Genomic DNA, 490612 nt, shown 5'->3' with positions numbered 1-490612 from the left:
AGCGCCTTATGGGGTGAAGATGTCGGCGATCGTATTACTCCATCCAGGTCTGACAGCTTTAAGAGAGAAGAGCTCGCCGGGGAAATATGGGACAGGCTATGAGGAAAGCACTTGGGGACACTTGGCCTCCGATAAGTTCTACTTGCTCTAAGTAGAGAAATCCACACCTGATCAGAGATGTGCGCCCCGGGCATCCAGGACACACCCTCTTATGCCCATACAGTAGCTTTAAGAGAAAAGACACCCTCTTATCCATACAGGTCTGAAGGTCCGGTAGCTTTAAGAGAAAAGACACCTCTTATCCATACAGGTCCGAAGGTCCGGTAGCTTTAAGAGAAAAGACACCTCTTATCTATACAGGTCCGAAGGTCCGGTAGCTTTAAGAGAAAAGACACCTGTTATCCATACAGGTCCGAAGGTCCAGTAGCTTTAAGAGAAAAGACACCCTCTTATGCCCATACAGTAGCTTTAAGAGAAAAGACACCCTCTTATGCCCATACAGTAGCTTTAAGAGAAAAGACACCCTCTTATGCCCATACAGTAGCTTTAAGAGAAAAGACACTCTCTTATTCATACAGGTCTGAAGGTCCGGTAGCTTTAAGAGAAAAGACACCTCTTATCCATACAGGTCCAAAGGTCCGGTAGCTTTAAGAGAAAAGACACCCTCTTATGCCCATACAGTAGCTTTAAGAGAAAAGACACCCTCTTATGCCCATACAGTAGCTTTAAGAGAAAAGACACCCTCTTATCCATACAGGTCCGAAGGTCCGGTAGCTTTAAGAGAAAAGACACCCTCTTATGCCCATACAGTAGCTTTAAGAGAAAAGACACCCTCTTCTCCATACAGTAGCTTTAAAGAGAAAAGACACCCACCATACAGTGCTTTAAGGGAGATTTGCCGCATAAGTCATGGGACAGGCGGCTAAGTAAAGCTCTAAATTCACACCTGATCAGAGAGGCTGGTCAGACCCAAACCACCCTGTGATCATGGCTGGGCGAGGGGAACCCCTTGATAGGTGCCTACTCCTATCACACAGCAACCCACGTGCTCTCATTCCCCAGGTGGGTGGGCCACCTGATGGCCCTGGTGTGTCTTCCTACCAGTCAAATTAATTCCCCCCCCCTATGGAAACATGAAGGTTCATCACAGGTTCACACACGGAGGTTCCCAGGCTAAGGGGTCTAATTGGAGCTGTAACCACAGGGGCCGCTTGCGGCCTACTACACACAGCTCCTTAACCCACCGAGCGGGAGCACGGATCGAACCCGTAACCTCATGGTTCCTAGTCGGAGAGGCTAACCACTGAGCCACTACAGTAACTCGGAAGCCCTAGTGGTCTTAAAACCCTCTAGGCAACTCGGCTTAGTCCCAGTGAGCATAAGCGTTCACGAGAGTCTGCGCGCCACCTTGTGGAGCTTGTTGGAATGACATGGTGTCCGCACAAAGAAGCTTTTATGTGGCTGGCGGGTTTTTTTTTTTTTGGCCTTTTGCCTTTTTCTAGGGCCGCTTCCCGCGGCATATGGAGGTTCCAGGCTAGAGGTTGAATCGGAGCTGTAGCCGCCGGCCTACACCAGAGCCACAGCAACGCGGGGATCCGAGCCGCATGTGCGACCTACACCACAGCTCATGACAACGCCGGATCTTTAACCTAAGGAGCGAGGCCAGGGATCGAACCCAAAACCTCATGGTTCCCAGTCGGATTCGTTAACCACTGCGCCACGACGGGAACTCCTGGCAGCTCTTGATTCTTGGTGACGTGAACCCACTCGTTGCAGTCATTTATGGAAGACCACACGTGGGTTCACAACCCTGAGCGGTGCCCTGTAGGAGAAAAGGAAAAAGGAAAGGAGGGGGAGGAGGAGGGAGGGAGGAGGGGATGGGCTGCTACAAATGAAAAGAAAGAAAGATTTAAAAAAAATTGTCCTGCTTTATATAAAACTTGTAGGAAAATTTGCCTTAGCAGAAAGCCATGCTGATGGCATTTACTGAACAATTAAAAGTCATAATTCAGGAAGAGGATTTCAAGCCAAGGAATGTGACTTATTTTGACAAGAATTTCCTTATACAGTTTTCGTTAGCTATGTGGTGTGTGTTTTTTAAAGTGTTTAATGTTATTTCAAATCCTCCCTGCTCCCCCATTTTCAGTTTTCTATCAAACCTCGATCTCGCCAGTTATGCTTGGTGTCAACATTTCCAGGTTCTGAAACGTCTGTTTCCGGGACAGGGGAGCTTCTGTTGCTCTGAGCTCCATCTCCAGGACTGATCCCCTGACAAGGCCGCCAGTCCATCTGGTCACTGACGCGGACAGGGTAGCAGGAGACAAGTCCCTTGCTCTTACGGAACTTCATCTCCTCCCCTGAAAACAACACGAAGGGCCAAGAATGCCCCAAGGTCCTTCTCGGTCTGATGTTTAGGTTCTGCTGCCCTTTGAACAGGTGGCGGATGGCACTAGCTGCTGGATCAAATGAGTACTTTGGCGTTCTCACCTGTAAAATCTGCGTGCTAATACTGTCTTGAGCTCCACAGAGAGAGGCCGGGAGATTCCAATGAGCAAGATGATAATTATAATGCACTTTTATAAATCGAAACGATAAGGTGCTTTACAAACACGTGAGAGCAAATTACACCTCCCAGACTCACCACCTAAGTGCCTTGAAGCAGCAGCTCTTAACTTTTAGGCAATTTGATGTTTTGAGAATTTAATGAAACCCCCCCAAATGGACAGGCAAGCAAAATTTTAACAAGGGTTTGCATTTTCTTAGCGAATAAGTGACTGTATTTTCATTCCTAATATCCCCTAATTCTTGTTTGTGCCCATCTCTCCATCTATTAAATAAGAGGGGTCCTTGCTTCAAAGACAGATTAGTACAGCCTGGGGCGAACATCCCCCTGTCCAGCTCTCTATTTCAAATTACACTCTTCTGGGTCAATAAGAAGCACTGAGACTTTGTTGGTAGAGAAAAGGATTTCCAGGATCCAACAGCCTCCCTTTACAGAGTAGGAGCAAAGCTGGGTGGTCTGAATTTAGACTTTCATGTGGCTTCCAGTGCAGGGGTGTCCCGCACCCCAGGTCCTGCAAGGGGCAGCCCCCTTCCCCTTGCAGTGAAGGAGTTATGCAGGGGGATTTAGAGATGGGAGGAAAAAACGGAAAGAAGCCAAAGAAGACAGGGCTTTGGGATTTTTGTGGGGGAACAGGTCTCCCAAAGGTTGTCCTGGACCTACACATGGCCAGAGCACGGTGGAAATAGCGTCCAGCCCAGCCAGGAAGGTGGGGCTTCTTCTCCACCGCCTGGGCGGGGCCCAGAGGAAGTCCAGAAGTCTCTGCAGGTGCCACTGTAAGGACTTGGGGTCAGTGAAGGGACCACTGACCACGGGTCATGGCACATTTTTATCCTGAAGGTGTCAGAGATGAATTTCTCGCTGAGACCATACATGAGGTCAGCAGGGTCCCGAGGTCCGCACAAGAAAAGGGAGGCCAGGAATCTAGAGTCAGCAAGAAACTCGTCTGAGATTTAGGGGAGCCGAGGGCACCTGGAAGGCGGCCTAGGTCAGCCTTTTCCAGCCCTTTGAAGCAAGAGGTTCAGCTCTCAATGAGAGGGCGAGAATTGGGACACTTCCTCTCTCGTCCACTAGATGGCGCTGCCGCAGAGTCTGCTCCACCACCTTCGGGAAGAAGGTTCTCATTCAGGCAGGGCCTTAGGGGGCAGGAAGGGTTTGAAGGGTTTTCCAAACGTTTCATCTACGTGACCCCCTGGGGTTTACTCTGTGGTGTCCCTGGTGTCTCAAAATCTAAATCTTAAGAACTTTTTTCCAGTTCATTCATCCTACCAGGATGGGGGTTTTCCTGTCTGCCCCTGCGATGAGGGCACAGTAACTGGCCACCAGCTGATGCCAGGGGGCCTCCTGACTTCAGTGGGCAGAATGCAGCCTAACTGGCCACGAGCTGATGCCAGAGGCTCTCCTGACTTCAGTGGGCAGGATGCAGCTGCTATTTTTTACGGTGCGACCCATATCTCCATCTGTTGTGTCTGAGGAAGAAGAAGGATAGGTGGGAGGATTATTTGAAAGAGAACAGGAATTTTAATTCCAGTCTTACTCCTAGAAAAAAAAAAAAAGGGGGCAGTCTTTTAAAGTGCAAGAAACACCCTTTTCTTTTCTTCTTTCCCCCAGAAGTTCCACACAAGAGAGAGCAACCACACTTCTAACTACCACCCTCACCACAGGTGTAACAAAGATGGATCTTTAAACTATTGAGCCCAGCCAGGGATCCACCCATCCTCATGGATACTAGTTGGGTTATGTTGGAAATTACGATAACTCTGGCTCAGGTCGTCAGTGTCAGAAAGTGAGATATGCGGGCAAGGAGAAATCTCGACAAGGCTCTTTACTTCTGCAGAAGGGCGCGGGCACCCCAAAAAGTGTCCGCGAGGAACAAAGGACCCGCCCCTATTTAATCCCTAAGGCAGGTGATTTACCTGTCCCCTTCCCATTGGTCGGGTCAGGGCGCACACTCTTCCCGGTTGGCTAATTTGAAACACATTGTTACTGGGAGAAGAGGGAAAGGGGAGGGGTGGGGGTGGGGGTCGCAGGAAGGCGAAACCCAGCAAAATGGAGCCACCAAGATTTCCTTTGATAGGAAAGACATTTTGTTACTTTCCATACTTACTTACAGCTGAGCCGCAGTAGGAACTCCTGTTTTATCCTGTGTAAAATCCTAAACTCTTGGACCGGTCCTCCCTGGTGATCCTGCAGGGAGAGCCGAGCCGGAGAGTATCTTGGAGGGCTTGGAAGAGGAGAGATGCTTTTCCCTAGACTTGGAGAAGGTTCAAGTATCGGGGACCCTCGTCCTGACCCATAGATGCCTCCCCAGTGTCCTTGGCTGAGGAGCCCCTACATGGAAGCTTTAGAAAGACTCGACCAAAGAGCTCCGCCCCCTCGTGAAGCACCTACAGAGGGCATTTAGGGCCGGGTCTGGGGTCCATTGCTGGGGTTCTCCTCAAACACGCAAGGACTCTGCTGCAGTCCTGCCCCCAGACCACCGTTTCTTTCTGCAGAGATAAGCCCTGCAGTTGGGGCTGGAGCCCTGGGGCTAAATTTGGTTGCCCCTAGAAACAGATGCTGAGACAAAGATTCAAGGGCAGGTAGTTTGGGGGGACCTGCAGGAAAACCACAGGGAAGTGATAAAGAGGCAGGAAAGCAGCCAATTAAAGCCAGTCCCACTGTGGGTGCTGAGATGAAGCCCGGGGGTGGGGCTGGGGGGGGCAGTCAGGGAAAAGACCTGGAGGGCTTCCCCCACTCTCAGAATTTGCCTTCTAGAAAGGTGAGGAAGCTGCGTATTTACACACAATTGGAGCTGGCACTCAGCTCCGTGGAAGTCAGCCCTGGCACTGGCAGAGGAAGGCCTGGGCTACAGGTGGACCTGAGGGCTACTGGTGGACAGTTAGCCGCATCTTTAACCTCCTAACCTTCTCCGCCAGCAGGGAGGCTTGGTGGGAAAGGCTCCACCTCCCTTGGGTCCAAGAGGAGGACCAGTGTGTTTCCATGTATAGCTGAAAAGGGCCGTGGGACCCCAGCTCTCCTCTGAGCCGGAACTGGGGAAACGTGCTGAACCTCCGTCATCATGAAACTGACAGCACGAATGGCCTGAATCGCGGGACTTGAACCCACGGTTTTAAATTAAAATCATTTACCCTGTGTCTGGACTCACTGAGGTTCAGGGTCTTCCTGTCTCCACGCAGAAGGAATCCAGCCAGAGACAAAGTGATAGGCAAGAAATAGGTTTATTAAGATGGGTGCTTGTGAGAGATGCACTCGGGCAGGCACGGAGGCTCCGCCCCCGGATCCAGGGGGCTACAGTTTTAACATCCAAGGGGAGTCAGGGTGGGAAAAAATCGCCTCTTCCCTTCTGGGAGTAGCAGCTCCTCCTTAGTATCCAGTATTCAAATCAGCAGAAGGGTGGTTCTTAAACTCCCACCCCAGGTCTGAACCTGAATGCACGCCTCACCCCATCCACCACATTGCTGGGTGCTGGTCTCTGACCCCGCCTCCTCTCCAGCCCCTGGGGAGTCGCTCAAGGATCCCAACACTCTGGTTTTCTTTTAACTCGTTTCAGAGGAAAGGAATATGGAAATCAATGTCAGGCGCCGGCAGGGGGGCGCAGCAGCATCGCTCTGAGGGGCCTCCAGGAGGCAGGGCATCCACAAGCCCCGACCTCTTCACACATCCAACCACCAGCTCCCCGCCTCCACACCGCGCCGCCGTCCTTGGCAACCATGGCAACCACTCCGCACACCCGGCCAGACTATGCCACGGGCAACCCGGGGTCGGCTTACAATTCGCTGTCCTTTCAGACCCCACTATTCACTGTCCTTTCAACAGGTATGAGGGACCTGGGGTCCCTGCCACTGAGGAACGTAACTCGAATTTCCACCAGGGGGCGCTGGGTATGCAGGAGCGAGGAGCGCCCACCTGCATGCCTCCCTCCCTGAAAAGAAGTGCCCTGAAAAGAGCTGGGTGACCAGCCTGCTCTCTTCTCCCTGTGCTTTTTTTAAAATTTATTTCCTGTCCAGGTGGCCATCCCACTCTCTGCTTACCTCGCTCTTCCTCGTCTCTTTTTTTCTTCCTCTGTCGCCTTTCTGTCTCTCTCATTGCAATTTCAGATACTCGGTTTGTCTCCCTATCTGTGCTCATTTCTTTCCCTTTTCTTCTTTCTTTGTATATGTCCCCTTCTGTGACTCTCCTTCCATCTCCCTCTCTCTCTCTCTCACACACACACACCCTCATGATCCCTTCTTAAGACTACAGGCCGCTCTTCGGGGCTGGCAGCCAGCGCTGCCAATGATGAAAGCAGGGGCTGTGCACAGGGACAGGGGCGGGTGAGCAGCCTCACTGCTGGGTACCATCCACCTGCAGCCCGGATGGAGTCGTGAGAAGACAGACACAGGGGCTGGCCCCGTGCAGCTGGTTCTCTGTACCCCTGATGACCCGTGTAACCGGGGCTGAACCATAGAATCTCTCGCTTTCCTTGTTTCAGTGGGTCTCACCGAGTCCGAGTAAATGCTGGAGTTCTGTAGGATTCTCAGAAGCCCTAAGTATGTATGGTGGGCAGTTTGGGAATGGCTGCCAGTGACTGATGCCTCTCAGTACCCAGGCTATACTCTTAGGATGGATCTGGATGGTATGGACCCAGCCTAAATCCTCCGGATATACGGACCAGAGAGAGCCTGCCTCTTCTTCTCCAGGTCATATTTCCTGCCACTGAAATTGCCAGGGACTTATCTCCTGAGAATTTCTTGCTTTTCTCATCTCATTTTGGTCCTCATGGCCTAATGCTTTCCACCCGAGACCTAGGATCTCTTCCCTCTTACAGCCTGCTGCTACTCACCACTCTACAGAGGCTTTGGCCTGCCTCAGGGAGAGGTCTTTGTATGCTGCAGTGATTTTTTGATTTTTGATTTTTTTCCTAACTCAACTGAAAAGTATGAGCTCCAGAAGGTCTCCACACCACACTACCTTTTCACCTTCAGCCTTGAACTATTGCCCCAGACTTTTAGATCATCCTGGATCAGGTTTCCTTAATCAGCAGAAATTTTGTTTCTGAATCAGTAAAGACTAGGTTCAATGGCACATATCAAGAAACAGGGAGTTCATATCGTGGCTCAGTGGTTAACGAATCCGACTAGGAACCATGAGGTTGTGGGTTCGATCCCCGGCCTCAAAGAGTGGGTTAATGATCCGGCGTGGCCGTGAACTGTGGTGTAGGTCGCAGACGCAGTGCAGCTCGGATCCCGAGTTGCCGTGGCTCTGGTGTAGGCCAGTGGCTTCAGCTCTGATTAGGCCCCTAGCCTGGGAACCTCCATATGCCATGGGAGTGGCTCTAGAAAAAAAGACAAAAAAAAAAAAAAAAAAGAAAGAAAAGAAAGAGACACAAATAACTGTGGATTAAATGAAGGGGTTATATTTCCCACTTCATTTCTCTCTCAAGTATAGAAACCTTTCACTAGGCAATTCCCAGTTCGTATGATAGCTTCATCAGGAGCCTGAAGTACCATTGTTTTTTGTTGCACTGTTCTCAAAGTTGCTGCAGCTCCAGCCATCACACCCACGTTCCAGGCAGCAGGGAAAGGAAAGAGGTAAGGGCCAAAGGGTACCTCTCCAAGCTGAGTGGGCCTCTGAAAAAAACATGCTCTGTCTGCAAGGGAGGCTGGGAAATGTGGTTTCCTAGCTGGGCATCTTGCTGCCTTCAGCGATACTGAGGTTCCCATATTGAAGAAGAACAGGCGATCACTAGGGAGCTGGCAGTCTCTGATATATCCTCTTACTCCCTACAGGAGCAGAAAGATAGATTCCCACAGACCCAACTCCCAATTGGCTTTTCCATAATAGCCATTAACGGTATTGACTAAACTGTCTGTATCACTGCACTTTTATGGCTCTGCTGAAGAATGTCCCCAGGCCACAGTGGCTGAGTGGAAGAGAGTGGCGGTGCTGTCTCCTGGGCAAATGGACAGTCTCTTCCCAGACCTGGCATCTTGCACCTGACATGACCGGATAAGGCAATGCTTATGGGACAGTTTTTTTTTTTTTTTTTTAAGTAGGAGTAGATGTATTTTAGAACAATTTTAGATTTACAGGAAAATGAAGCAGAGAGTACAGAGTTCTCACAATACAGCCCCCGAACACACAATTTCCCCTACTATTAACACCTAACATTAATATATTTGTTATAATCAATCAATAGACGACATGATTAACTATAGTCCATGATTTCTTCATATTTCCTTAATTGTTTCTTACCCAGTGTCTTTAAATTGTTCCAGGATCCCATCCAGGATAAGATATTACATTTACCCCTCATGTCTCCTTGGCACATCTTTTTTTTTTTTTTTTTTTTTTTTTTTTGGTCTTTTGTTTTTTTAGGGCCGCACCCACGGCATATGGAGGTTCCCAGGCTAGGAGTTGAATGGGAGCTACAGCTGCCAGCCTCCACCACAGCCACAGCAACACGGGATCCGAGCCGTGTCTGCAACCTACACCACAGCTCATGGCAATGCCGGATCCTTAACCCACTGAGTGAGGCCAGGGATCAAACCTGCCACCTCATGGTTCCTAGTCGAGTTCGTTTTTGCTGTACCACGATGGGAACTCCTCCTTAGCACATCCTGCCTGTGGCATTTTCTCAGAGCATCCTTGAAGTTTCTGATGATGCTGACAGCGTTGGGGAGGACACTGGGCTGGTATTTTGCAGACGCTCCTTTAGTGGAATTAGTCTGGTTTTCCTTTTTCCTTCTTTTTTCCCCTCTTTTTTCTTCTTCTTTTCTTTCTATGGCCATACCTGTGGCATATGAAGTTCCCAAGCTAGGAGCTGCAGTGGAGGCCCACGCCACAGCCACAGCCATACCAGATCTGAGCTGCATCTGTGCCCTACACCACAGCTTGTGGCAACGCTGGATCCTTATCCTTAACCCACTGAGCAAGGCCAGGGATCAAACCCATATCCTCAGAGAGACAATGTTGGGTCCTTAACCCTCTGAGCCACAATAGGAACTCCCGAAGTTTTCCTAATTATTTGATGTGGTATTCTATGTGGTTATGCTTTTTTTTTTTTTTTTCCTTTCCTTTTCAGGCCTGCACTGGTGGGATATAGAAGTTCCCAGGCTAGGGGTGGGAGCTGCAGCAATGCCGGATTCGTAATCCATTGAGCAAGGCCAGGGATCGAACTCACATCCTCATGGACACTAGTGGAGTTTGTTACCCCTCAGCCATGATGGGACCTCCCACAGAGACTTTTATTTATTTATTTACTTATTTCTGTCTTTTTGTCTTTTCTAGGGCCGCTTCCTGCAGCATATGAAGGTTCCCAGGCTAGGGGTCCAATCGGAGCTGTAGCCTCTGGCATACGCCACAGCCGCAGCAACGCCAGATCCGAGCTGCGTCTGCAACCCACACCACAGCTCAGGGCAACACCAGATCCTTAACTCACTGAGCGAGGCCGGCGATCGAACCCACAACCTCATGGTTCCTAGTTGGATTCATTAACCACTGCGCCATGACGGGAATTCCTTTTTTATTTATTTACTTATTTTGTCTCCACAAAGGCTTTTAAAGAGCCATTGTCATCCAGCAACATGATCTGTGGCTGTTCGTGCTGCCCTTAGTCACGCTGGCTAAAGCCGTGTTTGTCAGTTTCCTCCGCTGTAAAATTACTCTCCCCCCACCTTCCAAACTATGTTGTTCGGAAGGAAGTCCCAGGTAAGGAGTGGGAGCTATGCCCCTCCCTCTTTCGCCTGAGGGGGTCTCCGTCACTTACTGGGAATTCGTCTGTATATGAGGGGTGCCCCTTCCCACGGAGAAATGTCAAAACCACAAGAGTCTGTGGTCATGTCTTCTTCTCTCCCTGCTAGACCTAAAATAAGCCTGTTGCATTTTTTTTTTGAACATTTCGGGATGCACATTTTGGCTTTACCGTGATTAAATATGAAATGACATCTTTTTTTAAAAAATTGCTTTATTTTCCTCTTTGTGAGTCATCCAGTTAAATAAACTGAACCGTCAAGACGTCCTCCCCTTCAAAGGTGACATGTGACAAGCATAGCTTTCATCCCCCAGCTGTCACGCACATCTTGATGAGAAGAGGCTCTTCTGCCACCCACTTCTGTCACCCAGCACACAGCTCACACTCTTACCAGTGCTGGAAGCTGGGACAGGGAGCTGTCAGAGGGTTCCCCAGCCGAGTCATAAAAGCACAGGACTGGCAGTAAATTAAAGGCCATCTCTTCTGCTTGCAGCTCTCTGGGAACAGAACTTACTCCCTCCTGAGGCCAGATCCCAGCTTTCAGTGGACAGCTCGATTAGAAAGCAGACTCTTGGAGTTCCCATTGTGGCTTAGTGATAACGAATCTGACTAGTATCCATGAGGATCCAGGTTCGATCCCTGGCCTTGCTCAGTGGGTTAAGGATCCAGTGTTGCCGTGAGCTGTGGTGTAGGTTGCAGACGAGGCTCGGATCCCACGTTGCTGTGGCTCCGGCATAGGCCAGGGGCTACAGCTCCGACTGATTAGACCTCTAGCCTGGGAACATCCATATGCTGTGGGAGTGGCCCCAGAAAAAAGGCAAAAAGACAAAAAAAAAAAAAAAAAAAAAAAAAGAGAGAGAGAGAGAGAGGGGGGAAGATTTTCCTTTAAATGCGTGTGCCCTCCCGGAAAGCCGCGGGAATATCAGTTCCTGAAGAGCAGGGTTTCTATCTGCTTGGCTCACTGCTGTCTCCTAAGCCGGGTTCCAGACAGATAGTAGGCGCTCCACAAATATGTGTTGAGTGAACGAGTGGCAAATAAATATTTCAAAAATACCTGGAATATGGGAAGTGGGGGGATAATCTAGGTATCACACAGCACAGGGGATTCTGGGGCCATCAGCATCTCTCAAGATGCAGCAATTTAATTTCAACAGGCAAAGCTGCCACCAGGTTGAATGCATGCTGTTAACTGGTTTTAAAGCCTTTGTAAGTTTGTGTTGACTTGTATATTTATTTGTTTATTTTTGGCTGCACCCACAGCATATGGAAGTTCCCTGGGCCAGGGATTGAATCTGAGCTGCAGCTGCAGCAATGCTGGATCCTTAATCCACCGGGCCACAGAAGGAACTCCTGTAAATCTATTTTTATCTTATAGTTATAATGGACCTACGTATTTACGTATTTGAGAAACATTATAATAAAAAAAATAAATTAGGTCAATTTTCATGTCACTTATATGTGGAACCTTTAAAAAATGATACACATGAATTTATTTACAAAACAGAAATAGATTCACAGACTTCAAAAACAAACTTATGGTTACCAAAGGGGACAGGTGGCTGGGGTGCAGGGGGGAAGATGGATTGGGGGTTTGGGACTGGCATATGCACACGATTGTATATGAAATGAATGGCCAAAGGGCACCTGCTGTATAGCACAGGGAACTAAGGCTCCTCAGTACTCTGTGGTAACCTATGTGGGAAAAGAAGCTGAAAAAGAATGGCTATGTGTATGTGTATGCCTGAGTCACTCTGCTGTACAGCAGAAATTACTGCCCTCTTGTAAATCAATTATATTTCAATATAGCTTTACGAGATGAAAAAAAAATTAGGTCAACCCTGAGAGTCTATGAGAATTTTTTTTTTCCACCTGTTATTTCATTTAAGGAACACGAGGTGAACATTTTGACCATGCAAAGTAGTCTCTGCTTATTCATGGTCTCGCTCTCCAAAGTTTCAATCGACCACAGTCAACCAAGGTCTGAAATACTCACTGGAAAATTCTGGAAATATGTGGTTAAGTTTTAAATCGCTCTTTCCTCTCAGTAGCGGGATGAAATGTTGCGCCATCCTGCTCTGCCTTGCCTTTGCCCAGTGGATCCACGCTGGACAGTTGTCACAGAGTAGCCACATGTGTCATTAGAGTGACTGTCCCAGTGTCCCAGTGCTTGTGTTTAGCTGATCCTTAATTGACTTAACGATGGCCCCAAAGCACAAGAGTGACGCTAGCAGTTCGGATGTCCCAAAGACAAGCTGTAAAGTGGCTCCTTTTAAGTGAAAGGGTGGAAGTTACTGTCTTTTTTTTTTTTTTTTTTTTTTTTTTTGTCTTTTCTTTAGGGCCAGGGGCCAATCAGAGCTGTAGCCACTGGCCTACACCACATTCACAGCAATGAAGGATCCGAGCCACGTCTGTGACCTACACCACAGCTCCAAGCAACGCCAGATCCTTAACCCACTGAGCGAAGCCAGGGATCCAACCCGCATCCTCATGGATGCTAGTGCGGTTTGCTAACCACTGAGCCATGATATGGGAACTCCGAAAGTTCTCGTCTTAATGTGGGAAGAAAAAAAAAAATCCTATGCTGAGGTTAAGATCTTCGGTAAGAAGGAATCTTCTCTCTGTGAAACAGTGAAGAAGGAAAAAGAAGGTTTTGCTAGTTTTGCTCTCACACCTCAGACTGCGAAAGATAACAGCCACGGTGCCTGGTACATGCTCATTTAAGACAGAAAAGGCATTAACTTGGTACAATAAGGTATGTTGAGATGAGAGAGAGACCGCATTCACATAGCTTTATTACAGTATATTGTTATAACTGCTTGATTTCATTGTTCATTATTGTTGATCTCTTACTAGACTTAATTTATACACTAAACTTTATCATAAGTATGTACATATATATATATATATATAAACAGTATATATAGGATTCAGCACTATCACGGCTTGAGGCATCCACTAAGGGTCTTTAAACACACCCCCTGCTGTTAAGAGGGGACCACACTTCTGTGGCAAATAAGAAGTGGTTTCCCAGCCAGGAAAGTTAACCATTTCACCAGGTGAAGAAATTATTTCGGTCCATAATAAAGTTGCTGCCAAGGGAATACAGGTTGCTTCTCTCCGTTACAACCAACAGTGCTAAAGCTTCACGGAGGGCCCTGACCTGTGCGGTAGATTTTAACAGGCGGTTGATCTTGTTTTCAGAGCTCCAGAGGCCTGGACAGCCGGAAGAAGTTGCTTGGCTCACTGTCAGAAAGAGTTTTCTGCCCTAGAATGAGGTGTCTCTAGAGTTTATCAAGCAGATACTGAGTGATTACCTGGACAGGCGGGCGGGCGGGCATCCAATGGGAGAGTGGATTAGATGAGGTTTTGAGCCTGGAGTCACAAGAACTCCTGACCACGTACTAAGGAGGATGCTGACTGGCTCGCCTGCCAGTCTCCCGTGTCCGGAACCAGCCGCAGCCTCAAGGATGCCTGTCTGGCTTTCTCTCGTCCTCGTCTTGGCTCTTTGGGTTTGGACAGTGTTGGGGGCCCCACATCAATAGGCAGCAGAGGAAGTTACGCTGGGAGCCACACTTGGGAGATGGATCCATCAGCTGAAGCCTCTTTGGGGGAAGAAGACTGGCATCTGATAATATGCCAAGAATCCTATTTATGTCAGTAGGCATAGACTCCACCTTATGGATGCCCTGGCTCCAGGGGTGGGGAGGCCCAATTTATTGTGACTCTTTTCTTCTTTTAAATATAAGCTTTCAAGTTTTAAAAGGTAGGGACCATGACATTTTCATCATTCATCACGGTGCCTTGCCCTCGCTCACTGTATTTTTAGCTCCTTCTTTTGCTCCCTCCCCCTCCTCCTCCCCTCCTCTCCACCCGCCCTTCCTTCCTTCTAAGAAGTCTTAAGAAGCAAACCACAGGATAGGTGTTCACATGTATTTGTTGCACGGAACTGAAATACACATCTGGAGTTGGGGACCCACCACTGGTCTCCATCTGTCGGTCTCAGAAACTTGTCTAAGTGAGAAAGTGGAGTCGCTGAGAGACTCAGGGCTTTGTGCTTTGGCCGAGAGGGAGGGCTGGCTACTTAGGAGCCGGTGGATTGGCAGCCCAGTTGTTCATCTGGAGCTCAAATCAAAATAAGAGGCTGACACACCGGCAGTGAGTGGGGATGGAGGCTGGAGTCTGGCCACCTGGCAGGGCCCAGACTTCCTGGACCACCTGGTTCCCTGTGCAGGCGCCGGGCTCCTCCCTGGCCCATCCCTGGGTGACTCTCGGACTTTCTCAGAGCAGCACTTGAAAGAGAAGTGGAAGGAGGAAAAATCACAGCCAAAGCAGGGACCATGGATCCCGGGCCCCCCCCGGGGGAGGTCACCTGCTCTGTCTGGGGCTTGACTTCTGCCCTTTGTGAAATGGGGACACTTGTGGGAATAGTGGGAAAAAGGTAAAAAACAAAAACAAAAACAAAAACAAAAAACGTGGTTTCAGAAACCCAAAGACAAGGGCTTCCTGTGGCTTAAGCTGATGGCTTCTGGCCCCAACTGTGCGTTCTCTGTCCTGTTTCTCCTCCTCCTCCAGCCGCCAGCCGGCATTCAATATAAAGAACACATTTGAAAAATAACACATTCAAAGATGTCAGCTTTGATGGCTTGGACATGGAGCAGGAATACCATCTGTGATTTTTTTTTTTTCCATGTAAGTGAGGGGGAAACCATGAAAGAGAAAGAAATGTCCACCAGACAGTGGGGAGCGCCAGTGTGAGGGGACCATAGGGACGGAGGGAGATGCACAAAGGTTATCAGAAGTCACAGCCGATGCTCGGAGCCGATGCTCGGATCAGGCAGAGATGCGGGTCCCTAAAACATCCAAATTCCCCCAAATCACTGAGACCCAAGGCTCCCCAGGGCCCTGCTTCTCTTTTCCCTCCCCTTCTTTGGTGACAGTTAATTCCTCCTTTCTGCCTTGGCCGCTGGCCTGCCACCCCCATGCGTTCAGGTCCACCAGGACGCTGCGGGACACAGAGGATGTGGGCCTGGGGTGCTGGCCTCCTGCTCCGGCCTTTGGGAGGAGGCTCCTGCTGGTACGAAGGACAGCCCAGGCCTCCTGGACGCTGGAACCAGGGACCAGAGCCAGGATGTGGCGCACACATACTGGTACCTGGAGTCTGGGAGCCTCCCACCGCCCCAAACCAGCACCCTCGTCCCCAGCACGTAAACCAGCAAACCAAACATCCTGCCTGCTGCTTCAAGGCTCTTTCCACTTCTCTTGGGAATGTTCTAGGACACTTCCTGTTGTCCTTCCACTAGGGGTGCAACCTTGGGAGCACGAATGAGCCCCAAAGGCAGTGAGCAAGTCAGAGGGTGGAGGCTCTAGTTCCATCAGAGGGGATGTGAGTTTGGACGTTGGGAGAAAACAGAGCAAATCTTCTGGCTTCCCTGGTCTGAGGCCACTTTGGTCCACTCCTCAGGGGATGACAGTTTCCACGGTGGCCTCACTAGGATTGGGGCTCAAAGCCTAAAGTAATGGTAAAATGGAATATATTTGCCTTTTTTGGGGTTTCTACCTTAAGACTCTATGGAAGGAGCAGGCAGCAGTCAGGGCAGGAGCCCCCACAAAATCACTGCCTTGGGATGGTGTCTCAAGGCCTCTCACTTTCTCCTTTTTTTTTTTTTTTTTTTTTTTGCTTTTTAGGGCTGCACCTGCAGCTTATGAAAGTTCCCAGGCTAGGAGCTGAATCAGAGCCACAGTGCTGGATCAGAGTTGCATCTGTGATCTACACTGCAACTTATAGCAAGGCCAGATCCTTAACTCACTGATACAGGCCAGGGATGGAATCCGCATCCTCACGGACACCACCTTGGGTTCTTAGGCCCCTGAGCCACAACGGGAACTCCTCGAGGCCTCTCTTGATTCCACGTGGGAACCTGAAGACTCTTGGCTCTTTTCACTTAATTGTTACCCTGAGACTCTGATATTTAAGTTTGAGGAACTCCTTGTTAACCAAACAGCAGCATTTCCCATCCATGTGCTCATGGGCCCTGACTGTCACGGAACCTTCCAAATGGCAACTGACAGGCACATCCATGGGTCAGGTGACACCAAACAAGCCAGATCTTCTGGGTATTCTGGGAGGGAAGAGGCTTGGGGCTGTCAGTGACGAGGGGGCTTCTGCTCACTGTTTTCCACACCCATTTCCAGGGCAGAAGGCCTGCCATCTTTTTGGATTTCACTTTTCCATGATCAGAAGGGGCAGATGCTTCCACCACAGGCTCCCTGGTAGGAGAGATGGACACAGACGTGGCAGCAGGAAGGGGTTGATCAAGGCGCTCGGCTGGGTCTCCCACAACCCTCATCTCCCTCACAGCTTTCTGCATCCACCTGACCCCCCTAATCTGGGGTCATTATGGGGGTTAGCACACAGGTGCCAGATGTCAAATTTGGTCCTGCTTTTGGGGGAGGCAAGGACAAGGGCAGCCTGGCCGTGTCCCAGCCTCCCGAGGCGAAAGCTCTTTGCCTTTAATAAACCGGAACCCCTCTGCCGCATCCCAGGAACTGCCTCCGTCCCTGGCTCTGCAAGAATCAAAAAGCGAACGAGGCTGAGCTGGGAACTGCTCACGTGTATTTATTTCACAAGTGGGGAGATATCACCAGGAAGATGCCACCAAATGAGACACGGTGAACCCCAAACTGGGCAGGTCCGGGGTGGGGGGGTTGGCTCTGGGCAGGGCTTGGCTGGACAGCACGAGAGAGGTGGGAAGCCGCAGAAGGGAGCGCCTCCCACGTGGGGCACCACACAGGGCAAGGCCCAGCCACGTCCTCCTGGCCGACGACCACGGCCAAGCCCACCCCCTCCCCCAAGCTTCTTGGGAGCCCGGTCCAGGTCGCGAGGCAATACAGTGGCCAGCCCAAGGCCACGCCTCTACACCTGCTCTACCATGCACTCAGATGCACACGCCCAGACACACACGCCATGCACACACAGGCAGCCGCACCCGCGCCCCGCCAGGCACACAACCTCATACCCATGCACGCGCACCCATATATTAATTCTGATTTCGAAGGGCACCCTAACCAGAGGGCAACTGGAACCAATTATTACTCTTCAGAGACACTCGACTGCCTTCTCCCCTGTCAGCTGGTGCAGCACGGGGTGACTCGAGATGAGTGTCCCCCAGGGCCGTGCTGACATCAGCCTTTAAACTCCAGGTGGAAGCCGCTTGCTACCCCGCCACTGCAGCAGCCACTGTGAGTCCGGGCTGCCGGGTCCCTAGGCCGGCAGAGCTGCGTGGCCTGGCTCCATCCTGGGAGGCCCCTCACAGCTGAGAAGGCCCTGCGCACTCGCTACCTCTCTCCTGACGACACGGCAGAAGAGCTGGGCCAGGCACACGGGACCCCAGCACCCAGGTGAAGTGTCCGCTCTTTCCAGCTCATCTTGGGGGCGGGAATCCAGCAACGTCCAAGGTCACCTGCTGGCAAGGTTTGGGGGCAGCGATCTTGGGCTGGGAACGGGCATCCAGGCAGAAGCAACCTCGGGGGAAACTAAGTCTCGGGGCCTCGCCGCCTCCTTGGAGGAGGGGGAGCTAGGATGTGGCCGAGCGCCCCCTCAACTTAGTTGAGGGCTGGGCGGGGGGATTCAGAAGCTGCTGCTGCTGCAAAAGATGAGAAAGAGGAGGGGCCCTGCCAGTTCCAGTCCTGATGGTAGGTGGGAAGGCGACCTGGAGGAGATGTGACGTGTCGTACCTTGTACCAGGTCCACATCCGGGCTGCAGAAGACGCGGCTGCTCCTGGGCTTCCAGAGAAGGGTCGGGGCTTGGCCAGGGCGCACAAGCCTCCTGGGAGCTGGATGCCTGATGGGGACGCAGAGGCTCCCTCTGGGGCCCCCCACTTGCCCTGGAGAAGCCCCAGAAGGCCCCTCGAGCAGCTGCTGGCTCCTTGCTGTCTCTCCCAGCTTGGCTGGTCCAGAGGACACAGACCCTGTCCCAGGGCCAGGTTCCAGGGCCCAGCTCCTCCCACTACTTGATGGAGTTCTTAATCGTCCACCTCTGTCCCGTGCAGCTGCGCAGGATGAGGTCGATGCCAGCCAGGCCGCGGTTCTCCACCTCCAGGCAGCGCCCTGTGCCCTTGTTCATGATGGCGCCATTCTGGGATCACGAGGGGTGAGGGGGGGGACAGAGATGGAGAGACAGAGATGAGAGAGATGGGGAGACAGACAGAGACAGAGAGAGATGGACAGGGAGGGAGACAGACAGAGAGAGTCAGAGACAGGAACAGAGACAGAGAGACAGACAGAGAAACAGAGAGAGTCAGAGACAGGAACAGAGACAGAGAGACAGACAGAGATGGACAGAGAGATGGAGACATAGAGAGAAAGAGATGGGCAGAGAGGGAGAGAGATGGAGAGACAGAGACAGAAAGGGAGAGGGAGACAGAGATGCAGAGACAGAGACAGAGATGGACAGAGAGAGATGGAGAGAGACAGAGAGATTCAGAGGCAGGAACAGTGATGGAGAGACAAAGAGAGGGAGATGGAGAGAGACAGAGAGAGACAGGCAGAGAGGCAGACAGAGACAGAGAGAGAAACAGAGATGGACAGAGAGACAGAGAGAGACAGAGGGAGGGAGAATGAGAGAGAAACAGAGAGACAGACACAGAGGGCGAGATAGAGAGAGAGAGAGACAGACAGACAGACAGACAGACAGACAGACAGGAGAGGAGAGAGACAGAGACGAGGAGGAGAGAAAGGTTTAACCATCACAGTGCTGGCCCATGGCCTCTCTAGGAGACCAATCCACCAAAATTCTTTGCTCAGAGGGAGGGTTCACTGGACCTTCTCTGGAAACCCTAAAGTCAGAGAATAAGCTTCACCAAGTCTGAGTGGCTGAACGGGTGACAGGCATCGGTGGGGGACAGTGTCAGGATGGGGACTTGCCTGGGATATTCTCAATCTGACTTTCGCAATCCCATAGGCACTCTGAAGATGCCAGAGAAATCACCCCGCACTCCCTCTCCAGAGCATCGGAGCCCAGCCCTCTAGCCCTGCCACAGGGACCCCAAAGGCTGTCTCCCGCCATGCCCCCCTCCCCCAACACGATTTGGGTCCCCCTGCATGGCCCTGAGCTGGGAGACCTCGGGTTGCCCTTCACCGAGTCCCCTCCCTGGGGGAGCCCACAGCATCCCCACCTGCTCCGGGCCTGTCCGTGGAGCACTCACCTGGATGAAGTTCCAGCGCTTGTACAGGCTGCTCTTGACCTTGTCGCAGTCCAGAAGCTGGGGCAGCCGACTCTTGGAGTTGTCCACCAGGCAGCGGGTGTCCGGGAGGAGCGTGGTGGTCCCCAGGGCCCCCAGATGCAGGAAGCCCTCCTTGGTGTAGCGGGCCAGCTGGAGAGAGAGCAGAGCGGCCGGGGCGAGGGAGGGAGAGGTGAGACCACGAGAGGAAACAGGACTCAGGTCTGCAGGTGTCACCCACGACTGTCCGCGCTGCAGTCCTGGCCACCTTCTCAGGCCTCTCCCCCCACACCCCTGCACACACACACATACACCCAAGTCACAGGGGTGCCCCACCCAGGAAGCCTTCCAGCTTGTTAAACCTGGATTCAGATTCCCCTGAGCCACGCCCTGACTTCCTTCTAAGCATGTCCTCTGTCAGCACGTCAGGAGTCTGGCCCTCTGCTCGACAATGTGGGAAGGAGGGATAAGTGAAAGAGCAGGACCTGATTTCTAGAGCTTGGCTCTGCTTCCAGCTGGCTGGGCCACACTGAACAAACATCCATCCTCCTAGGTATTAAAATAAACTAAAAAATCAAAAGAGATATCACATTTAAAAAGAGATTATTTGGAGTTCCCGTTGCAGCTCAGTGGAAAAGAGCCTAATATCCATGAGGATGCAGGTTTGATCCCTGGCCTCGCTCAGTGGGTTAAGGATCCAGCAGGGCTGTGAGCTGTGGTGTAGGTCACAGATGTGTTGCTGCATTGCGTGGCTGTGGGGTAGGGTGGCAGCTGCAGTTCTGATGTGATCCCTAGCCAGGGAACTTCCATATGCCGCAGGTGCAGCCCTAAAAAATAAAATAAAATAAAATAAAATAGATTATTTGTATTTTGTCAAGGTGAGCCTAAGGTGGGCTGGAAGAAGGATACATTACAACAACCTTTTGAAAAGAAATTTCAAAATATAAATGTTGTGCTTTTAAAATTCTTTTCTCATTTGACCGCCAAAATCTACTTTTAAAGATATATCCCAAGAAAATCATTAGAACTGTGATTTCTTGATTTCTTTATTTTTATTTTATTTTTTTGTCTTTTTGCCATTTCTTGGGCTGCTCCAGCGGCATATGGAGGTTCTCAGGCTGGGGGTCTAATCGGAGCTGTAGTTGCCAGCCTATGCCAGAGCCACAGCAATGAGGGATCCAAGCCGCGTCTTCAACCTACTCCACGGCTCACGGCAATGCCGGATTGTTAACCCACTGAGCGAGGCCAGGGATCAAACCCGCAACCTCATGGTTCCTAGTCAGATTCGTTAACCACTGCACCACGATGGGAACTCCTCTTTATTTTATTTTATTTTTTTGCCTTTTTTAGGGCCGCTCCGGCAGTATATGTAGGTTCCCAGGCTAGGGGTTGAATCGGAGCCATAGCCGCTGGCCTACGCCAGAGCCACAGCAACTCGGGCTCCGAGCCGAATCTGCAACCTGCATCACAGCTCACGGCAATGCCAGATCCTTAATCCACTGAGCAAGGGCAGGGATCGAACCCACAACCTCATGGTTCCTAGTCGGATTCGTTAACCACTGCGCCACGACGGGAACTCCCGGAACTCCTGATTTCTTGATAAAAAAGTTTACGAAGGGGAGCAGGGAGGAGGGGAAATTGGAGGAAGGCAATCACTTCCAGTTATAAGACAGATAAGGAGCAAGATGCAATGCACATCCTGCTAAATATAATTAACCCTGCTGTATGTTATTTACAAACATGAGAGAATAAATCCTGTGTTCTCATCACAAGACAAAAATGTTCTTTTTCTAGCTCTTTAACTTTTTATCCATATGAGATGATGGATCTTCACTAAGCTTCCTGTGATCATCATTTCATGATATACCTTAAGTCAGAGCTGTATGTCAATTACATCTCAATAAAACTGTAAGAAAAAAAGTTTATGTACAGGGTATTTGTGGCAATATTATTTCTAAGGATGAAAAGGCAGAAACATCTTAAAGGTGCAACCCAGTCCTGGTACTTGCTCTCTGCTCCATGTTACGGTAACAAAGGCTAGGAGCTCGTGGGAGTTTTCCAGAATGGCCATATCCTCCCCTCTTCCTTCCACACCCCTGGGCGAAATGACTTTGCAGGAGTTTCCATCAGGAAGTGGTGTCTGCTTCCTCATCCCTTGAATTTTGAATCCCCTTGTAACTTGCTCTGGCTAAGAGAATGTAGCAGAAAGAAGAATGTGCCTGTTCCTGATACATGCCTTGCCTATTTCCACCCACTTGGACCCCAACTGCCACCCTGGCAGCAAGCCCAGGATGGCCTGCTAGAGGATAATGGGCATGTGGTTCTACCAGCCAGCTGGTTAACCACCAGACAGGTGGGTGAGGCCATCGTAGATCAGGCAGCCCTCAGCCAACTTGCTAGCTGACGGAAGATGCATGAATAAATCCAATCAAAATCATCTGAGCCTGGTCCAGATCACATCACATCACATAACATCCAAGTGACCTACAGACTTAAAAGCAATAATAAATAAATGCATATTCTTTGATGCCAGTAAGGTCTGAGCTAGTTGTTATGCAGCAATAGCTGGCTGATACACAGTTGATGTTGCCTGCCAGCCCTTCTCACAACTGGTTGTCAGTTCATACTAGCTTGGTGGCTTGGTCTCTCCTGCCTGCCCATGTTGTTTAAAACCTTGGGAAAACCAGCCTACACCACAGCCACAGCAATGTAGGATCCGAGCTGTGTCTATGGACCTACACCACAGCTCACGGCAACACTGGATCCTTAACCCACTGAGTGAGGTTAGGGATCGAACTGGCATCCTCACAGAGACTATGTCAGGTTCTGAACCCACTAAGCCACAACAGGAACTCCTTAAATAATGTAATTTTAATAATTACCTGTGAGAGAGGTGCATTCCTCCTTCCCATTTTAAAGAAGAGGAAACAAGTATGAAGATATCTGGTCACCTGGCCAGGTCCTGGCTTCTATTCTTGGGGTCCCCAGAGAGCCAGTGGTTGGCAGCCCTGGCCCTGCAGCTGAGCAGTGGAAGGACCACCTCTCACATGATGCTGGCCTCCTGAGAGCCTGGGCATTTTGGGCCAGGAATGGAGCAGAAAGGTAGCTCTGCTCAGGGACTCACGTGTCTCTTCTCTGGGGAGAAGATTTTCCCCAGGGGCTCTCTCTCTCCTGGGGAGAGCTACTCAGAAACCCTCTGCTCTGATCCCAAAAGGGAGCCTGCCTGGTCCCCGCAGAAACAAGTGACAAGGAGTTTATGAAACGCCCTTGAGAGAGATGCGGTTAACATGTGCTTTAAACCCAAATTAGTTTCAAATCAGAGTAATTGTTGGAGGCAAAATGGTAAGAAAATCAGAAGCCCTCCCCACCCCTCCTTCAACAATGTCTCTCTGAATATATTTAAATTCACCAAATGCAAAGTGATGAATGACAGCAAGCTGCCTTTATGTTCAGGGGAAAGATATACACAGCTGCTTATTGAAATTATGAATCAATCTATTATCCAGCAGGCAAATGCGAAGCGCTAAGAACATTAATTAACCAAGCCTATCTGTGACCCAGATGTTTAAAGAGCGAAGCTAAGTGCCACTGGGAGTTAGAAGCTCTCCTTTCGGAGGTCTTTCAGGGCGTGAAAACCACGAGACCCAGAATTTCAGGACCTGCGAAGGCCACACACCAGCCCCCAACCAGGTGGGCAGGGCAAGCGAGGAGGGTCTCATGGGATTTCCGTGCTGGGAGAAGGTGGTTCTTCACACCAGAAACCCCGACAGGGAGGTCAGCTTGGTCTGGTCGAGGGGTCAAGGTCAGGGGAAGGGTGCTGTAGTCTGAACGGATGAGGGGGCTAAAGTTAGGGTGACAGATCTCACACCCACTTCTCCCTGTCAGGACAGGAGGCTGGAGGGTGCTGGGACCTGATGTCCACCAGGTCCCCCATTTTGCCCCGGTTCTGGATCGGGAGCCCCCCCCGCCCCCATACCCGAGTGCTCTCTGTCTGTAAGGACCTCTGCTCCCCATCCTCGGCACATCCAACTGGCTTTCCCACCTCCAGAGCTCTGCATCAGCTGTTTCCGTGCCTGGAAATGTCAGTCACCAGCCTTCTTCTAGAACGTTTTGGTTTCGACTCTCCTAGACCTCAATGCAATGCTCTCCAGCCGTCAATGTCTTCCCTCAGGCGCCCAGCCCCCAGTCATCACCTCTTAGGTCTTCGGAACAACATGGATCCAGATTCTCTGGTGCCATTCAAGGCATGGAGGGGTCCCATTTCCTCTGGACCATTCTGCGTATCCATTCACCAGGTAATGGGTGTGTGGGTTGTTTCCACTTTAGGGCTATGGTAAATTATGCTGCTATGAATATTCATGCAAGTTCTCTGAAGGATACAGCTGACTCGCAAATAATAGGTCTGCACTACCCAGGTCCACTTCCATGTGGATTTTTTCAACACATATGTGCTACACAATTCTGTGTTGGTTGAATCTACAGGTTCAGAAGTACTGCTAAGAAGGGCCAACTTCTCATATATTTCCTCCTAATGCATCAGCTAAGGCTCTTCTGGGACTGGAAGGGCTGAGGTAGTTTTTCTGTCCAGCTCTTCCCAGTTTCCATCTGTTCCTGCCAATCCTGCAGGTTCAAATCCTAACACTCCCTGCTTCAGCAGTCAATGGCGCCCACGGTCCACAGATTTACAATAAACTTTCTGCCATGAGCTTCTACTACTGGCCACTCACCTTTTTGGTCTCAACTCTTGGTTTCTGGCTTAGTCTGACAAATGACTTGAGATCTTTCAGAAAGAGCCACAAGCCTTCCCTGTATAAAACAGCTCCATCCTGAACGTAAACTGGTACAACCACTATGGCAAACAGTATGGAGGTTCCCCAGAAAACTAAATACAGAACTACCAGGTGATCCAGCAATCCCACTCCCGGATACATAGCCAGACAAAACTATAATTCAAAAGACCCATGCACCCCTATGTTCACTGCAGCATTATTCACATTAGCCAAGACATGGAAACAACCTAAATGTCCATTACAGATGAATGGATTCAGAAGATGTGGTATACATACACAATGGAATACTCCTCAGTCATAAAAGGACAAAATAATGGCATTTCCGGCGACAGGGATGCAACTAGAGATGCTCATACTACATGAAGTCAGTCAGAAAGAGAAAGACAGAAACCACATGATAACACTTATATGTGGACTCTAAAATATGGCACGAAGGATCCTACCTACAGAACAGAAATGGTCTCACATAGAGAACAGACTTGTGGTTGCCAAGGGGGAGGGGGTAGGAGGGGATGGACTGGGAGTTTGGGGTCTGTAGGTGCAAACCATTACATTTAGAATGGATAAGCAATGAGGTCCTGCTGTAGAGCACAGGGAACTGTATCCAGTCTCTTGGGACAGATCATGATGGAAGATAATATAAGAAGAGTGTGTGTGTGTGCGGTGTGTGTGTGTGTGCGCGTGTGTGTGCGCATGTGCGCGCATCTCACAGGGTCACTTTGCTGTACAGCAGAAATTGGCACAACACTGTAAATCAATAATTAAACTACACTTTAATTAAAAATGTATAACAAAACAAAACAATCAAAAAAATATAGCCCCATCCCACCCCTACCTCTTCTTCCCTGGTTCCACATGTGAGCTATTTCAACTCACACACTTGTGTATTCTATTAACGTCTTTCCTTGTTACAGATTTTGGGTGTTGTTTCTGTTTTAGTACTGCAGATCCTACCCATTTTTCTACGGCATAAGAACCAAGAAAAGTATCTCCCACAAAGCAAATGTTCTATAAAAGTCTTTTGCATTGAATGGGATTATTCTAGATTTGGCTGTGGAGCCCAAGAGGAGAAATAAATGTCATTATCCACAACCCACACGCATTAGGAAAAGAAACCTCTGAGCTCATGTACAATCAATTCTCATTGAGGAGAAAAAAGAATTTTCTATTGGAAATGATCTAAGAAGCATATAAAACCATTAACCCACATTTAACAGCCTTGAGGGAAAACTAAAATATGCAGGTTACAGCCATATACACAAAAACTAGCCAAATAATGGTGGAATGACTCTGGAACATGGCAAAATCTATCAGATTGTCAATAAAAACATGGCTTGCAATTGCTTTCCTATTAAGAGTCTTACTCATCACTTTAAAATCAAGCTGGCTTAGTCAGGGTAGAAAAACCACTGCTCAATGAAAAAAATGAAGTTTACCCAGCGTCTATCCAGGAGACAGAGGGATGGGTTCCATCGATTTAAAACTGCTTGGGGTGAATTTGTTTGTTGTGTGGTTGAAGCCACAAGAGTGGTTTCTGCTGATTACATGTACATGTGCATATTTCTAAAAACAAATAGACTTTCTCCATCACTGCCCAGAGTGTGCCAGACCTCAAAATGAATACAGAAAAGTCAGCCACTGTATCTCAAAGTGGATCCATGATGGCAGCGTGGGAGTGGGGGTGGAAAAAAGAGGCAGGAGAGATCTTTGGTGGCGGTGGTGGTGGGCGGGAGCAGGAATGGAAATTTCTGTATTTTTATTTATTTATTTTACTTTATTTTATTTTAGGCCATGCCCATAGCATGCGGAAGTTCCTTAGCTGGGGATTAAACCTGAGCCACAGCAGTGACACCAGATCCTTAACCCACCATGCCAAGAGGGAACTCCAAAACCTGTATTTTGATTGAGAAGGAAGTTCCACCGCTGTGAACCTCTGCCAGAACTCATCAGACTGTCCACTTTAAACAGCTGCAGTTTATCGTGCCGACCTCAATACTCCAATAAAACTGATTTAAAGATGTATCCAGGAGCTCAGAAGGCGTGCTCTAGAACGAGGTATGTTTCCTGCAGAGACAACCAGCTCCTGGGAGCAGGAACAGTCCCCAGGCCTCACCTCCACAATCTGCTTCCCTCCACTTGTGTGATTCATCATGCTGGATTAAAGCCCTATCTTTCCAGAAAATGCACTTGCTGCTTAGCACGAATGGGCAGACACGTTTGTGCCACAAAACCTTGGCTTGATTTTCCTGCAGACGAGGCCAGGAGTGGATAGATCAGGGCAGGGCCCCGGAGGTGGGGGGATGGCAGGGTCGGGACCACCCAGCTTTGTGGAGAGAGCTGGGGGCCTCTGGGAGAGGCCCTGAGGGTGGGGAGCCTCAGGATGAGGGTGGGAGGAGCCAAGTGGGAGAGGGGATGGTGAACAGGAAGCCCGGTCCAACTTCCCAGGGAATTCCTTGCCTGGAATGGGCCAGATTCCTGGAAGCGTTGGGTCTTGAACAGGACTCTTGCTACTCAGCATCCCCAAAGCTGGCCCTGTGTTCCACAGATGCTCCCTAGAGCTTAGCACTCAGGGCCTCTCATCTTGGACTCTGCCCCTCCTTCCTGCCTATGCAGAGGGGAGGAAGAAGGGCTTGGCTTGTTTTCTGCTCCTGGCACGTCCCCTAATGAATCCAGGCAAACCACTGACTTTAGAACCCAGTCGAGATCCGCCTGGACCGCCCTGGAATTCAGAGCCTTAGCAGAGGGATGACAAGGCTGGTTATGATGTTCAGGTGTGAGAGCAGGTGAGAAGATGCTCTGATACGGAACCTGCCCTGGAGCTTCAGGACCAGGCTGCCATCATCCCTGAACACCCATTAGACTCCAGGCCTGGTTCTGGGGATGTTCATTTATTCACTGACTAGGTGTTCTTTAACCTGTGACCCTATAAAAGTGAGACCACTTCCCCCTTTTTCCTTTCCACTGAAGAGACTAGACTTTTCCCTCTCCATTCTAGAAGACAAAACTCCCACCGGCACACTAGTTCCTTGAGCTGCCCATCTCTCTGCCCTTCCAGCAGAGCCCATCAGGGTATCCTGCTGCTTGTCCGTCTGAAGTCACTTTGGGCTCACCCAGGGCCACCACACCGCTTAGCCAAAGCATTCGGCCCTTCCCCCGCCCTAGGGGCTAATATGCCATTTGTGTGCCCTTCATTCAACATTCAGTGTTTGGAGATCGCCTACTACGTGCCAAGGCTTCTTTATCCACAGAGAATACTTCCCTGGAATTCCCTGGAAGAACACCCTTCCCTGGACTTTGGAGCTTCAACACTGGAAGCTACACCAGGTGTACCAGAGATTCTAGGTGTTGGTGGGATAAACCTGGGCTGGCGAGTCAGCTAATTTCCATGTCTCTGTTGAGGTGAATTTATGAATTCCTTTTAAGAAAAAAAAAAAAAGCCGGAGTTCTCATCGTGGCGCAGTGGTTAACGAATCCGACTAGGAACCATGAGGTTGTGGGTTCGGACTCTGCCCTCGCTCAATGGTTAAGGATCTGGTGTTGCCGTGAGCTGTGGTGTAAGTTGCAGACGTAGCTCGGATCCAGCGTTGCTGTGGCTCTGGCGTAGACCAGAGGCTACAGCTCCGATTCACCCCTAGCCTGGGAACCTCCACATGCCGCGGGAGCGGCCCAAGAAATAGCAAAAAGACAAAAAAAAAAAAAAAAAAAAAAAAAAAGCCGACAGTTCTGTTCCAATATCCCATAACGTGACCCAAGGGAAACTACTCATTCAGTAGTTTTACTCAAATTCAGACAAAAGAACATCTGCTTTCTGAGCTTTAATCCTCACTGCCCTCTAGGTTTTCCATGAGTGTTTCAGAAACTTTTTGTTTAGTCTTCCACTCCCCTTATTCTGCCTTTTTTTTAAAATCTTTTTTTTTAGGGTCACACCTGTGGCATATGGAGGTTCCCAGGCTAGGGGTTGAATAGGAGCTACAGCTGCCGGCCTACACCATAGCCCCAGCCACGTGGGATCTGAGCCAAGTCTGCGACCTACACCATAGCTCACGGCAACACCAGATCCTCAACCCACTGAGAGAGGCCAGGGATCGAACCTGCAACCTCATGGTTCCAGGTCGGATTCATTTCGCCTGCACCACAATGGGAATTCTTTCTTCTGCCTTTTAAATATGTTCTCAAGTTCTGGACCCTCACTGCCACCTCACCTGTCTTCTCGCCTTCCTTTGAAGTCAAGCTTCTGGAAAGTTCTATCCATCATGTCTCCACTTCCTTGCTTCCCTTCCTCCCCTGCACTCAATCCAGTCTGGCTTCCTCTCAGCCATGGTTGTTCTGTCACTGCATCAAACATGCAGGGTGGTTTGGCTACTGGCCCTCTGGGCAGCAGCAGCGTTTGGCTCTAGCATTCCTTGGGGGTGTGATGCCTGCCTTTCTGGTGTCCACTGCTCTGGCTCCATCACCCACTAAACAGGAGGCTGCACTAGGGTCTGTCTTAGGACCCCTGCTCTGTTCTTCTCAGGACACAGCGGGAGCCCTATCGGCCTCTGCAGCTCTGCCCTCAGAACCAAGCTGGAACGTTCGGCTGCCTGGTGATAGCACTCCTGCAATTCCCAAAGCCCACCTCCTCCAAGCTCACACAACCCCAAACAGGACTCGGCACCCTGGGAGCCCAAGCTCGGCACACAGCACCACTCTCTACTGGTCCAAGGGACCTGACCGTCACCTTCACCTCTCTATCCCTTCCCTCGCCCTGCATCCATCCACTCCAGCCAACTTGACCTCCTGAACAGTTAAAAAAATTTTTTTTTAAAGTCTAAATAATTTTGGCTTTACCAAAAAAACTTGCATAAATAGTACAGAGAGGTCCTGTGTGCTGGACACCCAGCTTATCCTAAAGGTGACATCTTCCATAATTGTGATTAGCAAAGCCAGGGAATTAGCATCGCTACAATCCTGTTAACTAGTCCACGCAGCCCAGGGCAATGGCGCCAGTCTTCCAACCACGTCGGTTTCCTCTTCGGGATCCAATCCTGGCTCCACATGGCATTTCGTGGTCATGCCTCTTGGTCTCCTTTGATTTGGAGCAGCTTCTCCATCGCTCCTTGTTTGTTTGTTGCTGTTTTGGTGAAAACACTGGTTTTCTTCTTTCTTTTTTGGAGGCTTAGGGGGACCTCATATATACAAAATTTGATTTGTATACAAAATCTAACAGAGAGTTCCGGCTATGGCGCAGTGGGTTAAGAATCTTACTGCAGTGGATTTGGTTGCTGTTGAGGATTAGGTCCGATGCCCAGCCTGGTGCAGTGGGTTAAAGGCGCCAGCACTGCCATAGCTGTGGCATAGTTCACAGCTGCAGCTCAGATTCGATTCCTGGCCTGGGAACTTCCATACGCCACAGGCGCGGCCATAAACTTACAAAAATATCTGATTAATAATAATTACTGGTTCACTAACATGATCATCTTTAGTCTTTTCTCGTCATTTATTTTTGTAATGACTTTGACATTTCTGAAAAGTACCGGGCAGCTATTTTGTAGAGTGTCTCTCAATTTGAGTTTGTTGGATGTCATCTCATGACTGAGATTAAGGTTATACATCTTGGAGCAAGAAAACCAGAGGTGATGTTGTGCATCAGATCTGGGGCTTTAAGGGTCCAATTACCGGTGACATTAACCTTGGTTCAGGTGGGGTCTTCCGGGCTTCTCAACTGTAACATTACTATTCTCCTTTTACAAAGGGAGATGCTTTGCAACTATGCAAATGTCTTCCTTTTTTTTCTAAAAGTTTTTAACGTAACACACTTTTATTTATACGCAATAAAATATATACTACAGTGATGGTATTATGCACATGACACAATAGAGGTTCTACCTCGTGTTGACAGAACAGCAGTAACTATTTATTGAGCATCCAGTACTGGTTGATTTGTGTCCAGGTAAGGAATAACAATCATTTTTTTATTAAGTTATTACTGTCATGATTGCCATGGTGATTTTTCTTTCCACATTCCTCTAACGTTTATTAAGTGGACTCTACTGAAAGGAAGAGCTGTCTCTGTCTCATCATTTATTTATATCAATACAGACTTGCGGATTTTTAAAATTTATTATATGGATGGCTATCCAATAGTATCATTATTTATTTTGTTGCTCAAATAATTTCAGCTTTGGCCATTAAGAATTCCTTCTGGGTGGCTCTGGTGCTCTTTGGACAAACTACCTTTTATTTTTTTTTAAAAAAAAAGAATTTCCTTTTATTCTGACATCATAATGTTTTCCTGCTGGAATCACCCCAAATCTGGACACTAGATGCCTTCATTGTTACCGGGGTTTAATTGCTTCTAGACCCTCTCAGAGCTGAGAAATATATGTATGCATACTAACGCGTGCACTCACTGACTTTTTTCCTTTTTTCTTTTTTGGTGCCCCATGGCATATGGAGTTCCCGGGCCAGGGATCAGATCTGAGCTGCAGCTGTGACCTACGCTATAGCTGCAGCAAGTGCCGGATCCTTAATCCACTGTGCCAGGCTGGGGATTGAACCTGCATGCCAGTGCTCCAGAGACACTGTTGATCCTGCTGCACCACTGTGGGAACTCCCACACTGATGTTTATTTCTGGATTTTCACAAATTTATTTCTACATCTCTCTCTCTCTCTCTGTAAGTATCTATGCTCTGGATATGTATGTATGTGCATATATAACAAAATGAATTCACCTTCATCCTGTACATCCCAAGCTGGCGTTCCAGGATTCAGTCTAACCACCCCTTTCCTTGTTGGTACCCTCTCTCCATCAGTGAGAAACCTGGTTCTCATGAGCCCTATTTTATGTCCTTACTTTGTTTAATCCTACCCCCCCCCCCCCCCACACAGTAGTTTCAGAACTGTTAGCTTGGACCCCTGCAGCAAATAAGCTTACTTACTGGAGTACAGTATCTGCAATAGCTCTTTTTCCTTTGACCTCAGTATCAAGTCAAAATTGTCTAAACACTTCCATAGTCACTTAGATTAGAGCTGTTCTTCCCCATTCTTCTGTGCAGATATTGTCACTCCTGTATATTATCATTAGGTTCACTTTTTTTTGCCATTGGCATTCTATTTTGGGTTCTCATGCCCACATCCAAGTTGATTTTTTTTTTTTTAGGGCCGCACCTGTGGCATATGGAGGTTCCCAGGCTAGGGGTCCAGTTGGAGCTGTAGCTGCCAGCCTACGCCACAGCCACAGCAACGCAGGATCTGAGCCGCATCGGTGACCTACACCACAGCAACACTGGATCTTTAACCCACTGAGTGAGGTCAGGAATCGAACCTGCATCGTCATGGATGCCAGTCAGATTCGTTTCTGCTGAGCCATGAAGGGAACTCTGCCAAGCTGAATTTATTTTCTTTTTTTGGCCAATGGAAGTATCCCAGTAGTTCTAAGAGTCAAAATTGTGGATAAAGGGACACAGAGAGAAGTTAGTCTCTCTTCATCCCTTCCATCCTGCTCCCATCCCCACACCTTTTCCATCCCATTTTCACCCACTCCCTTACAGATAACCTATCTCATGAATTTCCAGCAGATCCTTTTTTTGCATTCCTTTTGCACAGATGGGCAGATACAGGGTTTTCTTTTCTTATTAGCATGTCTTAGATGGAGGTTAGCATACTAAGCATATTCTTTTCTACTTTGCCTTTTGCCCTCACCAATGTTTTAAAACTACCCTGCATCACTTCATAGAGACTGCCCTTGTCATTTGTCACAGCTGCATACTACTCCACCATGTGGACCTGCCACAGGGTGTTCAATGAGTCTCTCACGACTAGGTATCAAGGTCGTTTCTCACATTTTGCAACTGCAAACAATGCTATGATATATACATGGGTTTTCATGTTGCTGGAGCTGTCTCTTCAGAGTAGATTTCTGGAAGTAGGATGGCTGGGACAAAAAGTCAGTGGAAAAGTAAGCGTGAGCTTTGTTGGGTAGCACTTGAAAGGCGGCATTGCTTTGCATTTCTCCCAGCAACCTATGAGATGGGCTATTTCTCCAGAACCTTGACTACAGAATATGTTGTCGCATTGAAAATGTTCTTGAGAATATGATGGGTGAGAGATGGAACCCCAGCCTTATTTTACTTTGAATTTCCCCCATTATGCATGAATTTAGTAGAAAGGGGCTTTCTGCCCTGATTCCTCACAGACGTTTCTCTTATAGATTTTTTTTGTTTGTTTGTTTTCGTTTTTGTTTTTAGGGCGGCACTCATGGCATATGGAGGTTCCCAGGCTAAAGGTCGAATCGGAGCTACAGCTGCCGGCCTACACCACAGCCACAGCAACACAAGATCCAAGCCGTGTCTGCAACCTACATCACAGCTCATGGCAACACCAGATCCTTAACCCACTGAGCGAGGCCAGGGAATCGAACCCGCATCCTCATGGTTCCTAGTGGGATTTGTTTCTGCTTCACCACTACAGGAACTCCTTATAGAGAGACTTTTGTAATACTATTGAAATTTGTGGAAGAGGGGAGCCATGGGGTGTGATGTGGAACCCCCGTGGGGCACAAGAGAACACGGAAGGGTAATACCTCTTAGCATCGCTGGGGAAGAATTAGTTTGGTGCAGGATATGTGCAGTGTCATCTCTAGTCTCGCTAAGATGCAGGGACCGAAGACCTTCAGCAGCCATGCATGGCCCTGGCTAGCCCCTGGCTCACCTTGGCAGTGGATCAGTATCAGGAGTCTCACCCTGATGGAGCCCCCAAGACAAAGTACCCGGAGTGCTACGGTGGTCCTTTCTGCGTCCATATGTTCACCAAGTTGGCATCTCCTTGCCTGTTCCTGGCCCACTATTTACGTGGGGGCTGCTGAGACGGAGCGGATGAGAAGGTACATCCCATACCTTCCTGCAGGTCCTCTTGGGATCTTCCTTCCGCATCTGACTGATTGACATTTATGTCTCCATGGAGGGGCCACAGACTCAGGCCCTGCCGGAAGTTCACAGACGTGAACAGTCTTTTGGGAGCAGAATCAAGTCATCAAGATGGTTGCTAGGAGTCCCTGGAAAGCAGGGCCCGTCACCTGTGACACTCAGCCACTGAAGCTGCAGAGGAAGCCACGAGGAGCCCCCATGCCCTCCCAGCGAGGGGGCTGGTAGGGCACCACCACATCACAGGGCAACCTGACAAGAGCCTCCACCCCTGCCATTCCAGAGCCAAGCTCACCGCATCCACAGCGCCCTCGGCAGTCCCGTGTGGGTAGACTTCTAGCAAGGTGCTCATCTTGGCACTCTATACGACCCCTAGCTCCTGAGCCAGGCAGCTGGTACAATGAGCACAGTCTAGAACATTCTGCCACCGCATTGGTCTTCCGTTGGCCTTGTCCAGTGGAAACCCAGACTCCAGAGACCCTGCTGTCCTGTGCCAATGGCCTCAACTCCTCGAGCCTTAAACTCCTTAGAATCCACCCTTCATTCTGATGGGCGAGGCTCAGAGACCTCCGCCTTTTCCAACGAGCAACATCTTTGAAAATAATCGTTTAACAGACACGCTGCTTCAAAGAGAAGACAAAGCTCTCTGAACTAAAGGGTCAGCAGACGAGGCTTTTCGAACATTTTGCACTTGCTTTGCTGCACTGCACGGGGCTCAGATCACAAATACCTTTGTACCAGGTGATTTCACCCTCCCCCTTGTTGTCCTTTTAGAAGCGGCGATGCTGTTTCTTTTCTTTAAAAAATGTATTGAAGTAGAGTTGATTTACAATGCTAATTTCTGCTGTACAGCTAAGTGACTCAGATACACATATATATATGATATACATTCTTTTTCATATGTTTTTCCATCATGGTTTATCACAGGATATTGAATATAGTTCCCTGCACTCTCCAGTAGGACATTTTTTTTTTTTTTTGTCTTTTTAGGGCCACATCTGCGGCATATGGAGGTTCCCAGGCTAGGGGTTGAGTCAGAGCTACAACTGCTGGCCTACACCACAGCCACAGCAATGTCAGATACGAGCCGCGTCTGTGACCAACACCACAGCTCCCGGCAACGCCAGATCCTTAACCCACTGAGCGAGGCCAGGGATCGAACCTGTGTCCTCATGGATGCTAGTCAGATTTGTATCTGCTGAGCCACAAGGCTCCTACAGCAAGACGTTTTGTTTATCCCTCCTACATATAATAGTTTGCCTGTGCTAATCCCAACCTCCCAGTCAAACAAAACAAACAAAATGTTGTTTCTCTATTAATTCCGTGGTATGAAAACAACACGAGAAATCAACATATTTCTTTAGGGAGAAAAAAAAAAGGCTGAAAGTGAGCCTCAGAAATAATAAAGGTTATTTTAGGATGGTAGGATTATAGACGATTTAAATTTGTTTTTCTCAAATTCTCTGTAATGCCGTTGCATCTTCAGTAAACGAAAAAGATTAAGCAGCGACTTGCTTTGAATTTAATAGCTCTGGGGAAGGTAGGATGGTTCAGTTGATAATGTGGCCACCATCCTCTTGTTTGTCTGAGTTCCTTATTCCAAGAAACATTAACACAAAACATGCCAATCACTTTTTGTGTCTGGAGAAAAATCAACTAAACTTGCAAGGATACGCCCAACAATTTTTTTTTTTTTTTTTTTTTTATGGCTGCACCTGAGGCAGACGGAAATTCCGAGGCTAGGGGTTGAATTGGAGCTGCAGCTGCAGTCCTATGCCACAGCCACGGCAACACCAGATCCGAGAGGAAATTTGCAACCTACATGATAGCTTGCAACAAGTCCAGATCCTTAACCCATGGGGCGAGGCCAGGGATTGAACCCGCGTTCTCACAGAGACAACATCAGGTCCTTCAACCTGCTGAGCCGCAACGGGAACTCTGAAATGTAAAACTTTTCACCAAAAACCTCCACTGGAAAACAGTATAGGATTGTAACTGATTTCTCTGGAAAGAACAGCTCATCAACCCATGCTGGGAAGAAAGAAAAAGTACAGGAATTCCTCCCTAACCTGGAGTCCCCCACGGCATTTAGTGGCGTATGCCATGGAGGGACACCGAGCATTCCTGTTGCCTGTCTGTGGTCTGTGAGATCTACTTTTCAGGGATAAGCAGAGAGAAGGAACCAGACAAGGGGAGCAAAGCAATGGCAGAGAAAGACGCTCCGGAAGGTCTCAGGGAGGAAAAAGCAATAACCCTTCTAAGAGGGTTATTGTGCAAAGAGGGTGGATGAGAGGGACTCCTGCATGGGCTGTATGGACACACGGCCCGGGAGGCAGGACCGAACAGCCCCGAAATCATAAAACCAGAAATGTTCTGAATATTTTGAGGGAAGATGAGGCAGGGGAACAACAACAACAAAAAAAGAGAACCTGCAATGAGCCATAACGGATTTATACGTGTCTCAGTGGAATGCAGAGGGAGCGTTTTTTGAAATATTGCATAAGAGGTGGGCACTAGAAATGTCGCAGCACACAACCTCCGTGGTGTCCCACTTCAGATGGTAAAGAGCCCGGGCACTGCCTATGTGTTCCGTTCTCGCTCTTTCGTGTGTATCGTTTCCCCCCACATACAAAGTACCCGTCCTTGCTTCTCCAACCCTGTTTTCCCACCAGCTCTAATAAGGCTCCCCTGCTTGGACCTGGTGGTGGTTTCCAGGAATCAAAGAATTACCAGGGTTGCTTCTAACGGAATGAGGATGGCAGTGCCCAGAATCGCTGGCCTGTTTTCGAGGGCAGAGACCTCATTCTTGGGTGCCAGCGCCAACGTGGAGCCCCAGCACTCCCGAGACTTAACGCGGGAGCCAAGAGGCTGCTGGAGGTCATTAACTTCTGCGTTTGCCACGTGCCTCCCACACGCTGAGCCCTGTCACTCCGGGGGGCACCGGCACCTTACTGGTAACATGCATCATCGTGACAAGGTGTTTGAATGATGCATCGCTTAAACGATGAAGCCATCAAAGAATAAGCCCAAGATCAGATTACATTTAATTATGGGATGAAAGGATTCTCATCTGTCACCCTGGTGATGAATTAACTGAGTGGAGGAATGGGGGCATCTCAGAAAAGAGAGGAGAGGAAGACTAAACGTACTGACAGAAGGACAAATCTGTGATACCCTCCCTGGAACCCGGTGAGCCAGAAAGTTCCTTGGCACAGAGCCTGATGCCTCTCAGTTCCTTTCCAAGGCACACACCTTGTCTTAAGAAGGTCCCATTACAGCCAGCAGCTCTTTCAAGGAGTGTTCCTTGAAGTCCCCAGGGCCACTACCCCCAGAACCCTTGCTGGTCCTGCATGCCCTGTTCATGGCATGGCTGCTGGGAGCTGAGATTCTCAGCTTGGGAGGAGCCCGCATCTGAATCGGCAGGGCTGTGTAGGTGGTTCTCATGAACACTCCTGGTTAAGCTGGTCCTCAGCTTGGATGTGCACAAAAGCACTTGGGGGCAGAGGGAGGGATGGACCAGAATGGGGTTCAGGGGACTGTTGGGGGGTGGCAGGACCATTCTTGGTTGTGATGGGGTTACTTGACCGTATGTGTTTGTCAAAAGTTGCAAAGCTACATTAAAAAGAGTGAAATTAACCTTACAAGTGAAAATCAAATTATATAAAAACTAAAATAGAATTATAAATTAAAAAAAAATTAGGTTGGGATACTAGACGTAACCTAAGCCTGCCTTGGGCAAACAGGAACGCATGATCAGTACCTTTAAATCTAACACATTGTCCTGCCCATAACTGATGCTCAAGACATTGTGCGGACTGAGAAAACAATGTCTTTGGAGATGCCTACTAGTATGCAGGCCCCACCCTAGTAGGTCTGGGGTTAGACTCAAGGAATCAGCATTTGTGGCAAGTTCCTGGTGGCTTGAAGTCCCCTGGGCTGCACCTGAGGATGCTGGGTGGGCAGGCTGACCCTCCATCCTGGGCTCTCAGGACCCTGTCTCTATTGATCACTCTGGACCACATGCCTCAGCCACTGTGCTGATGTCCCCTGAACCTGCTGTATGTCCCCCCCAGACCTCTGCTCTGACATTATACTTGCCTAGCACTGCCTCTTCGCTTGCTCCAAGCCTTCCTTCTATGCCTTGCTGGGAGGTAGAGGACATTCGGGGGCTCAAGGATGCACCCCCTCCTCCATGAACGCTCCAGATGGTACAGCTCAGCATGCAAGACCAGGAGTCATGGGATGGTTACAAAAGTGGCCAGGTATGACCTGAATCCCAATGTTCAAAGGCAGCTGGTGGTGGCAGTGTCCCTACTGACCTGATAGAATTAAAAATTTCCCAAACCAGAAATGCATTTACCCTCAGCATTCTGTTCCTTGCCTCAACCCAGCCACAGTCCGGGTCCAAGCACTGTCCCATGAAGCTGTTCCTTTGGGACCCCAGGCAGCAGCTCGGCTCCAGGGACTTAAGCGCAGCCTCAGAGCCACGCAGAGGGAATGAAAGAAGGCTGCCCCCAGGCTCAGCACAAGCCATCCTGTTCTCTCTTCTTGACCTTAGTTCTCAGGGAAAATCAGAACAGGGAAGGTGGACAGCATTGACCAGGCGGGCTGGGAGAGAGAGCAGGAAGGGGCTGGAGGAGGAGGACAATCCCTTATCTCTGTAGGGAGACCTTGGTGGCTCCAGAGAAGGGACCCACTTGGACTGGGGCCAGGACGGCAAAAATCTAAGAGAGGGCTGGGGGAGCTCTGGGCCTCCTGAGACAGGGCCCCCGCCCCCCCCGGCTCTGAATGGGTTCAAGCTAACACCAAAGGTTGCTACCACGTCTTCAACATTCATTTTAATTAATTAATTAATCAATTAATTTTGCTTTTTAGGGCTGCAGGTGTAACATATGGAAGTTCCCAGGCTAGGGATCTAATCAGAGCTGCAGCTGCAGGCCTACGCCACAGCCACAGCCACACCAGATCCAAACTGTGTCTGTGATCTGGACACAGCTCATGGCAACGTTGCATCCTTAACCCACTGAGCAAGGCCAGCGATGGAACCTGCATCCTCGTGGATATTAGTTGGGTGCATTGCCACTGAGCCACAACGGGAACGCCAACATCCATTTTTAGATAAAACATTGACTCAGAAAAGAAATGGATGGTTGTCTAATGTAAATTAGTAACCCAACTAGAGCAAGGCTGAACACTAGCTGGTGCCTGAGTGGTTCCGAGCTATTTCCATCTTGTTGACAAACACATGTTGCAAGACAGGAAATTACCCTCCTCAGTGCCTATTTTATCTCTGTTTAATTGCTGTTTGATAATAAATTACAACCCAGAGTCCATTAATTAAGCTAACAATGTCTGTGGAACACCAAGTCCTTCTTGTGGGAGTTGCCTTGTTACAGGTTTTTTTTTTTTTTTTTTTTTTTTTTTTTCCCATAGCACTCTACGAAGTGGCTTAAAAAGATGCCAAGGCACATGACTGATAGGGAAACACCCTGAACCTCGAGGGAGTGGGTTTGGGAAGGAGGGGAGGCAGCACTGACGAGTGTGGGGAGGGCGGCCTGGCAGCTGGACGGCAGTACCAAGGGCACGCTCTAATTCAGAACATGCGGTGGAACAGGAAACAAGATCAGATTTGCTTTCAAAAAAATCAGCTCATGGAAAACAAACACGGTCCACACTTAGAGGTCGTCACCCCAGAGCTGGCGGGGAGCAAGGAACAGCATGATTTGGTTTGCCATTCCTTCACCAACTCTACGGCTGGAGCATTCGTTCTGGAGAAGCTCTGCATGCGGGTGGAACGGGTGAAAGGTGAATTCTAGATTTCTGCAGACAGAGGCCCCAGTACTGGGCTGTGAAAGCAGCCAAGCTCCCAGCAGGAGAGGTGAACTTGGTGCTTGGTGAACCTCCTGTCTGGGCAGGGAATGGGCAGGTGGCCGTTTGCAGGGCTCGGACTCTCCTTATAGTTCAACCGTGTTGTCTGGGAGGTGGGCTACCTGGGCATTCCAGCTGGATCCGTTTAGCAGGTGACCCGCTGGGACCTGGAGGGAGGGGACTGGGACTTAAGGCTCTGGACAGAGGTTGAGGAAGGTCAAGTCCTCAGGGGTCCGCCCCAGACTGCTTGGATCTGTCAGACGGGGCTCTGAGCATCCAGGGCCCACAGGGAGGGCAGGGGGCTCTGGGAGGAAGTGGCCACAGAGCTACAGAAGGCAGACACGGCCGCCTCAATGTGCTAGTCCTCAGGGTTCAGCCAAGACAGTCCTGAGTCGCTTAGAAAACTCCCCTCTGAAATACCCAAGTAAAAAGCCACTGCATAGAGCCCTATGAGGAAGCCCTGAGATCCCTGGGGGATGGTTATGTATTTATTAGACATCATTATTCCCTTCCTCATTCATCGATGTTGGCTTCACAGGCTGGGTGTTGATTATGCAAATATCTACGTGTGACACTGTGGGTTGGTTACATCGTAGTGGATAAATACTCTGCGCAAATGTGACCTTTTCAGAAGATGGGACACGGAGGCTGGGAGTTCAGGGTTCTAAAAACTGCTTCTGGCATTTCCCCAAATGATGGTCAGGTTTGGCACAGTGGCCCGGAAGTGGACATCCCCAGGGCTCAGTGTCCAGACTCCTGCTGCCCTCCTGGCCCGGGACCACTGTGTCCCCATCTCCTCTCCCGGCTAATGGGGGTGGATCACCAGCTTGTCTTCTGGCCTCTTGCAAAACGTAGCCTCTTAAATGGCTGACCTGACTGTCCCCTGCAGGCCTCCACTTCCCCAGCCACCAAGACTTTAGGGGTACCTTACCCCTCCAAGACTGGAGGGAAGAACTTGGGAGTCAGTAGAAGCCAAAGGCCAGGATGTCTGCATGGAGTCCACCCCTCTCTGAACTCTTTCAGAACTGGCTGTGCTTCATCCGAATATATCATTACCCCTCCCCCACTGGCAGGTGAACCTTCAAAGGCTCCCCAGTGCCCTCAGGGTCAAGTGCCAAATGCTCCAGGCCAGCATCATCGTATCACCCAGGAACTTGATAGAAATGCAGTGTCTCAGCCCACCCTCCCACCAGCCCCGACTCAGAAACTCTGGGGATGGAGCGCAGTAGCCAGTGCTTCCATAAGCCTTCTAGATGGTGCTGCGGCACGCCGAAGACTGAGAACGAGTGCCTTGGAGCATGGCCTCCTCAGGCCCTTGGAGGTGGGCCTCTCCACCTCGCTTCCGCCTCATCTCTCAGCATGTCCTCCCCTCTTGCCCAACCTGGGCCACGTTCTGCCACTCAGCACTGCAGGCTAGCTTGTTCCTTCCTCGTTTTCTTCCTTCCTTCCTTCCTCCCTCCCTCTCTTTCTTCCCTCCCTCCCTCCCTTCCTTCCTTTTGCTTTTTAGGGCTGCATCTGCAGCATCTGGAGGTTCCCAGGCCAGGGGTCTAGTCGGAGCTCCAGCTGCCGGCCTACACCACAGCCACAGCAATGTTGGATCCTTAACCCACTGAGCGAGGCCAGAAATTGAACCTGAATCGTCATGGATACTAGTTGGGTTCCCTCCCACTGAGCTACGATGGGAGCTCCCTCTTTGCACATTTTCCATGATGCCGGTTTCCTGGCCTTTTCCCTTAAGTGCAGACCACTTGAGAGCAGGGAGCATAGCTTCTCCACTGCCATTCACAATCGCGACTGGGGTCTGCAGTCGGGGTCCAAGACCCATCTGTCCAGTGAGCAAGAATGGATGAAGACACCCACTGGATTCTTTAGCCCGAGTTGCCTTCAATGCTAAAGCTCTGTTCCTCGATGGAAAGAAGCAGGTCTAGGCTTCCTGGTCACTCTTCTGCTCCCCACAGGCGCTTCCAGCCAATTGTCGGTGATGGTAGGGCTCAGGAAATTATCTGGACCTAAATGGACTGGATTTGAATTTAAAATGCCTGGGTCTGGCTGGAGAGCCTGGTCCTAGTCTGCTTTGCTCACAGGCGCTCTCTCCTCTGTGCCTCCCAGAGTGACCGCAAGGAGCAAAGGGCTCAGGATTCAACTTGCCTGGCATTGCCTGTCTGCTTTCACGGGACCTGTCACACAGGGGAGCAGAGGGTTTGGACCATGAGAACTCCCTGCGCGGATAGTAGAGGAAATACAGCTCCTCTATTTCCAGATGCCGGCTTCACGGGAAAGCAAAAGCACTCTGAGCAGAGAAAACCCATGAGCCTTTATGAACACATGCTCGAGCCTGTGTGTGTGACTGGTGAACGTGAGCATGCACGTTCATAGAAACGAGAGAGACGAAGGGCGCTTACAGGGCCTTCTGTCCACTGTCTTGCTTTTACAGATGAACAATCTGAGATCCAGAGAGAGAATCTGAGTCTGGCTTAGAAACAACCATTTCGTGCTCCTCTGGAATTGAATAGAAATGTTTTCCCAGTTTGTAACTTGGCCTTTTTGTTGTTTTAAATTTTTATGCCTATCAAGTCTAATGACATTTTTGCACATGCGTTCTCCCAATTCGAGAGGATTTCCGCCAGGCTTTCACTACATGCCCATGTGTGCACGCAGGCGCATACACGGTGGGCTAGCAAAGCTGTCCGAGGAAACTCACTTACTGGGCTCTATTTCTACTCTGTTGGCCGACCGTTTTGTCCTTTTGGTTATCTCGGGGCTCTCCTGGGAGACCAGAGAACACGTGTGTTCTCTGAAACAGTACTGCAAGCACATTTTTCCTTCCCAACCAGTGCTTGGCACTTGTGCCAGCCCTTAGAGACCAAGGTCATCTTACCACCAAACTGACGACAGCCCTTGAGAATGGACACGTCAACCAGGTTCTCATGAGGGGACCTGCTAACTCTTTCTTTGACGTTGGAAAGCAGGCTGATCTAGTTGTAATGAAACATATGCACACATGGCATCTATTTGCCTACCAGCACATGGCAACCGAAATTGACGCAGTTTCCTTCCAGGAGGAAATGGAATCGATCCTCTTAATAGCTGTGTTGATGCAACCACTTGTGACTCTCCCCCCTAGTTCCTAGACAGAAACCACCAGAGAGCCCCTCACCGGCTCAGAACAGGTACCAACTACCAAAGCAGAGGACGACAGAAGTTCCCAGAAGTTCCACACATCTCCTGTGGGCCTGGTGAACTTACACCCCCTCCTGGCCAGAGCCAGGCTTCCTACCTGGGGTCCCCAGCCGTGGCACGGGTACAGTATTGCTGTGTGGTTCTCCAGCGGCCCCTGGTCCAAGCAGACGTCTTTTGCCTTGTTGTTGCGAAGCTGCAGGAACAGGCAAAACATGACCCATCAGAGCTTACGTGGTGGCGCTTCTGCTCCCCAACCACCTTTCTGCCATGGCTTGGTTCTGACTTCTTGATGCCAAGGCCATGAGATCCCCGCCCCCCAAGTAAGGACCAAGGCTTGATTGAGTCTGTGCGGTGATCACTTCGGCAAGAAAGACAAAGTCCCCCAGTGGATGGTGTGGACACTGGACATCTGCCTGTGACCACCGCAGGGAATTTTGCACATAGAAACACTGATTATACATTGGTTATCCAAAGTGGACCTCGGCATCAACGCTGGTTTTCATAACTCTGAGAACCAGAGGGCAGCTTCTTTTCATGGCACAGAGGCATGAAAAACTAATCACAGAAGCAAAACAAGAGTTGGCATCTACCAACCCCAAACTCCCCATCCATCCCACTCCCCCCGCCCCTGGCAACCACAAAGAGCTCTGTTCTCCCTGTGAGTCTGCTTCTGTTTCGTAGATAAGTTCTGAAGGTGTTATTCTTTTTTTTTTTTTTTGAATTTTAAAAATCAGAGTATAGTTGATTTACAGAGTTGTATCAATTTCTGTTGTTCAGCAAAGTGACCCAGTCATAATTATATGTGTGCGTGTGTGTGTATACATACGTTCTTTCTCTTATTTTATTTTCCATCATGTTCTATCACAAGAGATTGGATATGGTTCTCTGTGCAATACTGCAGGACCTCATTGCGTATCCACTCTGAATGGAATAGTTTGCATCTACTCACCTCAAACTCCCCGTCTATCCCACTCCCTCCCCCCCTCTTCCTCAGCAACCACAAGTTTGTGAGTCTGTTTCTGTTCCGTAGATAGTTCATCTGCACCATATTTTAGAGTCCACATACGAATGATATCATATGGTATTTGCCTTTCTCTGTCTGACTTACTTCGCTTAATATGAGAATCTCCAGTTGTATCTGGATAAGCAATGACGTCCTACTGTACAGCACAAGGAACTATATCCAATCTCTTGGGATAGAACGTAATGGAAGATAGTTTGAGAAAAAGAATGTATATATATATATCCGTGTAAATGGATCACTATGCTGTACAGCAGGAATTGACACAACATTGCAAATCAATGATGCTTTAATAAAAATAAAAAAAATTTAAAAAGCAAAGCAAAACCAAAAACCTTACCATCATGAAAAGCTCAAGCAACAATTTATTCATACATTCACTGAATGTCTATGCGAGTGTTTGGAATGCATCTGTGGAGGAGCTGAAGAAAGTTCCAGAGAAATATCCCGATTCCAGGCATGTCTCTTTGGAGGCGTGTAAGAAGTTACCTCATTTCTATCTCCGGGTCCGTGTGATTCTATATTAGTGTTCATCCCACCCACCACCGGCAATCTCAACCAGTGGGAAAATGGCAATGCTGCTGGCGGTCTACCCGTGTATTTGAGTTCCCTCCAGATTCTATTCTCCATGGAAACCAAACTAGCCAAGGACAAATCAAGAAGAGAGGCAAGGAGGAGTTCCCGTCATGGCTCAGTGGTTAACAAACCCGACTAGTATCCATGAGTGTGCAGGTTCGACCCCTGGCCTTGCTCAGTGGGTTAAGGATCTGGCATTGCCGTGCGCTGTGGTGTAGGTCACAGATGAGGCTCGGATCTTGTGTTGCTGTGGCTGTGGTGTAGACCAGCGGCTGCAGCTCTGATTCAACCCCTACCTAGCCTGGGAACTTCCATATGCCTTGGGTACGGCCCTAAAAAGACCAAAAAAAAGAAGAAGAAGAAGAATAGAGGTAAGGAGCAATCTGTGTACCCAAGTTGTGTCTAGACAACCGAGCAGACTTCTAAAAACTTTTTTTTTTTTAAAGATTTAAAACAAAACACCGTCTCATTGAGATATTTTGGAAAAATACAGAAGAAAGTAACCATTGTTTACAATCCTCTCATACAGTCAATTTGGACATTCAATTTGGTTCAGTTTTGGCTATAATGAGCAACTTTTTGCAAAGAGCTTTTTCATATTTCAGATTTCCTTAAGAATGGAGTCCTACAACCGGGGCAGTATCAAAGGATTTGGAGACCTGAATGTTCTTACACAGGCTGCCCAACTGCTTCCGGTAAGCTCTGGACGCATGTATGCTCCTATTCACAAGGTAAGTAAATACTTAACCAGTCCTGAAGGTTCCCAGGCGAGGGGTCCAATCGGAGCTGCAGCTGCCGGCCTACACCACAGCCATAGCAACACCAGATCCAAGCCGCATCTGCGACCTACACCACAGCTCACGGCAACGTTGGATCCTTTAGTTCTTTTACGGATGCTTTAAGGAAATGCTTGCTGCCAATGCTTTCAATGGTGCAAAGATTAATTCATCACCCACTGAGCGAGGTCAGGGATGGAACCTGTGTCCTGATGGATGCTAGTCGGGTTTATTAACCACTGAGCCACCTCAGGAATGCCCTGAATTTCATCATTTAAAACTACTGTGTTGACCAAAGCATACAGACTTTCAGATATAAGATGAGTAAGTTCTGGGGATCTATGTATAGCATGACGATTATAGCTAATAATATTGTATTACGTACTTAAACATGGCTAAAGGCTCTTAAATGTTCTCCCCACAAAAAAGAAATGGTAATTATGTGACATGTTAGCCAAGGCTTCCATAGCACCCATTTTGCAATACATAAGTGCATCAAATCAACACGTTGTACGGCTTACATTTATACAATGCTATGTGTCAATTACATTTCAATAAAGCTATATATACACAGAGAGAGGAAAAAAACCACCAGCTTGGAAAAAAATCAATAGGAGGGGTTTTTTTTCTTTGTAGGCTACGAGTGCCAAGTCATAGGAAAACAGCTTCTGATATCTGACTATCATCCCTTTTCTCTTGGAAACCAATTCATTGTATTAAATGTCTGTGTTTGAAGTTCCTAGGATGGATTCCCTTTTTCTTCTTGTTTTTTTTTTCCCCCCCTTAGAGGAGCATTGTTTTAAACCTAAGGTTCCAAAAGTCTGTAGAGAGGGATGTAGAGAGACATAATGAATCAGACCTACTACTGCACAAGGTCACAGGAAGCTATCCTTAAAGAACCGCAAAGCTAGCTTAGGAGACCAGCATCATGACTTTAGTTCTTTTACGGATGCTTTAAGGAAATGCGTGCTGTCAATGCTTTCAATGGTGCAAAGATTAATTCATCAGAAAAATCCAGACAATCTCTGAGTCGAAAAGCAATTCAGAAGTATTGGATTTTTAAAAGGGATGAAATTTCAGAAGTGCTTTTACCAATTTATTTTGTTTATATCTTTTAACATATACATACAAGCAATATGGTAAAAATGTCTCCTGAAGTCTAACAAAGCTTTTAAAGTAAGTATAGGAGTTCCCATCGTGGCGCAGTGGTTAACGAATCCGACTAGGAACCATGAGGTTGCGGGTTCGGTCCCTGGCCTTGCTCAGTGGGTTAACGATCCGGCGTTGCCGTGAGCTGTGGTGTAGGTTGCAGACGCAGCTCGGATCCCGCGTTGCTGTGGCTCTGGCGTAGGCTGGCGGCTACAGCTCTGATTCGACCCCTAGCCTGGGAACCTCCATATGCCGCGGGAGCGGCCCAAAGAAACAGCAAAAAGACAAAAAAAAAAAAAAAAAAAAAAGTATAAATAAAAAATAGAAGTGATAAAATTAATAAAGAAATGATTGTCTTGAACGCTGACAAAAGATTTCTTGTTTTCATAAATTTATACTGAATAGTAAATAGGAATGTTTCACGTTGAGCAACTGTTTCCCTTTTTGAGAATTATCTGTTTATTTCCCTATGGGAATCTCAAGCGGCTTTATCATAGATTTGTAAGTGCTCTTTACATATTAAGAATATTAATATTTTAAGGCACATGTGTTCCATATACTGATTTTGGAATGCGAGGCTTTGAGGTTTTGTTTCTCATGTTTATGCAAGCAAAGTTATCATGCGGTAATTTAATAAATATTTATTGAGGACCTGGTATGTGCCTGGTTCTGTGCTAATCATAATGAAGCTTTTAAATTAAGAGTAAAAAACAAAATGAAACAGTCCCTGCCCTGAAGCATGGCCTGGAGATCGAGAGAGACAGTCACAGGAAGAGCTAGGACAATGACTCAATTAAGCCAGGGCAGCAAAGAGATGGTCCCAGCCAATCTGAGGGCTTCAGAGACAAAGGGGAGGTGAGTCCTGTGCTAAAGATTAAAGAGGACTAAGGAAGTGGAAGAGATGCTGGCAACAGTCTCTTTTTCACCCAGGCGGCAGCTACAGGGATTTTGGCTTTATACTGCTAATGCCGCACGTGTTGGGTTTATGCATATTGTATGTGTGCTGTATTTCATATAAATAATGCTTAAAGAAAAAAAAAAGATGAGTAAAAGTGAACTAGGGAGCGGTGGCTTTTCAGGATGGCCTCACACAGAATTCTGAGCAAGAGCTGGTGGCTAATGTCTCTGGACACACTGAAGTGCTTTTGCATTGGAAAGACAAGGTCTTACACATGTAAGAGGTCCCAAGTATTGTCACATCTTTCTTTTTTTTCCTTTTTATTGACGTAGAGTTAATTTCCAACATTGGGTTAGTTTCTGGTGTGCGGCAAAGTGATTCAGCTATACATACATATATTCTTTTTCGTATTATTTTCCTTTGTAGTTTATTACAGGATATAGATATCCCTGTGCTAGGGAGTAGGACCTTGTTATTTATTTTATATATAGGAGTCAGTATCTGCTAATCTCAAACTCCTAATGTACTCTCCCTGCATATCTTTCTTTAGAAATTAAGACATTCAGGCTAAGAGAGAATAGAAATGTGTGAATCTAAGAAACGTGACTTATTATCTAAGTGGGCCTGGGCCCCAGCACTGGTTGTAGGGTGAGACAGAAAGGCAAGGCTGACCCGGGGGCTCAGAGGTGTCTGCTTCCTTCTGCCTCTGTGCTGGGGAATGGTGGCATAAAGAACCAGCAGTGGTGAGCGTTAGGATGCTACTGCCTGAATAATGGTCAGTTCCGTCTTGAACTGAACTGGACCAAAAAGTTATTCTTCAAGAAGGTGTAAAATGCCAATAAAATATTGTAATGTTTGGCTCTAGAATGCCACGCCATGTTAACAAAGACCGAAAGGAAACACCAAGTGACGAGGAGGTCCGTAAAAGCATTTGTTTTATGTGCCCCTTCATTTTGGAGAATCAGAGATTATTATTATTTTTAAATGATAGGCTAGCAAAATGTCATTAAGAACAAGACATATACAGTTCACAGGGCTAGACAGCTTTTTTTTTTTTCTTTTGCTTTTTTTGCTTTTCAGGGCTGCACCTGCAGCATATGGAGGTTCCCAGGCTAGGGGTCTAATTGGAGCTGTAGCCGCCGGCCTACACCACAGCCACAGCAATGCCAGATCCGAGGCGCATCCGCAACCTACACCACAGCTCATGGCAACGCCAGATCCTTAACCCACTGAGCGAGGCCAGGGATCGAACCTGAAACCTCATGGTTCCTAGTCGGATTTGTTTCCACTGCACCACGATGGGAACTCCTAGAAAGCTTTCAAAACACCCCCAAAGAAGCTAGCTTAAAAACCAGAAAAGAGCAAGGAACACTAAAACCAGAAACATTCACTGGCCTGGGGAAATATTCTCAAACAGAATTGTCCCCGAAAAACAAAGGATAGAAAGTATGCCTATAGCATGATAGCCATCCTGCCTTCTTTCTCCCACTGCTCTGGGCTCTGGGCATAGTGAAAAGAACCCATAGAAGTGAGTGTTAAAAATAGAAGTATCTAGGAGTTCCTACTGTGGCTCAGTGGATTAAAATCCTGACATAGTCTCTGAGAGGATGTGGGTTGGAACCCTGGCCTCGCTCAATGGGTTAAGGATCCAGTATTGCTGTGGCTGTGGCATAGGCCTGCAGCTGCAGCTCAGATTCTACCCCTAGCCCAGGAACTTCCATGGGCTGCAGGTGCACCCTAAAAAAAAAAAAATAGAGTTGTCTAATTAATGCTAGACTTTGTTACAAACTAAGTTTGATTCAGTTTGATTTTCATTTAATCCTGTAGTCCATCAGAAATATATTTCAGTATATGGTGAGCTCAACGAGTGGAGAAAGAATAAAAGAAGCCAAAGACCTAAAATGTTAACATTGGTCATAGCTGGGAAATGGGATTTGCAGTAGCTTTTGTTTTCATCTTTATATTTTCTGTGTAATGTATATATGGAATTTCTTACTGGAAAACATAGCAAAATTTGCAAAAACAAAAGGCTTCCTACCTCCCCAAACCAGATTATGATCTCTATGTTACCTCCAAGGCCATGCCATCTTTCATCTCCCGAGATGTCATTTACTCTGTGCTCATGTGAATGGCAGTCCCTGGAGTTGTGCAGTGCACAGCCTGTGGAACTGTGCCCTGGCCTTCTTCTAGCAATTTCCCACTTTAATCCTGTCTCTTTTCATAACTATTTTTCTTTTAACTATAAAATTATCACATAAACATTAGTGATAATTGGGAAAATACGACAAAATACCCACATAAAAATTGCCTGTCCCACTATGTAGAACATGTCACCAGGCTGTTTTCTTACTTGCTTCCAATCTGAAACAGTAGCTAATCTAATTTTTTAATCCAGATTTTTTCCTCATAAGCATTATATTATGATGTTTTTCTCACATCATTAAACTTTTGTATATACCTTTCGAAATGGCTGCAAAATATTTCAAACCATTAACACAGTATATTTAACTAAACTTGAAGTTAAATTCAGATTTTTAAAGGAAGAAAAACAAATCCCTGAGATGAACAATTTCACTCTCAAATCATTGTCCTCATTTCAGCTTATTTACTTAGGATAAGAATGGAGAGGAAAGTGTGACTATCATTAAGCCTTTTAATACATGTGGTTCAAATTGCTTTTTAAAAAGCTTGTTTCGGAGTTCCCGTCGTGGCGCAGTGGTTAACGAATCCGACTAGGAACCATGAGGTTGCGGGTTCGGTCCCTGCCCTTGCTCAGTGGGTTAACGATCCGGCATTGCCGTGAGCTGTGGTGTAGGTTGCAGACGCGGCTCGGATCCCGCGTTGCTGTGGCTCTGGCGTAGGCCGGTGGCTGCAGCTCCGATTAGACCCCTAGCCTGGGAACCTCCATATGCCGCAGGGGCGGCCCAAGAAATAGCAAAAAGACAAAAAAAAAAAAAAAAAAAAAAAAAAAAAAGCTTGTTTCAATTTGCACTCTCACCAGAGGATCCGTGGTTTTTCATATTACCAAGACTTTGCTGGAAAAGTAATAACATACATTCCAAAAATGAATCTTTGTTCAGTTGGTATAAAGGGAAAAAAGCTACCTCAATGTATCTTACATTGTGTTTTAATTTCTTCGATTATGGAATCAATAAATTTCACCTATTTTTCCTTGGGGATGTTTTATTTTCTTATTTAAGTCAAAATTTTTATTTAAGTCAATTTGCAGAGTTCACGACACATTAATGGCATTATCCATTCATCTGGAGTACTTCTGACATACACATTTCCAGCTTGGCAGATTATTTCTCCATTCAGTTGATATACGGATTATTTTAATATTTATGAGCTCATATCAGATATCGTTTCCCTTTGCATTTTCTTCCATGGCTTTCATTCTTAGAAAGCCCTTCCCCTTTCAGAGTTCAGATGCATATCTATTTCTGTGTGGTTCAATGACGGTTTCTTTGTTTTAATGCTATAGTCCGTCTGAAATATACTTTGGGATACGGTATGCTGTAAGAACGAAATGGTTTTTCTTTTCCAGAGAGCTGGGCAATTTACTCAACTGTCTTACGAATAATCCATTCTCTGCCCACAGGTTTTCGATGCCTCCTTTATATTTGATCTTTGAAAAACAAAAACAAACACAAAGAAACCTGCTTTTCTTTTGAAGACAAGGCAGTCTGGACCTGTTAGTAGCCAGGAGGATGTGCCAGGTGCTGTTCTCAGAACTCTAAGTACGGCAGCTCATTTCCTCTTCCCATGCGCCCCATGCAGAGGGTACTTTCACACGCCCATTTTACAGACGAGGGGGCAGCAGCAGAAAGGAGCCAGGAAGACTGGAACCCAGCAGGCTGGCTCCAGAATCTTGATGCCTCCCCTCACCACGACACGCACTGCCCCTGCTGGAAGCAAGCTCCCCACCCAGATTGCAGCGCGGAAGGGACGCCTCGCCTGCACCTTAATGATGTCACCGGGGGCTGATTTATTTCCTACAAAAGGCGTCTGGCCTAAGATAGAAAAATCCACAACTTGTAGAAAAAGGAAATGCTCTAAGTCCAAGAGAATTTTTTTAGCTTCAGTTTGATGGTCCCAGAGGGTTCCAGGCAGCCCTGGGAAAAAATCCAAATGCCAGAGCTAGTAGAGCATCTTGGGTGGGTCCAGACCACCCGGCTCCCTGCGCCCTGGCCTGATTCTGTGCCACTGATAAGTCTAAACACACACGCCGCGAGGAAAGAACAGGGCAGATGCCCAAGTGCTTATTCACAGCCATGCTCTCAGCAGCGGCCCTTAACGGTATTTTAAAAAAGGGAAACGACAGCAATGTCTGTGATTTCAAGCAAAACACAGTGTTCACAAAAGGTACCACCTTATCCCTCCATTAATAATGCTGCAGAAAAAGGCTTAATGACCCAGGAAAATATTCTCCATTCAATATCAGTAACATTTCACGTTATTAGGCATGGTGGACAGCCTGGTTTTAGTTTGTGTTCCCATTGTGACTCAGAGGGTGAGGGACCCAAAGTTGTCTCTCTGAGGATGCTGGCTCAATCCCTGGCCTTGCTCAGTCAGTTAAGGATCCTGTGTTGCCACAGCTGTGGGGTAGGTCACAGGTGTGGCTCAGATGTGGCGTTGCTGTGGCTGGGGCACAGGCCTCAGCTGCAGCTCCAATTCGATCCCTGGCCCCGGAACTTCCATATGCCGCAGGTGTGACTGTAAAAAGAAAAAAATATGTGTACACAGAATCTATGTCTGTATGAATACACAGAGACGTGTATATGAAAATAACATATGTGTATATAAAAAATATATATATTTTTAGCAAAAGGAAATATGCACGCAGTAAAGAAAACCATGCATCAAAATGCATACATTATCTTTGGAATTAGAATGCGTATGTCTAATCCTGGCTTCGTGAATTATGTGAGACCTTAGATGAGGTATATAAGGTCTCGAATTTCAGTGCTCTTATCAATAAAATGGAAACAACACCTCTTAAAGGGAGGGTGAAATGAATTCAAATGTGAAAGGCACTTAGGGTGCCAGAACATCGAAAATCTTCATTGCTATTATTGCTATTTTCTAAAATGCAGATTTATGGAGCTCCCACGTGGCACAACAGGATTGGAGGCATCTTGGGAGTGCTGGGACGTGGGTTCGATCCCTGGCCAGGCACAGTGGGTTAAGGATCCTGTGTTGCCACAGTTTCAGCTTAGGTTGAGACTGTGGCTCAATCTGATCCCTGGTCCGGGAGCTCCATATGCTTCGGGGCAGCCAAAAATGAAAAAAAAAAAAAATGCAGATTGATGGCACTTGTGCTAAAAGTCAGTCTGTTTTAATATTCAGAAAGGTGACATAATCTCATCATAGGAATTCTGAGAAGGCCATCTGTATCCTTTTATTTGGCACGAAATGACCCTGGTCCATGGCACCGGGCGGGGGACAGACAGTTCTAGTCTCCGCCTCTCTTTGTACCCAACTTCCTGCTCAGTGTCCCACCTACAGGTCCCAGGGGACCTCAAAATCAAAATGTCCTAAACAGAGCTCACGGTCCAGTTCTCATGTCCTGTACCCTCACTGTAATATTTATTACATGCATCACCCCCCATAATTGTCAAGACCTGACTCATCACTGAAGAAATGAATCAATGAATGAGCGAATGACTCTGTTCCTTGCTTTCCCCAGCAAAGCCACCCCCAGCCCACTGCACAGGCACCCAAGCCGAGAGCATGTGGGGTCTTAATTAATTACCTCCCCGTAGGCAATGGTGTTATTGTATCTTCTCATTTCTGGGTAGACGTGGTCCAGGTACCACTGGAAATTCTTACACTTTAAACTTTTCCTTAAGGCTCTTCTCTCGGAGACATCGCCAATGTCAATTCCTGGATTCTGAAAGTAAGCACAGGGCATCCGTGAAGGGGAGGCTCTGGTCAGACAGGAGGACAGGCAGTGTCACCTTCAGAGGGAAATCTGAAGCCCTCTTTGATCATCTAGCCTTGAGCTGGACACCCCCAAAGGCAGCTTCCTCACCATCTGCAAAGGGATCCCGCTGACAATGACAACCTGCGGTCCCATCTCCTCCATGTCTCCCATTCCTCCAGTGACTCTCAGACCCAATTATCAGAGGAATTATTTGATTAAGATGAGACAATAAATGCCTATAACCACCTCCAGTCTTTCTTTTCTGTACACGTGTAATTCCCACCCCACCCCCCCCTTTGCGGGCTCTTTGTGAAGTTCATTATATGCAGATGTGAAAATAATTTTCCATTGCAAAGCTTGTAATGATGTTCTAATGAATAATTCACTCTGCTTTTACAGAAATGAACCTGTAATGGGCTGCTGTGTGCTGACAGGGGAAAATAAAGTAGCTGAAATATGACTCCACCGACTCAGCCACAAGATGGCTATGACCCAGTGGAGACAGGAGGCGCTCCGCCACGGCGGGCAGCCAAGCGGCGACTTGGAGCAGGACGAACGAGCAGACTCTCAATGATTTCCCTAAGATTTCCTCTTCGGCAGCCAAACAGTGATTTTGAAAAGAAACGTTCCTTTAAATGTCAAACTTATTAAAATTCAACGGCAAAACCTGGGCGGTGATATTTAACTCTTTGCTTTAATATACTTAGCATGATTAATGAGGCCGGTCATCGGGGACAATGGTAGGGAGCTCTGGCATTGGGACGCAGAGGTTGTTTGGAAAGGGAGAGATCACAGGGCCCTCAGTGCCGATGACCCTGCGTCACGCCCCCGTCCTAGATCACAATTCTCATCGGCAGATAAGAAAAACAACGCCTGGTCCACGGACGTCAGTCACAGGGCTGTGGGCGGAGTTGAATGAAGACGCCGCCCAGCCCTGAGCTGAATGCAGGACCTTAAGCAAGTCACTTTAACTTGCCCGGGCTTTGGCTTACCCATCTGTAAAATGGACATCACAATAGGTTCATACCAAGCTAGCATTTATAGAGCACTGGATATTTGTTATGCTCTGTTTTAAGCCTCATTCTCATCGTCCCGGGAGCCCTGTGAGATCAAGGTTAACAGTCTCTGTGTTAAAGATGAGGAAACTGGGGCAGGTAGGAACTTTGAGGTTGTTATGAGGGCTAATGGAGATGTTGCAAATCAGAAACTTAGCAAGTGGCTGAGACGGTGTAGGAGCTCAGCAAAGCTTGCCCATCTACAATAATGTGGAAAATTACTTACGGTTTAACAGCTATAACGTGCTGTGTGGCCACCGGGGGGTTGCCAGGGCTTTAGAACATTATTTCAATAATTCTAACAGGGAGGATATGAAATTCTTCACTTTCATCCTCTTTATCCACAAACCTGCACCTATTCAACTGCATTTCTGATGTCCTGGGCTCCAGCCTCCTGAAAGGCTGAGGCTGCTGTTTCTCAGTGGGAACAACTCAGTGCCTTGACACCTACATATGCTCTGGCTGCACAGATTAAACCCAACTGTGGCTGAGGGTCCCGGTGGCCTCCCGTGCTTTGGAGGGCAGAAAAGGGCTCACCAGCTTTCCCACATCCTGTGCCAGGACTGCTCTGCGTACATCACAGGCACTGAGCTTTGTACTTTAGTACTTAGATTAAGTACTTCAGATTTAGTTCTCACAATGACCTGGGAAGGAGGACCTGCTATAGAGATGATAAGGAGGCTTGTCCAAGATGTCATAACTGTAAGGGACAAAGATTCCAATGGAGCCAGGGCACAACCACTGGGCAGTCCTCCTGGGGGGCTGTAGTAACTCGGGAATTTCCCTAGATTATACTCTGGACAGAATATGGAGGAGAACTGAAGAGCCATATAAACAAGGATTCAGCATATTCTAGGGACATACATCATGAGGCAGCTGTATCTCCACGGAGGGGACACTGTGAGAGCAGATGACGGGATCTGGTGCCAAAAACTTGGGGCAAGGATCTTTCGGACACAGTGTACATACAGGAGCAGGGTGTCAAGATTAATATAATGAGACTGGAATTGACACACTAAGACTCTTTTAATCTTTATACATGGATTTAGAGACTTCCACTGTGCCAGTCCTCATGTAAAGCAGGGGTTCTAAGATCTGGAGATCTATGAGTCACCCTAAAGTGCATTTACGATTTTTCAAGGGTGAGCATCCTTCTGGGGAGGAACCATTAGCTTAGTAAAGGGAACAGTGACCTGTCAAACATAGGGTCACTGTTCTAGGGTGATAGGGAAGGGCTGTTGCACCTTACCTCCAGGGGCAAATTCCACGCTATGTACACGTGAGACTTGTAATCGTCCATCCAGACCTCAGCAACCCGGAGGGCATTCCTCTTGGTGTAGAAGCCAATGTTGCTGTTGTATGGCTTCTTCTTCCGCTCAATGTGGGCCACCCGTGAGCAAGGCAGGACCTCCATGCTGCCCCCGCAGAGCCATACCTGGGGGTGCAAGAGTCTCATCAGCCTGACAGAGAAATGCCCAGAGGCTACCACTCCTTTCCCCAGGCTCAAAAGCAAGGGGCAGGAGACAGCCTGAGTGAGAAATGTATTTCAAAATAGAAAGCCCTGAGATTTCAGAGTTGGTTTGTTACTGCAGCAGAGCCTAACCTAACCTAACTAAAACAGGAAGAAAAAAGGTTTGGGGGATTTTTTTTTTTTTTATAGAGACAGCAGCTCAGGATATTAAAATTCAGCTCTTCCTAAGAGAGGTCCATAAATCTGAGTTGCTCCTGGTGACATGTAAGTTTTCTTAAGTTTGCAATAGTGTACAACTGGTACCTATGAAGGTTTTCTTTCCCACCTGGCTGAAGTTGTGCCCTTCAGGGCTCTAATGGAAAATTCAAACTAAAAAAAGATCATCTTTATTATTCATATCCATACAAAGTGTGCAATGGTCGAATTCTGTATTGTTAATATTTTATGTTTTGGCATCCTAAGAGCATAGACGCCTGGCCTTCTGGAAGCATCTGCTCCAACACCATCATGGACGAGTGGCATTTGTTGCTGGGATATTTAAGAGGAAGGTTGAAATGTCCTTTGCCTGTTTAAGGGATGCAAAAGCCCACGGAAGTGACACTTGCCATCCTCTGCGGGAGTACTTTAGGGTTCCAGGCTTTAGGTGAGCATCCTTCTGGGGAGGAACCATTAGCTTAGTAAAGGGAACAGTGACCTGTCAAACATAGGGTCACTGTTCTAGGGTGATAGGGAAGGGCTGTTGCACCTTACCTCCAGGGGCAAATTCCACGCTATGTACACGTGAGACTTGTAATCGTCCATCCAGACCTCAGCAACCCGGAGGGGAGCAGGACCATCCAACAACTCTTGGTCCCAGAGGAGAGCAGGACCATCCAACAACTCTTGGTCCCAGGCAGGACAAATAAAGCATTTCTATTGTCAGGAAGGACTAATTTGTGAAAATGAAGTTCCTGGTGAGGAGCAGAGGATAGGGACACAGAGAGGTCTCAGGGACCTGTGTGACTGTCCTGTATACTCTCCACAAATGAGTATATTCACCTTGTTCCTGAGAGTACATGAGAGCTGGTAAGCTGACTCGGGTTACACAGTGTGTCCTCATCCTACCCCTTGCCACTTGTAACTACTGTACTTCAGTTTCCCAAACTCCCTCCATGAGGATACTGGGACCCTCTTGAGTGTTTGCACACCTCCTCTGGGCCTTTACTGATTCATACATGTGTGCGTGTGTGTGTGCGCATGTGTGTGCGTGATTTCTATTTCCCAACTCTGACCACACCACAAGAAAATGATACAGATGGAAAATTCTCCCCATAACTGAGAATTCTCATCTTGCTTGCTTCTTTAAGGATGAGAGATAGATAGACAATGGGTGGTCCAGCCTCACTGGATTTGTGACCTGACAGCAACTAGGAACCCTCATGAGTTGGGACAGACCCAGCTGCTGGCAGTGGAAGGAAGCCAAGTCAGGGAAGCAAAATATGGCAATAAGCCTGCAAGGGGAATAGGAGCAAAAGAGACCTTACAGGTAAAAGAAGGAGGTTGAATTTCAGGAATGGGCAAGATATAAAGACACAGAGTTCCACAGGTATGTGGCCCTGGACTGTTTCCAGATTCTGAGAATGAATGGGGAGACATCTCATGTTCACAGATTACAAAACTGAATATTATGTTAGCAATACTTCCCACATTGATTTAATTTTTTTTTTCTTTTAGGGCAGCACCTGCAGCATATGCAAGTTCCCAGGCCAGGGGCTGAATTGGAGCTGCAGCTGCCCACCTATGCCACAGCCACGGCAACTTCAGATCTGAGCCACATGTGTGACCTACACCATAGCTCATGGCAACCCTGGATCCTTAACCCACTGAGTGAGGCCAGGGATCGAACCCTCATCCTCAGGGACACTAGCCGGGTTCTCAACCTGCTGAGCCATGATGGGAACTCCTGATTTTAATATTTAACACAATCCTTATCAAAACCTCAAATGGCTTCTCTGCAGAAATGAACAAACTAAAATGCAAATGGATACACAAGGGACCCCAAATAACCTTGAAAAGAACAAATTTGGAGGTCTTCCACTTCTGACCTCAAAATGTACCACAAAATCACCATAGTCAAGACCATGTGGTACCAGCATAAGGACAGCCATACAGATCAATAGGTAGAATTGAGAGTCCAGAAAAACACCCTCACTTTCATGATTAATGTCAAGACAATTCGGGGGGGTGGGTGGAGAAGAGTCTTTATAACAAATGGTGCTGGGACAACATGCAAAACAATGACTTTGGACCAGTACTTCACAGTAAGTACAAAAACTACCTCGAAATGGATCAAAGGAATTCCTGCTGTGAATGTGACACAATGGGTTGAGAATCTGACTGCAGCAGCTGGGGTTGCAGCAGAGGCACGAGTTCAATACCTGGCCAGCACAGTGGGCTAAAGCATCTGGTGTTGCCACAGCTGTGCCATAGGTCGCAGCTACGGCTTGGATTCAATCCCTGGCCTGGGAACTTCCGTATGTTGCGGGTGGCCATATATATACAAAATGTATCAAAGACCTAAACGTAAGGGCCCAAACTACAGAACTCTTAGAAGAAAACATAAAGGTACATTTTCACGACCTAGGATGAGACAAAGGTTCATCCACTGATGAATGGGTAAATAAAAATATGGTAGATCCATACAATGGAAAATTAATTGGCAGTAAAAATACAATAGAGACCCATGCTATAACATGGCTGAAAACACTGTGTAAGTACAGGAGGCCAGTGAAAAAGGACAATATATAGTGTGATTCCATTTATATGAAAGGTCCAGTGAAAGAAAGACAGAGGCAGGAAGTAAATGGAGGGCTGCCGAGGGCTGCAGGTAAGGTAAGAAGAATAGAGTGACTGCTAGTAGGTATGGGGTTTCCTTTTAGGGTGATAAAAATCTTGTAATACTGATTGGGGTGACTACTGCACAACTCTTTGCATATACCAAAACCCACTGAATTGTACACTTAAAATGGGTGAGTGATAACAGTACATGAGTATCTCAACAAAGCTGACAAAAACAGACAGAGATGGAGAAAAGAAGGTTCGAGGGATGGAAACTGGTCTGGGGAGGCTCAGGAGGACTGTGAAAGCGAAGCAGAGCTCCCTGTGGACCAGTTACCAAGCAAGGATCTCACATGCAGGCGTACCGGGGTGGGGTGGGGTGGGGTGGGGTGGGGGAGGGGGGCTCAGCAAAAGCCAGAAACCCAGTCCCAGGAATGGAGTTGCTGGGTGGGGCCAGAACCTGCAGCCTGACTGACCCGGTGTCAAGTCCTCTGTAAGCAGTCCAGACCAAGATCAAGGTTGCTTCAAAGCCAGGCTCACCAGAGGGCTCAAGTGGCCTTGGCTGTGAGCAGGTGGGTGAGAGGGCAGAGGATTCCTTGCCTCCTAAGTAAGAGGGGGTGGTGGGCGGCGTACCAGGCTGGAGGCAAGGCGGCACCACACCACTGTCCTGTGGGGCAAGGACACTGGCTTCCTTGGCCATGTGACAGCAACTCAGCTCTTTCTGTACCATCTGGGCAGGGGTGAGAGGCTCTCTGACTGCTTGGTATCTAGTGGGTACACCCCGCTGCCGGGCCCAGCAAACCCAGGGTGAGGTACCAGGGTTGGTGCTGGCCCAGATGCTGGTAACACTGTCACAGACCCTCTTCACCCGGGTCCCGTTCCCGTCACTGTCCTGTGTCATCGTCCTGTGCCAAAGTCTACACTTCAGCCTGTCACTTCCAGTGACTCAGACCGGATGTGGGGGTCATAGGGTGAGCAATGAGCACAACTTGTGTGAGACAGAAAATGCCATCCCCGGACACTCAGGCTGCAAACCGCCCTGGAAATATCAGGCAGAAAAGGCAATGCAAGCAGGAAAAAAAGAACAAGAAAAATGTACACAAACACCAGTGGGGGAGTTCCCATTAACATCCATGAGGTTGCGGGTTTGATCCCTGGCCTTGCTCAGTGGGTTAAGGATCCGGCATTGCCGTGAGCTGTGGAGTAGGTCACAGATTCGGCTCAGATCTGGTGTTGTTGTGGCTGTGGTGTAGGCTGGCAGCTGCAGCTCTGATTCGACCTCTAGCCTGGGAAACTCCATATGCCACAGGTGCAGTCATACAAAGAGAAAACAACAACAACAACAAAAAATAACAATAACAAAAAATGCCCAAACACCAGCGGGCTTGGAAGGAACTGAGCCCAGTCTCTTGGGTGCTGAGGGACAGTCCCAGTCCTAAAGCAGGTTCTAGGAGCTTCTCGCTGCCCTGTCCTTTCCTGTCCTCCACTTCTACAGCCCCCACCGCCTGCTCCAGACCCTGGGACCAGCCACGTAGCTCCAACCAATCACCAAACACCAACTTCCTCATTAAATCCTCACAGATGAGGAAACGGAGGGTCTGAGAAGTTAAGCTGTAAAGAAACCACAGTCGGTGCTGGGGGAGCCAGAACCACCATCCTAGCCACCTGTCATATCGAGTGGCCAGTCCTTACGGGGCGTGCACTGCAGCTCGGACCCCTCCCACCCAGAGAGGGCTGACCTGCCACGGCGGGCCCTCCAGCCCTCCTCAGCACAGCTTGCCCCTCCCTCAGGGTTCCTGGCCAGCACCTCTGACCTCACAGCTGCCGGGGTGAGCAAGGGGAGCACATGGCCAGCGGAAGCTCATACATATGCATGAATGTGTCCAGGAAGGGGGCACAAAATAAAGAAAAAAAAATGGAAATAGTCCAGAAGACACAACATGGCAGGCAGAGAAAGGAAAGCAGGTTGACCAAAGGCCTTGTGTATTTATTTGGCCACCCCGAGGCGTATGGAAGTTCCCGAGCCATGGATAGAACCTGCGCTACAGCAGTGATATAACGCTGGATCCTTAACCCACTGGGCTGCCAGGGAGCTCCACCAAAGGCCTTTCTTATTGGACTCAATGCCAGGAAGACCTGAGTCTCTCCAGCTTCTCCCACCAACCACCCTCATGTGCTTGTAGGAACGCTGTTTCTTGGCAGTCGGAGCAGAGATGGGAATCCATCCCAACGTGGTCCCTGCCAACTGGCCCAGCCCGCCCGGGACCACCTGGGAGGTGTCCCCCAGCACCAGCTGAGAAGAGGGAGAGGAGGAACCGGCCATCCCATCCTCTAGTGAGAAAAGGCCATGGACTCCCCTTCTCTCAGAATTTGGGCACCCCATTCTCCTCTCAAACCCCGGTTTTCTCCCCTATAATTAAGGGGGGAGGCTGTCTCTATGGATTCACCTATTCTGGACGCTTCTTACAAGTGGAATTATACCGTATGTGGCCCTTTGCAGCTGACTTCTTTCACTTAGCATCCCGTTTTCAAGTTGTATCCAGGCATCAGTACTCTGTTCCTTTTTATATGGATGTACAGATGGCCTATGTTTTGTTTCTACCGTCATCCATTGATGGACATTTGGGTTGTTTCCACTGGGGCTGTTAAGAATAACTCTGCTAGGAACATTCATGTACAGGTGTTTACATGGAGAGACATTATCACTTCCTTTGGGTACGTAACCTAGGGGTGGAATTGCTGGGTCCTCTGGTACCTCCAAGTTTAACTTCTCCGAAGTGGCTGCCCCACTTTACATTCCCATCAGCAGCGTGACGAGGGTCTGAAACGTCCCCCATCCTCGCTCGCTCGCCCTTGCTGTTGTCCATCCTTCTGATTAGAGCCATCCTAGTGGGTGTGAAGTAGCAACGCGCTGTGGTTTTGATTTGCGTTTCCCTGACGGCTAATGATGTGGGGTGTCTTTTCATGTGCTTCCTGGCCATTTGTCTCTCTTTGGAGAAATGTCTATTCAGATCCTTTGCCCAATTTTTAATTGGGTTGTTTGTCTTTTTATGATGCGCTGAGGCCTTCGGGTGAACATGAGGTCGGCTTCCAGTAACGTCTCTCCCTCTCTCTCTCTCTCCGCCCTCACTCCTCCTCCTCCTCGTTTTGGTCTCCAGTGGGCAAGGCCTTTCCAATCACTCCTCACGGGCAGTCCCTCCCCGGGGCTCTGTGCAGAGCTGGCGTGCAGAGGCTGTGAGGTTGCAGAGGAATGACCTGAGCAGCAGAAGCCAATATTCTTGTTCTACTTCCTCCAAAGACCAGCTGCGTGATATAAAGCAAGGCACTCTCTCCTGCCCCATTCCCTGCAGGTGCTCCAGGCTGTCTATTCCTGTGTCTCAGCCTAAGGCAGCCCTGAAGCTCCCCGGCCACCTGGAACACATGCAGTGTCTGCTCTGATGTCTTCCAGAATGCTGCTACTCCTGAGGGGCGCTTGGCTTTTCTCCACTTGGGAATGAGGAATCCAGGGACTCCAGTGGGAGAATTCCAGAGGACTTGACAGGTCGGCCAGCCAGAAAGGGGTGTGGGAAACAAAACTTCTCTAGGAAGGCCCCCGATCAGTTTTTAGCAAGCTCTCTTCCCAACTCAGAGGGACAAATACCTAAAGTCACATGAGATTTTGCTGGCATCTCTCAGGAGAGAAGAAAACATCCTTTTCTTTAGATTTTGTCATGGAGATTTGGAAGAAAAGAGAAAAAAGTTCTTGCCTAAAAAACGTGGGGAGAGGAGAGTCAAAGAGTCTAGCAGTAAGTGAACTGAGGCGGTTCTGTGGCCACTGCCTCCTGACACCACGGACCAGCAGGATCCTGCAGCCGTCGCAACCCATCCCTGCAGAGAACAAGATGCCCCCGACCTTCACCTTCAGGATTTGCTCTCACATGGGCTCCTCTCAAGGCCTGATCTAATATCTGACCCCATGGAACCTGGAAGCCCAGCCCTGGGCGCCTCTCCCATCCTCTGTCTGGGAAGGGAAGCCCTAACGCTCCGGGGCTGCTCTATCCCACGTCTCCTCCCCACAGGTAGGGATTCTTCCTGGTATCAGCCTGAAGTCACTCTGGTGACCATTTAAACCCACTTGCTGTTAAAAGCAACACTGGAGGGACACTCCGTGCAGAAATTACGTCAATAGTGCCATTTGGTAATCCAAGTGCAGGGAGATTTTAGCCTCTTGTCTGCTGGCAAAATCTGTTTAAAACAACCCAGATTTCTGGTGAAGGGAACAGTTAATTTGCTACGTCTGGCCTCCCAGAATCTTTTTCAGGATACCTGGAACCTACTTCCGAGAGCGGAGGTCCAGCCCCTGCTCCTCGCATTCCCCTCTGCCATCTGCAGATGGTGAGCTGGCTCTTCCCAGTTTATTTTATTTTGGGGGGCTGCGTGGAAGTTTCCGGGCCAGGGACCGAACCTGTACCGCAGCAGCAACCTCCAGCAGCTGTGACAACGACAGATCTCTCACCCACGCCTTCCCAAGGGAACTCCTGGCTCTTCCCAGCTGAAATGCACCTTCTATCCCCCTAAATTGGATGGACACATAACAGCCTTCCTCCTAAAAATCCTTTTTTTTTTGGTCTTTTTAGGGCCACATCCGCGGCATATGGAAGTTTCCAGGCTAGGGGGTCAAACTGGAGCCACAGCTGCTGGCCACAGCCACAGCCACAGCCATGCCAGATCCAAGCTCCCAGCAATGCCGGATCCTTAACCCACTGAGCGAGGCCAGGGAGTGAACCTGTGTCCTCGTGGATGCTTGTCAGATTCATTTCCACTGAGCCACGACAGGAACTCCAGTCTTTTTACAAAAATTCATTTTCAATCCTCTCCTTTATTTATTACTGGTTCTCAGAAGTAGGATTTACCAGTATAGACCTCAAGACATATCTCAATTTAAATACCACAGTGGCAAGAACCCCTAAATACCTAGATTCTGTGGCCAGTCGATGCAAGTTACTTAATAAAAGGTGAGGAATTAAAACAGAAGCTTGGCACATGATGTGTGATTCAGTGGAGGAAAGCAGCTTGAGTTATTGAGCATGAAAAGGGTTTTTTTTTTTTTCTTTTGATTTTTGTTGCTGTTGTTTACGCAGCAACATTATTCTTAAAAGAATAATATTGCGGGGGGGGCGGAGACACAGATACTATCAGGTTTATGCTTAACAATTTAAAGCTGACCCCAGCCTAATAAGCATATCATGGTCAAAGAGGGCTGGACTTCCATGTTAGAAGAAGAGCCTGCAGCCGGCTCCATCAGGCCCTGTGGGGTCACCTTGACCGTGTCTTCCCCCTCTTTTGCACCCCTCTTTCCCTCAGACGACTGCCCCACCGTGGCTTTCTCTGGCTTCTCCTTCTGTCCAGCCATCTCTGCCCTGTTTATAGGCTCCTCCCTCTGGACTACTCCTCCTTGCAAGAGCAAGCGTTCGCCAAATGGATTTCAAGCATTTGACTCATCTTTGCATTCCCAGCACCCAGACTGATGTCTTTAATTTCTAACTCCCTTAGTCATTCACTTCAATGCAAGCCTGGTTCCTAAGACCGGAGCTCAGAGCTGAAGGCTGCTAAAAATACAAAGAAAATCGAGACATGGCTCCTACTCCTTGTCCTTGTTCTTTCCTCAGAGCTCAACTCTGGAACTGCAGGAAGACCTGAGGATCGCGCTAGAGCCTTGATGTGGAAGCAGCCCGCACGGGGGGCAGGCGATTAACAGGCATCCATGCTCTACTACGGTTTTGTCTGCATTTGCCTTGGGATTAAAAAGGAGCTGGCAGGTGCCATTAGGATGAACTATGCTTGGCCACAGGAGGAAAGTGAATGAGATTCAATTCTCTTTTTTATAACGTAATTTTTCACTTTTTATTGAAGTATAGTTGATTTACAATGTTGGCTTCATTTCTAGTATACAGCAGAGTGTACACCCGAATATATATTCTTTTTTCATATTCTTTTCCCTTATGGTTTATTACTGGATACTGCATATAGTTCCCTGTGCCGTACAGTAGGACCTTATCCTTTATCTCCTTTTTTCTTTTTCGGCTGCACCCAAGGCTTATGGATGTTCCTGGGGCCAGGGGTCGAATCTGAGCCACAGCCCAGACCTATGACAGCTGGGGCAATGCTGAATCCTTAACCCACTGCACGAGGCCAGGGATCGAACCTGCATCCTCACGGACACTATGTCAGGTTCTTAACTTACTGAGACATCAGGGAACTCCATCAACTAATTTTTTAAATGCTGGACTAGTAATTGGGTGAGGAGCCACAGATGCTGGGGAAATGTGGAGATTCTGAGGCTGAGAGACAGGAAAGGGACACAATGGGGCGTCAGGGCCCAGGGATGCGGGGGCAAAGTGGATGACCTGGTCGTTACGGATGGTTGATGGGGAGTGGGCAGGGGTGGCCCTGGAGGCTGGGAGGCTGCCGCCAAAGCAGACTATGAAGCCCAGAAATTCCAGGCCGTCATGGCATTCAGTGCCCTTGGAGATGCTGGATGATTGAAAGCCAAGGAACGACAAATGCAGATCCTGGTTCACTTGGGTCTGGGCGCCAAAGGAAACTGAGGGCCATCTGACCACCCGCCTGTGTCAATCTGGGCCTGCGGCTGGTGGCTTGGAGCCTGATGAGTTACAGCATCCGTGGATTTCAGAGTCTCCTCAATTTTTTATACGACAACCTTAGAGCTCTCATCAGGATAGAATCCTCACAACTAGAGAGGACACTCAACTGCTGAGAAAAATGACAAATCGCAGTCCCTTTTGTTGAATCCCAGCTTCTCCTCGGATGCCCGGGGAGATCACAGAATCCGGTGATGCTCTGCTTGGGTCCATATCTAGCTGCCAATAAACCAAATCCAAACACGGCATCACCTACGGGAGCGATGGGGCCAAGCACTGCGGGTGTTCTTGTTGACTCCGTGGCAAAGGCAGCAGCGAGGGCACCACAGCCTTCTGGGCACGCACCTGTCTGGCCTCCCCAGCAGAGGTGGGGCCTTAAGCTCCTTCTCATGGTTCATGTGAGCCTGGGGACACTGGGCGTGGGTCCTCCAAGGCGGATGTGTTTGAAAAGCCAGGGTTGCCTTCTCCGCCCTCTTCCACTGCACAGGGATCTTGCAAATCAGCCTTTATTTTTATTTTTATTTATTTTTTGGTCTTTTTGCTATTTCTTGGGCCGCTCCCGCGGCATATGGAGGTTCCCAGGCTAGGGGTCGAATCGGAGCTGGAGCCACCGGCCTACGCCAGAGCCACAGCAACGCGGGATCCGAGCCACGTCTGCAACCTACACCACAGCTCACAGCAACGCCGGATCGTTAACCCACTGAGCAAGGGCAGGGACCGAACCTGCAACCTCATGGTTCCTAGTCGGATTCGTTAACCACTGCGCCATGACGGGAACTCCGCAAATCAGCCTTTAAAGGTGGAGGAGCCACAAGAAGAAAGAGCCGTGGTCCCCAAATGAGCCCAAGGAAGGCTACCTGCCAACCATGAACATCCGCCGTGGGTTTTTACTAAAATCTCAGTGAAGCCACTGAGCTTTGAAGGTCCGGCAGTTCCAGGGACCAGAAGAACCCGCCGCAGGCATTCCCCATTCCCTGTTTGGACTTGCAAGTGTGTAGAATTTTAAAATGTCTACAGAAATCTCAGGCTTTGAATGGATTAGGTGACTCGGAGCAAGTGGCCTCCTGGAGGTTTCCTTCCAATCCGGTAATTTTATTTCTGTTTCTCTCCTGGAAAAACCAGTCCATTCCTCAGCGTCCGTGGAGGCCGGCGACTGCACCTGCACAGGGACGATGTCACCGTCCCCGATGCGCTCCATCCCATTCTCTCCTCTGCCCTGCGTGAGGCCAGTTTCATGTTTTGGAAATTGCTGGAATGGTAGCCAGCAGCAGAGCTGATACAGGGAAATGGTCTTTTAAATTCCTCAATAGTTCTCTCCGGCACGGCTTTGTTCTTGCTCTCCTAACGCTGTGTCCAGCATCGCTTCTAGGCCTGGGGTCTCTTTGAACAATCCTAAAATGTCATCTCCTGCCTGCTGACTCGTGCTGCAGGGAGCAGCGAGCAGCCTGGCTCCCACAGAGCCGAGCAGGCCAAATGCCACGCGCTCGCTTACCCGTTCAGAGAAAGCCGGGTCAAAATGCGTCCTGTCTGAAACATGTCTCCCCGCGCTCTGGCTCCCAGAAAACACAGGAATGGCATGGTATTACCTTGAAGGTACCCCTTTTGTAAAAATGCTGGGGGTTGGGGGTTGGGGGTGGGTTTTGATAGTTCTGAGAACGCCACTGAATAGCACGGATCTTGAAACCTTAAAGCACCAGCAGCTCGGGATGGGCTTCAAAGGCCGCCTCAGGCCTTTGTCCTGGAGAATGTGACACACGGTCCTGTTCTGCGTCTGACATCCTTCACGGAGGCCAGGAGCTCCTGCACTTTCTTGCCACCCCTGGGTCCTAGACGGAGTGTTGGGGGTGCCGAGGGCAGGAAGCAATCCAGACTGGTATGGGCTAAATTGCATCCCTTCCTCCACCCTCTCACCCACCCCCTGGCAAATTTATATGTTGGAGTCCTCGCTCCCAACACCTCAGAACGTGACTATATTTAGAGAGAGGAAAACTGACATTAACTGAGGTTCGTAGGATGGGCCCTCATCCCACAGGCCTGGGGTCTTTATAAGAAGAGATCAGGGGAGTTCCTGCTGTGGCTCAGCGGTTAATGAACCCGACAGGGCTCCGTGAGGCCATGGGTTTGATCCCTGGCCTCGCTCCGTGGGTTAAGGATCTGGCATTGACGTGAGCTGGGGTGCGGGTTGCAGACGTGGCTTGGATCGGGTGTTGCGGTGGCTGCGGTGTAGACCGGCAGCTGCAGCTTTGCTTTGATCCCTAGCCTGGAACGTCCATACGACGCAGGTGTGGCCCTTAAATAAGAGACAGAGAGAGAGATCAGGATACGGACGAGCACACACACAGAGGGAACCACCTCCGAGGACAGAGAGAAGCCAGCCATCTCCAAGCTGAGGAGAGAGGTGTCAGAAGACGCCAGTTCTGCGGATACTCTGATCTCGAATCTCTAGCCTCCAGAACTGAGAGAAAGTACGTGTCTGTTCTTTAAGCTGCCCAGGCTGTGGTGCTTCGATAGAGCAGCCTCAGTGGATGAATATAGTATCCTTCCCACACATGCCCTGGACTTTGTCACAGGCCACTGCCCCGGGGGAACCTGGATGGAACAGGGCCCAACACAAGATAAAGAACCCAGGAGAGGTTCTGTAAAGGAAGACGTTCCTTCAAAAAATGAATCCTGGATGGGAGTTTCCACTGTGGCTCAGAATCTGACTAGTACCCATGAGGATGTGGGTTCGATCCCTGGCCTCACTCAGTGGGTTAAAGATCCGGCATCGCCAGGAGCTGCAGTGTAGGTCGCAGACACAGCTCGGATCTGGTGTTGCTGTGGCTGTGGTGTAGGCTGGCCGCTGTAGCTCCGATTGGACCCCTAGCCTGGTAACTTCCATATGCTGGGGGTGTGGCCATAAAAAGAAAAAAGAAAAAAAAAAAAAACAAAACCTTGAGGAAGGGAGTTGCCTGTGACATGGTAACAGCTTCTGTTATCAGCTCAGAGGCCCGTGCTGGGGAACCCCTCAAAATCTCAGAGGAGATTCGGCTACAATGGTTCCGTGGAGGAAAAGTAGTTTCTGGCCCACAGACAGGAAGGGGCTTCTGCAGAGTGGGATGTTAAGTTCCATGCGAAGAGTGGGGTTACCTGGGAGGGACACTGCCCTCAACAGACAGCCCCGGACTCCTGGTGACATGTCAGCCCACCGGGACAGCTGATGCTGGGGGCCTGGGAGCAGATCTTCCCACTCAGCTGCACTGCAACCTCCAGGAGAAAGGCCCTGTGTGGCTTTGGCAGCCTGGTCCTAGTGTCACTTTATAACCATCCCTGCCCCTCCCAGACACAGAGGGGTCCTAGTTCACAGACAGGGAATGCCATCATCATGAGGCCCAATGGCACCCGAGACCTACTGTGTGCCAGCCCCTCTGCAAAGTCCTCGCTCCTCATTCTTTTATTTCATTCTCAGGACAGGCCCACGAGGAGGTCTGTCCCCATCTTACAGATGAGGAAACGGAGGCCCGGGTACGAAGGAGCACGCCTCAGGCACACACGCATTAAGCGAAAAGCCCAAACGCAAAGCTGGGTCTGTTTCACTCCCCCACTCCTTCCCCACCACGCAGGCCTGCAAAAGTGTGAGCAGACCTCAGGTCTCTAAGACGGAGCCGCTCAGCAGCACCACTACCCAACTCCGAGCACCAGGATGCTGGGATACAGATGGTCTAAGCCAGAGGTTTCCCAATAACAGACCTCTGACTAGGGCTGACTGCACCCTGTCACTTGGGGAACTTGTGAAAAACACACATGCACTGCTTCCCGGTCCCCGAGGTTCTGACTTGGGGGGGGGCGGGTCTTGGGAAGGGCCTGGGCACCTGCATTTTACCAGCTTGGGGCAGCTACTTGTCTGGAACTAGGGAGAGATCCTGAAACATCTGTGCCAGGGACTCCTGGGCAGTCTGGGGAAACCTATGAATTCCCTCCTCAGAATCAAAATGCATCAAATAACATAACACTTAGAATTATAATGGAAATCAATTACGCTGAAATACAGTTGTCACGGTTTTAAAAAATCATGATATAGTGATACATGTGCTTCTTTAAGACATTAAATTACAAGATCAAGTGTGGCTTTAATAACTACTGTAAATTTAAAAGCAGAGAAAACCGTAATTCGAAAAGATATATGCACCCAATGTTCATAGCAGCACTATCTACAATAGCCAAGACCATTGATAGAGATGGATAAAGAAGCTGTAGTGCACACATACAAAGAAATATTACTTAGCCATAAAAAAGAATGAAATAATGCCATCTGCAGGAATAAAGATGGACCTAGAGGTTATCGTATTAAGTGAAGTCAGTCAGACAAAGACAAACCGAATATATCAGTTCTATGTGGAATCTAATAAAAAAATGATACAAAAGAACTTATTCACAAAACAGAAACCGATTCAAAGATTTTGAAACCAAACTTTTGGTTACCAAAGGGGAAATGATGACGGTAGGGATAAATTGGGGGTTAGGACTGGCATAGATATGCTACCGAACACAAAGTCTGTAAGTAACAATCTATATAGGACCTGCTGTATACATGTTTAACAGATTCACTTTGCTGGACGCCTGAAACTAACACACGGTAAGTCAACTATATCCCAATAAACTTTTTTTTTTTTTTTTTGTTGTTGTTGTTGTTGTTGTTGCCGTTGTTGCTATTTCTTGGGCCGCTCCCGCGGCATATGGAGATTCCCAGGCTAGGGGTTGAATCGGAGCTGTAGCCACCGGCCTACGCCAGAGCCACAGCAACGCGGGATCCGAGCCGCGTCTGCAACCTACACCACAGCTCACGGCAACGCCAGATCATTAACCCACTGAGCAAGGGCAGGGACCGAACCCGCAACCTCATGGTTCCTAGTCGGACTCGTCAACCACTGCACCACGACGGGAACTCCCCAATAAACTTTTTAAAAAAGTAGATAGAACACCTGAGTATTTCACGATATCTGCAAGAACGAGGATGTGCTATATGGACGTTGGTGATTACTGCTGGACATAAAGCACGGTATGGCTAATGGCACAAAGACCCACGGCCTCCATTAGTAAATGAAATAATTGCTAACATCAGTTAGAGATGAGTGGACATAAAACATGCATTTTACACCCCTGACCAAGTTTACAGAGCCCTCTATTTTATCAGACTCCACGGAGATGCTCAGACCCTATGCTAAACACCCTTGTGGGATTTCAGGACTTTTTTTTTATCCTCCGCAAATAGGTTTTTACAAGAGGTAACATCAAGCGGAAGCGGTACGCGATTTTCTTTAGCAATGCCAAGTCTGCATGGATAGTTTGATCTTTTCTTCCAGGCAAAAGGAGCTCTATTAAATGACTGATTTAAAAATTAATGATCGCTAGTGGAAGAGCAACCACAAGAAATCACGTGCATGCAAATCTCACAAGGGAAAATGTTTCATGATTTTTCTTTCTCTTGGCATTCTGGTGCTCTCAGATGAAAGTTGTCTTCTTTTCCCCTCCACTCTTGCTTTGTTTTGTACTTATCCTAATTTTCTAAATAACATGGTTCCCAGACTGTGAGAAATGATTGTCCTGATTCAGAGCAAAGGGTGCCAGCGATCTATTCATGAAAAGAGCCGCGTTCTTCCCGTAATCAACTAACCCTTTCCTCTGCCTTACTGATGAGATGACCCAGAGGTCCCACTGGGTAACGCCATACAGAAAGCTCCGTGTAGCAACTAGGAACAATGCTTGATGGGTACCAGAAAGTTCGGTGTGCTTAGCTTTGCAATAGATGCTGGGATAATAGGATTTTTGTGCATGCTCGCAATGCATTTAATAGCTCAGAGCATTCCTTGCTTGCCACTTGCGGTTGTGTGCCGGGGTGTAGGTGGGTTTCAGCTTTTCCCAGACTGCTCACAAATTATTCATCTGTACGGCAGAGCTCACCAGGAGTGCAGCCTCGCCTGCTGGAGTGAGCGAACTGTCCCCATGGGCCACCTAGTACAATCAGTCTGCCTCCGAGCCTCTGGAGGTGGGACCGAGACACTAGCATGAAGAGGATGGAGGACAGCTGTGTCTCTGGGAGGACAAAGTGGACCCTGTCTCCCAGACATGCGCCCTGGAGATGAGAGTGTGGTTCACCTGGATGCACCTGCCTCCTTGAAAGGGTCTCATAAAATTGCCCAGTAGCCCTTGAAATCTCAGGTCTTTTTTCTGTTTTCTCCTTTTAAGCTATGGTTCTTCCCTCACACAGCATCATGAGCCTCAGCACCCTGCATCCCAGACTTAGGGGCCTCACTGTACACAGAGGGGAGGTACCCAAACCAGAGTATCCAAGACTCCGCTTCCTTATTGCCATCTTACTCCAGCCCAAGCCGATGCCCCCAGACTCACCTCCACCGTCCTGGTTCCACCCACTCTCGGGTCCATTTTAAACTCAGCCACTGCCCATGCTGTGTCCTCACCAGGACCTTCCTCTCCTGTCCTCTCGGCCCAGCCAAATTCCACCCACCCTTCAAGGCCCAGCATCCCCCCACCCCCGTCCCGGAAGCATTTTCCTAACCCTCCTAGGGAGGACAGCCCCTTTCCCGATCCATCATAACACTCCGTATTTCTGCCACTCTTTCCCAGATGGAGCAGATGGTCTGAAATGCTAGCCGGGCACCGGCACATTGTACGTGGCTCCAATTCGTGAGCTGCATACAGAGCCAGCACCGAGAAATGGCCCACCCTGCCTGTCTACACCAACGCCCACCCTCTGCGGCAAGCCCCTGGTCCCGCAGTTCCACCCTGGCCCATTCGGAATGATCCACTCTGACCCCAGGCTCCTTTTCTTTTCCTGCATTTCCCTTGTTCATTTACTCCCACGAAACTTGGTCAGAGGGGAGGGGGGTGCTCTGGCCATGTGATGCCTATAATGATAAAATACTAATAACCAAGTAATGAGAGCTAACACTTAACTGTGTTTTAAGCACTTTGCATTTACTAACTCATTACTGACTCAATCACATGATAACATTATGAGGTGCGTGCTATTACGTTCCTCATTTTAGAAACAAAGAAATTAAGGCAGAGAGAGATTTAAGCAAATTGCTCCAAGACACCCAGCGTCCTGTGTTTGTCTGTGTGGCATCTATCCGTCACAGGGCCAAACCCACAGCCAGACTGTTTACACCTCTGATGCTATCCAGTGCTCCCGTCGGATCCCTCTCCTTACCCAACTCCCACCCACCAAGCCGAGACCTCCCCTATGCCCCAGAAATGCCGCAGTTATTCAAACCAGCCTGTTCTCATCTGTTTACCTGGCCCTGCCTTCAATAAAGGCTCTGGCCAGACTTTCCTCTCACTTCTTCTGTCTTCCTGACCTGCATGGCACACCTGTCATTTCTAGGAGAAGTGTTAACAGCAATCTCTTCTTTCAGTGGCACGGATCTCTCTGTCATCACACTATCACCTTTATAAATTAAGACCTGGGCACAGATCACCCAGCAAAGGAGCAGCTGAGCGGGGGTCTGGACCCTGGCAGTCTGCATATATCGCCCCTCTGGCTTGAGGCACTTCCTTTCTGCCTCAGCGATGGGTCCTTCTCCATCACTCTGAATTCTCTCTCCACCCTTCTGCTCCTCCCCCCTCCTTTGTACTCTCTTGGCAAAACCAGCACCCTGGGCTGGACCAAGAAGAGCCTGCATTTTCTGGACCAACACCCAAACTACTGGCAGTTTGAGAAAAATCACAGAAGCACACAGAATTGCCCTGAAACCTCAAGGGCTTGCCAGGAAAGCCCGCTGGGTCTCCCTGGAGATCCCTCTGTCTGGATGGGCCATAAACCGTAGAAACTTAGTCCTAAACGCCCCATTAATTTGCTCATCCCACCTCAGGGCCTCGCCCATTGCGCAGATCAGAAAACTGGGAGCTCCCTTCTGCTTTACTGTCAAAGCCAGCTTGTCCCCAGGCTCTGGTCATCTCGCCTCCAAAACAGCTACTGGAAGCATCTACTTCTTTCTCTCTGAGCTGCCACTTCCCCAGCTAGCACTCTCCCAGGGGGACTGTGGTGCGGTCCTGATTGGTCTTCCTGCATTGGTGGTGACCTGCTTCCACCCACGTTCTTGCCAGACTGAGCTCATAAAGTACCCAACGCGCCTGGGCTCTCCCCACCTTCCACCTTCAGGGGCTCCACGCTGGCCCTCGGGAGATGGTTTAAAACTCACCCCCAATGCCTGGAAGACCAGGTCTCACTGACGTGCTCCCATCTCCTGCTCTCCTGCTCGGATGCTGCAGCCACAGGGGAAGGCTCTCAGCTCGCCCCAGAGCCGTCCTTGTGGCCCTGGGCCCTGCCACCTGCAGTTTATCTAATTGATAAGGCTTCTCACCACCCTCCCCCTCATCCTCAGGTCCCATCTCAATGTCTCCTTCTCTAGAAGGTTCCCCAGCCCTCCCTCCGAGCTGCAAGCCCCCCAGATACCTCCTTTACGTCTCTAGCCACAGCATCTCTGTCCTGCCTGCTGCTTTCTAGTTTATGTCCCCATCGTGTTGCCAGGTCACCCAGGGCTGGCGCCCTGCCTCTGATTCCTCGGCAGAATCCCAGCACAGAGGGATGACTCCGAGGTCGCAGGTGTTTGCTGAATTCTAGAATATCAATCGGCGGAGCCAGGATGCTCAGGCAGTCTGGTCTCTGAACAGAAAAGTGGTTCCTGGCCTCAATCCTATGCCCCATGCGGCCTGACGGGCGATGCTGGAACACACTTTAATACTGTGACCATCACAGTCTAACCTAATCATTACCTGTCTGGCGCGCACGGCTTTGGACCAGGCGCTTGGCAGGTTATCTCGTGTACGTCTCACGATTATTCTATCAAGTTACTTTTATCCTTTTCGTTTGACAAATGAAAAGCCAAAGCTGTATGTTAAATACCTTTTGCTGCCTGGTGAAGGAGAGGCATGATGGGGACTGAGCCTCTGGGTTTCCTTTTTGAAAAAAAATGATGGTCTGTTTTTTAATTATAGGTGACGTATAATGTTCTGTCAATTTCTTTTTAAAAATTTCTTTTAAATTTTTCTTTCTTTCTTTCTTTCTTTTTTTTTTTTTTAGGGCTGTACCCACGGTATATGGAAGTTCCCAGGCTAGGGGTCGAATCAGAGCTGTAGCTGCCGGCCTACACCGCAGCCTCAGCAACGTGGGATCCGAGTCACGCCTGCGACCGACACCACAGCTCACGGCAACGCCGGATCCTTAATCCACAGAGCAAGGCCAGGGATTGAACCCACATCTTCATGGATACTAATCAAGTTCATTAAGTGCTGAGCCACAATGGGAACTCCAAAGCTTTTTATGATACTTATTTACAAAGTTCTCCTTTGGGTTTCTGTGTCATCAATCACCTTCCACCTAACAGTCCCCAGAATGCAGGAAAAATAATCCTTGTTTTCCCAAGAATCATCTGTTGTCCTCCTATCTCCCAGATTTCTCAAACCCCTTCTCGAGTACATTTTATTTCTGGCTCGTACAACTTTAAGTGCCATGCTGTACAGACCACAGTGTAAGGAACATGCCCTCCGATCTGTCTTCCAGCTCCTTGGCCCTTAAAGGCGGGGCAAACACGTGGTGCTTGGTCCTTGTGAGGTCTCACAGGGCCTGGGGTCACCTGCCCCTCCAGCCCTGCTGCCTCGAGGGGGGCTTCTGGGAACAGAGGCCTGTCCTGATCAGCCCTTCTTACAGAAAACGACCTCAACTGGGCACCCAAAAGAGCCAGGCTGCAGACCCCAGGAGCTCCAACCTCAGGGCAGAGAGCAGGCCTGCACCTCCCCCAAACACAGCCCCCCCTCCCCACCCCATGGACAGCAGCTGAGCTGCCACACGGCAGGAAGGAGACCCTGAGGGCAACAGCTTTTAAGGGAGAAAACAGAATTTAAGGCAACCATGCTGCTGGTGTATAAACAGGAGTGAAGACAACAGTCTGACTACCAGGGCCTCACCCTGAGTGACCTGGGCCCAGGACAGTCCTCCCGAGAAGGCGTGAAGAGGGCGAGTGCCTCCCGCCAGGATCAAGGTCCCCTGCGAACAATCCCCACGGCCAAGAACGTGGAAGGAGTATCCATGTTGAGAGAACAGCCAACGGGGGTACCAGCCCGGGTCTGAGGGGAAGCCTTGGGGGAGATGCAGGGGACGCAGGGCCAGTGCCCCGACCGGTCCCAAGAGCCGTCTTCACCAAACCCTCCTCCTCCAGCACCCAGAGCATCCCCCGGGGAACCTGTCCTCTCTCCAGGCCTCTGGGGTCGGTGGGGTCCAGGACCCCAAGAGTGGCCTGGCAGCCTCGGACCCAGGCGGGGAAGGGGAGGGTCCTCCTGAGAGATGTCTCCGCTGGGCTGCAGGTCCCCCTCCAAGCAGGGGGACCAGGATCCCTGCTTTGCCTCTGCCTGGCCCAGTGCTGCCACCCTCACCGTTCCTGATATGGCTGAACCCTTGTTTTCAATGAGGAGTAAAACCAGGCTTTTTTTTTTTTTTTTTCCTTTGTCCATACCTTCAAATGCCAACTATGCCCTGGATTTGCCAGCAGCTGGCCTGCCTCTCACAGGATCCCCTTCTCCTCTGGTCCTTCCAGGCGAGTGAGTAATGAGAAACCAGAAAGGGGACTTCGGGAACAAATGCGACCAAATAAAGGCTACAAGAAAGCTCTCAGGGCCTTCGGAAGGCAATGAGGCATGTGATGTGAAGATTAGCATAGAGAACAGCAATCCCCCTAAATAAATAAAGAACGAGGAGGTGCATTCCCACGGCTGTGTTCGTTTCCTCGGCCACTTACCCCTCTTAAACTCCCTCCTGCATAGATGAACTCTGCTCCCGATTCAGATGCCTCCCGGGAAAGCCCTCCCTGGACCCCTCAGCTGACGGCAGGGCTCTGCTGGCCCCTAGGATGCTGTTAGCCTCAGTCTGCCCTGCTGTGAGGTGCTGGGCAAGGTGGGCTGTGACTTAAGGACCCCGTCCACTAATTTCATGATGCAAACTCCCCACACTGCCCCCCAATGCCTCCCCAGTCTGGAGCAAGGCTGAGCCTAACATGAGGCGAGCATGGCAGCGTCTGCACGTAACATTTAAGGGGGGGCCCTGAACACTCAGGAATCCAGACAATTGCATTTGGAGTGGATAAGCAAGGAGATTCTGCTGTATCGCACAGGGAACCGTGTCTAATCACTTGTGATGGATCATGATGGAGGATAACATGAGAAAAAGAATATATATATATATATATATATATGTATGTATGAATCACTTGTATGAATCACATATGTGTGTATGTGTGGCTCACTTTGCTGTACAGCAGAAATTGATAGAACATTGTAAATCAACTATAATAAAATTAAAAAAAAAAGAATATATATATTTTTGCCTTTTTAGGACTGTACCTGTGGCATATGGAGGGTCCCTGGCTAGGGGTTGAATTGGAGCTACAGCTCCGGCCTACGCCACAGCCACAGCAATGTGGGATCCAAGCAGCATCTGCGATCTACACCACAGCTCAGGGCAACGCCGGAGCCTTAACCCACCGAGCAAGGCCAGGGACCGAACCTGCATCCTCATGGACACTAGTTGGGTTTGTAACCCGCTGAGCCCACCACAGGAACTCTAGAGGCAATATTTTAAAAGTTGCAATATTTAAAATAATGCAACAAAATCCATGACAAGCAAAATGTCAAAATGTTCAATCAAGACAGATGCCCACTCTATAGGCGTACAGCTCTCCTCACAGCCTCCCCCAGTCCTGGGCTCCAGAGACTGAGACCCCCTATGAGCCAGGGTACCCTCTGCATCCTGCAACGTCTCCTTCTCACTCACCACGCTCTGATCATATCCTCCATACCCAAAAAGGTGCCGGGTCCTCTCCTCACCCCCTGTCCCCAATGCACAGCGACCCACAGATCCATTACATGGGTTAAGGGTGCTGGTGCTTCCAAGCATGGCCACAGCTGTCACATTTTTCACCAAAAGCCTGGACCAGAGCCCCTCTAGGAACACTCCCACCCCCTTGGAGCACCCAACATTGTCTCTGCTCTCTGAGAGCTGGGGCTGGGTCTTGTTCCATATTCAAACCTAAAGAGAACCTCATACACATCAAAGGGACAAAGCAACGCATGGGCGACTCTGATCTGAGTGCCTCCCAGTGCCCACAGCATCCCAAAGGGGGTCCCGTGGGATGTGACGGGAGCTCCCCACCCCGGAAGCAGCCTGATCCATGGTGGGCAAGCTTGGCGGGACAGAGGCTCTTCCTTTTCTAGAACCATGGCAGTCCCCCTTGTAAGGGCATCTCTTTTTCTTCTCTCCTCAGGCTAAACACCTCTGGATCCCTTAAAGGATCCCCACGTGATGTGGCTCTGGGGCCTCACAGAGAGGGTGTTGGGGGTTACTTCAGGTCCTCAGAGTCTTCGACGAGTCGCCGGCGAATTCTTATCTTCCTCAAAGTCTGCCATCAGCTTCAAGCGCCTCCTCTTGCCCATTGGAGCTGAAGCCACCTGCTGATCTTACCTGGATTCTTACCACCTTAACAGCTGGAGCAGACCCTCCTTTCTGCCCTTGTCCCAACAGAATCCCCATGTAGCGATGGGGGTCCTTTTAGACCATCAGCTGAACTTGTCCATCCGCTGCTCAAAAGGCTGCCTTGGCCCCATGTCACTCAGAGTTCACGCTGAAATCCCAAGGACGCTGATGGGCTGCCCTCTTCTGCCCTGTCATCTCCTCTCTCCCAGCCCCTGCTCAGGGCCCTCCAGCCACACTGACCCCCTGCTGTTCTTCAAGTGTGTGAAGCCTGCTCTTACCACAGGGCCTTTGCACTCACTGTCCCTTCTGCCTCTTCTCCAAGAAACCCCACAACCCGTGTGCCTTTACTTCATGTGGGTCTAATACTTCGATGCCTCCCTGTCTGTACTATTCACAGCAGTCTCTCCCCCAACACCCAACCTCTGTCCCTCTTGCTCCATGTTATATATCTCGTCTGCTCCATCAGGGCAGGGACTCTGTTTTGTTCACTGCTACTTGGCAGTGCCAGAACGGTGCCTGGCACACAGTAAGTGCCCAATGAGGTGAAGCACCTGCATGTGAATTTACACGCTTATCTTCAACACACAGGATTCTTGGATTTGAATCCAAGAGTGTAGCCTATGTCAGATTGGCCATGTATCCTTTTTAAAATTTTTTTGGTATGGTCGCACTTGTGGCGTATGGATGTTCCCGGGCCAGGGGCTGAATCAGAGTTGCAGCTGCGGGTCTACGCCCCAGCCACGGCAACACCAGATCTGAGCTGCCCTGAGACCTATGCCACAGTTTTTGCAGCAATGCTGGATATTTAACCCACTGAGTGAGGCCAGGGATCGAATCCACATCCTCGTGGACACTCTGTTGGGTTCTTAACCCACTGAGCCACAACGGGAACTCTTAGCTATGTACCTTTACCTCCAAAATGGCACCTGTCTTGAGTTCTCAGTCCCAAGCTCCATGATTTCAGGATTGCGCTGGAAGAGCCAAACGTTTTTGTCCTTGTCTTTTCAACTCTTGCTGAGTTGAGTCCCAGGCCTGCCTTTTCAGTGTTGCCCTGGTATTTTTACAAAGAGGACTTCTTGTGTGCTGGTGAGGGCCAATCATCCCAGCTGCTTCTCTGGGTACGTTTCCACTTGCTGGCTCCTTTTTACATTCCGTACAAAGGCAGATGAAACTGCCCACTAAGGATGTTCCAATCCTAACAAACCCCAACAGCATTCCGGTCCTGAGTGGCCCCCACGCCACAGCTCCTCTGGTGGAAGGTCACAGAAGTCAGTCCACGAGAGGGATGAAAATGCAGAGTTGGTCCGACAGGGAGAGAGCCGGGGGTGGGAGGACCAGGCTTCACGGCAGGGAAGGGTGGAGCAACTGTCAGAGCCTTGGGGGCGCACCCAGCCCTCGTCCCCCCAGGATGTCTTGGGCTTACCCCTCGTGCCTCCGTCATGGGAGCTCTGCCAAGGGAAGGGTTTGGCTTTGCCCCCGGCTCTCTGGAACCCAGGCAGTTGCTGGCTGGTGCTGACTGTCCGATGTGTATCCAGCGGACCCATGAGAACTGGAGTCCGCACACAGACAGCATCCACAAACATGGCTGTGGGAATGAACGAGCCCACAAGGCGGGTTTAGAGGGATCGGCTCAACTGTCTACACCGGCTCTGACTCCGGAGACTTTGGATGGAGCATAGGGACTGTGAAACCACCCCTGTCCCCAGATTATTCATGCAATGTCTTGAGTTTGTTCGGGCTTCTGGGAGGGGGTCTGTTGGGACCATCAAGCAGCCACTGACTCCAAAACAACGAGCGGGCACATGATTAGAACAGGATGTGAATGCAGCCCCCCGGGCAGTGCATGCAGCTCCTGCCTGAAGCCCTGTGTCTGCCTTCTACCCGGGTCTGCCTTCCTCTCTGGGCCCCCTCCCTCTGCCAGAGCCCTACCCTGTACCTCACCCCTCGTCACTGCCATCCTTACAGGTGCCATGTGCTTCCCCTGGCATCTCTGCCAGGACTTCACCTTCTACTGAAACGCCCCTCCCTCCTTCATGCTCAGCTGTTCCTCTGCTGCTTCTGAGACCCCTCAGGCCTGTCCTGAACACCCCTGCTTCTCTCCCCTGACGGCCTGTCCACCAACAGTCTGCAAAAATTCTCCGATGGAAATTGTGAGTCAGCTTTAAAAACATTTACAACACTTCTGAGCAATCTTATATCAGTTGACTCCAATAATAAAAGTGAGGGGGGCTTGGAGTTCCCTTTGTGGCTCAGTGGGTTAAGAACCTGACTGGTATCTGTGAGGATACAGGTTTGATCTCTGGCCCCACTCAGTGGGTTAAGGATCCAGCGTTGCTGTGAGCTTCAGCATAGGTCACAGATGCCGTTCGGATCTAGTGTTGCTGTGGCTGTGGTATAGGCTGGCAGCTGCAGCTCTGATTCGACTCCTAGCCTGAGAACTTCCATATGCTGCAGATGCGTCCTTAAAAAAAATGGGGGGGGGGATTTGATGATTTGATGTTCTTTTCCTTTTTTCCCCATTTTATTTTTCTAGTGATTCACTTTTTACTGCATTTTATAAAAGTATCGGTTCGTGATAGATTGGATATAAGAGCCGGGTTTTTTTTTTTTTTTGTTTTTTTTTACTACATGTCAGTGCTCCTCAATCCTTTTTCCACTCTTGCCCCCCAGCGGAGCATTCCTCGATCTCCTCCGCACCCCCTGCCCCCAGCCCTCTGCTCTGCTCCCACCATGAAATTTTAACACCACAGATATTCTGTGCATCTGTTTGTGTGCTGTAGGTATGCTTGTGATTTACACATAAAAAGAATAATACTCTTTGGCATTTCCCTTCAAGAGCCAATTTTCACCCGGTTGGGGACGAGATCACTCCTGATCAGGATGCAGGGCACAGACAGTTTGAGCAGCACCGGTAGGCTGCATGGCGAGGCCGGCGCTGCCCCCAGGAAGGATTTGGAAATCTGTACCGGTGCTCTGTCAGCGGGTAGTTGGGCCGGAGCACTGAAATATACATATTCTTTAAACTCTCTCTCTTGCATTTGCCTTGTAAACGTTGGTTAAGGTATTATGCTGATTTTTTAACCTATGGACGTTGGTGGGTTCCTTTATGTATTATCCACCTGCTGGGTCTTGTGATTCTTTGACAGATGAAGAGGTGGAGGCTGCGGTCATGCCCACTGGTCGCCCCCAGTGTTCTTGCTCCACTGGTCCATTGCCCTGTGACCACCTGCTGTTTCTCATCCGGATATCTCAGGACAGCCACGGGGAGCCCTACAGGCCATCTGGAGAGGCTATTTGTGAGTGTGGGGAACCAGGACAGCAGCTGCTCCACAAAAAAACCCCCCGCTAAGCTAGGAAATGCTCTTCTCTGATACACCTGCACACACTCAGCATCACTGTACAGAGCATCATCACGGCCCATGTCCACTGCTTAAGTCAAAGGCTACCGACCCCATCACTTTTACTAACACGCACTCTTTTACTTTTTGTAGGACGCTTGTGACCACCCACAGAACCAGCATGCCAAGGAATATAGTTTGGGAAAAAACCCTGAGCTTTTATTAATTTGTGTTCTTGGGAGTTCCAGCGTTGTCACTGCTGTGACTTGGGACACTGCTGTGGTGTGGGTTTGATCCTTGGCCCAGGAACTTCTGCATGACATGACAGTGATCAAAAAAACCCCCCCAAACCAAAAAAAACAAAATTCATGCTCCTTTACCCCAAGCCCATAGGTCACTGGAAGTCCATCAATAAAAACAGAACCTCTTCCTCATCTGGGCTGATGCCAGAAAGGCCAGAGGTTCCAGCACCCATGTATTCTGACCCCGTCCCCCAGCCCTGAATCCTGCCCATCACTGTCCCCGGCACATCCTGACTCCTGAAACTCCCATGGTCCTGGCTGTGGGCATTCTTTCTTTCCAAGGCTCAGCACAAGACATGGCAGGTCCTGGAGATTCAAATTCATTTCCTAATTTCTCTTTGACCAAAGGTGGATTCGTTCTACCTTGAAAATGCCTATAGTTTCTCACTCTCTCAACCTCTTAAGCGACAAGCCAAAAAACAGGTGTATCACAGCCAAATTTAATGCTCAGGCGACCTGAGCTGCCCAGATCAGGTATTTCTTCCAAAGAATCTTTAGCTTATGTCCTTAAATCACGGGCATCCAGCCTCTCCCAGAGGAATTATTTAGAGAACAAAGAACTAAATCTGAGTTCAAAACAAAGGTCTGTTGAACTGCTGGATGCAGGCTCAGCGCACATAACAGATGCTCTATCAGTCTGCTCAGGCTGCCACAACAAAGCACCACGACGCGCTGTGAAACAACAGACATTTCTTGTCTCATCACAGTTCTGGAGGCCGGAGATCCAAGGTCAAGGTGTCAGCAGGTTGGGTTTCCTCTGTGGCCTCTCTTCTCAGCTTCTAGACTCCCATTTTCTCCGTGTGAGAACCTGGTCTGCCCTCTGCGTGTGTTTGTGTCCTAATCTCTTCTTATAAGGGCACCAGCTGCACCCTAATGACCTCATTTTAACTGAATCACTTCTTTGAAGATACCATCTCCAAATACAATCACATTCTGAGGTTCTAGGGGATTAGGGCTTCGACATATGTGAGAGAGGGTGTTGCGAGCAGATGGGCCAATGAGAAGAGTCCCGGCATCGAGACCCCGACTCGCCTCCATGGTAATCCCTCCAAGAGCAGTGCAGAGCTCATAAGAGGCATCCCAAACATTACCTACAAGCCCAATGCCAACTCCCCGTTGCTACACCGTCTCAGGACTCAGCTGGGAGAATCCACGTTTGCGGAGGAGTGTCTGAAGAGTCTGCAATTACTCCAGGCCTTCTACCTCTTCCAGACTCAAACCAGACCCAAAGGGCAGTCTCCCAGCCTATGCACAGCAGTGATAAAACCCATGCCAGACAGAGTCAGGTCAGCTCCTGAGAGAAGCCACATCCAGAAAGTGTCAGATCCTGAAACGACCTGGAGAGAAGCTTCAAATTGTAGCAGGGCAAGGCAGGAGTCAGGGCAAGTGGATGCATTCGAGAAGAAAGCCAGCAGAAGCGAAGAGAGACAGGACCACAAAGGGCTGGCAGACAAAGGCCACTTGTCCTGCGGACGAAAGGACTTCTTCTGAAGACCCCGGGTTCCTGCCACTCTCAATCAATCTTAACAGCTTCTGTAGCCAGTGTACTGATGTTCCTACCTCTTGGGTAAGGATGCTCTCATTCTCTCTTTCAGAATATACAGTAAGACCATCAATTTGTGCATAGAAAACCCCAGAAAAAGGAAGCTTAGAACAGCTGATGGATACAATGGGAATCATCTCATCATATTAGCCTGCACATCAGGCTTTCTACCTGATTCAGAATCATTCACGAGGATTCTGTGCTGAGTTCTCTTCCCTGGTCTGATAGCCACCACTCGGAAGTACCAAGTGTCAGAAATTCCTGCCGCAAAGGAGCTTGGTAGACCAGCCTGGGGTCTACTGGTTCGTCATCTCCAAGGACATGAAAAACAAACAGACCCCCAGGCATCTATCCAGGGAGGACACTTTGTTTTTTTGGTAGACAGATGGAAGTGTTAGGCCCCAGAGACTACGCTCAAAGAACAGATATTTTATGGGAACTTGATTAAAGAAAGAGGACAAGAGCACGTTCCTAGAGACACATCATGTAATTAATCTGGAAGTGAGGCCAAGGAGACCTTTTAAGACACAAAGATGGTTGTATTTCTACCCTAGGATTCTGTGATCTTATCATGGTTTCCAAAAACAGAAGATAGGAAAGTAAATATTTTTCTCCATTATTCATGCATCTATTGACCTGTCCACTCATCCATTGATCTATCCATCCATTCATCCTTCTGTTGATCCATCCATCCATCCATCCGTCGATCTGTCCATCCATCCATTGGTCCATCCATCCATTCATCCATCCATCCACCTATCCATCCATCTATCATCAATTCATCCAGCCATGCATCCAGCCATTCACCCATCCTACAAATATTTCTTAAAGGTTAACGACATGCCAGGCACTATACCAGGTTGCTCAGAGGATACAGTGGTGAATAAAATAGACATATACCACCTTCTTAGGGATCTTGGAATCTAATACATAAGGGGGTTGATGAAGCAACCAAGTATTACAAGTATTTCAAGCACAATGAGAAGAAGACGATGTTCAGGGTGCCATGGGAGTACAGATGTAAGGCAAGGGAGAAAAAAGGAAAGCCAGGCATTAAAAAAGAAGTGTGTTCCCACTGAAGTTGTTCACATTGCAATAATACTCAGCTCAAACCCTCTTTACCTAAGGATCCAATTAAAATGTGGGATTGCTGTATCTCTCATATCTGCATTTGAATATACAACCTAAGTCTATAATTAACTGGGTTTTAAAAAAATGCAACCCAGTAAAATCTCAAACCCAATCCTGTCTCTTGAGCTGTATACTAAATGTCCAATTAGCAATCAGACAAAGGCCATTGTCCCAAAGGCAGTAATTTGGTCTTCAGTGTGATCTGAAATTTGCAAGCCTATGGGAACCGAGAGTCAGAATAAACCTGTTATTTATCCAAAGGGGAAAAAAGGCTTGCTGGTGCCAGAAAAGAATGACAACCACAATAGCTGAAGAGGTCAGCAGAAACTTGACATTGAGAAGGCTTTGTGCTTTGGACAATTATTCCTTTTCTGTCAAAAAGATTTGGTGCCTTTTCCTATCAATTCTCTCCACCTTATTTCAAAATTACTCCCTGGGTTTGAAGAATGATCTCAAAAATCTTTCAGAAATGGTGAAAAATGAGCATTGTATAAGAAGGAAGCAGAAAGGTACACATTTCTCCGCATAGGACACCAAAAGCAAAGGGAAGGCTATGTCATTTCACGCCGCCAACTCATTTCATGGATAAAGGAGAAGGGAAGAAAGCTTGACTTCACTCCTTCCTGTGGAATTTCATTCATACGGTGAATGGGAGCATGACAAGGACCTCCCCTCCGGTTCCATGCAGGAGTCCCTGGGCGGAAGTGCTAGGGAGCTGGTACTTCCTTGGCTGCATATGAAGGAACATTGACGGGAAGCGTGGGGGTGTGGGGGGCCCACCTTTTACTTTCAGGAGCCTGGCTGAGGAGAGAAGGACCGAAAACCACAGCTAAAAAGGGGAGGAGATCAGCCAGTTTATAGGATGAAAAATGGTGCCTGCAAAAAAGGGAAGGACTCTTGGATCTAGTCGACTTCAAGCTTACCTCAAGCTTGCTTCAAGCACAATGGTAAACCTAGCACCTCAGGCTCCATGAACAGGTCCAGATTCTAGCAAGGGCCCCATTCGAATCTGGCTGGGGCAGAAGTTGGAGACGACCTGCCAGGCACACGTGTACAGTGTCCATCAACAGATGAATGGATAAAGAAGATGCAGTGTGTATATATGACTCTTTCATTAAAAAATGGCAAAACTGATGGACTTGAAGGGCACTATGCTAAGTGAAATAAATCAGAGAAAGACACTGTATGATGGCACTTATACGTGGAATCTAAAATATAAAACAAACTGGTGAATATAACAAAAAGCAGATTCACAGATATAGAGGAGAAACCAGTAGTTACCAGTGTGTTTGTAGGGGGGCAAAATAGGGGTTGGGGAGCGAGAGGCACCAGCTACTGGGTGTAAGATAGGCTACAAGGATGCAATGTACCACATGGGGAATACAGCTAATATTTTGCAGTAACTGTAAATGGAGCATAACCTTTAAAAATTGTATTAAAAAACAACTGACACTGATAGTACCCATAGGTACTATCTCAAGGCTGCCTGTCCCATCTACCTGTGAGGTCAGCTGGACAGACACTCCATCTGACGGAGGCACAGTCCTGCCCATCTCAGCATCACTGAGAACGCTCTCCTGCCACTTTATGCTGCACCTGCCTTTGTCACAGGTGGGAGAGAGGACGGCTAAGCCTCCAGGACCTGGAATCATCAGTAGAAACCGTGTCGTTTCCCTCCTGTCAAGCCAAGTGGAGGCCATACCTCCGCTCATGGGTTCATTCATTCCGAGTCCTTTGGACAGAAAAGAAGTTGATGCAGAGCAGGAAGCGCTTTGCTTCTCAAGAGCAGACAGGAAAGGGAACCAGGGTGCTTTAACCTATTTCACAGGCTGGAAAAACCACACCTGAAGCCGGCCACCAAGGTGACTTGGGGCTGGCCAGTGTCCAGAGGTCAGGGAGAATCACGAAGTGACAGATCCAGGGACAAGGTGGGGGCAAGCTGGCGGTTTGGAAGCCAGTCTGGATACGGCCCCAGCTGAACAATTACATCTAAAATTAAATATGACAAACAGTCTGTTCAGTTACACAAAGCTCTGGCAAGGAGATGAGCCTCCGTGTGCTCTCCGCTGACACTCGTGCCTCCTCAGCCCTGCCCTCTCCTACCCAGCACCTTCCCTTCCAGAAGCTACCAGGCACACTGGTGTCGGACGTGGCTGGCCAGGCACACTGGTCTGGCGTCTTCGAGGGCACTGATCATCCTTCCTGCTGGGAAGGACCCAGGAATGATCTCCGGAAGAAAGATTCGGGTTGGCCCAACTCTACATGTTCACACATCAAACCAGAAAAAATGGGAAGGACGGTTTGTTTGTTTGCTTCGAAATACTACCTCTGGGGGTGAGGAGGTTAAAGGGGTTTATCATAAAATTCTGGACTATTAGGACTAAAATAAAACTGGTGACTCCCAACGCATGCCCACAAAGGTTCAGACTTGTTCTGCCTCTTACGCCGAGCGAGCTAGACCCCAAATATACCGGAGTTCTTGACATTCAGTGTTATTTTTTATACTTGATTTTTTCTGAAATTATGTGTCCTGGAGCCAAACACGATAAAGGGGGTTTACTAAAAATATCCAGACATAACCATTCAACCAGTGGAGGAGAATGAAGGCAGTGATCTGGAACGCCTCTCCAAGCTCTGTGCCCTTATTGGTCCTCTCAGAAGGCAGCCACTGCGAGCAGAAAGATGGATGCGATTGGGCTGACGCACCTGCAGAATGACATTGCTTCCCGGGGCTGGTTAATGCTGACCCCTCGGCATTTTTGCATTTGATTTCCTTAATGTGATGGCTCTGTTTCCTCGCTGTCTAGCAAAAGGTCAACTCCCATTTGTCCTCTAATAAATGGGCTGTTTAATGCTGGGGGGAAAAAAACAACAATAGAAAACGCTCATCACTATGGACCAATAACTCCAAAGTCAATTGAATACTTTTTGGTTTCTTCTTTGAACTTAAAAATTTTTATCATATATAAATGTACCCTCATTAGCCCTCCCTGGCAGCATCTAGCTCTTTATGGAATAAACTGCCTCTCGAAAAAGAGCATGCTTTTTTTGAACACGCTGTATTTTTGGCTGCAGCCTTGAACTGCTGGGAATGCAATTGCTTTTTAATTGGAACCAACAAGCAGGGCTGGCTTGGATTCAGAGCTGAGCCTTCTCACGTCAGAACTGTCGGCTGGAGCCTGGAACTCAGGGAGAGAGTGGGCACGTCATCCACCTTCGGGTTATGCCTCTCAGGGGAAGCTCTGTGTCTACCTGGAGATGCTGCTGGCTCAGGAAACAGAATTTCCATCCTCCGACCAGAAAAAAGAGGCAGTATTTGTCATTCACAGGGATCGGTAAGTAGGAACTCAGAGGCTCATGCAGAAGTCATCACGTTGCCCGGATGATGTCTCATGAACCAGAAGCTCGGATGAAGGGAAACAAAAGAATCACCAAGGAAATTTCTAGTGCTTTCTATCAAGATGGCACGCCAACACATTGTCTCCTGTCTGAAGGGAAAGGATTGTGGGAGCAGGGTTCTCTTGCCTTCTGTGACGGAGGGGAATAATCAGCATTCTGGAAAGGAACCCATGGCTTCGGATTCTCATTCTACCAAGCAGTTACTTAATATTTACAGCTTATTAATACAGCAGCGCATCTCCTTGACACAGTATGCTGAAGAGCTGATGCCTAATCAGAACAGCAGCACAATGGACTGCTGAACGCAGTCTCTTCTCCACGCATTCCTTTGATTTCACCAATTTTAACCAAGCACATGAAGGGCATGAGCTGATGGCCAGTGGCCCATACTGAAATGCAGGCAGAGTAATCACACGCCATAGAAAGTGATGAATCCTAAGCATCTAAAGGGCTATTTCCATATGCACAGCACTCTGGATGGGGTGTGTGTTGCACTAGAGGTAGCCACTGTGGGATGAAAATCAACATCGGGAAAAATCCAAACAATGCAGTAAAGTTCCCCTTTCTCCCACTCCCAGCAACTCAGGGTGTGACCTCAGATTCCTTTTCTCTCTTTACCTTAACTCTGCAAAGAGTAAAGTCTTCTATTCTGGGAAAATGTTCCACTTGAACACACAGACATTGTTAACATCAGTTGAGCAAGCTTTCCAAGAACAAAGAAACCGACTCTAGGCTGAACGATGACCAACTGCTTCATCCACTGACACTCTGGAGGTATGAGATGAGGCCAACTGCATCCACACTGTGGCTGGGTGGTGGTTGTGTGCCCAGGCTCACTTGTGTTCCTCACTGGGGACCGTTCCCTCCAGCTAAGGTGACCCCTCCAGACTACTCACTCCCTTTGGGGAGTGAAAGAGGAACTTGTAATAACGATGTGGGGACAAGAGAATTTTCTTGGAGAAAACAGAACCATGGGCACCCGACAGTATGCAAGCTGGAAGCAACCTGGGTCCCTGAGTGCCCACTTGTAAGGAAACTGCCCTGGAGAGCTACCCAACTCTCGCTGGACTTTTCAAGAGTCCAGTGTTAAGCAACTAAAAGTTGAGGGTATAGTTGTTATTGCAGCAGAGTTTGCTTTATCCTGACTGATACAGTTCTTTAGGAAATAACACTGTGTCGCCAGGTGTGCTGACCATCAACAAGGAAGGTAGGAGGTCTGGTTCACAGTTGGTCTTCTCTGCTGAGGAAGTACCAAGGGAAGAGTGAAAATCAAGAGACCGGAAGTTCTTTTCATCCTCTTTTCAACTGGGGGTGGGGGGCTTACCCCCTCTTTTTCTTTGGGAACTCCTATCATTCATAGATTCCATCTCTACATTTTATCACTGTGTCAGTCATTGTTTCTCAAATTCCTTTGGAAATATTTCTGAGGTGTATCTCTCTGTCGTCTTCAGTGTTAATGTTGCATTGTAGTGCAAGCCCCCCAAAATCAGCACATGATTTCTTACAGTTTTAATTCCCCCTTGTTATTATGTGCCACTCTGTTTATGACTAATAAAGTCCCCCTCTGTCTCCCTGAGAATCTGTACTGTTTCTCAACTTTTCCATGGATTTCAAGTAAGAAATAATTTAGATGCAGCACCTTTAAGCTCTTATGACTTCATTCTTTTGTGCCACAAAATATTTTCATAGGTTTTAGATATTTTTTTTTTCTGTTTGTTCACCTACTTTGTGGAGTCCAATGAGTCAATGATAAAACTTTTATTTCTCAGGCAGTCTGAGAAGTATTTTTAATGGGCTTCACGCTATATCACTCTCTTGGGTGATACCAACATGTATTTTTAAAAAACATCCAGTTGTGTAAAAATGGGCCATTTATTTATGACCACCAAATGGTTTTTTGCTTGGCCTCTCCCCCATGGGGTCCTTTTTCAAATTCATCATATATTTCAGTAATACCACCTGTGGCTTCTTGAGTATATTAGTCTATCTCACCCTGCTGTAGAGACCTGCAATCCAAGACTGTGAGCAAGATAAAGCAAAATGGGATTCCTGCATGTGTGTGTGTGTCCATGTGTGAGCATGTGTGGGAGCGGGAATGAGGGTTAACAATAATGGCTGAAGCTGACAAAGGTAAGCTCAGCAAAACCAAGGATCACCTAAGAAATAGTCACCAATCCCACAACCATTTCCACACTGGAGGAGCAGAGGAAGATCGAGATATGGATCAGGCAACCGAGAGATGAGACACTACAATCAGGCCACCAGGATACCCCAAGTAAGAGCCTTTACATCCTCTATGCAAATAGAGATGTACCATTTCTGCTGTGAGATAAATCGATCGGCTGCTACCCAAGATCAATAGAAACAGAACATCCCTACAGCGGAAGCAGATAGGAAAAAGGATGATTTCAGAAGAGAATAATGCTGCCAAGAGCTGAGAGTCTCCTTTGCTGTCTTTAGGGTAAGTGCTGGTTACCTGAACACACCGGCCACCAATGGTGACAGAGTTGGAATGGGGTGAGCAACATCTGAGAGAGTGTGCACCCCTCGTTGTAGTCCATAAATATTTAAATTGGTAAGCCTGCCAATGGGATTTATATTAATTCACCTCCCTTGATCTTGGAAAGTTTCCCCGAGGCTAAAAGAACTTCTCTTTCCTCTGAGCCTGCCTTTCACTCTTCCCGGAATACCATTACCCTTGGGTGTCTTTTAAGGTAGAGCCAGATGGGATTCTGGACACCCCCGCCCCGGTCCTGGAATCCTCTTCGGTCATCCTAGATTATCCTGACACATCTGTATCACTGTGCTTATCACGCTTTATTATAATTACCAGTTTCTTCATTTTCTTCTTTGGGAACAGGACCTATAACTGCCTCATGCTTATGTCCCCAAACCTAGGGCTCTGCTTGAAACATGGTGGCTGTTCTAACGCTCTGTAATTACTGAAAAAAGAAAGGACTGAAAGAATGACTAAGCAGAACGCTGGCACAAATGCAAGTCTTCCTTAAGATTAAATACAGTGTTGAAGGATGGGTCAAGTCCGAAGGTGGAGAAGGGGAACGGCTTTCTAGGCGTCCTTGACTCAGATCTTCTCAATGGGCTTCAAGGTTAATTCTGAAGGGAATTCCCCCAAATGTGTCTTTGTGGGAAAACAGGTGGATGTATTCACACAGCATCCATAGGGTGCTGCGATGGTAGGCTTGACGCATAACTTGGAGAATAAGGACCAGGATGTGTTCCTTGCCCCGCCCCAGCCCCGAGCCCTTCCCGGTCATACATGAAGCCTCAACTTCCCTTCTGAGCATCACAAGAGGAGAAGGTTCTGGATAGTAGGAGCTGAGATCAGAACCAGAAAGGAACCACGTATGTTTATCCTACAGAAGAGGGGACTGAGGGGAGAGGTGAGGGATGGCACCCCAATAAGTTCTCTTATCTGAAGGAATTTTAACAGAAGAGGAATTGACCTTGCACCACAGAGCTCCCGTGGGTAGAACCATGCCCCCGTATGAGAGCCACGGGAAGTGGCTGTACTCAAGCTACCATAAAATAAATTAGAGAGCAACACTGCACCGTGGTTCATTCTGCCTCTGAGTCAGACCTAATCCTTCTCCATTTGCGAGCCCTGCAACTCAGCTTCCTGTGGCAACGGTGCTGATAATAGCTCACTGGGCAGTTCTAAGCAGAAAATAAACGCATGAGCATGTAGCGCAGTACCTGCCCTCTGGTCAGCATTCTGAAACTCGAGCCATTAGAAACACTCTTCCGGCAGGCGGAAGACTCCTGAGGTAGGAGGAGGATCAGGTGATGTGCCCCTTGTCCCGAAGGAGTTCAAGCACAGGCTGGCTGACAATGGACATGTGCATTTTTAGGTCCCTCCCAACAGACCCCTATAGTAAATCTGAGCCTGAAGATGAGCTGATGGAGGGGGGCAGCTTCCCTGGAAAGTGGCTACAGGCACTCTGGATCCCTCAAACAGCTGGAGAGAGAGAGGAAAAGGCGGAAGAAAAGAGCCCTAACTAATCTGTGTGCAAGAACTATCTTGGAGAGAGCAACACATAGAAGCAATTATCATAATTCTGTTCCTAGTCTGAAATGCTCCAATTACTCTATGTTACAGCAACTTTTTCAAAGTTGAAATTTCAAAGATGCAGCCTTAGCGGTCTTCCCAGGTCTTCACTGGCAAGCAGAGGAAAGTCCATCTGTTTTGGAGTGCGCGCTGGGGGTTGGGAGCTACCCCCCAGCAATGGGTCAGGGTCAGGTCAATGGGTCCCTACCTCTGGTCAGGGAAAAAACAGCTAAAATTTGGGGTCAGAGAAGGGAGTAATATAGGCCCCCCAAATGGCAAGAAATAGAGTTATCTCCCTTTATAGATAATAGGGCTTGGGGAGTTCCCTGGTGGTGCAGCAGGTTAAGGATCTGGCATTGTCATTGCTGTGGCTCAGCAATGACATGAGTTTGATCCCTGGCCCAGGAACTTCCACAAGCCATGGGTATGGGAAGAAAGAAAGAAAGAAAGAAAGAAAGAAAGAAAGAAAGAAAGAAAGGAAGGAAGGAAGGAAGGAAGGAAGGAAGGAAGGAAAAGAAGGAAGGGAGGGAGGGAAAAAGAAAGAGAAAAAGAAAGAAAAAATATAGCCTCGGTGGGAAATTCTCTACCTTTAAAAAAAATTTTTTTTTAAAATCAGGGATGCTCACAAATTCCCTCCCTAGAAGATCTTGAACTTAGGAGAAGAAAGAAGTCAGTTGAAGAGGCCCAGAGGGAAGGTAGTAGGCATCCTGATTTACTTAGCACGTGTGAAAGGACAGGCCAAGGCCAGCCTTGCAGGGAAAGAATCCATTTGCAGCTGCCCAGTCAAGCCTGCTTCACCCCAGCTCTGCAGCCACTGGGGAGCAAAAAGGCACCCGGAGAAGGTCAAGTGGAAGAGCTCCCTGAACTCTGCAGCCGATTCATTCCATGCTTCTGCGTCCTCGGCCCCTCCCTCCCTCTCATCTGACCTCTCCATTTTCAATTTTCTTCTGATTCCCTCCTCGCTGTCCTGCCTTCCTCTCCTCCTTTCTCAAGCTCTCTGTCTCCATCCTGTCCCAGAGTTTCTCTGCTCTCCACTGACCCATGATGCCAAATTATCCCCCAAGGTGTAAACCCCTCGAATCGAATCGGCTCTGTCCCACCGAGGTCAAGGGCAGGGTCCCTGGACTTGGAGTGTTCATTGTTAATCTGCCCGTGCCTCGCGCCCAGCTGTAAAGTGGGAAATAAATAAAAGCATTTATTGTGTGTGGCATTGCTTGTGGGCATTAAACCACTTGGCCCGGTGCCCAGCACATGGTCAGCGGTTCTTGTCAGCTATTGTGATGATGAGCGGTCCCAGCACCCAAGCCTTCCCGCTGTGCCTTCTGCTGCCCCATTTCCATTTCCAAATGCCTGTCCTATAGCCTCCCAGAAAAAACTGGCCGCCCCTTGGTCTAAATCAGTGTTTCTTGGAGTTCCTTTGCGGCAAAGTGGCTTAGGGATCCAGCATCGTCACTGCAGTGGCTCAGGTCACTGCCATGGCACAGGTTCGATCCCTGGCCAGGGAACTTCTGCATGCCCTGGGTGCAGAAAAAAATCAGTGTTTCTCAACCATGATTTTTATGATCTCCTTTGCCCCCAAAGAAGGCTTTTGAGACTTCTTTCTTCCTGATTGCATTCCTCTCCCATGGAATTTTAATACCATAGAGATACTGTTTATGGAGATACTGTGGCCCTTTGAAGGGTTACGAACCATTGTAATAGGTACGATTTGCCCCTTCAAGAGCCAGTGTTACCACCCGCTCCAGTGGCCCCATGGCAGCGTTGAGAAGGCGTGGTCTGAATCAGTGGTTCTCCACGAAGGCCAACTTTATTCTCTTCCCCTCTGCCCAGGGACACGCGGCAACCTCTGACGGTACTTTAGCTTGGTGAGGAGTGGGCACTACTGGTGCTGGGAGTGGGCGTGGAGGCCGGGGAAGCTGTTAAACATCCTAGAACACACAGGACACCGTACCCCCCAAACAATGTCAACAGCCCAGCCTAAAATGTCAACAGTGTCCGGGTAAGAACTCTTGAGACCTCTACAGCCCTCGCCTCCAGAAGAAGAAATAGTCTAGGTTCAAGATGCAGCCGGGCTCTGGCTGGCTTTCCATGCTGCCCACAGATGGGACTGGCTCTCCCGTCTTTCTCAAGACGGCCCAGAGTGATGCAGTGACAGGGTGAGACTCGAACTCGAAGCTCCTAGAGGAACTAGCTGGGACCACACTTGCCCTGCTCCCAGGCCCTGGGGAGCCCCCAGTCACCCCTGCCAAGCCCTCATCCCCCAGAGACTTGCAGTGTCTAACCTGGCAGCCTTGATCTTTCAAATAAAAGAGAGCACAGCCCCTACAAGCACGTCAGGGATTTCCCAACGCAACGGGACCAGCCCGCCTCATCAGCCCCATCTCTCACACACGTGTGTGGCGGGCCACGTGGTTGTCCCTTCAATGACTCCTCGTTAGCGTTGGGATCAAGTTCTCAAAGTGCATGGTGGCCACCAGGGCCCTTCCTGCCTTTCCGACCTCTTCATTTTTTTTTGCATGTAGAAGTTCCCTGGGCAGGAATCAAACTTGTGCTACAGGAATGACAATGTTGGATCCTCAATGGCTTGGCTACCAGGGAACTCCCAGACCTCTTCACCTTGACCAATCTGCTCGGCCATCCAGGGCAGAGCTCAACCAACACTCGGAGGTACTATGAGACCTGCTCTCTGCCATCTTCTTCCCCCTTTTAAGTCATGCTTTAGTACCATTCCGGAGAGAGGTCCTCCCTGACCACAGATGTCCCCAGCCCACCGCCCGAGCCCCCATTCTTTCCCAGGACACTTAGTGCTCTTCCTCCAGATCACGCATCCCAAGGCTTCACTGCCTTGTGTGTGTTTTGTTATCTACCATCTGATCCTCAACCAGACTCTCAGCCCTAAATGTCGGAGATCACTGAATCCCCCAGGCCTGGCAGAGGGCCAGCACACGCTAGATACTTCATAAGTATTTGTTGACTGATTACATGAACTCTAGACATTTCCATCGATTCTTGGCGCCACCAATTCCTAAAGACGTTAAAATACTTCGAGAAAGTTGGTGGCGGCACCTCACACCTAGAGATGCCTCTTCTAGGACTTTCCATCTTAAACCTACTAAATGAAAAAAAAAAAAAGTATCGAAAGGCTCCAAACAACTCAAAAGTCACCCTGGCAACAATGAACTACCAGCAAGCGCAGATAAGAAGAAGGGTGAGCTGCTGTGTCCCCACAGGGGTGAGGTCAGCACCCACATGACGTGAGTGTCACCTGTAGCCCTTTTGGCTGCTGTGTGCTAAGGACACACCTGGCTGCTTCGGAGGGAGTCAGCTGGTATTACCAGAGACCGGTCTCTTCTGGAAGGTGGGTGGTACGTGCCTTCTCTGAACTAGAAAACTGCATCTCCCATCAGAGTAGGAAACGAGGCTGTGGGGCAGTTACTGCAGAGTGGAGGGGTCGCAGGAAAAGATGTGGACTCTGAGGGCACAGAGAGAGGCTGGGACAGAGACCCACAGGCCCCACCTTGTCCTGCGAAGGCGACCCAGAAATGAGACCAATGCTCACTACCTCCACCAGCAGACCTCTGGCGATCTCCTGGTTCCCCAATGCTTTGCTTCTACCTGACAGCAGCACTAAATCACCTCTGGCCTGTGTTGCGGTCAGCTGCACACCTGTCACACGTCTCACCGCGGCACGTTCCAGGCAGACACCCTTTCCTCTCGGCCCGCACAGGGCCTGAGGCAATGTTTCGCTCCTGTCCTTGCATGCACAGCTCTGGAAATGGCCGCTGGACTGAATTCAATTCCTTCTCGGGTGGAAGACCAGACCGAGGTTGCAAGGACCAGATGTGGCAGCAGTGACGCCCCATCAAAGAGATGGCAGAGTTAACAGGGAAACAGAGCAGGGAGAGACTGCAGACGAGGTCCCAGGCCCTCTGCCCTTGGATGGCTGATGGCTAATCCACCTGAGCTGGGAGGGTGGGTAGAACAGTCTCCCACGTGTAGATTACATGGTCCCAAAATCTCTGCAGCCATGTCGCCCACATACTCTTTTGTAAGGTTATTCTGCCCAGCCAGAAGTGGGGTCCACGTCCCCTCCTCTTGAACCCAGGGCTTCCTTTGAATTGTGACTGCAGTAGACATGACACTGGGTGACTGGTGGCAAAGTCAAAAAACACAACTTCCAACTGGCTCTTTAGAGATGCTTAGTCTTGGAACCCAGCCACTGTGTTTCAAAGGTACTCAAACCAACCCACCTGGGAGAGTCCCTGGAGAGCCAAGTGGAGGTGTCCTACCTGGGAGCCCTGCTCGGGACACAGTTAACAGCCAGCATCAGCTGCCAGACATGTGCCTGAATGTTCCAGATGACTTCAACTCCCATCTTTCAAGTGTTTCCAGCTAACACCCCAGACCTTGCAGACCAGAGATAAACCAGTCCCACTGTATCTGTTTCTTCGAACTGCCCTGATGAAAACCTCAAAGTGGGGGGCTGAAAATAGAAATGGATCCTCTCATCATTCTGAAAGCTGCAAGTCCACCAAAGTGTTGGCAGGACCAGGCTCTCTCTGAATCCCTCCTTGCCTCTTGCTAGCTTCCGATGGTGGCCATCGATGCTTTGTGTTCCTTGGCTTTTGGCATCATATCTCCAATCTCTGTCTCTTGTCCCAAGGTGTTCTTACTGTGTGTCTGGGTAGTCCCCTGTTCTTATTAGAACCTTGGTCCTACTGGCCCTAAGGACCTTATTTTAACTTGATTAAATCTTCAGAGACCTTACTTCCAAATAAGGTCATGTTCACACGTACCCAAAATTAAGATGTCAGCAGCTCTGTTTGGGGAGGCATAATTCACCCCTAACACAATGCGCCCTGTCTGAATTCCTCACTCATAAAAGAGATAAAGAAATGATTGCTATTATTTTTAAGCCACTCACGTTGGGGGTTATTTTCTATGCATCTAGAACTGGAGCATCAGCAGCTTCTTCAAGCCCACCCAACTCCTCCATCCTCTGGATCTCAGGAAGTTGTGACTCCTACTTTCCTGCCAGGGTGCTGATCTCTTCCTATCTTAACAGCTTGCCTTGAGTTCGTCATAGCTGCCACTTCTTTAAGGAGCCTGAGTATCTCCAGAGCACGCCCCCTCACAGAGTTAGCCCCAAACCTGCCTCAGTGCTCCCGATTTTCTCCAGCCCCCAGCACGCCTCTGTGCTATTTCTTCCTCGAAAACTCCCCCCCAAAGAGCCCCAAATTTTGCCACCAAAAAACTGGCTGATTTTCCGGGTGAGCAAAAAAAGCACTTGGTGTGAGCATCAAGAGAGGGAAAAACATTGTTAAAAAGAAAATGATACCCTTTCACTGAAATCTGCACATTCTTCTGGCCTCTTTTGCATCAAGAGAATGGACCTTTGTAATGTCCTACATGGTTGTTCTCGTAGGAGGAATGAAATTTGAATGTATCTCAAAAAGGTTAAAAACGACTCTAAATGCAAGTTTTGAAAAATAGGTGAGGTTTTCATTCTTCCCATTTCTGTCACATAGAGGACACGCACAGTTGTATTTTTAAGCTCGAGTACTTTAAAATTTATGGAGTTGTCAAATGCACAATAAATTTTCCCTTTTAGATTTTCAGAGGGGCAGGGAATTAATTACAACATAGTCTAATGGGGTGCCTTTTCATGCTCTGAAAAGCAGAGAGTGGCTACGCATGGCTGTCACTGGAAGATATGCCCGTACATGGCATTTTGCACATGGCTTCAAAGGTGACGGTCACAATGGGCAAATTCGTCCAGCATACTTACACTTAGACTTCTTTCCCCAAAACTAACTGGCTGAAGAAAGAGCTTCCAGGAGTTCCCGCTGTGGTTCAGTGGTAACAAACCCAACTAGTATCCATGAGGATGCAGGTTCGATCTCCGGCCTCACTCAGTGGGCTAAAGATCTGGTGTTGCTCTGAGCCGTGGTGTAGGTTGCAGACGTGGCTTGGATCCTGTGTTGCCCTGACTGTGGTGTAGGCTGACAGCTGCAGCTCCAATTCGGCCCTAGCCTGGGAAATTTCCTATGTCACAGGTGTGGTCCTTAAAAAAAAAAAAGGAGCTTCCATAAAAATAATGGCCACTAGCATAAGCCAAGATCTTCCTTGCTGAATTAGGCTGGTATAGAATACTTAGGAAATGACCTTTAAGGATAAATGGTTCAAATTAGGGAGAGCCCCCAGCACAATCCTTCTGAGGGCCTTTATGTGCAGCCAGCTCAGCCAGGCATTGTGCTACAGAATGCATGGAGAGCCAGCCCCAGGCATCAGAACCCACCTGTCCCAGGACTCCTCCAGGAGTCTCTCCGCATTGCCTGCCTGGTCCATCATTTCTCCTTCTGGTCTTCCTGGCTCTCTAATTCTCTGGCTACATGAACCCTAATTCTTCCTCGTGCCCCCTGCTTTCTCATTTTAGTGTTTATTCAAGCCCATTCCCCTGGCCCTGGAAGCATCAGATTTCCAGGCTCAAACAGCCTGGGTCCCATAGGACCCCAGGGAGCTGACTAAAGGACATCTCCCTCCTTGACATCTTACCAAGGGAAGAGGGAAGAAAACACTGACACCTTCCGGGCAAGCTCTCTTCAATGGGCCAAAAGCTGGAACGCCAAAGATGGATAACCTGAGCTTGCCCAATGGGCTATTTGCAGGAAAGCAAATATCCAAGGGGCCATCAGACATTCAATTATTTTCCCGTTGAAGCCCTGGAAATTTTGCAGTGGCAATTTTCGTAGAGGCTGAGCATATCACAGTGCTCACAGCCCATGTCTGCAGACATCCACTGACCTGCCGGGTCCAGAGCTGGATGGAGTGGCTCAGGACTCTGGCATCTGTTCTTTGTGACGTGGCATTCATAAGGCTACATGGTACAGGGACTAAAACAATGATGCCCTCAATAGAGCAGGGATGGGTTGATTCCCACCCCCTTCCTACAGAAATAGTGGAAACGACGACAAACACACCAGGCTAGGATGTCACCTGCTAGTCCACCGCCCCAGCAATCCAGAGCTATAAATCATCTCCACCACTACAGTCCCACCTGGAGAGGATGGTGTAAATTCAGGTTCACATTTACAGGGGATCGAATTATTGCTTTATTCCCAGGGAGATGAATGAGAGTGACAGACTTTTCAGAGTTGTAAAAATAGACGGATGCTTCCTATAAAATAACTCACAGACGCCTACAATAATTTACAATAGATCTGGCTGTCTGGGAGCTGGCAAGTGAAATTCCAGGCAGAATACCACCCTGTCTTCCAGAGGCAAAGTAAATGGTTTGGCTATTATGAGAATACATTTCAGCCCCGCACATACATCTCCCCTTAATAGAAATACATTAGACGCCATTTATAAAAATATCAACATCGCGGTTCTATTTCTTCAACTATAACTTAGACATAAATATAACACAATTTATGGATGAGGAAATCCAATTTCACGCTGTTTCAAACACATTTTTGTTTATTGCATAACTACAGTTCTCTCTTTAGGAGATAGTGTATTACATGATGTAGACGGATGGGCATGGTATCTATCTGTGTGTCTACATAGGAATTATGAGCATTGTAGCTATTACAAATGAAACTGCTTTATGATATGTATTATACACAAACAACAGCCCAGGCGCCTACTCTATGATGGCATCATTACTAATCTATAGTGTTGTCATTGCCATCCAGAGGGTGGGGGTGCTGGATGAACAAATATTCTAAGCAATAGGAAAGTAGAAATCTCAGAGAGCTGTGTAGTCAGATAAACTGGGGTTGACGTCTGCCTCTTCCATGTATCAGCGGTAAGATCTTGGACAAATGACTTGGCTTCTAATCATTCCAGTATCATCTGTAAAATGGGATTGATCATGCCTAATTCACAGGATCCTTATGGGGATTGAACAGTCTAATGTTTGTAAAGTGCCATGGGCACAGCGTCTGGCACAATGGCAATGCCAACCAACAGTAGATATAATTTTTAAGGGCTTCTCTCTCCCATTTAAAGTCATGGCACTTGTGGGAAATGCCCAAATTTCTTCTTAACCACCAAATACAGACTAATTGCATATAGACTACCTGTGGTGCAAGAAAATGCTGCAAGGGTGAAGGTTATAGAGAAGGTCGAGCCTATGAGTTCATCTCATCACTGCCCCTCTTCTCTTCTCCCCAGTGTCCATTCTGTCTACTGATGATGGGGCAGGTATTTCTTGACATTCTCTGCCCACTTTCAGAATTTGGGGAGCCCTGTCTTTACTCCCATGTGAGCTATTTCTCTTCTCTGGCTTAGCTTTGGTATGTAAGGATTTAATTAACATTTGACAATCAATATGATGCTTTTTAGGGGGTGGGGGGGACGGGAAGGGGTGAGTGTTTTTCTTATGCCTGGAAGTTCTTGAATTTTTTTCCACTGCTCTCATCATCATCACCATCATCATCATCATCATCATCATCATCACCATCATCACCATCATCATCATCATCATCATCACCATCACCATCATCATCACCATCATTATCACCATCATCATCATCATCACCATCAATACCATCATCATCACCATCATCATCATCACCATCAATACCATCATCATCACCATCATCACCATCAACACCATCATCATCATCATCATCATCACCATCACCATCATCATCACCATCACCATCATCATCACCATCAATACCATCATCATCATCATCATCATCATCACCATCAATCATCATCACCATCAATGCCATCATCATCGTCATCATCTCATCACCATCATCATCATCATCACCATCACCACCATCACACCATCATCATCATCACCATCATCATCATCATCACCATCACCACCACCATCAACACCATCATCATCATCATCACCATCATCATCATCATCAACACCATCACCACCACCATCAACACCATCATCATCATCATCACCATCATCACCATCATCACCACCATCCTCCTCCTTCTCCTCTGCCTCATCATCATCACAGAGCACCCAGTGAATCAGAGGCATGAGCTCAGCCCCAATGAAGGTGGACTGGGACAGATTTACACACAAAATGAATCCATGTGAAGCAGAGGTCCAGACCTGCAGCTTCTCTGACACTCTGGGTTGCTAGACATCACAGACCCCAAAGCCTGAGAGGGTAGGAATCAGCTGAAAAACAGAGGTGTGGTACACACAGCTATGACTATGCAGTGCTGCCAACATTTTACACAGATGGTTTATATAGATCCCAAATCTTGGAAGCAACCAAGGTATCCTTTAGGAGACGAATGGGTAAGGAAACTGTGGTACATCCAGACAATGGAATATTATGCTACACTAAAAAGAAATAGGCCATAAAGTCACAGAGAGATATGGGGGAATTTTAAATGCGAATTACTATGTGAACCACGTCAATCTGAAAAGGCTACATACTATACAATTTCAATGAGACATTTTGAAAAAGGCTAAACTACGGAGACAGTAAAAAGATTAGTGGTTGTCTGGGATTAGGATGGGGGATGAATAAGTGGAGCACAGTAGAATTTGAGGGCAGTGAAAATAGTCTGTATGACACTACAGTGATGGGAATGTGTCACTACCCAAGCCTGTAAAATGTACAAGACCAAGAGTGAACCATAATGAAATTATGCACTTTGGGTGATTATGATGTGTCAGTGTAAGTTCATCTATTTAAAAAATGTAGCACTCTGGTCAAGGATGTTGTGAGGGGAAAGGCTATGCATATGTAGGGAAATCTGTCTATTGGTTTGTCAATTTTGCACTGAATCTAAAACTGCTCTTAAAAAATTAAATCTTAGGAGTTCCTGTCATGGCTTAGTTACCCCAACTAGCATCCATGAGGATGCAATTTGATCCATGGCCTCGCTCAGTGGCTTAAGGATCTGGCACTGCCATGAGCTGTGGTATAGGTTGCAGATGCGGCTCAGATCCTACGTTGCTGTGACTGTGGCATAGGCTAGTGGACCCTAGCCTGGGAACCTCCATATGTCGTGGGTGCAGCCCTAAAAATCAAAAAAAAAAAATTGTATTTTCACCCAGTGGAGTATTTCTCAACCATACAAAGCGGTGAGTAACTTACATATATACAACAGCATGACGGAATCTCAAAAACATTAATTAGTTGAAAGAATATAGTATATAAGGTATGATTCCATTTCTAGGAAGTTTTAGAAGAGATACAACCAATCTATGGTGTGGAAAATAAGAAAATGATTGCCTGGAGAGGCTGGTGTGGGGGAACAGAGGGAACCAATAGGAAAGTGGCAACAGGGGACTTTTTCAGGCAAAAGAAATGTTCAACATCATGTTTAGAGAGGTGATTCTCGGGATGGATGTAACTGTGAAACCCATGGGACAGAAGACTGAACATCTGTGCATTTCACTGGATTAAGTAAGTCCTTAATAAAAACATATGGTAGTTTGCCTGTGGCACAGCAGGTTAAGGATCCAGCCTTGTCACTGCAGCTGCTTGGGTCACTGCTGTGATGCAGGTTCGATCCCTGACCTGGGAACTTCTGCCTGCTGTGAGCACGGCCTAAATAAATAAATAAATAAATAAAATATATAGAATGAGCAAAAAAATGACTATGACTGCAATGGATTTAGAAACATCATATACATTTTTAAATAAAGCTTTGAGTCCCTAATATTATCGGGAGAAAAAAAAAAAAAAAGCCCACTGCTCACCTTTGGAGGTTGCTATGGTGCCAACTCATTATTCTAAAACCATTTAAATAAAAGGAAAGAATCAAGCATTTATCCTGTCTTTCCTATTTGAATTGTATTTCAGAGTATCCAAATAGTTGATGAAGGTAAGTTTTTTTTTGTGTGTGTGGGGGGGGGGGGCGGGTAGAAGAATTATGGCAAATACATGCAAGATGAATCTAAAATTTAAAAATTTGCTATTTCATAAGCCCTAATGAAATAATGGATCCAGGCAATGATCCTGAGTGGCTGCTAAAACTATTAGGTGAAAGGCTGATGGAGAATTTTATAACGGATGGATCAGGCTGAAAATACACAGACCCACTGTTGAATCTGAACATCACTAAAATCTGAGACAGCCAGATGGTATGTATCTCCTGATGAGATGGGGTAGGAAGTTTATAGCATCACCTAAAGTGTTCTTGCGGGAAAGAAGGAAGGGACAGAGGAAGGAAACTGAGTCTAATCAACCCTCTAGATCTAATTACGGCTTAGAGAAAACAGAGATTAGAGGAACGTGGTAAAGACATTAAGAGGATTCAATCTGCCAAGTCCAGATTGTGCAAAATTTTTCAGGACAAATGATTTGGCATCTTCAGTAAATGAATGACATGAGAACAATGAAGGTGAAGGGCAATGTAATAGATTAAAAGATACTTAGGCACATGGCTGGGGAGGATAAATTAGGAGTATGGGATTAGCAGATACATACCACTATATAAAATAAACAATAAGAACCTTCTGTCTGTCTGTCTGTCTGTCTGTCTGTCTATCTATGTATCTATCTATCTAATCTGGATCACTTTGCTGTACACCTGAAGCTAATATTACAAATCAACTCTATTTCAATTAAAATTTTTTTAATTAATAAGAGGTATATCAACCAAATGCAATGTGTAGGCCTTGTTTGAAACCAGACTTCAACAAGTCAGTTTTAAACATATAGAGAATTGTTGTGGTTTTTGTTGTTGAGAAAATCCTCACAGAATTTTGAGATACATTCTTGAGAAACATGAACAGGGTAATGAATTTTACTAAGTGTAAACTTATTTTGAGCTTATGCTTAAAAAAGTCTTTGTGTTTTAGCAAAGTTTTTATATGCAGAATGATATGATGCCTGGGGATTTGCTTTTTAAAAGCGGAGAGGCAGTAGCTGAAAAACACAGCAAAATGTTGATATTTGTTGAAGCTGAATGATTTGCACATTTGGGTTCCTTAGACTGTTCTATTTCTTTGTATGTTTCATATTTTCCATAAGAAAACGTTGAATTAGAATAAAAGAAATTAACATAAAATATAGTGACAATTCTTTATTCTCCAATTTGTTTTGAGACAAATGTTTTATGTATGTATATATGCAAGAAACAAATATAAATACCAAATATAAATATTAATAGCAAGAAACAAAATCATCTAACCCCCTCACGACTCGGGGTGGAATTCTCAGCCTGTACAAAATGACCATTAAAGAAATTTTAGAAACTCTATGAAGCCATTTTATTCTAGAATTTTGAGATATATTCACATCACGTTGCTGCTATCCTTTGAAAGATCTCTTGAGGAAGGTTTGGTTGAGGGTGTGTGTTTGTGTGTGTGTGTGTGTGTGTGCACGCGCACATACATGTGTTTTTCCAGCTTTCTATACATATGAGTCTATTTTTCTTATTTAAAAGAATAGCAACACATTTCAATAAAGATAGCAAAATAACCCTGTTATCTAATGCCAGAAGCTGTTTAAAGGAGCTTCTTTCTGCTCTTTCCGTATCCTACAAAGCACCTCTGCACCATGGGGGGTATGTCCCATAGCTGTGAATGCTGGAAGAGCCAGATGTCACTGCAGATTTTAAATCTTTACAAGTAGGTGGCTCATGAGCTGTGGCTCCAGTGGTGGCCTCCCCATCTCCTTTTGGGAGGTACCATAGGAGCAGACAGGCAAATGCAGTAGGACTGGATGAGCAGCTGGAAACTCATGTACTTGCATGAAATTGGAGTATGGAGCAGAGATGCCAAAGCTCTAAACATCTTAAAAAAAAACTAAGATCTTTTACCCAAAACATTTCAGAAAAAAAGACGAAGAGTTCTCAATTTAAAAAAATTTACAATTTTCCTAGCTCCTTAATTCTTCAGGGGTAGAATATATGGCGACTAAGCCATGGACTCAAACCATAAAAGTCAGCATGTTCTAGCTCCACAGAGTCAGCCCAAACTAGAAGCACCACTGTCCAGTGGTCCCGAGAGTGGGACAGTGAACACCCTACACTTGCTCTGGAACCCTGTCCCCATTCCTACTCTTGGCTGCAATCCCACCCTATTCCTAAATTCCCTTGACAACTCGCTGCCAGGTCAGAGAAGACTGTTGCTACTCAAACCCAACATTTCTAAAACGGAACTTCTCGAATTCCCACCTACAGACCTCGTTCTCTGCCAGTGTTCTCTAAGTGAATCCACCTAGCTGCTCAGAGCTAGGAGGCATCCTTCATTCATTCCTCACGTTCAATCATCCACCAGTTGCTGTTAATCACACCTCCTGAATGGTGCCCAGATCCATCACTTCCTCTCCATGCCTGCTGTTTCGAAGGCTGACTTTGGGTACTTAACTCACACTCTTCTCTCAACTGCCATCATCTCACTCTCTCTTGGTTTTTCCTCTTACTCCAGGTCACTTCTTCTCAATCTCCTTTCCAGTTGCTCCCTTCATGCGTTATATGTTGCTTTTTTCTGGACTTCTGTCTTATCCCCTCTTCTCCTTTCTCCAGACAACCTGTTCTCTCTCTCTTGAAACTCTGAATATGATCTACAGACCAAAGATGCCCAAGTCTATCTCAGGTTTTGTCCTCTCTACTGAGCTTTTTTTTTTTTTGCTTTTTAGGGCCACACATGTGGCATATTGAAGTTCCCAGGCTAGGGGTTGAACTGGAGCTGCAGCTGCTGGCCTACTCCACAGCCACGGCAATGCAGGATCCAAGCCGCATCTGCAACCTGCACCACAGCTCATGGCAACACTGGATCCTTAACCCACTGAGCAAGGCCAGGGGCTGCTTGGATACTAGTTGGGTTTGTTACCACTGAGCCACAGTGGGAACTCCTCCTCTCTCCTCAGCTTAATTGCCACACAACCAACTGCCTACTGGATGAATTGGATGGTGTCAGAACTTCAGACTCCCCACATCTCCAACAGAGAGTATCATCTTCTGCCTTCTCCCAGACCTCCCCCAGTGGTGCTCCTCATCTCAGAGAACAGCATCGTCATCTCCCAGGTTTTAAGCTAGTACCTTGGGAGTCTACCTTGACCCCCACTCTCCTTAATCCCCTCTATGCACTCAATCCTCAGATCCTGTCTCTTCTGCTTTCTGAATATGTCCATTTCTCTCCTACTCCCCAACCACAGTCCAGACTCTCTCACTGCTCCTTCTAGGAGTCCATTCAGCTTTATCATCCATTTGCCACATGGCAGTCATCACAATGATCCTTTTATCAAAAGAAAAGTCTGATAACCTCATTCCCCTTAAACACCTTCAAAGGATCTGGTTTTCCTCTTCATTTATCTGCTCCAGCCATCTAACCCTCAAAGTTCCCAGAATCCATTTCCCTCTCTGTCGAGAGACATGTTCCTACAACCTTTTCTTAGCCTCTCTGCTTCAATTTTCTATGCTGAAAACTCCATCTTGTCCTGCTTTACCTTCACCCTATATTCCTGCCTGAAAAACAGCTGTGGTGCTGGTAAATAACTTAAGATTAAGAACAAAGACCAAAAGGCATAAGTTACTCATGTGGTCAGCTGAATGAGGACATAATGCGTTGGTCTAGGCATGCTGGACCTGTGCAGACAGGCATGTCGTTTGCACAGCATGATATGTCCTGTTAAGATAAGAGGAAGATGAGTCTCATGGCCCCAAGAGGTTTATGGGGGTTGTTAGCAGGATGTGCATCAGCAAGGAGAAAGGGGTGCAAACCTAGGCACAGTTGAGTTGCCACAGATAGGCATGCCGTCTGCGGAAGCACAATGGCGGTTCTCTAGATGCTATGCATAGATAGCTGATGCCAGGCTTCCCAATGCTATTGACTGTTAAACGTCTAAAGGTCAGAGTAAAGGCGTAACCAGCTACCAGCTACATGACTTTAAAAAAAATAAAAAAACTATATTCTGCACCTATAGCTCCCTCCTCACTTGATGTCATCCTAAGGAGCACAATAAAAGCAGTGCGGTTTCTTGAGGCGGTGACCTTGAGTTCCCCAGCTCCCACCTTTGATTAAGATAAATGTCTGTGTCTTGTTTTGTTAACCTTTTCTTAAGTTTCACAGCGTCCGTTCTTCAGTTCTCACTTGCTGAGCTGGTCTCGGAATCTCTCAGAATTCTAAACCTCTATACATGCTCTTCTCTCTGTCTGAAATATCCCTTTTCTTCTTTAAACCATTTTATTGAGGCTTGATTGACATTAAAAAGCTGTACATACTTTACATGACTTGATGAGTTTGGAGATAAGTATTCCCCTGTGAAACCATCACCACAATCTTGCTCTAAACATATACATCACCCCCAAACATTTTTCTCCTGCACTCCTTACTTATTTTTATTGTTGTTATTAGTATTTTGTGATAAGAACATAAATCATATGATTATCTCAGCAGATGCAGAGAGAAACACTTGACAAAATTCAACATCGGTTCACGATAAAAACTCTTTAATAACTTAGGTATAACAGGAACATATCTCAACATAATAAAGCCACCTATGAAAAGCCCACAGCTAATATAATACTCTCTGGTGAAAGGTTGAAAGCTTTTCCTCTAAGATTAGGAATAAGACAAGGGTGCCACTCTCACCATTTCTATTCAACATAGTACTAGAAGTTCTTGATAGAGTAATCAGGCAAGAAAAATAAATGAAATGTACCAGAATTGGAAAGGAAGAAGTAAGCCTGTCCCTTTGTGAAGATGACACAGTTTTATATATAGAAAATCCTAAAGACTTCACAAAGAACTGTTGTTTCCCATTAACAAATTTAGTAAAGTCTCAAAACACAAAATTAATATACAAACATCAGTAGCATTTCTATACAATAACAATGTATTATCTGAAAAAGAAATAAAAAAAAACAATCCTATTTCCAATAGCATCAAAAACAATAACATACTTAGGAATAAACTTAACCAAGGAGTTGAAAGATCTCTCCTCTGAAAACTGTAAGACAATGATGAAAGAAATCAAAAAAACAAATAATTGGAAAGGTCTCCCATGGTCAACTGATGTGATGAATTAATGTTAAAATGTCCAAACTACCAAAAGTTATCTACAGATTCAATGCAATCTCCACCAAGATTCCAGTGTCATTTTTTACGTAAGTTAAAAGAAAATTCTATAACTGATATAGAACCATAGAAGCCCCAAATCGCCAAAGCAATCCTAAGAAAGAACAAAGTAGGAGGCATCACACTTCTTGATTATAAGATATATTACAAAGTTATAGTAATCAAAACAGTATGGCACTAGAATAAAAACAAATAAATAGATCTATAGAACAGAATCAAGAGCCTGGAGCCAAGCATATACAGTCAGCTAATACTTGACAAGAGCACCAAGAATACTCAATGGAGAAAAGACAGTCTTTTCAATAAGTGGTGCTGGGAAAATTGGATATTCACATGTGAAAGAATGAAAGTAGAGCTCTATCTTACACCACTCACAAAAATTAACTAAAAATAGATTGAAGACTAAATGTAAGACCTGAAACCATGGAACTCCTAGAAGAAAACACAGGTAAAAAGCTCCTCAATATGGGTCTTAGCAATTATTTTGTTTGAATGTGATACCTAAAGCACAAGTAACAAAATAAAAAATAAGCAAGGAGATTATATCTGCACAGCAAAAGAAACAATCAACAATGTGAAATGACAACTTATGGAATGGGAAAATTAGCTGCAAACCATATAGATGATAAAGAGTTAATATCCAAAATAATTTTTTTTAAAACTCATGCAACTCAATAACAAAACAACAATAACAACAAACCAACAACAAACATTAAAATCAAATAAGCCAATTAAAAATGGGTAAAAGATCTAAATAGACATTTTTCCAAAGAAGATTTATGAAAAACCAACAGGTACCTAAAAAAATGCTTGACATCACTAGCATTATGGAAATGCACAGCCACAATGAGATATCACCTCATGCTCCTGGAATGGCCATACTCAACATGAGATAACAAATACTGGTGAATATGTGGAGAAACAGGAACCCCTGTGCACTGTTGGTGGCAGCCCTGGAAACTGGTTCGGCCACTATGGAAAACAATATTGAGAATCCGCAAAAAATTAAGAATAGAACTAGCATATGATCCAGAAATTTTACTTCTGGGAATACAGGTGTTGGAAACAAAAATACTAACTTGAAAAGATATCTACACCCCCATGTTCACAGCAGTATTATTTACAATAGCCTAGACATGGAAACAACCTAAGTGTCCACCAATGAATGAAAGGATAAAGAAGTTGTGAGACACATATACAATGGAATATTATACAGCCATAAAAGGAAACCCTCCCATTTGCAACAACATGGATGGACCCTGAGGGCATTATACTAAGTGAAATACGTCAGAGAATGACAATTACTGTATGCTCTCACTTATATGTAGAATCTAAACCAAAAACTAAGAACAACAACAACAATTAAAAAAACCCCTAACTTTTAGAAAATTAGATCAGATTTGTGGTTACCAGAGTCAGGTAACTGGGGGAGAGAAATGAAGAGAGTGGTAAAAAGGCACAAACTTCCAATTACAAGATAAACATATATTAAGGATGTAATGCACACCTTGATGACTATAATTAACACTGCTGTGTATATCTATCTATATTTGTATATATAGAGTATATACAAATTTATACATATTCATATATTCTATATATTCTATATATGAATGTACTATATATATGGTATATATCATAGTTGTTAAGAAAGTAAATCCTAAGAGTTCTCACCACCAGGAAATTTTTTTCTTTTTTGCTTTCTCTTTTTATTATGTCTATCAGAGATGATGGATGCCACCTAAACCTACTGCAGTAATCATTTCACAATATATGTAAGTCAAACCACCATGCTGTACATCTTAAACTTACACAGCGTCCATTGTATCTCAACCAATCAATATTTTTTGAAAAGAACACTTAACATAAGATGAACCCTTTCTGCAGAATTTTAAGTATATAATACAGTATTAACTACAGTCATGATGCTGCACAATAGATCTCTAGAACCTAATCATCTGCCATGACTGAAATTGCTTGGAACATTCCTACTCCTCCACTCCACTCCCACTCCTTCTTAGCCTATCTAAATTCAACTCATCTTTTTTTTCTTTTTTTTGGTCGTGCCCAGGGCACATGGGAATTCTCGGGCCAGGGATCGAACCTGCGCCATAGTAGTAACTACAGCCACAGCAGTGACCATGCTGTACCCTTAACCCACTGAACCACCAGGGACTCATTTTTAGCTCATTTTTACTGTCTTCAACATCATTTCCTTAGGGAGGCTCTTCCAACCTCCCGAGACTGGGTTCTACCTCGGTTACATCATCCCCTCATCCTGCCTTTTCATACTCTTCACATTGGTAATTATTTGTTACATGAATGCATTTTCTGCCTGACTCTAAACTTTATGGAGATGGAGACCAGGCTGTCTCCTGTGGTCTGCCCAGTGAGAGACTGCCAGAATAGAGAAGGCTCTCGGCATGTGTCCCTGTTATATCCAAAAGCATTCAACTGAACTGCTGGCTACCTGAAATACATGCATCCAGATTAAAGACCAGTCTGTGACACCCCAAGGCCAAGCTCCAGACAAGACTGGAACTTTGCTCTGAATTACACCACAGGTATTACTCTAACCTGTACTATGAAGACATACCCATAGCCAGAGATGACCAATGCCAGCAGGGGGGAGAAGCAAAGACTCATGCAATCTAAGGATTGGGAAAATGACACAGAACTGATGGTCTTGTCCCCTCCAGGAATGAGCATCATCCAAATCATAACAGCCAACAGATGTAGAAGATCTGAGCCCAAGAGTTCCCAATGGAAGACGAAGGCACAAGAGGCTTCTGGACATTGGGGATTTTGATGTCAGGGGTCTCAGAGAGGGTGAGGGTGGGATCTATCCTGCTTAAGATGATGCTGGATAATGAGTTCCAAACACATGGACAGAGGAATGGCTGGGTGGGGACCACAGCATCAGTCAACAGCACTTTTCAGAGCTGCCTCATGTTTCTGCTTGAGCTGAAATATCCATCTTCACTCTCAGACATAAATACTTGTGATTCTTTTTTTTTTTTTTTCTTTTTGACTGCCTCATGGCACATGGAGGTCCCAGGCGAGGGATCAGATCTGAGCCACGGTTGCAGAAACCTATGCCACAACTGTGGCAATGATGGATCCTTTAATCCACTGTGCCAGGCTAGGGATGGAACCTCTGGTGCCACAGAGACACCGCCAATCCCTCTGTGCCACAGCAGGAACTGCATTGCTTGTGATTCTTGAACTTTCAGAGTCAGACACCAGAGATTATGTATATACCATCAGCACCCCTCCCCAACCCCCAGCCCTTTATCAGGCCTTCAGACTCATACTGAATTATACCACCAGCTTGTCAGAGGTAAGAGAGAACTAAAAAAACCAACCAACCAACCAACCAGCCAGCCAGAAACAAACAAACAAACAAAACAAGATATGGGGCAAAGAGAAAGTAGGAGCTTCCCCATTCATTTAGGGTCTGGGGCTTTGGCCACACCAACAGCCCATAATTTCTAAACAGTCCCTCTGAAGGAGGCAATTCTTCAGATCTGCTCCTGAAATTATCCCTGTTGGCTCAGGAACTGTGTGGGCCTTGCCTGTAGGCCACCCTACAGGTCTTCTCAAGTGCACTGGGCTGGCAAGATGGCAGATATGCCAACCTGGGGCCCACCTGAGTCATAAGAATGACATCAGGAAAATGGTGGCACCCAGGATCATCTCGAACTATGCCACCATCAATCGTGGGATGCAGCTCAAACTGGTTTTTAAGAGCATTATTCTTACGTGGTGTAAAGCAAAATACGCACACCCTTTGTACATCATTCCTCTTGACGTGAGCCTAAATCCTTTACCTGGGACTGGTGTGGAGCCTTCTGCAAAAGCTGCACCAAGAGGAGGGTCCTGGGGGCTGGGCTGGGCCGGGTAGGAAGATTATCACACCTGTGCACCCCCGCCGCCTTTGTTGACGTACCTCCACCACGAGTCATTGGTCTCAAAAATATTTTCAACAACAATGTACACACATGGGAATTCTGCCTTTTATTCAGTCTTTGAGATCCCTGATGAACTGAGACCTTTGCTAACGGCTTGAGGAGCTGATAGTGTTTTTCTACTGCCTTCCTTTCAGAATGGCTGCCACACAGGATCCAGTGGTTGTGTGTGTGTCATTCTTTTATACGGGGGTTCAGAATAAGGCTGCCTTTTTCTTCCCAAAGATGACTGATAAAACAAAGAAACCTGAAGCCATCTGATTTTATACCACTTCCAAGAAATCTATCTGGTCTTTTCTCCCCAGAGAATTTTTTTTTCCCTCTTACCATTTACATGGGTTACTATAATGTATGCCTTGTTAACAGCTTCTGATTAATTTTACTCAGGACAAGATGAAACTTCTCAATTTCTAATCTCATTTATTTCCTCATCCTGGAAAGCCTTTTTTCCCCTCCACTGTATTGATTGTTTTGGTCGCAGGCAAGCTTGCCTTTCATCTGAGCAACAGCCCTGAAGTCAACCCTCTGGCTTTGTCCCCTGAACCACAGTAAGACTTTCTAGTCTTCCTATTCTTGTGACACATCTTTCCTTGCTGAAGATGAGATTAAAAAGGAACCAAAAATGTCAAAGAGTAGAAGGATCACAGATGGACCTAGTTCTTGGTGAAAGAAATCACAAAGATAAATGTTCTCATATTAAAATTCCCCCCCCCTTAACAAAGCACAGGATTCTGTCATTTCTTATAGCTTATTACAGGTTAATTTGTATAAATGTATGTGTGTATACTTTATTCAGTTATACATATGTATTTAGGTGTGTATATATCACATAAAGCTCTGATGGTTTTCAAGTAGTAGAGATGCTTTCTTAATACTGTATATTTCAAGGAGGGCCTTGAAGGATGTGGACTCTCACCTGAGCTCCTTTCTGAGAAAAGGTACCTATTTGCTAGGAAGCCGGTTAAGGTCGGGCATAGCCCAGGTGGTAACAGAAGCACCTAGAAGACTTGTTAAAACACAGGCTGCTGGATGCCACTCCAGAGATCCTGGGTCAGTAGATGCGGGATGAGCCCCGAGAACCTGCATTTGTCACAGGTGCCAGGCGAGGTGGATGCTGCTGGCCAGAGACCACACTTGGAGAACCACAGACTACTGTGTAGATGGCGGCTAACGTGGACCCTGAACCTAGGCCTTGGGCTTTACATGGCACCAACAGCATTCAATTCCTGCTTTGAAAATCAGCTAGAAAACAAGGCCTCTCTGGAAAGTCAGCTCAGCCCCAAGGATGGGAGGTAAGAGGCATGAACATTTCCAAACCTCCAGTGTGGGTGCTGAATGTGCCGGGATAAGAGGCAGGTGACTTCACACGATGGGGGATCCATGCCCCACCCACGCCAGGATTTCACAAAAACACATGGACAGCAGCCAGGTGCCAAGCAGCCCCAGAGAAGACAAGCCAGGGAGCAGGCTCTGGCCCCATCACTCCAGCCTGTTGCAAGGAATGGAGTGGAACTCACCGGCCCTCAGCTGACAGCACAGGGGCTGGGCTGCACTGTGGCGCTGAAATCAACAAGCCCCTCCCCTCCACAGGGATGGCGCAGCCACGCAGGACCATCGCCACCGTCACCACGGGGCCTGGCAGAGCCTCACACCAAGGCCTTTGCCAGGTCCAGGTCACTGCAAAGTGAGTGCCTGGAACATTCTTACTCCTACACTCCACTCCCACACCTTTTTTTTTTTTCTTTCTCTTTTCTTTATGGCCTCACCTGCTGCTTATGGAAATTCTCAGGCCAGGGGTCAAATCAGAGTCACAGCTGGGGCCTATGCCACAGCCATGGTGATGCCAGATCTCAGCTGCATCTGCAACCTATGCCTGCGACTTGTGGCAACGCTGGATCCTTAACCTACTGGGCCAGGGCAGGAATCGAACCAGCATCCTTACAGAGACTATGTCAGGTTCTCAACCTGCTGAGCCACAATGGAAACTCCCCACTCCCACATCTTCTTAGCCTATCTAAATTCAACTCATTCCCCCCCCCTTTTTTTTTGGCCATGCCTACAGATAGGGAGGGTGGGAGACCAACATCTTAGCAAGCCTTGGCAGGGGGTCCCGCTGCTACCACCTCCTCACTCCCCAGAACACAGCTGCTGTGGCCATCACATCTGAGGGGCCCTCGTATTCCCCTAAACCCTCCACCTGTGCCCACCAACGCCGCCTCCTATGGTTCCATCCATCACGCCTCTGCTGGTGGGGTCTTAGCCTCTGCTGGCTTCCTTTTCACAGCAAACAGACATTCAAGTCTCTCTTACTAAAAATATTAACTTATCAAAATAACTTGTGTTTTAATGGTGTTACAAATATTGGGTAGAAACAGACATAGGATAATTTTATAACTTTTGATAAAATTGATATAAAATTTAAACATTTTTAAAAAGAGCAACCATCTCCATGCAGGGCTTCCTTCAGCTCCTTCCTTTCACAGCTCAAGTACCTGGGCTAGTTTCGCCTTGCCTTTAACCCTCGGACTTGTCTTCATGATGTCACCACTTCTACAGGTGTTAGGGTCCCTGTCGGCCTTCAGTCAGTCATTCATCTAACAGATACATACTGAGCCCTGGGTTAAGCCTGGTTTTCCAGGCCTGGGATGCAAAGGTGAGTGCTGTAAAGATCTGTGTCCTTTGAAGCTTGCAATGGAGCGAGAGGAAGGTAGAGAAATGCAAGACACCTAGGAGATAAGTCAGTCCCCCCCCCTGTGTGCTAGAAGCAGATGAGGGCCAAGGAAAAGAGCAGCAGGAGGAAGGATGAGGAGGTGGGAGAGGAGCAGACTACTGAAGTTACAGGCCAAGTTCAACATGGTGGGTCCAAATCTTTTCCTTCCCTCCAAGTCCAAATGGAGAACAGACTTGTGGTTGCGGAGGGGGAAGGAGTGGGATGGACTGGGAGCTTGGGGTGAAAAGATGCAAACTATTGCCTTTGGAGTGGATAAGCAACGGGATCCTGCTGTGTAGCACTGGGAGCCATGTCTGGTCACTTATGATGGAGCATGATAATATGAGAAAAAAGAATGATTATACATGTATGTATGACTGAATCACCTTACTGTGCCATATAAAATTGACAGAACCCTTAGAAAAAATAAAAATCATTATAAATGTAGAAAAAATTTGTAACCTTAGCTGGGCTAATTTCCTTTGGCTAATTATCACAATTTTAGTGGATTAAAACAACACAAACTAAAAATAATATAAGATAGGGTATATATATATATATACATATATATATATACACATATATAAAATACTAGGTCACTTTGCTGTACAGCAGAAACTGGCACAATATTGTAAATCAACTATATTTTAATAAAAATGCCACAAATTAAAAAAAATGCAAATGGATGAATGCCGAGTATCTGATAACAGGCATGGGCTCTTTCATTGCTGGGCTTTCAAAGGAATCCCGGGCAAATGCCATTTAGGAAAGAACCTAGCCTGGAATTGAAAGCACGAGGAGAGTCTGCCGCCTCCAAAAAGGAGTGGTTTTAGGACCCAGGGAAGGTCCCCGCCATCCCCTTTGCTCCTGCAGCCTGGATGTTCATGGATGGTCATGAGGACAGGAGGACGCCTTTCAATCCATGAAAGGGGCTCGAGGGTAGCTGAGGGGCCGGCTTAAGGGTCCTGAGCTGTTAGGGATAACGAGGGAAGTCGGACACAGAGAGTAAGCAGGCTTTGGCTGGGGTAGGGGTTCTGTACTGGGTACCTGCTTAGCAGAACAAAAGCGCGATTCCAGCAGAGGAAGGGGGAAGAGATTCAATAAACATAAACCTTACTGCTGTGACCTGAGTTGTTTTTTCCAACAGGCCCACTTCCCAGGGGCTCGGGGAGGCAAGAGTTCAGGACAAGGGGCAGCAGGGACACAGAGACCCCTGCCAGGCATCCCCCAGCCCCTCCTTGTGACTCGGAGGAAGACCTACCAGTTAAGTGGTTACCAGGCCCTTTTTAAAGGAGTCCTCCCCAACACCCTCACGGGGGCTCATTCATTCTGCCTCTACAATGAGGAGGTTGGAAGGCATCCAACATTTTTTTTTTTTTTTTTTACAGTAGAATTCATTTCTCGAACACGATCTTGAGCAGAACCCAGTACATACAATATCCAGAAAGTGGAGCCAGTTTGGACACAGGAGGCCGGCAAGAGGCCCATTCTGTCTTCTTCCCTTTCCCCCTGCCCCTCCTCCTCCCTAGAAGCATTTCGGAGGAAAGGGCGAGGCCCACAGAACCCGGGCCTGCTCTCCTATGATGTACGTGAACAGTCAAAACTCTAGGATGGAAATTCTAATTTAAGGAGACGATTTAATTTTAAGAAAGATTTAAGGAGCGTGTGAAACTGAACGGGAGTGAGAACCAAATTCTCCAGCTCGCATTCGGATTAGGTTGCCCTGGCGTGGACAAGGTGTTCAAACATTCAAGGGTCGGGGGTGTGGGGGGGGAGCTCAGGTTTCCCCTGAGGAGGGGTGACAGCCCTGTTGGAACATCTTTAGGGACAGAGGTGGGGTGTCACATTCATCAGCTCAAGAAGCTTTAAATTCACCTTAAAAACGACCAGGCAGTGGTGCGCGCAAACATAAACAGACCAAGAGGAAAGGTCGCCATGTCACAAACCTTGATTCCGAGTTCGATATTTTCTCCTCCATACACATCCATCCCAGGGTCCAGAAGACCAATTTCGCCAAAGAACTTCCTGTTGACCACAAACGAGCAGCCAATCATGGCTGGGGTCCTGCGGGAGAGAAAAGGAAGCCGCTGTCATGGGATACAGACACAAGGAAATATTACTGAGCCACGAGACAAGGAGGGACCTTGAGGGAGTAAGTCAGAGAAAGGCAAATACTGCACATCTCATGTATCTGTGGAATCTACAAAAGCCAAACCTATAGAAACAGAGAGTAAGAAAACCATGACTCGCAAAGACACATGGACTCCAATGTTCACTGCAGCACCATTTGCAATACCCAAGACATGGAAACAACCCAAATGTCCTTCGACAGAGGAGTGGATCAACAAGAGGTGGTACATCTACACAATGGAATATTACTCAGCCATTAAAAGGAACGAAATACCAGCATTTTTAGCAACATGGATGGACCTAGAAATTATCATGCTAAGTGAAGTCAGTCAGACAATGAGACACCAGTATCCAACGCTATCACTGACTTGTGGAATCTGAAAAAAGGACACAACGAACTTCTTTGCAGAACAGACACTGACTCACAGACTTTGAAAAACTTATGGTTTCCAAAGAAGACAGTATGGGAGGTGGGGGAATGTGCTGGGGGTGTGGGATGGAAATCCTATAAAACTGGATTGTGATGATCATTGTACAACTATAAATGTAATAAATTCTCATGGCACTTCTGTGACAGTGGGATGACAGGATGAGCATCCCAGACAGTCTCAAAGAAGCTCAAAGGTGAGAACAAGACGCATCTGCTCCCTACGCCAGGGAGAAGAGCTCGACAAGCTGGAAGTGAGAGAGGGGAAGCCTGGAGAGGGGAGGAAGGGGGTCAACAGGAAGGGGTCAACTCCATGTCCTGAGGGGAGGACGCCGATCAGGGTGCTGGTTCTTCCAGAAGGGAGGAGACTCAGAGGAGACCCCAGGTGCCCAAAGGGGTCAATAATAAATGGCAAAGAAGGGGTGCCGAGTGGGAGAGATGACCAGATCTACGGGGTGGATGGTGGCCATAAAGTCTGGAAACAAAGACGATTATTTTATCATTTACGTATTTATTTGCTTGATGATTTCTTCTAGGGTGGGGAAAAGGCGCATGTTGACCTAATGAACATCAGAGATAAAACCCATCTGAGGCAACACGTCATGGATGCATATGCGGGAACGGATGGAAATGCAGCCTTAATACACTGTGTTCACTGTGATTGCCCATGAAGCATGGAACCACGCATCTCTAATGAGGGAAACACCTGATACCCTTTAACATATGACATGTGATGTAGTATAACATCAACAAAGCCTCTATTATATCTTTTGCCTGCTTCCAGACTTTATAGGTATCCTTGCATAATAAATTCATTCAGCAGGTATTTTCTCAGCACCTACCACCTCTAAGGCATTTTACGAGTGCGGTAAGGGGTAGAGAAACACATGATAGTTTCTGCATGCAAGCGACTAAGAGTTATTATTATTATCACTATTATAATGGCAGCCGTTTATCGAGTAATTACTATGTCTCCCGCAAAAGTGCAAAGCACATTTTGTGCACTGTCTCATTTAAAAACCTCCGCAGTCCCATGAAGGAGGGAGGACCATCTCCATTTAGCAGCTGAGGCCCACGGAAAGCTAGCGGCTTGGCTTGAATCACAGAACAGAGGTCAGGACCCATTCAACTTCAAAGCCTTTCACTCCAGCCGTTCCGCTTCACAGAACTCTCCAGAAATGGCTTTGTGGAGGAGCTGGCAAAGCCCCAGACTACCACAGGCTAGAAAGGCTGTGAAGATGCTTTCCTGGGCAGGAGAGACATTTCATACAGGAGGCCCCATGAAACTGCACGGGGGCTGCCAGGAAGCTATTAGGTGGGAATCTCTTGAGCTGAACTCTAGACCGTAATATTAGATCCTCATCTGCTCCTTCCGACCTTGAACTTGCCTTTGCCATTAATGTCCAGATTTCTAACTCTACCGGCTAGCTCTTGGAACCTATGTGGTGCAGCAGCAATGGGGCTCACTGGAAAGAGAAGAGTTCAGGGTCGAATGGACCTAGTTTGAAAGCAGGTGCTGCCACTCATTACAAACTGTATCTGTGTTAGGTTAATGGAACCTCTGGATCCCAGTTAAGTCTCTGCAGAATGTCGCTGTGAAAAAGATATGCCATGTGCCCAGTGCAGACAGCAGGACTCAATAAATAATGTTCCTTTGCTCGCCATCAGGTTTTTCTAGAAATCTCATGCCCATCACGCCTATGGACACAGGACACCGCCCTACCGGGGCAGCGGTACCAGCTCTACCAGGACAGCCACCCAATTATTTCCTGCAGCCCTTGGCCCCTCTGAGAGAAACAGCTGGCCCCTAGCCTGGAAAAGCACTATGCCAGCCCAACCCCTGCCTCAGTCAACCAAACCAGGAATAGGCAGAGATCCCAGATTCCAAAAGGGGTCAGTCGAATGTTGTTTTTCTTGAAACTTGGAATCCAGACAGGGCTGGAAGCTGGAACTAGATTGGTCTCTTCCATCTGCAGGGCTCAGGTGGTCTCTGTGCGTGCGGATGGGCCAGCTGAGGAAGGCAAATGCACAGTGGAGGTGTGAGACCACGAGGTGGGGGCTGCCCGCTGTCTTGGGCTGCTGTCTGCTGACAGGCTTGGCTTCACTCTCTGCCCCTGGGTCACGGGAGAGCCCCCTGTGTCTTTGTGATCTGTCCTTCTTGACTCAAACCCTCCGGGTTCAAGAGGGTACTCTTTGCAACCAAATGGTGTCAGTGACACATCCTGCCCCTGCCCCCATTTATGATCTGGAGGAGAGCAGGTATCTTATCACATAGCTGGAAGAGGCAAACTGCAGGGAAGATTCACCCTGGGAGAGTTAAAAGCCAGGGTCACTCGAGTGATGGAGAAATGCCAGTGACATGAGTGCTTTGAGATGAGAGGTGTGGTCCCAGAACGGGACCAGTCTGCAGAGAAGGAGGGCAGGGAGGCTGGTGTCACCTCACAGAGCAAGTGCTGAGCACGTCAAGAAATTCTGAGACTTTAGAACAATCTCTCCAATCCCTAAGGTCAAGGTCTGAAAATGCCCAACATGAACACGCATGTGTGATTAAGATCTTGCTCCTAGATGCTCTATTTTCTAACCCCTCAGGGCAATCAAGGAAGTCAGAATCACAGGACACAGCCCATGGGTGAAAAGAATGTTTCTCTGGGATTGGCTCAGGATCCACCTACACCAGCATCACTGGGCTGGCTCCTCATACAATGCAGATTCCTGGGTGTCACCCGGACCCTGGAACCAGACTTACAGAGATGAGACTTGGAAATCAGTGTTTGTACCAGCAGAACCACCCTGCGGAGCCATCTCCCTCTTGGACTGACAGGTCTCTAAGAGCAGAGAAGCTATCCGTCTAATCTCCCCTTATATTCCCAGGACAGAGTGCCTTGAAGACACAGAGCTGGCTGTGGTTGAATGAATGAATGAATGTAACTGATCTGGGTGACCACTCCTGGTGGGGAAGGGCTCCCTGATGCCTCAGGGACAAACTGGCTGACCTGAACCAGAAGTCATGGACAGTACGGGGGTGCGTGGTAGCGAGGGGAGAGAGGAAAGAGGGAAGGAGAGGGAGAGACATAGGAGGAAGGGGAAGATGAAGGGAAGGAGGAAGAGGAGGAGAGGGAAAGAAGGATTCAAAGCAAGACCTTTCACTGTCAAGGACACACCTCATCAAGGTTGCATCTTCCTTCCAGACAGTGCTCGGACTGCCCTTTGGAAAACATTTTTCCCGGTCAAGCAGTCTGATATTTTCACATAACTGGCCTTATCTAGATGATATGTTTTGGCTGCAGTGGGAGCAGAGACAGAGTCCCGGTCTGAGTCACCCTGGGTCCTGGGCCTGCTGCTCACAGTTCTGTTCAGCATCTTCAACTGGGTCCCATATCAGAAGCCCTAGGATTCCCCACGACACAGCAGAGAGGTCCCCTGGTACCACCTCATTAAAACTCCATCAGAGCAGCTGTCCAGGCTGGCACAAGGCCCCGCAGAGCCAAGCTGGCCTCTATCTGCGTCCTGGCAGGCTGTCAGAGCCCAAAGACGAAGGGTAGGAGGCTGGTCCTCATGCGACGAAGATGTGGAATGAGTGTGTGACCATCACTGCTGTTGGTGGCATGTGGAAAGGTCCTCTAAAGGCCATGGTCAAAAACCTGCCACATGGAGTTCCCATGGTGGCTCGGCAGTAACGAATCTGACTAGTACCTATGAAGGTTCAGGTTTGATCCCTGGCCTCGTTCATGGGTTAAGGATCCGGCGTTGCTGTGAGCTATGGTGTAGGTCGCAGATGTGGCTCAGACCCCGAACTGCTGTGGCTGTGGTGTAGGTCAGCAGCTGTAGCTCTGATTCCAACCCTAGTCTGGGAACCTCCATATGCTGCAGGTGGGCCCTAAAAAGCACACATGCACACACGCGCACGCATACACACACACACACACACACACACACACACACACACACCCTGCCGCAGTGTCAAAAGGGTGCCTGGGTGCCAATCCCTGTCTCGGTGCTCTAGGGAGGCCACATGTGACAGGGACGATGCAGAGGAGAGGCTGGAAGCAGCCTGGTAGACCAGCCCCCTGGGAAATGGCCTCCCTGCTAACCCCTAGTCCTGCAAAAAGCAGAGCTGCAAGGCTGCCCGGCCTTGCTGAGGGCAAGGCAAGGCTCAAGCAGGTGGCTGAGGTACCCCTGGTCCCCGTGGAGATTAAACAATTCAAAGGCATAGCCTCACCCACTGCCGGGCCAGCCAGTGTTGCTGGTGAGCTCAGTGGGGTGACGGCTCTCAATTCTGGACGGATGGACAGCAGTCCTCTCTGCTCGGGAGAAGCAGATCCCAACAGAAAGCCCCTGCCCGGCCCTATCTGGGACCCTCAGCCCTGGTGGGGTCCCATTTCCCTTCTGTCAGCAGCACGGAGCCACAGTCTATGGCCCTTCAGAGCTGATGAGATTCTGGAACGTGAGCCAACAGGCTCCTCCTTCAAACTCCACTGCGATTAGCACTGTCATCGCAAACATTTCAATTCGAAATCATTCAAAAACGATAATCATATTAAGGGATCTGCCAACGTCTAATAGCTCCATTACGGAGGAGAAGAACGGAAATTAAAAATAATCGCTCTTATTGTTGCAGTGACGCGGAATATGTGCAACACACATGGTCCCAGCTGAGAGAGAGAGAGAGAGAGAGAGAGAGGAAAGGGAGAGACAGCCCAGGACAGAGTGGCAGGCCCAGGACTCCCCAGCCGGATATGCAGAGCTCTGTCACTGTCATTGCTTCCTCTCCTCAGAGGCGACAAAGGACCCTCCGTGTTCTAGACGAATCCACCCCCAGTACCCTGCCCTGGCTCCCTGCTGTCTCCTGAATTAAGCACCAGTTCTTCCTTAGCATCCCTACCCCCAAACACCTGTCCTGCATCTTGCCCCAGAGAGTCCATGGCCTGGCCACCCTGGGCAACTCACTGCTCCGGAAATGTCCCAGTTTACGCCTACTCGTCCTTCTCTAGAAACACACGCCGCAAGGCCACCTCCATCCATTCAAATTCTACTCTCCCTTCAAAGAGAGTAGGATTTATCTTTTTATTTTTGGTGGTGAGGAGGGGGAGGAATTATGTTACAAAAAACCAATACATATCTCTTCTGGAAAAAATATAGCTCGACAGAAGTAAGAAAACAAACAAACAAAAAAACTCTTCTATGTTCTAGGACCATAAGCACTCAATGCTCTTGCCCAACCCCTATCTTTCCGGCTCACCTCTCCTGTTCACCAAATTCACCCATCCTTCCCCCCCACAAGGACCTCCAGTCCACTGGCTCTGCCGCCTTGATGGGGGACCCCCCCGCCATGTGTTCTCCCTGCTCCCCAAGCTCCAAGCCATGCTTGGCTGTTGTAAGAGCCCTGGCTTTCCCCCTCTCACTTTGCTTTGTTGGCCAAACTCTGCTGCTGATAAGCACAAATTTGGGGGCTGATTTCTCTTTATATTCAGGGCTGAGAGTGTCCTGTGGGCCCCGAGTGCTGCCCTATAGTCTGCTCCAGGCCCAAGGTATGTTTCCCTCTCACTATCCTAGACAACTCTGCCCCAGCATCTCCATCTCCTTCCTCTGCTAACCTCCAACACCTCCTCCTCCCTCTCGGTCTTGCTTCCTACATCCCTAAGGAAGCAGCAAACAAAAGAGAATGTCCCCACCCCTGCACATCCACTCACTCAGTGGCATCTGTCACCTGCCGCCTTCCTTTTGCTATAATTCACCTGTCCATGCTCTTAGCTGAGGCCAGCCCTCCACCCGTCCTCTCTTGCTACTCAAGGACCTCGCTCCTGCAATCCCCCCTCTGCTAAATACACCTGTGTTAAATATCTTTTCTTATTTTCTATATTCTTGAGGACTTGGCACCTGGGGCTTTGTTGACTGGGGAGAGACTGCCCCTTGCAAGGCTGGCTAATTCTTAAGGACAGCAACCCCCACCAGGCATGTCTTTCCTATGCAAACTAACCAGCTGGAGCCCACACTCCCTCCCACCTCCTCTATCTGGTCTTTATACTCCAGGAGGCAACTTCTCTCTGTCCTGATCTTCCTGGGGCCAGGAACCAGACAACAGGTGACAGCCCCCTATACCGCCAAACATTCCAACAGCCAATCCTAAACCTGATGAGTTGCTTATGTTGCCTCGCCCATTTCTTCCAAAAGAAAACACAGGAAAGACTGGGGTCCATGCTTTCCCCTCACTCCTGCTTCCTAACTGCTCCAGGTGCTTCCCCTATGGCCCTGCACGGCAAGCCTCCTCCTCTTGGGAACTGAGGAACGAACTACCCTTTTTAATGACAATGATCTCCTGATCTGCTGTCCTCACCACATCTAGATTTAAAAGTCCTGGGGGCATTTCAGAGCAACACTGCACATTACCTGTCTCCCTCCGGGGCTGGATCATTCTTAGCAGTTCGCATCACTGACAATTTCCCCTCTTGACCCACTTTCCTTACAGCTGCCTCATCGCATTTTCTGTGCCCCTTACAGCAAAGCCCCTTGAAAGAGCTGCTTACACCTGGTGCCTCCAATTCCTCTCTCCCGTCCTCCCCTGAGCCACTCAACTGGGCTCTCACCCTCATCTCTTCACTGCAAGTGCATCTGCAAAGGTCAAAGATGACACATCTGAAGTCCTAGAGCCGAATCTCAGTCTTCACCATGCGTGCCCTCCTCGCTGCATCTGATGCAGTGGTTCGGCCCCTTTCCTTGGCAGCAGACTCTCCACTGAGGGACCAGGCACCACACATGCCTGGCTGTCTTCAGGGACACCCCTTTCAATCTCCCTTGGTGACCCTTCCTTTTCTCTCTGATGTTTGTGGTGGAAGGACTCTAAGACAGAGCCCTCGAGTCTCTCTCTCTCTTTTTTCCCTCCATCTACACTCACTCCTTGCTGATCGGGTTTGCTTCCTTGGCTTTCAATAGCATTGCAATTCCAATAGCTTCCCAATTTACACTTCACTCTGGTTTTTTTTTTTTTTTTTCCCATCTTAGGGCCCCACCTGCAGCATACGGAAGTAGTTCCCAGGCTAGGGGTTGAATCAGAGCTATAGCTGCTGGCCTGCACCACAGCCACAGCAACTCAGGATCTGAGCTGCATCTGCAACCTACGCCACAGCTCACAGCAACGCCGAATCCTTGACCCACTGAGCAAGGCCAGGGATTGAACCCGAATCCTCGTGGATCCTAGTCGGGTTCGTTCACCACTGAGTCATGACAGGAACTCCCTACGCTCCACTCTGAATCCTTCCTCTGAACACCAGACTGGTACATCCATTCCCTGCTCAAGGTCTCATTATGTCTAAGAGACCCATCTCACCTTCTCTCCTGACCCAGATCATGTCAACTCCATTCTTCCAAAGGCTGCAATAAAACACCTTGGTGCTGGCCTTGGTGATGGTCAGGAGTGCTGGTGGCTCTACCTAACACCAGACTGGTACATCCATTCCCTGCTCAAGGTCTCATTATGTCTAAGAGACCCATCTCACCTTCTCTCCTGACCCAGATCATGTCAACTCCATTCTTCCAAAGGCTGCAATAAAACACCTTGGTGCTGGCCTTGGTGATGGTCAGGAGTGCTGGTGGCTCTACCTTCAGACTACATCTGGGATCTGATGCTACCAGGTAATCTGAGCCACCATCATCACAACCAATTTTCGCCCACACACCATATTTTCAATCTGGGAGAAATGGTACAAGCACCAGGAGGGATGGGGACACATGGCACAAGGCACAGGGAAAAGAACAGGAATCTAAACGTCCTACGAGGCGGTCACCCAACCACCTGGGACTCAGTCTCTTCATCAGTAAAGTGGGCATGAGACTCTGCCGAGAGGACCTGGCAGGACCACGGTGAGAATCTGATGCGATGATGAAAAGAGACATTCTCCATGTGTGACAACGTACTCAACACATGCGAAGCATTGTCAAGGACTTTACAGAGGGAGGGAGGACGGAGGGGGAGGCAGAAGCAGGTGAGGGAGAATCCTGGCCAATGGAGTCGATCCAAGAAATACAGTGGGTCTGGAATGAGATGGGCAGAGAAGGCGGCCAGAGTTTTAGAAGGAAAGGGAAATAAGAAAGCCTGGTGCACTGGGGTCTAAAGGTATGAAGTCAGAGATGGCGGGTGTGTGTGAAAACACTCCGGGGAGAGGGTGGGGCAGTCACGGTGGCCCCAAGAGAACTGCCTGTCCAGCCTGCAACGGCAGGGCGAGGGATGCCTGCTCTGCAGATGACCCAACCCATCCCGAGGTCACCTCCTCTCAGCCCTGGGGTTAGGGTCTGTGCCTCTGCCTGTGGAGTCCAGGAGAACGCGTGTGACAGCCCACCTCTGGGCTGCTCCTGGCACCTGTTTGACCTGACGCCTCAGCATCATGGCAGGATGGGGTCTGAGGAGGGGTCAAGTGTGCCCGCTTGTTTCTGCACTTGTTCATCTGGTCAACAAGGATGATGAGGCAATGGAGGATGCCTTTGTTAGACTAAGTGCCGGGCACTTGAGAAGATAAAAACACACTAGGATACGGTCTCAGTGGGGCAGCAAAATGAACACTAATTTTTGTTGTTTCTTGGTAAAAATGGCTTCGGGTAGAAGCTGTGGAATTATATCTATGTATCTATGTCTATATAGATATCAACATCTGCATCCAGATGGGTGAGTGAGGCTGTTGGAGTGGGAAGAAGAGACTCCAAGGGTGAAGGGTCAAGAAGGAGCTAGAGGAGTTCCCTTCGTGGTGCAGCGGAAACGAATCTGACTAGGAGCCACGAGGTTGCGGGTTCGATCCCTGGCCTTGCTCAGTGGATTAAGGGTCTGGTGTTGCCGTGAGCTGTGGTGTAGGTCGCAGACGCAACTCAGATCCTGTGTTGCTGTGGCTCTGGCGTAGGCCGGCGGCTACAGCTCTGATTAGACCCCTAGCCTAGGAACCTCCATATGCCGTGAGTGCAGCCCTAGAAAAAGACAAAAGGACAAAAAAAAATAAAAATGAATAAATAAATAAAGAAAAGAAAAGAAAAGAAAAAAGCAAAGAAAGAGCTAGAAAACGGAGACTCTGGCCTGTGGCCTAGATGATGAACTGACTTCAGAACAAAGCCCCCATCAGGAAGGGTCTTCCACCTCTTTTCAGAGACTGCTCCTACCAGGGCTGTGCCTGTCACAGCCTGGCTGGTGTCTTGGTCATCACGAAGGGTTACAGGGGCTGGGGTGTCTGTCCCTTGCTTTGCCCTGCCCACTTCTTACCTCCTGGAGCTCTTAGAGATCCTGGCCACCTGGGGCTAGCTGGGCTGAACCTGAACCTGAATCTGAACCGCCCGGCTGATAGTTCAGGAGCCGGGGGTCCTGGGTTTGCCCTGTTTTCTCTTTTCGTGATTCCAGGGGGCCTGTCTCATTGGGATTCACTGCCTTTCTTTGACTTCAAACTCAAACCCCTGACATTTTTCCCTGGTCCTAGCTCTGTCTCAGCTAGTATCCATCTTCTAATGCCAAAGCCCCATCTGTAGGAAGAACAGAGACAGCTCAACACTGGAGTTGTCTCTGCATAAGTTTCTGCAAATCCCGTTCTCAGGCCACAACCAACAATGGGTATCTTGTGGGTAATCAACACCTTCCTTGGCAATAAGCAGCTTGGTTAATCAAAACACACTTATTTTGGGAATTCCCATAGTGACTCAGTGGGTTAAGAACCTGACATGAGTGTCCGTGAGGATGTGGGTTTGATCCCTGGCCTCGCTTAGTGGGTTAAGGATCTGGTGTTGCTGCAAGCTGTGGCGTACGTCACAGATGTGGCTCAGATCCGGTGTGGCTGTGGCTGTGGTGCAGGCTGGCAGCAACAGCTCCAATTTGACCCCTAGCCCAGGAACTTCCATAGGCTGTGAGTGCAGCCGCCAAAAAAAATAAAAATAAAAAAGCCCTTATTTCAGTGCATTTTATTATAACATCACCCACTGTGAGTTCTTCGACATCATCTCCTAGTAACCACGAGTTCCTGCCGGGGATGCTGCCTGGTGTGTTAAAGTGATCAAAAGACAGTGAGGGGGGACGGAAGAGGAGACCCTGGCCGTGACTCAGGGAGCACGTGTGCCCAATGCTGCAGCAGGACAGCTCACAACTATTTCTCATCCTCAAAGCAGCTCTAATTAGTAGTTATTCACAGCCCCATTTCCCAGCTGAGGAAACTGAGGCCAGAGGTTAAGTGAACTGGCCAAGGGCTGGCTCATGCACGAATGGACAGAGCTAGGAGCAACCTGGTGTCCGTCCGAGGTGTCCCCAAAGTCTCCCGGACGTGATCACTGAAAACCAGCAGCAGCTAAGAGCTCTCGCAGTGGGTGAAATGAGTGGTCCCGCTTTGAAGATTTCTGGGGACTTGCAGCTGCTGAACACTAAAAATACAATTGGGGGGAAGGAGTTGGCTGGCTCGCTAGAATTCTGGCGCAGTACAGTAATTTAATGCTCAGAGTTCCATTTGCCTCTGCTATACAGATAAATACCAAAAGGGTAAGTACTGATGCCTTTAAAAAAAAAAAAATCAAATGCTGTATCCAGCACATACATATTTCACCAGAAAATGGGACCCAAAGGCTGGTGCTTTGCCTGCTAAATGGAGGTAACACTTTCTCTTTTGTGGCTGAAAAGAGAATTCACGCTGAAACAACAACTTCCTCCAGATTGGGAAGTGAACTGTCTGGGTATTAAGAGCCTTTCCTTGTGGAGGATAAAGGCAACGCTCATCTCCCTGCAGTGTGATTTTTCACAGATGCAGAAAATGCCAGTGGGGATTGAAGTTGCCGGTCCCGACGCCTTTCCCTGGCTCACTGATTTGCTTGGGTCTGATTTATTAAAACAAAGACCCTCTCAAACCTCTGCAGTAAGCTGTTTCCTGTACGTACTTTTCTCAGCAGAACACTCTTGCTCTTTGCTAATCATATGTTTGTTAGATTTTGAGGAAATGATTTGCCAAGAATTCTTTGAAGGCGGTTTTTGTAAAGGCATCAGGTCTCTGAAGAAGTGGTAACACATTAAGCTGTTATCAGCCTAAGCTGTTATTTATATTTATAATGTATAACTATATATAACACATAGATAGATAGATAGATAGATAGATAAATAGATAGATAGACAGACAGGTAGATGCACATATGTTATCGTGTGAGATGAAGCACAGATCGGGTGAATATCTGGGGAAACGAAAACAGAAGAAAGGTTCAGAAAGACGTTCAACAAACTACACCACCTGTTTTTGTCCAGCCAGAGAGCTAAGGATGTTTTTTACAGACAAACACCTATGATCCATTTGAAGATGGGCACACTGGCTTTGAATCTCGGCGAGGCAAACAGCTGCCCCTCCCCAGCAAAAATTCAATTTTCCTCATCAACACCCCTGGACAATTAAACTCGTTACTATTGTAGTTTAGATTTCCCCAGTTAAATATTTATGGAAGTTGGTTTTTGCTCTTGTTCACAAGTACCTACATAACAGCTTCGGTTTAGCTTCTCTTGGATCGTAAAGCCTACAAATATTTACTGTCTGGCCCTTGACAAGAAATTCTGTTGGACTCTGTTCTGGAACACGAGCCTTGGGGGGGGGGGGTGTGCAGATGCCAGGAGGGCAACTGGTACCTACCTGGTGACTGGCAGGAAGGTGACTTTGAGAAAACTAGATAAGGGACTCGGGGAGAGAAAGACGTGGAAGACGGATGAGACTCCTTTTCATCTGCTGAAGGGGAACACAGTCTGGATCCAGCTCCCAGGGCTGATGCAGGAACAAACTTGATAAATGCTTTGGGTGGTACACTTGAAAATGGCAGCAGGCGAGCGACGCATGGCTTGTTCTATAAAGACAACGAAGGGGAGCCGAATATGCCTCTCTGGCCCAGGATTATCCTGAGTGGGTTATTTTTAAGAAATAGCAGACTTTGGAGAAGCTCTGCAAACCCAGAAGTTACCCTTTGGAAAGAGAAACTTCCACGTAGAAAGGACCTGGGCGGGGGGGGGGTCTCCCGCTCTGTACCTGGAAGAGAAGGAAGACCCTACATTTCGAGAGACATTCACCAATGGAGAAGCTTAGTCTCGTCGGCTTCAATCTACCTTCCCCTTGTTTCCTGTGCTTTTCTTGGTCACTTCCCAATAACAAGCCTCCCCTTCCCCAATATTTTCTTTTATCTTTACCTGAAGGTGGTATTTAAGGTGATGGCTGGGGCCATTTCTGGGAGATGCTCAGTTGTCCTGGGTATCTCCCACATACACGGGAGGCAAACAGATTATTGAGCATTTTTTGGTTTCTCTCCCATTAATCTTTTTTATTGCAGGGGTGGAACGAGGGGGAGGGTGGTCTCTGTCAAGAAGCTATAAGCTTAGAGGGAAAATCATTTTTCTTCCTGTACAAAAGGAAGAGTATTGAGGTGTGTGCATAGTGGAGAATTTTTCTGAGACGGTTTTGGAACATCCTATATAAACGCAGGCACTATGGGATGAAATAAAAAGCAAAAGAGAACAAGAGGACAGAGGAAATGAGCAGGATAAGATGACACCACGGATGAGCTTAGTGCACACACATGTTCCTTCACAAAGGCGGACCGGAGCTCCCACTGTGGCACAACAGGATTGGCGGCATCTCTGGAGCCCTGGGACGCAGGTTCACTTCCCGGCCCGGCACAGTGGGTCAGGAATCCAGGGGCAGGCTGCAACTGCGGCTCAGATCTATTAGTCCCTAGCTTGGGAACTCCATATGCCGGGGGTGGCCCAAAAAGGAAAAAAAATAAATAAATAAAGCGAACCATGAGTTCAGCTCTGTGTTGCGGCAAATAGAATCACTGGCGTGACCTGTGGTGCCTAAAAGACTTTTTTTAAAACCGAAGTACAGCTACTTGGCCACAAAGCCCAAGAGAAATTTCTCTACTGAGTGACTTGATGAACAATTTCCTCACAACACCACTTTGGTAATACAACAAGCTCTGCAAATCTGCTTCTTAAAACACCCCACAGCAGTGGTTGGCAGCATTTATTTAAAGTATCAGTTGAGAGCAATTGTTTCCAGGGCCAAAAGTAGGTCAAAGTAACAACTGTCTTTTCTGATGACCTTGCTTATTTAAGGGTTAAATGAGTAGTAAAAATAGTTACCAAAAGTAGTCTAATAAAATAACAACTGTGTGTGTGTGTGTGTGTGTGTGTGTGTGTGTGTCTTAGCTATGCTCATGTGGTTCCCAAGCTGGGGACTGAACCTGCACCACAGCCGTGACCTGAGCCACAACAGTGACAGCTCTGGATCCTTAACCACTAGGCTTCCAAGAAACTCCAATAATAACATATTTTGAATTATATGAGTAAGGTTTTCTATTCTGGATCTGCCATTTTACCCAGAGGCAGTTGTAGTTTTGGGATGGGACTGAGATGAAAAGAAGCAGAGAGATGTTAATTTTTGGTGGTGACTATAAAACTGACTCTTAAAGCTAAATTCTGAAACAGTCTCAAAGCCAGGATTTCGAGAGCATGAGCTATACCCCGGAGAATGTGCTTTTTAAATTCGGAACGTCCCTTGAAAATGGCCATTAGGCAAAGCCAGAGGATGGAGGATGTGACAGGGCCATGGGCCTCGATGCTGGCTCAGCTTAGGGTCCCCTGAGGAGCTTTAAAAAATGACCTGTGCTCAGGCTCCCTTCCAGCCACTCTGATTCAATTGTCTGACATCCATATTTGAGTCAAAAGTGCAAGGAGGGTTGAGAACCACGACAGATGGGAAGTTCTCAATCTTCAAAGCTGGCTAATTTTTCCTGGATTGGGGTCGAAGGCTGAAGAGAGAGTGGAAAGAAGAACAGGTTTGTGGGAAAGCCTCTTCTGGTCTACTGGTCAGGCTGGAAGTCAGGGTGGGGAGAGAAACTCTGCAAATAGACTTGAGGCTGGAAAGGCAGCAGAGACGATGCATTGCTTGCCGCCTAGCACCGTGAGGGTGGGCGTGGGGTGGGAGAAGGTCTTGCAGGGTGCCTGGAGTGGGGCCCAAGTGATGGAGTTTAGGCAGAGAGATCTACTGAGTATTCCCAGCCGGTAGCCTGCTCCTGGCATGGCAGGACATCCTGATGTTCCAGCATCCTCCAGGGAAGGGCTGGCAAAGGCTGAGCAGGCTGGATCTCAAGAGGAGTCAGGAGACAGAAGGGCATGACAGGTGGATATTGTGCCCAGAGTTCAGAACCAGGAGCGAGGACATCAGCAGTGAATACAGAGGGGGAAGACTCTGAAGATGATGCATCAGATAAGTCAGCAGGCACCAGGGAGGCTCCAGAAGGCAGCCTGCAGCCCAGCACCTCTACCATGGCCAGCTCTCTGTGCTCCTGAGTGCTATTTAAGAGGAGGTGGGAGAAGGAACCCTTTTGAGGAGGAAGACTGGCCCTTACAAAGAACAGCCTGTTAAATCCTGATTTCACTGAGCAATTGACTTCAAAGAGATGGAGATTTAAATTTGAAGAAATTCAGTTACCTTGAAGTGACAAGATTAGTTTTCTTCTCCATCATCAGTGAAAATGGGGCTAGAGACCAGCTTGAATTCAAATATGAAAAAAATAAGTCAATAATTTTTACATCTGACTTGCAACTGCAATTTAAAACCTACCGCAGAGTGCTTAGAAGAAGTGTTTAGAGTATTTAGGGAAAGAAATGGACTCTAAGACACCAAAAGAAAACTAAGAGGGAAAAAGAACAAAGGAATCTGTCAGAAAAACAGCTTTTCTGGAAAGTAATTTGGCAACATGTCACATGAGTCTCAAAAATGGACTTGTGTTGGACCTAGAAATTCCATTCCGAAGAATAACAATAATGTCTGCCTCTGAGACTATCAGCTTATGCGATCTGGACAACTCTCTAGCTGAAAACAATGAAAGAAATTGGATTCGAAATGCTTAATATTAGAAAAACCATTAAAGATTAACAAACGAAAATTAATTTGATGAGTTGAGATCTTGCTGAGATTGGAACAAAGAGTGAGAAGCCCAGCCCTGGGTTAGCTTCTGCTTGGAGGTGTGTACCAGTCTGGAAAGGGGGCTGAGAGGTTGAGTTCCCTTCTGAAGTCCCATTTCTGGACCAGAGTTTAGGTTCAGGACCAAAGTGAATACAAAGGAATAACCCCAAAAGACCAGGGAGTTAAAAGTTAGACTTCAGTGCTCCCCCTGGTGGACAATCTGATAAGCCACCCTCGGTTCCGGTCTACAACCCTGAAAGGCTGTCTCTGAGAGGAACATTTTCCTGGAAATCAACCTGCCCTCCCATAGGCCGCCAGTCCATCTCCTCTCATCTGGGTGGTCCAGAGAACCTTAAATCTTGAAATTCATCTAAAGGGATCATGACTGCTAGCACTCCTATGCTGCTGCAGAAAGAATCAAAAATTCTCACTGAGGGCAGCTAATGTCAGCCTAGGTTTCTGAGTAATTCAAAACATAAGTTTTTGGAGTTCCCTTCATGGCTCAGTGGTTAAGGAACATGACTAGGATACAAGAGGATGTGGGTTCGATCCATGGCCTTGCTCAGTGGGTTAAGGGTTCCGGTGTTGCTGTGAGCTCTGGTGTAGGTCTCAGACACAGCTTGGATCCTGTGTTGCTGTGGCTATGGCATAGGTTGGCAGCTATGGCTCTGATTCAACCCCTAGCCTGGGAAGGAGCTTTCTTATGCTGTGGGTGTGGCCCTAAAAAGCGAAAAAAAAAAAGTTTTAAAATATAACTTCTTACACATAATCAAAGACAATCAGAAGCATCAGGAGTCAAGATGTATGTCAAAGGTCAGATCATGGAACTAACAGACAAGGGAAATGCTGGCACAGGACCTATGGATATTGCTACTTTTAGACCCTGCAAAATATCTATATTTATTTTTTTTACTATGTTTGAGGAGATAAAAAGCAAGCTTTAAAATTTCAGCAGAGAACTAGAAGCTCTAATGAGTTGATAGAGCAGAGTTTGGAGAAGGAAACAAATCTAGAATGAAAAAGTTGAATAACTAAAAATAAGAACTCACTACATAAACATAGTAAGACACCACTGAAGAGAGTATTACTGAAGTAGAAGATAAGTCAGAAGAAGGTTTACAGAATGAAGCACAGAGATAAAAAGATGAAAATACATAAAAGAGAATAAGTGATACAGAGAATACATCGATGAGGTCTGACACAGGTTTTTGAAATCCTAAAGGAGAAGAAACAGGGCAGAGGCAATATGTGAACTGGAACTGAGGGAAGACATCAACCCCAGATTTAAGAGGCCCAACAAATCTCAAGGAGAATAAATAAAATGAAACCCACACCTAGAAATACCATAATGAAAAAAAAAAGACAAAAGTTTATATGCAGTCAGAGGTGGAGAGAAAAAGAAATAATCAAAGATTCTTAAAAGTTTTTATATAAGAATTTTAGTCTAAACATTACCATGGAGAAAAACTAGAAACCTTCTGAATTCCCATCAATAGGGATATAGTTAAACATCTTTAGGCATATTCCCATGATAAAATGTACGGAGCTGTTAAAATATCATTTTCTTTCTTTCTTTTTTTTTTTTTTTTTGTCTTTTTGCCATTTCTTGGGCCGCTCCCATGGCATATGGAGGTTCCCAGACTAGGGGTCGAATCGGAGCTGTAGCCACTTGCCTGTGCCAGAGCCACAGCAACGCGGGATCCGAGCCACGTCTGCAACCTACACCACAGCTCACGGCAACGCCGGATCCTTAACCCACTGAGCAAGGGCAGGGACCAAACCCTCAACCTCATGGTTCCTAGTCGGATTCGTTAACCACTGCGCCACGACGGGAACTCCCTAAAATATCATTTTCAAAAGTAATGATACAGGAAATGTTTGTATGATAATGCTAATAGAAAACAGTTAAAATACTGTGGCACCTACGTCGGCTCCTTTTATCTAAATGTATATAGTATAATGGAAGAGATTATGCTAAACAGCTGCCCATCATCACTTCCAGGTTGTGAGGTTGTGCATTTATATATACACATTTTCTGCATGTTTGTAAGATATTTAAAGCATTTCCCCCCACGTTTATACCATGAATCTCTTGACCTATTTATTTATATATTTATTTACTCCTTTTACGGCCACACCTGTGGCAAATGGAAATTTCTGGGCTAGGGGTCGAATCAGAGCTGCATCTGAGGCTTACGTCAACAGTCATGGCAACATCAGATCCGAGCCGCATCAGTGACCTATGCTGCAGCTTGTGGCAACACCAGATCCTTAACCCACTGAGTGAGGTCAGGGATCGAAGCCGGCACCCTCAGAGAGACAACATCAGGTCCTTAACCTGCCGAGCCACAATGGGAACTCCCTATTGACGTTCCTAATCAGAAACGGTTTCATTTTAACATACAACACTATCACTGAGGTTTCTCAATCTCAATTTGGGGCAGGACCCATTTGAGCTAGCACTTATTTTGCGCATTTGAATCATTCTATTCTTAAGTGTAAGTGCACTGAAAGGCAGGCAGGAGATGGCTTGATGTTCAAACATGGTGTTACTTGAGCGGGGCTGGCATGTAGCTGAGAAAGTCACAAGTTTTTTACCTGACACCCCCGGGGACAGTTTACCAAGATTTCCCTCTAAACCTTTCCTTTTGCTCTCCGAGGAGACCCATGTGTGTTCTAGGAGACAAGCTGTAATCCTCCCACCCCCAGTTCTTCCAGGAGTTTGTCACGTCCCCATTCTCTCCTGGGCCTGGCATATACCAAGCGAGGATAACAAGAAGGGCTTTTCTTTCTTTCTTTTTCTTTTCTTTCTTTTTTTTTTTAGAGCCGAACCCACAGCATATAGAGTTTCCCAGGCTAGGGGTCCAATCAGAGCTACAGCCTACACCACAGCCACAGCAACACAGGATCCAAGCCACATCTGTGACCTACACCATAGCTCACAGCAATGCCAGATCCTTAACCCACTGAGCAAGGCCAGGGATCCAACCCGCAACCTCATGGTTCCCAGTCAGATTCATTTCTGCTGTGCCAAGACGGGAACTCCACAAGGACTTTTCTAATTCAAGGAGAGAAAAAAAGCACGGGGGTTCCCACTCTGGCTCAGTGGGTTATGAACCAGACTAGGATCCATGAGGATGAGGGTTCGATCCCTGGCTCTCCTCAGTGGGTTAAGGATCCCGCATTGCTGTGGCTGTGGTGTAAGTGGGCAGCTACAGCTCTGATTGGACCTCTAGCCTGGGAACTTCCATATGCTGAAGGTTTGGCCATAAAAAGGGAAGAAGGAGAAGGAAAAAGAGAGGAAGAAGAGGAGGCACTGTTTTCAAATAATAAGACATGTAACATATTATAAAATTATACTAAATAGCTTGTAATAACCTATAATGGAAAAGAATCTGAAAAAAAATATATATGGTATTTATATATATAACTAACACATTTTGCCACACACCTGAAACACAACACTGTAAATCCACTATACTTCAGTCACATAAATAGATAAGTAAATAAATAAACACAGACCTTTCAAAAAAAAAAAGATTTACATAACCATCTTTTCTCATGGTCTTACAGGTGTTTGACTTAGAACCTCATTAAAGACAACTTCCTTCGATCACCTCCTCAACCCACATGGGTCTAAGAGCCCCTGGGATTCTGCTCAGGAATCCAATCGACAAAGAAGCAGGTGCCCAGCAGGCCTGACACGCCTGGCCAGGCAGGCGTGGAGTGTGTGCAGCTTACGGGGATAACACGGACCGTCCCTGCCCTCCCCGAGAAAATGGCACAAGGAGGGCTTCTGCACAGAAGGATCACCACAGGTTGGCAAGGGGCTCCTCTGGATCCAGAACAGCCCGAAGCCCAGAAGAGAGCGGTGTCTCACGCACCGTCACTCACTTCCTGGCTCAGCGAAATAAGCTGCAGTCCGCGATTTCCTTCCAAGGCTGATTAGTTGATAATTAGAGGGAGATGTAACACATGTAATTAAGCAATACTCTACAGGCACGGGACTTGGGCTGCCTTCTTTTCCTAATGAAATCATTCCTTTCTCAAGGTCTCTGCTCTGAGGAAGAAGACAGAAGACACCGATTCTAAGCGCAAAGAGACCACTGGCTCTGCCTCAAAACACTGTCCCTGAAATGTTTTGTCCCAGCCACTTCCAAGTGCATGAATAACAGCCTCTCAAAGGTCACTCCCATGCTCACTTTCAAGGTCTCCCCAGCACCTGCCTGATGGACCCCCAATTCCCGGGCAATGTTCAGAGGCTAAATAGCTGAGATGTGGTCCCTTCCCCCTTTCCAAATTTCTCATCTACAGGCTCCTCTGAGAACCCTCACTCAATGCCAAGGGCATCTGGGCTTCCTCCTTTGTGTTTGGCCCATTCTCTGCTCCTTTGGATTCAAGTCCTTATGGTTTATGGGGTTAACTGCAGCCCCGCTGCCTCCGTGAATCCTCTGACGAGCTCAGCACCGTGGCTCTCCCCTGCTGGAGTCCCTGTTGTCCGTAGCAGTCCTTTGGCAAGTGCATTCTTTTGTTTTCCATTTTTCCTGTGTCTCCCCACCCCCATCTCCAGGTCCCAGGACTGGGGAAAATGGCCATCTGGTCCCTTCCTGACCAGGCATAGTGCCCACAGCCTTTGGTGATGGAAGGGCTGGTACCTGAGTCCATAGTAACGCACACTTCAGCCTTTAATGGATATGATGATTGCACTGTATCCCCGTCCTCCACACATCAAACTGGGTCCAAAAGAGCAGACTAATTCTGTCACTGGGAGCTTTGAGAGGAGGCCAGAGGGAATGAGATACCAAGAACAGCTTTGACTCATGGGAAGCAGCTGGGGAGGAGGTGGGAGCTTGGCAGAGCTAGAACCTGTGAGATCAGGCACGAGGCTGGCCTTTTGTACAGGCCTGGGTTGTGCCTGGCAGCCCTGCTTGGTTCCGAGTTTCCAAGACAAGGCTCCAAATGTTTTCCAGTGGGAGGCCAGAAAATCCAAGTTCAGGGCTGGAGTCAAGTGCAGACCCAGAGGGAGGAGCAGCAGAGTAAAAATCAGAGCCGAAGTGGATTCCCAATGGCTGATCTGGCAGCTATGATTTCAACTGGCTTTTATGGGTCAGGGTTGGGGTGCCTCTTTTCACCTGTCAACTGTGAGTGGCCTCTGCTGCCCAGCTTGAAGGGCAGTGGGTTTCAAGCCACTGAATTTGCTCCTTTGTCACCAGTAACATCAGAGGTCAGGTTTACTGAGCGCTTGGTAAGTCCTAGGCACTGTGCTAAGCATTCACATACATGATCCCACCTAAACCTCCCAACAATCTATGGGGTAGAGGCTATTAATAGCCCCAATTTATTTTGTGTGTGTGTGTCTTTTGTCTTTTGAGGGCTGCACCTGTAGCCTATGGAGGTTCCCAGGCTAGGGGTCGAATCAGAGCTACAGCTGCCAGCCTGCACCACAGCCACAGCAACCCCAGATCTGAGCCGCGTCTGCGACCTACACCACAGCTCCTGGCAACGCCAGATCCTTAACTCACTGAGTGAGGCCAGAGATTGAACCTGCAACCTCATGATTCCTAGTCAGATTCGTTTCCACTGCACCATGACGGGAACTCCCTATAGCCCCAATTTAAAGATGAGGAAATTGTGGGAGTTCCTGTCGTGGCGCAGTGGTTAACGAATACGACTAGGAACCATGAGGTTGCGGGTTCGGTCCCTGCCCTTGCTCAGTGGGTTAAGGATCCGGCGTTGCCGTGAGCTGTGGTGTAGGTTGCAGATGCGGTTCGGATCCCGCATTGCTGTGGCTCTGGCGTAGGCCAGTGGCTACAGCTCCGATTCGACCCCTAGCCTGGGAACCTCCATATGCCGTGGGAGCAGCCCAAAGAAATAGTAAAAAGACAATAAATAAATAAATAAAATAAAAATAAAGATGAGGAAATAGAAGCACAAAGGAAGTAAATAAATCATTTTTCCCAGTCGCAAACCACTGGGAAGTGGTATAGCCAGGACCTGAACCCCAGCTCTCTTGGGCAAGACACTTTGACTCTTCTCCTCGCCTGACCTTTGAGGGGGTCCTTCCTGGCCCCTGCCTCAGAGAGACCCACCTTACTGGGAGTGGTCCACAATGCGGGGATGGGGCCAGTCATTCCTTTCGGCATGTGTTCCTTTAGGCAGATTCTTCCTGCCCCACCTCAGCATTAGCATCTCCCTGATCTCTCAGAATCCAGCCTCTCCTCCCCAGAGAACATGTGTCTTGGCAGCTCCTCTAGCCTGTATCTCTGCTGCTGCAGTTGAGCCCCCTGCCTCCTGTTCTTTTTCTGAAACACTAGCCCTGCTGAGACTTGCAGCCTGTGCTCTGAATCCTGTGTGGTTAGGGGGCTGGAGAGACACAGGTGTTTAGGGGAGTCCAGGGCACTGTGTTCCTCCAGCCTCAGGTCTAATGACATCTGCATGGGGGGGCGTCCCCAAGATCACTCCAGGGTTTGAGCATTCACTAGGAAGATTCACAGGGCACAACATATGGTCATACCCACGGCTATGGTTTCTTACAGCCAAAAGATACGAAGAAGAATCAGCAAAGGAAAAAGGGCACGGAACAAAGTCTGGGAGAAACCAGGCACAAGCTTACGAGAGTCACTCCAGTGGAGTCACAGAGCAATGAGCTGTGACAATGTGAAATGGTGACCACCCGGAAGGCTCATCAGATTCAGTACCTGGGGGCTTACGGGCAAGGTGATCAAAATTCCAGTCTCCCAGAGGGAAAGCAGGCGCTTAGCATAAACCATATTGTCTGTTCACATAATTTAGGTGCAGTAAGTTACTCTTGTCGGATATCCAAGATGGCAGACAAGGGCCAACCTGGAGAGCAGACCTTTTTAAGAATAAAGGGTCAGGCTTGCTATGTTAACTCTTTTCTGCACACAATCCAACACAGACAGTACAACACCCCAGCAGGAACCTTCTTTTCCTTTCCATTTGTGCCAGATTCCACAGGTCCAAAGCTTGCCTATTTCATCAGAGCCTCATGATAGTCTTGTACAGGGTGGGACGTAGTCCCTCCTTGATGAGCAAGTCAAAGGCTTAGAAGATGCTTGTTTCTAAGGCACTGAGGAAACGACTGGGAAGGTAAGACCCGAAAGCCAGCCAGTCTCCTCCCTTCTGATAGAAAAAGGAAGAGACATGGAGCATGGTACAGGGTCAAATCTAGACAACGCTGGCCACAAAGAAAAGGTTGTGCTGTGTTGTCATCTGGGGGCAGAATGAGACAGGAACGTGTCTCTGCCACTCAAGGAAACAAAAAGATGAACAGAACTCCCAGTGTCCATGAACTTTTAACACTTCCATGCTGCTCTCAGTTAAATCAATTTGCAGAATGTTAGCGCCAGAAATGTCCTTAAGAAATCATTGTGTACAGCTTCTTTCTTCATTTGTAAAATAGGGAAGACAATTAGCTTCAGCCCCTGCTGCATATGGCTAATAACCGATTGTTTAGAAAATTCGAGAGAATGGGTAATGAAAGCCATTATGTAAGATGGCTTTTATTGTGCTTTCTTTACCTTTCGAAAATTGCCTTCATTATCAATGAAAACAGTGATGGTCCTTCCTCCCTCTGTTTGGGTTTCTCTCCTGCTGCAAGCTGACACTGGGATCAAGTTCTCAGTCTGGGACGGAATTTAAGAAAATGGCCAAGATAAAAATAAAACACTTAGCTCTTCTATAGTTTAAAGGCAAGCAAATCTACCCGAATGTGGGTAAGAGGACCTATGAAAGAGTTTTTGAGAAGAGGCTAATGGCCTGTGTACGTCTTGTCTGTTGGTGCCGTGACTGATTCTTTCTGGGTCTCAGTTTTCTCACCCTAGAGTCAAGAGACCAAGAACAGCTATCATTGATGGGTTGCTTTTTCTACAGCGAGTCCAAGGTCATGAGCTTCACCATAGATTTGTGACCCTGATTCTCATGGCAATGCTTTCAGATGAGTAACAGTACCTGCTCCTGAGGGCTGGGAACACTGAAGTTCAGAGACGTTGGGTGCCTTGTTCTAACACAGCAAAGAAAGTGCCAAGCCTGATTTCCCTGACTCTCGGCACGGTGATGTAGGCTGTCTGCAGTCAGAAAATCTACTCTAAACAAAGTCCCAAGGGAACACAAGGAAACCTGTCTGTCTCCTCTTGAGCTCTGGGCATGACAAAAAAAAGGTTCTCTAAAAATTCATAATGATTTCCCCCTAAGGGGAGGATTGGAGATTTTAATTTACATTAGCCGCATAGTCAGGAAACAAACAGCCTAGAAATTTAAATGAAACACAGTGACAATTAGGGGTGACTTGCAGAAACAAATGCAAAACCTCACTGAAGAGGCTCATATTCAACCCAGAGCCAGACAAGCAGAGTACCAACCCAGAAGGTGAACTCATCATCTAAAATTATACCTAAGGAGACAATTCACCATGAGTGAGAGTCAGCAAATACAATAGGATTAGACCCTCTAAGAAGGTGAGATAATAGAACTTTCTTGGAGCTCAGGGCACACCATCCCAGAATACGACACAACATAATATTGATTATTTTGAATTAAAGTTACTCAAGAAACAGGCAGTGCAAGGGGGTGCTCTGACTCTCCTTTCTGTCTCCCCAAAAGCAGGAAATAATCTCTCAAGTGAAAGGTGCATTTCCCTGAAGCTGGAGGGAGAAGGCCACTGTTATAGCCAAAGATAGGGGATTCAGGCTGAGAAATGTATATAAACAAACCTTGTTACTTCTTTAAATTACTTCCCTAAGCCCAAACTCTGCTTAGTTTCTTCACTAATTGGGTACTTCCTTATCTTATAATTGCTCATAAATTTATTTTTTCTCTATTTAAGAAAAGGTATAAAATCTGCTTGCTTTGGCTACTTCTGAGGTCCCATTTCTATGAGACCTACAAGCACAATGAATTAAAATTTGTTTCTTTTTCTCAATTAAAATTATTTTCTCTGAATTAAAATTTATTTCTGTTTGTGTCAATTTTTTTTATTAGTCCAGACACAGAAGTCAAGGCCAGTGCCAGAGGAAATATCCACCCCCCCCCGCCCCCACAACAGCTATCAGATAGAGCCCATAAAATAGCAAGGTTCAAAATGATTACAGACATAAAGATAAAAAGGTCAAAAAAAAAAATTAGAAGACCTTATGAAGAATAAACAAGCAGAAGTGAAAAATAACCAAAGAAAACTTCTAGAAATGAAAAAAAAAAAAAGGTGTTTGGACTTTAAAACACAGCAGACAAACAGTAACTTTGTAAATAATAAATCTGTAACAGTCAAGTCAAATAGTAAATTATACATAGTTTAAGAGAGAAACAGAGTGCACAAAGGGATAGATTGATGAAATTAACCTTAGTGCATATAGAGATGGAAAATATGTGAAAGAGATTAAGAGATACGAAAATTGGCTCCTGTCATGCAAACATTAGCCAGCAAGCTACTGGAGTCTGGGCAATTTCTCCCTGTTGCCAACAGCATGGAAATTACTAAATAGTCTATATTCAAATAAAGCTTTATAATTTATAAATATAGCTTTAGAGGTTAATTCCTATAATTCACTTGATCTTAAAAAAAAATCCATGTGATGGAGGTACAGGTATTAAAGCACTCATCTCACAGATGAAGAAACGGAAGCTCAGAAAGACTTGAGGGACTTATACAAAATCACACCGCTCATCAATGATGAAGCTGAAAATCAAAGAGGATCTTCAGAATCCAAGAGCCTTCCCTTTCAATCACATCACTTCTTGATGAATATTTCTCAATGAAAGGGCCCTGAGTCTGTCATGGTTGCTATAACCAAAGACCACAGGCTGGGTAGCTTACAAAAAACAGAAATTTTTTTCCTCACAGTTCTAGAGATTGAAGTTGGAAATCAGGGTACCAGTATGGTTGGGTGAGGGCTTCCCCTGGGGTGCAAACGTCTCAGCATCTTCACATAGTAGAAGGTAGGCGAGAGCTCTCAAGCCTTTTTTAGAAGGTCATTAATCTCATTCCTGAGGGCCTTGCCTTCATTACTTAATCACCTCCCCAAGGCCCTACCTCCTAATACCATCACATTGGGCATTAGGATTACAACACAGGCATTTGGGGGCAGAGGGGCACATAATCAGACCATAGCAGATGCCCACTGGGATGATAATAGAGGCAACTTTGCCAAGTTAACTGAGACGCCACAGTGTGAAGTCAACAATCACAGCTTCAGGCTGGAACCACAAGGCAACTTTCCTTCCTTGGCTTTGACAGCGCCCTCTACCTGCTGAGGCAGAACTAGCATGCAGTGGCAGAGGATGAGGGACAGAGAAAGGCTGACTTCCAAAAAGGTGAACTGCTAGCTGCAGCCAGTTCTCAGAATGAACTTCTACCACTCTGGGCTTCATCATTTTGGGTGGAAGGAAGAAAATGCTTCATTTCCTTCCCTATTTTAGGGGAAAATAAACTGGACAGGAACAATGTTAGGGTCAATTTCACAGGCAGGGCACAAGATGAGAAACATACTCTCAACCGTGGGTTGAAACTTGAAGTCGACCACGGGTTACTGCAACTCTCTGACCAAAGGACAAGGAAAAATGAAATTCTTTGGGAGTGTGGGCTCTCCTTTTAAAAGGTCAAGCATTTTCCCCTCTAGAGACACACTGTTCCTTAGAAACCCTCGCACACACCAAACAGGTTTGATTTCTATATTCTGATGTCCCAAATTTCTAAGTTATTGGGATTCAACACACCTGCCAGGTGGGATCTTAAATCTGATGAGGCTCTGGATTCATTAACCTTGGCGGAAGGAGTCTGGGGAAATTTGCTTGCAAAATATCTGCTGCATATTTTAATTCTCAGAAGGGCAAGGAACGTAGAATGCAGATCTATGGATCCTGTGCCAGCTATATCCTTGTCAATTTCAATAACCTTCTCAAGATTATCATTATCTTTTATTAAAGAAGAGCAGCTCCTCCCAGAGTTTAGAGGGCAATCCACAGCAAAGGCAAGGAATGTCCTCTGGATTCCAAGCAAGCTTTGTTCCTCACCTCTCTCAGGCCCTGTATTGCTTTCTGTCTTATAGGACCAACATTCACCTCCATGATCCAATTCTCCTGCGCTAAAGATGTGCCCATGGTTCTAGGCATCAAGAGCACTTAACACCGTATTTTTCATTGAGTAAGCGCTCTATAAATATTTGCTGGGTATCAAATCAATGGATAGGCCTGATTAGAACCCTCTTTCTTTGGCAGCTCTTCTGCTTCAAGAAGTCTTCTCTGAAAAGGGCCACCCTGTGTACTCCTAAGAGAACAGCAGGAATTCAGAAAAAAATGGCACCTGAGTCACTAAGTGGTTACAGTCACAATGTGGTCTTGTTTGCTCTTGTTTCAGATTTGCAGCTTGATCACACTGGGTCCCCAAGAAGAATTCATTGGAAAAATGTTTCCACTTCTATCTCCTTCCATCATCCCGGAATGAAAAGAGTAGGATAGTAGCCACATTACCCATGTGGATGGGGGCCGTGAGTGGGGATGGGAGACTGAAGAATGAATTCCCTCCCTGGACCTCCTGGTAGCAGGACCACAGCAGTTCCTTCAGCTCAACTCTGGGTGGTGGCTTAAAGACTCAAGGGCTGGCAAGGGCAGAGTATGGATTCAATGCGGTTGCCTTAAGAAAGCAAATGGCCCACTGGTGAATGCTGCCTTCGTGGGCAGTTCAAACCTCCAGTTCTGGTCTGTGAATCGTAACACAGTCATGCTCTTATGACTGAACAGAACACGTCTACTTCTAGGAACCTGGCCCAGAAATAAACCTGTGTAATGCAATAGACATTTCAGGCTAATCACTACTGCATTTGTTGGAATAAAAAAAATAGAAATAACCTAACGTCCCTCAAGAGATCCTGATTAAAAAGCCTCCAAGGACAGAAGGACTTCCATCTGTTGTATGTACTGCTGAAAGCCCAGCACCTGGGCTGGGCTCACACACAGAAGGTGCTTAATAACTATTTATTTACCAGATGAACAGTAGGGCATTCAACTGTCAAAGGGATTGAGGAAGAGCTCAATTCTAGCTATGGATACGTGTCCTTGTATATTAAGTAAAAAAAAAAAAAAAAGAGCAAGTCACGGAATAGGCATGACGCATTAGGAGTTTGGTACCTTGTAGGTACCATCATATAATATTTGTTGGAAGACATTTGTTGAATTTATGTAGAAGATGTCATGTGGGTTTATGAGCCCATGTACCCACACACATTGGCAAAGGCATGAAGCAAAGGGCCTATATACCAACAGCCCAAAGGAAGGGAGCGAGATAAGGGATCTCGGCTTATGTAATTCTCCATGGGCTGAGTTTTTTACAACAAGCATTTTTCTATTTTTGTAATTTAAACATTAAAAAAAAATCTTCAGCCTCCAAGAAAAATCTCCCCTTGCCCAGCGCAGTAACTTGCAAAAAGGGCAGTCGATAAAGCGCTGCTGGCCCCGGGCTGCTCCTTCCACCCCTCTGATAAGATGTAAGGCGAGGGATGGAGGAGAAATCATTCCGAGGGCTCAGCTCCTGAACTCACAAAAGGAACTGCAGAAACCCTTTATAAAACGAGGGTTAATTTGACAATGGAGAAGCTGTTCCCGTCACTGCATTACCCAAAAAAGGAGGTTGATAAGGGCGATTGATCATTTTATTTCATCACTTCAAGGGACCAGGAAGATCTTTCACAAGCACTGAACTGCTCTCAAGTTTAAAGGCCTTTAAATCAGTTTTATGAGGTTAATTGATGATCTCTTCGGTGCACTTTTGCTCTGCAATCTGCCACGTCCTATCGGATTGACTGGAAGGCTCAACGTGGAGCTCTCATCTCTTCTCCCTGCTGGAAACCGGAAGCCGGGGCGGGGGTGCAGTTACCCTCCACGTGCCACCAGCCTAAGCGCTGAGAAATAAAAGAGGCCGTTTCATCCTTCATGGAGGAGGAAGGATGAAGCATGACGCTTGAAATAGCATCGGTCAGCTCTGATTTCCAGGGTTTCAAGCAGACTCATAAAAATGTGATTGGGGAAGCTCCCGTCGTGGTGCAGCAGAAAGGAATCCGACTAGGAACCATGAGGTTGTGGGTTTGATCCCTGGTCTCGCTCAGTGGGTTAAGGATCCAGCGTTGCCATGAGCTGTGGCGTAGGTCACAGACTTGGCTCAGATCCAGCGTGGCTGTGGCTGTGGTGTAGGCCGGCGGCTACAGCTCTGATTAGACCCCTAGCCTGGGAACCTCCGTATGCTGCTGGTGCAGCCCTAAAAAGCAAAAATAAATAAATAAACACATAAAATAAATAAGTAAATAAAAATGTGATTGGGGCACAAGGCACATTGAGGCTTTTCTCTTTCTTTTGAAAGAGGCTTAACCACGCTAAGTGTTCTAAGTACAAAATTTAATGGCTGAGCTCCGATCTTCTACTAGTCACTATGTATGTTAGTTTCTGAGGGCTGCCTTGACAAATAATCCAAACTGAGTAGCTTACAATAGAAATTTATTGTCTCAGAAGTCTGCAGGCCCACAGTCTAAAATCAAAACACAGGCAGGCTGCACTCCCTCTGAAGGCTCCAGAGAAGAATCTGTCCTTGACTTCCAGCCTCGGGTGGCCCTAAGAATTCCTTGGCCGGGGGACCACAGAGCTCCCAGTCCAGCCCTTTCCTTTGTGCCTGTGTCTCCTCCTCTTGTGTCTCTTATAAGGACACTTGCTGGGGGACTTAGTGCCAACCTGGATAAGGAAGGAGGGTTTTATCTAGAGATCTTCAACCACCCCCCATCTGCAAAGTTCCTCCCCTCAAACCTTTCCACACAGCTCACAATCTAGGCACTGAGGATACAAAGATACATAAGCCCCAATTCTCCCCCACTGAAGAGTTGATAGCCTATTATGCAGAATCACATATCATCAAATAACTACCATACAGTGTGCTGTGAACTACAAAAAGACAGATGGAAACAACAGTCCTGAAACTGGGAGCCTGATTTAGGAGAAAGCTGTAAAGAGGAAGAAGCAGGCATGTGGGCTGAGCCTTAAAGAAGGACTAAGCCATCGCCAGGCAGTCAGAAAGGGATGAGAATGGACATCCTAGGCAGCAACAAGATCACGGGCGGCTGGAGGCTGGGATGGAAATTTGAACATGATGGTGTGTTCAGAGCACGCAGAGTCACCCAAGGGGACAAGGGTATAGGACCCTTTTATGTGTGTCTTGGGAGAGGTATCAGGAGAAGGGGTTGACCATGGGGGAGGTGGGGGGTCAGGAGGCAATGGCTCTGATCCTTCCAAGCCCACGTCTTGCCAAGCATTTGCCATCACTCACCCTTTCAAGGGCAAACTTTTAGTCACTTGGAACTCTTCTATACCCGTGTGCACCCCTTTATACAAGGGGCTCTTCAAAGCTAAAGGTCTGTCTTCTTTGCTCCCATGTGAGCAATGAACATGGCTGTGCCCAAGGCCTGGGCATCTGTGCCAGGCTGCTCCAGCTGTGCCTGGAGAAAGGGTGAAGCCCAAAGGTAGAAGCTCCTACAAGCAGAGTATTGGGTGTAATCAGGTATAAAATGATGGAAGACAGTATGAGAAAGATAATGTACATCTATATGACCGGGTCACGATGCTGTACAGCAGAAACTGGCACAACACTGTAAATCAACTATAATTAAAAAAAAGAAAAAGAAACCTAGGGGCTCAAGTCTACTAACGATGGCCAGCTCGCTGAGCTATCTCAGGGATAAAAAGAGTTCAGTGAAGAGCAGAAACTAACATGGATAAACAATCTCTCCTGCTCTGCACAGCCATTGTTGCTGGGTCTTTAATCTTTGATAGCTAAATACCCAAATAGACCGATTGTTAGTCAGTTGAGTCATAAAATGAGTTGTTAGGCTGAATTCATTGATTTTTATGACTAAACACGCTCCGATAATGGCCTGGTTGGGGTGTTATATAGACACAGCTTCAGCGTTACTGTACACAGAGTCCAAAATTCCAACTGTTGGAAATTAAATGCATTTATTCCTACAAATTAAATTGCCTTGGGGAAATTGGCCTCAGGTGCAGAAATACTTAATGTTTATCAACTCATATTCCAATTGCTAAGTAACCCCTGGTCGGGTCTTGACACTTGGACCAGAAATGATATCTGTCTTCTTAATAAGCAGATAAAAGGAAATCACGACCACACAACCACAGATTTCATATCTATCACTTTTCCTAACACAGATGCCTGATTCAAACTCTGGAGACAAAACAGCACAGTCATCACTAGGCCATACGTTGGAAGGAAGCATCGCAAAGTGCGATGACTTGTTTGTACAATCATCTGTTGATACCAGAACTCAACTGTCCCCCAAAAGAATTTTTATGTGTTTTGACTTCACACAGGTAAAAAGGCCTAGGAATTACAGGAAATGCGCTAAACTATAGTGTGAAAAGATACATGCACTCCTATGTTCTTACAGCATTATTTACAACAACCAAGAAAGACATGGAAACCACCGAACTGTCCATCAACAGGAATGGATAAAGAATATGTGGTACATATATGCAATGGAATACTACTCAGCCATAACAAAGAAAGAAATAATGCCATTTGCAGCAACACGGATGGACCTAAAGTTTATCATACGAAGCGAGGTAGGTGAGAATGCGAAGCACCATGTGATAATCACTTATATGTGGAATCTAAAATATGACACGAATGAACCTATCTCTGAAATATAAACACAGACAAAAATCTCACAGACATAGAGGACAGATTTATGGTTGCCAAGGGAGAGGGAGTTTGGCAAGGGGAAGATCGGGAGTTTGGGATTAGCAGACACAAACCAGTATACACAGGATGGATAAACAAGAAGATCCTACTGCAGAGCACAGGGAACTATAGTCAATACCCTGTGATAAACCATAATGGAAAAGAATATGAAAAAGAATATATATGCCTAATTTTGACAAAAGGAAATGTACTAGATTCTACTCAACCACTCTTCTTTTTCCTACAGATCTGATCCGGTGTCCTCATCTGCCAGGGAGCATGAACCAGGTAACACTTCAGAACAAAGAGACAGGACAGTAAGAATAGCATAAGCTGGACTCAGAGGGCAGTTAGCATCTGACTGGCATTCCCATATGTCACTTTCTTATCATGTGGTAAGATCAATGAAAATATAGGAGAAAATAAAAATTCATAATCATTCTAAAGTTTGGATTCTACTGCCAGAATCTGGCCAAAATAGCTTCTAGGTCAGTGGGGCTGAATGGAGAAACACAGTTCTGGCCTCTCTCTTGAAACACAGCATTCTTGCCTTCTTAAAGGATGATAAGAAAGCTATATGATACTTCTTCAACATCTTCCCACTGGCTCAAATGCTCAGGGGTAGAGAGAGAAAGAGAGAGAGGAAAAAAAAAAGTGGGCAGCTTGGTGGCTCAGGTCACTTCTGTGGTATGGGTTCGATCCCTGGCATGGGAACTCCCACATGCCATGGGTGCAGCCAAAACAACAACAACACACAGGCAGTTTAGCTCTTACTATTCTAGGGGACAAGATACAGGGTTGGGCCATTCTCCCTTAGGTGACTACAACTCCTAGAATAACAACAGCCTGGAAAGAAGGCCCAAGGGAACATGATGTGTCATGTCCAGAAATGCAGTTCTCCCAAGTAAGCAGAGAAGGGAGAAGGTAGCACTGAGACAGAGAGACTCAATATGCAAAATACATGCAAAGACACCCCACCCCCCAAAAAAAACATGCAAAAGCAAATGTACAAAGCCTTAGAGACCCCTGGGACAAGATGAAGAGAAGATGCCACTTCAGCCCTGCAGAGGCTCATGAATGAAGCTTCCAGACACACACTTGGGGCCCACATGCATCCTTCAGCCCCTGGCTATAAGGATGGAGAACGGGCACTGATGTCAACTCAAGCCTAAGATGCCCAGCATGTCTCCTGAGGATGAGAGGCAGTGGGGGAACACTACAGTGGCAAGGGAATGCCTTCCTGAAGTCTGCAAGAGAGAGGGTCGCTCTGCAATTATCAGCTACAGGAACTGGAAACTGAAATAGACAAGTCAGTCGCCATCCACTGCATTTGTCTCCTGATCTTCCCTAATCTATCTGCTAAGACATTATACTTAGTTTTTACTGTATGGCCTCTGGCAGGGAAGATGGACGCACATTTGTTCCCCGACAGGTGAATACATTCACGAGCTAGTCACTCATACGGCTGACTCCCGTTGGTCCCTGCCTCAACTCCTTAGTTTTGCTTCCATGGGAGGACTTTTAACTTACAGGCTGAAGATAAGTGCCCTGAGGCAATTCAAATTTGTATTAAGAAATCTATGTCTAAATGTTTGGTCTGAGTGGTGGGCAAAAGAGAAACTCAAGCATCAACCACTCTGATCCTGGCCATGGGGCTGTGGGTGGAAGTGAGGTGCATATTCAGTCCAGACCCTCCCTGGAGATGAAGAGCTTGGCCAAAAGGAGGAGACACAGAGGCCCTATGCAGGCAATGGGGCTTTTACTGGCATAAGCACAGAACCTGTAAACTGGTGGAGGAAGAGGCTACTCTTTTTCTTTTCTTTTTTCTTTTTAAATGATTTTTATTTTTGCCAAAAGCTACTTCTTGTCCATGTACTTTTTGTTCCTTTTTTCCTCCCCACATGGGAGCAGCAAGTGTGGGAGGGTTCTGGATGGGAGTGGACCCGGGGAAAAGGCAACAAGCAGGTTCCTCTGGGTTGCTCTGCATGAGAGAGGCCCCAAGGCTGATCAGAGAGGAGACCAATTAGCAAAACAGGAATGAAATCTCCGTGAAAAGGGCTGGAAGCCCCCTGGTGCATCTGTACCTCTGCCCAGAGCCCAGCTGAGGGGAATGTGGTATTGACAATCAGTCCAGATATAGCTCTTTAGATCCAAACCATCTCAGGAGATGTGGTCTGATCTGTGCGACTGAGCCCGGACAGTGATGACTGATGACGTGATTCCTGTAGTTAGACACTTGCGAGTTTCAGAGCGTGCTAATCAAGACACTCCCTCCAGGTGACCTGTCCAGCCTCCCTCAGCGCCAAGCCCACCTTCTCAACCCTGCATTCTGATACCGGGGCAGAAGTCCCCAAATGACATTTTCCAGATCCCTTTGCCTGATTATATTCTGATTAGATTGTTGATTAGTTTCTGATTAGATTAGGTTATACAGATTCTACCTGCCATAAAATTAGATGTCTGCCAATGGGAGGCACTGGCAGGAGGCTGAGAATAGGACTCCTTCCCTGTTTTCCGCTTGGATCTACATCTCTCAAAAGCCAAGGAAGGAGTTCCCTTCATTACCCACAGGTTAATGAACCCGACTAGGATCCATGAGGATGCAGGTTTGATCCCTGGCCTCGTTCAGTGGGTTAAGGAACCAGTGTTGCCGTGAGCTGTGGTATAGGTCACAGACACAGCTTGGATCCCATGTGGCTGTGGCTGCGGCTGTGGCTCTGCCTGACAGCTATAGCTCCGATTTGACTCCTAGCCTGGAAGTTTCCATATGCTGAGGGTGCAGCCCTAAAAAGCCAAAAAGAAAAAAAAAAAAAAAAAAAAAAAGAAGGAAGACGAGAGTTCTAAACTCCAGGGAACTGCAGAGTTCCTGGTACCACCTGCATTGGACCCCAGGTGAACTGAGCACTGCTCTTAATTCCCCCTCTGTTTGAAATATCTGGCTTGGCTACCATGTTCCTGACTAGACCCTGACTGATCCCACTACCTTTAGGAAACATCCTAGAATTCTGTGAAGCTCAAATGTGTTAATGCATGGAAATTACTTAGACGAGTACCTGGCATCTGGTAAATCTGAAAAGCCCCAGGGTCAAGTCATACACAAGTGGCTATTGTTACTACTATGCCTACATCTGCTATTGCTATTCAATGATCTTTTATCTTTACACTATCCAATAGTAGCCACTAGTCCCCTGGAGCAACTGAAATTTTAATATAAAGTCATGAGACCAAAACAAAACGAAGAACTCAGTAACTCAGCGGCACTGGTTCTAAGCACTCATGTGGCTACCATATTGGGCAGTGCAGATAGGGACTCTGCCAGCATCACAGAAAGCTCTGTTTGGGCAGTGCTTATCTAGATCACTGCACGCCTAGGAATCAACTGGAGAGCTTGTTAAAAATAAATTTCCTGTGCTCCTCCAAAAGATGCTGATGTGTAGGGTTTGTGTAATCAGGGTTGATAACAGGGCCCCCTTAATAGAGCCCATGTGGATTTTCTCCAACTACACGTTAAGAGTAACTCAGGGAGTTCCCGCTGTGGTGCAATGGGTTAACGCAGCACCTCAGGTCGCTGCAGAGGCCAGGGGTGGATCCCTGGGCTTGGTGCAGTGGGTTAAGGATCCAGAATTGCTGCAGCTCTGGCACAGGTCACAGCTGTGGCTCAGTTCTGATCCCTGGTCTGGGAACTTCCATATGCTATGAGTGCGACCATAAAAAAAAAAAAAAAAAAAAAAAAAAAAGAAATGAAGTCGGGAATGGGGGATGGGGTATTTATCTCTTAATATTCTTTCTAAAATGTCTTTCAGAGAAGTGTGTGTGTGTGTGTGTGTGTGTGTGTGTGTGTGTGTTGTACAGACAAACACACTGTTCTCTCATGATTAACCAGAATAACAGAAATCAAAATTTCAGAGATGACTCCAACTTATAACAAAACCTCCGTCAACCCAGATGATCAGAAGCATAAGAACTGGGCTAAAAGGACAGCAGGGATCTTGTGGCCACTTTCTCAGCAGAAGCCTGTCATTACATGACAGCTGACCAGGTCAGGAGAAAGGATGAGCGGCCAAACTTTGTCCAAGTCACCAACCAATTATTGGTTCCAGCTCACCTTTCTAATCACAAAGCTCATCGTTTAGCAAAGGCTTCTATTTCGATGATCACAATTAATCTTTATTTTTAAACAAAAAGCATGTTTACATTCTATTGGTATTTATATTTCAGAAGCTTTCTGTAGAAAAAGCCCGGGAGTCTAACTTAAACAACACTTGGGTAACAGTGAATTCTTGATTGCGTAATTAGCTTTGCAAATGCTAAAGTCAACATGACTAAAATTCACGGATTATTAATTACCTAGCTGCGCTGTAACACATGCCCTCAACCTTCCTGCATACAAAGGAGACGTGCACGGCATACGGAATCTCATACTGAGTCAACAGACCGCTCAATCCCTTATGCAAAGAACCAAGTCATAAATGTTCCGGGAGCTCGGAGTTGGGAGACAGTGTCTCTCGTAATGCGCTTGTACACATCTCCCCAGCTCCCAACGAGAGCTGGGGAGTCCATCCCACAGTCTTTGCCCGGACTGCTGGGTGGGCCGTTTCAATCACTGAAACTTCATATTTCCATTTTACATGTAATTGTATGTTTTACTTTACATGCAATCTTTTGTACACATTTAATCTTCTGTCATATGGTTTAAGGCTCATATATCTGTGCTTTTGCTGTAAGTCTCTCACGTTTTTTTCTGCAAACAGGTTCATCCATCTAACCTCCCATCCAGCCAAACTATTCGTTCAGGGTGTGAGTGAAAGCCACCAATTGGTACCTAAATTCACTAGGATTTCTTTCTTTCTTTTTTTTTTTTTTTTGGTCTTTTTGCCTTTTCTTGGGCCGCTCCCGCGGCATATGGAGGTTCCCAGGCTAGGGGTCCAATCGGAGCTGTAGCTGCCAGCCTATGCCAGAGCCACAGCAACACGGGATCCGAGCTGCGTCTGCAACCTACACCACAGCTCACGGCAACGCCGGATCATTAACCCACTGAGCAAGGGCAGGGACCGAACCCGCAACCTCATGGTTCCTAGTCAGATTCGTTAACCACTGCGCCACGACGGGAACTCCCATAAATTCACTAGGATTTCTAATCTCCCCCCTGAACATATCAGAGCTACAAAGGGAGGCAGACTCTATTCATCGAGCATCGTTGTTCATCTTCTCCCTGCTCTGGCCATGCTTCCTGGCTACCACCTCTCTCACTGACAATTATGATTATGATTATGATTTTGTCTTTTTAAGGCTGCACTCACCGCATATGGAGGTTCCCATGCTAGGGATCCAACCGGAGCTGTAGCCACCGGCCGATGCCACAGCCACAGCAACGCGGGATCCAAGCTGTGTCTGTGACCTACACCACAGCTCACGGCAAGACCAGATCCTTAACCCACTGAGTGAGGCCAGGGATCGAACTGGCTTCCTCATGGATACTAGTCAGATTCGTTTCCACTGAGCCATGATGGGAATACCCTCACTGACCGCTCTCTTGATCACATGACTTGCTTGGGCTGATGGCACAGGAATGGAGGCGAGAGTGCTGTATTCCACCAAGGTCTTCAAGTGCCCTTGTGTGGTCTGGCTCTGATTGCTCCTGACCCCTCCTCAAGAACAGCATGTACGACACAGGTCGGACCCTTCAGCTGGATCCCTGAAGGAGAAGAGAGATGCCTGAACGGAGTCCCCAGTCAACCCACAGACAGGAGAAGAGTTATGGGGTGGCCTGTAGAAGACATGCAACATGAGCAAGAGTGACTTTTTGTTGGTGAGGCCATCAAGATTTGGGGTGACTGGTTATGTTGCTCATGACATGTAAACAAGCAACAGTGACCTTTTGTTGGTGAGGCCACCACCAAGATCTGGGGTCACAGCACGAGCACTCTTCCTGACTTGTTTGTTGCGGATGCACAAGGACAAGACCAGCCACTGGCCACCTCTGATGAGACAGCCCCAGCTGGGATCAGCTCACAGGACCTCATGCCTGCTATAAGGTCAAAGACACACACACGTGTGTTACTCCTGCCTCAAACCTTCTGGCCAGGAAAACAGAAGTATGTGAAACAGAAAGAATTCCCAGACAATGAGGTGATAAGCAAAACTGCAACAATGAAATCCAAGGTCGCTCCATAATCCCGTATCCCAGATGCCAAGAAGTTTCAGCCCTTGGTCTTGTTATGAGTCATTTTCGGGCTCTCTGCCTAGTGTATGTCTCCCCAGCAGAGACCCTTGGGTTTGGCACACCAGCCTTGATTCCTTGCTCCCCGCCCCCCCAAAATGGAAGGGAATTTTGGTAAAAACAACAACAACAACAACAAAACACAACCTTGGTTCAACAGTCACACTTCAAAAGTGGGGAAAAGATGAATAACAGAAGGGGGAATGGAGACAGGGAGTGGGGGGGTGGCGTATGTGCACATGTATGCACATATTTAAGGAGAAAATAAAGGTCTCTTCTGATGAAATGCCAAGTTCTTTGTCTCGCTTTTTTACTATAGACATTTTAAGATTTTGCTGTATTTGAAGATGTGCTACAGATGGCAAATATTTATTAACAAACCAGCTATACAATGAGCACAGCCAGAAAAGACAGTTAAAAGTTGACACAAGCCTTGAAGTCAAGAGTAAAGGGAGGCTTCAATGTCAGCCCGTGGAGAACAGGATAATAATCGGACCAGAATTGAAGGAAAAATGGATCGCCACATCGCTGTGGCTTTGAAATCTCCAGCCTAAGAGCTCTTTCAATTACATTCCAGGAAATCTAATGACATTCACGAAGGACTGATCTCACATAATCAGGGGTAAAACAGTAGTTCTCCACACTTACACGGTGGCATTCGATGATGACTTGGTTCTAATTTTTCTCTTCTCTGGATTTGTATTGCTTAATGACCTGGATAATGGCTTTCCTGTGCGATTTTTTTTTTTTAATAGATATACATCACACTGAACTATCTCTAGGCTTTCCTTTTCTTTTAATATCTTTCTGAAGGGATGTTTTCACGTATACTGAATTAATTTCATTCATTCCAAGTTTATTGAAGATCTCCATCAATAATCACAATTATGACAACGACAATGGCTGGCATGCCTTTCATGAGCAATACACTCTGCTAGATACAGGCTGGGCGTGCACGCACGCGCACACACACACACGCCAGGGTCAGATTCTAGCTTTTAAAATTCTAAGGAAAGGATCTCACAGAACTCAGAGACAGATGGAAGTGATAGGGATATGAAATTTAATAACTAATAAAGCAAAGAAAATGATCACTGCCATAAAAGGGAGGTGCAGATGGAGGGGCCGTGACGAGATGGTATCAAGTTTGGAGATGAAGGTGGGCTTCACGGAGGTGGTGGCACTGGCAGGGCTGAGCTTGCTTCTGGGCATTGGTAGAGGAGGAGGGAGTTTTAAGCAGATGTAACCTTGTCTGTAAACCCACTGAAGCAGGGTAGCAGCATCTGGAGACGTCGAGATTGTAGTGTGACTCCAGTTTCCAAAAGAATATATTTTGCATTAGAAAGTGAGAAGCTCTGCCCGGTCCTCCTGCTAGGTTCAACCAGTTTGAGACGAATTGGCTGCAGGTTCCGGAAAAGAAGTCAGTGTGTGGCAGAGAGCGCGGGAGAGAGGGAGGGAGAAGGAAACGAAATGACCTAGGTCTCGTTTCTATTCCTGGCACCAGGTGAGAACAGCAACCACATCAACTCTTTTCTGAGCAATAAAGCCTCAAGTCCTACTAAAAGAAGAATCCAAACAAAAAAGGAGAAGACGGAACATTTCAGACTAAAAGAATTTGTGGCTGGCACTAAAAACACTTAAAAGGGGCGGTTTAGTGGTTGGATGTGGTCACAGAAACACATGCAACCGTCAATCCTATTCTCCAAAGGGATGATGGCGAAATGTCAAAATTGATAAATTGACAATATCGTAGGCCTAAAACTTCAGATTTCATTAATAGAAGGAATGGAGCAGAGAAGAGAAGGGACGGGGAAAATTTAAATGAGTTACACGACTAGCCTTTAGAAAAAAGCTGACGACTAGGGATTTCTCCTTGACTTCGAATCATTTAAAAATGGAGACTGCAAGTGTTTTTGAAAAGAGGAATAAAAGTAATAGGACTAAAAGGCAAACACTTGTTTTCCAAATCCCTGGAGAAGATAAACACAAAGAAAACATAGGGCAAAGAAAAAGATAGAAAGTGAAGGCCAAGGGAGTGTGCAAAGAGAAAGGGTAAACCGGAACAGAGTGACAGGGATGGGTTGGTTCTTTCTTCCCTTTTTTTTTTTTTTTGGTCTTTTTACCATTTCTTGGGCCTCTCCCGAGGCATATGGAGGTTCCCAGGCTAGGGGTCAAATCGGAGCCATAGCCGCTGGCCTACACCAGAACCACAGCAACACAGGATCCAAGCCGCGTCTGCAACCTACACCACAGCTCACGGCAACGCCGGATCCTTAACCCACTGAGAAAGGGCAGGGATCGAACCTGCAACCTCATGGTTCCTAGTCGGATTCGGTAACCACTGCACCATGACGAGAACTCCTGGGTTGGTTTTTTTTTTTTTAACTGATGATCATACCCTGAATTCAGAATCCTATCCTAAAAAGTATAGACTCTAACACTGAATTGGAAAACAAAAACTAGACATTCCTGTCGTGGCTCAGTGCTTAATGAACCTGACTAGTATCCAGGAGAATGGCCTTGCTCAGGGGGGTTAAGGATCCGGCGTTGCTGTGAGCTGTGGTGTAGGTTGCAGATGCGGTTCGGATCTGGTGTTGCTGGGGCTGTGACGCAGGCTGGCAGCTGTAGCTCCAATTCAACCCTTAGCCTGGGAACCTCCATATACTGTGGGTGCGGCCCTTGAAAGACAAAATAAAATAAAAACAAAATCCATCCTCATCCTACCTGCAAGCAACATGCTTAAGACAGACTGACACAGAAAGGTTAAAAAGACGGGCCAAGGTGTATCCGGCAGAAAACAAACCACAAGCAAGCAAGGGTGGCAGCATTCATCTCAGAAGGATCAAAGTCAGAGCCTGCTGGACCCACATAAATCAGAGGGCTGTGCTGATAAGGCTCTCTCACCATTCTTCCTAAGGTTAGGACAGAGGAGTTATAATCTCGGGCACACAGCGACTTTCCTTTTTTGAACATCATTCGCCAAGGGCAAGTACCAAATGTTTTAGGAAATCCATCTGGCCCGCTGGGGCCGTTGGCTAAGCCAGTTGGAGATTGAAGTCTCATGTGGGACTCCGGATAAGAGTTCCGCCAGAGCGCCATGTCTGGAGGGACAGCTAGATCAGCGGTCCTCAGGTGTGGGTGGCCTCAGAGTTCCTGGGAGTATTTGTTGGGCCCTCCTCCAGAGGTCCCTAGTCACCAGCACTGGGGTCAGGGGAGCTGAGAATGTGCATTTCTATTAAGTCCCCAGGGGATGCTGATGCTGCCCAACCAAGGAGCAGATATTGAGAACCATTGACTTACATGATTTCTTCCCCTCCTGATTCAAACATCCCCAATGAATCCAGAAATGACCTCCGGTATCAGTCTCCCAAGGCGACAGAAATAAAAACAAAAATAAACGAACGGGACCTAATCGAACTTCCAAGCTTTGGCACAGCAAAGGAAACAAATCATTAAAAAAACGAAAAGACAACCTACAGAACGGAAGAAAATAGATGCAAACGATGCAACTGACAAGGGCTCAATCTCCAAAACACACAAACGACTCATACAACTCAACAGGGAAAAAAAGCAAACAACCTAATAAAAAAATGGGTAGAAGAGCTAAGTAGACATTTCTCCAAAGAAGATATACAGATGGCCAACAGACACATGAAAAAATGCTCAACATCACTAATTATGAAAGAAATGCACATCAAAACTACAATGAGGTAGCACTTCACACTGGTCAGAATGGGTATCATTATTAAGTCTACGAATAACAAATACTTGAGAGGGTATGAAGAAAAGGGAACCCTCCTACGCTGTTGGGGGGAATGTAAATTGGTACAACGGATATGGAGAATAGTATGAACACTCCTCAGACACAGAGAACAGACGTGTGATTGCCAAGGGGGAGGAGGGTTGGGATGGACGGGGAGTTTGGGGTTAGTAGATGCAAACTATTACATCTAGAATGGATAAGCAATGAGGTCGGTCCTGCTGCAGAGCACAGGGAACTATAACCAATCACTTGTGATAGAACATGATGGAAAATAATATGAGAAAAAGAATGTGTATATACATATATATATATATATATATATATATATATATATATATGTAAGATTGGCCACTCTGCTGTAGAGCATAAATGGACAGACCATTGTAAATCAATTTTGAGACAATTTTTTAAAAAGGGGAAGAAAATGACCAGGTAAAACAAGATTCCACCAGGTAGGTGGCCTGGGCTAGTGGGTGTGCTCAGTCCATACCAGCAGAGGTTCCAAGAATCACCTGCATCACTGCAGAAAGAACATGCAGTTCAAAGTCAATGTTGTGCCAGGAACACATCAACCCTGTGAGCTTCTGGCATGTTCTCCCTTTGCCTCTAAAAGAAGATAAAGGGGATCCTGAGGCCCCAGGTAGGGCATGAAGAACACTGGGCTGAATGTCAGGGGCCCAAGTTTTATCCTTGACGTCATCATCAACTAGCTCAATAACCTTGGGCAAATCATTTCACGGCACTGTATTTGGGTTTGTTTGCAAAATGAGACATTTGGACAAGAAGTTTTCCAGAGGCCCCTGTGGTCTAATGTTCTGTGACTCCTTCTTAGAACACAACTTTAGGGGCAAAAATCTCCAGGATTGTGGGTGTACTCGCTCAACAGTTACACTTTTAATACAGACCATCTGTTACCGTTTGGGATGTGTCATAAACATGACTGTGCCATCCTCTAGTAACCTGAGTCCTTTCCTTGCAGTAGGACTGAAGTTAGTCAATCCGCCTCCAAATGTATCAGGAAGAAACCATTTCCTGGCAAGCTGGTGGGATGACACATGGTGGGTTCGGAGCCTGGACATGAGACATCCAAAAGGAAGAGCGTAGGGGAACCTACGGGGCAGCAGGCTCAGAGCTGGTCCACTGAGATCTGAACGAAATGCCATCCTTACCCACTGAAGGCAGAAAGGCTGTCATGTTGGTTCCAGGGTTTTAAGGACTTTCCATGGAGAGGATGTAGGCAGCAGCAATTAATAGAAAGATGGGGTCCAGGCAGGCCCTGCAAGTCTGTGGCCCAAATCCCAGGGAAAGGTGAGCAGAGACTGAAAGAGGTTCCTTGAGCAGATGAGCAAGAATACGGGCAGAAGGCAGTCTCTATATTGGGCAGACCTGGCTGCTCTGGCCACCTGGGAACAGGTGTTCTAAGCCTGGCCTTTGATGCGCCAGCATGCAAACGCAGAAATAAATGCATGCCCACCCTAGCACCTGCCTTCAGAAAGGCAGCTGGCATCTGTCTGGGCATCCATAGTCACATCTCTATTGTGACATTCTGGACTCTCTCTCTCTCTCTCTCTCTCACACACACACACACACACACACACACACACACAGAATCATCAGGCTCTCCATGGCCCCACCACACACACACACACACACACACACACACACACACACACAGAATCATCAGGTTTTCCATGGCCCCACCACACACACACACACACACACAGAATCATCAGGCTCTCCATGGCCCTCAGGAATCTCTCACAGGCAGCTTTCACTCTCCCCCAGCCGCACCGTCTTGGAGAGGATGCCCAAAGATCACCCGGCCCCTTAGCAGATTTTCCTGCAGGTTCTGTGGTGAAACAGGGGAGTGAGGGACACCATCCACCACTCAGCCAAGCCTAAGTCAGGCCATCCCCTGGTTGTTCCTGTTCATTCTTTCCTAGTTTCTCTTTCGGACAGTCCTTTAGCTGGGTCCCTGTGTCCTGCGCCTGCCCCATCTTCTCCCCCCCATGCTGGCTCCAGCTCCTAACTCCACCCCCTGTCCAATAATCGTTCCAGGAATCACACTGAGCCAGAGTGAAAGAGTCAACCCACTGGCCTCAAGATCTAGGTCGAGGCAAGGTGGTCCCTCCATCGACCTGTCTTTCCCATCATCCACTTCGAGTACGTGTTTGCAGCTTCCGCACACACCATCCCGCTTCCTACTTTCTTGTCTACGTTAGTCCCTCTGCTCAGATGTCCCATCCCACCTCCTTGAACACGCAATTCTAGGAAGAGGTCTGCAGAGGTCACATAGGATGGGAAGCCCCCAATCCAGGTCCTCGTGGGACTGTGCATAAATTCGCCATAGTCTAACCCCAATGTATTATAATTACCCATCTAAAAGGATGTCTCCTCCTTGGACCTTGAACTTGGTGGGCCAGGACTACATCATCGACTTCTTGGAGCCTGGTATGAAGCCCAGCACATATAAGCACTGGATACATGTTCACTGAATGAACGAAGACTGCTCCTTTCTGGTTCGGTAACAGCCCCAGTTCATTTCTGCCTCTCCATCATCCCCACCTCTCCTGCATCCTGGTAATTACACACGGCTCCTTAGAATAACATCTGTACCCGTTTCTACTTTTTTTTTTTGGTCTTTTTAGGGCTGCACCCACAGCATATGGAGGTTCTCAGGCTAGGGGTCAAATCACAGCCACAGCAACAGCAACATGGGATCTGAGCCACATCTGCGACCTACACCACACAGCAATGCTGGATTCTTAATCCACTGAGCAAGGCCAGGGATTGAACCTTCGTCCTCATGGATGCTAGCTAGATTCGCTTCCACTGAGCCACGATGGGAACTCCTGAACCCCCTTCTAGATCACACTTCTTTATCTGTCATCCCCCTGAGCCAACTCAACTGGTCCCTCCTGGCTCTTTTCCCTCTGAAGGCACCCCTACTTGATGCCACCACTTTCAACTTGAAAAACACAAATACTCCTGAATGTTCTCAATATTCTTGAAGAAACCCTGTGATTTCTTGCAGGGAAGAAACACTGCCTTTTTCCTCTCAATATCTTCCAGGACATCTGGCCAAGCACGTGGTGACAAAAGGAATGAAGGTGAGAATAAATGAATGAACTGGCCAACATTCACGGATTAAACTACGGACCTAATCCAAGCAAGGGATGGGGAAAATACAGGCATGGAACCCAGAGAGCCCCACTTTCCTTCCAGACAAAAGTTTGAATCTTGCCTGGCGGTGGCTTTTGGAAGATGCATTGTTCAGAACACCCATCTTTTCTCCTCCCGCCCAGGGGAGAGAGTCTATCCAAATCATGTTTAGGGAAGCTATGTTTTGGAGCTTTCCAGCTCTTCGGAAGCTTCCTGGTGACTCACCGAGTGAGAAGACATTCTGAAAATAACAGTCTCAAGCCATAATGATTTGAGCTGTACCTGCTGGACTGTGGCTCTCGGGTGATTAAATCTCACGGTTTATCCAGGATGTGCGGAAACTCCGCTATCAAGCAGAGCAGGTTAGAATGACTTGACGTGATGGCCAGTCACCCAACCGGAGTTTCTTGGGGAAAGCAATTTCTGGGTGAGACTTTGAATCCCAAAGGAAAGGGCCAGGAAACATGCTGCTATGAAGATCAAGCAACTGTCTTCCTCAGAAATCAAGGGACACAAATGAACAGAATCAGTAGAAAATAAGAAAGAAGACACATGGGTTGGTCATTAGGGATCAGCTTCCTTGCATATCATTTCTATTTTTATAAACTAGAGCAGATCATGCATGCCCCTGCAGAAAACCCACTAAAGGCTTCTCCTTGAGCTAAGAATAAAACGCTCCCTGCTTGCCCTGACCCAGAAGGCCCGTCCGATCTGGCCTGGCCGCCTTCTCTGCTTCCTCCACCGTCTCTGCCCCTCCGCCCTGCCGCCCTCCGGTTCCCACAAGGGGCCATGCGCTCTCTCCCCCCGGGGACCTTCACAAGCTGCTTCCTGGGAGATGACATGTCCTGGTTCCTTTCCTCATGGCTGCTCCTGCCTGTCCTTCTCTGCAGTAGCCCCGATGTCACACTCCCATCACCCCATTCAGTTTCCTACAGCACATTTATCACAAGCGCACAGGAATGAAAAGGCCACTATCTCTCCTCACCCCATGGGGAAAGCGGAGGAGAAAAAGAAGAGATAAGTCAATTTATTTATTTATTTGTTTTGGTCTCTTGTTTTCCTTTTAGGGCTGCACCCACGGCACATGGAAGTTCCCAGGCTAGGGGTCCAATATGCCACAGCCACAGTCATGCCAGATCCGAGCCTCATCTGCAACCCACACCACAGCTCATGGTAACACCGGATCCTGAACCCACTAAGCAAGGCCAGGGATTGAACCCGCCTCCTCATGGATACTAAAGGTTTGTGACCACTGAGCCGCAATGGGAACTCCCTGGATGCGCCAATTGAAAGAGGGCCTGCATCCCTAAATGAGGAGAGAGGGAGGACCATTAAGGCCTTGTCGGAACCTTAGGGAATGTTCCTAAGAGACTCAACCTCAAAAGGCCCTATGGCCAGTCCTGATGGAAGTCCTTTCTAGAACACAAACAGCCCACAGGGAAAATGAAAGACACAGAGAGACCGGGGTGATGTAGCCTGTTTGACAACAGACCAGCTTCTGTGGGAGATGAGTGATGACATATACTCAGGCCTTCCCTCACTGAGGGGGGGCATTCTGTGAGCAGGGGGGGTCTCTGGGGAGGGGAGACATGCACTCCTGGGGGATGTCAACTCCAAGTGCTCACTGGCTCCTAAGACATGGCTCCCGTTTACGTCCTTTGCAAATGAACCATGAGGTGGTCAGGATCCAGTGGGATGAGTCTCACTGTCCGACTGAAACGGAGCAAGGCAAGGAACTGAAACCTGGCGACTGCAAATCGAGGACTTTGGGTTTTGATCTGCGGAGAAAGAGACACGGCGGGAGGCAGAGCCAGGCTGAGCAAGGGAAGCACAGTATGGGAGCGGGTCCCAGACAGCTCAACCAGGCATCGGGGAGCAAGGGCGGACAGGTGGGAGGCTGAAGGGCTGAGCGGGTGAGTGGGTTTGCCAACAGAGAGGGGCGGGAGGAGCATCTGATGAGAGTGCACGTGGAGAAGAGGGCACAGATGGTGGCGATGAACCAGGGCAGAGCCCACAGGACCCAGCACCCCATCTCAAGAAAAGTGTCTCCAAAAGCAAGACCCCTCAGTCCCCAAAAGAAAGGGACATTGCTCATCAGTTCGAAAGGCTCTTCCCTTTCCCCTGGTTTGACCAGGATGCCCTCTCTGATTGCTCCCCAGCTGGGTTAGGGACCCTTTATTCCCGCAGGCTCCTAGGATGCCTTTTAGGAGCAATAAGACCAATCACATCATTACTTCTTGTATTTGACTCAACAGTTTTTCCCGACCAGATTTTAAGCTCCTTAGGGCAAGGGTACCATCACTCATCACTGTACCCACAGTCCTGGGATCTAGACAGCCTTTTTTTTTTTTTTTTTTTTTTTAATGGCTTCACTTGCAGCATATGCACGTTTCCAGGTCAGGGACTGAATCTGAGCCACAGCTGCGACCTATACCATGGCTGCAGCAATGCTAGATCCTTTCACCCACTGCACCGGGCTGAGGATTGAACCCGAGCTACTGCAGCCAGATTCTTAACCCTGTGCACCACAGCAGAAACTCCCATAGAGCTTTTATACATTTATTTTCATCAAAGTATAGTTGATTGGAAAATGTTGTGTTAGTTTCAGGTGTACAGCAAAGTTGATTATACATATATACACACACATATATATACACATATTTTTTCCAATTCTTTCCCACCATAGTTTATCAGAAAGCTTTTAGGTCCTTGTCAATTTCTTTTACCAGAATTTCCCTACATGGTTTTTCTCTTTGGGGAAAAATGCTAATACCTTCGGGGAAAGAAGACTAACCAAAGGAGATGGCCCAGGAGTTGCTCTTGCTCAAAGCTGGGTGATGGGAGGTGGGCTGCTCTATTCTCTCCACTTTTGTAAATGCTTGTAATTTTCCATCATAAAGAACTAAGAGTACAGACACTGAAATCACCAGGGGAAGAATAACAGATTTAGAACCCAGGGCTCCCCACCTCCCATGGAACACGGCTCAATCCCCATGAAGACGACTGGCTCAGGCTTTGGTTACAACAGACATCCTGGAAGAACCACACAAACAACCGACTCGACCCGGGAACCCAGAGGAGGCTGTTTGTGAAACCTAATGGCCATTTTAATGTGTTTTCATTGTAGAGAAATGCTATTTAATGTGGTGTTTCAGTTTCCATTTGCCGTTTGGGGAGATCGCAGGGCTGCGAGAGAGGAGGCCAGGTTGCAGCTAAAGCGCTCTTGACTCGTTTGACAGCAATGAAATATTTCCCTTGACAGGTGGCCTCTTTCTCCCCACATGCCCCCCGCACCACTCCTCACACCAACACATACAACACACACACACGGAGTCGAGTCCCTGCCTGGCTGTCAGAAGGGAGAGGACACTGCCCAGGACGGCACCTGAGCTCAGCTCAGCACCAGGATCACCGGGCCGCTTCGCAGGTGGCAGAGCCAAGAGCCTGGAACACATCCCCAGTCTCAAACACCGCTCACCGCTATCTACGAGGGGGCCCCAGAACAAGGAAACAGAGGGCGCTGAACTCAAAGCTGCCCTCCGAGTGCTTGTGCAAATGACCGAGCAGATGCTTTGTCACAGGGCAGCTCCCTGACAGGCAGGTGGCGAGCCTGCTGGCCTTGCGTGAGGTCCATACTGCCAGGCTGACCTAGGTGTTGGGAGTTAGGGGCTGTCCACATGGTGACAAGAAGGGAGTGAGAAAAACTACCCCCGAGCCACTTGTCACTGCCACATCTCATAACACAGTTGGGCAAGGAAGGGTGACCCCAGTGACACCCAGAGATAGATCCTAAATTAGTGGTACATTGACAGTCAGTGTGAGGGAACAAACTCTACTGCAGATAAAAGAAAGGATTCCTTAAATATTTTTTGGCCATGCCCACAGCATGCACAGGCCAGGGATCAAACCTGCGCCACAGCAGTGACACCACATCTTTAACCTGATGAACCACCAGGGAGCTCCAGGAATTATTTAAATTTAAAAAGTATCAATTATACCTCAATAAAAATACATTAAAAAAAAAAGAGAGAGAGCCTGACTGGTATCCATGGGGACACAGGTTCAATCCCTGGCCTCGCTCAGTGGGTTAAGGATCCAGCATTGCTGTGAGCTGTGGTCGAGGTTGTAGGTGTGGCTTGGATCCCGTGTTGCTGTGCTTGTGGTGTAGGCTGGCGGCTATGGCTCCGATTTGATCTCTAGCCTGGGAGCCTCCATATGCCATGGGTGCAGCCCCAAAAAGACAAAAAAAAGAAAGGAAAGAAATAATTCTTTTCCATCCAGGCAGCTGGGACATGGGTCCTAGTACAGTGTCAGGTGTCAGAGACTGCCAGAAATCTAGAAGAAGGATGCTGGGATGTCTGGCAAGAGAAGGGAACCCTGGCTACTCCAAGTAACAGCGGCAGAGAAGTCTGTTGTGGGTAGCAGGCACATATGGTGGTGCAGGTTGCGCACTGCCCAAATTAAGGGGGCACCCTCATAGATTTCTTTGTTAATTATGATGGTTTTCCAGCAGATGGCAGTAGAGTGTCTTGTGCCATTTCCTAATTTGTACAAAGTGCTGTCTGGGCTAGGAAGGGCGTCAGTGACATGTGTTCAATGGCTGGATGAGGGCTCGGTGGGGTTGGAGAAGGCTGACAGGAGTCCAATGCGAAAGGGATAAAGTCCCACGCAAACGGACTAGGTCCCAACAGGAGGTCAGATCATATTATCACCCCGTTGAACGCTCTTCAAGGCTTCCCACTGCTTTGGGAATAAAATCCAAACACTCACCAAGGTCACCAAGAGCCTGCCTGCAGGATCTGCTGCTCAAACCCTCTCGTCCCACGTCTTCATGGCCTTTAGCCTCAGGAGGCTCACTCCAGGCCCTCAGGCTTCCCACGTGACCCCTGCAGACTCCAAGCCTACTCCTGCTTCCCCTCATCTGCCCGCAGGTGCTCTTTCCCAGACCCCTGCTCAGCTGGCCCATCGCCCCCTGCAGGTCTCAGGGCAGACGGGCATGCCTGGACCATTCTTTCTAAAGCCACATCCCCCCCAACTTAGGGAGAGGATGCCATAAATGGGTGAACACAACAAGGAGAGACTTTTCACGACAGCCTTCCTAGATCTTGGAAGCAACAGGTGCGTTTTAGCAGAGGGAAGCAAAGACGAGGTGAAGAGGACTACAGGCAGCCTGGGGGGACAGCACGGTAAGTGGATGCTGTCAGAGCCCAGGCCACAGCCCTGAACACCCCCCACCCCCGCCCACCCACACGCATACACCCAAGTCTTCATCTTTCAGGCCTCTCTGCCTGGGGGTGTTCTCTGGATGGACATGAGCTTGGCCCAGGAGCCTGCGCTCTGGCAGGCTCCATGCGCCAGGGGTTCAGTGACCCAAGGGATGGAGGGCACAGTGTTGGTGAACAAAACCCCAAATATTAGACACAGCTATAGACAGAAAGTAGACAAGTGGTTGTCTGAGGCTGGGAGGGATGGAGTTGCTGGGGAGGGCAGCTAAGAAGTATGGGATTTCTTTCTGGAATGGTGAGATACACACACAGCTCTGTGAATACACCAAAAACCAGTGGGTTGGATGCTTTAAGTGGGAGAAGAGTACGGCACATGAAGTACTTCTCAATAAAGCTCTTAAAAAAAAAATCCCAGAGTTTCCGTTGTGGCACAGTGGAAACGAATCCGACTAGGAACCATGAGGTTGTGGGTTCGATCCCTGGCCTCGCTCAGTGGGTTAAGGATCCAGTGTTGCCATGGGCTGTGATTTAGGTTGAAGACGCGGCTTGGATCTGGCATTGCTGTGGCTGTAGTTGTAGGCCAGCGGCTACAGCTCTGATTAGACCCCTAGCCTGGGAACCTCCATATGCAGCGGGTACAGCCCTAGAAGATACAAAAAAAAAAAAAAAAAAAAAAAAAAAAAAATCCCAACACAGCAGCTCTATTCATAATTGCCAAGACATAGAGCCAAGCTAAATGTCCATAGGCAAAGGAATGGATAAAAAAGATGTGGTACAGATATTCAATGGAATACTTACTACTCAGCTATAAAAAAGAAGGAAACAATCCATGTTCAACAATATGGATGGACCTAGAATGAAGTAAGTCAGACAGAAAGACAAATACCATCTGATATCACTTATATGTGGAATCTAACTTTAAAAACAATACAAAACAGGAGTTCCCATCATGGCTCAGAGGTTAATGAACCCGACTGGGATCCATAAGGATGTGGGATTGATTCCTGGCCTTGCTCAGTGGGTTAAGGATCCAGTGTTGCTATGTGCTGTGGTGTAGGCTGGCAGCTGTAGCTCGGATTTGACCTCTAGCCTGGGAACTTCCCTGTGCCATGGGTGCGGCTCTAAAAAAGCAAATAATAATAAAAATGATACAAATGAACTAATTTACAAAACAGAAACAGAGTCACAAGATTTCAAAACCAAACTTATATTTACCAAAGGGGGGACGTCAGGGAAGGGACAGATTAGAAGTCTGAGGTTAACATATACACACTATTATACAGACAATAGAAAACCAGCAAGGACCTACTGCACAGCATAGGGAATATTCTATAATATTCAATATTCTGTAATAACTTATATGGGAAAAGAATCTGAAAATGAATGGATCTATGTATATGTATAACTAATCACTCTGCTGTATACCTGAAACTAACACAACATTGTAAATAAATTATACTCCAATAAAATGTTTTTAAAAAAAGATCCCAAGTCCTCTTCCCTTCCTGGAAAATGCTGAGTTCCAGGTTCTCCAGGTTCCCACAGCACCGAGCCCCGCTGCCCCCAGCAGTGGCTCGCTCCCTAAAGCCCCTCTGTTGATTTGCTTCTCTCTCTCACAGTGCTTTCTAGAATCTTTCCCCCGGTAAATTGCTTGCCTGAGATCCCAGCCTCAGCATCTTTGGGGGCACCCCCCCCTCCCCACGAAGACAGAGGCTCTGGTTTGAATCCCTGCTCTGCCACAAACTTATTAGCTTTGGGCGAGTTTGAGACTCAGAGAAGCCAAGTGTTTCCTTCGCTACAAAATGGAGATAATTACACCCACTTCATAAACATTCTTGTGAAGATTAAATAAGACAGCAAATATAAACACCCAGAACAGCTAAGAGCACAAAAACTAAGAGAGATAGGAGTTAGCAGAGTGGCTGGAAGATAACTAAACACACACACACACACACGTGCGCGCGCGCACACGCTCTCAACACACACACGATGGGTGTTGGTGATCTTTTTCCGGGAACCTCCGATGCTCCAGAATGGTCTGAGGCCTGTCACAGGCAACTGACCATGGTTCTCCACAGGGCAGTGAAGCAGGAACATCCTACAGATTCCTAACCTGCAAAGCCAGGGTTACAGTCCTGAGCTGGGCAAGGCTGGGGACCCAGAGAGCCCGGCTCATCAGGACCGTGTGGGCAGGGGACTAGGAACCATCACCCAAACAAGGACAGCAGCTCCTGCAAAACACTAGGGCTCAGCTGACGCGCCAGAGAAGGGCTGTGTGTGTTCACCTCTCTGGTTTTTCACGGTTGCTCCTGCTTTGAAGGATCCAGAAAAGCGGGCAAAGCTATCACCGTTTTGCATCTCTGTCTTAAAACAGACGGTGGGGAGCTGCGTGGTGTCACAGAGGCGAGTCCAGGACTAGCAGTTTTCGCCTGATGAATTGCTGTAACGTTTCCAAGTCGCTGAAGCCGAGACCCAGAACGAGCAGGCTTACCAGAATTGCAAAAGAGACGTAAGACGCCTTTTTAAAATATGCCCACGGATGTCACATCCCTGTGGTCTTCATTTAGATTTCATTTCTTTCTTTCCTTGCCCAGAAACAAGGTTCCCAGCTCTACAGATCACCCCAGGGGAAGAAGCAAAGGTGAAGCTTCCTCATCATGAGGGGAGGGGGTGCTTCGGAGCCTTGCAAACCCAACGCCCCACGCCCCGCAGCTCAGCCCCATCTCACCAGGATGAGGAAAGCTAGGTGCACTGAGAACGGGGTGGCTTCATTTCTTTGGGGTGGACTAGTGCAGCTTAAAATAGTTAATATTTTGTTTTATCTTCATTGACTTGTCTAATAATGCAGAAAATATCCTTCTCGGGCATTGAACAAAGGAGATTATCCTGTCACACGAGCTTAGCAAAGCCTGTGAGCTGAATGCTGATCCCAGGTGTGTGGAACTTGAAATCCCCCTTCTTAAAACAATTAGGCTTATCCGGGAGGGATTCGCTTCCTTTCTTCCCCTCACCCCCCCGTTCCAAACGCTCCCCAGCCACGGAGACCAGCCTCGCAGCGCCTTTCCTCCTCTGGGGAAATGTGCAGTGTTCTAGATGACTCTTTTATCTGGCAGGTAATAAGTAGGTAATCAGAAGATGCAAATTGCTACTGCGTTAAAGGGACACGGCTGGACGATTAAGCAACACGCTGGCTCGGGGACCCAGTTGGGTCCACAGACACAAGCTGGTTTATTTTCTCCATGTGTCAAGGCAGCTCACCAAAAAATTGTGACTTGAGGGTCAAAAGGGACTATGGGTGAGTGTTTACTTCCAGCAGAACCATCTCAAAATTATTCCGGACCTGTGACAAGGTTTTCTCCAGAAACGCTTTGGTGGCATACAAAAATACCAAGTGCTTTTTCATCATTCGAGCTGAATTTCATTTTCATTGTATTAAAAAAAAAAAGAAGTTACCAAACAAGTTCAGGATCAAAACCGTGTGTCCAGGAACCGGAGGGTAGGAGAGCTAACCTCACACCCTCTGGTGCATCAAACGTGCCTTTTTGAAGCCTTCCTTCTGTAACCCAGCTGTGTGGTCTCCCGCTTGGTTCTGATTTTTGCTTTTACTTTAGCCAAGAGGTAGAAAGAAAAAAAGGAAATGAGAGCAGTGGAGCCTGTGGCTTCTGCATTTCAGGTATATCTACCAGGCTTACTAAGGAGCTAAATGTTGGCAGAAGCAATCACTTCTTTTTCTCTCGGTCCTCACATTTTTTTCCCTAATTTCTCTGAGAAAGAGGCACCTACCAAGTGCCTTCAAGAGGCTGATACTCTGGAGGAAAATGCCATCAAATGATCACACAATTGATGGCAGAATTGCTGGAGTTAGACACTCAGAAGGAGAGGCTCGTGCTAAGAGCATACAATGGAAGAATCTGGTCTCAGCGGGAGTGCCTGTGGGTCCTCCAGAGAAGCTGACTTCCAAGTGATGGGAAGGAATTCACTGTCGGACGAGGGAAGAGAGGACATCCCAGCAGAGGGACTAGCATGTGCAAAGGCCCTGGGGCTGTGTGGCAGGAAGAGGAGGAGGGCTGGTCGGATGAGAAAAAACCAAGTGAGGATTCCAGCTGGGGCTGGGGAGGCAGATACAACCAGAGCATCCAGACTCAGTGGGCCAAGGAAAGGATTAGACTTCTAATCCTCAGATCTGAGGGAAGCCACTGCATTGGTGGGTGAGCACTCAAGCACGTGGGGTGGGATCCAATTTGCATTTTGACAAAAATCTAGGGATTGCCAGAGAAAGAAGAAAGTGTCAGGAGGGGATGGAGATAAACCAGTCTGAAGGTTACAGCAAAGGTGCAAGTAAAAGATGCAGGAGTTGCCGTTGTGGCTCAGCAGGTTAAGAACCGGACATAGTATCCAATGGGGGTTTGATTCCTAGCCTTGCTCAGCGGGTTAAGGATCCAGCATTTGCTGCAAGCTGAAGCACTGGTTACAGATGTGGCTCGGATCTGGTGTTGCTGCAGCTGTGGTGTAGATCAGCAGCGGCAGTGGCAGCTCTGATTGGACCCCTCACCTGGGAACTTCCAAAAGCCGCAGGTGAGACCCTAAAAAAGGAAGAAAGAGAGAAGAAAAGAAAAAAAGATGCAGGAGCTGGGTCTATGGTGGCTGCAGCACAGTGGCAGGGAAGCAAAAAGACTATCCAGATATGCAGGATGTAGCCCTGAGAACTGAATGGGACATGGAGGGCGAGGGACAGGAGGTGGCCAGAATGATGGTTCTGGCTGGGGAACTGGCTGGGCGGCAGGACAACTCACTCTCCCTTTTGGCTCAAGGTGCCCTGCCTTTTCCTGGGCTTCCTCCTTGATCATGGGCTCATCCTTCTCTACATACGCCCCCCCCCCCAACTCTCTGTGCATGTTTCTTTCCTACTTTTCTCTCTATATAACTACCCAGCTTCTCTAAGTGACCTTCTCAGCCTTGTGGCTTCAAATAATGACAGTGAGCTCCCAAATCTCTCGGGCTAGCCCCGATTTCTGCAGACGCCTATATCCAGCCTTCTATGCAGCATGTCCATGTAAACGTCCAATAAGTATCTCAGATTCAACACAGGCAACATAAAACTCCTGAGTCACCCCCCAGTGTAGTCACCCTCCCCGAAAGTCTCTGCCATCTCAGCAAATGACACCACCATCCTCCATTCTGTGGCTCAAACTAAGGGTCTAGGGATCCTCCTCCAAGCGTCTCTTGTTCTCACCCCGCCCCCCACATCTAATGCATCCCCTGATTCTGGTGACTGCTATTAAGATACAGGAAAAAAAGAAGATCTAGGAAAGAAAGGCCATTTCATTCAATGGTGGTTAACTTGAACACGAGGCTTGGAGATGAAAAAATAACGCCACCCTTGTCTTCCTGCCTTCGGAGCCTCCTAAGAATATACTCCTGCAGAAAGAGTTGCTATGGAGATCGAAAAAGTATTCCAAAGTCCTGCAGGTCATCCTTACAGGTAGAGCTGGCACAGGGCAGATTTCAAAGAAAACACCAACAGATGCTCTGAGAATCAAATGTCACTGTGTCCTCCAAGATAGCTTAATTCAGGGGTTTTGCATTTTCACCGAACCACAGCATCTCGGGGTTAGGAGGGACCTTAAATGTCATCTATTTCAACCCTATTCATCTCTTTGATGCAGTGATCTGGCTTCTGCTGCAACATCCATCTCTGGGGTTTTCAGAGGCAGCCTAATCAGTCATTCGTCACTGCTTCACAACTGCGCCTACATGTCCGCCACTCTCAGCCTCTGCCCTATCCTGATCCTCTGCTTCCAGTCATCTAGACTCTGGGCAAATGCACATCCCCTCCTGTGCCCTTCTATGCCCTCCATTCTCTCCTGCACCCCATCCCACCCCCTAGCCTGTGACTCCGACATTTCAAGTCCTGGCTCAGAAATCCAAACTCCATTCACTGACACCAACTCCGAGGCTAAACATTCATCTTTTCCGTATTTTCCTCTTTCTTGGTCCCACAGCCCTTTCCATAGCTTTTACAGCGCAAAAGCAAACACAGATTCATCGTAGAAAACTTGGCAAACAGAAGTAAGGATTTTTTGAAATGGCAATCACTCATCGTCACGCCCACAGGGATAACCTCTGTCCCCACTGCGGGCTGTCACATCCGGGTTCTCTGCTTGCACAGACACGAGGCATGATCCCACGTGCACGTATACACACGCACGCCTTTGAAGTCGAACCAGGCTGGACTGCCTGCCTTGCACACTGCCTTTTACCCAGAAGAACAGTCTTCTGTGGGTGCTCTCCCTCCCCAAGCCCCAGCCACGTGTAGGATGAGTCACTTCGAAGAGCACCTGGGCTCCCAAAGCTAGCTGTTCCTGCTGCAGCCCCACAGATGGTGTTCCTGCCACGTCTGGCCTTGCCATTCATCCTCGGCAATGCAGGCGGGCGTGGGCGGCAGCAAGCAGCCGCTGCTAACCTTGACCGGCTGTGTGCAGGCTTGGGAGGATGTGGTCCAGGAAAACGGCACACTTCCCAAAAGGCATGGTGGGTCCACTTGTGCCGTGGGCTGAGCTGTTGCCCGCCCCCCAATTCATGTAAAGTCCTTATCCCCATGAATGGGGCTCTGTTTGGAGACAGGTCTTTCAAGAGGTAATGAAGCTAAAATGAGGCCATGAGGGTGGGCCCTTGTCCAATATGACTGTTGTTCTTATAAGAAGAGGAGAGTCGGACACAGCCACGCGCAGAGGGAAGACCACGTGAGGACACGGAGAAGGCGGCCGTCTGCAGACCAGCGAGAGAGGCCTCAGAAGAAACCAACCCAGCTGACGCCTTGATCTCAAACTGGGACTGGGGGGCACACAAATTCCTATTGTTTAAGCCGCCCAGGCTGTGGTGACTTGGGACGGTGACCCGAGGTGACACAGGGAGGCAAGTCAGCTCCCGGGGGAGAGAAACAGGAAGTGAAGTATGTACAAGTTCTTGCTTGAACTTGATACAAATTCCCCTCTCGGAACACACGGCCTAATTTTGAGGTCACTTTCGGTGACTGAAAGCAGGATGGGTCCAATTGAGAATGAGGATCTCTGTTCCTCTCCCACTGCCCCAGGGCGGCGGGAAAGATCTGGAACAGGAAAGAGGGTGTGGCCAGCTCTGAAACCTCTTTCTCCTCCCGCCTCTGAGCTTGGGCCTCTGGGGCAGGAGGGCAGGAGGAGGGGAGGGGAGGGAGGGAGGTGGATACTGTCTTCCGTCACTGGAGGATGTCACTGCTGGCAAGTGGCTCCAGGGTCACTGTGGCTGCCTTTGGTTCCAGCTGCCGCTTGTGGCTTCACTAATGGAGTCGTTACAAAGCCGGGGGGTGTGGCGTGCAGTTTTTCTGGGGAGATGCTCCCCTCTAATGCAAAGGTCCTCTCCCCACCCCCACCCCCACCAGAGAGGCTGCCTTGTCTCCCATTGGCTCCATCAGAGCTTTGTGCCACCATACAGAAGTTCCCAGGCCAGGGCTGGAACCCATGATACAGAAGGGACCCAAGCTGCAGCAGTGACAATGTCAGGTCCTTAACCCCCTGTGCCACCAGGAAACTCCATCTGATCTTCTTTTATGTGCTTCAAAAACATGGGGAACTGGGAAGGAGTTTCCTCTTTTCTTCCCTTTCTAATAAGCACACACATATGGTCCCTCCAGCCCTGGTGGCACTTGCAGGTCACTGGGCTTGCCATTTATAACATTCTCCAGACCCAAACCAGACACTCCTGGAACCCTCTCCTTGCCACCCTGTAGTCTCCTACACACAGGCAGAGAGGAGGGGAGGGGTCAGGGTCTCCAGAAAAGGCCTTGTTATTCTTTCCAATTCAAGACGAGACGTCACCAGCCTCCACATACAACCATCACGCACCTGCCAAGACTCGGTGCTCCCTTCCCAGACCCGGGCAGGACTGAGCGGTTAGGGCCAGGGTACTGGGGGTCACATCTCGATACTACATTTAAATCCAGCTCTGCGGCTGCTGGTCCTGGGCAAGCTACCCCGAATCCCTTTTGGTCTCAACCAACGGTAAAACGAAGATGATAATAATAGTACCTCCCTTACTGACTTGTTTTGAGCAAGACGTTACTGATCCACGAAGAGTGGTGGGCACAGCGCCTGGCACATGGTATGTGATCAATCAAGGTAGCTATTAGGGCACAGTCTTTAGGGCATAGCCTGCTAGGGCCTCCTTTGCCCGGAAAAGCAATCAAGCTATTTCCTTCTCTCCTTTGCACTTCCCCCCTCCCAATGATAGCTATTATTATCATCATTGTTTTTCTCTTTTAATTGAGGTAGAGTTGCTTTACAATATTAGTTTCCGGTGTGCAACATAGTGATACATAACTTTTATAGATTATACTCCATTTATAGTTATTATGAAATATTGGCTACATTCCCTGTGCTGCACAATACATCCTTGCAGCTTATTTATTTGATACATAGTAGTTTGTATCTCTTAATCTCTGACCCCTACTGTGCCCCTCCCCCAGTGGTAACCACTAGTCATTTCTCTGTATCTTCGAGCCACGACAGGAACTCCTTGACGTGTTTTTTGAACCCAGCTCTCCCTAGCCACCAAAGCCTGTCTCTCCTGCTCCTCCAGGAAGACCCACCACCAGCGCCCCCATGATCTGATACCTTAGTAAAAACACCACGGAACTGGGATGCTGGTTCCTGGCAAGGCCCTGAATGGAAGGGCCAAAGGGCTGAGGGTTTCTATGGGTGCTGAGGTTGGGAAGTTCTAGCACAGGCTGTACCTCAGAAAAATGCATGTATGTGAGGCAGCTCCGTGTTGGGTACAAGGACCTAAAACAGACACCGTTTCCCCTGGGGCACAGGCATGGCATCCAGCTCCTGCTCACAGAAGAAATCTCTCAGCGCACATTTCTCCAGGTCAGTGCTTCTCAACGCCTGGCTCCCGGACCAGCGGCGTCAGCATCAACCCGTAACTAGTCAGAAATGCAAATCCAGAGGGCTGCCCTGGACTTAATGAATCGGAAAATCTGCATGGGGCTCAGCAATCCATGCTTGAACAAACCCTCTCTGCACGGCCGATCTGGGTCGCCTTCTCTGAGTGCTTCGAGATGGCCCTGGGGTCTGCCACCAAGACCTCTCCATCTAAGGCCACTTCCGCTGAGCCAACCTGGCTGGGCTGAGAACGGAGCCCTGCCTCTCCCCTGGCACAGAGAGGAGATTCATTCACCAGGGTGTGCAGCTGCCTTAAATCTCCCCAGAACAAGGCAGGGAACAAACATATAAATAACGCCGCGTGCTTCGCAGGCCGTGATGGCCCGCGCTACAAATCATAAGCTGTAAAACGCGACTGGTGGAAAGACGTCGTCTTGACAGCTTCTTAGATCCCCTGCCTAAGGAAAGTAAAGCCACCTCTAAAGTCACCCTTACCTCCAGTCCGGCCACCTCCACCACCACCCTGCACCCCAGGTACCATATATCACCATAAAGGCCCAGGACAACACGCACAAGACAGAGCTAAGGGCATCAGAAGACCAACATTTTGAAGGGATAAGCTCCCCTTGCCCATGACACCCAACTAGGTCCTTCAAGATGCTGTTCCACTCTGCCTGCACCCCACACATGCTCCACAAACACAGGGCTTGGCGAGCATCGTTCCATCACCCTATCCTCCTCTCCAGACCTCTTTGATTCCATCCAGTTATCCGCCCTGCCATCCTTCTATCCAATGAAGGCTAGCACCTTTCACACTTGATCTCAACCAACTCCCATCGATTCTTCAAACCACCCTGTGTGATAACTGGCATTATCTCCTTCGTGCTGATGAAGAGCCAGGCTCCGAGCATCTGAGTCACTTGCCATTGTGAAGAGCTGATTCCAAAGTCTGTTGATGAGATCCCTTTGTCTGTTTTGGCTGAATCTCCCGATCTTATATCAGGTTTCTGTCCTTGCTGAAAGGAACTGGGCATGCCTGGGGCCTTAGAGGGCTATATCGGGTCCTGGAGTCAAGCTGACCTGTCTTCCAGTCTTGTGCCAAAGTCCTCAGATCATGACCCCAGACCAGCAGCATCCGTGTCTCCTGGGGATTTGTTAAAAATGTGAGTCTTGGGGCTCCGCCCCCTCCTGGCGTGCTGAATGAGAAGCTGGGGCTAGGGCCTGGAACTGTGTGCTTCTGCAAGTTCTCCAGGTGATCCTGAAGCCCCTCCGGGGGCAAACCTGGGCTCAGGATGTGTTCCGATGTGTACCGGGGGTCCCGCTCTGCTCCCTGCGTGGACCCTGCCTTTGCGCTGGAAGTTTCTTCGCATCCTCTGCCGCGTGGGCTGATGCCTCCCCCGAGTTCCAGCAGGTGGGATGCTGGGTCCTGCCCTCTCCTACAAGACTACATATGCCTGCCTGCCCAGACACTCCATATTCTCCACCCTGGCAGGCCCCTTGTGCTGACAGCCTAAGGCTTGGTTCTTGCCTTTGGTCTCTCGACGCTGAGCCCCCAGTGATTCCCCGGGCTTTCCTCTTGGTCTACCTGATGCTACATCAGGGAAGCACAGGCAAGACGATGTATGAACAAACTCAGGTTCCTGCTCCAGCAAACTGGGAAATGCTTCAGGGGGAGGAAGGTCATAGGTGAGACGCTTGTCACGTGTCCTGATGGAGACACTAGTCATAAGTCAGGTCCCTGGGAAGAGGTCCCCGAAATGGAGATCTGCGTGCAGGACATAAGGAAACCAGGATTGGAGAGGAGCTGAACTGTGATGCAGTTACAACAGGGACCTCAGCTGATCCCTCGGGGAGCCCTGAAGCTGCCCTGTAGGGATGTCCCAAATCAGGCAAGGGGGCTGGACGACCCCTGCCCCACGCTGAATAGTCAGTGGGTGATGGCCGTACTTGGGGAAGGACATAGCCTTGGTCAAGGCGGCACCCTCCAGACATCAAGATTCCTGGATGTCACATGCACCTGTATGTTCACTGCAGCACTATTCACAATAGCCAAGACATGGACACAACCTAAATGTCCATCAACAGATGAAGGGGTTAAGAAGATGTGGTATATATACACAGTGGAATACTACTCAGCCATAAAAAAAACCAAAATAATGCCATTTGCAGCAACATGGATGGAACTAGAGACTCTCATACTGAGTGAAATAAGTCAGAAAGAGAAAGACAAATACCATATGATATCACTTACACCCGGAGTCTAATATACAGCACAAATGAGCCTTCCCACAGAAAAGAAATGCATGGACTTGGAGAACAGACTTGTGGTTGCCAAGGGGGAGGGAGTGGGAGTGGGATGGACTGGGAATTTGTGATTAATATATGCAAACTATTGCCTTTGGAATGGATACGCAATGAGATCCTGCTGTATAGCACTGGGAACTCTATTTAGTCACTTATGAGGGAGCATGGTGGAGGATAATGAGAGAAAAAAGGAATGTATACGTGTATGTGTAACTGGGTCACCTTGCTGTACAGCAGAAAATTGACAGAACACTGTAAACCAGCTATAATGGAAAAAAAATAAATAAAAATCATTAGAAATTAAAAAAAAAAAAAGATGCCAGGATAGGGGCTCAGCTGTGAGCTGTGAAGAGGCAACATGCCCACCAGCTGAAGGAACAAGCACTTTGGTCTTGAAGGGAGGGATGGGGGTGACAGATTGCAGCATCCACATAGCACTGGCATGCAACGAGAGGCTTCTGCTGCTGTGAGAAGAAACAGGCTATTGTCCACACTGAAAGGTCTCAACCATCTAGGAAAGTGTGACGATCTGTCACTACAAGTACAATCAACACCAGGAAGAGAAGACATTCAAAGTGCCGTAAGTCCATCAGACCTGCTGAGTACTGGTGGCTGCCCCTTTATTGGTTCTAACATTATAAAATCTAGGTCAGTAAAATATGACTTTGCTCCAATCAGGGAAAGATGATGACGAGGTTATGAATTTCTTAAGAAGAGGTCCTATGTCTGTTGTGTCCGACTCCAGAGCCCACAGAACTTCTGGGGAACAAAGAAAATGCTCTTCCAGCCTCTTCCATCCAGAGGATGGATTAGGACTGAATCTGAAAAAAAAAAAATCAGACTATAAAGGGAACCCACAGGGGTTGCCATGGGAGCTACAATGATGGCAAATGGCAAGACCACCACAAACCACGTATTAGCTCCAAAAAGGCCAGCACATCAACTTCCCGTCCCTTTAACTGTGGAACAGGAAGTGTTGGTGGGGCACAAAATTAGAAGAGACACAGTGGATGGTCTCAAAGACAATCTCCACTCAGCCAGGAGCATGTCTAGGTGAAAGGTAGTGAGACGACCTCTCGGTGATGGCACCAAGAGTAAAACGATGAAGTGCCCACTATCAAGGACATTCTAAAGAACAAAGTCTGAGCCAAGACATACAATCAGAAGCTAGGACTGTCCCACTTCTTCTCAGACTCAAAGAAGAGGACAAGGTAAGATCTAAGATGAATGAGTTAGAGGAGTAAACTCATCTGAAGGAGGGCACCCAGTGCACCACTCAGAGTTCAACCTGAGAAGCAGAACCATCAGGAAACAGAGATAACGACGGAGATGCTTGAATGTATAGCTTTGTAGATAGATGGGCTGTTACAGAGCTCTGACCCCACACGATGGCGGGAGCTGGTCCGGCAGCCTCTGGAAGGTCTTGACGTCTGATGCTGGAGCTTGAATTTCAAGGCAGACGGTCAGGAAGGAAGACGAGGGTTACGAGATGGAGAAGGAAGAACAAGCTGGAACTTGCAAGCATGAGCTTGAACCCAGGAAGACAAATGAAACTTTTCAAAGTGTCTCCTTGCCTCTGACCCTGGGGCTTTGGGGAGTCCTGCAGAAGCCAGGGCCCTCTATTAGGGAACTAAACACACACACCTAGTCCAGGAGTGGGAGCGGCTACAGAGGCTCTTGGGAAAGGTGGAGCAGCTGCAAAGCAGCCAACGAGCAGGGACAGTGAAGAAGTGAAAATGTTCATGAGCTACAAAATGGCTGCTGCTTCACCGCCATCACCCATATCTCCCCTAGGAATCTCCCCATGGTCCACTCTACTAGAAAAGAGACAGGGAAGAGGGTCTGAGGAAGTGAGGTTCAGGCAGGCCACGCTGACACCTCCCCAAGCCACCACTCCCAGCTTTCATCCAAGCCCAGTCCGTTGGAAGGACTCTGCAGGTGCGCTTTCATAAGGGACTCTGAGCTAGCTCCTGAGAAAGTGCACTGGCTTGGTACAAAGGGACCACACTCAAAGGAGAGAGGTGACCGCAAGCCTGGGACATGTGGACTGTCTGCCTTATGATCTTTACAGGCAGGCTGCAAAGGCTCTCTGCTCTTGAACTCTGCTGACTGGGCTGCAGTGAACAGGCTTGTTCGGGAAAATCTCTGTTGGGTTTTGAAAGCACCGGTCTCAGCAGGGTAGGCATTGGCCACTTCTTCCATGAGGAGAGACAAAGTCCTTGACATCAGACACTGGTGGCTTCACTGATGGGCCTCATGGGTCACCAAAGTACCTTGGGCGAGCATCAACAGCTGTGCCTGCCGTGGGCACTGTGCCACCCGCTGTGTTGGCCTTTGGGACAATCAAAGCCAACAGGAGAGACATCACGCAGGAGCAGGAGGGGAAAGGGGAGGGCATCGTGCTGGTGGCCAGAACTGACTGCAGAGAGCCTGACCAGGAGAGGCACAGCCAGGGCTGTGTTGGCATCCTCTGAGGCCTTTCCAAGGGCCACACACCTGCCACTATCCATGGGCTCGAGTTTGACCGTCAGGCCACCTGGTGTTAGCATGGCTTGGAAAACATGAGCTAAACTCATCTAAGCATCACAGCACAGCTGGTAGCAAAAAGCATCATCTCCGAGACAGGCCTGCCATGGCTGAGAAGGGCTGTACTCGAAGGAGAAAGAAGAGAGCCCCACCTCATCATGGAAGACACGACCGTGTCTCACAAAAGCCGATCTGGTGGAGCCTTGCCACTGGAACCCTTTCTAGAAAAATGGCTAGAGGGAGCTCCCGTTGTGGCACAGTAGAGACGAATCCAACTAGTATCCACGAGGATGCAAGTTCCATCCCTGCCCTCACTTAGTGGGTTGGGTGTCTGGTGTTGCCATGAGCTGTGGTGTAGGTCTCAGATGTGGCTTGGATCCTTGTTGCTGTGGCTGCGGTGTAGGTCAGCAGCTGTAGCCCCGATTCCACCCTTAGCCTGGGAACCTCCATATGCCACCAGTACGGCTCAAAAGGAGAAAAAAAAAAAAAACAGCTAGAGCAGCTCCAAAGTGGACCCTGTAGCCTGAGAACATCAGAGCCATCCTTGACCCAGACACCATCAGCAGCCCTTCAAGCCCGGACCTGTTCACCTGTGGTTTTGTTACGCATCTGAGCACAAGGGTGATGCCAACCCTGCCAACGTAATCTTCAATTTCCCAATCTCCAGACATTTCTATGGACATTTCAACATCTTGCTATTTGCAAATGAATGCGTTTCAGCAAGAAGGAAAAAAAAAAAAAAAGTCCTCTGAGGCTGAATTAGGGAGACTTCTTTCTCAAGAGCCAGCTGAGAAGAAAAGGTCTGTGCTGTTTATCACTCACAAATTCTCTTGCCTGAATCCATGAACTACCTGAGGGTCATGGGGAGTCACGCTGAGCTGTAATCAAGGCAGCTCCGTCAGCCTGTCCGGGCCGCACTCCCCTGTGGCTTCCACCCAGAATCTATTAAGACAGAGCCCACTGGAAGCCCTAGGTGTTGAGACACACAGCGAAAAACCGGGTGGAAAAAATTAACTGGGTTTTTTTTTTTTTTTCTTTGCTTGAAATATTTTAAACAATTCAAGTACAGAGATGGAGTCTATCTTTCCTGTGGTCCCCATGGGCTGTACAAGGCCCTGTCATAAAGCCACCGGCCTTTTTCTTAAATTGGAGTAGAGCTAACTTTCCAATGTTGTGTGAGTTTCTGGTGTACAGCAAAGTGATTCAGTTAGACCTATGCACACATATTCTTTTCCATTGTGTTTTATCACAGGATATTGGATATAGTTCCCCGTGCTCGACAGTAGGACTTTGCTGTTTATCTGTTTTATATACGGTAGCAGGTATCTGCTAATCCCACACTCCTAATTTACCGCTCCCCCCTCCCCTTTGGTATCATAAGTTTGTTTTTTCTATGCCTCTTTCTCTGTTTCTGTTTTGAAGATAAGTTCATTTCTGTCATATTTTATTTTATTTTATTTTTTGTCTTTTTGCCTTTTCTAGGGCTGCTCCCGCAGCATGTGGAGGTTCCCAGGCTAGGGGTCGAATCGGAGCTGGAGTCACCAGCCTACGCCAGAGCCACAGCAACGCGGGATCCAAGCTGCATCTGCGACCTACACCACAGCTCACGGCAACGCTGGATCCTCAACCCACTGAGCAAGGCCAGGGATCGAACCCACAACCTCATGGTTCCTAGTTGATTTGTTAACCACTGCGCCAAGACGGGAACTCCTCTGTCATATTTTAGATTCCACATATAAATGATAACATATGGTCTTTGTCTTTCCGATTTACTTCACTTAGTATGATAATTAATGTGACACTAAATAAAGCCACTCATTTTGAACTCAACTCTAAAGAGACGATTTCTGGTCTACAGACAAGATACCACCATTAGGCTGTTCTTCCAGCCATCCTAATGAGAATGGACAACACAGAAGAGGTGGCGGCCATGAAAGTTTGTCTGAGGGTTACAGTGAGGTTTTCACCAAAAAAAAAAAAAAAAAAAAAAAAAGCAGACATGCAAAGGGATTTGGCCTCTGAGATAGTTCTGTTGTTCCATTTTGCCTTCTGCAGCTGGCAGGCTTCTGAGCTACAATCTATAGAACTGACTCTAGCTAGTTTAGCAGAACAGGAATTATTTAAGGATGAAAGGATACACTAAACCAGCTGCCACTTTGTCTGCACAGGAGCAAGATGCCACAGCAAAGACAGGTACCACTTCTGCCTTTCTGAGGCTTCTTGCTGTCACCAGAACGGATGTGCTGTGGTATCTGCCTATCACTGCCTCTCCAAGCTCCTCGCAGCTGAGTCTGATTGGAGAAACTGCTTCTCAGACTGGTCTTAGCTGCAAGGGAGGCAGGAAAGCAAATTTCCACTTTGAGCTGAGAAAGGAGAGGCTCATGGTGGAACAGAAGTAGTATGGACCCAGGTGCTAGGCAACCACCAGGCAGGGTGACAGATGACAGCAGGACCCCCAATGGGTCCTTATTTTTCCTGGTTCTTACCCACTCTGTGTTTAGAAGAGGCAACAACATCAGCTGTGGATTTATTGAAAACTCCATCTTCTAGAATACATACTGGAAGTGGATCACGTCAGCTGTAAATCTCAGAGCCTCTAAATGTTCAGAGCCAAGTAAGGTAGGCACGGAAAACATCTCGGTGAGTGGTCTCAATGAGATTCTCAACAAGTGAAGAACTCTTTTATTCTATCTAGTTTGTGTGTTCAATATGGTCAGAAACTGCACCAGTTCATGTCTAGAAGATTAATTTTTTAAAAATGTGTTAATTTTTCCAGTTCATTCATATAAGTGTTTTTTGTTTTGTTTTGTTTTTATGGCTGCACCCACAGGAAATGGAAGTTCCTGGCTAGGGTTCAAATTGGAGCTACAACTACCAGCCTATGCCACAACCACAGCAACACAGGATCCAAGCCACATCTGCGACCTACAGCACAGCTTGCATCAATGCTGGATTTTTAACCCACTGCGTGAGGCCAGGGATTGACCCTGAATCCTCATGGATAATAGTTGGGCTCGTTTCGGCTGAGCCACAATGGAAACTCCTCTAGAAGATTTTCAGACATGGATTTGAAACTCCCCAAGCTTTCCTAATCAAGAGTGGATACTTGAGGGGCTCAGCAATCGTATAGGGGAAACCAGGACCCTGGGTCCCCACCTGGCACTGCCAGCGACCTGTGCTACACCCAGCAAAGTTCTGTTGTTCAACTACTAAATGGAAGGATTAAAGCACATCATTTGCTTTCAAAACTGCTATTGAGCAGCCAGAGTACCCAGGTGAAATACTCAGTCCCACATCAATGCAAGAGCAGAGGAAAAAGGGGTGATGAGGGGGTGATGTGATGGGTGATACCTGGAGAACCCCTCCCCTTCCCCTTTGGTCCTGCCATAGCCTCCAGGGGCCTCCTCATCCTACCCTCTGGACAGCATTTGAAAAGTGCTCAACTTTGCAATTTCTTTAGTTCTTCCCAGGGCTCTGATTCTACGAGCCTTTGACTCTCACCCCAGATGCAGGCTTTTTAGCCTTGGCACTTGGCACAAGGCTGCCTAATTCTTCATTCTGGGCTGTCCTGTGCATTGCAGGATGTTCAGCCACATCACTGCCCTCTACCAACTAGACGCCAGCAGCGCCCCTAGCGGTGATGTCTCAAAGTATCTCCCTGTATGGATTGCCCCAAGGTCCCCTGGAGGACAAAATCCTCAGCTACCCCCTTAAAGAACCACAGCCCCAGATTAATTCAAAATTCTAATAAATGTCACACTCCATTTCTTTAGCATTCTCATCAACCTATGCTTTATCCACATTCATTAAAAAAATACAATCTCCATTTAAACTAGCAATAAGGCACTTACTTCTGCTTTACAGGGGATTTGTGAGCAAGCATTTTTATATCCTATTGGCACGCTCCATGATTTTTGTTCATTGAAAATTGCATATCTTTTCATTTAATTGTCCTCTTTGCTGTTTGTATCTCCCCGGCAGCTGAGAGGCTTGGATAAAACAAAGCCCATCATAGCGGCTAACACCTTCCACCTGCACCTGAGAGCTGGAGCAATAACCTCCAACTAGAGCAACCATCCTTTCCCTCTTAATCCCATTCATTATTCTTGTCCATTGGACATGGATCCCAATCAGCCAACTGAATCACTGGTTCCCAAACCACACGGTCCACCAAGTGAAAGGGACCACCTGGGAAGATGAAAGAAAATGAGGATAATACCGTGATGGTGGTGGTGGTGGCGACAGTGATGATGATTAAGTAGTAATAGCAGTACCACAGCTAAGACTTACATAGCAAACCTTACTATGAATTGGATGCTTTACAGACATTCTGCACAGTTTATTTTTTTAAATTTATTTTCATTTATTTTTTTCTTTTTAAGGCTGCACCTGCAGCACATGGAAGTTCCTGGGCTAGGGGTAGAACTGTAACTGCAGCTGAGGCCTACGCCACAGCCACAGCAACACTGGTTCTGAGCATCTGTGACCTATGCTTGCCACTTGTGGCAATGTCAGGTCCCTAACTCACGGAGCGAGGCCAGGGATCAAACCCACATCCTCGCAGACACTACACTGGGTCTTTAACCTGCTGAGCTTCAATGGGAACTCCCATTCTGAGCACTTTAGACTTTACAAATATCCCAGCACGGGAATGGGTAAGAGATTCCTGGGGATCCTGGCAGTGGAATGCTGGGAGTGGTCCAGCAGAGCCTCTGGGGAGCATCTTTGCTTGACTTTCTATTGAGGGCGTTATTTTATAACTCTGCAGCCAACTCCTGGGGCTGCTGGAACAAATCCCCACAAACTGGGTGGCTTAAAAACAACAGAAATGTATTCTCTCTGAGTTTCACGGGGCTGAAATCATGACAACAAGAGCTCTGCCCTTCACATTCTCCAGGAGAGAGTCTGTTCCTGCCTTTTTCGAGTACCTGGTGGTTGCCAGCATCCTTGGCTGGTGGTCATGTCACTCTGCCTCTGTGGTCACACTACTCTCCCCTGTGTGTGTGTGTGTGTGTGTGTGCATGTGCATACACCCGCACGCACCAAATTTCTCTTTGCTTCCTTCCTTTCACATGGTTCCAGTTACAGCCCCCCCAGGGTAATCCAGGATAATCTTTTCTTCTCAAAATCTTTAATTTAGTCACATCTGCAAAAGTCACTTTTGCCTCATAATGGTCCCAGGTTCTAGGGATTAGGACGTGGACGTTTGGGGGACGGGGGCATTAGTCAGCCACCCCCTGTAGAGGTGGCTGCCACATTCCAGAAAGCTGACAACAGCACACATGCCACCCGTCATGAATTTTTTTTCCTGGTAAAAAATAGGAATCTCTGTAAATCAAATTTTCATTTGAACTGGACTTGACATGTTATTGATTCTTCCATGAATGAATAACTTAAATAAAACGTTATGTTTTCAATTTATAATTGCACGCAAGACACGATTTTACCTTCTTGAAAATGACACTTACTTGAAAATGACTCATTAATCCTCACAACAAACCCATGAAATAGGTGCAGCTATTTTCTCCCCATTTTAAAAATTGAGTCCCAGAGAGGTTAGGAGACTTGTCCAAGGGCACACAGCTAGAAAGGATGGTCTGGCTCGAGGGCCCACTGGACTGGACTGGACGAAAGCGCCTGTAAGGTCCCATTAACCTGGCTTGGCCATGAGTCCATAAAAGCCTGGCGTTTGCTTTGGGAGTTCAGGAAACATCCTCCATGACAACCCCGTGTGAAAAAGAAAAGCCCAGATCAGGCTCCCCGAGGGCAGACACAGTGAGGAGAGCTGCGTTATTTTTCTCTTACGCCACCATGCAGTCATAAAATGCAAACATGAGGATTGAGCCAACACACACACGCAAACTGAAAAACAAATATCTGTGATGGAAAAGCATTATAGGTTATGTATAATCCCCAACTGCGGAGAATGGAGCTCTAGAAGGGTCCTTTGTTTGCTGAGAGGGATGATGGGCTTGAGCAAATCAAAGACTGGAAAAGCAAAGAGGTGGCGGGCTTAGCGCTCAGCGTGAGGGAAGCACGGAACGCAATCCCGGGAGGAGGCGGGTGGGAAACCCGGAGCCAATGTGAAAACCGAAGGATAGAATCACGTGGTTAACAGCAATTTTGTTAAGTTTAATGCGGCATGTGACGCGGCCTTCTCTACTACCTCGCATGTTAATTGCCTGTGAAATCTATTTTACACGAAACTTGTTTTGCGGAGCCATTCGGGTTTTTGGCGGTTACAGTGCTGAGCTCAACTTCTAGAAGGACGCAGGGATAAGAACAGGGGCCCAGTCACGTTGCGGTCTTATGTAATTACATTTTTAAACTCCATGTATGCTTTGCAAAATGTCCAACGGATTAACTGGGGCGTGGGGAATCACACTGGCAGGATGTCACTACATGACTGCAGCTCAAATGTCATGGCTTTGCATGAAAAAAAGTGGAAAAAAAAAAAAAAGGAAACAGGGGAACCCATGACCCCTCTGTATTAACAACAACAAAAAAAGATCCTAAGTATTATTCAATATGCAAAACACACGCCCTCACTCTCTGAAATCCAAATCAGCCAGATGACTTCACTTGTGATGCTCAGGCACTTGTTTGCAGAACCCTGGGCTCCCTTGGGTGTCTTTCAGTTGAGCAAGTTCTCCAGTCTGTTCATTTTCTGGTTTTAAATCTCTGCCTACAGCACCTCCCTCCTGCTTGGATCGGTCTTCGCATTTCTAAGAAACAGTAGTTTAAAAGGGTTTTTTTTTTTTTTTTTTCCCTTTCTGAATCTGGGTCTGAACCACCAGAGAGAGACCTGAGGATACTGCAGATGGCTAGCACCGGATGCAGACTGACCAAGCCAAGGCGTCTTTCATCCAAAGTTCTCCCTTCCACTTGGCTTCCACTGATGCTTCTCCTCCAACCACGGGAAAGACCAAAAACCAACGGGATCAACCACCCAACCAAGTCACCAACCCAACATCCCCCCAAATCTTAACTTTGTATCCATCTCTTAACTCTTATTTTTGGAAAAATATCATTGCTATTAATTTCCTAACGAGACTACAATCGTAAATGTAAGGGTACCATCCAGGTTGAGACCAATATTTTTTTTTTCTGATGAACCATACCTCTAATTACATATTAAAGTTACCTTGGTCCTCTGGTCCCTGGTCTCACTCTTCAAAGGCCACAGACAAATACTGGCCGGTATTACTAATCACCAGCCTAGGTGACTAGGAGCACTGTCGTTATTTTTTCCAGCTTTAATGAGACATGATTGACATATAGCACCGTGTATGTTTAAAAGCATACAATGTGAGGATTTGATACGTGTATATAATGAGAGAGGATTTATTGCCACAGCAGGGGGTGTCAACAACTCCATCACCTCCCATCATTACCATTTCTGTGCTGAGAATATGTAAGATCTACTCTCTCAGCGACTTTCAAGGATATATAATACAGTGCCGTTAACCATAATCACCACGCTGGTACTGCTGTTAACTTACAAATGAGGAAGTCAGAGGCTAAGAAAGATATTTTTCTGTATTTTTATGGCCGTACCTGTGGCATACAGAAGTTCCCGGGCCAGGGGTCAAATTGGTGCTGCAGCTGTCGGCCTATGCAACAGCCACAGCCACAGCAATGCCAGATCCTTAACGCACTGAGCAAGGCCAGGGGATTGAACCTGCATCCCCACGGTCCTTATGTCAGGTTCTGAACCTGCTGAGCCATAACGGAAACTCCATAAAGTTTAAATAACTTGCCCAAAGTGACACAGTGGAGCCAATCTTTGAACCCGTGCCTCTGGGGCTCCAGAACCCACAGTTCCTCTAGCACGCTTCCCTTCAACAACACTGACCTCCTATTCATGGAAGCTGTGCTATTCCTTCCACCCCCACCACCCATCCAGAACCTCTGGTGATCATTCCCTGAGCCTGGAACATAATCCCTTCTGTTCTGTGCCTTTGCTTCATGGATTCCTACTACCCAGCATATCTCCACCCCAATGTCCCCAGGGCAGGGAAAGCATCCCCATCACCGTCTCACATCACGTCTTCACAGGCAGGGCACTGATCTCGGTTTGCAACTGTGGATTCATTTCTGGGATGATGGGTAAACGTCGCTCTCCCCCACCTATCTCTGAGCGCTTTAAGAAGCAGGAACTCCTATTTTGGCTTATGATTATGACCCTGAAGCCTGCAAATAATAAGAGCTCCGTAACTTTGTACCGAATGAATGAATTCCAGACTATAAGATGGATGAGTGAGAGAATAAGGGCAGTCCCAGGTGGACAACCCAAAGCACACTGTGCAGGGACAGACAGCGTGTGTGTCTGGGTCAAGAGCACAAGCCAGTGAGAGTTCAGGGGAGCCCACCTGTTCTAGCGAGAATGCTCCCAGAACACACCCGCACTCCCCTCCTCCACCCCAAGCCAATCCATGACCTCTAGATGCAAGGCCTGGATGGTACAGAAGCTCCCAACCAGGACCCTCGTGTAGTTTTGCCAGGCTGTGTAGACACGAGCCCGTATCCCTTGGCTGTGAGGCTCCTTGGTCCCCATCACAGGTGTCATTCATGTCTGACTTTCCCAGTATTTGGACTCGGGGTTTTCCCATAGACTTTGAGCTCTCTTTGGCTTTCTGTGAATGCTGTTGTTTAGAATGGGACTCTTTGCATGAGCCTTAGACCCCCCCGAACCCCAAACCTTCTTCCCATCACTAAGTTGGAAGCTCACAAGGCTGAATCCTGCCATGGGGAAGAGAGCCGATAAAGAGGACTCAAGGGCAGAGATGACTTTAAAGGCCCTTTTTTGCAAGCACACATCTCTTACGTAAAACAAAGTGATTGCGGACTTCAGATGAAAAAAAGGGCTCCTTGCCTGTGTGTTTTCTCGACTGATGGTCACTATCTTCCAGGCATGACTGTGTCCCCCACTGCCCCAAATTAATGCCATTGTTTTCGAAGAGTCACGCTTCTATGATACAGACAACTGGCATCTACTCAATCTCCTGTGGGTCTTGTGTGCTAAAAGGCACGGCTGACCCTCCTGATCTATAACATAGCAGAGCTGATGTGTAAATGGCTCTAAGACATATTGCCTGGCCCCCTTCCAGCTGGACGGCTGTCCCCAGGATGGAAAGGGACAGCTTTTCAATTTCTCTATGGATTCTGGAGCCGCGACTGCTGTCTGCCCAAGACCTATGCAGAGGCGTAACTTGAAAGAGGGATTAAGACTCGAGGAAGAGAGAGAGAGAAAGCAGGGGAGTAGAGAGAGCTTGGCTCATGCTCTTGGTAAGCAGCCTTGAGGAGAAAAGGAAGGTGTTTGGGAACTTCCTTCCCACCAATGTTGGGTGCTGGGAGCTTAGACACAGTAGGAGGGGATGGAGCTGGGTGGGACAGTTCCATCCCATTCGTATGTGTCTATGACACAGGCACCTTGGGGGAGTGAAGACCATCAAACCTCATGTAAGAAGCAGCAGATCTGGCAAACTCGCAAGAGAGCAAGCTGAGTAGGTTAAATTAAGAGTCCTTAAAATTAAAAATAAAACGTTTTAAAGGAAAGGAAGGTATATATATGTATGACTGGGTCACTATGCTGCACAGCAGAAATTGGTACCACATTGTAAATCAACTATACTTTAATAGTTTTTTTTTTTTTTTAAAGAGTCCTTCAAATTTTTCTTCTTTAGTTTAAGTTGTAACTCTGGAACTTAACTGTGTTGAGGAGGCTGGAGACAACAATGGTAGGAAGGGAAACAACCAGAAAACAAAGCCATCTCCTCTCTGATTCTTATCAGTCCCTCGGCACTAGGGTTCTAGGGATTCTGACAGCATCCACGGACCCCGAGGGAGTCAGAGATGAGAAATGAAACAAGATCGCCAAGGGGCATTCGAATTACTGTCCTTGTCTTGGCACACGTCCCCTTGGGGAGGAACAGAAAGATCGTCATCCCAGCCCATCTTTGTGGTCTGAAGGTTGTGCTGGGGGAGCGGGGGCGGCACATAGGGAAGAAAAATAGCTTTCAGTTTGGGGGCATCTCTGAAGAAAGCTGCCACCCCATCCTGGATTAGAAGTTAGTTCCATCTTGGGCATGGGGCCAAGGGCAGTCGGCAGAGGTACCTTAACAAAGACTCTCTCCTTGACCAAAGTTTGGTCCTGTTCTCTGGGCCCCTCTCTTCACCCAGCCTTGGCCTGGCCTTCTGTGTCCATCCTTGCTGAATCCAGTTTGAGCAAGGATGTTGTGAAGTCAGAGAATTCGCCACCCTTCACACCTAATCAAGTTCCTCCTCTCACACCCTTGAGGTCTAAGTCCTTGGCCTGCCTTCAGCAAGAATCCAGTGAGCTCAGTGCGGCAAGAATCCTCCCTCCTTTGAGGCTCCTCTTAGGCATTTTCCACCCACTGACCCTGTCACCCTGCTCCTTGGCTATACATCCCCACTGTCCTGCTGTATTTGCAGTTGAGTTCCCTCTCTCGACTCTCGCCCCATTACAACCGAGGTGACTTCTAGTGCAATCGTCTTGAATACAATCTTCTTTACCATTAAACAAGTGTCATTCTTTGAGTGGAGGGGATGAAAGGCTGGGGTAGGGATGAGCATTACTATAGCGAGACAGGAGGGAAGGGGGCAGGGTGCCACCTTGAAAAGAATCACATAGGAGTTCCCTTGTGGCACAGCAGGTTAAGGATCTGGCACTGCCACCGCAGCAGCTTGGGTCATGGCTGTGGTGCAGGTTTGATCCCTGGCCCAGGAACTTCCACATGTTGTGGATGTGCCCCCTGCAAAGAAAAGTCAAACTGATGGTGGAAGATTCAACTTCCAGCGGATCTTGAGCTTCGTTAAGCATTCACTGTAATATACTGGCTAAATGACCCCCACACAGGTGCCAGGACAGTTTCAAGACCCACCATGAAAGGCCAAAAAGGAGGTGGTGGCCCAGTTCTTTGAAATCCCCGTCCCTTCTCCAAAACAGTGGGACTCATCTTCCCACTCAGCCTATGGAATGAACCAGCACATAGAAATTAACCACCCCAGACTTTGGGGACCTCCTGCCTTCTGAGATGGCCCACATTCCATCTATGGAGTATACACCTCTGCTTTCACTGTCCAGTGTTCATTATACAAACATAGCCCACTTAGTTCTAGAGGCTGAGCCCTCTCGCCAGCTGGCCTGTGGCCTTCACAGTGGCCTATGTTAATAAATCGACCTCTTGTCTATCACTTTGCCTCTCGCTGAATTCCTTCTATGCTGAGACATAAAGAACCTGAGCTTTTTACTCAGTCTTGAGGCGAATTGCGCGGTTTCAGTTAGAAGGTAGTGGCTGGAGTCTCAACTGAGAGGTGTGTGCTTTCAACAGGGGAGAATTTTGCCTTGGTTTCCGAGGTGCCCTCACAGGGAACGGCTGCGTGGATGCCTCTGGAGGTCTGGGCAGCGGGGAGAAACCTGCACATCACCTTGAGAGGTGTATCTGCGGCCCAGAGAAGCGCCTCCTCCCACCATCGCCGTGCTTTTCCAGGACTTTTGTGTCCTTGACGAAGTAGGTGGAACCAGGAGAGGGGCATAAAGGCATTCCCCCGGACATCTAGCTAATTAAACGGGGTTTCAACGGATCCCCAACCTAAAGACACGAGTCATTTCTCGTTCCAGGAAGGCACGCATCAAGTTCACAGCAGCGGCCTAATAAATAACTCGGCCCCATGGGGCATTGGTGGGAGAGAGCGCTCAGAAGAAGAGCTTGCTGGGAATGACTCTCGGGACATGGACGGCAAAGGCAGGGAACCAGGCGGGGGTTCAGGGTGGGGGGGCGCTGCCAGGCAGCCAGGGTTCAGGGTGGGGGGCGCTGCCAGGCAGCCGGGCCCCAGGGAGGCATCGCATCAGGCAATGGTGGGGAAGCGCTCACTGCCTCCTGAGGATATGTTAATGGAGGGCCCATTTCTGACTTTCTATGTTCATTTAAATGATGGATGTGTCTGCCCCACTGAGTAAGAAGGACAGAGAATTAATACCCACATGAAAGAAACCCATAGCCCTCAGCAATCACTGTCCAAATACTCCTCTAAAGCCTTTTGGATACAGGACTGCTTCACTCTACTTCTAAGAAATCCTTCTATTATCACCTCTCTGCTTTGAATACTCATCACAGAAGGCATTAAATACTTGGTTTTGTAATGAGAAGAGAGGGCAGTGGGTCAACAACTTATTTCAACACCTCCTACATTCTGTTTTTCACGCAAGTTGCTTCTTTAAGTGTTTGTCTCACACCCATGAGATGGTATTTCCAACGTCCCCACTAAAGTTTGGATTCAGCCTTCCGTTGACAAGCCTAAAAGGCCACCTGTAACATCTAGAGATACAGGATGGTGACATTCCAACTAACAACGGCTGGGTGTCCCTCATAAGCAAGAAAAAGTGAAACCAAGCAGGACCTTTCTGCGTCTCCATTCTTTGCAGGAGACAGGCTTCAGTCTCCTATTCCTTCCGTGAGTTCCAAAGGGAAGATTCAAATAGCTACTCATTAGGGAAGAGAGGGAAGGCAGAAGCAGAGGAGGAGCTGTCAAGAGACAACAGGGCAGCCATGGGGCAGGTCCTGGTTCCTCCTCAAGGGATACACATATCAATGCAGCTTTTTTTCTTCTTCTTCTTTTTTTTTTTTTTACAGCGGCACCTGCCATATGGAAATTCCTGGGCTAGGGTCCAAATCTGAGCTGCAGCTGAGGCCCACACCACAGCCACAGCAACACTGGATCTGAGCTGCCTCTGTGACCTATGTCACAACCTGCGGCAACGTCGGATCCTTTACCCACTGAGCGAGACCAGGGATCGAACCTGCATCCTCACTGACACTATGTTGGATTCTTAACCACGGAGCCACAATGGGAACTCCCAACATTTCTTTGAGTTCTCCTGCAGGAACTAAGGCCCCCACTCAGGTGGAGGACAGTAACTTCAGGTTGAGCACAAGATTCTTGGAGCCCTGCTCTGTTATCTTACCATCAGCCAATCAGAAGAAAAGTCACATGCCCTGCAACCCTCACCCCAAATGTTGCCTATAAAAACTCTCCTCCCAGACCATTGGAGAGTTCCAGGTTTTTAGAGCATGAGCCATCCATTCTCTTGGCTTGGCCCTGTAATAAACCTTTCTTTGCTCCAGACTCTAACATTTGGCCTCACTGGGCATGGGGCCCACGAACTTGCATTCAGCAACAAAGGTTTTCAGGAATATGCAATTTTAGGTCTCTCTAACTTCCCCTCCCTTTTCATTTTAGTCCTAAACCCAATCCCCTGATGTGAGATCTACTTTGCCCCCTTAGCTTGCAAAAAGATCTGGTCACCTATACTGATGACAGGTGGATGGTGGCCTCAGGAAGGTCAGGTCTGCTTGCAGCTGTTAATGGCGATGATTCAGTCATGTAGCCAACGCTTGCATGGCTACCGGAAACTAGACTCTGTCACCCTAAATATACCTCTTTGGCAGAAGGATTAGTTTGAGAAAGGGTAGACACAGAAAAAGCTCTATAAACAGAGTATAAATTATCCTTTTGCAAGGGAAATTAACATGTATAGAGAAAATTTCCACATGAAAGGGTATTTCCCTCTGTTCCAGGAAGAGGAGTTGATTAAATCAAAAGGAAGGCTTATCCCTGAAGAAGACACTGACTCTACATCTGTAACAAACCTTATCCGTACCTGCTTTTCCCTATCATCTTCCAGCTCCTGTTCTCCTTCACGCCCTTCTTCCTTTGTTTTAGCTGAAGATGGTATTTAAGCCCCAAATTCTAAGCCACCTCTGAGTGGACTCACCCCTGAGCTCCTCCCAAGTGTATATGAAATGTACATGTAGGTTCATTTCTTTTATTAATCTGGTTTTGGGTACAGTCAAGGACCGGTCAAGAACCTGGAAGAGGAGAAGAAAAATTTCTCCTCCCCTAGAGTTTCTATTTATGTCTGTTACATGGGACCGAAAATTCTACTTAAGAAACAGGGACCTCAAAATAGTTTACTATTCCCCCTGATCCTATGGTCCACCAGTGCCCTCCTTGTCTATCTGATGGAAAGCTCTGAGCCCACCTGTGTGTCTGATGGGCTCATCTACGGCTCGGCAGCTTTGAATTGCATGGGGAAGAGTTCTACTTGCTTTGTTCCCGGAGCAATCAAAGATCAAGCGGATGTTAGTCTTCTGATACACAGAACAGAATCCCACGACACCCACGTTGGAAAAGGACAACCAGCCACCAGCCGCCAGGCCCAGCAGCAGGCCTGGACCATCCTTCACAGTGAGCTTTGCCGTGGTTACTCCGTACGGGATGGGCAGGTGACAACAGAGGCCCTGATGGGGCGCACAGCCTGGCTTTGCAGAGACTGGGCAGGGGGTGACTGCGTGCCCTCCTTTCACGGATGCCTGCTATTTGGGGTAAAATGTCATGAGCTCCCTTCTCCAGAGAGGCTTAAGATGTAAATGCTATAGCACAAACATCCCTCCCTCCCAGGCCTCATACTTGATTTTCGGGAGTGTAGGAAAGACCCAACTCAGGTAAATGGCATTAAACAGATCACCTCCACAGGAGCCTGAGAGGTAGGAATCTCTGCTAAGAATTCTCCGGGGATCTGAGGCTCACCGAAATGAACCAGGATGTGGAAGGAGATAGGGTAGGGGGTGCCCCCAAAAAGAGAACCAGGCATGGTTGTCCTGACATAAGAGGAGCCATTTCTGGCCCAAGCCATTTCATGATCTAAGCCTGACTGACCACAACGCTTGTCCTTGAACAGGTCTTAGCAATGAATGATCTTAAAGGAACAAAAGAACACAAGAAATACTACCTATTATCAGGCAAGAGAATTACCTACAGCAAAGATAATATATCAGCTGTGAAGACTCCCAGTTCTAGGGGGAAGGGTGTGGGATGGATGGGGAGTCCGGAGCTAGTAGATTTTAACTATTACATTTACAACAGGAGAGCAGTGCTCCTACTGTACAGCCCTGGGAACGGTTTCCAATCTCTGGACAGAACATGATAGGGGATGAGAAAAAGGATGTCTATATGAGGAAATGTTATATGAGAAATATATTTGAGACAGACACATGAGAAAAATGTATATATGAGGAAAAGCATGTATATATATGTATGAATCGTCACTTCGTTGTGTAGCAGAAATTGGTACAATGTTGTAAATGAACTATAGTTTTAAAAAAAGATACGGAAAAAAAAAAAAAAAAGACTCCTAGTTCTGTTTCAATGGTAAAGATTAGCCTGAAGGCTCCACTACCCACTACCAGATCAATTAGAATCTAAGGGAGGAGAATGTTGACCTTTTCTGACCCTCCTGACTTCAATCAACTAACCTTGAACTCTATTCACCGCCTAAGGCCCTTCATGAATATGCACGTACCCTTAGCTTAAAACTTCATCAGTTTTGTTGTTCAGGGTAATAATGCCTCCTCCCCACCCCCACCAGCAGGCAAACAAAGTCTGTATTCTAGGAAAGCAAATAGCTCCCAGGGCCGCTGGGAGAAGGGAGAAGAGCCCCCCTCCATTGTCTTAGAGAGGTCTTTATCCCTTAAACATGGAGGTTACCAATGTGAGTCCAGAAAGATGGGGTTTTCTCCCGCTGGCCTTGCCCGGTTACCTATGTCAGTCCTTGTCCAATAGGGGACTTAGGGGTGGAAATGCCCCAGAAGTCTCATAGTTTCTTTGTCCTTTTCTTCCAAGAAACTGAGTCACAGTGGATTAGAAATCAGCATCCATCTGGACGTAGGTCCACTCCCTGCAGTAAGCAACGCCTGTGGGGATGTTACTCCCTGGAGCCCTTAAGCCACAAATGTTGTCAATGGCCATATCAAAGAGTGCCGGAAGCCCAGGCTCCTACACTGACTACCTGAGTTAACAGTCTGCTTCAATGCCCCCCTCCAGAGTTGGAGACTAACTGCAGGGTTGGGGAGGCTGACCCTCTGACTGCTTTCTGCTGACCAGGGGCATCATTAGGGGAAAGCAGTTAGGTCTCCACTCCTGGGACAGTCGAGCAGGCTTCGATACATTACATGGGGTACCCCTCCGATGGGGTGATGATGCTTTGGGAAAGATCCCCAGTGTTCTCCTTATTTGCTGCAAGTAATGAATCCTTCCTTCTGCTCTTTGACTTCATTGTATCTTTTGGCTCCACAGCTACCAAGAGGTGAACCCAGTGTAAGGGTAACAGACAGAGAGCTAACAAGTCCTGGAGCCAACGATTGATCCAGGTCTATGTGGTTTTAAAAGTCTGACTTGTTCTCTTAGGCAAACAGGACTGTCTTTGAAACAGAAGTCATGCCCTGCCCAGAGTGGGGTTTGCCCAGGACGGGATCTGAGGTTCCAGAGGCAACGCCCTTTCCCGACCGAGGGCGGGGAGCTTGGACTGCAAGCTTTGGAGAGAGCTGTCTACACTGGGAGTGAGAACTCACTTGTCCCCCAGGGTCCAACACAGCGCCTGATCCCCATGATGTCCAAGAAATGTTTGCTGAATGAACAAAGGAGACAATGAATAAAGGCTCTGGAGCAAAATGGAGAAAAAGCTACCAGGATTCAACAGAGCAAATACTCTGCCTACATGTCATAAAACAGAACTTGCCAGAAAAAAAAAAAAAAAAAAAAAAAAAAAAAAGCAATGTTATTTTACATTTACTCCAGAGCCCCTGGGCCTGTTCTCACTGGAGATTCTCATTCCCATGAGACAGTGAGCTAGAAAGTGGGCAGAGGGCCACCCCTGCTCAGCTCAGCTTGCATACATCTTAGGAACAAACAGGAAACAAGTGCCAATGAATGAAAAAACGGTATATATTTATTTTTTTATTGGCTGCACCTGCGGTGTATGGAAGTTCCCAGGCCAGGAATTGAATCTGAGCTGCAGGTACGGCAACACCAGATCCTATATCCTTTAACTCACTGCAAACCCATACCTCCTCAGCAACCCGAGCCGCTGTAGTCAGGTTCTTAACCCACTGTGCCAAAGAGGTAACTCGGAAATATGGTATTTTTTCCCAATGGACACCACAATGATAAATGATAACACAACTTCTTTTCCAATAACCATTATAAAAGGTGATCAAAAAATCTTAGGAATGATTAAAAAATCAAGACAATTCAGTTAAAGCAAGAAAATAAGAACAAATGCTTAATATTAAAAAAAAATAACATTTAACTAAACATTGGTTTATAATAAATACTTAGTTCTAAGTAACTTTTAAATCAAAACTGAGATTTTAGGAGTGCCGTTGTGGCTCAGTGGTAACGAACCGGAGTAGTATCCATGAGGATGTGGTTTGATTCCTCGTCTCACTCAGTGGGTTAAGGATCTGGCGTTGCCATGAGCGGTGATGCAGGTCACAGACATGGTTTGGATCCCAGGTGGCTGTGGCTGCCTCGTAGGCTGACAGCTGCAGCTCCAATTCGACCCCTAGCCATGGAATTTCCATATACTGCACTTGAGGCTCTAAAAGGCAAAAAACAAAACACACACACACACACACAAAGAAATTTTACGTTATTTCCAAAATAGTGACACCTCTCACACTACATATAAAAACTTAGGAGCTGTGGGAAGATCTGTACTCAAAAGGACACAAATAACATTAAATGCTTTTGCTATAAAGACAAAAGGAAAATAAGTGAACTGATTTTTCCACTCGAAAGTGTAGAAAGCAAGAAACGGAAGATCAGAGTGGAAGGGACAAAACAAATTACAGAATTCATACACAGACAAGGATGGAAATGGATAAACAAGGAGTTGGCTCTTGGAAAAGGACAGCCAAATAAATTTTAAAATCAAATCTAATTTTAAAAGGAGAGGGAAAAAACACATATAACTGCCATTAGGACTGAGAAAAGGGCTTCGGTCACAAACATGAAGAAGCTTTTAAATGCTGTAATGACAAATGAATGGCAGAAATGTCACTCCAGAAAGCTTTCTGAGACAGAGCAGAAAACCGGCATAGACGATTCACTGAAAATCCTGAAAAAGTCATCAAGAATTATGATCCAAAAAGGCACTAGACCCAGACTGTACTATGAGTTTAATCCGTCCTTTTTTTTTTTTTTTAAGGAATAGAAAATGCCATGAAATCTGAAGCATCCCAGAAAACGGAAAAGTTTGTGATGTTCTCCAAGTATGTATCCTGCTCATGATAAAAGCGGTAAAGCTGTCACACACACCTTGGAAACACTACGTGACGTGAAAAAGCCAATCACCAAAATAACACTTTTTCCATTTACACGAAATATCCAGAACAGGCAAATTTCTACAGACAGAGAGATTAGTCGATTAAGGGCAGTGGGGACCAGGGGAAACGAGCAACAGACGTCCTGTAAGGTGATGCGTATCTCCTAAAACCATGGCGATGGCTGCACAGCTAATGAACATTTGATGGTACACTTTAAATGCATAAAATGTATGATGTGAATTTTATCTCAATAGAGCTATCACTTTAAAAAATAACACAGCACACACACACAAGAGAAGACTCATACAAGTTTCACTCATCAATGGAAGGCTCAAAAAACATTTTTCTTTCTACTCAGGATAACTGGGTATCCCTCAATATATTTTATTTTATTAATGACTTTTATTTTTACCACTATAGTTGGTGTACAGTGTTCTGTCAGTTTTCTACTGTACAGCAAAGTGACCCAGTCATACTGAAAATTTTAACTAAAAAAAAAAATACTAGCAACTAACACACTAGGACCGAGCAGAGTTTATTTCAAGGATACAAATATGGTCCTACTGTAGATAATGTATGAATATAATTCAAAATATTAATAATCCAAGAGAAAAACATACAACTGCCTTCATAAATGCCAAACAGCCATGTGAAAACACTAAATATGTATTCCTAAGAAAAACTCCTACAAAATCAGAAAGAGAATTTCCCTAACCTGCTACCTCTTTAAAACAATTATGCCTAGCATGCCAATATGAGGCTCAATGGTGAAACACTCAAAGGATTTCATTAAGTCAGGAATGAAATAAAGATCTGCTGTCACCATTCATTCTCAGTAGTGCTCTGTAGATTTTGGTTGAGGAGACCAAAAAAGTTAAATACAATGAAAGGAAAGAAAGAGGCAACTTTCTGTTTATTTGTTTGTAATGTGAAGAATAACATTGTATGTAGACTCTTTGGCATCTGGATTCTTTGACTTAATATTGTGTTTGAGAGATGTGAATGCTTTTTGTTTAAAAAAAAAACAGCATTAAGATCCTCAGATAATTAGAGAATATAATGCACTCATAAAACAAGAACTGAGTGCTGTAACACAAGATCAGGTTAGGGAATCAATAAGAACTCTTGCAAATTGAAATGCAAAAGCAGAAAAAGAAATCTTAGAAAATAAAGTTAAGGACATGTCCCAGAAAGTATAGTCAAAACCCCTAAAAATGAAAAGTAAGAAAGTAAAATGAAAGAAAGTCAGAGAATCAGTCCAGGAGGTTCAACACCCAGATAAAAAGAGTTCAAAACATGGAGGACACACGTACTCACTCTCTCTTTCTCTCCCTCTCTCTCACACTCACACAAAAAATATCAATGAACATGAGTTTCCACTGAAAAGTTCAGCATGGATAAAATAAATCTCTCCTGAAACACTTCATCAAGAAGTTTCAGAACACCTGGGATAAAAGGATTTCTAAGGAGATAAAGATAAGCCACCTTCAAAGAACAAGGAGTCAGAATGGTCCTGGACTTCCAATTAGCTGTGTTGGAAGTTCAGAGACAATGGAACACACAAGGGAAACTCCTTCCAAGTGGAAAGTGGGAATCCAGATACTTTTAGACATGCAAGGGCTCTAAAAGTTGCTTGAGAATACGCATCACTAAAATAAGGGGTTACGTCAAGAAAAGAAAGACACGGGATCTGGACACAGGGGATCCAACAAATCCCCAGAATCTGTGTTCCACTGGGAAGCCCATCCTGACGGAAGGGCCAAAGCACTCTGGAAAGTTTTCTTCAAAATGATGAACTGGTCAGAATACCAAATTCGGTTGAAACGGTGGAGAGGGAATTCAGACAAGAAGCAGAGGATCTGCGGTTGAGTTAGTGATACACGGAGAGAACAAAGTAAGCCAACAATTAAAATACAACGATTAATTATAGGAAAAGCAAAAGGCTGTGCAGGAAAGGGGAAATGACCCAAGTATACCATGGAGATCAGCTGTAAGTGGTTATAATAATGTAAATATTAAAAAGTGATCTAAACAAACTTATAATTAAAAGAAGGATGTGGGGGTACGGGCGTGGGCGAATGATAAAGAGATATCACATCATCTTTCATGATAGGAGGTTACAAAATCATGCCTAAATCTCAAAAAACAAAAAGCAAAATTGTACGTATGCTGGCTATAGAGAGAGAAAAAACAAAAGGATCATTTACAAGAGCGAAGAGTGATGCCTCCCGAGAGAGTAAAACTTTGCAGAAGACATATTTGATTTTTTTTTTCTTTTTGGCTTTTTTTTACATATGGAGGTTCCCAGCTAGGGACCGAATTGGAGCTACAGCTGCTGGAGTACGCCACAGCCACAGCAACATGGGATCTTGGCCATGTCTGCGACCTACACCGCAGCTCACAGCAACGGCAGATCCCTGACCCACTGATCTGAGCGAAGCCAGGGATCAAATCCACATCCTCATGGATACTAGCTGGGTTCATTTCCACTGCACCACAAAGGGAACTCCCATATCTGATGTTTTAAACCCATATATATGTAATTTTTATAAGCCTCCAAAATAGTTTATAATATGTAAGAAACTAATGAATTATTAATGGTGTTTTTCACTGGGTGGTGTAATTATGAGTGATTATCTAATCCTCTTCTTTATTTTTAAATTTCTACGACTATTAAACTTACAATGCATACATAATACATTTTACCATGCTTGTCTAACAAAAAAGTATTTTTACAACGTGATTTAAAAATTCTCCAGTCTCCTCGTCACTGCCCTTGTTCTTCTCTGCTGGGCTGGAAGACATCTGGATTAGAAGCGGGGCAGAAAATTATTCTTACTTCTTCCGCTCCTGAAAGCCTATAGACAAATTATAGCGCTCTCATTTCATGGCTGTCAGCCTCGGCTCCTCCTTCCTCATATTCCTGAGGCTGCGAAGTCTCTGCAATTTCAAATTTTTTTAAGCCAAGATTTCAGTTTTCCAAAGACGACGACAAGATTTAAGGAACCCTTTTTCCTTCTGTGCGCACTTAATTTTAAGAAACTATTATGGGGTTTAGGAGAGGAGGGCATGGATGCTGCAGTCACATAAAAAGCTACAGTCAGTGAGACCACCCTCCCTCCCCACTTAGAGGCATGAGAGGATATTCAAGGGCGGACACAGAGACTGGGATTGGGAAGGTCAAGGTGGCCTTTTGGAGTCAAGGGATATTACATACTAGCCACAGAAGCACACGGGGGGCCTGCAAAGTTCAGCGCTGCTGGCAAAAGCACTGCCTTTGAGGGGTCCAGCGATTTACAACCAGAGCTTGGTGATTCATCCAGACACCAAAGGGCAACCACAGGGCTGGGGCAGGGGATGCCGCAGGCCAACCAGGGAGCAGGTTCCAGAAGACTGATTCCAGGGCAGGCGGGCACTGCTACCATTTCCAGCAGCCTAAGACTCTGAGAGAATGACTGGTAACCTGAGAGAGGAACTGGCCAGAGTCAGAAAAGCTCCCGGCTGCCAGGAAGCCAGGCGTCTACAAACAAGGCATACTCTTGATAGACTGGACGTGGAGACGCCACTCCAGAGCCTTCTGGTCAGCAGGTGCAGGCAAGGGGAGGAAGGGCAACTGGCACGGATGCCCGGTGGCTCGAGGTTTAAGATGTGAACCCCGCTTCTTGGCTCACAAGGCTGCTGCTGGAACTGCGCCTCAGCCCCCATGTCAGATGTCATCCTGGGGCTCCATGTGTGGACGAGAAGATAGGGCAGGGGTCTCAGAGCAGCTGGGGTAGGGAGGGCAGGACTCCCCAAAGTCACAGGTCCTCACTGCTGTGCCTGCTTGTCTTGCAACACCTGGGTGAAGCAGGGCCTGCTTCAGAGACGCCTTTTCTTCACTCTGCAAAAGGTAATAAAGCCTGCGCAATGGAGGCCGCAGCCTGAAAACCATTCACGTGCTTTCCTCTTTGGGTCTGCTTAGGGGGTAGAGGACCTGTGCTCTACGTGGCAAGGAGGGAGATTTGTGAGTTTTCTTGGTTCCTTCACCTCCTCCTTCCAGAGGTGATGTTAAGCTTTGGAGGAAGCAGACCACGGGGCTCTTGTAACTGGAGAGAAAGCCCTCGCATTCCACGGAAGTCAAGTACTGGGGCTGGTGCCGAGAAAAATTAAGAAGAGCTCTAAATAAAAGCCCACAGTTTTCCCACTTATGGGAAGGCAACAAGGAATAGGAAGGTGGTAAGAGGCGACATGGGCCTGGTTTTGGTCTAGAGGGAGGGAGAGAGTGTGTGACAGTGAGGTTGGCACTGAGGTCGGGGGGGAGAGGCTTGCTCCCATTTTCCATGGCGACCTACCTCACAGGGGGCCCCATATCCCTCTGAGACCCATCCCATCCAAGGGACCATGTGGCAAGAAACTCAGTTCCCATGGAGGGAAGGGGGAGGTTGAGTTGAAAGCCAGAGGGGCAGCTGAGGGTCTCCCTCGCACGAGTTGAAACTGCAGTGGAGGCTGGGATGGGTGGCGGGAAACATGGCCTAAGCTCGAGGAGGTCAAGGGCCTGCAGCCAGTATGGGCCATGCGGAACTGAGGCAGACGGGCCCTCATCAGGCCGAGAGGTCAGATCCCAAGTCAGGCCAGCTGCAGACATCTGCCAGTGATAGCAGCTGGGCAAGAAGCAGCCAGGAGGACCAAGGACACATGGGAAGGAAAGACACAAAAAGACCCTGGGGTTTCTGCTTGGCCATTTAAGGGGAATAAGTCCATCTGTCCCCACACACCCAGAAGTCATCTGAGATGAGCATTCGTTCCTGAGTAGGCAGGACATTTCCAAAGAAGGGAACTACTGTCGAACCCAGCAGCAGTCCCTAGATTCCTGATTTGACTGAGCCTGGTGTATAGCGAGGGCTCAACTGATATTTGCCAGTGAGTGGATGAACATTTGAATATTCTGCTCTCCCCTGGCCAAGACATGTGATTTAAAACGGAGGAAAATTTCTAACAACCAAATGGCAGATGTGATATTTTATATTCATCTCCATGTCAGAGCATTTCATGGAGGCGAGGGTGCCAGAGACAGGGTGAAAAAATTCTTGTTCACAACCTTTCTTCAGCATCATCACCCTTTCGCTTCTGTTTACTCCATCGTCACATGCATCAGTCACTGCTGGGAGGCCCTCTGGGGTGGGGGATTGGGGTAGCACATACAGAAGGATAGTCATGTCTGCATTAAGAGTTATTGTCAGTTTGTTTTACAGCAGAGACGAAAGCAAACTTGCTACAAACCTTTGTTGAGTGATGGCAAAATAACACCATACATGAAAGATGAATGAATAGATGCATAAATAAATAGATACCAAGCTACCGCATTAGGATTAACTGAATTCAGATTGGAGATGAGGCTGGCCTCTAAAGTAGGAAGCTGTGACTTGCCAGGAGCCATTCACAGAGCCCTTCCCTCCACTGAACCTCAGCTACGGCAGGACTGTGGGGATGGCTCGCCCCCCAAATCAGTTCTGTCTAGGAAACCACCTGCAGCGACTGCGCACACTGCAGTCAGAAATTCGGTGTTGATAAAAGACACTCAAGGAACATTTCTCTCCTTTTTCCTTTAAGTTAAACTTCTTAGGAGCCTGGGGTCCACTGAACTTCATGCACAGAAGTCAGACTCCAAAATACTTGACTTGGGCATCCTACCAAGTCTATAAAGAGCCTCCCCGGGCGGGTGAGTTTTCCCAGGCCTCCCACACCCACCACCTGCTCACAGAAGGCTTTGAAGGGGCCACTGCTCCATCACCACGACTGCTCATTACATTGTTCTAACAGTAAAGCAAACTGGGCACAGCCTCTCTCCCGCTATGAGGATGTACTCTCAGGGCAGTTCAGTGACACAGGAGTGTGGAGTTCTGGGAAAAAATGAAGCTCTTCGCCCCTGACTTCTTGTGCGCTTGGTTGCAGAAGTTATTTTTAGAGCCACGTGGGCAGGAGAAAAGAGTGAAGACAGTGACCTGAAACTGCAGAGAGAGATTGCAAAAGTGTCAGCCCACATCTCCCGACTTGGGAAACGTCTGGGTGGAAACTCCTGCAGCCTTAAAAACGGCGCTGGTCCACAGGGCGAAGAACGCCTCAGTGTCCGCGAAGGAGCATGCAGATGGTCCTTTGCGTTTGCTGGGCTGCTGGCAGTTGATTATTTGGGGGAGAAGAACACCACAGGCTCTGCTGTCTGTGCTTATAATGAACTTTCCTGAGCTTGGAAAGATAATTGTTTGCTTTCTCTCCAATCTAAGAGACATGAAAGAGTCACGTGTTCCTGAATTTCCATAAACGAGAGGAGAAAATGGATAGGGGCGAGGAGGCTCCAAATGGAGCCTTGAACTTAACAAAGGCTGGGCAACTGGTGAGGCCTGATAAGAACCAACCTACCTCTCGGAGGATGGAAACTCCCCCAAGTGCTACTGGACAGGTGCCTAAATGCAAAAGGCGGTTTGGGTTTGAGAACAAGTTATAATCTGTATCTCAAGTGGTCCTGTCTGAAGGACCCCTAAAGACGATTAAGGAATAATTAATTATGCACGAAGGGCCAGATGCAACAGGAGATGCAGAAAGAGTTCTAACCTGGGCTGTAGAGAAAACCACTAGGCCGCAAAGAAGAAAGGGAGGAAAGGGTATTTCCTGCTCTGAACCCAATCTGAGAGTCTCTTTAGTTATTTTTGCAGCACTGAGAAGAAAGACCAGAAGAAAAAAGGACTATGAAAGTGCCCAGAAGATGGCACATTCTGGAATCATCTAGAAAGGAGGGCTTAAACCTATCATAATAAAGGCTGAAGTCTACCCCTCTCCCCTACCTATAATCATACCCATGCGGCTCCAACCAATGAGGAATTTGAATCGTATTGTTTTTGCCCCACCAGATCAATCTGCTAAAATTGATGGTACTGCTGTTTCCCCACTGATGTCCAGGAATAACTCAGGACCTGGACATTTAACTCGGAGCTAAAGTGTCTTCCATTTAGAGAAATAGTTAATTTCAAACTGAAACTTATTTGTTCTCTGGCAGCCCACCCCACTGAAACACTTCATGAGTGAGGAGGAAAGTCTTTCCAGCATTATTCAGGTTCACCCACGTGGCTGCCGTGAGCTGTCAATGATACACGTTGGTTGATGGAGGCAGGCGGATGCCTGTCATCGAGAATGGTTACCCTGCAAGCTGTGCTCTGACTCCAGGGCACTGCCTGGGAATTTGGTTTCCGAATGAAAGGTATCCACAAAAAGAAAAATTAATCTACCCAGGCTGGTGCTGAAGGTACAGAAGTGATGTCAAGAAATACCACTAACGTTCCCCCAAAGCAGTATGTTCACCACTGCATAAGCACACTCTGTTATGCAATGAACAGACTTCCTTAAGGGACTGGCTTGGGAACTGCGCGCCCGATTCTCCGATGCAAATCCCTTGGCATTCAAAAGGCCTCACGGAGTTCCCACTGTGGTGCAGCGGAGGCAAATCTGACTAGGAACCACGAGGTTGTGGGTTCCACCCCTGGCCTCGCTCAGTGGGTTAAGGATCCAGCGTTGCCATGAGCTGTGGTGTAGGTCACAGCCGCGGCTTGGATCTGGCGTTGCTGTGGCTGTAGTGTAGGCTGGCAGCAACAGCTCCGATTAGACCCCTAGCCTGGGAACCTCCATACGCTGTGGGTGCGGCCCTAAAAAGACAAAAAAAAAAAAAAAAAAAAAAAAAAGCCCTCGCCTTCAATGGCACCCAGGCTTCTGCTCCATATGGAGGATACTAAGTCAGGGATCATACATCCACTTGTACCAATGGACCAGATTAAAAGAAAAGAGTTATAAGATTCCCACAGTGAGGAGCAGGGCTGGTCACTGTAGGCTATAGAGGAATAATAACAATACTAATAGCTGGCACTTTTAGGCATTTCCCATGTATTAGCTCATTCAATCATCACAGCGACCCTGTAAATTATCCCTGTTTATAGACGATGAAGCTGAGACGCAGAGACTGAAGTACCTTGACCAGGGTCTCAGACAATGGGGCTGCAGTACATCTAGGTTTTTTGTGGTTTGTTTGTTTTTGGCCGAGCCTGTGGCATATGGAAGTTCCGGGGCCAGGGATTGAACTCACACCACAGCAGCAACCACAGCCACAGCAATGACAATACCAGATCATTAACCCCTTGTGCCACGAGGAAACTCCCACCTCTAGTTTTCATACCAAGAAGTAATCTGAGGCTCAAAGCCAGGGGTCAAGCTTAGCCTGGAAAACAAGTCTTGGGCCCTGGGCACGTTCTTTCTCTCCCATCCTGCTGCAACCCTGGAATCCCTGGAGAACCACTTGTTCCCAGCCATGGGATCAGGTATTCTGTGAGCACCATGAGAAGGCAGAAGTCAGCTACAGGCAGCTATGCAGAGTGGACCACTGGGCAGGGGCATCCATGTCCTCTGTTCCCACGGGGACTATACTTGCTGCCTTCCCAGGAAGTACCAAAGTTGAGGCTGATGCTCCTTCTAGGTCCTGATCACTTGTGATCTCTCTGAGGCATCCTTTCCAGCTAACTGTCTGACCACATAGCCAATGTTTTAAAGAAATGGACATGTCTTCGTTAGACAATCTTACAGAAGGGCAATGCATTTGTTGCATCTCAGGCAGTCACTGTCAACCCCTGAGTTCTCATCTGGGATCTCAATAATGTGTTAAGGTGGATACGCGGGAAGAGGACTGGGGCAGAAGGAGAGGTCCCCCATTCTGATTAGAACACAGCTTTATACACAGTGGGAATCAATCAATGCTCATCAAGCCAAGAAGGAAACAGTGGAACACCGCAAAGCCACCCCCTATGCCTGATCCCATTTCATAACAAGGCTTCTTCTGGAGGAACATGAAACCTCACAGTTCCCTGTAATTGACCGAACCAACAGCTTCTATCAGCCTCCAAGCTTCTCCAGGATTGTCCCCTGAAGAAAGCTAGTAGAGTCTTAGAGAGGTGTTTTTTTTTGGTTTTTTTTTTTTGTTTTTTTGTTTTTTTTTCACTGTAAATTACCCGGTGTCTTGCTTTTGTAGTAGAACTCCATTAACCGGAACATTTAATTACCTACAACACCTCACACCATAAACTCGGAGACTTTACAATTAGAGCTTTTCATCTGAGGGACCAAAAGCTTCGTTATGGAAATTTTCCACTCCTGGAACAATAGACCTTTAAATGTTGAGTAGGTTTTATGGATAAGAAAATTAAAAGCTCATTCACGCAGACGGGGAGCGACCCGCCTAATGACAGAGACCCTGTTGGTAACTTAATGGAACAGGTCACTCCTGTTACTGGAAGACTGTGAGGGCAGAAAAAGAAGGTGAAGGATGGTTAGCTTTTCTCCTCTGATTTTTCTCTCCCTGAGTTGTGACACTTGACCTCTCAGCTAGATCCTTTGCTGAGTCTGCTTTCCTAGACCCTAAGTACTAACCACGTGGCGTTCAATCCTGCCTTTACCGACAATACACTGCCCTTGGTCGGCATCATATACACAGCCAGGAATGGTCAACAGTACCAGTGGGTCTGTCTCCGAGCGATGTTTGACTTCTGCCCAGGATGCTCCTTAGTGTCTGAATCTCTGCATGCGATGCTACCATAACCAATCCTGGGATTTGACCCCAATCTGATCTCCTGGTGTTCTCTTGCCACTTCCCAAAAAGGTGTGTGTGCGGGGGAAACCACACAAGACTCCAAGCCAGGAATGAGTACCCAACTTTCTCCATCTTGTTCCAAGACTGGCCATCTGCCATCTGCTGATGGTCACCAGCTCCGAAGAGAGAATTCACATTTCATACAATTCATCTATTTAAAGTCTACAACTCAATAGATTCTAGTGTGTTCACAGAGTTGAGCAATCAGCACCAAAATTACTTGTAGAACATTTTCATCATGCACTCCCCAAACCCTGCACTCATTACAATCATTCCTCTCCCCACCACTCCCCTCGCCCTGGGCAACCACTATTCTGCTTTGTCTCTCTCCCAATTAGCTTTTTATTTCAGCTCACTGGACCCATGGATGGAGTCAGGGCTCCTCTTGGTTTCCAGAGCTCACCATAAAGTAGATCTCCTGTTTTCATCTACTCACTCTTCCATCTTTCCTCTACTTTTTTCCACTTCCACATCTTTTTTATAGAACGTGGAAATAAGTAAATAAATGTATTTCTTGCTCCATGAGGGTGTTTCTGGTTGATAGGTAGCTTTCCTCCACATGCTGATCCTGGACCCAGGCTCCACCTATATTTGTTTTAATTTATAAATTTTATTGGCATATACTTGACTTACAAAGTCAAGTATTAGTTTCAGGTGTACAGCAAAGTCAGTCAATTATCCACTTTTTAATATACATTCCCTACCTTCGTCTCCTCACCAGACCCTAAACACCCCATCCCCACTGTGCAGCGGAGGGTTAACGCAGTGGACTTGCCCAAACCCTCCACATCCCAAAGAAAGAACGGACTCTCGCCAGGCTCCTGGAAGATAACCGAAATCCATGGAATATGCTGCTGGATAAGAGCATCTTTGAGGCCCTGGGCCATGTTGTGTTACCTTAACCTCTGCAGGAGGAGGCGGGGAGGAACTCGAGCCTGAGCAGCCAAGGTTAGTTACACGGGTGCTCCCTGCCTGCAGGACTGACGCCCAGTAAAAACCTGGAACAGCCAGGCTCAGGCAAACTTCCTGACCGGCCACATTTCACACATGTTGTTACATGTTATCACGGCGAGACGGAAGCACTGTCCATGCAATGCCACGGTGGAAGAGGACAACCTAGTCATGCTTGGTTTCTCCTGGACTCAGTCCAAAGCATCTTTTCCTTTGTTGATTCTCCTCTGTATCCTTCCACGGCAATAAATGATAACCATGAACATAACAGCTTTTCTGAGTTTTCTGAGTACTTCTAGTGGATCATTGAACCTGAAGGTGGTCTTGGAGACCCCAAACACACTCAATTTCACTCCTCTACCTCTAATCCTATTGTCTCCTATAAACTTTGCCAGTGAAAATCCCCTGCAGTTTGCAAGGCCCAGTGAGTCATGCCTTTTCCAGGAGACAGCCCAGTCGGGAAGGGCACAGATTCTGGCCCCACTACATCCGAAGCCCAGCTTCATCTCTTACTGGGCATGTGACCTTGGGTCAAGTGTCCCCCTGGGCTTCAGTAGCCACACCTGTGAAATGAAGATGTTAAGAATACTTCTCTCATAGGGCTAGTCTGAGCTGAAATGGATTCATATTGGGTAAAGCAAAAGAAGAATGCCGGGCACAGAGAAAATTTCAGTGTTAGTTATGGCTCTTATAAGCTTTCCCAGCCACTCCGCTCACAAAGCTTCCCTGCTCCTACAAATCCACACTTACCTGAGCTCAAGTGTGACCATGCACTTGAACTCCAACCAGAACTGTATCTCCAACCAGTCCGTGAATGTCCCCAAGAAGACCATGTAATTTACTAATACTGCCCCCCTCCTCGCCGCCCCAACCCAGAGGTTCCCACCCCAAGGCTGAGCACACAATAGGTTCCCAAAATATATTTGCTGATGCATAGGGACGATAGCTCTATTTCCAAGTCTAAGGAAATCTGAGTTTTCACTTGAAGATTTCCTCTCTGTAAGCCAGGCAGCTTCCTCTAGGGAGGAAAAAACAATCTTCCTCTTTTATATACATTTGTGCACAGAATTTGAGATTCCGACAGCGACACACATCCAGGACAGCCCTTTCAACTCCCAGAGTTGAACAGGCTCTCACGGCTCCTGTACCTAATAATTTATTACCAAATTATATGTTAGATTAAGGATTGCTAATTGTTAATCATCAGCTCAATTTAGTTATTAATGAGTAATGTCACTAATTACAGGGTCACGTAACAGAGAGCAGGCGGGCACTGCTGGCACTTCTCAGAAGCTGCCTAACACAGCTCCAGCCAATGCCCTAAAAGCAACTGCTATAAATGTCCTATTTGTGATGACTCCACAGACTTTTCCCTCCAGTGGTAAAAGCCACAAGAGTTTTACCACTGGAAAGAATGGTAAAGATCAGTGGTTCCCAAGCTGTGAGCTACAGGCCTCTGAGGCTGCGGAGCTAAGGCAGGTTTCCATGAATGCACAGTGCCTTCAGGCTAAAGATACTGTATTTTTCGTGAATATGGTTAAAATGCTATGAATAATACAATTTAAGTTTGTATCAGAGCACAACTGAATTCAGAGTGCTTTTTTGTTAAGAAATCTTCATGGAAAAGCTATTGAATTTGTATTTCTGGGCCCCTAAAACACCCATCAGTTAGTTTTGGGGGGGTTTGGTGTGTATTTTTTGTTTTTTTATTTATTTATTATTCATTTTGGCCTTTTAGAGCCACACCTGAGGCATGTGGAAGCTCCCAGGCTACAGCCACAGCAATGCCAGATCCAAGCTGCATCTGTGACCTACACCACAGTTCACAGCAACACCAATCCTTAATCCAATGAGCAGTGCCAGGGATCCAATCCGCATCCTCATGGATACTAGTTGGGTTCATTGCCACTGAGCCACAATTAGTCTTCAAGTTCTTGGTCAACTCATCCACTCTCATTCCTTTTAGCAATTATTCCAGACTTTTACCGATGATTTTCTGTAGCCTCCTAATCCAAGATCTCACTCTCACTCTTAGCAATGATTTTGCCTCGTCGTTTTTTTTTTGTTTGTTTGTTTTTGTTTTCGTCTTTTTAGGGCCGCATCCACAGCATATGGAGTTTTCCAGGCCAGGGGTCGAATTGCAGCTGTAGCCACCACCCTATGCCAGAGCCACAGCAACACCAGATCTGAGCCGCATCTGCAACCTACACCATAGCTCATGGCAATGCCGGATCCCCAACCCACTAACCAAGGCCAGGGATTGAACCTGCAACCTCATCGTTCCTAGTCAGATTTGTTTCCACTGCGCCATGACGGGAACTCCCCGATTTTGCCTCTTAATTCATAAGGCAGATGTGGGTCATGAACCTAAGCTCTCTCTTCTGCTCCTCAAGACCAAATTACTATTCGCATTCTTGACCCCATGCTCTGCTTCCTCTTCAGGGTCCTTCTTTCTCAACCAGCACCATCCCTCCTTTTTGTGTCTTCGGATCCTCCCTCTCTTCTTCCCCGTGCCCTCAGTTGTATCTACTGTGTTAAAATGAGACCTTCTGTGTCCTCATCTGGTCTGACAAGTTCAGAAAGTCAATGCCATATTCAAAGACGTCATGCAAAAAGTTCAAAGTAGATATCCAAAAACCAGCTAGCTGACCAAGAAGGATGAATAGTGGAGTTCAGGAGAGGAGATTATCAGGAGCAGTCCCCTGAGCAAGCTGTAACCTGAATCCCCTTCCCAAGGGGAGAAGGTGAGCATCCCACCAGCTAATCCCAAGCTGGGTGGCCAGTGCTTCTGGGAGTGGAGAAACATCCTCACTGGGGCCTGACTGTCTCTTCTGAGCCTCCGATGTCCCTGGTTCATTTGTTCATTTACTAAATATTTTCAGCATACCTACTAAGTGCTAAGTACACATTAGGCACTGGGGTTCCAACAGAAAAAGCCACAGGCTTGGCTTCATAAAGCATGTAGACTGGTGGGGGATGAAGAATGGTCAGTGTCTAGCACAAGCCTGTGCAAATGGGGAGGTTGGCCTTCAGATACATAACCTTCAGGAAATCACATGCAAAGTTCTGTCCACTCATTACGCTCTCAGAAGTGACAGCATCATCTCTGATCTATGGCTTTCATTAGATTACTGAAAAGGTCCCTGACTCAAAAAAGTTTAAACTCCACTGGTCTAATGATAGCTTGTTAATGGGACACTGGAGATAATGTCACTTGGGAGAAAAACGAGGGCTTAAGATATAGATTTGAGAGACTTCTCTGCAGAGGGGCAAGAGCTGGGTCAGTGTCTCTCAGAGTCTCACTGAGGAAGCTCAGTGGCCAGGGGTTGTGACACACAACAGAGGCAGGATGGCCCTCTCTGATGGCTTAACTCAAGCTCTAGGAATCCAGCCATGTTTGTCCTATGGCATTTTTTTTTTTTTTTTGGTCTTTTTGCCTTTTAGGGCCACATTTGCAGCATATGGAGGTTCCCAGGCTAGGGGTCTAGTGGGAGCTGTAGCCGCCGGCCTACACCACAGCCACAGCAAGTTGGGATCTGAGCCGTGTCTGTGACCTACACCACAGCTCATGGCAACGGCGGATCCTTAACCCCCCGAGCGAGGCCAGGGATCAAACCTGCATCCTCATGGATGCTAGGTGGATTTGTTAACCACTGAGCCATGAGAGGAACTCCTGTCCTATGGCTTTGAATGACACTCTTCCCAATCTCTTCAGCCCCACAATAACGTCACAGACCACAGGTGCCCACAACTCCCAGTGTGAGAACCGTGGGCTAAGGCTGTCTCTGAGAACCCGAGGTCTTCAAGGGAGCAAGTGTAGAGCAAGGATCAAATTCTGGGAGCCTGGATGGTCAAATCCAGTCTAGAATCATGTTGTTTGGCCCCGTACTTTTTTTTTTTTTTTTAATGGCCACACCCACGTCATATGGAAGTACTGAACCAGGAACTGAATCCAAGCTGCAGCTGCCGCCTATGCCGCAGCTGTGGCAATGCTGGATCCTTTAACTCACTGCGTGGGGCTGGGGATCGAACCCCACTCCACAGCAACCTGAGCTGCTGCAGTAGGATTCTTAACCCCCTGTGCCACAGCAGGAACTCTGGCCTTTAATCTTGAAGAAGAGGGATTTATTGCCAGCATTTGGAGTCAGGAGATTTCATGAAATTATTTGTTTTGCGTCTTTTCTTAAAAGTCTGAGGACCTGACAACACTGACCCTGGGTGCCCCCATCACCCGCACGTGGGGCTGGCAGCGGCTGCTTCCTGGGATGGAACATGTCTTTTTCAGCCCCCATCCCCCACCCCTCACACTTGACTCTACCCTCCTTAACGACACCTGCTCACTCTCTACCCTTGAATCTCTGGTGAAGACAAAGAAGAGCACAGGCAAAACAGAAATCTTTGGAAATAGCTCTTTACCAGAGAGGGGGAAAAAAAAAAAGATATGTAGGAGAAAAAAAAAAAAAAAAGAGAGAGAGAGAGAAAAAGAAGTACAACAGAAAGGATATAAATTCCTCAATGCAGCATCTCCTATATCTGTACTGTCTACTGGGAAGACTCAGTATCTAAACACTCATCTGATCGAATGCCATTTGGATGGTGAAAAAGTTCTCCTCACCCCATCCTTTACCAGAATAAAATCGCTGCTATGAAAACACTGAGATCACGGGGGGGGAGGGGGAAACGACCACGTCCTGACATTTAAGAAACAGGATGTATCTGCTTAAGGACATGAGAATTAAATGTCCCACAATTAAATGTCCCCATCGACTCTTACCAAATTAAGCATTTCATAAGTCAGGATACATTAAAGAGAGATCATTGGTACCTGACTCTACTGTATACATCAGAGATGCATGTAATATTCATAACTCAGGATCATGACTCCATTTTCTTGAGTCTTTCAAAAAATGCATATTAATCAGCTGTTCATGTTACAGAAAATACAAGCTCAAGTTTCACTTCGTGCCTCCCATACGCAGGGAGAGCTGTGTGTTCTGGGCATCCCGGTGCACTGCTCTGTATCCATGTCTTTCCCTCTCTTGCTAACACCGCTGTCACACTTGCACTCCCTTCTCTGTCACAGCTGGAGGTCAGCCTCCTGTGTGTCAGAGAGGAAGCAGTGCTTTTCCAAAAATATAAAACTCACTGTCAAGCCATCACTTGAATCCATCCCTTTAAGATCTGCAGGGCACAGGGTCTTTAAGCACTCTCCATCAATTCTTTTTAATCAGGGTACAATCCGCCTAAAATTCACTGCCTTAACCATTTTTATGGATACAGTTGAGCAGCGTTAAGTACATTCACAGAAGTCTGCATCCGAGTTCCAGAACTCTTTCCATCTCACCAAACTGAAGCTCCGCATCCATTAAACAACAATTCGTCTCTCCTCCTTTCTCCCAACCCCTGGCAACCACCATTCCACCCCCGGACTCCATGAATGTGGCCATTCTCGGCACTATATGCTGAGTGGAATCACAGAGTACCTTTGGTGACTGCTTTATTTCACTTAGCATAATGTCCCCAAGGCTTCACCATGTTGCAGCATGTGTCAGAATTTCCTTCTTTCTCTTAAGGCTGAATAACATTCCATTGTATGTGCCCACACCACACTGTGTTTATCCATTCGTCTACTGGGTTATTTCCACCTTTTGGCTATTCTGAGTAATGCCGCTATCAACGCGCATGTACAAATAGTTCCCTGAGACGCTGCTTTCAACTCTTTGGGGGTATATATACTCATAAGTAGAACTGCTGGACCATGTGATCATTCTATTCTTTTTTTTTTTTTTCTTTTTATGGTTGCACCGGAGGCATATGGAAGTTCTCAGGCTAGGAGTCAAATTGGAGCTGCGGGCACAGGACTATGCCACAGCTTGCAGCAACTGGCTCCTTAACCCATTGAGCGAGGCCAGGGATTGAACCTGCATGCTCACAGAGAGTATGTCGGGTCCTTAACCCACTGAGCCACAATAGGAACTGCTATTTTTAATTTTTTAGGGGCTGTCATACTGTTTTCACAGCAGCTGCGCCATTTATCTTCCCACCGGCAACGCGCAAGGATTCCAACTTCCCCACTTTCCTGCCAACATGTGTTATTTGCCTTTTTTTCAGACAGTAGCCATCCTAATGGGTTTAAGTTGGTATCTCCACTATTACATTTTAAATAGAGGTGGTATTTCCACCATGAATGACATTTTAAGTATCCCTGAAGGTTCTTCCCTGGTCCTCAGATGACACCTTAGCGCTGGGTCCATGCTGTTATTTGCAGAAATGCCAGAGCAGCTGTGGCAGCACCGCGCGGAGCCACTGAACCTCTAGGCTCAGATGGATACGGAGCCACCAGACGTCTCCAGCCGAGCACATTATTGGCCCCAAAGATTACCGAATCTGTTGCATAAATTTGGCCACGGGTGGCTCTACTTTAATGCAGTGCTTTACAATTTGAGCAGGAAAATAAGATGGAGCAAGGTGGGCGTGTCCATCTCAAAATCTACTCAAAACTTGATCAACGGAGAAAGAACTTTACGAATATTTGCAAAAAGTCCTCACTCCTGTTCCCCAATTGCTCCTTTATACCAACACACAGAGCCCAAAAATGAGGGCAACGTCAGGAGGCCTCTCCCATCTCTCCTCACTTAGAACCATGAAGATTTTTAAGTCAGTTTGGACGCTCACGTGGAAGTTACAGAAAGTACTGAACTGAAACTTGGGTATCATTTGGGTGAAAATCAGCATCTGGGGTAGGCTGAACAATTCCCCACACCACCCCACGCCCCCAATCCACATCCTAAGCTCTATGAATGTTACCTTATATGGGGGAAAGAAGGACTTCGCAGATATGAGTAAGTAAAGGATCTTCAGAAGAAGGAGAGTATCACGGATTATTTGCATGAAACCCAAATATTACCACCAAGGCCCTTTCATGAGAGGGGCAAGAAAATCAAGGGAAGGAGTTTCCACTGAGGCACAATGGGACTGGCAGCCTCTGCAGTGCTAGGACACAGATCAGTGGGTTAAAGGATCTGGTGTTGCTGCAGCTGTGACATAGCTTGCAAACAAGGCTCAGATCTGATCGCTAACCCAGCGACTCCCTATGCCGTGGGGCCAGCAAAAAAGAAAAAGTCAGGGGAAGAAGCAGGCCATGGGATGAAGGAAGCAGGGGGAAATGGGTGATGTGGTCCAGCCAGGAGCCAGGGGCTGAGAACAGCCTCCAGAAAGCTGGAAAGGGCACAGAAAAGGAGTCTCCTTGGGAGCTTCCACAAGGACCCAGACCTGCAGACACCTTGTGTTTGGCTCTGTAAGGCTCATTCCAGATAACTGCAGGACTGTTAGAACCTAAGAGAATAAATCCACATGCTTTAAGCCACTATACTTGTGGCAATTTGTTACAGCAGCCATAGGAACCAGATACGACATCAAAAGCCACCTACTTCACTTAACATCCTTTACATTTGAGCTTCCCAACTGGTACACCTTGGGGGGATCTATCTTCTCACTTCCAGGGGGAGCTGGGTGGTGCCTGTGGCAAAAGTCACCCGAGCTTCCCAAAGGCCTTGGGTTAACCGGGGTGCCACACGAATATTGCCCTTTTCTGCGTGTTACTCTGTAATCATCAAGCAACGGAGTACAAAAATGTCCCAGGAATTAATACCTTTCAAACTTCATTCTTTTTGTCTTTTTTTTTTTTTTTTTTTTTTTTTTAAGGGCCGCACCTGCGGCATATTGAGGTTCCCAGGCTAGGGATCCAATCGGAGCTACGGCCGCTGGCCTACACCACAGCCACAGCAACGCCAGATCTCAACTCACTGAGTGAGGCCAGGGAGCGAACCTGCAAGCTCATGGTTCCTAGTCGGATTCACTTCCGCTGTGCCACGACAGGAACTCCCTCAAATTTCATTCTCAAAAGCTGCTGAACATAGTTCAACAGCTCCAAGGAAGAATAAATAAAGTGTGAGCCTTCCTATCAACTTCCATCTTTCAGAACTGCTTGTTAGATAAGCTGCACTTGGAACATCTTTAGCAAAATAAGCAAAATGCGGTATCCTTTCTCAGCAAGAAAACGTAGGTGGGAAGACGCCCCGAACCCCTAAAGCAGCTGTTTGCACACTGCAGCTCCACCCCGCAGGTGCCTCTCCCGGCCTCCCTCCTTCCCTCCCAGAGGGCTGAGTCGGGTGCCCCTCTCTCCCCTGGGATCTGGGGGACTCGAAGGCCACCAGAGCGCATGCTGGACACAGACCTGATAGGGAGGAAGGGTCTCCGGCGTCCCACCAGTCTTTGGGGGGCTGATGTACATGCACCACAGCTCCCAGCTGTACCCATGGGCCGAGTTCTCATACCGCTGCACCTCGAAGGTGTCCTGTTTGATGTTGTCGATGGAAGGGAGGATCACCCGCTTCCGGTTCTCCTGGATCCTGGAGAGAACGGGCTCGGCCCTGCAACGCAGAAGCAGAAATAAAACCTCTCTCCCCAGGCTCACCCCCACCTCTACTGGGACAGCCCCAAGACTGCAGACATCTTACAGAGGCAACACGGTAAAGGCTCGGCTTTGGGTGGGCTGGACCGCAGCGGGAAACTCAGGCTCCAGAGTGATGCCTTCAGCTGGATCAGGCTTTTTTTTTTTTTTTTTTTTGCTTTTTAGGGCCACACCCATGGCATATGGAAGTTCCCAGGCTAGCGGTCCAATCAGAGCTGCAGCTGCCGGCCACAGCCACGCCAGATCCAAGCCTCATCTGTGATCTACACCACAGCTCACAGCAATGCCAGATCCTTAACCCACTGATCGAGGGCAGGGATTGAACCTGCACACTCATGGATACTAATTGGGTTCTTAACCTGCTGAGCCACAATAGGAACTCCCTGGATCAGGCATCTTTAAAGGAGCCCTGGGACCCAGCTCCAGCCCTGGCCCCCGTGGGTTCATCTCAGTGCTACCTGCATTGGCCTCAAAGGCCTGAAGAATTCAGACCTTGGAACATGAGGGCCTCTGCCCCAGAAAGCCTGGCGTGTCTTTTATGCCAACGCTGTGAGCCACAGCAGCCCCCACCCCGGACTCTAGGATTTGCTTCGCCCTCCAGTTCTGTACAGTGTTTTCTGTTTCCCCTCAGGCACTGGCCGATGCCTCTGCCTTTTTTTTTTTTTTTTTTTTCTGCTGGAGCTGAATTGCCCTTGATGGCCCGGTTTCAATAGGTATTTCACTAGCTTCTTTGTGCCGGTAACTATTTCAGTTGTTTTAATTGATTATTTAATTGATTTCTTCAAAGGAATCTAATTGGATGGGTTAGGGATGGCATGCAGGAACTCACTGAATGCAAAGGCAGGCAGGATCCTGCTTCCCAACTAGCCCACCCCCATCAAGGCTGTGGCAGGCAGGAGGCAGGGACCTGGCTCGGGGATCAAGGGGCAGCCCTGCCAGCTTAGGACAAAGCAGATGGTCAGCCACCCTTGCCAGTGTGAGTCTCCCAGGTAGATGTAAGGAGGGATCATTTCCCCATATTCGAGAAGGAGAAGATGGCTCTCGTAAGCCAGGGCATTAATCTCCCTGCTTAGAACAGAGCGCAGGCTTTGGAAAAGAGTCAAGTGAAAATCCCATTCCTCTGCATTATTTGGAAGAATAATGAGAACACTCGGCCTCCATCCCATCTCTTTTCATTTGCAGCTATTGAATTACCTGTTGGCACATCTCATCTTTCTATTTAAAACGAGCAATAAAATATACCCTGGGCCATTTACTGCCTCTGATACTTTTGCGCACATGGTAGAGGCTGATGCCAAATGGGACTGACTTTCCATGGTTTCTAGAAGTGCTTCAGAGCTCCCCGTCCCCTGCCAAGTCCCCACTCTTGCTTTTCTCCTCTGGGAAAGCCCTTGGGCCCAGGCAGAAAGTCTAGCCACCCACACAGGCCTGTGGTATCGAGGGCCACCTCTCCCAGGAAGCCTGCCTTAATTTACTCCAGTAAAGGCTCTTTCCATCCTCTCAATGCTTAGACCATCTTTGCCACGTTTAAGTCCCTCTGACCACACGCTGTCTTTGCTGATCTTTGAGCGCGTTATTCTTCCTTATAAGGTCAGCATAGCTTTATGTTTATCAAGCACTCACTACACGTTAGGCACCATTCCAAACATTTTACATATGCCCACTAATATAAATCTCACAACAGTCACATGAGATAAATACGATGATCATCACTTTTAATGAGGAAGCAGAGGCCCAGAGAGGTTAAGTCACTTGCCCCAGGCCACACAGCCAGCTGGAGGTAGAACCAGGTTTCTAAACCAGATGCTCTGGCTATGGCCTCCTTCCATGGCCCAGACGTCCCCTAGGCTGGTCTCGTGCCAGGAATGCAGAAGCATGCAGCTCAGCTCAGCCCATCACTGTGTTTGGAAAGTTTCTAAGGCCCTGGCTCAACTCATGCTTCTGAAGTTCAGGAGTTCAGTCTCCCAGTCTGCAAGAGAACATACAACTGTCCCCGGTGCTTTGCTCCCCTCCCTGGGGACATCCTGTCCTTGACCAGGAAGCCCGAGGTGTCTCCCTGCAGAGCGATGCTCCCTTCCTCAACCCCAGTTCATGTTGAGCTTGAACATGTGACCTGCTCAGGCCAGCAGAAGGTGTGACATGTCACATTTGGGCAGAAACTTTAATGGCCAGTGCAGGGTTCAGCTGTTATCTATTCTCTGAGCTACTATGTCCCAGAAAGGGGGCTCCTTGGGTCTCAGGACACAGGACGTATGGAGCAGAGCCACGGACAGAGCACCCGCAGCAGACGTGCCACACGGACAAGATGGAGATCACTGCAGTATAACGAGTGACACATCACCCACCTGCCATGGGGACATACCCACTCAGGTACGAGTGTGGAAAAGGAGGCTGAAGGGCTAGGACTGGATCCCAGAGGTCAGGTGGCATGACACTCTGGGCTCCTGGAGGGCGCGTACCAAATCTGGCAAGATTCTGAATTCCAGTTGAGTGACCAACCATCCCGGTTTGCCCGAGACTGTTGTGATTTTTCATTCCTGAAAGTCTGCACTTGGGGAAACCCCATCAGTTTCCAGTTGACTGGGGAAACCCCATCAGTCAATCACCCACATCACAGCCCAGAACAATCTTTGGGACATGGCTGTCATCCAGCAAACATCCGCCAGTTAGTGTAAGTGAAAATAATGAAGGTCTGAGCTAGAAAGGAGGTCTAGACAGAGAGGGGGAAAGTGGACACGAGAAGGAGAAGGTACAGTTTGCTAAAGCTGGAGGTGGCCTGCACGAGTCACATGATGGGAGAGAAGCAAGGGACAGGGTCATGGGTGGTGCCACCAGTTTGGAGAGGAAAGAAGTGAGGAAGGAATGATCGGAGAGAAAGTGAGATGGGGCAAGGCTGAGGCTCCCGTGGAACATTCCAGGGCATCTGTTCAGAAGGCTTCTAGCTCCAGGGTTCCCAAACTTGAGTGAGCCTCGGCGTCCCCCGCGGGGCTGGTTAAAGCAGATGGCTGGGCCCCACCCCTAGAGCTTTGGAGGCCATAGGTCTGAAGGGAGCCCAAGAATCTGCAGGTCTAATAAGTTCCCAGATGATGCTGATGCTGCTGGTCTGGGGACCAGACTCTGAGGAAGATCATGAGATAAACAACAGCGAGGCTCAGGAGAGGGCAAGGCCGCACACACGCAGCTGCGTGCATCAGGGTCTGAGGGCGGCAGAAAAACCGGGAGAGAAAACTGGGATCTGAGATGGTGACAGACACCTATGTCACTTGAAAGGGCCAGTGTTAATGGTGACCCCTGGTTCCAAATCTTTGTGTGTCACGTGCATAAATGATCCCTTGATCTAGCCTCTGAAAGGATTCTAAAATTGAAATCGAATGACCAACAGACATTTTAAGGTTTAATTAGTGATGGGACATTGGCTCTGCAGATATGGCACCACGAACTGAACTAACTCAAGATTGAAAGCATTGGAGTTCCCATAGTGGCTCAGCAGAAATAAATCTGACTAGCATCCATGAGGACGCAGGTTTGATCCCTGGCCTTTGATCCCAGTGGGTTAAGGATCCGGAATTGCTGTGAACTATGGTGTAGGTCACAGATGCGGCTCGGATCTGGTGTGGCTGCGGTATAGGCTGGCAGCTACAGTTCCGATTCAAATCCTAGTCTGGGAACCTCCAAAGGCTACAGGTGCGGCTCTAAAAAGACAAAAGACAAAAAAAAAATTAAAAAGAAAAAGATGGTATCATTGAATGTAAATAAATTTTTTCATTAAATGAAACTCTGTTTCTTACTAATTAAGCAATGCCGGCCTAGGACTTATCATTGGTTAGTTAGAAATAATCACAGAACCATAAAGCTCTAACCTAAGTTTAACATGCGCAATGACTCATTTGGGCATTTTGGATGCTTCATTCTTCTTTTTTTTTTTGTCTTTTTGCCATTTCTTGGGCCGCTCCCGCGGCATATGGAGGTTCCCAGGCTAGGGGTCCAATCGGAGCTGTAGCCTGGCCTACGCCAGAGCCACAGCAATGCGGGATCCGAGCCACGTCTGCAACCTACACCACAGCTCACGGCAACGCTGGATCCTTAACCCACTGAGCAAGGGCAGGGACCGAACCCGCAACCTCATGGTTCCTAGTCGGATTCGTTTCCACTGAGCCACGACGGGAACTCCGCTTCATTCTTCTTACATCCAAAATCTTCGCCTCCCTGTATGCTCACTGATTGCTCTCAAATTGTTCTTTTCACCTGGAATAACATCAGGGGCCCCATCAGCAGAGAAAAACCCTTCCCTTCCTCCAAATGATATCAAAGATCATCCTACAAATTCTGGGAAGTTCTGCCTAAGTAGGTAGACTCATAAATGAATCCCTTTTCTCACAACGGTCCACCATCCTCCCTAGAAATAGAAACAAGCAGAGTAGCAAAAGAGAACAACAGAAATACGAAGTCTTAGAGGAAGGGGAGGGAGTGGGATGGACTGGGAGTTTGGGGTTAAAAGATGCAAACTATGACATTTAGCATGGATAAGCAATGACATCTTACTGCACAGCACAGGGAACTATATCCAATCACTCGTGATAGAACATGATGGAAAATAATATGAGAAAAAGAATATAGATATATGCATATGGCTGGGCCACTTTGCTGTACAGCAGAAATTGACATAACACTGTAAATCAACTACACTTTAAAAAATAAACACATTTAAAAAAAAGAAAGACGAAGTCTTGTCTCCTTCACAAGGATCACTGTGAGTTTTGTCCAACGCACTTATCATTTCATCAGGAGTTTTTTTTGTTTGTTTGTTTTGTTTTTTTTTTTTTTTTTGTCTTTTTGCCTTTTCTAGGGCCGCTCCCGCAGCATATGGAGGTTCCCAGGCTAGGGGTCTAATCGGAGCTGTAGCCGCCAGCCTACGCCAGAGCCACAGCAATGCGGGATCCGAGCCTCATCTGCAACCCACACCACTGCTCACGGCAACGCTGGATCCTTAACCCACTGAGCGAGGCCAGGGATCGAACCCGCACCCTCATGGTTCCTAGTCGGATTCGTTTCCACTGAGCCACGACGGGAGCTCCCTCACCATGAATTTTAATGACGATGATGAGGAGAACAAGAACAGTGATGACCGGCTCAGCAGACACTGGACATATTTCTCCCGCTTCCTGGTTTTGTCCCAAACTAAGGTCTCCCCTTCTTCTCATCCACCCCTTCTCCATTCTTCCTGTGGCCCCAGAGGAAACAGGCAAGGCACCCCACCCCCAGACTCCCCTCCTCCTGACCACACTGCAGGTCCTGAGCACTCCTAGGTTTCAGCTTGGGACCTACCAGCCAGCGGTGAACTCCACGTGGGCATCAAAGAAGCCGGTGACCTGGCCGGTGGCCACCTTCCAGCCCTCGATGCGAGCTCGGATCAGGCCCTCTCTCTTTTGATTTCTCACCACCTTCACCAGCCCGGGGTAGCGTTTGTGGACGTACTCCTCCAAGGGGGCCTTCAGCTCCTCTACAAAGGACAAGACACAGGAAGGTCCATAAAGACGTCATGCCCAACGTGTATCCAACCCACCGTGAGGCTGGCAGGTCTTCGGTTGGTTCGAAGACCACAGTAAAGTTTGCAGGTTAGTAACTTCAGTGGAAGAGACATCGTGATCCGCGAGAGTCAGAAGACATCTCTGACCCGTGTCCTTGGCGCGTTCTTTTCTTTCTGGCCCTCCCTCCTCCCTTGGCCAGCAATCCTGTCCTCCCACTGTCCCCTGGGTCCTGTTTATCTACTTTATATGGGTTTTCCCATCTGCACACACACTGGTTCTCACAGTATGTGCTCTGCGAGGTTCAGACCCATAGGCACGCACCAGACGCAACATTAACAGGGGTTGTGCTTTGGTCGTAAGATAGGAAAAAAATCTTTGCCCAGTAGTAGAAATGCCACCCTGATGGCAGACGCAATGCCACTGGGGACTGAACATTCTCCTTTCTGCCACCAGCAGGTGGTAGAAAGTGTTTTGTCTATATGATCCAATTTAATCCTTACAGCAACCCTAGGTGGTGGCTAGATGCATTCCATTAATGAACGAGATGAATTCCCCTTGGCAAATGAAGAAACACTCTTAGGAAGGCTAACCAGTCCCAAGGCCACAGTCTAGGAATGGAAGAGCTGAAGCACGGGCCAAACATGTCTGGCTTCACAGACATAAAGAGATACCTTTGTGGGAGTTCCCGTCATGGCTCAGTGGTTAATGAATCTGACTAGGAACCATGAGGTTGCGGGTTCGGTCCCTGGCCTCAATCAGTGGGTTAAGGATCCAGCGTTGCCATAAGCTGTGGTGTAGGTTGCAAAGGCGGCTCGCATCCCGAGTTGCTGTGACTGTGGTGTAGGCCAGCGGCTACAGCTCCAATTAGACCCCTAGCCTGGGAACCTCCATATGCCGTGGGCGCGGCCCTAGAAAAGACAGAAAAAAAATAAAAAAATGAAGAGATACCTTTGTGTACCTGAGAAGCACCGTTTCATCACAAGGGGAAAAAAAAAGAGCATATCTGAATTATTTTTACTGCATTATGAGATGATGTTAACTAAACTCACTGTGGTAATCACGTCACGATTTAAGTTTGTCAAATCATTACACTGTGCCCCTGAACTTACACAGTGTTCCATGTCCTTTATATCTCACAAAAACGGGGAAAAACCAGCAGGTGTAGAAGGATGGATGGGGATTGTGTGATAGGCATGCTCCAATGCGCCACTCTTAGAGAGTCTCAGGGGTCCAGAAGCAGCCCAGGTGATTCAGATGGGAGTGGTCCACAGACAATATTTTAGGAGACATTGTCACCTCTGGCTTTGCTCTAGAAAATCCCCAAAGGCTGCATTTCCAAAAGCCGTGCTGACCTCTCACGTCCTAGTTGTACACAGCAACTTTGGGCAAATTACAGCCATGCATTTGCAGCACAGGCAGAGGCTGCCCTCTCTGGATCATGCCCGCCAGGTCACCTGGGACCTCGCTGTGGCTCTGCCCCGTACCTGGATGTCAGCTCCTGGCCATGCCAGTCACCAGTCAGGTGCTTTCCTCATTGGTTGAGTGGTTGTGACTGAGACTTCCGGGGAGAGAGAGAAGCAAGCACTTCCAGGTTTGGCAAAAGAGAGTGGGGTTCCCCAGGCTAATGGGATACAGACATTAGAGGGATTTGAAAAGTCTAAAGGGATAAAAGGATAATGCTTAATCATTTGGTACCAGCCTATGGCTGTTAAAAATAAATGAGATTTACATATAAAGCCCTTGATATGCATCCAAAATGCCATTTCTAATACTAATTGGTTTATTAATATTATTACTATAGATCTATTTTTATAACTTCCCATGAACAACAGTGTGTCTTTGTAGCTAGTCAGTATCATTTTACAGTCCAGGAACTATCTTTCTTTTTTTTTCCTTTTTGGCTGCCCTGTGGCATATGGAGTTCCTGGGCCAGGGATCAGATCTGAGCTGGACTTGGAACCTAAGCTGCAGCTGAGACACTGCTGGATCCTTAACCCACTGTGCTGGGCCGGGGATCAAACCTATGTCCCAGCACTCCCAAGATGCCGCTGATCCCACTGTACCACAGTGGGAACTCCAGGTGCTATTATTTTATAGCAGTAGTCACTATGCTTGATCTTACAAGGTTCAGGGGCGCAATGCTCCAAACACAATTGCAGTGACAGCCTGGGAGCTTTCACGGGAACATAGAGGGAGATGCCACCAAGATGCTCAAAAACCAGTGACAGTGAGAAGGTGTCCCTTCCCTATCTCTGCTTGTGACTCTGGACCTCACAAGGTATTAGGCTATGTCCCTGCCTTGATTCAAAATCAATCTGGGCACAAGCACTCCCTCTAGGCAAGGAGATGAGATATGTTCAAAAATGCCAATATTAAGGAGCTAATGGCCAAAGAAAAATGGCCAACCAACCATTATGGTTCAGCAGGTTAAGAACCCAGCATCGTCTCTGAGGATGCAGGTTTGATCCCTGGCTTCCTCAGTGGGTTAAGGATCCAGCGTCGCTGCAAGCTGTGGTGTAGGTTGCAGATGCAGCTCACCTGCAGTGTTGCTGTGGCTGTGCAACTGCAGCTCTGATTCAACCAGTAGCCTTGGAACTTCCATATGCTACAGGTACAGCTGTAAAAAAACATGGCCATAGAGAAAAAGGACCATGTGGTTGGGAGTGAGGGGATCACAGAAGGAGAAATGATTCTGGCTGGGGAGCTCCAAGGAAAAGCTCATGTCTGAATTAAGGATGTGTGTTCTCAATATTCCAGAACACACAAGCACACAGGGAAACCCACAGGTGTGGAACTGGGATCTACTTAGGCGACAGTCACTCGGGTCTTGGTGACAAGGAAGATGACATTAATTAGAAAACAGGGAGGAGTTCCCTGGTGGTCTAGTGGTTAGGACTCGGCGCTTTCACCACTGCAGCCCAGGTCCAATCTCTGGTCCAGGAACTGAGATCCTACGACAAGCCACTACACACCACAGCCAAGAGAAGAAGAAGAACAGGTTGCTGAGTTCACCTGGGCACAGGCTGAGGTGCCAGTAGACACTCGGGTTGACTGCTGAATCAAGATACTGGTCCACCAGTTCCCGTCGTGGCTCAGCAGAAACAAATCTGACTAGTAACCATGAGGACGCAGGTTCGAGCCCTGGCCTCACTTGGTGGGTTAAGGGTCCGGTGTTGCCATGAGCTGTGACTCGGCTCGGATCTGGCAATGCTGTGGCTGTGGCATAGACCAGCGGCTACAGCTTCAATGTGACCCCTGGGCTGGGAATCTCCACATGCAGAGAGTGAGTCCAGCCCTAAAAGAAAAAAAAATATATATATATAGTGGTCCAGAGGTCCAGAGTGAAAAGACAGGGCACAGACTGTCAGGGACACAGTGGGGAGAGCCGGCGACATAAAGGGAATGAGAGTCCCAGGAGATGGAGTAAGAAGACTTAGGACCCACTTTGGTAAACAGGTGCTTTTCTAAGGCAAGAAGCAAAGCTAGAGGACAAGATGGGCTAGAAACAGTATCTCAGGGGCAGAATCTCATCCAGGGTAGAGTTTCCAAAAGGAGACTCCATGCATTCATTTTATAAATATTTATAGAGAGTCTACAGGGCTAAAAATGACACAACCCCTGTTCTTGAAGAGTTAGTCAACATCCAATGTCAGGAAAGTCAAACGCATTAGAGAAAATGAGAGCGGAGAAGAGCCATTGATATAGATAAACAGTAGGTTCCTGATGGGACCAGTGAGAAAAAAGAATCCCCTTCTGAATGCAGCTGGGCCCTGTAGGAACAGGGTGAGCTTAGGGAGCTGTGGATGAGTAGGATAGCTCGGGAGAGATTTCCAGGAAGGCTGGTCCTGGTGGAACAGACTTGTGACTGCCTGGGGCCACGGGGGTGTTGAGATTTGGAAGTTGCTTTAAAATGAGAAAGCCTACAAGTTAAGGGAATAAAAACAAGGCCCCTAGGCTCACCAGCAGGGAAGGACACAAATCCTCAACTTGACAGTGGTAAGAAATGTCACGCCCATCACCTAAGATCCTTTATCATCCTTAACAGATGAAACTCTTCCTGGACATTATAATGACAGTAAGAAAAACATTTTACATAAGACTTTCTTCTCACTGGCAAACTCAGAGAAGATAATAAAAACTCACTTCTGCAAAAAAAAAATAAATAAATAATAATTTTACCTTCCAGTGTTACCAAATCCAATACTAAATTGGTCTAGAGCCATCTGGGAATCTTCGTGTTTCTTAAGGTTTTGGTAAATAGCATCTGAGGAGGTCAAGGGAGGAGAGGCAACCACTGCCCGTGATGGGAAGAAGCCCAAGGGAGACACATCTGCTCCTGAACAATAAAGGGACCGCCTGTCATCCAGGTTTAAGGAGTACACGAGGGCAACAAGAGAATTACCAACAGGGAGAACTAAAGCTAACAGCATTGTTACAGGATTATTTTCCAGATCCTACAATCTCAGTGATATTAGAGAATAAACCATCAGTCTAGTCCCTTGTCTCTAAACCCTGCTCAAAAGCACGTGATTCCTAGGAACTAAGAGATGCATCTCTACCTGCTCCCCAAACCAGGGTATGAGCCTGGGTACCACAGGGATGAGGGCTTGGAAGTGGCCACATCATCCAGGGTTGGACCACATCTGTACCTCTCAACCCTCCTAGGTATCAAGTCTTGATGGTGAGACTTACTCAACACTGTACTTCTCCCCAGAGTATGGAGACACAAGACAATCAAAATTTAGACAGTGATTCTCAAACTTCAACTTGCATGAGAGTCCCCAGTAGGTCTGGGTTGTGACCTCAGAACTTGCATTCCTACCAAGCCCTGTGAGACTGCCACTGCCATTCTCGTGAATGTACTTTGAGTAGCTCTGACTTAGACCTGGCCCCCTAGCTGACCCCATCTGGGAGGAACTAAGTCTCATCTGAACTGGGCAGACATTCCAGAATCCCAGTGTTGGCCACTGCCCATCTCTGCTTTTCCCATTGCCTGGACCCTCTTGGTCTGCCTTGTCTGAAAGATGCGGCCCCTTGGAGATGCCCTCCGTGTACACAGTGAGGGTTTGTCTTGTCATTTCCAAAACTGGCCTCCTGATGGCTGGCTCTGCCTGCATGGAGCAACCTTACAATTAGGTCGGCCCCCCCTCGACAAGGACCTGCAGTGTTCCTGGCTTCTGCTCTCACTCCCACAGTCTATTACTACGACGAGTGCCACCATTCTACCAACACTGCTTCTGCCGCCATCAGCACCGCCATCAGCACCGCCATCAGCACCCCAGCCACTTAGAACCAACACTTCTCCCTGCCAGCAACTGCTGAGGTGTGGGCATGCTGCTAGCTGGGAATGCATGGGTTGTGACAGCTGGGATGAGAAAACAGCACATATGGCATGTTCCAATTAAAAAAAAAGAAAAGACAAACCCAAAGACAGAACCGCCTGCCTCAAAGCCAGTGTTCCTCGGAGTGTAAAATTCCTCTCTTCCCAGGAATCACCTGGAAGCTTGAGAAGACGCAGGTTCCCGGGCCCATCCCAAGCGGTGCTAATTTAATGGAACTTGATGAGGTTGACGAGCACTCCAGATGCTTCTCCCAACTTCTCCAAAGCACTACTTGACTTTTCTGTCCTTGTTTTTGCCATGGTAAGAGACACACAACATCAAATGAACCATTTTGACCATTTCGAAGTGTATAAAGTTTGGCGGCATTAAGTGCATTCACAATCTGGTGCCACCATCACTGCTATTTTGTTCCAGACCTTTCTGTCACCCCCAGGGTAAACCCCTGCTCATTAAATAATCACTCTCCATTTCCTACCATCCTCCCAGCCCTCTATGAATTTGTGTCTTCAGGATATTTCACAAAAATAGAAACATACAGGATGTGGCCTTTTGTGTCTGTAACCCCTGGTTAACTGTGAAGGTGGGGTCGGGAAGGTGAAGTGTTTTGTTCTTGTTTTTTTCAATCCCCAGGCCTTGCCGAAGTTCTGGCTCTTTGTTCTGCTGCCTGTTAGCTTTTCTGGTCCCAATTTTGGTCATTTGGTTGACTGGCAGCTTATTCCCCAAACTCCTCCAGACTCATTAAAGAGGGTTCTGGCCTCTCCAACCCTGGATCAGTGTTCACACCCCGAGGGTCCCTGATATCAGCCTTTCTCCCCACCCCTGGTAGAAACCTCCAGCTCACCATGCTCCAAGGCCTTAAGTTATTATTAGCAGGAGGGGCAAATATGGTTTTTTTGTCTTTTTGTTGTTGTTGTTGCTATTTCTTGGGCCGCTTCCTGCGGCATATGGAGGTTCCCAGGCTAGGGGTCGAATCAGAGCTGTAGCCGCCGGCCTACGCCAGAGCCACAGCAACGCGGGATCCGAGCCGCGTCTGCAACCTACACCACAGCTCATGGCAACGCCGGATCCTTAACCCACTGAGCAAGGGCAGGGACCGAACCCGCAACCTCATGGTTCCTAGTCGGATTCGTTAACCACTGCGCCACGACGGGGACTCCCAAATATGGTTCTTAATGCAGACTTGGCACAGTCCCAGGTCATGAGGTCCGACATTTATGCAGTGTCTTTTTTATGAGATTTTTTTTTTTTAATGTGTGAAGCAGCCATGATGCCAAGAAAAGAACACACACAAAAATATGGATTTCCAGGTATGCCTGAAGTAACTAGCCAAAATTAAAGGCATAAAAGCGGCCAAAGAGCAATAATGCTTTTTTTTTTTTAATTAATCTTTTTAACTAAAAAAAGAGGACAGAGAGAAAGTCGATGCCACACGGGGGTCTCTCATTTGTCAAATGGAGATAATAAATTCCAGAAACAAATCTGGGTTTTCTGGGACCTGAGATTTCTACAATCTGAAACATCCTCTTTCAGAAAAAGAAAAAAAAAAAAAATCTATGTTCGGTAAATTTTACAAAAACTGGTGGGCAGGTGAACACATCATCAGGCATCCCCTCCTCCCCAACCCCCCGAGATCTCTCAGCTTCAAGGCAAATACACCTTGAGGGGCCGGCTTCCCGGATGCAAAATGCCGTTTTGGCTGCCAGTCACTACTTTTCAATCATTTCAAACACTGTGTTTGTCTGTGTCTATAATGAAATACTGATATCCCCAAATTGCTAGCCAAGCTGACTAAAAATGTCAGCTCATCATGAAATGCTCCAAAACACTACTCAGCTGAGTTCCCCTCATGCATTTAACCAGAGAATGAGCTCCCTTGCAAACTCAAAACATGCCACAGCCTTTGCGGGCTGTTTCTGACATATATATGTATATATATAAAAGTAGAGTTGATTTACAGTGCTGTGCCAGTTTCTGCTGTCTAACAAAGTGACCCAGGCACACACACATCCACATTCTTTTTCTCATACTCTTACTTTTACTGAGTCCTACTTAAGTGGCCCATTCTGTTGGCACTGCTGTACCTCTAGCAACTCTTCCTACCCTCGTCAGGACGCTGTGAGGTAAGGTGTATCATCATCCCCATTTTACGGATAAGGAAACGGAGGCCCAGAGAGGGTAAGCACCTGGCCAAAAGTCACACAGCTTTGTAAGTGGCATGTCTGCCCTCCTGTCATTCTGCCTGATTCTTGCTGTGAAACCTTAAGTTGTCATCTGCACGTGTGGAACTGAGCCTCAAACAAGGGGCGGTGGGGGGGGCGGTGGGGGTGGTGGTGGGGGGAGTTGAGGCCCAACCCAGGCTTGTCCTGGGACTGGCTCTCTCTGTAACTCTTGGCTCTGGGCTTAGCACACGCATCTACCTTTCTCGCCAGCTGTCCACTGACGAGGGACAGGGGTTGGCCCTCTTCAGAGAGGAAGTCCCCTGGCTAATTGAGAGATTCAAAGGAAGGGGGCAGCCAGGACAATGAGCCAGACTTCAAATTGCTCCAGACAGTCCACCAAACCCTGAAGGGACAGCTGTGACACAAGAGCCACCCGCTTCCCCCAATGCATGGGTCTGTCTCTGAAATCCTAGCCTTTGAGACCACTGATGGAGAGAGATACAGTGCCAGCACGTAAAAAGCAGGCTGAAATAACACAGAAGGCGGCTACACTGCCTATTTTATCCTCTGGGCATCTTTCAGCTTTGTGGACTTACATAATGCATTTTCTGACTATGAGAAGGAAAAGGGGGCGAGGTGAGAGCCAGAAACTTCGAGAAGAATGGGGGAGATTAAAAAGCGATGTCTTTGCTGTGTATGAAAGCATTTTAAAGGCGATGCCACAGTGAGATCAAAGCAAGGAGCAAAGAAAGCAAAAGACGAAATGAAACAAGAAAGGAGATGTGAGGTGCAAAACACCAAAGTGTTAAACTAAATATATCGCACGGAGTTGTGCATTCAGGAGAGGCTTTGAAAAGGAAAGCCATCCCTGCTTTCAATCCTTTTGTTAAGAAATTCCTCTCCATCGCTTCTTCCATTTAAAGTTCACCTTAAAAAAATAAATAAATAATAACCACTACAAGGAGCCCAAACCAACAGGAAAAACATCATAATGCCTCTAGGTGGGACCCTCCAGATTGTTACCCCAAATTAAAAGAGCGTTCCCCTTCTCTGCCCCATCCAAAGGCAGCTGAAAGTCTGGTACTTGCAGCTGATTCTAATAATAACATGTGAATTTAAGCGATAAAATTTGTCTACAGCCTAGACTGTGTTTTTCTTTCATTATGTTTCTTATTTACTGCGATATTGATTCTGAATGCTCTGAAGCTGACAAACCGCTTCCCTGAAATAGCCAAAGTCACAGTCATTAAGGGGGGGAGCTGGAAGGAGGGTGCAAAACAGCACACAGGAAACAGGAAACCCTGGAGAGAAGAGAGTCACAGCTGGGCCCCCGGTCACCTACTGGAGTTCTCTTTAAGTGCAGTTGGCAGCTAGGAATGAAAGAAGCAGAGCAAGGCATCTGGTCAGTTAGTTTCCTCTTCTCTTCTCTAGTATTTTGGGGACCTCTGTATTCAGAGCCCTGAGTTCTTCAAGGTCAAAGGCAAGTGTGGGTCCTATGCACAGAGACAATGCTTTTGCATGCTCATCCAAAACTGGTGCATGTGAAGGTGTTATGCAGCGTGAAAATGTTCTATAAATAGCAGTGTTTATTAGGGTCCAAAACATCTGCGGGACCTAACTTGTCTCTTCTAGCCCCGCGGAGACTCTCAAGATATACAACAGCCGAAGACAGGCAATGACGGGTCAGAACAGATGGGAGCTGGAAGGCCACCCGGGGATGTGCTGGCTGAACAGCATCTCTGCGGATCCCAAACCATCACTGCCCTTGACATTCACACACTGCGCACTCATCTGGGCTGAAGACCCGAAAAAGTCAGACAGAGTGGGTACTCCCAGGGTGCACCAGGCAGAAATGTTTTCAGGTGGAAAAAGAAGGAAAACAGAAAGGTCTCCAGGAGGGAAGATGCCACGGAACCACGTGCATGTGTGTATCTGTACGCTGAGCCTGAGGGCACCTGGGGAGGCAGTGACACACCTGGTCAGGAGTGTTCATCTGGAGCTGCTACATGATGTCAGCGTAAAGAGTTACCAGGGGTAATAATGGTCCCTGCCCGAGAGTGTGTTTGGGGTACTGAATAAGATAATGCTTGCAAAGCACTTTATGGGCATGAAGAAGGCATTCAATTGATGTTAAAATTGTTATTTGTCTTTTACACGCTCAAGGCTGCACCTCACTTTTCCAGTGTGCCGAGATATACCAGCGAAAGGAGAGACGTCTTGGGAAACAGTAAGATGTCTCTGGTATGGGGACAGGAGGGCTGCAGGGCAAGGTAGGAGAAAGCACAGAGGAAGGTGACATTTCACAAGGAGGTGGCCAGAGAGTCCTCAAGGACTCAGAACCAGGATGCTAAGCCAGAGCCCTGGCTCCTGCGAATTCTGGCTGTGCTGTCCTGGATTAAAGCACCTCCCTCTCTAGGGTGTGGAGAAAAGGGATCCGTCTTCACTGTTGGTGGGAATACAAGTTGTTACAACCACTATGGAAAACAGTATGGAGGTTCCTTGGAAAACTAAATCTAGAACTATCCAGCAATCCTACTCCTGGGCATATATCCAGACAAAACTATAATTCAAAAAGATACATGTACCCCATGTTCATTGCAGCACTATTCACAACAGCAGAGATATGGAAACAACCTAAATGTCCATCAACAGATGACTGGATTAAGAAGATGTGATATATACATACAAAGGAATACTACTCAGCCATAAAAAAGGATGAAATGATGCCATTTGCAGTAGATGAAACTGGAGATTCTCATAATGAATGAAGTAAGTCAGGAAGAGAAAGACAAATATCATATGATGTCACTTACATGTGGAATCTAAAATATGGCACAAATCAACCTATCTACAAAACAGAACAGACCCACAGACATAGAGAACAGACTTGTGGTTGCCAAGGGGGAGGGAGTGAGACGGACAGGGAGTTTGGGCTTAGTTGATGCAGACTATCACATTTAGAATGGGTAAGCAGTGAGGTCCTCCTGTGTAGCACAGGGAACTGTATCCAGTCTCCTGGGATAGACCATGATAGAAGGTAATATGAGGAAAATAACGTATCTGTATGACTGGGTCACTTTGCTATACAGCAAAAATTGGCACAACTGTAAATCAACTATACTTTTAACAAAAAATAAATTAAAAAAAAAAAGCACTTCCCTCTCTAAATGTGAACTTCTTTTTTAAAATGGACATCAACGGCCATGGGCGGGACTCAAGATGTGAGCTCGGTTAGCACTGAGGCATTTCAGGCCCCTTCTGCATCTGCACCACCTGATCTGAGTCTCCTTGACATCCTACGTGGGTCATTCCCTCGCAGGCCTCCTTGAGGCCAGGCAGCTGATGTCCTTCCACGTTTCGGCAGACAAGAAGGGAACGAGTGGCCAGGGAGGACCTCAGGATTGGAAGGCAGCCCTCCTGCCCTCCTACCTGAAGCGTAGAGGAAAGTAAAAGCTTTGTCCTGAGCTGTGTGCTGGGGCCCGGCCCAGGCCCGCTCAGACCCTGTAGCACAGCCTGAGGCCAAAGAGCCTCTGCCCCGCAAGCTGACCAGAGCCCACAGCTAACGTGATCTAAAGACACTCTTGTCAGTGCCAGCTCAAGGCTGCACCTCACTTTTCCAATAAAATAAGATGAAAGCTCTGACACTGCTTTTCAGGGAACAAAGGGGAAAGTGGCCATGTCTGGCCTTCCTGACAACATTTCTACCAGCTCCTGGGCGTTCCTTGATCCACTCTTCCCTCTGTCTCACCTGTCAGGCCTGCTGATCCCCACTCTGGGCTAGGCTTTTTTTTTTTTTTTTTTTTTTTTTTGCTTTTGCTTTTTAGGGCTGCACTCACAGCATATAGAAGTTCCCAGACTAGGGGTTGAATCAGAGCTGCAGCTGCCAGCCTACACCAGAGCCACAGCAACAGAGGATCCAAACCACGTCTGCAACCTACACCAAAGCTCACGGCAACAGTGGATCCTCAACCCACTGAGCAAGGCCAGGGATCGAACCCACATCCTCATGGATCCTAGTCGGGTTCACTACTACCGAGTCACAACAAACTCCCAAGGAGACTTTTTTTTTTTTTTTTTTGTCTTTTTGCCATTTCTTGGGCCGCTCCCGTGGCATATGGAGGTTCCCAGGCTAGGGATCGAATCGGAGCTGTAGCCACCGGCCTACACCAGAGCCACAGCAACTCAGGATCTGAGCCGCGTCTGCAACCTACACCACAGCTCACGGCAACGCCGGATCCTTAACCCACTGAGCAAGGCCAGGGATCAAACCTGCAACCTCATGGTTCCTAGTCGGATTCGTTAACCACTGAACCACGACGGGAATTCCCCAAGGAGACTTTTTTATCCCTCTTGCTCTGAGGCTGCTCGGCGCTATCACAGGATGTGAGCCCACTGCCTGTCCTCAGTCCTGTGGTCCAGCAGGTCTGACTTGCAGTCTCTCTGAAACCCCAATCCCATCCCCCACCCTGCTGGGTGGTGGAGGCTGGCCACCTCCAGTCTTTCAGGCCATCCGAAGGAAACATGGCTGCCAAGATGGCCCAAAGGTGACACTGTAATGTCAGCCAGTATAGAGGGACAGGACCACCTCTCTAGGAGATTCCCAGGGAAGGGACATGGTACTCTAGTTTGGGTCAGATGCCCTTCCATGGACCTGTCAGCCATGGCCCGGAGGGCAGGGTCACGTGCAGAATGACCTTATTATACCCCAGAGATGGGAGACCCAGGACAGAGAGCCCTGGTGGTGTTTGAGGGCCTGGGTCTGACTTCCCCTTGGCTCTCAGCCTCATTCCCATGCCTGGGGCATGTCAGCCCCCCAGGATCTTCTATTGTTGGGTCTCATCTAATGGGAGCCCAAAGTCTGATCCCAGTACAAAATTTTCAACATCCTTTTTGGATGACTCCTGGTTCTGCAGGAATGGAATCCATTCCTTTTGGTATCATAGTCTAGGTCACCAAGGCTAAGAAACAAAACATTTGCTCCACTGGAGACTGAGCTAGAAGATAAAAATTAATCAGATTTTTAAGAGGGGGTGTCACATAAATGAAATAACCCCAAAAGTTCATTTTGACGTGTGTTTACCATAACTCGAGCAATGGCATTCTTAGGCATTGATCCCAGAGAAATGCAAACTTATTTTCACACCAACAGCTATGCACCAGCATTCATAGCAACTTTATTTGTACAAACCCCAAACTGAAACAACCCACATGTCCTCCAATAGGCAAAGGGTTAAACAAACTTGATAAACCCACACTGGGCACACTATGTAGAAGTCAAAAGAAACGAACTCTTGGTGCACACAATTTGGGTGGATCTCATGGGACTTCTGAGTGCAAAAGCCAGTCACAAAGGTTATGTTTCACTGGGTTGAACGTTCCTGAAATACTGAAATTATAGAGATGGAGTAGAGATAGGGGTTAGCGATGGGGGGCTGGGTGTGGTATTAAAGGGGTAGCCTGGGGGACCTTTGTGGTGGGGGGCAGTTCTGCATCTCACCTCTGCAGGTGGTTACAGGAATCTCACACGTGATCAAATTGTGTAGAAACACCAGTACACACACACACATACACATACCTGATTAAATGGGTGAAATTAGGATAAGCTCTGATGGTACAATCTGTGGATTGTACCAGAGTTCATTTACAGGTTGTAATTAACACACCCAAGTTTTGCAAGATGCTACCGATGGGGAAAATGAAAGGGCACATAAGACCCCTTGTACTTTTTTGCAACTTCCTGTGACTCTACAATGACTTCACCATTTCAAGGTTTTTTGTTGTTACTGTGTTGGGTTTTTTTGGGCCTCGCATGTGGAAGTTCCCAGGTCAGGAACTGAACCTGTGCCACAGAAAAAACCAGAGCTGCTGCAGTGACACCACCAGATTCTTAACCCGCTGCACCACAAGGGAACTCCAGTTGTGTTTTGTTTTTTTTTTTTAAATGCCCTTTAGCATGGGAAACTTTACCTGGGGTTCATACACTAACTCTTGTGTAAAGATACACACACACCTCCTCTCCTCCTCCCCAAGGCCCGAAAATACACAGGGAGGAATGTAAACGTATAACGGCATTGTGATTACAGACCCACAGAGCAAATGCTGTCACATGGCCGTGATCTGGTTGGGAACAAAAACAAGTATTATTTCTGATTAGGAAGGCTCTCTACAGGCCAGGGGAGAGGCAGGTGCTGTTCCAATGAGGAAGCCGGGCCCAGCGTGGAGCTGTGTGATAACAAGGTGTCTCTTGGCTACTTTACTCAGAGCATCAACAGCCCAGGAAAAGTGTTATCTTCCCGAAACACGAAACCTTGCCTATCTCTCCAATTACAAACTCAGAAGAAAAGCCAATAATGCCAGTCTGCCTGCTCCAAAACCCCTTTTAAAAGCCCAGAGGGTCTAACCTTCCACTCAAAAACAACTTCTAGCTCCGGCCACCCTGCTTTCAACCGTTGAACACACCAACCAAGAGAAGAGCTTCCTTCTTCAGGGGGTGCTGGCTCCACAGCTGAACAGCCGTAACAAGGTAGACAGCCACCCAGAGCATCTTGATTACTGGAGATCGGTGGGTTTTGAGATCCAAACCAAGACGACCAGAGCACGGACGCCAATCTATAGACAGCCATGCCGGATACAAAACCTTCCCGGGAGACGCCGGCGGAAGTAGGAAAAATAAAAAAAAACCTTTGCACGCATGCGCCTTAAAGTAACATTGTCTGTGATCCCATCAACTGGTTGGCGCGCAAGGTTCTGGGTCGCAGCGCGGAAGGAACTCGGGTTCTTGCCCTCAAGAGTCTTACACTTTAGACACTGTCAAGTGCACGGATGCAATACAATACAGCATGCTGAGTGCTGTGCCAGACTACACACTGATGCGGGCGGGGTGGAGGCAAGGCTGAGGGCCCCAACTCAGCCACACCTGGTAAATCCAGGAAGGCTTCTCAGTGGGGGTGACTCAAAAGTAGAATGTTGAGGAATGAGCTAGAGCTGGCAAATCAAATAACCCCACCAGCCTCCTCAACAGTAATGTCCTTTATTATACGTCCAGGACTTGTTTTATGCGCTTTACAAGTATTACCTGGAAAGCTCAAATATTAAATCCTGCAGAAAATCCACTATTATCCCCAGTGTACTCAAGCTTAGAAAAGGTAGGTGCCTTGGCGGAGACACCCACATGCTATTGCTTAGGAAAAGGGGAAGGAAGCTTTTAAAAAGTAGCAAAAACTATTGAGAAGACATAAGAAATGGGAGTGCATGTCTGGCTCAGTGGAAACAAATCCAACTAGTATCCATGAGGACGCAGGTTTGAGCCCTGGCCTCCTTGCTCAGTGGGTTAAGGATCTGGCATTGCCGTGAGCTGTGGTGTAGGCCAGTGGCTCGGAGCCCATGCTGCTGTGGCTGTGGTGCAGGCCAGTGACTACAGCCCCAATTCAACCCCTAGTCTGGAAACCTCCATATGCCACAGGAGTGGCCCTAAAAAGACAAAAAAAAATTTTTTTTTAATGTAAAAAGACTCATAAGAAATGGATTAAAGATTATAATCGTGGACATAAGCTTCCAGTATTATTTTGACTTGATGGCTCAAGTTTCCCCTCAGTTTGGAAGGCACACTAAAATTCCACAGGAATCTAGACTCCACGTAGCCAAAAGGTGAACTCAATCCCTCTCTCAAACCCCCCACTCCTACTATATTCCTTTTGCTTTTTTTCTTTTTACAGCCACACCTGCAGCATATGGAAGGTCCCAGGCCAGGGGTCAAATCAGAGCTGCAGCTGAGACCTAAGCCACATCCACACAACACTGGATCTGACCTGCATCTGTGACCTATACCACACCTGCAGCAATGCTAGATCCTTAACCCACTAAGGCCAGGGGAAACGATGTTGGGTCCTTGGCCCACTGAGCCACAATGGGAAGTCCCCTATACCTTATTCCTTATCATAATGGATGGCACCAACCTGTTCTATCACCAGAGCCAGGACCCTGCGGGTCCTCTCTGACCCTCCCTCCTCCTTACCCTCCTTTGTAACCAATCAGTCCTCATGCGATTCAGCCTCAATGTTTCCAAATCTAAAATATTTTAGCATAAGAAAACAGGAAAATTTCAAATAAGTGGTAAAGATAAATTATTAAATAGAGAAAAACATACATTGAGACAAAGGTCTCTAGATTAGAATTCTGTTAACCCTTCTATAATAATATTTCATCTGTTACACTTTACTTTGAAAAGAAATATTTACCTATAAGAAAATATGCATGAATATTCATACCCCCTAGGAATCATGAATAACTTTCTTAGGACGTCACTAAAGGAAAAGAGTGATGGATTTGACTACATAAAAATGCGAAATTTATGCTTGTCTAAAAATACTGTAAACAAATTAGAGTGAAAGCACAACTTGAAGAAATTCCCATAAAATGAATGTATAAGGAGATTGATAATATATACAGAGTCCTTATACATCAGTAAGATAAATACTCCAATAGAAAAAATGGGTGTCATTAATAGGCAAATCCCTAAAAAAGAAATATAGTCAAATCTATGAAAAAGTGTTCAATGTTGCTAATCTTTTAAAAGTGCAGATTTAAAAATGATATGCCATTCTCCACTCATCAGAACATAAAAGATGACAAAGATTAAAAAGATCCAGTGTTGGTGAGGAAACAGAGAAAGAGATGCTTCTTGCATATTTTTATTGGGCCCGTATCACACAGGTGGAAATCAAGTTATCAGTTCCTATTCAAAGTTCTTAAAAACAGGTATGGAACTTCAGAGATAAGATAATGTCACCTTAGGGCAAAGGACACATATAGATTGAAAGTGAGGGGATGGGAAAAGATATTTCATGCCAATGGACGAGACAGAAAAGCAGGAGCTGCAATACTCATATCAGACAAAATAGACTTTAAAACGAAGGCCGTAAAGAAAGACAAAGAAGGACACTATTGAATGGTTAAAGGATCCATTCAAGAAAAGGATATTACAATCATCAATATATATGCCCTAATATAGGAGCAGCCAGATACTTACGACAAATACTAACAGAAATAAAAGGAGAAACTGATGAGAATACAATCATAGTAGGAGACTTTAACACCCTACTTACATCAATGGACAGATCCTCTAGACAGAAAATCCATAAGGCAACAGAGATCCTAAATGACACAATAGAAAAATTAGACTTAATTGACATTTTCAGGACATTACATCCAAAAAAATCAGAATATACTTTCTTCTCAAGTGCACATGGAACATTCTCAAGAATTGGTCACATACGGGGGCACAAAGCTAACCTCAGCAAATTTAAGAGTATAGACATTATTTCAAGTATCTTCTCTGACCACAATGGCATGAAACTAGAAATCAACCACAGGAAAAGAAATGAGAAAAAAACACACTACATGGAGACTAAACAACATGCTACTAAAAAAACAATGGATCAATGAAGAAATCAAGAAGGAAATTAAAAAATACCTCAAGACAAATGATAATGAAGACACCACCACTCAATATCTAGGGGATGCCGCAAAAGCAGTGCTCAGAGGGAAATAGCAATATAGGTCTTCCTCAAAAAAGAAGAAAAAGCTCAAATCAACAATTTAACCCACCACCTAAATGAATTAGAAAAAGAAGAACAAACAAAACCTAAAGTCAGCAGAAGGAAGGAAATCATAAAGATCAAAGGGGAAATTAATAAAATAGAGATTCAAAAAACAATAGACAAAATCAATCAAACCAAGAGCTGGTTCTTTGACAAACCTCTGGCTAGACTCAACAAGAAGAGGAGAGAAAAAACCCAAATAAACAAAATAAGAAATGAAAAAGGAGAAGTTACAACAGATACTATAGAAATACAAAAAACCATGAGAGAATACTATCAACAAATATAGGCCAACAAATTTGACAACCTAGAAGAAATGGACAACTTTCCAGAGACTTACAGCCTGCCAAAACTGAATCAAGGAGAAATAGATCAACCAAACAGATCTATCACTAGCAATGAAATTGAATATGTCATAAAAACACTCCCCACAAATAAAAGTCCAGGACCAGATGGCTTCACAGGCGAATTCTACCAAACATACAAAGAGAAACTTACAGTCATCCTCTTCAAACTTTTTCAAAAGACTGAAGAAGAAGAAACACTCTCAAAGATATTCTATGACGCCACCATCACCCTAATTCCAAAATTAGGCAAAGATACCACCAAAAAAGAAAACTATCGGCCAATATCTTTGATGAATATAGACACAGAAATTCTCAACCAAATTTTAGCCAACCAAATCATATAAAAAACAACAACAACAACATATAAAAAAGATCACCACGACCAGGTGGGATTCATTCCAGGAACTTCATTCATGAAGTTGACAAAAGCTACTGTAATGGGATTTAAAATAAAATAAACCCATAGTCTTTCAAGGTCAGAGAAGACCAGAGGAGACATTAGTCACGATGCTGGGGAGGATGGAAAAACTGACAGCTATGTCCTGCCTCTCTGGTGACAAACCCAGCAAGTCTAGCTGAGAGAGAGAGAGAGCGAGAGAGAGAGAGAGAGAGAGAGAGAGAGAGAGAGAGAGAGCGAGCGAGCGCGTGCGCGCAGGTGCATGCAGCTATATAAGACACAATGTGAAATTTTCCATTTTAGTTCACAGTTCAGTGACATTAAGCACAATCACAGGGTCCTGCCCCCATCACCACCATCTATCTCCAGAACTTCCAAACCGAAACTCTGTAGCCCTTAAACAGTAACTCCCCACTCTCCCTCCCCCAGCCCTTGGCTGCCTAATCATCTTTTGAGAGGTAATTATGAGCAGACAAGAGGCTCGCTGGACATGCCAGGAAAGCCTCCAAGATGGGAGACAGAAAGTAAATTACAAAGAGAAAAAACATCATGTGGAAACCGACTACACTGGAAGCAAACTGAAAAACAAACCAAGACATTATTAATATCCTCCGAGGGAGCAGAAAACATATTGCTTCCATTAAATAAAAACAATATGCTATAAAAAGGAACTTTCAGAGAATAAAAATGAGGACTTGGAAGCAAAATCATGATAGCAGAAATAAAAAAAAACTGAAAAGAAGGGAAAGGAGATAAAGTTGAAGAAAGCGAGTATATCAGAGCAAAAAGGTAAGGAAAGATACGATAGCAGACAAAAGATAAGAAAATCAGGGGTTCCATTGAGGTTAAATAATGGAATATAACCAGAGATGCTGGGAGAGAGAATTGAGAAAAATGAGGAGGGGTTATCAATTAAATATTCCAAGAAATTTTCCCAAAACTGACCTTGGAATCCAGATTGAAGCCTCTGAATGACCAGCTCAATGGATGAAAACAGACCCACCCCAAGGCTCATAATTTGAATTTCAAAACTCTGGGGACAAAATGAAGACTCCGCAAGCTTCCAGAAAGGAAAGAAACATGCAAAGGATCAGGAATCAAGACTCATTTCTTTTTAAAAGAACACTGAAAGACAGAAGATAATGGAGCAAACCCATCAAAATTCTGAAGGAAGATGATATCTAACTCCATCAAGCCATCATTCACATAGAAGATAAGGAAAAAGCTTCCTTCAGACATGGGTGCTCTCAAAAGATGTGATTTTTCCTTGCAGTCTTTCTTGAGACGCTCCTAAGTGTTGAGTTTTACCAAACTAAGTATGTCAAACATGAAAGAGAGGCATGGAATCCAACATAAGTGGGGGACAAAGGAGACACCCCCCCCCCCCGGGAGGATGGTGAAGAGACATTTAAGGTGGCAATGAGGAGTTCCCATCATGGCTCAGTGGAAACGAATCTGACTAGCATCCATGAGGACGCAGGTTTGATCCCTGGCCTTGCTCAGTGGGTTAAGGATCCGGTGCTGCCGTGACCTGTGGTGTAGGTCACGGATGCGGCTCGAATCTGGCGTTGCTGTGGCTGTGGTGTAAGCCGGTGGCTACAGCTCCGATTCCACCCCTAGCCTGGGAACCTCCATGTGCTGTGGGTACGGTCCTAAAAGACAAAAAAAAAAAAAAAATGGTGGCAATGAGTCCAGCCACCGCAGCCACCAGTCTACACGGGCGCTGCAGGCTTGGGGCAGGCATGTTGAGGGTTATCATTCCTATGTCTCCTGCAACCTGACCCCGCTTCAGGCTGAGGGGAGATCATCCAGTGAGTGTGATTCCCCAATCTTCCCTGTAACCAGATGTTCTAACCAGAGGCTAAGTGAGTGCTGACTCTCCATGCCTGCCACCTGGATCGGCTGAGGACATTCATTGCATCCTTAGGCTGTGACCTCCTGAAGGTAGGCAGTGCGCCTTGAGGAGGTCAGAAGCAGAAAAACACCAGGCAGCCTGTTCCCCCCAGATGTGTGCCTTATGCCCAGTACCCAGTTCACCCAGAAGCCCTGCCAGAAGTCCCCGCTTGGGCTCAGCCTTGTGTTTCTCAGGGTCACGAATAACCCAGCTGTCCTCTCCAGGAGTGGCTTTTATAATTCTTAGGAAAGCACATAGGCCAATATCCTTGGTTTTTGTTTTTTTGTTTGCTGGTAGGGCTGCGGAAGTTCCCAGGCTAGGGGTAGAATAGGAGCTATAGCTGCCAGCACACGACACAGCCACAGCCACACAGAATCCAGGCCGAATCTGCAACCTACACCACAGCTCACAGCAACATTGGATTGTTAACTCACTGAGCAAGGCCAGGGATCAAACCCGCATCCTCATGGTTACAAGTCGGATTCGTTACTGCTGAGCCACAACGGGAACTCCAACATCCTTGTTCCTGACATGGTTGGATAATAAGTATTTATTTATAAGTATAGTTGTTTGTTTGTTTTTAATAAAGGAGTCGGGACAACTAAGCAAGGGGGAGAAAGGCAAGAAATCCAATGATCACTATTTGAAGAGGATGTGAAAGAATTACCGTTAATTAGTCACTGGACTGACTGAGATTAGGGTTTTAGAGGGACACTGGCTAGCCATCCAGGGGACAGAGGACAGACAGGGGTCGAGTTCCGGGCAGAGGCTGGAGGAGGGCTTGGGGGAGGAGGCTGCCCAGGGCGCGCCCTTGATGGTGAGACTCATGAGTGGGTGCAATTGCAGCAGGAAGCCGAGGAAGAGGCCTAGAGGGCAATCCAAAGAGAGTGGTGCCAAGACCCTGGGGTTTCAGAAAAATGCCAAGAACGAAGCTGCCCGCAATGTCAGATGTGGCCATATCAGAGCAGGAAAGTGCCCTGGGCATGTGGTGAGCAGTGATTGTTGCCTGCATGATGTTAGCTGAATAACGCACAAGAGTTCAAAGAGATGCATCTTACTTGGGCTTTATTTAGGCCAATGTCAATATTCAAGCTGAATAAAACACATGACTTAACAAAAAATTAAAAGAGAAAGTTTCTGACATGTCTGTACACGCAGAACCAAAGTCACCTGGCTTTCTTCATGCTTTCCCTGAGCCAGCCTCTTTTTTAAAAAAATTCCTGAAAAAGCCTCTTTTTCCTGGCATGTATGGGAAAACAGGGAGGTGAGAGGCTAAAGTTCCAGCCTTAGAAGGGATCGTTCCACCCTCATTAAAATGATGGCTGCAGAACTTTTTTCTTAATAAAAAGGACAATGTCCTACTTCCTGGTTTAGGGGAGAGGAAAAAAAGAACAGTAACATTAGCTTGTTTTTAACTACAGGATCTTAATGTAAAACATGCATTAAGAAGAGAGAGAACATGGGCAGTTGCTTCAGGTTAAGTCTGTTTTCTTCCAATTTATGCGCTTTTTGATACATTCAAATGTGCCTACGGAGAGCATGCATCGCTTTTAAGATCAGAAAAAAAAAAAAATGGTAAGACTGGAAAAATGTTTTAATCAAATTCAAACAGAAGGTAAGCAGGGACAACAATATTAATGTTACAAAAATGAAATCCGAGGTGGGGGGGGTATGCTTTTAAGATAAAGGGAGCATTACATAATGGTAACAACCACCGCTCCCAGTGATGCCATGCAGATACAAATCTGTAGTTGCCAGAGAAACTGACAACAAGATACCGAAATCAAATGTTATTAGGAACCCAAGAAGGAAGAGTCATCGTAGGAGGAGATCTTAAAACACCAGTATCAAAAAGACTTCAGAAAATAAATTTCTGGTCAATCTAACACCACGAAATTGATGTCTGGCAGGAACTCAATCCCATGATTACAAGTGTAGGGGGGTCTTTTTAAGCGCCTATCGAACATTTACAAAGCTCATTAATACCGGTCACAAAGAAAATCTCAATGCAGAAAAAAAAAAAAAAGGCTAAATTCCTCTTCCCATTAAAGAGGAGGCACTTCCAGCCTGAAGAAAAAACATAGAGGCTAAAGCCAGGGAAAGAAAAGAGAGAAACGATGCTCATGTGGTCCACTCTGGGTTTCCCAGGCCTTTGCGGGGACAGGGGAGGATGGGGAGTCAAGTTCATGATCAGATCGAAACAAATGCCTCATCCCCACTTTTTCTCGCCCACTCAGCATCTTCACTTAGACCTGAGGTGTGAACCTCTGAAATGGTACTTAGCACAGTGGGTCTCAAAGTGCAGTCCCTGCAGCAGTGGCTGTCAGCTGTGAGCTGGTGAGAAATACAGATTCTCAGACCCACCCGAGGCCTCCCGATGCCGGACTGCCTCAGGTCCTGATGTGCCAGCATCTGATGCTAAAGATGCATCAACACCCCAGCTGCCTCGCCCTTGAGCAGGTCCACTCTGAGAAGCAGGTTTTACTCTGGCTCCCCGAGTCCCCCTGTGGAATTAAGCTCTCTTCACCCACAGCTGCAATCTGTCTAACACCCCCCGCCTTGGGGGATGTCTTCCCTTCCTAATCCCGCTTCCCCACTCCCTTGTCGGTGCTCTTCCTTCACCTCCTAAATAAGCTAATGCACTCAACTCTTCATTTCAGGGTGTTTCTGGCGGACCCTGTATCAAGACATCTTCTGGAGACCCCCGTTCTCACAGAGCCTGTGTTCGGGTTGAGGCGGACTTGTTCTTCCATCCCCTTCTTCTCTGGCTGGGTCTGCTGAGATTTCCTCGGGGAAGGGAGGTCCACCTGCAGTGAATCCTGACTCATTCAGCTCAGCGCCTGCCACTCACTCTCTTCTCTGGGTCTGCTAGCTCTGCTCTGCATGACCTCCAGCCACTTTGCTGTTATCCCCCGCTAGCCCTTCCCCAGCCCCATCCAGCTTCGTGGCTTCCTCCATGGCTGGGTGAGCCTTGTGGAGGGTGGGCTACCAGCCAGGCCCTGTGAAACCAAGTCCTGCCCCCACTGGAGGTCCAGCTGTTCAGGACATGCCGATTGCAGGTGCTCTGTGCTACAGGAGGATACAGGGAGCTGAGGCAGCACAGAGCAAGGGGCTTAGGATGTCAGCAAAGGCACTTCCCAGAAAGTGACAGGTAAGGGACATCTGGGGGACGAGCGGGACTTAGCTAGCAAATGGAGGGGAAGGTGAGAGCCAGATGTCCTGAAGAGGGTCTGGAAGTACTTCTTCTTTTTTTTTTTTTTTTGTCTTTTTGCCATTTCTTGGGCCGCTCCCGCGGCATATGGAGGTTCCCAGGCTAGGGGTCGAATTGGAGCTGTAGCCACCGGCCTACGCCAGAGCCACAGCAACGCGGGATCCGAGCCGCGTCTGCAACCTACACCACAGCTCACGGCAACGCTGGATCATTAACCCACTGAGCAAGGGCAGGGATCGAACCCGCAACCTCATGGTTCCTAGTCGGATTCGTTAACCACTGCGCCACGACAGGAACTCCTGGAAGTACTTCTGAAGCCAGAGGTCTGTGGCAGGCACCCAGGGAGGCTGCAGAAAGGAACACCGTGAGCCATGACTTTGCCTGGTGACTCAGAGGGACCTGAAATAACCTCCTTTTCCCAAGAAGACTCTCAAGGTCAGTTTTAGAAAAATATAACGAGGGAGTTCCCTTCGTGGCTCAGCAGTTAAGGAACCCAACTAGTATCCATGAGGATATGGGTTTGATCCCTGGCCTCGCTCTGTGGGTTAAGGATCCAGTATTGCTGGGTCCAGGCACACTCACACCCATCACTGGTAACAGTCAGCTGGTTCAGAAGGGGCAGGGGGACTTCAGCTTCTGGGTGGATGAAATGTGACAAACTCACCGGAGCTCCTGAAGATAATCAGGTTTCCAATAGGACCTGTGACCCTGTCCTGCCTCTTCCTCACCCTCTCCTGACCCAGGAGCACAGGGTAACCCTCTGTGATCACACTGAGAGCCATGGTGCAGCCCACCCCAAATCCTTCAGTTGCTCAGAAGATAAGCCTCCTTGGCCTTAAAGCGTGCCCACTGGCTGCCTTTCTTGGACGTCATCAGCTCGTGTGAGTTTCTCCCTGCAGTGAGTTTTGTAGGCTGTGACTTTTGTACGATTAGCCAAAGCAACCCCTCTACCACCAGCTCAACACTAAGCCTCCATCTCCAAGGATTTCAAAGGGTTTTTGTTGTTTACATCTGCTATTTGCTTGTTTTACATATACACAAATTTATGGCCACACCCATGGCATATGGAAGTTCCCGGGGCCAGGGGTTGCATCCCAGCTGGAGCTGAAACCTATGCTACAGCTGGGGCAACACCGGATCCTTTAACACACTATGAGGGGCTGGGATTGAACCTGTGCTCAGCAGCTCCCAAGCCACTGCAGTTGGATTCTTAACCCACTGTGCCACAGCAGGAACTCCATACACACACACAGACACACACAGACACACACACACATTTCTTTTTAGGGCAGCACCTGCAGCATATGGAGGTTCCCAGGCTAGGGGTCAAATTGGAGCTGTAGCTCTTGGCCTAGGCCACAGCCACAGCAACATGGGATCCGAGCCGTGTCTGTGACCTACACCAGAGCTCACAGCAACCCTGGATCCTTAACCCACTGATCGAGGCCAGGGATCGAACCTGCATCCTCATGGATGCTAGTCAAATTCGCTTCTGCTGAGCCACGACAGGAGCTCCCTTATGTAGTTTTTAATTGAGCTATTATTCCTAATAGAACTCATCCCCAAAAGACCTGCAAACCGTGCATTTCTACCGACAGTCATTTTGGGCACAGTGGCCCAGAGGGGACTTCTGACATATGATGAACAGTTCCCATCACAGGACAGAATTTCCCTTTCTCTTCTGTCTCTCAGAAGAGGACAACGGAGATGGTGGGTGTGTGTGGGGGGTGGGGAGCAGAGAAAAATGCAGCTTTTCAATGTTATTGACTTCAGGTAATATGAAGAGGGAAAACAAGTCCAGACACATAACGAAGAATTTATTCTTAGGCGCCCTAGAGGACTCCAGGACGAATAGTAGTGCCTGCCTGGACTTCTTCCCCCCAAACAGCCCCCGTTCCCCATCTATGCCCCAGGGACAGGAGACAGACCCTTGGGCTCAGGATGAATTGAAAGCGGTACATCCTTCCTGCTGAGCGCGTGTGCCTGTGTGCAGGCTCACGGCCCCCGTACCTTCGTCGCTGTTGTCATCCACTAGAATGATTTCCTTCAACAGGTGGGTTGGCGTGTGGTTGACGGCGCTATGAACGGACCGCAGGATCACGGACAGGGCCTCGTTCACGAAGATAAATATGATGGATATCTGGGGCAACTCCTTGGCGTATTTCAGCTCCTTACACCTGGGGGAAGAGAGGCAGGGAGAGCGAGTCAGAGGAAGGAACTGGGCATGCGCACTGTGGCCCGACACAGCAAGAAGGTCAGATCCTTCCGCACGTCCGCCCGAGGCGAGAGTCCCTGGGGGTCTCTTGGCCGCTCTTGGCTGAGAACTGAGAATAAAAACCTCAGGAGGAGACCGTTAAGAAAGCCAGCCCCACTTCTCTGAAATTTACCACTGCGTAGGAACAGGAAGCACCAGTCTTAGGCACACATCTGCTGTCTCCCAGGCTGCCACACCCACACGTACCCACTGGTCCCACTTCAGTGCATCCCTGCCCAACTTCCCACTCGAGGCACCTGCATTTCCTCCCTTGGAGCCTACTGTGCTGCCTCCTAAGCAACTGTCTCGCCCCCAACAGTTCTCATCCAGAGACGGCGTGTAAGTACCCCGGCTCCCTCAGCCCTCGAGCTGGTTGATGCTGGGGGCAGGTTTTAAGTGGCTCCCAGAGTTTCCGCCAATGGGATTAAGCTCCATCACCCATAGTGGCATCCTGTATAACAGCCCCTTTGAGGACGCCTTCCCTTCTCAGTCCACTTCCCCACCCTCGCAGGGGTGCTCTCTGTTCCTCCCAAATCAGCGAATGCACTCAAACCTTTGTTTCCGGGTCTGTTTCTGGAAGAACCCAAACGAAGACATCTACCGGAACTACCAAGCACCCAGCATTGCACAGGAGACCTCTGCTCTCATGGAGTTTATGCTCTGGGAAAAACTATGAAACACACATGAAATTAAACAAAACCAAGGAAGAGGGTCCTCTGCCTGCTAGGACTGTGCTGCCTGACACACCCCAACACTTGAAAGTGTTCCTAGACTCTTTCTAGAAGACAGAGATGGGCCCACCTGCTTGAGAGGTCCACCCTTCCAAAATCCAGCAACTCCCCCATCCTCGAAGACAGCGGTGCAAGAGAAGAATATTTTTCATCCAGGTTGAACTCAGGGGCATAAAGATTGGGCCTCCCTGGGGGCCCCGGTGATGTAAGAAATGACTGCTACCCAGGGACCCAGCTCCGCATGGCTCAGTCACAGGAGCACCGGCTCTCTGCCCCGGGAGCACTAGGGAATTTGGTTTCATGCGTGGTCTGAGTCACATCGGAAATACTAAGCAGAAACAGAGCAGAATGGACGATGGGGCTAGTGCGTTTCAATACATCCTCCTTCTCCTTGTGTAAGACAGTACAATATACAGCACAATGTGTTCGGAGCAAAACAAAGGGAACAAGATGAAGGGATGGAGGGAGTGGGGAGCAGCACTGAAGAGGGAGCAAGAAATACAGCTGTTTTTTATGCTGAACAGCTTGGGCTGTGTCGGGCCATATTAATCATGTAGGCAATTTTCGGAAGAAAATAAAGTTTTGTTACAATATACATTTGTGTCTCCTGGAGGAGACCGTCCAGGGATCCATTGATCATGCAGCCTCATTTTTAACCACGATGCTGTAAATTCACTTCTGGGGGCTGCCAAGGAGATTAGAATGGTTATTGACGGGCTCCCGGGCAGTTGGCGGGAATCATCTCATTTACTGCGTGGTGACCCGGGGGAGGAGGGCACATCCCAGAAGGTCCCTCGGAGCCCCACTCCCACCCTCAGCAGGGGGCAGGCAGCCATCCTGAGCCTGGCAGGCAGGCAGCTGCTGCTTCTCAGTGGGTTCCTCACCATCCACACCAGCAGCCCCACCGCACACACCCTCCCACTCGAAGCGTGAGCCTTTGTTTTTAACAGATGCTGGCCCTGGAAATGGAGAAGCAAAAAGACCAGACTGCACTGTACCAAGCACCGTCTTCCCCAGCCACAGGCGACCGGGTCAGGCTGCCATGAAGACAGAGCCGCGGGTCAAGCATCTTGGTCGGAGCAGGCAACTGGCCCTGGTGAACTGGGACTCCTGGGAGCCGACAGGGAATAACACCCGCCCCCCCCCCGCCCCCCTCCCCGGCCGATCCTGCCCCTTCATGGTCAAGGTGACCATTCAGGAAATCCTGAGGGGGCTCTCAGAAGCGAAAAGCACTCTGCCACACACAGAACCTGTTACCCCGGGCACACTGCTCATCTTTCTTCATCTATAAAACTGTCAAATTAACCCTCATTGCACTTAGCTCTGGGTGCCTGGCTAAGGTGCTTGTAAGGATCAGAGGAGACCAGCCTTTGAGAGCCCTGGAAGAATTCAGTGTACCAACTCATGGAAAAGCTAGCCTGCCTGCCCTTCTACCTTACCTCCTGGCTCTTCTGTTCCCGCCTGTAGATTTCGCATCACCACCGGCCAGGCTTCCAGAGTTTTCACTTAACCCAGACCCTTCCTGCAGGACCCAGTGGACTCTGCTCCTCAAAAGCGCCCCAGACTCCAACCTCCCAGCTTACAGTGATTTACCTCTCCCATGCCCGACATCCTCAGAGTTTTAAATACAGTCATTATGACAATCAGCATGGTTTTTGCTGCTCCAGAGAGCAAGCTCTGCCTTTATAAAAAAACCCTCTAAGGCCGGCTAAGGGTCGATGGCCCACCAAATGCCAGAGGGATGGAGAGATGGACAGCCAGGGTTGTCGGCACCTGCTGTAAGGACTCAGCACTGACTGACATTCGTTACTTCTGACCAGACGCCCAACCTCCTGTACTCAACACGGAAAGGAGACTAGGGGTGGCTGGTACAAAGGAAAGGGAGAGGCCTCATGGGCCTTAGAAACACTAGCAGCTGCACAGAGGAAGAGAACAGATAAGGTTTCTGCCCTAGGAGTTGATGCTGGACCAATTCTCCCTGTGGCCTAATGACTCTCAGATGGTGCTTCTAAGCCACACATACGGGTACCCCTCATCCTGCAGACTGGGGCTGCCATGAAAGAAGCATCCTCATCCCTCATTTCCGAGCCCCTGCTGTGGAGGGGCTCGGGGCCAAGGTGCTGTGCACGGTACCCTCTGTGTGGCCCTGGCCGAGGCTCGTGGGCGGGCAGATCTCGGGGAGGGAGCGGTCAGCTCAGCTCGGCGTCTGGCCCTGTCTCTGTATCATGGGACATACAGAATCAGACATGTTTCCTGCCTCCTCAGCAGCCTCCCAGACTGCAAAATCCAGGTAAGTGAGAGAAGACTGGAAGGTTGTCCGGATAAAAGAATAGATTCCAGATTTGAAAGCTACCTGGGGAGTGAGGAGAGGATGGCAGGCTGCAGAAAGTGTGAAATATCTCAAAATCCACTGAAAACAAATTTATGGCTACCAAAGGGGAAAGGTGGGGGGAGGGATGGATTAGGGAGTTGGGACTGGCATACGCACACTACTGCATAGAACAGACGGTCAGTGAGGGCCTGCTGTATGGCACAGGGAGCTGTCATCAACAGCCTGCAATCATGTGGGAAAAGAATTTGAAAAAGCATGCATACTTGTACGCATATAACAGAATCGCTGTTGTACAGCAGAAATTATCACAACATTGTAAATCAACTAGACTTCGATAAAATTTTTAAAGATGAAAAAAAAAATCTACAGGGCTTTGTGTGCTTCCTCTAGAAACACAGACTCAGGTAGGGGTCCCAGAAACCACAAATTTCCTTTCCGTAACTAGTCACGAAGAAATAAATAATCTTGGAGTTCCTGTTGGGGCACAGCGGGAATGAACCCGACTGGTATCCATGAAGATGTGGGTTCGATCCCTGGCCTCACTCAGTGGGTTAAGGATCCGATGTTGCCGTGAGCTGTGGTGTAGGTCACAGACGTGGCTCAGATCCAGCATTGCTGTGGCTGTGGTGTAGGCTGGCAGCTGCAGCTCCAATTTGACCCCTAGCCTGGGAACTTCCATATGCCGAGGGTGCGGCCCTAAAAAGCAAAAAAGAAAGAGAAGAGGAGAGGAGAGGAAGGGAAGGGAAGGAAAAAGAGAAGAGAATAGAAAAAAGAAAAGAAAAGAAAAGAAAAGAAATAAACAACGTTTTGTCTGAAAGAAGATGGATGGGGAGAAAGCTATCTTAAGTCTGGATCCCTTTGAATCGATGCTCTAGTCTGGAAGCGGAGCTACAAAGTAGTTCAAGACCAGGTTCCTCACCTCAAGGGGCAACAGGATACCAGATTCTCTCGGAAGCTGCCCCACAGAGAAAAGCACGCAGAGGCCAATAACTAACATGTGACGTCTCTGAGACACCTGACAACTGTGCATCTGTCTCTCTATCTGTCTGGGATGCCTCCTTAAAAATCTGTAACTGCCTGAGGGCAACCGCTGCCCCCGACCCCTGCCCAGAGCCCATGGACCTCATCACTGCCCACACCTGCTGCACTGCACCCCATCTCTGCCTTCCATGGCCACAGCCTCCTTTCCCTCCAGCTCTTCCCACCTTGTGCCCCCAAACACCCAGTCCTCCACCTCAAGGAGACCTCTGGGGCGTGGGCTGCTCTGTTTCCACCCAGCTGGGGATCAATCGTCCATCTGACTTTCCTCCTCTTCAGGCACACACATGGCTGACACTGCAGGAAAAAGTCCCACCACAGCGGCGGTGACAAGACAAACCTAAGATCTCCAGTCCCCGAGAAGCCCTGGGAGCTGTGCTGCAAGGTTCTATTTGAGGCAGGTCGGGACCCTCAATCACCCCCCACCCCTACTTCCTATGCTCACCCCTTTCCTAAAGTGCCCTTCCTCTGGGTCACGTGCCCTCCTCCCTAGGCCCAGCTCCAGGTGTGCGCCCAGGCCCCCAGCAGAATGGCAGCCCCTTCTCCTTTCGCTTTTATAACATTCTTTTTTTAAAAAAAAAATTTTAAAAAATTGTTTTGTCTTTTTTTTAAGGTTGCACCTGGGGCATATGGTCAAATCGGAACTGTAGCCGCCAGCCTACACCACATCCATGGCAACACCAGATCTGAGCCACGCCTACGACATACACTGAAGCTTGTGGCAATGCTGGATCCTTAACCCACGGGGCGAGACCAGGGATGGAACCCGCAAGCTTATGAATACTAGTCAGGCTCTTAACCTGCCGGGCTACAGTGGGAACACTTTTTAAAAGATTTTATTGAAGTGTAGTTGAGTTACAATGTTGTGTTAATTTCTGCTGTACAACAGTGACTCAGTTTACACACACATATGTGTGTGTGTGTGTATATATATCTATTCTTTTTCATATTTTCCCCATTATGGTTCATCACAGGATACTGAATACAGTTTCCTGTTCTATACAGTAGGACCTCGTTTATCCATCCAATCTATACTAGTTTGCATCTGTTGATCCCAACCTCCCAATCCTTCTCTCCTCTCCCCCTTGGCAACCACAAGTCTGTTCTCTGTGTCTGTGAGTCTGTTTCTGTTTGGTAGATAGGTCCGCGTGTATTTTAGATTATACACACACATGATGCCCTATGGTATCTGTCGTTCTCTTTCTGACTTACTGCACTTAGTATGAGACTCTCTAGGTCATCCTGGCACTCTACTCTGCCCTCTCCCACTGCAAGGTAGCCAGTGGGTCTTCCTTCTTTTTTGTTTCCCCAGAGCCCAACACTTGGCAAATAAACGGTTACTGAACTACAAATAGAAACCCGCCTGTATTCCCAGTGTATCTCCTCCACTCTTCTTATGATCAAAGGCATCACTTATCTCCTCCCGCAATTATAACATTGGCGATGGCACCTCAGCACAACTGCCTGCTGTCTCCCTTGATTTACTAATCAGAGCTCAAATTTTGAAGGCTGCTTGGGTCAAGTGCATTAACTAGCCCCAAACTCCCTTTTTTCTTCTCTCCTCATCAAGCCTTGCCTATAATCCGAGGAGAGAGTGGCATCATTTTTAGCAACAGCAAACCCTGCAAAACAAGATATGGGGCTGAATAAATGAGATGCAGAAGGCCCCTTTTTTTGGACCTCTCGTTATTAGGGAAAATGCACACTTTGCTGAGTGGTTTAATTTCCTCTGGTTGAGCTCAGTTCATCCAGGAAGGAGCAGCACACCTCATTAGCTCAGTTCCCACCCAGAGCGGTCTCCGAGATGAAGTGCCTACTCCAGCATTTGAGTCTGCACATATCCTGCTTCTCAGCTATGTTGGTGCAATTTTCATGAATCAAGTCTCAGTCTATTCTACTCATGGCATGGGCTCTTATCTTGGGGTGCAAGGACCCCCAGGAAAAGCTCCAGAAACTGAATGCAAGATGTTGTGGGTATAGAAGGATTTGTTTTTTCTGGGCTCCACTGGCTTCCCACAGGAGCACGGTGGGAGGGGATGAATCCAGGCCATACAACCAGAGAGCACCATTGTCAGCTGCAGCCCCACACCCTGGTCCAGACCAATGCCAGACACCCACAGCCTGTTTTCAAGCACTATGGGGTCAACAAAGCTCTGTGCCTCCCCTGCCAGCCTGGCTCCTATAAACATTTATTTTGGAATATTCCACACACCACTTTTGATTTTTGGACTTATTATCTACTGGCTCCATGGCTTCCTGGAAAGTCTCTTTCTCTGAGTTGTGAAGAGTTGCTTTTCCATCTTTAGCCAGATCCATGCAACCAAGTGCTGCTTGGTCAGATGACAGCTATGCAAGTTTCAAGGTAGAGGAAGGAAGACCTGACATGAGCAAAAAAAAAAAAAAAAAAAAAATTCCTACCTGTCTCTCTCTATCTTCAGAAGGTTTTGTTAAGTGAAAAGGGTTGATTCACCTTCTTTAACCCTCAGTTCCTACCATGGTCCCCTGCTCTGTGCAGCACTGCTTTCCCTAAAAGGAAGGGGGAACCACACATATATGGGGCAGAGCAGGGGCCCCATCATTCAGACTGTCAGCTCAGGGGATGAATCTGCCTAGGTAGGCTCTAGCTTCTCTTGCTTTCTTCCACAGAAGAGAACAGAAAAGGAAAAGAAAAACCCTAGAGTTCTATTAAGCGATAGCTCAGGAACAGAATTTCTAAAAACAATTAAGGGCAAATTAATGCAGACAGTTTTAGGCCACAGCTAAGAAAGCTTTGGTGCAATTAAGGCACAGCAAAGGCTGTCTAAGTTATTCATACATAGTATTTATCCTATAACCTTTCTAAGGTGAGTGGAATGAGAGGGGACAGCCTCAACTGCTGCAGGAGGGACAAAAATACATTAGGAAATGATGCCAATTGGAAATAATAAATAGCGGTGTTCCAAAGCCCAGCAGATCCCACATTTGCTCAATAAGATTCTTCACAGAAACTGAAGGCGCTAAAATGCTCTGCTCTCAGCAGCATTCCCCACCCCCTACCCCCAGCCCCGCGCAGAGCACCAATCGGGTTCTAAAGGTTGTTACCCTGTAACTTCAGCAGAGCACTGTGAAACATATTACCAGACTGGTTATTTTTTCCTTTTAATGTTCAGGCCAAATTGGCCAGTCAAGCCCATCTTTTTACTGGCACTGACCCTGAAAACACTTCTGTTTATTCCTGCAGCTGGGCCACCACTCTGTCTTCAGTATTACTGTTGTTTCTCTTTCCCTCTAATTTTTAAAATTGAAGTCTAGTTTATTTACAATATTGTGTTTCAGGCACACAACAAAGTGATTCAGTTGTGTGTGTGTGTGTGTGTGTGTTTGTATATACACACACATACATTATTTTTCAGATTATTTTCCACTTAGGTTATTATAAGTTACTGAATAGAATTTCCTGTGATATATAGGAGGTCTTTGTTATTTATCTATCTTATGTATAGTAGTGTATATCTGTTAATCCCAAACTCCCAAATTATTATTGTTGTTGCTTTTATTATTGTTTCCTTCACCCATAAAGTCTTCGCTGAGGACAGGCCTTCCCCACTCTGAGTTAAATTCCACTCACCATCCCCTCCAGGCCCAGCTTAGTCCTAACCTGGAAGACAACGGACAGAAAATGCCTCCCTGGACAGAAAACGCCTTCTCCCTCCCTAGACTGCTGAAGCGGTCCAGCAGATCTTGTTTATACTGCGTGCAGAATCCATTCATGCCTTAATCCTTCGCCCCTCGAGCTAGGCAGGTGCTCTACCACAAGACTTTGAAGCTGTTCTCTCTGAAGAGGTGAAGTCTATTTCCCCACCCAGTGAACCTGGGCTTGGCCCCATGCCTTGCTTTGGCGAGCAGGACAAGTGGAGTGCTCATGCTGGCTCCAAGCACGAACCTCAAGAGAGGTTCTTGTGCCCTTGGCCATCACCTGAGAAGCACTGGTCCCAGACAAGGATGGAAGCTGAGCGGTAAGAAAGTGACAGAGGACACAGGACACAGGCACATGTTAGCCCCGCCCTTGCTCACCATGCCAAGAACCTTCCAGTGTCTACATCATCTCACCACGTTTCACCAGGAAACGGTAATGTGGGTATCCTCGTTTTGCTGATGAGAGAAACTGAGGTCCAGAGTCATGCGCCCAAAGGCAAATGAGTGGTAGACAGAGCAAGGCTTCAAGCCCAGATCCACCTGACTGCAAAGCCTCTGGTCTCAGCCTCTGCGAAAAGAAATGACTTATCAAGGAGGGTCTGGGTGGAGAGAGGTTGATGGCTTCTGTGTCTTCCTTTATATTTCACTGCAGTCCCCAGGGTCCACACCAAACATGTATGACTTTTATAACTTAAAAATATGATAAGATTTGATAAATATGAGAAAATATGATACATGGGACTTTCTGAAGGGTTTCTGTGGAAATCATTTTATCACTGGACATATGATTTCAGCACTGACCTGAAAGAACAAACAAGTAAGAACAAATAACAAAACGGCTGGGGGAAAGGCTATTAAGGAAACTCAGACATATATGATGTTCAAATCCAATATAAAGCTAACATAATTTAATCCTCCACATAGTGACTGACAAGTGAAACAGAATAAGAGGAACAAAGCTGATCTTAAGAGAATTTCTGCCAAGAACTGTACACCACAAACCAAAGAGGAAGGGAAGACACGTTCAAAAAGTGTGTTAGGACTACTGTCCCTCTACTGGGTAAAATAAGGAGAGTCTCCCTTCCAAACACACTGCAAAATAAATTTGAGATAGATAAAACAGTTAAATTGAGACCTCAAAATACGAGAAAAATAAAATAAAAATGAATATTCATGCAAACGCTGGATGTTGAAGAATCAACTGTTGGCTAACAATTGCAAAGCTCTGGTTATTATTAATAAAATGAAGACAAGAGCAAATTGAGAAAAAAATTTAAAGCAATTATAAAAGAGTAAAAGATAATAGGAACCCAAAGCATACAATTAGGTAACTAAACAAAAAACATGAACACACAAACCCGAGAACAAAAGAAAAAAACATGAGAAGAAGTGACTCCTCACAAGTAATAAGGGAAATTCAAATGAAAACAATAATGAAATGTCACTTTGCCTCTAGGTGGTGAAATTATAAATAATTTTTCTTGCTTCTTTCTACATTTTCTGTCTGTATTTTTCAGAGAGAGCAAATATAACAAAGGAAAACACATCTGTTTAGATTAATGCATGATGACAGAACCATATTGCAAAATTAAAAGGAATGGTAACGCTTGGCTACACGCTCTGGGATTTTTGCGTGAGGGTAACATCAATTGGCATAAATAACAGACACCCCCTGTCATCCCACAACATGCCCTCTGATGCCACCATCGGAAAGGGGATTCTGAGTCGAAACCCCAAATCACAACTATTCTCTTTTCAAAGGCAGATGTGGAAGAAAGATGACATGGACTGACCTCATGTTACTCATTCTAGAATACAGACATACCTCCCACTGAAAATGGACCTTTTTTCTCTACCCAGAAGCAATTCCATGATGGTTTCACAGAAGAAACATAAAACCAATCACTCCGTGGGGAGGCCATCCTCTGTTAGCTGTGAACATGTAGCCTTGAAAAGGCTCGAGAAACTTAAATATACAAGGACCATCGTTTGTTTAAAAACCCAGTTAGTTCCAGCCATATGTCAAGTTCTTAAGGGGGTGGGAGCTGCCATTTACAATGATAATAAATGCTATGTGAGATGAGCACCGGGGCACTGGATGAAGAAACTGAACCATCCAATTGAGCCTGCCAGGCAGCAAGTCTCACCCAATAAAAACCATTTATAAAAGGACCTAATGACTTCGGGGACCAAGTCCTAACTCTAGGATGTGCTTCTGCTCTGGAGTCCAAGGGCATGAAAAGAAACTTCTATCCTCTTTAAATCCCCAATCCACTGGCTTCTCAATGCCCTGTAGAATTCTCTCGGCCACTTGTTCCATCCTTCAGACATGCATTACTAACACAGACATTCTTTTCATCCTTCCTCCAGGTAAAGTCTTCCTTTCTAAAATCCCACAGGTACGATCCAAAGGGAACCTGGAGACCTGCATGTCGACACAACTCCTCACACCTTGGGCTGGTGAGAGAGGATCAGAAATGGGAGTGGATACTTAGGGTGGAGGGGCAGCAAGACATCTTTCCATGCAGCCTTTGGCCCCAACCCTAGCCTAACCCTTCTCATCACCAGTCTGTAAGGTCCATGAAGTCCAACTCTTGGACTGATACAGCTCCAGCACATAGGTTGGGCTCATCCCAGATGCTCCATAAACATTTGTTAAACAGTACCAAATAAAATAGAGAAGAGAAGTTCTGGTCACCTGCAGATAAAAGGGCTTATATGGAGGACACAGTACTGGAATTCCAGGGATTAAATAAAGAGGCTATAGTCAGGAAATTAAGTCCCCTCCCAGGGTCCCTCTTTTGCCTGTTTAAAGATGCCACACCAGATCACTGGAGAAGCAGCTCACCTTGCTGAGGTCAATGACTTTATTTAATTACAAACATTTTGCTTTGTTCTACTAGAAAGATCAAGAAGAGGGAAAAACTTCTAGAAAACCAAGCAGCACAAAAATGCCTCAATGTTTATGACAGATGGAAGGCAACGCCTATCCCTTGATTTAACATAGATCTTGTTTTCACCAAAAAACCTGTTCCTTTATTTTTAACACACCAAAGGACAAGCATATCTATATCACCTGGAAACATCAGCTTAACTGTGACATTTGCACAGGCCGAGCATCAATTATGGACCAGCAAGGTGCTGAAGATAAAATTCTTTTTCAAAAAAATTTCGCTAATAACCTGGAAAAGCTCACTGGTCCATAAGGGGAAAAGACAGGCAAATCAGAATGAAGATTACGGAATGATGAATGTCACAAGTGCGGTTGGTTCAGGCTGCTCTGGGAGCTTAGTTCCGCCTGCAAGGAGATAGATGGGGGCCCGCCCAGGAAAGGTTTCGCAGAGGAGATAAAATTTGATCTGGGCCATGAAGCATGAGTAGGTAATTTCCAGGTGAAGGTCTGTGAAGGGAGAGAGAGGAAGACGGGAGAAACCCTTTAAGGAAAATGAAACGAGTAGCACATGCACAACAGAGGAGAGAGAATGTCCAGTGCGCTCCTAACACGCAGAAATACGTGTCTCACAGGGAGACTGGGGTGAGGCAAAGAAAACAGCAGCCAACCGGGTACACTGAAAGCAGTTTATAAGATTCAGACTTGATCTGCCAGCCGTGAGAAGCCAGGACACCAAGGATTACTGAGCAGGGAAGTGCCATGACAACACAGGGCACGTGTCTAAATCAAAGAACAGTATCTCTCTGCTAGTCGGGGCGACCTCATGGGCAGAGTTCCAGGCTCTCCAAAAGGACACGGGGCTAAACGCTTCCCATCCAAGGAGCTCTTCCATGTCTGCTCGCATCGCAACCCCAGCTTCTTCTTTTTTTTTTTTTTTTTTGGCTTTTTGCTATTTCTTTGGGCCGCTCCCGCGGCATATGGAGGTTCCCAGGCTAGGGGTCGAATCGGAGCTGCAGCCACCGGCCTACGCCAGAGCCACAGCAACTCTCGGGATCCAAGCCGCGTCTGCAACCTACACCACAGCCCACAGCAACGCCAGATCCTTAACCCACTGAGCAAGGGCAGGGACCGAACCCGCAACCTCATGGTTCCTAGTCGGATTCGTTAACCACTGCTCCACGATGGGAACTCCCCGCAACCCCAGCTTCTCGCTCTGTCTGTTCATCTGGGGAGAAGGCGTTTTATCTCATTGGCAAAGCCTTGAGTGGAATGGGACTGACCCCTGAAATCAAATTTCCGAGGAGCTGGTGGACGCATCAATGGCTAGTGAGACCAGGCAAAGGAGCAGGCAACCTGCCAGATCTGAATTCTCCATTTCTCTACATTTCTCTAATGTAGATATGAGGGGGCCTCACCCTAACCTGGCTCCCCTTCCTTAAAGGCAAACCCACGTAACCTGGGGGTGCCCATCCAGAAGTCATCAACAAACATGTCAAACAAAAGGGCAGCCCTGCCTATACCAAAGGCCAGTCAACCATGCATTACAACAGTAGCCAAGCAAAGAACATCCCCTGACCCCCTGGATGGCTGACAGGGACCTGCTGTAGAGCATCGGGAACTCTACCCAATACTCTGTGAGAACCTATATGGGGAAAGGGTCTGAAAAAAAAAATGGATGTGTGTGTATGTATAACTGAATCATTTTGTTACACAACAGAAAATTATCACAACATTGCTGGAGTTGCCGCTGTGATACAACGGGATCAGCGGCATCTTGGGAGCCCTGGGATGCAGGTTCTATCCCCAGCCCAGCACAGTGGGTTAAGGATCCGCCATTGTTGCCACCGCAGCTGTGGCTTAGGATGCAACTGCAGCTGGCTGGGATCTTAACCCTGGCCCGGGAACTTCATATGCCATGGGGAGGCCAAAGAAGAAAAAAGAAAAAAGGGGGGAAAAAAAGATCACAACATTGTAGATGAGTTATAATTCAATAAAACTTAAACGACAACAACAACAAAAGGCTTTTCCTCCCAGAAGCCTGGGAGTAGAAGCAAAGGGGGGAGCAGGGAAATGGGTTTAAAAAGAGGAACCTTCATTTGGCATTCAGCCCCAGCCAGCCAGTAAGTCCCTCTGGTCCTGTGCTCCTGCATCCTTGAAGAATCTGGTTCCTCGCTTTGCCAGCAGGCCTGATTGCAGGCAGGAAGCGTGCTAAGGTCTAGCGGGCAAAGTAATGACTTTTTTTCAAAAGGAGTGTCCTGGCACATCTAACGCTTCTCTTCTTGAGACATTTTACTCCTTGACTCTGTGTCTGTGTGGGTGTTTAAAAATTGCTCTAATGGGTAATTGCAAATGAGTGCTAATGAAGAAAATATGTAAGCAAACTGTGTGCCCATTGGTCCAAAGAAATCTTTATAGGAATGCTACTGTCATTGGGCACGATGGTGTCCTACTGGGAATTCCACTCCTACACAAATGCCTCACAGAAGACGGGCTGGGTTAGGTCTGGGGGTGGGGGTGTTTAAGAAGGCCCCCCAGTCATGTGCGTTCTGGGACTGATGCAAGAGGCTTCATCCAGACGGAGTCGCAAAGGAAAAAACTAAGAGCACCAAGGCCCCCGAATGCCAGGAATCAAGAAGGCTGATCACCAAATCTGTTTGAGGAGTTAGAAATTAGCATACTGAGCCAAGAGTCTGCATCCAGTTTTCACAACAGGAAGCTCCAATCAGAGTCAGCCAGTCTCTGAGAAGAGGGCAGACAGCCTGGCTTAAAAGGTCAGGCCTGAGGCGGACTCCAGCCCCAGGGATGCTGAGCCACATCTGTCCTGATGCATGGGACGCCTTCGTGAACCAGGAGCCTGGCTCCAAAGACACTCTCTCTTCCCTGTCTACTGCTCTGGGGACAGCAGCTGATGGTGGCACTGAGGAATTCCCATAAACTTTCTCCTACACGTAACTGTCTCTGTGTCCAGCTGGATGTGGCAGGGATGGCAGGAAAGTGCAGAAGATGCAAAATTTTGGCAAAAGAATGGGCTTGCTAGGGGTTGAACACCAGAGGGTTTCCAGAAACATCAACAGCCCCAAGTAGCTATCTTAAGTGTAGGCAAGGGAGATCTGTACGTGTGTGAGCAAAGCCTTGGAGGGCATCTCCAGCTGGAACTTCTTTGGCTGGTGTCCGATGATAATGTTTAGCAGACACTTCATACGGTCCACTTGAACTTCAACAGGGCTCTGAAGATCCCCTGGGCAGCCAGTGGACCCTTCTAGTCCTGGCCAGTGCCAGGGTGGAGAGTGCACTTGTTGGAACCCAGAGAAGTGCGTTGGGTGCAAAATGGATCAGTACTTTCTTCTACCCATCAATGTGGAGAAGTCAGGGCACTTTGCCTCCCTATCAGTCCATGCATGATCTTTCAACAACTTTGGGGACACTTTGGGGACCCCTTACGGCAGCTCCTTGACTTGGCTGAGGTCTGTCTGCAGCCCTCCCTGCGCTACCTCTTGGTTCTAAGGATGTTCAGCGTAGCAAAGTTCTCAGGCCTGGGTAAGACCAGGGCAGGGCTCTAGGTCCCAGGGTCTGGTCCCCAGGAGCACAGGAGATGTGCAAGTCAAGCCACTGGAAGAACACCGCCCCCCCACCTGTTAGTGGGGACTCGGCCAGACCATCTCAGTGCTGGCTTCACAAGGCAAGAAGAATAAAGGTTAATGAGAGGTCGGTGAGTGTGCAAATCTAAGATAGGGTTTCTCAGACTTGACTCCATCCGAGAACCACCAGAGGATCTTGTTAAAATATGGGTTCCAATTTGGTAGGAACCCAAGTGAGGGGTGAGGCCCAAGATGCCCCACTTCTAACAAGCTCCCAGTTGATGAGGGCGCCAGGGGACACGAATCACACTTTGAGTGCCAAGGATTTAGAGCAGAGCTGACTTTGAATCCCGGCTGTGAGCAAGTTACGTAACTGCCTCGGGTGGGGACTGAGGAATGGGAAGGACCTGGGAGGAGGGACAAAGAGGGGCTGGTTTGAAGTCAGAAGGTGGAGCCAAGAGAATGCCAAGCTGGGGAGATGAGAGCAGGCACAGGAAGGTCTGGATCAAAGGGAGTGGGGCTGGGGGAGGCAGGGCTGTCCCAAGAAGGTGTCAAAAATGGCAGCTGGCATTGGCTACTGGTCTCTAAAGAGTGACCAGGACATAATGTATGCTTGGAAAAGATTTCTCTGCTCTGAGGGCAAGGACGATGCCTTGCAATCACCTCTGTATTGCCCAGTGCCTAGTGCAATCCAGGGCTCATCCTCCATACTCCCAAAATACTGGCTCTTAAGTAAATTAACACCTCAGACATGGAAGCAACTTAAGGGCCAGTGTTCCCAGTCGGAGGAAGGAGTGTCAGACTAGCCAGCATCACACAAGCATGACCTGAGTAGCCCTTTGAACAGCTACAATTGGCCATGCTTCCTTCCTGAGCCACTGAGAAGGTCGTTCCTGGGGAAAGGTTGGGTAGAGCATTTCATCTAAAAATACACATAAACTGATGTGTTTTTCTTGAGACACCCTTGCCAAGGGAAATGCCACTAAATTGGCATCTTGGCCATAAACAAAAGCAACAGCAAGTTTTCCTCTGAATCACAGAGCCAGTGTGATGTGTCCCCTTAGGCCCGCGTACCAGCTTCAAGGAGGCGAGATGGGATCAATGAATTTCTTTGTTAATCTTGATATTTGCAGGAAGCAAACGAACCGAGCACTCTGTAAATCGCCGGCTTTCATCTTCTGAATTACTTATACTGCCATTTAGGAGAGTTTTGTTTTCTGGGGAGATTTGCACACAGCAGGCAGCAAACATTCTAATTGCTGTTAAGTACATTTGGTGTAATATGTTGGGGAAATGCAGTCCTTGAATCAGTTAAGCATGAACACACATGCTCACGGGCGGAATGCAAGTTTGCACACAGACACACTCACCAGAAGTGTTTTAGTCACCGAGACCAAAATCTCATACAGGCAAAGAGGCTGCCTCTTCCAGATCTTAAGAGGACTAGGACTCCGCCAAAGTTCAATCTCATAAACAAATGGCCAGACAAATCGTGCTCAATCTTTCCTGTTCCTCTCTGCCCATTCTCTCACTGAGTTCATCTGCAGTCAAGATGCAATGCTATTTATAACATATACTGTGTTGCAGTCACCAGGATTTGCAACCTGCAGCAGGAGACAGTCAATCTACCCAACAGGAGTAAAGCTCAGTGGAAACTCAATGTCACAGCTATTTCATTCTGCCAAGTATTATAACCACACATGCCCGCTTCTCCTACTAGATTAAAAACTCCTTGAGGTTAGGTGGCATGTCTTGTTCAGTTTTTCATTCCTCAAGCTCTTAGCTCTGTGTCTACTCCACAGGAAATATGCCACTGCTATTTGTTAAACTAAATCATTCCCAAGAATAAGAGTGAGAAGGAACAGAGAAGAACATGAAAAGGAGAATGGACCTTCAAGACCACCCTAGGTCATGGCAAATGGTGTTAGTGGGTCTTCAGTGCTGAAACTTACCATGAAAGGCACAATAAAAAAAAGCTTGCTGACTCCCAAATCACGGCGAAAATGCAAGACTCAATTTTTTTAAAAATGATAATCCAATCTTGGGTTGATTTCCATTTATATCACTGAAATCCCATCTAAGGTCTTCCAGTCAAGTGTGAAATAGTTCATTTAGCCCTTGGTGCATAAAAAGAACTCTTGCAGAAATCTGACAAGTTGTAGCTAAGTAAATAATTTACCCATAATGAAGAAAAAGGCACAGTGTGGTTACCTGGCTCTTCTGATTAATGGGAAGCCACGAGCTAAACCAGACCCAGGGCCAAGTTGTAAAGAACTGAAGTGTTAGGTTTCACCATATAAAACTGTCATTTCTGGTCAAATATCAGCGATTTCATGTGGCTCCACCAAATACAACGAAAACACACACGGTACTAAAGTAAATCTACTGACCATAATTTGACATGTTTGCTGTTTTATAAGGACTCTTAGTGAACTCACTTGTTTAAAAAGTATTTCATCGGATCATCTGGATATTAAGGTCACCAGTTCAGCTCAGATGTGGTCTCCACCATCAATGAGGAAAGAGGAAGAAAGGGGATTTCAGGTTCGGATGAATCCAGGAAGCAGGAACCCAGAAGGAAGAACTAGCTTGTGATGGAAAAGTCACTCTCTGTTCTGGGAACACGGCTGCGGAACATGATGTATATCTCTAAGTACAGCAGGCAGGCAGGACGTGGGAAACTGGCCTGATCTGTTTATAACGACAGACGCTGAAAATGTTTTGTTTTTATCAACTCTCAGATATTGGACTGCCATTTGTTCCTCTCTCTCAACAGAAGGCTGTAAAATGTGGAGAGCTTTTTTTAAAACGTTCTGATGGCTATCATTCACATCAAAGAAACAAATGACCCTGAGGGAAGTCATTGGTCGCAATAAGGAACATATAAATGAACCACACAATAGGGCCCATAAATATTGTGGGAGTTACCCAAAGTCCCCCAAATTCCTGTTTGGAGTGTTGTGGCCAAGAGCAGTCATTTCTTTCCCCGACTTTACGCTTCTTCCATCTATATCAGTGACTCTCAAACTTTAAAGACCGTAAGAACCATCTGATATCATTTTAAATACAGATTCCTAGGCCCCCGTTCCAGAGATTCTCATTTAGCCAATATAGGGTGGAGCCTAAGAATCTGTAGTTCAACAAGAGCCCCAAGGGCTTCTGATGCAGTTGCTCCACTGTTGTAGGTAAACACTCGCATCCGTCTAAACCGCGAATGTAGTATCTTCCAACGTAAAACAGCAATGAAAATGTGGGGCCCCATAAATCCAGATCTCTCACCATCGTCTCCAAAGTACTACTAAATAATTGATAAAAGAACACATAAAATTATAGCATTACTGTAAGACAGAGAACCCCTCCCAAACTTGGAATTATCTCTTAAATAGAAAAGTAAGAAAGCAGGCAGGGGTGGTTGTCCTGACATCACAAAGAGTAAAACTCAAGCCCCCGGATATTAAATGCAACATATGAAAAGTAACAAAGAAGGTCACTTTTTAATGTGACAAGCCACAATTCACAGTGAAGATATAAAAAGTTTTCATATTGATGCACCAAAACACATAGCAACCATCATTATGAATCAATATGTAGATGCAAGAAGGCATAGGGCAGAACCCACAATAATAGCAGATATTAACACTCCACTCTCAGTGCAAGCAAATCAAAGCGACAATGAGTAAAAATATTTAAATAACATAATAAGATAGAACTTATGTATATGAATCAAACTTTACCCCCAGAAAATAGACAATATACCTCTTCTCAGCCTCAGGGAAAGAATTACAGAATATAATCACAAAAGAAACATCAGTACATTTCATAAAATGGAAATACGACAAACAGCATTCTCTTATCAAAATGCAGTAAAATTTAAAAATGTTCATTTTTCAAAAGCCATCCACTGTAATTAAAAAAAAACCCTCTAAACAAATCCTGAGACCAGCGTAAATACAAACCAAAATTTTAAAACTTTTAAAAAATAATGATGATGAAAACACCACAGAAAAGAATCAGTAGAACGCTGTGAAGCGATAAGAATATTCAAAGCCTTGAAAACTGTTAGCAATAAAAATACTTAAATTTCATTACCAGCTCAGAAAGCTAGGAAAAGAACAACAAAGTAAACCACAAGGAAATACAAGGGAGGAAATTAAAATATAAAAGTAGAAGTCAATGAGTTAGAGAATAGAAAAATATAAAATGTAATCAATAAATCAAAATTCTAGTTTTTAAAAAGTAATTATCAAAATAAGACAATTTTCAGCTAATTTAATCGAAGGAAAAAGGAGAAGGCACAAATATATATAATAAAAGACAAAAAGAGGAATAACCACTGAAACAAGAATTTTTTTAAAGAGAGACTAATTTGTGGATGTCTAAGCAAATACATTTGAAAGCCTCTATGAAATGGAGAATTTCCTGGGAAAAGGAAATTTACCACACTTGATACCATTTGAGAGAGAAAATGTTAACAGACCTAGTGCCCCAGGATAAACAGAGAAACTGCCACATAAAAAAAACATCAGGACCAGATGGTTTCATAGGTGAATTCTATCCAACTTTCAAAGACCAGATAGTCCTAATGTTCCATAAATTGTTCCAGAGCCTTGAAAAGGAAAGAAACCCTCCTAATTCTTTTTTTTTTTTTTTTTTTGTCTTTTTGCCATTTCTTGGGCCGCTCTCGCGGCATATGGAGATTCCCAGGCTAGGGGTCGAATCAGAGCTGTAGCCACTGGCCTACGCCAGAGCCACAGCAAGGGATCCAGCCAGAGCCACAGCAAGGGATCTGAGCCACGTCTTCAACCTACACCACAGCTCACAGCAATGCCAGATCCTTAACCCACGGAGCAAGGTCAGGGATCGAACCTGCCACCTCATGGTTCCTAGTCAGATTTGTTAACCACTGTGCCACAACGGGAACTCCAACCTCCCAATTCTTTATGAATTTACTTTCCTATGTTTTAAACTGTAATTTATTTACAAGGTTGTGCCAATTTCTGCTGTGCAGCAAAGTGACCTAGTCATTCATATATGTATTCTTTTTTTTTTTTTTGTCTTTTTGTCTTTGTTGTTGTTGTTGTTGTTGCTATTTCTTGGGCCGCTCCTACGGCATATGGAGGTTCCCAGGCTATGGGTTGAATCGGAGCTGTAGCCACCGGCCTACGCCAGAGCCACAGCAACGCGAGATCCGAGCCGCGTCTGCAACCTACACCACAGCTCACGGCAACGCCGGATCGTTAACCCACTGAGCAAGGGCAGGGACCGAACCTGCAACCTCATGGTTCCTAGTTGGATTCGTTAACCACTGTGCCAGGACAGGAACTCCCCATATATGTATTCTTTATATATATATATTATATATATACACACACACATTCTTTTTTTGTATTATTTTCCATCATGGTCTATCCTAGGAGATTAATAGAGTTCCCTGCGCTGTACAGAGGACCTCATTGCTTATCCATTCTAAATGTAATAGTTTGCATCTACCAACCCTGAATTTCCAGTCCATCCCACTCCCTCCTCCCGGCAACCACAAGTCTGTTCTCTATGTTGGTGAGTCTGTTTCTGTTCTGTAGATAGGTTCCTTTGTGCCATATTTTAGATTCCACATATAAGTGATATCATATAGTATTTGTCTTTCTCTTTCTGACTTACTTCACTTAGTATAAGAACCTCTAGTTGCATCCCTGTTGCTGTGAATGGCGTTACTTCATTTTTTTTTACGGCAGAGTGGTATTCTATTGCATATGTGGACCACATCTTCTTAACCCAGTCATCTGTCAGGGGACATTTTGGTTGTTTCCATGTCTTGGCTATTGTGAAGTGTGCTGCTGTGAACACAGAGGTGCATGTAACTTTTTTAATTAGAGTTTTGTCCAGATATATACCCAGGAGTGGAATTGCTGGATCCTACGGTAGTTCTATTTTTTAAGAAAGCCTCCCAATTCTTTTAGCAATGTTTTGATATCTAAACCTCTTAGGAAGAGAGAGAATTACAAATATTGATTTAGTGAGTATTACATTAAGAAAATAATATACTGTGACTTTGTGGATTTTATTCCAGGGATGCAAATTTGGTTCAATATTAGGAAATCCAATAATCTAACACATAATTTTAAAAGATAGGAGGAGAAAAAAAATCTACAATTATCTGTATAGATATGGAAAATACTAAAAAAAAATCTTTCAAAAGTTCAACTCCTAACAAAAAAAAATTTTTTTTAAATAGGACTTGATGGATACTTCTTAACATGGTAAAAAACTATACCATAATTATAAAGCCAGCATTTTAATGGGGAAACATTCAAGGCACTTCTATTAAGGTCCATTAAGGCCAGGAACAAGGCATGAGTCCTAACGGCTCTACTAATTGAACGTTATACTAGAGGGATCAGGGAATGTAACGGGCCACCAGGCAGGCACCCCCTTTAACCAAGTGACCATCATTAACACCCCCAGGAATAAGACCGGTGGATGCCATGTGTCCTCCTAAGAGGCACTGAGATGAACACGTGAGTTTCGGGGCACTCCTGCACCAGAGCATAACCTGCATCTAATTCTGAGGAAACCGACAAATCCAAATCGAGAGTCATTTTTCAAGATAAGTGGCCTGCAGTCTTCAAAACTGTCACTGTCATGAAAGACAAAGAACTACTGCAGGACTGTTTCAAAACAACAACAGAAAAATCAAGACAAATGAACGTAAGACACGATCTGGACTTTGCTCTTCCAGAAAGGGCCCTGTGAGACACTTGATGAAATCCGACTCAAGTCCGCAGAGAGGTAAGACTCTCGGCTGGTACTGTGGCTGCGTCAGAACATGCCCTTGTTCTTAGGGTACACGTGCTGCAGTATTTCAAGGGAAAGGGGCATCAGGTCTGCAACTTATGCTCAAACAGTTCAGGAAAAAAATACATGCCTATGGAGACATATAAATACTGTAAAAAGTTCACATGTGTGAAATGTGAAAGGCTTGGGGGTAAGGGGTATGTAGAATGTTTTTGCACTATTCTTGCGACCTTCTTGCAAGTCTGAAGGTAGATAAAACTAGAAATTCAAAAAATAAACAGTAACAATCATCGAAACAGCTTCCTTTGACTCCCAAAGCCCTCAGTGGCAACCCTCTTCTCCCCTCCACGATAAAACTGGTCGAGTCTAGTCAATTTGCTAGACACTTCCTCCCTCCCGTTCCTTCCTTAACCAACTCCAATCAGCGGCAAATAATCCCGCCAAGATCCTCAGTGAACTGCCTGTGGCCAAACCCACTGACCGACCACTTCCAGCATCTCAGTCACAGTCATGCTAGGGACCCCTCCTTCCTTCTAGAAACACTCTCTTCTTTTGGCTTCCACATCACTGAGATCTCCTGGATTTCTTCCTTCTGCATTAGCTGTTCCTTCTCCACATCTTTTGTGAGTTGCTCTCCTCTTTCTACACTCTTAATTTTGAAGTGACATCGCATTCAGGCTGGGCCCCGGCCTCTTCTCCAGTTCTCTTTAGTGATCTCAGCTCTGATGGCCATCTCCATGCTAATGCCTCCAAAGGTTCGTTTCTTAAGTCTCCTCTCTCTCTGGAGTTCTAGATTCATCCATCAGTCACTGATTTCATACCTCGAACTGGATGACTAAAAGTCAAGTCAAACTTGACATGTCCAAAGCAGAATTCCTTTTTTTTTTGTCTTTTCTAGGGCCACACCCTTGGCATATGGAAGTTCCCAGGCTAGGGGTCCAATCAGAGCTGTAGCCTTCGACCTACACCACAGCCACAGCAATGCCAATCCGAGCTGCATCTGCAACCTACACCACAGCTCACGGCAATGCCAGATCCTTAACCCACGGAGTGAGGCCAGGGATCGAACCTGCAACCTCATGGTTCCTAGTTGGATTCGTTAACCACAGAGCCACGACGGGAACTCCCAAAAGCAGAATTCCTAAATATTTCCCCAAATCTGCTGTACAGTCTTCCTCACCTCAGGAAACGGCACTACCTCCATCCATACGTTTCCGTCTAAACCCAGCCATCTCCCTTGATTACCTCCAAGGTCAACTTCTGTCTCCTTTTCTCCATCTCAGTACACGCCCCCTAGCTGGAATCACTATTACCTCCTACAGGAATTCTCCTCCCAATTGGATACCTTGCTTTAACTTTTGCTCCCTACAATTCATCTTCCAACAGCAAACAAAATGATCTTTTAAAAATATAAGATAGGAGTTCCCATTGTGGCTCAGTGGTAACTAACCCGACTAGCATCCATGAGGATGTGGGTTCAATCCCTGGCCGTGCTCAGTGGGTAAAGGATCTGGCGTTGCTGTAAGCTGTAGTGTAGAGATGTGGCTTGGATCCCACATTGCTGTGGCTGTGGTATAGGCCGGCAGCTATAGCTCTGATTTGACTCCTGGGAACTTCCATATGCTACAGGTGTGGCCCTAAAAAGACAACAACAACAAAATGCCAGAATGGAGTTCCCTTCGTGGCTCAGTGGTTAACGAATCTGACTAGGAACCATGAGGTTACGGGTTCGATCCCTGGCCTTGCTCAGTGGGGGTTAAAGATCGGGCGTTGCCGTGAGCTGTGGTGTAGGTCGCAGACGCGGCTTGGATCCTGTGTTGCTGTGGCTGTGGCGTAGGCTGGCAGCTACAGCTCCGATTAGACCCCTAGCCTGGGAACCTCCGTATGCCGCAGGAGCAGCCCAAGAAATGGCAAAAAGACAAAAAAAAAAAAAAAAAAAAAAAAAAACAGGAGTTCCCATTGTGGTGCAATGGGATTGGCTGGCAGTGTCATTGGAGCGTTGGGACCCAGCAGGTTTGCTTCCTGTCCTGACATAGTGGGTTAAGGATCCTCTGGTGCTGCTGCAGAACTCCATAAGCTGGTAGGGTGGCCAAAAAAGAATATATATGTATGTGTGTGTATAAGCCAGATCATGACACTTCCTTATATCAAATCTCCAGGGGCTTCTGTTACTATTAACATGAGTCTCCTAGGGCGTTATAACTAAGTATGACAAACTAGATCGTTTCAAACAGATCTAGTTTGCCATTTATTCTCCTACAGTTCTGGCGGCCAGAAGTCTGAAATCAACCCATCCTTTCCCAGCTTCTGGAGATCGGGGACGATCCCCGGTGCTCCTTGGTTTGCAGGTGCGTCACTCCCATCTCTGCCTCTGTCTTCCCGCAGCCTCCTTCCCTCTGCGTCTGCCTGCCTGTGTCTCTTCCTCTTCTTACAAGGGACCAGTCACCTTGGATTTATTTAGAGCACATCCTAACCCAGGATGACCTTGCTTTAACTAATTTCATTTGCAAAGACCCCGTTTCCACATAAGGTCACCTTCAAAGATTCCAGACAGAATTTCAACCCAAGTTGCCCCTTTTTCTCCCACTGGAATAAATTTCAAATTCTTTAGCATCACCCATATGGTCCTGAGCGATCTGGTTCTTATATACCTCTCCATCCTCCCCAAATTATTTACCAGGATCTCCCAGGAGTTCCTAGAGAAACCCAAGCCCGTTCCCAACTCAGGGTCTTTCTGAGGACTGTTCTTTCCATCAGGAGAGTGTTTCTGCCGGATGTTTGCATTGCTGGTTGCATCCTCACCTCTACTTCCTCAGTGGAATGGACCTTCACTAAAGTACCCCTCGGTTCCAGCTCCTCCAAATATTAGCACCCTGTTTATTTATGTCAAAGCACTTATCACAACCCACAATGATCTCGAGGTATGTGCTTTTTTCCAGTTCATGATGTCTCTCATTACAATCTCAGCAACCAAACCGTAGCTGGGAGAGGGAAGCTCTTGAATGAGTATTTCCGTACTGAGGGAAGGAATACCCTCAGATGTACACGGGGACTGTGTCAGGCACATCCGTTAGAACTCCCGCAGCACCTGCCCCAGGCTACCTACACAGACGTTGAGAATGCTGGTTGAAATCAATTAACTAATAAATTCCATCCATTTTCTCCATGCCCCCATGTATCCCTACACGAGAATTCTCCTGCTCAGACTCTGCAAGACCAAAACAATAGCTTCCATTCTGCCACCAAGGTTCCAAATATTTAGTAAGAATTATGTATCTAGCAGAGCACAGCACCAGACTCATCAACTTGCCGATTACCAGAAATTGCTTACGCAGACCCATGTGCATGTGCAAAGTGGGACGATATTCACCACGAGAATAAGCCACGGCTGATTTCACTTCTTCAAGGTTATGTTAGGAAATAGGACTGTGCTACTAAAAAATTTATTTGTATCTGTAGAACACTGCCGAGTGATGTAGAGCTCAATATTATCATCAAGGGTCAAGTATACAGCAGGTGCTGCCCGAGGAGGCAGATCACATTACTTCATCAACGCAACGTATACCATTAAAGGAATTTTCCAGGGATAATAATTTGCAGTACATCAACTCGAAGCAATTCTGTATTTATTTATTCAATTGAATTATTTATGTTATTCATAATGAAATGAAACACAAACAGCATCGGTTCCATCACGTCTTCCTTTGCTTTCATTTGGTGTGCTGCCTATGACTATTTTTATGCAAATGAGGTTATGATGACATTAAACATTTTCTACTGATTTTCCAAGAACAAATATGTTCTCTCCATATGCCACAGTCTCCTTTTTGCTGCATCCCTCCTTGAAGTTCTGTTGGCTGATGGGAATTTCTTCTAAATTCACTGCGAGGACATTCCATCTGTAATACTGATCAGCCTGTCTCCCTTTGCAGGGCACAGGGAACACTCCCATTAATACCGGAATTTAGCCCATCTTGCCCGTTCCACCAGAAGCCTTATTCATCCCTCTGGCTCTTATGGCGCTGTAAATCTCACCTTGTTACAAGGCACTGTGGCACTCCCCGGCTGCCACTTTGGAGGATGTATGCTCGACTTATAGAGCAAAAAAAAAAAAACAAACTCCACACCTAAAAAAAAAAGGGGGTGTTGTGACTGCAGAGACGTTTGCTCTATTGATTGTATTTCGGGGCTGAGCAACAAATGTTTTTGGAAAAGTATTTCACAGAACTATCCACTGGAGTGGAATTCGGCAGGCTGCCTCTGTGGGCTTCTGTAGGCTAGCATGGGCTTTCTTGCAGGATGTGTGTGTGTGTGTGTGTGTGTGTGTCTGGTGCCTGAATTTGTTTTATCTCAGAGTACACTGCTAGAGTGGGGGACACAGTGGGACTGGGCAGGCAGGATAATCCCCTAAAAGCATACAGGTTATAGATTCCAAGTCTAAAGTCCCCTGTCACAGGCATTATGGGAATTTCTGAGAATTACACGAGGTAAGCTATGCTCCTACAGCTCCCAAGGGCCAACAAATCCTTGCATAAAGTAATCAGAGGGCTATAGAAGCAAGAACCACCCACTGCTGCTGTAAATCCCAACACTGGTTTGATTCGAGGTTATAAACCAAGAATTCCATTTCCCACAGTCACAGCTACGTCTGGGGAAAGTGAATCTGGAATTCAATGACCCTACAGGTTGTAAACCAGCCACAGAGTAGATCCATTTGTGCAGACAGGGCAAGAGTCACGTTGGTTTCTGCCCACTGATTCCAAGTTCCCCATGCAGCAAATTGAAACTTGTCCAGAAAGCTCTCACAAACAGAAACAGAGGAAAATCTCTCCTGCAGTCTCATTTTAACGCATTTAGATGAGACTCTTTTCGGGTCCCCATAAAAGATTAAATTAAACTTTGCCAATTCATAAACTTTCAGGCGGCCAGGGTGGCACTTCTTCTAGCAGATGTGGGAATTGGCTCTTAAATATTAGCTAAATCTTTGACCCCCATAATATTAATGAAACCCCATAAGGCAAAGGGTACCTCAGCTTCGTATCTATCTTTCCATTCCTCATCTCTACGTTTGAAACACCCCAGAGAGTTTCAGCCATTTGATGGGGTGTAATGAAATTCTAAATGGAAAAATCACTCGGAATGAGGTTGGTTTTTATTCATTTTCATTTACTAATAAACAGAGGCGAGGCACCCGAGAATATGGGATGGAAGGAAGGAGCCAGAGAGAGGGAAGGGACACGAGGAAAAGCTACAACAGAGAACAGGAACGTCTCAGGCCCTGTCCCGACCCTCGTTTCTCTTCCACCTGCCTTCACGTGTGCAGAATCTCAGAAAATGGTGCGGCCTCAGGATGTGCCAACTTTCAAAAATAAGAATCCTTCAGGGAGCTTGTGAAACAGTGTAGATTTACAGGCCTACCGGCTCCGTCGCTGGGCCAAGACTTGACCTGTTCAACCAGCTGCCTTGGTGATTCAAATGCAAGGCCCATCCTTCCTACCACTGGTTCTCGGTCTTTTGAGACATGTGAATTACCTGGAGAGCTTGTTCAAAAGAAACTAAAACTGATGCTTGGGCCCTCTTCCCAGGGATTCTGATTTAATTACAGTAGGCCCTCCTCTCGGTATCCATGGGTTCTGCGTCCATGGATACGGAGGGACCCCTGTACTGTGGGGTGGAGTCTGTGCCTCCCAAAGGAAAAAGCTGCCCGGGTGATTTCAATGCCCAGCGAAAGCTGCGAATCCATGTTGGGCTTTTCCAAGAAGCACCTCTGTAGGGAGAGGAAACGCCTTTAAGCAAGTAAAGACGCAGCTACTAGACAAGCTTCAACATGTCGCGTTTGCAACTTCTGACATGTCTCTCCCAAGAACATTCCAGGCCCAGACCCCTGTTGGAATCATCGAATTTACTCCAAGATTCCCACCTTTCCCTCACAGTCAGGAAATGATGAAAATGCAGGCCTCTGGCCTCTTGATCCGAACGGTTTGGGGGACCGAGACAGGAGCAGATGGAGGCAACCAGGGTCGTCTCCGTGCTGCCCAGAGCCCAGCCCCACCCCGTCGCCCACTCCCAGCTGCGCCCTCACCCCCGCCTCCCCTCCCCCATCACCAAAGTTGGCGACACTGGGGCAGCTTCACAGAAAGTCTCAAAAATCAAAACGTCACAGGCATTCCTCAGCCAAGGCCACAGTGGAACAAAACCCGCTCTTTCAAAACTCTCCTAACCATCTCCGAGGTTCTGCACAGAAGGAAGGAATTCAGAGACAGCAGCCACGTCTTCAGACCAGGAACTCCAGCAACCTGCATTTTTAACAAGCTCCCAAAGACCTCCCCTTGAGAAACACTCTAGTGTTTTTGAAAAAACGACTCAGCTCCTTTCATAGAAAAGATCGTCTTTTACATTTTTGTTTACTTATTTATTTTTGTGCTTTTTAGGGCCATGCCCGCAGCATATGGAGGTTCCCAGGCTAGGGGTTGAATTGGAGCTGCAGCTGCCGGCCTGCACCACAGCCACAGCAACGCCAGATCCAAGCCGCATCTGCGACCCACACCACAGCTCACAGCAACACCGGATCCTTAACCCACTGATGGAGACCGGGGATCTCATGGATCCTAGTCAGGTTTGTAACCCACAAAGCCGCAACGGGAACTCCCAGAAAAAATTATTTTAATATGAGGGTAAGAAAGCATTTCAACTTGTGACCAAGTAAGACCACACATCCTACTATGTTTGGGGTCTGACCGCCATGGATGACTCAGTAAGACAGAAGCAGGAGGCAGCTGGCCCCATCCGGCCAGCTTCACAAAGCCTCCGGAGCCCTCAGAACACCCAGCTGCCCTTCCTTAGCATGGAAACCAAGCTGAATCCCAGAGCGGAGCCTTCTAGTCCATCTTGGAACAGCCATAGGAAGCGAACATTCCTCCCCAGGCATTCCCACAGCCTGGCATCTGTCTCGGGCTGTGTCCCCAGGGATTCTGTGCTGACCTGGGGAGAAGGGGCGCTCAATTACCCTGGATCTGATTTTGCATACTGGAGTGAGGCATGTTCTCCCCACATTTCATTCAGGTACATCCTCTCCCGAAGATTCTGTCATCACAGGCATGCTATTTGAAGGATAAAGAGTATACAGCGTAAAGGAACTTAAAATAGCACAGCGAACATTTATTGGTCAGACAGTAGTAACACACGAGAAGGTCTCAGAGTGACGCCTGGTATATCAGTCTACGCAGCTCATGTGTAGTAATTGATTTACTTCTCATAACAACTCTATAAACTTGATGTCACCATGTCACATATGAAGAAACTGAGGCACTAGAAGGTTAATGACTTGCCCAAGGTCGTGTAGCTTCTAAGAGGCCAAGCTGGGATGAGATCTCAGTCATATTTCCAAGTCTGTGCTCTTGACCTCCATGGAAAACTCTATTAAGGTGGGTTTTTTTGTTTGTTTGTTTGTTTGTTTGTTTGGTCTTTTTAGGGCTGCATCTGCGGCATATGGAAGTTCCCAGGCCAGGAGTTCCACGGGAGCTCTAGCTGCCAGCCTTACACCACAGCCACAGCAACACAGGATCCAAGCCGCATCTGCGACCTATACCACAGCTCACGGGAATGCCAGATCCTTAACCCACTGAGTGAATCCAGGGATCAAACCCGCATCCTCATGGATACTAGTTAGGTCTGTTACCACTAAGCCACAGTGGGAACTCCTCTCTTATTAAAGTTTTTAAGTGACCCGGACATGCTCCTTAGACCAAGAGAACCCATGGAAGTGGGACGAACATTCACCTACAAACACTTCAGGAACTGCCACCCTCACGTATTGAACGGGAGGACACCTCCCCTCCCCATGCAGGCTTCCCATCACTTTCTCCCCCCACAGCTGGGGGAGGACCAGCTGCAGCCAAAGAAGTTCTTCCTGGTTGTGCCTCTAGGGGAAATCAACTCTACGGTAAGACATCTCCTACTTCTAATAATATTACAGTGTTTATTTCTTCTGAGTTTTACCAAAAAAAAAAAAAAAAGATTCCCTAAAGAAGGTTTCAATTCTATTACATTCCTAGTTTATACCTAGGATGTCTTAATGGACATTAGTTCATCAAATTCAGGATACAGCCTCTTTGGCAGTGAAATTTTGGCAGAGTTGGAAGAAGTAAAAGGGAACAAGAGAAGAAAACAGAGGATATACACACTAGTACACACACACGCACACAAACACCTAGGTGTGCGTGCACAGACGCACATGCACTTCCTGAAAGGAAATGTCCCATCTCTAAGACTCAGATTTTTTTTTTTTTTTCCCCTGCTGGTGACACCAGCATGAAGTAGGAAGTTCCATCCCGGAGTTCCCATTGTGGCTCCGTGGGTTAAGGACCCAACATTGTCTCTATGAGGATGTGGGTTCGATCCCTGGCTTTGCTCAGTAGATTAAGGATCGGTGTTGAGGCAAGCTGCAGCATAGGTCATAGATGCGGCACAGATCCAGAGTTGCTGTGGCTGCGGCGTAGGCTGCAGCTACAGCTCCAATTCACCCCCTGGCCCAGGAACAACTTCCATAAGCTGCAGGTGCAGCCACAAAAAAGATAAAAAAAGAAAGTTCCAGAGTTCTCTGGTGGCTCAGTGGGTTAATGATGGGGTGTGGTCACTGCTGGGGCTCGAGTTTGATCCCTGGCCTGGGAACTTCCACATGCCTCAGGTGCAGCCACAACCAAACAAATTGTACCTATTCAAAACCATGTTTAAAAATTTGTTTGTTTGTTTGTTTGTTTTTTAAAGAAGGTTCCATTTCACAGAAATGGATGAGTAGGCAGGGCAGTACCTGAAGAGGTAGCTACGTGTGGGGGGATGTGCACAGGCCGTGAAGACACCCATGCAGCTGGGTTTGAATCCGGGCTACGCACTGACCGGCTGCGTGACCTCAGGCAGCTTGGTCCACCTCTCCAAGCTCCCCTTCCCTCATTTATAAAACAGAGACGGTCACAGCTACTTCGGAGAGTGGTTAAATTTAAACGAGATCAATAAAACATGCAGCCCAGTGACAAAAACATAAAAGGCAGTCAATAAAAGGGAATAATTATTGCGGTTAGTGATTCAAAGACATTGCTAAGCAGACACCTACTTATTATTTCAACCCACGAGGACTTATTGGACGGCTACCCTCTGTGCCCACACCTATGAAAGTTTTCCATAGGATTCCTGACTATCTTTTAGATGCTTTCACCCTCTTTGAAGACCATCCTGTGAGACATAGGAATCTATCATCAGAGAAATGATTTAGGAAAAAAAAAAAAAAAGCCCAGTTACAGCTATAATTATCAAATGCCTCCTTTTCACAGGAGATGGGAAACTTGAGTTGCGTCTTGACCAATGATGCTAAATTTAACACCACGACTCTAAATGTAACACCATAACACACACACACACACACACACACACAGACTCAGCCTGAAACACCCACTGGACTCGGATGATTCTAAATCTCCATGGTCAGGCCACACACCATTCCTGACCTCCAGACCCAAACGTGCAACTGTCCACGGAACGCCTCGTGAAGACGGTCCACAGATGTCTCGTGCCATATGTGTTCAAAGCAGACATTGTTGGGATATAACGAGCTAGAATTTGTGGCAATAAAGGAAAGAGGAGACTTTGGGAGGGAAGCAAAATGAGTTCCAAAGAAAGCTGACATCTGGATTTATAAGCAGGAGGCCAAAGGAGAAATGGAAGATAACAGCAGCAGAAACTGCCCATAAATTATCGACATGGTCTGGGAGGAGGAGGTAAACCATAAAATGTGTGCAGGGACCTCAACTCCGGCTTTAATGAGCTCAGACAGATTTCCGTGCAGCGAGATGGTCCCTCCCCCGTATTATGGTATCAGTGGGCAAGTGGATAATTAATAAGCCATGATGTGATATCAAATGGTACATCTCGGCAAGGGAAAGCTGGGTTTAGAAAGTCTTGTCTGGCTTCTGGTGTCTCCAAACATCTCCTCGCTTGCACACATGGTCAAGTAAGGAATAAAGCCAGACAGGTTGTCTCACGGTTCCCTCAAGAAGCCGTAACTGCAGGGAACCCTGGACGAACACAAGTGGCCTTGCTCCCCATAATGCGTCCCCCCCCCAAGAAAAAAACCTCGATCCTCTCTCTGTGGGACTCTCTCTCCCTCCCAGTTAATGAAATCACTTCCACGTCGTCTCCCAAGTTGGAAACTTCCGATTGCACCCGCTTCCCCCACATCCAATTAACTGACTCATCTAGCAGATTCTTGGAAAGTTTTTCTTGAAATTAGCCCTTCCCCTCCATCCCTGCTTAGCCCTTACTTTGTTCCAGAAAAATGGGTTCTATGGAAGGAATAGGATGATAATAAAACATTCACTGTATCACTAAAGTCTTTCTCTTCTACGAGGCAACGCCTTGCACATAGTTGGCACTCAACAGGTGTTGGGTTGAGTAGAGAAGAGATTTTATTCAGCCATCCTGATCCCAGCCTCAACTCCTCTATTCATTCATGCCACAGATAAACACTTTTTTAAAGAAATGATAACAATAGTACCATCTTGCCTCAAGTCCTTCACGGGCATCCAATGACAATGACGAACGTTGCCATCTAACTTAGGGCTGGCATACGGGGTGCTTCCCAGTCTGGCCCCTCCTTCTCTTCCAACCGCTTCCACAACTCACTCTGCAAACTCTCTGACCCAACCCAAAGTCTCTGCGCTGCTCCCCTAGCCCCCAAACCCAAGAACTGTCCCAGTCTTTCTACACCTGCTGTTCTTCCTCTCCAGTGTCCTGTCTCCTCTTTAGAGGGAGAATTCCTGCTCACCATTCAGATCAAGGTCACCTCTGTGTGGCCCTCGGACTCTCTCAGATCTGGGTATCCCCTTCCCTTGGTTTCCAAAGTTGTCTGCAATCAACTCAAGGGTTTGCAAGGTGCCACCTGCCTCCCACCCTCGCCTTGATTTCCTGGGGGGCTCAGATGTGCCCTGTTCCTCCCCTGCCTTCAGCAATGCCTGGCACACTGGAGACTTTGGTCAAAAATCATCTTCAGTGATTTTTTGAAAAACAAAGAAAGAAAGGAAAAGAAAATGAAAAAAAAAAAAAGCCATATAGACCAACGAAATAGCACAGAGCCTAGAAAATGAGCCCACTTATATATAAAAAGCACAAAATGTTTTCCATTTAACACCTCCAAATAAGACAGTTATTTACAAAATTATTTTGAAAAAAGCTGCTTTGAACAAAACAAAAACAGGGACAGATCTTTTAAACAAAAAATAGAGACCTTGTACCATATTCCAAAATAAACTCTAGATGGATGGGGGAGTGAAAGGGAAGAGTCATGGAAAAGGAACACGAAACAGTAGAATATTTATAAGCGTGCTGATGGATGATATCTTTCTCTGCTTTAAAAACAGTGAAGAAATGAAAATGGAAAGATTGACAGTGGGGGGTTCATACAAATTTAAAATATCTGTCCAGGGGAAGAAAAAGCCATCAGAGAATTCAAATAAAAGAGAACACACTGTGGAATCCATTTGCATGAAATATGACAAACAAATGGTTAATCCCACTCTTACCCCCCAAATTCATTCATATTTATAAGAAAAAACGATTCTGTCGAGTGTGGCGTAAGAATAAAACAACAGGAATTAAAGCAACTGGAGGTTCTGCATACCATTGCAATGAAATTAGCCAATTTGAATTCTCTAAACTTGAGAGATTTTCTGGGAAGATCACAAGAAGGATGTTGCCCCTGGGGGTAATTTCTCCTGGGCTTGGACTGTGCTGAAGGAAGGAAAAGAAACTTCTCTGGCCCCCGACAGCTGCCTCCCCTCCTCTCCGCCGGCTCAATTATCAGAAGAGCAGCTTCTACAGACAAGGTCTTTGTCATTCTTTGATGGCAAAGATTAATCTGCAATTAACAAAGGTTAATTTGGTAACTTTTGCCGTGGAGCCCAGAACTTACAATGCTACCTCTGGTGAACACGTGTGGCCTCTGGGCAAGCTCGCAGGTTCATCATTAATTCATCGCCCATATACCCACCAGAATACTCGCAAAAGGCGGGTGTGGTCACGTTATTCCAATCATTTCTTCTATCCTGCTTTAACCCTTCTTCTCTTGCATTTAATTTTTTTTGGTAACAGATTTACATTTATTGCTTCATTAAACTTTTAGGTGATTAAAACAGAACACATGCAGTTTTATCCCATTTCTGTAATCTCCGTGTTTCTAAGTAACAATCATTATGCTACTATTTCCTAATGTTTAAATTTTAGACATTTTCCGTTGATTTTCAGAGTCTGGCCATGAAGATTTAATTTTCTTTTTTTCTTTTTATGGTCGCACCTGTGGCATATAGAAGTTCCCAGGCTAGGGGCCAAACCAGAGCTGCAGCTGCCGGCCTGCACCACAGCCACAGCCATACTGGATCCAAGATCAATCTGCGACCTCTGATGCAGCTCAGGGCAACACGGGATCCTTAATCCACTGAGTGAGGCCAGGGATCGAACCCATATCTTCGTGGAGACTACATCAGGTTCTTAACCTGCTGAGCTGCAAGAGGAACTCCTTTTTTTATTTTTATTTTTTTCTAAGATTTAATCTTCTTATACTACCCACACCTCACATACACGTTTCCTTCTCCTTCTTCCAGTACAGTTATAATTCATTTGCAGTTTAATAACTATTCAGGATTTACATTTGACTATATTGTTCACCGCTGAGCCAGAGTACATGGAGTTACAATTCCTTTCTTGAGGAACTTTTGTTTTTTTCTGTCCTAATAATTACTTGCTCTCTTTTTTTTTCACAAGCTTGGTGTGTGTGTGTGTGTGTGTGTGTGTGTGTGTACATATGTATGTGTTATCACTAATTCAGTCCTAAACTTTCTGAAAGAAAGGTAAGAATGTTTTTTTTTTGTTTGTTTGTTTGCAAAGGCAACAAAAGCAGAAATAAATATGGGGGGACACTTGTTTCTGCTCAGCAAAGGAAACCATCAACAAAATGAGAAGACAGCCTCCTGAGTGAGAGAAAATATCTGCAAATCACAAACCTGATCAAAAGTTAATATCCAAATATATAAAGAACTCCTACAACTCAATAGCAACAAACAAACAAACCAACCCTTTAAAATCGCAGAGGATCTGAAGAGACATTTTCCCAAAGAAGACATACAGATGGCCCACAGGTACCTAAAAAGATGCTCAACATCACTAATCATCAGGGAAATGTTCATTTTAAAAAACACAATGAGATAGCACTTCACACCTGTTAGAATGGCTATTAACAAAAAGACTAGAAATAACAAGTGCTGGCGAGGAGGGGCAGAAGAGGGAACCTTTGTGCACTGCCGGGAGGTCTGTAAATTGGTGGAGCCTCTACGGGAGACAGTGTGGAGTTCCCTCAAAAATGAAAAATAACACTACCAATATGATCTAGCACTTCCGTGTATTTACTTGAAAAAAAAAGGTGAAAACACCAATTCAAATAAATACATGCACCCTCCCCGTGTTCACTAAGTGTTATTTACAATAGCCAAGAAACTAAGCCTCCATCCATGGATGAATGGAGCAAGAAAATGTGATATATGTATATTTATTCAACCATACAAAGAATGAAATCTTGCCTTTTGCTATGACATGAATGGACCTGGAGGGCATTATGCTAAGTGAAACAAATCAGACACAGAAACAAATACGGTAAGATCTCACTCTCTTAAAAAAGCATAATGAACAAATAAACTCGAGCTCGTTGACAGATGAGATCATAGGTGCCACAGGTGACTCTGTGTGTGTGTGTGTGTGTAGAGGGGGATGGATGAAGGGAATCAAAAGGTACAAACTCCAGCTATAAAATAAATAAGTCATGGAGATGTAATATACAGCAAGGTGACTATAGTTAGTAGACAGCAGATCTTAAATATTCTCATTACAGGAAAACAATTCTGTAATTAGGTATGGTGATGGATGTTAACTAGACTTACCATGGCAATCCGTTTACAATGGATACAAATATTGAATCACTACGTTATACACGTGAACCTAATATGATACTGTTTGTCGATCATACCCCAACTTAAAAACATCTTCTCATGCAGTCAAAACCACTGGGTATTAAAATAATTCTATCTGCTGGCTCCCTTTGGGGCCATCCTCCTGTCGCAAGGTGGGATAGTTCATCTCTTGGCCTCCTACACAGCTGTCACCCTAAATGTTACCCTGAAACATCCCTTTATCATCTTTATGGGATCTGCTGTTACTACTCTCCTGTTTGAATTCCGTTTCCCCAATCCTACTCTAATGCTCTTCTTTACTTTACTCCCTGGTTTTCCTGGAGCCTGTCCTTGAGCAGTTCCCTGAAAACAGGGAATGAGGGGAAGGTAAAACTGTTGAGATACTATATAAACGTCATGTATTTATTCTATGCTTGCTCTTGGCACAAAGTTTTCTGTGGCTGACTACAGAACTCTAAGTTGAAAATAACGTTTTCAACTTGTCTAGTTTTTAATGTTGCTACTGAGAAATTCAACACCAACTAGATGTGATACACATTTTTTTTTTTGGTGGAAGTTTTTAGGACTTTCTCGTCATCCAAAAGCTGTTCTGAAATTTTACATCTACATTTCTGGATGTGGGTTTAATTTCTTTTTCTTCCCATTTATCAGGTAGGCACTGGGTGGCATCTTCTAGCTGAAAGCTCATGTCTTATAGTCCTGGGAAATTTTCTGGTATCATTTACTTAATCATTTTCTTCTCGCTTTTCTCTGTTCTCTTTCTGATATTCCCATTAGCTGGTGTTGAACCTGCTAAACTGATCTAATCCCTTTTTAATATTTTCTCTCCTAGTTTTCCTTTTTTTCAATCTTTCAGAAGATTTCCTTTTTGTTTTTTGCATAAAGGGTTATTTATCTAACTTTCATTGAATTATTTATTTCTATCCTATTTTTAACTTCTAGGATTTCTCTTTGATTCTCTGATTATTACTTTAACATAGCCACTTGGTGAATAAAACAAAACATTCCAAGAACTCTGTATGACATTAATTATACTTTTAAAGTTTGTTAGTGTCTGTTTCCTCCAAATGCCTTTTCAGTTGTTGTTATTGTTGCTGCTGTTGTTGCTAAGGCCTTTTAGAACAGAGGTTCTCCTGAAATGTCTAGGGACCTGGGTCTCCTTTATTGTCTTAGAGTAAGACCAGTTCTGTGTAGATGGTTGGAGCCTTGATAATGTTTAATGAGCAGATTCCAGATACTCCAAGGAAGAAGGCAGAACTATCAGATCTAGGGGCCTTTTTCTTAGGTTGGATGGTTTCCTTAGAGAGGATTCTTCAAACTCTTGACTACAGGAGTGTGAAAGCCTTGGGAGATACTGAGGCCAAAGGTGTCCCCATTTAGGACACAGCCCTATCCTCTGTCGTCTTATGAACTAAAGCTCCGCATTCACCTTCTACAGAGAATAAACTCACCCACATTCCACCAGGTAGAGAAGGGCAGTCTTGGGCTGTGTAAAGTTGGAGAACGGATCTAGGGACACAGCTATAATTTTCTATTCAAATCTACCTCCCCGCCATCAAAATGCCCAGAAACTCCCATTCCTGAGCCTCTGGGCTTCTAGGGTGTGACTCAGCAACGTTATTCTGCCTTCCCATCACTTCCCATCATATGGAGGAGGTTGAGTCTCAGCCGCATCCAGTTTGCTAGGTCAGTTACCACTCATCCACCTCTTCCATCTTCCAAAACTTTACAGGTGTTTCTTCCCTGCTGTCAGAGCCTGTTTTCGTCCCTTAGAGGCTTCCATCCTCTCTAGCCCTTTACCATCTTCCTAGTAAAGCTTCCGGTGGACCAGATCTAAGTGGTACAGTCAAGCCACCACGCTACACGACAGAGCCACACTTTCTTCCCTGGGCGCACCCAACACTGTCCTTTCTGTTCCCTACCTACTTGCCTTCATCCCTCTCCTCTCTTTACTTTTCCATCTCTTAATCAGCCTTTACGATTAAGCTGACACATCTTCTCGAGCAGGAAACCTTCCCAGGTCCTCCCTGTACATATTGTGTGTGTGTGTGTCTCTGGCCAGACACACTCACAGAGACCATAGGTGCCAGGGTGATCTGCCTACACATCTATCTCCCTCCTAGACAAGAAGTAGGTAGGCAAGGGCTGTTCTGCTCTAGCACGGGGAAAACTATTGGCACACAATAGCTGCTTGCTAATATTCATTCGACGGATCCACTTCCGCTAAGCTCCATGCTGGAAGCTTCTTCACTCTCACCGGAACACAAAAAAAACCCACAGCTCTGTTTATTTGCCAACGTCCAAATAAGAAAGGCTAATCAGAGAGCACCAGGAAATGAAAACAGCCAGATGTTTTTGAGAGCAAAAGTCCAGGAACACAAACTAGCTTCCAACAGGGGTGATGTATGTTTTCCCAGTGATTCAAAATGAATATACGCTTATTAGGCAGAGAGAGAGATTTAACAGGTTTCTCAGCTAATGCTGCAATTTCAAATCCATTTAAGATAATTTTCTTTATCTTGAATCTATTTTTCTCAGTAACCAGGATACTTAACTGATTTGTACAAAATCCATTTGAAAAAGAAATAATCTGCTCTAAGCAAGGGCACACTCTAAATGGAAAAAGAGAGACACTACAAATCTAACAGAAGATGAAGAATCTGGATGAGAAGCCAGGGAGGACTACTGCCTAGAAAATAGGATTTTTTTCCCCCTAGCATCTTGATTTTTTTACCACCAATCTTCCCTCTTTCACAAGGAGAAAACAAATAATTCTTAAATCTGAGCACAGAGAACAAAGAGCTTGCACAGACCAACCAAAATGCGAACAAACTGTTTAAAAGGTAAGAATCTCAAGCAAAAATTTTAAGTTGGAACAACCATAGGATGTACTTTCTCACTTATCAGCTGGGAAAAGCACTATTTATTTATTTTATTATTATTATTATCATTATTTTTGGTCTTTGTCTTTTTAGGGTAGCACCCATGGTCTATGGAAGTTCCCAGGCTAGGGGTCGAATCGGAGCTGTAGCTGCAATGCCAGATCCGAGCCACGTCTGTGACCTACACCACAGCTCACGGCAATGCCGGATCCTTAACCCACTGAGCGAGGCCAAGGATCAAACCCAAGTCCTCATGGATCTAGTCAGGTTCATTAACCCCTGAGCCACAGTGGGAATTCCTGAACCACAATGGGAACTCCAGGAAAGTATTATTTAAATGCTAGGACCCAGTCTGGCACGGGTCTAGTAAAATCCCAATAGGAGTAGAAACTGCTACGAAGTTTCTGGAGGAAAACATCACTGAATGTGTTGAGAGCCTCCAGAAATGTTCCTACGATGTCCTCTAAGGCTTATTCCTTTAGAAGTGTGTATTAAGAAAGTACACATCAAATCAATATACAGGAAGATTTGAGTAGGGACACAGGCATCAAAGTGTTATTTATAAGGATGAAAAAGTGAGAACAGCCTCAATTGCCAACACTGGAAATAATGATCATAAGTAATAAGGTCAGAAAATGCACATGAAAAATGTTATTTCACGTATGTAAGGGTAAATGAAATATATGCTCATCATCTGTTTCAAAAATAGACTGAAGACAAGATTACTAAGCTTGCTACCAGTCCCCGTCACTAGGTAATGACATCATGGTGATTTTTTAAATTTTTACTTAAAAAATTTTTGTATTGAACATGATGGAAGATACTGTGAGAAAAAGCATATATATACATGTGTGTGTGTGTGTGTGTGTGTGTGTGTGGTGTGTGTGTGTGTATGTGAATGATTGGGTCACTTTGCTGTACAGTAGAAATTGACAGAATTTTTTAAACCAGGGGGTGGGGGAGGGAGGGGGAGGGACTGGGAGTCTGAGGTTAACAGATGCAAACGATTGCATTTGGAATGAATAAGCAATGAGAGCCTTTGCAGAGCTCTGGGAACTCTATCTAGTCACTTGTGATGGCGCACGATGGAGGACAATGTGAGAGAAAGAATGTGTATATGTATGTGTGACTGGGTCACTTTGCTGGACAGAGAAAATGGACAAACCCTGTAAACCAACGATAATGGAAAAACAAAAACCATTTAAAAAAAGGCGGAAAAAAGGAAAATCATAACCCGCAATACCATGATCATGCTCAATTTTTTTTTGTATGGAGGACCTTTCTACCTGTTTCAGGATGACTTTTATAAAAATTAAAAATGTTTACGTAGCTGTCTAAATATTCACAATCAACAGAACTATTTACTGATGACAGAGGAGACTAATGAGATGAAAAGCCCCTGCACTAGTTACAAATAACATGAGCAAATGTCCCAGACATGGGTCGAGGGCCCATCACCTGATGAAGCAAGCTCCTGGGAATGACCGAATCGGAACTTACTTGGTGGGACGGTAATCCGGAATGGAACGATCCAGTGAAATTTTTTCACTGAGGTAGGAATTGTAGCCATACTTCTCATGGGGTCCCTTGGCTTTCTCTTCTTCAGCCGGGGAAAGGGTAGCAGGAAGGCCCCCTTTGCCCCGTCCACCATAACCTTCAATGAGCCCAAGGGATTTGGATAAACCTAGAAAAAGGAGGCGGGGAGGAAAGAATTATTTGAAAACCACCAAACCAGGACTTGCCACTCATACAGCTTCAGTGGAAAGTTTAACATTACCCATGGCGGGGAAAAAAAAGAACAAAAAACATTCTCAATTTATCAGTATCAGGAATATGCACTGAGCACATTTAAACAGAGAGGAAGGTCAAAGCAACTATGAGTTGTAGGCTTAAGATTGAAGCACTTAGGTTTAAGAACTTAAGTTCTTCCCTGTGAAGAACCTCCCTCTCCTTTTGGGACCTGGGTGGATGGAAGTCTAGAAAAAGGAGAGATTGCCCAAACCAGGAGGCGTGTGGACCAAGAAAGGGGCCCAAAGTGGGACAGAACTAGGCTTATCATTCCTGCCCACTTTCCCTTCTTCATGAGCCATTACCACATTCCAGATAGTCCAAGAGACACCTGGGACAAAAAATGCTGGATAAGAATAGCCAGTAACAGGGAGTCCCCGTCGTGGCGCAGTGCTTAACGAATCCGACTAGGAACCATGAGTTGCGGGTTCGGTCCCTGCCCTTGCTCAGTGGGTTAATGATCCAGCGTTGCCGTGAGCTGTGGTGTAGGTTGCAGACGCAGCTCGGATCCCGCGTTGTTGTGGCTCTGGTGTAGGCCGGTGGCTACAGCTCCGATTCGACCCCTAGCCTGGGAACCTTCATATGCCGCCGGTGCAGCTCTAAGAAGACAGAAAGACAAAAAAAAAAAAAAAAGCCAGTAACAAAGAATGGCCAAACTGCAGGTGTTTTCGCTTCATTTGAACACAGAATAATGTACAGGTTGATTCTGTCATGAGTTTAAAGTGCGTAACCGCCTGACACCGTTCTTTACCTAATGGTTTTGTTTAAATCTCATCTAAATGGCTAGAGCAAATGCAAAATGAGAGTAAATCACAGAGAAGAAAAACCCATACGGGTGATAACTGTGCCAAGCAGAGTGGGAGGCCTCGGTAACAAGCCTCACTGAGCAATTGCACGTTCCCAGGATGGTGGCAGCTTTATACCTATTGTTCCATTATACGATAAACAGCTTGATGGGCAATTTTTAAATCCTACGGTTATGGGAGGTTTTACTTTCTTGGCTTGAAAACTTTGGCTGTTAAAGGCTCTCAATTTCTTTGGCTATTTCAACACTCAAGCTACTCTGTGTATCCTCAGGTGCGCATGTGTAGGTACACACACACACACACAACTGTATCCACAAAAGTCTCACTGCTGCATCGGCAGAAAGACCCTGGACCAGAGATATAAGCAGCAGCAGCAGCAGCAGCCTTCTTGGTGGGCAGCCCACAGAGCCCAGGAGGACCCCTAACTCCTAGGAAGGCAGCTTCAGGCAAGTCAAAGGCCTGTTAGTTACAGGCTGGTCCTCCATCCCATAATAGCAAAACTCATTTTCCCTTTCCTGCTTCTCTGAAAACAGAAATTTATTTTCCAAGACACAAGATCAAAAAGCAAGAGCTCCCACTGTGGCTCAGCAGAAAAGAATCTGACTAGCATCCATGAGGATGCAGGTTTGATCCCGGGCCTCACTCAGTGGGTTAAGCATCTGTGTAGGTCACAGATAGAGCTCAGATCTGGCATTGCTGTGGCTTCAATGTAGGCCGGCAGCGACAGCTCCGATTTGACTCCTAGCCTGGGAACCTCCATATGCCATGGGTGTGGCCCTGAAAAAAAAAAAAAAGATAAAAAAGCAAAGGTTGAGCAGGCATCTCAGGGTTGGTCTCAAGGGAACATCGTTTTTCTACCTGAGAATCATTTTCCCTGCCCACTGGGCTCTTAGGAACCCTGGCATCTTTTCTGCCACCACCATCCCACCAGAGGCACCATCAACTGAGAACAAAATTACTCCTACACTTCCTACTTGTCTCCTGGTCTTTCATCTCTCATCTCACATCCATGTGCAACAACCATTCTGATAACATCACCTTCACTGTGCTCACGTCAAGTCCAAACACCAGTGTTGCGTTTTAGAATCACTTACAACAAAATATTACTAGTGGGAATGTAAAATGGTGCAGCTATTCTGGAAAAGAATTTGGCAGTTCTTCAAAATGCTGAGCATGGTTTTACCTTATGACCCAGTAATTCCATTTTTAGGTATATGCCCAAGAGAGAAAAAGATAAGCCCACACAAGAAACTTGTCCACAAATATTCCCAGGAGGATTACTTATATTTGCTAAATGTCTAACAACTGATAGGGAAAAAAAAAACCAAAATGTGGTATGGATATACGATGTGCTATCATCTGGCAATAAAAAAAGAACGAAGTTCAGATCTTCCTCAACTCACAAAAGGGTTATGTCCTGATAAACGCATCATAAGTTGAAAAATATCGTAAGTTGTAAATGCATTTTTTTTCTTTTTACTGCTACACCAGCGGCATATGGAAGTTCCTGGGCTAGGGGTCGAATCGGAGCTGCAGCTGCCGGCCTACACCACAGCCACAGCAACACTGGATCTGAGCCGCTTCTGCAACCCACACCACAGCTCAAGGCAACTCCCGATCCTTAAGCTACCGCTCGAGGCCAGGGGATTGCGCTGCACTCACATCCTCATGGATATTATATGGATTTCTTCGCCTGCTAAGCCACAACAGGAACTCCCTGAAAATGCATTTAATACACCTATTCTACTGAACATTCTAGTTCAGCCTAGCCTACCTCAAGCATGCTCAGAACACTCACATTAGCCTACAGCTGGGCAAAACTAACACAAAGCATGCGCTTTATAATAAAAAATAAAGCCTTGACTATCTCATGTGATTTAATTGAATACTGTACGGAAAGTGCAAAACAGAACGGTTGCGTGGGTACAGAATGGTTTTCGGTGTATCAGCTGTTTGCTCTCGCCACCCAGATCACACGGCTGCCTGGGAGCTGAGGCCGGCTGCCACTGCCCAGCATCACGAGGGTGGACTGTACTGAATATTGCTAGCCCAGGAAAAGATCGGAATCTAAAGTACAGTTTCTAATGAATGCACATCACTTTTGCAGCATCATAAAGTCAAAAAATCCCAAGTTGACCCGTTGGAAAGTCAGGGGCTGTCTATAGCAATACGTTCTACAACAGGAAGGAACTTTGAAAATGTTATGCCAAGAAAATAAGGCTTGTCAGGAAACGTTAAATGATTCTACTTATCTGAGACGATAAATCTATAGAGATGGAAAGTAGATGTGTATCTGCTGAGAGTGGAGGATATTTGGGGAGGAAATGGGACATAACTGCTCATGCGTGTCTTTTTGGGTGATGGAAATGGTCTGGAATTAGATTGTGGTGATGTTTGCACAACTTGTGAATATACTAAAAGCCACTAAATTGTATACTTTAAGTGGATGAATGATAAGATGTGGAAAATATCTCCAAAAAGCTATTTTTAAAAACCCACGTGTGATAGACGATTCTATTTCTAGCAAGATGGAAGGCTAAAACAACATGAAAACTCTCCAGTAAAATACCTAGAAAAGCTGAATAAAATTTTTAAGTAATGTAAATGCAAATCTGAGCTTGCAAGAAAGAAGAGGAAACTCCCGGAGGTAAGTTAGAATCAAAGTTGAGACTGTATCTGCCGCAATGGGGTGGAGGAGGGGATGAAGCAAGATTGCTCATTAACCAAAGGCTGGGGTTTTAGAACTCAAACATGCACAGAATCTAAGACTTCTGTATGCCTTAAATTATGAACAGTGGTCCCCTGCCTATCCCGAACCTGTAAATATAATCTTATTTAGAAATGGGTCTTTGCATATGTAATCAAATTTATATTATTACTGGCCTCATAAGGAGAGAGACATCTGGACATAGAAGGAGCGACACATGGAGGGGAGAAGTCCATTTGACAACACAGGCAGAGGGTGACAGATGCAGCTACAAGCCAAGGAATGCCAGGATTGCTAGCAACTCCCAGAAGCTAGGAGGAGGCAAGGGAGGATTCTTCCCTAGTGCCTTCAGAGAAAGTATGACCTGGCCAACACCTTGATTTCAGACTTCTAGCCTCCGGAACTGTGAGAGAATACACTTCTGTGATTTTAAACCACCGAGATTATGGTAATTTATGATAGTAACCCGTGAAACTAATACAATGAATATAAAAAAAAAAACCGAAGTGGAAACGGATAGAGGAAATATATACCATGAATATACTTACCAAAAGAAAGCTAGAATAGCTCTATAAACATCAGATAAAACAGACTTTAGGGAAAACAGCTTTATGGGGATAAATACAGTCATTACATAAGCATAAAAGTAACAATCCACCAGGAAGCTCTTAAAAAGTATAAATTACTAAGCACCTAGCAACATAGCTTCAAATTACCTAAAACAAAAATTGACCACATTACAAGAAACTAACCAATGCACAATCATAGTGGGAAATACGGACACATCTCTGAGTTCTGAACAGATTAGGAGGACAAAAATTTAGTAAGGATACAGCAGAAGTGAACAACCAAGTTAACAAGTTCGACTTCATGGACCCGGCACATGATTTTCCAATAAGTGCATAGTCTCTATAAGAGCATAGGCACATTTAAACAATTGACAGGCAAAAGCAAGTCTCAACCTATCTTACAGATCATTTCTGAACATAAAGCAATGAAAAAAGAGGAGCCAATAATTAAAAATACCACAGAGGAGTCATCCCTTTTGGCAATTTTAAAAGATGTCTAAAGAAATGTGAGTCGAATAATTAAGCAGATTGCCATTAAAAGATACATAAAACTGATAAACCATGAAACAGTACCTCTCAAAACTTGTGGAAAGTGGTAATGCAATACTTGGAAGGAATTATATAAATGCCTATACTGGGTGGGGGAGGGAGGAGAGATACTAATACTTAATAAGGTAAGCACCTAACCCGAGGAATTAGAAAAAGAAGAGAGGAACCCAAAGATGTCAACAATAAACAGAAGACAAAAAATAATGACACATCCACACATACAAAAGAAAGACAGCAAGGAAGAAAGCAGTGCAAGGAGTGATGGAGAGAGACAGGAGAAGGAAAGAGGAAAGGAAGGAAGGAGGGAAGGAGGGAGAGAAACTGAAAAAAAAAAAGAGGTGGGAGAGTAACCTCAGTGAGACTGCACAAAAGGGGGGCAATGGGAAGTACATGCTCCCTCAGGAAGGACTTATCTATTCATCAGAGTGGATACAGTGACTCCAATATTTTGAGGGGATCAGGAAGATGTTTGCATTTCTGTCGAAATCAGAACAACACAAGTATATTATTTTATTTATATATATATATATTTTTTTTTAAAGGCTGAACCTGAGGCAAATGGAAGTTCCCAGACTAGGGGTCAAATCAGAGCTGCAGCTGTCAGTCTACACCAGAGCCACTGCAAAGCCAATTCCGTGTGTGTGTGTGTGTGGTGTGTGTGTGTGTGTGTGTGTATAAATATACCACAGCTCATGGTACCACTGGATCCCTAACCCACTGAGCAAGGCCAGGCATTGAACCTGCATCCTCATGGACACGATGCTGGGTCCTTAACCCCCTGAGCCACAGTGGAACTCCAAATATTACATGATTTTAAAAGATAATAAGGAGTCTACTGGCAGTGGATTTTTCTCCTTGTTTAGGGTGCTTTTGCTCATTCACCCTGGGTTTCCCTTATCCCTCTCCAATATTTGCAGCCTGTTCTCGAAAGCCACAAATTCAGCTTTCGTGCAGTTTTCTCGCCAGCATGGAGCCCAAGGGTCAAGAAGGGAGGCTGCTAGAATGGGGCAGAATTGACCTTCAACTTAACTCAGCAGCTTCAGTGGCAAACATCTGATTCTTCCTCTTATTTCATCTGTGCACATCTTTTTCTCCCCTTGACGATACAGCATTTCTTTTGTCCAGTCTAAATAGACAGCTTCCAACCCCAGGTCATTAAACGCCACCTCGGAGCTAAAATGCATCTCAGCTGTGTTTGCCCAGCACGCTCCCGGGGCAGCCTTTTCAATGCGGGCAGAGGGGCCTGGGAGGGAATTTATTACCAAATGGCATAGAAATTAAGACCAGGCATGCGAGCTAATCCTACCAAGGACACACAGGGAATGACACCTCCCAGTGAGATGTTTTTCCCTTTCCGAGGCATTATTTCTTCCATCATGAAAGGCACCCCCTTGGCAGCCTCAATAAAGAGCATTCCTCAGAGTGCAATGTGACAACTGTAAATTATATATTTTGTGGTCCGTGTGCTCCCATTTTCCCCCCAATTGAATCTGCCAGAAAGGTTCAACAAAGCAGCAAAAATTTTCACTGGCATTTTAATGTGTTTACTTAGCAGGCCCTATAAAATGCTGGCAACGATAAATAAGAGTTCAAGTTCACCAACAAGATTCGAGTTGGTCTTCACTGGGCTGGGAAAAGATGCCCCTGGAGCAAGTCAGGATGACTCCAGCACCCAGGGAACCTTGTTTTCTGAAAGCGTCCTTTGTTTTTTGGCCAGAAACTATGGAGGCCACTGCAGACCGACGTGAACTTGAAGGCACAGAGGTTGCCATCGGCAAAAGGAAGAAGGAGGCTGAGAGGGAAAGAGGGAAGAGAAGGGGGCGGCTGCTGGGCCCCAGGCCTGAGAGGACTCAGCACTGCCTTCTGGGTTATCGTGGCCAAAGACTGCAGAGCCAAGCTATTAGGCAAGACGTTGAAAAGAAAGAAGAAGGAGGAACAAATCGACGTCGGCAATCCCATAGCAACTTTACTGAATAGGCTTCATGTTTCTCTACACCCTTGGTCTCTGTTTCATGCCCTGGCAGACAGATCTATATACACAGCACCAAGGCATTGCCTTGTGGGAGGTCCCATTGTGGCACACCGGAAATGAAGCCAACCAGGAACCATGAGGTTGCAGGTTTGATCCCTGGCCTCGCTCAGTGGGTTAAGGATCCAGTGCTGCCGTGAGCTGTGGTGTAGGTTGCAGACAAGGCTTGGATCTGGTGTGGCTGTGGCTGTGGTGTAGGCTAGCAGCTGTAGCTTAGACTCAACCCTTAGCCTGGAAACTTCCATATGCCACAGTGTCCCTAAAAAGCAAAAAAAAAAAAAAAAAAAAAAAAAAAAAAAAAAAAGCACTGCCTTCTGGCTTTGCGTTGAGTTTAACCAGCAGGGGCTCCACTGAGGAGGCTGACGGATGGGAAGAGACAGAGACTGGGGTATCTATTCCCCATCTCCCCCCGGACCAGGCAGTGGTCTGGTAGAGGCTGCACTCTTCTATGGCTCAGCTGCGTTCAGGCAGACCTCTCCCAGGGTTAGGCTAGGAGAGGGTTACAGCTAATGCTGTGTCCCGTGAACCTGTCCCTCCAGGCCTTGGCACGGCAACAGCCTCCTCCTCTGTTGAAAGCCTTGGAGTCATTCACCCCATCTTGCTGATTTCCCTTAACCCTGTCCAGAACTTTGTCAGTGATTTGCTAAAAGCTCTTCAATCACCTCTTCTCAAGGTGCCATCTGTTTCCTCCTGGGATCTGATAGATACAGCATCTTACCTGTCCCTGTGAGAAGATTTCTCTATGGTACCATGTCTAGGTGCTCTCCCTAAGGGCAGAGCTGTGGTCACCCCAGTGCCTGACCCATAGAAAGGTCTTAAAATGGTTAAGTGGGAGTTCCTGTGGTGGCTCAGTGGGTTAAGAACCTGACTAGTATCCATGAGGATGCGGGTTTGATCCCTGGTCTAGCACAGTGGTTAAGGACCCCATGTTGCCACAATTTCGGCATAAGGGCAGATACGGCTCAGTCTGGTGTTGCTGTGGTTGTGACATAGGCCGGCAGCTGCAGCTCTGACTTGACCCCTAGCTGGGGAACTTCCATATGCTGCAGGTGCAGCCCTAAAAAGAAAAAAAAAAAAAAAAAAAAAAAGGCAGTTAAGTGTATAGATGAATAGAGAGAAGATCTGGAGCTTGAACTTGGAGTCATGTGTGATGGTGATGTCGAGAAAGAAAATTAGTTATCCATGAGAAAAACATCTACTAAGAGAAGAGAAAAAAGAATTAAGACTACATATTATAGGGTATTTATATTCATAAGGAACAGAGCCTATGCTGATGAATGTCACAGGGAAATCAAGCCTGGAAAAGGCCATTTGGTTTGGCAGTGAAAAGGGCCCTGGTGACCTTGGAGACGGCCATGCCAGGGATGTGAGTGCTTCCAGGAAAGGAAAGACAGGAGGTAGGGGGTGAGGCCCCCCTCAGTCTGGAGACCTGGCTGGAGTGTAGAGAGGATCCTGGGCTGATAGTGTTTTGTATTCTGGTCATCAACCTGAATATATAATAAAAAAAATTCTATTTGTAAAAGCAGCAAATACTACAGTACACTTAGACGTAATTTGAACCAATGAGAAGACAATTACAAACCATGATGAAATGGATAAAATGAGACATATACTGGCAGAGAAAGACATGTTTTTAATTAGAAGCCAGAATGTTAAGAAGGTATCACGGCTTTTTTTTTAATGTAGGAGTTTAATGTAATTCCAAGTGGAACTTTTTTTTCTGACACGCAACAAAAGGTTCTAAAATTAACCCAGAAGAGGGAGTTCCCTTGTGGAGCAGAAGGTTAAGGACCCGGCAGTGGCCCAGGGTTGCTACTGTGGCGCAGGTTTGATCCCTAGCCCAGGAACTTCCGCATGATGCAGGTACAGACCAAAAAAAAAAATAAATTCAACTAAATTAAATTATCCCAGAAGAATACAGAGGTGATAAAACTTAGACATTTATTTTTAAAGAAGAAAAATGGGGGGAGGGGGAGTTGCGCTATCAGATATTAAGAATAAAGCAAGAGTTCCCATCGTGGCTCAGCGGAAACTAATCTGATTAGCATCCATGAGGATGCAGGTTCCATCCCTGGCCTCGCTCAGTGGATTAAGGATCTGGCGTTGCCATGAGCTGTGGTGTAGGTCACAGACTCGGCTTGGATCTGGCATTGCTGTGGCTGTGGTGTAGGCCAGCAGCTACAGCTCCAATTCGACCCCTTGCCTGGGAACGTCCATATGCCACAGGTTGGGCCCTAAAAAGCAAAAAAAAAAAAAAAAAAAGAAGAAATAAAGCAATAAAAAGTGTCACGGTGACTGGAAGGAAATTTTACATAGACGCTGGGAGGTGAGGCTCTAAACATAAGAAATACGTTTATATATTTCTCAGATAGTCACCCAACTCTCCAAACATTAAGTAACAAAAATAACTTCCACTCCATTAAGAAATAAAAATAACTGCCTCCTAGAGCAGTCAAGTCACACTGACTTTCCGCAGGGTACCTCGCGTGGATGGGGGAGCAGCTTCAGCTAATTCTACACAGAGCCCAGGAACCCCGAGGTGCCCTGGCTTGATAACTGCTTGGCAAGAATAAATCACTCTGCCCACCTGTCCTCCGAATGGTCCAGACGACGAAGGCTCCACAGTGGCAGCAAAAATAAAGAGCCGTGGTTGTAAATTAACTCCCAGCGGCCTCTCCACCTCCCCTCCTACAACCCAGGACATAATTTTCTCCAGGGTTACAGTTTAAACTTATGAGTTTACAGATAACCAGCATCATTCTTTCAGAAATAAGGACAGGACTCACAACAGAGGCACAAACTCCAGAACAGAAAGAGACTGCGGGACGACGTGGTCTGGTGTCTTGTCAGCTCATAAAGCTCCTCGTCATCTCAGCAGCCTCAGCCCAGGGTGGAGCAAACCACACACATACACACACGGGCCTTCCACGGGCCACGTGTGTGTCAGGGGGTCTCTACAGGGGTCCCAGAGCCTCCTGGGAGTCCCAGAGGCCCAGGCACATCCCACGTGATGCCAAAGCATTTGGAAGCGGATGAAACCTACAGACAATCAGGAAGTCGCAGCCATAAGCTTAGTAAGTGAGCAGTAATTCTAGGCTGATGCCTGGAATTCCACAGACACTGGGGGGAGCGAGGGGGCCTTCAGGGGAAGCCAGCGTGAAAACAGAGATAAACCAGGAGGACACCTGGGAAAAGGGTGAGGAAGAGCCACAAAGGGATTGACCGACTAGTTAACACACTGCAAAGCTCTAATGATTAAGATAGTGAGAGAATGAAACAAGAAATGACAGGCGAATCAATGGAACAGAAAAGCTAGTCTGGAAATACTGCCAAAAGAGAGAAAGGAAGCACTGTTTCTCTTTCTTTCTTTCTTTCTTTTTTTTTTTGTCTTTTGTCTTTTTAGGTCCACACCCATGGTCTATGGAGGTTCCCAGGCTAGGGGTCGAATTGGAGCTGTAGCCGCCGGCCTATACCACAGCCACAGCAATGCTGGATCTTTTAACCCACTGAGCAAGGCCAGGGATCGAACCCGCAACCTCACGGTTCCTGGTCGGATTTGTTTCTGCTGCACCATGACGGGAACTCCCGGAAGCACTGTTTTTGGATACAAATGTTAGTTTTATTCACAGAGGTTCATTAGATACAGAGCAGTTTACTAAACACTTTAATTATTACATATATACAATATTAATGTTAAACATATATGTTAATTACATAAATGTATGCTAGATATATATGGATATATTCACTTTGTCTAACTATAGCATTTTTTTGTTCTTTCTAAAATGGATGATCTGTATATTTTATTATAAATCCTATACTTTAAAACCTTTTTATTGAAATATAGTTGATTTACAATGTGGTGTTAGTTTCAGGTGCATAGCAAAGTGATTCAGCCATAATACCTCTCTCTATATATGTACATATATTCTTTTTCTACATTCTCTTCTATTATAGGTTATTACCAGATATTGAGTACAGTTCCCTGTGCTATACAGTAGGTCCTTGCTGGTTATCTACTTTATATAGAGAAGTATATATATTTTAATCCCAAACTCCAAATTTATCCCTCCTCCTGCTATAATATTTTAAATTCATTACTCCAATGACCCCTGGTGCTAGTTCTCATGTATCTTCGAAATGCAGTAACTCGTCATCTCTTCTTGAGTTACTGCAGTCATCTCCTAACACTGTCTTCCAGCGTGAGCCTTCTAACATGCAAATCTGACCACTGCTTGCTTAAAATGCATTAGGGTATTCCTGCTGCCTATGGGAAAAAAAAAATTCCAAACATTGCTGTATAATAGACAAAGCCGCTCACTAGCTGACTCCTTGCCCAGCTTCATTCCCCACCTCCCTCTCTGTTGCATGCTTTTAGCTACCCCACCTTCTTCTGCCAGTCACTGCCCCCCCCTCCGCCAGTCACCCCTGCTATTCAACACATCCTGGAAAGTCAGATGCTGCTCCCCGACAGGCGAATCAATGGAACAGAAAAGCTAGTCCAGAAAATGCTAGTCAACCACAGCATTGCTCATATCATATTACAGGTGTCCTTGACCAGTCACTCACAAGAGCACAGGTCCCTCGCAAATAGAACACCTCTGTGTCTTACAGATTGTCTGGCACATAGTAAGCGTCTCGTACATGGTGTACACATGAACGGACGGGTGAGTGAGCAAAGCGAGTGAATAAATGAGTCAGTACATTCTAAGCTGGGCTGGCCAAATACATTACGGTGTTCTAGTGTTGATACAGCAATCTCCTGGGGACATGCCAGACATGGGCAAACACTGACTGCTTCATGAACTCATGTCAAAGCATCATTGATTCCCCAGTTCATTTATTAGTATCATGATCTCGGCATCTGTTGACATCTGCATTATTATGATGATTTTGACATTTCCTGCCTTGTATCCTCAGTGCTTCCTGGACATGCTGCCCAAAGGTTACACTAGTCTTAGTATCTTCAGTGAAATCATAAGGTTTCAACTGTACCAGGTGCTTCCTGGTGAAAGAGAACTGCACAAACCATTCTCTAAGTCTAAGATAAATAGTACACCTGGGGTCCAACACACACTCCGGGGCTGAAAGGAAGGAGAGCTCAACTTCCCCCACCACCCTGCCCCATCAACAGCAAGAATTCCAGAGAGATGGCCACCCTGTTTGACTGGGTTCCTCCAGGAATAATGAACGCACCACCTTGCCGGGGAGGGCATTCCCAGTTTAGAGCTCAACTAGATCCAGTCTTGAAACATTTAGCTTGGACTTCCGGTTCAAGACAGGACTACAGGAAGATCCTAAGTTCACTCACTCCCATGGACACACGGAGTTGACAGCTACATCCAGAAAAACTTCCTCTTTAAAAAAATTGAAGGCTGTCTGAAAAACAACTACATGTTGGGCAAACGAGGAGAGACCCATCTTGAAGCAGGTAGGAGGGGCTGGTACACAGTCTCACCACAAAACCCATCCCTGGAGTTCCCATCGTGGCGCAGTGGTTAACAAATCCGACTAGGAACCATGAGGTTGCGGGTTCAGTCCCTGCCCTTGCTCAGTGGGTTAACGATCCGGCATTGCCGTGAGCTGTGGTGTAGGTTGCAGATGCGGCTCGGATCCCATGTTGCTGTGGCTCTGGCGCAGGCTGGTGGCTACAGCTCCGATTCGACCCCTAGCCTGGGAACCTCCATATGCCGTAGGAGTGGCCCAAAGAAATAGCAAAAAAAAAAAAAAAGAATGAGAAAACCCATCCCTGGCACAGGGACCCACAGTGAGGTGACAACTCAAAACCCAGAGCTTCGCTTGCAGGAGCGAAGGGTTGGAGCCCACACCGGGCATCCCAACATTTAAGATACACATGTGAGAGAGGAGCTCTCAAACATCTAACTTTGTTTGGGGGTTTTTTGTTTGTTTGTCTTTTTTATCTAGGGCTGCACCTCGGCATATGGAAGTTCCCAGGCTAGAGGTTGAATTGGAGCTGTAGCCACCAGCCTACGCCACAGCCACAGCAACTCCAGATCCGAGCCCCATCTGTGGTCAGAGCAACGCTGGATCCTTAACCCACTGAGTGAGGCCAGGGGTCGAACCTGCAACCTCATGGTTCCCAGTCGGATTCGTTAACCACTGAGCTATGATGGGAATTCCACATCTAACTTTGAAAACCAATAGGGCTTGCATCCTGGAACCTACAAAACTGAAGCAATCTGAGAATCAGCTCTTAAAGGCTCATGAGCTCAGACGTGCCCTTCCTGGAGCCCAGCTAAAAGGCAGCTGATGGCATCTAGACCTCAAGTGGAGGAGGCTCACCTGTTTATATTAACGTGTTGGTTGCAGGGGGTAGGTGTCTAGTTAAATACACATCTAGGAGCTTGATGGCACCATCTTGGGTACTGAGACTGGCAGTCACCAACTTGACGCCCTCCCTCTGCCCTAAAGCACCAGCATCCACCAGAAGAGTGCTTTTACACCCATCTGGTGCCCCAATTTTTGTGGCTGCCATCCAGGGGGTGTCACTGATCTCCTGGTTCTGAAGGCCAGAGGGGCTTATGTGTGTGGGTCCCCCAGGGCTGTAAACAATGAAGAAAGTTCTCAAACAGCTACCACCCCTGGGTGCAGTAAGAGGTGATCTGTCTGCCTGTGAAGGAAGACCAGTCACCAAGCATTAGGACGATGGCCTGAGGGGAAGGCATCTAATTAGACACGCATCCGTGTTTCCTGAAGGGCTGATTGTAATGCCTTCTAGAGACTTCAGAGGGCAGGCTATCCTCATACTCATCCGCTGCTCTGCCCTAGAGAGCCCGTGTTTCCTGTAGGGGAGCCTCACAGGTGTCTGGTGCCCTGGTTTTTCTGTCTGGTGCCCCTATTTTTGCAGCCGCCACCCAGGGGGTATCCCTTGATTGCCTGGCTTTGGTGACTAGGGCAGGGAGGGGGGATTGTGTTACTGGGTCTCCCAGAGTGTAGAATCAGAGAGAAGGTTCTTGGCAGGCTACCACCCCAGGGTGCTGCACAGACAGCACACTGAGGCACCCCTCCCCCCAAGTCTTCCTGTGCTTGTCCTAGAGCTTTAACCTGAGGAGCAGGCTTTGGGACTGACACACATTTAGTGGCCTACAAAGCTGATCTCAAGGAATGCAGGCTGTGGATGCTATCTTGGTATTCTCCCTCTGCTTTGCTATAGCTCCCTGGTATCCCCCAAAAAAGAGCTTATACACTCATCTGGAGCCCCAGGTTTTGTAACTGCCACCCACAGACACCTCCAGATCACCTGGCTCTGGGGGCTATCAGAGTTTATGCTTGCAGTGCCAGAGTTTATGCTTGACTGTGTATATCTGCATACATTTAAAAGCTGATGCCTGAGGATCTGGCTTGCAGTCAGCCTGAATCTAGGTACTGAAGTGCTCCCCTCTGGGACACTGAGAGGTCTTGGTGCATCCTCAACTAGTGGGAGCTATTAAAAATAAAACAGGCTGCTTGGGCAAGCACAAAGGTTTGAGAGACAGTCAAGAGCTTAGGCAGGGTTGAATGGCAAGGTTCATCTCCTACAGGAGACCAAGACTGGAAGAGGTGATTGTTGGATCTACTGCAGAGCAACCCCAAAACAGAAAGTCACACAAAATGAAGAAAGATAGGAATCACTCCAAATGAAAGAACAAGATAAAACCTCAGAAAAAAAAAAAAAAACCCTAATGAAATGGAAGCAAGTAATTTACTTGATAAAGAGTTCAAAGTAACAGTCATAAAGAAGGTCACCAAACTGGGGAAGAGCGTGAATGAACACAAGGAGAACTGAAGCAAAGAGATGGAAAGTTAGAAAGTACCAAAGAGGCCTACGTACAATGGAATATTAGCCATTAAAAAGAATGAAATAATGCCATTTGCAGCAACATGGATAGAACTAGAGATTATCATACTAGGTGAGGTAAAACAGACAGAGAAAAACAAGTATCATATGATACCACTTACATGTGGACTCTAAAAAATGTTACAAATGAACTTATTTATAAAACAGAAACAGACTCATAGCCTTCAAAAACAAACTTACGGTTACCAAAGGGGACAGGTGGAGGTGGAGATTGGGATGGTGGGGGGTTGGGATCAGCATATGTACACTATTGTACATGGAATGGCTGGTCAATAGGAACTGGCTGTATAGCACAGGGAACTCTACTTAATATTCTGTAATAACCTATATGGGAAAAGAATCTGAAAAAAGTGGCTATGTGTATATGTATAACTGAATCACTTTTTGTACAGCAGAAATTATCACAACATTGTAAATCAACTAAAATTATCACAACATCATAAATCAACTACAATAAAACTTTAAAAACAAAAGTAGCAAATAGAAGCCACAGACCTGAGGAATACAATAACTACACTGAAAAAATATACTAGTGGAGTTCCATAACTGATTAGATGAAATAGAAGAAAGACTTAGTCACCTCAAAGACAAGGCAGTGAAACACCCAATGACAGGGCAAAAGGAATGAAAAAAGAAAAGATAACTTAAGCAACTTAGGGGACAACATCAAATCAACCAACATTTGCATTATAAGACTCCAAGAAGAAAAGAGAGAGAAAGGGGCAGAAATCTTACTTGAAGAAATTATGGCCAAAAACTTCCCTTGCCTGGGGAAGGAGTTGTCAACAAAATGAAAGACATCCTACCGAATGGGAGAAATTATCTGCAAATCATGTATCAAATAAGGGGCTCATAACAAAATATCTAAAGAACGCACATAACTCAATAGCTAAAAAACTTATTAAAAAATGGGCAGAAGATCTGAAAAGGTATGTTTCCAAAGAAGGCACTCAGATGGCCAACAGGTACATGAAAAGATACGTTACTTCATTAGTCATGGGGAAAATGCAAATCCAAAACCAGAATGACATTATCAACCTCACACCTGTTACAGTAGCTATTATCAAAAACAACACAAAACAAAACTAGAGATAACAAGCATTGGCAATGATGTAGAGAAAAGGGAACCCATGTTCACTGTTGGTGGGAATACAAATTGGTGCAGCCACTGCAGAAAATAGTATGGAGGTTCTTCAAAAAAAATTAAAAAGAGAACTACCATATGATTCAGCAATTCCATTTCTGGGTATTGATCTGAAAAAAAAATGAAAATACTAATTTGAAAAGATATCAGCATCCTCCTGTTCACTGCAGCATTATTTCCAACACCCGAGACGTGAAAACAACCTAAGTGTCCATCAGTGGCTGAGTGGCTAAAGAAACTGTGGTAAATGTATATATACCACCCAAACACACACAACAACAACAACAACAACAACACACACACACACACACACACACTAAAAAAAAGCCACAAAAAAAGAAGAGTGAAATCTTGCCAGTTACAACAACATGATGGACCTTGAGGGCATTATGGTAAGTGAAATAAATCAGACAAATATCATAAGATGTCTTATACATGGAATCTCTTATATATATCAAGCATATAAATACAGAGAACAGACTGGTGACTGCCAGAGCAGAGGTTAGGCGGTGGGAGAAATAAGTGAACTGTTTTCACTTTTTTGTGGGGTTTTTTTTTTTTCTGATTTAAATCAATTGAATTTTTTAAAAACTGTGTAGCTTGGTTTCTTCTAGCCAATGGTCTTCTCTCCTCTACATCTATCATGCAAATAATTACACTTCCAAAAGTAAGTTTCAGATATTTCAAAACATCATCACAACCTGTCCTCATTTTTTCTTTTTTCCTAACTAAACACATCCCTTCCTTCAGCCATCTCGACATGACCATGTTTTCAAATTTTCCCTGATGTCTTAGTCTGCTCAGGCTACTCTAACCAAATACTAAAGACCAAGTGGCTTCAACAACAGATGTTAATTTCTCACCGCTCTGGAGGTTGGGGAGTCCAAGATTAGGGTGCCCGGGGAGGCCAAGACTAGGGTGCCTGCAGATGGGGTTTTTCGGTGAGGGTCTTGGGTGAAGTTTTTGGTGAGCTGTCTCAAGACAGCTGCCTTCTTGCTGTGTCCTTACATGGAGAGAGAGCAAACTGTTATCTTTCCCTGCTGCAAGGACGTTAACTCCATCCTAGGGACTCAACCCTCCCGATCTCATCGAATCCTATTTAATTCCCCAAAGTCCCCACCTCCGAATGCCATTTCATTGGGGTTAGGGCTGCCACATATGAATTTGGGGAGGTGGGGAACACAAATATTCCGTCCATGACAGATGGCCCCCCACTCCTGGACTCTGTCCTGCAAGACAAAGTGATGACTAATACGTCTCTGGCCATGTGCTCTCCCACCCCCGAAGCCAGAATCCTGGAAGTATATTTTCTCCCATTAACCAAACTGTTCATGCAGCCTTCGCAGTTCCAAGAGATATGAATCATTGCTATGTGCTTGAAGTACTTTTGGAACAAACTGTCTATAAATTTTCAAACTGCACTTTTATTCGAAACGACATGTCTTACACGTATTATGAACTTTAGACGTCCCGGAATCTTTCTACAAAGATTATTTAATTTGATCCTAAGACTAGCCCCATCCACATTCAGTGCACCAGAAAAGGGAGGCCCAGCAACGATGAAGAATGTTCTTTAGGTGATGGAAAGGCGTCAGTGGTGAGTCTAGAACCTGGGTCTCCATCTATCAGGCTGCCAAGCACGCCTTAGCGACTCACTGATTTCATGCCACTGTGATGAGAAAGATCAAAAAGGCCTGAATCCCATTCTCAGTGCCAAGCAAACATTGGCATAAACCTCCCCTTGTGTGTGGAGGGTGATAAACACGTGTCTGGCCCGGCCCAGGCTCTGGCTGATTCAAACGCCTGAGTGTGTAGGTGAAAAGAATATTCCTAACAGAATAAAGAAAAGATGAGTTTGGCAATTGTCAGGACTGCTTGGAGCAGATGGAAGAAAGATGCTGGCTACACAGGTTAATTGTGTCACTTAGCCTCACGTCGCTTACAAAACTACACAAAGGAAAATAAAGCTGACCTAGGGCTGGGTAGGAAATGTGCTGAATTGAAGAAAAGCCGGCTGCCACAACCTAAGAAATCTGCTGGCATCAAATGCACACAAGACACTGCAGATCAGGCCACCTGCCACACTCACACAGCACCAGCCAGCCCCAATGGCTTTCAGGGGAAATTCCTCTCTGCCCTTCTCATGCCTCGAGCCCTCTTAGGATTTTATTCTTAGTGAGAAAAGTTAAAGGGGAGGGAGAGAGGGCAGCAAAGGACAGCAACACCACGGAGTTCCCTTTGTAGCTCAGCGGTTAACAAACCCGACTAGGATCCATGAGGACAAGGGTTCGATCCCTGGCCTCGCTTAGAGGGCTAAGGATCTGGCGTTGCCATGAGCTGTGGTGTAGGTCACAGACGCAGCTCAGATCCCAGTGTTGCTGTGGCTGTGACGTAGGCTGGCAGCTGCAGCTCCGATTGGACCTCTAGCCTGGGAACTTCCATATGGCACAGGTGCAGCCCTAAAAAGCAAAAAAAAAAGCAACACAACTTCACCAAATTCTGCAAAAAGCATAGCATTTTAAAATAATATCTGTAGATTCACCTATGACAACAATGATCATATCATAGAAGGTAAGTTATGAACTCAGGAGAGGGATAAGGAAGAGTAAGACAAACAAAAATGCAGCACCCTGGGAAAATGCTGCTCTTTCCTTCGCCCCACCCAAATCATTAGTATCATCTTCCTTCCACCTGCCACACACACACACACACACACACACACACACCCAACACCAACGTCACCATCACCAACATCACCATTACCACCACCATCATCCCTAAGTAATTATTAGAACCTGAACACAAAATACTTAATTCTCAAAGAGCCTTTCAAAAGCACCACAAGTTTAAAAATCACATATTCAGTTCCTCACAAAAACACCCTATCTATTACCAAGATTCCATTTACTTATAAGGAAATTTCCTCTTTTTTCTTGTAAGCCCTTCCCAGAGGTGATACCTTAGATTTTGTTCAGCAAATATCTGCTCCCAGCCCTGCACACCCCTGGAAGACCATCTGGCTAGGGAGAGTGTAATTCCCCGTCTCTAACTTTGGGCTTGGCTGTGAGACTGGCTTTGGCCAACAGGGACTAGTGGCTGTGACATGAGCAGAGGTTTGAAAGGTGCTTGTACTGTTAGTCTTAGCCTCTTTGTCTTGGTATCATCATGACAACGTGCTTTGGGTGGCTTACCAGTCCAAGGAGGATGAGAGACATGTGAACGGCTGGATCCAATGTGCAGCTTAAAATTGAGCCCAGCTGAACTCAGCCCAGACCAGCCAACCCTCAGCATAACTGAAGACACAGGAGAGGAAGGGAGCTCCCTTTCACATCTCTGGCCTGAGTAGTGAAGAAGGCTGGACGTTGGTGCCATTGACAGAGATGGAGAATCGGGGAGGGGGGAGCCGTCGGGGAGGATTTGGGGTGTGAGGTGGAGTGACAGAATCAAGAGTTTGGGTGGGATATACGTATTCAATTGGAGGTGCTTATAAGACATCCAAATGGAGATATCAAGGCTATGATATGGGATGAAGTCAGGTCTGGAGATACAAAATTGGGATTCACTCAGTTCCCTTTAAAGATGTGGTCCTCGAGGAGTCACCTAGGCAACAAAGATACACAGAGAAATGGAAGCCTGAATCCTGAGGACCAAAAAGAGAAGAACCAAGGAAGAAAAACCAAGAGGCATGTAGACAGAACCCCTGGAAATGATGGGGTCTGAGAACCAACTCTTGGACTGGGCATCCATGAATTTTGCAGAACAAGTGTCAGGGAATCAAAGCCAAGAGTAAGTTTGAGAGAGAACAAGAGGTGAAGTGATGAAGGCAGCAGGTCCGGGCAGCTCTTCCAAGGAATCGGCTGGAAAAGAGAGCAGAGACACATGGTGCTTCTCCTCTAGGGATCATTATGGAAAAGCAATTACCCCAACAGAAAAAATAAAGCTTGGCACGTGTGGGATACAGTTCCGTAGACCCCAGGGCCACAGAGCTCACACGTGTAAAGCAGGGACATGACTGAAGAGTATCCGAGACCCCTCAGAGCTCTCAGATTCCATGCCCCTTGCTCTGCAGCTTCAGTGTGAAAACATATGTGACAGAATGAGGACACAGCAAGAAAGCACATCCGTCAGTAAACGCAGACTGTGGGATAACATGACCATATCGACAAATCAACATATTTTCTTCCAGAGGTTGTGCAGGAAACTGTGAGGTCTCTCAACACCCGATTCAAACACCAGAAACCAGACAAAGGGAAGTAAGAGGCAAAACCCTTCTTTATCTGGGAGAGCCCAGGTACAGCAACATAAACACTAGCTTAGGAGGTATCCACTAGATGGAGAAGTGGTAAAATCCAGCTTCTTAAAGAATTGATGAATTCAGCAGCTACAATAATAGTGCCCCCATCCAATAAATACAAACTGATCAAATGCACAGAAACCTGGATACTCAGGATCATCCAGGGCCACTCTGCCCTTGGTCTAATGCAGTATACCTCCTCCACACCAGTGCCAGGATGGAGTCTAGCCTCAGAATAAATGCCTCCAGAGGTACAAACCCCCAGTGAGCCCCCCCAAACAGCAACCTCCACGGGGCTCATTTTAAATGTTCTCTACATAGAGTCAACATCAGCATCCGCGTGGTATCTTCCAAACCTTGGTCTTAATTCTGCCTATGAAGACACAGAAAAAGCCGATCCCCCAGAGCCCAGTGCTGTCAGGTCACCAGGACCCCCCTGTGCTCAAGGCATCCTCAGGCCAGGATGGTTTCTCCATCTCACTCTTTCCCAATTCACCTCCCATGCTACGTACTTCCTGTTCCATGTAACTCTGGTTTCTTCCCTTGCTAGAAGAAAACAAAGAGGCACCCGAGAGGAAAATACTCCATAGGGAAACAGACTCCTGTCTCTCAACAGTGGGTAGACCTGCCCAGCGCAGCCTGAAGACTGCAGGTTTAGGCAGGTGAAGGTTTGCAGATTTCACTAAGGAGTGATGAAAGTGGATGCAACAGACCCCAAAAAAACCACACGCACTTCCACGCCCCGGTCATTCTCCACCTCTTAGAAAATAACCTTGATGGCCAGTGTTCAGGGAAATAATCTATGAATTCATTGCTCTTGGCTTGAGAAGATCTGGACGCCTTGGACGGATGAATGACCTACAGAACAGGTCCATTCCAAGAGGCCCCAACACTGAAATGCCAGTTTCCACTTCCAAAAAGCTGCAGCGAAATGGACATGGAAAGAGTGTCTCCAACACTCTTCTCTCTGGCTTCTAGGCCACTCTCCCTAGCAAGTAGTTGCTCATCCCAGGCCAGGGCCAGAACATTTGGGAGGTGTGAGGCAAACACCTGCCCAGGTGTGCAGGTGTGGGTGGCAGCACTAGCCTGTCCTTTCTCCAGAGGAGGAGCCCAGGTTACACGGCGCTCATTTAATTTGGCCTGGAGGAGCTGTTTAACTTGGGATGTCTTTACTTGTAACCCTCCGTATTTCACAAATAATGATGATCGAGGTAAAAATCACAAATTGAAAGAACAATAAATAGCTGAGAAATGAAATTATGGCTTCCTGAACTGAGGCAGGTACAGGTGGGAGTGGCCAAAGGCAACAGATCTTGCAGACAGGTGGCCTTGAGAATGTCCAGCTGCTCCCAACCAGAGAGGCTCCAGGGACCCAGCCCAGCCCAGTCTGTCCTCCTTCTTGTCCTGGTCCATGGTGTCCTCCAGGGATCCAGCCTGGTCTGAGAGGCTCTTGGGCTCCCTTGACTTCTGCCCTGGTTCCAGCTGCAGACACAGCAGAAAGGCTGGTTACTCTGCAGTGCCCCCCCCCCCCACTGCACTGGACACCATGCCTGGCTTGTTGCATTGTCTGATGCAGGCTGGTTTCGAGTAACCCCTCACCAAGCCCTGGGGCAGGACTTTGGGGTTCAGTCTTAGGGGAGGCCCTAGACTTGGTCATTTAACAATCACCGGAGTGCTCTCGCTCTCTCTGTCTTAAACACTCAGAGCCTCCGTTTCTGATCCTGTAAAGAAGAAAGAATGACTATAAGCTCACAGGAAAGACATACACCAAGAGAAGAGCACAGTGCTCGGCCAACAGTAGAGGCTCAAAGAGTAAAGGACACTCTTGGACAATGATATGGCCATTTTTGAAGATGCTTTTACAGTTCCCCCAAGTTTAAACAGAGAGTTCCCATATGACCCAGGAAAGCCACTCCTGGACTGACTCTAGAAAAATGAAACGTTTAGCCCATAAAAACGTTCACAGCAGCATCATTCATCATAGCCAAAAAGTGGAGATAGCTCACATATCCATCATGAATACATACACAAAATGGGCACATCCATAACACGGAACGTTTTCAGCCACAAAAAGGAATGGACGGTCATTTCACAATGCATACACATACTGAATAATTAGGTGGTACAGCGGAAATTAACATAACGTCACACACCAATGACACCTCAATTAAAAAAGAATTTTTTAAAGGGGGGGAGGACAAGCAATGTTACTCCCACTTCATAGTGAAGGCTTTGAGGGACAATGACCTCATCAGCACCAGAAAGTCAGTGTGTATCTCTCGCCTCCTACCAGTCATTTTGCCTAAATACTTGAGCTCTTTGGTGCGTTCCTGTCCACCGCAGCACCGACCTGAAAGCACCCGATCTCATCTGGTGTGTTCCTTGCAGATATAATTCTCAAGAGCATAGATACTTATTTTGTATCTATGAGATACTCAGACCATCAAAGGTGATAGTTAAAAAAAAAAAGAAAGAAAGAAAAGGAATGTAGCAGTGAAACATGCTACAATGTGGACGAACCTTGAAAATATTACGCTAAGTTAAAGAAGCCAGACCAAAACGTCAAATGCATTGTGTGAATGCATTTATATGCAATGTCCCAAATAGTCAAAGGCATAGAGAGAGAGAAACAAACAAATAAACAAACAAAAAAGACATTAGTGATTTCCGGGGTAGGATGGAGTGGGAATGACTGCTAATGGTTATGGAGTTTCTTTGTGGAGCGATGAAAACAGCCCGGAACTAGTAGTGATATGTATACTTTAAAAGGGAGAAATTTACAGTATATGAATTATATATTTAAAAATAATAGAAAAAGGAGTTCCCATTGCAGCTCAGCAGGTTAAGAACCCAACATAATGTCCATGAAGATTTTGGTTCGATCCCTGGCCTTGCTCGCTGGGTTAAGAAGCCAGCATTGCCACAAGCCACAGTGTAGGTCGCAGAGGCAGCTCTTATCCCAAGTTGCTGTGGCTGTGACGCAGGCCCCAGCTGCAGCTCTGATTCAACCTCTGGCCCAGGAACTTCCATATGCCTCAGATACTGCCATAAAAAGAGAAAATAATAAAAATAATGGAAAAAATAAAATAACAATAAAAAAAAAGAATACACAGCAAAAAAAAAAAAAATAGTAGGTACTCTACTCCTCTTTCCTCAACTTCTCGCAGACACATCAAAATCGTATGGCCATCAAGCTCAGGGCAGCCTCTTTGGCCTCTAACGCAGATGCCTGAGACTAACACAGAGAAGGTTTTGTGCCTCTTTCTCTATTGGATCATATATCCTTAGCTCTAACTCTCACCTGTCTATCCCTCTATTTCTCTATCTATGCATCATCTATCTAAAATTTCCTTCTACTTCCTTTCCTCTGTACATGTCTCTAATTATCCTATTTATCCTGCCTAATTCAGTTACTATTGCAAAAAACTTAGAAGCAGTTTTGTGTCACGGTCACACACACACATACACACCCCAACATTTCTATTCTTCAGGAATAATTAACCACTACAACTTTCCTAATCCACTGTCTGCAGTGTAATAAACTACAGACAAAAAATACATATCTATTAGTGGTTATGTTTTATTTCACAAAGGTAGAAAAACTCAGAATCCTAGCAAGGATGAAGGGTAAGGTCCCCCTCGCCCCGCCCACAATGGCTAGTGGTGGGTCAAAATTAAATTACCTTTTTCAAAATCCATTAGGGGGAAGACTTTTTTTTTTTCACATAGACAACCTGCTGATCTCCTCATGAATTTTCCTGACATCTCCCACGACAAAACGTCCCCTTTAATCCCTTCCCAAGGCTAACAACTGCAGCAACTCAACCCTTCACATTTAATTTCCTTCTAAAACCACGTTTCTAAGGGGGCTAGGCGTCCACCACAATAGTTACCCTGGAAGGATTCCAATGGGCCTCTAACCCAATAGGTAATCATTGTTATGCAAATTACCTTAGAGAGAGAAACTCAGAGTCAATATACATTTTTCCCCCAGCCTAGCTTGCTCTCTCTCTCCTCTAATTAGCTTTTACTGAGCTATGGCTCACCATTTTTTAAGGTCACAAAGTCTCCTTTGCAGACTATTCAGCTGATACACTGAAGATCTTTTTTTTTTCTTTTTCCTACAGCTTGCTTTCATTCTTGATAATTATTCTTTCCTAAAGAGAAACAGGCACTGCGGCATGCTAATGGATCCCGGTTACACTGGACAGTTGGCCACACTACAGGGGACTGCTATCTTTTCTCCTTTCATCACTCAAATATCAACTTATGGGAAAAGTGCCATTCCAAGCACTCAGATGCATACCTGGAGGGAAAAGTCATCCTGAGATGCAGCCTTGCCCTCCAAGAATCTCCAATCTGGACAGGAAGCTATGACACATCTGCATTGTTTAAGTGGTCAAAATAAACACTCCTTGAGACTAATTTTTATTTTATTATTTTTTTTTTTTGTCTTTTTGCTATTTCTTAGGCCGCACCCGCGGCATATGGACGTTCCCAGGCTAGGGGTCGAATCAGAACTGTAGCCTCTGGCCTACGCCAGAGCCGCAGCAACGCGGGATCCAAGCCACGTCTGCAACCTACACCACAGCTCACGGCAATGCCGGATCATTAACCCACTGAGCAAGGGCAGGGATCGAACCCACAACCTCATGGTTCCTAGTCGGATTCGTTAACCACTGCGCTATGGCGGGAACTTCTGAGACTAATTTTTAGAATGATTCCGAAAACTGGGAGATCCACGTGGGCTGAGAATAATGTATTCATGCGCATAATATTCAGGGATGGGAAGAAATAATGATCCTAGTTCAACAGATAGAAAAGCCTGTGGCTCTCCCCAACATGGCCTCTGAGTTGGGATAAACCTCTCTGGGGGGAAGCCCTCACCTGCCAAGCCCATCAAACACAGCCAACGTGCATCCACTGGTAAGCACAGCTGAGAAGGGCACTGCTACAATGGTCCAGGAGACAGGACAAGGGTATGGCAAATGGGACAGAAAGGAAGAGATTCATTCTTACCTTCAACCAAGATAGATTTATTGAGCACCTACTATGCCCCAGACCTAGAGATTTAGCCACAAATAAAACAGACACAATTCCTCATGCCTCTTACAGCCTAAAGGGGAAGATGGATATAAAGCAACTAACTCTACAAGTAACTCACTTCAGTTACATAAAGTGCAGCAAGTGAGATGGATGACATAGATGGTAAGTGAGGCTAAGAGAACATGGAGATGGCCCTGGACCTGCTGTTATATGTTGAAGTCTCAATTCCTAGGACCTCAGAATGTACTCCTATTCTGGAGAGAGGGTCTCTAAATAGGTGATTCAGGTAAAGTGAGGCTTTTCAGATACATGCACCTGAATGTTCACTGCAGCACTATTCACAATAGCCAAGACATGGAAACAACCTGAATGTTCATCAACAGATTAATGGATTAAGAAGATATGGTATATATACACAATGGAATACTACTCAGCCATAAAAAAGAACAAAATAATGCCATTTGCAGCAACATAGGTGGAACTAGAGACTCTCATACTAAGTGAAGTAATTTAGAAAGAGAAAGACAAATACCACATGATATCACTTATATCTGGAATCTAATATACAGCACAAATGAACCTTTCCACAGAAAAGAAACTCATGGACTTGGAGAACAGATTTGTGGTTGCCAAGGGGGAGGAAGTGGGATGGACTGGGAATCTGAGGTTAACAGATGCAAACATTGCCTTTGGAATGGATAAGCAATGAGACCCTACTGTATAGCACTGGGAATTATATCTAGTCACTTATGATGGAAACATGATACAGGATAATGTGAAAAAAAGAATGTGTGTGTGTGTGTGTATACGTGTGAGACTGGATCACTTTGCTTACAGTAGAAATTGACAGAACACTGTAAACCAACTATAATGAAAAAATAAAAAATCATTTAAAATTTTCAAAAAATATTTTTTATTTTTTTTTTATTTTTTCCCGCTGTACAGCATGGGGATCAAGTTATCCTTACATGTATACATTTTCCCCCCACCCTTTGTTCTACTGCAATATGAGTATCTAGACATAGTTCTCAATGCTACTCAGCAGGATCTCCTTGTAAATCTATTCTAAGTTGTGTCTGATAACCCCAAGCTCCCGATCCCTCCCACACCCTCCCTCTCAAAACTTTTTTAAATCATCAAGAAGGAAATAAGTAACCAAAATGAGGCTTTTCAGATGGGCCCTAATCCAACACAACCAGTGTCCTACAAGAAAAGGAAGAGACACCAGGGATGGACACACAGAGAAAGATGATATGAAGAGGGCAGCTGTGCAGAGAGGCCTCAGCAGAAACCAACCCTGCAACACCTCGATCTCAGATTTCCAGCCTCCAGAACCAGGGAATTAGAAGTTTCTGTTGTTCAAACCACCCAGGTTGCGGTACTTTGTTACGGTAGCCTGAGGAAGCCAATGCATGATCACAGACAATTCTGCTAAAGTTTCTAGGGCTTTTTCGTACTGGTGACACTGAAGCAGGAGGTCACACCAACGTTTCAGTCCAGGTACACAGGTGATGATGAAAGGAACTGGTGGAAGCAGAAAGAGGGACAGCTGGCGTGGGAAGGTGAGTCCAGGTACTCTTGACTAATGTGCTCTGCCATCTCAGCGATGACCAAGGCCCTTCTTAGTTTTAGCCTCTTTGTTTCTCCCACACAGTGATGGGTGAGCACTGCACAGCCATCCACATCCTTAAAAAGGAACGCTCCTGCTCCTCGGCTCCTTCTTAGCTCACCTCAGAATTAGAATGAGTCACTAAGTCAGACAAGGACAAATATCATATGACATCACTTACTTATATGTGGAATCTAATTTTAAAAAATGATACGAAAGAACTTAACTGGAAAACAGAAACAAACGCACAGATTTTGAAATCAGACTTATGGCTACCATAGGGGAAACCGTGGGGGGTGGGGGGGTGGATAAATTAGGATGATTGGAATCACATAAATACACTAATGTATAGAAAACAGATAATTAACAACTACCTACCGCATAGCACAGGGAACTCTAATCAATAGTCTGTAATAACCTATGGGATAGAACAATGGACATATATATCCATATATACATGACTGACTCACTTTGCAGTATGCCTGAAACATACAATACTGTAAGTCAACTATGCTCCCATAACATTTTTTTAAAAAAGGATTAGAATGAGTCATACGGATGGAACTAGAGATTCTCATACTAAGTGAAGTCAGAAAGAGAAAGACAAATACGGTATGATATCACTTATACGTGGAATCTAAAATAGGGCACAAATGAACCTATCTACAAAACAGAAACAGACTCACACACAAGAGAACAGACTTGTGGCTGTCAAGGGGGAGGAAGTGGGATGGACAGGGAGCTTGGGGGTTAGCAGATACAAAGTATCACATTTAGAATGGATCAGCAACAAGGTCCTGCTGTACAGTACAGGGCACTATATCCAGTCTCCTGGGATAGACCATGATGGAAGATAACAGGAGGAAAATAATGTATATATGTGTGTGTATGACTGGGTCACTTTGCTGTTCAGCAAAAATTGGCACAACATTGTACATCCAACATACTTTAATTAAAAAAATTAAAATGAGTTGAGAGAAGGTGCTCTCGATTGCTCCCCTATTGCAGCTCTACACGGACAGGCTGTGCTGCTCTGGTTCATCTCTCACTGCCCTGAATGTCAAGCTCCTCATTGACAAAATGCAGATGTTGTCCTGGACCACAGGTTTTCAGTCTTGATTCTAGAGGAAAGAGAAGCATGAACTGTGATCCCTCTCAGCTTTCTTGATTTTTTGAGGTTATTTATACTTGAGTCTAAAAAATTCTTCCTCCTTCAATCATTCTTTTAAATAAGTTCAGATCTGTATTCTTAAAAACTCTTTATAAAAAAAATACATTTTCTTTCAAAAACTATTCCCAAACTACTTGCAACACTTGTCCTAAATTTTATTCATTTCATTTTATTTTTTGCTTTTTTCTCATTCTTTTCAAAATTTGTTACCTTTAAGTACAGTTGATTTACAAGATTGTATTAGTTTCAGGTGTACAGCAAAGTGACTCAGTTACACACACACACACACACACACACACACACAGTGTGTGTGTATATTCCTTTTTCGATTCTTTCCACTATAGTTTATCACAAGATATTGAATATAGTTCCCTATGCTCTACAGTAGGATTTTGTTGTTCATCTATTTTATATATAATAGTGTGTATCTGTTAATCCTATTTTCCTGATCTATTCCTTCCCCCCCTTTCCCCTTTGGTAACTATAAGTTTGTTTTCTATGCCTGTTTCTGTTTTGTAAAAAAGTTCATTTGTATCGTATTTTAGATGTCACATGTGAGTGACATGCTATTTGTCTTTCTCTGATTTCCTTCACTTAACATGGATCACCTCTACCCCAAATCCATCACAACACAGAAGTGGTGAGCGGAGGCCACTCCTGGAGAGAGAAGAAACCGAAAGACTACTGGCTCAGCTTTCATCTAACCTGCCGACCTCTGGATTATTTATTTCTGAATTTCCCCCTGCCTTTCCTCCCTTCTTGGGGGAATTCTGGGAATCTATCCTTTGGGGGAGGAGGGACAACTTCTCTGGGTGCACGAAGGTCCCAGAGTAGCTGACTGGAGCAGGGCTTATCCCAACTAGCTTCTGTCATGTTCTGCTGGGTAGCTTATTAATGGGTCAGGGCAGCTGGACCTACCAAGAATGTGGAAACCTGTGCCAGAGATGGAGGCCATCCTATTTCACTCTGGCTGTGCTCTGGAAAAACCCTTGGAGTTCATGGGAGAGACTGAGATTGAGCTTCTACAACCCCTGGTCCACCCCCCAGTTCCCAAAAGAGCACACACTCTTTTCTTTTTTTGGCCATGCCCATGGCATGCAGAAGTTCCAGGGCCAAGGACTGAATCCATGCCACGGCTGTGACCCGAGTCACAGCAGTGACAGTGCCGGATCCTTAACTTGCAATAGAACTCCAAGCAAATGCACTTTTCTATGGGACTTGTATCCGTGATGGATAATTAAGTTCATCTTCAGAGCTGAGGTCAGAACTGCCATACCTGAGATGAATGGTTTTCACTTCCCTCTTAATATATGTTCCATAGGTTTGCCATTTAGGAACCAATTAAGGGGAGTTTTCCCCCCTACATGGAACCTTCTTTATTGCTGCATGGCTTTTCTGACTGTGCCTCCCATCAGCTTCAACAGCATCACCCTTGGCTCACTTCCCACTGTGGGGCTTGATGCTCAGGTCATCACCAACCATAAGAAGCTGCCTTATCTGGTTGAATCACCAATGAGTATCCCCCAACATGGCTTAGCCAGAAAATCTGAACCAAATAAGTTTTTGCCAAGCCTAGAGCACACCATTCCTCCAGGATCTACACTGCACACCTTTGAGAATCATTTACCCTTTGGGTCCATTAGCTTTGCTAGGGGATGTGGCCCCTTATCCCAGCCTTGCTGAGAGACAAAGCACATGGTTAACTCGTCAAACAGCAAGTCATCACTCTACATATTGACAGGAAACCTTATTTTCAAGCTCCTAGCTACTCAGATTATAGATAAGGTCGGTGAAAAAGAAAATTATATCCACAGAAGTTTGCTGAAAGTTAGCAGCTATTCCTCTCAAGACTTGAGAGTTATTTGAGGAATAAATTTAGCTATTCCTCTCAAGACTTGAGAGTTATTTGGGGAATAAATTTTGCAAACCAGGATTTAGTGGACTAGTGGTTAGGTTAGAGACCTACTGTGACTGTTGCTTTTAGCTCTCGTCCTAAGAGTTCTTTTTGTTCTCCTACCTTCACCCGTGCCAATAGAACATAGTTCTTGTGCCATTTTGCCCAGCCCCACAAAGATAATGCCTGGCCCAAGTCAGTCACACCCTCTGCCCAGCACTTCTCCAGCCCTCTTGCTGCTCAAGGTGCCACATGACTTTGTTCTGGTCAATGTAAGGGAAAGTCTTCTAAGCAGATTCTAGAAAGGCTATTCTTCTGTAATATAAAGGAAAGCCCTTTTCAGTCCTACTTGGGATGGTGGTGTCAAGACATAAACTTTGGATCAACCATGAGGAAAAGAGTACAACCCGTCAGGAAGAGAACCACACATCTGACCCTGCAGAGTTCCTATCAACCTGGGACCTAGGACTAGGTTCTAGAATTCTTGTTAGGAAAACAGTAAACATCTTCACAGTTCCAGACACTGCTAGGAATTCTGTTATTTGCAAATGAATACAGCAAGTCACAAAATGTGTGGTTATATTTATCTTGGGGACCTGAAATAAATGGACCGCCAGATATTTCTTCAGCAAAGACAAGTTTATTTGGGATCAGCAAAGACTTGTAACTTAGGGTCTGCAAGCATGATGAGCACATGGAAGTCCCCACACAGCAAGGATAGGAGAACTCTTTTACAGAGAGGAAAGGGAAGTTGGAAGGGCTACAGTAAAGAAAGGGTGCAGGGCTTTTCATTGGCTGAGTCCTTGCAGAGAAAGAAGAGTCGTCTTTCTTCTTGTTGGGCTCTGCTAACATCACAGGGCATGAGAGCTCCCCCTTCTGGTCTCCTGACTATTTAATGAAGGTTTCCGTCGATATTTTTTTACATATGCATACACCTTTGAAGACACAGTGATATGATTCAGGGTGTGCTTTTTGTCAACTTAGGGGAAATTACTTGAGGGTCTCGGCACTAGGTATAGTTGTGCAACTTCTTTCTTTTCTTTTTTTTTTGGTCTTTTGTCTTCTTAGGGCTGCACCCGAGGCATATGGAGGTTCCCAGGCTAGGGGTCTAATAGGAGCTACAGCTGCTGGCCTACACCACAGCCACAGTAACGGCAGATCCGAGCCACGTCTTTGACCTACACCACAGCTCACAGCATCGCCGGATCCTTAACCCACTGATCAAGGTCAGGGATTGAACCTGCAACCTCATGGTTCCTAGTCGGATTCGTTTCCACTGTGCCAAGATGGGAACTCCAGTTGTGCAATTTCTAACTTGCTTACTCCTAGAGACAAGGTGAACCCCAGGGATACTTCTCTCTTGATGTTGGCTGGTAAAAAGGTGCAAATCTGGGTCCATTTCTGGCAGATGGACTGGACTTTAGAGCATATACTATCCATAGTCACCTGACCCCTAGCTTCATCCTCACGCTCCCTTTGTCATGAATTCCTTAACACAACAACCGTTATCATATTTTGAAGTCGTAAGGATAATTCTGCAGTCAGTAATTTCTATTTTGTCTCAAATCATTTTTAAATTCATAAGGGAATAAATATAAAGAAAAGGGACTTCAGTATATTTATGGAGTGAGTGGTACAATGACAGTCTGTGCAAAGGGAACAGGAAGCCAGAAGGAAGCACGGCCTTCTTTCCCTGAAGGGGCACAGACAGACCCCCAAAGAGGTGACATTTTGTGCCAGGCCAAAGGGAGGAGGAAGAAGCACATGCCCAGGGAAAGAGAAGGCATACATACCCCACATCACAGGAGGGAGAAGAAATTTAGGATGGAGTTAGATGAGAGAGAGGTGGTGGGGGGGGTGAAAGTGGCAAGGTCAGAACGGCAGACAGGAATCAGCCTGCGCAGGGTCGTAGATTTCGGTCTCTGGGTCACAATAAAGCCTGAAACATCCCGAGTAGAAGAGAGACATGACCAGGTGTGTGTCAGATGGTATAAGGGTGACGAAAAGTTCTGACGGAAGTCGGAACAATGACACTGAGGGGAGAAAAGACCATTAGAAGGCAACGTCAGCTGCCTGAGTCAGACTAAAAATGACCTGCACCAAGAGAAAGGGGTAAAGCGAGCTGAGAGAAAGGCCAGATGCTCCAGAAGCTCCGCCCCTTTGTACACCCATCACGTCCATTCATTCACCTGCCAACACTGGCTCATCTCCTGCAAAGTACCTGCCACTCTGCAGGTTCCAGGGGCACAGAGGGTCCTCCATCTACTCCGGCAGAGAGAGAGAGAGATGAGTTTCTAGCGGGCCTCCCAAGCAGCACAGACATCATACAGAAGCACTAAACCAAACTGTGGGGAGAAGAAATTGACATGGGAATTGACCAAATGACATTCCTGCTTGCGCTCTCTCCCCCCAGAGAAAGGCATACAGATCTTGGGACATCAGACCCACTGCCTCTTTTAAAAGCAGTGCTATAAAAGGCAAGGCAGAGGAACGGGAATGGGCGCTGAGCAGCCCTGCTGGCAGGACGGCCCTCGGAAACACGGGTGAGATCACACACGGCCTCCGTCCCAGGACCGGCAGCCAGACTGCCCACCTCCAAGCTGCAACTCAGTCCTCCCTTCCTCTGCACAGATCCTCAAAGGCTGGACGAGCGTGAGTCACCACAACAAGAATAGCACCATTCTTAAATAGCAGGCCTTTATATACTTTGTTTCTCTCTCCATATCTTGTCACCGCACCTTCGCCCATGTGACAAACTCCCAGGACCAGACCCCCTGAACGTGCCTAAAATGGAGGCAGAGGCAAATACACATCAGCTGGGTCAGACTCCGTGAGCATCTCCCACCTGTGCCCACCCACCTGTGCCCACCCGCCTGCTCTGGACATCTGATCCCAAGGATCTCAGTTTGGCCCCTTTCTGGTAACCACAAGCTCTCAAGTCAGTAACCCAATTAAGCCACCTTTACAACCTCTCAGGACCAGAGAGACACGCAGATGGAAAGGAAAAAAGGCTTCGAATATCAGTTTATTCCAAAAATATGGCTCTAATCCAAACCCACCAACCACTCAAAGTTTAGATTTCTTTTCTCATTTTCTGGCTCCTTCTAGCAAGAAAGCTTTAAAGACTGCATCATGTTTCTCCTTTGTGCTTTAAGACTTATCTCTGTCCTTGATTCTTGTCATGCTGTGTTATACTTTTCTGTTTATTTATTTCTTTTGTCTTTTTAGGGCTGCACCTGCAGCATATGGAAGTTCCCAGGCTAGGGGTCAAATCAGAGCTGCAGCTTCTGGACTATGCCACAGACATGGCAATGTGGGGTCTGGGCCACATCTGCAAACTACACCGAAGCTTATGGCAACACTGGATCCTTAACCCACTGATCGAGGCCAGGGATGGAACCTGTGTCCTCATGGATACTAGTCAGGTTCGTTACCACTGAGCCATGATGGGAACTCCTAATCTTCTGTTTAGATGCCTCTCTCTTTCAACAGACCAGGAGGTTCCTCCCCTGTGGCAGGAACTGGGTCTTACTTTCTCTGCACACTAGCACCTGAAGACACAAGACAGGTGCAACAGGCATCCCAAACCCAGGCAGAAAACACAAGTTAAGATATCATCTCACACCCATCAGGATGGTTGTGTCCAAAACACAGAATATAAGAGTTCCCTGGTGGCTGAGTGGGTTAAGGATACGGCATTGTCACTGCTGTGGCACAGGTTCAATTCCTGGCCCAGAAACTTCCACATGCCCACAGCGTGGCCAAACACCACAGAATATAACAAGTGTTGCTGAGGGTGTGGAAAAATTGGAACCCTGTACACTGTTGGTGGGAATGTAAAATGGAGCAGCTGCCATGGAAAACAGTATGGCAGTTCCCCAGAAAAACTAAACACAGAATCAACATATGATCCAGCAAGCCTACTCCTAGATTTATATATGAAAGAATTGAAAGGAGGGTCTCGAAGAAATATTTGCATGCACAGAGCAGTATAATTATTCACAACAGCCCAAAAGCGGAAGCAACCCACGTGTCCACGTAGAGATAAATGGATACACAGAATATGGTCTATTCATACAATGGAACAGACCTGTTTCGTCTTCAAAAGGAAGAAAATGCTGACACGTGCTCTAATGTGGAGGAACCTGCAGGACATTACGTTACGTGAAATCGGTCGGTCACAAAAAGACAAATACCGTAGGATTCACTTTATATAAGGCTCTGAGAGCAGTCAAGGTCAGAGACAGAAGGTCGCATGGTGGTGGCCAGGGGCTGGGGGAGAGAGGAGAATGGGGCATTGGTCAACAGGTAGAGGATGCAAAGTTCCAGCAACTGTTGGCATAACAATGCAAATATACTTAATATCACTGAACCGTACACTTAAAAATGATTAAGATGGTCAATTTTATGTTATGTATATTAGACCACGGTGTAAAATTTTTTTTAATGTAAATCAAATTGTGATGCTCTCCTGCTTGCCACATCGAGACGCTTTGCAGGGAACCTTTTTTATTTTTTAAAAAAAAAAAGTGTTGGGGAAATAGTCTCCTACGGCCAGTCAGCTGAGCTGATGGCTCCTGGAATACAAACAGTAGTTGCGTAGATGCAAACTATTGCCTTTGGAGTGGCAAAGCAATGAGATCCTGCTGGATAAGGAATGAGATCCAGCTGTAAGGCACTGGGAACTCTATCTAGTCACTTATGATGGAGCATGATAATGTGAGAAAAAAAATGTATACATGTATGTGTGACTGGGTCACCTTGCTGTATAGCAGAAAATGGACAGAACACTGTAAACCAGCTATAATGGAAAAAATAAAAATCATTTCTTTAAAAAATGGAGTTGAGGAGTGCCCCTGTGATGCAGTGGGTGGGATTGTAAATTGGTGCAACCACTGTGGAAAACGGTATGGAGATGCCTCAGAAAACTAAACATAGAACTACCATTTGATCCAGCAATCCCACTCCTGGGCATCTATCCAGAGAAAACCACGACTCGCAAAGACACATGGACTCCAACGTTCACTGCAGCACTATTTGCAATAGCTAAGACATGGAAACAACCTAAATGTCCATCAACGGAGGAGTGGATCAAGAAGATGTGGTACATCTACACAATGGAATATGACTCAGCCATTAAAAAGAACGAAATACCAGCATTTTTGCAACATGGATGGACCTAGAAACTATCATGCTAAGTGAAGTCAGTTGTACAATGAGACACCAACATCCAATGCTTTCACTGACATGTGGAATCTGAAAAAAGGACAGACTGAACTTCTTTGCAGAACAGATGCTGACTCACAGACATTGAAAAACTTACGGTCTCTGGAGACAGTTTGGGGGGTGGGGGGATGTGCCTGGACTGTGGGATGGAAATCCTGTGAAATCAGATTGTTATGATCATTATACAACTACAGATGTGATAAATTCATTTGGGTAATAAAAATTTTTTTAAAAATAAATGCAAAAAAAATAATAATAATCTATCAAAATAAAAAAAAATAAAAAATAAAAAAAATGGTAGTTGAGGAGTGCCCCTGTGATTCAGTGGGTTGAGATCCGGCATTGTCACTACAGTGGCTCAGGTCACTGCTGTGGCGCAGGTTCGATCCCTGGCCCAGGAACTTCCACAGGCCATGGACATGGCCAAAAATCAAAAACAAACAAAGAAACAAAAAAACCCAAATTAGTTGAAACAAGGAAATTCTCCAGCTCTATGGCCAAAGCTGGTGACCCCAGATAACCAGCCTGATGTGTCCCTGACCACTGATCCCTCATGTGCTCTGAGGACATCGGAACGAAGCCCTGCCTTGGCCAACTTCAGGACATCCACCAAAACACTGGCCCTGGGAGGAGCACAGGTGAAAGGTTCACTCTTAAAACAGAAAGGTATGTCAGACACATCTCCACAAACAAACAAACACACACACACACACAAAACAGAATCCAGATCTTAGGAACAAGTGCTAATAAGTTCACTCCATCTGCAAAATTTCCAGGACAGAATGTACTATCCCATCCCGAAGGAAAGAAAAATGTATTCTTGCCGTAGGTCAGCCAAGACGAGAAAAAAGAAATTGTGATGGTTTAGCCTTGAGCGGAATTTGATCTATAACGTAAGGAGACTCACCCCAGGAAGAAGGAAGTCAGGTCAAGGTTTGCTAATAGGCAAAGTTTTATACTTGCATCTCCTAACTGGCTAGTCCTGGGAGCAGCGGTGTGAAAAAAATAAATAAATAAACCTCTCCAAAGAAACCAGCAAAATTAAAATGTGTGCAAAGCTTTTTTTTTTTTTTTTTTTTTTGCTCCAAATCGGATTATGTTTGATAGAAGAAAAATAATGAAGTCAGGGATTAAGGTATTTAATTTTACATATCCAAGCACTTGTATCTACATCTTCATCTAACTCTATCCCAATCTTGTTGTTTTGTTTTGTTTTGTATTCCCCATTATACTGCTGTAACAAAATACCACAGGCTGGGGCGGGAGTGGGGCGCTAATGCAATAGAAACTTATTTTTTCACAGTTCTGGAGTTCAACAAGCTCACAAAGTGCCAGGGGCGCAGGTTTCTCCGGAGGCCTCTGTCCTTGGCTTGCATGCGGCCGCCTTCTCACTGTGTTCTTCCCTCGCTGTGTCTCTGCCCCAGTGGCCTCTTCTTATAAGGACATCAGTCCAAGCAGATGAGGACCACCCTAGTGGCCTGATTTTGATTCAATCACCTCTATAAAGACCCTGTCCCTGCATACGGGGTCACACGCTGGGATACTGAAGGGTAGGACTTCAACACACACATCTTAGGGAAGCACAAAACAATCTCTAACACCCATGGAAGAAAAACACTGGAGTTCTAAGTAATATAATCAACTAGCCATGGATGCTCATTTAGCAGATCATTTTCCAACAAAAACACTGGGAAAAGAAGCACAAACTGAAGCTCTCCAAACTGCAGGTTATCCTCTGGGTGCAGGTAGGCAAACGCAGGTAATGTGCATTGGAGGAGCCCTGCAAACTGAGTGGCCTCCAGGTGATCAGACCTTGATATATAACCTAAGAATGATGCCCTGGGAGCAGTTCCTAAGAAAAACATGCAGGAAACACAATTTAATCAAAGCCCTCTCCATTTTCAGTGTTTACCCACTGCCTGAACGTAACCACATATATACAGACACCTCTTCAGGGTCATTAGGTAATTTCCCCAAGGCCATCCAAGCTACCAAGGGAGAGACCCATGGCCTGAATCTTTGTGGTCATCCCACCTGTCTTCAGGTTCTCTCTACCCATGGATGAATCCATAATTCATCTCTCCATCCCCTTTTGCTTAATTTAGCTTTAGATCTATCGATCCATTGATGATCAACTGATTGATAGATATTGACTCTTCCAAACTGAAAACCCAATATATATTTTTTTTTTGGTATGTTTAGGGCCACACCCTTGGCATATGGAGGTGGCCCAGGCTAGGGGTCTAATTGGAGCTACAGCCACCGTCCTACACCACAGCAACAGCAACACCAAATCCGAGTCATGTCTGGAACCTACACCACAGCTAATGCAATGCCGGATCCTTAACCTGCTGAGCGAGGCCAGGGATCGAACCCGCAACCTCATGGTTCCTAGTCGGATTACATTTCCACTGTGCCATGACAGGAACTCCAAAAAGCCAGTATTTTTTATCCCTGACTTCTCTTCCCCGTTCTGTGCTTCATTATTTCCTCTTGGGAAAAAAGATGCTAAGTGTCTGGGTAAGCACAGCAGATTGAGCACATACATACAATTTTGTTCTCACCCCAGCCCCACCCCCACAACAAAATTTCAGAAAAGGGATTTATTTCCGAAGGCACAAGTCCTCCAGAATGGGGCGCACAGAAGAGGAGACAACAGTAACAGGATTTTGGAAGCTGGAAGCATGTGGATAAATGGGAATAAGCCTGACCCAAGTGATGAAGCTGCATCTTAAGGCAACAGCGAGGAAAAGTAGGGACCCCTCTGATTGCCTCCACAGAGTCCGTGAAGTAGGCAGGAGATGATGGAACCAGGGATGGCGGCAATGCAGGTGCCCTGCCCGAATCCTCTTTCCAGAAAGAACCTGCCCAGTGGACAGCCTCCAGCTGTTAGCACCTTGGGGATCTGTCCTGTCTTTGCAGCAGTGGCCATGCTCTTCCTGGGCAGCTCCAGCCAAATGCCTGAGCACGGCCAGGGTACGAGGGGCTAATCATTTCCTCCCAGTGTGGGGCAATCAAGACAACCAAGCATCAGCCAAGAGACGGACTCCACCAAATTTGTATCACAGTATGAGGCTCTCCCTAACCATCCCTGCTTCCCGCCCCTTTCCCTTCCATAGTTGTCACATCAATACTGCCTTTTTTTTTCTGTTTCACACAACTATATTTTTATTTTTATTTTTTCTTTCTGGGCCACCTCTCAGCATATGGAGTTCCTGGGCCAGGGATGAGATCCCAGCCGCAGCTGTGACTTACACTGCAGCTTCAGCAATGCCAGATCCTTAACCCACTGTGCTGGCTGGGGATCAAACCTGCATCCTGGCACTCCACAGAAGCCAGCAATGCTACTGTGCCACAGCAGGAACTCCTATTTTATTTTTTTTAATTTTTATCAAAATACAGTTGATTTACCATGTTCTGTTGATTTCTGCTTTCCAGCAAAGTGATCCTGTCATACATACATATACATTCTTTTTTCTATTCTTTTCCATCATGGTCTATCCCAGGAGGCTGGATACAGTTCCCTGTGCTATATGCAGTAAGACCTTGTCGTTTATCTTTTCTAAATATACTAACCCCAAATTCCCAGTCCAACCCTCTCCCTTGGCAACCACAAGTCTGTTTTCTATGTTTGTGAGTCTGTTTCTGCTTTGCATATAGGCTCATTTGTTAGATTCCACATATAAGTGATACTGTATGCTATTTGTCTTTCTCTTTCTGACTTAATTCCCTTAGGATGAGACTTTCTAGTTGCATCCATGTTGTTGTAAATGGCATTTTGTTCTTTTTTGATGTATGCTGCCTCTTTCTTTCTCTTTCTCACTCTCTTTCTTTCCAAATTTAATTAAGTTAAGATGAGGATTAGGATGAGCCCTAAATTCAACAACTGGTGTCCTTATAAGAAGGTTGACAGACATACAGAGAGAAGAAGAATACATGGAGATGGAAGCAGAGGCAGGAGTGACGCAGCTACAAGCCAAGGAGCCCGAAGGTTTCTAGAACCACCAGAAGCTAGAAGAGACAAGAAAAGAGTCTTCCCTAGAGCCTTCAGAGGAAGCACGGCCCTGTAGATACCTTGACTTTAGACCTCTAGGCTCCAGAAATCTAGAATAAATGTTTGCCCAGGGTGACCCACCCAGTTTGTGGTCACTGTCACACAAGTCGTGGGAAACGACCACGGGTGACCTGGGGTCAGTCACTTAGCCTCTCTGAGCCTCAGTTCCCTCATCTGTGAACAGAGATACTAATACCAGGGCCGGTTCTTATGGTTGCTACGAGGATGAGGTAAAAGCATGGGGGGATGGTTCTTTTTATGGGACCACCTGCCTGGCCACAGGATGCCCAGATGGAATGCTATTTCCAGTGTGTCTTTGAGGTTGTTTCCAGATGAGATCAGCATTTGAGTCAGTGCACTCAGCAGGGCAGATCCGCCCTCCCCAGGGTGGGTGGGCATCACCCAACCCAGGGAGGGTCTGAGCAGAATGAAAGGCAGAGGAAGAAGGAATTCATCCCCCTCCTTTTTTTCTGTCTCCCCGTAGAGCTGGGACATCTCACCTCATCCTCTCCTGCCCCCCGACTGATGTGTACGTCATCTCCCCTGGTACCCAGGCTTTCAGACTCAGACTGAATCATCCCACCGGCTTTTCTGAGTCTCAAGCCAACTCCTATAATAAATCTCTCCTTCTCTGTCTCTCTCTCTCTCATGTTACCTTTCTAGGCCATCTTAGGTTCTGAATATTCACAGCATTTTACCCCTCCCTCCCTGGAACATTTCTTTTCTGTCATCATCCCAAGACACCAACGTCTTCTGATATTCTTCCCATCATACCCATGGTGGCTTTTCAATCTCCTTTGGTGAGTCCTTCTCATTTTCTCAGTTCAAAAGATGGCCCCCGGCTCTGTCCCCAGCTCTCTCCTCGCCCTTCCCTTCTCGGGGTACTCGCATTCCGTACACCCCAAAAGCCAGTCCCACAGCTTTAAACACCCTCTGCATGCTGATGATGTAGCCGCCCTAAACGTCCCCTCCACCCTAAGCTCATATATCCGACTGTGCACAACGTGTCACCCTGAGTGTCCAACAGGCCTCCCAACTCGGCGTGTCCCCACCCAAGCTCCCACGGCCCTTCCCAGGCTCAGCCCTCACCACCTCCCGCTCTCAGGATGGGCCCACACCCCGCTTCAAGGTGCCCTCCTCCCTCGGTCTCGGCTCCTTCCCTCGCCCCCACCACGGCCTCAGGAAACCTGTCAGCCTTCCCCCTGGACATCATCCAAAATGGACTACTTCCTCCCACCCAGTCGCCACCCTCTCCCCCAAAAGTTGTCTGCTCATCTTCCCTGTTCCCCACTCCCAGCTCCCTTTCCTCAAACTTTCAACTCAGAATTCAGAGTGAAGTTTTAAAACTAGAACAGGAGTTCCCACTGTGGCACAGTGGGTTAAGCAGCTCGGGTCGCTGCAGAGGCATGGTCTGGTCCCTGGCCCAGTGCAGTGGGTTAAAGGATCCAGCATGGCTGCAAGTGCAGTTCGGATTCAATCCCTGGCCTGAGAACTTCCAGGTGCCATGGGTGTGGCCACTAAAAATAAATAAATAAATAAAATTAAAATGTGAATAAAATCATGACACATCTTCGCTCCCATGCCTTACCACCCATTTGGAGCAAAGTTCAAAGTCTTTAAGGTGGCCCAGTCCAGCTTTGGGAGATACACACAGCAAGGAACTACACAGGCCTCAGCCACCTCCCTGACTCATCTCCTGTCAGCCTTCCTCACCTGCTCTCCCCGAGAGCTACAGTGCCCACTCCACAGTTCCTCAGTGGTGCCAAGAAGGCTCCTACCTCGGGGCATTTGCATGTGCTGTTCCCTTTCCCCTGATGTTTGTCTGCATGGCTTCCTCCTTTGCTATTGTGAGATCACTGCTCAAATATCGCTCTAAATAAGGCAGCACGCCCACCACTCTCCACCCTCCTATGCTGCTTTCTTTTCCTTGCCTTCTTTCTTTCTTTTCATTGCTACCTTTTGCAGTAGAGAGGTTTTTATTTGTTGGTCTCCCCATAATAAGCTTGTGTTTCCACAACATTGTGTTTTCAGAGCCTCAGCCATGCTGGGAACTTTGTAAACGCTCAGAAATTATTTGCTGGGTAAAAGAGCAGAAGAATTAGTGAATGCACGGATATTGCTTGAGTACTTCTGAGTCTCTGAAGAAAGCAGGTTCATAAAAATCAAGTTTGTGGCTCCCCAAGGAACAGACACTCGGTGTGTTTTTGGTCAAACTAGCAAGGAGTGCTTGAAAGAGGGGTCAGAGAAATTAAAGTGAAGAGCTCTGCGTCCATTCTCGAGAGTCAACCTCATTCCGTATTTCAACGGACCCAAAAACACACACGGGCTCCCTGAGACGCGAGTGGAAAAATAAGCGCAAACTCTCTTCGCAGACTCCAGACACCTTTAATGTGGTTGTTTTTAAAATACTTGCCTCGCAGCTGTCCCCGAGGAGTTTAGCTATTATGTGGATCTTGGAGAGAAAACAAAACAAAACAAAACAACAACCACCAAAAAAATGCACTAAGCTTTGCTGTCAGACTTCTAGAAAGAGAAATTCCAGGGGCTAATCTCCAATGTTTGGGGTCAAGTTTTGCAAGGAATGTGGCTCTTCATCAAGTTGAAAGGCTCTTTCTTTCGAGGGGAGTCCAGCCTAATCTGAGTCACAAAGAAACGAAGAGAGTAGTTCCCCCAACACCAGAGACGATGTGAATGGCTTCCAAGGAACAGATCAGCAGGCAAAGTATCTGTAATTACCGAGTTAACGAGAAAGATTAGAGTCAGGCTCTTTCCAGCACCAGTCGGAAAAGACAGTGTTTGGATCTAACCATGCCTGCCTTCCCCTCAAGCATCCCAATGTAGATTCCAGCCGTCATTATGAACGGACCTCGCCAATTCAGACTTTGGGATCATTCACTCAAAATGGGCTGGCTGATTTCACCGTGGTATAATTTGTGAAGAAAATGAAAACAAAGCAATTAAGGGGGTATAAATAAAACTGCCATGCTTGACCTGCAGAAGCCATCATATTTTTAAGGACCTTAGTATCCTAATTACGTGCATGAAAACTGCTGCTCTGGGTAACAAATGAGGGAAACAACACAAGTTCAACAGACTCTCAAGTTAGACAATTTTTTTTAAGCAGCAGACTCATACTATGTTTCTGAAAATAATGAAATGACAGAAACTAATAAAATCCTATAGAAGAGTATTTCCAGGTTTTCAGCATCTCAGCCCAGCTATCTCTCCCCACAAATGTGGTTATAGGATCTGGGCTTGGTAGCAAAAGACAGAGGCTTAGGTGCCAAGAAGAACCAAGAGAGGGTGTCTGTGCACACACAGCCTTGTACTTGTGTGTTTGTATCTTTCAAGCCCTGAAATGACTGTATAGCATTCCACTGTGACCAGTTAAAGTTAGAGAATGCTCGTTGTGAAAAACAAATTTTAGCACATGCTTAAGAAACTATGGGAGTTCCTGCTATGACGCAATAGGCTCTTGGGAGCCCTGGACATAGGTTCAATCCCTGGCCCAGCACAGTGGGTTAAGGATCCAGTGTTGCCACAGCTGTAGCTTAGGTCACAACTGCAGCTTGGATCTGATCCCTAGCCTAGGAACTCCAAATGCCATGGGGTGGCCAAAACAGAAAAAAAAAAAAAAAAAAAGAAACTAAGAAACTATCTTATTGTTTGCGATTATACTTTATACCTATTTAGATTATATTTTTCAAAGTGATTGTCCCATAGCAAGTTCTTTGTCTTTCTCTCCTGGGAAAAAAAAGCAGATGCTACCAATAAGTGGGTAATTCAAATGATAAATTCCTTTTTTGCCAATGCATACTCCCAAACCTATTCACATTTACATTATTCATTTGTTAAAATTTTATTTGATTGTGATAAGAACACTTAATATGAGATCTATGCTCTCAACAAATTTTTAAGAGTCCAAGGAGCTTTGTTAACAAGTACAACGTGTGCAGGAGCTCTCCAAAACATAGTCATCGTGCTTGATGGAAGCTTCACACCCACTAATAGACAGACAAGAGAACTGCAAGACTAACAGGAAATAACAAAATGGCAAGAGCAAATCCTTCCCCAGCAAGAATTACTTTAAATGTTAATGGGGTGAACATCCTTCGTTTTAAACATAAGTGTCTGGTAAAGTGAAATAAATGGCCAATGATACATTATGGAAAAGGACCAATTCCAGTTTCCAAGGCCTCAAGCAGCTTAACGTCTCTGTGGCCCCAGCCAGAGGGTACAGAGAGGGCCCGGCAGCTCAAGGGCAGGTTCAAGTTCACCCCAGGAACACACTCTGTCCACAGCGTCCACGTTACAAGAAGAGAAGCAACAATGGGGAGCATGGTTGGATCTCTGGAAAGCCCTTCCCTCTTCTTCCCCCGCCCTCCAGAAACACTTGTGCCATTTTTAATTTTGCCTTGCAGCATGTTGATAACGATGTGTATATATGTGTGTGAAACTGTGTGCAGAAAACAAATGACTTGCCTCCCAAGCTAGGAAGAACAGCTGTTTCTCACTTATTAGGATCAGAAAATAACCCCCTTCCATTTGTTATCCTGTCCAAGTCCATGAACGTCCAATAGTCAGTGATTCGGAAAAGCTCAGCCACGCGGGCTCTGGCAGAGGGGGAAGGACCCGCCAAAGAAGACAGACAGATCTCCATTTTCCAGCCCCAGTTTCCATGTCATCTCGATTTTTTTTTTTTTTTTTTTTTTTTTTTTTGCCTTTTTGCCATTTCTTGGGCCGCTCCTGCAGCATATGGAGGTTCCCAGGCTAGGGCTCGAATTGGAGCCGTAGCCACCAGGCTACGCCAGAGCCACAGCAACGCAGGATCCAAGCCACGTCTGCGACCTACACCACAGCTCACGGCAACGCCAGAACCTTGACCCACTGAGCAAGGGCAGGGATCGAACCCGCAACCTCATGGTTCCTAGTTGGATTCATTAACCACTGCGCCACGACGGGAACTCCTCATCTCAATTTTTAAACTCAACAAGTCTCCTTGCAGAAAGAAATGCTTCAAGGCTGGGGCCCAAATCCACCTTCTCTCTGTAATGAGAGCACACATCCTTCCACCCTCAATTATTAAAAGGAGCCCCAACTCCCAGAGGAGTTATCAAAGCAATTTAAATCATCGCCCTCAAAAGTCTGATTGAACATAGCAAGCATTTTTCTCCATCGGTGCCAGGCTTGAAGGAAGGGCTGGCTCTGGGATGCTGTATTATGAGGGTGAATCATTGTCTCCAGAGAACCAAAAGCACCAGCACATGAAGGACACACAGCTCTGCGCCCACCACCTCCCCCCGCCCGCCCGCACTGACACTTGGCGTTCTCTCCAACATCCATCGTCTCTGCATCAACCCCATCAAGGCTCCCACCGTAGAGGAAACAGCACCGATGACATCACCGGGCAGCCCACACACCCCTCGAAGGCAGAAAATGTGTGCTCAGTGCCTGGTTTACAGCTGACACCTCTGAATCGACACCACAAAAAACAAGGTTGTAATATTATGGATGCGCAGGGTGGGGAGGAAAAGCAGAGTGTTGCAAATCCTTTTGGCAGAAGCCTCAGTTTCCTTATCTGTTCCATGGGGCAGGTAACCCCCACCTTATAGGTCTCACAATGGCAAGGAATTCATGAGTTTGACGAGCATCTAGTTCATTGGAGGTAACTTCATAAAGGGAAGTTCCCACGCTCTCTGTACACAAGGGCTCATGACAGAAGAATTTAGCTCCAGCCAATCAAAACAATGCCCAGGAGGAAAGTTAGGAATATGCCAAGTGCATTGATCTAGGCAGGACCCACTCTTCACAGGTCCTTCGCCCTCCAGGGCGCAAGCTGCTCATTTGTAAACTTAGGGGCAGGTCTAGGTGCTCTGGACTGGTTTTGTTCTCTTGGTCTGTTTGCTGATCATTTTATTAGAACAATATAATTTTTCTGATTATGGTTTATTAAACTTTTTAGTATCTTGGAGCAACGCTAAACAGGCACATCCTATTCTTTCAACCACCCATCTGCTTTCTAGATAGTTCACGTAAATGGAATCACACAATGTGGGGGCTTCCTTCACGCAGTGTATATATATATATATATATATATATATTTTTTTTTTTTTTTTTTTTTTTTTTTTTGGTCTTTTTGCTATTTCTTGGGCCGCTCCCGCGGCATATGGAGGTTCCCGGGCTAGGGGTCAAAGCGGAGCTGCAGCCACTGGCCTATGCCAGAGCCACAGCAATGCAGGATCCGAGCCGCGTCTGCAACCTACACCACAGCTCATGGCAACACCGGATCGTCAACCCACTGAGCAAGGGCAGGGACTGAACCTGCAACCTCAAGGTTCCTAGTCGGATTCGTTAACCACTGCGCCACGACGGGAACTCCGTATAATGTTTTTGAGATTCATCCACATTGCAGAATGCACTAGAACTTCATGCCCTTTATAGCTAAATAGTATTCCAGTCCAGTAGCAGGCCAAGAATACATAAGAATTTAATATATGATAAATGATTAAAAAAAGGCATTACAAATGAAGAAGTCCATTATTTATCAAATGGTGTTGGGGAAACTGGGAGTTAACTCTGGAGAGATAAACCAGTTTATCAAGGTGAACGTATTAATAACTATATCTCTACTAATACCTATTTGAGGGTACCTAGGCCTTGTGCCAGGCATTGTGACAAAGGACCTTCATGTACTGTCTCCTTTAATCTTGAAGTGGGTATTATTACTTCCCGATCATCTATTCCAACTCACTCACTTCAAAATTAGCAAATCAATTCGGAGTTTGGGATTAGCAGATGCAAACTAGTAGTAAAGAACAGATAGGAGTTCCCGTCATGGCGCAGTGGTTAACGAATCCGACTAGGAACCATGAGGTTGCGGGTTCGGTCCCTGCCCTTGCTCAGTGGGTTAACGATCGGGCGTTGCCGTGAGCTGTGGTGTAGGTTGCAGACGCGGCTCAGATCCTGCGTTGCTGTGCCTCTGGCGTAGGCCGGGGGCTACAGCTCCGATTCAACCCCTAGCCTGGGAACCTCCATATGCCGCGGGAGCGGCCCAAGAAATAGCAACAACAACAACAACAACAACAAAAGACAAAAAGACAAAAAAAAAAAAAAAAAGAACAGATAAACAACAAGGCCCTACTGTAGAGCACAGGGAACTATATTCAATATCCAGTGATAAACCATAATGGAAAAGAATACGAAAAGGAATGTGTACATATATATATATATATATATATATATATATATATATGTGTGTGTGTGTGTGTGTGTGTGTACAACTGCATCACTTTGCTATAGAGCAGTAATTAACACAACATTGTAAATCAACCACACGCCAATAAAATATTTTTTTAAAAAAATGAGAAAAATCAAAGCCCAGAGAAGGTAAGTGCCTTGGCCAGGGCCACACAGCGGGCAGAAAGCCTAGATAAGCACTGTGTCCAGCATTACCTCTATCTACTGATATTGTCCATGATCACCTTTTAGAAACGCATGCAGTTCTCGAGTCAGGAGGACAAGAGTGGGCAACCCACAGCCGAGAGATGCAGAAAGAAATGCGTAACGTGTGCAAATGGAAGTTCAGGGAGGGTTTTCAGAGACAGAGCTACGGATCTAAAACAGGACATGACCAGCCGACAGTAGTGCTTTTGTCAAAATTGTGGAGGGAGCTTTTCATAGACCAGCCACCCAGGACCTTGGCTCAGGGCCCCTCTGCGGCTCAGCTCTCTCCTTGCTGTGCTGGTCTGGCTCACCGCGGAGGCTCAGAACGCACAGGGGCGTCCGAAGGCTCCTCTCTGCCTCCCCACCCATCACCGGTCTCCCTAGAGCCCTTTCCTCAGCTCCTCCTTACAGCATCTGCCGTGAGAAAGAAGGCTCTGCAATCAGGGCAGCTTCCCAAAATGAGCATATTCCTGGACCTCCCACCTGGACAGAAACCTCTCCGCAGACTCTTATCACCAAGCCAAAGATGTCCACCCGCTAGAGGAAACCACACACATACACACACAGAAGCACATCCTCAGCACCATGATTTAGCACATCTTTAAAAATGGGCTATTCACCAGCTAATGGACATGGGGTTTCTTTCTGAGAGTGATGAAAATGTTCTAGAATTAAATGGTGGTGATGGTTACATGCCATGTGTGAAGATGCTAAAATCCACTGGCTCATACACTTGAAAATGGTTCAAATGATGAATTTTATGGGATGTGCATTTTATCTAGTAAAAGCATAACATTTTGAAAAAGGAGAAAAGAAAACTAAGAAATAAATCTAAATATTGAACTACGTACAAAGCGATCTCGAGTCACACACAAAATTATTATAAGTAAAGATACGTAAAGGCTAAAAAAACCCATAATATTAAAATGTAATCACTACCTTATTAAATATGCTCAATAATGATTCTGATAATTTGACACAAAATGAGATTGAAAAGAAAAAGACACACCACCTAAGGATCCAGGCCCTGTCATACCCGGACCTCAGTTGCCCCATATGTAAAACAGGCACGTGGAATTATGTCGTTTACGGTCCTTTTCAACTACAGGAACCAAATCATTTTTTACTGTTACTTTAAATAAATCCTTTAAAGAAAAATCTGATGAAAGGCCAGCCTCATCAAAAGAAATACATCCAGAACCAAAATGTTCCCGGGGGTCCGTGAACTCCTCTCTCCTGCACCTTCCAGGCAGGCTTCTAGCAGCAGGGTGCATTGCCCTCGCCAGTTCTGAAATCGCGGGACCCTCTGAATTTCCAGGTGAAGACCGGCATCAAAGCCAGAGACGATGCAGCAGAACCGTAGTCAGGGGAGTGTCCAGAAGGCAGGGCCACCGCACTGCCCCTGGGCCCGTGAGCCCAAGGCGGGAGCGTCTGGGGAGATCCTGGGGCTTAAATACCTGCTGGGCTGAGCTCTGCTTTTGAAATCAAAGGAGCACGGAAACAACTTCCACAATGATCCAGCCCGCTCAGGGCTTAGAGACACTGATAGGGTGTCAGAACGATGCCAGGAAATAAAAGAATATCAGCAGTCAGAGGAACAAGAAGAATAAACGGTCCATTTCTCTTATTTGGATGTAAGACAAGAGGCAGGCAGCCGCCTCTGGATCAAGCAGAGGCGAGTGTAGGAAAAGGGCCTGAATTTATACATCACTTCGAGATCATCTCTTGACAAATGAGGAAACTGAGGCTCGGCAAGGCTGAAGACAGAACTCAGGGCCAGCCTCCAGCTGGGGCTGGCACGGTCCCAGCCTCTGGATGGGTGCCCCGTGGCCTCCCAATCACACCTAGATCTCTCCTGGGGCAAACGCTCCTCCTGAAAGGCAGATGGAAAAAACCCTGGCAAGCTGCGCGCCTGCTTCCTTATTTGCAAACAGGAATAACACTGGCCCTGTCTGGCTCACAGGGCTGGAGAGGAGATGAAATAAAGCATTGTGAGCTCCTGCAAACTGTAAACCATTGCAAAGATGGAAGGAAATGTAATGATTCCTGGGGCAAGTATTCTTAAGGTCTATTTCAAGGGGAAAATTATTTCAAATATTTAAAGGTCTAGCAGAGAAGAGAAATAAACCAGGATGTACTATCCCAGGTTCCTTATCCAGGGGATTTTGTAAGTATTCACATGCAGAGGTAATGGGGCCCTTCCAAGGCCCTTCTGAAAGGGTCCCAGCAGTGTAAGCATAGGGTCAGGTGTTGCTGTAACATTTGCAAAAAAGCAAGATACTTTTGTTGCAATCAGCTAAGATGACTGTCTCTTGCTGCTCCAGTCTGCCCCCTGTCACAGTTCCGGTGACATGGGCGCAATGGTGGAGGGACACTTCATTGGAATTTGGCTTTGGGACATTTAGACTAAGCATACACTTGGTTTAGCCTTAGTGGAATATGTTTATAATGGTTTCCGGGCTGCCAGATACCATTAAGCTGCCCTGGAGTAATAACACCTTCCAAGAACATTCCTGATGTCATCAATGCAGAGTAGAGTTAATACAAGTGACTATATATATTAAAAAAAAAAAAAAAAAAAAAAAAAAAGCCTTGTCATCTTATAGCTTGTACAGCAAAGGGATAAAAGTCATCCCAGATTTGGCAACAATTCTGCAAATGCAGCCGACATAGTCAATATTAAATTGTGAAGCTAAAATTCATTTTCTAAAGTATAAACTCTTTAAAAAAAAAAGGGGGCCACTCAACCATCCTGAAAAATCAAATTGCCTTTCCATTTTGTCAACAGAAAAGGATATCCCAAATTGCTATCATATGAAGAGTCAGTCAAATAATATTTAGTCAAAAAAGTAAGACAAAAATGTAGAGTAGCTAATAAAAATATATTATTTTCTTGGGATCGCTGATGTTGGTGAGATTTGTCAGCTTTTTTAATGGCAATTTTTTTACAATTTTTTTTCTCATTCTAGATAAGTATTTACTTTTGCACCTAATTCTGTATTTCTGATCTCACATTCCTTTTCATAAAGAGGAAGCCAAAACTGTATAAGCTTCAAGCCCCAATAAACCCTGGATCCCGAGCCTCCTAATTGAGTGCTCTAACGTTTTTCATTTCCATCAGCTTTGCTCACTTAGGAAAAACAGCTCAGAATTTGAAACAGTGGGTAGAAAAGCTGTAAAGAAGAGCATCTTCTAACGATGATGAAAGCTCACAGAATCCTTTGTCTCGAGTTCTTTAAGAAAACGCTTTGTCTGAAATAGATGGGGAGAAAATCTTACCTGAGTGCACATCGACGCAGACTCCCCAAGAGGAGAGTGTGGCTTTTTGAACTTGATGAAGAGCTTCATTTTTTGGTAACTACCTATATATGAGAATCATTCAAAGGTGGCTTATGGCACAATAAGAGTAATACAATTAATCCAAGACAAACACTGGAACCATGATTTTAAGAGGAAGGAAGGAGAATAAATGAGTTCTGGAGGAGTTCCCACTGTGGCTCAGTGGTAACAAACCCAACTAGTTTCCATAAGGACACAGGTTCGATCCCTGGCCTTGCTCAGTGGATTAAGGATCCGGTGTTGCCATGAGCTGCAGTGTAGTGAGCAGACGCAGCCTGGATCTGGCATTTCTGTGGCTGTGGAAAAGGCCAGCGGCTGCGGCTCTGATTCAACCCCTAGCCTGGGAACTTCCATGTGCTGCAGGTTCGGCCCTAAAAAAATAAATAAATAAAAATAAAAAATAAATAAACAATGAGTCCTGGGAACCACACGGCCAAGGAACATCACACCTACTGTTCCCACCTTGGCCTTGGGAGGACTTCTCCAGCTAATGCTACAACCTGCTTGTGTGTCCTGGTCACACTCAGGGCCCCTCCTGCCATCTATCCTTGTGGATATCCTTACCCCCACCGACCCAGTGCCCCTTCCTCTGGCCAATCTGTCACCTCTCTCCGCTCAAACAAAGCCTTCCCAGGTAGCCTCTAAGACCCCATCCCACAGCAGGTAATTCCATGTGGCTTCAGCCTCTGTGCAGCAAACTCCTCCCCTTATTTGCTTTCCCTGAAACCTGACCCTCCTCAAAGACGCAGACACCTCCTCCGCTTGAGGTGGACCCATCGCCCAAGCCCTGAGTTCATGTGGGTATCTCCCCACGCCCCAGTCTATCTGCCCAGCATGCCTCTCTCATCGGCTCTTGTGCAAAGTTCTCCTTTTAGTGTATAAACAGGCCCCGGGCTCTCCAGTCTGGCTGAGGTCCTTCCATCCATCCATCCATCCATCCATCCATCCATCCATCCATCCATCATCCATCCATCCATCCATTCCATGTATATGGAAAGAGGATCCACCATGTGCCTGACACAGCACTTCATGCTGGACCTATTGTGGGAACTGAGAATGACACAACCCTTTCCTTTCCCTTCTCCCTGGCACTGCTCTTCCCCACATTTTGCTGACCCCTGATTCAATCATGGTCACCCCCACCAGACTCAAAGGTCCCCGTATGCCTGTGTCTCAAACCCAAAGATTGCTAAACTGAACTGAAAATAAGATAAACCATGTTGGTTCCACTTGCATGGTTGGGAGCTGCAAGCATGCCAAGTGCCACCAGGACGAACAAGCTTTTGCATGAGCTTAAGCTCACCAAAAAAAGCATCCGACTGGGAGCTCCTGTTGTGGCACAGTGGTTAACGAATCTGACTAAGAACCATGAGATTGCGGGTTCGACCCCTGGCCTTACTCAGTGGGTTAAGGAACCGGCATTGCCGTGAGCTGTGGTGTGGGTGGCAGACGCGGCTCAGATCCTGCATTGCTGTGGCTCTGGTGTAGGCCGGTGGCTACAGCTCCGACTAGACCCATAGCCTGGGAACCTCCATATACCGCGGGAGCAGCTCAAAAAAAAAAAAGCATCCCACTAAATGAGTCTGGGATTTTGCTGGACAGCCTTAACCATGTGGAAGCTTCTTGGGTTGTCCCCATGATAGCAAGGTTCAGCAAAGACCCAGGAGCTCAAGGAAGGTGGCGTTCTCACTCATCACCCAGGGGAAGCTTGGAGCACCTCGAGGAAGAAACAGGTAACATATCAGGGTTACACACAGGGTCCTGTGACCCGGACTCTAGTAGAGATGACAAAGAATCAAGTTTGTGCCAGAACAGAATTGGCTCCAGCAGGTGACATCTTCATCACAGGCGGCTAACCTGAAATCTATGGGTTCCCTCCTTTTTTTTTCATTCCAAGTGAATTTTCAAAACATCGAGTAGAAAACTATAAATGGTTCCCACATGAGGAGGTGGTTAGGTCAAATGGATTTTTCTGATATCAGAAAATATATATAATTTTCTCCCAAATTCAAAACCACAGACACAATCCCCAGGAGAAGGAAACAATGGTGCCCTGACACTCCAGTCGACTTCGGAAAGGGCTCCGCTCCGTGATGCGACCGCGAAGAAAAAGGTGAAAGGTGGCGGAAGATGATACAGAAAAGAGACAATGCATTCCCACAATGATGCTCATTATAGCTTGACTGAGAGGCTGCCTCCCAGACCCTGTCACTTCCTGGGCCCTCACAGCATGTGGGTACCAAATCCTATCAAAGCTGCAGCAACGGGTCTGAAATGACTTTCTCCGTGCATCTGCATGGGGACATTGGCTGCTTCTGGGAAAAGGCTATTCTCCTGTTGGCACTGGAGCTCCAGGACAAGGGGGCCAGTTCTTCCACCTAAAGGGCATCCTGTTGTCCCTCCTTGCTCAGTGAGCCAGGCACGTGCCTAAGCTCTGCAATGACTGCCTTTGTCCAACAGCAACAAAGCCATCAGGACTGCCTCTACCTGTGCATTCAGAGCCTGCACTTGCTGGGGCTGAGGTCAGGGCAGGGAATCCACTAGAGTTTAGAGTAGGGGGTAGCTTTCTCCTAAAGTTAACTCTTGAGGATGGCTAGGGAAGCTGTGAAACCGAATTGGACAATTTTTGTTAAGTATCAAGGCTAAAACCTACTGGTCCATCTAAGAACTGATTCTTCATCTTTGGCCAGGATGTTGCCAGCCCTATGCTAGGGACTGAATATTTGTTTCCCCCCCAAATTCCTATGTGGAAGCCCTAAGGGGATGGTACTTAGAGGTGGAGTCTTTGGAAGGTAAAAAGCTCATGAAGGTGGAAGGCCATGGTGAGATTAGTGCTCTCAGAAGAAGAGTGAAAGAGCCAGCCTGCCCTCTCTGCTCTCTGCCGTGTGAGGACACAGCAAGAAGGCAGAGTTCTGCACATCAGGAAGCGGGCCCTCCCCAGAACCCTGATCTCAGACTTCCCAGCCGCCAAATGTTGGACCAAATGTTTGTTGTCCGAGCCCCCAGGCTATGGTGTTTTTGCTATGCAGCCCAAGCTGGCTGAGACAGTCTCTGCCTAAATGCACAGTCTTAGCCCAAACAGTGCCCAGAACAGGTGTCTGAATTTCCCACTGGTACTCAACACTGGAATAACATGGTATTTATTCCAGTGGGCCTCCTTGGGGGTTCTATTCCTGAGTGCTCCTTAGCCTGGCCATTCATAGCAGCCGGCCCTGTGGGTCCCCCTTTTCCTTCTCTTTATGATTCCTGAGCCAAAGCCACCCACTCTTCTGGTGAGACCACCACCAACTCTGGGTACCAGTGGCTCTTACCTGAGCAGCATCCTGCTTCCCTGCTTGTGCGAACAAAACTCCTCTTCTGGGTGTGGACCCCACCCCTTGCGGACCACAATGACCCTATCCTGCTAAGGCACAAGTAGGCAGGTGACACAGATAAGGCCGCATGCAAGCCCTAAGCCTCAGCCCCGATGATGGGTTCAGACACAGGCACATGCCTCAAACCAGACCAGAGATTTCCCTAAGCCCCTCTGATGGAACTCACCAGTTACCATCTTAGCTGTCAGATGAGGAAGCCCATCTACAAGGGGCTTGAAGACATCACCAAAAACCCCTGGGTTGAGCCTTATCAGAAGCCAGACACTACTTTGAACTTCCCAGTTACAGGAGCTAATAATAAATTCCTGCCTCCTCCTTTTCATGCCTAAATGAGGATAAATTGGTTTGCTATCATCTGGAGCCAAGACAGTCTTGATGAATAGATATTCCTACATCAGTGTCCTCAACCTGATCTTTTTCATATCTGCTCCCACCTGCTGCCTTCCTCTCTCAGGGGAAGTGGGAAGTAGAGGCATGCTGACCGAGTGACCTCATCCTGCTGTGCCGCCAATAAGCCACGCGACCACAAGGAGGTTATTAAAATCTCAGCTGCCACCAGGGTGAAGCGGAGATAATCCCATTGCCCTCACTGGGTAACCATGAAGACAAAGCATGTGAGGGCAGTGTCCCGGTACCCTCCAGGGCTCTGGACCCCGTTCCCTCCCATAACCTCAGGGATGCTCTCCGTTACTCCTCTCTCATATCCAAAGGCATGAAAACTCCCAATGGAGTAGAAAATGCTACTTTCTCTCCACCTGGACAAAACATGCTCAAATAGTACAACCCAGACCCCAAGACACACCAACCAAACACAAAGTCAGAACTTCAGGCTAATATCAAAGAGGACTGAGAAACAAAAATCATTAAATGAACCAAACGACTATTTAATTTTGATAAAAGGCAACATCCCCAGTGAAGACATGACAGCCAAGAAAGCACACATGCAGAGTTCTGTGGTGGCTCCGTGGGTTAAGAACCCGACATGGCGTCCATGAGGATGTGGGTTCAATCCCTGGCCTCGCTCAGTGGGTTAAGGATCCAGCGCTGCTGAAAGCTGTGGTGTGGGCTCGGATCTGACATTGCTGTGGCTGTGGCTAGAGCTGTAGCTCCGATACGAACCCTAGCCTGAGAACTTCCATATGCTGAAGGTGCGGCCCTAAAAAGAAAAAAAAAAAAAAAAGTGTACATGCAAAATATCCTAAAGAATGTTAGCAAAGCCAGGTATCACCCCCTGGTGGAATTTTCTCCCCTCCCAGAACACCGTTCTTCATCCCTCTGGGCCTGAGCACCCCTCTATGGAAGTTCCCCCATGCTCTAACCTATACAAGGCAGCAGAGAAAACAAGACGGAATTAACAGTCAGATGCACTGTAGCGGTTGAATGGTGTCCTCTGAAAATTCATGTCCACTGGGAATCTTTTTTGAACTTAACTTCAGATGAGGTCATACTGGATTAGAACCCAGCGACTGGTGCCCTTAGGAGAAGAGGGCACATGAAGACGGAGGCAGAGACTGGAGTGGCTTGTAGTGACACAGCTACAAGCCAAGGAACACAAAGCCTTCCTGGAAACCACCAGAAGCTAGAGGAAGAAAGAAAGGGTTCCTTCCTAGAGGCTTCAGAGGAAGCAGAGCCCTGCAGACACCTGGATTTCAGACCTCAAGGCTGCAGAAATCTAAATAAATGTTTGTTGGGGTGAGCCACCCAATTAGTGGTCGTCAAGACAGATGACACAAGTTCTGGGAAATGAACACAAGTGTGCAGGTGACCCAGGGCCAGTCACTTAGCCTCTCTGAGCTTCAGTTTCCCCATCTGTGATCTGAGATACTAGTAACAGGGCCAGTTCATACGGCTGTTATGAGGATTAGGTAAAAGCATGGTGTGATGGTTCATTTATGGGCCACCTGACTGGCCGCAAGATGCCCAGGTTAGATGTTATTTCTGAGGGTGTCTGTGAGGTCGTTTCCAGATGAGACCAGCATTTGACTCAGCGGACTCAGCAGGGCAGCTCTGCCCTCCTCATAGTGGGTGGGCATCACCCAAGCCATTGAGGGTCTGTGTAGAATGAAAGGCAGAGGAAGGAGGAACTTGCTTCCTGCCTCACCGCAGAGCCTGGACGTCGCACCTGCTCATCTTCTTCTGCTCTCGGACTGAGATTTATACCACCACCAGCCCTGGTACCCAGGCCTTCAGACTCAGACCAAACCACACCACTGGCTTTTCTGGGCCTCAAGCCAACTCGTATAATAAACATCTCTCTCTTTCCCTCTCTCTCCCTCTCTCATATATATATAAATAAAATTTATTAATAATAAAGTACAATTATTGCATATACATAAGGTAATAATTTATATTATAGCTACAATATTTATATAAGAATTATATACTATATACTACAGAATTATTCTACATATATATGGAATAACTGTATTGTTATTATATATTATATGTGTAATAATTGTATTAATATATATTATACATGTAATACTGTACTGTTAATTACTGTATATCTTTATAATGTGTAATACATGACTAATATATTATGTAACAAATAAGTCATAATAAATATATATGATAGGTTACTCTTATTAATTACTTATAGATGTGTCCCTTATCCCTCCCTTCCCCCACCCCCACCCCCAGGCACATCTCAAAAGTGAAGGGGAGCTGCCTGGCTTGACTTGCTCTGAAGCATCATCAAAGAGAAGTTAGGGAAAAAGTGCCCAATTATCTGAAGCTCCAAACACAAGCTCTGTTCACAAATTAATTTTTCAAACAAAACAGAAACAACAGATTTCAAGTTTCCTTCCGTTTTGTGTAACTGAGATGCTTTCTTTCAGGGGGAAAAAAGCAGGCCGGGAAAGCCGCATGCAAATAACTGAAAAGGAAGACCCCAGATGGGGACTGGGGTGAGAAAGGATGCACCCGGGGTGAGGCCTGAAAGGACAACCCCTCCCCTTCGTGGGACAGCTGTCTTCTTCCTTCCTCCTTTCTTTCCTTTTTCTTCCTTCCTTCCTTCCTTCAGCTTTACTGAAATGTAATTGATACGCAAATTCGACACATACTTTCAAGTGTACAATTCGCTGAGTTTGGACCCAGGCATACACTCATGCGGTCATCACCACAATCAATGTAATAAACCTATCCTTCACCTCCAAAAGTTTCCTTGTGCCCCTTGTTTTTTCTTGGGGGAGGGTGGTAAGAAGAACATTTAACGTGCCATCCACTCTCTTTAAAACATCTTAAAGGGCACAATAACAATTGCTAACAATCTCTAAAACTTACGCATCTTGCATAATCACAATTCTATTTTTTTTAATTAATGAATTAATTTATTTTTTGCTTTTTTAGGGCCGCACTCTCGCTATACGGAGGGTCCCAGGCTAGGGACTGAATCAGAGCTACAGCTGCCAGCCTACACCACAGCTCACGGCAACACCGGGTCCTTAACCCACAGAGCGAGGCCAAGGATGGAACCCGAAACCTCATGGTTCCTAGTCGGATTCCTTTCCTCTGCGCTGCAGTGGGAGCTCCCGTCATAATCCAAATGTTATACGCATTCCACAAGGAGCTCCCCTCCCCTACTCCTTGGCCACCACCTTACTCTCCGCAGCGATGAGTTTGACTAGTTTACATACCTCACGTAAGTGCAATCATGCGGTATCTGTCCTGCGACAGCTAATTTCCCCAACAAAATATCCTCCAGGTTCATCCATGTTGTCACATTTGGCAGAATTTCCTTCTTAAAAGCCGAACACAATTCCCCAGTATGTATACAGCACATCTGACCCAGTCACCTGTTGGAGGTCATTTAGGTTGTTTCCACCGCTTGGCTCCTGTGAACACGAGGGAACGTGTTCAGATCTTCAATATCCTGATTTCAATTCTTTCAGATAAATTCCCAGAAGTGGGACTGCTAGATCGTATGGTAGCTTTATTGCGAATTTTTTGAGCAACCTCCCTACTGTTTCCGTGGAGACCGCACCACTTTCTGTTCCCAGCAGCAGTGTATGTTCCAATCTCTCTACCTCCTCATCAAATAGCGTTTGTTTTTTAACAGTAAGTGCGAGGTGATATCTCCCTTCATTTGCATTTCCCTGATGATTAGTGACGTTGAACGCTTTTTCATACATGTGTTGGCCATTTGCGTATCTTCCTTGGAGAAACACCTATGCAAGTCATTGCCTGTGTTTAATCAGATTATTTGAGGGGTTTTTTTTTTTGCTACTGAATTGCAGGAGTTCCTTATATATTTTAGCTATTAAACCCTTGTCAGATATATGGTTTGCATATATATTTGCATTCCGTAAGCTTCCTTTCATCCTGTGATTGTTTCCTTTGCTGTGCAAAAGCTCTGTAGTTTGATGATGTCCCATCTATTTTTGCTTTTGTTGCTTGTGCTTTTGGTGTCATATCCAAGAAATCATTGCCAATCATTGCCAATGTCAAGAAGAGCTCCCTGATGTTTTCTTCTAGGACTTTTACACTTTTAGGTCCTATGGGTAAGTCTTTAATACATTTCAAATTGATTTTTGTATATGATGTAAGATAACGCAATTTCATTCCTTTGCATGTGGATATCCAGTTTTCCCAGTACCATTTCTTAAAAAAAAATAAACTATCCTTCCTCCGTTGTGTGTTCTTGGCACACCTGGTCACACATACAGTGACTGTATGTGTGAGGTTTATTTCTGGGCTCTCTATTCTGTTCCATTGGTCTATATTCTGTCCTAATGCCTGCACCATACTGTTTTAACTACTGTGGCTTTGTAATATATTTCAAAACCAGAAAGTATGTTACTTTGTTTAGCTGTCTGCCCTTTTTTTTCAGTGCTTCTGGATCACCAAAGAAATGTCACACAAACTGTAATGCAAACCCCACCCCCTGATGTCTGTAAAGGGCTCAGATCTGCACTCTTGCTCTCTCTTAAAATACCCTCCCACCCAGCCATTCCACAGACATTTACGGCAACACCGTTCATAAGCAAGCCACGATTCTAACGTGCTGGGGAGAGCGAAGCCAACAAAACAGAGAACGTCTCTGCCTCTATGGTGCTGATATCTGCTGGGCAGGAGAGATAAGGAAACATTAACAAATGATAAATGTAAGTACAGGAAGTAATCAGTGCTATGAAGAAAACGAAATAAGAGCATGGGGGTGGGAGGAGCTGGGGGCTGTGGTCTCCAGGAAGGGTGCTCCATCTCACCTTCGATTCTACCTCTCTGCAGTAAGACCCAAGTTCTCCTAGGGAGTCAGGATAGAGCCCTGACTTAAAGAAAGGAGCTCTGCAAGTAGGACAAGAATAGAGCAAGGCAGCCCACGCCTGAGAAAGAGAGGTTCTTTCACCTGAGCCTGTAAAAGCAACCCTGCTTCCTTCCCCTCCTGGTCCCCCCACCCCTTCACACAAAGTCACCAGGGCATCATTTACCCCTTCCTCAGCGGGCAGACCACCCAAAGTGTTTTCTCCCTCAGAGTGTCCTCCATAGACCTGCGGGGGAGACGGGCCCCCACCCTGCCAGCACTGGCCTAAGCGTTCACACCTGGGCCACAGCATCCCCCCAAGTGCCCTGGGACTCAGAGGGCCTTGCCCCTGTGTGGGCATCGGCATCACCGGTGGGGCTCAGCAAACACAGGTCCACCTGGGCCCAGCCTACAGCTTCTGGTTCTGGGGCCTGGGGTGGTATCCAGCAATCTGCATTTCCAACAAGGTGGCTGGTGATGCTGCTCTCGCAGATCTGGGGGGCCCTCCCCCAACCCTGCTGTGAGGAAGGGATTATTATATCTACTTGACCAAGAAGGAAACTAAAGCTCTGTAAACCAAAACATTTGCCAGGGCAGCAGGAAGCAAACATGTTCCTGGGTTCAACTCCCGCAGTCAGCAGGGGCCTCATTTCTGAGACAGGCCTTCGCACCCTGCCCACCCCTTCCCCAGGGAGGCCAGGGATGGGAGAGCAGGGTTTGTGATCTGCTCACCTGCGGATCCCTGGGGCCAAGGCTGTTCCCCATCAGTCCCCTACCTCGATAACCCTGCAGTTAATCAGGTAACATTTTCTGCTTCTTTTTTCTTTTTTTTTTTTTTCTTTTTAGAGCCAAACCCATGGCATGTGGGGGTTCCCAGGCTAGGGGTCGAATCAGAGCTACAGCTGCCGGCCTACATCACAGCCACAGCAACACCAGATCCGAGCCCCGTCTGTGACCTATGCCACAGCTCAGGACAACCCAGATCCTTAACCCACTGAGCAAGGCCAGGGATCCAAACTGCAACCTCATGGTTCCCAGTAGGACTCGTTTCCGCTGCACCACCACGGGGACTCCTCAGGTCACTTTTTCTTCTAGGACTTCTTGCCTTCATTTTGAAATGCAAATCAGAAGCAAGCTCTGAGCTTTCCTGTCCACGTAATACCTGCAGCATCTGCAGGCCCGGTGCACCCACGCAAATACACCCGGGCACGGACACCAGGGAGTTTCCCATCAGACCATTGATGTCAGCCAGGTGGCACCTTCGGATGTACTTTAACCTAGTACCCTGTGTGCTGACGACAAGTGCCAAGCTCTTGACAAATGTCTTCTGAAGGGATCTGTGCGGAAATTAAACATGTGATGGTGGATCTCTGAGAGAAACGGAGCATCCCTTGAAACGAGTGGTGGGCAGGAGCCAGCCTTGCAAGCGTGAGAACAGCTGTTAAACTGCAGAAGCTCTGCAAGCTGCTGGTGGTCAACCACTGAGACCGTGGCAGGAAGATGTGCCCAGAGCACCCCTCAACCGCCCATCCTCTCACCTCTGCCCGACCGGAGAGTCTCTCTGCTGGCACAGCACTGCATGACAGGGTCAGAAGGATTCTAAAATATGGGGCTTGCTGGGCTGAGCCGCCAGGCACTTTCTGTAGGCGGACATCTCAAAAATGACTCCCTGGAATTAAAATCGCGGTCAATGAAAACCTAGGATTCTCTCCACGGCCCCGCCCCTCTCTCCTTCTAACACAGACACATTATCTCGGAGGAGAAAATTGATTAGAAATGCCACTATTTTATTTGACCATTAGTAGCAATCAAACTTTTCACAGCTGATCAACAGAAAGCTCAGCCAGGAGTTCCCATTGCGGCTCAGCACGTTAAGAACCCGACATCATGTTCGTGAGGATGCAGGTTTGATCCCTGGCCTCGCTCAGTGGGTTAAGGATCTGGAGTTGCTGTGAGCTGCTGCATAAGTCAGATGTGGCTCAGATCCGGTGTGGCTGTGGCTGAGGCGTGGGCTGGCAGCTGCAGCTCTGATTGGACCCCTGGCCTGGGAACTTCCATGTGCCACAGGTGCAGCCCTAAAAAGAAAAAAATAAAAGTAAAAAAAAAAATTAAAAAAAAAGAATGCTTAGCCTACGGCTCTTTATTCTGCACCCCCCTTCTAATTCCCAGAAAGAAATATTTATTGTCTCCAAAATCCCATAGGAGAACTAAGCTCTTAAGAAATTTTGCTCCCTATCAACTCTGAATACAATATTCTGGTGGATAAAGGACAGAAACCAGGGACCCACAAGTGAGTATCTCTCACAGTCCACCTTCATTCAACTCTTTGCTGACTTTGCTCACAGAGGAGAGGGTATAGCATGAATAATTCAAATCCCCAGACAACCCAGAAAACTACATTTGGGCCCAACTCTCAACTACAGCCATAACCAGGGAGAAAATAAGCCAGCCTACATTTCATTATCTTCCATTTCTCTTGTCTGAACCAACTGAGGATGGCATTGAGGGGTAAAACAAATGATCCAAGAGGGAAAAGGAATAATCCACAAACTATATAAACAGCTTCTTTTATGAGCGAGAGTTGACAGTGTTTGAAATTGGAGTAAGGTCTCCAATAACATTTCAGAGGACTGGTATCTAGGAAGCAAGGTGAGTGATGACAAGAGGTCGCCTACACCTAAAGTGAATCTTCTATTAAAAATCACAGCGGAATATGCAGTGTCAACTCCGGTGCAGTCTGTGTGACATTCCCATGGAATTATATGTATATAAAATGGTTAAAAATAACAAAGCAGATGAAAAACAGTCTCGTCGACCTTCATTGCTAGTAAGAGTAATATGTTCCTTCAATCCTGGGGTTTTACACCAGCAGTGATCAAAACAGCTCCATAGCAATAAAAAATCATCATGCCCTCCTTTCTTTGGATTGCACTTTTCCATTTGCAAGGCTCTTCTTCACTGTCTGTAGGGTGAACAAGCAGCTATGATTATCTCCATTTCACAGAAGGGGACAGGCAGGTGTAGGCTTTAAATGATTTGCAGGGTGTTGCAAGGGTGATAAGTAGCAGAAAGGGAATTTGGTCCCAGGCTTCCAAGAGTGTGTTCTTCCCACCTGTGCCACATGGGCCCTCAAGAGTCCCATCACCTTGCCTGCCTCACCAAGCACTGGATAACAAAGTCTCTCACCAAGCGGTATAAAGTAAACCCTTACTCAGGGAATCCTGCAGCCAAGTTTCTGAAGTGTAAGCTGAAGGCATACAAGAGAAAGAGGCTCATGAGGGCAATAACCGAAGCCAGCTTTTAACAATGCATCCATGTCCTTCCATATATAAAGATATGCATGACATCTACATACACAATAGAATGGCTAAAAAGAGACCTGACAATAACAAGTGTTGGCAAGGATGTGGAGCAACTAGAACTCTGATATGTTGCTGCTGAGAATGCAAACACTCACTCACCATAGGGCCCAGGAATTCCACCCCTTGGTGATCACCCCAAAGAAACAAAAACATATTTTCCCACAAAGACTGTCTATGAATGTTTAACAGCAGCTTTATTCAGGATCGCCCATTCATACATTGGAAAACTACCCAGCACTAAAAAGGAATGGATTTCTGATGGATGCAACCACATGGATGAATCTCAAAAGTATTATACTGAGTAAAAGAAGTCAGACCCAAAAGGCTGATTCCACCTGTAGGACATTCTACAAAAGAAAATCATAGAAGGGAGCAGATCGGGGCTGCTTGAGGATGAGGTTGAGGACTCTAAAAGGGCACCAGAGGAGCTCTTAGGGTGATGGAACTGCTCTGTGTCTCAACTGAGGTGAGAGATACATGGCCACATACACTGTCAAAATGCATGGAATTGTACACCTACAAAGTGAACTGTATTATATGCAAATTAGACTTCAATGAATTTCACTTAAAGGGAAAAACCTGAATGAGGGCCAGAGGTTTTTAAATCTGCTTCCATAAGATCAGATTCCTTCAAATCCTGCTTCTTAGACACGGAGTACCTGAGAGCAAAGTGACGCTGGATGTGGGGTGGAATGAATGGGACTTGGGCGCACTTTGCCTCCAGCTGGCCATACCCCTTTGGGAGCCCTGGTCCCTCTCTGAGCATCACCCCACTCCCAGGCAGAGCAAGGACGATGCCAGGTCTATGCCTGACAGATTATAATGGGTGGTAGTTTCTTCAATTACAGAACCTGGGACAGGGGTCTGGCATCAGGATGGACGGTCTTTGCTGTAAAGATTTTTTTTTTTAAAGCAAAGTGCAGCATCCTTAGGCAGAAAAAATTGAAGGGAACTGAATTGGCAGCAAATTGTTATGCTCAGCTTCTCAAACACATTTGAATGAGTGAGTCTTTAAAAGCTTCTGTCAGCTCACTTTAGAAATGAAGTTTGATATTATTAAGACTATCTGATACGAAACAATTATATAAGTATAAATGGGAGATTCATTTAAAGGGTCATGATGAAATCCCTGGAAAATGCCTTCCTGGTCCTTTTCTTTTTTTTTTTTTTCTTTCATCTGACTAAATAAGGTCAGATAAGATGAGGACAAAACTAAGCCAGCATGCAGAATTCAAATTACTTGAATTACTTTTTTTCTTTTCTGCAGCTGAACTTCAGAAGGTGGGAGGGGACGTGAACAGCCTCAACTGAAGCTAAGTCCTTCTGTTCTGTACCAAATGGCAATTACTCTTCAACTATTTTTTTTCAATCCATCCACTCAGCAAACATCCACCACCTCAAACAAATTTGCTAAAAGAGGCAGAAGAGCGTAGGGGTTCCAAACACAGCTTAAAAATCGAGACTTGCTGAGGCTGAGGGAGTGTGTGTCAAGGCCATTTTATTATTTTCTCTACTTTATACATTTGTAAAATTCTATAATAAGAAAAGTGACAAAGATGACAGGGGGTGGAGTGGGAGACAGCAGAGAGAGAGAGAGGAAGAGAGAGAGAAGATGCTCCAGGAAGCCAGAAGACCAGGGTGCAGACCCCTGCTCCTACATGCTTGCTGTGTGCCCTTAGGCGAGTTTCTTAACCATTCTGTGCTTCGGTTTCCTCTTGGTAAAATAAGGCTAATAACAATACCAACTCACAAGGTTGTTGTGTGGAAGAAATGAGTTTAAAGCACATTTCCTTTTTTTTAATCTTTTTTTTCTTGTCTTTTTTAACAGTCACACCTGTGATATATGGAAGCCGGCCTAAGGGCAACTGAGGCCACAGCCACAGCCCTGAATCCTTAACCCACTGAGCAAGGCCAGGGGTGGAACCTGCATCCTCACAAAGACAACTTCGGGTTCTTAACCCATTGAGCCACAATGGGAACTCCTTAAAGCCCATTTTTTATACATGTAAGGGAGCGGAGAGACATTTAAAAGTACATACCATGTGTCAGACATTATACAGAGAGATGTGACATATACAAATACACACACACACACACACACATTCCTAAAGCCTCTAAATCAGTACAAAGTAGTTCACAGACTATATTAAATCTCTGATCCTGAGTTGATTCCCTGCATTGTGCTCCGGTCAGGTTTCGTAACAAATTTATCGAATGGGCTGAACCCCATGGAGTAAAAATGCAATGGCTCCATTTTTCTCCCATGGCCTCCACCACGGTGCTCTGTCAGGTCCCTTCCCTGTCCGCTGATCATCTCAGACAGAGCCGTCAGCCTTCTCCTCCCTCTCAGTTACAAGAACAAAATATGCTAGGAAATCACGACTGAAAGTGAGAATTTAAAAGGTGCAACACAGCCCTGTGGGACCCCTTCAACTCCCGTCCAGCTCCCAGCATCGTCCCTCCCCTCAGCTGGGGCCCCATGCGAGGGTCAAGGCCCCACACAAGCAGATGGGCCGCCGGCTGGGCTTCCAGGCTTCCTCCCCTCTGCCCCCCAACCTCCTGGCTCCTCCAAGACCCAGCAGAGGAGAGTGGATGGGACAGAGCAAGGCAAGCAAGCTCCCACCTTTTAAAGACTTTGCTGCTCCATTTTCTTTAGATTCCACATATGTTGTGATGATGGCTGTACAATTATAAATACAATTTTTAAAAATTTAAAAAAAGAAAAAAAAAGAAAAACTTTGCTGCTCCAGTCTGTTGATACCTCCTGGCAGGGGATCAAAGGTGAGCTCTCCTGTGTGGCATTTCCAAGGGCCCTGGCCAGGCCGTGAGGCTCTCTGTACTGTACCTGATGCAGTGATGAGCCCTCCTAGGGACTGTATTGGACCTGACCTTGGCGGTCTCAGTGCCCATGTCAGCTCCACAGCAGACCCCCCCCTTCCAGCCGGCCTCTTGCCCCGCCCCAGGTCTGCAGGGGTCTGTGAGAGACTCGCACCTGCTTACCATGTAGGTGGAAGGAGACACTGCGAGGCACCCACCCTGCCACCTGCTGGCCTTCTGACTTTAGAATTCCCCCAGCCTCCCCCGCCCCAATCCAAGAAACTCATGTCAGTTTCTTCCACATTCCAGAGGCCCCTAAGAACATTCGCATCCAACACGGCTCCCTGGTCCAAAGATGAGCCTATAAGAGCTATGGCCCAGAAAAATAAATAATTAAAAAAAAAAAAAGGAGTTCCCGTTGTGGTGCATCGGGTTAAGAACCCAACTAGTATCTGTGAGGATGTGGCCCCTCTCAGTGGGTTAAGGATCCGGCATTGCCATGGGCTGTGGTGTAGGTCGCAGATCCAGCTAGGATCCATGTTGCTATGGCTGTGCAGCTCCGATTAGATCCCTAGCCTGGGAACTTCCACAGGGGCAGCCCTTTAAAAAAAAAAAAAAAAAAAAAAGAACTAGAGCTCAGCAAGCATCCCACAAGGGAGGGAGATGCCAGCCTCCTCTTCAGGAAGGTACCCTCCATCTCTATGTTTGTTCTGCTTAGATTTGACCTTCGGGGGAACCAGTCCTATTGAGAGAGAAACAGAAACATCCTATCTCTCCCCTAACTCTCTCCTCCGTGAACTCACGAACTCAAGTTGTCCTTACAAAGGAGACGTCACTGAGGGGCTGGACCAATCCCGCTCTTTGCAAAGTCCTTCCACTAAGGGTTCCGCCTTCTCTATAAATAATAGAACATTCTCCCTGATGGCTCTCCGCTTGGAGTAAGAAACCAGAATTCCCAAGCAAAGGGAAAGTCCCCTTAGACATCCCAGTCCTGGCTTTTACATAAAGAAAATGACTACTCTCCATGGCTTTAAGGCATACGCAGGATAAAGGAGGCTATGAAACAGCCAGAACACACAGGAGACAGAGAGCTTCAAAATCCATCAGCAAAGGAACAGATATTTCCTGAATCAGATGCAAGAAATATCATCTCAAGGGAGCACACATTTCTGGAAAGGCAGGCAAGTAGCCATGAAAATTGCCTTCTCATATTTCCAGCTGAATTATCCCTCCTTGATAAATGATTTCCAAGTCATTTCCAGCTGTTAGGTTTATTTACACCCATTTTAAAGATGACATGACATCCCAAAAGATACATGACTTCCTGAAGGGGAGAATACTGAAAAATTCATAACGAGGGAGATCAAGGTTAATAGCTCAATCCCCACTGTCACTCTGGAAGGCAGGAGAGTGAGCAAGCGGTCTCAGCAAGAGCGATCCCCTGCTTTCCGACCTCAGGGCTGCCCGCGTGCCTCCGAATCTCTACTTACAAATAGTGGAACTCAACTGACCAGGACCAGAGCCGGATATACAACCGACAAGGTGCTCAGAAACTTGCAGCCTAACAAATGAGACAGGCAAGCAAGCAGGATGCACCAGACAGCTTTGGAAATAGGAGGATGGTGCTAGACAAGCCAGAACAGGATTCCTGAAAGTTCTAAAGACCAGACAAGAGAGGCAGGCAAGGAGGTGGAAGGACATGTCCTCCGTCTCTTAATTAACAAGACCTTTCAGAATGACACCATTTCCTAACTCCATGTTCAGCAACATGGGTGCAACTAAAGATTCACTTACGAAGTGAAGTAAATCAGAAGGAGAAAGACGAATACTGTATGATGTCACGTCTATGTGGAATCTAACATGTGGCACACATGAGCTTATCTACAGAACAGAAATAGATTCACGGACATGGAGAACAGACTCATGGTTACTGAAGGAGAGAGGGGAGGGGGTGGGATGGACAGGGAGCTTGGGGGTTAGCAGATGCAAACGACTACATTTAGAATGGATAAGCAATGAGGTCCTACTGTACAGCACAGGGAACTGTATCCAATCTCCTGTGACAGAACATGATGGAAAATATATGAGAAAAAGAATGCGTACACACACACATATTTATGACTGGCTCACTGCTAAACAGCAAAAATTGACACAACATTGTAAATCAACTATACTCTAATTTTAAAAATTAAGAAAAAAAAAGAATGACCCCTTCAGAACTTATCTACAAAACAGAAACAGACTCACAGGGAGAACAGATTTGTGGTTGCCAAGGGGGAGGAGGGTTGGGGAGGGATGGAGTGGGAGTTTGGGATTAGCAGATGCCAACTAGTATATACAGGATGGATAAACAAGGTCTTACCACAGAGCACAAGGAACTATGTTCAATATCCTGTGATAAATCATAACAGAAAAGAATACGAAAAAAAATATATGTATGTATAACGGCATCACTTTGCTGCACAGCAGAAATTAACACAACATTGTAAATCCCCTCTACTTCAATTTAAAAAGCCAAAAAAAAAAGAGAAAAAACAGGACACCATTTTAAACCTCAGATCTATGCTCAGTGCATCCTACGCCTTCATCCTCCGCTACTGAAGTCTCACCAAGGTAGTTCCTCTCGATTCAAGCTTCCATCTCCTCTCCACCCCCAGTGACATCATTCAGGTCCAGGGCTTCCTTATCCCTCGCATGGCCTTGGGGACCAGCAGAGCTTGGATTTCTCTTCCTCCTTGCCCAGGTGACTTAGAACCTCAGGATTTCATGGTTCTAGAAAGGCTGGAAGTCTGACATCAAGGCATCGGCAGGACTGGTTTCTTCCGCGGCCTCTCTCCTTGGCGTGGAGACGGTTGCCTCTTCCTGTATCCTCACATGGTTCAACTCTGTACATGTCTATGTCCTAATTTCCTCATTTTTTGGCCATACCCACGGCATTCGGAAATCCCTGGGATGGAACCCAAGCCATGGCAGTAACCGGAGCCACAGCCGTGACACCAAGGCACCAAGGAACTCCCTGATTTCCCCTTTTGTATAAGGACACTAGTCACATTAGATTAGGACCCACCCTAAAGACCTGATTATAACTTAATTACCTCTTTCCAGACCTTTCCTCGAAATGCAGTTATTTTTGGAGGTACACAGGGTTAGGGCTTTAACATATTAATTTAAGAGAATGCAATTCAATCCATGATATTCCCCAAGAATTAAAATCATGCCGTGTTCACGCCTGCAATTTGCCTGCAAAGAGAGGTGACATGTAGATAAGGGACCAACAGAGCAATGCATCCTCATGCTCTTTTTTCACCACCACCATCATCGCATGTAAAAGACAGAGAGCTTCCCAGCTATCAGTTGGGATTTCAGAGGTAGCCAAAATATCAATCCCCTCGGAGCGCATGGCTCTTGCAATGGGGGCCAGGCCCATCACCTCCGTCCCTTGCCAGCTGTCCCACTTTCACTCCAGTGTTCTGTACAAATGTCATCATTTTCCATGGAGGTGATGATGCAGAGAAGGTGAGACCATCAGAGTCATCACCACCTGTGATTATTGAGAGGAATAAGGGAACTACCTGCACAAAACACCTGCCACAGAGGCCACACCTGCCCGGGATGCCCAACCCGTGGTAATCATGGTTGTCGTCATCATTGACATCAGTATCATCGTGGTCGTCATCCCTGTCTTTATCATTATCGGCATCGTCATCGTCTCCATCAACACTCTCCATTACCACTGTCAACATCACCACCACCATTAATCTCAGCATCATTATCAGCCACATCAGCTTCACCATCATCAATGTGATCATTATCATCGTCATCATTATCGTCATCACAGCTTCACGGTCATCAGTATCATCACGGGCATCATCATCACTGTTAGCTAGTCCTCATCAACATTTTTATCTTTGTCACCACCAGCAACAACTTCATAGCAGCAGCAGCAGCAGCATCAATATTATCACTGCCACCAATGATACCCCTGTCATCAACATCATCACTATCGTTAGCATCATCATCACAGCAAACGGCATCCGGGCGAGCTCCTTGCCAAGTCATATGAACACACGTGAGGTCCGTGAAGCCACCTTCCATACGGAGGCACCGGGAAGTCAAATAACTTTCTCAAGGTACACAGGCTGCAGGTAGGGAAACTGCAAGCTGCTCTACTCAATGCCTTTAAGGTCCAAGATGGAACAGGAGCAAGGGGTCCCTGCTAAGTGGAATCCAGAATGTATCTTAAGCTGTGATTCTCAGACGTGACTGCATGTTAGAATCACCCAGGCAGCCTTAAGACTCTGCTGCTGGACCCCAGCCAGGATCTCTGATCCAACCAGTCTGCGTGCAGCCTGGGCACTCATATTTTTCAACCCTCCCCAAGTGATTCCAAAGAGCAGACAAGGGACCCGATTTCCTAGAAATACTTGACTCCTCCCCTTTCATGCCACACTTTATCATTCCCTAGGTTTCTTACTCCTTGAGGTGCTTTTTGGAAGCTGAAAGCCGTGCTCCAAAGCCAGTCGCCCACTCGGGAGGGGTTGTTTTCTGTGACAATCAATAGGATGTTGTAAGACGTTGTCTCTAAACATCGAAATCTAACACTGAGTTTTCATCCTTCTGGAATCAAACCGGCTTAAGAGACGAAAAAGAAAATAATCCAAAAAGCACCTCAAGGAGTAAGAATCCCAGGGAACAATAAAGTGTGGCATGAAAGGGGAGGAGTCAAGTATTTCTAGGAAATCGGGCCCCAAGAAAGTAAATGCCTTGGTTAAAAATACTCTTCCCACTTTCTCTTGGCAAATGGCTCCCACACACAGAAATAATGAAGACAAAGGCTGGGTGTCAGTCGGCAGTCACCCTCTCAGCTTCTGATGTCTTCACAGAGCCAGGCCTCTCCTGGGAGCCAAGGGAGAATGGCAGAATGATAGAAGCATCAGGACATCCGGAGAATCCCCAAAGTGGATGAGACATTGCAAACCCTTTAGTGGTACCTTCCATCCACAGGAAGAAGCTCCTTGACAATACTTCTGTTTGCTCCTGCCTCTGGTCCACGCAGCCTTGCTCTTCCCAGACAGCCCATGGCAATCTTAGGCAGCCCCAGAGGTTAGGGGGCAACCTGACTCACTGCCACTTCCATCTCCTGTCCCCAAGGCCAGGCCATATGGGCCAAGGCAAACCCTCCTTCGATGTGGGATTCCTGCAAATAGCTAGTGACAGTGAGCCCCCCACCCAGCAAGCCTCCCTGGTGTCTTCTCTGCTCCCCTATTTCTTTTTCTCCCATAGGACAAGACCAAGGGCAGCAGGTGTCTTTCCTCTGCATGCACTTTACTTTGTTAATGTCCTTTCTTACACGTGAGGATGTCTGCTAAGCACATTCTCTGAGTGAGCTCACAGGACAGGGGCCATGATCTGCTCCAGGAGCCCATGACCTTTAGCCACTCCAGCTGCTATAACAGAATCCTGCACACTCGGTCACTTAAATGGGAAACATTCATTTCTCCCAGGTCTGGAGGCTGAGGAGTTCACCATCAGGGCCCTGGGAGATGCTGTGTCTGATGAGGTGAGGACCTGCTTTCTGGTTCATAAAGAGCCCCCTGCTGGCTGCATCCCCACATGGTAGAAGGGGCAGTGGGGCTCCCTGGGGTCTCTTTAATGAGTGCACTAATCCCTTTCAAAGGGCGCCACCTCTATGACCTAATTAGCTCCCAAAGGCCCCATCTCCAAACGCTGCCACATTAGGAATTACCTTTCAATTGTGGGGAGTCACACACCCAGTCTATAGCATCCATGCAGGGCCGTGGTAAACACACAGGCTCCAGAGGTAGACCATTCAAATTCTGCTATCCTACAAACCCTATAATCGTGGGCAAGTGGCAGGACGTTTGGTATGCAGTCACAATACTTTATTAGACCCTGTGTACGGGACTTATAAAGAAACTTAAAGCCCTCCTCACCGCCACCTTCAAGTTGCATAAATTCTATCTGAAGAGCAAAGATATTCATGAGTGAAACAGGAAAATGCAAATCCCTCATTCACACCGGGTGGAAACACCCTGCCTTTGTTCCTTCTCCCACTCCCTCCCTCCGCTCACCCAGAGGCCTGCAGCTTTGACCCCTGCCTCTGACACTTCTGGGCTTGGAATCTCTTAGGCAGTCAGATTTTATCACTCCTCCTGAAGCCGGGAGCTCCCTACTCCAGTCCTAGCCGTGAACTCATCCTGGGTCACCATCTCAGCTCCTCCCTCCCAGCAGACACTGCGTACCAGGCTCTGGGCCAAAGGCAAGTGCGACGTCCTAAGAGACCATCAGGAAGGGTTCCAGCCTCCCGCTCCCTGTACACACAGCCTGAGCATCTGTGTCCAGAATCACACCGCGGCCCCACCTCAGGCTCTGCTTCCGTCTGTGTCCCTTCTGCTTCAACTCTCCTCTCCATTCCTTCATCCTGCTTCCAATCTGGCAAACTCCTATGAATGCATCAAGACCCAGTAAAAATAGCAACCTCCCTGGGAAGGTTTTCCTAAGCCTCCCAAGTAGATGGTAAGGCTCTCTTTTCTCTCAGTTCCTGTGCGATATTCCTGAGACCTTTCTCTAGCACGTGGCATGTTTATCTCTAATCTTTCCATTCACGCATCTATCAGCAAACTGAGAATTCCTCGGGGACAGATCCATGCCTCATTCAACTCTGTATCCACAGAGTACAGCACGGATCTTGGCATACAAAAGGTGCTGTATAAATATTTGGATTTTTTTGTTTTTTAAATTGAAATATAGTTGATTTACAATGTTGCATTAGTTTCAGGTGCACAGCAAAGTGATTCGGTTCTATTCTCTTTTCAGATGCTTTTCCCTTAAACGTTATTACAAATATTGAGCAGAGTTCCCTGTGCTATACAATAGGTCCTTGTTGGTTATCTATTTTATATGCAGTAGTATGCTGATGTTAATTCCAAACTCCTAATTTACCCTTTTCCCCACTCATGTAAAGATTTGTTAAGTAGAATCAACTTGTAAGCTAGCATTGCCAAGCCTTCATGAAAGAAAGTATACTCGACTTAAGCCTCATCCGGCTAATACAAAAGCACGGACAAGGTCACGAAGCTTGAAGAGTTCACTGGGCTGCGAATCGGCGTGGCACTTTGGGAATTCTAATGGCCATGAACGCCTTCAGATCTGGTGAAAAGCAAATGCTTCCTGATGACACAGACAATGAGGAGTCAGCCTCCTGGCCCTCGGAGGCCTAGTCCCGTGTCCTGTATCCAGAAAGAAGCACCCGGGGGACCAATGCTTCCTCCCAATGAGGGATTTTTGGGGGCTGAGCTCATGTGGGTTCAAGGGCAGCTCTGAATCTGGAGGGTCACCCTTGGGTGTTCATGACAAACCCCATGTCACTTTCCGGGCATCAGCAATGGTGGAAGGCCACAGGGAAGTGGCAGAGGGAAGCGACCATCTGAGTCTACATGTATAGAGGGTCAACAGAGAGAGTCAGCACAGTAGGGCCACAGTGTCACATGGGCCTTTCAGGAGTTGGCCAGCCTGGCCATGCCCAGGATGGTGTGGGAGAGAGCAATTCATGGAATCCAGGCAGCACACAAAGCTGACCCACTAGCAATGCAATTTCCTCCTTCTGTCAAATTCCAAGTCTCGCTGAAACTCACAGCGGGACCCACAGGACAAGCTGAGGCTCTGACACTGCCCCACTTGGTGCAGTCCTGCTGCTGACCCATCTCCAGCTTTGCCATCACGGACTAGGAGTCCGCAAGGGCGTTTTCCAGGCACCCTGAAAGAAGCATCGACTGAATCTAGTCATCTTCCTGAAGCCGATGTGAAGTGCCACACTAAAGCCACAGATACTTGCTTAAAAGCATACGGCAGTAGCCCTACCAAAACCATATCAAATCTGCAGCTTCTACACAGTAAATTATACTGACGAGCCATTTCTAGTTCCACTTCTGCTTTTTCCCTCTTTGATAAATGGGCAGTGGAAATTCTGGCTGTGCTGGGAAAATACACTTGCCTTTGGAGAAGAAAAATTCATTAGCTAATCCACCTACTTGGAGAATTTATTTTCAAGGCTGAACTTTGGGGAGGTTTTATAATGGATGCCCTGACTAATGGAGGCATGAATCTGTTCCAGATGGTTAATGACTTTTTATCATTCCTTTTAATAATAGTTAAGAATAATAAGATAACTGGTGTGAAAAATGAGAATGCAGGAGGGATTAAAGTGAAGTATCCTGCACCCCTTTTTCAAAAATAGAACAAGTGGAAGTTGTGCAGACAGCCTTAGGATACCAGGTTTTAGAACTAGCACAAGTTACGAATTGTGAGCTACATAAAGAAATGAATGTTTATGCCAACCAAACAGCATCCTCAGAAGTGGTCCAGCAGGGACCACTCAACCATCTGCAGGGATGCTATAGAAGGCATTCCAGCAAGGGCAAGGGATAAGGAGTATGAACCTGTACTTTCCCTCTTCAAATGGGTTCCCTAGCTCCACACAGGAAAGCTACACCCCTCGGCACAGGGCCTGGGGTGACAGGACCCCTGCCAACCAGTCCGGTCTCATCTCCTACCTTGCTTACTTTCCATATGAATTCCCAATAATACCAAGTTACTGAGATACAATGAGACATCTCCCAGCCAGCCACATGCCTTTGGCCGTTGTGGAAGAAAAATGTCACCTGTCATGTCAGCCCACAAAGGATGCTGCAGCCATCAAGCCATCAGCCACTGCGACTGCCCCAACTGTGCACCCTGAGGGGATTCAGGATGGAGAAAAACAGGATATTCTTTTGGCGCAGCAGGTTAAGGATCTGGCGTTGTCACTGCAGCAGCCTGGGTCACTGCTGTGGTTCTGGTTCGATCGCTGGCCCAGGAATGTCCACATGCTATGGGTATGGCCAAAAAAAAAAAAAAAAAAAAAGGATACTGGCTCTAGACAGTTAGGTGCCTATCAAAGGAATGCTTTCAATGAGCCCAGACTCTTGCATCTTCCCATACATACTAAAATCATTAACTTGAGATGTCTGGTTTTCTTTAATTTATAGTAATCTCTTGATGTTCTGAGACTACCTGTTTTTTGTTTTTGCTTTATTTTTGCAAAAACTCCTGTAGATTCTCGCTCCCCCCATATCTCTCTGGAACAGTCCCTCAGGGCTATCTGAGAGGCTGTCTCCTGGGCTTAAGTCCTCAGCATGTCAGCCAAATAAATCGCACCTTTTTTTTTGTTGTTTTTTTTTACACGGCTGCACCCATGGCATATGGAGCTTCCCAAGCTAGGGGCTGAATCAGAGCTATAGCTGCCAGCCTACACCAGAGCCACAGCAACATGGGATCCAAGCCACATCTTTGACCTGTACCACAGCTCATGGCAATACCAGATCCTTAACCCACTGATGGAGGCCAGGGATCTAACCGGCATCCTCATGGATGCTCACTGGCTTCGTTAACCACTGAGCCACAATGGGAATTCCAAATCTCAACTTTTAGGTTGAGCTTTTTTTTTTGCGATTGACACCATACTGATTTTTTTTTTTTTCAATTGACACCAAATTTCATGCAATTTGCTGAAAAAGTCCTGGTCAACCTTCAAGTTCCCAGTGAAGAGCTATTTTCCCAACGAGCCCAGACTCACTTGTCTGGAGAGGAAGACCTCCCTCTGCCCTGAACCCACAAGCAGTTTCCATGGAATTGTAGGCTCGCAACCCGCACGTCTGCTCCACCATAAACTATCAACACCGTCAGGGCAGGGAGAGCCTAACAAGAGTTTTCCTCTTGGCATCCCCATTCTCGGGATCAATACATATTGGATTGAATGGGTGAGCACCATGGAAATGAATCCATTGACAAAATGTTCTGACTTGAACATTCTGTGATTCTAGACTCCTCTCACTCACCGACAGTGCCTCTCACAGCTGATGCTGGCAGTGAACAAAATCTTCTCTTGGCAGAAGGCCGCCCCAATATACACGTTCTCTTGGAGAAGCGCTAGGTTTCAAGGCGACCCAGCATCTTCTCCTCAGATGGGCAGCAGGATGTGTGATTCATGTAAGGCAGCCCTAGTCTGGTCTCATTTCCTATTTCCAGGAAATGCTGGTTGACACAGAGCAAGGGACATCTCCCCTGGACTTGGGTTCCACCCTCTATATGCTTAACACTGGGTCCAAGGAGAACCAGATCAACCCACAGAGCTGTGGGAAAAGCACACAGGGTCATCGTCCCATGCCCTAAACCTTAGGCCCAGCTGGGTTTCAGAATCAGAACTTGTGAGGTTTTAGAAAGGGAATGTGTTGCCTTTAAGTGTGTGGAAAATTGACGGAACACTGTAAACCAACTATAATGGAAAAAATAAAAATCATTTTAAAATAATAAATGAATAAATACATGACCTGACACTGTTTGATGGACCTGGGCCAGCACCCCAGATCAACACGTGAATATTTCTGCTCTAGAACACAGAAAGCATGGCCACGTTAAATGGGATAAATGCATACCACAAAGAGCCTTTCATTCTGTGATTACTAAAAATTTTATTTTTGGAGTTCCCATCATGGCTCAGTGGTTAACAAATCCAACCAGGAACCATGAAGTGGTGGGTTCGATCCCTGGCCTCGCTCAGTGGGTTAAGGATCTGGCATTGCCATGAGCTGTGGTGTAGGTCACAGACACGGCTCAGTTCCTGTGCTGCTGTGGCTGTGGTGTAGACTGGCAGCTACAGTTCCGATTTGACCCCTATCCTCGGAACCCCCAAATGCTGCAGGTATGGCCCTAGAAAAGACAAAAGAAAAAAAAATTTATTTTGGGGGGGTAGTTTTAGGTTTACAGCAAAATCGAGAGAAAGGTACAGAGATGTCCCATGTCCCCTCCCCCACACAGGTATCCCCTCCCCCACGCTCAACATCCCCCCCATTTGTTCCAAGTCAGTGAACCTACGGGGAACATCGTTATAACCCAAAGCCCTTGGTTTCCATTAGAGTTCACTCTTTTTTTTAGGGCCACACCTGCGACATATGGAGGTTCCCAGGCTAGGGGTCGAATGCAAGCTGAGGACTGTAGCTGCTGGCCCACGCCACAGCCACGGGAACAACAGGATCTGAACCTCGTCTTTGACCTACACCCCAGGTCATGGCAACGTGGGATCCTTAACCCACTGAGCAAGGCCAGGGATCGAACCTGTGTTCTCACAGATGCTAGTCAGATTTGTTAACCGCTGAGCCATGACGGGACCTCCAAGGGTTTACTCTTGATGTTGTACCTTCTTGGGGGTTGGATACCATTATTTTTGAGGTTTAGAATTATAGATGAAAGGTTACAAGCCTCTATTACAACGTCCATTACAGTAATGTCTATTGATCTAAAAACAAGCAGAAGAGGAAACTGTCTCATTTGAGATGACATTTCAAAACGAGACATAGAGAAATTGAAGATGCATCTCTGCAATGTTTATAATATTTGCGGTAGTCATGGCATCCCCTGGGGGTGGGGGAAATGTCATGTGTGGTCAGAAAATGGGGTGTCCCCAGGGAGCCCAGCCCCTCGACTGCCTGGAGGAGGCAAGAGGAACACCCCTGCCTGGATGTGATCACAGCCACCCCTGAACATGCAGCTTCATGTGCCCACGCAGTGAGTGTATCGATTCTAGAACCCTGGTTTAACACAACTAGTCCCCATCAAACAGGTCAGAGACTTAAAGACTTTGGCAAAGAATCTGTGCACCGAGGATGATGGCAGGACGGCAAACACAAGCTAACAACCCAACAGGGCAAAGCGGACACTTTTCCTACAGATGAGAGCTTGTCTTCAGCCATGAGACAAGGTACAAACAGTGACAGCCTGACACCAATCTGGGAAGAAAAAAAGAAATCATCAAGAGCAACACTGAAAAACATGAGAGCAGATCCACTATCAAGCAGTGACCTGGCCCTTAAGAATATACCGAGCCTGGAGCTATTAGTTAAGCAGAGGAGGAAACTGTCTCATTTGAGATGACATTTCAAAACGAAACATACAGGAATTGAAGACGCGTCTCTGCAATGTTTTCAGTGATATGCGATGTACTAGACACAATCCAAGTACCGTCCAAATCTTCTTCCAACCAAACAGAACCACTGTGACTCTCTTTTAAGGTTTCTTACTCAATTGCAAAAGGTAAGGAAGCCACCTGGCAAAGATGATTGTGCCAATGGTCACCAGTTCAAGAACCTGGCCACACATTAAATGCACGTCTTTGTCACAAATACCTTTGGGTTGTTTGTTTGTTTGTTTTTTGCTTTTCAGCACAGCACTCTTGGCATCTGAAGGTTCCCAAGCTCACGGTCTAATCGGAGCTACAGCTGCCAGCCTACACCACAGTCACAGCAACACAGGATCCAAGCCATGTCTGTGACCTACACCACAGCTCACGGCAACACTGGATCCTTGACCCACTGAGCAAGGCCAGGGATCGAACCCTCAACCTCATGGTTCCTAGTCGGATTCATTTCCACTGCACCACGATGGGAGCTCCATAAATACCTTTGGAAAAGGTGCGGAAAACGTTTGGGACCATCTGAAGGGAGAAACATGACAGGCGCACAGGGTGGAGGTTGGGGTGTGCTCTGGGAGCGATGGGTTCACAACATGGTGGTGGCATTTGCTAGATTCCACCTCTGTAAGGACACACTCAAAGTGCTATTTTCTGTGAGTCAATTAGTGAAAGATTTACAGTAAAGTCATATTTGAAATGGAATGACTTCTTAAATGAGAATCTTGTTCCCAAGGGAAACTGTCTGAACACAGCTCCTACTTTGCTTGAATCTGAGCAGGGTGTGGGGAGGAGAAAGGGAACAGAGCTTGCAGCACAGAGACATTCATTCATTCATCAGCCCTGGTGAGTGATGGAGCAACAGAAACCAAAGGCTCCAGGATATCAATCGTCAAAACACAAGATTTTTTTTGGTCTTTTTAGGGCCGCACCCGTGGCACATGGAGGTTCCCAGGCGAGGGGTCCAATCAGAGCTGTAGCCACTGGCCTACACCACAGCCACAGCAACACTGGGTGCAAGGCACCTCTACAACCTACACCACAGTTCAAGGCAACGCACTGCATCTTTAATGCACTGAGCAAGGCCAGGGATGGAGTCCGAGTTCCCATAGATACCAGTCGGGTCTGTTAGCCGCTGAGCCACGATGAGAACTCCAAAACACAGGATATTTAAAACGCAGCCACAGCTTTACCATACTTCGTTAATAAGATAGGCAGTGACCTCTATCTTTGGAGACCCATAAGTTTGCTGGTTATCAAAAGTCAAAGAACTTAAGAGGAGTTGCAAACATAAAAATATATTATGCTGGAGTTCTCCTGTGGCACAGCCAGTTAAGCATCCGGCATTGTCACTGCAGCGGCTGGGGTCACTGCTGTGGCCAGATTTGACCCCTGGTCCAGAAAATTCCACATACCATGGGCATGGCCAAAAATCATAAGAAAATTAAAAATGCCATCACATCTTTATCAAATTTTGTTAATAAGATGGGCTGTGACCTCTATCTTTTGAGAGACCCATAAGTTTGCTGGTTATCAAATGTCAAAGAACTTTAAAGGAGTTGCAAATTAAAAAATATATTCTGCATCCTTTTTTTTTTAAAGTTCAAAACATGATGACCAATTCTTGGATGACAGGTGACTATCAGAAGCATATGGCATTCTGCAGATATTTTCAGGAAAAGTAAACATAACTTAATTTGTCCCCTCAAGGTAAAGATGAAATTTTAACAATCAATGAGAAAGCAATGCGTTTCAAAAAAAAAAAAAAAGTATACTATTGGAGAGGTATTTTGAAAATGGATGTTTAGAAACATTTCCATGATTAATGATTTGTGGCAGAAAGTGCTGTAATTTGATTTATAAAAACTCATATCTGCACACTTCAAAAACTTGGAAACGGATGGGTCTAGTTTTTTAAACATCTTCCAAATGAAGAATTTCAGCAGGTTTTCAACCCATTTGTTAAAAATATTAAAATGCGGCACCTTTCAGTTGGTTTACAGGAACAAGCAGCTGACATCATGAGAAATGGAAATTTACTCACTGAACTTCAACAAAGCCCTTTGCATAAAACATGGATGGGACTAAAAAATGAGAATTATTATTTAGTAAGTACCCCTTCTATGAACTTGGGTCTATACAGCTCCTTCAGGGATCTTTTCAGCTACCCAGATGAAGAATAAGTGAGTTAAAACCAGCCATCTGAATTACTGCATCACGAGGTACCAAATCAAGATTTTGAAAACAATAAAACATATCCACTCACCCTGCTCTCACTAAAAATATGACTAGTTATGATATTTCAGTGAGAAAAGAAAGGTCTCTGATGCTATTAAATAAGACATTATGAAAACTACGTTTTAAACATCGCTTATTTCATCTTTTCATCTCATGCTTTTACATCTAAGTCACCAGTACTGTGATCCATGCACAGAACTTAGGAATCAATAAATATGCAGGTAGTGGAGGGTGTGCACAAAAATGTTCACCAACAGGGGTAAAAAAATTTTTTTTTTTTTTTTTGTCTTTTGTTGTTGTTGTTGCTATTTCTTGGGCCGCTCCCGCGGCATATGGAGGTTCCCAGGCTAGGGGTTGAATCGGAGCTGTAGCCACCGGCCTACGCCAGAGCCACAGCAACGCGGGATCCGAGCCGCATCTGCAACCTACACCACAGCTCACGGCAACGCCGGATCGTTAACCCACTGAGCAAGGGCAGGGACCGAACCCGCAACCTCATGGTTCCTAGTCGGATTCGTTAACCACTGCGCCACGACGGGAACTCCAAAAAAATTTTTTTAATAAGAGATCACAATCTGTTAAATGGGAGACCAACTACGTATCTCACCAACTTCAGGAGAGAAGGAAAACATAAATATGAAAATGCTTTACTGAGGCTCAGGGGTAATGAATCTGACTGGTACGCATGAGGACTCAGTTCAACTCCTGGCCTCGCTCAATGGGTTAAGGATCAAACCACTGCCATGCACTGTGGTGTGGGTCACAGATTTGGCTTGGATCCCATGTGGCTGTGTCTGTGGCACAGGCCAGCAGCTATAACTCCAATTGGGCCCCTAGCCTGGGGTCCAAACAAAAGAAGAAACCAACTTTTAAAGAAGGATGGAATGCCAGAGAGAGGAACACACTCTAACCAAAGTGAGTTGTTACTGCTTCCAACCTACTGGGTGAAAAAATCAGTGTTATTTTGACTTCATCCAGGCTGAAAGTGTCTACTGTTCATTATAATAAGTCTCTGTTGAGCAAAGGCAATAACTTAAATATCATTGCAGAAGATAGGTTTAACCCATGTAAGAAAGAACATCTGGGAGTTCCCGTCACAGCTCGGCGATAACGAAACCAACTAGCATCCATGAGGACTTGGTTCGATCCCTGGCCTCGCTCAGTGGGTTAAGGATCTGGCGTTGCCGTGAGCTGTGGTGTAGGTTGAAGACACACAGCTTGGATCCCATGTTGCTGTGGCTGTGGTGTAGGCCGGCAGCTGCAGCTCCAATTCAACCCCCAGCCTCGGAACCTCCATATGCCAAGGGTGCGGCCCTAAAAAGCCAAAAAAAAAAAAAAAGAAAAAGAAAAGAAAAAGAAAGAAGAAAGGGGAGGAGGGAGGAAGGAAGGAAGAAAAAAGAAAAATCTGTAGTCAACGCTGTTATTGAATGACGGACCTTAAGAATTCACTACAAGAGGACAGGGTATATAGAAGTTTGACTCACCACCTACATGAACCTCAAGGCACCAATTCTACTTGTGTTATGTTTTCTTATTACTTTATTACATGAACGTTATAATGAGGATGGTGATTAGCAGCTACTGTTGACTGAATCTGTACTAAATGCCAGGCCCAAGGGGAGCAAACATTACCTCTGCCCTCCCTGAGAACATGCCAGGAAAGCAGAGGGGAAGGAGACCGGATAGGCAGGTAAGAAAGGCTGCTGCCTTTGGAGTCAAACCACGTGGGTTTGGAAGCCCAGCTCTGCTCAGAGTGACCTATGTATGACAAGTCCCAATTCTCCTGCCCTGCCCGTCTGTAAAGTACCTACCCCTGGGGGCACAGGAAAGACTGAAAGAATTAATGGACCGGCCAAGCACAAGAGCCTGGAGGGAGATGAAGTGGAAACATGATGAAGGATTATTATACCCATTTTACAGATGACAAAACCGAAGTGATTCCATGACAAAATCAGAATGTGACTTTCGGCAGCAACACCAAAGATATCTACAAAAGGAAAAACAAGCTCTCCTGTTTCCATCCCAGGAACCCATCCAATAGTCTCATTTTCTGCATGTTCCTTTCAGGCTCTCTTCCTATGTACATATCTTTATTTAATCCATAAATCATAGTTCAGACAGCATCTGACATTATCCTTATTTTCACTTACTTGTATCACACAAGGTTACGACTTCAGATAGGCGGATGCTTCCACATGGCATTCATAAGGATCATCTTACTGAAGGCATGATTCAATACACCAAAATTTAAATGACCATTCCCTTCCTGTTGGCCTTTTAGGTGGCTTCCAAATTCTTAATAGTAAAAGCAATGAAGCCATCAGCATTTTTATGCATGTGGCCCTTTTTTCTCCTCTCAGATTGATTGCCTCAGGATAAGTTCCCAGAGGGGAGATAACTAGTTCAGAAGGAATGAAATATTTTTATGGCTCCATGATAGGCACTTCCAAATGGCTTTCCAAAAGTGTGAGTCTAAATTTACAAAGCTATCAGAGAGCTGGGAGGCCAAGGGGCCAGGCAAAATCTCAACTCTACTGGGCAGCAAATATTTCTTTGCCAAAAAATTCTGCTCTCTGTAGATTTTGCAGTTCACGCCAGGCTTCTCCTATTGGTTTCCCCTAGTTTTTCTTCATTTGTTTGTTGTTACCTTTTTTTTTTTTCTTTTTTTTTTTTTTTTTTAGGGCTGCACCTGCAGCATAAGGACATTCTCAGGACTAGGGGTCAGATTGGAGTTGCAGCTGCCAAACCTACACCACAGCTACAGCAACCCATTTCTAGCTGCATCTGTGACCTACACTGCAGCTTGAGCCAATGCTGGATCCTTAACCTACTGAGCGCAGCCAGGGATGGAACACGCATCTTCATGGAGACTAGTCGGGTTCTTAACTGATTGAGCTGCAATGGGAATTCTGGTTTCCCCTGTTTTTAATAGAGTGCTTTCTGCCTTTTTTCCCCTCTTTTTTTTTTTTTAATCTTCAGAAAGCTAATTCGAAGTGCTAATTTACACACAGACTTCCCACTAATTATCTCTAGCCTTTGTCCATCAGAGAGCCAGGAAATCTAAACACCCAACCAGTCCAGCCTGGTCCCCAGTATCAGTATCCACAGAACTGTTCACCTCCAGAAACTCAGAGTTACAACTAGCACATAAACCTGGGTGCCTTCAGAGCAACACCCCCTCCTCCAACTCTTTCCTAACAAAATAATGTTTCTCCAACTGCACCCCACCTGGGGCTGTATATTCTCCCACCTGCTTCCTCCTTCCAAACAGCCCAAGGACAACAGTATCTGCTTGGAGCACCACAATTAACATGGACAACTTCAGGCCTGTGCCCTCGTTTGTATCCTGGGTGACAGGCCGCGCGAGGGAAAAAGATGGCACAAGAGTCTGCCTTGCAAAATCAGGATGTTTTTTAAAACAGCCCATCTTTTTCAGCACGCATTCTTAGCACAGCTGCCATAGACGCGTCCCGCTTGTTAGACAGCCTGTGTTCAGTTACAAAAACCCACAGATCACAAGCACATGATCTGGAGGCTGCGACAAAGGTTCCACACAATATGTGGGAAGAAGACGAGGGTGACTGGGTGCCCAAGACCGGAATGCAATTACGGAATGGCTTGTTGTCTGTGACTCAAGAAACAACACAAATACCATGGGGAGTTGGGGGCGTATCTAGGGTGGGGTTATGTGACACAGATTAATTGCTTTTCCTTAGAAATACCCATTTCTTCGTGGGGGTCCTTCCCAGGAGAGGGATGATTTTTTTCGTAGATTTCTTTCATTCAAGTTTGGAAACTGTTGGGCATCCTCCTGGCTGCCTGCATTCCAAGATCTGCATTCCCGCAAGGCTCTCATGGAATCTCTCTTTCATTCCTCACACCAAGCCTAAGAGGTTGGAACTTCTATCAGCCCCGTTTTACAGATGGAGACAAAGAGGCTAGATAATTGGCTCAACGTCACACAGCTAATAAAAGGCAGAGTGAAGGTTCAAACTTAAGCTTGTGTGACTCCAAACCTCAGCTCCCGACCATTCTTCAGTTCCTGGAAGAATGTATGAGCCCCAGCACGGGATGTGAGGGTTAGAACCCTAACTGCTGGAAATAACTGACAGTGTCTTGGCAATTCAGTCAAAGCCAGAAGGACAATGGCGGGCTTTCTCCTTGATGATGGCAGAGCGACAGTGAAGCTGATCAAGGGGGAGTGAAGCAGGGTGCATTGATCTAGAACAGTTCAGAGGATGGCCGCACAGCCAGGAGAAATCTGTGCTGAACAGGCAGGGGCATGGAGGGATGGGGGCTGGACCCTGGGGTGGGGGCGGGGCGTGGGGAGGGAGGGAGGGAGGTGCCAGGAGATTCAAGGAAGATACTAGATGGACAACCACAGGCAGATGGTCAGGAAAACACACAGGACTGTCCTAATGAGACAGAGACAGCATCTTTCGGAGCCAGAAGCATAAGGATGTGGCTTGTTCCTTGCCCACACCTAGAAGAAATCTGGGCGGAGTGTTTCACCTCTTCCCCAACCTCCCCCATCCTCTCAACTGCTCCAATAAGGCAGCAACTCCTGCAGTGTCCTTTCGCTGCCTGCCTAGAGCCCAAGGTTGGCCCCTGCACCATCCTCTCTCATTTCTACTCCCAAGCATCCCTGGATCAAAGCATTACCACCCACCCAACCCCACCCTGGATCAGAGCTAAGGTCCAGCCCCTCCGGGGCTACATCGCCATGGACATGAACGTCCAGAACGAACCACACTGTCGTGTGGAAGGCCTCAGAGCTTTGGAAGCCCGAGGAGCTCGGCGGGGCACTGTGATCAGCCCTCGCACAGGTCTTTAAGGCTCCCTCTCCCCTGTCCATCACCACGGTTGTAAATTTTCACCAGGTTACTTACTCCAGCTTCTTGTTTAAAGGTCCCCCCTGCACTGAGCACACAGCCTGGCCTCCTACCTCATTCATTCCACCAAGCTTATCTCCCTGGGCTTCTGGACAAAAAAGATTTGCTAAGGGCTTCATCGCAAATCCCCTCTGGCACATCTCTCCCTGCCTCCCTCCCTCTCGTCGCAAAGGATGAACGGTCTCTCCATCTGTTCATAATCAAGCAGCCCCACTTCATCCTCGCTGCCTCCCCACTTCCCACGGCAGCGCCCTCTCAGCCACGCCTCCTCTGCCAGGCATCTTTCCCTCTCCCCTCAGTCTGAACTCTCGGAGCTGCTAAATCTGTCCAAGTCCCTCACATCCTAATGAAAGGCACAGCAAACACTCCCGTAACCCAGCACCGCGCCTCCAACTCTCTGCCACTCACATCTCAATCCATCAGCTCCACTGCTCCCATGTTCCCACCTCACATCTCAGCCCACTTCAGTCTGGCTGCCACCCCTTATGCAGAAGCCGAGGGCACCCATGACCTCCGAAGTGTCAGATCCAACAGAAGGGCTTCAGTCCTGAGACTAACAGACACTTTTCATTCTTACATGCATTCAGACACTGTGTATCACTACCGCCCAGAAAAATCAGCCCCCCAAATGTTCTCAGAGGGGCTCCAAGGGGAAGATAAGGACAGGTCAAAGGTGGAAGCTGGTACAATTGAGACTGTCCCATAATGAGTTGCATCATCAAGCTGGGAGCTACAAGAGCCAAGAATGAAATGCAGAAATTAATGCCAACGAAAGGTGGACTAGAGAGATGATCTAGAATATTCTTTCCAACTCTATGATTCTTAACAGCCTAAGTGGCTGGAGGTGACAGACTGAAGAAGGAAGGCAGAGTTCGTCTTTACCTAGAGTGTTGATTTGTGCAACCCCATCGGTCAATGAATCCTGGGTTCCTTCTACAGGCCTCCTGGAAGCTACAAAGGGGTGTGAGTTAGGATACCATTTCTGCTGTGTGTGATGAAGACCGGAAATGACACTGGCGGAAGCAAAGCCGGGAGCAGTCCTGCTTCGCTCTTCCACCATTCCTACCACGCCTGTCGCCCTCTGCCTTGTGGTCCAAGGTGGCTCAAAACTACATCTGCCTTCCAGCCAGTGGTGAGGAAGGAGGGGAAGACAAAGGCATTCACCTTCCCTTTAAGGGCAGCTGTGGAAACAGCACAGAACACTTCTGCACAAATCCCATTCATTCCTATCCCTGGGACCACACTGCGAGGGAGGCTGGGAAATGCGGTGCTTTTCTGGGGGGACCCTGTATCTAGCCATGACGTCTATATCTAGGGAAGATGGGGAGCTCCGAAGTGGGTCTGGGGAGCGGGGGGGGGGGTGGCAAGAAACAATCCCCATCACAACGGGTGATGGACCCAAAGGAAGTGTGAGTCTGGTCCCAAAGAGCTGCCCACCCCACCAGCTCTCCCATCAGAGTCCTTCCCAGACCAGCCAAACCAAGGAGGGGAGGGGGGAACAGAAGGCAAAGGATCACCCAAGGGTGTTAGTCCCCTTGGGAATGTCCAACTTTTGGAAAATGCTCCCTAGACTGGCAAAAGAAAGCCACTTTCCAAGATCTTTTAAACAGGCTCAGAGCCAGGGAAACAGAAGGACTAGACACCCCCAAATGCCACTGGAAAGTATACTTGATAGCTGAGATATGTCCTATCTAAATATAATTGACAATCCCTCTGGCCTGAGCCAAGGCAGCCTGGGCAACTCTTAGATGTATCTCTATTTCCGGCTCTTCCCCGGGCACTGCACAGTAGCTACTGGGTAAGATGCCAAAAGAGTAACTGTGCTTCTCATGTTCCACCCTCTAAGGAGAGAAGTGGGAAATGTTGTTTCTGTGTAACTGTGAGGCATTCTTTTATTTCAGTATGTCCAAGGTCCCTTAAAACACCCACATTGGAGAAAACTGAGTTCCATCGCCAGTGACTCTGATGTAATATAGGACAAAGATGACAGCTTATTTTTCATAAACTCCGCAAACCACCACCTCCTCTGACTCCAAAGTCACTTATCACTTTGTTCTTGAAGAATAATAACATAAAAATCATTTCCCCAGCTGCACTCCATATTTCCTAAATGGATGGCTTACATTGCACGGTGTGAGCTGGTAATGTTACTTTTCAGCCTCTTTGCAGAGACTCGTCACGTGGTCCAGCTCGTCTACATCGGTCGTCTTGGGGCTGGGGTGAAAAAAAAAAATCCTGGGCGCCGTTCGGCTAAACTGCTTCAAACAGTTGGCTGTGGTTTTTTCTTTTCAATAAAAGGCACTGGGGTTAAGATTTTCCTGGGCCATCTTGGTAATTACTTTGCAGGGGTCCTTGTGTAGAGAAAGAGGACTTCTGCTTAACAACTTACTCCAAACTGTAGTAGCCTTAAACAGTATATGTAAGCTCACAGTTTCTATGGATTAAAATCTGGGCACTGATTAGCTTGGTCCCTCTGGTTCAAGGTATCTCCCTGGGAGGCGATCAAACTGTCAGCCAGGGGTGCTGTCTCATCTGAAGGCTCGGCATGGGGATGGGTGGAATTTTCTTCCGAGTTCATGCACTCATGTTTGGTAGGCCTCCCTTCCCTGCCACACGGGCCTCTCTGCAGGGCTGCCTCATGACACGGCAGCTGGGTTCTCCCCGGTGAGTGATCCAAGAGAGTGACAGAAGACATCCCCCAGGTGGAAGCCACAGCTGTTTCATAGCCTAACTTTAGGAGTTCCTGTTGTAGCTCAGTGGTTAACGATGCTGGCTAGTATCCATGAGGACACAGGTTTGCTCCCTGGACTCGCTCAGTGGGTTAAGGATCCAGTGTTGCGGTGAGCTGTGGTGTAGGTTGCAGACACAGCTCAGATTCCACATTGCTGTGACTGTGGCGTAGGCCGGTGGCTACAGCTCCAATTGGACCCCTAGCCTGGGAACCACCATATGCTGCTGGTATGGCCCTAAAAAGACCAAAAAAAAAAAAAAATAACCTACTAACTTCAGAGGTCACATGCCACGTCTGCTGTACTGTGTTCATTAGAAGGTGTCAACACTTCTACCCATACTCAGGGGAAAAGATGACTCAAGGCTGTAAATACAGGAGGCAGGGATCACTGGGGACCACTCTAGAGGCCGCCTACCGTAATCTTGTGATGATAAGGACAGTCCTTTAACTACATAGAATGTGAGGCATCATTTCATTATTTCACTGGGGGCAAGAGCAGACACAGAATCTGAGAGATTAGGGCTGGGAAACCCTCAGTTCCCCAGCTTTTGATACTTAACCCATCCATTTAAAAGATACTGAATGTAGCCAGATGCAAATATAAAAGGCTTCAGAAGTTGCCTCTTTCCCACATCCCACGTTCCCTGTCCCCACCCCAAAACCAGGGTGGCCCAGCTGATGGAAACAGTAGGGAGGAAAGTCGCTGCTCTGGGCTCGGTCCCCCTGGGTCTCTCTCTCTCTCTCTCTCTCTCTCTCTCTCTCTCTCTCTCTCTCTCTCTCTCTCTCTCTCTCTCTCGCAGCTCTGCCTGCAGCAAAGAGGGTGTGGTTGATCCGCCCTCTGCCAAAGGAATCGGCACTGACCCCAGGCAAGCAGCCCAGCTCCGGTGGTGTTTGGCAGATCAGTTACTTCTAGGGTGAAGTAGCAGAAAACCCACGGTGGCCACAGATCTAAGCCACACCATTAGGCAGCTTCTATCACTAATAAGATGGTTATTTTTTCACTCCATGGTCCTGATGCCTGAGCTTCTTTCTCAGACTCAGGAGGGGCAGACAAGGGTGCAAAGCACCATCCTCCCACAAGCATCCCTCTCGCACACTGGGATCGAGGCAGCCACCCCACACTCCGACTTCACGGGCAAATAAATCGAGACACTGAGCGATGGGGGCAGAGCATGGATAACACCCCCCCACACACACCCAGGGTCCTCAACTGCTACTTAGCCACCAACTATGTGTTCAGCATCTACTGTGTGCCAGGCTGTGTGCTGGGACCTGAAAATGAAAGCTCTTCCCATCCTGCTCCAGGAAAATGACTGGATCCCTCTGAGTCCCAATTCTTTCATCTTGCAAATGAGAAGCATGTAAAACGATGCACGTAAAGTTGGTGTAGAGTATACAGTAAACAGGCAGCCGGTGTCAGCTATTCTGCCTGCCAGGCAGTTCGTGAGGGGAAAACCTCTTTGAGTTACAAATGGGGCTGATAGGACCATCTTTAAGGAGAGGACAAAGAAGGAGTCAATTTGCCTGCGATCTGATGCATTTGGGCACAAAGGTTCCCCTCCCAGGACTTAGGGCTCCACCTACCACTCTCCGCCCCCACCCAAGAAGCCACATGTCAGTCTGCCTTTGCACCGTCAGGGATGCGCGAGAGCCCCTGGGAGTTCCAGCAAGCAACGTGTGAAACTGTGCCAGGGCAGGAACAAACCAAGACAAAGAAGGGAGGCAAGTCCCTCAAGGACACTCAGCAAGCATGTAGCAGAGACAAAAATAGAGCAAAGGACGGATCACTGCCTTCCCCGGCCTGGCTTTCTTTTCTTCTCTCTTTTCAACTGCTTAGATTATGATTTTTTTTCCCCCATCACAACCATCAGAGACGGCAGCAGGTGCAGTTTTTGTAAACACCCCACAGACGGGCACCGAGCACGGACAAGGGCAGGTGCCCCCTCTCCTCCCACCCCCACTGAGGACTGGCCCAGATTCCATGTTTCTGGTTAGTGTCGCACTGGTTCAGATGGCCCTCACAGCCCGGAGGTTTCACATGGAGATCCAGGAGCACCTGGCGACAGAGGCAACGCCAGCCTGGCCCTCCCAGGTGGGACAGGCAGGACCTTTGGGGCAAAGCAATCCAATCTAAAGAACCAGGCAGCTTTACAGACAGGAGAGGGTGTGGGTGCAGCCACCCAGGACATGAGGTTTGCAGAGCATGAGGAAAGCACCCCCAAAAGGAGACAGGGCCCATGAGAAATGAGGCTGTGTTGCTGAACCCCACGGGCGTTGGCCCTGAGAAGGTACAGCCTGCTTTCTGCTGTATACGGTTCCAGTTTTCCTGCCTCAGCTCTTGGATCCTGGTTCAAAATCCCAATATCCCAAGAGAAGTTAGCAATGAAGCCTCGTTGCACCATTTTAACCTCCGTGCAGATGATTTTGTCAGTTCCTTTCCTAAGAGAGCAGATGTTTCAAGGCACACGATGAAAGGATGAGGGTTACTGATAACCGGAGGGCAGAAGGGGTCACCCCTTATGTGAGGAGGGGCTGGAAGGCGAAAAATACACCTTCACGATCCTCCCCGGTGCTGGGCCCCTGAGAACACAGGCCACTGACCATACTAAGCAGACGTCTGCTTTCATTTAGTGTCAGATCCACTTCCTGTCACTGGGAAGCCTGAGAGGGAGGCTTGATGGGAGATTAATAAAAGCCTGACTCTTCGATTAGAATGGAGGAAACTACCTGCTGATTCTGTCTTACTCTCTTGCGTTTTCCGAGGCATCGGCACTAATTCTGCATAGCAGCGGTTGTATCGACGGCCCTTTTTGCCGCACTGCTTTCCCCGTGCGGTACTGGACAAAGATTTCTCATTTCATACATCATTTATTCCAGTGGTAATTCCATCTAAGTCATTCCACATCCTTAGCAAACAAAAATAGCAACATGAAATTCTATTGCAGGATTCAGACTAGAGACACCTGGTAAGGGAGGGCTTCGGTGGAGCAAAGTCTCAAACCCTGGACAGAGGGCCTCCTTTCCAACCAGGGGCAGAACAAGATGAGCAGACTGAGTAGTTTACCACTAAGAGCCACGTTAAACCTCCAGTGTCCGCTCACAGGCAGGAGACCCAACAGTCACCAGAAGTCAAGGCACAAGAAGGCGCTGAATGCGAGAACTGACCTCCTATCCCCAAACCCGGGAATCGGCATCCACATACTGCCTTTTGTTTCAGCAGTGGGACTAGATCAATCCAGCCCAGCACCGTGGTTTATCACTGCACAAAGCTCCTTAAGTTACCTGGTTCATTACTCCCGTGGATGAAACCAAGTCTGATTCCAGAATATCTGACCAGTGCATGGGAGTTAGACTTTAGTTTCCCTCCCTTCACCCTACCCTGCCCTTCACATCCTCTTTGCCCTCCAAGATTAAGGGTAACATTAGGATATACTAGCTCAGAAATTGAATGGAAAAAGTCACTCAAAAGAAACAGGATGGCTCCCAGATGGTAGGTGGGTTGACTGTGGTAAACATCGAAAGCCACGGGCACCTGCTCCATAGGACCAAGGTCAACGTGGGATCCCAGAATGAGAGTCCCAAAGACAAGACCACCCTCTGGGAGGCAGTACAGATGCAGCCACTCTTCTAGACTGGGGCCATCACACGCTGATTCCTCTGGCTCCCTTGTCTGGATTTCAAGCTCTCCAAGTAAATTTCTATTATTCATTGGCTTTCCATATGGTCGACAGAGAGCTCTTGTGCCAGTCACGCCAACATAAACCTTGGAGCAGTTGTAGTTCTCCCTGCAGTTTAATCCATTGGCATTCCAGGGTCTGCTTCTATTGAATGTGATTTCCAGTTAATGAGTCCTTCACATGGCCACCATCCTTGGAGCCTTCAGAATAGAGGACAAGATGGGGACCCAGGATGGGCAGGTCTAAGTAAGAAGGTCCCCAGCTTCAGCCTCATCCTCTCCCTCCTACTCCTCATCCCAGTTCTCTGAAAACAGGATGTTAGACTACAAGGTGGGGAGCAGTCCTCACCCTGGCACTGCCATCTATGAAGCCTGCAGCTCGGCAACAGACTGTACACTCAGAAAGGAAGGTGTGAGGGAGGCTGCGTGTGATAGGGCGGCCGCTGGGGTCAGTGGAATACCTGAAAGCTTAGAACTCAGCTTTCTTCCTGGTTGGTGGCACAACCTTCAACTCTGCACCTCGTTTTCCCCTTCTGTAACATGGGGACTATAACCTACCTCATGAGATGTGAATTGGGATTTCGCCATGGAAATTTACAGTGCTCCCAGTTGCCTATGAAATCATCCCTGGTCTCTCACTTCTTCTGTATCTATGGCCCTGCCTCTCCTCTCCTACCCCCAGTGAAATTCAAGTAACCCTGGGGCGGTCAGTGGAGGTAGAGCATGCTCTGAAAGGCTTGTACCCATCACTGACCCTGACCACAAAGATCCCTAGAATTGCGATCGCCCTCACCCCAGCAAGATGAAGGGTAATTAGAGAAAGAGGGACAAGCAGTCAAGTCTGAAGGCAGAAGCATGGACGCCCAGCCTTGGGGGGTTAGTTGACAACCCCCAAGTCTCCCAGTGCTCACTGATCTTCATGGCAACCTGAGAATTCTCCAAAGTGAATGGTGAATTGGAGCACAACTCAGGGAATGTTGGGGGATGCTAAAGACCTTCTCACGCCCCAAGGAAGGCTAGCTACCCAGACCCTACCTTCCCATTGTCTTGGAATAAACATTTTGTGTGCTCCCTAAAATTCATATGTTGAAGCCTTGACCCCCAATGTGATGATGGTGGGATGAAGGTGAGGTTGGAAGTAGGGCTGCCCTCCCTCCCCTCTTCCCACCACCCCACTTTTCCTTTCCACCATGTGTGGACACAGCAAGAAGGCAACCATTTACAAGCCAGGAAGAAGGCTCTCACCAGAACCTGCCCTTGCTGGCACCCTGATCTTGGCCTTCCTAGCCTCTAAGTTGGTGGTTCTCAAATCCAACTGTGCACCAGAATCACCTAGAGGGCTTGTTAACACACAGATCACTGGTACCCACCCCAGAGTTTCAGATCCAGTAGGTCTGGGTGGGGCCCAGGAATTTATATTCCTAACAAGTTCCCAAATGATACTGATCATGCTCACACCGTGAGAACCACGGTCCTATGTGACCTATCTTTGGGCATACCTGAAGGGATCTGTAGAAACCAGAAGTTTATGGCACCTGAAATGCCCCCAGGAGTGGGTCTGGATTCCATCCCTGCCTCCTTGGCAGGGTTACTGCTCATAAGTCTCTCTTCCTGCAGGTGCCAAGACACTAAAGTTCTATGAGTAGTTCTGTGCCAGCACTACTGGCTGCCTAACCCAGCTTCATTCCCAGTGCCCAAATACTCACAACCCCAGCCTAAGGGTAGCCAGGTGACAAAGTTCTGACTCAGTGGACAAAGGAAAAATCTTCCAAGACACTGCAGAGGGAAGTCTGATAAAGTTGTTGGATCAATTTCCCTTCCTCCTTCTTGAATGCAGACAGCATGCCTGGAGCTGTGGCAGCCTCTTTGCAGCTATGAGAGACTCCCTGGCATTCAGCTTCTGACCCTGTGCAGTAGCAGCCTACTCCCGAATGCTTGATTCTGAGTAAAACAAACCCTCTCTTTAATTTGCCCTTAGTTGGTTTCCTGTTTCTTGAGGCTGAAAGCTTTCTTAACTGATATGCTACTATTCTTTGTTAATTTTAATGAATTAGCTCACATTTGGACATTCAGCATCGGTCTCATGGGGGGTGGGGAGATGCACAGAGCAGAAACAGTGATAATAATACAAGAAATACCCTCAGCTTTCTCTTCTCCAGTCCAAACCCACTCTATCATCTTCGCTTTACTCACTAGACCTACTCCCTGTGGCTCTTCTTCCAGAAGCCACTAGCTCAAGTTCAGCACAGTGTTTGGTCTGACTGGGTGATGCTTGAGATCTGCTCTGCAGGTTAGGGTTAGGAGTAGGGGTAGGGTCAAGGTGATCTGGGCTTTGGCTCAATCGAGCTGAGCCCATCAGAGATGCACATTGCTACTCTTGGCTTCATCCCATTATTTTCTTTCTGACTGGGTGATAAGTAGGAATCTGCCCCGCCCTGGGCACAGCTTTTCACAGACACCAAGCTGAATGAATGGGGTGTGTGGACTGTCACCCCTTCTCACAGCCCCACATGTGACCAGGGACCAGCTACCAGCACACACTGAATGCTGGCTGAGTTGATTTAGGAACCTTTCAAAAAGTCAAGGCATCCTATACCGCTGTTTGTCTGGACATCAGTGGCTGTTGGGGACAGCTGGGAGATCTCTCTATATATCAAGAAGAGATATGACTCATAAGAGTGCCTAAGTTTGTCTCCCACACATAGATTTCCCTGACTTGACCTTATCATTCAGACTCAGTAGCTACCAAACAGCAAAGTTCAGAAATAGCACAGCCTGTGGCCAAACTGTTGTGGCCAACACCTGCTCAAATGTGCTGTGGCCTCTGAAAGAGCCTAAAAATACTCAAAGAGATGACTCTGGGATCCAGACTGGGCCCATGGTACCCTTCCTGCACCCCTGAAGTTCACTGAGTGGCCTGTTAGCCAGGGCAAAAGGGGCCTCCCAAGTGAATTCCAGGTCAGCGATCAGCCTTCTGTCCACAGCTCTCAACAAGCAGTGGCTTAAGCCAGAGAGACATGGAGAAACCAGCCCTTCCTGAGCTCTGGGTCAGAGTCTGTGATTCTCTCAGATATCCTCCTGGGACTGTAAAAAGGCTACATCACCTCCCAGAGTCGTGTCCTCACACAACAGCAACAAAGCAGAAAAGAAAGAGCAAAAGTCTTCCCGGTGCTGCTGTCTTTGTCAATGGAAGCAAATCCTAGATGGCTTCTGACAAGGTGCCCTTCACCTCACGGACCAGAACTGAGCCACATCCCCCAGACCAGCCAGGTGCAGGGGGAGAGACCACAGCAGAGGAACTGGCTGTGTAGGATCAGATCAGAGTCTTGCTAGTGAGAAAGAAGGGCTGTTGCATCTTTCAAAGAAGGACTGTTGAAAGATGTCCCTAAGACAGCAGGTCCTAATCCCTGGAACCTAGGAATATCACCTATCTGGGAAAGGGGTCTCAACAGATGTGATCCAGTTAAGAATCTTGAGATGGCGAGAGTCTCACGGCTGATCCAGGTGGGCCCTGAAATCAATCACAAGTGTCCTTAGAGGAAGGAGGCAGAGGGAACTTCAACAGACACATAGAGGAAAAGAGAAGGTGAGATGAAGACAGTGCAGAGAGAGATGTGAAGATGCTGGCCTAGAGCAATGGAGTGAAGGGGCCACAAGCCAAGGTGGCCACAATGCCAGCAGCCACCAGAAACTGGAAGAAGCAGAAGATTCTCCCCTAGAGCATCCAGAGGCATCAAAGCCCTTGCAGACACCTTGATTTCAGTCCAATGACACTGGACATTGGCCTCGAGAACCATGACAGAAAGAATTCTGTTGTTATAAGCCACTAAACTGATGGTTACTTGTTACAGCAGTTACAGGAAACTAATACAAGGAAGAATGGCTTCTCAGCAGGATACCACCTGTGCCAGCCCCCACTTCCTCTGTTGAGACTCTGACCTCCTTCCCAGCTAAGCTCGAAACACACACACGTGTGTACACACGTGCACATGTGCACACGCACACACATACACCTCAAGCAAAGCCCTCCTGATCCTCTGCTGTGTTATGTTCTGAAGGTGGGTCCCTGGAGCAAATACCAAGCTGGGATCCTCCGGGACCAGTTTCTTCCTCTCTCAGGTTGAAGGATCCCAAATGTTCTCTATTTACAACATGAAAGGGAGCCCTGGGAATAAGGCATCCCAGAGCCACCAGCACAGACACAAAGGAATTGACCATGGCACACAGCATAAGACGCCAGGCACACCAAGGCCGGCAGACTCTCACCTCGCGTCTCATCCAATCCGTGTGCTGGAACGCAGAATCTCCGACTCACTCAGCCAAGCACAGGATGTTACCATTTGATGTGCTTTTCAGCAAATCACTCATAAAAAATTCATGGCTGCAGCTGACCCTCATTAGAATGTGTTTCATTAAATTAAAACATCCATCCCAGAAATATATGTTTGCTTAACAGGCAGAAATGATTTGGGGACCTCATGCTGCACACCATCAAATCAAATCAAACGATAGCAGCAAACAAAATGAAGCCATCAAGCAAAGAGGGGAGAGAGGATAACAGAGGTCTCTTGCCAAAGAAACCAGAATGATGGCTTAGGAAGAGCCCAGAGCATCCAAATCGTACATCCGTGCAAAGCAGGAGAATGGGACGAGGAACACAGAAAGGATGCCCAAGGGAGGCAGACAGAGCGACGTCCGGAGAGCCAGGTCCTCCCCTGAGCTCTCCCAGGAAGGGCCCTGCCATTCGACCTCCAGATTCTCCCTACCGAATGTCTGACGGACAGATTCTGAGGAGGGGCTCAAAGGCTGGTGAGGCTGATCTCCCAGCCTCCCTCCCTCCAAAGATATGTGGTTGGTAAGAAGGCGGCACGGGATGGTAACAGATTCAACCTAAGACACTCAGGGACAAAGCCAACATCCCGGCTCTCTTCTGGGGAGAGAGAACAAGAGCTGAAAAGTCCCCAGAGCCTTTCCAATGACACTTGGCATTAGTTGATAAGGCTCTCTCAGGTCTATTACCTCTCTTGTGACCGTCCTGCCCTGGAGCAGAGAATGCCCCAATGTAACAAGAGGACTGGACGACAAAGACAGGCAATGAAAGCTCCCAAGTCAGAATCCAGGTCACTGCTCTCTATCCTCACCTTTGCTCTGCTTCCCCGCAAAGGAGGGCCTGCCTCCCCAACCCCAGCTGCCCAGGCCCACCACCTAGAAGGGCAAAGTGGGTGGTAGGAAAAACAGCCACCTCACAGACACTTAAGACCAGAACAGTTCATTAAATGACCAGTGATTAAAGAATCACCTCATACGCACTTGGCTCATTGCGCAGAAATTTAAGTTCCCAAAGAAGGGTGCTGGTGTCATACAACTCATTTTGGTTTTAATTTGTTTTCTTAATACGTCAATCATATGTGCTATTGATTTGATGTTTCCAAAATTCTTAAAAGTAATCCAAAGGACCAAATACCCTATATATGACCTATATTTTTATATACACACGTATATAACTTTTTGCAAAATGCAATCGTACTGTACTTACAGTACGTAACTTTTTAATCTAATAATGCATCATGAACATCATTTCATATCAAAAAAATATGCATCAACATCACTGACATCATACACTTGATAGATACATATCAAAAAGTATATGCTGACATCACCATTTAAGGGCAGCACGGTGTATGCCAGGGCATGAATGTGCCCTCATTTCCTTAACCAATTACCTATTCTTGTTCATTTATACCATACCTAATTTTCTCAGGTAATTAAAAACACTGCAGTAATCTGGCACATTCCTTCCCTGTGTACACACACACTCATCTGCTTGTTTCCTTGAGATAATTTCCAAAGATGTAATTGCTTGGTCAGAAGGTCAGCTGAGGCATCCACTGCAACAAGATATCTTGGGAAATTACTTAGATAACATGGTACAGGGCTGCTCCATGTATGAGAACTAACTAACTAATAACCTGCAGCCCCATTTATGGACTGGATTTAAGACTAACTCTCTAAGAGAAGACCCCACGGCAGTGAGTTTATAGCCATAACATCTCAGATGTCAAAGAGGCAGCTTCTAAGGCCATCACTGCCACCACGATGCAGCAGAAAGCGCTTACCCATCTGGGAATTGAGAAATAATTGCGACTGCTTCAAACTATGTGCAGGTCAGCGGAGATTATTACCATCGCTATGGTCTGTCCTCCTTGTACATTTAAGGTAGTAAAGCACAGTTTCTCTAAGAATGAGATTGCACTAGTTAAGAATGAAGGTACCAGAAAAAAGCAGCAAAGTAGCTTGAACAATAAAGGGAATATTTTAGTTCATGAGCTGGATGTCTAAAGGAGATCAAGGGAGGCTTCCTACAGCAGCAACTCAAACAAAGCCCTGAGGTGCTGGCTCTTCCAGTTTCTTCCTCCTTCCTGGGCTGGCTTTGCCCTCAGGCTCTACATGGAGACAGCTCTGTACTGCAGCACCCGTCTCTAGACTCATGGTGGCAAAACAGCTGCAGCAGCTCCAGACTGGAAAACACATCAGCAATCCGAGGAAACGGAGAACATCTCTCCTGGTTGTTTCTATGGAAGAAAAAGAAAGCTTCTTCTTCCCAGAAGCACGGGAAAAGGGTTTGTGCCCTCTTGTGGTTTTGTGCCTTTGACTAGGCTGAAATGCGCCAAATACTTTAAACCAAGTACAGTCAGATGTACTGTTAGCCCCAAAGTACACCAGACGAAGGATGGGCGGGGAAATTCAGGTTACCCTTTCTGGAAAGACAGGGACTGCATGAACTCTTTCAAACAGATGTCTACTTCAGAGACTATTTATTTAGACAACAGTAAATATAAATTAATAATAACATCATAGGAAACATCATTTTTACAATCAAAAAAGTTTATGGAAAAAAATTGTTGAACACATGCTTCTTCTCTGCCTCCTTCTGAAACCTTATCAAAATAGAAGCAAAAGAATGTCAAGGTCTATGAACTACACAAGATGAGCCTGGATCATCTTCGGTGTCCACAAGGATGTGTTGAAAAGAAAAAAGGGGGGGAGGGAGGCACATTGAAAGGACATGAGAACAAAAAACAATCTGAAAGAGCTCTCAGTGACCAATGCTGGAACAATCCGAGCAAAAAAAGAAACATACTATTGGCCCTAGCCTCAAGAATAAAATAAATATTCCTAAGTCCATACTGATAGAAAGAAATGATTGAATGAACAAATAAATGGAGGAGAAGAGACAAGTTTTCCTTACAGAAGAATTCCAATTAAGAAGTATGGAAGGAACGAGAGAAACACAAAATCTCTGCTGGAAACTCAGTAATCACCGCTGCAGGCAATGTGTACCAATGAACACTAAAAGCAGTGGGCAGAGGTTTAAGGAGAAATAGGATATTTGCAGAGCCTCCAAGTAGCTCCCAAATATATCTTAATTACACAGAGGAAAGCTCTGCCCTCCTCTGGAACTTTACGGAGAAAAACATGGCAGACACCACATCAGCAAGCGACTGTATGAGCATCACTGGTCGTGCGGACATCAAGCACCTCCAATATGAGGCGCTGAGAGAGCACATCATCTGTGTGGTAGCCTTTCCCCAAATCCCAAGCCTCCATCAAATCATAAGAAAAGGCCAGACAGGTCCCAAGTAAGAGACATTCTGGAAACCACAGTGCTCTTTAAAAGCGCTGAGCTGGTGAAACAGGAGGAAAGCCAACAGATTAGAAGAGACTAAGAAAATGTGATGATTGCATACAAGGTAGGGTCCTGGACTGGACCCTGAGACAGAAAAATAATATTACTAAAAAAAAAAACTGATAAAATCTGAATCAAGTCTGTAGTTGAGTTATTAGATTTCATTTAGCCTTTAGTGCTGTACCGTACCAGTGTCGATTTCTTAGCTTGGATAGTCATCCCAACGTTACATAAGATGTCACCATTAGGGAACTCACTGTACTATTTTTGCAACTCTTCTGTAAGTCTAAACTTGTTTCAAAATAGAAAGTTAAAAATAAGGCTTACCACGGGCAGCACGCATGGAAAAATGGAAAGAGACAAGGTTCTGGATCCCATTTTTCCACGGCGAGAGGACGGCTGAAGCCTCCCCCCACCCCAACCCCAGGACTACCCACTGCCTTTAACCCATAAATTTCCTTCTTATCCATGGGGGTGGGGGGAGTGGGGGGAGGAATCTATAGACTCACAGGGACAGGGGCAAGAAGCAGGAGAGTGGACAACAGACAGACGGCAGGAGTTGAAATATGGAAGAAGAAACGAGGGAGGAGGAGCCAGCAGAGTGGAATATCAACTGACTGCAGAGAAAGATGCCAGTTCATGCCAGGATCCCAGAGAGAAGGCTCCAGAAGGTGGAGGCAGAGGGTAGGGTTGAAAGAGAAGCTGTAACTCCGCATCACGCACAGCTATGCCTCTCACCTCCACCTCTTACTCCTGTGTTGCTTCCACCCAGTCCTCTGACTCCGTCTCTCCCCAAGAGGCTCCAGGGACAAAGCCCCAGGTTGAGAGGAGGCAAGAGGTTAAAGCGAAGAGACGAAGGTCACATGGAACCTTCTCTGCCCTGGACTCCATCATGAGCACCCACGGTGCTCCCAGGCAGGCTTACAGCCCTGCAGCAGAAGACGGGAAGCTTCTTCCCCAGAAAAACTGAGAGGTCCCAGAAGGAAGAGCTACAGATACTGACATGTGAGCATCACCTGGTGTCACAGTCAGCTCAGGCTGCACAACAAAGCACGACAGAATGGGCAGCTCGAACGACTGAAATTTATTCTCCCATGGTTCTGGAGCCTGGAAGTCTGAAATCAAGGGGACAGCGGGGTTGGTTTCTTCTGCAGCGTCTCTGGTTGGCTTGTAGGTGGTCACTGTCTCCGCTGTCTTTATACCACCTTCTCTCTGTGCCTCTGTGTCCTGAGCTCCTCTCCTGAACTGGGCACTGGTCAGATGGGGTTAGACCCACCCTCGTTCAAGGTCCTTTCTAAACAGTCATATTCTGAGGTACGGGGGGGGGGCGGTTAAGACTTCAACATATGAAGTTGGGGGTTGCAGGGGACACAGCTCAGTCCATAACATCCAGTGAACTAGCCGTCTACCTGCTTGAGTGCCCACAGTGGGTTCCATGGGTTGTTCTACCCACAATGCACAGAGAGGTCCCAAACACCTCAGCACTTTCCTCCTATATATGAAAGAACCAAGCATCACCAGGCCTTGAGGAAAATTAGCAACAGCCAGACCGATGCCAAAACCAAGAAACAGATGCCATACCCTTGGAACGAGGAGGGCATAAACCCCATGCAAAGCAGAGGAAACCCCATAAGCCTCAGAGAGTCAAGGGAGAGACACTGCACTCCTAAAATAAAAACAGAGTATTCAGAAAAGAACACTAGAGGATGAGAAATGCTTGAGAATTAAATAGAGCATTTTTTTTTAAGAGAAGAGTTGGGAGACCAATTCTCCCAGGAACTTGATCAGAAGGCAGAAAGTCAAAAAATAGGAGAGAAATAAGAAACATCATGGGTCCAATCAAGGAGGCTTAGCATCCAATGTAGAAGGAGTCGAGAAAAGAGAGAGCAGAGAAAATGAAAGAGGTAAATGCGTAGCAAAGAAATATCTACCTGAACCCAAGATCCCAAGGGAGCAAATTTAAAAAGGAAGAAGGAAGGAAGAAAGGAAGAAGGAAGGAAGAGAGAGAGACCAAGAAAGAAGAAAGAAAGAAAGAAAGAAAGAAAGAAAGAAAGAAAGAAAGAAAGAAAGAAAGAAAGGAAGGAAGGAAGGAAGGAAGAAGGGAGGGAGAGAGAGACAAAGAAAAGAAAGAAAGAAAAAGAAAGAAAGAAAAGAAAGAAAAAGATTAGAAAGAAAGAAGGGAAGGAGGGAGGGAGGAAGAAAGAGAGAGAGAGAAGGAAGAAAGGAAGGGAAAGAGGTAACTCATGGAAGCAGGGCAGTGAGCACAGGGGAGGAGAGGGAATCCCCAGGAGAAGGGCTGCCCACCAGGCACTAAGGGCACCAGAGGACCGTCTCCAAGGAAAGAACAAAAACGCCACAGGAACTGACATGCTTGACTCTGCAGAAAAGGGCATCCAGAGGGGGTTACGATCATGTTGGAGCATCCGGGATAGTAACCCCAAAGCTCCAACAGAAACATCCAAGCGAGGAAGAGGGGGAAAAAAGTGCAAGAAGACTGATGAAAATGTATTATGTGGCCTCGGTGCAAAACCCTGGGAGCTGGCCACGGGGTAGATGGGGATCCACACCTGATCATCAAAATGCAACAACCTGCTGGACTCAAACACTGTGTTCAGGGGGCGGCTGGCATCTTTTCTCGAGAAGATGAAAGGCGGTGCTAAAAACATCAATCGAGGTTAAGCTGGGGTTTCAAAGAAAACGCCGATGAAATGAGGGCACAATTAAGAACGTCCCAGCAATGCAGTCAAAAGCAGAACTGGTTCTGCAAAACATCACCTCAGCAAAATCATATTCTGGAGGATGGAGGAAAGCTGAATCAAGGCGGGGGAGACGTGAACTAGACACTCATGGGGAGGCTGACCTTCAAATGGCCTGGGGGCCTCTAAAAGATGAATCAAGAATGGGAAGGAAAAGAGCACCCTGAAAGGAAAGTTTTCCTAGATGGTTTAAAATCTTAGTTGGGGAGTTCCCGGTGTGGCTCAGCAGTTAACCAACCTGACTAGTATCCATGAGGACGCAGGTTCGATCCCTGGCCTCACCCGGTGGGTTAAGGATCTGGCGTTGCCATGAGCTGTGGTGTAGGTCCTAGATAAGGCTCCTATCTGGCGTGGCTGCAGCTCAGATTCGACTCCTAGCCTGGGAACTTCCATGTGCCACGGCTGCAGCCCTAAAAGACCAAAAAAAAAAAAAAAACTTAGTTGGGAGATGAAAAGGGCTCCTAAGTTCCTTCCAGAGCCCCAAGCAAAGTGGAAGAAACCAATCTCTCTCTTAGGAAATGCCTTCTTAATGCACCAAAACAGCAAAGAGCAGGTCACATGGAAAGAAACACAACAAATAATTCTCATCTTTGACTTTAGCGCTAGGCATGACCCCTCAGAAATAAAAGCAGACTTCAGGTATTCTTTATCCTGCAAAGCTGTCACTTCACAGCCCTAAGACAGAAGGACCTAAATGTGTCCAATGCCTGAAGGCACTGCTTATGGCCCCCACCCCTTACTGACAAATTTCCCTTCTGAAATTGCTTCAAAGCAGCAACTGAGTTTAAAGGCCAACCCCGAAAGATAAATAGGGGCTCTAATGGGAAGGGCTGCCATACTGTGAGGAACAAGAATCAGTTCAATCACAGATCAATGCAAAGCACACCAAGTGGGGCATCAAAGACAAAGCGACTGAGAAGGAAAGAACCCCGATGCCTGAGCTTCCCGAAGTTTCGGTGTGTGGAGGAAGGCTGGGAAGAGGGCAGGAGTGGGGGACCCTAACTGCTCGCCTTCCACAGAGAAGACCCCAGATTCCGGGCATTATGCAAATTGAAAGAAGTCAGACACAGAAAAAAAAGGCACTGCATGATCTCGTTTCCATGCAGACTCTACAAAAAAAATCTAAAACACAGAAGCAGGTGTTCCCGTCATGGCTCAGCAGAAACGAATCTGACTAGGATCCATGGGGACAAAGGTTTGATCCCTAGCCTTGCTCAGTGGGTTAAGGATCTGGTGTTGCTATGAGCTGTGGTGTAGGCCAGTAGCTATAGCTCCAATTCAACCACTGGCCTGGGAACCTCCATATGCTGCGGGTTCAGCCCTAAAAAGACCAAAAAAAAAAAAAAAGAAGAAGAAGAAGAAGAAGGAATAAGGCCATTGAGGAATGGCCAGCACTCTGTAATCATAATTGGAAAGAGATGACCAAAGAACTATAAAAATGAAAATCAACATTAGGATGGCAGAAGATCCAAATGTAACACCAAATATAAAAGAATTTAATTATTATCCCTGGTTGGATTAGAAAGCAAAATCTATTATACAGGGTTTTTTTTTTTTAAGCAAAAATGACTAGATTGCTAAGTTTATGAGTCAAAATTAACTTAACAATTACGCACGGTCATTATAAAACGTTAAAGGTGTACTGAGAACTGAAAACTAGAGGATGTTGAACATTTCTCAAAAAATAAATGTCAATGACATACATAAGTAAAAACGGACTGCCCAGGTAGAGAACATGACAGAATCTGGGTTGCAGTGAGAGACTACAAATTGTGCCGTCAGAATTTAGTCATCCATTTTAAAGTTTAAAATACCAAGCCAATGAGAAATATAAAATTTTAAACAGTAACTGGGGAGAGAACAAGCAATTATAAAAAGGGGAAGAGGAGTTCCCTTTGTGGCTCAGTGGGTTAAGAACCTACTAGTACCCATGATGATGTGGGTTCAAGCCCCAGCCTCACTCAGTGGGTTAAGGATCCCACATTGCCGTGAGCTGTGGTGTAGGTTGCAGACGCGGCTCGGATCCTGTGTTGCTGTGGCTGTGGGGTAGACTGGCAGCTGTAGCTCCAATTCGACCCTAGCCTGGGAACTTTCACATACCATGGGTATGGCCCTTAAAAATACATACATACATACATACATAATTTGGACTTTTCATAAAATATTATGCAAGCTTATATATGAAGAGCATGAAGCACACTACCTAGCAATACCGTATGGTAAGTAAATGAGAGCTATCCAGACGCCCCTAAATAACAATCTAAGCTAGAGGGTCAGCATATTGACCCCAAACCCAGCCCTCTGTCTGCTTCTCTTCATGGTTTTGTACTCTTAAAGGATTGAAAAACTATCCAAAGAATAGTATTTCTGATACATGGAAATTATACGAAATTCAAATTTCACTGTCCAAAAATAAAGTTTTATTGGCACACAGCCCTGGTCATTTGTGGCTGCAACGCCTAGGGTTGCTTTCACAACGGTGGCCGAGCTGTCCAGCTGTGACACAGGGCATACAGCCTGCAGAGCTGAAAAATGTTCCCTCTCCACCCTTTTCAGAAGAAGTTAGCTGGCCTCGTCCTAAATCAATCACTGGACAAAGGTAGCAAGTCAAGCAATTATAAATCAATGATGTGTTTCCTGTGGGTATAACGTTGTAAATGGAAATTCCATTCCTGGAAGCCCATATCATACCACCAAAATACTGAAGCTGCTTACATAAGAAAAGAAAGACATTATATGACTTTATAAGCATTTATTACCTTCAAACAAACAGTGCAAAAAACCGTGTTCTATATGCAAATGTACGTATCTACAAAACAGAAACAGATTCACAGATCTAGAGAACAGACTTGTGGCTGCCAAGAGGAAAAGGGGGTGGGAGAGGGATGGACTGGGAATTCGGGATTAGCAGGTGCAAACTATTATATATAGAATGAATAAACAACAAGGTCCTACTGTACAGCACAGGGAACTATATTTGATATCCTATGATAAATCATAATACAGAAAAGAATATGAAAAAGACCATATATGTATATATGTACATATGAATAGATATGTATATAGATTCAGTTATTTATATATGTATATATGTGTGTGTGTATATATATAAATAACTGAATCACTTTGCGGTAGAGCAGAAATTAACCCAAAATTATATCACCTATACTTCAATAAAATAAATCTTTTTAAAAGCTATGTCACACATGTTTCTTTGGGGGGATTTGTCTGCGTGGGTCAGTCTGGCTGAGATCTTCTGGTCACAGTGATGATGACGGCAAGGCAGTGTCCCCCCTGATCAGGCTCCCTGGGGAGCAGGCACCTGTGGTTGTTCTGGGGACCAGTCACATTTACATCGAAAATGATGGGTGTGGGTTCACCTCATGTCCTGAATGTACCCAGTGGCTCTAAATGCCTGTCTATGACACATGCCCAGGCAAGGACAGTGACCAGAAAGAAAATCTTCTTCCATGAACCTTTGCTCCTGTTTCAAAACGATGCTGATGGCTTAGCTCCAACGGCTCATCATGTCTCTAGGATCAAGTTCACACTCAAGAATTTGACACACAAGGCCCCCAAAGACTAGTGACTGGTTCTGAGCTCATTTCTCACTAGGTCCTCCCTAAACTCCAGGCACTGGTGACACTCATAGTGGCATTTTGATTCTTGCCTCTGGAAACCTTGCTCGACTGTCCACCTGACAGGACATGCATTGACTCTAGCCCCACTCCTGCCCAAACCAGCTTCCATCACTTTGCCACGAATCCTTTTAGTCCTTAGGATGTGTTGACAGAAGACTGAAATGGGGTATCTATCTTCCCCATCACTACAGAAGATGAAAGTAAGTGAAATTATCCTGACTCTTTATAACAGAAGATGGGAAAGGGGAAGGCAGATGAGAGGAGAGAAGAGAGCAGTTCACACGCTAATCCATGAGGTCAAAATAAAACTGAAAGATAAGGTATGACAACACGGGACATGGCTGAAACACACATTAAAAAGGAAAGAAAACTACTGAAACTGCATTACAATCAAAGTACAGGCTGCTTACTACAGATGTACAACAACTGATCAAGAGCAAAATTCAGAGAAGGGCTCTCTTTGATGGGAAGAGAACAGCGCATCGAAAGTTGAGGTGGCAGATTCCAGAGAAACCAAACCTACGGATGAGTCCTGAGAAAAGGGTGGTGGGGGTGGACCTTGAGCAGAGAGAGCAAAACAAGGAGAGAACGTGGGGGAACGCAGAGATGGTCTGCACCCTTCCGCTGGAGAAGTGGGGGACTCTGCCCAAGCAGAGGTCTTCATCAAACCCACCCCCTTGGTGGCCCCGACAACAGACTCTTTCCCTACACCTCACAGAAACGTCATCATCATGAGAAAATGCTAAAAACGAAATAACACTAATTAGGACCAGGGCTGCCTACTGTCTAGGAGGAAATCCCTGGGGAGGAATGTGGGGAGTGAGGTCACACTTCTAAGAGTACCCTAAAGGGGAAGCATCTGAGTTACAGAAAGAATAAGGTGGGCTCCACACTCAAGAGAACTGCTGGTGCTGCTGCTTCTCCTGCTGCCAAGGCCAAGTCAGGGCAGATAATGAGTCACTTAGTTCCATTGTCCTTAGGGGCTCACCTGATCTGTTCATCACTGCTGTGGTCGGGAAGGGAACACACACTGGGGAAGGGGGGATCTAGGTCTGGCTAGGTGCCTCGTCACGTGCTACCAGGTAGCCTGTACTCCCCAACGGTGGTCCTTCTCACGCTGGTGGAATTGCCCACTTGCCCTCCACTGAGTGGACAGACACACTCATTGTTTTGTGCATCTCTCCGTGGGTGCTCAAGAAAGCGCTGTTTAAAGTAGAAGGTGCACAAGGGGCACAAGACATGCAAAAATACCGTAAAATTGAACAGAAATGTTCCACCTGAAAGAAATACAAACTAAAATTTTGTGGTCACCTTGTATGTATGAAATAATTTCGTGCATATAAGGTGACTATTGCTTCTATATAAGCAATATGACTATTGCTGTGGGTGTGTATCTTGCTTTTTTAAACTTGTAGGGCTGTACCCACAGCACATGGAGGTTCCCAGGCTAGGGGCTGAATCCGAGCTATAGCTGCTGGCCTACACCACAGCCACAGTGACACCAGATCTGAGCCACATCTGCGACCTACACCACGGCAACGCCGGATCCTTAACCCACTGAGTGAGGCCAGGGACTGAACCAGTGTCCTCATGGAAACCAGTCAGATATGTTTCTGATGAGCCACGACAGGAACTTGCTATGTGTGTGTATTTATATATGTATATGTGTTGTGTAGCTATATATATGAATATGTATCTTATGAAATATATATTACTATTAGAGAGCTATACATGTGAATATATTTTATGAAATATATTTATAGCCACATATATATGATGAAAAAGCAAAACTGTGGTAAAATTCATCAAACATTTGTTTACATGATACAATTTGTACAAATTCTCAAGCTGGGAAAGCAACTTGGCAATTTGTCCAAACACCCATATGTCTATATGCCCTGGCCTAGTGACCTCACTGTAATGACACAGCCTAAAAAATCATTCTCAACAAGAAAAGCCATATGAACTACAAAGTTCATTAGTGCATTATCTACAATAGCAAAATGTTAGAAACAGCTTAATTATTTAGCAAAAGAGTTGGTTAGGTAAATTGTTAAACACAGACTCGATGGAATAGAGTTTACTCACTCGTGCAAGACAATAATTTTTAAAAACCTAATTATATGGAGAAATCTTTGTGATATAAAGTTAAATGGATACATTTAAAATATGAAACTAAAGTTCAGCTAAAATTAAAAACCATGTAAAACTTCCTATTAATTTAACAGGATTATGTGTGCTCTTCGAGAAAATATTACAGGTGACTGTGGGTAAGTTTTTCACTTTATTTTTTTTACTATTGTAATACTGTCTATGTGATGATTTTATTTATTAGTGAGATATAACTGACAAGTAACATTGTATTCCTGGAGGTATACAATATAATGATTTCATATATGTGTGTATGTATATATATATATAAAACTGTGTGTGACATAAGACCACAATCAGTTTTGTGTGCTACTTTGTTTTTAACATAACTTAAAGCTTCTCTGCATTTCACTGGAACTAAAAAAGAGGAGAGTTGCTCTTCATACTTCTTTTTGCTCCATAAAACTTTTCATTACTAAAAAAAAAAAAAAAAAAAAAAAAAAAAAAAAAGGAGTTCCCGTTGTGGCTCAGTGGTTAACCAATCCGACTAGGAACCATGAGGTTGCGGGTTCGGTCCCTGCCCTTGCTCAGTGGGTTAACGATCCGGCGTTGCCGTGAGCTGTGGTGTAGCTTGCAGACGCGGCTCGGATCCAGCGTTGCTGTGGCTCTGGCATAGGCCGGTGGCTACAGCTCCGATTCGACCCCTAGCCTGGGAACCTCCATATGCCGCAGGAGCGGCCCAAGAAAATGGCAAAAAAAGACCAAAAAAAAAAAAAAACTTTTCATTACTTATTTATACTGTTGTATAGAAAATGCAGTTAAAAACAGCAAAAGAAAAAGATTGTTTTGAGGGGGAAAGGATAAATAAAAAAGGATGCAAAAAGAGGATTTTCTCCATCAAATATTAGAATAGGTTCCAAATAAACAAATCACAAACAGTAATAATGGCTTAAAGGCAAGCCACAGATCACTGAGGTAGAAGAGAGATCTAAAAGTAGACCTAAATTTTTAAAGATTTGGAGTTCCTGTGGTGGCGCAGTGGAAACAAATCTGACTAGGAACCATGAGGTTGCAGGTTCAATCCCTGGCCTCATTCAGTGGCTTAAGGATCTGGCGCTGCCGTGAACTGTGGTGCAGGCTGGCAGCTGTAGCTCAAATTAGACCTACATGCCTGGGAACCTACACATGCCGCGAGTGCGTCTCTGGAAAAAAAAAAAAAAAAAGCAAAATAAATAAATGACTAAATTTTTAAAGATTTAAATAAATAGAAAAGTAAAATAAAATGTAATAAAAGTAAAATAAAATGTAATTATAATAGAAATCAAAGGACAAAATGTAGAAAAATATGCTGAGGTCCACATCCAATCTCAATTTAGTAGCAAAAAATACTCAATATAACAAATCAAACCACAGGAAAAACTAGAATAAAAAATAACATCCCTCCCCCAAGTAAAAGTTTTTTTTTTTTTTAATTATTGTTAACGGAAGAGATTTCAAAGGAAAAACAAACATTTATTCAACTAATATCTGAGTTCTCATCAGGCAGCAGTTACTGTGATACACAACTGTGTAAATATTATCAACTTTGAGGAAGCCCAGAAAACCATAAATCAAAGGAAGACAATAGTGTTGGGAAACCCAGACACAGGTATTATTACTATACACGCATATACAAAACACAGTGTATATACCAATACCTCCTACAAAGGAAAAACATCCCACCAGTCTCCAGCACAAAAGGATGGGTAAACAGACCTCCCTTAGCAAAACAGTAATGGCAAATGGGTGGAATGGTGTTGGTAATTAAGCCAAAACAGTGGGCAAACTCTTTAAAATGTATTAAATGGCAAAAACAAAGAAAAAACTATTAAGCCTGGTTTGGGCAGGGAGGTAAGTAGATTGGCTCAATTCTGCAGGGAGAAAGTCTGCCTAGTTGTATCAAGAGTAATTAAAAACATGACGAGAACAATAGCCCAATCATATAAACACGCGTAAATAATGCAAAAGGAGAAAAAGAAAGTTTGCTTGTGGATTTTTTTCTTTCTTTCTGTGTAAAGACACTAGGAATAGAAGCATTTGGTTATTTTTAATAGATAGAAGTGGCCTAAAATCCAGCAATAGAAAATGGAAAAGCAATAACGGTATATTAAACTTTGGACTATTACAGAGTCATTACAGCCACACAGGAGCAAGGAAGACCATTTACCAAATACTGCGAAGCCAAAGAAACTGAATATCCGTAATGACTACAACCATGTAAAAAAGCTCCATGTGTTTAAATAAAGATGGAATGAGGATAAGGAGAGAGGAAAAGAATTCAGACATTTTAATAAAAAGTGTATAATGTGATTTTTTGAACACTTCTGCAGGATACAGGTACACACAGAACTAACATACTACTTGCATTCTTCAGAATTGGCTTTGAGAAACCATTAAAGCATTTCATACCCACAGACATGTTTGGTAAAGGCCAAAATGGTACGTGGTGAGAGGGGCCCAAGGAAGATGTCCTGGAATTATTTACAGGCCTCTCACAAGGGTGATGAGCACACAGTGTAGGTCAACCAAGCTGGGGTGATTCAACACTGCAAAAACACCTCCCGCAAACAGCCCGCACAGAGCCACGGGCCAGGCTTGTTGACACGGTCGTGGGTCTTTCCAGATCACCTAAAAACAAGGCAGAGGGTTTTAAAAAGGAGCATTCTTATTCAGAGAAAGCCATCCCATCATTACCACCAAGAGGCTATGAGAAGTTTCTTGGAAGGAGCTGCTTTTCAATACAAGGTACTGGGTTAAAAACATGTGTGCCTTTATTTCCAGAAATCAGCATCTTTCTCAACACATTTCGCAAGGAAATATATGTTTGTGGGAAAAGAGCAGTATTAAGCCAATGGATTCAACTATCACCAACTCACTGAGAAGACAGAAATGCACGTTTTGCTTTAACAGAGACAAGAAAGAGGAGTTTCTATTACCATGGCATAAACCTCTCGAGAGCAGGCACAAGGTTTTATTTGACTTTATAACGTTCAGCCTGACAGCATATGATGCTGAGTGGATGGCTGGAGGGCTGGATAGGTGAATGGATAGATGATGGCTGGATGACTGACGGAGTGGCTGTTTCAGTGGCTGGATAAGTGGCTGGATGGATGGGTAGCTGGCTGGGCAGGAGGATGGCTGCCTGGGTGGAGAGCTGGGTGGATAAGTGGATGGACAGAAGAACAGATAGGTAGGTAGATGCGTGGATGGATGGATGGATGGATGAACAAACATATGATTATGAATCCTCATCTACAAGGATCTGCTCAAACCATTCAAAAATACCCGTGAGTTACAAAAGTCACAGTGGTAGGAACAGTAGTACTCTGACCACAAGCCAAATAAGGGATCAAACAAAAGACTTGAAAAGTTATCCGCCCCCCAAAATAAATGATCATCTGTGAGAACTTGCAGAGAAAAAACAAAAAAAAACAAAAACAGGGTTTTTGCCCTGTAAGTGAAGCTCAAACCCCTGGGTCATTGAATCAGGGTGAATGCAACACAGTGAAGAGCTTAAAGGAGTCCCTCTTGACAAAGGAGAGAGATGTTTCCCAGCCAGGGCCAACTTCGCCGCAGCAGGAGCTGCAGGTCAGCACAGAGGTTTCCAAAGTGTGACCCTGAGCAGCAGCAGCAGCAGCACCCACCTCGTGCTGTTTATTGCAAAGACAAATTCTCAGGTCCCACCCAGATCTGCGAGTCGTACACTCTGGGGGTGGGGCCTGCGATGATCCATGTTTTAATAAGCCCTTGCTGGAGTTCCCCTCATGGGTCAGCGGCAATGTATCTGACTAGCATCCAGGAGGACGCAGGTTCAACGCCTGGCCTCGCTCAGTGGGTTAAGGATCTGACATTCCCATGAGCTGTGGTGTGGGTCACAGATGCGGCTGGGATCTCACCTTGCTGTGGCCACCACAATTCCAATTCAACCCCTCGCTTGGAAATCTCCATGTGCCACAAGTGCGGCCCTTAAAAAAAATAAAAAACAATTTTTAAAATGTTTAAAAAAATAAGCCCTTGCTGAACTCCCACAGAGAGCCCATAAGTGAAAGCACTCCACATTGGTTTTGACCCAGATTTCTCTTTTTTTTTTAAGAGTGGGAAGAGGGGAAAAACGTGTTTTCTTCTGATGAAAAACACAGAGACCCTCAGATGAAATGCAAAGACATTAAGATTCCTTTGATACTGTCATTTCCAACCACACCACCTCCAGAAACCAGGACTAAAGTAGTCTGCCAGGAGTTCCCGTCGTGGCGCAGTGGTTAACGAATCCGACTAGGAACCATGAGGTTGCGGGTTCGGTCCCTGCCCTCGCTCAGTGGGTTAAGGATCCGGCGTTGCCGTGAGCTGTGGTGTAGGTTGCAGATGCGGCTCAGATCCTGCGTTGCTGTGGCTCTGGCGTAGGCCGGCAGCTACAGCTCCAATTCAACCCCTAGCCTGGGAACCTCCATATGCCGCGGGAGTGGCCCAAGAAATAGCAACAACAACAACAACAACAACAACAAAAGACAAAAAAAAAAAAAAAAAAAAAAAAGTAGTCTGCCAATCAACCCATCTTCCCAAGCCACATGGGCTAGAGTATAGGGTTAATCAGGAGTTTCTCTGTTCTTGGATTTCTTGTGCTGGCACTGGTCACTGACACCTAGTTCAAACGCCCCAGAGGAAACTGGAAGTTCAAAGTCTTTTGGCCTCCTCTTAATCTCTCCAGTCCAAGGCCAAGTTTAATGGGTATATTCAAGATCAACAGAGAACAAGGAACGTAACTCAGCGGATTAAGGAAATGATAATGGGAAACAAACTGAAGGCCTTTGCTTTCGTGCAGCAAGGCTCATGTGCTCATCACACTCATTTTGCTTAGTTCTTGCTTTGGATGCGCCAGCAGGAAATAACTAATATTTATTGAGGGCGACTCTGTGCATATTTTTCGTTTACCCCAGACCACATCCATTTGAAGCTGGTATTTCCATCCCCTTCTACAGATGAGGAATAAGGTTATAATAAGTTCAGTAATAGTCTTGGTACAGTAGGCACATCGTTAGGGATGAGCAGAGAAGGGGGCATGGGACCAGACGGCAGGAAACCACACAAACAGCGGGGTCCATGGGCAAAGAAAAGTAGGAACCTCTAGACTGACGGGAAACCACACATTATGGGGTGATGAGTGCCCTGGAGGCAGACCAAGAACAATGGAAAGGGCATGAATTTTTGGTGCCCCCATGTAACCCATTGCTTATGATGCCCTCATTATAATAAAATTATAATAAAATTAGCTATGCAGATAAGAAGTAACCCCCCACCCCGTGCACCTACACTGGGACACTTAAAATCAAAGCTTAAATAAGGACAGATTTCCTCCTCCCTTTGGGAAGATGGAGCCAGAATGAAAATTAAGGAATAGGACCCCCAAACTCCACCTTTCCAGGGAATATTCCGCCCTGTAATCGGATGCCCCTTATAACCAGTGTGCCAGAGAAACACAGGGCAGCTGCTCGCCTCTCTGACCACCTCTCTTTAAGAGGTGTGTTTTTCACTTAAATAAATCCTCACTTTTCTTTCTCAATTTCCATCTCTTTTTTGAATTCCTTCTGCAACAGGACAAGAATCTTCCCTTTGGAAACAGTCTAAAGGCCACACCGTATTAAGTGGCATAAGCATTTGCTTTTAATCCCAGATTAACTGAGGGTCCCCAGGACCATCCCCAGCTTGATGACTCACCACCAGGAGGCCTCCGAGGACTCAGCAGAGGATCATACGCACAGCTGGGACTTATCACACTGCAAGGGGACGAGGCAAAGCCAGCAAAGGGTGAGGGCGAATGGAATGAGGTCTGGAGGAAACCAGGCCCAAGCTTCCAGAGTCATCGCCCAGGGGCATCACACCGGAGGCGAGGAGTTGTGACAACCCAGGTGAAATATTTTCTACCGGAGAAGCATCTGGGGCTTTAGTACAGGCTGGTCACGTGGGCCTTCCATGCACCCAAGCTCCAGACTCCCAGCAGAAAGGCAGGTGTTCAGCATAAGCCATATTTGCACAAACAGCGAAGGCATGGAGAGCCACTTTTATTAGTGAGGAAATTATAGGAACCCTCCCGAAATCCAAGTTCTCCAGCGCCAGCCGAGGGCCTAGCTTGCAAGCTGAGCTCTGGAAGGACAGGCATCTCTGGAAGGCCCTCAAGGTCAACTCTCTTCCGTACACCAGGGGAGCAGCTGCACAGCCCGTCCGCTCTCCCCTCCTGTCCCAGGACCTAACTGCTTCCTCAAGCATCTCCCTACGGACCCCATGGGCCCTGGGCAGTTTTTAAATTTCCTAATCCAGAGTCAATGCTTCCATTCTCCGGTGTCTGGATCTCCTTCCAGAACCAGTCTCTAGTCAGCAAAATGTGTTAGAGGATCTCAATTGTACGGCGGGATTTTCACTGATGGAGGGGAATGAGTGACATCACAGAGACAAATAACACTGAAGGAAGCTTTGTACTACATTTCCCAAGAGAAGGGGCTATGCCATGCCATGCCATGCCACGTTGGGCCGCGGGGGGGGCATACCAGGAGTTGCTCTGGGCACAAAAGAGGAAGGAGAAGGAAGATTAGGCCACAGCCTCAATGGTGGAAGGCAAGACAGAGGAGATCAATGATTTAGGATGGGCTGGTCTGAATTCTTCTGGAGCGCTTAGGGCACAGGGGCTGTTCCTTGATGCCTGGTGCCTGATTCTAGGCAATTCAGGGCAGGGGCATCTTGCTTGGTATGTGAGAGTTAGATAAAGAAATGAATCAGGGTATGAGTCTGGATGGCAGGGGAGAGAGAAACAACAAGGCTGGAGTTCCCATTGTGGTTCGGGGTAACCAACCTGACTAGTATCCGTGAGGATGGAGGTTCAATCCCCGGCCTTGCTCAGTGGGTTAAGGATCCAGTATGGCCATGAGCTGGAGTGTAAGTCACAGATGTGGCTTGGATCCCATGTTGCCGTGGATGTGGTGTAGGTCGGCAGCTGCAGCTCCTATTTGACCCCTAGGCTGGGAACCTCCATATGCCACAGGTGTGACCCTAAAAAGATCCCCCCCCAAAACAACAATGAGGCTGTCAGGTTTTCCCTGTGATTAATGCATGCCATGTTAAGAGAACATAAACAGAGTCTAAGAACACAGTGAGAACACCAACCTGTGGCCTGTCCCCTGATCTAGAGCAGGTCCATCCTCTCTCCTCAATACATGGACAGTGTTCCGCCAAAAGCAAGCATCGAGATACATGGGCTCACTGAGATCACTATTTTGTGGCTACTGGTGAAATAATGGTTAAGATCCCAGGCTCCAGAGTTAGCCAACTGAGGTTCCAATCCCAGCTCTGCCCCCTAAGGTTTGAGGAAGCTGCCATCTATAAGATGGGGTTAATGAGAGTCCCCTCCCCCCCAGAGCTATTCTGAGGCTATAAAAAGGTAATGGATGTAAAGTTCTGAGCAGGTGCCAGACACAGACTATGTGCTAAGTATATATTATTGGCCACTACTGCCCTTCCACTTGACCCTCAGCCCCAGGCCAGAGCTGGGCAAACACATTTTTGTATCAACTCAGAGCCCTGGATCTGAAGATGGGTGCAATGGTCAGAAGCTGTGGCCAGAGGCCATTATAGTGTCTCCAGACACTGGGACAGACAGACAGCTCTCACCTATCTCTTGATCTACTTAATGCCTTAAGAACTTTACTCCAATAGGGCCATATACATCTGAGACAGCGCTGGACACCGATGGCTATGGATACCAAAGAGTGATAAAGATATCGCTCTTTTTAATTCAGGGGAGCAACTGAAATGGAGGAAAATGAAGTTGCTTTAGATAACAAACTTCAGAGCTGGAAGGGAGAAACATCATACCCAAGAACCCATTTTATAGGAGGGAAAACAGAGGTTCAGAGGGGTTAAATGACCTTGCCAGGGACAAAGGATCATCAGAACCCCTTCCTCAGTGTCCAGGCTGTTATCCCCTCCACCTCATGTCCTTATCGCTTAGCACCAAGGCCAGAGGCAGGCTCTGCTTCATCACATGGATGAACTCTATGTAAAGTCCCTTCTCCCTCCTCCAATTCCAACACTGGGCCATCCTAGGAGTAGCATCATTTGATTCTGAGGATCCAAAAACTTAAAAAAAAAAAAATATATATATATATATCCCTTATTGCAAAATGGGAAGAAAAATAAAAACGTAGTCACTAGAAAAAAAAATTATCTGAACCAAGAAATGTGCATTTTCAAATCCTTATTCGGCCAGGACCACAGTCCAAGCTAAGTGACCTGGGGCAAGTTTCCACACCCCTGTGATCCTCAGATTCGTCATTTATAAAATAAGCATCTTATCTAATCATTTCACAGGGTTGTTTTTATTAGTAAGACAGCAGATACAATAATGCTTTATGGCTTTAAAACACCACATTGATACAAGAAGCCAGTATGCTTTTTGTCAATACACACCAAAAGAAAGTAAAACGGGCTCCGTTTTTTAACTGCACGTGGACCAACAACTCATTATTTTATTATTCACTTGCTATTTCTGTAGCTAATTTCCCAGCTTTCGTTCTTTCCTCTTACAAAAGAAGCAAAAAGGAAATCAATGAAATAAGAATACTGCTATTTTCCGACACAAATTAAACTCTACATTCAAACACAACAGAATAACCAGCAGCACATGACTCTCTTTTCTCAGTCTCCCCCCTCCCCCTCAGGGAAAATCCACCATATGGCAGGAAAGAATTGACTGGGTGTTTCAACAAATGGGAGCCAGCCTGGCCTCAAAGCTCTGAGGAGAAAAGACGGTGGCATTTGTGAAACCGGAAGTGAGGTCACTGTTGCCGTCTTTCTCCCAGCTCTGCTCCACTGACTGAGCCAAGGAAGTGGGGTCTTTTCAACAAAGAAGCCAAAGGGGTATCAGTGTAAAATCTGATTCATGTGGACAATTAAAGTAGATGATGATTAAAGACCAAAATAGATGCTATCAAAGATTCTAGGTATACATATGCCACTTACTCTACCAGGTTCTGTGTAAGGAGAGACTATTAGATGCCTGGGAGGTTGATAACAGTCAGAAGCGTGTCTTGAAATAAAGACAACACCTAGGATTAAAGCCTTTCCATCAAGAAGTATTCAGGAATTCCTATGGTAGCTCAGCGGTAATGAACCTGACCAGCATCCATGAGGACACGGGTTCCATCCCTGGTCTTGCTCAGTGGGTTAACGATCTAGCGTTGCTGTGATTGTGGTGTAAGCCGGAAGCTACAGCTCTGATTCAGCCCCTAGCCTGAGAACTTCCATATGCCACAGGTGTGGCCCTAAAAAGACAAAAAAATTAAAAATAAAGAAGTATTCAGAGTCTGATAAGACATCACCCTACATCCACTATAACGGCTAAAATGAATAAGACTGACAACACCAAATGTTGGCAAGGGTGAGGAGCCACCGGAACTCTCAGATGTTGCTGACGGAGGTATAACTTGCTACAATGACTTTGCAGAACTATCTGACAGTCTCTTCAAGAGCTATGACAAAAAATTCCACCCTAGGTTTTTATACAAGAGAAATTAAAATTTAGGCACGTGCTTGAGGTTAACAGATACAAATTATTGCCTTTGGAATGGATGAGCAATGAGCTCCTGCTGTGTAGCACTGAAAACTATGTCTAGTCACTTAGCATGGAGCATGATAATGTGCAAAAATAGAATGTGTACATGTATGTGTAACTAGGTCACCATGCTATACAGAAGAAAAAAATTGTATTGGGGAAATAACTATTCAAAAAAAATTTTTTTTAATTTAGGCACATAAAAGTCTTAGCCAAGAACAGTCATCGTAGTTTAACTCATAATAGCCCCAAACTGGAAATGATCTGGGTGTCCATCAACAGAAGGAATAAACGGTGCTATATCCGTACATGGAATACTTCTCAGAAATAAAAAGGAATCAAGGCTTCTGATAACAAAATAACACAGATCAGGGGTGAGCCAATTATACCTGTAAACCAGCCACCTGTTTTTGTAAATAAAGTTTTATTGAAACACAGCTGCACACGTCATCTGCATATTGTCAGAGACCTTGTGACTGGCCAGCCTGAAGTATTTACTATTTGCTCCTTTAAGAAAAAGTCTGCAGACCTCTGACAAAGATAAATGCAAAAACATTATGCTGACTGAAGAAAAAAAAAAAAAAAAGAGTTGGTACTTCATGGTTTCATCTCTGTGAAATTCTAGAACAGGGGAAACTAATCTATGATGCAAAATATCAGAATAATGCTTGTTTCTAGTGGATGTGGAGGACTGGCTGGGGGAGGTACAAGAATTTTCTGGCATGATGGAATTTTTCCACACATTGGTAGGATGGGGGTTACACAAATGAATGAGGTTGGTCCAAACTGATCAAACTGTACAGTTCAGATCAGTGCATTTCACCTATTTCACTTATAAATTACACCCCAATGTGGAAATACTTAAAAAAAAATTTCTTTTTTTTCAAGAAACAGAAGGGCAGGCTCTAAGCTCTCAACTGAGCTCTCTTTTATTTTTGGACTCTGTGCATTCTTAGCTTCACATTTCAAATTCAAGTTCAAACTCATCTTGTACAGCTGCTTTTTCTTAATGACCAGCTGTTCCTAATGACCAGGCCTCGGGCCTCTTGGGACTCCTCAGAAGTGGTTTTTAACCTTATTCCATCGATGGTCTTTGTTCAAACAGTCCTACGGGACATGCCCCAACATAATAAAAGTTCAAAGCAAAGATTTGACGTAGGGGTGAGGCCAGGCCAATCCTTCTCCTGGCCTCCCACCCAAGCCATCCCTTGACGGGCCTCCCCAGGGCATGGCCGCAGCATCAATGCCCTGCATCCTGAGCTCACCCCTGGACCACCCTGCCTGGTGAGCTCTCACGGCCGAGGTGGCTCACGCTTCCCTCACGCCGACAGCCCATCCCCTCCAGGAACCGAGACTGGAGACCAGCCAGTCCCCAGTTCTCCCTGACCCCCTCTAGCGTCTATACATCAGGCATGCCACCCCATCACCTCCATCAGCAGAAACACCTGGAGTGAAGGACCACGAGAAAGGCTGTCCTTCATGGAGCATCGAAGCCTTTTGTACGGTCCTCCTCTCTTGTTTCAAAATCTTGTTCTCTCTTCTTCAAGTGCCATGGGGTGTGAATTACAGGCTTACTAACACACCAGGTGTAGTTCACATTTGAACCGGGCTTGCCCTCCAGAAAAGCCCTTCCCTGCATCCTCACTTTCCTTGGGCACATTTCTTGTGACATATACTTGTGTCCAGTGACCCAAGGATGTGTCCAAAGGTTTGCTGCAGACATGTCAACATGTAAAATGACAAGCACCTCCCAACTTTTAAGCACAAACTCTACGCTCAAAAGAACAAAGTATCCCACAATGGAAAGTGGACGGGAGTTAAAAAACAATGTTAGGACACCATCTATTTTTGCGGCTTCTTGAAAAAACAAAACTACTGAGCAAAACTAACGACAATGATCTAAACAAACAAAGCAAACAAAAATGAGCGTAACTCAGGAGAGATTCCTACTTGTTCCTCACAAGTTGCCCCTTGTCTTTTTTCCAGATGTTCCTGTTCAATCAGTCACGTTACGGTATCTTCTAACTTGGAGATGGTTTCCCCTTTTGCCGTTAATGTCTTCTTACCCTGCGGCTTTATCCGAGATTTAAGTGTAGCTTTATTTATTTATTTTTTATTTTTTAAAGTTTGATTGCATTATAATTGATTTACAATGTTGTGTTAATTTCTACTGGACAACAAAGTGATTCAATTTTATATATATATACAGATCGATTCTTTTTCAGATTCTTTTCCCATCTAAGTCATCACAGAATATTGAGTGGAGTTCCTGGTGTTATACTAAGCTTTGCATTTAAATGTAAAATTCAGAGAAAAGTGGGAAGAGTTCTGAGGGGCAAGGCTGGGGCAGCTGTCTGCCTGGGTGTTTAACTTTGGGGAGAAAAAGAGAAAGTAAGAAACACACAGGCTCCATCCTGAGGGAATTGGTTGCAGGCTGCAACACACCTAGCCTTTCTTGCTTCTTGACTGGGGGATCAATCTTAACTTACAGGACCAAGCAGCTGAGTTTGCTCGTACAGGCTCAAATTCCATAGTACTGGTTAGGAAAATCATAGCTCTAAGTTCTTTTAGGGAACTGAGTTTGGAGTTTCGATGCTATTAGGCTAATCACCCCTCATTTCCATCATGCTCCCAAGGCTGATCAGCAACTAAAGGGCAATGGCAAATGCAAAGTGAAATCTGGTTGGTCCGGGGGGCTTAGGATCAAGTTCTAGGAGCCTCTTCCACCTGCTAAGCCCCAAACCCCAAATGCAAGCTCTTACATCTCTACTTCAAACACAAAGGCCATGGAGTACCCACAGGAAAAGAGCAAAGGCAGCAAGATGGTTGGGCCTGCCCCAGGAGGCAGGGCCCGGCTCAGTTCGGGGCTGGAGCATGGATGGGAGAAAGCAAAAGAGGACCCCCTCTCACGCACAAGGCTTTCACAAGCCACCCCCCCTTCCACCTCGAGCATGGCCCCAACTGGGTCCTAGATTCTAACCTAAATAGAAGAGTGTTCCCTCCTCTGGGAGAGGAGAAAGGAAAATTAGAAAGAGATGCAATTCAGCTTCTGGTTTTACATAAAAGGAAATTAACTAGGAAATAGACATCCAAGGACCTAAAGACCCGCAAAAAAAACCAGAATTCTCTTCATTCAAAAACAGGTTCCAGGAGTTCCCTGGTGACTCAGTGGGTTAGGGACCTAGTGTTGTCACAGCTGTGGCTCAGGTTGCTGCTGTGGCACAGGTTCGACCCCTGGCCTGAGAACTTCCATGTGCCATGAGCACAGCCAAAAAAAAAAAAAAAAAAGAGTTAGGAGTTCCCGTCATGGCGCAGTGGTTAACGAATCCGACTAGGAACCATGAGGTTGCGGGTTCGGTCCCTGGCCTTGCTCAGTGGGTTAAGGATCCGGCGTTGCCATGAGCTGTGGTGTAGGTTGCAGACGCGGCTCGGATCCCGCGTTGCTGTGGCTCTGGCGTAGGCCGGTGGCTACAGCTCCGATTCAACCCCTAGCCTGGGAACCTCCATATGCCGCGGGAGTGGCCCAAAGAAATAGCAACAACAACACAAAGTCAAAAGACAAAAAGACAAAAAAAAAAAAAAAAAAGTTAAATATCTAGTTACGTGTCTACCCATTTTGGGAGGGCCTACATAGAGTAACTGATACTTAACATAAAATTATAACCATTATTTTATAGATCTTTGTTGATTCAGAGGGCACACAGGAATCTTGAATTATCTCGGAGGTCTTTACTGTGAAAGGAATAATCCCAACAGCGGACTAACCTTTCCTGGCAGAGCCTGGGCTTCATGTATCACACCTCTACCCTGCAGAGACACCCTGCGATGGACTGTAATCGTCACCCCCATTTTTCAGACAAAGAGACTGAGTTAGAGAATTAAATAATGCTCACCGCCTGGTCCCACAGTTTGTGTGGCTGGCGGATTCCTCCTGTCTTCAACAGCTGCCCTGGGAAGAAGTGTATGAAGCCAGCAAAGCCATCAGCCGGTTTGGACCAGATGGGTGAAACGGTAAAATGTCCAGCTAGACCGCGGGTATGCTGCCAAGGGCTCAGGCTTAGTTCCTGGAGAAATGACACTGTCATCTTGTCAGGCACAGCTCCTGCCATAAACTGACACTAAATGGAAAAAAGCTGAATCTCCCTCACTCCACACATCTGGGTCTTAAGATCGTAAAAGAATCATGAATTCCGCAAGGTCCATGGTGCCCTGAGAGTCCAGCATAAAATGCACATGGTTTGTTCTAAGCAGCAATTACCTTCTGCATCCAAAGGCCCAGCTTGCAAAGCCTGAAAACATTAAGCGGTTCATTAACAGAAGCGTAATTTTCTCCGCAATCCAAATGGCAACCCAAGAAGACCCCCAACAAATCGGGGAGATGTCAGGACAACCTACCCAGGAGATGAAAAGATTCCGCACATGAGCTAATGAGCATAATATAATTCCAGGAGAACGTCCCCATCTGTCTGCTGCTGGAACAGCCAGCTCTGCCCTTCCCCAGGACACAGGAGCCGCTGTCACACTTGGAAGGCCGCCTCCTTTGCTCAGGAAGGATCTGCGGCAGAACCCGCAGGGCTCTCAAAACGTTACCCGAGAGGCCTTAGAAACAAGACTCCGGAGTTTAAGTGAAGTAATAAAGTAGATGTCTTCCAAATGTTGTCATGATTAATGACCCCGACGATGCCTCTCTGACCGTCGACTCCGTTGACAAGACCGGGAGGAGGACACACCTACGCAGTCGGTCCCCAAACAGAAAGGGCAGACAGCAGCATGCAGTAAGGTTCTCCGGACTTTGAGCAGCTGGTTCTCAAAGGGTGGCCCGGCGCCAAGCGCCAGCAGCACTTGATAGAAATGCAAATTGGGGGGCGGGGCGGGGGAGGAGCCACTCCAGACCTAACGAATCAGAAACTCAGGTGATGACTGACGCACAGTTAGAGGCGTGCTGATGTAGTGGTTTGGAAGCAAACTTCACCTGCTGACCCTTATCCCCATTCAGTGTAATTCAACTCACATGCATGGAGCGCTTATGCATCAGGTATGGCAAATGGCACAGGCGTCAGGAATTAATGAAGAGGCTGCCCTTGAGCCTTCTTTTTTCTCTCTCGCTTACATCCAGCATCCTTCTTCCTTGCAGTCCTTCCACTGAGAAGACCCTATGCCGATCATGCCCTCCCCAATTTGCATGTATTGAGGGGTGACAGAGAGCCACAGCTTTAACTGGCTTGAAGTATCAAAGGAAAACTCAGTGGCTAGAAGAATAGCCAGAAAGTTGGAGGTAAAATCCTGAGAGGGAGGCAACTACAGATGGCGTGAGTCCAAAAAAAATCTATGTACAAAATCCACCCAGCTCGCTGGCTGACTACTCAACGACGCATGGATGTGAGAGACCTCAGGAACTGGTGCAAAAAAGCAGCAGCTGGAAACTGAAAGAAATCAGTGGAGACGTCAGTGGCTGCCTAGCACAAGAGACTAAGACTGGATTTGTTTTGTTAGAACAAAAATCCTGTTAAAAGGAAGAGAGTGGGATCCAGAGTCTCTAAAACACATATTTCATAATGTCTAGAAATTGATAAGCAATCACTAAACAAGCAAATAAAGAGGAAAATACAACTCATCTTTGGGGGAAAAATTGTTAAAGCAATCCAGAGATGTTCAAATTCCAAATAAGAATTTTAAAGCAGCTATTATACATGTGTTCAAGAATCTCAAATGAAAATATATACACAATTAATAAACAGATGGGAGGTCTCAGCCCTCAAATTGGATACTATGCAAACAGAACCAAATGAGAATTCTAGAAAGAGAGTTAACAACTGTTAACAACTGGAATGGTATTAACAGCACATGGGAGAGAGGGGATGAATCAGTGAACTTCAAGGTAGATCAATATGAACTAAACAATATGAAGAAAAGAAAAACAAATCAGAAAAAAAAATGAATAGAACCTCAAACCTGTGTGACAGTATCAATCTCTATATATGGAGTACCAGAAGCAGAGGAAACAGATACTGGAGAAGGAATAAATTTGAAGAGTTAAGCCTAAAACTTCCAGATTTAGTGAAAGAGAAATATAAATTCATAAAGCCCAACAAAACATTAAGTAGGATCAATATAAAGAAAATAGCATCTAAGCAAACTGCTGGAATAGAAATGTTAAAACCTTGAAAACAACCAGAGGGGGAAAAGAAATGACATGTTATATACATGGGAACAATAATACAAATGACAAGAAAAGCAACAACAAAAAATAATCCAAAAAGCGAACTTCTCATCAGAAACCATGGAGGACAGAAGACCCTAAAAAAGAAGACCAAAAAACCGAAACTGAAACAAAGGCATTTTCAAAGAAACCAAATGAGAGAACTTCTCACAAGCAGACCCGCAGTACAAGAAATGCTAATGGCAGCTCTTCAGCCTGAAGGAAAATGACTCTAGCGGTAACTCAAATCTACAGAAAGGTGTGAATATTCCTGGAAATGACATGCACGCGGTGGTCTCTGAATTAAAAGCAGATGGAAAATATACATTTTAGAAGATTACTTACATCTTCAGGCAAGCAAACTTTACCCTCCTGAGTTATTTTTAATTTTAATACAAATAAATATACATTCTATATCAAACTTTGGTACTGATTTTAAAATGCTACAGGTCTTTCCAAAACATCTCCAAAAATTTGATGAAAAATGTTGCAGCAAAATGTTCCCAATTTGATGATTCTATTTACATAACCTACAGTCTAGATTCTGCTGAATGGCCCTATTCAGGTGTCTTGATAAAAGTCAATGTCTGCATATAAACAAGAGTCAATAATTTCAATAAACATTTTAAGACATAAAGTTAAAGAACCTCACGCAAACTCTATGCATGCTTATTTAAGCAGTCTGCTGGCAAAACCCGTTTAGAAGCAAACACACTTCTGTCCTGTCCCCTGCTTGTTTTCGAGCTGGTGCTCTAACTGGCATGCTTTTTCCCTCATCTCTATCACCTCTACATATCCAACTCCATCTGGCTTTCGAAGTACAGCTCAAATGCCTTCTCCCCAAAGAAACTGCCTTCTTCTCACCCGGCAGAAGGACTCCCTCTCTTCATGGAACTCTCTCAGCCTTGCAGTGCTGTCTAACTGGAATTACAGTCATTTCTTTACAAGCTATAGGAAAGCAGATTTTAAGTCAAGGTTTTCAGAATAAACAGTTATCAGAGCCACCCAAGAAAGGGGATTCTAAATGGGGTTCCAGGTGCAGGAAGCTGGGAGTGAGGGGTGGGGTGCAGTGTTCCCTGGGAAGCAGGCTTTCTGGGACCCTGGGTGATGGAGACAATGATAGATACCGGTGAGGGTCATGTGGGCACTGGCTCTGCCTTCTACCCCCAAGATTGGGAGGAAGAGCACCATGTTGGTGCTGAGTTTGCTTTGGGAACCAAGAGAGCCCAATGTCTAGAAATGTCCCAGAATGTGTGAGGACAGTGGCTTGGTCTCTTCTCTGGGACAGAAATGTACATGCTCCAAAAGAGAGACCAGGAACAGTGCACCCCTCGGGGAACCCAGGGGCAAAGTGAGGTCCAGCAGGCATATTTTACCTCTGCTCCTGCCCCGAGCTCTGCATCTTTGGAGCTCAGTGATGAGCGTGGAGCACTGGGCATCATCTCTCCTAGAGAGGAAGCTTTGAGAACAATGATGGTCTGAAGTTTTTACTTGAATTCTTTAGGTGCCAGCAAACCACAGGTGCTCATTAAAGGCTTATGGGATGAATTCAATAAGCACTGGGTCCTGACTGGCTGCTGCTCTAACTCAACTGGTATGTAGATTATGAGGGTGAGTGTTGAGAGAGAAAGATCTAGAGAGAGAGAATGAGAACACTGGGTGGAATGATATTGAATTTTATGATGTAGCCATTTGCCAAGGACAGCAAATGCTGAGGGCTGCAGCATTCCCAGCAGGCTGGAAGGCCAGAAACGCAACGCAGCTCAGAACTATCAGGAAACTAGGATCTCCCATCGTGGCTCAGTGGAAACAAATGTGACTAGCACCCATGAGGACGCAAGCACAACCCCTGGCCTCGATAAGTGCGTTAAGGATCTGGTGTTGCCATGAGCTGTGGTGTAGGTCACAGATGTGGCTCAGATCTGGCGTGGCTATGGCTGCGGGTGTAGGCCAGCAGCTGCAGCTCCGATTCGACCCCTAGCCTGGGAACCTCCATATGCCATGGGTGTGGCCCTAAAAAATCAGAAAAAAATTAAAACAAACAAACAAACAAAACTATGGGAGGAGTGCCTGTTGTGGCTCAGCAAGTTAAGAACCCAACATAGCGTCTGTGAGGATGCAGGTTTGATCCCTGACCTTGCTCAGGGGGTTAAGAATCTGGCTTTGTCATAAACTGTGACGTGGGTCACAGATGCAGCTCAAATCTGGCGCTGCCATGGCTGTGGCTTGGTCCGGCAGCAGCAGCTCTGATTCAACCCCTAGCCTGGGAGCTTCCATATGCTGCAAGTGCAGCCGTAGAAAGAAAAAAAGAAAAGATAGAAAACTACTGGAAAATTCAGTTAACTGTTTCTAAAATAATGTTACACCTCTGGGTTCACAGCTTAGAAAGCTATTCTTTTTTTTTTCTTTAATATAATGATTTTTATTTTTTTCCATTATAGCTGGTTTACAGTGTTCTGTCAATTTTCTACTGTACAGCAGGGTGACCCAGTTACACATACACATATACATTCTTTTTTCTCACATTATCATGCTCCATCGTAAGTGACTAGACAAAGTTCCCAGTGCTACCCAGCAGGATCTCATTGCTCATCCATTCCAGAGGCAATAGCCTGCATCTATTAACCCCAAGCTCCCCATCCATCCCACTCCCTCCCCTTCCCCCTTGGCAACCACAAGTCTATTCTCCAAGTCCATGATTTTCCTTTTTGTGGAAAGGTTCATTTGTGCCGTAGATCAGATTCCAGATATAAGTGGTATCATATGGTATTTGTCTTAGCTATTCTGATGCAGGATTTACTAACAAATCAATGGGACCCCAAACCAAACTCCTCCCTTATTCCCTCCCCTTTCCTGGTGGAGCCTGTCTCTCTCTCTAAACATACTGCCTTTCTATGAGTGATGGCCCCTCACCCTAGAGCTCGGGGTGTCACTTCAAACCCTGTGTCCTTCTTCTTACTCCACAGCCAACTACAAATTCTATCGTTTCAGCCCCTGGAAAACTGCATTTTCCAAAAATAGCCAACATCAATATTTCCAGACCCACATGTACTTGGAGAACGTTGCCACTTCCCATCAAGAAGGAAAGACTAGGAGTTCCTGTTGTGGCTCATCGGTTAATGACCCCGACTAGGATCCATGAGGTTGCAGGTTTGATCCCTGGCCTCGCTCAGTGGGTTGGGGATTCGGCGTTACCATGAGCTGTGGTGTAGGTTGAAGACGCAGCTTGGATCTGGCATTGCTGTGGCTGTGGTGTAGGCTGGTGGCTACAGCTCCAATTGGACCCCTAGCCTGGGAACCTCCATATGTCACATGCGTGGCCCTAAAAAAAAAAAAAAAAAAGGGAAGACTCTTTTCTTTCCTCTTGAGCTTGTCACTGCTGTGATGACTAGAATGTGTCGAAAGTGCCAGGACATGACCTCAGGGGCTACATCATAAAATTCAGTATCACCACCTAGTGTTTCCATTCTCTCTCTCTAGATCTTTCTCTCTCAACACTCTTCTTCCTAATGGAGATACCGTGTTGTAAAGAACCCCAGGCCACATGGTGAGGCCGCATGTGACTGCAACAAACAAGATCCCAGCTGACAGCCAGCATCACCCAGCTGGATGTGAGTAAGCGAGGCTTCGATGATTCCAGACTCTGCCTCTGACCTGCTACAGGTGACCCTGGGGAGACCACAAACAAAGAAGCCCTGCCCAAATTGCAGATTTGTAGGCAAAAGAAATACTGTCATTATTTTAAGCCAACCACATTTTGTGACAATCTGTTACAGAGCCGTAATCACTGAAGTCACCTTATGAATATCTGAACTCTCCAACGCAGTTGTCAAATTTTGGTTCAGGCCACCATAACCCTGAGAGGGCAGGCCCACCATCCTGTTTCCCACTGACCAGGCTGGGGATTCCAGGATACAAATCTAGAACCATTCCTCCACACCCTGTGAACTCCCGAGGGCCCCACATGCACTACCTACCACATCTGAGACTTAGAAACAACTAGATCATTGCTTATCTGTGGCCCAGGTTCTCCTAGAATAGGCATGTTTCCAGGGTATGTCTCCATGCCATGCACCTTGTTGTGACAAAAAAAAAAAAAAAAAAAAAAGGCCAAAAAAGACTTCCTCTTGGAGTTCCATTGTGGCTCAGCAATAACAAACTCCATGAGGATGTGGGTTTGACTCCTGGCCTTGCTCAGCGGGTTAACGATCCAGCATTGCCATGAGCTGTGGTGTGGATTACCGACACGGCTCGGGCATTCCTGCGGCTGTGGTGTAGGCCAGCAGCTGCAGCTCCGATTTGACCTCTAGCCTGGGAACTTCCACATGCCATGGATGCGGCACTAAAAAAGTAAAAAAAAAAAAAAGAAGAAGAACCCTTTTTCCTCTTCAAACAGAGCAAAGCCAATGATAACAAGAAATACACAGTCACTTTGCAGTGGCACCAAACCAGAATCCCCATCTTCTTCTCCCAGTTTTCCTGCTCCTGCTGTCAGCGCCTTCGTAATCTCCATTCTCTTCACCTTTAGAACAAAACAACGCCCTCATTTTACACCAAACCCCAAGTACCAAGACATTTCAAAGCCACTTGAACTGCTTGTCTCAGTCACCAGGTTATTCTGTCTGTTTGAAAAACCATGAATGGCCATTTTAAAGCTAAAGGATGTCTATTTATGCAGGAAATGTTCATTAAGCTATTATTATGTGCAAGGCATTGAGGAAACTGGGAGACGGTGACAGTCTTGCCCTCTGGGAACCTTCCCTCTGGAGGCTTAATCCTGCTGCCGTCTTTAGCACAAAAGAGCAGTCAAAGATGGCACCCACGCCTTGCTCTGGGGCATAACCGAGATTCTTAGATAGGACTAGAGACAGAAAAGAATTATTTCGCAGAGTTCCCGTCATGGCGCAGTGGTTAATGAATCCGACTAGGAACCATGAGGTTGCGGGTTCGGTCCCTGCCCTTGCTCAGTGGGTTAACGATCCGGCGTTGCCGTGAGCTGTGGTGTAGGTTGCAGACGCGGCTCGGATGCCACGTTGCTGTGGCTCTGGGCATAGGCTAGGGCTATAGCTCCGATTCGGCCCCTAGCCTGGGAACCTACATATGCCACAGGAGCAGCCCAAAGAAATAGCAAAAAAAAAAAAAAGAACTATTTCGGGCTCTTCGAACCCATTCTGGCGAACTTCATCAATAGCTGAGATGCACACACAGACCCTCACTTCTCTTCTTCACTCTCTTCCAGAATTCTTCCTACGTCATATTTTCTTTTTCTCCTCTCTAGTCCTCAATTCCCATCCACTCTCATATTAGGATACCCAGGTAACCTCCGCAGCTGAAGAAAGTCAAGCAAAAAGATCAGATTGGGGTGGCGGCGGGGGTGGGGGGGGAGATGCAGGGTGTGTGTGTGTGTGTGTGTGTGTGTGTGTGTGTGTGTGTGTTCTTTCCAGAAAGTAAATCTAATCCAAATGGAAAATTGAAACTAGTCAAGGAAAACACACTGGAAACTTTCACTGAAGGGGTTCTAGCTGCAAAACTCCCATAATCCCACATTCTTCACAATACTGCCTATCCCTTGACAAATGGGATCACAAAAATAAGTTAAAAGAAAAGCTGTTTCCAAGCCCAGCAACAACCCTAGGAATGATTTACAGCACAGGCAACCCCGCTTCCACAGTTAACCACACTGTGCGTATTTCTAACAGAGTTACAAGCAATTCCCAGTGGTCTTTGGCAACATCCCAGAATCTTTTTCAAATAAAGCAAAAGTAAATAGCGCAAAAAACTTCAAAATCAAAAAACTCCTTTGGCCGATACACAGCAAATTCCATTACAGTGGCTTGCAAGTTTCCAAATTGTTCAAATAGATTAAAAACCCAGTCTGCATTCGTTTTACACTTTGCATTCTGCAATAGCTACGAACAGAAACCACAGAGAACTGAGCGAAGTGCACTGCAGTAAGAATGAGCAAATTCACCGCCCCAAATCAGTAACTTGCAAGTAATCGGAAATCAAAAATTTCTAATGAGAATATTTCTGAGGGGGAGAACATGAAGTTTCTTTCTAAAATACTCATTCAGGGTGTTCCCGTCGTGGCTCAGCGGTTAACGAACCCGACTAGCATCCATGAGGACACGGGTTCAATCCCTGGCCTCCCTCAGTGGGTTAAGGATCCAGCGTTGCCGTGAGCTGTGGCGTAGGTTGCAGACGCGGCTTGGATCTGGCATTGCTGTGGCTGTGGTGTAGGCTGGCAGCTGCAGCTCTGATTTGACCCCTAGCCTAGGAACCTCCATAGGCCATGGGTGTGGCCCCCCCAAAAAAAAACAATGACAAAATTTAAGCCAATCCCATTCACGATACAAAGGAAAACCGTTTTATGGGTCAAAAATAAAACACGGATTTCAAATCAACTCATCAGCGTGACATAACTGATCCTACAACTCCGAGTCTAATTTTTCCCCATCAATCCGAAATCTCTGGGCTACCCCCACCACAATGCTAGCCTGGCCTTTTCCAATCCCAGAAAAAGCCTTTCTTTTTGTCAGGTTCCCTGTTATTTGGAGCTTTGGTCCATCAATGTAAAACGAATTATTTTTCAAGCCTTTCTTATTTTAAATATTCATCTTCTGGAAGTAGGTCACTCTTGTGTGAGTCTGAGCTTCTCTTTGAACTGATTACCTGTTTCTCCGTATCTCCCCTAATAGGAACGTGGAAGGCATTCAAAGTGTGAAATCCAATTCCAGTTAATTTTATTGATTCCTTTCACAGGCTCCTTATTTTTTATGCTAATTCATGTTTATTTGAAAAGGAGAAAACAAAACAGCCTTTTCGGAGAGAATGCCTTCAAAATCTGTAAAGAGCCAGTACATGTTTATTCAATTATAAATGAGCTATATAATATTTAAATCACTCACCGGAAATAAAGATGGGTTTTAATCCACTCCAGAACACAGCAAGTGTCCTTCCATAACTTGACCTCGTCTTTGAAAGTGCATGAATGACTGAGATGATAAAACAGACACCACACCGTCACATCCACACACACACACCAGGCTACCTGACCGTTCCACCCTGTCCCCTCATTGAGTTTATCGATGCTGTCCCTGTCCCCTCCTCGTGCTCCCTGCTGAAGTCAGAATAAAATGGCAAGTCCTACCTGAGGGCACTTCGCCGAGATTTCCCTTCCCTGCAAGAATTCCTCTTAATTTTGAAAGGGGATGAGGAGGTACAGTTTTGCCCTGCATAACTTGCCACCGTGTCTGGGAAGCGAGAGCCAGACCCTGGAAGATCAGGGTTGTGTGGCTCTATCAGAGTGGCCTGGCGCCCATCCGGCTTTTCCCTGCATCTAGGTGACATTCTGTTTCTGTTCCAAATCTCCCGGTTCTAGAGAGCTCAGCTTTCTCCCTCGTAATGGATTAATCCCAGAGTAACAGACTCTAGGAGCAAAGATGAGAGGCTCAAATGTGCTGAGGGCAAGGAGTTCCTATTGTGGCTCAGCAGTAACAAACGTGACTAGTATCCATGAGGACGTGGGTTCGATCCCTGGCCTTGCTCAGTGGGTTAAGGATCCGGCGTTGCTGTGAGCTGTGGTGTAGGTCGAAGATGCGGCTTGGATCTGGTGTTGCTGTGGCTGTGGTATAGGCCGGCAGCTACAGCTCTGATTCAATCCCTAGCCTGGGAACCTCCATATACTGTGGGTGCAACCTAAAAAGACAATTAAAATAACAGGTATTGAATGCCATAAGCAAATGGACCCTGGACTTGCTTCCAAAATCATAACTGCCTGGATCCAACCCAGAGAAGGTGATCCCTGCATCCCCCTTTGAAGGACAGCCACTCTCTAGGTCTGTCACTGAAACAAGTGATTTACTGCCTCAACCTAACAGGCCTTCAGAATTGGTGTTTCTGAAAAAAAGTCGTTTTCTCCTAAATCATTCATAATTCATCATTTAAGTGGCAGTCATTCTCTCTTGATCACAAACAACTCCCAAGAAATTACCTTCATCATCTCCCACAGGAATCTGACCTAGAAGCAAGAGATCTGACTCCACATTCCAGAACCCCTATCTGGATAATGACCGAAGGGGCAAAGGGGCCTTAAGAGTTGGTCCGTTTCATTTTCTAAATCTGGTTCCTCCTTCTCTCTGTATCCAATCAGTCACCAAGAACATTTTATGGAAGCTACCTTTCTCATCTCGTCTTGTCTGCAACCTCCCTGCAAAGCCTCTTCCTTCCCTTGCCCCTCTTGATCAAAAGCCCCAGTCCAGAATGGCACATCCAACTGTCTCTTCAGCACCTCCACCTGGAGTTAAGGTAAAGGAGCATCTCAAACTCAGGGCATCCACAGTAGGATGCTTCAACCCCCCCCCCCAAACCCACTCCCCTACAAGCCTTCCCCTTCTTACTGAAGGACACTGCCATTCTTCTAACCGATCAGATTTAAAAGTTCACTGTTATCCTCAACAGGTGTCTTTCTCCCCTACCTCCTATTTATTTGATCCACAGATCATCACAGCACTATCTTCAAAATACATCCAGGATGTGACCACTTCTCACCACCTGCCCTATGTGAAACAGGTCCAGCCAGCATTTCTACTTTCCCAGCCTGGATTATCACAAAAGCCTCCTCACTGCTTCCACTCCTGCTTTCACCCCGGTCCCCTCAAACATCATTTCCACCCAGCAGGGTGATCTTTTCAAAGCATCTGAACTGGCGCTCAAAACCCTCCACAGGCTCCCCACGCTTAGAGCAAAAGCCTTAGAACATCAGTAGAGGCGCCATCTCCAGACTCCTTCTCTGGCAGCTGGGTCCAATGGAGTTCTCCCTGTGCCTCCACTCGCCCTGTGCACACCTTCACCAAGTACGAATGATGCCCTGGCTGACCCACCTGTGTCCTCCACTGGACGGGTGAGCATCTTGGAGGGCTCTTTGCCTCAGAGCACACAACACCGATGCATGCTCCATGACGTGTCCATGAGATGGACGAACACAGGACCGACTTCGCAGTGAGTCCACGCGGTCACACAGAGCCCGGCTCTTTGAAAGCATTTGGTTTAATGCTCTTGTCACCATCTTGAAATTGTTCATAATGCCTGAACAAGGTACCTGCATTTTTATTTTTCACTGGGCCCCAAAAATTACAGAGCTGGTCCTGGATGGATGGACAGACAGGCTACCTATACTTAATGGACTGCAATATACTAAATGTCATATTAAATGTCACAGCTTTCAGGGCAAAGATTTGGACAAAGAAAATTTGCAGTTAGCCCAGGCATATGTATGTAAAGGCAAGAGGAAAATACAAAAGATCTCTGAAAATCTATCATCTATATATACCTTTTCTTCCAGAAGGTTACTGGTCTTCGAAAGACAAACAAAAGTAAGAATTCCAGAGTGTAGGCATTGGGCCCAAAAAGAGGCATAGCAATAAGCATCCCTTAAAATGGAAAAGAAAAAAAAAAAAAAAAGGCAGGACAAAGACAAGAGACATAATGGGGATAAAATGATCACATAATTAATATAACATGGCAATGATTCAGGTACAGATATAATATTAGAGTGGAACAGACACTCTAATAGTTAATAATGTTTCTGAGGAAACATTATCTTTTTTAATATATAACAATTGAGAGCATGATAAAGGAAGATCACAAATCAGCGAGGAAGGCAGCATTACTCAACCAGTGGGGCTGACATAGCTTAAATAAATGGGAAAGATCAAGTTAGAACCTCCACGCCCAAGGATAATTTCCAAGCATAATTCCCATATATTTTCTAAGTTATATGCTGAAAATTCAACTTATTTTTTAAATAAAGCCAGAGAAATACACACATGACAATTTCTTCTAAGCATTAAATGAGAGAAAACTCTGTGAAGATGAGATGCTCTATGAAAATGCAAAACCTATACGACCCTCCAGAAAAGTTATCAGCATTAACAGGTAAGCAGTGTGTTTGGAAAGCATGTTTGCAACAAATATTGAAGACAGAGATAATTCCTTTACTACCTCAAAAAGTACATGCAAATCAACAATTGAATTAATCAACGGATAAATTCAGTCTCTAACCGATCAATCAGAACTTAAAATTTTACAATAATGCAAATGCAAATAATACTTGGAAAAAGATTCACTACCAATCAAGGAAATGCAAGCTAAAACAAGAACATGTGATTGCTTATCAAATTAGCAAGGTTTTAGAAATTATAATATCTATTCGTTGTGACAGAGGATAAGGTAACACAAGGACTTATCGTGCACTGTTGGTGAAAGTCTAAACTGATAACTGAACGGGAACCAGTTTGGCAAAATATATCCAAAGTCTTTAAAAACCTCATCCCTTTTGGCACAGTTATTCCATATTGAGACTATTTCTATTTGATAGTGGACATAAAGTCCTTATCTATTAAGATATTCATCACACCATTATTTGCAAGAAAAATTTGAAAGCAATTGTGCAATAACAGAAAATATATATTTGGTTTCTGCCCATGGTCCTGACACAGAGATCCTGGAACTCTTGTAATTTCCTAAGTCATAAGAGCACCAGAGGCATCTTTTGTTCTTATATCTGGCCTTTGAACCCAGTTCCTGACACGGGGCTCTGGAAGCCCTTGGAATTTCCTGGGTCCCAGAAGTGTCTTTTATTCTGATGAAGTCACTCTCAGGTGGCTCCTGGATGTGGGCTGGTCCCCAGAAAGAGCAGGCCCTGATTAGAAGCTTAGACTTTTCAGCTTGCCCTCAATTCACTTGAAAAGAGAGAAAGGCTGCAAGTGGAGGGGATAAACCACTGTGCCCATGTGAGGAAGCTTCCCTAAGACCCCAAAGTATGAGGTTCAGGGAGCTTCCGGGTTGGTGAACACACAGAGGAGCTGGGGGGCGGGGGCGATGGGCAGATGGAGGTCCTTGCCCCTTCCCACATAGCTTGCCCTACCCGGCTTTCCATCTGGATGTCCATCTGTATCCTTCATCACACCTTTTTCTAATCAACAGGTAAAAAGTAAGTAAAATGTTTGTCTAAGTTCTCTGAGCTATTCTAGCCAATTAAACAGGGCGGGGAAGAGGGGTCGTCCTTGGAACCTCCAAATGATTGGTCAGAAGCCCAAGGGACAATCTGAGCTGGCGAATGGCATCCAAAGTGGTTAGAGGGTTGTGGGGGAAGAGGGGAGGCAGCTTTGTAGGACTGATTCTAGCGGTTTCTACCATGGAATCTGACTCTCACTTCAGGGAATGTCAGAATGGAGCAGAACTGTCAGACACCTAGGGGGTGGCACAGAGAATGGTTTAGTGTGGGGAAAAACCTCCACCCACTTGGTGACCAAAAGTGTCAAAAATGAGGTATCCTGGGGAGTTCCCGTCATGGCTCAGTGGTTAACGAACCCAACGAGCATCCATGAGGACGTGGGTTTGATCCCTGGCCTTGCTCAGTGGGTTGAGGATCCGGCGAGCTGTGGTGTAGGTTGCAGATGCGGCTCAGATCCTGCATTGCTGTGGCTCTGGCGTAGGCCGGCAGCTACAATTCCAATTCGACCCCTAGCCTGGGAACCTCCATATGCTGCAGGTGCAGCCCTAAAAAAAAAAAGACAAAATAATAATAATAATAATAAGGCATCCTGTGTGAGCAATAAAGGAGACACACAGGAAGGAAACTGGAGGGAAGAACTGGGGTTTTCCTTACACAGGAAGAAAATAATGTGAGTTTTCTCTAACAGAGCGATCTTCGTCTCTGCCTACAGGGAAGTGAGAAACGGACTCGTGGTAAAACCACTACATGAAAATAACATATAACAACTAGAATGAATGTTTATAAGGTGTTTAACAATATGAGGAAATACTTACATTAAAATGTTAAGAGAAGCAGAGGAGGGGAACATTTAACATGAGAATGATCGTAAAGACGGAAAAATGTTTATGGGGAGACATGCAGCAAAATGCTCTTGTCCTAATGCTGTAGAATTAAAATGAGATGTTATTTTCTCATTTCTGTTTTTCCGGGGTCCCCAAATTCATCACAGTGAACATGCTCATTTAACACAATAGATGTTCTCTTAACTGATGCTGCAAATGACACGCTGGGTCATCACTTCAGTAAAACAGAATCAAGGCAGACGCCCCAGGCACGCTGTCGGCTGGGCTGCTAGACACCACCTGCCTAGCGGGCCTTTCTGTTTCTTCTCTCACTGTTTCAGCTGTATACCTGCCAAGAGTTCGTTGTGGCTTCTTCCCCCCCACCTCCCCAAGCCTCTTCATGCCAGCTGTGCTTGTTACTATAATTACGTAATTCTATTAAATTACATAAATTGATGACATTATGAGTGAGAAAAGAAAGAGGGTGACCGTGAAAACCAAGTGGAAGGCTTCAGAAAGACCTGAACCAACAGCCAGAAAAAAGAATTAGATGTGAGCCCGACAACCACACCGGATGTGGAAAGGTTCATAACATATGGAAGGTTTCTGCACACTGCAGAATCTGCCTTCTTCATGGCTAGGATTTCTGGAGTTCCCGCTGTGGCGCAGTGGGTTAAGAATACAACTGCAGTGGCTCGGGTTGCTGCGGAGGTACAGGTTTGATCCCCAGTCTAGTGGGTTAAAGGCAGCTGTGGCTCGCACTCAGTCCCCAGCCCCAGGAGGTCCCTATGCCACAGGTGCAGCGATTAAAAAAAAGAAAGTCTAGGCTCTCCCATCACTTTCAGGAACTCCGAGACAACAGGTCACCTTCTTCTGGAAAAGCACGCTTGCACTAAGAGCCCAGAAGCACTGGGAGAGATGAAACACAGATCTCAGGGTGAGGAAATGCCTGCATGGGGAGAGGGGTGGCCTGATGCAAATTGTGTTGAAGGAAGATAACGGCGGTGATAAAATGCAGCAAGGACTCTGAAGGGCTTGGAGGCAGGAACAATGACAGAGTCAATTCCCAAGTCCTAGGTGAGGCCCGGTGGCTGCAGGAAGAAGAGGCAGCAGGAAGAGGGTGGAGGAGATGGCAGGTCCCAGGAGTCGCCCGCCCCGCCCGTGGATAGCTATCAGGTGTGAGAAGAGACAGAGGTGCCAGTTTGTAAAGCTAGAGGAGCAAGACTACCATTCAGGGATGCAGGAAACGCCAGAGGAGAAGCAGGTTTTTTACAATGAAAGGTAAAAACTGGCCTCAGAGCCGACAGAATGGAATATGTTCACCCAGACCCAGCTTACCAAACAAAAGCCACCCCCGATGGCCTGAGATGAAGGCCTGATGCAGGCCGAACCAAAGGCACCAAAAGCCCCAAAAGGGGTGCCAACCGCCGGAGCCACAGGAGCCATAGCTATGCCCGTTCTCAAGGAAGCGGATCTCATGCTAAATGTTTTCATAATAAGAAAAAAAAGGATCCGTTTTGAAGGTACCTTTTTTTTGGGGGGGGGGGTCTTTTTAGGGCTGCACCCTCAGCATATGGAAATTCCCAGGCTAGGAATCAAAAGAGATCTGCAGCTCACAGCAGCACCGGATCCTTAACCAACTGAGCAAGGCCAGGGATCGAACCCACATCCTCACGGATACGAGTCGGGTTAGTGACCACTGAGCCACAACGGGACCTTCTTGAAGGTTCATTTTTAAATCTTAAAATTAACAGCAAATGCCAGGAATAAAGATCATCAAGCGCCGGAATTCAAATCGTTATCACTGTCATTGGCATCATCGTTTGCTAGACGTCAGGAACAGACCAGACATCCCATCCTCGCCTCACGCTCCCGTCAACCCTGTAAAGCCGATACGTTTGACAGAGGCAGACACTGGAACGAGCAGGGAGAGCTACCCTCCAAGCAGCAGTTCACAGGTACGAAGGCTTGAAAGCTTTTACCACCACGGAAGGACTGGAAAGTATTTCAAAGCACGGGAGTCAACCATCTCCGTGGCTCCCAGCTGCTCTTCAGAATCACCCACTGAGCTTTTGAAAAATAAGGATTTCCAAATCAAGTCCCATCCCGCATCTGAAAAATAGGAACTTCCAGGTGGAGGAATCTGGGGACCAGCACTTCTTCCCCAAAGTTCCCCAAATCAATATGAAGTTCAGACATGGCATGGGGCCCACTGGCCTATGGCATCCCCTTGTCTGTAGTAAGCTTTTTTTTTTTATTATTATTATGTTGATTCACAATGTTGTGCCAATTTCTGCCATAGAGCAAAGTGACCCGGTCATACATATATAGGCAGTAAGTGTGGATGCCACATGCACTGTGTGTCCAAGTAAAAACAGAAATAAAAAGTGCCCTCACTCTGGGAAAACTGTGATGCTGATCTGTTTCCTCTATTATAAATCAGATCAGCCCCCTCCTTCCCCCTCTCCCTAACTGGAAGGAAAGAAGTGTGCAGTACTACCTACAGTTCTGCAGCATAAGGTACTCTGTGGGTCTGCCGTGAGTATCCTTTGTAGAAGCACCAAGTTCTCCAGGTTCCCCCAAAAGGAGAAAATCATGTGTCTCCTTGTAGAAACAGGCTCTGTCAAATGTGTTCTTATCTCTGCTAGACGACTTAAGAGTTTCCGTGATGGCACTGTAGGTCAGGGACCCGACAGAGTGGCCCTGACCATGCAGGTTTGATCCCTGGCCTCTCTCAGTGGGTTAAGGATCTGGCGTTGCCGTGCACTGCAGCACAGGCCTCAGCTGCAGCTCTCACTCGACCTCTGGCCCGGGAACTTCCATATGCTGTAGTTGCGGCCCTCGAAAGAAAATAATTAAAAAATAAAAGACTTGATGGAGTTCCGTCATGGCTCAGTGGTTAACGAATCCAACTAGGAATCATGAGGTTGCGGGTTTGATCCCTGGCCTCAATCAGTGGGTTAAGGATCCAGCGTTGCCATGAGCTGTGGTGTAGGTTGCAGATGTAGCTTGGATCCTGAATTGCTGTGGCTTGGTGTAGGCTGGCGGCTACAGCTCCAATTGGATCCCTAGCCTGGGAACCTCCATATGCCGTGGGTGCAGACCTAGAAAAGACAAAAATAAAAATAAAAAAATAAAAAATAAAATAAAATAAAAGACTTGAAACCGTGTGATGTTGGAAACTCTGATACGAGGGTCCATGAGGGACCAGGCACGATGTTTTCTGTTAACTATTGATGCTCACGTGGGAGCGAACAATCGCAGGCCCCGCCCTCTACCTTCTCCCACCCACCCATGGTGGTCCAGGCCAGGGCAGAGACTTGGCTAAAAGATGCCTCCGATGGCCAACCTCTGCAACAGTTAGGCTGTTAACCATAGTCTACCAGTGATATATAAACCTAAGACTTAGGAACAAACATGCATGACTTCCCTTCACATCCATTTAAGCCTTTAGCACAGTGCTGGGTACTTTTAACAAGTGCACAATAAATATTAGCTATTATTATGTTCATTACTGTTAACACGGTTATCATCATCATCAAGTCCCCTATTTCTTATGATGAGAAGGGGAAAAAAAAAAAAAAACAAAAAACAAAAAAAAAACCACTTTATTAAACACAAGGAGACTGGCCCAGTGTTCTAGTTATTTACTGCTATACAACAAACCACCCTAAGAGTCAATGGCTTAAAACAATAACTACATTCATTTTGCTCATGAATCTGCAATTTGGGCAGGCCTTGGGGCGGGAACAGCTCGTGTCTGCTCCACTTGGCATCAGCTGGGGAGGCTGGAAGGCAGCGGTCAGGGTGGGGTGGGGTGGGGTGGGGTAGGCTGAAGCTCATTCATGCACAGGCCTGGCTTGTGTGCTGGGAAGACAGAATCAGCTGGGAGCTGCAACAGCCGAGACTTCTTGGACTGCCCCCGTCTCTCTCAATCTACCTCTTCTCACTCCATGTGCTCTCTCCAGCTTCAGGGTTCAAGGCTCTAAGGATGCACGTCCCCAGAGAGAGCACCAGAGTGAAACTCTATGGCCCTTTATGAATGATGCAGCCTCAGAAATCAGGTTACATCATTTCCAACCACTTCCACTCTTTAGAAGCAAGTCATTCAGGTCAGCCCATAATAATCACCAGGAGGGGAATTCGACTCCACCTTTTGCTGAGAATAGTGTCAGAGAATTTGCAGATGCCATACAATTACATTGCACAGACTTTAGAGCTTATCTAGACATCACTGGGGAAAGAGATGAGCCTGAGAGGGGCTGAATGTCTGTTTCAAAGAGTGCTAATGGTTCTGCCGCCACTGCACAGTATTAATAAAATTGTTCATCAACATTCTCCTAAGTACAGGCACCCCTTGAGGTATTGACAAGTTCCATCTTGCACAGACAGCCTTCACCCTCCTTATGGAAGCAGCTGCTGTTTTACAGACGGGCAAACTGGGGCCTGTAGTGTTCTGCGCGTTGCCAAAAACCTAACCTTTGGTGTGACTTTGTTAAGTAGCTGTGAGGAAGTTTGAGATGTCATCAATCTAAGTGGAAAGCCCAGGCTCAGTCCATTGTATGCTCCCCTACCCCCACCCCACCCCCAAAGGTCAGCTGGTGGGGTCAGGGTTGCATCTCTGACTCTTGCCTAGAACTCAATGCTACGGAACGTCTCAAGATTAGACTTCCAAGAGCTCCATCCATGAGAGGTAACCACGAACCTTACACACATGAAAATGTGCACCATTACGCCAAACCCTTTCTTGTGGGGAAAAGGGAGGATGGATCTGAATTCCCCAGGGCCTGGGATTTTCTTTGCCCTGAAGAGGAACTTGGAAGACCCACAGAGCAGTGATGCTGGGGCGACCACAAGCCCTTCACTGGCAGCAGATGTGCCAAGCTGAGACCTGAGTAAGGAGGATGAGGATGAAGAAATCAGGGCAACCCATTCCTCTGCAGGGGTCTGCTACCTGGGGCAGCAAAAGGAAAGGGTTGAATCCAAACCACCTTTGAGTAACTACTGTTTAGCTTTTGTTTTCTCCCCAAACTGCTTTGTGCAAAAGCAAACACAGCCCAAGGACTCTTACCCCTTCCTGAGTGTGCACCTTTGGGTAATGAAGGAAAAGGGAAAGGCTCTTAAAATGATATTTCGTGAGATTTGTGTATTTTAATATTAGTTGCAACCCCTTTCTTCAAATCTCCTGGAATCAGTTCAATGGCAAGAAGATGGGTAGGCAGGAAAAAAAAAAATGAAGTGGATTTTAGTACAACTTGGCAAATTAGCAAAGTTTTTAACATCATTAAAGAGCTCTTAAATATTCTTCCCCAAACTCCATTTTTATCTTGCGAATGCATTTCAGTAATTGCTCTAAAGGAAATTGTGGCACTTTGGCACAAACATAAATGTTTGCATGATTTAAAATGCAGTGGCAGCAAAGATCATGATTTTTTTAATTGCTAATTCTTAAACTAACCTTTTCAGTTTGTCTCATCCTGAAAAATGCCAGTTCCTATCAGCTGAAACCGTACTAAAGACAATGCATATATTATTTAGTTGTTTATAATTGCAAACAACTTAGCCATATTTCAATACTTATCCCTCAGCTCCAACATGGAGCATAAGTAGGGGATGATTATAATCATTCCATCATTCTGTAAACAGAACACTGGGACACCAAGATACAAGACTGTTCTCTTAAAGCCAAGAGCAGCCAGAGAAGCAGATCTGGAGTCAGGCGGCTTTTCATCCAACCATCTTACCCCACCCCACTTATTGTGAGCTCAATTCATACTTGCTGATCATATTAAGCAAGGATGGAGATGCAGAGGAGAAAGACTGTCCTGTGACTTAGGGAGACTGGTATTCCAGACCTGCCTGCTTCAATGAGTCAGGATGAGTAACACTAGCTGCTGTAACAGATAAGCTCCATGATCTCAATGGCTTAATAAAAAAGTCCAATGCATAGAGATATCAAGAGAGCTGGGGAGGATGGGAGGGTACTCTGCTCCACACAGTCATTCAGGGATTGAGGATCCTTCCATCTTTCATGCCACTAAGAGGCAGACCCCAAGGCCTCTAAAGAAAGGAGGCACAGAGGACCCCAGAGGGTATTTTTTTTTTTTTTGGTCTTTTTGCCTTTTCTAGGGTCACTCCCATGGCATATGGAGGTTCCCAGGCTAGGGGTCTAATTGGAGCTGTAGCCGCAGGCCTACACCAGAGCCACGGCAATACGGGATCCGAGCCTCATCTGCAACCTACACCACAGCTCGCGGCAACACCGGATCCTTAACCCAGTGAGCAAGGCCAGGGATTGAACCTGCAACCTCATGGTTCCTAGTCAGATTCATTAACCACTGTGCCACGACGGGAACTCCCCAGAGGATATTCTGAAGGCAAGGTCTGACAGTAGCAAACATTACTTCCACCTATCTTCCAGTTCCCAGAACTCAGTCACATGGCCCCTCACCAACTGCAGGGAGCCTGAGGATTAGATATCTGCCCAAGAAGAAAAGACAATCCCTTGGTAAATGCGGCATTGCCTCTGCCACCCCAACTGCCTGATATCAGCCCCCCAATCCAGCCCCCCCTGGTATGAATGGTTCCATGAAAAAGATTTCCCCCTGTCTTCTGGGAATTCCAAATTAAAATTCTACACTGTACACTCCAACTCAGCTCTGTGGCATAGCTCAGAATGGCAAACAGGAATGAGAAGAAGGGTACACTGGGCCAAAGGGCATATCTTCTGGACATGAGGGAACCACATGAGCCATCTGCATCAGCTACGGGTCAACAAACAGCCTCCAAGTCCTCCATACACACAACTCTAGGACCTGGGCCTTCAACTGAATGGTGTGGCTCCTACTCAAGGTTTGCTATCCATTAAAAAAAGGACCATCAGAAGACTATACTGCATCTTCCCCAATTAAAACCACCAAGATACCAGTAAGATGGAGATTCAGCAGCAGGGAGGGCACAGGGCAGAAGCCAAGAACAAAGCTTGCCTGAGGCCTGCTGAGAGTTGCCCAAACGAAGAAATTCACAATGTGCACTTGTCAGCACTCTTGTTGTGCTAATTTCCTTGCAAATATAAGCAAAGCCTTTTAATTAACTTAATATCAATTTCACTTTTCTCACATTTTGTTCTAATTATGGGCTGGATTTAAAGCTCACCCAGCATAATTTAGAGCTCTAGAATTAACAGCTTTACAACTTTACACACTAGCAACCGCTAAACCTAAGGGAAGTCAGGATCCCTGCTGCTCTCCTGTCACTGTATCCCCACACCCCCCGCAATCCCTAGACCAGCCACCAATGCTAATTGGGACCAAGCCCCACATGCAGACATCAGCAAATGCCAGCTTCTCAAAGGAAACCACAAAAAGGGAGCTGGCAGGTGTTTCTAGAGAACTGACTTCTCTGAGTTTCAGCTTCCTTAACTGTAAAATGGGTATGAGTGCAAGAAAGTTTGATGGAGAATTAAGTGACACAAAACACTTGCGTGTATGTATTCAACACCCCCAAAAAATACTGCATATGGTACAATGCGGTACGCATGCGTGTTTACAAAGACCATATATTGTACTTGAGCAAATCGAAGGTGCCTTCAGTGGTTAAGTTGCAGCATTTTTATGTACCCAGAAAGGGGAAAATGCTGTCAATGAAACTATGACACACCACTCATCATAAAATGAATCTCAATTTCAGAGATATAAAAATGTGCATCCTGGCATTGACAAAATATGATTACTCATGGTAGTTTCAATCTATGAGACACTGCCAAATCAAATCCAAGTAACCAGAATGCTCAAGGATTTAATATTCTAGTTAACTGAATTTCTAGGTAGCAAAGAGTCTTGCTTCTTTTTTCTTTTCTTTTTTTCTTTTTTTTTTTTCATCTTTTGTCTTTTTTTTTTAGGGCCGCACCGGCAGCATATGGAGGTTCCCAGCCTAGGGGTCTAATCGGAGCTACAGCCTCTGGCCTACGCCACAGCCACAGCAATGCCAGATCCAAACCTCATCTGCGACCTACACCACCGCTCATGGCAACGCTGGATCCTTAACCCACTGAGCAAGGCCAGGGATCAAACCTGCAACCTCATGGTTCCTAGTTGGATTCGTTTCCGCTGCGCCATGAAGGGAACTCCTTGCTTCATTTTAATATGCACTGAGCAGGGATGGAGGTGGTGTAGAGAGGATGGCAGATACCATGGACATTCCTTCTCTCCTTGTCCTCATCTCCACCATACTTACTTCTTCTGAAAAGCAACTATTCTCTCAAAGTGAGGTTGGTCACATGGCCATTTTCTGAACCACATATGGGAGCCCACTGGAGGGACTTCTGGGAAAGCTTTTCCTTCCTGATTAAACAATAGGAGTAGATCTGATCAGTGGTACAGTACTTCCTACCTGGTATAAAGATGCAATGAATGGAACCACTGCCACAATCTTGTAACCATGATGAAAAGACCAAGGAAAATATAATGAATTATGACATTTGAATGTCATCATGATGACCTCATGGTGCCAAACCAATGCTAGTTACCACAACTTCTGGACTTAAGGGAGAAGAAGTTACTTGCTCATGAATTAATTCCCTAAATTTCCTAGAAAGGGATTTTTAAAATATACAGTGGAATACTACTCAGCCATAAAGAATGAAACGTTGCCATTTGCAACAACATGGATAGACTTGGAGGATACTACGCCCAGTGAAATAAGTCAGACAGAGAAAGAGAAATACTGTATGATATCACTTAATGTGCAAAGTGTAAAAAAATAAAACAAACCAATGAATATAACAACCACACACACACCAAAAAAACTAGACTCACAGATACAGAGAACAAACCAACAGTTACCAGCAGGGAGGGGGCATGGGTGAGGGGAAAGATGGGGACAGAGGATTAAAAGGCCAAAACCACTATGTATAAAATAAATAAGCTACAAGGATATATTGTACAACACAGGGAATATACCCAATGTTTTAAAATAATTCTAAGAGAAGCTTAAGTTTTAAAAATGGTGACTCACTAGGTGGTACACCTGTAACTTGTAATATTGCACATCAAGCCTACCTCAATAAAAAATAAATAATAATGAAAATTTTAAAAAGAATAAAACCTATTCTGCAAGCTGTTACCATGTAAATGATTCATTGTAATGTAAGGCAGAGATAAACAACAGCTAAAAGCAGACCCATAGAGGGTACCATCAGAGCCCAGAAGAGGAGACACTTCTGACAAGGTGGCAGGGAAGGTTTCAGGGAATAAAGGGCTTCGGAGTTGGCCCTTGGAAAATGCATGAGATTTTAACAGGATGGGATGGGAGGAAGGAGGTATTATTTAAAATCTGAAAGTTAAAGACCCCTAAAGTCATGGACCTCTCATTTATACATACTTTGGTCCCTGGAAATACATGGAACTAGAACCCCACGTCTTCAACCAGGGAGGTACAGCACCTAGCAAGCCACAGGTAACCATAAGGCACCCCGCAGTGAACACTAATCACATGATTAGCCATTGTGTCTGAGGCCAGGGTGGAAGGAGGCTCTGTGGAAGCCTGCTCCCTATTAACCATCAGCCTGCTCGCTCTTGTGCTGGTGTCTGGATGCAATTACGGCAGCGGTTTATTACTCATGCATGGCAAGGCTGAGGCTCTGCAGTAAGCAATGGCAGGGACATTATTAAAAGGGAAAACTTCTCTCTATCAGTGGCTAAGCCAATTGTCACCCACATGTCAAACAGTCTAAAGACCTGCAAGGGGTAACAAGGTAGGCAGGGGGAGGGCTTTCAACCAAGTGAGTCCTGCAATTTTTTTTTTTCATTTTATGGCCGCACTCATGGCATATGGAAGTTCCCGGGCCAGGGACTGAATCCAAACCACAGCTGCAGCAAGGCTGGATCCTTAACCCACTGCGCTGGGCCAGGGATTGAACCCAAACCTCCAGAGCAACCCGAGCCACTGCAGTCTGATTCTTAACCCACTGGGCCACAGAGGGAAGTTCAAGTTCTGCATGTTTTAAATGCTACCTGGCATCAGGAAAGGCTTTCCCTGCAGAAGAGAAGCTCCTGTGCCCCCATCAAAGGCCACCCTGTGGGGGTTTGGCTCCCCGAACTTCTGAATTCCATCTTCTGGTCCCTTTGGCAGAAGAAACAGGTGCTACCCTGCAACATGGCATTCCAGCTGAATCCATGAAGAATCCGTGAATCCTGAATCTGCAGGACACAGATGCCTTGGATAGTGGTGGCCTCGGAAGGCAGACCCATGGGGCCCGCTGGCTGCAGCAGGCATAGCTGGGACAGAGCTGGCGTGCGGGGGGCTGCTGCAGTGGCCACTAGGGTGACGGGCTTGTGAGTCGTCTAAGGGCAGCAGCAGGGGAGAGCAGGAAGAGATGGGTGTGGAGCAGAGAATTCCTGGGTCCATCACCACTACAGCCTCTCCCCGAATCCCTCCAGCCCATCCCACTTCCTTTTTGGCTCAGCAGGGAATGGGGAACAGAAAGGGAGATTTATCACCAGGTGCTAGACAATCTTAGGGCCGAGAAGAGACTACAGCATGTGCATCATTTAAGGGCACCCCCCCCACCATGGGGGCCTTTCCTTGGGCATAAGCTGATCTAGAATTAGGGGGTTTACGAGGTGGGTGGAGCAGAGGACACAGAGGTGAGGGCCCTGGAGGAGCTGGCAAGAAAGCTCCTGACAGACTCGCCCCCTCAGCTGGACATGGAAGGACAGATGGCGAGGAAGGGGTGTGGTGGGGGCCGAGTACACCTTAGCGAAGGTGGGGTGGTGGGGAGCACTCTGGCCAGAGCTCCCAGGGCTGATTCAGATTTTCCAAAGGAAGCAGCTCTAGATGCACACCCTGGCTTAGGATGGAGCCTGGGCTGGGGAGGGAGGGCCCAGGGGAGAGGCACCTGGAGTCCCCGAATGGTGGGGGGCTGGCTGAGTCCTGAGCTAGAGGCATGGCTGGGCCAGCAACACCGGCACCTTATACCCACTACTGGATTCTAACTCACTTTCCTGCCTAATGGTGCATGCACTAAACCTCAACTCAACATGAATCTCATTACATCATCACCACAGTGACCAGCCACCCAACAGCTTCCCACGTGTACAGAATCAAGTCCAAACCAGCCTGGGACTGAGGCCTGGCTGGGTCCAGCCTCCACCTGGTCCTGCAAACGAGCTTGGCCGATGGGCTCCAGCCACACGGCCCTCCTTACATCCCCACACACACTTCTGTCTCTACCGCCTGTCCTCGGGCCAGTTGCCCTGTGCATTCCTGGTCCTGGGCACTGACCATCGTCAATGATTTGCTTCCACCCGGGTCCCAGGGTCCACATGTTAAAACTTCTGAGTTCTCTTGTTCAAGTTCAATACCACTTGGTCAAGCGGGCCACTGCACCAACCCCCTGAATGCAGGCCTTGTCCCAACTGTGCCTGCCGCAGCCAGAGACTTGGTGTCACCACCCCCATACTCATTCTGATATTCTCCTGAGACCTGAGCTCCAGCAGCGAGGAAATGCTCACGAAGAGATGGAAGTGAGCAACATTTCTATAGTGGACTTTGACACATACAAGCTGCCATTTCTCCTCCTGAGCCTCAAAAGAGGTCAGGTAAAGGCACCATCACTATCAGGAAGTGGAAGGGAGTTCCCGTTGTGGTGCAGCAGAAACAAATCCGACTAGGAACCATGAGGTTGTGGGTTCGATCCCTGGCCTCGCTCAGTGGGTTAAGGATCTGGCGTTGCCATGAGCTGTGGTGTAGGTCGCAGACGCATCTCAGATCTGATGTGGCTGTGGCTGTGGCTGTGGTGTAGGCAGGCAGCTGCAGCTCCCATTGGACTCCTAGCCTGGGAACCTCCATGTGCCCCAAGCGCAGCCCTAAAAAGTAAAACAAAAAGAAAACAAACAAAAAAGGAAGCGGAAGATGGGGAGGAAGAAAGGAGAAGGAAGAAGGAAAGAGAATCAGCCTCAAACAGAGAAGGGAGAAGGACCCCAAGTTCACCCAAGTTTGTAAGTTAAAGCAAAAGGGACCTCCCCTGCCCCAGCCCCTCAGGTAACAACGACCAAACTGCCTCAAGCAGCACAACTGTTCATGCATTCATTCCAGAAACATCTGCTGAGCACCTGCTATGCACCAGTGCATTCTTGGCATCAGAGATGCTGAGAAGAACAAGCAAGCAAAGTTCCTTTCTTCCTTCAAAGAGCTCACCTTCTCCCAGCGGCCATGCGCTGGGCCCCACGGCTGTGCTGTCCATCTGGAATCCCCATTTATCCCTACTCCACAGTTGACAGGTAGGGAGGTCGGCCCAAGGTCACACAGCTACTAAGTGATAGAACCAAAAACCCTACCCACCCTGTCTGCTGCCCCCAAAGAACAACCTTTACTCCAGTATTACATTCTGAAAGACTCGGGAGGTTCTGATCTTGGGGGGTTCTCCATTTGACACGGGCCTCGCCATGCCCACGAGCCACCTCCCTGCGGTCATTCCTAGCTCTCATCACCAAGCCTTCTTCCTGGCGGCAGAAGACACTCCCCATTGGGCAACAGCAAAGGTCAAGGCACTGGAGTTCTTCCTCCAGACACTGGCCGCCTTTCCCACTACCTCTGGGCTGGGCAGGTGGCGGGCTGCCCCTGCTGGCAGTGGGACTGTCATACATACTGGCCAACACAGATGTGCCTGCATCTGTCCAAGAACCGGGCCCCCATCTCTCCAGGAGCTGCCAGATGCTAATCAGTCTGTGGCAGATAAAGGAAGTGAGACTCCCTCCCTCCAGTGTCCAGGTCCTGGCTCTGCTGACTTAGCCTGCCACACACCTGGGCCCGGATGGGCCCCCGAGCCCGACACAGCACTTAAGGCTTGCACTGCCCTGGTTCCCTTCTGATGCTCATTGCAAGGAGGGATTTTTTTTTTTTTTTTTTTTTTTTTTGGCTGTGCCCATACCATGTGGAAGTTCTGAGGCCAGGGATCAAACCTGCGTCACAGTAGTAACCAGAGCTACAGCAGTGACCATAAGGAGCATACTGCTCCTTAACCCACTGAGCCACCAGGGAACTCTCTGCAAGGAGTGATATCTGTGTGTATATCTTTTTAGGGCCACACCTGCGGCATGTGGAGGTTCCTAAGCTAGGGGTCGAACCGGAGCTGCAGCTGCTGGCCTAGGCCACAGCCACAGCAATGCCAGATCTGAGCTGTGTCTGCGACCTACACCGCAGCTCATGGCAACGCCAGATCCTTCACCCACTGAGCGAGGCCAGGGATCGAACCTGTGTCCTCATGGATGCTAGTCAGATTCTTTTCCGCTGAGCCACAACAGGACCTCCCTGCAAGGAGTGATTTTAACACAAACGTGGAGCCTCTCCTCTCTCCCCCTGACCTCCTTGCCACAGGAAATACGGGTACGATCCAACTCAACAGTCTATACGAGCACATCCATATTCTGGGAAAGAAGACACAGCTCAAGACCAGCCCTGGCATCCATGGAGAGATGCTTTCAAAACAGGATCCCTCTCCTTCTGACTCCACCTTGGAGGCCCACAGAGCTCATCTCGATCCCTGTCCCTCTGTGCCAAGTCACTTTCCCCACCTAGTGGGTCTGGCTAATGCAGCAGGCTGGGCGGGCTGCACTCGGGTTATGTGGAAACTTGTTGGTTTTCTGCAGTTCCGACTCCAGCTTTGTCTTTCTGTGTGGCTTGGGGGCAGGACCAGGCTGGGTAATTTTGACTTCTCTCCATTCCCGCAAAGGTTTTCAATTTCTGTAAGCAACCCTGCTTCTATTCAATATCCTTCTGAAATCTAAATTTGGAACCTAGCCTCAATCGACTGCATTTCCTCTCAAGACAACAGTGCCCTGGGCTTACTGGTTGGAGCAGCCATGTGCGCCCTGCCCTTCTGATTCATTGCAAGGGGGACCCCGGTGAGGGGCGGGGTCGCCGGCCAGAGCTTGGGGCTTGTATGGGGCACCTGAGCCTCCACTGCCTTCACCCTGATCTCTTGGAGGCGGGGGAGTCACTGGGTTGGATTGAAAAGTATCCTAACATTCAGGAATCTTGGCTCTGCCCCTCACTGGCTGTGTCATCCTGGCTACGTCACAGAGCATCTCTGTTTCTCACTTTTCTCGGCTCTAAGATGAGGGAAACAAGTAACTTCCTCAGGAGGTGACAGAGCACCAAAAGCCCTGTAGAGCGTTACATGGAAATTCTACCCAAAAAAAAAAAATCTGCCTGTGCCGACACCCATTTTTACCATGTACCAAACCACCCTGCCACCATGTTTTAAATACTTCACCACGGTGTTATCGTCCTCTGTATGATTTTTGGGGGGGAGTTTCCCAAATTCTCCACAGTACATATGAATTCATTTTACTCTCCAGGGAAAAAAGGAATAATAAAACCATATTCCTGTTATAAAATCACACATTCGTAGAAGACACACGGAAACAGGCCGGTCCCTGACCTGGCTCCACTTCCAGGCTCCTCCAAAGGATGCGATGCCCTTTCTCCGGGAGGATGAAGGACCACAGCAGCCTCGGGACGGTGCCGGCAAGATGGCGGAGGCAAGATGGCTGCCGACACCCAGCCTCCCCAGCCAGGTCTTTCCTGCTTCTTCCCCTCATCGCATCCATCCAAACCAATCCAACCTTTTTTCTTTCTTCCTTCCTTTCTTTCCTTTTTTTTTTGGCTTTTTAGGGCCACACCCGTGGCATATGGAGGTTCCCAGGCTAGGGGGTCTGATTGGAGCTACAGCTGCCAGCCTACGCCAGAGCCACAGCAACGCGGGATCCGAGCCACGTCTGCAACCTACACCACAGCTCACGGCAATACCAGATCCTTAACCCACTGAGCGAGGCCAGGGAGCAAACCTTCGCCCTCATGGATACAAGTTGGGTTCGTTACTGCTGAGCCATGACGGGAACGCTCCAATCCAGTCTTCACAGTGTCCAGATGACTTTCTCTGCAGCTATCCCTTACCTTCTCCTTCCTTTTTTTTCTTTTGCTTTTTGGGCTGCACCCATGGCATGTGCAGGTTCCCAGGCTAGGAGCTGAATCAGAGCTACAGCGGCCGGCCGCACCACAGCCACAGCCATGCTGGATCCTTAACCCATTGAGCGAGACCAGGAATCGAACCTGCATCCTCATGGATCGTAGTCCAGTTCATTACTGCTAAGCCACTATGGGAACTCTGCATTTACCTTCTAAAACTAGCTCCCATCCAATTAATCCACTAGTAAAGCCTTGATGCCCACACAATGTTCAAGGTGCTTCGGCAGATGTTGAAGCTGTTATGAAAACGTCCAAAATATGAATCGAGCCCTTAAAAAGCCTGCAGTCCAGTTCTGGCCTCAAAAGATAAAGCCAAGGAGGCACAAAAGTAGAAGCCATGGGTGCAAACGGACACTGACAGGAAAGCTTCAAGGACCCTGGAGCAGGAAAAGCTCAGACCGTGTGGCTTGGCACAATCGCCCACACCCAGGTGGTGACCTTGAGCCAAGCTTTAAAGGATGGATGAATGTAGAAAGAAGGCAGGGAGCGCCAACCAGGACAACTAGTACTTCTCAAAGACTGGACCTGAACCTAAGACAAATATCAGGTTATTTCAGCAAGGAGATCAGTCTGGCTTAAGACGGCGAAGGCCCTGGCCCAGGCTAGAATCACAGGCTGGCGATGCCCAGCCCTGACTGTCAGCCTTCAGGCTTGACCAGGGTTCCTTAGGAAACAGAAAGCCTCTGGGAGATCTCAGGCCCTTTGGAAGCCGTGCTTTCCACTCAGCTGGAACCACTAAAAGGAGGGGTGGGAGATGAGAGTCAGAGCCCTGGGTTAAGAGCCTTGCAGCAGCAGTGAGGGTCAGCAGAGGGGGCCTAATGGAAAGAACGGAAGGGCAGAGGCAAGAGAGAGTCTGGAGAGGAGAAAATGAACTCATCTCTGTGTGCTGTTCCCTCCATACCAGCTCTTCCACTTTCACTTTAAAGGGTCCTTTTCAGCCTATATTAAGAAAAACAAAAAACAAGAGTTCCCATTGTGACTCAGCGGTAACGAAACTGAATCGTATCCACGAGGATGTGGGTTCGATCCCTGGCCTTGCTCAGTGGGTTAAGGATCAAGCGTTGCCATGAGCTGTGGTGTAGGTCCCAGATGTGGCTCAGATCCCGCATTGCTATGGCTGTGCTGTAGACCAGCGGCTACAGCTCTGATTCAATCCCTAGCCTGGGAATTTCCATATGCCGCAGGGGTGGCCCTAAAATGCTTAAAAAAAAAAAAAAAAAAGGAAAACAAAAAACAAAAAAAAATGGGAGTTCCCATTGTGGCTCAGTGGATTACGAATCCGGCCAACAAGTATGAGCCCTCAGTGGGGTCAGGGCTCTGGCATTGCTGAGAGCTGTGGTATAGGACACAGACATGGCTCGGATCCTGCGTTGCTGTGGCTGTGGCGTAGGCCGGCAGCTGCAGCTCCAATTCAACTCCTAGCCTGGAAACTTCCATATTCCAGAGGCGCAGCCCTAAAAAGCAAAAAATAAAGAAAGAAAGAAAGAAAGAAAGAAAGAAAGAAAGAAAGAAAGAAAGAAAGAAAGAAAGAAAAACAAAAGTGTAACAACTTGTGACTGTTTTTCAAAAGGCAAGAGCCAAGAGTCTTAGCAAAGAGGCCAGTTCTGAGGAAGTCTGGGTCACCCCTGGCCCCCCAAGCCCAGGGAACCCCTCTCAGGTCACCCAAGGAAACCTGTTTCAGGCATGAGAGAGCCTGGAGACAGCTGTGCTGTGTCGCTCCTGCGTGAGCTTCCTAAGAGTCCATAGACAAGTTTTAAGAAATCAGAGCCATCATTAAAACACCAGCTCCCCCTCGGGAGTTCCCAAGGGGCTGGCCCCAAGTGGCCCGCCACTAATTCCCAAGGAGCAAATAACCACCAAGGTCAAGATCTCCTTCTCCTCCTTCCCTTGGAAGGGTGGAGACAGGCTGCAGAACACGTGGACAGGGACCCCAGCTCCCATCTCCCAGGTGGCCTCTTCCATCTGTAGAACCCAGCATGCCTACAGCATCAACAGGTGGAACACACCTCACCAAAACAAGCACAGGCAGAGGACAGAGTCCAGGGCTGGGTGGGGCGGCAGGGATGGGGTGGGGGGGTTGCTGGGGGGAAGAGGACGCTCCATTTCATGACTTTTCCCTGCCCTCTTCCTCCAGGCTACATGTCACTACAAATTATCCTTGAAACCAAGCGAATAACATCCACCTAGTTGCAACTTCAATTCCTGGCTTGCCCAGCAAAAGTTCTCCATCCAGCCTTCCTGCCAGCGCCTCTTCAGAGGCTGCGAGCCAAGAAAACTCAGTCTTCCCAGCTCACAGTGCCTGACCCAACCAGTCCCAAGAGGCAGAAGCCTCCGCCCCCACCCCAAGGGAATTGCTTATAGGGCAGAAGAATACACAGGGAATTAAGCCAGACACACACCCACTCCTGCTGGCCATCAGAGGCAAGTCCCCCACCCCCCGCCCCCACCCCCCGCCTCTCTCCAACCAATGGGCAAATGGGTTTTCCTCTTTGCTCCGCCTGGTGCAGGCAGCAGAGGGCACTGGGCCAGGGTTGGGGCCACAAGCATGTCAGAAATGCCAAGGCTCAGCCTCCCCTCCCTCCCAACTACTGAATCAGAGACCCTGTGGGTGGGGTCTAGAAATGTGTGCCTGAACAAGCCCTCCCCGTGGCTCAAATGCACATCCCAAACTGAGACAATTTGGCACAGCAGCTAAAAGCCTCAATTCTGAAACCAGACTGTCCAAGTTCACTTCCCAGCTCTACTACCCCCTAGCTGGGTGACTGTAGGCTACTTACCAACACCTATCTCCTAGGGACGCTGTCAGGACTAAATGAGCCCATGAGTGTCTGTGGCCCTTAGTAAATACCACTTAGAATGGTATTATTCCCATTTGGAGCACTGGGGGCGGGGGTGACTATATCTTATTTAGCTTCCTAATTGAACGGACTTGTGTCCCTGGCCTGACCGTGAAGGAACCAGGCTCTCTTGCTCTCTCTTTTGGGTCCTATGGATTGGTCTATGGCACATATCTGGGCACAATAATAAGACCCATGCCATAAGCATCCAATTCCTCCAGAAATGAACTGTGGGCTTTTGTTTCATTCTGTGCCTTGCTTTTTTTGACATGCAGGAGAAGAGCTCCCACATGACCCGCGCAGATCACCCCACAGCCAGGCCACACTGTCTGCCAAGGGTCAGTGGGACGGCAGCTTCCCACCGCAGATACAAGTTCAAGGCATCCCCATGGATACTTGTTGAATAACATCGAGGAGACCAAGGGGTTCCTGGCAAAGAGCGCTTGGAAATCAGACCACATCCCACCTGGAAGGGCCCAGAAGGGATCACTGAAAAGCAGGAAGGGAGCAGGATGCTGGCCTCCTCTCTGCCTGCCACTGGGCGTGATCCCTCTCCCCACTGCAGGGAAGACAGCAGTTGAGTAGGGTCTCACTAGTGCAGAATCTTTTTGTCATCCAAATGAAGGCTCCTTACAAATTGGGAGAGACAGGAGAGAGAAGCTGTCAAGAACACAGACTCTCTGGTCAACCAGACAAGGAGTTCCGACTCCAGACTCTACCCCTTACTAGCAGCAGGACACCAGGCAACTTAGAAAACCTCTCCAAGCCTCCTGTTTTCATTTCTGATACGGGGATGGGATGAACCTCTCTGGACTGATGTGAACATTCAATGAGCTAATGCACTTGTAACATCTTCGCCCTGTGTCCAGTGATCCACCCATTATTATTATCATTAGCATTGAGTGGCCAATGGACTCTGGAGAGCTGCTCATACTCGAGCAGATAACACTATGACCTTGGGGGTACCAAGTGTCCAAAGACCCATCAGTCCCTGGACCAGATGTGACCAGAGCACATGAAAAAAATCTCCCTCTTCTCCTGAAGCACTGAGAAGAACATTTTCGATGGGACCGATTCTGACAACTATCTTTAATTGGATGGCACACCTCTCTTTGCTACACTCCCGAAAAACCTGCTCCCCCAATCCACGCGGAACTTCAGCAACTGCCCTCAGGCAGCTCTGGGAGAGAAATCCAGCGTGTTTTTAATAGCAGCCTCACCGAGGCAGCGGCGGGAAGGGAGGAGTCCTCATTACTCGCTGTGCCGCCATCCTCACAGAGACATCCCTCCAACCTACCACCCAAGCGCGTTCGCTCCAGACCTGAGGCCTTTACTTTTACAGACATTTAAGCCCGCCATTGCCCCTGCCTTTCCGATCCCCCACCAAACGCTAAGCTGTAAGAGCTTTTGCTCCCCTTAAGTGGCCCGCGCCTCCTGTCCCATTTGGCCGCGTGGCTAGTTTCTGCACTTGGACCAGAGTCGCCAGGTAATGATGCCTGCACGTGAGGATCCGGCGCTGACCTCTTTCCACGACAGAAGCAAACTTACAGCTAAAGTATAAAAAAATGAAGCAGGTAATTCTTTCCAGCAGCCCCGGCCTCCTGCCTGAGAATGGGCAAGGAGAGGAAAAGGGAGCGCGCGGGAGCCAGGAAGTGCCTGCCTTCCACACCGAGCTCAGGGCCCCCCCGGGATGCACCGGGTGCCCTGCCCGCCCGCGCTGAACCCCATGGGCACCCGCGAGCGTCCTTACCATTCAGTTGCCGGTAGACAATGTCCTCGAGCAGCGAGAGGCGCTTCAGGACCGCATCCTGGATGGGGCTCGCGCTGTGCGCACTAAGGTTGGCCGCCTCGGCGCGCGGCCGAATTTCGTGGAAGGCGTCTCCGCTGCGCACCGATATGGGCCGGCACTTAGCCAGGAAGAGCACGAAGCCGGCCACTGCTATCAAGTTCAACACCAGCAGCACTTTGACTCTTCTCAGTGAAGCCATCAAACACGCGCGGCCGGCCCTCGCCCCGGACCCGCGCCCCCTCGGGCTCCGGCGAGGCGCGGGGCAGCCGGGGGCTGTGCGAGCCTCGCGCTCCGGACGGCTGGCGAGGACCCCAGCCGCTCCCGGCCTCTCGGCGTGGAGGCTCGGGCAGCCGAGGCGGTTGGGAGGAGGGGGCGGTAGATGGGGAGACCAAAAAGGCTCACATGGAAGCGCTCGGTCTGCCGAAGTGCTCCCCGAGATGTCTACTCAGTCCACGGCGCGCGGCCCCTACCAGGAGCCTCGGCTTCTCGGTGAAGGGCCCGGGGCGGGGAGGGCGGGGGGATGGTGGTCTCTCCTCTGCACCAGCAAGTGGTTAGCCGCTGGACCTTGGGCAGCCGGGAGCAGGGCTGAGGGAGCAGCGGACCTCCGGGGCCCGCGGGCCAGCAGGCGGGGCTGCCCCGGCGCCGCGGCGGGAGCGGCGCGCAGGTGCCCGGCTCAGGCGCCTGCCCGCGGGGAAGCGCGCCGCGCCTCGGGCCGCACAGCCACCACCCTAGTCCGCAGGCGGCCGTCGCGGGGAGCGGCCAGCGATCTTCAGCCGAGGACCGGCTCCTTCGGGCGGGCGCCTTTGTTCCGCTCACCGACCCGCTCCATCACGCCGGGGTGATGAAAAGCCCGCGCCGGTCGCCCGCATCCTCGCGGCTCCGCAGTCACGCTCAAGTCTCAGTTACTCTCAAAGTGGGGGCAGCACTAGGGGGCGGGCTAAGGGGCAGAGCGCGACGTCCTCTCCGCCCCTCGCGCCGGGGGACACCCCACCCCGCTGCTAAACTCACCAGCGCGCACAGCGCCGCGGGCTCCCGGACACGTTCCAAGTCCCGAGCCCACGCAGTGAGCCTTCGGGGCCTGCCGGTCACACTGGCCTCTCTCCGAGCTGGCGCGTCGGGAAGCTAGCCAGAAGGAGGAGTCGGACCTCAAAAGTCACAGCAGTTCTGTACCCCCTCCGCTAACGTCGCGGGGGGCGCGGCGGGGAGGGACGCGCGCCGGCGCACCCTCTGCTCGCCAGAACCGGCAGCGCCGCTCTTCCCGCGTCCCAAGGAACCAAACGCCGAGTCTCCTAATTGGCGGACGCAGTGATATCGCCGCTGCGGCAGGATGAGCCCTCACAGTCCCGTGGCGCGAGACCCCGGAGGAGACGCGCAGGTGGCGGCGGAGGGCGGGGCGCGGCCAGAGGGGACCGGCTGCGGCGCCAGCTCCTCCTCCGCCGCCCCTGGCCACTCCTCTCCCCGCGAGCCTGTCGGCCGCCGCCGCCCGGAGGCTGCGGAGCGCACAGCTCCCCCGCTCGCCCGCTCGTGCGCGCGCACCCGGAAATGGTGGGGGCGCCTGGAGAGTGCGGGCCGCGCGGGATGGGGACAGTCAAGTCATGTTGGCGGCCGCCGGTGCTGGAGGGACCCTTTGGTTTTCAGCACTCCCGGAACGGGTGGGTTTGTTCCATCCCGGTTGGCGATGAAGACATCCCTTTCTGTGTGCTCGCAGCTCCGCTCTGCGTGGCCAAGAATGGCTAGAGGGAAAATCTGGCCTGGAGACTCGGATTGTTACTTTGGGAGCCAGGCCGGGTGTTAGTGAGCTGAGTGGGTTCCCTCCGCGTGAAAATTCTCACCGTCCAGGTTACACCTTCTGGGTGCATCCCCACCTCTATATGCATTTTATCATGAGAAACATATTTTGACTACTGGATATCCGAGATCTCTTCCTCTTCCCAAAGCCAGGAGCCCCACATGCTGGAATTCAAAACCCCCCGTGTTGATCCATTTCATTCCTTGGGCCTGAAAAAGAAATCAGGCTGCCAACTAAAAAAGATTGGGCAGTGAAGCCCAGTAAAACTGATGGTTTCCACCTCACAGTTTCGATCTTATTAAAGTTTTTTTTTTTTTCTTGGTACTGTTGGGATTGTGTGTTTTGTTTTGCTGCTGGTTTATTATTTTAAATGTTGGTCTTCATATATAAAAGTGAATGAAAAAATATAGCCATCTTTTAATTTCATTCCCTTGGAACTGCGTGTCTGGGTTCAGTAGGTTTGGCTTTGTATAATCTACAAGACTGTGAATACACAATTGTTAGATGCAAAAGCCACATCAAAACCACAAGAGTCAGTTTCTAACCACACGCATTGGGCAAGAAAGCGGCTGAGTAGCAAGAAACCTGAGTCATTGAGCAGTTATGATAAGTCAGCTACAGGGCCCAGTACTGTCTCCATGTTATCTCACTGAATACCCAGTTGAGTTAGGTGTGATTAGAACCACACTTGGATGGAAGCTAGCACAATGAAGGGAAGCTTCTGCAAAAATAATTTTTGAGCATTCATTCAGCCACAGGACTGCAGCTGGGGAGGCTGAGGCTTTGGGCTAGCATTTCCCAGTAGTAAGAGGCTCTAAACTGTGATGGATGTGACTCCCAGGCATATGCACATTTGGGCAAAGGAAACAGGAAGCAAAGGAGAGGAAATGGCTTCAGAATGATGGAGACACTTCCAGGCAAGATTCAGCTTCAGTGAGCTTTCTTTTCTCCCTCTAAAGCCAGAGAGGTCCCTGCCCAACTTAACCTCTGATCTTATTATGTGTGCACCTTACAGGTTTCTCCCCTCACCTTCCACATGCCCCCCTGGACAGCTTCTCCATTCGTAAAGGTCATCTGACACTCTAGACTCAATGAATGATCCGCTGTCACGGTCACAACCCTGTCATCACATAGAAGTTCTGTACTCCTGCAATCCTGCAATAAATTCCACTCCGTGCCTGCTGCCTTCCTATGTTCAATTCCAACTAAATGTATGCTCCAGCCACTAGGAACCCCTCTCCCCTACACAAGTGTCTAAGCCTTTCTATCCCCTCCTGAGTTTTTCTTTCCCCTTCCTGGTTTCTCTTGAGTTCTAATTACTCAGTTATTTCAAACACATTCCCAGCGGTGGCCACGAGTCACACACATGCTTGTACATTCCCTACGGCCTCTTGCTTGGCAATCCCCATATCCGAATAATCTCACCCAGGCAAGAGAGGGCACCTAGGGAAAAATCACATCATCCCAAAGTTTGGGGACCTTACCAGTTGGTGGGGTATACCTCGAGCTGGATCGTTCATTCTGCTCAAACCCACCATTCCGTGTCCCTAATCAGCTCCTCTCCCCAGAGGTGTCTGAAGTAGACTTCAGTAGTCCATAAACACCCCTTAATCAGATGTAAAAATGTGTGTGTGTGTGTGTGTGTGTCATACGGACGTTTCTCAGGAGGAAAGACTCATAACTTCCATCAGATTCCCAATGTGGTTACTGCCACCAAAAATTGAAGAACCTGCCTGGCAGATGTTAGCTATGCAAAAACATAATCAGCCGAATACATTTATTGTATGCCAGCTGCTTATGAACTCAGTGGTGCCAAGACACACAAGGTTGACGGAGATCTCCGGATGCTCACATAACTTGATGGAAGAAAGAAAACTCTGGACTAAAGCCAACATGCTTGTATGAATGAAGTTTGCACTGATGGGAAGGAATGGAACTAAATAGCTTCTGCCTGCTGAGTATATTCTCAGGCCCCAAAGGAGCACACCTAGCCGCTTAAACTACTTGCACAAAGATTAAAGGACCCATTTACAGAGTCATCAGTTGCCCCACATTCGGAGGTTCTCAGAGGGGTAGGTGACTTCCCTCAATCAAAGACTGCCATCTGTCTACACACCATTTGCCCTCGATCCAGCTAGGAAAACCAACAAAATTAGACCTTAGCGGCTGTGTGGCCTGCTCACCACGGGATCTGGCTTTTATGCCACCTGTTACCGAGAAGCACATCAGTTCCCAACTTTAAGAAATGTGGGGCCCTCGGCAGTGGCCCCTGCATAGACTGGATTCTTCTTGCTCACGCCTTGCTCCGCTTCCTCTGCAACCATGTCTGACAAACCCCGTGTGGCTGAGATTGAGAAATTCAGTAAGTCGAAATTGAAGATGACAGAAACACAAGAGAAAAATCCACTGGCTTCAAAAGAACAGGAGAAGCAAGCAGGCGAGTCATATAGAGAGGCCCATGCCACCAGTGTGCACTGTGCATTCCACAGACATTGCCTTCTTATTTTACTTCTTTTAGCTGTTGAACTTTGTAAGATGCAAAGAGGTTGGATCAAGTTTAAATGACTGTGCTGCCCCTTTGCACATCAAAGAATGGAGAACTACTGACACGAAGGCTGTGCCTGCCTCTCCCCTCTGCCTGTGTGGCTGGCAGGGAAGGAAAAGAACTTGCATGTTGGTGAAGGAGGAAGCTGGGTGGAATTTAGAGTGAAAAGCGAGCTGGTCCAAGGTGCCCTGCAGGCTGTAAAATGCAGTTTAAGCGGAGTGCCATTTTGTTGTTGTTCAAATGATTTTAATTATTGGAATGCACAGTTTTTTAAATATGCAAATGAAGAGTTTTAACATGTGAACAAAATAAAATAAAATAAGAAGTTTTGGAGTTCCGATTGTGGCTCAGTGGGTTAAGAACCCTACATTGTGTCCAGGAGGATGCAGGTTCAATCCGTGGCCATGGTCAGTGGGTTAAGGATCCAGTGTTGCCTCAAGCTGCAACAAAGTTTGCAGTGCAGCTTGGATCCCATGTTGCTATGGCTATGGCACAGGCCTGCAGCTTGCAGCTCTGATTCAGCCCCTAGTTTGGGAGCTTCTGTATGCCGCAGGTGCTGCCATAAAAAGAAAAAAATAAAATTCAGTTAAACTACAGATATTTTGCAAAAGAGGTTTATTAGTATGTTTGTTTATTTAGCAAACTGAAAGGAAGAAGATTGATGTGTTTCAGCCCAAAGTTCATCAAGGATTTTGATTCCAAATACATTTTTCACTCATCAACCATGGTTCACATGATATGCAGCCCTTACTTGTCTGTGTTTGCCTTTGATTGCCTGTTAAAAGCCTCTCATATCTCACCTTAACCCATCACTGATGTTAAAAATACTTGGAGGTTCATCAAGGAAAACCAGGGTTCATCTTTCTACAGAGGTTTTGCCGATCTGTTTACCATTGCCAGAAGCAGAGAATTGGAGTCTTCAGTCTCATAAAACCCTAACCATTGCTGCAGATCCTGGAGTTATTTGATTTTTTTAAATTGAGATGTGATTGGCATACACCCGCATGTTAGTTCCAGGTGTACCATATCATGATTCAGTATGTGTTTATACTGTGAAAGGCTCACCAAGAAGTCTAGTTAACATCCAACGCCATACAGAATTACAGATTATTTTTCCTGTGATGAGAACTTTTAAGATCTTCTCTCTTAGCAACATACAAATATACAAAACAGGAAGGTCCCGTTGTGGTGCAGCAGAAACGAATCCAACTAGTATCCATGAGGGTAGGGTTTGATCCCTGGCCTGGCTCAGTGGGTCGGGGATCTGGCGTTGCCGTGAGCTGTGGTGTAAGTTGCAGACACAGCTTGGATCCCGTGTTGCTGTGTCTGCAGCTGTGGCTGGCAGCTGTAGCTCAGATTCGAGCCCTATAATAATAATAGTAATAATAATAATACAAAGAGTTCCTGTCGTTGTGCAGTAGTTAACGAATCTGACTAGGAACCATGAGGAGGCGGGTTCGATCCCTGGCCTTGCTCAGTGGGTTAAGGATCTGGCGTTGCCGTGAGCTGTGGTGTAGGTCACAGACTTGGCTCGGATCCCGCGTTGCTGTGGCTGTGGCGTAGGCTGGCGGCTACAGCTCCGATTTGACCCCTAGCCTGGGAACCTCCATATGCTATGGGAGCAGCCCAAGAAATGGCCAAAAAAAAAAAAAAAAAAAATACACAAGAGTATTATTAACTCTAGTCACTGTGCTGTACACCACACCCCCATGACTTATTTTTCTTATAACTGGAAGTGTGTACCCTTTGACTACCTTCCCCCGCTTCCCCCATCACACACCCCGCCTCTGGCAATCACCAATCTGTTCTCTGTATCTGTGATTCTGGGTTTTGGGTTTGGGTGGGGGCTGGGTTTGTTTTTGGCCACACTCGCATGATGTGGAAGTTCCCAGGCCGGGGACTGAACCCGTACCACAATAGCAACCCAAGCTACAGCAGTGACAATGCCAGATCCTTAACCCACTGTGCCACCTGGGAACTCCAGGTTTTTGTTTTCAGATTCCACATATGAGAGATCATATAGTATTAGTCTTTCTCTGTCTGGCTTATTTCACTAGAGTTTTTTTTAAAGAAAAAAAAAGATATGAATCCATCCCTTCCCCTTCCTTTCCCCCACTTCAAGGATTCACAGTAACGTGGGGAAAGGCTATGAGGGATCATCAATAAACAGAGCGAGACCAAGCCGCTGAGTGTGCTGAGGGCTGCGCTGTGTTCCAGCCACTGCATACCCATCAGCCCGGCCTTGCTGCTTATTAATTAGCTGTGTGATTCTGAGCAAGTTACCTAACTTCTCTGGGTATCATCTGTTTCTCCAGCTGTAACACAGGAATAATATCCAAAATACTACCTCAGGAAGTTGCCAGGATAAATACATGTAAATCACCTAGCATGGGGCTGGGGATATGCAATAATCACTATGGAAATAAACAAAGACCATCCAAGGAGGTCAAGCAAAGGAGGCTGTATATTCAGTGCTTACTTTTTTTTTTTTTTTGTCATTTTGCTATTTCTTGGGCCGCTCCCGCGGCATATGGAAGATCCCAGGCTAGGGGTCGAATCGGAGCTGTAGCCGCCAGAGCCACAGCAACGCGGGATCCAAGCCGCGTCTGCAACCTACACCACAGCTCATGGCAACGCCAGATCGTTAACCCTATTCAGTGCTTTCTATTGCACGGGAGTCAGCCACCCTCACTTGTGTTTGGCAGAGACTCAAAGGCAGGTGGAGGAGAGGAGGGCTTTATAGTGCAAAAAGGGATGGCTCTCAGATATGCCCTGGTAGAAGACTATTGGTCTGGGGGAGGTAGAGGCAGGATAACTAGAAGGGGGCTTCCTCTGCCATTGGCTAAGGGAGCAAATCTGTCTTTCTTTGACTGGTCCTAAATTGGAAGCGGGAACAAAAATTAGGGGAAGCTGTGGCCGGTGGGTTCATGATCTGCCTTGCCTCTGTGGAGGCGCCAGCTGGATCCCCAGCAAGATGCAATGGGTTAAGGATCCAGCGTTGCTGCAACTGTGGCATAGGTTGCAGCTCTGGCTCAGATTCATTCTCTGGCCCGGGAACTTCTATATGCCACAGGGGCGGCTGAATAAGAAAAAAATATGTATTAGGGATGCTGGCCATTAGTGACCAAGTCCTGACCATCTTGAGCCCATGGTTGGGTTTCCCAGGCTGGTGACTGGAGAGCTTTTGGGTCAGAGATCTTTGGTCACATAGGGTCTGGCCATTGTTTGTATTTCAGCCTCTCCTCACTTAATAAAGGTTGGTTTTCATTACTCATTAAAATTTCTACAACTAAGAAAGAGTAAGTCCACCTGTCAGAGAGATGTAGGCCACACTCTACACCCCAGGATCTACTCCTCTGACCCGGAGCAGCAGTGGCTTGCAAAGTGGGTGCATAGAAATAAAATATTGGAATGTCTCTCATCTACTCACCTAGATGCTGTGTGATGCTGACATGGATCAGAAGGACCCTGGCTGGAGGGAACCAGGCAACACGGAAAGAAAAGGGATGACCAGGGGCTGGAACCATCCATGAAAGGGGCAGCAACGAAGCCCCTCCAACCCAAGGGGCCTCAGCCCCACTCCCCACTCCCGGACTCCATCCAGCCCTCGTGCCAGCTCTGGTCCACCTGACAAGTCCTGGGCCAGTAACCAAGAGCAGGTGTGGGTACTTGGGGTCAGAGAAGAGCAAACTGGAGGCATTTATTAAACCGTAGATTCTCATTCTCTTTTTCAAGGACTCTGCTTGCTCTGTCCACAACCTGACCGCCGCACCAGAGCCACATGAAATGTGCATCCGTACCTCCCACAATGCCTTTCTTGTTACGTATCTGCTTGTTGATAAAGAGCAAGGACCTCTCTCCTTGGGTAGTGGCTTGGCCTCAAGACTAGCTCGGCAGGGTGGTTCCATGAAGCCTCCAGACGTAGCCTTTGAAAATACAGCTTCTTGGGTTATTTGCAAGAACTGAATGCAACAACTCATTTACAGAAAATACCCAGAAAAGCATGTTTGTTTGTTTGTTTGTTTTTTGATAGTTCATGTGGAACAGCCCCACACATTCTGCAAGTATTTTGGAAAAGCCTAAGGTTACTGGCATTCTCATGGTATAGGTGGAATTTCTGGGACGAAGAGGAGTTTGCGGGGTTTTACCTTGACCATCCTTAACTTACTCCATGGCCAAGGACATGCAGTTCAATGGTCCCCAAGTTCTCCAGACTCCTGGGTTAGCCCTTCCTTTAACATCTTCTGTTGCAGTTGCTCTAGGAAGACCAATGGCCTCTGGCTGTCCTCCTAAGGGTATGATTCTCGGGGATACTCACCTTAACCTGGCCAACCTTGTCACCTGATGCTCATAACCCTTGGTTCCCCAGGGCAGTATCTTTTTCAGGATCCACGCCCATCTTCGGCATTTCTTCTCAACCAAGAGCATAGGTCCCTGTATCCGTTTTCTATTTCCGCCCTGAAAAATCAGCATAAACGTAGAGATTTAGAACAACACAGATTTATCCCCCAGTCCTGTAAATCAGAAGCTCGACCAACATGGATCTCATTTGATTAAGATCAAGATCTTGGCAGGACAATCTTCTTTGAGACTTTAAGTCAGAATCCAGGCTGCTGCCTTTTCTGGCCTCCCAAGGATGCCCGCATTCCTTGGCTCATGGCGCTTTCCTTCACCTTCAAAGCCAGCAACGGCAGGCTGAGTTCTTCCATGGCCATTTCTCTCCGGTTCTCTGACCAGCACAGAAAAGATTTTCTGTTATGAGGACTCCTTTGATCAGACTGGCCCCACCTGGAAAATCCAGAACACTCTCCCCTCTCAAGGTCTTTAATCTTTTTTTTGCGTGTGTCTTTTTTTGTTGGGCCACACCCACAGCACAGGGAAGTTCCCAGCTAGGGGTGGAATTGGAGCTGTACCTGCCAGCTTATACCACAGCCACAGCCACGCAGGATCCAAGCTGCCTCTGTGACCTACACCACAGCTCACGGCAATGCCGGATCCTCAACCCACTGAGTGAAGCCAGGGATAAAACCCGCATTCTCATGGATGCTAGTTGGATTCATTTCGCCTGAGCCACAACGGGAACTCCTCAAGATCTTTAATCTTAATCATACCTGTAAGGTCTCTGCACCCTGTAAACGAATACATTCCTGAGTTCTGGGAATTGGGGTGATGGTATCTTTGTGGGGTTTATGGGGGAGTTATTCTGCCCATCACAGCCTCATCCTTTATGCCCCAGGCACCTCCAAGTCAAAGCCATTGTATGTAAGAGGTTTTCTGTAAGCAGAGTGTACCGTGAGGATTTCAGTGGAGATGGGAGAAAAGTAAAACTCAGTATTAGCTACCTGTGGACCTAAAACTCTTTGGCTCTTCCCCGTCACAGGGAATTCCTTATCTACCGTCTTGCTCCTTGGCTCTGGTCTTAAGAAGAATCCCACCACCAATCCCAAGAGCAGTATTTCCCAAACTTCAGTCATTTACACTCAGAGTCAGCTAGCTGTCCATTTAAACCTGGGCCCAGCTGCACTCCTCTTCCTGGTCTCCCTTGGCAGTTAGGCATGAACAGGTAAGTTTTAGCCAAAGGAGTGTGAGCTAAAGAGATGTGGCCATTTCTGGCCCAGGGACTTTAAGACAGCTGTGGGCATCTTTTATGCTCTGCTCTTTACCTTTTCCTTCTCTTTCTTTCCCTTTCTTTCTTTCCCTCTTTCCCTCTTTCTTTCTCTCCCCCCCCCTCTTTCTTTCTTCCTTGTCTTTTTAGGGCTGCACCCATAGCATACGGAAGTTCCCAAGCTAGGGGTCCAAATCAGAGCTGCAGCTGCTGGCCTACACCACCGCCACAGCAACATGGGATCCAAGCCAAGTCTGTGACCTACACCAAAGCTCACAGCAATGCTGGATTCTTAACCCACTGAGCCAGGCCAGGGATTGAACCTACGTTGTCATGGATACTAGCTGGGTTTGTTACTGCTGAGCTACAACGAGAACTCCCGTCTTTACCTTTTCTATCAGCTGGAAAAGACAACCCACCTTCTTCTTCCTTGACCATGCAGGCGATGACGAGACCCAAAGGGGCAGGAAGAGCCTCCATTCTAAGGGAACCTGGGGCCCTGAAACACTACATGGAGCAAATCCACTCGCTAATCAGAAACATCATATATTGTGAAGAAAATAATCCGCTTCTTGTACTTTAAGCCACTAAATGTTGGGATATATTTACCAAATAGATATATTTACCTTCTTTTCATGTTTACGTATCAACTGTATTATTATCTACATAATTTTTCGACTAAACTAACTCTCGTTTCTTCTCAATGAATTGTGTTTTAGAGAATGATATCCACAAAGTAAAAAAGCAAACTTTATTAGGCATTCACTATGTGTTGTACATTTAATATAAGTGTTTTAACTTACTAAATGTTTTACATATGTTAATTCATGCTAATCCTCATAAGGGTCCAGTAACGTAGGTTCTATTATTATCATGCCCAGGTAACACCTGGGAGAACTGAGGTACAGATATTCAGTAACTGGTAAGTGGAAGAGCCAGCCTTTTTTTTTTTTTTTTTTTTTTTTTGTCTTTTTGTCTTTTGTTGTTGTTGTTTTGTTGTTGTTGTTGTTGCTATCTCTTGGGCCGCTCCCGCGGCATATGGAGGTTCCCAGGCTAGGGGTCTTATCGGAGCTGTAGCCACCGGCCTACGCCAGAGCCACAGCAACGCGGGATCCGAGCCGCATCTGCAACCTACACCACAGCTCACGGCAACGCTGGATCGTTAACCCACTGAGCAAGGGCAGGGACCGAACCCGCAACCTCATGGTTCCTAGTCGGATTCGTCAACCACTGCGCCACAACGGGAACTCCAAACCTTTTTTATTTATTTATTTATTTTTCTTTTTTGGTCACCCCACAGCATATGGAGCTTGTATTAATCTGCATTTTTCAGAATGCCATTTCAAAATTTGCAAGGGACATTTTATTTATTTATTTATTTATTTTTGTCTTTTTAGGGTCACACTTAAGGCATATAGAAGTTCCCAGGCTAGGGATCCAATCAGAGCAGTAGCCGCCAGCCAACACCACAGCCACAGCAATGCAAGATTTGAGCCACGTCTGCTACTTAACATCACAGCTCATGGCAATGCCAGATCCTTAACCCACTGAGCAAGGCCAGGGATGGAACCTGCATCCTCATGGATATGAGTCGGGTTCATTACGGCTGAGCCATGACAGGAATTCCATCATCAAGTAGTGTTTTTTTATTGATCTGTTTGCCTAGAAGGACAAGAGGGTTGAAGGAATTTCAAAGAAAAAAAGGAAGAAAGGAAAGCCAGAACAAAGAATGGAAGTCAAGAAGGATGAAACTAAGTCCAAGCATCTTGTAGATTTGGGGAACTGCTTCTGTGTAATTGCATGATTGCAATCAATAACTTCTTCCACACACATCAATAAATAAGATGGATGAATAAATTATACCAAAGTGCTGTTTCCTTCCTATCAGAAGACGGTCTGTGCTTCAGTAGGAATGACGAAAATAAAGTTGCCCATCCTCTTCATCCCAGAACTGGAAACACTCAAAGCAACTGCACTCCTTTTTTTCTATCACTTTTTTTTTTTTTTTTTTTTTTTTTTTTGTCTGTTTGCTTATTCTAGGGCTGCTCCCACAGCATATGGAGGTTCCCAGGCTAGGGGTCGAATCGGAGCCATAGCTGCTGGCCTATGCCAGAGCCACAGCAGCATGGGATCTGAGCCGCATCTGCAACCTACACCACAGCTCACGGCCATGCGGGATCCTTAACCCACTGAGCAAGGCCAGGGATCGAACCCGCAACCTCATGGTTCCTAGTCAGATTTGTTAACCACTGCGCCACGACGGGAACTCCCTTTTTCTCTATTACTTTCAGCCTCAGCCAGCTTTAGGGAACTCCACGGATGATAAACTCACTGTGGATTGTTTAAAGGGAATGTCGAAGGTCAGAGATTTCTTTGTATCTTTTCAGAGCCGAACCTGCAGCATATGGAGGTTCCCAGGCTAGGGGTTGAATCAGAGCTGAAACTGCCAGCCTCCACCACAGCCACAGCAACTTGGGATCCAAGCTGCATCTGCCACCTATCCTGCAGCTTGCAACCATGCTGGATCCTTAACCCACTGAGCAAAGCCAGGGATGGAACCTGCATCCTCATGGATACTAGTCGGATTTGTAACCCCCTGGCCCACAGCGGGAACTCCCAGAGATATCTTACCAAACCGGCCCTTGGCATCTCTGTCAGGTGAGTATCTGTGTGTGTGTGTGTGCACGCGCGTGTGGGTGCAAAAAATCTTCCTAATTCCCTTGACTGTGTTGCTCCTCGGTCTGTGCTCTATGAACACTCACCTCGGTGATCATTTTGCATTGTGATCATTTGCTCACATTTCTGTCTCCAAATGGACTCAGAGATTTAAACTCAGGACCATGTTCTGTCTTTTGGACACTGGGCATGAGGTAGGTTCAAAATGCATATTAGCCGAAGAAGTGAGTGAATGAATAAACTGAAGACATAAATGGACAGCCTCTGGTTTGAAAGGGTCATAAGGCTGACCCACAGTGGCCCTTGTTTATATTCTTCAGTCTGAAATATGGAGCATTTCCACAAGAGTTTTATTTGTGTTTGCTGTAGTACCTACAGGCTTTTATTCCTATATATTAAAAAAAAAAAGAATGAAGGAGATATTTGAATCTGATAAAAGATAAAAGCCTATTGGAGCCCAAGACACAGGAGAATTTCTTTATGGATCTCTATAAAGCCAACATCACATCTGGCCCCTGCCTCCCAAGCCCAGAGAGCATGTCTCAGTGCACACCTATAAGAAGCAGGCTAGCTGACATCTTCTGAGTTCAGAAACTCCGGATTTCCCTTTATCAGCTGCCACTTACAAGTAACTTGGTTTTACTCTTAGCTTGGCGGATGTGATTTTATAAAGAACCGCCTAACCACCGTCTGTCCTTCAATCTTTACCAGCCAGACCACTGTTTTAGTTGGAAAAAGACAGCTGCGGGCAAACTGCTAGGCAGGGGGACATTCCCCTGGGGAAATAAAATCTTCCTGAAGAAATATGCACAATTTCTGCTTTGGCACAGCTGATTTGCCTTCCCGCCATGAGTTTAGGTTCCTGCTCTCCCGTGGTAATTCCTCAGCCTCCTAGGAAGTCTTAGCAGTATTGTTGGTTGTGTTGACGGGTTTGGGTTCAGAGTTGTGCTTTCCTATTCTCTATGAAAATCAATTGTATTGATGCTAAATTACTGTAATAAAAGATACCTGTTGGAGTTCCCTGGTGGCTTAGTGGTTGACTTGACATTGTCACTGCTGTGGCATGCTTTTGATCCCTGGTCCAGGAACTTCTGCAAGCTGAGGGTGCAGCCAAAAAAAAAATAAAAAGGTATCTGCTTTAAGGGTACACATCAATGAATTTGAACAAATATATGCATTCATAATAATACTACCACTTTCAAAATAAAAAATATTTTAGTTATCTATTTTATTTTATTTTAAAATTCTATATATTTAAGGTGTACTACATAATTTTTTTTTTTTTGGTCTTTTTAGGGCCACACCCATGGCATATGGAGGTTCCCAAGCTAGGGGTCAAACCGGAGCCATATCACTGGCCTACACCAAGCTACAGCAATGCCAGTTCCTAGCCACATCAGCAACCTACACCACAGCTCACTGCAACACTGGATCCTTAACCCACTGAGCGAGGGCAGGGATGGAACCTACATCCTTATGGATCCTAGTCAGATTCGTTTCTGCTGAGCCACGACAGGAACTTCCATAATGATTTGATATACATACAGAGAGTGGAATGATTACTATAGTTGAGCTAATTAATATATCTTACATATTTTCTGTGTGATGAGAGTAACTGAAATCTCCTCTTTTTTAGCAAATTTCCAGTACCCAGTGTGGTGTCGCTAACCACAGTCGCCATGCTGAGCATTAGATTGCTAGACGTACATGCTACAGAACTGTAACTTCGTACGCTTTGAACAATATCTCCCCATTTCCCCCACCTCCCCACTCCTGGTAACCATTGTTCTACTCTATGTTTCTATATATTCAACTGTGTTGATTCCACATTTTAGTGAGATCATGCAGGTTTTAATTTTCTCAGTCTGGTTTACTTCACTTAGCCTAAAGTTCTCCAGGTTCAGCCATATTCGCAAATGGCAAGATCTCCTTATAAGATAGAGAATATTTTTATCACCCCCCCCAAAGTTTCCACATGACCCTCTAGAGAAAACACCAGGTTTGCTTTCTGTATAAATAAAATTATAGAATATGTACTCATTTTTGGTCTGACTTCTTTCACTCAGAATAATTGTTTCCCATGCATTTACACTGTAACATGTATGAATATTTCATTCTTCTCTTTCTTACTTGGTAACATTTCCTTAAAAAGAAATATTCTAATTTTTTTATTCATTCATCTGTTCATGGAAGTCAGGTTGTTTCCAGCTTTGGCTAGTTTAAATCAAACTATTATGGACATTCATATACATGTCTTTGAGTAGACATATGTTTTTCTCTTGGGTAAATCCCTAGAAGAGGAATTGCTAAAAGATATGGTAAGCATATGTTTAACTTCATCAGAAACTGCCAAACTGGTTTCCAGAGTGGCTGCACTATTTTATTTTATTTTATTTTATTTTATTTTATTTTATTTTATTTTATTTTATTTTATTTTATTTATTTTATTGTCTTTTTAGGGCCACACCCGAAGCACATGGAGGTTCCCAGGCTAGGGGTCTAATCAGAGCTGTAGCCCTCAGCCTACGCCACAGCTACAGCAACACCGGAGCTGAGCCACTTCTGTGACCTACACCACAGCTCATGGCAACACCAGATTCTTAACCCAATGAGCGAGGCCAGGGATCGAACCTGAGTCCTCATGAATAACAGTCAGATTCATTAACCGCAGAGCCACCACAGGGACTCTGTCTATACCACTTTATATTTCCATCAGGAACACACAGAACATTCAGCTTTTCTACATCCTCATCAATACTCGATATGGTCAGTCTAATGCCTAAGATGAAGCCATTCTAGTGGGTATAAAACAATATTTTTTAATGGCTGCCTTATTTTATTTTATTTAATTTTTTATGGCTGCATCCGCAGTATATGGAAGTTCCAGGTGAGGGGTCGAATTGGAGCTGCAGCTGCCAGCCTACACCACAGCCATAGCCACATAGTATCCGAGGAACATCTGCGACCTACACCACAGCTCATGGCAACACTGGATCCTTTAACCCACTGAGCAGGGCCAGGGATGGAACCCACATCCTCATGGATACTAGTTGGGTTCGTTCCCACTGAGCCACAATGGGAAATCCCTCTTTTTCCTATTTTTGAATGGATTGCTTATTATCGTATTGAGCTGTAAGTGTGGTTTATATATTCTAGACACAGGTTCCACATTACCAGGTAATTGCCAGTGGACAGTGACTTTACCTCTCACAGTTATAAGAACTAGTTATTCTAGTTCTCAGAGCCTGATTGTTTGCAATGCTTAAGTGGACTAGTCCGGGCTTCTGGGTGTGCTTACCTCTGGCATATTTAGTTAGTTCTCTGTACTTTGTTTCTTGCGGTCGGGAGAAGTATAGGCTAGAAATCTTCTCATTCTCCTACATCTGACCTCTGAACATACCCGGAAGGAAGGAAGAAAGGGTGGAAATAATTAAAAAGACATTCTGGGGAGTTTAGGTACCTATAGCTCCCATTGGAATGCAGGCAAGTCTACCGCAGTTACTCCAGTAACAAATTAGACATCCTTTGACCAGGACCAACTTTCCGCTTTTGGAGTCTTACCTAGTCTAGAATATGGACTGTCTGAGCTGTGACCCACTGATTTATAGGAAGGGAAGCCATGCCTCATTCTTTCACAATGATCCCTCCGGCTTCCATCCATCTCCCCTTCAGAAATTTAAAGATTCTTCAGATTGTGGGTCAGCTGTCAAGTTGGCTTAGGCTTAACAAGAGGAAGGCTGGGTGTCAAATAAATTAGGCTTTCCAACATGGAGAAACAGGAGAAGGGATTTTTTTTCTCTTTCATAGCATCTGGCCAAGCCTCACTGCACTTAGCAGAGCTATAAGGAGCCTGGGCTATAGAAACATCAGCCTTCGAGAATGAGATTGACATATGTGGAGCCCTCAGGTATTTTCAAGTCAAATGAATTCCCTTGGTCAAGTTCCAACCGGAAGAAAGAAGAGGAAGTGTGGGGAGGGTTATGGCGACTTTAAGACAATTGGAGGGGAGTTCCCGTCGTGGCGCTGTGGTTAACGAATCCGACTAGGAACCATGAGGTTGCGGGTTCGGTCCCTGCCCTCGCTCAGTGGGTTAAGGATCCGGCGTTGCCGTGAGCTGTGGTGTAGGCTGCAGACGCGGCTCGGATCCCGCGTTGCTGTGGCTCTGGTGTAGGCCGGTGGCTACAGCTCCGATTCGACCCCTAGCCTGGGAATCTCCATATGCCGGGGGAGCAGCCCAAGAAAATAGCAACAACAACCAAAAAAAAAAAAAAAAAAAAGAAAGACAATTGGAGGCCTGATATAAAGGAACTTATTTACAAAACAGAAACAGACTCACAGACAAAAAAAAAAAAAAAAAAAAACCAAGCTTATGGGAGCTCCCTGGTGGCTCCGCAGGTTAAGGGTTCAGCATTGTCACTGCTGTGGCATGGGTTTGATTCCTGGCCCAGGAATTTCCACATGTCTCGGGTATGGCCGAAAAGAAAACAAACTTATAAAAAGATAATATGAGAAAAAGAATGTATACATAAGTACGACTGGGTCACTTTGCTGTACAGCAGAAATTGACAGAACATTGTAAATCGACTATACTTTAATAAAAATTTTTTTTTTTTGGTCTTTTTTTTTGCTATTTCTTGGTCTTGGGCCGCTCCCGCGGCATATGGAGGTTCCCAGGCTAGGGGTTGAATCGGAGCTGTAGCCACCGGCCTACACCAGAGCCACAGCAACGCGGGATCCGAGCCGCGTCTGCAACCTACACCACAGTTCACGGCAACGCCGGATCGTTAACCCACTGAGCAAGGCCAGGGATCGAACCCGCAACCTCATGGTTCCTAGTCGGATTCGTTAACCACTGCGCCACGACGGGAACTCCAAATAAAAAAATTTTTTTGGAAAGAAAAGAAACTAATAGCTACCAAGAAGGAAAGGGAAAGGGAGAGGAATAAATTAGGAGTTTGGGATTAAAAGATACACACTACTATACATAAAATAGATAAAAAACAAGGACCTACCCTATAGCACAGGAAATTATATTCAATTATATTCAATAACCTATAACAGAAGAGAATCTGAAAAAGAATATATATATTCAGGAGTTCCTGTCGTGGCACAGCAGAAATGAATCTGACAAGGACCCATGAAGTTGCAGGTTCGATCCCTGGCCTCACTCAGTGGTTAAGGATCTGGCATTGCTATGAGCTGTGGTGTAGGTTGCAGACGTGGCTCGGATCCTGCATTGCTGTGGCTGTGGCGTAGGCCGGCAGCCATAGCTACGATTTGACACCTACCCTGGGAACCACCATATGCAGAATATATATATTCATACATGTGTATGTGTGTATATATATGAATATATGTATATATATAACTGAATGTGTGCGTATACACACAACTGAATCACTTTGGTGTACACCTGAAATTAACACGAAATTGTAAATCAACTATAGTTCAATTCCTTTTTTTTTTTTTTTTTTTGCTTTTTAGGGCCACACCCGCGGCATATGGAGGTTCCCAGGCTAGGGGTCGAATCAGAGCTACAGCTGCTGGCCTACACCACAGCCACAGCAACTCAGAATGTGAGCTGCATCTCGGGATGTGAACTACATCACAGCTCACAGCAACACTGGATCCTTAACCCCCTAAGTGAGACCAGGTATCGAACCCACAACCTCATGCTTCCTAGTCGGATTCATTTCTGCTGTACCACAACGGGAACTCTGTTTTTTTTTTTTTTTTTTTTTGAAAAAAATTTTTTTAAAAAGCCAAAAAACCCCCCAAAAATAGATAACTGGAGGCCATGAAGTTAAACAGTATGGACGGCACCTGTTTCAAATTGGGTTTTGCTGGCCATCTTTGGCTTTTTGTTCCAGCACTGTCCCAAGGTGCCAAACCTAGAAAAGGGTGGGTGGGTCAGGAGGTCTTGATGTATCATGCAGGGAAGTTAGGGAAATGGTGTTTACTCAAGGATACTGTGTCACAATTCACTAGCTTTCTGGTTCCATATGAGGAAATCCAAAGAGTTCAGCTCGCCTGCAACAGGACTCTCTGCTCATCCCTCCTGCAAACACCGTTGCCCCTCTTGTGAAATATTTCTGTCCTGCAAAGCTCAGGAGTGAGGGAGAGGAAGTCACAGAGCAGACAGTGCCTTGTAGAATCTCTTTCTGTAGAATTCTTCCCACGAGTCACCTGTCGTCCACAGTTCTTGGCTGCATCTATGAATAGTTGCACATTCTAAAGCTCTGCAGATAACCATGGCTAGTTTTTACTGTCTCCTGAAACCCTGAGGAGAGGGCTTATCATTTTATAGACCAGGAAGCTGAGGCTCAGAGAGGTAATGTCCTTTGCCCAAGGTCACCCAGTAAATGGAAAAACCTGGATCTAAACAGGTGTCAAGTTCAGAGATTGAGAACTTGATTCATTGCTTGCTTGCTTGATTGAAGAGAATTTGCTTTATTCTGGAAATTAACAGCAAAAAAAAAAAAAAAAAAAAAAAGGGCAAAAAGACTCAAACAACTTTCACAACTTCGTGTCATAATCCAAGGAACAATGTGGAAATCAAGGCATCTAGAAACAAGCAGTTAACCTAATTCTAGTTTCCTAATTTGAGAAATTCCTCAAGTGTCTCTACTTCAGATTGAATAATTTTCCACTTCCCTCCTTAAGGTAATTTTTTAAACTACTGGTTTTTATAGGCTCGAGCATGTGAAAAGCCGACTACTGTATGTCTTTTTAATTAGATCCTTTACATGATAATTAAAATCTCTCTTTGCATCATAGCTATTCTTAAACTCTGCTGTAATGTTCCTCTGGCTGGAAGTTAGCTGACCATCTGGAAGCAATAAAATATCTTAACCTTAAAATGCAAACTATCAGTTAGAGATACCACAAATTAGACCTACTCGTCATTGCTTTAATGGGTAAATGCCGGGGTTCTATCCTTCATTCTGTCTAATCAGGAAACTGCAGAATCTCACAGTTGGAAGGGAGGATTTGAAAGTCAAATAGTCCTTCTTCCTTTGTCTTTGCAGAATGAATCTTGACTAGGCTTCTCTTCTAATGGCCTTGAAGGCATATGATACACCAGAAGGAAATTCCAAGGCTATTTTTAGAAACTTTGTCCAAGGTTTATTTGTTGTTTGGGGCTGGGGACCAAGTCTGGCCTTGGAAGGAAAAGGAAGGAAATGAATGCTAGCTAGAAGTTTGGAAAAGGGTGGAGTACCCAAGAATTCTTACAATGAATCAATTTATATTATTAGTTAAACTTGAGGGCGGACCAATAGAAGCAGTTAAGTAATGGCTGTTGATCATGTGTCCACAGAGGTGAAAGCACGGTTGATGTAGTTATTGACTCAGCAATATATTTCATTATATTGAATGATAGATTCTCTAAATTCTATTGTGCTTTACCATTTTCAAAAGTTTCACACACATGAATTCATAGACTCCCATAATAACCTGCCCTTTCTTCCCTACCCCTATCTTGTCCCCCTCCCTTCCCTCTCCCCACTGGTAACCACGAGTTTGTTCTCTATTATGGTGAGTCTGCTTCTTTTTCGCCTTATTCACTAATTTGCTGTATTTTTTAGAGTCCACATATAAGTGGTATCATATAGTATTTGTCTTTCTCTGTCTGACTTATTTCACTTAGCATAATGCCCTCCAAGTCCATTCATAACTGCTGCAAATGGCAAAAGTTCATTCTTTTTTTATGGCTAAGTGGTATTCCATTATATGTATGTATATAGATGGAATGTAGATAGATAGAGATAGAGATATACAATAACAGATATGATATATATATTTATATACTTAATCCACTCATCTTTTTCATGGCTGAGTGGTATTCCATTGTATGTATGTATGTACATAGAATGTAGATAGAGATATAGACATACAATAATAGATATGGTGTATACATATATATGTATTTATATACCTAATCCACTCATCTGGATTGCTTCCAGAGCTTGGAAGCACTAAGGTTGTTTCCAGAGCTTGGCAATGATAAATAATGCTGCTATAAACATTGGGGTGTAGCAGTCTTTATCATAAAGTCTATTTTGTCTAAATATTGCTACTCTGGCTTTTGATTTCCACTTGCATGAAATACCTTTTCCATCTCCTCTAGATCCTCTAGATATGAAGTCAGTCACTTGTAGGCAGCAAATATATGGATCTTGTTTCTGTATCCATTCAAACAGCCTGTGTCTTTTGGTTGGAGCATTTAGTCCATTCACATTTATGGGATTATTGAGAGGTATGTTCTTATTACCACTTATTAATTATCTTGGAATTGCTTTTGTCTGTCTTCTTTTTGGCCATGTCTGCAGCATGTGTAAGTTCCTGGGCCAGGGATCAAACCCATACCACAGCAGCCATCCAAACTGCTGCAGTGACAATGCCAGATCCTTAAACCACTGTGCCACAAGAGAATTCCTGTAGGTCTTTTTTTCCCCTTTCTTCTTTTGCCCCCTTCTCTTTTGATTTGATCATCTTTTGTGTTATGCTTGCATTCTTTTTCCTGTTTTTTTATGTATCTCTATTGCAGATTTTTGGTTCGTGGTTACCATGAGGTTTTGTATAGTTATATATGTATTATATGCATAGTATATATATACATAGTTATACACATACTATATACAGACTATACATTGTTATATATATATATACACATAGACATATATAGCTATATACATACTATACACATAGTATATATAGTTATATACATAGTGTATATATACATAGTGCACATTATTTTAAGTTGCTGATCTCTTAATTTCTCTTAATTTCAAACACATTTTTAAAACCCTGTGTTTGTACCCTCCTCCCCTCATGATTATGGTTTTTGATATCATATTTTACATCTAATTGTTTTGTGTATCCCTTAACTGCTTGTCATGGCTACAGATGTTTTTACTGCTTTTGTCTTTTAACCTCCCTACTAGCTTGGCGTGTGGACAATTCTCTGCCTTTATTGTAGGTTTGCCTTTACCAGTGAGTCCTCCTATTTTGTAATTTTCTTATTTATAGTTGTAGCCATTTCGTTTTTTGCCTAGAGAAGTTCCTTTATTTAATATAAAGCTGGTTTGGTGGTTCTGAACTCTTTCAGCTTTTGCTTGTCTGTAAAGCTTTTGATTTCTCATGAAGGAGAGCCTTGGTGGGTAAAATATTCTTGGTTATTAGTTTTTCCCTTTCATCACTTTGAATATATTATGTCACTTACTTCTGGCCTGCAGAGTTTCTGCTGAAAAATCAGCTGACAGCCTTATGGGAGTTCCCTTGTATGTTTTTGTTGTTTTTCCCTTACTGCTCTTAACATTCTCTTTAATTTTTGTCCTGTTAAATAATGTGTCTTGGTGCATTTCTCTTTTTTTCATCCTGGGCTTGGGTGACTATTTCCTTCCCCAGGTTTGGGAAGTTTTCAGGTGTTATGCTTTCATATATGTTCTTAGCTTCTTTCTCTTTCTCTTCTCTTTCTGGGACTCCTATAATGCAAATATATCTGGTAGGCTTGGTTGGCCCCTGGCCCCATGTGTTGACAGACCCTGCCTTATGTGGATGCTACTGACTGCTGGTTAGTAGGGTCTGGTCACAGAGAAGCTGACTGTAGAACCCCAGGGGGCTCCAAGGCTAGTATTGGCTCACGGGTGGGTAGATTCAGGATCCAGAAGACTCTGGGCTGTTGGTGCTGTTGTTCCCCCACCCCCCTAATGGTGGGTGAAGTTGGGTCCTGGGGTTAGTGCCTGACTATGGACAGGCAGAGCCAAGTCCTGGAGTCTGGCTGCAGGGCCCAGGGATCCCAGAGTTAGTGTCAGATTGCTAGGGATGGATGTCCAGTTCCTGACCCAGTTGGGTACGGGGTGTCCTGAAACTTGCATTTGCCTGCTAGAGGGTGGACCAGGGCCCAGCTGGTCTAGGGGCAAGGTCTAGCCTACTGTGGGCAGGCTCCTTCCACAAGTGGGATGGTTTTCTTGCACTTGATGTCTGCCCCCTGGTGGGTGAGGCTGGTTTTGAAATTAAAGCCTGATTCCCGGAGAGCAGAGCTGGGTCCTGGCCCACTGGCAGGCAGGGCAGAGTCTAGAGGCACATCTAGAGGCAGCTGTAGGCTCCAGGAACCCTTTAAGTAGCCCAGCAGTTTTGCTGATGAGCGAGGCTGTTACTTGTTAGCTAGGTGTTTGGCCCAAGGCTCCCAGAACTGACACCTGCAGGCTGTTAGATGGGGCAAGGTTGGCCATTAATGAGCTAGAGGGCGGGTCCCACGATGGGCCAGCCCGCATCAGCATCCCTGTGTTGGATGAGCTCAGGAACGTGGATGCCGCCAGTGCCTGCATCCCCACGGGAGGCTGTAACCTGTCCTGCCTCTGGAGGAGACTCTCCAAGACCAACAGGTAGGTCAGGCCTAGGTTCATAACAAATTTTTGCTTTTGCCCCAGGTCTCAGTGTGCATGCATGAGATACTGTTTGTGCCCTTTAAGAGCATGGCTCTATTTCCGTCAGTCCTGAGGGGCTCTCGAAATTAAGACCTGCTGACCTTCAAAGTCAAGTGCTCTGGGCCCTCATCTTCTCGTTTTGGCCCTGGATCCCTGGGGCTGAAAAGCTTGATGTGGACTCAGATCTCTCACTCCTCGGAGGGAACCTCTGCGCTGTAATTATTCTCCAGCTCATAGGTCCCCCTACCTCGCACCGGGGTAGGGGGAAGAAGGGGGAAAGGGGGCTCGGTTACATCATGACTCAGCAGAAGAGCTTCTCTGGTAGGTTTCAGTCTTTCTCATGGGTGGTTGTTCAGATAGTTGTGGTTTTGATGTGTTCTTGAGAAGAGGTGATTAATTAAAGAAAAACCAAAGAATAACAGCAAGACGCAGCTTCCTTCAAAGTCCAGGAGTTACCAGGATACCAGTCCCTGGACGTTTCCTCCACTATAGTACACACTCTAAGAAATGTAAAGATACCATTAAGTATGTGGAAAGATTCAAAAGTTGAAAATCTAATACAAGCGTCTTCTCAAAAAGCTACAAATACACAAAAAATCTATATTCTCCTACAGTAAATCACATTAGCAATACCCAAGTCCGAGCAGATTTTCTCCCGAAGCTAATAATGAGCAGCATTTGTGTTCACATTCTTAGAAAGCCATTCACTGAGCACCAGCCTCCCCAGGAGGGGGCAGAGCTAGTTATGCAGTTTCTTTTTTAACCCTTTTTAAAAGTGGTGACATAAAACATACCTTCAGAAATATTTACAAGTCAAACGTGGACCCAAGGACGCAACAGCAAGTAGCCCTTTGTGGCATCAATACCTTGGTCCAGAAATAGGACTTCAGCGCCCAGAAGCCCTCTTTGCACCCCTGCTGTCATTATCCTCAGCACCCCCATTTTTATGTCTGAGATAAACAACGCCAGATATTAGTTCAAGTGCTGTGGACAGGTTTTAACTAGCCGTATACTACTGTGACCCAGGAAGAGGGTCCAGTTTGAATTTTGATTTGTGCAGAGGTGAGTGGGTGGGGTAAAATCAAAATGAGGAAGTCAGGAGAGGGGAGGGGACCGCGGATAAGGCTCTGTTAGGATAAACAAATGCTGTTGCTTACGCCAGCTGCATCTATTCACCGGCAGTTGTTGAAGTTGGATTCTCTCTCCGAGCCCAGAGAGGGGAGACAGGGCCCCTGCCCTTCCTGATAATTACCTTTTAAAAGAATGGCTTTCAGGTGCTTGAGAAAGACAGCCCTGAGCTGTAGCAGATACATATACATCTCAAAGGGACAGAGGAAAGATGCCTGACGGCAGGCCTTTTTAGCACCTGCTCTAAGAAAGGGCAGCCAGGGGCCTATCTTCAGGTGTGGCTACAGCAAACAGTAAATCCTCTCGGCAGCCTTGCGCTTTCTCAGGCAGGCGCTTTAAGGGGACTGAGGTCACCCTAGGGATGGCCTTTTGCTGCCAGAAACTGTGTTAGTGTCTGTTGAAGCCTTTGAAAGTCAGTAGTTGATAGAAGCCAAGGTTGAGACCTCGTGGAGACAAGGCTCAGAGGAGCCTGGCTAGAGTTTGGCCAAGGAGATGGTCTTTGTCACTGCTAAGCCCTTCCTTCTTCTTCCAGTTTTCCCACCTAATCATACATCCCTAGTCACGTCATTTCCCTTTTTCCTATTTGTTTGACCTCATACGCTATGCATTCATTGTGCTGCATCTTCTACTGTTGTGCTTACGAGGTCCACTTGGGTGGCTCTGTGTGTGTATGTGTAGAGCTGGCGTGTCTGTTTCTGTTGTTGTCAAGGGTTCCACTGAATCAGAGTATCACAACTGACTTATCCATGGATTGGGGTTGTCTCATATTAGCACTATTATAGATGAGGCTACTGGGAATGTCCTTTGGGTCCTAGTGTCCTATTTCCTTTAGGTCTATACCTAAAAGTAGAAGAATTACTATGCCATAGGTCATAGGACCCACACAAGCTTTATTTAATTTCAATTCGAACTGGCAGTGGTGCAAAAGCTTCAACCCCCCAGCAACAATACAGGAGAGCTCTAACCATTTGAATGATTTGAATGTCAAGCCATTCAAGTTGGTTGGCTTTTCTCTAGTCAGATGGGTGTACAGTGTTACTGAATAGTGGGTTTACTTTGCGTTTTTCCTGGTGGTTAATATCTTCTCAAACAGCTTATTGGCCATTTGGATATCTTATTTTGTAAACGTTTATATGCTAGATGCGTTTTTCTGTGGATTATTTTCTTGTTGGTGTGTAAGAATTTATGTATCGTTTGATTACACGTTCTTTATTAGTAACATATTGTGTGAGTGATGCTTTCAAGAACATTCTCATTCCTGTCTTCTCGCACACATAAAGATGCGTTTATATCGGACGGAAATTTTAAGAGTGAAGTTTTTTGGTCGCGAGCCCTGTGTATCTTTAAATTTAATGTATTTTTTAAAAAGCTCTTTTCCAAAGTGGTTTCGACAATCGACACTCTCACAAGTTGTATAAGACAATCCCCCTTGCTTGAAATCTTTGCCAACAAATGCATTGCATTATTGTCAGGCTCTTCAATGTCAGCCTTGCTGGTGGACGTGTAGTGGTATGACTTTTTGATTTTAATTGGCATTTGCATGATGACTAATGATACTTAATACTTTTTCATATGCTTATTGCATGTTAAAATATACTTTCTTTTGACGTCCTTGTTGGAGACCCTTGCCTATTTTTTCTGTCTTTTTTCTTATTGATTTATAGAAGTTTTTCACATATTCTTTCACAAGCCCTTCTGTTGGTTATATGTATTGCGCATTTCCTCTGCTGTTGTTGATGCCTTTTTGTTCTCTTAATGATGCTTTTCCTTGACCAGAGTTCTTATTTTTAATGTTTAATGTCTTTTAGTGGTTTCCATGGCCCTGTTTAAGAGACGTTTCCAAACTCCTGGATTCTGTAGTAGTCTATTGTAGTATTTGCGAGAGGCTTTGTTGTTTTGCCTCTCGCATTTAATTCTGTGATCAACCCGGAATTGAATTTTGTGTGTGGACCCTGTTATGGCTCTCATATCCCACTCTGGCCATCCCAATACCGACACCTTCCTCACCCCGCTCTGCGCCATTATGGTCCCCACCATCGATACCTCTGTTGTTAGGGTCCATCAGATGGTCTCAGGGCTGAATTGTTTAGGAAAGCAGCAGAAGGGAAACAGGAAGAAAAAGAGTCAGAAAGGGAAGAAAGAGAAAGGAAAAGATGAGACGGGAAGGAGAGGGGGAGAGAAAAACAAAACATCTTGAATTTTAAATTGATCTTCTCATTGTAGTACTCTGACAATATGGGCTTCATAGGGCATCTGAAATATAATATGGTAACAGCGTGATATCATTTAAGCGAATCCCCACCATAGGAAATTGTTTCATTTTTAAAATATAAGCAAGAATTAGACTGTAGAGAGAGCAGTGAAACACAAGATAACAGTGAAAAAAATAAGATGTTTCCTCATAGTGGCCGTTCATTATTCTGCATTTGAGAACCAAGAACAAATTGACTTGTTCAGGTTTCACACATTCAGCAAAGCTATTCATGATTTGGTAAATCTATCTTAGTTTTCTATTATCTTGAGTTGCTAAAATAAGTCAGTCCATGAGTTCCCATTGTGGCACAGTGGAGACAAATCTGACTAGTATCCGTGAGGACCTGGGTTCAATCTCTGGCCTTGCTCAGTGGGTTAAGGATCCAGTGTTGCTGCGAGCTATGGTGTAGGTTGCAGACTGGGCTTGGATCCCATGTAGCTGTGGCTGTGGTGTAGGCCAGCAGCTGTAGCTCTGATTTGACCCCTAGCCTGGGAACTTCCATATGCCATGGGTGCAGCCCTAAAAAGCCAAAGAAAAAAATTGCTAGTTGTTTCCAGTTTGACGTAGCCAGTGATGATGGCATGTGGGAAACTATCTTAATGAAATGATACCCAGGTGCATTGCCTGACAAGATGTCCTGGACATCACAGAACAGAAATGCTCAGAGACCAGAATAAGATGCTTAAAACCCACAGGAAGAAGCCAGGGGAAAGAGAGAGAATGGAGTAGAAGTAGTCAACCTGAAATCCTGAGTATTCATAGGTATTCCAAAGGCATTCTCCCCCAGCCCTGTCTCTCTCTTTCTCCCTCCCCCTCTCTCTCTCTGGTACATGTATGCCTACCTACAGCTGAGGCACCAGCTAAGGTGATGAATGCCTGTGAATTTGATCTGCATTTCTTGGGCTGAGTAGATGTGGGCCAAAAATGGGGGAGCGCCAATGAGTAACTAGTCTGTGGATAACAGTGTTGTCATACTGGCTGGGGGCATGGTATGTGCCTATTTCCATCCCTCTCAACCCATAAGTAATGGTTTGTCTTTTTTTACCAGAGACAGTGTCTTTCAGATGACTTGCTTCAGTGCTATCTGAACTTAACATTCCTTAGGAATTCTGATTATGCATCGTAAGCTAATAGATGACTCATTATGTATTCCTAATATATCTTCTATTTTTCACCCATCCCATTTATTTCCTTTGCTCCAACACTGAAAAAATGTGGCCACACTGGTTATGCATAATGAGTTTCCATGGGCTTTATACTACTTTTTATTTTTATTTTTAAATTTTATTTATTTCATCTTTGTTTTAATTTTTTAAATTTCTTTTTTTTTTTTTAATTTTCCCACTGTACAGCAAGGGGATCAAGTTATCCTTACATGTATACATTACAATTACATTTTTTTCCCCACCCTTTGTTCTGTTGCAACATGAGTTACTTTTTACTGTAGCGTAGGTTCTTTCCTAGGCTCCCTACCTGCTCAGGGACATCTCCATTATCTATTGGCCCAACTGTTGGAATGGCTAATAAATACATGAGCTGGAAGATTATCTCCTGCTTTTCTGGAAAATTACCTGTAGGGAAGCCCATCTGCTTAGAGCCACAGCCAAAGTCGCACTCCCTCCGACTAAGGCAAAAGTATAGCATGTGCCTCATGGTCTGAACACAAGCAACAGCCCGATCCATGCTCCCAACAAATTTTCCCTTAAGACAAAAGACAGCCACCAGAGGAGACAGGCAACTAGCTAAGCTGAGTGTACACACACTAAGCCAGGTGGCAGAGCCCCCACCATTGCCCTAACAGAAACTGATGGGACATTGGTTCCATCATTTTCATTGGCTATGTTCATTGGTCAGTTCTGAATGTTCAACCAACCTTGCCTTCCTAGAATAACGTGGAATTCCTGGTGACATAGTACCCTTTTTTTTACATATCCATGGGTTTGGGTTTCTTACTGTTCTGGGCAGGATTTTTGCATCTGTGGTCATGAGGAAAATGAGCCTGTAATTTTTTTCCTACCACAGTGCCTTGTCAGATAGTTTTGAAACAGCTTAATTGGTATATAATTTACAAACTATGGAATTGACCTATTTTAGGTATACAGTCCAGTGATTTTTAGTGTTTCTACAGTGGTGCAAGTGTCACCACAATACAGTTTCAGAACACCTTTTCTGCCCTGAAAAGTTCCTTTGTGCCCATTTGCAGTCAACATTGCTCCTGCTCCCAGCCCCAGGTAATCACTACGAAGATCTGTCTCCTGCATCCAGAAAGACTTGAATTTTCTATAATTTTCTTATAAACAACAGTTTGACAGTTTTTTTGTGTCTGGCTTCTTTCCTTGGCATAACATTTCTTGAGGTTCAATCACATTGAACCTCAAGAAATTGTAACATGTAGAGTTTGTTTCTTTGTATTGCTGAATAATATTCAATTGTATGCAACTCTACATTTTGTTCATCGGTTCCCCAGCTGACAGATGTCTGAGTTGTTTCCAGTTTGGTAATGTTACGAATAATGCTGCTAAGAACATTCACATACATGTCTTTGTGTCAAAATATATTTTCATTTCTCATCATAGGTCCCCAAGAGTGAGATTGTTGGGTCCTATCAAACTATGGATGTAACTATTTAGGAAACTGCCACATTGTTTTTGAAAGTGGCTGTGCCACTTTTATTTATTTATTGCATTCCCAGTAAATATATGAGCAATATGTGAGGTTTCTACATGCTCACTAGGACTTGATAATGTCAATATTTTTTTTACCATGATTCTAGCAGGTTTGAAGTGGTATCACATTGTGGCTTTTGATGTTCATTTTTCTAATGACTAATGATATTGAGCATCTTTTCATGTGCTGAATAGCCACTTGTATATCTTTGGTAAAATGTCGATTCAACATCTTTTGGCTATTTTTGAATTGGATTATATTCTTATTTTTAAGTTTTGAGAGTTTTTATACATTCTGGATTCAAGTCCTTTCTCAAGTATATGACTTACAAATATTTTCTCCCAGTCAGTGGCTTATCTTTTATTTTCCTAAGGATAGCTTATGAAGAGCAAATGTTTTTAATTTTAAAGAAGTTCAATCTATTTATTATCCTTCTTATAAATTGTGTTTTGGGGATTATATCTAAGAAATCCTTACTTGACTCAAGGTTACAAAGATCTCTTAATTTTCATCAAGAAATTTTATAATTTTAGCTTTTACATTTAGGTCTGTGACCCATCTTTTCCTCCACTGAATTGTCGTGAAACCTTTTTCAAAATCAATTTTGACCATAAATGTGAGGATTTGTTTCTGGACATTCTATTCAGTTCTATTAATATATTTGCCTATTCTTATGCTAATACCACACTTTTCTTTTTGTCTTTTTAGGGCCACTCCCACAGCGTATGGAAGTCCCCAAGGCTAGGGCTCTAATTGGAGTTTAGCTGCCGGCCTACACCACAGCCACGACAACTCAGGATCCAAGCCATGTCTGTGACCTACACCACAGCTCACGGCAACGCTGGGAGGGTTAGGGTTAACCCACGGAGTGAGGCCAGGGATCAAACCTGCATCTTCATGGATGCTAGTTGGGTTCGCTAACCATGGAGCCGCAACGGGAACTCTAGCAAAGACAGTTAAAACTATTGACTCCTTTGTTTACTGGTTATGGGTCACAATTTCTCGTTTCTTTGCATGTCTCATAGCTTTTATGTTGTTGAAAACTAAATTTAGGGAATATATGGTGGTAAGTTTGGATTCTGAGTCTCTCCTTCTGAGATCATTATTTTGACTCTTTTTGTTGGCTCATTAACTTGCCTATATTAATTCTATAGATTTTTTTTTTTTTTGGTCTCCCCCAAAGTGACTAGCTATTAGCATCTTTGCTCAGGGGTTAATGTTTGGTTGGTTGGTTTGTATTTATGTTTAAGCCTGACTTACAGGGGTTGACCCTTGGTCAGCCTATGTTAGTGGTCAGCCAATGATTGGTCGAAGGTTGGCCTTAAATACTTTGAGACAGTAAATCTTCTAGGTTTTTATCCATTTGTGTACAGTTTGGGAATCACATTCAAAGTTCAGACTGTTTAAAAGTCAGCAGAGGCCGGGGCCAGTGGCATGAGTGTGTGATCTGTGCACACTGGGGGCCCTTGCTTAGGAGGGCCTCGTATTTGCTGTCATGCTCTTACTGCTGTCTTGCAATTCGTTATAAATTTTGAACAAGGACTCCTGCATTTTCATTTTGCAGTAGGCTCTGCAAATTATCCAGCTGGTCCTGGCCCTCGTTTTTACTTCCTACTAGGCCGTCTACACATGTAGGAGAGGTAATTAGGGTCCTCTCCAGGCTCTCCTGAGTGTCTGAGCAACCTGGAACACGCATACCAATTTTCAGGCTACCAGGCACATGCAGAAGCTTATCAAAGCCCGTTATTGTCTCATTCCCCGGATCTTTAAATTTTCTGGCTAATGTGCCTGGTCTGTGGCTCACTGCACCAACAGGCTAGTTGTGGCATTGGCTTTTTCTGATTGTTTGCTGCTAAGATCACTGTAGTTTTGAACAATGCTCCTGAGAACGGATTTTTCTGCATTTAGCAACAAAACAAGTCGGTCCCTTTCAGCAGTAAAGCTGAAGGATTTCTTGACTTGCCTCAGCAGAGCTGGAGAGGGAAGTCCTGCAAATAAAAGTAATTCTAGCCTAAAATACTATAAACTCCCACCTTTCTCACTCGAAGTCCAGCCATTTTCCTCAAATAAAATGCTGCTTAGTGTTTTGTATGCCTTTGGCCAACTTCCAGTCCTAACATTGTTTCTTTTGCCAATTGCCTCCAGTTTTAGAGTTGCTTTTGGGGAGAGACTCACTGATTCTTCCCACTCCACCAGTTAGGAAGTGCTGTCTCTCCCATCCCCTGACCCCGCTTCCATTCCTCCTTCCAAATATTGTGCCTTTAAATTCCAGGATGGCTTTTGGTTTGTGATATAGATTCTATTTATCTGTTGAAATTCTCTATCTTTTCACTCATTTTTATCTAGATCTTATTTTATTTTTAAAAACATACCTATAATGGTTATTTTAAGGTCCTCTGCAAATTCTAAAACATGAGTTGTCCATAGGCCTGTTGCAATAGAATGTTATTTCTCTTGATTTTGAGTCATATTATACTGTTTGCTTAACTCTTTATCGTGCCCCAGATGTTGTGTATAACAGAGCCACAGAGACAGAGGCCAATGCTATTTTCCCCAGACAAAAATATGCTCTTTTCTCTGTCAAGGAAATGAGCTGCATTGGGGCAGGGTTTCAGCTTAAGTTACAGTCCTCCTTTGCCTTCAAGTATCTTGAGGGTGAGACCTATCTTGTGTTTATTTCACAATCCTTCCCAAGAACCACAAGGTTGCAAGGACTCTTTCTCTGCCCTTCTAGCCAAGCTCTAAGTCTCTCTCTCTCTCTTTTTTTCTCCCCCCATCTTTTTAGGGCTGCACCCATGGCATATGGAAGTTCCCAGGCTAGGGGTCGAATCAGAGCTGTAAGCTGCTGGCCTATATCACAGCCACAGCAACACCAGATCTGAGTTGCATCTGTGACCTGCAACACCAGATCCTTAACCCACTGAGCGAGGGCAAGGATCAAACCCATGTCCTCATGGATACTGGTCCGTTTCCTTACTGCTGAGCCCCATTGCAACCCCAATAAACTCTATGAGGAAAAGAGAAGCCATTATAATTTTTTAATGATTTTATGAGTTGGCATGAAGAAATGGCAGATGATTTTTTTGCACCTGGCAGTTTTCCATCAGATGACTTTTACTGAGTTATCTGCCTCTAATAAGCCTGAGCCTCTGCTTGTGTCCAAACTTGGCAGATGCCCTTAGGAAGGAAACTTGCTGATCTGTGCTCACCTGGGGAAGGCTCTCTCCTCCCTGGAATTCATTCCTTTATATTTATTTGCATCCATTTATTGGCATCTTTAAAATGTGAAGTTTTGCTTTATCTAGTTATGTCCTAGTCATTATAACAGACGCAATAATCTGCCATGACTGTCTATACTCAAACCATAAGGAACTCAGTCAGTTTTAAAATATTGGGGGTTTGCTCTATTTTGTTTAAATTTAATTTGGATCTCTCTTTTGTGTGTATGTGTGTATATATGTGTATACATATATAGCTTATATATATATATAACTACATGTATATGTAGTTTTAAGTGCTGTAAACATACACATATATAGTTTAAGTGCTATAAACATAAGGAATTTATTTCTTGTTTAATGTTCATATATATTTCATTAATGAAAAATAATTTCAGTCCATGCCTGAAGTATGTGAGAAGTTCATTTGTTTTTGACCTCCCTTTCAAGGAGATTCTTTACTTAAATTAAAAAATGCGGAGTTCCCATCGTGGCGCAGTGGTTAACGAATCCGACTAGGAACCATGAGGTTGCGGGTTCGGTCCCTGCCCTTGCTCAGTGGGTTAATGATCCGGCGTTGCCGTGAGCTGTGGTGTAGGTTGCAGATGCGGCTCGGATCCCACGTTGCTGTGGCTCCGGCATAGGCCGGAAACTACAGCTCCGATTCGACCCCTAGCCTGGGAACCTCCATATGCCGTAGGAGCGGCCCAAGAAATAGCAAAAAGACAAAAAAAATAAAATAAAAAAAGATAAAAATAAAAAATGCTATGCTACACCAAGCTGTCTCTATTTACTACTCAAACCTGTCACAAAAAATTATTTCTATACCATCTTATAATAACATTGGCACAGATGCCATGGCGGGCTACGCCATCTGACCAAGAGCTAAATTCAGAGAGTGGCAAAACCAAACAGCCAAGCTCAGATGAAGACCTTTCAGTATATTTCTAGAAGATAATTCTTGATGGATTTCAGAAATGTGTAACTCAAAGGTGTTTATAGCAGTTGGTGGCAAGAAAGACATGCTAGGAAGCTGACAGCTTTTCTCTGAGTGGCTGTGTGGTCCTTGAGTGGAGATTCTTTTAGCTCTAAAAAATCAGAGTCATTACCCAGAGCACTTGCTTCAGAAACTTCCTACCACCTGCCATCAGAGGCACATGAAGTGAGGAAGAAGATTTAGTCTGGTGGGGCACAAACACACTTGTTCTTATACATCTACCATGAATCTACAAATGCTCTGTTTACAAACTCAAGCTGATACGCTTTTTTTTTTTTTTTTTTTTTTTTTTTTCCTGTTGCCCTGCAGTGTATGGAGTTCCTGGGTCAGGGATCAGATCCAAACCACAGTTTGACTTAACCCACTGTTTCAGCAACACTGGATCCTTAACCCACTGTGTCAGGTCGGGGATCAAACCTGCATCCAAGCAGTATAGAGATGCTGCTGTTTCCGTTGTGCTACAACAACGAGAACTCCAAGCTGTTGCCTTTTTAAAAGTTGCTTTTTGACACTTATTTGAACAATTTCGACATGATGTGTTTCATTTTTGGCAGAAATGATGAGACGCACCCTGAAGGCTTTGCCCAGCCAAGTCTTCTCAAGATGACCTTGGATGCTACACACTCAAGGATGTAGGATCCCAGAGCTTCATCCTCTTTGCTTCCCACTTTAGGTTTTTTTGGGGTTTTATCCAGTCGTCTCACTCTAGCCACTACCTTCCCCTGGGTTCCGAGGTACCACTTCCCTTGACTGTTGAGGATTTTGCAGGATATTTCAGGAGGGTTCGCAGCCACAGCTCTGCCCGCAAGTAGCTTAGGATATAGCTTTATTGAATCTCCTGAATCCATTACCAAACATCCATCTACTTGCATCCATCTTCCCCCAATTTTTGGCTATCTTCCTGCCTCTCGGTTTCCCCCATACCTTTGTGTTTATGTTGTTGTTTTAAAATCTCTCTTCTGTAGCCTCAGCGGGCTTTAGGAAGGAAGTGAAAATAAGTACAAATTCAATCCACATTTTAACGTAGGAGTCTTAAAGAGCTCTGTAAAACACGATTTTCCCAGACCTCATCACAATGAAGTTTATTTGTGGTTCTAAAGTGGTTCTTGTTGTTCAGTATCTCTTAAATGCTCTCCATGGGATAAAGCTCTTTGGGGGGACCGGAATGTCAACCTGCTCCCCACCCCCCTTCTGATCCTTATGAAACTGAAGCCCTCTCAAATGGAAACACTCAACCTTTCAGTGAAAGAATGTTTAGATAAAAGCACTTAGACAGGCAGAGGGTTGCCTTTCCAGGATTTGGCAGTTTGAGCCGAGGCTGCAATTTCATAGTAAACAATCAGATCTGACACTGATTGGAAGTGCTGGTCTTACCAGAGGACAGTTCCATGCCCATCTAGGGATGGGATTTGATTCAAATGTGGAAAACCATGTTGCCGAGGACTAGGTGGGTGTCAGCTGAGTTATGATCAAATAGCTTTTCCCCCAAGCTTTTAGTCATATGATCCAGAAATTCGGATGGCAAGACTGCCTTGCTATAATTAGGAAAAAAAATGCAATATATGTACAACATACACATGATAATATTTATGTTATATAAATGCAGACAGTGGCATGGCATCTGTACCTCTAGGATAGCACAGCTTAACCAGATAGTTTTTGTTTTTGTTTTGTTTTTTCTTTTAAGGGCCACACCTTCCACAGTGGCATATGGAAGTTCCCAGGCTAAGGGTTGAATCAGAGCTGCAGCTGCTGGCCCAAGCCACAGCCACAGCTGCACAGGAGCCAAGGTGCATCTGATGCCACAACGTGGGCAACACTGGATCCTTTAACCCATTGAGCAAGGCTAGGGATCGAGCCTGCATCCTCATGGATACTAGTTGGGTTCGTAACTGCTGAGCCACAACAAGAACTCTGAGATAGAGTTATTGTAGTGCGCAGATACCAGAGCTGTGCAAAGACAACCCAGGCAGGAATTGTGATTGCATGGTCTTATTCTCCATTGGAAGGTGGGGAAGTGTAAAAAGAGCGTCAGCCTGGGGCCCAGCTACTCCCAGAAGGCAGCACAGACTCCCAGAAGGTTGTGTGACCTGAGATAAATTATTCAACCTTTCTGAAACCAGATGTCTTCCTGTCTCAGCTGAGGATAAGAATACCTACCTTGCAAAATTTTCTTTTTTTTATCAGGATTAGAATAGTATCTGGAAAGGACTTAAGTACTTGGCACTATAAATCCGTGATTAAATATATCAGTTCCCAACTTGCCAGTTCTTCTCTTACAAAAGAAAGACAAATGCTGTTCCCGGGAAGGACAGAATGGGCTCTGCTGTGGTCATTGTGTGGTGTGTGTGTGTGTGTGTGTGTGTGTGTGTGTGTGTCTCCTCCGGGCACAGGGTGGCCAGGGGCAGCTGCCAGGGCTGGTACCTGAGCCAAGTCACTCATTCATGCGGGGGGATGCCCTGCAGTTCCTGCTTGCCAGGAGTGGAGACCAAGCGGGGCTGCCCTCCTCCAGAGGGAGTTTTAGCCCAAACAAGCCCACACTAAGAATGTCCACGCAGGGCAAGGTCCAGGTCCCGTTTCATTCCATCCCTCTCTTTTGCTCCCCTTGGCAGTGCTGCTGCCTTGACAAAGCCAGTTCCAGGAACTCTGAATGCTCTCCTGGCTCCCTGCCAGGTCTCCCCGGCCCTCCCTGCCTCCATTCTCTCAAGTCATTTTTTTAAAAAATATTAGAGCATCACCGTTTGCCTGTTTGTGCTGGCTGGTCCGCTGGGAAGGCCCCCTACCCCCAAGCGCGCTGAGCAAAGAGATCCATTTCTCCTTCCTCCAAGGCTGATCACTTGATCCCTCCCTCCCTCTCTCTCATTCGATCAACAAATATCTATTACCCACCAACTCCACATCAGGCATTGTGTAGACAGGACAGATACGTTAGTGAAGATTCCTACCTGGTGGAAGGTTCCTACCTGGTGGAGTTTACCACCTGGTGCGTCATTTTCAGCCTGCCCTGCCTTCCTGCGCCTCTCTGGCTTCTGAAATTGTTTTTTATTTGTGTGTGATGGGTTGCTCCTTTTCTTTTTTCTTTTTCTTTTTAATAATGATTTTTATTTTTTCCATTATAGCTGGTTTACAGTGTCCTGTCAATTTTCTACTGTACCGCAAGGTGACCCATTCACACGTACGTGTATACATTCCTTTTTCTCACATTATCCTCCGTCATGTTCCATCATAAGTGACTAGATATAGTTCCCAGTGCTGTATAGCAGGATTGCATTGCTTATCCATTCCAAAGACAATGGTTTGTGTCTGTTAACTCCAGATTCCCAGTCCATCCTACTCCCTCCCAGGACTTGAATTCAGATGTGAAAGCATGGATAGATAGATTTTTTTTTAATTTCTTTTAAAATTTTGTTTGTTCTTTTGTCTATTTAGGGCCTCACCCATGGCATATGGAGGGTCCCAGTCTGGGGGTCAAATCAGAGCTGTAGCTGCCGGCCTACACCACAGCCACAGCAACAAGGATTCAAGCCACGTCTGCGACCTACACCGCAGCTTTGGGCAACGCCGGATCCTTAACCCACTGAGCGATGCCAGGGATCCAACCCATGTCCTCATGGATACTAGTCAGGTTCGTTAACCACTGAGCCACGACAGGAACTCTGATTCTTTTTTATTTCTAAGTCTTCAAAATTCAATTTGTATTTTACATATGAAGCAGATCTTCAATCAGAGTTCATAATACACAGGAGAAAAAACAGAGCCGCACACCCAAGTTAGGTAAATTGTACTGTTACGTTGGAAAGTTCCCAATGGATGAAAGGCATTTCCATTTTTTAAATTTAAATATAAATTAATTAAAACTAAAGAAAGGCAAAAACTCAGTTCCTCAGTCACCCTAGCCAGATTTCAAGGGCTCAGTAGCCTCACGTTGCCAGTAGCCGTCTTATTGGCTCTGAAGTTAACCACTAGTTAAAGGACAACACAGAATATATACTCAGTTGATGCCAGGAGAAAGTAATCTGACTAATTCAGAGGGCAGTGCATTCTATAAGACAGATGGGCTTTGGGGGCTCTTTGAAGAACAGACTCTTCCAAAAAGTCAACATCATGAAAAATTAAGAGGCAGGGTAAGTGGAAGAGACAAAACAGACATAACCAGATGCAATGCTTGGCACTAGATTTGATCTTGAATTAGGAAAAAATAAAATTGACATAAAAGACATCTTTAGGACAGTTGGAGAAATTTGGACTGTAAGTATAAGAGGACATTAGGGAAGTATTCATTTTCTTGAGTGTTATGATGATATTGAGAGCATGCAGAAAAATGTCACTGTCATTGGTTGCATGAGGAAGTATTTAGGGCGAAGTACCATGAGGTCTGCAACTTATTTCAAGTGGTTAAGGAAAAAGAGAGAGAGAGAGAGCGCGCGCGAGAGAGCATGTGTGTGTGTGTGTGTGTGTAAAGAGAGAAAGAGATAGAGGTAAGATGATCTGACGTTACCATCTGGTGAAACTCAGTAAGGTGTATGTGCTAATGTTTCTGTAGATCCAATTATTCAAAAAACAGTTCAACTATTCTCATGAAGATTACAGTTTCGAGGAAGGAGGCAGAATGTTAACCATGGTACAAATGCATGAACAAAATCATTGTGGGTGATTACTTATCGCTAGTTTTCAGAAGCCATTAAAAGACCTTGTTGGGAGTTCCTGTTGTGGCGCAGTGGAAACGAACCTGACTAGTATCCATGAAGATGCAGGTTTGGTCCCTGGCCTCATTCAGTGGGTTAGGGATCCGGCGTTGCCATGAGCTATGGTGTACGTTGGAGACATGGCTCGGATCCAACATTGCTGTGACTGTGGTGTAAGCTGGCAGCTATAGCTCTAATTGGACCCCTCGCCTGGGAACCTCCATATGCCACGGGTGTGGCCCTAGAAAGACCAAAAAAAAAAAAAAAAATTCTACTGTACAGCAAAGTGACTCAAGAAATGCTTTTGTCTATTCTTTTCCATTATGGTTTCTCACAGGATATTGACTCTAGTTTCTTGTGCTCTACAGTCGGAACATGTCGTTTTTAAAGCTGAGAACCCAGAGATCATAAGTCCTAACCATCATCCTATTTGTGAACGTATAGATTCTGATTTTGAAAATCACCGTGAATAACAAACATCTTTTTATAGCAACACTTTCCTATTTCAGGTTATTTAGGAAAGATTGTTAGAAAAGGCACTTCTGGTTTTTCCTCCAGTGTATGGGGGAATTTGAGAATGGATGTATGTAATTTGAGATAATCTTAACCTTACAGAGGAGTTGCAAAAATAGTACAGAGCGTTCCTCTACGCCTTTCATCGAGCTTGCCTTAATGTTAATATCTTGTGTATCCACAGGCCAATGATCAAAATTTAGAAACTAGAAGAATACTATTAACTAAATTGTAGACTCTATTCCAATTTCACCAGTTCTGTCCCTTCTGTATTTTTCTGGCCCAGGATGCAATCCAGGGTTACACATTGCATTTAGGTGTCATTTTTTTCTCTTGCCTCCCGTCTGTGACAGTTCCTCAGTCTTGCTTTGTCTTGCATGAACTTGAGGCTTTTGAAGGGCACTGGTCAGGTATTTTGTAGAATGTCCCTACATGTGACTTAGTCTGGTGGTTTCTCATGATTAGATTGAGATTGTGTATTTTTGGCAAGAAAACTGCAAAAGTGATGTTGTGTCCTTCTCAGTGCGTTTTATGAGGGGGTTCATGAGGGTGATAAATCTTATTTTAGGCAATGTTAACCTTGATCTTTGCTTGATGAAGGTCTGGTGGGTCTGCTGGGTTTCTCTACTGTTAAGTTACTGCTTTCCCCTTTGTAATTAATGCACATTCAGGTAAGAGGAGATTCTTTGTTTTTGTTTTTAATTTAACTATAGTTGATTTATTATATCCTGTTGGTTTCAGGTGTAGAGCTTCAGATTCTTTTCTATTATAGGTTAGCACAGGATTGAATATAGTTCCTTGTTCTATACAGCAAATCCTTGTATATAGTAATGTGTATCTGTTATTTCCATACTCCTAATTTATCCCTCCCCTCCCCTTTTCCCTTTGGTAAATAGAAGTTTGTTTTCCATGTCTGTAAGTCTATTTTGTAAATTAAATTGATTTGTATTACTTTTTTAGGTGCCACCTATAAGTGATATCACATAATATCTGTCTTTCTGTACCTGACTTTCTTCACTGAGTATAATAATCTCTAGGTCCATCCATGTTGCTGTAAATGGCATTATTTCATTCTTTTTTATGGCTAAGTAATATTCCATTGTGTGTACATGTATATACATATATGTGTGTGTATTTTTTTTTTTTGTCTTTTGTCTTTTGTTGTTGTTGTTGTTGTTGCTATTTCTTGGCCGCTCCCGGCATATGGAGGTTCCAGGCTAGAGGTTGAATCGGAGCTGTAGCCACCGGCCTACGCCAGAGCCACAGCAATGCCAGATCCGAGCCGCGTCTGCAACCTACACCACAGCTCACGGCAACGCCGGATCGTTAACCCACTGAGCAAGGGCAGGGACCGAACCCGCAACCTCATGGTTCCTAGTCGGATTCGTTAACCACTGCGCCACAACAGGAACTCCCTGTGTGTGTGTATTTATATGTATATATATGCATTCTTTATGCACTCATCTCTTAAGTTCATGCAGATATTTTGTGTCTTCGCAAATGTTTCTTTTTATCATGGTAAAAAACAACATACAGGTTACCATCTTAAACATTTTTAAGTGTACAGTTCAGTAGTGTTAAGTATACTCACATCTTTATGAAACAGAACTCCCAAATGATTTTTTTCTTGCAAATCTGAAACGCTATACCCGTTAAATAACAACTTCCCTTTTCCTGCTTTCCCCGGCTCCTGGTACCCACATGCCACTTGCTCTATCTATGAATTTGACTATTTTAGATACTTAATGTAAGTGGAATCATATCGTACTTATCTTGTGATTGCCTTATTTCCTTTAGCGTAATGTCCTCAAGTTTCACCCTTGGTGCAGCGTGTGACAGGATTTCTTTCCTTTTAAAGACTGAATATTATTCCATTTTATATATATATGCATATGCACATACATGTACCACATTTTGTTGATCCACTCATCTGTGGTTGGATACTTGGATTGCATCCACCTCTTGCTATGGTGAATCATGTTGCTGTGAACATGGGTGTGTAAATATATCTTCAAGACTCTGATTTCAATTTGTTTGCATCTATATACCCAGAAGTGGCATTGCAAGGTCATATGGTAGTCCTGTTTTTAATTTTTTGAGAAACATCCGTACTGGTTTCCATAGCAGTTGCACCATTTTGTAATCCTATCCACAGTGCACAAAGGTACCAGTTTCTCCACATCCTTGTCAGCACTTGATATTTTCCAGTTTTGTGTGTTTTAAATAATAGCCATCATAAAGGGTGTGAGGTGATATCTCATTGCAATTTGATTATTTCCCCGATGAGGAGTAATATTGAGCATGTTTTCATAATGCTTGCTGGCCATTTGTATATCATCTTTGGAGAAATGTCCGTTCAAGGCCTTTGCCCACTTTTAACTGGGTTATTTGATTTTTTTGTTGTTGAGTTGTAGTACTTTATGTATTCTGGGTATTTACCTGGTATCATATATATGCTTGATAAACATTTTCTCCCTTTCTATAGATTGCCTTTTCATTCTATTGTGTCCTTTGATGCACAAAACTTTTTAAATTTGATGTAGTCCCATTTGTCTATTCTTCCTTTGGTTGCCTCTGCTCTTAGTGTCATATCCAAGAAATCACCACCAATATTGTGAAGGCTTTCCCCTATATTTCTTTTTAGAGTTTTATAGCTTTAGATCTTATGTTTGGATCTTTCATTCATTTTTAGTTAATTTTTGCACATTGTATAAAAGGGCCTGACTCCATTCTTTTGCATGTGGGTATCCAGTTTCCCCAACATCATATGTTGAATAGACTGTTTTTTCCCCGTTGAGTGGTCTTGGCACCCTTATCAAAGGTCATTTGACCATACACACGCTAGACTCTCTATTATTTTAATTTTTACGGCCACGCCTGCGGCCTATGGAGGTTCCCAGGCTAGGGGTCGAATCAGAGCTACATCTGCCAGCCTGCACCACAGCCACAGCAATGCAGGATCCGAGCCGCATCTGCGATCTATACCACAGCTCACCCGGATCCTTGAATCCCTGAGCAGGGCCAGGGATCAAACCCACAACCTCATGGTTGCTAGTTGAATTCATTTCTGCTGCGTCACAGTGGGAACTCCTAGACTCTATATTTTATTCCACTGGTCCATATGTCTGTCTGTATGCCAGAACCATGCTATTTTGATTAGTGTAGCTTTGTGATGTTTTGAGATCCGGAAGTGTGAGTCCACCAACTTTATATACTCCTTTTTAAAAATGATTTTGGCTACTCTGGATCTCTTGAGATTCCATATGAAATTTAGGATAAGTTTTCCTATTTTTGAAAAAAACAAACAACCCATCATTGGAGTTTTGACAGAGACTGCATTCAATCTGTAGTTGCTTTGCCTTGTGCAGACTCTCAACAGTATTTCAATCTATGAACATGGATGTCTTTCCATTTATTTGTCTTTTCTTTTTTTTAGCAGTGCCTTATATTTTTTAGTATACTAGTCTTTGACCTCCTTTGTTAAATTTGTTGCAAAGCATTGTATTCTTTTTTGACACTATTATAAATTGAAATTTTTTAATTTCTACTTCAGATTCTTCATTGTTAGTGTATAAAACACAACTAATGTCCATTTTTTTAAACTAATTTTAGCATCCCTTGATGGAACTTTCTTATAATTATTACTGTGGTGTTTGCTTAAAGATTTTTTTTTTAAATTCTTCATTCCTTTTACCTTTATGAATTGGGATCTTCTATAAAGATGAGTTAAACTTTTACTCCTATTTATTTTTTCAACTATTTTTTTTTTTTGGTATCAATACAGACTAGGGATTTTCTTTTTGTTTGTTCCTTTGCTCTTCACTCCACAGATTAAAATCTAATAATATAAGGTAGTTCCCTTATGGTGCCGTGGGTTAGGGATCCACCGCTGTCACTGCAGCAGCCCAGGGCTGGAAAACCTTCATATGCTGCAGGCCCAGCCAAAAAAAAAAAAAAAAAAAAAATCCAACAATATAGTTATGTATTTTGCTGCTTTGTTTGTTCTAGCCTTGGCTCTGTGGGGCTTCTTTGGTATTGTCTTTCTTTCTGAGCACTTCCTTAATTTCTTCCAACCCAGGGTGCTCCCGGCTCATCTTGCGTTTTTCCTGCCCCAGCTCTGGAATCATCCACTTCTCCATCAAATCCTGGTTCCTTTCGTTGGGTGTTTAGAAACGAAGATCTGGTTCCCAAGTGTCCTCATGGCTTCCAGGGTGTCGTTGTTCTAGGCCTTTCTAGCTGGAAAATCTCTGTAGGGATCCTAATCCACACACGTGATCACCATCGTGTGTATTTCTGCATTTTCCTGTCTGAGAACAGGAGTTCATATTGATAGCTACAACTGCAATCCAAAACCACAGGGCTAAAATTCTACCTTTTCCTTATTTGCAGCTTCTTTTGCTGACAGTGAGAAGCCCTGCAGATACCATCTGCAATGTATTTATGGATTTATTCCATCCTAGTATACACATAAAGTAGTTTCAGAATTGTTAACTCACACCCCTGAGAGAAACACACTTGCCAATTTGAGCACAGGTTGTGTACTGTTTTTCAAGTCTTGAGTCCTGCGGGATCTAGTCAAAACTCTGTTGTCTGAAGTTGCTCAAGTTAGTTCCTCTCTTCCCTGCTCTGTTCAGGGTGGTTAATCATTGGTAACATAATGAGCTTCATTGGTTGCTACCTGTATGCTGTGGTGGAGTCTCTCCACTTTCTGGCTGAGTTTTAATTATTCACTCATTTGGGAGTAGGGAAAGTGTTCCTATGGCTCTAAAATGCAGAACGATTTGAAAGGTATACATACTCAGAGAAGGGTCTTTGGCTCCCTGTCCTTAAGAGTTCCTTCCTCTTTCCCCTCTTGATACTTCTCCCCTTATCAATTGGTTTATTTTTTTGGCTCTCCTTCCTATTTTTTATTTTTGCACACCCAAGCAAGGTGTGAATGTGTTTAAGGCTCCTTTCACACATTGGCAAACAGCTTTCCAGAAAGCCTGCTTCAATAAGCTCTCCCAGGAGGAGGACATAACAGTTGCTGTTTTACTGTAACCCGGGCGACAGTGGACCGTTTATCATTTCAATCTTGGGTAATCCAATAGGCAGAATTTACTTCTTGTCCTAGTTGCATTTTCTGATCTCCTTGGAGGTTATATATGTTTCAAATGTTTCTTGGCTGATTGTATTTCCTCCTTTATGGGCTCTGTGTTCTCGGCTTGCTCCTCTATTGGAGAGTTTGTTTTTTCTTACAGATTTTCATTGGCCCTTTACACAATGAGACTATTAACTTTTTATCCCATCACTGTTTGCACATCCCTTTAGAACACCTACGGAGCCTCTGTAATGTGTACCTACCATGCTTTTCCCAAGCAGCTGCTAAGATTACCTTGTCATCCAAAGCAACCCAAGTCTGACTTGCAAGGAGTGGGTAACAAATGGTCATGGAATCCAATGACCCCTCCCCCCACATTTGTTTGTTTGTTTGTTTGTTTTTTTCAGGGCTGAACCCATGACATAGGGAAGTTCCCAGGCTAGGGGTCTCATAGGAGCTGCAACTGCCCACCTACAAAACAGCTCAAGGGGGCAACACCAGATCCTTAACCCACTGAGCAAGGCCACGGATCGAACCACATCCTCATGGATGCTAGTCGGGTTCATTACCCCTGAGCCATGCTGGTAACTCCTAATGATCCCTTAGTAACCAGGACAAAGAACATTTCTTCTGTTTTGTTTGCATGTGAAACATTTACAAAGCTTAGGAATTTTGTTTGAAATGAATGAAGAATTTTGACCTTTTTTTCATGTGTAGTGCTTATTTTCAACCACTCACACACACTCTTAACTCATCCTAAAATGTTACTTTTGAGAAGAACATTTGAGTCTTCACTTGGTTTGTTTTTGGGTTTTTGTTTTTTTTGTTTGTTTGTTTGTTTTGTCTTTTTGCTTTTTAGGGCCACGCCTGTGGCTTATGGAAGTTCCCAGGCTAGGGGTGGAATTGGAGCTGCAGCTGCAGGCTTACACCGCAGCCACAGTAACTTGGGATGCAAGCCATATCCGAGAACTACAATGCAGCTTGCAGCAATGCCGGATCCTTAACCCACTGAGTGAGGCCAGGGATCGAACTTGCATCATTATGGATACCAGTCGGATTCTTAAACCACTGAGCCACAACGGGAACTCCAGCACTTGGTTTAGCATAAACGGTTTAATTATGTATTAATTAGTTCTAATGAGCAATAAGAACTTTAGTTTGATGTGAACAAGTGATTTTGAGCTTGGTTTCATATGAACTGTGTAGTTTCAACCAGAATTTGCTCTAAGGAACTGGTTTTAAGAAGAATGATAATTTCTGAGCTTGTTTGACACAAACTGCTTAGTTTTGTTTAAACTCACCCTAACTCCCACTTCATTTAAATTAAAAGTGACATTTCTTGCTTGTTTCAAACAGTCTGCTTAGTTTCACTTGCATTTGTTCTGTGTCACCTTAGAAAGTTACCTTAGGTATAACTGTGTGATTTTTGACACTGTTTTCACTTTACCTGCTTAGATTCATCTTAATTTGCTCTAACTTGTCCCAAGATGGTACTTTTGAGATGAACGTGCATTTCTGAGCTTGTCTGCACATATAAAGTTTACATTAGCACTTAGGGCGCTTGTGAGAAGAAGAATGTGACACCTGTTTATTTCACAAGTTTGGATGAGCAAATTTAGACAATGACAACTACTTCATGACTGCCCTCTGGCCGGCAGTGACTATAAGACACATTCCAATTTCACAGATGCTAAAATGTGAAGAAAAAAATATGTGACCCTTGAATTTAGTAAGTAGAACTATTGGTGTGGGGTGATGGGAGTAAAAGGATAAAATGAATCAAAAATTTCTCCTAGAGAGCTGGCTTGGACAGATGCATGCATTTTGTCTACATATCTATTTATATATATATGACCACTCTAATGAACCATGGATAATATCCCTGAAAATAAACTTGTATAGAATTCCTGGGCACTTCCTACAGCTAAGTTCCCAGAATTGAGTAGTAAAAAAAAATATTTCATTGTGGCTTCAATCTGCATTTTTGCTCTCATGAATTCCTAAGTCATTGATATTCCTCTTCCAGCAAATTGCCTTTTAATGCTGTTACTCGACCTTCCTCTCATATGCTTATCTCATTTTCATCACTTAATAAGAGCACTTTATATAATAAGAACCTCAGTCATCTGGCTGACAGATGTTTCACTTATTCTTTCCCAATTTATATTTTATCTATTAGTAGTGAAGTGTTTGCATTTTTAATGTTTTCATTATAATATATCTAAAACCTATAGCAAAAAAATTAAAACCTAAGAAAAGAAAACCTATTCTTTGGCTTTATTAAATGCTAATATTCTTCTATATCTAGATCAGACTTGTTGTAAATAAACAAAATTCGGCACATAAACTTGAGGTCTCCATGTCCCCCTCCCCTCAATTCTAAACCCTTTCCTTTAGTTAACCAGTATTTTGAATGCAGCAATTTTATTCCATTTGTTACAAATTTAAATATCCACAGATTTTCGGTGATATTATTTTGCCTCTTCTAAATTTACGTTATTTATTATACATACATATTCATAATATTATACATGATATATAGATATCATTTGCATTTGGCATATACCTCTCTGCACCTTGTTCTTTCCATTCAACTTTTTTCCAAAATTTCTTAATGTTGATACATGCAGCTGTAGTACATTTTACTGTATCAACGTGCCACGCATGGTTTATCTATTCTGTGAATGGATTGAATGCCTGGGAACCTCTGCATGCTGCAGGCATGGCCAAAAAGAAAAAGAAAAAGAAAGGAAAAAAAGACTTTTTTACTAAAGACAATGAAATTCAGCCCCAGAGTTGTCATACCCATTTGCACTCCACCCAGTGGTATAATAGAATTTCTGTTTCTCCAGAGACAGAATTTAATTTTTGCCAATCCGTGAATTGACACTCATTGTCATTGTAGGTTATATTTCCATGATGACTTGTGAAATTGAGAAGCCTTTCATAGGTATATTCATAATTCAGATTTTCCCTTCTATAAATTGATCATATTATTTGTCCATTTTTCTATTATATTGCTTTTTGTACTGTAGTAGACATCCCTTAAATATTCTATAAATGTTTATCTGTTTTGTACATTGTAAGTATTTTCTTTCCATATGTAGCTTGTCCTTTAACTTTCTTTTTTTTGTCTTGATTATGAAGAAGTTTTATATTTTAATGTAGCCTAGTTTATCAATCTCTACCTTTTTATGCTTTCTTTTAAATAGATCCTCCTTATCAAAAGATTATAAAGATTTTTTTTATACTTTCTTCTAAGAGCTTTTAAGCTTTGGTTTTGAAGTTTAGGTTTTGAGTTCACTTAAAATTCATCTGGTTTGTAGTATGCAGTAAGAACATTAATATTTTCCCTATTTCTCCAGCAGTAATTATTTCTCCATTAATTTATTATGCTATCTCTTTCACATGTTGGTTTTTCATATACCCAAGAGTGTATTTCTGAGCTTTCCACGTAGAGTTTGGTCCTATTCAGTCCTTGGAGTGCATTTCCAAACTGAAGACAATTTTTATAAAATTCTAGAAAATTTCTGTGAATTATTTCTTCCTCCCAAAATAGATTTTTCCATCATTCCCACCAAAATATCCTTTGATATTTTAGTTCATGATCTAATTTCCTACAGGCTTTGTTTTTGTTGCATGTCCATGTATTTATTGCTCTCTGTCTTGCAGTTTGCTGTCGCTCCCACTAGACGCTCTGGGATCCCATCCAGAATCAGGCCTTGAACTGATACTGGGACCATCACACATCCAGTCACAGGGCTGACTCAAGGCTCAGTTCACCCCCTAGTCTACAGGTCAAATCTGTGCTCCCATTTCGCCCTAGGCTTGGAGATTATCAGGAGCTAGAGCCCTAGGCAGCATTTTTTAAATAATAGTTTCATTAAGATATTGCTTACATATCATAAAAATTCATGCTTTTAAAGTGAATAATTCAGGTGTTTTTTTTTTTTGTTTGTTTGTTTGTTTGTTTGTTTTTTTTACTATCACCATGAAGCTGTGACACCATCACCACTACGTTTACAACATTTGATTCAACCCCAAAGAAACCCCGGTTCATTGCAGTCTTTTCTCATCCCCTTCCGCCTCTAGCCCCTGGCAACCAGTAACTGTCTTCCTGTCTCTATAGACTTGCCTATTCTGGACATTTTGTGTAAATGGGATCATACAATTTGTGGCCTTCTATATCTGGCTTTTTCCACTTAGGCATAATTTTTCCCAGGTTCATTCATGGTATAGCATGTATCAGCACTCCATTCTTTTTTATGGCTCAATAATATTCCATTATATGGAAACACCACATTTTCTTTATCAACTCACCAACTTGTAACTTACGGACAGTCTTACCATCTTAGCCATCTCAGGCTGCCATAACAAAATGCCATGGACTGGGTGGCCTTAAACAACAGACAGTGATTTCTCATCGTTCTGGTAGCTAGACGTCTAAGATCAGGTTGTCAGCATGGACAGTTTCTCAGAAGGGCATCTTTTTCTGGCTTGTACATGGCTGCCTTCTTGCTCTGTCTTCACATAGCAGAGAGAAAGAGCTGGCTCTCTGGTGTCTTTTCTTTCTTAAGTTTTATTGAAGTATAATTGATTTACAAGGTTATGATAATTTCTGCTGTGCAACACAGTGAGTCAGTGATGCATGTACATACATCCATTCTCTTTGAGATTCTTTAAAAAAAAAAAAACCTTACTGGTTTATTTATTTATTTTTTATCTTTTTTGCCTTTTTCTAGGGCTGCTCCTGCAGCACATGGAGGGTCCCAGGCTAGGGGTGGAATCAGAGCTGTAGTCGCCAGCCTACACCACAGCCACAGCAACGCGGGATCTAAGCCGCATCTGCAACCTACACCACAGCTCAGGGCAATTCTGGATCCTTAACCCATGGAGCAAGGCCAGGGTTCGAACCCACAACCTCATGGTTCCTAGTCAGATTGGTTAACCACTGTGCCACAACGGGAACTCCCTCTTTGACGTTCTTTTCCCACATGGACTATCACAGAATATTGGGTAGAGTTCCCTGTGCTATACATCAGGTCCCCATTGGCCCATCATTTTACCTACCGCAGTGTGCATATGCCAATCCCACATCCCCAGTCCACCCCTCCCTCCCCCAACAACTATCCCCTTTGGTAACTGTAAGTTTTTCAAAGTCTGTGAGTCTGTATCTGTTGTTCAGATAAGTTCATTTGTGTCCTCTTTTTAGATTCCACGTATAAGTGATGTCATATGATGATTCTCTCTCACCATCTAACTTCACTTAGTATGATGGTCTCTAGGCCCCTCAGTGTTGCTGCAAATGCCATTATTTCGTTCTTATTTATGGCTGAGTAATATTCCATTGTATATATGATGTCTTTTCTTAGAAAGGCACTAATCCCGTCGTGGAGCTCCATCCTCATAACCTCATCTAAATCTAATCACTTCTCAAAGGCCTATCTCCAAATATTATCACACTGGGGGTTGGAGCTTCAACATGAATACTGGGGAAACCAATTCAGTCCATAGCATTCTGTCCCTTGCCCCCCCCCCCAAAAATTCATGTTTTTCTCATGTACAAAATACATGCATTTTGCCTTAAGCAGGCCCCCCAACTTTAATTCATTCCAGCATAATTCTAAAGTCTAAAATATGAAGACATATCTAAATATCACAGCGAGGGAAAATTCCTTTCCACCTGTGAACCTGTGAAACTGGGCATATTATGTGCAATATAATTGTGGAATAGGCATAGGAGAGACATCCCCATTCTAAAAGGGTGAAATAAGAAGGAATGAAAGGGTGACAATTCCCAAACAAGTCTACAACCGAGCAAAGCCAGCTCCACCTTTAGGATTGTGAATAATCCTCTTTGGCCTGATAGCCTACCTTGTAGACCCACTGGGGTGGCAGTCCTGCCTTTATGATGCACTCAGGTGGCAATCGTGCTTTCTTGGCTCTGCTAGAAAGGGGTCCTTCCTCTAAGGTTCTTGGCAGCCCCACTCTCTCCTCTAGTGGAGACTGTCCAGCCAGTTGAAATTGAGACAATGACCTCAATCTGAGGAGGCAGCCCTGACGATCTCTGAATTAATCGCCTTTGGGTTCCTTCTTGCTTTTGTATGAAGAAGAATGCCTGTTCTTAGCTGAAATCTCAATGATCTAGTTCTGTAGAATCCAAGAAGTAGATAGCCTTCCTCCATTCCATCCTACTATCTCTGCCCCCTTTAGTTCAACCTTGCAGTGTCTTTGCTAGAGAAGGACCATCTCTGTTTCTTGCTAGTGAAGCTCCATCTCTATTTCTGGCTTTTCCCAAGATAGTTGCACCCATTGCTCTTTGTATCGAATGGTTGTTCCATCATCCCATTAGCGTTCTCTACAGAACAAAGTTTTCTCATGTTTTATAACGGGTACAGGCTGAGCATTTCCCAAATCATCAGGCCCTGCTTCCTTTTTGCTGAATGATTGCTTCTTCGATTTATCACTCTTCTTTTGTATTTTCCTGTAAAAAGTCAGAAGGAAGCAAGCTGTTCCTTCCTCCCTCTGCTTAGAACGATCTCCTCAGCGAAATGTCCAAATTCATCCCCTACAAGTTCGACCTTCCAAAACCCCGGAACATCGTTCAGCCACGTTCTTTGCCCCTTTAAAACAAGGAGCAAAGTTTTAATAACAGTTCCTCATTTCCACTGGAGACCTCACCAGAATCACCACTAACAACTGTGACACTGTAATTTATAATAAGAAATGCATATTTGGTCATCATCCCTGTTCC

At 46.4% G+C, this 490612-nt stretch overlaps 1 protein-coding gene across 1 annotated transcript; it reads right to left on the bottom strand.

The window, feature by feature from the left end:
* Nucleotides 16887–441162, bottom strand: GALNT17 (polypeptide N-acetylgalactosaminyltransferase 17). The gene is given in 12 exon segments (XM_021086349.1): nt 16887–18430; nt 19500–19667; nt 42351–42446; nt 52429–52566; nt 54904–55089; nt 115537–115661; nt 215998–216039; nt 216042–216187; nt 221554–221728; nt 246716–246882; nt 286387–286570; nt 440233–441162. Coding segments are annotated over 12 exon segments (1794 nt in total). The 5' UTR covers nt 440471–441162; the 3' UTR covers nt 16887–18301.

This window comes from Sus scrofa, chromosome 3, assembly GCF_000003025.6.
Source record: "Sus scrofa isolate TJ Tabasco breed Duroc chromosome 3, Sscrofa11.1, whole genome shotgun sequence".
Taxonomy (NCBI): domain Eukaryota; kingdom Metazoa; phylum Chordata; class Mammalia; order Artiodactyla; family Suidae; genus Sus; species Sus scrofa.
Note: the sequence above shows the minus strand (reverse complement) of the source record. Positions and strands in the feature narration are given on the sequence as shown.